The sequence below is a fragment of the Pomacea canaliculata genome, linkage group LG12, assembly GCF_003073045.1.
Source record: "Pomacea canaliculata isolate SZHN2017 linkage group LG12, ASM307304v1, whole genome shotgun sequence".
Classification (NCBI taxonomy): domain Eukaryota; kingdom Metazoa; phylum Mollusca; class Gastropoda; order Architaenioglossa; family Ampullariidae; genus Pomacea; species Pomacea canaliculata.
Window position 1 is genome coordinate 2,542,328 of NC_037601.1, and position 424,300 is coordinate 2,966,627.

A 424,300-nucleotide genomic window follows, 5' to 3' on the forward strand; every position below is an offset into this window, starting at 1 on the left:
AACCACCAAACTTATTTGCAATCCTCTCAATACTGAAACTGGTCATGGCCTGTACCACGTGACCTATATGTAGATGAATATGTCGATCACCATGCAGTCACAACCGTTACAGTTTGAAATGACTAATTAGTTCAGACTGGAAGACTGTGGACAGGTCTACAAATACCTATAATTATGTTCGAGCTAATTGGAGTTGGTGGGGTGGACAGTGGTTGGTGGGGTGAGAAAAAAAGGGAAAAATCTACGATTTTATCACAAGAATATATTCATTCAAAGAAAAAGATTGAAATCACGGAAGTGAATTGCGATCACTTCAGTAGAGTTAGTCGTCTGTCTGTCGGTAATGAAGTAAGGGAAAGTGGCTGCATTATTGTGAAGAAGATCCTCTATGTTTTCTTTTATACATTCTTCGTTAGGCTGGTAATTACAGTCTTGCAGTCTATATTTTTTTAGTTCTACCGAGACTTCAGTACGTTTGTCTTGTAGCAAACTTGACAATTTCTGTGTCAAGACAGAGGATGCACATACATATGGATAAAGCGATGACAGTTATGACTCATAATTATTGTGAAGATACTCACTCTTGCTCTCCTCTCACACACACACACAAACGAACACATATACGCACACAGCTAGATACAGTGGCGTAGGAACCAGGGGGGCAGCGGGGGCAGCCGCCCCCCCCCCAAGGAAAATACAGGGGGGGGCAGGAATATCCTTTTGCCCCCCCCAATATTTGAGACGTAATTCCTCACAAAGAGCAAAGAACTGAAGAAAGGTAGGGGAACGTAGAGAGGAGACGGTCATCACCGTCACAAAAGCGGGCCCTGAGGCAAGTGGAGGCTCTAACATCTCTGACGATCAGATCTGGGACAGTCCGTTATTGTTTGCCATGCTAATTGCAGGCTGTGTTGAAGCCTCAGCAAAGAAAGCAGCAGGACAGTACATCGGTACATCGAGTGTGGTCTCCCTCCCCCCTGCCCCATAATGCGAAGCCTTTTCTTTGGCGGTTTTCGTTTGACCAACATCAAACATCCCCCACCCACTCGCTGTCACCCTAAAATTATCTGCTATCGCTTACAACCGAAGGGGCCGCGCTGGCCATCGGGAACACAGAAAGCCAGTAACGAATTAGTTGCATACCAATACCCCAGTCTTGCCAATCAGACAGGAACCCTTACATTTTGTGAAAAGCTAGCGAAGCACGAGGACTTCCATCTTACTAGACACCAACGGTTTAGTACGAATTGACGGCTTTGACTTCACCTAAGTAAGGCAAAGACTCTGAGTCCCTATATTGGTAGTTTTCTTTAGAGACAGAGAGAGTGGTATTATTGCTATCTACGACTCAGGGGAAGTGCATAAGTAACATTTCTAAAAACTACACAAGGCAATCTTTTATCATCAACGACTGTGGCTGGTACTCAACATAAGTTTATCTGTGTTTATACTGTTTGGTTTGTATATATGTGTCCGTGTTTTGGTAGATGGCCATAGAACGTGTCGCATCGCTGGCTCAGCACCGTCCGGGTAGCGGAGCGAGGAAGGGGTGGCCCTGCGGCCATTCCCACCCTAGTTTCGTCCCCTGGCCACGGTGGTCTGGCCAGTTTATGGCCCTTAATTATAGGGTAGCCTTGCGTCCCTTCCTCTCTGGTCTCTTTGATTCTCTTTGGGTGGATGGGGCTATTTTCCCACGGTGTGCGGACACCAAGTTCAGGTATAGGGCTGTGCCTCTTTGTAACGTGGATTATCTCGCGGACGCTGGTCCCTGTGGGTAGGGAAAGGTTCTGGAGGTTTCTCGAAGCCTATAGAAACCTGCCACACAGGACTGGGAGGACGGCGGGGCGGAAGAGGAGTTTTTGCGGTGGTGAAGAGACCTGTGCCCGTCTCTGGGAGTAGTCGGGGGTTTGCCACGTGCTGTGTGTACTGTCGCTGGAACTGGCGTGGTGTCTAGAAGAGGGTTCCAGCAACCAGCGTATTTTCCCCGCGTTTGTTGTGAGATAGAACAAAGCATGTCACGAGCCGTTGGGTGAGTAGGCTTAATTAATCTTTACCTTTGTTTTTCCACGCAGTTTTTCTGCCTTAAAACGAACAAAAGCATACCTGAGAAGTTCCATGACACAAACGCGCTTGAATAACTGTCTCATTATGCATGTATTGAAAGAGAGGGTTGATCTGCTTAATCTGGACGAGATTGCAATGGAGTTCATTAATAGAAATCACCGAAGACGCAGTTTTTTTAGCACACCCCCCCCAACGCCGAACATCTTCCTACGCCACTGTAGTGTGTTTTCACGAGCAAACCGTCGATGTCGCAGTTGAAGATGTGAAATATTTTCACGGGTGAGTCCCGTGCTGTGTCCTGGTGACCGTTAGCACGGACACCTCGTGTCGCGTAGTCACTGGGTCAGTGAAAGTTATTCTCTCCCTTGTCTTGCTTGTGTCTTGCCGTCCACACAAAGTCCTCGACATTATGGGATAGCAATTGTCATGAACTGTGGAGGACCGGGCGATCTTGTCACTTATTTCTTGTTGGTGTTCTTTGTAGGGTACTGTTGTCCGTTTTCGATGTCCTCCATTGACTGGGCAGATAACTCTGACCACGCGTACAATGATGTCTGGAGGGGAGAGGATCGGGTAGGTTGTTGCCGTCTGTCACTCCGATCTTGTTCACTCCATTGAGTATGACGTGTGTGTTCCTGGCAGTTGGAGGGACCTAGGGGGACAGTAGCAGGGTGTTCGTGGTCCGTCGTGCACTAGTCATCTTCGTTAACAACAGCCTCGTTGTCGATGACGTCACCGGTTCTGGGGAGTGTGCGTGTCGGTTCAGCAAATTTGTTCATTGTTGTAAACGGCGAACTTGACTTCTTCACGAACTTTAGACACGTTAGTTGGTAACGGCTGTATAGCCTGGTGGCTACCAACGAGGTCTGAAGACTGAAAGGTGGTGTGTTCAAATCTGACAGTGACAAATCAAAAAAGTGAGTGAGTGCGTGAGTGAGTGCGAACGCCGTTCACTGTCAGCAGGGAGTTGGCCCCCCCAACGCCGAACATCTTCCTACGTCACTGAGATATACTCTCTCTCTCTCTCTCACATACACACAACACTGAGCCGATCTGCTTGTTTGTGTTTACATATATGTACACGGATAAAGACTCGTATTCAGATTATTTATGACCAGTCATGATCTCATCTGGCGACCTGCTCTGAGCGAGCGGTCTTATGTTCCAAGTGCTTTAAATAGAACAAAACGTTAACAACGTCGGGAATAACGAGCAGTCCGAAAATGACGGTAACCAAGGCGACGCCAAAGTAACCAATCGCCTTAGCCGATGCTCGCGAGTCCGGCGCACTGTGCAACTTCCGGCGAGTGGAGGACAGGTTGCTGGTCTCGATGGCGAGGTCGGCCAGACGGTCCATGTAATCGTCCTTCGATGCAGTGGCATTGTGCCGAGAGACTCGACAGTCGCAGGGACACATTCTGATCATCCGGGGAACTTTTATCAATGATGATTTGGTTGATGCTGCAGCAAATAGAGACAGACACATCGACACAAGTCTTCTCATCACTGGCAATAGGTCGTAATAAATGAATGACAAAAGTTAACAAATTATTCAGGATTTTTGAATTACATTACCAGACTATACATTTTTAATTAATCATTTATACTTAGGTAACGAGCGTATCTACGACAGATTTTTGTCATGTGATTAAATGGTACTCTACAGTTTAACTATAAATGTATACGATGATGTTCACATTTATGTGATTTAAATAAACAAAGAAATTAACAATTTTTATCCTTTCTTTACTATTGTATAAGGTTTAGCTTGGTTGTCTCTACATAAACTCTATTCTTACCTGTTGGCTTCAGGGGCGATGACGATGATGATTGTTTTCTAGAAGGGTGACTGATGACAACAGTTTCAGCCTCTCCTGTTTGTTTACTTCCCATTTCCGGAAGAGACGCAGACAGAGACTGCGCAAGACTCGTCACAGAGAGAAAGCTGTGTAAGGAGTGGTCCATGGCATCACTTCCAACTGTGTTTAATGGCGAGTCAAGGACCAGATTAGCAGCTCCAGCACTGTCCGATGCCAGTTGATCTTTACTTTGCAAGCTGGTTGTAGTAGTGTCTGGGTCAGATAGCACGATGGACCATTTGGTTGTCATGGAAGTTTGCAGGGGAAGGTGATCTCTTGTCAATACACCCGACGGCCCATCGTCAAGCCGGTCTGCAGGCTCAGCAGTCACGCCTGTCGCTGTGACTGACTCATACATACGGGTACCAGGAGTAGCTAAAGATATGGCTGCTGTTGATGTTGCTTCGTCCGACTGTAGACTGTTTTCCAGATGTTCAGACGGAATGGTCGTGGAAATTACTGGAAGTTGTTCCGAGTAAATGGATGCTGAAATAGCCAAACCAGAACAGAAAAGTTGACAGTTGCAGTACAACAGTTGCCCTCTTCTTTTCTCTCTTTCTCCCCAGTTCGCGAGCTCTCACTCACTCATTCACTCCCTTGTGCTTGTATGCAATCTTTCTTTTCATTCTTTCTTTCCATTACTCAGTCTCATCAATCAGCAAAAACACGTGCACACATACAAACACGAGCATTATAGGTTTCCGACACTAAAACACCTGAAGTGTTATGTCGGAAAAGAGAATGACTGTCTAATATAACCCACTAATATAAGTAACATCGCACCATTATTTCAGTTACATACTTGTGGTCATCTGGTCCCCATTATTTGTCATGGGATCACAATCTTCATTCAGCGAGGTGTCGCTAGCCACAATGCCTGTGTGGCTTTTGAACATTACTGAAACATTAAGGTCTTTCTTAAGCATCAGTCTATTAAAAGAACTTACGAAAACATGACATTGTCATGTAGCAACAGAATAACATAAATAGAGTTACCAGGTGCATATCGTTTGCTAATGACTTGGTAAAGGGCACTACAACAGGTTTTATTCTTATTCCTAGTACAAGACCCCATTTAATTTATTCCAATATCACTTTCCGTTCTCGAGATACGCGCTTACACAAACTATCTTGAGGTGAAAGTTCAGATTCCTGACGTCACGTTTGTCCATCAATAAGCTAAATAAACATATGATTCCAGTTTTTTCATTGACTTGAACCTTTACAACGAAAAGGTGTTCATGCAGAATCCGACTTTTCTGTTGCAGGGTGTCAGAGACCACAATTTTTCTGGATGCTTTGTTTTGTGAGGGCGGTGGCCATCTCCTCCCTCGCAGCCTTCCTTCTCCAACCACCTAAGGTACCCCTTACCAACAGCTGGTGCGATACGGTTTTTAACCGAAGCAGCTCCACTTTCGGATAGTTCTCTAACCACTAGACTCTTTGCTTACCCTGGTTAGGTGCTGAATTTTTGTTTACACCTCATCATAACAAGATTATTTTCATGTATGTGATAGGAGTTTTAAATGAAGTAAGTAGAGGATTTAATTTTAAGACAATTCTTATCCTTACATTATTGCTTAAAAATAAGCTTTAGTTATATTTTTGTGGTAGAATTTTTTATTTTGAAAATTAAAAAAATCTTAACGTGTGGTCTTTTGGGAACACACACAGAGAGAGAAGGAAAGATTGAGGAAGGAGTCAAAGACAGCCCAAAAGATTTTGACTGACAGCTAAAACAGTTTTTGACATAGACTGTGCTGGTTTTCAATGGTATCAAGCTGCAGGCAAAAGGGTCGTCGCCGTTGTACATCAGACAGAGACCAAGGTTGTTGAACTTGAAGCCCCAGCAGAGGTCGTGCTTGTCGCAGGTCGATTTGCACGAGTCGACCGTCGTAGTGCTGAGGTTGGTGGAGGAGCCATAACACTCTCCAGCACCGGTGACAAATGAACAGTCTCCTGGACAAAGAATAAGCAAAAGTAATAAAATATTTTGCGCTTCAGTCATTAAAAGAATTGCATCTGATTAGAACATTTAAGAACATGGCTACATAAAGGACAAAACAATAAATGATATTTGGCAGACAATATTAGGTGTGACCGCAAGGTTTTACAAAATATTTCGGTGCGATTTGAGTCTGCTAGTATTCTTGCACACACCCCTTAAAAAAAGGAAAATGGCATTATATTAAAAAAAATCTACAAGCAGCTCAAAGAAGAAAAACCGAAACATTTGTAAGGGTGATGTCAATTCTCGTCTTTGCTTGTTTGGATAGATGATGATGATTTCCTACCTGCTAAAACTTCACAAATGTAGTGATGTGGAGTGGCGCAGGACTCGCTTCCCCAGTAGTGGGAGCTGGAGGCAGCCATCGCCACGCAGTTCCCGAAGTCCACTGACATGTCCCATCTGCTGCCGTCCGCCCACACCAGGCAGCCATCTTGCACCACACCCACAGCTGTGTTTGTCACATTGTCACTGCAGGAGGTGGTGTTGTGCAGCCCAGCCATATTTTGTTTGATGTTGATCTGAAGCAGTGTTAAGAACAACAATGACTTACACCTTCAACAAATGGAATAATTCATCAAAGAGCGCTTCGTGCGGCACACCTCTTGTAGATGTGTCACCTGTGAGCATTGTCCTTGCTTCCATCAGAAGCAGTCAGCGATTAGTACAATAGCCCTGATACGATTTCGCCACCTAACAAATCCTCTCCCTTTTCCCCCACCTGGTAAACTTATTGTAAATTTTGACCAATCGTGTATCCTTGAAAAAATTATCAGACATTCGAAAAGTCTAGGTGGGATGATAGTCTAAACATCATTGAGTACTCACACACCCTATTTGTTTTTTCTTTTCTTAAATTACATATCTTGAAATAAAGAGGTTTGCAATAATCGTTTGAAAGTTTGCTGGATATCTCCAATAATATTTGTATTTAACGCTACTTCATCTCCTAAACTTAAGATAATCCTTGTTTTTTTTTAATCAGATCCTTTCTGAGCCTACAAAAACATGACCCATCAGCTCCACACATTTCTTTTCTGTTGAAAGAATAAAATTCTTGACCTGGAAGAAGAATGTCGGGAGTAAAGAAAGGTACTGACGTGTACTGGGACCATTTGGAAAGTTTCGTGGAAGCTCGTGACAGCATGGTGTTCATGGCATTGTCCACCCGGACAAGCTGGCCCCTAGAAGTCGACAGATACCCGCTGCCTCCTGCCATGTCCTGGTGTCTTTGAACACTGTCAGGTTTGACCACTGCCTTGCTGCAAGACACCGAAAATGATTTGGAGCTTGATATCTCTGCTAAAAACACAAAAGGCTGACTGTGAAGTTTAACCTGATTTATTTGCGAAGCCAGGGAAATGCACAAACATGACTTTCTGGTTCTGCTTATCTAAACAAAGGACATCATCCACAAAAAGATCTGTTGAGGACTGCTAGTCACCTCGTCATAGCTTTGTCTCACTCGTTTTTGTTGTTTTGTTTTTGTCATCGTCGTTGATAGTTCAGATTCCAGGTTGTTGTTTGTTGTTAGGTTTACTCACCGACCACAACAAACACCAAGACAGACTCCGCAAAAAGAATTCTCCAGCTTCCCATTATTCATAACACCGCATCCACTGTGTGATGATGCTCTGAACACCAGGGACTGGACTGCTCTACAGAACTGCCTCAAGACTATTTCCTCCAAAAAACCGCCAAAAAAAGTTCTAATAATTTGCGCTTTCATGTTTGTCCTCTGCCAGTTCAGCAGCATTTTTTTCTTTTAGGCTGCGTGATGCCAAGTCTCAGTCTCAGGATATGACCAGACGAGTAAACCCTCTGTTTGCTGAAAGCAGAGTAAACATAGATCGTTGATAATCGATTGTTGTAAAGGGCGATGCTCTTCAGCACTGGAATATCAAAACACGAGAAATAAATCCGCGGAGAAGAATTCAGGGGGATGGCTGGCATCAACGAACAATGTACTGTGATAAGAAAGCAAAATTGCCCCTAATGACCTTTGCATCTGAGTGTTTTCTACCAACATTAAATTAACTATTGTTGGGGTCTTTGATCTGTAGACAGGTAAACTAATCAAAAATAAGGTAATAACAGCAATGCTAGGTGCAGCAAGACTTACAGGAACTGAGAGAAGAACTCAGTTGTTACAGAGGGAAACTGTAAATGTCAGGTTCAGCAGGTTTAACAAATGTCTTCAAAGAAACCAAGATAACAAAGCAATCTAATCTGCAATACTACAACATAACAACTAGTTAAGAACATGAGCATATCTATAACTGTAGAGTACTTATAAAGTACTTATAAACTTGGACACATCATTGAAACCTTGTGTATACATGACCCTTTATCCTCCATCACCGCCTCTTGCAGAAAAATTCGAACGTGAATGACATTGCTTTCCATCAATATCAATATTTAATATCTTTCTGAATTTTCGTCGATGAGTGTTTGTTTGTGTGTGTGTGTGTTTGCGCGCGTGCGACTACAGGAAGATTCCAAAAGCCGGAAATAGCCCTCCGATCAGTTACCCCTACCCTTAGTCGTGACCCTACAAGTCTAATAAAAATTTATCATCGATTCTCCCAGTGCTTCCGCGGGTGGACGTGCCTGCCATAAAGGATCCCGCACAAGGGGCTGAACCACGTTAACAAGGGGAGATAATAGCTGTCGCCATTATGTTGCTGCATTGTGTTGTGTCAGGAGCTAGGCTTAGCTCCCCAGCATGCTAATCAGTGCCTCGGGAACATTTATAGAAGAAAGAGGCAGGCAGAGGGACAGATTAAAGGAAGAAAGCTGCAGGACAATCCAACAACAGGTCAAACAGAAGGGAGACAACATAGCCCAACAGTCGAGTAACTCTTTGCCTGCATGTCTCTTATTTTTTGTGAAAGTCGTTCATCTCTCTACGAAACACAATCAATCAATCAATCAGTCAGTCAGTCAGTAAATCAACCTATCAATGACCAATCAACAAACTAATTCACCAATCATTCATTTATTCATGTAATCGGTCGATCTCTCACTTGTTAGGAAGGAACACTCCTTTGCAAAAGCGAGAATCATTTCTTTTCGACCTCCCCACCATTTCCCCAGACACGTCTTCAGCCTCAGTTTTGTCGTCAACAAGGTTCGTAAACAAACAATGATCTTTGCACGTGCCTAATCAAGGCCAGAAGCCTGACTGGCACTCCATTATTGCCAGAGAAACCAGGCAGGCGGCCACAGAAACTTGTTTTGCTGCTTTCATTTTAGTACACAGGTCCTTAACTACACCACGTACTTGCAACAATGAAAAAAAATTAACACTTAACGTGGAGTGGATGGACTCGAACAACTCACGAACTCCCTGACAATGAAGTGTGAAGACAGCAGTGTATTGCCGGTCCTGTACCTTTGTTACAGCCTCACCTGAGTGCCAAACAATTTTCAAATATGTACAATTTCGATCACCTTTACAAAATACTGCCTCAGTTTTGAGCGAAAACCTCTTGATCCGTTGCGGGTACCAGAAATGCAGTTTTCAGATGGTATTTGGGGGAAAAAGTCAGGACTTCAAAAAAGCACTTTCCCAACAGTAAAATGTGTGACTGTGGGAGATAGAGGAACTTATTTTGCACTCTTTGGCCCAATGCAGAGACTGCCCGTTGTGCATCGCATCGACCAAGGACGTGTATAGTTAGTTCGTGCATCGATCGTTTGATTTTTTCTGTTCATTTTCTTCTTTCTTAAAAAAAAAAAATCCCTTGTTGTACGTGTTGTTGATCGTGGAATTCGTGCACGTGACGTTCTGTATATCTTGGGTCTGGAGGGATGGGTGTGTCGTAGAGTTGGTGCACGGAACGTTCTGTAAGCAAATTTTGGTTTACAAATTTTGTTTTTATTATTCACGTAGCGTCTTGACTAAGTAGCGATCTGGATTTTTTTTTTTATTAAGTTTTCTAAACACAATCCTTCTCGCCTACGGCCATACCACGTTGAGCACACCGGTTCTCGTCTGATCACCGAAGTTAAGCAACGTCGGGCCCGGTTAGTACTTGGATGGGTGACCGCCTGGGAACACCGGGTGCTGTAGGCACGCTCTTTACTTTTCTTTCTTTCATTTCACACTTTTCTGTATAGTGTCTTTAACTTTTACATCTTGTCCTCATCTTCATTTCCAGGCATTTTTTGAGTGATGTAGGCAACCGTTTTCTTGTTCTCTTTTCTTATCTTTAGTTTGAAAGGATTTTTTTTTTTTTTATTGGGGATGGGGGAGGGTTGTATCAATTATGGTTTTGTATTGAAATGATCATCATCCACTCTAGGGTTGGCAGACGAATGCATCCGTGGTGAGACTTGTTGATTTATTGGTAGTGCAAGTAGTAAGCGCGAACAGTCCAGTACGGGTACATGTAGTATCATGACGAAAGAATGATGAACAGGTCAGCTGGAGAGCACAGGCAGAGGCGTGCTTAGGACTGTGCAAAACTGTGCACCTGCACACGTCCGCCATATCCCAGGGGCCGCCAAGCCAATATATATTGAATATAAACAGAAAGAACAATAATGACAGCTGACGACAGTGTGCGTCTTGTTAATTAATTAATGCGCTGTGTTTACTTGCTAGAGTCAGACTAGTAAGCTATTGAATATTCTGCCGTAATGAGAATCTCACGGACCGCCACCTGTTTATATTGACATTGGCAGGTGAAGTAGAGCCGGGCACAGTAAATATGTCAACAACAACTACCTTAGAGGTACTTGACATTGACTTTTAGTTTGTACAGGGGATAGCGCGAACGCAGTCCCCCTTACGCATAAATTACGCACTCGAGTCACCCACATTTGGGGTGATCGCAGGGGTCAACCCGCCCGCAGTGCAATGGACAGGCCTCACCCTGGGTGGACCTCCTTGATGATCAAGGTGCCTCCCGTGCCAGGTAAGTATGATTGAAGCTGTCATGTTCACCTCCCCTCACAAACTATTTGTGGGCTATTCAGTGGTGCTCTGAATTGTTTTGTATTTATAGCCTTTTTTCATTCATTGCTGTTGGTTAATTAGTGTAATTTTCTTTATTTAAAACAATGTGATTTGTGAATGGTATCTGTTATTTTATTTGACATTTTTGATAAAAATGCATGGTTAAATTTCTCAAATTAAGGTAAAATGACAAAAGATTAGATAACTGGAAATCTTCGCGCCATTACCCTGTTATGGTTACCTCCCTTTTTTAGTGATCGGGTGGCGAGCTCGCGAGACGGAAAGAGCCCAGTGTGTAGCTCGCTCCCAGGCGCTGCTGCTCGGGACAAGCGAAAACGGAGAGGCAAATAGTTGCAATAAAACAAAGTAACACAAAATAATAAAATATTTAGTTAAAACAAAGAAGATTGATTTACAACTGAAGATAAAATAACCAAAGATAAAAAGGGTTGAAAAATTTTAGCCTTTACTGCAATGGTAACTGAAAAATAAATCTTTGAAATTAAAATCTTTTAAACTCGAAAGGGAACATGTAAATGCTAAAAAAAAAATACTGATCGGCTGTTTACTACACAAGTGTTACAAAATAAAAGTGGACGGGTGGGAGGGGGCAAGGGGGTTGTAAACTACCGTTACGACATCGACGTCACAGCATTGGACTCAAGTTGTTTTCCTTCTCGAAAGAGTTCGAAAACTTGTGTAGCACACCTAAGCTGATAATACTTAGTTGTCAGTCGTGTAACCTCCCAACAAAATTATCAGGTCAGCATTGTGGTGTTGAAGTTTATTGACTAAACAGTTTGTGATGAGGTTTGTGCTTGTGTTTTTTTTTTTTTTTTGGTTTTAGTCATAAACAAAAATGAAAGAGAGAGATTAAGCATCACTGTCGTATATGTCATGGGCCTCATGTCGGAGCTTTCTGCTAAAATTGTGTGTTCGTTCTGGACTTTGAATTACACTGTTTCTTAAGGTTTTTTATGTTGTTTTTTTATACTACCGATGTTCTTATGTACATAAGCATATTTACATGTGTGTAATATTTAGAAGTACAGTGGTACCTCGACATACGAGTTTAATTCGTTCCGTAACCTTGCTCGTATGTCAAATTGCTCGTATCTCAAAGCAATTTTCCCCATTGAAATTCATTGAAATGCCATTAATCCGTTCCAGCTCCCAAAACACCACCTCAGTTGTTTATGTTAAGTGTTTTTGAATAAGAAAAAGTGTATTTACAAGAAGAAACATTTATTTATGAATAATAAATACATATTCTATAAAAACATATTAAATTCTTCGTTTGTGGAAGTGTGTGGGATCTGCTTCAGCAAATCACCGTAAATCGCTCGTGCCTTCTCACACAGGATGCTTTGTGTTAAGGTTCCTCCTTGAAGCTGCTTCTCTGTCACCCACACAGTCAATAGTTTCTGCATCTTTTCATGGAGAGAAGTCCGGAGCTTAGAAATTATTGTAACGCCCTTAGCGATATACACTTTATCAACTCCTGTTTAAGCTCAGAACATATCATTGATGTGCTACACCCGTACATCCTCGCCAAGTCAATTACTCGCACACCTTGCTCATGTTTTTCTACGATTTCACGGTTTAATTCAATAGACATCATCTTCTTCTTCGGACCCATGGTTACAAAAATAAATGGGATAATGTTTTGTAAATGTACAAAAAGCAAAAAACGCGAACCCAACTTATCAAAAATGCTTCGAAAACGAGGGAAACAAGCACACAACACAGACTGAGGTCTAGTCTGAGGTGGGAGAAACTGTTAGACGCTGCACACGACCCCAACATCCGCCCCGCATGTTGGGGTCGTGTGCAGCGGTGTAGTGTGCGATTCCTCGTATCTCAAATCTTGCTCTTATCTCGAAGCAAAATATCGCTCGCTCGGCGGCTCGTATCTCAAAACACTCGTATGTCAGGGCACTCGTATGTCGATGTACCACTGTACATGTACTTTTTTTGTGTGTCTCTTTGAAAATGGGCAGGAAATAAGGAATAGGACAATATTTAAATTTTGATGAAGTGAGTATTCAGGTTTTACAATTCAGATTTCCCACTCCAAAGATTTCATCATGCACAGTTCTTTACATTGGTTTTTACGTCTGCGCATTATGTGAGATAAAATTGAAGCTAACAAAACCATTGCAACTTCAATCAAAACAATTCTGAGATATTTTTTAATATTCAATTTTATTTTAAGTAAGAAAAAATTAATAAATTGTCACGTTGGATTGTTTCAGGTTCTTACTGATATGACACCAAAGATGAGTAAGCTTAAACATTGTGTGCAGTTTACATCTAAAAGTACTTTAACAACTGACAAAGAACAATTGAGGGTAACCTTAGGAGAACAGGAAGCCTTTATAAAGAGTGAATTAAACTCTGTGGTTTATCCACAAGAAGACCTACCTGATGATGTGAAACTAAAGTACCTTTCTCAAGATGCTACTTGTTTGATTAAAACTAAGTTTATTCCTAGTCAACATCTCCATGACATAAAACCTGAGCATACTGCACACATTTGAAAGCCAGACTGGATTCAGGAAGGTGGTGTGAAACTGGAGTACCATTCTCAAGATGCTTCTTGTTTGATTAAAACTGAGGACACTCCTAGTCAACACCTGCATGACATAAAACCTGTGCATTCTGCACATATTTGGATGCCAGACTGGATTCACGAGAATGGTGTGAAACTAGAGCACCATTCTCAAGATGCTACTTGTTCTTATGAGCAACCTCCTTGTGAAGAATTCAATTATATAGAAACTGAGCATGCTGCACACAGTGAAGAGACACCTCACCAGTGCAGTGTGTGTAAAGTATCTTTCAAAAGATTACATCACCTAAAAGATCATATGCTGAACCACAGTGAAGTGAAACCTCATCAGTGCAGTGTATGTAAAGTATCTTTCAAAAGATCAGAGTACCTAAAACAGCATATGCTGGCCCACAGTGAAGAGACACCTCACCAGTGCAGTGTGTGTAAAGTATCTTTCAAAAGATTACATCACCAAAAAAGATCATATGCTGATCCACAGTGAACAGAAACCTTACCAGTGCAGTGTAAAGTATCTTTCAAAAGATCAGATTGCCTAAAACAGCATATGCTGACCCACAGTGAAGAGACACCTCACCAGTGTAGTGTGTGTAAAGTATCTTTCAAAAGATTGCATCACCTAAAAGATCATATGCTGAACCACAGTGAAGTGAAACCTCATCAGTGCAGTGTATGTAAAGTATCTTTCAAAAGATTATATCACCTAAAAGATCATATGCTGGCCCAGAGTGAAGAGACACCTCACCAGTGCAGTGTATGTAAAGTGTCTTTCAAAAGTTCAGATAACCTTAAAGTTCATATGCTGACTCACAGTGAAGTGAAACCTCACCAGTGTATGTAAAGGATCTTTCAAAATATCAGGTTACCTAATTACAATTACAATTCTTTATTTATGAGGGGTAAAATAAGCAACTGAGCGCTTTTTTCCATTTAGCCCTTGCCCTTTATAGGGAACGAAATTAACTAAATAAATGAATTAATTAAGCATTATAGGAAAAAATTGAATAAAGAAGGGTGGATATTTACAAGGTGATGGTTAAGAATACATATTTACAAGGTCACCTGGAGTTGAAGGAATCTCTAGAGGCCTCATCTTGTAAGTGTTTAAATAGATGGCGACGAAAGCAGTTCAGGGAGTGCAATTGCTTGAGATGGAGAGGGAGGCTGTTCCAAAGCACACTTCCCGAGAATTTCAGACTTGATTTGAAGAGGTCTAGTCTAGGAAAGGGGATATTCAGTTTTGGGAAGGTTCTAGAGTTATTGAAAGAAAGCACATGCTTACCCACAATGATGGGAAACCTCACTTGTGCAAATAAAGCATACCTAAAAGAGCACATTTGTGACTCACATTGATGTGAAACTTTACCAATACAGTCTGTGCAATAAATCATTTTCACCCTCATGTCATTTGAAAGAGCATATGCTGATCCACCATGTTAACTTTCGTAAGTCCAGACTGTGTTATAATACATTTACACCCTCAGAGTATTCAGAACCATAGTGATATGAAAACTTTCAAGTCACTTTTACATATACTGCACTCATTTAACATTGCTTTGGGTCAGGAAGTGATATTTTTAATTTCTTTAGTGCTTAAAAGGTATTTTACTTACTGGGGCATCATTTGTAAATAGGCAAATGATTATGTGCCAGTGACAGATCTCGACATTGAAGGGTGCTTTAATTACCAACTCATAAAAACATTGCAGTTTAATGTAAGAGTGTCTTTTGAAAATTATGCTGTTTGAAAGAACCCATGTAGACATTAGTGAAAATCTTGACACATGAAATGTGTATAGTATTTTACATTCTCCAAGCCCTTTTTAAAAAGCCTTGTGGTAATTCAAATGGCAAGAAACTTTACTAGAACAGTGTATGATAATGCCCTTTTTCATTGAATAATTAACATTATGTTTCCATTCTTTGTCAATGATAAATAGCATTTGACATTGAAGCAGCATTTGAGATTTAATTGAAAGTAATAAACATTATAAGAAATGGTAATTTCTCTACCAGGAGAAGAATTTGTATTATTGAAAGAACGCATTCAGACATTGGTGAGAAAGCTCGTGTGTGCAGTATGTAAAGCTGCCTTTATGATCCCAGCTCATTTAAAAAGGTACGTGATACTGTGAGCTGGGTTTGATTCTGTACACTGCGGGTGGCTGGCTGGCGTAGGCGTGGTCAGGACGGCTTGGGGCAGGAAGATCTACTCACTCGACGGGCTACGTGGTGCACCTCGGTCAGCTGCACGCAGCAGTGGTTACGGGGCAGGAGACCAGACGCGTGTGGGCGCTGCACTGCAGTGGGCGGGGGCATTGCCCGTAGGTCCGGGTATTACTTGCTAACTGTGATCAGTTCTGGACATTTCTGTTTCCTGGGTATTCTAAATTTCCCAACTGTTCTCTGATGTCGCGGTCAGGTGGAATGGCTGGGAGTGAGCGGCAGTTGGTCGACACTTCGGACAGGGAACAGGTGACGCCTTTTCCTCAGGTGGTTCAGGAGTCCTCCGTCGAGAGGTAACTTTACAGTCTCCCCAGCGCATATGACATCCAAAAACACCGCCTCAAAAATTAGTGTCTCGTTTGAGATCTTTGAGGACGTCCTTCATTTCCATGATTTCTTTCCTAAGGGAAGCAACCTCCTGCATAACACTCGTACAGCATGGGCACTTGTGGCTGCTCTCCCTTTGACCGTGAAGCTTCTGCTTGGGTCGCCATAGGATTTTCTTGCCCATGTTGGGTCAGACTGGCGGTGTTACGACCTCTTTCCCCGATAGTGTGTTCACGTGGCGCTATCTCCTCGAACTCTGATGCCTCTCTCTTGTTCTCGAGTTCCTCACATAATTCTGGAGCGATCATTCTGGCAAGATTTTTGTGATCGTGTTTGAATAGCGTTTCCACGAAAGTTTCGTACCATCTGCGTTCCTTACGAGAGATGTTGAGCAAAAATACGCGGATGGCACTTCGAGTGTCCCATCATTCAACAAACCGTGTATCTTCTCAATGCTGCCATCGGGAAGCAGGTTCAAGCAGTAGGGTAGTATACAGTCCAGTTTAAGCGTTTCTTCAATTCTACCGGCAAATAACTTGATGAGTTCCTTGCGAGCGTCATGCCATTTTGAGTCTGGCTTCTCTTGCAGCACAGTTTCAACCACAATGCTGTTGCCAATCTGGAAATGACAGGTGACAACGCAGTGAACAAGAAATTATCATTTCTGTCGATCTAATATTATATTAGTTATTGCTACAGTGTGTTCTCTGTCTAGCCAGGTAACCTTTTATTATTCCTTACTATTCTTTCCCAGCAATCAAAAAAAATTAATTCTTGGGGTCATTTCGGTATTAAAAAAAAAAAGTCGAAGAATTGGTTTCTACAGAAAAAGTACATAAATATTATTATACCCATAAGTCTGTGTCGACTTTGTTGTTTCTTGTAATACATCATTGCTAAATATCATTATTATGCTCAAAACATACCTCAACTACAAGTCATATTTCAAAAATAAGTTGTAATGGTCATTTACCCTTCTTAATCATGAAACTTGTGTTCTGCGTGGGTTTCATTGTTCAATCAAATACTGCTGTCATATCATCCCATGCTAACACTGTAAATATACCGATAATACTATAAATTTAATTGTATATATAGTTATAATTAACTTACACTGTGGAGGCCATCAAAGAAGGCGCGCCATTTTCCTGGCTCTTTACTCTTCTTTATGTACTCGATGAGTTTGTCGGTTGCATCTTTCAGTTGGTTGTGTCTCTCCAGTTCCTGAATTTCAATGACTTGTTTCGTGTCCAAAACCTTTTTTTTTTTTAAAAGAAAAAAGCAGACAAAAACATGCAGTTAATCTCTGGTGCAGAATTTTTTCTCAAACCAGTTGTGAAAGATGACGCCATGTTCTGTGTCATTAATTTTGTTGCTATTAGTGCTGATGGACATGGCGGTGGGAAGGAAAAAAACCGAACAAACACAAACCCCGTTGTGTTTTAATGTAACCAACACGTCAGTCTCTGATGGCTACTAGAGTGGCTAGTCGTACCAGAAACAACACAAAGATCGAATTTCCACACTGAAGTTTTTAATTCAGTTTTTGCTCAGCGGCTGGCCTAACTTCTCTCTCTCTCTCAGATTCACTAAAAGCTCCACACCACTGTCAGCCCTGCGATTTATTTTCCCTTACCGTCGAACATTCTAGACCTTCCCCGCAACAATGACATTCTACTTTGTCGCAACAAAGACATTCTACTTTGTACATTACTACAGTGTTGAACATTCTAGAATATAGATGCAAATCTACATCATCATCCACCCCGCAGCAGACATTCTACTCTGTACACTACTAGAGTGCTACATTAAAACGACCAAATGTTTGTAAGAAGCAGTGATCATTTAACAAAGTAATTCGTCGGCGCGTAACCTGACGACAATGTAAATCGACTTAATAAAATGATAGAGAAATATATAACCATAAATATAACTCTTTTTCGTGGAAATATTAAGCATTCGAATACAATTACAAGCAAACTACTTTACATCCATAATGTTGAGTGGAAATAACTCAGAATAATTAAATATTAGTCCAGCTTGCTATTCGAGTTTAATGCGCAGGAATTTACCTAGTGCTCTTAAAAAACGATTGCATCTGTAACCGAACCGAACGCAATGGTTACTCCAGCAATCCCAGTTTTGGTAACTGTAAAAAGCAAAACAAACACACACACACAGAATAAAAGCTAGCCGTTACCTGAATAACAGACTGGAGCGCGGATATGTCCACAGTATCCAGCAGAAAATCATGGAATACATCTGTAAAACAGCCATTAAATGATGGATGGTACTTATGATCAATAAAACACATCGGGAACACATCTAAATGGGTCCCTTGCTCTTATTTAACCAGAAAAATGAACAAAAGGCGCGATGAAGAGTAAATAAAATAAACTGGATTCGCTACGGCCATAAATCTGAAATCAGCATGTTTAACGAGCTAGTAGGGTGCACAGTCCGGTACACACTAATAATTAAGTAAAGCTTAATGCAAGATACTATTTACACAAATCTGAGTGAATACACCCCTTCCATTCTCGAAATACACGCCTCACTAGGCAGAGAAAGAAATCAACAACACAGACATTAGGGTTTAGTTCTTTTAGCCTTTTAAAGAGACGTTACCATCGGCAGAAACAACAATTTACTTAAAAGTATTAATAAAGATGTTGTGTATTTGTACACAAGATATCTTTACATTCTGAAGGCCTCAACTAAGAAACTACAAAAATAATGTCAGGACACATTTTACTTCATTTATTTCTTCTTTTCTTTTCTTTTCTTTTTCTTTTTTTTTTTTTAAGAAAACTTGACATAACATTTCTCACTCTTCGGATTTTTTTTTCTATGGAGTTTAATCCTTTAATGTCATTTTTCCTCATTTACTAACCACTCACGTGTAAACAACTATATGCTCAAGTTGATCCTTGTGCGCTTGTCCTAAAGTTTGCAGTCTATATTATGTTAGTGAATGAAGTGTAAATATTGATAATAGAATTGTAACTATATTATTATATACTGGGAAAAATAATTTATAATTACAATTACATGGGGCCCGGAGGTCGTCTGCCCCGGGGCCCCTTGGCTCTCGGCGACCCTTATACTTACCTACAAGATATTCTAGCTGCTGCTCCTGCGACACCTCAGAGGTGTTGTCAGCTCCTACAAGCATACAAACAATCGATCTAAATTGTTGTTATTTTCAAAATAGTAAGATCCAGAAATTGCCTAAAACATGTCTACAAAATAAATCATCGTATTTATGGGTTTTGATTGATTAAATTGAAATAAGCGTGAGAAAGAATGTGTCACGAAAATACTGCATAAAAGATAAAAACATAAAACAGGACATAGAAAAATAAAGAACGTGCTAAAGGAAATATCACGATTTTCGATCATGAATATTGATTTTTATTCTGATCACCTGATTTAGGTGAGTGATCGAGCGTGCGTGGGCATCAGCATGAGAGAGACTGATTGTCACTACAGCAGACTTCGGTATTTATGTCTCACTCACTCCCCCACTTCTCTCTCTATTATCTATGCATCTCGTATGTTGTCATTAACATATGGATAAACACTATAATAACAGCTTTCGTGACGTATATTAAGTGTGACTGCCAATCAAAATTGCCTTCGATTAAAAAATCCTACTTTACCAAAAGGTTGGACATCTGAGTATAGAAACTATTTATGTTGAGTGGTTGAAGTAATATCGCGATCTACTTTTCATTTTACAGAAATTGTTTTATTTTCTAAAGGCACCCACAGTTGGTGTCATTAGCAACGGCAAGTGTGACGTCACATCCTTACTCTGACCACGAACTAATAATAAAATATATGTCCGTGATCTGACTGAGTCTTGTGAAGAATGGTGCGGCTTGTGCTGTACTTACCAATATCTTGTGCTGGATGCATCACCGAATCGACGTTCTGCAGAGGCTGGGACATGGAGTTTGCAGCCACGCTAGCCCACGAAAGTGATCAGCTGGAGCACTTCACGCTGAGACTAGAGGGTATATATGTATATGGGTCAGCCGTAGTCACTGTACAGTTCTAAGATATTTGACTCGTTCGCTTTTCAACAGGAATAAATGATTAAAATGTGCAGAAATATTTCGCGCGCTTTGACACTGAAAGAACAAGAAAGTATCTCGGTCGTGTGGAGGCTAAAAGGAAACCGAAAGTACTTTCAGACTGGGAAATCCGAAATGTACACGATTGATTGGTGACGTGCATTTATTTGCAGGTCTTCTTAGGCCTGTTAAATTTAAATCATCTTTAATCTTTAATAAAATAGTTTTTTAACTGCAGCGACATGGATATGATGAACGCAAACAGAAAAATAAAGATGCAGGTGCAGGCGCGAAACAATAGTTGTCTCCCTTGTACAAGCAGGGGAAGGAACCGCTTTGTACACTCAAGTTGTTGATGACCTGGAGCACGGACTAGCATAGAAATCTGTGACCTGAAGCTTGCACGGATTTTCAGGTGATAACAGCATGATTATTTATAACTTATATTGACTCTGTTCAAATTTTGTCATAATTATTATTGGAAGTTTTATCCATGTAATACAGTTAGATGTTTCCAAAATGTCATCCGCTTTTATATGTAGAATATATACCATACTTTCGATTTCGATTTGCTTTCGAGGTAGCGAGTTATATATTTAAAAATAGTCACACTTAAACCAGTCCACAGTACGTTCTGATAAGGTGGTTTTCCTGTTCTGTTTTAGTTTCATTTTTAAAACGTTTATACACGTTTCTTTCATGAGATACTATCAGACAGCTGGCTATACATATACAAACACGACGCATTGGACTGATGCCATCATCTTTATTTTCTCAAGAGTCTTGACTTGCACTAATTTTTTTTGTCGTAGCCATGAGTGCAGACGGTAAAAAGGGCATGAGCTTAGAGGATCAACTTGAATATTTGTTCGGTAAGAAAATGATGTGCTTCTAGTATAAATATTATCAAACGTAAAGTGTATACTTTGCAAACATGACAATAAGTTTTAGATGCGCATTTTTTTCTATCTAGAATAGAAAATAAAAACATATTCCAGTCAGAGATTCACCCCTTTTTAATAAGTTGCTTGGCATTTACATATTTCAATCATAACAATAGTCTGAAACATGATATGTAAATGGTTTTTATTATAGTTAAGTTACAGTTAGTTTTCTTCAACCTACAAATTATTATAAAATACTTACTTCCCATGCCAAGTAAGTATTAATAGCCTAGACGGATATTTTATATCAGAGGCGACTTATGATAATTTAGCATAATATTCAGCGAAGATTTTGTTCTGCTTGACAGAGGTATTCCATGAATTTCTTCTGAGTGAGCTACGAGTGTCACATCTACTTTGTCTCTTGGGATCAAAGATTAAAGTACTGAAAAAAAGTTTTATGTTTTCATTTAAAATGGAATGAGCACATTAGAGTGCATGCTGTCTAAGTGAATGAAGCAAATTATGACATGTTCGTTTACTAAAATTTGCTTAAGTACCATTACAATTTTTTTGTTAGCTCAGTAGTTATTAACCTTACCAGTTTGTGTCATTAAATTGTCATCATTATCACCATCATTGCTTAGTAATGATTGTGGGTAATAAGGCATCAGTAATAACTTTTTGATATTTTTATTCTAATTTTCCTGGTTTTCTGCCATACCTGGACTTTCTGCCTTCTGTGCAAGAGTGGCCCACCAAAAGTGCTTGACCTTTCCATTTCTTTTACAATGTGGCAGAAAGTGAAAGAGTGTGCTCACAGAATTCATAAGCTGGAGGATGAGGGAAATCAGCAACAAGCCAGCAGACTCTTCTTAGATGCTGTAAAAGAATCTGATGAACCTGGAAAATATACAGCAGTCTTTGAAGCTTTCACCGAAGTGAGCCTGTTTGAACAGCTATGAAATGACTGCAAATGCTTTGTCATAAGTTCATACTTTTATGAAGGAATATATATCTTATACAATCCATCCAGAATATGTTAATTAGACACAAACAGACCGTAAAGTAGTAATATTTGTATTTCCTTTTTATGTCATGTTATACTTTCCTGGTTTCTTTCAAATGATTAAATTTATAAGTTACCATGAATCTATAATTTATTTATAATCCAGTAAACAGTGCTTAGAAACAGTCTGCTATGTTACTAATGCTTATACACATGCAAACACTCTTGTATTTCGGTTCCCTTTAAATCTGCTTACTAGTAATCAAAGAATATGGGCAAAAGATAGCACAATGGTTAAGCTCTTGTTACAAGTACATTAAGGATCAGGTGTCCTGGGTTCAGATTTTTTTCTCAGGCTTACTAAAATTAAATGTACATTTTTTTAACTATATATATATAATTGATTTTCACTAATCTTTCAGTTCATTTTTTATCTACACTGTTACAGGTGGGATCTGAACTTATAGTGAAGGCACTTAAAGGTGAAACTCCAAATGACACATGGCACACAGAGCGAAAGGCAATGATAGATATATTTAGCCAAAATATTGAAGACAAGCTGAAGCTTGATGTTATTCTACCACATCTCAAGGAACTTTTCTTTGAAGAGGACTATGAGGCTATTGATTCTCAACTAGCTGCTGGCAAGACACGCTGTGCCATTCGCCTTATGCTACTGTTCATGCATAGAAAAAAACAAGATTGGTATTTAGCATTTATGAATGCACTTTTGAAGAATGATCATGAGCTTTTGGTACAACACATCGATCCAGATTTTTATAAGAAGAAGGTTGATGAGGCAGGCGGAATTAAAAAATCCAACCAAGAAAAGCAGGTTGACGTACAAAGTGCACAGCAGCTAGGAAGGGCAGGACATGTGAAAACCTCAGATGGAGTCACCAAGATTGTGCTTAACAGGCCAAAGGCTCCATTACCAGTCATTCAATCAAAAAAAAGATCTTCACTTAAAGATCATCCTAGAGATAAGCAAGCAGAAGAAACATCCAGCTTAATAAATTTAATAAATTCAAAGCAGAAAGATTCAGCTGAAAAACTTGTATCAGGTCTTCCTCCTGGCCAGGCTGCTGAAAACTTGCCATCTCTGAGTACTGTTGATGAGAATTATCCAGAGGTACTGGCCGCCTCTAGACATTCCACAGAATCGACTTGTGATTGTAGATGTTGTGCCAGAACTTTTGCAGAAGTCCAGTACCTTAGATCACAAATTCAGTCTGTGAGTTCACAATTATCAGAAGTCCAGTCTCTAAGGTCTGATATTGCTGACATGAAAGACTTTCTCAGATTTATAATTGGCAACCAAAAGAAGTAAAATGTCTAGTGTCATCTTTGAAGACAGACAAAATATTTCTTCTTACAAAGGTCTTTGAGTGTGTGTTTTGCCAAATGAAAAATGTAAAAGTAGAATTTACACAGTAATGAAAACTTACTTGAAAATGATGTCTGTATTAATTTATGTATAGATAATAAACTGCAGACTATTTCCAGCAAGCTGCATTTTATAAACTGGTATTTCAGAGTGCCAACATTAAATTAGCATGAAGTGACTTGATGCTCTGATACTACCTACCACATTGCATAATGTTTAAATTAAATGGTTACCTGATGACAAAATTTAAAATGACTGGATAATTCTTTACAATACTTCTAAAATCTTAAGCAAGTAGCATGTTTGTCCATTGGATACCAGAAATGCTGACCCATACAACCCATTTGCTTTTTGGCTACAGTTATTTCTATTAAACTATTTTCATACAGTACTTGATCGAAGTTTTCTGTCTGCCATTTCCTATGCATAGTATGCACAGCTGTGCTGCATCCATGCCACCCAAGTTGCCAAAGAATTTTTTCTTGACAAATGCAGTTTCCACATCTGAGGTGCTGAAATGTATAAAAAAACGAAAGATCTTTGTTAAATCATATCCAACCAACTTAAAGTAAACTGAACCCAGCAAACAAAATACGATAAAAATGACACTTTGAAATATGGATTCTTTATGGAAAGGGTGAGCATGTCTGTGATACAAACCTGCAATCCACAACATTAATTCTTATTTGTGTGTAGAAAGAATCCTATACCATGATTTCATTACAGTCTGCTTATAGATATCATTAACACACATATGAAAGATCTTTTCTTTCACTGTGACTCTTGTCTCATCTTTGAGTCTGGGTACACAATTTCAAATTATTTGTTTAATCATTTTTTATGCAGAATCCTTATTCATGTGGTAGTGGTATTATTTATTAAAAATGTTTTAATAAATGCACCTGCTTTCTTATTGTATCAATAGAGGCTGTCTATCAGGAGGGAGATATGTGTGTGATTATGTGCTATATAAATCACGTTTATTTTTATGTTTGTGTGCTTATGTGTCTGCTTGTGTGCACTGTGCCAATGAGTTTAGGAACACAAATAATGGCCCAAAGAAATACCCTACCAAAGAAAGGAAACAGCAAACCTTGGTGCCTTATCAGTTACCTAAGCAAAGAGTCTCTGAAAGTAAATGAGAATTGCATCAGCATCACCTCTGAAAAACTGATAACAGTAAACAAATGGGTGGCTTCAGGCCAGGCAGTAGCACTGTTGAGATCTTAACTGTCGCATCCTGCTAGAGAAACATCTTCAGAAGGATGTCAATCACAACTTCATTGACTTTGAAAAGGTTTTGGACAGTGTCTGGCATGAAGGGCAATGGCATGTGATGCAAAGATTCAACATTGAAGGTCTCGTCCAGATCGTCAAAACTAAGGGTGCACACTATATCACCTTTCAGTTTGAAAAGGTGTGGCTTCATTTGTGCTACACTACAGTTGCAACATGATGAAGTAAAACTTCTATTTACAATATTCCATATTTAAACAGTTTTTAACTATTTGATACATGTTTGTGTGATATTTACTACTTATCAAATTTTTAATAACTGCACTTGTTATGCTTTGTATAGAAGTTTTATATCTTGCAGTCTTAGTTACAGGTTTTTGGAGCGAATGGGCACTCACAATACACAGTCAATTTTACTTTGGAGAAAAAGAAAATATCAGAGTACCCGGAGAAAAACTGACCGTTTTGTTTTCATTGCACTGCATAATCAGTGCTAAAATGTTCATAGCATGCATTATAGATATTTTATCCAGGCCATTTTGAAGCCTCTAGAGTTGCACATGGAATACTCTGACGGGTGTAAAATTTAGGCTGTCTTGGGATTTTTAGTCAAATATTAGAACTATACAGTATAAATCTTTTCGTAAAATGAACAAAAGTCAGGGACTACACTTATCACTTCCACAAGGGAAGCAATATTACTCACTCCTGTATTTTATGTTGCGTGTGTGGCCTCCCTTGCGCTCGGATTCCCTTCAGAGTGTCTTGAGGTTCCATTTTGCCTTTGGACTTAAATAGACGGGGTATGTCATGGACGGGATGTGACAAAAATAATATGGAGCCTCGAGAGAGTGAAAAGCAATAAATTAAAAAAAATAGTGCTTCTTAGGACGATTGAGTCACGCTCTCCGCTCCTCCCACTAGTAAATTCAGATTCTTGTTCATGAGCTGTAAAGATGAGTTCACTTACGCGAAACGGCAGCATTCTAATTACAGCCATACTGATGATACTGCCAAGAAGGTAGGTCAGCTCGGCCCATTTTGGACAGTTTGGACCTGACAGGTATTACTTTGTACTGAAGGGTCAAAGGTATGATGTGGAACCCCTTGGGAATATACTCTTTTTAAAATAATATTTTCACATGAACGTAAACCTCAAAGCAACCTGCATCAGATACAAGACCTACCCGTTTGTAGGTCTTGTGGTACCATACGAACCGGGTGCACTGTCAGATTTGCAGGTTTAAAGTTTTGCACCTAACCTATACAACAATTGAAAATTGTATTTACAACTATATTACATATTTGCAGAGGGATCAGGTGGTGTTTTGTTTATGTTCTTTTTCGGATGGGGAGATAATGGTGGCAGCTTAGCTAGTAAAGGATAAGTGGACTCTAGTTAGAGGTCTTCCCAAACATCCGGGTACCTGGTTGACCCTAACATGACAAAGGTAAGACAGGATCTCCGACAGATGACTCAACTCCAGTGAACGGATGTGTGCAGCGTACAGCGGCCACACTTATTAGTATGCCTCAATATTTGTAGTGGGTCACGACAGTTTCATGTCCGTCACGAAGATCCAAACTCCTTCAAGTCAAAGGTCGCAATGCCGTAAATTTTTCAGCACGTGGTGAACCGAGGGCGACAAAGACCGTCATATCACTAGCAACAGCACGTTGCCCTGCGGCTTGCAGCGAACAAATTCCTCTGAACCATTGATGTAAAACAGTGCTCAGGTACGATGACTGGCACAAAGGAAGATTGATTGCAAAAAAAATAAATGAATAAACTCGACGAATAATACCGGCATATTCATATGACGCCCCTTACATAAATATTTCAGTTAAAAAAAAATAAAATCGCAAAAATATGCATTGACAACCTACCTTTAACTTAAAGCTTCAGGCATTTAATTTCTTTTTCATTGGCGGGATGATTTGGCGTGTCACTTTACTTCGGGGCGCCACCAAAGCCACCTCATAAAAATGCTGTTGCCGCGGTGTAACGGACAAAAGGGTACATGCGCCGTTACCAGGTCCCTTGAGGTCAACGCCATCAGAATTTGGTGTCCCTTCAGTGTTTGTGCAGAGAAATGAAATTCTCCACATTCTTGTCGGTTGACGAATATAGGGGAAAGTACGGAAGTACGCAAAGAGGGGTGTGGAAGGGAACGAGGCAGGACATTAAATTGTCATGACCCAGCTGACCATTGTAAAGCAAACTTATAGGAAGTTATAGCTAAAGGTTTTTTCTTTTAAAATTCATTCTCTTTCCTGCTGTAGCTGATCATAATGGTGGCGCTTATCAGAAAGCAGAATTTCTTTTATGGGGAAATTGAACAGCACTATATATATCGTCGTAGCTCAACACCATTTTCAATCATCTTTAAGGTCTAGACGGGTGCAATTTTTTTCTGATGAGGGGATAAGGCTCAATATAAAATAGTGATAGTGGAAAATATAGCGAATCTTGCTCTGAGCTTTACCCAAATTTCAGAAAACGTGCATCCCACTACAACTTTAACATTGGTAATGTGAGGGTACTTATATCACCGTATTGTCTGATATTATTATCAACAATGTGGGTGTTCGTCATGTTATTTGTCATTCATATCTTGCTGATTGAAAGACCTACGATCGAAGAGCTTATAGATGGGACTTGTTTTTTTTTGTGTTTTTTTTTCTGGATGTTGACGATAATCCTGTTTGAATTTATTTACTCATTGTCACACTCATCACCAATGATGCACGGACGTGCTACAAAGCTTGTCGTTTCGACGCACCCATCCACCAAGGCTCGCATCCAACTAATGAAAGGAAGTGAAAAGGACAATAACAAATAAATATTTTAACTTTAGCTGTCACCGTTGGGGAAAATATTGTTGTAGTTGATGTTTGCAGCGTCGTCGGTTGCAAAAACAGGTAACAAAAAATGCTGAGACAAAACATGAGATCATGCAGTTGCACCGAGTGCCCCGCCATCACACTTTAAGTCAACCGTCAAAAGCCGTGCACGACAGCGACGCCTTACCACCACAGTGTCTTTCAAGCGAGGCCAAGCGTGCATGTCGTCTGAGAGAAAAGAAAAGTAACAAAAAAAAAAAAAAGCAAAACAAAAACAAACAGGGATAAATGTGCGCAATTGGCAGCCACATGAAAAATTACTTATTTTACGGCAGTAGCACATAAAGACATCGAGGAATAATAAGAGAGAGAGCGCGTGTGTGTCCAACAAAATGTTGAAAGAAGCTGAACACGAATATGACTTTTAAAATCCGATCGTCATTCTGCTTAAAGGTCTCTCCACAACCCTCGATAAAAATGGGGACTAACCTTTCTGTTGTGGATATCATACATGAATAGCGCCACAAAAGCAGCCACCTGTCTCATTGTTTATGTATGTATGCATTATGGATAGATAAATGTGTGCATGTTGTACGTACGTATGCATATCTGATTGGATAATGGGGTGGATAGGACAGGGTACACGCCTTAGAGATGGTTAATCATCTGATCGAAAGACCCACTGGGTCTCAAAGCAAGTCTGGACCTAATGATTTTATCGCAAGAATGTTTCCGGTATAAGCCTGCCATTAGATACAAATCCTTTTGATTGTATTCCTTGACTTTTGACAACTTAACATTGCTCTTTATCGTCTTAGAATTATTTAGATAGGAAATCTTTTTGATGCTGAATCTCTTTCTCTTCTAGTTCACTCGAAAATGCAAGCAAGCCAGCTGATGATGTGGTAGGGGCAGGGTACGTTTATAAACTGGTTTTCTCCTCCATCTTCTACCTTCTCTAAAATAGTACGGTTGTTTGTTTGTTTGTTTTTGGCTTTTTTTTTTCAGCTTCGTCGTGTGCTGCTTCCATGTGGATGCAACAAAGATCTGTACACATAAACTTTATTGGCTGACTCAGGCGTTCATGTAAGTTAAAGGACTAGAGGGATGCAATTTTTTTTCCTAACAATGGATAAAACTCAGTGCAACATACCAATGTCCCCAAATTGGGTAAAAACCCTCTGCCGTTCTCGAGATATATGGACCTACAAATATCACAATGCACAGAAAGAGGTAAAAAACAAACAAAACCGTGAAGTCACGTTGTCTCCAGCTCTCCACAAAGCAAAGGTGTACACTATCTTGATGTCTTGTGTTGTTGACATCTTTCTGTGCACGACAAGCATCTTGAGAGTGGACAAATTACGCATTCGCCCAGACTTGGGGAAATATCCACTCCTGTAGCGAACTTTGCTTAATCACTAGAAAAATGTGTGCACTCCAATAGTCTTTTCCGAATGAATTCTCGTAAATAAGATACACAATGGGAATGGAATATATAATGCAGATGACTTAATTTCATTTCGAAGAGGGAAATCAACGCATAATTAAATATAAAAGTAATCGAGAACACGCATACAGAGCGAGCGCTTATGAGGTCACGCATGCGCAGCTTGACACACTTTCTGGCTGCTCTCTCCATCATCCAGCAACATTTAACTGTAGCTGGCCCTCGGCACTCATAGCTTTCACTTTCGCGGTTTGATCATTTGCAGGTTTGCAATTAATAATTTAATGGGAATTGGAGGGGAGGGGGATATTTTGTAGCCTACTGTGGAAAACTGCAGGCGACAAATGAAAAAGACTAGAAAAAGAAAATAAATCTTTTTAAAAAAAATGTCTAGTATTCAATACATGCATAAAATATTGTTATTGCTTAATACAATAAATAAATACACACATTTCTTTAAGTTTCATAGAAAGTGTCAATTCTCTATAAAAAAAAAAAACAAACAAAACAAAAAACAAAACAAAAAAAAAAAAAACAACAAAAAAAAAAAAAAAAAACATTCACCAACAGAAACAACGAAAAAAAATCAAAACTTAGATGGGGTCGGACGAAACGCACGTGCTCTCTTAATTGTTGAGAGGGCAGTTTGATCGGCCCTCACCACTCGTTACACAATGTAAACTTCACTAATACAGTATAAACTTTTTTAAAAAAAAATCGCCCCCAGGGGTCGGCCCCACAGTTGAGAACGCTGCCGTGCTTCCCACTCGGCTCTTAAAGAGTGAGATTTGAGTTATCAGAGAAGGTAAGTATTTGAGTTGCGAGTTGCACGTGTGACATGCCGTGCCCTAGATCGTTGAACCATGTTCGTTAACCCTTCGATCGCAAACCTACGGAATATTTTACCTTTCGTGCACGTGCAATATACAAGTCTGTGTGTGAGTGTGCTGGCGAGCGGTCTTTCTTTCCATCACAAATAAAGAAGGCGAAGGTGAACGAGGGGCCTGTCAGTTACCTGCGGAATGCTGAGGAGGGCGTGGGGAGGTGGGGAGGTGGGGATGAATGGGTGCTTGAGGCTATACCTGTCTGGGAGACGAAGGTGACGGGCTTATCGCCTGGAGTGATTCACTTCCTCCCGGCACGTGAGGCCGCCGTTGGCGCCACATTCCGATGTATCAAACGCCGGACCCTCGCAGCCGCGTGGACACAGGTTCACCGTCACCACGTCACCAACACGTACCCTCCGGCAGATGGCGCGGCGAAACGTGTTAGCTCGAGCGTGGTGTGGGAAATGGATGTTTACAAATACGGGGGAAAACAACTTTTTTTTTTTTACATCGTTTAGACAAATGACACACAGCAATAATAACTGAACAAGAATTACATCATCTTATAGGGGTGAAGACCATAATGATATCAATGTCAGAAGTATTGAGCGATCGAATTTAACCTGATGTAGATTAGTGACTGCATCCTGCTGTTGTAGCTGTTACAAGCACCTGTCGCAGTGTTGACAATTACTGTGGTGTAGGTGTGCGTGTGGGTTGAATGTCCTGTATGGATATATGTATGTCTGCCCATTGTGTTGTGTGTGTATATATATACTCATATTATGTTTGTATATGTGCGCTGTATCAATTGTTCTCCTCGACACGATATTTGATTTAATCGTTTGTCTATTGCGCGTCCAGGAACTGTGTTTAACAGCACCCATTACAACCCACTGCCTAATTTAATACCCATGGTGCGCATGCCTGCTCAAGTGTATATCTGCAGTTTGGCGCTCATCCACTACGGCGAGCATCGCTAATGCACAGATAAAGTAAATAATGCTTGTAGAGGAAACCACGACCGACAGTCATCTTTCAAGTAAACAATTATAATGTTTCCCTAACATTCACATATCACGTACTGCGTGATCAATAACGACATGATGCTGTGGCGTAGTGACCGGGAAGGGGCAAGGGGGTCAGCCCCCCTTAGAAAAAATACTGAGGATGCAAGAAGGTCGATCGTTCATTGTCAGCCTGAAGTCCCCTCAACCCCCAAGCGGAGCATCTGCCTAAGCCACTGGGACGTACAACTACACGCTTAGTAAACAAATCGTCGAAGGTTGGGATTATACATTTTTAAAGTGCTGCGCAGAAACCATGATGGGAGAGGGGAGGGGAGGGGAGGAAATTAGGAAGTTGATCCTATGCAATTCCAATCAAGACAACACGTGCAGGAAATGAAGAACAAAAATTAATGCACTATCAGACAATTTGGTTTTATCTTGGTCTAATTCCGAGCATGCAAAATTTAGGAGAGTTTTCCTATCTCGTCCAATACGCCACTTCGACCCACACAGATCCTGTTCTTATTTTAGACTGTCCCCCAACCCACCCCACTTCGTTTTTGGCATCAGCCCATGCCGAGCGCAGGCCATTTTGCTCGAGCAGACGCCGAGTCTTTGGCTCGTCCGCGCATCTACAGTGTAGGAACTTCCGGCTTGTTACACGACGAAATCATGTCTCTAGGATAGGACTTAGTGAGCGATTATTTGGAATCTCTTTCTCTTCGTGTGTAAAACAATACTTCTGAAAATGATGTTCCAAAGATTCATGACGCTAGAGTGAACGTGTCTGTGCACTATTTTTCGATGCGCAGTGGACTGTATGAATGGCCAGACGCTTCGCTACGTGACTCATTTATCGCTGCGCGTTATCGCCATTGTAGTGTTGTTTTGTGACAGCGGAGTGTGCATGTGTGTGTATCCCGCACAGTAGTTCAAACTATCCAGTTCAAATTGACTCGTATGGCTGACCTTCTGCGCCATGGCAGCCTTCGGCGACGACCTGGAGTCAGATGTTAACCGTTTTCATGAAGATCTCAGTCTTTTTGAAGTGCCCTCTCCGCAGTCCTACTGGCGCGAGGTAACAGCAATGCGATCGGATACTTCTGCCAGCGATGACTTCCGACAAAAACAGAACGTTTACATGAGCAGCATGCAACAACAACGCAGCCAGGTGCAAACAGTGAGGTATTCGCCGAAAAACACTTACGCGGGCACAGTTCAGACGAGTGAACACCGGGCAGCTTTCTCGTCGTCTTCGTTGAGTGTGAGAGAAGCCAAGCCCCCCATCCCTTCGGGTTGGTCGGGGCTGGGTACCGGAGGAACTGTTGTGACCAACAATGCAACATCCTGGCAAGGTAAGGCTACTGGTGTTCCCCATCATCCCCATGTAATCAACCCTGGGGAGAGTCGTGGCGTTGTGATTCCAGGTTCGTTGTACCCGTCTCCCCGAACAGGGAGCATGGTGCAGTCACAGACAGTGCAGCAAAGTCATCAGCAAACGATCTATGCTAACTTGCCTAGCGCTGGTATGAACACAGGCTCCAGCTATTCTAGCCCTCGATCCAGCCTGGGCAGCGGCGGGGATTCAAAAAACTCTAGCCCCCGAACTAGCCTCACTAACCCCCTCCCCACCTCCCTATGACCAGAGGTTTGGGAGTCCACGCTCCAGTGTTGCCAGTCCGCGATCAAGCATAGTTTCTCTTGAGTCCAAACACTCCAGCCCACGTGCAAGTCTTACAGGCGTGCTGTTGGATAAATTTCCATCACCAAGAAGTAGCCTGGCTGGTGGTCCACAGGATCGGGTGGCTCTACAGCGGGCATTGGCTGGACTGGAGCAAGACTTATACTCAAATGTATCGAACATGCCGCCCTCTTTCACTTCTCTGGGTCCACGCAGTGTCCCTCTCCTAAGTGATAATCGTTTCAACGAACCAGCACCACCGCACATTTACACAGACCCACGGATGCGTACTTTACCACCACAACCGCCGGCCAGCATGCAGTCTGGTCACAGCAGTTCTAGCCCTACTCAAAATGGTGTGCACTCTTTTTCCAATTCCACGCCAGGAGGTTTAAGTAATGGGGAACCTTCTCCACCGGTTATTCCTGCAAGGGTTCCTTTACACCCAGTCAGTCAATCTGATGCAGAGAAAAAACTGGCAGCACTGACACAGCAACTGGAACGGGATATGAGGCTGGTCAGTCCTGGTCCTCATAAAGCATCCCCAGAGACTCCTCCAGAACCTCCACCTCCCTACCATGGACCCCATGAACTGGAGATGACATCATCACTTCAAAGCCAGCCAGTGCAAACAGGACCACCACTAACAAGGGCCCACACCCAGGGCAAGACCCCTGTCCGGCTCATTGCCCCTGTTCAGGGGGTACAAGTGCAGTCCACACCTTCCCAATCCAGCTCTGGGGGTAAAGGTTTGTCATGGCAGATAACACCACCCCGTGGGGTGGGACCATCTGAGGCAGAGAAGAAGTTGGCAGCATTGACCCAGCAACTAGAAGATGAACTGGATCAGGTTCCGCAAGGAGAATACTTTGGTAAGTTCCAGTCTAAACACAGCTTTTGTCGGTGTTCAGGAAAAGCATGTATACTCAAATATTTAGTTGAAAAACATTTGCAATATTACATTTTTGTAGTTGCCTCCTTTCAAACTTCAGACCCGTTTGACCAGTATATTATTTATCTTTTAAGGAAACAGTGTTGCAGTATACACAGTCATGCAGTATACTAGATTTTAATCTATCTTATGTGATTCACTAATGGTGTGCAAGATTATCGCTAATTGTTGGGGATGACAGCTAGATAAATCTCATTTGATGTGGGGCTTTGATGGTGTTTTTCAGTTTGTGTTGCTTCTGTGATTGAGGCACAATAGCATTTAGTGTACATTACATTGAGCCGTACAATGGAGGTTGGGGCTAAGATTGCAGAAATATGGACTGATGCTGATAGGGATGGGTGGGAAGGGTTAGGAGAAACTTTGCCCTTTGTGCATTTGACATCAGGAAGTAAAATTTAGTATGAGAAAAACAGGATGTTAATGAGTAATTATAATTTGCTTTTATACAAATTATTTTAGCACTTACTGTGGTCTTTGTGCATTTAATACCAGGAAGTAAATTTAGCGTGAGAAATACATGATGCCAGTGAGTAATCATAACTTGCTTTTGTACTAAATGTTCTATGTTTACAATACCCAGGTTTCGATGGGGTTGACATAGCTTAAATATTTAATATCATAAAATTGATAGCAGCTGAATTGCAGCTTTTAAGGTAATTGTAGAAATGAAACTTAATTTTTTTTTATTTGATATTTTTTACAGCCATTTTAGCCAGTTTAGTGCAAAGAGAAACAAATAAGTGTAGCTAGTTTTCACATAGTTTACAAATAATAATACTAAAAAGAATATAAATAAAGGATATGAATCTTTCTTATCATTCTTGAGCAAGTACATGAAAATACATAAAGATGTGTGCATGTACATCTGTGTGCATGCATGCACTCTTTGGCAGGAACTATAAACTGAGGATTTCAGTGAGCTGAGGAAGATGCTGGTTTTTTTTTTTTTAATTATGCACCTGGCTGTTCTAAAGCTTGGTATTCTGCCAAGGCAGAATACTCCAGTGCAGAGTGACAGACTGGGAAATATTTTAAAGATCAGTCTGACATGTTACAAGTCTGGTAAATGGTTTGGCGATTTCTTCTGACATTACCACTATCAATCAGGCTGTAACATGCATGCTGCAGTGCAGGAGGGTAGCTGCTTAACAGTTCCATCACTGTTCATTGACATTATGGGACACTGTTTCAAGAGTGAGAGATTACAAAAAGTGGCACTTCATTCTCAAGGTGCTTACAGACAAAGCTGTTCTGATGATGAGCTTGGGAGGTTTACACACACAGAAGTAGGTTAAATGATTAGGTTTAGCAACAAATTGGAATGATACTATCATACATATCAATTTAGCTGATGCTGAGGGGTACAAATTATCTTATAATTAGTAAAATTTCTGCCTTAGTTTTTTCTCCCCCTACTCACCTACCCACCCTGACCTGAGATCTGGGTTTCTGTGTACTATCCTTCCCATCCTATCATTCACTCCCATCCCTTCTACAACTTCTGCTGCACATCTACTGAGGTCAGAGGGCAGACTCCTTCTAAAGGGTAGGCTCAAGCCGATCCGTTGCTGCAAACCTAGGCGATTAGGGAGCTGTAGGGTACAGAGGTGAGCAGGGGGTAATTTGATTGTCTGACAGAGTGGGTCCAGCAAAATATGGTTTGCAGTTGGAGTCTTACATGCTGGCAAACGTAGCCTTACAGAAAATAAATTAAATTTAAAAATGAAAAGTTAAAGTTAAAATTTAACCAGAGAGCATGCTTTAGTGTTAAGTAAAAAACGCTGTTTAATGGAGAAGTTTTGAGAATGTAGAGCTTAATAAGGGTGACTTTCAAGCTGTTGGAATTTATATCATTTCAAAGAGTTTATGAGAAAGTAAGACTGATATCAGCAATACAGAAGTGTTTATTATGTTCAATCCCTGACATGATGAGTTAATTGAAGGAGTTTGTAAAAAGTTGTATTCTGAATGAATGAATAGCTCTGGTTACATGGGTTACACTTGGGGTGTGCTTTTCAACACTTAGAACTTTTGCTGTCACAAACAGCTTCATTTTCGAAGTGCATAGACTGGTACACTGTACAGTTACTGGCTCTGTGGTGGGGTTTATTTACACTTTTCCTTTCGTTGCATTCTGTGGCAGCAGAACAAGGCCTTTTAAAACAAAGAAAAACATTTCTATTGGAAGCAACAAATGGACTTAGTTTTGTAAGAATGTTTCTCCCAGTTGTATTTTTGTGTTGCAATGTTTTCATTAATGGGTCTCAGTGCATCAGAATTGGGTGTTTTTAATTCAAGCAGTGACAATGTTACACATTGAGTGACAAAGCATGAGAAATGCCAGTGTTGAAGTATTCTTGATGTAAGATACCATAATCCTTAGAAAGTTGACAGTCTTTTGTGAGACAGCTTGCTCTAGGCAGTAGTAAACATAAGCAGTCAGATGCCATAGTTTATACCTGTCTAGTTAGGGTGTGACAGTAGCCACAAAAGCTCAGTTGGGGCTATAAAATGTAACAGTGAGTCATTCAACCTCAAAAGGCCCCATGGGTGACTAATGACACAACAATCTTTGCTGATCAAACTTATCCACAGACTGTTCAGGAGGGTTTACTGCCAGTTCCTGCAGGCAAGTGGACAGGTGGAATGTTTTTTTTTTTTTTTTTTTTATATCTTAACATATCTTAATCTTTTTTTTTTTTTTTTTTTTTTTGATGATTTTATTTCATAATACTTAAATACACCAAACAGATACAAATAAATATACAATATTTAACATCGTAGAAAAAATACAACCACAAACGCACAAGGCACAGTCAAAAACAAGTCATACAACACAATATGCGCACACTTCCATGTCAACCCCATATGAATGTAAGTTAAGCACTTCTCTCAAGCCCTGAAGCAAAGCACGACAGTAACAAGAAATTACATCCAACAATCATGTGACCTAATACCTCCACACACACACATATTTAAAAACACTTTCCAGAAATGTGCAGTTTGTTCTAGCATAAATCAAAATTTGAATGACACACAGACTGCAAAACACTTTCCAGAAATGTGCAGTTTGTTCCAGCATAAATCAAAATTTGAATGACACAAAAACTGCAGCCATATTGTTCTCACAAAAACTTATTTCTCCCAAGCCCTAAGCGCATTTATACAAATGGCTGATAATGAAACAAGTATTTACATATTTTAACAGGGAAGCAAGACAGATAAAGAATGTGAAAAGAAAGACTAACTAGACTATTAAAGAAAGTGTGTGGAGACTGCCAAATGTTGGCAGTAAAGCACGAATTAAGACAATGGATAAAAAATTGCCCCAAAATGTAAATGAAAACAGATAAGGACACCTGAGGCTTAACACATTTAGCAGTTAACACATGGTTGATGACGTTGCCAATGGAAGTAACAGTAAGCAAGACTGTACATTTGTTCTACACCTTGAGGAAATAATAAACAAACAAAAAAAAAAAACAAAAAAAAAAAAAAAAAAAAAAAAAAAACACACACACAAAAAAAAACCACATAATGTACAAAACAAACGCAACAAAACATGGATTGTCACAAAAACACAAACACACAAAAAAAAAAAAAAAAAAAAAAAAAAAAAAAAGGGAGGAAGAGGAATGTGGAAAAGAACAGGATTCGTGGCTTTTCATTAGACCACAATGTAAATGCATTCTCACTTAAAAAAAAAAAAAAAAAAAAAAATACAAATAAAAAATACAGACAGAAACATTCAATGTGTGAAAAAGCTGCTCATATGGTATCCATTTTTGTGCAAAACATTCTGGCTTACTATTTATTGTGTAATAATATTTTTCTACATGATATCTTTTTTTTATTTCCAATACAAATGAGTTCACACTTAGATGAATATTTGAAACATTTGCGACCGGTAAATATAAAAACTTGCCATCAATAGAAATAAGGCTAAATAATCTTATCTGTCATAAGCTCATTTTGGACTCCAAATAGTATTAACTGTTTCTTTACTTCTATCTGCTCACAATGAGCACATTTTTCTTTTAACTTAGTAAAGAGATCATTTCAAAATTTTTAACAAATACAATCAAAAAACAAGTGTTTCTATAGATTCTTGACTGATTGCAGAAGGTGCAAAGATCTGAATCTCTAAGTTTTTTTATTTGATATAATAGTGGTGTTTGTAGCTAAAACACGATGCAAAATACGATATTGAAACACTGAAGTTTTGTATCCATTGTAACAATAAAAGGGTGAGCAAATATTGTCCCCACTGAAGGTCTGGAAAACTTTTTCCCATTTTCTAATGCATGTAGGAGGCGTCTGTGGACACAACAGTTTATTATATACTTTTGTGCCTTTTTTATGCTTGTTTATGGCTAACAGTGGTGCATAGCATGTAGTATTTCTATCTGATTTTTCCATAAGTGACCAATCTTTTCTTTTATATCTGACAATGGCCATGATTCTACTGTAATACTCGAGAAAGTTTATATTTTTGCCATGGTATTTGTTGGAATATTTCAAATTTCATAGGTATTCCATTATTATCAAGTAAATCCCAATTTTCATAATATTACAGTTTAACCATTTTTCTACTGTTTTTGTGTGATCATTTTGGACAGAAAGTTATTAAAAAGTAACGGTTCATGCAGAAATTCTGTAAGTGCAAGGGTAAATCTAATGCAAAAGTTCAGAAAAAATAGCGAATACATTTCCAAAACACATTTGTTTCAGCAATATTTTTCCAGAAAGTATCCTCCATACTGTTGAAATTTAAAATCTGTGGATGAATTGAATTCAAAAGGTACTTCCAGCTGCTTTGATGTACAAATCCTTCCTTATCATGTCAGCTTGAGTGCATTATGAAAGCATTGATATCCATTACCTTTAGTCCCCTTCTGAGTATTTCCTGATAACAGTGGTTTTTTTAATTTTGTGAATTTTCTTTTCTTTCAAATGAACTCAAAGGCTGACTGACTAATTTTCTTAAGAATATTCTTACCAGGACGGGAAGAGGTAATAAATAGATGAGTAAATAAAGACAGTATAAGGGATTTGAATACAGCGTTTCTCCCTATTGGTGTGAGATTCTCGCCTTCCATTCCATATAATCCTGTGCATTTTTTAGTAAAATTCTTTTGGTAGTTAATATTTATCACGCTTTCAGGTCTAGAGAGAAAGTAATATACCCAGGAACTGTAAATGTTTCGGGATTCCATTGAATTTTTATTGAGTCATATAGCGTGTCAAAGCAGCCTCGGACTAATACCCAATCAAATTGCAGCAGTTTATCAAAGTTAATATTGAGACTGAAAAGAGCAAACTTCTCCAATTCCAAACAGTTGCTTCAAAAGATTCTTTAGATCCATCAAGAAACAATACATGTCGTCAGCAAATTGTGACCTAGGAATGATTTGCTTCCCACAACTATACTTTAATATCAGCTTATTCTAAGTAGAATGGAGAGGAATTTCCGCACATATAAGGAAGATATATGGTGAAAGAGGATCGCCCTGTCTGCAACCTCGTTCTATATCGAAACGCGAGAGACACAGCCATTTACAATAAGGCAAGATCTGCATCTTTTATAAAAACATTTACCCACCGTAAAATCTGGTCCAAAATTAAACAGTCTAAGGCTTTCTGAATAAATGAGTGTGCAATGGATCGTCTAGCTTTTCTCAAGTCACTAGCAGTAGCAACCTGGCTTCCGCTGTAAACTGAGTATAGTATATATTCATATACTAGTCTAATATTGTCTGCAGTCGATCTTCCTTGCATAAAACTCTCTGATCCTCGTGAATAATAGATGGCATAACTCGCTTTATTCTCTGGGCATACAGCTGAGGCAATTTTATATGAACATTTAATAAAGGATTGGCGCCAATTTTTTTAACAGATGTTTGGGTTTGTCTCCTTTTGGTATTAGTGTTATAACCCCTGTCTCTGTGTTACAGATAAACTGCCATTTTGAACCCTCATTTAATGATCTTATTAGAAATATCTAAATCTTTCAAAAGAATTTGAAGAACTCTACTGGGAAACCATCATTTCCAGGGCTTTTATATTCTTCATTTCTCTAAGAGCTCTGCATGCTCTTTTTCTGTTATTAAACCTTCTAATTCATTCTTCATCTTCAGTTAGTATTGGGAAGTTATTTTCTCCAGACAGTTTGGCTTAAACTCATTAATTCAGACTCCTTACTTCTATACAATTCTCTATAATATGCTTCACATTTTCTGTAATCAGTTTTTGATCGCAAAGGATTTCCCATTTTCTTTCTCTATTGTCTTCATTAATTTACTTACAAAATGTTTTTCTCTAAATTACAAAAGTATTTAGAATTTTTTCTCCTTCGAAATCCTTGCTTTCGATCGTATCCTCAATCCTTCAACTCTATGTTCCTAATATCTGTAGTTCATTTTGCAGTGCTACAAGCTGTAATGTGGAGTCTTCAGTCATGTTTTCTTCTATGTTACTTATTTGTTGTTTTAGCTTCTCTCTTGTAATCTGTTCTTCTTTTTGGCAGATGCATAAGCTATACTGGCTCCCTAATCTGTAAAAGTAACATTTCAAAAAAAAGTTGATCACTTATTTGGAGGTGAAGATCAGAAGGAGATATGGAATCCAGTGATTCACGACAATATGGTAAAGCTGCATATTGTTCTCTAGTCTCGCTAATAACCTTCTTGGCTAATTGTATGTACTCCTCATCTTTAAGAAGGGATTTATTAACAGGTGGAATGTTATTTGCAATAAGCTGGATTTTTTTTTTTTTGGTGTGGTGGGGTTAGAAAAGAAATAGCAGGTACTTAAGAAGTGCATCAAAATATAGTTGTGAGCACATGGTCCTGCTATTATTTATAACTTAATTCTTTCCTATCAGTTCATTTTCATCATCATTTCTTACTAGAAGAATTGTGTTTCGATAACTTTCCAAAAATTACTAACCAAACTAGTTGTTTTGAAATGTAATTCAGATTCCTCCAGTGATAAGAACTGGATGTCATAAAATGCCAAAGAAAAGTTTTAATTAATTTAAGGGAAACTCATAGTGTTTGATAAAAGTAATGATAAATTAGTTTTTCGTTTACTTTGCTTTTCACTAGATGGTATGTCTGTTAAAATAAATGTAGCCTGATCTTAGTAGATAAAACAGAATTTATTTCTGAGCACATTAAATAAGGAAAGAAGTTAGCTATTTATATCACAGGTGAAGGGAGGATTACTGTTTGTAGAATGGTTGCTATTCTTTTCTCTTATAAACTGATCCTGTTGATCTGTGCTCTAGCCAAGGTCACTATCTCAGTACACCCTGTGCACAGTGCCAATAGAAGTGTGTTCTTTTCCTTTCTTGTTAGTACCTGGATAAAGTCTTCAAGTAACAACACTTCAGTACAAGTGTTGGATGGTGCTAAAGCGGTGGGTAATTCAATAGTGAAAGAATTGTATCATTCACTCATGTGTGCATGTGAAATTGGATAGCGGGTAATAAAAAAGTGGGTGGAAGTGGAAACTCTAAAGAAGTGAGAACCTTTTTGAACTTAAACAGGTGAAGTACATTGAATATAGAGGTTTTGGGAAATGTGTGATTTAATTTCTCTCTCTTGCTCTCACACACAAACACATATATAAAGAGAGATTGTTGATGTATCTGTGGAAGGGAATTTAGTTTTTGAAGAGAAGGCACCTGTAAGTCATCTAAATGCATGTTGCATACTTGTTTGAAGCTGTAGACATCTTTTGCACCAGCCAACCACAACATCAAAGATTACTTTGCTTGTACAGCAGCATGTATGCCTAGACTACAGGCCTGCCTGACTTCACTACACTGTAGGCTTCATCACAAGCTACATCACAGACAGCATTCAGACTCCTTTCACACACGGTTTGTTTGTAGAGCTTGGTTTGACATCTCACCAGTTGTCAGCTTGTGGAAACATGCATCACTAGATAATGACTGCAGGAGCAACTGTTCGGTTCGTTGCTTTTCAGGATGTAAAAATAGAGTGCATACTGGCTTTATTTTAACCTCAGTTTGCTAGACCAGGACATTTTAGAGAAAGGAATATTTTTAAGTTAATATATTAGTTTTTTTTTTTTCTTTCTGTTTCTCTTTCCCTGTCTTTTTTTATGGTATCTTATAGAGTCTAGTGGGACAAGAATTAGAAGTGTCACAAATGTCCATGGTTTAGTCTTCAACTCATGAGTGTCAGAACACTCATGTATCCAGTTGTGTGGAAGGAGTAAAAACCACTGCCAGTAGTCTTCCAAGACTGATTACTATTGCAGATATATCTTTATGAATATAGACAAAATAAGTCTCCATTGATGCATATTTTAAAGATAAAATGTGTTGTCATAATGACATATAAAGTGGATAGTTCTTTCATGTAAGTAGTAATGTGAAGTTGCAGTATTTTAAGGGTTAGCTTCATGATCAGTTCTTATCTATTTGCTGAATATCTTATGGTATGGTCAAGAAGCTTGCATTACTAAATATGGCAGACATGATTTACATTTACAGGAATAAATGAAAAAGAAATGAATGACCTCAGGCTGAAATAGGTTTAAACCTAAAATTTTTGCATCAAAATATGCCACTTCAAAAATGGCAGTGGCTACATACAGTTCAGTTAAACACCACAAGCATCTGATTCAGTGGATAGCCACAGCAAACAGGGGACGGTAGTGACAACCATGCATCGACACAGAGAATGCGGAACTTGATGGGGTATCGTCTTCCAGGTGTGCTTGAAAGGTTTCCACGAGTATGGTGCTGGTATTTCGATGGTATGTGACTGGTAATCGTAATGGATCTGGTTGTGCATGTCAGTGATGACCTCTTCGTGCATGTCACCATTGAACCATGGTCACGCCGGGCGCTAGAACAGAGTAAATGGGGGAGGGGAGCTGTCCTCCCATGAGCGATCGAAATGTCCCCCTCCTTCCGCCTTTATAACGAGGTTTGGGGGGAGGGGACATGTTTGGGGTTTCGGCATCCTGAGTCGATGGCAGGCAGTAGATGCAGGACAACGGGCTTCAATTGTTCGCCAAACTTTGCTCGGCTCGACGGAGGAAGGACGATAGTGGGAGGTGGAGGGTTTGGGTGCCTCGGGGTGGAGGGGTGCGACTGGCGGCTCCGCCTTGCGGCATTCTCTGCAAGCTGTCCACGGCAAGGAAGATAACCAGGTCAGCCGAGAGTGGTCCGCCCTTGTTGGCGCTTGCGGCATGGCCATCATCCAGGTGACTACCCAAGCTTGGGGTCGGTCCTTAGGTCGAGGAAATGAAGGGACGGGTCACGCACAAAGTCCCCCTAACCATTTGAACCTTTAGCCGAAACAGCTGCTAGGGGCCCGGTATTATTATCAGCGGTCTTTGAATAACGAGGGCTGCATTCCAGCGAGTGTCGCTACAGCAAGGGCGGAGGAGAGAAAGTTGGGGTAGGGTGGGGTTGTGTAGGAGAGGGGGAGAGAAATGTTGAGGAAGCGATCAAGGCATGAGAGGGGAGGGAAAGTGAACTGAGGGAAGGTGGTGGTCAGGAAGCGCAGGTATGAGACAACAGTGTGGCAGAAAATGTGAACAGATGTCACTCCCAGCCCAACAATTCCGCGTAACAACTCTGCGTGCCGCGCTGATAGTATAGGTGAGCTGGGCCTGCCGATGCCAAAGAAAAAAAAATTAGTAAAAACTGTGGAGGTTTGCATGCGTTGTTCGTTTCTGCTTATCTCTCACTAGACACAACTATTAGCGCTGGTGAAAGGCCTTGTTATTAACACCCTGTGTGCTTGTTTCAAAACAGAAGCGACCGTTGTGAAACGTCGCAGTAGCTCAGGCTCCTCCCCCCTTTGAGGGGTTAACCTGTTTAGTCTCCCCCATGTCAGGGTGCTACTGAATTAGGGAACCTATATCACGTACACGGAAATAAGATTAAATAACAATTAAATGATGTTAAGAAGAGATTTCGTAAGCTCCCAGTCTGAGATTGTTCAAGTTCGTGTTCATCTTGAAAGATCTCAGCCTTACACATAACTCAGTGAAGTTGCTATATATATATATTTACTTGTATTTGAAAGTGTCCGGTGAAGACCTTTAACACAAGATGTACTAATGCAGAATCTTGCACGATGTCAAGATTGTCGATAGAAACGCTGTTATTATTATTGCTGTCGATTATCTTGTTCTCATGGTGGCATTGTAACACTTTCTAGGGTTCTTGATCAAAAGACCTCGTTTGTCATCTGTCGCACCTGTGGTTGTTCATGGTAGCTCAGTGGAATCTGTGGCATGTTTGCATTATTGGTACTGCATTATTTTGGCCACCGGACCTCGGAGGGTCCGAGAAGGTGGGAGCGGCGTGTGATATACAAAAGAGGGGGGCGGGGGAGTCTTGTTTCTGACATCTGATTTACCCTTTGTTCGGTCGCATCATAATCAGGATTGTGCTGCTGAACATGTGACTTTGACAAATGTTTATGCCTCGACCATTAGGCGCCACTGTTCAGGCAGGTACGGAGAAATGTGACACTATAGCAGTGTGTCCTGTTAGGACACCCCCTTCAGGACAGTAAGAGGGTTGAGTGTAAAAAAAAAAAAAACAAACAAACCCAAACAAACAAAAAAAGATGAGGTCGAGGTATGTGCGTGAAAGCGTTAGCCTGACAGGAATGGTGGCACGACTGAAAACTAGGAGTGGGAGTAAAGGTTAAAGGGCAGTTGTTACTACAACCTGCAGGACGTGGGAATAAGAAAGGCAAGACACAAAGCAGGGATCCCCACCTTCATAATCAGAACGATCTGCGCTCGCTTCCCTGTTGGGTTTCTTTTATTCCCACCAGACTCCAGTCGGTCGAAGAAAAGCAGTTGCAGATTGCCGATGGCAGCAGAAAAAAAAGCAACACAAAACAAGAAGTGTGGTGTTGATCAATATCGATACACCCTGTATTCATGTACCTATATTGTAAACTCTGTGTACAAATATTAAGGGGGTCTTTTTCATGCTTTTGTGTAGTGGGTTTTTATTTTTATTAAATCAAGTTTTAAGTTGGAAAGCTGTCCACAGGAATTTACAGTGTAAATAGGAAGAGTGATAAAATGCTCCAAAAATTGCACAAAACCCCTCCCCACACCATTTTTTTTTTTTTTTTTTTTTTTGCAGTTCAGCTCACTCCATTAATTTTTTTAAGTTATAGATTATAAACTGATTCCACTAATTTAGTCAAGTAAATGGTTTGTAAAGTCATCCCTTAACCCTTTTCAGTCATTGCAGAGTTTTGTTTTCTCTGGGTTGGGCTTTTGTGAGAGCTGTGCCTATCTCGCTAATGACAACTCTGTTGTTTTTTGTTTACAGGCCAGTGCTACACTTGTGGAGAAAAAGTGACTGGGGCAAGTGAAGCATGCCAAGCCATGGGCAACCTGTACCATACCAGGTGTTTCACATGCTGCTCGTGTGGTAAGTTACCTTTCATGTATAGGTAAAACTCCTACATTGATGTGTAAAAGTCTTTCATGCACCGATGTAACCATTGTGAGCATTTCTGAAAAGATATTGCCTGACAGCATTGCAGGTAGATAACATCATCATGAGTTGTTAGCCACATTTTCATTCTTCTTGGCTCAATCTGTTAAGCCTTCTATACTAAGCTAAGCCACCATTGGCTGCTTACAAGCAGTATCCTTAAGATTTCATGCATGCCCAGAAAAACCAACATATAGCTTAATAAAATGTAAATCTTCACATTAAATTAAAAATTTAAATCTATACTGCCATTTTCAGATAAGTTTAGCCACAGAACTTTAAACTAGTTAAAACATTAAGTCATTAACTTTCAGTTAGGTCTTCTGACCACATGTGAATATTATTGCAAAATTAAACAGTCTAAACAAAAAAAAATCTGTTAGGTCACAATGAAAGTTCATATTTGATTTTCATGAAATTTTGTTAGCTTAATGTGAATGGATATTACATTTTGGCCAAGCTTCATTTTGAATTTAATGACAATCTGAGAAGGTGGTAGGTTAGTCAACATGCGTGTATCATATTTGTGCTTGTCCTTGACACAGTTTTTTGTGTTTGTGCCACAGCTTACATGTACTGTGTTTATGCTTGACACAGCATGCTTCCTTTCTTCTGTCAATGTGCCATTTTCATTAGTCTGTGGGTGCTGTCTTTATTGGTTGCCCCAGTAGTCTTGATAACCTTTAAATATTGTGTAATTGAAAAAAAACTTCCTTTCAATGTCAAGGCTTTGATTTTTTAAAATTTCCTTTAAAGAGAAATTTACACTAAAAAGAGTTACAGTAAAAGGCTTTGTAGATTTTGTGTCAACAGACAGATGCAATGTGAGAAAGGAGTGACTAGAAAAGATGGAGGGTAGATTAACTGCCAAATAAATTTGTAAGAAGTCAGATGCAAAGTGAGAAAGGAGTGCCTAGAACAAATGGAGGTAGATTAATGCCAAGTTTTACCCTACCATTCCTACCTAGTGATTTCAGAACTTTGCAGTACAGTTCCTGCTACATGATGCAACAAAATCTGTTTTAGTGAAAAACCTAGCATTTTGAAGAAAGCAAGTTGGTGTCTTCTGGTGGTTCTTGCCTTGAAAAAGTAGTATATGTAGTAGTGCTATGTTTTATTGTGGAATTTATATACCATTTACAGCACAAAGAAGTTAATACACACAAAGTGGTATAATAGCATGTGACAGTGATGTGTGAGGGTGTGATTGTGTGTGGCAGATGAACAATTGGCAAGTGTTCTGCATAGTATATATGTTTATTGAACTGATGGAGAAGCATTTGAGTGGAAATAACCCTTGTACCAGATTGTTTTGAAAAGGGCCTTATTGTACCAGATTGTTCCCAAAAGGGCCTGTGGAAAGGGTGCAAAGGTCAGATGGATCGGACATGCATAGAATTCCTGCCCTCTTGATGTACTTGACCAGAGAGTAGACAGTTACTTCCCCTACTTCCTGCCTGGGAGCTGACTAAGGCCCTAGAGAGTTTTAGCATTCCATGTCTTCCTTCCTAAGCTCATTGAAGCTCTGTGCAGGTGAAATTATACTGACGTCAATGGAAATGAATCACACTTTTTAAAAGTTTAATTGGTCGAGGGATCTGTTAAGTACAGAAATTTGAAAACAACTGAAGTACATGCAGTTTTCAGGTATCATCATCACTTCAAGACCAGTCAGTTGCACTTGCTTAACTGAGTCACACTAAATATTTCCCTTATTGCAGGAACATTACTGGCCACAAATTTTTTTTTCCAATATTAGCTTGTTATTTTGAACAAACCCTTCTGATGACACCCCCACCCCCAGATGTGATACCAGATGTGAACACATCCCAGCAAGTTGACATATAAACATATAACCGAGAAACAGTTAATGTTTTTATGACTTGTTGTAATGTTTACTGTGCATGTTTATAGAATGTGTGTGTGTACATGTGTAACAAGAAAAAATTGAGAATTTCTTTGCAAGATAGCTGTGGGCATACCTGCCTTAACATACAATAGAGGATATGCTACTAAAAAAAATAAAAATAAAACATGTCATAGCAAAATAAACGTGTTATTTGGGAAAATATTGCAGCAGCTGTTGACAGAAGATTATTTTTCTAGGAGTATATTTCTGTAAAACTACATTTGTCACCATTTGCAAGAATCAAACAAATCAGGTCCCTTGGCCATGCAGTGACTTGTTTGCCACACATATTCCCTAGCCAGTGTTGTGGAGTTTGATTACCTGTTCATTGTGGCCTGTGACCCAGCATTTAGAAGGCAGTGCAGGAAAATCCTCCGGCAAACAAAACTCTCCATATCACAGCATCTCCTGGAGGGCACAAAATGACTCACCTTGAGTTTATGTTATGAAACTCCTCAGGTTAATCAGTACCCAAACTGCACAGTAGCCCAGAAGGTTTCCCAGGCATACCGTGTTGTATCCCAACAATCCCTGTTGACACTTGTAGAGCCTCCGCCAGGATTTAAACTTACTACCCATTGTGCGATGGGGTAGAGATGTTATTTTAATAAGTGATTGCCTTCTGTGAATAGGTTGTGGGCGAGAGACAGGTGGTGCTGACAGTGGGAGGGACAAAAATGTTATCAGGGTGTCAATGGAGGCTTTGGTGTGAAGCACTCTTGAAAGGCTCAGTTGGCTGCGCCAGCCCAGTGTGAGGTAGTTCCGGCGAATGAAGCTGGCACTGGCAGAGAGAGAGAGCGAGAGAGCTCTTTACACGGAGAGTCAAAGATTTCGTTTCCGCGAGGTCAGAGGTCGAGGAGCTATGGCAGCAGGGGTACGGAAGCTGGGCTATGTGCCCGTTTCAAAAGCAAGAGATGTCATGCATAGCGTTGTCACCCTATAGATTTTTTAGCGGGGTGGGAGGGAATGTCTTTGGTCTCGGGAGATTTTGACACCACTGGTGACGAGTCAACCATAACAATTCTAAACACGGCTTTTAACTGTTACTGATGTCGCCCTCGTTAATCATCTTAAGATATCTATAGCATGGGAAAGGTTTTTTGTGGCGGGTGTGGTGGGGAGAGGAGGGAATAGTGTCCATGTATATATCGATACATGGCTCCAGCTCTTCATCTGAAACTCGGACAAAGCCAGTCATATCCGTGTATATTCTTGATGTCAATTTTTTTAAACCTCTGTGTATAGTAGTGTCTGTAGGGCTAAGCCGCACAAGGGCTACCAGCAGCATGAGCTGATCATTGTACCCTCCCTCCTGGTCTTAGGCAATGTTAGCGTTGAGCTAGAAGTTGGTTTCCCCCGATCCTTATCTTTCTCCCTCCCCATACACCCACCTCCTCCTTTACGCCGGAGTCAGACAGATGGGAAAACTGACTACCGACACGGATGTGGAGAAAGGTAGGGTGGTGGTGGAAGTGTTGCGCGAACTGTAGCATGGACCCTAACGCGGCGTGCATCAGGGACTGCTGTACTTAAAGGCCTACTGGAGTGCAAAATGGCTTGATGTGAAGCCTGGTGCAAGATAGTATTTCCGGAAATGGTCCCCTCCCCCACAACGTACACACATATACTGCCATCTGGGGTTGTAGCCCTACAGACCCATACACAGAAGTTTAAAAAAATTAAAAAATGATATCAAGAATATCCACGGATGTGATTGGTTTGTCCAAGCTTTAGATATAGAACAGGAACCATGTAGACATATTCATGGAGACTGGTGAGAAATCAAAACATTATTTTACCTTTTCCTGGTGATGTTTGAAGTCTTCACTTAGCTATTAGGAAATGTTACACCCTTCTAAACCTTTAACAAAGCTGGGACTGCCATTGGTCGTGGCATTATCGAAGTTGTGATATTTCATTTATCAATCTTTTATTTTAATCTCGTGGCAGTGAAAGTGCGAGACAGCTTCACGGAGAGATTTATGTTTGCATAAGACGGCTGTTTATGTTATAGTTTTGCACCTGTACAAAAGACAGCTGTTGTTTATAGTTTGCTCCTGTACAGAATGGCGTCACGAAGCACCTGGATGAATAATTACCGACCCGAGCTTTCTACTTGTACGAAGCTGGAATAGGAGGTGCTCCACCACCACCTATACATTAATTTCTCGCCAGCCGCCCACCTCTACTCGTACTTTGCAGCAGAACGGATTTCCCCAAAGTTATTCCTAGTTGTGGCTCAAGCACCAAATTTTTAAGAGGAAAAAACACAAAGAAATCTTGACCGAAGACGGTATTTGTTAACAGAGATTTCAAGATTTTCTCTCCATTTCATTATTCTTGCACACGAATCTATATTCTATCGTTTATGATAGTTGTCTATAGTTGAACTTTTTCAGTATATTAATTATGCTTGCTCCTTAATATGCCACTGATGGTGAAAGGATAAAATGAACATCGGTGAGTCAGTGCAGGTCGAGTGGTGGCTTCATAGTCCAGTGGTGGTTGGGTCTCTCACCTCACAATGTACAAAATATACTGGTGTCAGTATTTCGCATGTGCAGACTCCATGGAATAAATATTTATTTCAAAGCAGAGGCAAATAATCAGTAAAGAATTTGGAATTAAATTTTCAGTTACAAAGTGAAAACAGTACATTGACAAGGGGGATGGGCTGCTTTGAAGTGAAGCATTGAGAGTGCTGTCAAAAAAGTAGTAGTAGTAGTAAAGTCACAAACGTTTAGCCTAGACAGAACCTCCTGCAGAAAGATCAAAGTCGTGTAACAGGTCTGGTGATAGCTGTTCCCCCATTTTATCACCTTCCACATCACCAAAGTCAGTCAAGAGACGGAAACCGTGGGCACTCATTAGATCAGCCATAAATCTTTGTCCCAAGGGATCAAAGTCCGTCACGGTGAAGCAACCAGAAGGGGGAGGATGGGAGTGTGTGTGTGGAGGAGGGGGACAGACGGTGAAGCAGGGAGGGAGAGCTACATGGCAGCATGGTGTTAATGTACTGGCAAGGATTTCGCGGGTCAAAGCCTTGTGTGGCTGTTGGCGCGCGGGACTGCGGCGACGAACAAGGACCGTGGAGGGGTGGATGTCGGACCCTTTGTCCTGTTGAAGCCTCGACCCCGGTGCTCCTTTGTAACCCACAGCCCCTCCCAGAGACCTCCGCATTCCACGTCTTAGCCACGTTTTGTTGGGAGGCACAGCTCGCCCCCTTGTCACATTGACACGTTGACACCAGACATGCAGTAGCCCTTACAGCGCCCTTTGGGAGACTTGAGCCCGGCCGCTAATGAAGCTTTACCTTCCACCATCCTTCCCTCACAACCCTCCTCCCCGTCTCCCTTTGGAGGCCGTGGGTTTGGCGAGTCTAATCAGTCACGCGTTGAATTCTCGGCGTAATTAATGAAACTACCAAAAGTAAAGCGGAAAAGGGGCAGGGTAGGAGAGAGGGTGGGATGGTAAATATAGCGGACTATCAGCGATACCTGGAGCCAGAAAGTGGTCTAGTTTTTATCCCTTTCCACCACCACTGCTTTTTATATTGCTCAGTAATATTTGGCTGAGGTGTCCGTAGTGTAACCAAGGATGTGTAGAGAATATTTAGTTCATGGTGTGACCAACACTTGGTGACCATGAGAGCGGGACGCACATGGCGAAATAAATGTCCGGCAAATGCTTCTATTGACAGTCATGCATACATTTGATTACACAATAACACATGGTCAGTAAGTCCCCAAAGTCCTGATCTTCGAACAAGGCCTGCAGTAAATACTCTAGTAGTCCTCCAACCTAGGATCGATCCTGTGGGTGGGGAGCTGGTGGAGAAGAACCACTCTCCCCGTGTTCAGGACCGGTGCAGGTGGCAAGGACCCGCAGGTGCTTCGAAGTAATTGTCGTGGTTGACAGCCGACAGGCTTCACAAATGAGACAGGAGGCAGATTTAAAAAAAAAAAAAAGCTAAAATAATGCCATGAGAGAAGAATGGGGAAACAGAACGTAGCTTTACACGTAATTGCATAATTTACACATAAATAGGTGGATGTTTCAACTTAACATTCAGTAAAAGCCTCCCCATATTTTTGTGTTTTTCTTTGACAACACGACAGTCCAAAGTGGATGACATTATACTGAAATAAAGTTGACCAATATAAAACCAAACTGATGGAGTCAATCATATCCTTTCTTTTTCTTTCTTTCGTTCAGTCTTTGTAGTAACTCTTTATATACCTCTTGTTTCTTGCTGCTCTGAAGCAAAGAATGATAGAGTCAAGTTCTGGAAGAATTTTTCCAGGGTGCAAAATGTGCATATTCATGCTGTTTGTTAAAAATTATCATTTTTGCAATCGATTCTGTTGAATTAATCTAAATGTTATCCGTAAAAGTGGGGAATAAGAGGGGGAAAATGCAGTGCAGATATAGGTTAGGAAGTGACATTTCATGGGGAATGTCTACAAGGCATTTTAGTGCTCAACTGTGTGCTCAATGTGTTGTTCAGTCTTTAAAAAGCTTTTTAATGAAAATGTTTCAAGAGATGAAGGTCATAAATTAGCTAAACAGCAGCTTCAGAAGTAAATGAAATTGATGTCATGACATAAACAATTGCCACAGGGTTGATTGCTTCTTGAATTTCTTATATTTAGAAGAGCTCCACAACTGTAGCAGGTTAAAGAGTGTTTGTTTATTTGTGTTTCTTGTCTATTCACTGTTCTTTTGTAGCTGTGTTTATTTCCCTTCACATCCACCTTTGACAGGGATGTTAATGTTTGTTTAAAATTATCTTGTTTACAGTTTATCATTTGACGAATATTTGGTGAATAGTTCAGTTTATACTCAAAAAAGTAATTGGTCAAGGTACGAGGGGGAGGGGGATCATGTGCATTACATCAAATGTCAGTAAATAGAAGGCACAGCAGTGAGTAGTCCCTGATCTGGTGACCAGGGAAAAATGTCTATGATGTAAATATTCCGAGATAGTGCTTCTCAAACGAGTTATATTTATGCCCTTTTTTTGTGTTGTGTTGCAGGTCGGACCTTGCGGGGCAAGGCTTTTTACAATGTACATGGGAAAGTTTACTGCGAAGAAGATTACCTGGTAAGGCTTAGTACTGTATTGTTTGCATAGTTTGGATTACATTTGTGTAGTATATCTTACTTTTTAAAAATACCAGGACAACTCGGAGTGTAATACATAGCTTGAATAATTGAGGATTGTGTCAGTGTCAGTTCCACTTATTATAGGGGTTTGGGTGTCTGACCTACGCATCTCATGATCAGATTAATGCTCTTGACGATTTTCAAGATGGGAAAAGAGGGAACTTCGATGCAGAGGAAATGAGAAAAAAAGAGGAGGGGGATCCATCACCCTTGTCAAAGGGTAGTAGTGCAATTCTCTCCCCTTTGCTAGTTTCCCTCTGCTTTATACCTCACTGAAATGTTTGTTTTCTTCCATGGAAAGACCTAGACACATCCACAATCTAGGCAAATGATGTTGTAGTTCAAATAGTTCAAAATTACAAATGGAATCCTGGTAGTTATAGGGGCATACTGTACTATATGTGAAAAATAGAAAGTAATTTATCTTAAATGGGCAGGATTGACTTTCCAGTGGCAAAATGAGTTTGAAGTCAGGTAAACACTTTAAGGCAGCATTAGGAAAGGCATTCGGAATATGAGGTGTCAGTCAGAGGGACACCTTTATCTGACATGAAGTGTTAGGGGATCCTCTGGTGGCTTTGTTGAGAGATAAGTGTCAAGATGCTTTTAACCTTGATAGCAGAGTTGTTGAGATACAATGAAGGGGCTTAAAAATTTGACAGAAAATCTTTTCAGAATGCTGTTATTCCTTAAACTTGGTTTTCCTTCCAGTGTGTGAAGATCATGTTGTGAAAAGTAGTATGTGGCATCATATTGCAAAACATGTTGCATTTGGCTTACTGCTAATTTCAACACTTAGTTTTGCACCACCCTCCCCCCTCACAAAATGGTGTAAAATTTACTTTGCCAGTGTCATAAATAACCCAAAATGTATTATATGTAGTCTTCTCCGCTGTGATTATAGAAATGTTTTGCCATTGGCAGTAATGGCAGATAAATCTGGCTGTAAATGGCTGGTGCAAGTAAGAGTTATAATTCTAATCTTTGATTGCAAGAGATCACCTTGAAAGTTTTCAAGTTTGTCAGATTCGTAAATCTCTTTGCCATTTGTTATTTCTATTTCTATTCTTTGTTCTTAATCTTCTAAATTGAAGTTATAAGTTTAAAATAAAATCTGTAAAAATAAATATGCAACTTTGGGCAGCACATTGTTTAACCACAGCTGAGATGTAATTTTAACATATAACATCCTGTGTGAAATGCTAGTTCACAGGAGGCCAGCTCTCATTGACCAGCATGTCTTGATTGTTCATACAACCCAGAGCACCTAAGCACTTTGGCAGGAACATCTTAGACACCCACTAAGAATGGTTTCAAGAGTAGCATTTAGTTTCTTGCTCATTTGGTTAAGTAATGCCATGGCACAGGTGGCCACAATTCAAAGATGGTCTTTGTTTGAGTATTTTTTAATGCAGCAAGCAGTATCACAATCGTTTTGCATAATGGATGAATTGTTGCAAAGACATTGCTTGTCAGGTCTAGAGGAACAGATTAGACTAAAACAATATTGTTCATTATGATACCACACATCAGAGAATGCCTTCTGTTTGTAGAATAAATGTACATTGCTGCACACAAACTGATACCTACCAAAAATAAGGGGTATAATCTCATTGAAGTCTACACAGACATTCAAAAAAAAAAGGACTTGGCACAGAGACAGGCAAAGGATGGCAGAAGCCAAATAATTCTGGGAAACTCTCTTTTTCAAATTTTAATCTTTTTGGCTTTGTACTTCTTTACAGACAGGTTCTTGGAGAAATAATCTGCCATCAAGATGACAAACAACCATGGCACCATGGGAAACTAGGGGCTTAAGTTGTTGGGGGTGGGGTGGGGGCATAAGTAGAAGGATGAGATTTTAAACTCCAGTAAGTAGTGAATAAAAGATGAAGAAATGTCATTTGAATGAACTATTCAGAAAATTTTTCTTCTTTTGCAGTATTCTGGGTTCCAGCAGACAGCAGAAAAATGTGTCATGTGTGGGCATCTGATCATGGAAATGGTTAGTCTGCTTTTACTTTTTCGAAAGTGAGGAAGCCTGTTAAACTAGAGTTAACCGTGACTGCTTTCAGATTGATTTCTTTTATAGTTGTCAGGGGATTCAAGATAAAATCATTTTTGCAATGGCAGCAACAGCGATATCTTTGTCGCTGTCATAATAGCATTTTACAAACACCATTGTCATCAGCATCATCAGAGTATAACAATAATAGAATGTGCATCTACATGTGTTCACTTAAGGAAATGCACTCACATGTTACTGAAGTAAATGAAGATGTTTGGTGCGTAAAGCTGTGTGGATTAGTGTGCTCAAGAGAAAGAGGAAGGTGAGATTGGGAGAACATAGTGTTTGAAACTTGTTTCAGTAAATAGTTAATGTACTTCTCTTGGTACATTCAGCAATCAGTGGAAAATGTTTTAATTATTTCATGTTGACTTTGTTGTAAAGGATCCCACGTTTCAACCACATTGCTTTACCAGGTTTTTTGGGGGATCTTATTTCCAAATAAAACAGATTCTTCAGGCCATGGGCAAGTCTTACCACCCTGGCTGTTTTCGCTGCTGTATTTGCAATGAGTGTCTGGATGGAGTGCCATTTACGATTGATGTTGACAACAAAATCTACTGTGTTTCAGACTATCACAGGTTCGTGTCAAAATGATTCTTGGAGAGAAAGCCTAACACTTGAATAAAAAACTTCTAAAATAACAGTAATATTTCATATTTCTAGGAAAAATTTGATTAAAATCAGATTTTTTAAAAAGAAATTTATCTTCTTCTGTATTTACATTTGTGTTAGCTGAAAGGTATGGGATTTAATCAAAGGATGTCATAAACTCAAATTAAGGTTTTTGAAGGATGGGATAATATTTTCATTTGCTGAAAAAAAATTAAAGGTTCAAACAATAGTAGTGTTTTATCCATGTGTTTACTTAATTGTTATAATGGTAAATTTTCTTCTGGCAGGGTTTATGCACCTAAATGCGCAGCCTGTGGTCAAGCAATTACACCTGTTGATGTAAGTAAGACAGCATTATCACAGGTGTGAACTCATTAAACACTCTTTAAATAGAAACTAGAAAAGACAGTTTTAATATTCTTACAACACCTTTCGTAGCTCTGTGTCAAATAAATTGGGAAAGGAAATAGCAGCTCCATGAATAGATGCAGTCACATGTCACACTGCTTTCCTCACATCAAAGGAAGCAGCAAACAGTGCTAAAACTCCAAAACCCATAAGCCTAATCAGCCACACAAGTGAAATAATGCTAAAGCAATCTGAGGATTGCCTCAACACAACTGCCGAGGAGCTGTTAGCAGAACAGTTCAGCAAATCTTCAACGGTTGCATTCTGACAGAAAAGCATCCAGAACTCTAGCAGGATCTCAACTTCACTTTTATTGACTTTAAAAAGGCATTTGGCAGAGTCTGGTGCGAGAAGCCATGGCATGTGGTGCAAAAATTCAGCGTCAAAGAGAGACTCATTGAAATCATTGAAGCACCTGTACAAGAGGTCAGTGAGGACAGTTCTACTCAACAACCAACTTCTTTACGACAACAGTGAGCATTTGTCAACATCTTGGAAAACATCACATGATAAACTCTTCACAACCCCCACACTTTTGCATCTAACCAGGTCCCTCTGCTGACCAGTACAGGCAGGCCTGCTAATAGCTGGGACTAGTCAAGGATGATGACGTAGCTTACATTTGACTGAACAGTGGAAGATACAGTCTGCTTTAAATTTAAATTAGATAATGTAAATAAGCTGATCATACATATTTCATTAAAACTACTTATTAAATCAAGGGAAGGGATCTGTTACTTGTGTTTTGTGAAATTGCTGTTTACATTAAGTTGTGGACAGTCCTGAAAAGTAGTTCAGTTTGTTTCAGAATAAATTAGATTATTGTACTGAATACTTTTTTGAGGAAGTTTTTAATGAAATCAAACAGAAGACAGCAGATTGCTAAGGTATTAATAACTAGAACATCTAGGACTCAACAATTTAACGATGGATGGATTTTCAAGACATGGTCATTTGAATAGTCTCTCCTGCTCATCATCACTTTTCTTGAAATGTGAAGTCTTTTAATTGAATACAACGGCTTGCTGTGAGTGCCTGCATTTTGAGAAGTGCATGTTTATAGGAGACATTTTGTGCTCTTTGCAGGGTACAGAGGAGACTGTGCGAGTGGTTTCAATGGACAAAGACTATCATGTGGACTGTTACCATTGTGAGGTATGCATGTTCATAGAGATGGGCCATCTGATCTTGTCTGTCATGTTGTCATCTGGTCGTGTAATCGCAAGTCGGCTTCTAGCAGTAGATGAGTCCATATCATATAAGTACCTAAAACTGTGACAGTGCATGTTGGTGGTTCACTCACAAACCTTTCATTTAGTTCGTAGATTTGTTTTGGCATCATGCTTGTATCTTTGACAGGCCCCACAACTCACGGTCACCTCTCAAGTTTACAGCAAGAAGAAATCTGTGCCAGACACGATCGTTAGCTGGCTAGTTTTTTTTAAAATAGATTTAAGATACTTTGAAAAATTGGAACATCATTATTTCAAATATGGTAAGTTGGCAGATTATTTACCAGAAATATGGGTTAGATGAAAGGTTTGGAACAGAGGACAGGCCCTGTAAAAAGAGTCATTAGAACTAATACAAGACTATAAGAGATATTTTATCTCCAGCTTACATAGTATATGTAACAGCAATAAATTTCCCAAAACAGTTTGTTTAAAATTTATTATTTTAAAATTATATAAACAAAGCGTGTCTGGAGCAGCATGCGTTCAGTCAATGTCTTTCATGTTGTGGCCTTCATTCATTTGTCTGCATGCTTTACAGTGTGCTCAACTTTTGTCATGGCTTTAGTCACGTTATCGTTGCGACCATCCATCTTCCTCAGGCATAAATGGAAGTGTTTTGAAAAAAAACAGATGAATCGCTTTATACTTCCTTTCACCAGGTAGATTATATCAGGCATTTTGCAAGAGCAAAGGGAAATACAGTCAAGATAAAGGGAGGAGGGGAAGGTTCATATATTTTTTTTTTTTTTTTTTTTGTGGTGGAAAATTGAAGTGTTCAGCTTCTTTTCTTAAGGGAAGTATTGGAATATAATGTGCTCATACTTAGCATAGAAAGTGTTAATAATTATGTATGTACTTACTTTTTGATGTATTAATGTGTGCTTTTGTGGCTGTAATGTGTTAAACACAGTGTTTTGTTTTCATTGTGGCTCTACAGATCTTAGGAAAATGCTGAACGTAAGACCTCAGATGTTTGATTTGATTTGTACCCACCAGCCCTTGCGTTACAATAACTGATGCTATTGCATGTCATGCCTGCACCAGTAAAACAGTAGCAGATAGCAGACATTGCTTTGCTGCTGTAGTCCTGTTTTAAGTTCTGGTTTTAAAAGCATGGGTTATATTAACAATGTTTTAGGCACAGATGACTGTGTCCAGTCTTTTTAAGTTGCAGATGCAGCATTTTTGTTATTCATGAGCATTTATTCAAAAGACTTTTGGGCTTTATTTCTTTTTCTTTTTTTTTTATTTCCCTATAGCATCAGGAGGTGGTGTATCAGAAGCAGGTTTTTTGAAAGCTTGGTTTGCTTCAGTTCAGATGATGTGCTGCACGTTCTTTACAAAGCTGATCTGTTTTAGTTCCACATTAAGTTTACTCAGGCTGCCTTGGTTCCAAATTTTTTTCTGTTGACGCACTTGATTCTAGCAGTTCAACTTAGGTGTCAAAGCTTTTTTATTTGATTTGTGGATGGCGACATCATGATCCCACTGTCTCTAACCTGTTACTCAACTGCCTTCATCTCCCTGTCACCAAACCTCCCAATTATTTTCCAGTTTATCAAAGATTCCTTGTATTCTGGGACATGAAAGTTGCACTGACTTTTTGCATGAGATTCTGTTGTACTCCGTTATATTTATTTTTTATGGAAATAGTTGTAGGGCTTTAGGGGATTATTTTGATTTTTTTTTTTGTTTGGTTTATTTGTCCTTGAATTTTTTTCCCTTTAATTCTTATGTTAAAAGTGGAATTGTAGTGCTGAGGAAAGTAATAATTTTAAATATTTCTCAGTTGTTGCAATAATTGTAGTTTTTTTTTTAAATTAAAAATAGTTTTTAGTTAGTTGGTCTTAGGAAAACTATTTGGCAATGTTGCCACAAAGTTGTCAACATATGTTGCAGTTTTATAAAGTTTTGGAGCCACATTAGTTGGTGCTAGATACTTTTGTTGGTAGAAGGTGGGGCTGGTGAGACTAGCAAAACTTTTACTTCAGGCAAATTGATGGTCATGCGGGTTTCTGTTTATGATAGAAAGAAACACAGGCATAACTACAACAATCAAAAATGCAGTGTTTGGGGATGATTACTAAATCCCTGACTTTTTTCACTTAAAAAAAAAAAAAAAGAATTCTCGCACTGGATGCATTCACACAGTTTTGTCCTGCATGGAACTAATCATAGTAAAGTTATGAGTACAACCATATAGCTGTAGCAGCAAATACCTTACTGGTTGTTTAGGTACCAAGTTGTTTTTTGTTTTTTGTCGCCGTCTTACAATGTAAAATGTGAGATTGGTGCCTTCAGAAATATCTTTTATTTGATGAGACATTGACCATGGCACCTTTTTTTTTTTTTTTTTTTTTGCATCATTCAGTCTTTAGGTTTCTACTACGTGTCTTCTTTTTTATTTTAATTTTTTTAAGATTCTCTCACTTGGGGAAAAAAGTGCAATTCAGCCATATGGGTTGGTTTTAACTTCAGGATTTAAAGTGAAGAACTAAAGTAATCTGCACCATGTCTTGAAATGTTAATTATTACAGACAGAACTTATCCTGTTTTTTAAGGTTGATATTGCCTTTGATTCATTAACGTTCACAAGTAATACAAATTTAGGAAAATGTTGCTTATGAATGTGAACTTGACTGTTGTATTTTGATCAAGTTTGTTTTATTTCTTTTAGGACTGTGGCCTTCAGCTGACAGATGAACCTGACAAGCGTTGCTACCCTCTGGGTGAACGGCTTCTGTGCCACACTTGTCACATCAAGTGTTTATCATCTCAGTACCCTGACCAGACCTTCTTTGTCGACCCAACAACCCGTAACATTCAAAACACTGCCCGTGATCCCCGCCACAGTTTGTCCCTACCTGCAAGCTGCCCATCCTCTTACACGGCAGTGTCCATGCAGAACTTTGGAGCTCCTCCGCTGATGCTGTCGGGATCAGGTGCAGGTGCTGGTAGTGGCAGCAGCAGTGGCAGTACAGGTGGCGGAATGGGCTTCGGTCCTGGCTTCTACCCACATTCTGGCCTGCACTATGGGAATGGCACATCAGTGCTTCCCAATGGGGGCTCCCTGCCCCCTTCACCCCTCAGTCCACAGCATGTGTCATCAAGCAGAGACAACAGCTCCACCAGCAACTACCGCTCTGCCCCAATCCCACCCCAGCCGTCCACCCTCCCACCACCACGGCCTACAAGTGCCAAGCCTACCACCTACACCATCACAGACTTGTAACTTGGATTTTGACATTTTCAGCTGTTTGATGTCTGGTTGAAGAACACATTGAGCCATCTGTCTTCGTGTTAGTTTGTCTCATGCTGACTGACATTTAAACAAACAATGCAGACATCATTTGCTCACTTCACCTTCCTCATGGTATCCCAACATGCCCTAGTATTAGATAGATACTTATGACCATATTTATATGTCATTTTTGTAAATTGTTTTTCAGTTACATGATTTTCATCAGTGTCCAAGATCCAATTTAAAGACATCATATATCTGAGCCATTGATTATTTATCGAACAGTGAAAATCCCAGATAAGCAGTGGTGGTGGATTTCTGGACCAGAGAAATATTAACTGATCAAAATGACAAGATGACATGCTTAAGATGTTGCATAAAGTGTCTTATGCTCAAATGTGGCAGAAAAGAGAAGAGTTCATCAGGTCTAAGTATTCTTGTAGGTGTGTAAATATCTCCCTGTCACCAAACTGTTTCTCTAAAAAAAATGATGTGCTTTTTTCATGACAGCTGAAACATTTTTAAAATCTAAAATGTTTATTATGCAGCTTATCATTAAGTCTTAACCGTGTTGCAGAGATCATGTGAGTTTGGTCAACGGATTAATTTGAGCCGCCGAAAATATATGAACTAAATCTGAAGCTGTGGTGGTCATAAAGAAAGAAAAAACTTTCAAGAAAGGGGTCAAGAGATTCTAAACTTATTCAAAATCATTAATGTCTAACTCAAATCTAGTTTTGCTTTGATGGGTTATCTGTACCTACAAGGTTTGGGTTAAAAAAAAAAAAGAGATTGAGATCTATTATTTTTGTGATAGTTACTGCCAACACCATTGAGAAATTATTTAGTAACTTGTATAATGGGAGGTAATTTATCTTCCAGAGATATCAGCTTTGCATGACAATATGTAATACCCCTTTCTCTAGATGTGTGTGGTTAAAGACAGTTCTTTCTTCAGATTGCCACTTTCGTATTGAGTCTGTCTAACAAAAGCATTTTATAAACTCATTTCGAATAGCAGACTAATATAGAGCTTTCATTTACAGAGGACAGTTACACTTCTGAGTCAGTGGTTTTATGCTGGCCTGTAAGACATCTGGTTTTGAAAACAAAATGTGCCAGAAGAAAGAAAATAAGTTCTTTGTTCACCACAAACAAGTTGAGAATCTTAAAAATTGCAAAAATAACATAACAAGATACAAACGCAGTTGTTTTTTTTTTGGGGGGGTTAAAAGTAGGATTAAGCAGTTGTCTTTTTAATTCACAATAACTTATGTTTTCAGCATCATGAATTCAAGAGAAGGATTAGAGTATGAATTAAGTTGATCCAGATAAACTTGTCATTACTGTTTATATGCAAATATTGTCATTGAATAACACTCTAGTATTGTTATTGAGGTGTTGAAATGATGTTGGTCTGGCAAAAGAAAAGCAAAAGCAATTTTTAAAATTTGGTAAAGGGTTGATTGATTAGATAATTTTTTTCCTGGAATTGTTGAGATGACATTAGGAGTATAAAGAGATTAAGATTTTGGTTTGTCAGAGGGAGGAACCCTTCTCTAAGTAACCTTGCAGAAACACTAAGCTTATATATTTCTAAAGGTCTTTAACTGAACACTAGTAGATTTGTGATGTAATACATGCATTTCTTTGTTCAGTAGTGGAACATGAGTTTAATTGTGTAGTTTCTAGTAAGAAAATCATGGGAATACTTAATATTACCACTAAGAAAAGAAGTAGTTGCTGAATGCACCTTTGAGAGAGATACTAAAATTTTATTAAGTGTGAAAGGTTCCTTCCATCTCTTGTTGAGCTGGAGGTAGTCATTTTGAACAAGACTTAATAGCTAAAAAATTTGAAGTTACTGACATATTTAGCTGATCCTATGATTGGCTTGTTCATTGTCTTACCCTGTGATATAAATAGTACCACTTGATGAGCTCTAATGAAATGACATGAATTGGAAGCTTATGGCTTTGTCGTGAACTCTTTTTTTTCTACTTGTACATATCATTGTGTGTCACAGGTTGTGGTACTACATATGCATGAACGTTTCAGGAAAGAGTTGTTGCCAAAAGAAAAAAAATCATCTGCAGGTCATAACTCATGTATGTCATGTTTTCAAAGTTTCCAGACTTTGAAAGTTGGTGCATATTTGTCTTTCACTTTTTAAAATCACCTTATGTGTGTCATTGTGCTGTATAGCCAAATTATTTCTAAAATGAATCTCGAGAGAAGGCTGTATTTTTGTGCTTTTTTTTTTTCATTTTGTGGAATGTAGTGCATTTCCACATGGTATCTGCACTTAATATAGGAATGCAGCATTGTACCATGAAGGTGTCATTCAGCTGTTGTTGTGTGTGCATACAATGAGTCTTACCACAATGGTTGATGTCAAGTCTGGTTGCCTAGACTTAAGGACGAAAGAAGTTGCCATCTTTAACATGACATGTAAATGAGGCCATATTTATATTTCAATCACTTAACTGAATTGTGGTTAAAATTATTTATTTAAAAATTGGGTGTTGTTGGCTGTCATTTTCTATGAAAACAACATATTTTTCTAAATATCATTGTGTATGTATGCATCAATATCCTAAATCGAGAAAGATTTGAATTATATTCAGTCTCTAAGTGGTTAATGTGAAGAAGTTTGCTTCCATAAAGCAGACGGTCACATGGGTTTTGCCCAACCAGCTAAGCCTGCCACTGGTACAAGCTGTGTGAAAATACAACTTGTAAGTCATCATCCCATTTGACTAGTCCAGAACTATCAAAGAGGGATCCTGTCTGGACATCCCAACCCTGTTGTGCTAATTGAAGGGCTCACCATGATGGAGAGTTCTGTCAGCTTCTTTCTCTCCCTGTCTCCTCCTACATCTTCCCCTACCTCATCCAAGTGAATGTAAGTCAATGATCAAAGCAAGCTGAATTGGGGGACTCACTTGTTCAAGAAGAGAATTCTGTGCTAAAGCTAATAGCTTTTGATTTATTTGTGTATCTCTCTATCTTGCAGTTGGGTGAAGGAGAGAAAGGATGTGCTAGTCCTTAGTGTGGCTGTGAACAAGGAGAGCATGTTGATTGTTGCATGCACCGGCAGGCAATTGGTGAGGCACAAAACATCACCAGCAGGCATAGATGTTCAAGAGTTTTGCATTTATTTAAAAATAGATTGATTCCATTTGAAGTGCATTTTAAAAGATGCCATACCCACTTCAAGCTGTGTTTAAAATATAATTTTTCTCCTTGAAAAGATTAATACATTTGTGGTGTAAATCATTATAGCTTTGGATGACATCTGGGGGCTTTATAATTTAAAACCATATTGACTGCAGTATACATTTATCAGCAGATCTTGAAATAAGAAATGCACACAGGGGAATGGAGAAGAAAGAAAGCAAGCAAAAAGTCTAGTTTGAAAATAAGATTTTTTATGTAAAATGATTTTTCTTCTGAAAGTTATGAATTTGGAGTAGTATTAACAGCTACTGTGAAGTTAAAAGAAGTCTAAATGTTCACAACATTGATTTTGGCGCAAGAATTTGGATGGTTGTAGAGGGGGTCGTCTGAAATATTAAATGCTTAAACACATCAGGCAAGATCATCTGCTGAAGATGCATGGTCCTAACAATGTGATGTGACAACGGAGCCAAGTTTAAAGCAACCGAGTTATTTTTAATGTATATTGAAGCTGATGACTTCATTTTTACTTAATATTTTGAATACAGTTGATGGGCAACATTTTGTTTCATATTTCATGTACCTATGTACATAGCTTGGATTTTTTTTCCCTTGCTTTAATTTAAATAGTTGAGATGCTGCTGTAGATCTGTGGTCAAATAAAAAGTTTAGTTGATATTTTCTACAATCATTCCAGTAAATGAGCAGGTATTGTGTCATATGCAGTGATCGCCACCCACCTTAACAGGGTTTCCAACTCTTAAAAATCAGCTTCTTTACTTACAAAGAGTTTCAACACAAAATGCTGCATTTTCTTTGTATTCAGAATGAGTGCTTTGATGTGAAAGGGAAGGTTGGGAGTGAAATGCTTGAGAAAAAGTGTACAGGGTACCAAAAGGTGACTTTAGAGAAGTGTGTGTGTGTGAAGGCATGTTGGCATATTAGCAGAAGCAATATTTATCTATATTGAGCAGGGTAGACTGCAAATACTAATTGTTAATAATGTGACTTGTAAATTGAGTTGTAGCAATTCTTTTTTTCCATGTAAACAGAGTTCCACCTTCCTTTTAATGCAATTGTGCCTGTAAGTTATATTTTTAAGTCATAATTCTATAGATTTGTGTTCAGATTCCTTAAAAAGTTACAGAAAAGGGTGAGAATTGTATCTACAGCTTATATGGCTCTTTCCATTTCAGTATTGAAAATTGTGCTGATTGTACCAAATTCTTTTCAACAATTGTGAACAGTGTATAGATAGTACCTTGTACAAAGGAAGCAGCAGTGTACCAGTTGATGGAGAAGCTCCAACATAGATTTTAAGTAAAAGCTTTAGTTTTGCTGCTATTGCCATTTTACCATCTTTCCATTAGTATTTGTGATATGAAGTAAAACATTCAGAAAGGCACAAAGTTCTTGTTTTAGTGATTTTTAAAATTATTTAGCACAAGCATGTCTGTTGCAGGCATTGGAACTATTTTACTGTCTGCTTGCTTTTGATCCATATCTAGTCTTACCCCTTTTTTTTCTTCCATGTGACTGTCTCAAATTTTCTGGGTTTGTTTTGGTGTTCTGTATACACTTCCTAGCAACCACACCATGAAACTGTTTCTTTATAAAGTGTTGGTTCTTATGGTAATTTACATTTGTTGCAAGTTGTTTTTATTCTAATGGTCTTGCCATTTTCCATGGAAACCATGTTCTTGTTCAACCTTTTCTATTGTGAAAGTGTACCATAAAACTGGAGTTTTAAAAACACTGAGTACAGAAAAGTTGGCATAAAAATCTATGCTATTGATTCTATTTTCAAGTTATGTAGAACCTATGTGGCAAATTTGCCTAAGAAATTCAAGGTTAGATCATCAATGACATTATCTTAGAAAATATTTCTTTCATTCAAAAATGAAATTTAAAAAAGCAGATTTTTTTTAGTGAGAAGGAAAGTGTGGATTTAAAAAAAAAGAAGTGCCTGATTCTTTTTTAGTGTTGTTTATAAATGGGTCCACAAGGAAAAACATGCATACTCTAAACCGTGAATTGTTTTGAAGCATTCACCAATGGAATTCTTTTAGTACAAAATCAAAACTATTATTTCTAGGTCTTCCATTTTTCTCTACTTCTTCTACACAACCAGTTTCTTTTATGTTCGAGGCATAACTTTTTATTTGAAATCCATTTTTATATAATTGTTTTTCAGATGATAGCAAAAAAAAAAAAAAAAAAATTCTTGTTTTGCATCGCATCTGTTCATTCATTTTCCTTCAGCTTTTTCCCCCTAATGTAATAGGTCTCTAAAAATTGGGAGACTTTATGGTTGATTTAAGTCTTTTTGTGCATTTTTCCTGTCATTGGCACCACAAAATTAATGCACAAGTGAATGGTAGTGTAATACACAAGTATACTAAAGACTCATTTAGCAGAGAACAGGGCAGAGCATATGACACCAAGACTCTGTCCTTGTGTAAGTTGAGATGGAACACGACTACCTTTTCCTATAAAAATGGGCAAGCATAGTGGAAACTTCAATTTTGTTTATGAAGAAAAAAAATCAGCCTGTGAATTTGAGTGTTTTTAAGAGACTTGATCTGGACCCTTTGTGTGAAATGTTTATGCTGTTTTGCTTGCTAAATTTATTGTCCCTTGTATTTGCGCTACAGTAATGCCAAGCAACATTTTGACTTGTTGGCCACAGCGATTTAGTGTGTAATTTGACCGCTATTTGGACAGTGTGCAGTGACCAAAGGTTGCATGATGGCTGTTGTCACACACATTGCTCAATTTGTTAAGGAATGTCATGTTTTCACAAAAAAAAGTGATTTGTAAGCAATCCTTAAATGTCACGTGGTCTAGTTGTCACAAACAAGAAACATGTTGACAGCATAGGATGATGATTGCTGAGTGAACTGGGTTTATCTTTGGTATAAGGTAATGTCCTTTTTTATTCTTGCAATTCATAGTGACCAAGATTCTTAACTTTTCATGATTTGGAGGTATTTTTTAATAGAATCATATTAAATCAGGGCTTCTTTCGATGACATTTGTCATAATGCTGTTCAAGCATATATAATCATCTCAGGAGCTGTCTTCAGTAATAGCTTGACAGTTTGGAATCATAAAGTCGTGCTTGCCTTCATGGAGATTCCGTGCCAGTAAAAGCAAATAAAATAATAGGCATCAAACATTTAGCTCTGAGCACAGTTAGTACTTTTTTTTTTTAAAAGAGATTGAGGGATCCCTTCCATTTTACAGCAAATATGGGCCATTGTCGTGTCATTCATGATCATCCCTACAACCTGTCCCCTTTGGAGCCTATGGTTCCATTGCTAAAAAAGCTCCATTAGGTTTTACTCTGCCACAAATGAACATTTTTTATCTTTATTTAATTTTGTTTTCATCCATGGTAACATCTTTGCATCTGTTAAGTTTATCAGCATGAGTTCCAGTACACACTGGTGTGATGACAAGCCTTTCAAAATGCTGGTCTGGTTTTTTGTGACAGATGACAAGATTCTAAATAGACAACATATCTGTATGGCTTATTTTTGTAGATTCTGATTTTTTTTTTTTAAAGTGTCTTATAAGCCTGTGTGTATGGGAGTGCATGCAAATATGTGTGTTATTTATTTTTGTGCTTAGAGAAGCTACAAGGCCTAGCAATAACAGCTACATGCCTCAGTTCTGTTTCTGTATTGCATTAACATCAATTGTCTTCCACTTTATCATAGAAATTGTTGTGGTAGAAATTCCATAGAGGTCTATTTCAAAGTGTACAGTTATCATTGTCTTCTCTTTTTATGCTTGAACTGTGTTTTGGGCTGTAGTTTGTGGATGCCTTGGCATAAGACATTCAAAATGAATAATTTCAGTGGAATCCAAAAGTGAATTTCAACACTTTTGCTTGCTTTTAAAATAAAGAACCTAAATTAAATTGCTCATTTGTCAAACACCAATTTATTCTTGGTTCTTGCCAAAAGACTGTTGTCAGTATCTACCTGTGTCAGTATCTATGCACATAGAGTTTTGCTGGAAGGTGAGCACAATAAAAGTCATAGAAATTCTAGTTGCATTGCATATTTTCAAAACTCACACCGACTGCAGTCTTGAAGTACTTGAGAAGTTAGAATAGGCTTCTTTACATCATTTAATAAATAATGCATAGTTATCAGTGACAAATAAGAAATGACTAATGATGGCGCTGCATTCTGTTCACTTGTCCACATCTTCGAGCTTGATTTCATGTTTCCCAAGGGTCAGCCTTTAGCATAAAATGGGATGCTTTGTTGTTTAGTCTTTGCTACTCCTTGAGGAGCATAGGGCCAAAACATCATCTCACCAGCAGCCCTCCTCAGTTGGGCCTATCTGGCATCCTTTGCCTTGCTCTCTACTGTTCGTTAAAAAAAAAAAAATGGGAGGATTTCCATCTACCGTCTTGACCTTATCATGTCAATAAAGATGTTGAACAGGTCTCAGTGATCGGCACTGGATCGTTGCATGGCTGCAACAATGTGGCGCTGAGTGTCCCACCTGCAAACATGAAAGAGACGCAAGTATTTTTGTAAATGTTAAGAGAACTGATGGTAGGGAATGCACAAAGTAAATTTAAACACGAGACGAGATGACTTCATTATCCAGTATCACAAAAATTAAATACCACGCAAGTAGATACTCAACACTTGCTGCAGGCTGCAAATAAACACTTCATGAATTATTTCAGTATGTACTGACCACATTAAATAAAATAATCTACTGTGATACTATTTGAAGAAGTGTACATAATACACTAGGAAAAATTAAGGTTATCGGGTTGTTAAATCCTTTCCAAAAAGTGAGCTATTAAAATGTGGCGCTAATCCCTTGTATTTCATACATCATAATGTGTTTTGGAAAATACAATTGTGGGGTGAAATAGTGCAGACCCTTTAAGCATAAAGTTCTTTACATACAGCATTATATATATCTTTTGAGAAAAACTGCTTGCTCTTTTCAGAGAAGAAAATTCTGGAAAGTATGGTCAATTCATTTCACAACAATTTTTTTTTAAAGTTAAAATAAATTTCAACAACAGGATACCATATTCCCTAAAGCTTTTCACAGATGACATGAAATCATCTGTTTGTGTGTGTGTGTGTGAGAGAGTGCATATGTTTATATGAGCCATCTCAAGCATTCTTTTGAAAAATAATAAACTAAAAGTGTGCAGGAGGGAAGAGAATTGTGCATAAGTTTTCCCTACACCCTTCTCTCCAAAATAGCAGCTTTGGAGGCATTAAAATAGAAACTGATACATCAGACAACCCAGTCAAAAGCATGCTTGGTAAGTAAATGTACACAAAGAAGAATACTCCATGACCACATCACCTACCTGGCAACTGCAGAATGACATCAAGACATTAAAAACACAAAAAGACATGGCTGGTAAAGGCACACTGAGGAGCATTGACTTTGTTGTTAGGTACTGAGCTACAATTGAGGGGAAGGGAATACCCAGCACCATCACAGTAGAAGCTTTCTGCAAGACAGACCACCCACACATTAAACAAGCACTGCTCAGGCACACATTTTCTTCAAATTTTCAATGCACGCACCTAGGGCGGTGTTCCACTGGACCACTGGAGTTTAAAAAAAGAACAAAGAATTGTTAAAAAATCAACAAATCCCTAGGTTCTACAGTGGTATTCTTCCTTCCCCAAGCAATCGTCCAAAAAACTATTCATGAACAGATCAAAATGAGTAAGATACTTTATAAACATACATTAATAGCTTGTATGCATAAATTATAGTTTAAATCTGTCACAAATACTTATACAGTGCTAATACTAGCAGGAGCAACATCCATACATTACTTATGAACATTACCTATGGGCTTATAAAGTGTGAAATCTTTAGTTTTTGCACCATGCACTATAGTTTGGCCACCCAGTGTACATGGTTTTTCTGACTATGACTGAAGTGTAAAGAGTTCATAATGACTGATTTGCATATTCTCAGAAAAAGATTGTCCCCCATCCTCCTCTAATTATAATAATAAACATGATTTATACAGTGCATACTCTTAACTTGGAAAACTTGATTTCTCCATCACAGTCTGCTTATCACCTTTTTCACAGCACCAAAACTGCCCTTCTTAAGGTGACAACATTTTCTCTGCTCTGGATAGAGGTGACATTTTATTCCTCACCATGTTAGACCTGTCTGCTGCCTGATACTATAGATCACACTAGACTCAGGTATGGATTCTTTGATGGCTTCTCCCCTCTCTACTCAAATCTTGTCTGTCCATACCCCTGCTTGAAACCTTTGCCCCTTATCAGACTCCTACATTCTAACCATCCTTACCCCCAAAAAAAAACAATCACATACGGACAACGGACATTCTTCCTCTGTGCTGCTAAGCAGCAGTTCTCTCTGCCGTGTCACATTCACCAATTTGTAGGCTACATTCAAATGCTCTCTAAAAACATATCTGTTCACTAAGTACTCACCCTGAATCACCATCTTGAATTCTTTTGCAATGTTGTCTGTCATGTGAACTATTATGTAACTCCTCCATTCTCTACACTCTACAGTCTACAGTGTTTACAGTACCCACATACCTTCATACATTACCCATTGCATTACATTCTTCTCTTGTACTTCATTTGTATGTTATTCAGTGTCCCCATACATATCTCACCATCCATTGTCTGTTACCTGATGTTCATTTATCATTAGTGGTCAGTCCAGAGAATATGACCTATCGTGATGCTGTGCAATACAAGTACACATGCTATTATTAAGAATGAGACATGGACAACATATATGGATGGAAGGATAAACGACAGTACTCCACACCACAAAAAAATGTCACCATAATATCTTGAGATTGTTAAGAATTGTGAGCAGTTAATTGTATCTGTGGCTCAATCTGAACTTTTAATTAGACGCATATAAAGGATTAAAGAACTTCAAGCTTCTTAAACAACAGGTTCATATGAACTAAATATTTGTTTATGTATGATCATCCCATTTAAAACTTAAAAGAAAAAAAGCAAGCAAATACAAAACTTCCACAAAACAGAAAATGTTTGCAAGAGAAAATTTTAACTTTTCCTTGAAACATTACCATTTCATTGTTAGATAGCTGACATTAAGTTCAGAACAGAGGAGACCACAGAAACAGTGTCTACAATTAAATGTCTTCAAACTAAATGAAGTAATTCACACCTGCATAAAATACATCCTTCATCAGAGATAAATATATACTATAGCATTCAGGTTGGCAAAAACTACCAATGCATTAAAAATCACGCTTACCTGGAAGACATAGTTTTGTATGGCTGCTATAACTTTAAAGCCATCAATCAGTCAAGAAACAATTTAAAAGCAAATTATCAGATGATCAGTTCTTTCATATCAAATTTAAAAATGAACCAGGGGTGATAATGAGTGGTCAGTAAGACAGACCACAATGTAAATTCGCAAGCAAAAGAAAAGACCACTCACAAAGAAACAGTGCAAAAAAATTTAATCCACACCTGAAGTTAGATGTACACCAGGATTAACACAGACTTTGAGGACACAAAAATTCGCAATGTAGATTAGACACTTGATCCCATTCCACATGTGTTAAGTGATATTTTCTGGGTAAGTTTGGTTAAAAATGTTTAACAAAACTGTTGTATGTTCATATAATACATTAGGGTAAAATAAAGAGACATAAAGTACAGTCAGGTAAGTTCAGGTTCGAGTTACAGGCACCATGGGTAAGGCAGGGTCAACTGAGGTTATGTGAGGTCAACAAGAGGTAGTCAGCTTCCACTGATCAGATCACAAGGCGCAGGTGTTTAAGCCAGCATCTCCAAGCACAACACAAACACATAGCAAGTAACCTACTTTGACTTCTTGGGGTTGAGTTTCTTTATTTGTTTCACATTGAGAAGAAGGAATGCAGGCTCCGGCCGTCTGCCAAAGAATGGAGGATTTGTGACATCAGTGACTATCAGGACATATTCCCCTGCAATATGAAAGCAACAGATGTACAATAAGTTCATGGCAACAAACAATTAATGTTACAGTAAACCAGACAAAATATCAACAAAACCATCAGAAACTATTTATCAGGTACGCAGTTTTAAAATATTTCCAAACTCTGAAAAAGATTATTTTTCTTAAAATTAACAATTTCTTGAAATATTTTTCATTGATAGACAAAGAAAAAAAATTGCTCTGGTGTCCCCAGTGACAAAAATTACAACAAATTCCTGAATACCAGATGAAAAACAATCACATGCAAACTTCTCAAGAACCATATGCAACTATTGTGCTCAACATTACAGAAATCTGAATTGTTTTTCGGGTCTCAAAACATTAAAAAAAAAAAAAGCATCAATTAACAAACCATGAAAGCAGGCTGATAAGGAATGTGGGCAGAGTAATGGCATTGCGAAATAAAATGATAGCATTAAAAGAACACCCAAAAGTGCACATATCAAGAAACATGGAGGTAATAAGTAGAAGTCATTATACAAATTTGAAATCATATCATAAAATGCAAATAGTAAGAAGCAGTTATGTACACAAAGGTTAACACATACACATGCTTAACAACAGAATTAAAAAACACACCTTTAAACACCAACATTATCATTTCCCTTACACAAACACACAAATGCATGCAGAGTTCATTTAACTTATTTTTTCTCATTCACTGATCCTGAAACCTGTTTCATGAAGTCAGTCTAGCTGATATTACACACTAACATTAGTGACAATTAAAAGCCATATCTGAAGTATCTGATTTGTTTCTCTCTGTGACTTTTATTTCCAGAAACTGATGCAAAGCTTAGAACATATGCCATTAGAGAATACAGCAGAAACCAGGGTGAGTATAGTCCCACAGCAAAATCCAATTTAGGCTTCCTCTATTCAAATCTGCTACCTGTTCTTGCATAAATTTCGTCTGTTACATCTGCTTTGTCCTTATTATCGACCTTAGTCTGGTTCTGTTTTCGGTCAGCTTTTTTAATTGAAAAAAAAAAAAACAGCAAAAGGAAATAAATCAGTGTAAACATCAGCACACAAACTGAAAAAGAAGAATTAAACAGTCATAAAATTAAATATAAACAAATGCTCCTTAGCAGCTCAGCAAGAAAAGACATGATTATGTCCACCTACAATAGAATGGAATGTTAATTATGAAATATGACTGAGGAAAAAACAATTTTTAAACAGTAAATATCATATTTATAAATCAGAGGTATATCAAATTTACTGTATAAATATATCGGAATATGTGTGTAATAAATCTGGCAAAGGCAATTATATACACATTTTTTATTATCCTTTTTTTTTTATTGCCAGTAGAGCTGAATGTTTTCTCTCAGTACGTATTTCCTGTATTGTCCTACATCAGATCTCTTACACATGCTGATATTTAAAGAATTAGCGCTATTTTTCACACATACAGTACACACACTCCCTCTCTCCACCCCCCTCTCTCTTTGCTATGTATATATGCATGTACATATGCAAACACAAAAACATACAAGAAACTATTGAGAAAATAAGCTGTAAGTGCTAATTAAAACATGCCAGAGCTAGGAAATCGATCCACATCTGCAGCATGCCAAAATGAGTTAAAGATGAGCTTGATTGGCTAGTTATATATTTTTCTTAATTATTGGAGTAAAACTCACTGATTTTAAGATTAGATATCTTGTATATATTCACCTGCCACTCTCCTTTGATACCTTACCTTATGCTATTATTCCCATTGTACTTAATTACTTCGATTAGTTTATTCTGTCTGAAAGAATACATGACAAACTCTATATGTAATTTGATGATCTAGTAAATGCTAGGTACATAAATATTTATTAAACACTTAAGCTGTTTGAACTATCTGGTATATGTGGAATTTAAAAAAAATTAGATCATGCACAAATTAAAAACTTTGAAAACCGCTCCTTAAAGCTGCAAGAATGGAGTGTTTTAAATTAATAAAATTTTCTCTTTTTCATAGACAAATTTTTGTTTGCACACATCATACACCATTACAAATTTATTAGTAAGAAGCATGCATGTAAAAGAATCTTCATACAATGTGCACACACAATTAAAATGCATAAACAGTTAAAAAGTAAGTGGGAATGCTGCACCAGAATTACCCTCTGGGACAAATAAAGTCTTATCTTAACTTATGAATGTAAAGATTACTTATCATGTAACAATTTGTCAGAGAAACAGATTTTTATCTCTGTGCACCCTGCTGACTTCCTGACATGTAAAATGTATTTGCAAGGGATAAATTTTGTACAGAGACATAAATTTAAATGAGTGGAATTAAAGAGCTGCAAAATGATTCTATTTTATCATATCATGCAAATAATTTTCCACACAACAAGAAACCAAATCTTCACAAAAAAATTAAATCAAATGCAGATAAATGGCAAACCTGCATGGTCTTTGAAAAGGAAAAAGAGTCATGCAAAGATTATGTTAATGTCTCACAGAAGATCTCAATCGTCTGTTCCTCTATAATCTCAACTGCTGATTCCTCTATCTTTATTTTTCTCTCAGAAACTTCACACATATCTTTCTTCCTTTTATCAGATCGTGGGGAATTAGGACACATCTTCTTGTCTTTGACCTTGCCCTTGCTGACCCCTTCTTTCTCTGTTTTCGGTTTACTTATTTCAACTTCCTTTATCAATTCCTTGGATTCAACATTTTTTTCCACTCCATCATCTGCGTCTGTTTCACCTAAATGTAGCAGTTTTAAAATTATACATCATATGCTAACCATTTTATGGACACATACAATTAATAAGCTTTACTGAATTTAAAATGTGGCAATACTGATCTTCCTTAGTAAGCCCCCTGGGATTAATAGCCAAGAAAGAAATGAAATGAAAAAAAGGAATTAGATCAGTTCAGACTAATGATGGAACTGTTCTGGAATGCAAATATGACTAAGCGACTGAATCAAGAACTGAATGCAGTCTGGAATTGGAAGGTCAGGATGCTTGAGTGGAAGAGGGGAGTGCATGCAAATACCAAGGAAGGTGAAGCAAAGGAAGCAGATAACCAGTTTAATTCAGAGAGCGAGAAAGAGCTTACTGTACAGTTACACTCTTTGAAAATAGCGTCTACCCACTACTATTGTAGCTGTCAATAGCTATATAATATATAAGCTACAGTCTCAGTTGACCTGTTGAAAAACTGTTTACACATCACTAAAATATATTGATATTGTTACAGGTTATGTCATTATAACAGTTAAATTGATGAGCATAAATTAATCTTTGCAGTTTGAGAATGTGGGGACAAATGTAAAAACAGAAAAAAACTGGATATTGATGTTACAGACAAATATTATGATGCAAGGATGTGGGAAAAAAAATTAACTGTTATGTGCACAACCTGATCCCCAGTGGTTTAGCTAATTAAATAACAAGCAACACTACTCAGACTCATATTAATGTAAACATTTTACACATCACAGCAAAATGAAATATGCAGAGGAATGAATGTTGAAGACTTTCGTCAGATTTTAGCGGAACCATTAAAAAGGAAAAAAATGTGTTGGTAGTTGAGTGAAGGAAAGTAAGGTTACTTATTTTAACACATATTCCTCACCTTCAGCTGGTCAACAAATAACAGAAAACCATGCAAAGCAATAAAAAGAAAATAAGCAAGATAAAATGTTTGTGGCCTTGTACATCACTGCTCATTTTGCATGGAAGTTAATCAACGAAAATAAAACTAAGTTTTTCAAAAAAATAAGCATGCATGTATGTGTGTACTCACATTCTCCTCCAGTATAACCTTTTACAAAGCATGTTTTATATCTGAGATACAAAACACCAATTCAGGTGAAGAGATGGACAACAACTCTTCATTTATTGGCGTATGTGTTATGACACTAAAGTAAACCTTGAGGGAAAAACTTTTGTGCACTGTGGGTTATCTGTTGACCAAAAGATCTGTAACCTGCTGTTGTTACTTCTGTTTTTTCCCCCTTTTTTGTAACATCCTCTCTTAAAAGTAAAAAAAAAAACCCACTTTACCTTTTTATTACAAAAGGTATAAAAAGGTATAAAAACATGAAATGTATGAAATCATAAGAAACAGAAATAAGTTGCAACAACTATATGTCTACATTTAACTGATCAAAATCCGGAGTCGCAACCAGTCTACAATAATAAAATCTACTAAGCAGTTCGCTGCATTGTAAATTGTGCTTACTTGGTTTTTCTTTGAGAGACTTCTTGTTTTTCTTGCGCTCCTCCTCCATAGCTATGAATGGTCTGTACATGGGAGGAGGGGGTCCCAACCTCAAACTGGACCACTGGACCTCACCCTTTACTGTTCGCTGGGTAGCTACAGGAGGAGGCAGGGAATAAATCTCTGATTCTTTCACAATGCTAGATGAGTCTTGAGGTACTATGAGATAAAAAGAAATCAAACAAAATAACATTTAATAACATTTTACACAATTTTACAGAATTGAAGGAATTAAATTAAAGACCCACAAACTTCTGCAATGGTTCCCCTGCAGGGTTCTGAACTACAAGAAGAAAGCAAGTCAGCTCTTAATAAGCTTGTTTTAAAAACGAATAACCTCCCAAAGAAATCTGAAAACTGCGGCTAACAGATACAGAACCAGACTCGATCAGCTTAAATTCTTAATCAGGTGACCTTTTACATTTTTTCAGCCAGAATTAAGATAAAGATTAAAGACCATGCATATACTAATTCATAGAGGGCTGTAATTAAAGGAAATAATCATTCTGGCACAGATATGAAGCTGCTAAAAAAGGAGATAGCTATAGCTTAGCTTTAAAAAAAAAACTCAAACTGTGAATGAAGAATGACTTTTCAATTCTGTGAAGTAAAATAAAACTATGCTTGTGAGGCACTCAAAACATGTGCCTTTATTTGAAAAGTGCATCTGGTACAATAACTTTCAACAACAAATATAACCACCTATTCATTCATACATCTAAGCTCACAGACAGGTAAACAAGTTCTCAACCATCCCTACCAAACAAAACACACGTCCCTTATTTAAAACCATCATAATAATGTCATTATGAATAGTTATCAATTAGTAACAAATATTAAAAAGCAAATAACCTTCTGTATTTGGTTCCTGGCAAAAACAAGATTTGAACATGACTGAGGGGCAAGACTTTTGGCTTTAAACAATTCAGAATGAGAAGAGCCAGCTATGTTGTCCACTGATTCCATGCTTGGTTTATGCTCTGACCTCCTTTCTTTGTCAGGGTCGTCCATGTCTCCTTCATCTGCTTCTCCCTCTTTGTCATCTGAAATGGACATCTTAATCATTTGAAATGCACATCTTAACCACCTGAAATGCGCATATTAATCATCTGAAATGTGCATATTAATCATCTGAAATGCAAAGATTAATAATCTGAAATGCACACATTAATCTTCTGAAATGCACATATTAATCATCTGAAATGGACATCTTTCTCTTGTGAAACAAACACGTTTCTCATGTGGAAGCATGCATCTTTCCAATGTCTTGGCACATGCCTCTACAAACATTTTTCTCTCTTAAAATAGACATCTTTCTCACGTGAAACAGATACAACAGGTGCTTCTGGGTTTATATTTTCTGCAGGTGCAACACAAGGCATAATAAACTGTGCAAAACCACATCAAAGATGCTGTGATCATGCTCAATCATCCATTCATTTATCTTTTGAATGTACGTATCAATTGATGAATGGTTATGTTGTGCTGGTCACACATACTATAACACCAAGGAAAATGCATGTGTGTGTGTGTGTGCACTAGCATGTGTAGGGGTTGGGTTAGGAGTAATTATTATTCTCACATAAAGAATGAAATATGTAGGAAATCATTTCCTTACCACCATCCTCCTCTTTTGCTGCTTTGTCTCCCTTTCTTTCCTGTTGATCCTCAATGGGTTGGTCTGTCAAAGGGTAGGACACCACATCATAGCCACTGCATTTCAAACATATTCACAAAGGAAAACACACCAAGTTAGACAAGCTAGCATATACCTGTCATACTATATTCTTCTTGGACTGACTGAAATTTAGTTATCAGGCCAATAAACCCAACATTAATCATGACCCATTTTGTTGTCAAATAAATAAATAAACTATACAAGTCATTTTATCTCTCCCTTGTGCAATCAACTGATCTTGGGTAATGAAAACAAAACCTGTGTCATAAATTTTATGCTGACTTTATGAGTGAGTTCAAAGTATTTGAAAGTGTTGATTGGAACACAGTGATATTTTAGAACTGCTAATATTCTTTTCTACACTATCATAAAAGACTGGGCGAAAGATGCCTGTACTTACAAAGGCGTTGATATAGGATGCTCTTCAACATCTTCAATCATGTCAAACAACACAGCACCTTCTTTTGGAGGGTAATACTTGAAACCTGCCGATACCTGGATTTCTCTCCCTTCATCTGACATTTTGTTAAAGGAAGCACAATGAGGAAATATATTGAACTTATTGTCTAATGCTAATGCTAGGAGAGTTGTATAGCATGATGATCTCATAAAACAGTTCATGATGCTTGAGGTGAGTTGCTAATAAACACTGGTCTTTTAAAGAGTTTTGAGTTTTACGCTGTTTCTTGAAGCCATCAAAAGAGAGAGCCTGGGGAGGCATGGTGTGAGTGTCTCAAGGGCATGGACCAGTGTAGATGAAGGCATGCAGGGGATGTACATATAACCTATAGAATGTCTTCTTGTATATGTATAAATAAAATACAGAATGCCTTCATGTATACAGATAACACAGAATGACTTCCTCAGCCACAACAATGATTTGATTTATTTTTGTGACAAACTAATACAGCATAAATACAAATAAATAAAAAAAGCTACTCGATCTTGGCTATGCATCAAGTAACACCATAAAATACACCACACCATTTCCTCTGCCACCTTCAGATAAACCTAGACACAGACTTTTGGATGAAAATCTGAAAACAATATCAACAACTACCTGTAGCAGGGTGACCTATTCTACAAATTAATTTACTCTTGCAATATCAGTACAGACACATTATTTTATTAAAACAACCATCTTCCAATACACTGGTTCATCTTCACTATCTATCTATAGCATGCTGTCAGAAGCAGCCTTCCATATCCCCAGTACACCTTGGGTCTTGCATTGCCACTTCCACATCCACTGAACACCTTTAGCCTTCCACAGCCACTACATGCTTCTTTGCCTCAGTTTTCTTTTGTTCCAGTCCGCTGCTCCAGACGTGCATAACACCATGCCTCACATGCTCCAGCTTATGAACCACACGGACTCCATCTTATGAACCTCACTGACCCACTCCTAGCTGCTCTATGTCTGTACATGACTCCTCCACCATCACTCTTGTGGCATGTAAGATAACACTTTATTCCAGAGTGCAATAGGGGATGTCACCCCTATATCTTCTACACTTTGCTACTACACCAGCAGGGGATTGTGACCTGACACTGCCCTCTCTCTTTACACAGGGCATTAATGAAATGTCCCCAGCATATGAATAAAAAGCTGTGAGGCTGGGTGGGGGAAGGAGTTCAATTCAATTCAATTCAATTCAATTCAATTTAACTTTATTATCTCACTAGGAGAAATTAAAAGACGTGGTAAAACAACTGGCTGATAATAAAACTTATAATAAAAACTTAATAACAACTTAATTCCACTCAAACTATCATCTCACACAAACACCTACAGTCCATGTAAATACCCGACTAAATAAGAAACAACACTAAAACTATATTCCCAAACCACACACCCACACCCTCACACTCACAAATCCTTCCAACACTTATTCAGTAATACAACAGACTGGTGTATAAAACTATTCCGAGAACGGGCAGTGGAAGCTCTGGGTACAATAAAACGTCTCTTGGACGGAAGAAGGTTATAATATTGAGCTAAAACATGTGTTCTATCTTTCACTATCGCTCTCGCTTTCCGTACTACTCGCCTCGCATACAACTCACTCAGACACTCCTGCTTCTCCCCAATCACCTTCCCACTCACATGCACAACTCTATCTAACACATTCCTATTACTAGCTCTCAATCCTCCATACCAACATAAAATCCAAATGTCAACACAGACTCAAGAAAACATCTATAAAAAGCACTTAAAACCTTTTGTTGACATCCAGGAACGGAGTTTTTGTAAACAGTACAATCGAGATTGACATTTCTTATGAATAACCTCAGTATTGGTGGTAAAAGTGAGTTTGTCGTCAATCACAGTTCCTAGATATTTGTACTGATCAACACGTTCAACCTTGGCACATCAATATAGAGGTCAGGGATAACAGTGCTCTTGCGTCTGAAATCAATCACCAGCTCTTTTGTTTTCTTTACATTTAGATCAAGATAGTTTTCTTTGCACCAGTTATGAAATTTATCTACTGCATCAACATAGGCAGAGTGTGAGTTGGAGAGGTCTAGGAGAGCAGTATCATCAGAGTATTTAATCAAGAGAGATGAATCAGTGCCACGACAGTCATTGGTATAGAGGGTGAAGATTACAGGCGAGAGACATGTACCCTGAGGGCTCCCAACAGATGTATTTCTGGAAGAGGAGAGTGCATGCTGGAAACAGACTGTCTGGGAACGATTTACCAGAAAGTTAACAATCCATAGGATGAGTTTGGGGCTGACATCAAGTTTAAGAAGTTTCAGAGCTAACAGATGAGGCTGTATAGTATTAAATGCAGAAGAAAAATCAATAAAAAGAATGTGTACATAGGAGCCAGACCTGTCTAAGTGAGAGTATGCATTGTGCAGAAGAGTGAGTGTGGCATCGTCAGTGGATCTGTACTGTTTGTATGCAAATTGAAAGGGATCGAGGTGTTGTTGTGTCTGTGAGAGAAGTGTGCGAAGGATGATGCGTTCGAAGCATTTCATAACAATGGAAGTCAATGCCACGGGCCTGTAATCATTTAGTGCAATGGAGTTTGTGGAATCCCTAGCATCATTTTCCTCATCTGGCCCTTCTCCAAGCCCTATTGTGCTATTCACTGAAACTGAGGTTTGCTAGTGTTCTCCATCAAACACAAGTATTCTGCAAAGGATGGCAAGTTACATGTGATAAATTATATCAACTATATCAACTATACCAACCTTCAACAATGACATTGCCATCATCATCCTGGCACTGAACACGAATATTGAAGGTCTGGTCCTTCTCTATCATCAATGGTGATTCATCTGCTATCAGCACCAGTCTTGTTGCTAAGTGACTTGGAAAACCATAATGCCACTGTCCCATGTACGACATTCCAGATATATGCTGCATTCTCCCTTCTCCATGAAACTTGTCATCAGCAAACTGACCCTAGGGATTGAAACATGAAAGTTTGTATTAATGTTAATAAAAACACTCTTTAGATACCAGTAGAAACTCTTTTTCATAAAAAAATTTGATGAAGGTGCAGATCTTATAACCTATGGCTATATAGGGAATGTTAACTGCAAGCAGGATGGGGAAGGTGGAATTCATATTCTTCCTTCCACTACCTATTATTTACCATGAAAAACCATGACAAATCAAAAACTACTGCATGATAGCATAAAGGCAAGGAAAGCATTAATTGTGTTCACACTGGCTCAAGCAAAACTGCATGATGGCCTTTTGCTTCAGATTTAAGCAGTCATATTAAGTCCTGCTGTTCAAATGTTGTGGCTACCTTCTTTTCTTAATTTTCTTGATGATTTTCTGATACTGCTGAAATATGTTTTACACAATTTTGGAATCTAGTGAGAGAATTGTAAATATTTGCATTATGTGTAAGAACTGTGCTAAAATGTCATTTCTCCAACTATTGATAAGCATGCAAAGAAATAAGGAAATATTTTTTCCTTAGAATTTTTCTGCCACAACACAACAGACCACCATAAAGGATAAAGGCATCATCAAATAATACATGTCAGTTACAACAGAAAGACTACTAATGTTCCTGAGAAAAAGTGAGCAAGCCATTACTTACAACATAGAGAGTGCCATCATTACAGAGGAGCTCACCGTGTCCATGGCGCTTATCCCTTACCCAGTAACCTTGATACTGATCCCCATTGCTGCAAACAGAACAGGTAGCCTGTTGCAAAAGATTGCTACATTCTCTACTCTAGACTTGAAGATGGTATAACATATATTCTGAGGTGTCCTGTCAAAGTGGAAAAAGCCTCCATAGGGGCAAACAACTGTACACATGCATCCTGTTAAAGAACAGGATGACTAAAACCTTAAGAAAGTACTCTCGAGCTATGCAGAAAAAACCTACTTTAACATCTTATTTATTCATGACAATGTCATGCCTCAAATGCAAAATATAGGTAATCATGTTAGACATTTGTGCTACAGATGAAACCATCGATAAGAAACCACAATCACATACATTTTCATTTGTTTCACATGAAGATGGTATACAGATTACATCTACTAACATGTATGTTTACATTTAAAATTAGATAAATTGTTCTAAAATATAAACTATTAAGTTGTCCTTACAATCTGCTCATGTATACAGTGCATTAAAACTACAAGATGTTTCAGAGTTTTAAATGAAAAACTACACAGAAAGGCTACTACGGCTCTGCTCAAGCTAACTGCTATTACCACACCCATCAATAAACAAGAATGGTGTGAAATGTACACCTTTAAAATAAATTTATGAGATAAGGTGTAAACTTCAATCATGCTTTTGGTGAGGACTGTTTTTTTTAAAAGTTTTATTGTTATTTAGAGATGATGTAATTAAAAGAAATAAATTATTTCTGCAAAAGTCTAGCATCTATTAAATACATCGATGAACTGAATATTAGCAATTCTCAGAAAGTATCTTTCATCAACAGTTTGGCTTTTGAACAAATATAACAGTCAGATATTTCCTCTACTCTTTGACAGTCAGTGCTGTCATCTATAGGTCTTGGAGGATAAACATTTTGAGACATTTTAAAGATAGGATATTAATTTACCCTTCAGATATAGTGCTTAAACTGTCCATAGAAATCTTAAACTTCTATTTTTTTTAAACTGATGGAGAAAAAGACAGACAATTTCAGCACAGTATAGTCAGGCATGTACGGACAGACAACAATCAGACAATAGTACTGTACAAACAACAGTACAGAAAGGCAGGCACAGAGAGTCTGACAATTGGAATTTCCATCACTATTTTTAGTTTACCACTGATTTTTCCACTCTATTGAAAGCATCAATTCCAATATTTGTCACCGAAATGAATGATGATGATGACGATGATGAACGGGCAGCGCAATTTTTTGTTCATGCTAATTTAATGCAATGCCATCCTTTTAGTAGCAAGATTTGATTGGCTGTATATCAAATCCATGTATTAATTAAATATCATATATTAATAAATATATCACTTCTTGAAAATAAGCACAAGTAATTTTCACTCCACAAAAAAAAAAAAATCATAAGTATAATAGCTTGCATGCATGATTATTATTTCATTTAAATACAAGTAAATAATGAACGAAACAAGATAAAAATGATGTTTTCAGTAAAAGCATATTTGTGACAGGGAATAAAACATAATATATCTTTCTGTTTAAATAAAAGAATATTTTGCACATGCCTATGTGTATAAAGATGAGCACTTTTATGGGCAGAGAAAAGAAAAGGAAGCCAAAATCACTTTTGGAAATGGACTCAGCTGTTATTTTCATCAAAAGAAACCAGACAAAGTTAAAGCTGTGCATAAAGAACTTGCCAACATCTTCAGCTTGTAATAAACACCCAAGAACTGGTCAGAAACAAGAGTATTTTAGACACAGAAGAGTAAAACAAAACAAAAACCAAAAAAAAGCAAGAAAACAGTAAGGAAATGGAAGACAGGGATACAGAAGGCAGGAGCACATTCAACATTATTTATTTGCAGAGGCTCTTCTGCCAGTGAAAAGCCAAAGCAATATTCATGATGGACATGGCTCACAGTATTACAGATATAATTGCAGATGGTCAATTCAGCATGCAGAACAATATATGAGCTATCCTTCCATTTTTATACAGCTGTATATATGCATTTCAATCAAGTTTGAATTCTTTTATTTTCCCTTAAATGATGTTTGATTTACTTTCATATATTACAAAATGTACTGTACTTCTGGTCTAACATGTACTATGAAGCAGTGACCAAGGCTTCGATTTTCAAACATGCAACAGCCAAACACAATGAAAGTTATTAGACTACAACCTTTTAAAATATATAAAAGATGTTAGAAAATATCAAATATGCTGAGGGATAAACATATTGCAAAAAAAACCCAAAAACATATACTACTGCACAGCAAAGCTTATTTTTTATAAATATTAATGAAAGAATAAATAAATATACCTGAGAATGTGGATTCCTCTTGCAGCATGAAGAAAGTGTTGGAGATAAAAATAAAGTTCCAGTAACTGACATAAAAATCTAAATATCTTTTGTCTTTTATTATTTATGCGGATATCCTTTCCTTTGAATAGCCATTGTTTATCAGAATTTCAAACCACTTTTATCAGTAGGAACTGAAAATGGTGAAATGAAAAATGGTCTGTAAAATTCATAATGGTTAAAGAAATACACGTAGATAGTTTGGTTTTATAAGGGTTCAGCCAACCACAATGAACCATGTCAAAAACACAAAGGTGAACAGATATACAACCTGCGGTCAGACCTGTTTACCTTAGGATGACCAATCTGTAATACTTTTATAAAATTAGCCACAAATCAAACAAACAAGCGTAACATTTTGGCCTTAGCCTGTAATTCTGACAATTTCCCATGGCGATTACAGGAAACCTGTAAAGGTAAACAGGTCAGCCTATTGTGTACATGAAACAGATGATGAAAGGTATGTTTGTTGAAAGAGATAAATGGAATTTCCTGATGAGACATTTCTAAATTTGTTTTTTGTATAAAACATGTTACCAAGAAGACTTTATTATTTCTTAGGCGACATTTTAATACATGTTGGACAATGAAGATCATGGAATAAACCAAAAATGTATTAAAACGTATGTCCAGGATATTTTCTTTTTGAAAGGAGGTATGAGATGGTAAAAGATGATAAAAATCAAAGGAATTTGTAAATCACTTTTATTTGACTAGAATGGACCAGTGTCCAGAGTTACAACTTGCAGGCTGAAGATTTTGTCCAGAGGTAAGAATATATATAGGATTATGGATATAGTCAAAGAAAAGATTGTTTTATTGGTCCTGTCTGCTCCACTACATGTATACCTGCGTATATGTGTGTTCATAAGTGTCTGGTATACTTTTTGTAATTTCTTACTACATTGTAATTATTGTTACTGTTATCCAGATATATCCAGCTATTTTAAAAAGATAAGTTATATTTCTTCATGCCACTATAGGATATGTTAAAGTATGTTTTAAGTAAACACTTACTCATAGGTTTGTGATCCTTCTCCATTCCTCAGGTGATTTTGAAAATGTCCTTTGTAAACAGCTTTAGGAGAAGTTCGGAGTATTCCAAAACCTGAGTATGAACAGAAAATTTAAAAAAACCCACAGTCAACAAGGAAGAATTATTTATTATTTATTGTTGTCAAACTCATGGTGGTTCTGCCAATCTGGATAATATTGCAAGCATTGCATTCAAGTGTGACCAAATAAACTTGTGGTTCAGACACAGTATCATGGTAAGAAACATAGAGAAGTATTATAATAATGTCAGAACACACACACACAAACTCCCTTTAACTACCTGTGGCTTCTGGTTGTACATGTGATTTTAACTTTATTGTGTTGCATTATAAGAAATAAAGTTCAAAGAATGTAACCACAAACAAATTTTAATGAAGAATTTATTTCCATAGAATAGAAGATATTACTATTTTCAAAATAAATGAATAAATGTGAGTTCAGTGGTTGGTCAGCAGCAAACACTCAAAACCTGAGCATTTCAGTACCTCAATCAGCACTGTATTCAACCTCACCTTGCTTTTTATTCTTTTGCCACTGGCCTTCATAAATGGTATTATCACTGTAATGCATGATACCGTGACCATTAAGTTCACCATTGAGAAACTCTCCTGTGTATTTGCACTTGGAAGAAGCAAAGAACTTGAAGCCATGCCCACTGATTTCTCCATTCACAAACTGACCTTCATAGTAAGTGCCATCCTTCATTATAAGCTTACCATGACCTAAAAACATAAGAACATAAAAACAGCCTTTTCTTCACAAAAATGTTGCTGAAAGAATCTTAATGCACACTTTACATTTTATCTTTGTAAATGTCAATCACTACTTAACAATGCTCACTTCAGTAACAGCCTTATCCTTACCTCTCAAGCAAATATTTTTATTGCAACTAGGCTTCACATCTGTATTGAGAAAGATTTAAAATTGTAAAAATTAGAATAAAGGAAGGAATTATCTTTCACCTAAAGCCCATTAAGACAGGTCAGTATAATAAAATCTTGATGAAATTACATGTGAAACCTTGATGAAATTACATCTGAAATTTTACTACTCACCATGTTTCTTGCCCTTTTGCCATTCTCCCTCATATCTAAAGAACTGATTCTCATATACATATACTCCATATCCTGAAACAAAAATTGTGAAGATAGCTTCCAAACAAAATTATGAGATATATATATTTATATAAAGCAAAAATTTTAATAATATATTTAAACAATAAAACAGTTTATGCACTTCGTGAAAGATAACAAGATTAACAGCAGTTAACAGCAGCAACACATGATCAATGCAAATAGCATCATTCACATCATCAGCAGCAGTAGCAGTAGGCCTTACAACCTATTTAATGTTCCTTCTTAAAGTCATTTAATATAGTCTGTATGTGTCTGACTTACATTGTGCACTTGTAACATGCAGCATCGATCATGACCAAGACAGGTCTCACTCTCTGCATTGACCAGTAATGATAAAAGGAAGACAATGGAAGATATAAATTAGATATGAATAGGCACACTGAACAGCTATGATGTGCAGCCTTGACATCATATGGATACCTCAATAAGTCAATGAAGCTCTGCATCCAAATATATCTAAAAGTTATTATATGAGCTATGGAAGCTCATTTTACAATCTTGGTGCATTTGCCAAACTTTGGCAAATAGAAATATCATTCCATCAACACAACTTTTGTGAGAGCAACATGCTAACAGTCATTCTAAGCTAAGCTTGCTGGAGATACATGATTTCGGTCACTGCAGACTTGCCTGGACTCTGCACAAAGTTTGCTGTGATAGTTCAACATCAAAACTTTCTGAAGTAGCTGCAGGAACATAATCAGAGTTTTAAGTGCTGATGTGCAGATCTAAAATTTAAGTAATGGCAAAATGGTACAGATCTGACAGTAAATAAAATGGTCCAGGAAAAGATGAAAAGGGTGGTGCGATCAACTCAGCTTGTGGGAATGGGTATCTGAGGGTTGGGGAAGGTATATAAGGCAAGGGTATATAAGGTAAGGAGATGGGCATCACCCTCAAAAGGTGGCCTTTAAAAAAATTAAGTCTCTAATAACCTGATCAGTCTCTAACAACCTGACAAAGGTCATTGGAGGAACTTAACCTTTACATTCTGCTTATAATTTAGAACCACTTCTTTTTGCGCTTTCCACTAATATCTGTTAATTGCCTTTATAAAAATTGACTCCAGATCACACTGGCATCCAAATGAGGATGCGTTTGCTAAAGCCACAGCACTGGGAATTTTGCTTTGAACTTTAACACATGTGTCATAATAACTTTTCAGCTATGTTTGGAACCAGAACTTTTTTAATCGAAGATTTTAATCAGTGGACTCCGTGAAGACCTCATCGACTGTACTAGTGGCAATTCATGAACCATCGATCTTATATATATATATGAATGACTATACACTTAAGGAACATGCTTGCAGTGGCTCTTTGTTTTGAGACCACTCCACAATTTTTGTTATTATGTCTTTGTATGTTTTTTTGTGAGGTACTTTGAGGCTATCTTTGCTTGTGGGTAGAGCACTATATCGATTTCTATCAACTTTTTTTAATATTAATTTTGGCGTGCATTATATATGTCTGCATGTTAATTTATGCATGTACATTTGATGTCTGTCCTAAAAAGGTTAGCTCCTTCGCTTATATGTATGTCATGCGCTTTGAGACAAGCTGATGCTGGAGAAAGTTGCTCATTAGATGTATTTTATTATTAATAATTATTAAAGCTATTGTGCTAAACACACGTTTTTTTCACATCGTGAACTTGGCAAATCGTGCTCAAACGCGAATTAAGAGGTTTCCTGGAAACAGAATTGAAACTATGGTTGGAATTATTGATGAAACATATCTGGCTAAAACTTGAGATTAAAAACTTTCTTCACAAACCGTCACGCAAGAACATGCGTTTTTCTCCTACGTACGACTCCCGACGTTCTTCGTCTGTCGCCATATTGTTTTCTGTGACAACGGATTGAGTCTCGCGAGAATTTCGGTACGGAACGAGAACTGAGATTAATAGAAATGGCGTCTCTGGAAACTTCAGAACAGGAGAAGGGAATGAAAATATTTCTCGATGTGAGTTGGATTTTTTGCGTAAAGCATTTTCAATTTTTTAATTTCTTATAATTCCTGAGGTTAAAAATAACTATGATGATATATGATAACTATTGTTTTTTTATGTATTTCGCGCTAGTTGGTAAATTAGTATTTGTTTATTTTGTTTCTGCAAGAAAAGACACTAATGACAATGACAGTGACAATTCTTTATTTAGGAGAGGTAAAGTAAGCAAGAAAATGTATTTTTTTCCATTTAGCCCTCGTCCTTTACAGGGAAGAAAATTAACTATACGTAAATGAAGTAATTAAGAATTATAGAAAAAATAAACATAAAGGAAGGTGGATATGTACAAAAGTGATGGTTAGTGTGCGCTGCTCTGGTAATAGTTCAGAGTTATCCCTTAAGTTCCTTGTTATATTCATAAACTAGCTGAACAAAGTTTCTTTGGAAATATTTGGTACTTTGTACACATTAGACAGCATATAACATCAAGTTATGTTACATATAATTTAAGCTAATGCAGGATGATTAGCTTGCGGAATGTTATTTCATTCCCAAAGTAAGAGTGCAATAATATTTAACTTCTATCGTAAAATCTTTATGCCAGCATTAAATGCTCACAATTTTGAGCAAAATTGCTGTTTTGCCTGAAATGATAAATACCAATTGATTTTTTTTAAATGTTAAAATATTTTTATGTAATTATAAACTAAGGTTTGTGCATTTAATTTGTTTCAGTACAATACTTTGTCCTTATTATAACTTTTTCTGCATGATTGAAATAATTCATAAATTGGCATTGATGAGATAGACAGGTGGGATTATGTCTTATCTGTTTTCCTAAGCCTGCATATAATCATTAATAATTTCCTCAATCATTATTTATCATCATGCATGAGAGTCTTTATTGGCATTATTATTCATAAATTAAAAATTTAACACAATCGGTCTCTTTGAGTACATACAATTAACCAACCAGCCAGTGAATACATGTAGTTAATAATAATAAAATGGCGATATGTAAAGTACTGAAACATTTTTACATCAAAATTTATCAGAACATGCTTACGACAATATAAATCACATAGTCATATCAACAAGTAACATCAAATAACAATCAACAACTTTGATTACACCAATTGAATTAAGAAAAGGCTTTATTGTATAAATTGTTTAGTGAATTCTACTTGGAAAATGTGAAAGCGTGTTTCACTCTTTGCATAAACTGTTTTCTTTGTAGTCTTAATGATAATGACAGCCTTTTTTCACCATCAATATTGCTCTACAAAAGAACACACAGTTTTCCATTTTTCTGTTCTCTCATAGATGACTTATCACGGAAGCTGCATCAACTCAAGGGCAATGAACAAAATAAATGGCCCAGTAGGCAGTATTGTAGATGAGAGGTCAGAAAGTCATCTACACTTGTTAACTCACAGCAGTGAGGAGTTGGGAAGAATGTAGCACAGAAAAATGTCTGTACAACAGAAAGTGTGAAAAATGCAAGGAAGCAGAGTATCAGAGATTGGTAGTACTCAGTAGACACCACACACCATGAACATCCACAGGCACTGACAAGATGAAAATGGAGAGCAGTCCCCTATAAGCTGGTTAGGTGATCAAACTGAAAACAGATATTACTTCAGGCTGATATCTTTTACAATTACTAGTTTATATTTAAAATATTCAAAGTAAACATTTGACAGGTTTGTTTTCATTTTCAAATTACAGGTGTTCAGAAGAGCTGACAAAAATGGTATGTTCAACAGTTTTTTAAAAGTAATAAAAGCATTAGAGTACTTTACAGAACAGAAGTGTATGTTTGGATGGGTTGGGGAAAATATGTATAAATATTTTACTTTAAAAGAGGTTAAAATATAGGAGCTTTTCACATAATTATATTTAATGATATTGATAACTGAGTTTTGATGGATGTGGCTGGTAGCACAGTGTCTAAAATGCTTGTCACCGCAACAGCAAAAATCAGGTTTGTGGGTTTGTCTCAGAGATTTCTTATTAAAATTATCTGGCTAAATCATCACCATTGCAATTTTTGTTTATATGAATAAATACTATAAGTGTAATTTTATGTGGTGTGCAAATATGCATGGATTTTGTATGTTAATCATTAGTTCATACATTTGTTACTGGATTTGCAGATGATGGGTTTATCTCATGGGAAGAGTTCATTTCCTACTTTGCTGATGGTGTGGTAGGAAAAGAAGAATTGGAGTCTCTTTTCAATGAAATAGACACTCACAACACACAGTGAGTTTTAAAATCAGAACATGATCCCTTTTTGGATTGCTAGAAGTTGTTTGAAAACAACTTGTTTTTAAATTACCATGTGACTGAAATGTGTAAGAACTGTTGACATGTTGAACTGCAGCCAGACTGACAGAGACATCTGGCTGTTTTTATTCTTAAAACTTGATTTAAGTAGATTGAATTTTTTTTCTCCACCTAAAAGATTACAACTCTAGTCTGTCAATACAGATTATAAGCTCATCCTGTAAATGTTGATTTAACAACAGAAGCAGATTAGGAAACTGGTGCAAACAGAGTAGTACACTGGCTCATCTTTGAGTGTTATCTGCATCTCTTTCTGCATCTATCTTATAATCAAACCTAGGAATGTTTGTCTTCTCCACAGTCTAACAGTCTCATTTATAATAACAGTAATACTTATAGATTGATCAGTGCATTTTATCTTTGTCAGTTTAGCATGTTTATCATGGTGGTTTTGCCCAGTTCAAGTATCTCAATGTTTTACAAATGATGCCACTCAAGATACCTAGCTCAGTACCTTGCCTGTTTCTACACTTCCAGTAACATTGACACAGGAGAGCTGTGTGCCTACTTTTCACAACACCTTGGCGAGTTTAAAGAAGTTTTTGGCATGCTGGAAGATCTGAACAAAAGCATTACTGATGTTCTCTTTTCCATTTCAAAGGTTTGTTTTTGAGCATTCTTTGCCATACGCCATTGGTAAAACTATGAAGGATATCAGTTTGAGAATTAACAAAAAATCTGGGAGAGTATATGGGAGTTGGGGGATTTGTTGGGAGATGGGGAAAGATTTGGTATTGGTGAATCGCTTTCTTTGGCTTCATACTTTAAATGTCTACATTTGTGGATCAGAATGTAAGAGGTCTTGTAAAGTGTTGTGCATATTTGCTATGTCCACAAATAATCATATTAACAGGAGGGCTTACATTTTACAGATCATTTATTTTATCATAGATCACCAGTAAATACTCTTGTTTTTCTCAGGCTCATGATGCTGCTGATCACAGAAAAAAATTTGTGACAAGGTTTTTGCTGCAAGAAGTCATCAGTCAAATATCTGCTCTTCAGAGGCCTCTGGAAGCTGCTTCTGAGAGTGTGGATAATAAAGCTCGAGCAGAGATGGGGTATTCTTTCTCTGTTCTGATCATTATAAATAGAAAGGCTTGACTCCATATAGGAGTATCTTAATCTTTTGTGAACATAATGCATTTTCATTAATAGAAACAACAGTGAATAAAAGTATCTTTTGAATAAGTATGCTATCATTCATGTGTTTGCACATGTATGCATGCAGAATTTCGTGGAAATTATTGATTTCTGATTGACAGAAAAAGTTAACTGTATCCTCTCTGTATTGTGATTGAGGTGAAACACATTTAGCACATTTATTTTCCTCTGGCCTCACTGTTTTGAAATTTTCTGCCATTTTTTTTTTTTCAAACTGTTTCTATGTTCCAGGCTTTCAAGTCTGGCCTCAGAAATCACCTCTTTTAGAAATATTTTATAATTCAGCAGACACTTACTCTTCAGTTTCTCGTGTTCATCTTCATGTCTTCTATAGTGCCATTCATTTGTTGTTTCTTTGTTGTAAGTTAAGTGCTAGTTCTTTTGTAGTCTTTCATGCACAGCACATTGACCTCACCTCAACATAGGGAATTAGCTCTACAAATTCTACTAATTTTAGTATTATGAAACATTTCACAATATGTTGACAATGTATAGGAATGTTTTATGAGTTGCTTTGCCTTTTCATTTAAGAGAAGGTGTTGCACCTCTTAAGCCAGAAGATCTGTTGAAAAAAGGGGATGGACCTAGCGTAATTCCTGGTCGAGTTGTCCGCCGAGCAAAGCGACAAGTCAGCTCCCAGAGTGCGAGTTCAGATGGTATGTAATTTTATGTATGTATGTTGTAAGCACGTTGTGTATGTTGTATGTTATGAAAAAAAAAACAATACAAATTGCTGGAGCAGAAATGATAGAGATTTTATGCTGTCTGTGCTAGGCTAGAAAGTATATCTAAGCTGCCAAATGTAATATTTCAGTTGTTTATCAGCATAAAAAAAAAAATGAAATTTATCACCTTTATCAGGGAAGAAGAATTATTAGTGCACTGGGTTATAAAGCTTCACATTGACATCTGACAACAGCTTAGATATAATTCCATCGCACACAACACATTTCTTCACCCCAAGTGCTAGTGACATGCATATTGTTTGTCTGCTATACAGAGCTTGTCGAACAGTAGCTCAGAGGTATGAGATTAATGTTCACCTTGCTGTTGCGTATTATTGTGTGCTACTTGATTATCTGCTGATCCATGGTTTAAAGGTGTGGGATATATGTGCTAATGTTATTGTTTCTGTTACATCATGATTTTGTTCTTGGTCTCTATGTGAAACCTGCTGAGCAGTGCATCTTGAAAGAATGTTGGATATTTATATTTAAATAATTCTGGGTCCTGTCATGTGCATGTTATTTGCTTATAGTACAGATCTTGCAAAGCAGCGCATTTAAAAAAAAAGGGTGAAAAGGTCATGCTGAATGCTTGCTATTTAGTGCTTAAAGCTGTATGTGACTGTACACATTAATCCAAGATGTCAAATGGTTGTTTCTAGCTCTCTGTTTTGGATTGTACTTAATGAGGACAGGATTGCAGGAGAGAGATTTAGTGTGGCTTTTATAGCATGAATGTTATTTAAGCTGTACTTTTAAAAAATTAATCTCTGTGCAGTAGATCATGTGAAATTTTAAATCTCTTGCTTCATTTTCAGTCAGTGAACTGGTTGAGAAAGGTACATATGTTAATCATGCCTTTCTGTCATGCCATTGTCTGAGAAAAGTAATTTTCTTTTCAGTTTTTGGGTTATTAAGAAGCTTTGCATATTTTTCATCATTTTTGTTTTTGTCTGTTTTTGCTTGTTTTCTATTAAAATTTATTTTCTCATCTCTTCAAATTTGAACAACTATGTGATATGTATGATTAATACAATTATTTTAATTGTATTTATTTGTATACATAAAGTGCATAAGTGTACATGAATACATTATTTCTGTGTCACCTAGTTTTCTTGTGTGTTATACATGCCTTTTCTTATACAGTCTGCATAATTTGGTGAAAATATATCATATATTGTGGTCACTACAAAACAGATTCCCTTATACTATCCTATGAATGTTTTAATCTGTTTTTCTTTAATAAGTTGTATATAATATAAAAAAAATATGTATTTCTAAGACACACCATTATCATATAAATAGATAACAGCAAGTGAGAGTTATGAACAGGCATAAGAGCTCTGTTTGTGCTAAGCCAAGAGACAAGAACTAGTTGTTATAATGTGTCTGATCATGCCACACAAGTCTATTACTGATCTTTTGCTTAAGTTTTCTGCCTCATAGAAATATTGAGCTAGCAGTTGTCAGTAACATTTGTGTCTGACATAGGGAAAATTTATTTCTGCAGATTTTTAGGAATCTGTTCATGTTTACCTTGTACTGACCTGACCTGTCAGTCCACATCTTTAAAATCAGTTTTAGATGACTACTATTTCTAAGTGACTGTCTTCATTTGTTGAGCATTGTAAAACAGGAATTTTTTTAACAATATATATTATTGTGCCAATTGTTTTTCCTTTCTAAAACATCTTTGCCATGATTTAGACTGCAACATCAAAATTTCAATTGTGCAATAAGATTCACTAACAATCTTTAAAAACAGTTAAATGATTTTTCCCAATTTGGTTATGGATGGGCACGTTTTCCAAATCCCCTGAGTGTGTGTGTTTTCCACTTGTTTTCAACAGGTATAAGCCCTGCATTGAGTGCCCAGGTGGAAAGACTAGCCAGCCTCATTGAACATCTGGAAACAAAGGTGTGTTCATATACAAACACCACAAAGAGTCTGCACTGGTCACTGAGAAATTTATAGTTTAGCTAAAGTCCTTACATGATATCAGCGAAGATTAGACAATTCCATTTAAAACCAGCAACTACTAAAAGTTATTTATTATAACATTTGTAAAAATTCTTTCGTGTCTGCACAGATTAACTTTGATGGATTCAGAGATGAAGAAGTAATTCCAGGAGAGGATACAACGGTAAGCATATTTTATTAACCCACTTAAAAATTACTTTATGTTGACTAAGTAGCAGTGTTGTCTGTGTTTATTTCCATAACCTGCTGAGTAATGAATTGCCTATCTATTGCTAATGGTAACTTGACAAATACATGTTCAGTTCTTTCAGTTTTTCTGTTTAGCCTAAACTTCCTGAGCACAAATTGGCTATCACTATCAAGATCATTTTAAAAATATTGACATCTTTCGTGTAGATCATACTTCAGGTTTTGAACAAATGAACATCCATATTAAAGGTTTTTGAAACAAAGCTTCAGTAGGTTTTGTGATTCAGTATATTTTATAGATGAAAATTTTGAAGTTAGGGATAAAGAATTATGCAGGTGAACTGTTTTTCTAGTTTGTAATGTTAAGCAGAGAATGGTGTCATTAAAAAGGGTAATATTGATACTGTTTAACAGTTGCTGCTGGTACAGAGAGAGTTTGTTTCCAAGGAAAACAAAATAGAGGAATTCCGTGCACAGCTTCGCAGTTACGTAGATGTGACTCAAGGATTCAATGGTTGTTTAAAGTATGATGCAACTATTTAGATTTTAACTTGTACCTATCAGAAATTTTTAATTCTTTAGATCAATTTGCTATTTTCAAATCATTTAATTAAAGGAAAATTGTTTTGTACCTAACTCCTTGCAAATAATTGTTCGCCTCATCTAAATATTTTGTTAAGGGTTTAAGGTGTTTACTTTGTGCATGTGCAAGAGAGCGAGCGAATGTGTGACATGTTTGTGTGACAGGAGTGGCTTATGAGAGGTAGCTATTTCACTTTGTGAACATATACAAATGAATAAGAACACATAGACATTTCTGTTTGTTAACATCACATATTCTTTGTTATTTTGTTTTACAAATTTTCTTGTAGAACTTGATAAACCTGGATTTGGATGGAATACATCACTCAATAAGTATCCAGACGATGAACATGATGATTTTAAAAGAAGGATTATTAAATGACATTTAGTTTTGAAAACTGTGTCTTTTAGCACTTGTGATTATCAAGCCATTATGCCAACATAAGAAAGATAGGCAGATTTATTTTTCCTTCAGTTGCCTACAGAATTTTGCTTTGTTCATATAAAGATACTAATATACAGTTTCTTTTAGTATCAGTGTTCGAGACCTGAGAGCAACAAACACATTTTCTGTCTATGAGATCTGGTCCACTGAAGAACTATATATTCAGTGAGTTGGCAGCCTTCCCGTTTTTGTGGCTGGGGATGAGAATACATGAGAATAGGTGGTGCAATATCCACATTTCTTGACTTTTCTTTATAAACGTTTTCACAGTGGGAGCACTGTTGCTTAAAGTGAGCTTTCAATAAGCATGTGACTACATCAGCAAACATTTAAGACATTTTTTCATTGTGCACGTGTATATGTGTGTGTGAGAGCTAGAGAGGAGATAGCACACATTTCAGGCAATGGCTGCTGCATGTTCTTATTTATATTTGTTGTTTGAAAGGGAAGTTATCATTAACATGTTTAAGTCATGAACAGGAACCTGCTTGATTGACTGAATTTGCTGCATGTGTGACCTTGATGTTTTTGATGGAATTTTCATACAATCATGGAGAGAAAAAAAGACAATGGAAGCAATTATGTTTTTTGTTTTCAAGGAATTGTGACAGTGCAGCAACCAAGACACTGTATCAGACATCAGCTGAACTTCTGGAAAGGCCAGAAACAGTTCATTCCATGAAGATTCCAAGTGAGTAGATATTTGACAAAGTATTAAGAAGTACTTTATTATCTATGAGACATTTTTGGCCTTGATATCTTGTAAACTGATTTTTTTGAAGACATAGGATGATCATATTATGTGGCCCCAGAAAATTTCTTAATAGTAAGAGAAAGACTAGCAGTAAAGAAAAGGCAGAGAAAATTTAGTTTGAAAACTTGATTTGAGGTTACACTTGTTTTACAAATCTTAACAGCAACACTGTTGACAACAGAGCATAGAACCACAAAAGATGGATATTGCATAAAACCTCAACTGGACCAAGCCTCTTTATAAGAATATACCTGCATATTTATATACATTTACAGTGTACAGAGATTTGCAGTTTACAACAGGACCAAGCCTCTTTATAAGAACACACTTGTATACTCATATGCACTTACAGTGTACAAATATCTGCAGTTTTATGTTATCAAAAACGAATCAGATGTATTTCTGTACATTTTTTGTGTGATTTTCAGTTACTTGGTGGAGAGGACAGGCTTGAGGATTAGAGTCGACATGGCCTTCAGGAGATAACGGAAAGTTGTTAAAGAATTCACAAAAAAAGCTTTATAAGACCTTTAATGTACAGATGCTTTTACATTTGCATTTTGGAATATGTTTTATGCTTACTTGAATAGTAATCAATATGCATTACGATTTTTTGCTCGACAAAAAAATGGTTTTGTGGTAAATTTCTGAAACTTTTTGAACGATGGACAATACATTCTTGCACAAATTTCTGCAGAAAACAACAAACACTTTACTGCAAGAGTTTAAATATAAGGAGTACATCTTGGTTAAAAAAAAAAACAAACGTGTACATATACAACACTACAGGTATTACATTTTTAGCCTCAACTATTGACAAAAAAAATATCAAAATGGAATCGTAAATTTTTGAAGTCTTTTTGAAACTACTTCATTTCTGTTTTCATGCCCACATAAAAGCTGCATAATACTAATAAACGTGTACAGGATGAATTTAGACAATCTTCCAAAATTTTCAAACTAAAGACAAATTTTGTGTGATTATCATTGAGTTTTTTAAAATAAAACCTTTGAATTTGTCCTCCCACCAAAGATTATTAACTCTTAATGTTTTAACAGTTGCAATAGTCGCATGTGTGTTGCATGTGGTTGAGCATTTTAGTGGTGACTTATTTGTGATGATATTTCAGGACCACTCATTGTTTTGTGTCGCTTTTCATTGATGACATTTGAATTTAAGTCTTGTCTTGCTGGAAATATTGCACATACCTATAATTGTTACTGCTGTTTATATTGTTGCAGAAGTTATCATAATAGCTCAAACCTCTGTTGTCAGTTAGATCAACACTGAGTGTTGAAAAAATTTAAACATTAATTGGCCATCTGTACATATTTCCTTACCCTGTGTGGGAAAAAATATGAATATAGTTGTTATTTCATCAAAAGCAATTGCAGCAGACCCTCTCTTTGCTTTTGTATGTCATTTGGAGATCTCTGTCATGTGCTGCAAGATATATGCAAATAAATTTAGTTTGTGCTGAGGGTGGTCTGGTGAAGCAAAGGTTAGCACCTGTCACCAATACAGTGAGGGTTGGCTTTCGTAGGTTCAGATCTTCGTCATGAGTATGGTGTTTTTTTCTCTGTACGTGACATCTGCTTACAGGGCTGGCTGGATGGCATGCCTTAGTTGCTGGCTCTTCCTAAAATACCAATGATCCTCCCCCTCTTCCCTTTATTTCTTGCTGATTGCAAATTTGCACTATTAGTCTTATCACCCCTAGCTATAACCCCTAACCCGTGAACATTTGCTCCATATTGTCATGTTGATTTGCAGTTGTGTATAGCAGTAAGATTTTTTAAAGTTTAGTCCTTGTTGCTCCTCGAGGAGCATAGGGCCGCGTGTATCGCAGTGTACAGCTCTATTGATTGGTCTTGACCCTCATAGACTTTAGTGCTGTTTCAATGGTAATGAGAAACAGCATATATACATGATATGTGAATCATATGTCTTTTTGTTCAAAATTTGTTTGCGCTTTTAAGTCCATTCCATATCACAAACCCCCTTTCCCACTCCACCAGAAAAATATATTAAATATATAAAGAAGAACAGTCAGCTCTACTTGCCAGAAAGTCTGTAATCCATTTGATGAGAGAAGTAAAAGGGTTACTTTGCATTTTCTGTTATATTTTTCAATTTTGTTTCAAAATGACCAACTCATAATTGTCTTTATTCCAAAAAAAGAAAACGTTGTGTACATACTTTACGGTCTATTGTGAATTTTTTTTTTAAAGCCTTGATATTAAACTTCGATCCAGACTGTTTAAGTTTTCTGTCAGATTTTGCATTCTTGAATGTAGATTGTAATGCAGTTTTGAGCCATCATCATCGTCGTCATCATCATCGTCATCGTTATTATGATCATTGATTTAGTAAACCAAATAAATCACTGAATAATTACGAACAAATGAAAAATCTGATAAAGAGTATAGGGGCTTCAGTGTAATATTTAGGCTTCAGTGATTTCATCAGAAGCGATCTTGGTAGTCGACTTGTCCTAATAAATGAATATGTTCATCGAATTTGTTGACGGTAGTTCTTCCCCCCCGCCCCAAATCCCTACTGCCAAAAATCATCAGAAATAAGGTAAAGAACATCAGGATTTCATTATAGTTTGGCGCTCAAGTCGCCGTCAGCGTCCCATTCAGTCTTAGCTGCAACACACTTGGTCTCGGTAAGCAAATTCTCCTGTGAGTCGGACACCGCTGGCAGACTGCCAAGATGGCGGCTCGTTGGAGTGACGTAACTTGTTCTCGTAAACAATATTTGACGTCACACGTGTGTGTCTGACGTCAGTGCCTATACAGGTGTGGTGCAAGTGTCGGTGGGTTGGAGGAAGACCGATCATGTCGCTGCTAAATCAAATGCGACCTTCTATCTCGGAGAAACACACACGGAACGGGGGAGTTCGTAGTAATTACGACCCTCACTTTAACTTGTACAAGTGAGGCGATCAGTTTTAAGACAAAATCTGAATCTTGGAGGCGAAAATATATCGAACCTCACACATAAATTATAACTCGATGCGTACTTTCATGACTCGTTAGCCTGTTTTGATGTGAAATTTTACATATTTGTTTCCCCAACTGGCAGTGATTTCTCATGAGACAGATGTTTCTCTAGTTTTCTCCTCCAAATAATTTGTTGTAATTAAACTTTCATTCGTCTTTCATGCTTCTTTATGAAACTACTGTCAGGTCGGTTTAAAAAAAAAAAAAATAAAGGGTAATCTGTGACCCTGTATAGTTTTTTCACTATTCATTCAATGCTTCAGTATTCATGCTTCACCACAATCACGACCAGTTGCGCTGATATTCGATTAACTACTTAACTATGATAAGAGTTTTCAGACAAAGAGCTGGCACATGATGTGCTGCAGACAAAGAACAGGTCATTGAGTGTCGATTCTGTCACCAGGCATATTACAATCCCGGATGTGAGGACAGTAACAGCTCACAACCATCTACTTAGCGTGGATCGAGTGAAACTTCTTGGGAAAGAACCGAAAACTGAGATTTGTCTTTATCAGACACTGCATGGAAAGCTGGATAAGGATTTGATAAAGAAGTTCTCCGATAGCCTTTTCTGGAACTCTGCGTACAAATCAGAGTTCATCAACTTCTTGGGCTCGAACATAAGGGTATATTTGTTTCACTGTTGGTAAATATTGGTTTCACTGTGAATGAAAGCTGTTAAGTTTTAGTAACTGAGCGATCATCCAGAAATCCGTGGCATCATAATTATTGAGGATGGTGATATGATTACACGTACAATATAGAGAGAGAGAGGGAGCAGTACTGAATTTAACATTCGAGTTTCTCTCCTGTCATTAACAGTGATTCTTTGTTTTTTCCTTCAGCCATTTTGAGTAAATGCTGTTAACATATGTTTGTGAATATCCATTCACATGCGTAAATGTAGATGTCGATGCTGTTCCGCGTGCGGGGAAAATGCACTTTTGTTATAATTAGTATGAAAAATGTCGATGTTGTACCTCCCAGTGTGACAGTCGTACACACGAGCCGCACAGTGATATGTTCGCTGCTCTGGATAAAGCACCTCCTCCTGTAGACAGGGAGGCTCAAGAGTGGCAGCAGGTTCGAGCGACCTCTAATGGCCTTCTTCACGAAGACAAGGTCTGGGAGCCACGGAATCCCCGCCCTTGGTTCCAGACTGACCCCATCAGCCACGCACCTGGCAAAGGTTCGACTTATTTTATGATTTCCCTACTTGGCTGTTTGTGTTATATAGTTTTGTTTCTTCACTCTGCGTGTCCACCACCTTTGTTTTCAGATTCTGGTACTCTTTAACTTTGTTAAAACTTTCGATTTTTTGATGAATCTTGACCTGATAGGAACACACGCCAGGAAGGTTTCGGATTAGTAATTCTTCAAGCCAATGAATTGACCTGAATAATGTCAAAGTCATAATAATAATCAGGATACTTAGCACCATACCCAAGTTACATCCAAGCTCACCAAGCGGATAAAAGCATTATTTTTATTTGTCTGCCTTCCTTAATTGTTTCTCCCTATACTTGCAATTTCTGATGATCATCTCATATTATTATATTATTTTGGATCAAATGATTTAATGACTAACCAAGCACTGTAATTACTATTGAAAAAAATGAATACCTTAATGTCATATGCCCTATTGTATGGTGTCCTACTAAGCGGTTTTATTTTACTCTTTCTGGCACACTCTTCATACTGTAACTGTGATTAAAGAGTGAATGGATGAGGTAAAAGGCAACTGAAAAAGAATGACCAAATATTCTTTGTCATCAATTAAGGAAAGAGAAGAAGCTGCGGTCAGATGAGGAAGAGCGAATAGTGCAGAATAAAATCTGGGACCTTGTGAAGAGGAATGACCTTTATTATCAATAGTAAGCTGGAGTTTAAACTGTTTACAAATAAGTACATTAATTCACATGATAAAATGTCTAGAAATACTTTGTGGTATGCACCTCTGACTTTTAGCACATGCTGGAGAAGGCCAAGACCAGGAATTAAAAAAACATCATGGAACTTTTAGTAAAAGGCATAAACAAATAACAATGTTTAAAAAAGCAATATGTTCTGAAATCAGTGGACAATAGTTACAGCTGTCAGCTGTAGTAGCACAGCCACATTCATTTTCACAGTTCAGGTTTTATTACTAAGCCACCCAGGTTGTATTTTGACCGTACGTTTGAGTGAACTGTAAAGAGTTAATTTCCTCAAGTGAGCACTGACTTATTATCTGCCTTTGCCTTCACTCTGCTGGACCTGTCTGATACATTTCGATACTATCGACCACTCTCTGCTTCATAGACCCCACACCCTCTACGGAATTTCTGGACTCGCACTATCACAGGTCAGCTCCTTTCTCAGTGATATGACGCAGATGATATGGTCGACCTTTCGGTGATGGACAAACATCTCGCCCTGCTCCACCTTCCTGTGAGGTCCCTCGAGGCTCAGTACTGGGCCCAGTTCTGTTCTTTTAGTACACAAAGCCACTTTCATCTTGCATTCAGTCTCAACAGGTTTCCCATCAATCATATGATGACGACATGCAGCTGTACTGCTCCACTCCACCGGCTGTCTCACTCTACTACCACCATAGAAGTTATCATTAGCGACGTGAAGGAATTGATGATAACAAACTTAAATTCAACGATGATAAAATGGAAACCCGTTTATGCTCGAGAGAAGAAATCAGCCTTCACTCGTCTGTCAACCAACTCACATCAAGGTGGGCGAAATCAACATCACCCTTTGTGTCCTCCACCAGGAGTCAGGCGGGGGAGCGAGATAAAGGATTGGTGTTTTACGCCGAGCCAGCAACTACGTCTATATCACGACAAAGCCCCGTAAGCATGCCACATGCAGCGAAAGAACAGCGCGCCGAGACGAGAGTTGAACCCAGTACAACCAACTTTCACTGTATTGGTGACTGGCGATAATCGTTGCGCCCCTGGAAGCCTGGGATTGTCACTGCAGACATGACTCTTGATAAACAAGTTACAGCTCTCCCGTCATATTCTCTCTACTAACACGCTCGTCTGTGTGTTTGTTATTTCTCAGGTTGATTACTGCAACTCCTTGCTTGCAGGCTGCTCTTAATAACCTCCAGAACTCTGCTGTACATGGTTACAGCAAGGAAACGGGACCGTAGTGCCACCCCTCTCCTTCGTTTTCTGCATTGTCTACCCATCCGCTCTCGCATCTCCGCGCTGTTTTAATTTCTTTGCTGGACTCCTGTCCTATTTCTCTGAACTTTCTAGCCAGACAACTACGCTCTTCGTCTGACGACCTTCTAACTATTTCTGTCACCAAAACAAAATAGGGTCACTCAGACTTTTAGTTACTGTGCAGCAAAACAATGGAACTCTCTCCCTTTCCATATCTGTCACCGACCCGCAATTGAATCTTTTAAATGTGCACTGAAAACGCACATCATTTAAGCATTACTCCTAACAGCAGTCCACAAAATGCTAGTCCTTTTTCACAGCCTTTTCCGCTTGTTGCTGCTTCCCTACTCGTCTTCCTTTGCACAATCACGATACTCTGTTTTTTTACTTAGTTCCTCTTTGCATTTTCAGAATGTGTCCTTTATTCATCAGTACTGTTGTTTACCTTCCGTCGTCATGTTTGTTCTTCCGTCCCTCCTATGATCTCCATGTCTCGTTCTTATTCTTAAGCGCTACGAGCATAATCCTTACGAGTATGCGTATATTATTATTAAGCCAGGTTTACATATATGTTGCCTATGAGTTTATTCTTTGTGTTGCAGCCGCGAAGAAATACCAGGGTATACCGGCTTTAAAGTGGGAAGTGTGAATCCTAAAGACCCCCTTGGCAACCCACCTGGACACAATCCTCTACGCGATCAGAGTGTCATACATGCTGCCTACAGCCGTTACAACCCTCATTACTACCAGAAAAACACATATCATGTAGGTCATGTAAATCACTTTTGAACAAACAGTGAAACGGTTGCAAGCGCATTTGAATGAAACAATTTGTCGACTAAGGGTCATGTTTAACTCAACCATCAACTACTACTTTTCTTAAATAACACTTTTTAACTACAAAAGAACAAACATAAAAGTTAAATTGATTTAATAGTAACAAATTAACGAGAATCTAAATTTTTCTACTGAATGCAGCCTGAATTTTTCTAATTTGTAATCATATTGGAAAAAAGGTTCCTGAAGCAAAATTTTTGAAGTCATTTAGTCACAGAATGACAATCTACACTTGGATCATCCATTCCAACAGACTATGCAGGCAGTTCAGATCTCATATTGTGCTTGCATTTTGTCCTGATATAGCTTTAGTGGCTCGGCACTATTTCTCATCCAAAAGACTATGCACTTCAGTTGACATAAACCATATAGATATGACTTTTATCAAAGAAGAAACAGCAAAAAATGTGTAAAATATAATCCAAACTAATCATTTAGCATGAGGTACACCATCTTGAATGTGAGTAGACAGTCTTGCAGTATACCATCGGAAAGTGCTTGCTTTATAAAAATCATTGTATGAAAGGGAAGGGAAATAAATGTCGGTCTGCAAAACGGTTATTCTTATCAAAATTCAGTTTCTTCCCATAACCATGAAAAATTTTGTGTGGTATGAAACAAACCACATAGATTGAGTTCAATACACAAAGCTCATAGATGACAACCTGTGCCAGTAGAAAACCAGCATGAAGTGTCACAGGGGTGTACACAAAAACAAGCAAATTTCTTCCCCAGAGAATTGAAGATGATTGATGCAGTCTTATGAAATAGCTACAAAAAAGTGGAACCTGTTTGATTCCAGTGAGTGATTCATACATCTTTATTTTTAATTTACAAAGAAATAAATGAATCCTAGAAACTTTTTGATGCTCCACTAATCAGTAAAATGTACATTATTTAAATCATTTACACACATTAACCAAATAGCACACTGAAACTCACACAGCTTTTTAACAGAGTACATACTAGTTTAAAAAAAAAAATTAAGAAAACGGCCTTGTGAAAATGTTCAACACAGAAGAATCTTCAAATGGTAATGATCGTCACATAGTCTACATGTACACAGAAGACACTGGCATGATGTTAATCCTCCTCTGCTTCTAAGTTGATATTAGAACCAAATTTTGCATACAACTGAACTTTGAGATCTGACAGGGTCTTTTTGTGAGTCTCAAGTTGTGCCTCAATGGTGGCTATTTCAGCTTTCACAGTACTTTTGGAAGCCTCAATAAGTTGGCTGGCCTCCTCTGCACTAGTACTCACAAATAGCTCTCCAATCTGATATGTGGAAATGGTTAGGGAGCATATGCCTTATGGACAGGATATCAAAATGATGCAAATGCTAGTACAAGATATAATTAAGTAAAAACATTTTTTGAATTTAATGGGTTTTAATTTAATTAACAAGGATCATTTCACTGTAAAATGCTAATACTTCCCCACACTCTTCACCTTAAAATCATGAATAACAGAGCAAGATGTTGTATGTAAAGCTATCATGTTAACTAACAACTAAAAATCCTATGATAAACTCTGCATAACATTATCAATGATAGATGGTAGATGTAGAATATTTTAAGGATATGGCACCAGCTCATCTTCTAGCATCAGCAGTTCATCTGAGGCATCCTCTAAGTTCTCCAGCTGTTTCTGCAACAGTAAAAATAAATTTTAAAAATGTAATATTTACAAAATGAAAAAAAAAGATTTGGATAGTGCATTTCCTCACATGGAGACAAGCTCGATTCACTTCACCTTCATAACAGAACAGGGACAGTGTGAAAAAAGGGCTGTGTGATCTGGAGGTCACAATTGAGTATAAACAAGCAAAACATACATATACAAACATGGACTGTTTAAGCACACGAAGGAACATAGAAATAGGAGTGTGGGGGGAATAAGAGGATGGACGAGCTATAGTAGGTGTTTTTGAAAGTGATAAAAAATAAAAATCTAGATCAGAAGGCATGTACTGACTCAGGAGAAACAGAGCCAGGCCATTCCAAATACTGGGTCCGGAGAAGGAGAAAGAGCAATGGATGAACATCTCCAGTCTGATACATGGAATAGAAAATTTTGATGTAGAGCTGTGGACACCAATGGACTGGATGTGACCAGACAGGTAGGAGTGGAACTTAGGATGGTGCCACAGAGGCAAAGGTAGTATGAAACTGCTAGGTCCTATTTTTCTTGCACTACCAAATACAGTCAGACCTCGATAAGTCGACCTTCCCTATATCGAATTGTTAGTTCCTGGTCAAATACCTGCGTCTATTATGCCATTTTCCCTAACTAGAAAACTCCATAAGTAAATTTTTTTTCGGGTCCCTTTGAGTTCGACTTATCGAGGTCCGACTGTACTTCAAAAGTAAGGTGACCAGACGTTTCGGGGGCGAAAGCGGGACACGTGCCGATGATGGTATCGTCACCGCCAAAAAACGCCGAATCAGCGTACGGTATTCAGATTTTTAAAGACTACCGGGACATTTGATGGACTTGCGAGAAAGCCAGAAAGCGGGACATTGGGCGTCCCACCCGATGAGCAGGCGGGACACGAGGTCAAAAGCGGGACGTCTGGTCACCTTATTCAAAAGTGATTAAAAAAAAAAAAAAAAAGAAAATCAGGATTCATATCGGGCAGTTTATTCTGAGAACCTGAGTCTAGTTAGGTAAGCAGTTGGATCAAATGTTACAACTTTTGGGAGAATGTTTCTGGTATGATGCTTCTTCCACCTATGGATGTAAATAAAAGCTTCTTAAACAAATTTATTTTGTTCAAGCATGTTTGTACAGACAAATAAAAGGACCTTAAATTACAGTATTTTCAACTTTCAACAGGTCATTTTAAACCTTTTCATAAGGAATACCTTAAATTACAAAACTTAAACCTGTACATACATGGTATCATCAATATATAATTTTACCGTTTTCTGGAAATATGTTGGTGTACTTAAGAAAATCACCATTATTTTATTACTGCTATAATTAGTAGAACACTTGAAAACGCCATTATCATTTAATACCATCAGCGCTACTGGAAGCAACAATAAAAAAAAAACCCCATTGATTACAAGTCCCTGTGCTGCTGTTGATGCTTTCCTTAACGTGCAAGCGTTGAGATTAGTTGTATTATACTGGAACGTGGGGAGAATACCAAAAAAACGTACCTTTTTCTGAACGAGCTCTTCTTTCAAGTCTTGCATTTTAGCATTATGGCGGGCAAATTTATTTATTTTCTGTTGATCTTCCAGAGTAACCTGGGCATCACTGTCATTCTTAAAAGAAACATAAAGAAAAGACAACAAAACTTAATAAATTAAAAGAAAGGCGCATGAAATAAGTTCAAACAGTTACAGTGCGATCATCATTGATATCTCAGATAGTTCGTGCATAGTTCTGTCACAGAATAATGGAAATATAAAGACTGTTTAACAGATTACAAATGTCCTGACCTATAAGGAAACGACAGAAAGTAAAGGCAATAGGCAGACGTGCTACTAGCATTTCTAGTTTTTCCTCACACAAACCTCCTTCACAGTTCCAGCCATGTTGTTCACAGGGTAGAACCGCAACAACGACACAAGCAAAAAGTTTTAAACACTCCTATCAGAAAGAAGAGCATAAAAATATCTTTTTCTTTTGTTTTCATGTAGTCCTATAAAATCGTTTCCCGATTATTTACACTTATTTTGCTATTAAGTGCGAGTCTTCAATGTTGAAAGATGGCGCCATCCTTAAATCCCGTCTTGTTTGTAATGGCAGGTAAAAATAATTTTTTTTTTACCCACACCGTTTAGTAATATATGTAACATTTTGACTGGAAACGCTTATTTATGATGTTTTTTTGATCTTCCAGGTTTTGTAACATTTTGTACAGCGCATGTCGTGGAGTTGGATAGTAGGTAAGTCCTTCAGTTGCAGACGACAGTTGTAGTATGGAAACTGTCATGTTCTATCGATTTAGCTCCGGCAGCGAGAGCGAATGGCATTTTGACAACTCAGAAAACCACTTTATCTGCATTTCTGTTTCAGAATATGCATAGCTGAAGAGAAATTTATGTTATATGAAAATTAGATCATGCAAAGAACATGCACTACTCGATCGTGACCATTACCCACTGGCATACTGTAACGTTCACGATTAAGTGTTAATAGTTGTTATGACTACTGAAATCTGTGTTAAATTATTGAAGATCATATTTTTTATCGTTTAAGTTTTCTTTAATTTCTATATTTCATTCTGTACAAAACACATGAATATTTGTAAATACTTTAATGCAGCCTTAATACCACTACTACTTCCATATACACATGCACAAATACATACAAGCACATATATGGAGGAAAAAAAAAACCCGCAGAGAGTGCATGAGTTTTAATATAATTCATCATCACCTCATCTGAAAAGAGTTTTAAATGCTGTGGTTAATGTTTCAACATCACCAACAACTTAATTGATAAACTGTCCATTTTAAATATGTTTTAAATTGTCCTATTAGTTTGTCAAAGGTGAATAGTTCAGTGTATAAAATACACTAGTAATTTGACAATGTGAACATTTGAACTTTTTTTTCACTTAAAAAAATGATTTTCAGCTTTCTTGAAAAGAAAGGTGATGACATGTGGCTTGTAGAGGTAAGAAAAGCTATTTAGTAAACAGATTGCATTCATATAAGTGTGTGTGTGAAAATGATAGACGAGGTACGATAGCTGACAAGCTTTTATTATAAGGATTTTGTCCAGACACATCTTTCTGTTTAAAATGTTATGGAACATTAAGTGACTTAAACTTCATTTATAAGTGAAATAAATAAAATAAAACTTTTTAAGAATAGATGCAGAGTTGATAAATTTACATTGGATGAACCATTTTTATCAGTCATTTATTGAAAGTCTTTTACTTTTTCTTTTGTGTGTTGCTTTTGTATTTTGTTGGTCTACAATAGGAACAATTTGAAAACTGTTGTATATATTTCTTGTAAGGTAATTGGTGTGAAGCAGAGGGATTTGGCCTCTTTTTTATGATAAGAAAATTGTTAAAAAAGCTACCAGCATTTTGCTCATACCACAACATACAGTAACTGGAGAATCTGCTTTATTAAGTTCAGGCAAACATGCTATGCCTGTCTGCAGAAGTAATAGGCACTTTAGATCATTTGTGCCCTCTGCAGTTCAGCAGCTCATACCATAGATGAATTGTTAGTTATGTGAGTGCATGGATGTATGATGTTGACAGTTGTAGGTGTTTTATGAATGATTTTAGGTATAAGATTGCATGTTTTTATGTTTAGCTATGATGCACCACTTGCTTTCTCCTTACCTTGTAACTAGCAATTGCTCCTTTTTTCCTTTTTCTATTTGTCATAAATTAACATACCCCCAAAGTTATAATTGTCCATTGGATTAATCAAGTTGGTCATTTGTCATTTAGAGGTGTAAATATAATGATGTCAAAAACATTTGAACACTGCAACACTTCACATGAACATGGGCAGCCTATATATATACTGTACCTCAAAACTATGTTTCTTGTTCAGTTTTATGCACCATGGTGTGGCCACTGTAAGAAGCTTGAACCTGTATACCGGGAAGTAGCTCATGAACTGCGTAACTCTCCAGTTAAAGTGGGCAAAGTGGACTGTACACGCTTTACAGATCTTGCAGCCCACTTCAGCATCAGAGGTTTCCCAACAATCAAATTGTAAGTAGCATTTTCAGACAGGGAAAAAGAAAAGCACATATTTGCACTTGTATAAATGCATTCTGTAGTGTTTGCATTAGATTGTAAATGTTGTGAAAAAGTTATGCATTTTTTTGTAATATGGCATTTTATATCACTTTTTAATGTTGTTGAGATTTTAGTAGCAAGGACTGCTCCTCATGAACAAAATACATTCTCTTCACATGGATTTAGTAAGCTAGTTTGAAAAGTGGTGTCACTGAACATTTCATCAGTTACTTCACAGAAAGTGAAAAGTGAATAATTGTCAGAACTGACATGCCGTTTGATCAGAACAGCTGGCCTGAGATAGTTGCAAAAGCTAATGTCCCTAGCAGCACAAAATTCTGAAAACATATGGGCCTCATATACTTTATGTATGTCCATCACCAGGAGACCTGTTATTTTTTAATTTTGTGCTGCTGGAGGTATGAATGAAAAATAGATAGAATTCTGAGATACTCTTTTTACAGAAGGAAATATTTTTGTCCCTTAAAATTTTTATAGGCAAGATTTCAACTTATTGAAATGGCAGTGCAACATTGATTTATTTGAACGTTTTGCATGATGATCCTTGCTATAATCATTGCTAATCTGTAACAGATCTGCTAGTAGAAAGGTATATTCATTTAAAGTAAACCAAAAAAGTTGCCATCAAATAGGCATTGCTCCTCTCATATCTCTGATCTGACTTTTAAGTAATTGTTTGCCAAAACATGGGCTTCATTAACCCACTGTTAACCAGCAGTATATTCTTTTTAGTTCTCACTCTTATTGTTTTGCTTAATGATTTGTAAAATGTTACTGTTTGAATATACTTTATTTTCAGTGTGAAGGGAAATCAAGTATTTACACACAGGGGTGATCGTTCCAAAGAGGGTATTTTGGAGTTTGCAAGTCGAGCACAGGGGTAAAGAGCAAGAGCTAATAGCATTAATATTTTTTAGCCTAGTATTTTGTAGTCTTCTCCAACCCTTTTCATAATCCTTTTTTTCTTGGAAGCATAAATTTCACAACTTGATTAATTTTGATTGTTCATAGACATTCCATGGTTTATGAACAGATTATTAAAAGTTTATCATAGCCTGATGATTCTGGTCTTGGCAAATTTTAACATTTCAGTATTGGTTTTATACAATTGAATGAGCATTTTGTTTTTCGTTTACACATAGAACATTATCCTTGAATCATGAAAGGCTGTTAAAAGGACATAACTGAGGGTTGAACACCATATGATTTAGTTTAGCCCAGGAATGAATCTTGTCAGCTATGTGTGAATAAGGGGACTATGTGAAAAATACTCAAACATGTATCCATAACTTTAGCTGTTTCCTTCAGTTTTAGTTTTTCTATTTGTTCAGTTAATATCACTTTTTTATAGTGACATCTATTTATTTGCCTTATTAAGCTATTAAGTAGAGCTACTTATGTCCTAATTTTGGTTTTAATATAAAAATTTTGACACACACCTCCTCCCCCTTCCCAACCATGTCTGATTTTTGTGTATGTACATTTGTCCATTTACTTTGTATCCATCATTGTCTCGTTCTAAAATTTAAGTGTGGAGTGAAGATACTAAACATGAAGGGGCAATTAAAACATTTCTCACAATACTTTTGTTGCAGTCCAGCTGTTCGAAAACTTAGCAGTGTTGGCAAGTTGAATGAAGCTCGCAGTAAGCACAGTGATGAGGTATTTTTTCTTTATATTGGTGATGATGATGAACAAGATGATCTCTATGTAAGTATTTTTGCAGAAATGTTTGTATTTTATAAACAAATTAAGGCCTTCTTTCTTTATTCTATATTACTGAGCTTGTGATTCAACCAGTGCATGAAATGCAAACATTAAAAAATCCTGTAAAAAAGAACTAAAAGCAATAAGAGAACAAATTAGATGTAAAGCTGGAGTTCAGAAATCAACTGTTCCTGCCTCATGCCTTCCCGACAAGGCACTTTCTTTCTAATCTAGGAATTCAGACATCTCTAGTAGCAGGTTTCCATCTGTTCAGTATCCAAGTTCCAAATTTTTTTTTTCTGACCTGTAGTTTGCCACATATCATCATCCATCATCATTCATCCATTCATCATCCATCCATCATCAATAATCAAATTTGTAAGAAGCATTACCCCATGTAGATGCAAACTCAATGTGCTGAACATAAAGCACCACCAACATATCAACAGTCAGACTGTTTTCCCCAGCTTTAAACCCTGTGACTTAAATAGCAATGTGGCATATTTGCATATTTTTCTGGGTTTTTCAATGAGCTCCATGTTAAAGTGTTAACTTTTCACATTTTTAAATCAATTGTAACATTAGGATCAGTTGCTGAAGCACACACCCTCATCATGCCGAAAATAAGATGAAATGCCTACAATGCAGCTTTCAAGTTTTATATATCTGCGGCTTATAAACCAATGCAGCTTGTTTGTGAAAAATATAGAGATTTTACAAAAATTTAGTGGGTGCAGTTTATATACGGGTGTGCTCAATAGATTGAAATTTACAGTAGGTAGCACCATGACAAAAAGATGAAATGCATGGATAAAGAACTGAAGAGTGAGCAGTCCTATTGATTATGCAATATATTTCTTAATGAGATGGGTTTTGATGCTGGATTTGAAGACATTAAATGAAGACACAGTTTGAAAAAAAAGTGGCATAGAATTCCAAATAACAGAGCCCAAGAAAGACAAGGAGTGTCTGCTGAATCTCTGCCATGTGATGTGTGGCACTGAGAGGATGGCAGAACAATAGAACAGAGACAGCAACTCAAGAGGTTAGGCATTAGCTCAGACGGTTATACTGGGGCAAGGCTATGAAGACAAGTGTGGCAACCATGTCATTGGTGTCAGCTTGGAGTGGCAGCCAGTGAAGTTTTTGAAAGAGGAATGTAGCACAGTCTGCTTGTTGCCAATGGAAGAAAATACCTGGCATGATGTTGAGCCCTTTGAAGTTTGTCTAGTAGATAGGGAGATCAATGAATAGAGAGTTAAAACTAATCCAACTGAGACAGCACAAAAGCAGACATGAAGATATGTTTGGCTCCTTATAGTTTTTACAGTTTTTTTGATCGATGAAAAGTAGGTTAAAAATCTCAGGCTTACAGTCTTCTCACTCCTGGTGGCAAGTTGAACAAGCTCTATAAAGCTGGTGAGGCAATGAAATTTAGTGTGGTGGTAGAATCTATCTATCTATCTATCTATCTATCATACCCCGGGGTCCCACAGGGGAACACTCCCTGTAGAGTCAGAAATTTATCATTCTTTGTTGTGTAACAGTGTTGTATTCTTCTTTGTTGTGTAACAGGTTGCTATGTTTTACAACTCCGAAGCTGGATGCTTAGGACTTTTGAGTGATGTTGCTCTCATCATCATTTTTGTCAGTCACATGCTTCCCAACAATTTCTTTGTCATTTTTATGAATTGTCTTTGACATTTGTCATTGCATTTAGAAAGATCAGGGAAATCTGAGTCACAATATATCTTCTGGTTCAGACCTACTTGCTTCATTTGGGACTGCTGTTGTATCTTAAACTTTTAATTCTTCTTTCATTTGAGCAGCCTACATGAATTTATTGTATTGCCTACAAAGCACTTTTTTGGCTGTAGAAAGTAAAGTTGAAAAATTTCTATACGCTCATCTGTCATCTTATTTATAAATTTAGGGATAGAACAATTTGAAAATACTCAGGTAAAGCTATAAATGGAAAGAGTTAAGCTAGTTATGCTTCATCTGAAGGGAAGAATGCTGAAGGCAGAAGTAAGAAAACTGGATACGCTTTCAAAGATAATTTAGTAAAGCAAAATGTATCAAAGGAACAGCAAAGCATGCAAGATTGTTTCCTCCTCCCACACATATCCCAAACTTTATGACAAAATCCAACCAGAAAACTTGCTCAGAACTTTATAAAGCCTAAGTTACTGTGTAAAAGAGGTAGTGACAGATACAGTGTATGCCTCATTTTATTTGTCTGTTTATGCAGTAAGTTCTAGGAGAGGGCTGAATTTATCATGTAGTCCTTTCCTTGTCCTAGATACTGTTTGTTCACTTTTGTTTGTACGTTACTGTGAGTAAAGAGCTTAGGATGTGCTAGGCATAGGTCAGATTAGACAGGTTTTACAGAAAGGCTGAGATTTTTGTTGCTGTTTTTTTTAAAACTTGAATAAGCAACTTAGATGATTTCTTTCACAAATAACTTTATCGTAAGATTGTATGTATGTATAGTATATACCTTTAGGTATGTACAGATACGTTATTATTTATTTGCATATTGCATGTGTTAAAAACTTATGAATTGACAAAGACTGGAGAATCAGTTTATTTTCTTATTGTAAGAACTTGGTTAATAACAACTACAGGACTTGTTCTTGGATTTTTGTATAAGAACATAATAGTAATAATAATCTGAGAACTTTTATAGTGCTGTTTCTGCCAACCAAAGTCAGACTCACAGAACTTAATAAGCCTACTTACATTTTTACTTGCTTTAAAATGTTCTGTGCACTAACCCTCCCTTCCCAAAGAACACACATAAACGTCAGAGATATATGTCCAATTAAGGAAAGGAATAATAGTAGAGCCTTAAACAAGAAGCACTTGTAGTTGATGAAGGCTGCAGGATTTGTACAAGGAGGACCACTGACCAGACCTTTCTCATGCAAAAGTAACTTTTATGTTAATCATTTTTAAAACAAGTGCAGATGTTGCCCATGAGAGTTACTAAAAAATCTAATTATATAGTTATACAACATCAGATTTAATTAAAATATGTACGTCTATTATTTTTGTTTTGGTTTTTGTGCAGAAGAGACCTGTTTTGTACATGCTGCAGTAGTAAAAAGCAGGATCAATCATTCTTTAATTTGGCCAGGGGAACATTGATTATATTTTATGTATAAACTATAAATTAAGTCAAATTAAATCATTCTCTTTTGCTAACCTACACCCCATAGCTTGTGCCGATATTACATATTATGTGTATGACAGAGTAATATCTTAAAAAAAATTGGCAATACCTCATTCCTTTTGGATTTAAAAAATGAGCAATTTCAGGATGGATTAATGCAAGAATAGTTGATTTCTGCTTATTGCAAACTTTTCTTTTAAACTAAAATAGAGTAATTTCATGCATTTCATAATAGTATCTCAATATTGAGGTTCTGTCAATATAAAAGCTGTTTCATTTCAAAGTTATTTTCACTTGAGGCCTTTTAATGGCAAAATATTTTCTGTAGCCCACTTCAGTAGTTGTCACAAGTCTATATTTTCTAAATAATTCAAATTCATTGGCATATATTGGAGAGAACTATTTTTTCAACCTCACTGATTGTTCTTAAATGCGTACAATAGTTGTACTGCTCAGCAATGAGTTTTCATGATCATAGATATTGACTGGCACCATGAAATGTAAACCTCAGAGTGCTAAATAAGCATGGATGTTGTTTATAAACTTTAGGTTGCTTGGTTGAAATCTTAGACCCAGAAAGAAAAAAAACATCTGTTGAAATTTGGTGCACTTGCTAATTATTTGTTAGCTAAAGAATCTTTAAAGTTAATTTCTAGATCTATAAGGTTGATGAAACTTATGGTAAAAAACAGCTCTCTTCTTCTCTGCTTCACACATGCAAATGCATGTCTGCATGCTCATTCAAACACACACACAAACCAATCTTTCTCTGTACAATCTAAATCTTCTTACTTGAAGATTCTGATCATTTTTGTTTAATTGATTTTTTAATGGGACAAATGGCCTTCCAACACTGAATAATGTATTAAGCCCTCTTTCTCACACTCTCTCTTACACACACGTGCACAATATGATCATGATATACTGAAATGACAAATATAATGCTTGAGATAATTTAATAACTGATTTGCAAGTTACTTAAATGAGATTTTAAGCATGAAGTTAGTCAGGCTTACTATTTTATTAGTGCTTTAAGCATCTCGTATTTTTGAAAATCAGTCTTTTTCAGTCTAGAATGCCTTCATTGGGAAAGAGACATGGACTTCAAACTAGTCAATTTGTTTGGAGGAGTTTTATTTCTTAAAAATTCACCATTATTTATGCACCAGGCTTTGAGATTATATAACATTATTGATATTTTTTGCTCGTCACATTTTTAAGATTATCCATTGATTTACAGCAAAAATACCAAACTGTGGCAGACAAGATGATGGTGCAGGGATATTATTATGCTGGCAAAAAACACATCCTTGAGGTAAATGTAATAACAGTTCTTGTGGCAGAACATGCGCATCACAAAAAAGAAGCACCAGAGAGAGTTTGTAAAAGCTTTTATTTAGACATATTCAGTCATAAAAATCATTAAATCTCCTAATTTTTTTCATGATTTGTCTTCACCCCATGAGTATTTGGCTGCATATGGAATTGTTCAGTACAACATAAAGTAGATAATAATAATAAATGCAAAATTTGTAAAGCACATACTCCTAAGAAGTATGCTCTTAGCACTTGAGGTCAAGAATGACCCAAAGACATCATACTTGGAATTAGAAAATGAATAAAATCAAATAAGAAAACAAAGAGGAACCAAATAACAAGAACAAGAGCAAGAGATCTTAAGTGTAATAGTTTGAGTATTTGTAACACACTTTTATGTGTAATATTTAAGATTGTTTTTGTTAAATTTCATTACTTGTTTTTGTGTACTTCCATGAGAATTATTACATGTAAAGATGTAATATATTACATATATTTTTTTACTGCATTTGTTTCTAATAATCATGGTGATGCTTTATGCAGGATATAAGCACAAAGAATCATCCAACAGTGTTGGCTTTCAAAGACAGAATGCAGTATGAATTCTTGCGTATGTATCTGCAGCCTGTCAAAAGAAAAATTGAGAAGGGATAATGAAGATAAAAGAAAATGATATGCTAAGCTGTTTTAGATTACAAGTTTATCAGAATAAATAGAATGTAGTCTTAATATTGCAAAGATCGATGATTCTTATCAGTAATAAGCCTTTTATTTTTGGGGATAAAAGTAAAATAACATTTTAATGTTTAAAAATGTAAAAGAAGTATTAAATGTTTGTGAAATATCATTTATTTATCCTGTTTATGTATTCTTTATATTGATATCACAGCTGTATGCATCTTTTGTTTTTGTGGTGTCATTGAGAATTCTTTGTTTTAGCTCCTGAGGGTGTTGCCACAATGGAAGCATTAGAGCACTGGATCAACACTGAACGTTATCCAGCCTTTCCTCAAATATGGGGAGGTGCTATCAACCTACTGGCAGATACCAAGAAATATCTTGTCATCATTGTTGTGGACCCAGAAATCAAGGACAAGATGGATGGCAACAACAGGTCAGTGACATGTAGCTGGGCAAAATTTAGGTATTGGCTGAAATTCAGTCATATCCTAGTATACATTCTTCTGATGTTGGGCTTCAGAGATTGAGAAGTTTGGGAAAAGATTAAGAGAGAAAAGAAATTCTACTTCACACTGCACCAAGGTTATTTAGTGTGTAATCATGGACGTGTAATACAAGTTACTTTGTGTTGTCAGGCAGTGACCAATGGTCACGTGACCAATTAGTTAACTGCTGGTTCTAGTGTGCTATGAATAAGTTAAGAGCCAGAAACAAGTAATTTTTACAAAAAGAAATAAATCTTTACAAAAGTTTGGAGCCCAGATTATTTTTGGGTGAAATTTCAGAACCTTAGAGGAATTTGCGTTATTCGGTCAAAATCCTGCTTACCAGTGCATTTCCAGAAGCAGCTAATTACATATTTTTTCCTACCTTACAGCATTGCATGAAAAACAAGGGGTATAGAAAATCTTGAATATTTAGGGCACGAAAACATCCAAGAAATCACTCTTTTTTTTTTTTGCTTGTGAGGATGGATGGGTGGTGATGATGATGGGGAGTGGGGTTGGGGGCTCTTATTCCAGTCTCACCCCGATGGCGTGTTTTTCCATCAACTACCGGAGCTTTTGCGCCTTTGAGGTCAAGGTTTCACAGCTGGAACATTGTGTGCCGTTGTGTGCCATTGTGCTTGCTTGCCTGCGTGTGTTCATGTATGCTGTGTGAGGGTGCCAAATGTTTTGTTGGTGTCTTTTAAGCTAACTTTAAGAATAAAAAAATAGACTTCAAAGAAAAATGTGTTATATATGAATTTTCTATTTTGATGCTGGACTGTGTCAAGGAATGTATTCGCAGCACAAAGAGAGTGAAGGGTTCTCATGAAATCACAACAGCCTGTATTCACCAAGCGCGTCCTTGTCCTCGCGTAGGTGGCATGTCACTGTCTTGCACAAAGGGTTTGCGTACGGGGTGTGTCAGAAAGATGTTCTTCACGCTTTGTTTCAAGGTTAACCAGCAGGGCTTCTGCGGTACTTAGCGTCTCCTCACTGTTCAACGTTTTGCTCTGCTCGTTTTCCGAGACCTTCCCACCTTCATCATCTACCCACCCATGAGCCGCTTGACCTTAGCACCCCTTTGCACTGTTTGTCACGGCGTGACGACGTGTCATGACAGTGACACATGTTTGGAGCAGACGGAACATGTCACAGAATGTCACAACAGGGGGAATGGATGTACAAAAGAATGAATGACTTTAGAGGAGAATTCTAAATGTGGTTCTTCATCTCATCCGACTGTCACCTTGTCCTACCCAACACGTGGTGTTTTATCCGCCAGGGTCTATATCATTTTCCCGTAGTTAATATACTTTCTGGTGGTAGTTTAAGCTACAAAATATGCAAATGCACGTACTCATGTGCTGTACTTCACACACAGACATGCACACGCACGCACAGTGAGAGAATGAGGTCCTCGCATCCACTGTTATATATTTTTAGGTTAATTGTACTTTTCTGGCCTTAGAAATAACATCTCGATCCATAGAACAAACACAGTGGAAGCGTTTGAAAAAGTATTAAGTTAGACTAAATGCAATGATAGCCGGCTTTCTCACGCTCTCACTTATCACCACGAGGAGTATCGTAGTTATTTTCATGAGCGCTCGCAAGATTGATTCAAAGTATAAAATGGCTGACTAATATTAAGTTACTTCATGCTTTATGCAAATTTTGTCGCCAGCAGTCTGGCCATTTACTTTTTAAACAGGGTGGGATTGTGCACACTCTTTTTTTTTTTTTATATATAAAGCAGGACTGTGTAAACAGAAGGCTTATTGAATATTGGTGAATAAGAGGTTGTCGCGACAGATTTAAAAAAATATATCCGTCATAATCTCTTTTTTTTCTTTCTTGTGCTTACATTTCAGACAACCTCTAAAGTTTTGACGTCTCTGTTTGAGAGTCGCGTCTCCCCATCCCCTGCCTTCCCCCCCTCCAACACACACACAACTTTTAACCTGCTGATTCATCAAAATCCAGTAGGATGTATTTCTCATCCTGGGCATAATGTGTGCTGTTGGATGCTCTTTATAACACTATACACTTCGATAGAATTGACGAGTCGATTGTGAGATAGATAATAGATCGATTGCACTGATCATGTGTATGACAGGTTTATCGGGCCAGTCATTTGTGCAACAGCGAAATAGAACCTGTCATTTGTGTGACAGGTTGATTGTGTCTGTCGTTTGTGTCACGAATTGACTGTACTGGTCCGATGAGAGACAGGAAAGAGCGTGCAGTGGAAAAATGCTTGTGCAGACATGCAGACTGACCTGTTGCGCCATCTTGATTTCTTCAGACCTACTTTTCTTTGAAGGCACACATCATTATTATTGAAATTCGCCGGCTAAGGGGGGGGGGGGGGCTCGCGGACGTACCTTTATTCGTCTTTGGGGGAAGGGTAGGCGTCACTCATAAAAGGTTGAGAAACGCGAGTCGAAACAGTAAAGTTATTTAAATATTCACACACTTACTCTGTCAGCATACCTTTCACGCACGCGCGCGCACAAAAACAAACACAAGCACACACAACACACATGTAAACATACGTGCAGACAAGAATGTGCAATGCACACAAACAACATACACACAACGCATACGTAATGCAGACACTCAACCACGCACACATACAGCTGAAAACAAGTTTTCTTCAGACAGGTCAGTCTGTACTGGTAACTTTATTTACTTCTTCCCTGCTTTTTTTTTTCATTTAACGCAGAAAATGATGTCGAGTTTCGATGTTTGCATATTGAAAAACGAGCTAATAATAAACGCTGCTTTTTCCACGTTAATTACATAGTGCCAAGCAAAATACATCCTCAAAAAGAGAGCAAACTCTTAAAAGCTGAAATATCACAATTTTATATCGCAGAACTGATTGGTATCAAAGGTAGATTGATAAATTCCTTGTTTTGTCGGAAGATCACATGGCTTTACCTTGAGTGCTTGTCTCGAATATGTTGCAATGCCATGTGATTTTATCACATTCTGCTAAGACACACCGAATTTCACTACATCACGTTGTTTTACCTTTCTGTTGGTGACAGTGAAGAAGAAAGATGCAAAGCAACCTGACTAGTTCACAGTCGCCAGAGACTTTTAAGTTTCTGCAGTCGCTCACATCCTTCCTCCCCGCCCCGTTATTTCCTTGTGCCACCTTACAATTTTTCCAAGAAAAGCTTTAACGTTCACAAAAAAGTTGTAAAGTTCGATGGCGGTCTAAGTGTGCTAAGTGTTTTATAAACGTAAAAAGTTTCTTTCTATTTTCTTCTAAAAAAAAGTGTTGAAAGATACTTTTACACATATTTATACTCAGCGGGTTCGCAAGCGGTGTTTTTGTCCGGCCAGATGTCTATATGAAAATGCTTCTCGGGAAGTTCACACCTCTGACACTGAAATCAAAAGAGAAATCTTGGCCTTTCTAACAGTCTAAATCTGGTGGTAGTTTTGATGATTGCCTTGAGTTATTCTCACTCACATATCGCTAGCCTTGTGTGTCTCTCTTCGCTATTCCTTCTGTCTCGTCTCAGGACGTGGAGTAGCAGGGCAGCATAGTCTGGCGGCAGAAATGTTCAGCAACAACTGGATGCGAAGCACAAGACAAAGATACGAAAGCGTACGATCATCACTTTCAGTCACACATCTGGGGAGGTTGCAGTCTTGTACAAAACTGCGTACATGGTAGTGGCATGGAAATAACAGGCATTCAGTACATTCACTACTATTTCGCTATCGAAATTAAGTTAATAATACAGCTGGTTTTAGAGCCTAGTTAATGTCTTTCCCATTAGGCATATAAATGGAAGACAAGAAAATACGTATTTACAACGAAAAAGAAGGAATGCATTAAAAGCGTAGCATATTGTTATTGGCACGAGGAAGGACTAAAACTGAAGAGGGAACAGCAAAGGAGTTTGTACAGAAAGCACGCGTAGGTCACGTGATGAATACTTTTGAAAGGAATGACAATGAAGTTCTGAGGAGGATTTTGTGCAGGGATAGGTTAAGATGCGAAGTATATAGTAGATTTTCCGCAGAAAAATAATAAGATTATATTGAAAGCTTCATTTTAAACAAATGAGAATTTAAGTCCACGACAATCACAGTGACAGTTCTTTTGTTAAGCACATGTGTGAAGGATTGAGAGAAAGAAGTGCATGTATTTATGTCTAGCCTCGCCTTAGGAAATATATCATACAAGAATTTTTTTTTCTTTGGATGGGGGAAGGCAAGAAGGCAAAGCAGAATTTGTTGAAAACTGCTGAAAGATGGCCGCCATGGTGAAAATGTTGTCTTCGGAAAGATGCTGGGATTGATGTTTGTATTTTTGAAGTATTCGAGAGTCAAGACATTTTAACTCGGTTCTCGCAGTTTCCTTTTCCAGTCTGAATTCTAGGCCATTTTATCCTTTCTTTCTTTTTCTTCCCACCCCCACTCACCCCCTTTTTATTTTTTGTTTTTGGTAGCAGGTATTTCCGTTCACAGAGTCTTTCTGACGCCACGCCAGTACTCTCAGATTCTATTTTCCCTTTTTCCCTTCATGTTTTTCCTCTTGATTTTTATCAGTCTGGCTTTGTTTGTTTATGGGATTTTGCTTTTGCCACAAGGCAAATTTTTTTAAAAATAACGATAGAATGTAGGGGACTTTATTTAGCACCTCAAAGATATCCATTTACAAGAGAGAATGCAGAAAAAAATACCGGTCCGAAAGGGGAGAAAAGGGCAACAGTTTCCATTTTTAGGACAGTGTTATCTTAAAAAACAACAAAAAATGTGAGCACTGCTAAAATTGATAAGCTTTAAGGTGACTGTGTTGCGTACATGGAGTACATCAGGTTTGTATTTATTAGGATTACTAAAACTGAAGAAAAATAAACGCAAGGCCATTAGCGGCGTAAACATGGACCGACTCCATACCTCCACCACAACAGAACCGCTTGCTAGTCGCGGTACAACTTGCACAAGCAGCGGTTTTTAAAAAAAAAAAAAAACAAAAACAAAACAACAACAACAAAATGTCGACAGCTTGCGTCAAGATTTGCGTTTCTGCAGTCTCTTCAAAAAGCAGTTTGTCCTAAAGCTGTGAGTGCGCGGGTGTCTGGTGTCAGAGTGCATAGTATGTGAGAAGTTGCTGACTGCTCTACGACACTGGAGCTTGTCATGCGATACTCTCGCAGAGCAGAAGGCACACATGTCAATACCCGCCACTCACCTCACACAACATTCAGCAGTTGCATTTCCGGTGATGACGTTGAGACTACGGATAAGGGGCGGGAAAATAATGAGGGAGGGAGAGGAGAGAAAGAGGGCTGCAATATCCACCCTGAAAACACCACTTGTAATGTGGAAGTTACACTTTCTACTACATTTCTGAGAGTGGTATTACTGTATTGACCCTTAGAGGGTGGGAGAAAATGAAAGTTGTCTGAGAATCATCATTAAGCTTAATTGTTCATTTTTACCTCATATGTTGAAAAGCTATGTCACTTTTTCAGAAACAATTCTGAATAAAGTTTTAAATATTTTAACTATTTTTCTGAGGCTTATACATCGAGTTACTTGTTTTCATAACTCTTTGTCCTCTTTCGTCAGCCTTCTGTTAAGGTCCAAAAAAATATGAAAATAGGATTCTAATTTTGGAAATATTATCACAAACGCTAGAGAAGAAGTTAAACAAATTGCTGCACACCGCAATGATCCGATTGTGCAAAATGGCAGATTGCTGCCACAGGAGGGGATCTGTGTGTTTTGAGCCCCCAAAATGGATCGTGTGCAGACGCTGCCAACTTGAAAGTTCACGTCTTTGCTGGAGCTGGATCCTCTCCTCTGACTGCAACGCTGCACAATTTCTGCTGCTTGCAGCGTTTTTAGTCGATTTCAATAACCCATGCTTTTTCTGCTTGTGGATTGCAAAACAGTATTTTGTTTTTTAGCGTTGTTACTCTTTTTTCCCTATGTTTATGTACCTCGTCAAGGTAGTTAGTCGACATAACCTACCAAGGTGCATATCTTTCTTTTCCTTGCCTAGTGTTCTGCTTACTTTTATTCTGCTGGTGTCATTACTTTCTATTTTCCGAGTAAATTTTATTTTTAGTTCCACGTAGTTAAAAAAAACCCCAACCAATAAATAAACACATACATATAGAAAATAAAAATGATAGACGTTTTTGATTCAGCATCACGGATCTGTGTTGTTCTTATGGGATGTCAAGCTTATTATTTCATAACAACTGATAGAGAATCTTGTAATCCATTATTTTGTTGTGATAGGTCAGATGTTTAAACCCGAGATATTGAGCCCCTCTTTTACATCCATGCATGAGCAACGTGACAGTTGTTGCTCTGTTAGCAATAACTAGGGATGGACAGACCAATTCTAGTGGGGACAGTACAGCAAACATACCGAAAACAGCGAAAGTTTTAATTATCATTGAAAGTATAGCACCACTTGTTAGTAACTGAAGGTTCTGAACGGCTGATATTTCCTGCGTCCTTGATTGTCTATGGGTCACAAGACAATCAAAGCGAGGTTGGTCGTCACGGTTCATTACAGGAAAGTAATGAGAAAAGCAGGAAAACAGCCGATGCAGGAGCCACTGGTATTTCCTTTCGAACGGTATTTCCTTACTGCAAATACTCGCAGCTTGTGAAAACTGTCCTTTGATTGTCTCACTCTCTAGTGTCGCAGAGTTCACAGGTAGGTTGACACCACAGTAGACTGACAGTCACAGGTGAGACAGTGCGACACTGGAGAATCGAGCATCTTGGCATAGAGGTTGTGCGTCGGCGACTCACGTGTACAGGACGCACGCGCCGCTCAGTTGGCGGGACTGTCTCGCGTCTCCGACGGCCGCATCTTCATCTCCGTCCTCCGCAGCTGCTCCCGCTTCCAGTTGTTCCAGGCGATGCCCCGGAAGCTGACGTCGGAGCGGTTGTAGTATGGGCCGTTGAGGAGGGCGTACCAGCAGTTGTTGAACCACCAGCCGGCCTCCCACTCGGTGGCGCAGCTGGCGTCCCGTCGGCCGTCGTTGTCGCTGTCAGGGGTGGAGAACTGCATGCGGTTGTGCTGGTACAACGAGTCCTGCGCACTACCCGAGTAACCGTTGATCGTCAGCCGGTACTTGTCCCGCTCGCCCGCCACCTGGAACGTTGTGTACATGGCGTGCACGCGATTGCCCGTGAAATCCCATAGGTCCACACGCAGCTTGTAGTAGTCCTAGAAACCAGCAAAGTATCAGCTTTAAAATGTTCTGCCTTCATAACTTCTTAGCAGGGAAATTTACTATAAAACTGGAAGGGAGAGACATTATAGGCACTTTCAAGTGCTGATGATGTATAGGTCTCGTTTGTTTCCATTATTAAGCTCCTATTCCTTATTTCGGGTAAGTTTACTAATTTAGATGGCTAGACAGACATATTTCTGTTAGTTGTAGAAATCTATTCACACGCATAATCATATAATATGAAGTGTCATCGCGTGGTCTCAGAACTCTTCACGTAAAGGAAAATCTTTTAACTTTCACTTTCGTAGCTTGCAGCGCTAAAGTCGCATAGAACAAAATTTATTGTTAAATTGATTAGCTACTCTTAACTGCCACTCTTACATTATAACGTAGTTTCCGTCGTGTCTGTAATTACTTCTTTAAAAAATCCTCGATTTTGATGTTTTTGCCGGTTATAGTAAGAGAACGAGGTGCACGGGTTTTTCCATCTGTCTTCAGCAAATTTACAAAACAAGGATGTTATCCTCCTGGGAAAATGTTTCCCCGACCCTTTATCTGCTAAAAGTTTATGTTACTTCACCCAAGGACATTTATGTAACAGACTTTTTATTATTATCTATATGTCTGGGCACAGATAGCTGGTGCGTACTTCCAACGATCAAATCGACACTTAAAAGCTCTCACACACAAATTTAATGCGGTTTATTACGGCCTAAGCTCTTTTTATGGAAAAAATGTTTGATCTAGGGAGCAGCAGAAATTCCAACGCCATGGGAGCATTATAAATATTTCCGTGAATAAGGGAAGATAGGCATAGTAGTTGAAAAGCTTCATTTAACCCATATCGCGTTGGCTTTAAAACGAGAGATCTTTCCTCCTTACCGCCTGAGGTGCAATATGATACATATTCGCGTAGATATATGCTAAAATATGCAAAAATTATTTTCCTCCTTAAAGGCACAGCCTCACGTTTGCTTCATTTTTGTGTTATTTAATACTGCATAATAGCTTTTCTGAACATATTATGTGTGTCTAAACGGCTGAGATATTGGAGGATAGTTAAATATTTATCCAAGCGTGTGCAGACGTTCGGCTTTAATGGCCAACTCTCCTGTGACGTCCTTATAACGACGGCGAAACATCACACAAGTGAACACGGTATCATCTCTCGTTTAAAACATCGAGAAGTAAAAGATGTAACTTTCACACAGGATTTTAAATTATATATTTTAAAACTATTTTTATATATTTTAAGCACAAACATGTAAAGAAAAAACCTGTCCAAAAAGTCGTGGCTAAAGTACACAAACGCCTGTAAAAAGCAAAGTCGGTGCCCGAAGAATCCAGAGCACGAGGTCGTCACCTGGTTGGAAATGAGGAAGATGTTGTCGTTGCCCAGCCAGTGTTCGCCGGCCACGTTACCGAAGCCGTCGCGGTAGCCTTGCCAGTCGTGCTTGAAGCTGACGGAGCCGTCCTGCCTTCGCTGGAAGACTAGCCACCCTCCGGGTGGAGTGTCCATGTCACACCAGACGGGTATGGGACAAGCAGCCGTGCTGGGCTTGACATAATAAACACCGCTGAACTTGTGACCACCTTCAAACACTTCGGCACAGTCTGAAACATGTACAGAAGTGAAGCTGTTATTTGGGGGCTGTTATTTTCTTTTTTTTTTTTTGTCATTGGTTTAAAATTACACTTGTTTACTTTCAGAAACTTCCTAATTGCTTTTCCTTGTTTCGTATTGCTTGCACGACGACGTCAGCATGTTTTTGTCTTCTTTTGCGGTTGGTGTCGACATGGGCCAAGGTTCTTGGTGTTCTTATTCTTTCTTCACCAGAATTGTAAATAAACAAAATTCAAAACTATATTAATAAGAATACTTGCACAGCAGCAAATTTAACATCACATAACAAACTATGTATATACTGTTCTTAAGGGTAGATAGTTACCATGCTTATATTTAAAGCGATTTAGTGCTTTGTCTTTTGGACGCGTCGAGGTGGAAATAAATATGTCAGGAAATTCAGGAGCTGATCTCTCCATGGGGTGTCTTGTTATATATATGATCAGTTAAGTTGTGGAAAACGATTTGAACAATGAGATGAGTAATGAATTACAAACAGGGAAATTTACATTTTTTTCCACTGTAGTTTGTAAACTAATGTTTGAACACAGCGTTTCTAACTTGAAGCCGTGTGGAGTGCTGGAGTTAAGCGGTGACATATGTAAGTGCACATACACAGATCTTTGGCTGAAGTCAAAGCTGTAAGCTAAACATTTGCTTTTCTTTGAACTCTGCTTCCTCGTAAAACCGTCAGGAAGTACGCATTGGTGTGTGTGTGGAGTGGGTGGGTGCATGTTTGCTTGTTTATGTGTTTGTGCGCGGAGGTGTGTACTGAGCGAGAAAGCTGCTGACGTTTGTGGACTAATTACGCTAGAATAAATTTCTTATTACTCAAGCTTGGATGTGTTAAATTACTCTGGCTGAGGGAGCAAACGTTGCGTGCCCTTTGAGACAGGAAGTCGAGGATTATGTTGTTTGCTCTCAACTTCTGAAATGTAAAAGGGCAGACTGGTATTTTGTTTAACAAAAGTTTGTCGTGCGAAAATAACTATTTCTCGTGAAATCTAATTACCGAAGAGCTCTTTAATCCTTCTTTTTTCGGGTTTTCAACCGTCCAACATTCATTGTGGCATCGACATAAACTGCCCGTCCGCAGACGGGTGGGTAGGTAGATGTATTATGAGAAAATGTGAAGGTAGAATGTTTGTTCATGCTGATGGATACATGATACTAAGTAATCGTTTTTCCTAGTCTCTGATTCTCAGTGTTATTCCGCGCCCTTTATAACCGGGCAAAGCGCTGGAATGTCATCCTCTAAAGTCCTATTGTATTGGCATACATTATCAGACTAGTTTAAACAAACTTCAAATTTCATGAGTATTCGCAGCAGACCATTTTTTGTTTGTTTGTTTGTTTGTTTTTCACCTTCATACACAGTTTTGTCGATCCTCATCACATTTTTCTTCTTTTGTCTGGTTGAGAAGGGTGCTTAGCTCCATGCAACGCGGACGCAAAAACACATTCACACTGGTAAGCAAGAAAACTTGAGCACTCTTTTAATATCTATCTGAACTACTACAATAGTTAAGCTCGTCTCCTTTTGAGTGTATAGTATGTACTTGTACTCATTTTATTTTTTATCGCGGGTGTCTTAGTTCATGTTACCCTAAATTATCCATCTCTGCCCTGCCTCGTGAATGTAAAATTATGTGACTATCCATGTACCCCTGACCCTATTCTCCTGTTTCATTGTCCATTCATCGTTCTAGCCAGCCGTAGGGGTGGAGAGGGGGAGGCAGGATGACGAGGCACTGAACTGGCGACCGGCAGCGACGCAAGCCGCAGGTTATTGCCGGCCGAGGGATGTCGCAGCGCAGCTCGCACCTCGTAACTCGCAGTGCTATGCAAGACAGACCCTCCTCTCACCCTCCGCCTAGGTCGTTCGGGGAGGCTGGAACGACTTGCTGAGGTATTTGTGCAGGCTTGGGGCTGTAGGCTATTGTGTGCAACATGCACATGCCGGCGGCCGCGCCCTCAACAGCAGGCGGAAGTTATTGGCGGTATGCGTCTGGGTTATAAATACACGCGCCAGCACGTGCATGTCATCCAGTTAATCCTCTCGCAGAAAAAGGAAATTCGTCTCGGTGCTTGCGATGAGCTGTTTATTGTCCAAAGTCTTCGCGCGGGAGGTTTAAAGTGCAATAATGATTTTTCACTTTCAGCCTCTTTGCAATAACAATAACATTGACACGAGCAAGCTTTGGCAAGGCTTACAAACCTCGCGCGCGCGCACACACACATCAAGAACAGTTTTGTATACAGAACAGACTTGTCAACAGCTACCTTAGTACAATGGTATCATTCAATTTTTAGTCAGATATGAGGTGAGCGAATTTTTGACTGGCATCTGGGTCTCTCCCTTTGTAAAGACTATTCTTAACCGGACCAATGTGGGCGAATGCTTGACCAAGCTTAGCAGCTTTCAATGACGGCTATATAAAAGTTTGCCAAACTCGATCAAACAGAGTTAATTTTCTGTGTGGTTAAAAAGGGCCTTTATTGGTCAGTTAGTTCACGGACGTGTATGGGTGGATTGCTGTCTACTGCCGAGACCAACGATTAGCCTCTTGCGAAGTTCTCCGCTGTTAGTCTCGGCGAGCCTAAACAAAGAATGTGACTAAACCGGAAGCTTTGTCGTCTGATGCCTCGTTTTAGTAGTTAATCTGAAATGTGACTAAACCGGAAGTTTTGTCGTCTAATGCAGTTTTAGCAGTTAACTGGAAAAAATCGTCTGCCAGCAGTACAGTAATACAAGTTCGTGGTTTTTGTCAGAGAGGACGAAATAACCACACATCTTCTGGAAATCATTTTCATGTACTATTTCCGGTAGTTCCTGCTTGTCTGTTACCCCCACCCTCTTTGTTCTTTTGGTCGACACGTAGAACACAACTATAAAAAAAAACTGAATGAATAAATAAATCACACGACTAGTGTAGATATATTTGCTTATATTTCAGTGAATGTTAATATCAGTTTTGCTTTTGAAGTGAGTTTGGCAAACCGTTTGGCAGGTTAAGGGATATATATATATGTATTATATGGGGTGGAAGGTATATGGGAATGCATACGTTTCCTGTTCCTAACCGCTGTGTCAGACTTCCCGACTTCTTTGCTGTCGATCTGCTTCTTTTTTCTCTCTTCTCTATCTCTGTCCCCCTAAAGCACACGCGTGCTATTTGAAAGCGGTTGAAAAAAAATTCCCACATGTTAGAACGATATTTTTGTCTTACTTTCCCTCTAGAAACAAGACTGCCGAGGGATGTCAGAGACGAGTAAAGAAAAAGAAAAGTCGCGAAATGTAATTCCTACTCATGCACACATGCTGATGTCTGTCTGTCTTCTCAATGTCAGGCTGCCGGGCATCCATCCGAGAGAATCCCACACTCATTCAAAAGAGTGGAAATAAATCCTCGTTATCAGCAATACGCCTGTCTCCTGCCTGTTTTTTGTGTTTACAGAGAGGGCGTTATTCGACATCCATGCGTCTCCTTGCAGCAACAAGTTACGCTTGCGTTGATTGTTTGAACTGCTGTGCGTCAGGCTACGTCCTGTCCATGTTAAACCATTCTTTCCACTGCCGAATATACCTGTGCCGGCACGCGTGCGCGCGCGTGAATGTTAGAGAGAGTGAAGAGAGAAAATGTAAGTTTCCTGAAATACCAATAGATGAGAAAAACGTACGAACGTACATAATTCAAACTTGTTCTTCTTTGGAGCTAGGAATGCATTCCAAAGCAAAGCAAAATGCGGTGTACATATTTCTTCTAACACTCTGCTAGCAGCTGCCTCTTGTTCTCGGTACGTTGTAGGTTGGGAACACAAGGGAGTTGTATATACAAGTATCGCAAGAGGCAAAGAAATATAACTGTATGAGCAACCATCATCAGCCAGAGTCAGCGCGCACCATCTTTGCGCATCATTCTTCCTCTCGTGGTCCATTTCCTCTTTCATTGTGGGTAGTTATAATAGCTTATATTCCTACAAAACTGGGCAAAGAACGGGCTTGACGAGACGGAAAACTGTCTGTCAGAGGCTTAACAAAGGTCTCGGCAGACAGTCCAGAATATTCTCCCTCACAGCTTCAAGTGTTACCTTCAGTCCTGTCTGTCGTGTGGCCTACCTTTAGCCTTAGCTTTTCATTCCTTGCACTTTTCGTTACATCTTCTGGAAACAGAGAAGCTGTGCAAAAGGAATTGCTATTTCTTTTGCCAGGAAAGGTTAGAGAGGTCGTAGACTATAGGTTAGAGGATTCCTTGAACATGTGTTTCGAATGCTGCTTTGGTGTCAGGGACCCAGAGACATGGGAGACTGGGTTATTTAGGAGTGGAGAACAGCGTCTAGTAATTGAGTCGGATGCAGACAGACTGCGAAAAAAAAAGGTGGGGGATACATAATAAATGAAGTCGTTTATGTATCCATCGACAAAACATCTTATGCATGTCCACGTAAATAGGTACAGGCTTTTCTTCAGAAGATGAGATTGGGAAGTTTATAACCACAGAGGCATGCAGCTTAAAACGAGGACTTTGCTTCTGAAGTTCATTTCGCAATGATGTTGTCTGAAGCGATCATCACACAAAAACGGTGTGTTGCTTATCGTTGGATGTCAGCACAAATACTGCCAACAAGAAGACATTCTTTCGCCATTTCATCGGTTGATGCAAAGACGAACAGCAGAGGAAAGGAAAAAAAAAAAAGAAAAGACATAAAGTGGAGCATTTAAATTGTACAATTTAAATTGCCACACATTTGCAAGAACTTTATGCTGATTGTTTGTCCCACTGGAGGTTCACTTGAAAACTACACTTTCGATTTCTTTAAACTGAACAATAAAGTCTACAACAATTTTTCAGCGCATTTTAGCAACATTAGCTTCCAACAAGTGGTTGTTGGTTGTGCGCGTGTGTATGTGCGCGCGCGCGATGAAGAGAGAGACCACATGAGCGGTCGTGCGGTTCCACGTGACATGAACGCGACCGCTGCAAGGACAAGGATGTTTCCCAAAGACCTCATTAAGACATACAAGCTTCATGCCGCAGTTTTATTGGGTTACACGTGGCCTTTGCTTAAAGGCATTGCAGGTGTGCTCGTTTCTGTTGGCAGGATCGTCTCAGGCTAAAGTGACCTGGCGCTGGGAGAAAGGAATGAGGTTGGACAAGATGGGTGGATGGAGAGAGGAGAAAAACAGTGTTAAAGTCTCATTCAATTTTGTGTCCTGTAGCTGCTTCAGCTGCATTCCTCATAAAGCTTCATGCCAGTAAACAGTATGTGACGCACGCTAGACTCGACGATAAGATGCCGACAGAGGTAATGGTGAAGACAGGGCACATGATGTCTCAAGAAGGTTATCATGTTCACTGAAATACACCTTTCATAACGCGCTTCAGCAGGAAAGCCTGTATCTCAGAGAAATACTGTTATTGTGTTATATTAGTTCCTGTGCCAACAAGCACGATGTAGATTGGTTTGCTAATGCCAGTGACATAGACTTTGGCCATTAATACTGCCCACAATACAGATTTGTGCCCATGCTAATGCCAGTGATGTAGACTTGGGCCTAAACCGACGCCAGTGACGTAGAAAACTGCATTTTACTGCTGTGACGCCTCTGCTAACTGTCGTTAAGTCACGTGCATTTCGTGCAAGAACAGACAAGAAAGTTAAGAAAGCTGGCAGCAGGTCCCAACCCCCTCATAATAATAACTGATTTTTATTTTGTTTATTTACTAAATTCCCGTTAAAAAAGTAAAATGTTAAAATTATTAATAATTATACACTAGTTTCTGTCATTGTCTTTCCATGTTCGTGCGATAATTTCTTGAACACGTTTCGTATTTAAACCGGTCTGTATTAGCCAGGTTATCCTTGACTTTTCTGTCCATTTAAATCTTAACTCCGCTGACACTTGACGCGAAGACGCCTATTATCATAGAACATCCGACATCATGTTCTAACACCAGCCAGAAAGCTGTTATTTTTTACAAGTCGTGCTATTACAGAGATTAGAAACAGAAACACTCTAGTGCAGACCTGGGCAAAGGCCGGCCCGCGGGCCGGATCCGGCCCGCCTCCTGTCTCTGACCGGCCCGCCCGCTGGCCCGCCCTCCAGTATATATACTATATATACAGTATTGGGTAAAACTGAGTTAACTATATTAGTCCGGCCCTCTAAAACCATCCCAAATTCTCATGCGGCCCCTTGGGAAAATTAATTGCCCACCCCTGCTCTAGTGGGTTGTCCAACCTCACCTCCTGAAATGACCGGGGAAGGTGGGTTGACTTGCGTTTATCTTACTATCTTTTCTTTTTTTTCTGCTTTCTCTTTTTTTCCCTGCATAGCTCTACAAACAATAGTGTTTGGATAGGCTTGAAGGTTTCACATCAGGTCTAGTGTGCAAGATGTGGTAGGAAGGTGTTGGTGGCTGCGTGTCAGCTTTTAGTCTTCTAGTCTCTCTCCTATGCGCTCCCTAGTCGCCCGTTCTGTGCCGTCAGGTGTGGTGACTTACAGGTGTTTCAATCTTTTTTTTTTTTTTAAACATTTATTTTGTCTCACAAATACATGAAATAGAAAATACAGCATCTTGCAATATAATACAAGCATATACACATAAGGTAACAGTCATTCGTTCGTTCCAGAAATTGAAAAATTGCCTGCAGGCAGTCATTACACGTTACATATAGTGATGATGATTACGAGGATGATGATGAATGAATGATTGATTTACTGGCTGAAGGGCTAGCAAAACAAGTATTTAGATTATAATAAAAGCTTGGAGGACTCACAGTGCAGACTCAATCATGCTGTTGTGATTGCAAACTTTTTTTTAACAAAGAACCTCCATCTTCATTGGTTGCATACCACAGACTGCAAAACACTTTCCAGAAATGTGCAGTTTGTTCCAGCATAAATCAATCTTCATTCTTGCTTCTAGAGTCCTGTCTTTGAAGTTATTGCAGTCCATATGTAAGACTTAACGTCAAATGAAATAGCCATAGCAACTTTCATAAACAGGTTTTACGGGATGGGTCGTAAAATCCACATTCAAGAATTGTTTTCTTTGCCAAACACGACATGCAGCTGCCAAAAGCTGAAACTTATTTTTATTCAAATCGCATTGGATCCCGTACTTTGTTGAGCTTGTGTGAACTGAGTGCAGAAATTGACAGCAGCTGCATTGTACCCGAGGACATTAAGGTTTTTTTTTCTACGTGTCCCCGTCACCTTTACCTGTGTGTTACTTGTGAAAGGCGGTGTGGCGGTTGCTGGAGAGGGAGGGAAGCCATAAGAATACGTAGCCTGCTCAGCTGTTCACCCGAGTTGTTCTAGACACTATCTTTATCTACGTTTTATCTGGACAAACCTGTCCTCTGAATGGTTTGGAAACACGAAACGGCGAGGAATACTTGCTTTTTAGACTGGGCTACCGAGGTACGGCGTACATCATCTACAACCTTGTTTAATCGGCTTCTTGCGATAAATATCATGCCGGGAAGACGTGGCCCATCCACCCGACACATCACGTGACAGGAAACGCCAAAGGAAGGCGGAGGTGTGGGGCCAGGGAAAGTTGATACCTGACAAACATTTCCTTTGAGACATGATTCGTCGGAAATCAGTCCCTTCCCTACCCAGTGCAGGCATGCCTTCCAGGTGCAAGCACCGCGCATTCACTTGCTGTTTTCTTAGCAGAAATTCCCATGCGGGGCGGAATGTGTCAACAGAAGAATTCGTAGACATTCTAATACTTATTGTTCGCAATAGGAAGGCGAGTTAAACTTGTCGTCCTATCTCAAGGTTTTCACGGACTCCCTGCGATTTTTGGCGGCCAAAGGCGTAGTCTGCAGTTTGCGGCGGTTGCACCTTCTGTTTGAACTCGTATAGCATAGGTCAGAATTAATCAGACATGTCGGTATTATCACGTCGCCTGTTGGCTCCCATCAACGACTTCAAGTGGTGTTCAAAAGGCTTCTGGTCCAGTGGCTTGGGTTGTGCGTGGAAACGCGAAAGTTTGGAGCAAAGTTGGGGGACAGCGCGGGCTCATGGCTGCTACCTCAGTTCGCACTCTGGGTATTTGCCGTCAGATGAGCGACACGTGCCAAGCTACAGTCATCCATCTGCACAAAAATGGTTCCATTTGCCATCTGGTGCCGGAGTCTGTGTTTCCGTGTCCTGGGCACAGCGGTACTTTCGACCCTTGCTGTGCTACCTGTTGACGTGCAGCCAGTCACACTGGCCTTTTTACTGTTGCCATTGTAATCGTTAAAAACAAAGTAAAATAAAGATGACAATTCGCTAAAACTCCATCTTTGTCACATGTCTTCAAGATCTGTCTACATGTAGACAGTGAAATAGTGATGCTGTTTTCACCTGTCTACGCTCTGCGGTAGGCTGTGATTCAATGAAGAAATACGATAGATGTAGTCACATGGACACGTATGTTGGTCCCGATAACACCAATCTTACCGAGTGTACGACCACTGCTGCATGTCTCTCGCGCGTGTGCGTAAAGAGCTTCTGAAGGACTGATAATGCCATTAGCCTGAGCGGCGTATGCACTGACAGATGTAGTTTTTTTAAAGTGTCCTTCAAGACCCTAATCTGATCTGTATGATCTGCCCTCCGCCACATGTGTGCTGGCGTGAGAGATAGGGAGTGAGACGAGTTAAGATTTCATTCGGGTCATTTAATGAGTGCGCCACTCACCTCACACACCCATCCACTTGCTTTTTTTCAGTGCAAGGAAAGTCTTGAGGTTGGCAGCAATGCTTTTTTTTTTTTTTAAAGCGCGCGAAGCCTGAGATATAGAACACACATTTCCCGAAAAAGCGTGGGTTACAATCATAGGGAATCGAAATACAAGTGTTAGTCTGTGCTGCCCGTACACTAGGAAACCGCTGTCTGTGAATCATACAAATGATAAAATGACACAGTGTAGCACTCTGGTGACACCCTCTTGCCGACTGCGCTAAACAGAGTGTCGGCTGTGTCATGTCGATTTGAACGATCTGTCGGAAGGGTCATGTCGGAGCTGAACAAGACGATTGTCGGGGGTGTCATGTCGGGGCCAAAGGTGTCAGTGGGATAATGTCTGAGATCAGCAAGTGGAGATTGTCGGAAGTGTCGTGTCGGAATTAAAATAAGCTGGCAGTGTCGAAGGTGGCCCTCTGGTTGGCACGAGAGGGAGCACGCGGGAAAACAAACTGGGAATGCGTGGAAAACGACTTCTGTCTTAAGTGTGCAATGCCCGCGTGTAGGAAAACATCTGACTTGAAAAGCCGAGCGCACCTGTAGTTGTTGTCAGTGACGGCGGAACGGACTGCCCCGCACAGAGCGCCAATACCTGCTGTCACCAGTGACATTTGCAGCAACCTTTTCAAACGGCTTCCCCAACTGCCTGGCGTTTCGCTGATCATCCTACTATTTTGAAAATGTCTCTCCTGTTAGGATCCGTTTGCCTGGCATCTCTCTTTGCGTTCCAAAGTATATATAATATAAAGAGACAGAGTAAAAACTAAGCTATTTGTCTTGATCTTCCTGAGTTCTCTCTCACATGACAAGCACTGTTTTTCACTGTGTTTCGGTTATTTGAATTCTTCTGGGTAGAAGTCTAAAATTGTTTTAACTATAGATAAATTAAACGCATAGATTATGAGGCTATTCCCACTTTTTTCAACCCAAACTGATTTGCTTAGTACGTCAAGATTAAAGAATAATTGATGGCCGTTTGCTGTGGTAGACGAGGCCTCCGAGAGGAGTGAGTGGCAGCAGCCCTTCTGCGATACTTCACACAGAGAAGTCAACAACCTCACCAGTTGTCTTTCTCAAAAAACGAAGAAAAACTTTCTCTTATCAGATCCAAGGGACAGTTCATGTTCAAATTCCCTCTGACAATTACCCGTTATGACCAGATGCTGATCTTTTGCCAAAGAACAATTCACATTAATTTAGTCATTTAACAAGAGTTGGCGCCAAATCGGTTGCAAATGTATGTGTGAGAGCAAGAAAACCTGGTTCCAGCTCGAGCATGTAGGTGGGGGAATCACTTAGAGAAGCCGACTTTCAGAAGCGTAGCGACAAAGAGTGAAATGTTTGGTTTCAAAACAGACAAGTGGCAATGCCAGCGCCTCTTACGAAAAGTCAAAATACCGAGCTTTGAGAACGGCCAGAATAGATGGCATCAGGAAGACTCAAAGAAGTTTTGGCTAAACCCTCGCCATGCGCTGATATTTCAGCCTCTTCTGGCGATTTTTCTTTTTTTTTTTTTTTTATGTACAGCCGTTCACTAAGTAAACCGTGGCGCATTCACAGATTTTTTTCCAGCAAAGTTATTTCCCCTTTTATTTCTCCTACTCTCGTCCTCTTACATCAGCGATAGTCAGCACACGTGTTGGAGGAAGCCTTTGTCCCCCACTTTCCCTTTTCTTTTTAAGATTGGCCTTGACATTCAAACGTGACAAGAAACTGAAGATTTTTGTTCAGCTCTTCTGAATTCAGATGCTTCGCACCCTCACTGGTAACTTTGGCGACAGCCTTGAACTTCCGACCCTGCAGAAGAATGAATACGATTACGTAGAGAAGTTTACGTCCTTGGCTAACGGGCTTGTAGATGTCCTATCACGGAAATCCAAGATGTCATGAAGTGCGGGGACATATTACATGAGACTAGGCTGCGGTCATGGGAATCTATTCAGCTTTGCCAGACGTGGAACCTGACTTCCTGGTTATCATCAAACTAATAGGTAAAACAAAAAAGAAAATAAAAACCCAATGCGATGCTTACATTGCTTAGCTTAGTGTTGCACACAGACACACACACAGACACAGACACACAAACGCACTCGTGTACGCACAGTGTGATCAGACCCATACTCCGCCCTTCCCTCTCCTCCCACTCTGTCGACACTCTGTGCAGTCGTTCCTTGATCTTGCAACTGTCGGTTCAAGTACTGGGCGTGAAACTGCCGATATTTTATCACGGAAAAGCATTAGGCGTGTTAGATCTCGCTGGGCACGTGCACAGGTGTAATTTCTGTTCCAGCTGGATGCTCGCAGCTTCCGATAACGAGTAAGACAGAGAAATAGTACCGTAGCAACCACGTGAGGAAGGTGGAGAGAGAGCTTCTTCAAAGCTTCATTTTCGTGTGAAGAGGCTAGCTCACTTGATGACGTTTCTAAAAAGCACAGTATTCATACCACTACTACCCTCCTATAATTTGATGGGCACATTGGATTTGACCAACATGCTGCAGCTAGCTACTGACCGTGGCGCTGTTGATAGACATGGAGTTGACCACTGACCGTAGTGCTGTTGATAGACATGGAGTTGACCATTACGCTAACGCTAAACTATGACCGTGGCGCTGTTGACAGACATGGAGTTGACCATTATGCTAACGCTTAGCTCTGACCGTGGTGCTGTTATCATAGTGCAGAATCATTGTCTGTGATCCGTTTTAGGCTCTGGCAGAAGCTAACGCTCTCTGCACAGTCTCACTTTCGGCAGTAGTATCGGAGACGGTTGTGTGAATGACTATCAGCTTGTATTTTGCTTTTCTGTTAGCGTAGCTACACAGTCGATACTCGGTGATAGGCCCTGTGGCCTTGTGGTCCAGTGTTGTGTTCAATCTTAGGACGGAACCTTCACCTTCACCAAGCCCAAAAGACGAAACCCTCAATTTTTCTAAGATGTAAGTCAATGTTATTTGCTCATCGCACCCAGGTACGAGCGTCTGAGCCGATAGCTAATCGTTAGCAATCCAGGTGGCAGCTAGCAGCACTGCTGTGCACCTACACCTTGACCGTCTAATATATGGAGTGTGTTGGCGACACGCCTGGAGAACTTCTCACCATCATTTCCTACTGCGCTGTTTCAGAGCCTGGCTGCAGCATTCTGGCAGTTGTTAGCTGGTCATTTCAAAAGAGGGCGGAAGACAAATGAATGAATACTAATACAGCCCGAGCTATGTCTTGCGCCTATTTTGCGCACGTGGCCGAGGCCTGTCATAGGAGTGAGTCTGCAGAGCGAGTGTCTATGCGTCACGTGCTCCAGCCGTTGGGTTCGCATATTCAGGCATTCGCAGGACTCAATTAGATCACATTCTTCAGGTGTTACATCATTCTCATGTGCGCAGAATTAATTCTGGGGGTGAATTGGTCTGTCTTCGAGGATTGTTGCTCCAATGTCTTGGGTGTTCGCAATTATGGCGAATAAACCTTATGGGGCTTTGTTTACGGTACCTTGTTTGTGTGGTTGTCTTTTGTTTGTATGCGTAGCCGGGAATGTGTGTTTGTGTATGTTGTGTCTGTAAAATAGAAACGGAGCTGGGAGAGAGGGGAGGGGTATAATTAAATCCTTGTGTCAGCATGGCCTTGGGCCTTTCTAGAGGGATATGAAAACCTATGAAAACAAGGCTATCATGTTATGATGTAAAATTCCAAAACAAGTGCCAAATGCAATTTCAACAGTTTACGACTATCAGATAGCAGCAAATAGGAAGGTTGTTGGGGTGGTTGGGGAGGAGAGACTTTGGCGTGAAGGACACGGAACTCAGCTGCCATACAATTTCTTCCCCAGTTCCCACTCCGCCTCATCAAGCATAGACTTAATCAGTGTTTTAAATAATATCTTTCTCATACAAACAGGCTGAAAAGTCTTGGTGCTGCTCTTAAAAGAAAATTTCTTGACCTCAAAAATCAGTACGCACTTTCTGGGATGTTTCCTAAAACGCATGCGTATGTACCTCTACCGTCGTTTTTAAGAGAGTCGTCGTCGTCGTCGTCGTCGTCGTCATTATTATTGACAGGCACTAATTGACCACCAGCTAGGCGCAGCAGTTGACAAGCATCGCCACTTAGCCGTTCTTGAGTGGTAGCGAAGGTAACGACCAGTCCACTTCTTCACATTTGTCGACTGCATGGTTTCTCCTAGCGGATGCTGCATCTCTTCTCCGACATTCCCAGTTACGGCAACGTGCGAATGTGCGCATCGACTAGATACCAGTCCGGCATTGCTGAATAGGAGTCCTTTGCAGTCCTGCCTATTTCGCAGGTTCTAATTATTTTTATTAACTAAGATGTGGTTCTTGTGGGAAGTAACGACGAATGTCTACATTATATTACGAGGCAAGCGCAAACTCTCATTTTTGACAGGTCAGAGACAGTAATGCTAAGTTTATACATTTTAGGAGTCTACTGATAACAACGCCTAACAGATGGCATTACTCCTGGTAAGAATTGACAAATTTCTGAACTATAGAGCTACGTATAACAATCGCTTCTCTTGTTACAGTCCCGGGTTCGGTTATCTTTGCAGTTAACGTACCTGCATTCGACAGTAATGTACTGAAATCCTTGACGAGTGAGCTTGCTTTTATCTGTGATATATAGCCAGCTTTTGTTGTCATCAACCTCTGTTTTATCCTCTAGTGAAATCTTTCTTTCTGGACTTGTTTCATCCGTTGGTGTCAGGTTACTGGGCTCTCATGGCAACGAATTAAAGCAAGGATCCATTGGGAATGGACGTCCGATCATCGTAACTAATCTGCACCATGTGGAAAGCTACGAACAAGTGACTGTTTAATGAGCAAACAACTTGCTTGCAACACAAGGCTCATCTGTGAAGGGTGGCATTCTCCGCAAGGGCTTGCTGGTGTAAACAGGATAACAGATGAAAGCTGCTTGTCCTGGCCGTGAACTGCATGTGCAGCTGGCGCGAGGGTCGCACGCAAAATTCTTGAACACAAGAAGTTTGTTACAATGTGAATTTATTAATCCGCCGGGGCAGTTTTACAAACCTGCGGCAATCAGAGAGGGATTTGTGGGGAAAGAAGATGCAGCGACGAGGGATTAGAGGCAAGGTAAACAATACGATGGGAGAATTCATCTTTCATTGTCTGCCTCTGCACTTGCCCACTCCTCCCTCACACATACACTACCTTTTTGTTTTGGTACAGGCCGACCCAGACACATCACCGCGAGGGCTGGGTGGTTCCTGGAGTGCTTGAGTCATGACTAGGTACGTGTTGCTACATCGGCTTAATTCAAAACAGTCATTTCGATGTGAGTGCTATCTTTTGGCCTTGCAGATACCACAGACTTTCTGCCTCCTATCCTCCGGAGGAATTCCTGCAGCGTGTGTCCCCTCAACCTCCGCACCCCTACGACCTTCGCCCGACAAGGAAGCGGAACTTTTTTTTTTTACCTGGTCGCTGAAACTGCGAGCTCGGCAGTCTGAGTCGTTACCGCTTACCCCTCCTTCACTGACCTCCCCCCACCCCGCTAAAACCACCCGCCCCCTGCTGTCACAAGATTTACCAACTCGTTGCTGTAACCGTGGTGTGGATCATGTGACCACCTTGAGCTGCAGCAGTAGAGAGTAGGTGTGCTGCAGACTTGACAGTGGGTGGGATGGTAAGAGTTATTTCGACTGAACAGGAGGGGAGATAATGCGTGTGGCAGGATAGACACGTGTGGGGGTGAGGGTGGGCGACGAAAAAACAACCTTGAAAACTTTTTTTAAACGCTGGGCGGATTGTCTGTAATGGAAAGTAAATAGCGGGCAATAACGTGAGAAAATTCGCTGAAGTTTCGTCCCCTCGACTAAAGTTTGCATAAATGTGAAGCGGTGCTGGCCGCAACATTCTCCACATAGCAGCTAGCTCAACAAACATGTATCCTTTTTCTCTAAACAGTACTCGTCCGCCGTCACCTCGCCACCATTCTCGCCATCCTAAGGCGCCAGCTGTGTTGACGCAAGACAAGTGCGTGTACATCGGCTTAATACCCGGCCTTTTCCCTTTCATTATCTAAGTTGTATTTTGTCAGGTCCTTCGACATCGTGATTAGTGGATTAGTTAGGACCGCGAAGTGTCTTTATCGCAACCAAACTTTTAATTGGTCGTCTAATGCCTGTCACGTCCTTGTTTTGAGAGCAGGCTTGTTTCTTCTAGTTGCTGTACTTCTTTAAACAGTAAATTCAGTTTGTGAAGAGTTTGTTTATTTACCTATAAAGTCTTGGTAATGACGTGTTATTGAAGAGGTAATATACTTGAACTGGTTAAGTAAGCATAACGTTAATTTAACAAGAGCAAGTGGAGCGGAAAGGCGGCGAGAGACGGGTAGGGAGGGAACTTGCTGCGCTTAATCCGTTTTGAAAAGCTTGCAGGGGCTTGCTTAATTACACAGGCGTGTAATGGTGTTAACTCCGACAGCTTCATCTTTTAAGTGCTTCTCACCACCCCCATCACTCTCCTCCTTCCTTCTCTTCCATTTGTCGCCCCTTACTTTATCGCCATCTTCTGCCTTATCTCCTAAACCACACCCTCTGCTATCTGAGGTACGGATGCTACGCACCCATCCACCCACGCACATGCGAGACTGTGAATGGCGGTAGGATATACTGTCTCAGTTTGAGAAAACATTTTTACATCCAAACACCCCTCTGCCATTCATATCTAGGAATATTCAGCGCGCACGAGCGAGAAACGGCGCTAACCGCCTTTTCAAATTCCCAGACTCACATTATTATTACGATACAGTCTGGAATGTTAATGATGAAAATGTAAATTACTTTCTTTGAAAAATGTGAGTTCAGTGAAGCGGTGTTCGCGGCAAGTGACTTTTTCCACCTCAGCAGCACCGGAACTAATGATTTCTCTCCCCTGCGGGAAGATTGCATTCACTAGAAGCAGACATAAGAAAGCATTTGGCTTGGAAGGCGGGAGTGATCTAAGTATACTATATGAATAACTGCATAGAATCAAAGGCAGTCCGGTGATGCAACGGTTCAGTGCTTGCCACTGAAGGTCGGGTAGGAGGGCTCTCGTAGTCAGGGTCGGGTTTCCTAGATTGAGGTCTCTTCTCGGCACATTCTGTGTGAGCATGTGGCAGTTGTTTAGCGGCCGGCAAGTACTTTTAGCTGCTGGTTCGGGCGTAAAACCTCCATTTTCCCTTTGCCCGATCTTCACCAAATGGTTAGAATCAAGCTTGAATGTTACTTATTGAGCTGCCCTAGAACAAGTCTTCTTCCTGTTGAACAGTACTGCCACAGAAGACGTCAGTGCTCGTGCGATTGATATTTACCCGTTCGTGACGATCATGTTGGTTTTGTTTTAGTCTTTCGAAAGGATTTCATTTCAGCCGTTGTTTGGTGTCTGGCATCAATTGCTGACTGTAGATGTCTGTACCAGCAGTTGAACTGGAAGCAGATATAATGTAGACACTTTGTTCTTTATGGCCTACGGCGCCTGTCTAGTTTAGGGAAGAAACCCTTAGACTGCGCCTCTTTTTTTTTTATCTTTTTATTTGTTAGTTGACGGTTGCTTTCTTATGCTGATGTGCCTTGGGAAGAATGTCACGAGCGAACTTTTCAAAACAGTTCTAGAAAGTCCGGTCTGTCTGGAAATCGCCAACTCACCGTGTCAAAAATGTAGTCCAACCCTTTTTCAGTTGCCATCCTGTTGTCTTGGAACATGTTTGGGTAATTCAGGGGACTAGGGCTGCGTCAGTCTCGTGTTACTCAAGAACAGCTGAGAAGACTATGATGATCTAACATCCCATGCAGCACTGGACTGGACCGGTGCCAGAGTACAGATCAGCGCCTGAATTCCCTCGCATGCTTGCTCTGGACTTGAGTGGCACAGAGAGGCGTGCGTGCATGTTGTGGACGATGTGCAGGGTGACTGGGACGTGTACACTGACTCAGGCTTACGTGTAAAGGTGTGTTCACCTTGCTAACAGGCATTTCTAAACACTTCTAAGTACTTACAGCAAACGCTTATGTGAATAAAAGCATGCCATGTTGTAGAGATGTATTGATCTCGACTTTTGATAAAATTATTATACTCTTGTGAGGTATTTTGTTACATTGTGGTAATATTTTGTTTTACTTCAGTTCGTGTTTAGGCACCAAAGGTTTCTTGACAAATATATGTCGTCTGGTAAGACAATATTACGAAGGCTTATGACTAGCTCTTATCAAAGGCTGACTGTTGTCATTGGATATTCTGATGAGGAGAACATAGTTTTTTCAAAAGCGAAAATATCCAGGAAAATTTAATTACCCTCGACTTAAGTTTTGCTTCAGATCCCAACGTTTCTTTTACAGACAATATCATATGGAGGGGAGGGAATAGAGTTCATGAGCGAACATTTTACAGTTTTTATTGGCAGACTGCTTTCGTTTAGCCCTCCTCTTTATTGGTCGATGACTGTATTAACACTGTGTATGACTGAGAAAGGCGAGCAGGAAGACTAGGAGACAGCTTGCGGGTGTCTGCTGCTTCATCAAGCGGCGCTGATTCATTTCAGGTCTGTTGTGTCTACCCCTCTCGCTCTCGGAAACTCTCAGGCGATTAGATACTGTCCGAAATACCACACCTCAGCCGGGGAGGAATGCGACACTTAGCGGAAACAGTGGCTGACAGGTGTGCGGCGAACGTGTGGAGACGGTAGGCGCGGAATCGATACTGCCGCGCGACAAGTGGTGGCGCCACGGATGATGGATCGGGATGCCGCTGAGGCGCGAGGGTCCAACGTCTCTCTCTTGACGTCACGCTTACACGTGCCGATACTCTCGCACTTACCATTTCGGTTTCCAGCTTCACTGGCACCGCCTGCCGTGTATGGCATTCGCAACACGAAATTGTACTTTATACGTAGTTGGCTTGATCCTCTTAGCCGCTAATTCCTGTTGGACCCCATTTGTACGTGCAGTTAGCCCCTTGAGAGCCTCGCCCCCACCCCATCCCCTGTATATGCGCCTCGCAAAAAAAAAAAAAGGCTTGTGTAAACAGGCCGTGAGTATTTTTGTACTGCGGTCTAGCACGACTTCCTGCTTGCACATCAGAGCATCCTCACTGGCTGCTGGCTGCAAGATATTTATAGCTTCAAAAATCTGGCGTCTGAAGTCAAGTCCGCGACATTTTATTTCAATGAGCGTGTTATCGAACATACGGGCTGTTTGTCTCTTGTCTTTGTATTGAAGAAGTGCTAGAACGTGCACGAGTTTTGTGTGTTTGTGTTGGCAGTGGGAAGCAGGGCACCGCATCAGGATGTTTAAGGTTCCGCAAACTGATCCCTGACTCAGCACTTTTGTGATAACGCTTTTGCGATTTTTTTCAACTTAGCATTTTACATCCGGACACTTTCCTATCCCGTCTGACACTCCCTGTACCATTCTTTTCGTAGAATCATTTTACTAGAATTTCTTTTTTTTCCCTCCTGCCTAACGCTGGCAGGGAGGAGAGAAAGACACCGTCATTTCAGAACTGCTGACCCGGAGATAAGTGCTGCCTCAAACACATAATTCTCCTACCACCCAAATGTTAGTGGACTACTTTTTTTTCCTCAACGGTGTTAAAAGTTTGTTTTCGTGAAACAGCGAACTGCATATCGTGTTAAAAATAAAAGTCGAAGAAGTTATTCAAATGACTGAGTTGTAAAGATTCAAAGGCACCGGGGGCACTCGTTGAGTCTAATGGCATAGGGAGTGTCCATGTGGCGGGTGGGCGGAGGGTTAAAATAGAAAAATGCCTGAATGTTAAATGCTAATTTAATACCGTGTTTTGTTACTTTCAGTTTTGGAAAAGGTTGGAAGGAGTTTGGTGGGTTTTTTTAAGGTGGGTAGGGGTGGGAGGATGAGGAAGGAGAGCACATCGTACCTCCTCCAACTTCTTCGCACACATTCAACCCTTTTGCTACCCTGGCGGTTTGAATGGTAAGGGTCGCGTGTTTAGCACGGTCTGCATGCATGTTAACGGTGCAATTGGCTTTGTGTGCGACAAATGTCACAGGGTGAGTGAAATGTTTGTCACAGGAAAGAAGAAAATACTTCATCAAGTCAAACGTTCCTACATCTGTCATATTTAGTTGAATGGAGTTGTTCGTAAAAGGTGCTGGATGTAAAATTTTCTACAGCTATTACAATTTTTTCGTCCAAATAGTTGGATTCCTTAAATGTTTGCCTTCTAGCTGTACAGTTTTCTCTCAGTTGCTTATTTGTAACATGCATATACTGGAAATCGCTTGAGAAAGGATATTTTAATGTCAGAGTTTGTTCTCATTCTAGCAAGTTTAAAAATATTTAGTGAACAAGTGGAATTCTAATAATTCCTTTGTCGCACACACCTTTAAGCACGCGCGCGCCAGTCGCATAGAAAAAGTTGCATGCGTTCACGACTCACCTTTATAGGTTGTCGACTTGTTGGTGATGCCCGGGCACGAGCTGACCTTGGGCACGCTCTGCACCTGGAAGTTCTTGCTGGCGGTGGTGATGACGCCGTCGTGGGAGGAGGTGGGGGCGCGCGTCAGCACGTTGTTGACCTCCACGACGTCGAGCAGGATGTTGGAGACCTTCTTGCTCAGCGACTTGTTGATCTTGCGCTGCCGCTTCAGCTGCCGGTGCACAAACATCATGGAGCGGTAGACGGCCGTGAAGTTGGCGGCGTAGGTGGACAGCTGCTTCTCGGCGGCGGCCAGGGTGGACGCCTGACGGGCCAGCGTGGAGTTGAGCTCGTGGGTGCGCACCGTCTCCTCCGCAAGACGCTTGTCCAGCTCCCGCACGTGCATTGCGAGCACGTCCACGTTCCCGTTACCATTGGTGTTGACGTTGTCGTGCTTATCGTGCATGACGCGGCCGCCGGGTGGGTAGTCCATTTTGAACGGGTGCTGCGCGTAGCCTTGGTCGAAGGAGCTGTCTCTGGCCATGACATCAGGGTGCATGGCGGGACACTTGGAAGCGTCGAACTCGTTGACGACGAGCGTGTAGGAGCAGTGCGACGTCTTGACCTTGGCCTCGCTCAGGCCGCTGGCACGGCACAAGGACGTAGTGATCACGAACACCAACAGCCAGGTCAGGCACCTGGCCTGCCAGGCGGAGGCGTTGGTGGCCAGGGCTGCTGCTTCCTTCCCACTGCTTGCTTGCACTTCGTTGTCTCGTCTGCACTGGCCAGCAGTGCCCACACAACAGTTTGCTGTGTCCTTCGCGTGTGCTGTGGACCTGCATTGCCGACCATCGACTGGTGCTGCTACACCACTGCACCGGACAGAGCGGCTAGTGCCGTCTGTTGTCTTTGCTCTCGCACCTTTGTCGTGCCTGGCAGGTCCGCCTCGATCCCCCATAACTGTGGCCTCCCTGCGTGCGGCGGCGACAGGGACTGAAGGCGACGATGTTATCTCGGAGGTTTGGTTGTCTGGCACCGCCGGAGTAAGGGTCGCTGGGTGCAGCCCTGAGAGATGGTATGTCCGCTGACAGAGGGAATCCCACGTGTCCTGCCGCGAGGGAGGATATAGTCCGCTGCACATGCGACTGCGGCTTTGTGATCTGTCTAAGCGCCTTTCTGCGTGCTTGAAAACATTAAGAAAAGGTTTTTGAACAAGGCTCAAGCCCCGCCTACACATCTTTCAAAGTAGTTTTAATTCTTTTCACGTGCTTCTTTTGTTATCTGACTCCTCCCTTCTCTCCCTCCCGTTGCCGTCTGTGCTTTAAACTCTTCGTTTGTTTTCACCTCATCCCCACAGTGGTTGTGTGTGTGTACCAATGTAAAGACTTATTCCCTGATGTAATTTTAACATCGACAAATCGTTTTCTCACTATATCTCCCCCATTCGCGCGTGTGGTATGATTAGGTTTGTGGTTAGGTAAACATGTGCGTGTGTGTGTTTGTGACATGTATTTCTAATGGTTATCTATAAATGTTGTCACAACTAAATCTTTAAAATTGCACGGTACAGTTATACGTATATATTTGTTTTGTTTGCGAAAGCTTACAGGTAATTCGTTAACGATTTTCATCGAAACTGTTAGGCGTGTTGTTGAGAACAGCTGACTGCGCGCTTTCTTGCCATCAGAGAAAACAGCTGTCTTTGCTTGGACACAGTCAACATTAAACAAGGCCGGAGTTTGCCGAGAGATTTGCCCACACAGGCACTGCCCCCTTCCCCGCACTTCCCCCACGATAGGAGCCAACGAACTATGACCTACAACAGCTACTGTGGCCCGTTAAACAAAAGTATGTGTGAACGATGCACTTTTATGCCTTTTTTTTTTTTGTCGGCAGAGCGGGCACCCACGGGCTTGCCAATTAGCGTGGTGTTAAGTAGCTGTCAGGAGACCCACGTTCATTATGGCGGCTAGTCAAAGAATGTAGTGTTAAGTACCTGTCAAGAGACCCACACGACGTCGAAGGCCCAGCCATGTCGACGGTCGTTCCGCAGCAGACTCGGTCCTGTGGGCGCCGCACACCCAGTATTTATTGGCTGCAAACCATTGCCAAGGCCTCGGGTGGCCGTCGCTGCTGCCACACCCCCTTTTTCTGGCCACGTGGAGCCCGATGCCGGCGTGACGTGCAGATTACCAGCAACAACAGCAGCAGCAGCCGCCGACGCTGACTTGCCGGAGCTGCTGGATGATGCAAGTGCCGCCACGCGCCCCTTTCCTGGTCCGTGGGCGTGCGACTCCCTACTTTCCCCCTCCCTTCCTTTTTGCCGTGTGACGAGCTTTGCTACAGTTGACGCCGTCGCCTTTAGACGAGGCAACCGCTGCGCCTGGTCTGGCCTGTCCTGCCCCTCGATGACGCGTGTAACCTCCCATCCCTACTTCTACCCCTCCACACACACACACCTTGATTCGTGGAGTAACTCACCTTGCCCTTTCTACAGCACCACCACCACGACCACCTCTTTCTACCATCATCTCGTGTGCAGACGTTGTTATTGACACTGCTCGCAATGTCTCGGGTCACATTACTTACTCGCACTCGGGTTTTATGCTCCACATGCAGCCTCGTCTGCTCAGTCGTCTGAGCCGCATTTCAGCGACATAGCTGTGTCACTCGCGCTCCTCTAACCCTCCGACAGCGATAACCGCAAATCCGGGGCTTCAGTAGAAACTTCATTCATTCGACAGCTGTCTGCAAACCCGAATCTATCGAGTTTACGATTATGCCTTGGCAGTTATTTTGCAAGCTTTTACATTTTAGAGAAGTTCTTTCTCACCGACAGGCGAGTAGCTTTTATAGATCAAACGTTTACGATGCATAACAGTTAAAAAGAACTAATTGACATACTTTAGGAACCTAAATGTACGTCAGTGTCATTGTCCTCTACAGTTGCTCCTACATCTTATCGTCATTGTCGCTGTCATCTTTGTTGTCACGTGTAAGTCCATCATGCACACGGAGGATGGAGAAATTACTTTTTACCCGATAAACAGCTGTCAGTTTGTCAGTGCTGTAATAACCGTGCTATGGCTAAACTCCACCTCATTTCGTGATAAGTGTATCTCCGTGCAGTCCTGTCAGCTACATCAGCCATGTACTGTACACAGACAAGCGCTGTACCTTGCTACTCCCACACCCGCTACACGTCCGTCTGACAGTGCGTGCCAGGGTGTGTCCTCTCGCCCTACACCTTCCCAAGGAGCATGCGTCCATCCACCTCGCCTTGCTCTCACGCAGACAGACGGGTGCAGTCAAGAACTCTGGCGGAGATAAAGTCCTCTCTACACACCATGGACTTACCTCCAGCTCTGTCGGGATAATGTATGGAGTCGGAATGTTCACCTTTTCTTCCCTGTCAAACGGTGGACGAAGAGCCGACATACTATGGCCACTAGGTGCCAACTTGGCATGTGATCGGCACTTTGTCCTTCATCTTTCCTTCCCTAGCTCGTGAGTGGTTGTGTGTGAGTGTATGAGTGTGTGAATGTTCGCCTGCGAGCGTTTGTTTAGGGCGTGTGTATGTGTGTACGCGCGTCTCTAGGCAGTGAAAGAGTAAAACGTCATGATGGGAGTTTCTAGAGGTTACATATCTTAGCCTTTACACAGGCTCTACAAAACTGTTAAAATGGGATGATATAAAGTCAAATGAAGCAAAGTAGTTTTTTTCCACTACAGCCACTGTGGGGAACAAGTGTTGAACATTTTTTACAGGACAGTGCGAACATTCTGACGATATACATACTACATCATAGTCGTCGTCTAAATGCTGACTCCATTTCAAAAACAGAAACACAAATTGATTTGACAGCTTGTTTTGCATTATGAGCGGAGAGATGTAATTATATGTTGTGAGGCACTATCCAGAACTAACATAGGACATAGAGGGTTAGTGTCATTACGAGACACCAGTTCCCGAATTCTAAATGGAGCAAGCACCTTTCTTTAACGATCCTTCTGGCATGTCACCTGTGAGCATTGTCACCTGTGGTCTAAACCCAAACGTCGTGAAAGACAAATATGCTTTTTCGTTATCAAAGCCACAACTGATGGGAGAGACTGGTACTATATATATATTAGTAAAAACGTGTCGGTACAAATCCTAAATAATGTGCAGTGTACAATATAACATAGCTAAATTATTATGGGATGGTTGGTGGCGCTGTGGCTAAAATGCCAATCATCACGGTTGTCATGGGTTCATGACACACCACTCTCTGAATGTGACACCTGTTTACAAGGCTGACCATCGGTGGCTTTCTCCGGGTACTTTAGTCTCCTCCTCCCTGTGAGTGTGAGAGAGAGAGATAGACCGAGTAGTTATGATTTGAATGATGGCGAATGTATCTGTAAGACGTATTTGATGTCAACAATGCTCGTGCGACTTCGTGTAAGTGCCTGAAGCCCGTCTTTGTTGGTGGGACGGCGTTCTATAAATAAGTATTTTTTATTATTATTTCGAGTCGTGTAACAACGAGCGTTGTGTAGAGTGTGGAACACATGTCGTTACATAACTTCAAGTCAGCTGATGGGCGTGGTTCACACGGCGGCTGTGCCAGTCCAGACCTGTCGGCCGATGAAGACTTACACATTAAAGCTTGAAGAGACAGTAGCAATAGATCGTTGGTACATCGTTCTGGTCATGCTCCTATGTCGATGTCAGGGCCTTCTAGAAAACATACAAAGTATGACACAGACTGTCACCTGACGCTGGAAGCGCTAGATACGAGCTAGAAATGGGATGGGCAGATGCTGGCGATGTCTGTGATAGTCCTCCTGCCCTAATAGGTGGGACTTTCTTAAACGTCCACATGTGACTTACTGTCGAATGTTGGTGTGCTTGGCAAAGATTATACGAATATACTGAGGCGTACCTAGGTTCCTAAAAATTAATGGTTTGAGATGTTATAGAATCGAAAACACACACGCGCGCGCAGACAGAGTACTAACTCTCAAAGTGATGTTGGAAAAAAAAACCCAGCACAAACCTATTTCATGCCAGCAACTTATCGGGTGGACAAGAATGGTCATACAGAATATATTTATAAGGTACCTCCCCCCGACTGCTAACTTGCCATGTCAGCGTTGCACACATTTGGAGACTGGAACCTCTTGGAGGTGAACAGCAAGCCTAAACAAAGCACTCAGACCTTGGTGAAAGGTGCGCTGCGGTCTTCAATCTACGTGGCTATGTGGAAAATTCGGGAAAAGTGAAACGTTGGGCAGTGTCCAAGACTCTCAGCCAACCGCATGCACGCACGTGGGCTTTTCAAGGTCCACGGTGAACACCGCTAAAAAGCCCATCTTCCGCAGACCGACAGCCAGAGTTGTGACAGCTGCCACAACTTGCCGAGAGAATGAACAACAAAAGGAAATGGACAAAAACTCTCGCAAAACTGCACAGACGCGAGAAGGGTGGGACTGATTTAGCAGAAGGAATGAGAGAGAGAATTGAGGGGCTGGTGGTGGTTAAAAACTACGGTTGCCAGAGTAGGGACGGAAAATCGCACATCAGCTGAACAGATTATTTCTGAATGGTCGCCTTTTGACATGATCTTATTTTCTCAAGAGGTTATATGAAGAAGTAAACAAGAGGAGGCGAGATGACAGCTGCGCTCAGCTTCTCTGATATTTCGTGTGTTTATGTGTGCGGGATAACTCTGTATAGATACCGCCAGATGCATGTAGATCGCTGTAAATTGCCTTGATACATTAGGCCAGGGGTGGGGAGCCTTTTTTTTTTTTTTCAAGGGCCACTTTTTATATCTGTAACATCATTCGCGGGCCATACACAATTATCTACTGATATATTTGGTCAAGCTGTAGTTTCGTGACGGTGTTAACACTTACAACATGTCCACTCCCAGCGTGCCTGGCACTCGCGGTCCTCTGAGTCACCATAACCAGCATTTTTGTAATTGGGTGCGCGAAAAATTTGCTCTCCTTTTATGAAAAGTATAGCGAAGCAAATGTTTTAAGTCTGTAAAATGTGTTTATTATTAGAAAGTTCATACAGGAGGCATTGTAACAAAACCTTTGTTTTGCCTAATGCGCAATTTTCTGTTCGTGGCTGTGCAGTGAAAGTACATTACCAACAAATAATCCTGACTACTCAATACACACGTACCTCCTGCTGTTGGAGGAGTTCTTGGCATTTACAAAGTGTCTCCTCACATACTACACATACAGGCATCCATGCACATGTACAAATAAAATAATAAACCAAACGAGTTTTTACCAGCCAAAGCTTTTTCATTTTCTGATCCCTTGGAAATCCATGAAAGGATTATGTTGGACATTGGTAGAACTGTACACTGAGGTGCACAGCGATGTTGACGATCACTTTTTTATGTGGTAAGAACCGACATGTCTGAAAAACGGCTACACGTATCAACAGCCGACACCAACCGCAAGTGGTCTGCCATCGGCTTGGGGTGAATGTCATACATTCTCCAAAATCGTCTTACAGGCTGCGAGCAGCGGACGAGAGGCATACATGTATCCTGTCATGTACTTGTATGTGTCCCGTCTGTCCAGTCTTCATTTATTAGCCAGTCTTTGTAATACTTATACTTTTATGCAGTGCTAAGAGGGTTAATATAAATTTATGTTGCTATGAAAAAGCTACCCTTCGAGTCTTGCCTGCGATTGCCTTGTTCTTGTCGGATCAAATGATTTCGTGGGCCTTACGACCCAGGGGCGGGTGTTCCCTACCCCTGCACTAGGACATTGTCTTGTTAGATATATGTATTCCTTGCACTTTCGCCGCGCCTCTCCGATGATAGGAGGCGATGGTCTTTTCAGTTAAATGTTTCTCTTATTTGCCTCTTCTTTTCATTGTTTCCAGTCTCCCCTTCGCTTTCCTCTGTGTGCGTGTTCCGTGACAAGTAGCTCTTTTCAGTTGTTGTTCTGCCGATGGAGATTGGGTGCTAGCGGACGCTTGTGTTGCCAGACACGTTGGTGGCGTGTGGCAAGCCACCATACATACATCCCATGGTAAGCAGAAACCCTTTTCCCTAGCTTAGCCTCGTTTTCTCAACTAACAAGTGTGTGCCTCTCGCTAAAAGAGGCCTCCCCCACCAACCCCCCTTCCTAAACAAAGCAAGAAAGAGTTGCAGATGAGGAATTTTAATGAGAAAAATGTTGCATAAGGCAGACCTCGATTTTATAGTGTAGTTTAAAGAGGAGGTATAAGAACGGTAAAATGTACTGCCTTAACCCACCCAAAGAGCTATGGCATACTGTATTTTTATTAGTGGTAGCAATCGTGGCAAGCCATCCAAACTCAAGAAACAAGCCAAGTGCAAGCTGAATAACATCTTAAAATTGATAAAAACAAACAACCCCCCCCCCCCAAAAAAAAAATATCCTTAAGCTTTGCCATAAATGAATTAATAAGTGTGATGACATAGCATAACCATGTTATAAATTTAAAATATCTTTAAAACAAACTAAACCGTAGGAAATATGGGTTTCCTTCACTCATCCATAACCATAACTATAACCAAACATAATGTAATGTAAGGTAACAATAGTAAAACCCATAAAATATGCACAAAGTGTAAAGAGGGTAGCAAACTATACAAATACCAGGTTTAAAAAGACAAAAAAGTTAAAGGAAACTAAAACAAACTGAAGGTCCTTTAACAGTAGAAAGTAATAAAGCACACAAAACTACAAAGAGGTCTAGAACAGGGCAACCTAAGGGATCTGGAGACTGCCAGTGCAGTCCACCACCACTACGGACTTCGCAGGCAAGTAAGGGACAACAGCAGGAAACGAGTAAACGTAAACAGTAAACATCTACGGAGTAACGGTGCAGCGACCTCCTCCCACACACCCCTCTCCCTCTTCGCACCTCCCATCCTCCACTCCTCATATTCCCCCTCCTCCAGATCCGCATGACCCGACAGTGCGAAATCGTCTCCCAAAACCAACAGCAACAACGGTTGACTGTAACGGCTGTTTCAGTAATGTCAACAACACGTACAGTAACACTGCGTTACACCTACACACCTACAAGTACAGTGTTCACAGCAAACTTTGTTTGAAGCTTAGCAATCTGTAAATTTTTCAAAAAAAAAACAAAAAACAACAACTTTGCTCATAAGGCAATCTGTAAGAAGAGAAGTTGCGAACTGAAAACAAAATGATATTTTTACGTGTTTCATTGGTTTATTTATGTTTAAGAGATTGGATTAATGGGGTGTATCTCTGCTGAATGTGGAAGTTTGCAGTTACTTCAGCTGTTGGGGTGTTGTGCACGTTTGCGTGGCGTGGCAAGCGCAAGGCTTGTCTTTGTGCCCCTTTATTTGTGTGGTGGGAGGAGTAGTGGTAAAGGTAGTGAGAGGAATGCGGCTGTTGGGATGTTGTCGACGTTACATGATACTAATAACGGCTACATGCGTTTGCTGCGATGTCTGACAGCCAACATTTTGCACATTCTGCGGAAGAGAGTTGCCAGATTTGTTACGTAGAGCTTTTGTGCTTCTGACAATGGTTCCTGTTCCTCCTCTTCCTCCACCTCCACCTCCACCTCCACCTCCACCACCACCACCACCATCATGATGTTGTGTTCGCGCACGTGCATTGTTAACCATTGCGCGCTGCTACAGAAGCGTTTAACAAGAGTCGCACTCATGAGCCACTGATTAACATCTTTAAATGTGAGCAATCATTAACTTAAAGACTGACTATTTAGTCTATTCCGGGTACATCATTATGGACCTCAGCCAGTGGGAGAGTAGGATCATATGTTAGTTATCTGTGTGCAGACGTGGTCACAATTCTGATTTCTGTACATGGTCATGTTTGTAGGCGTGTGTGATTAATAGTATCTACCCAATCGTTAGATTCTGCTAGTTCATTAACTTATCATATTGACAAATGAATGAGTTGTTTTCGTGATTGTCCTTGAAATTGATTTCTTCTGCATGAAATCTGAACTAAAACGAGATAGCTGCTCTTTTTTTTCTAGAGGCAAGAGCGCCATGGTTCTTTCTTTTCCAAATAAATTCGTGCGAACTCATGACATCGTCGTGCAGCTCCGTGTTTCGTGCTTGAATCATCGCCATCATTATCGTCGTCATCGTCATCTGTTGGAGACCGGCTGGGCCTGGCAGTGGGAGGGCTACGTGGGACATGAAACGTTTCTTGATGCCAAGCTGAAGAGCATTCAGGGGCTTATTGTTGTGATGAAAGCTTGAGATAAGGCGGTCGGATATGCACCCCACCTTCTCTTGGGAGCATTCAGCTATAAATAGCCTGCTTTATTGTCTGGAAAGTCATTTAGAGAATTGACGATATCTTTGCGGTGTGCTTTCTCCTGGAAAACTTTATGCTAATCAGATAAAAGAAGAAAGCACGACCTGTTGCTTAGACAAACCGGCTGCATGCAAAGACACAGGAACTTTTTTTTTTTATTAAAGTGTTTCAGAAACAAAAGTTGCACCATTTTTGTAAGAGGTTATTATACGCACTAAAACAGCGCAAAGAAATGTATTTATTTATTTGACATAGATGATAAGGTGCTGCAGCTGGTATTTGTTGCTGTGTGTCATGTACCTGCATCCTCCGCACCCTAATCTATTGTGCAGGAATTTGCTGTAAAATTAAAATAATTCCAGACGCTTGTATTACCAGGTGCAATCTGTATTAATTTTGTAGGTGCCCTTGGTACAGCGAGCATTTCGTACGCTTAGAAATGCGAAAATGGCTTCAGAATAATCACATTCAATAATCTCAGTTTACACATCTGTCGTGGATACATCATCCATAAGCAGATTATGGTTCAAGAAATCAGGTTACCTGCGAGAAGGAGGGGAATGCAATGTTGTAACGGCAAGGTGCCGGTCACCAGGAACCCGCCATTTTTCTCGATACCTGCTTGACGCCTGGACTACTAGCTCGCCATCATATAGTTGTCACTGCTGACATTAAACACTAATTAATAATACTGGTCACTAGTGACACCTGTCCTCATAACACCAGCCAACGTGTGAGGATCAAAGGTGGTTGGTATCCTAGCAGCTTAATCACAAGCGACTTTCGGTATTGTTGCCACTGCACTAAATTCTGTGATCCTGTTCAGCTGTGTGTGCCTGGTCCCAGATAAAACCTAGAAAGTCAAGCGGAGAAAACAGTCACAGTTTATAACGTACTCTACTGTTTAAACAAAGCGAGTAACGGTTGGTGTGCGTTGGTCACTGGCTACACAAGTTTCTCTTTTTCTCCCCCGCCCCTCGTGTTGACTCGAAGCTAGAAGCAGTGGGCTGGTGTGCCGGAGCGATAATCAGAAATCCTGTTTTTGGCATTTGACTGTTGGTGTGAAGCAACTGACAGGCGATGACATAATGTAATCGACTCTTTCCTCCAGTTCGGAAGGGCGCCTCCAGATTCGACGATGTGACGAACGATGAGCTGCCAGGTTCAAAGAGCCTGGAAGGGCGAACTGGCAGCTCGCGGATTTCCTCAGCTACAGATGATCGTATCCTGTGATTGTATTATCTGATGCTTGTTCCGAGCCTTTATGCTTCTCTTTGCTAAAAGAAAAAAAAAAAAACTTTCTTACGAAAACGTGACCTTTGACCAGCCCATATCGCCTGAAGTAATGGATGATAATTGCGAGATTTACAGCTCCTCGGTTCCTCTGACGAATTTACTATATATATATCACTTCTATGGTGCCTGTGTGCATAAAGCGCTCCTTAGTCGTAGTCGCTGTTGTGTGCTTCTGAGAAAACGTGGGTAAAATGCGGAATGAAGGAAGTTTGTAGTCCTCGTGTATGCTGACGACTGGTGCCAAGCGACTTGTGACAGTTGTGTCTCACGTATTCTTCATATCGTTTACGTATATCATTATTCTCTTATATTTTCACCCAAGAGTTAGAGTTCCTTAAGATTCGGTGACGTCTGAAGTTGGACAACTGAACCATACAAACCGTTTTGAGTTGATTTTTGTCAAGCAGGTAATATTAAACCGATCGACACAATATTGTTTAAAGGGTTGGAGGAGGTAAGCAGACCTAGATATTGTACTTGGCAGGTAGACTTCAGTCAGCCATGCGTAGCCATGCGTACTCAGTCGAAGGGAGTAGTAAGATGAGAAATGAGACTTCACATTGTACTGTCGTCAGATATTGCCATGCATCGCGGCTAGACTAGTATGGTACACGTGGCAGATAGCATCGCACTCCGAGTCTCCTCCATTACAGTGGGGATCACAGTGCCTGGCTGTCACCTGATCGCCTTCTTGCCATCACAATCGGAAGTAATAGTGTTCTCGCCTAACTTTTTTGTTCTTATCTAAAGAGATGGCTTGCTTTGAAGATGTTCGCGTTTCTTTGTCTGATTGTCGTTTTATGCTCCCCTGACAGCGTGGAGGTTAGAATCTAAGGAGCGACCAAAGCTGATCTTATCCATCTTCACTTCCTTTCTTTTATTTTCTGTTCCCGCTGTTCTGTTCGTCTTTTATGTACTTGGTGCAGAAGAAGCCAGGGTGGATAGGTTGTTAAACGTGTGGGGTAAGGGTGGGGATTCTGTACGCTCTTGTGTCTAGACCTGGAGTCATATTCATGAAACAAGAGGGTGACTCCCCAGTCCGTAAAACTGCGCACCCCTTCGAGCTGTAACCAGTTCGTGTACATCTTTGCTTTGCCTTTGCCAGTTGATCATAATTATTTTTCCATTTCATATGCGATCGAACTATCAGTCTGTTGGTGAGATCGTTTAGTTCTTTGTTGTTGCCTGCTAACAGATCCATGTCGTCTGCAAAGCGTAGGTTGCAGATCGGCCTTCCACCAATTGAAATGGAAGCATGATGGTCGTGGAGGTTTTGAGCAATGATGTTCTCCAAGAAATTAAACAGCACCAGTAATAGGGTTCATCCTACACCTTTTATCTTCGGAGTGCTGCTGCTAAGTAAATTAGAAGCAGTTTCTAAATATAAAGAAGTGAACTGCGCTATCAAGAAAAGGATGAAGGCAGCTGGGAAGAACTGGATCGAGAGCCAGTTACTGGACATAAATGTGGAATGGAACGAGGTGACAGCAAAAAGGCCTACCAACCACTGAGGACCCTTACTTAAGATCAGCCGATAGACTGAATACTGCAAACCAAAGCCAACATAAAAACAATGAACCTACAGACCTACCAGTCCTACGGGAAATGGTCGAAAGAGCTGTACTCGGTATGAGGGGATGAAAGTCGCCAGGCGTTGATAATGTGAAAATTACAAAAGCCCTCAGCTGTGTTCTGTGCAAAAGAATGTGAGAAGGCAAAGAATGGACACAGTCACTATTCATATCTCTCCCCTAAAAGCAGTGCCAGGACTACAGAATCACAAGCTTGTCAGCCACCCAAGCAAATGTCACAGAATCACCGCTGAGGAACTGCTAGTAAAACACGGGGTGGGCTTCAGACCTCGTGAAAACATAGTTCTGAGCAGATCTTGAACTTTGCATTCTATCACTTCATCGACTTTTGGACAGAGTCTGGCACAAGGGGCTATGGCAGATGATGCTAACATTCAACATCAGAGAATGCCTCGTTTAAGTCGTTAAAGTCATGGAAGCGCTGTATATATATATGTAACAGCTCAACGAGTGTAGTACTGCTCAGTAACCAAACAGGAGCTTATTGTTGGACCACAAAAGGCGCACGTCAAGGATGATTCCTATCACCGGTGCTATTGTAAAAAACAGAGAGCGAGGAAGAAAACCTTGAAAAATTTCTTGACATTTCCGCAGCTTTGTGTAATTTGCGCTGTGCAGGCTGCGAGTACTGTCAGGAAAACAAAACAAACACTAGGACACCGAGAGCTCTGACTCTACAGTTTCTTGGCAAGTGTCCGACACGGCCCTCAAGCAGTTAAAAAAAAAATCTTATTACCCTGACTCTGGAGATGATGGAGGATGGGCAACAGATTTTTAGAGTCTGAAAAAAGCGTTGGGAAGCGTTGGGAAATTGTCAGATTTAAATTGCCGCTAAGCAAATTATTCAGTGCGTCAGGCACTAGATCACAAGATTTCATGTTTGTAGTTCTTCGCTGGTCTTCTTATGAGGTGTTTAAAGACCTACCCGATTGGTGACACACACCCCGCTCAAAAGACTCCTTTCATATCACTATAATTAGATATAGATAGATAGATATTAATATCTCTAACATGAAATCGCAAGGAGAAAGACGGATCTCGTGAAATCAAATAAAAACTCTCTCCTCACCTGCTCAAATCACCATTTGGCCCGGAAGCCGTGTGTGACGTCAGTACCGGTGGCATCATGGCTTGTCGTCCACCTTAGCTTGTGTTGCAAGTCTGTTTCCTTCGTTGTTGTTGTACGTTGACATGTTCTAGGTTGCGAGTGTCGTGCAGTTTCATAAAGAAAGTTTGGCATGTTTCCCACACTGTTTTCAAAGCTGTTTTTCTTGCGCTGTAGAAAACACCAGATTGACAAACACATTTGCGAATTTTTCCCCATCATATCTTATTAAATAATGATTTACGTATACATACTTTTTCCTATATAATTGCTTATGCTGCTTACATTCTTGTTCAATGTTGACTCTCTGTCTCTCTGCCTATATGTAGCGAGCCCACCAACGAGGTCGTCATTCCTTAGCTACAGTCGCCAAAGCACTCAGTGACCCAGCACCTTTTGGCGAAGACTAAGTAGGCAACTGTACGGAGAGTCAAATACACACAGACACACACACGTGATGAAGATTCATTTTCAAGGTTCTTGTGAATATTTGAAGATAAGCGATACTAGGTTTTGCAGTCACTAGTGTTCTAAGGAACAGCTTATGTTTAAGTGTCAGCTTCAAGAACAAGCTCCAGTAAGTTTTAGTACTCGGCAGCTCTCTGAGTAGCTCTTCTGCCACTAGATAAACAGATTTCTTTCCCAACTTACTACAAAGCTTGGCACATGACACTTTTTCCTTCAGTAGACAGACTTTATCAAAGGTATTCGTGCAATTTGCTGCGAGTAGACATAAACAGGAGGTGCGAAAGACTTACATTTAACCGTCATCTTCGTTAAAGTGTGTATGAACACAAACATATGCGCTCATTAAAATGGCTTTGATGTGGGCTCTTCATGTGTTGATGTCGTTCTAACTTTATAGGACAACCAAGACTGACAGTGCTCTCGCCTTGCCATGCTCTTCACCTAGCTGATGGTTAATATAACAGCCTGCACGCACACACACGCACTCACACACACTTTTTCTCACCTCTGCCAACGTGTAAACACACAGGCGAGCACTTTAACATCCACCATCTCCTCATATTATTCAGAAATTTAAGTTGCCTGAAGTGTGGGTCTGTTTGCCAACTCCCACACTGCTGTATAATGTCAAACATATTAAAGGGGGGGTGGGGGTGACTTCAGAGAAGCAGGCGAGGTTCAGAGAGAATCTAAAGGTGAGATATAAAACGTTATGATAACATTTTTTATCTTTACCCTCCATTTCCCTCAGGGAACGGAATGAATCACGGGTTTTGTAATGAAGATATTACAATGGTCAAAAGAGCTGGTTCGAGTAAAAATCAAAAGTGATGCTATGCGTTGTCAGCCCTGCGCCAAGACCATCTGCCGTCTGCCTTGTGGACACTTTTCCTGCATTCTGATGTTTGTAGGCGTGTATCTTGACAACGCACGGGGGTATGAACCCAGAGTTAAGGAAATCATATCTTGCACTGAGCTTTACTCATCATTAGAAACAGTTTCTGCACCCGCCAGCTCTTTTAGCGAGGCCCTTAAAATGACAAAAGAAGAAGTGGAAACTCTCCCCGCCTTTGCCCCACAGCTCAGGCGCAACTATACGGTAACCGTTTTTACGATGTCACCGTGACACGGATAGTCCACCGGATTGCACTTGATCAGCTGGAAAGATATCCGGTCAGTTGGTGTAGCGAAGTGAGTGAGAATCATGCAGCCACGATCAGGCTACTTCACTGGCGAGTACTCACTGTAGCTTGAGTCGTAGGAGGTCTGTGGTTGTGTGATAACTACATCGTTCAGTCAGGTGTCAAAGCGTGTGCATGCTTTTACTGCAGGGGTACTCCTAAGTAGATGTGCTGGCATGATTAGGGGGCTGCTGGCAGGGGGCTGTAGGGTGAGAAACGTGCTGTGCATGTACAATGTTTAGGCTGTACAACCATGAATCGCGGCACTCGTGGCTCTGAATTAACACCGATATGGAAAAGAATGATGACGCTGGAGATGACACGCTTTGGACAAAACGACTTGCTGAGAGTTTTGCGAGTTTTTATTTTCTCTTCAGTAGGAGACAGCTCTCCACCCCTTCAGCTTACGTCCCACCACCCACACACCCCATTCCCACCACCACCACGCACACCCGCACACAAACCGTGCAGACGACAGTCCACGTGTCGCACGCACCCCGAAGCAGCTGGACCACCCACTTCGCGGTGTCGCTTACCTGGCGGCTTGAATCAGCCCGAGCAGCCTCGTGAGGCCGAGCTGCGCCTAGGTGACCAGACAGGTGACGGAACGCATGAATGGGCCGAGTCGTGACGCCAGTGCACGCACACGCAGGTAGCCTTCGCACGTCACATGACAACCTCAACTTCCGGAGCATATGATGAGCTAGTCTGATGTAACCAGCAGGAAGTACGTGCACGCTGTCTTTACCCCCGCTTACCTTGCCTTACATTCAGAGGAAAAGCGAACATTCCTTTGGCAGTGGCATGCATTGCTGAACAGAGCAGTCTGTCTGTCAGCCTGTGGTCTGGTAACGAGGCCTGACAGCAAACCGACATCAAGAGTGACATGACAACATGACAAAGCACGGACTTGACAAGCGTTTATGTCTCACGGGTGTCGGTGTCTTTTCCATCATTAGTAGTTTCACCTGTGCAGCTGATACCCTAGAGATATATGTCTAATCCCAGAGATAGGCTGAGTAGTAAATTATACCTAGACCCTCTCCGCCTAGGACTTTTATTAACGGATTATCATCATTTAGGTGCACAGGCAGCACGAAGGTGCGCGATACTTTTAGACTGTCTGTTTCATTGCCCCCCCAACCTGTGCAGGTTGGCGGGTAGTCATGTTGACAAATGTGTGTGGTCCACGTGCATTGCGAATGACACAAGGGAGGACAGGTGTGCGTGGCGAGGTCGCCAAGCATATTATCACAGATGTTGACTGTCAGCATCTCCCAATCTCCTTTTCCCTTATCTGTCTCACGCCTTCAGGGCTCGCCTCCCTTTACCCCTTATCTCGCTCTGTCGTTCGCCGTCTTTTTTTATTCGTCTGCAATATATTTTAAGAAGGCAAATACTTGTACCTGATGATGTCGGCAACATGTGACTCTTGTACTCGCACGGAAACTGTTCAGTTGGAAGCGTCCTTGGGAAAGTCGGTCTTTTTTTTTTTAAGGAGGGGGGTGTGTGTGGGTGGGGTGGGGTGGGGGTTACGCCGATGCAGAAACTAAGGCTACATCACGGCAAAGTAGCCAGCTCTGCTGACAGATGCTACATGCAGAGAAAGAAGCCGGGAAGAAAGGCGAACCCAGGACAGCCAAACTTGACCGTTGGTGACAGGCGCTAACCGTTGCGCCACCGCACCGCCCAGGAGGGGAGGGGGACTGGATTCCGTTTTGTCTACATGTACAACTGCAATATGCTGGCTAGTCAAACATAATACAGCCGTGGGAATGTTGATGTACCCAGACGATGTTTCCCATCTTTCGGGACAGCGGTGAATAATGGCTTTGACTTCATTACATTGCTAGACTACTGCGCCATTGTACTGACATGTCCAATCGCTTGCAAGCATGCAAAGATCGCAACCGCCGTCGACTCGGAAACTCTCCATCATACTTTATTGTTGCCGGTTGGGAGGACACAGCGGAAAGTGGCGTGTCCCTCCCCGGCGCCCCACAGGAGTGAGCAATGTGGTCTGTCACAGCCGTCATGTTTATTGAGAAGGAAACACTGCTTCTTGTGCTTTTGCGCTATTTAAGCTCCGTAATTTTGTCATAAAGAGATGTTTTATGTCACCCTTCATTTCGTTTTCATAATAGTTAACACATGCTCGTCCTCGGTCCACTATTTTTTTCAAGTCATGAATTTATGTACAGCAAGGTGTAAGACGCCTTTCTCAAGTAGAGAACATTCACCTTCGACCCGTCTCGCATCACTGAAGTTGGGATACACGGGGTAGCCTAGCGCTGTTCAGCTGAGTTAGGTTCACAGTTTTTCCTCCCTCCTGAGAGTTCTGGGTGCATGTGCATCCCTTGGCCACAGTACTGAAATCTCACGATCTTCGCAAGTTTAGTTTTTTCTCCCCTGTCGTCATGTAGTTGCCACTGATCTTGTCTGTCTCCTTTTTCTCAATCATCGCTAGGTTTTAGCGTTACAAGTTACAAAGTTACAGGTTACAAAGGAACTTTTTTTGTAGGGAAGGGGTGGGTGTTGTACAGGTGATGGCTGGTGACAGGTGGGCAATGTCAAGGAAAACATTGTCTTGTCTGCCTCAGCTTTTTGAATAAAGATTTCAAGGTCCAAAGAGATTTTCTAACCCAGCGTTCCCAGCATTTCCTATCCGTGCGTAACGGAGCCTGGGGGAGAAAATGAGTTGCGGGAGGGACATTGGAGTTTTCTCTTCCATCTCCCTATTTTTTGTTTTAACTCGTCACCCTAGGGGGGCTAAAGCTGCAAAACGGGTGTTCCGACCGCTAAAAACAAGCGTATCCTTTTCACTAACAGCTTTCTAAAGACCCAAGTCAGCAGTTTTTTCCTAATGCAAAGTCCATGCTTCTTTTATGATCGCATTTCTGCTGTCGGTGGGTTTTCCCCCGGGTGTGCGCCGTCCTGATCCTGCAGCCTTGACATTTGCTTACTTAATTTTATAAATCTATCTTTTAAACAGTTGGTGGGTAACTGTCAGCGGGGTTAAAGAGGATTGTGGAGTTATTGTGTCAATGCATATTGACAGACAGGCGTCACGTTCTCGTTATTCGGCAACAGTCTTTACGTGGCTATGTCTTGAACAGCATACTCGGAGTGGGGGTTAGTCTGGTAGGACCTCCACCACTTCCTGGAGAGGACTTCAAGTTGTTCCGCTTAATAGTCCCCTGTTTCTCTCATTCTTTTCCCTTTTCCTCCGAACCCTTCCCCCGATTCCGCCCCCGCCGCTGTAAATACTTGGGGGTTTTTTTCTTACCATTGTTTCTTTCCCTGCATCCCAACGGAGAGATTCGGCCCAAAATAAATCGTGTTGTGCAGAACAAACAGATGGCTGAAACACAAATAAATCATTTTCCTTAGAAGCTCGTAAAATTTGCCTCTCCACCCTCAGGAGCCAGTTAGGGGCTGTTATAAAATGAAGAGGAAGCCGTCTGGCAGGCGGCCATAGACCACAGGGACCACCTTCTCCTTCCAGACACACCGAGGTCAGGAAGTCAACGTCCTGCATTGGTACCCGAAGTCTGGGGCTGTGGCCACAGGTCGGAGACAAAATAACCGCGGGGGCAGCTATGTACCTCCGCATCATGACTACAGCCCCAACCCCACCCCAAAGAAGACAGCCATTTTGGAAATATAGGGTAACAAGACGCGTGCCCACCTCCAGCGCCTTGCCCTGCCCTTTCTCCGCGGAGGTCTTGCAAATAGCGAACTAAAGGCCGTGAGAAACGACGTCACTAACTGCCTCCTAGGCAGCACTTGCCTCGCCCTCTGCCTTCATGATGAAGCTTGCTGACACTTCCGACAGTCTGGAATTTTACATCGCCGTTCCTCTCATTACAGTTGGTCTGAACGCTGAACACCATTATTGTCGCTAATATATCCGCATTATTCTAGGCTTTGCGCCGTGACTTGTGGCATCGAATTCTGATTCTTTGTTACACGTGACTGCACCAGTGGCACAGTCATCACAGAACGGGGTCGTGGGTTCACATCCTGTCTCCGCGCAGGCGCTTTCTGTGTATCTGCGTACATTTGTTGGGTTTTCAATTCAGTTCTTCGGCCTCCTTTCATGTCATCGTTCCTGTCCACTTTGATTTGTGCCTGCCTTCCTTTTTTCTTTCTTGATTGAAAAGCAGTTGCCACAAAGCGAGGCATTCTCAGATGCCGCTAGGGTTTCAAACAGCAACGCTAATCAGTTCCTCTGTTGTCTCTGCTCTCTCAGGTTTCCTGCGGAGTTTTCGGGGTGTGTCATGTGTAAAATAAGGGTTCCTAAGTGCAAAGTATCTGTATAAATAATTGAGTAATGAGAGATTAACATCGCTTTTCACTGTTGTTTTGAGTCTCCTCACTCCTTAATTTCGCAGCCATGAACCGCTTTAGTCTGGATGTTGGGGAGATGCTGGTGTTTGGAGACGTGTAGTTCACATGTGCAGAACAATGTCTGCTGAACGCACTCTGCTTCTGATGTTGTAACTGCACTTTCAAGACTTTTTTTTTTTTTTTTTTTTGGTGATGGTGGTGGGGGAGGGAGACACTCGTTTGAGAGGGCAAATATATTGTTCCTCATGATACAGACAGAAGAACGGGGTGGGTTGGAAGGTAGAAGAGAAAAGAATATTATAATTGCAAACGACAACAGTTGGTATAGTGTATGAAGTGGGAGTTGTGATAGCAGCTGTGGCCCAGAGGTTCGCATCCTTTATGTTTACTTCTGCAAATTCCCACTTTTTATAACTCCCACTTTATATCTTCGTCTTGCCGAGCTTAGATATCCATTAGCGTGGAGGACAGGTAGAACCTAGGCTCATCGTTGTCATTATCTTCGTCGACGTTACTATTATTGTTGTTGTTGCCCTGCACCGTGTGGTAAGAATGGCTTGGAAAAGGACCAGACATGTAAAACAACGAACATCGATATTCTGCTGTGGGAGACATTTCTGTAGCAGCCAAGCCGACATGGGGCTTCTGTAGCTCTGATAGTTAGTGTAGTGAACGATAGCAGGACAGAGCTTGTACCGCGCACCATCACAACCATAGCAGTGACATTCTGTGTTGACCAACGATAATAAAGAAAGTACAGAAAAACTCTGGCTACCAATAGCATGCTGCGACACAAAACATTCAGTCGCTGAGCCACAGGTTAAAGAGAAAGAGTACATAGGGTAATGAAAGTAAGACATTAATAAATACATTATCGTAACTAGTAAGATATTGTTATAGCTACATTTTGATAAAGCATAATGGTAAGAAAATGAGTGCAAATGATTAAGCATAATATTGTTAATTATAATGTTTTTAAACAGTTTGATAAGAATGGGTGCATACACGTATAACAGACAATGAGTATTATGTATTAATATTTATATCCACAGTCATCGCTTACTATTTTTGTACTCGTACCAATTTTAAAAGATTTTGCTGTTGTCATCTTTAAAAGAGCTTGGCTGTTGTTATTTGTATTTTGTTTTTGTTTTCTTTTTTAGCTGAGCGTACATATATTAGAAATCTTTTTGAGATGCATTTCATTAAAAAAAATTATGTGTGGCATTTGGCAAGCTTTGCTCATGTCTGGGTCTTTTGAGCGCGCGCGTGCCTGCATGTAAGAGAGAACTTTTTACATCGAGCCATCAGCTTTTAACGCATCACTTAATGCACCAGTTGTTTTTTTAAATGTAGCTGTGCCAAAAAGGTTAACGAGACCTTCATTTTTGTGTAGCGACCTAGATTGAAGGATATTCTCTTCCCATCTCTTGCTTTTTCTATCTCTCCTCCTTGCACCTCCTTTAATCTTTTTTTTTCTCTCTCTCCTCCTCTTTCTGAGTCGCCGTCTGTAGGTTGCAGTGCATCCGCGAGAAGCGAGGCATGCTGGGATGCACGTGAGTGAACGCTCGAACCGGTAATATAGAACAGATTTACTCAGGTGTGTGCGCGGGCACGCGCGTTAAGAAATATCTAGTTAGAATCTAGATCATCATCATCATCATCATCATCATCATCATCATCATCATCATCATCAAGAAACGCTTTTGAACATGTTACAGTCTTCGCCTCGAATTAGTTCAGAAACTTAGACATACGCTACATGTGTGTGGGTGTGTGTGAGAGAGAGAGAGATTTCAGCGATTCCACGCAGTTTGTCAAATTCTAACCAAAATTTGCATGAGTAGTATACAGGGTTTTCTTTTTAGTTTAATCTTTATGTTGCCCATTGTAAGACCTAACTTTCTGTTGAAGACTTAGACGACACTGACGTTGAAGTTTGTTTTTTTAACCTCACCTCTGTCATCAACGCGTGTCATTAGGAGCCTTGATACAGACTTTTTTTGTTGGGGGGGACGATGAAGAAGCGTCACAGCATGACGGTCAAGGGAGAGCGAGGTGTCAAACTGTACAGAGGTACAGAGGTCACCAACCGACAGTACGCGTCACAATGTCGCTACGTTGGTGCGACGGTAATCAAGAACTGAATCCAACAAGCTCGTATCAAATTATATGTTATAGAGCGAAGTGAACGATAAAATGGCAGCTGAAAGAGTTTGTGGTCAAAATCAACCCGGACAGCGCCGGTTACTCTTGTTAGTCATTTTTCAGCGAAACTAGTCAGTCCTTGCGTCTCACGCTGTATCAGCTTTTCTACGACGCCATGCAAAACAGACAGCTGCATTCCTGCAAGTTAGATATCTTTAAAATGAACTCCGAAGATTTAAACAAAATTTTTTCTAAAACCATATGGACTTCAAAACCCAAATTATCTGGATGTGCATATCCTTCATCTTGCGGTCTGCTCGTGTTTTGAGAAGGAGGGGAGGTAAGGAGCTGTATCTGTTTCACGTTGCCACAAAACAATGATGGAAGCGCGTAATACAAGTTCGTGGAAGGAAGGGAGGTATATGGTGGTGGCTGGGAATTGTTGTCCCGCTGCCAACGCTGTAGGTGGTATTTGCCCGTCGTTACCTAATGAGCCACACCAGTGTTTTCACAAAAACCGCAGAGTATAGTTATAAAAAGTTAACGTCACAGGTGGGCTTTAACAGTTTCAGTTTGTGTTAATAATTAAAGATCTGCAAACCAGTAAGTAGTGTTAAGTATCTGCCTCCATTTGTGGTGTCTATCTCTACATGAGCGGTCTGTAACATATATATATATGTAAAAACACATTGCTCGTGCCCTCAAATGCCTTTTTTTTTCCCTGTCCTGACTCAGGTTCTTCCTCAGTTCTTCCACTTAGTCCCTTCAGCTATTTTTTCCGCTTGTCGTATGCGAGGTTTCTCATGGTTAAATTTTTTTTAAAAGTCAGCGCAGTACAGGTCGATGCCAGGATGTCACTATTGACCGCAGCGACCATTTGTCATGAACAAAGGCCACTTTATGTCCTGTGTCAGGCAGTGAGTGCTGCACTGAGAGGTCCTCTTTTGGTCCCATTCATCATCTCGTTAAACTGTTTGTGACCGTAACAGCGCATTTTGTCCTGACTGCGGAGATGTGACTGGCCTTTACTAATGTGTTAAGAAATTGTAGTGTTTTAGTCAGCAGATATTATTTTTATTTTGACCGATTTTCATTGGCAGCATTATCACACGTAGTAATTCTGAAAAACAAGCAAATAAATCAGCAAAGTGGAATTAGTAATAATTTTGTAATATTTTCATTTGATGATGTTGTTCAAGCATTTCCATTACTTCTTTCTAACCTACTATCAAGACCAGATGGGAAGAGCCTTACCCTTTCGTTCACCTGACAGTCACTATTTATTACAGTTGTTTGGTGATACACAAATTGTGTCTTCTATAATTATAAACAACCAGAGTCTGTTAGTGTTGTAAACTGTTGTTCACTCCACAACTATCACCAGCAAGGGATTTTATTTCCCTGGGTTCACTTTGAAAGATGAACAGGCAAAGAATTGCCCTAGACATTACAGTTGTCAAGAGTGTAATGAAGACTTATACTCATTCTAACATATATGGACAGGGTTAACAATATCTGGCATTAGACACAAGAAAATGTTTTAATAAAATAAACAAAATGTTTATCTTTTGTCTTTATCATAACATCATTATTGAATTGAAATTTCACATTGGGCTGCTTTGGTAGGCAGGTTTGTTATGAACAGTTGAGATTGTTGATATCAATCATACACATCTGAGATTGTTGAACTAGATCATGCACTTTTGAGAACTTTGTTGACTGAAAGCTTGAATTTCATGAACCAAAAAAAAAACAAAATCAGGTTACTCTCTCATTCTTTGGGAATTAGCATCTGGTATTGAACTGAAAACATTCATTTAGGTGGTCTTTATGTTATCATATTATGTTAGTATTTTACAAGTTATTTCACAGATGTAGATTGTTCAGTGTGTACTCTGGCTTACAGTGACCTTATGTTATCATAATGTTTGCATTTTACAAGTTATTAAACAGATGTCGCAGGTTTCTCAGTTTGTGCTCTGGCTCATGGTGAGCTTTGTATTGCTAGATATGCTGGTGGTGGTGTTATCATTAGCAGTGACAGTACTTGTAGGTGTCATGCTGGTAAATGTTCAGGTGTCTGAGTAGTTACAGAACTGTATGATTGCATGACACTATTCAATATCTTTGTATTTGCAGGTTTAGTTCACTGCTTTTTTTTCTTCCCGCAGGTTAAAAAACATTGCAGAAGCAATAGCACTTGATCAGCGTGACAAATATCACAGGTATTTAAAACATTCTTTAAGCATAGATTTTAAAAATATTTGTATATTCCAACATTTGTCATTTGCAGTCTTGTTTCTTTAGATGTCAAAGGTTGACAGCCATTGTATAAGCCTGACTGAATGAAAATGATAAAGCATTCCTTTTTATGCATACAGAGTTAATATGGGAATAACTGTTGTCTTTATCTATATTTTATGAAGTATTTGTAGTTTGGACTGACATTCAAGAGGCATATTGTAATGAAAATACTGTAGAGTAATGACCATAGGTCTTTGCCCTCACCACAACACCTGTTTCTTGCAACATTTTTGCAGCGAGTTTCAGTTTTTATGGATGACCGATGTAGAAACAGTCAACACCATCACCATGTCATTTCTGACACCACCAGTTCTCCTGGTGCTAGAAGTCGACCCTCAGTACTATTACCTTCCAGACCTCCCTGCCTCCAACATCACCATCAACACTTTCATGCAGTTTTTAGATGGCATCCGCAATGGAACTGTTCAGGTAAAGCTTGAGCACTCTAAAGGCAGAACAGAGGTAAGGGAGTAAATACATGGCAAATGAACCATCTATGACACAGTATGTGAATTAAGGATATGAAGATATTCATTTTCTTGAAGCTCCAGCCAGTTTGATTATCTTTGCTATAAGTAATTATACATCCTTTGCATTAGGTAGTTACTTTCAAATAAGTTGGAAAAATTGTTTTAAATTAATACTCTGAAATTGTTTAACCTTTTCCATGATTTTTATGAAAAACTTCAGCAAGATAATGTGCTTGTTTCTTTTTTTTTTCTTTGACGCTACCAGATGGCATGACCATAGATTGTATACTACCATTGCTTAGCATATTGTCTCTTGTCATCTGGTAAGTCTTGAAGAAAAGGAATTTACAGTATTTTATTTTCCTTTAGGCTCATGGAGGCAATGGATTCTTCATGCGGGTCAAACGCTTGCTGTATGACATCATGACCACAATCATTGTAAGTCTACAAGTAATCTGCCCCTGAGTGCTGTTTTGACACTTTGTTCAAAGGAAGGGTTGAGTGGGTGCATGTGTACACCCTTGTTATTAGCAGAAAGGCATTTTTTCTAGAGGATTTATTTTGCATTATGACAATACTGGTGCCATCTTTATTGAAAAGACATGTGCCTATCAGTACTACCATAAAAGGCAGAATGTACTCATCAGTCCTACCATTAAAGACATAATGTGCTCATCAGTACTCCCATAAAATCAGTGATATCAGGAATATCAATAAACTGTCAGTAATCAGAGCATCAGGATGGTTGCTCAGGAAGTGCTTAACAGGTTTTTGCAGTCATTCTGTTCATAACCTATCTGCTGTGCCTTTGAACAGGTTGGCTTTAGTGTTTTTCACAATTACTTTGTGGAAGTAGCCATTATCATTATTATCACTTTTATGATAATGCTTGGCTTCTTATCTAAAGGTCATATGTGGTGAGTGAAACTTTGGTCTCGTTTGGTGATCAAAATTGGTCTGTTCATGACTACAGTTAATGTCAATTCTAGCCTTTTACAGAAAACTGCTTCCTGGTCAAAGGCTAAATGGCATATTAGTAGAGAGTACAAAAGGGTTAGGATAAAATAAGGGTGTACTTTTTGAAAGGCAGATGCCACTTCTATATTAAAAGTGTGGGATGGACTTTTCTTTTAAAGTATGATTCCCCTGAAACTGAAATCCACATAACACATTCTTGTATCAACCATATAAAGAGATTATGTTTGGCAAATGGCTAATGCATTTTATTATTTATGAACAAAATACAGATAGAAATGTAACAGTTTCTTAAAACTTTGTGAAAAGTTTTAACATCATAAAGCAGCGTCTTATTCTCTTACTGCCATTCCTTGATATGACCTGTTGAAACATAAAGTATTTTTATCCTCTAAATGAAACTGGGAAAACAACATTTAAATCTTGTTTTATTTTTTTATATTTCATGGATACACATTTATTTATTACATATACAACCACTCACACCTGTGTGTGTGTCACAGAGCATATGGCAAGCTTCACGGTGGCTGTTCTTGTTGGTCTTTGGTCTCCCCACTCTCATCATCAGCATCATCTGCTATAGCCTCTGCTGTATGGAACCACTGGATGATTCATATCTTGAAGACGAGGAGGATGAGCTACGACAGCTGCAGCAGGAATCAGCAGGAGATGCTAAAGCACCTGACTATGGTTAGCAAAGCTGTGATTCTGGATTATGTCCATGAATGAAACTTCTCATCTCTTTATATCACTCTATTAACTGGGTTTTTTTTTTTTATTTATTTCCTGCTGAAAAGAGGTGGTACTGAGTTTTACATTATTGTTGTCCATTGAGGAGGGAGGAAGGGGGAAAGAAACAAAAGGTTTCCATTAGCTTTGAGGCTAAGTATTGATAGTGTCCCTTTATATCTTTAATGTGGCACAAGAAGACAGTTTCTTATTTGCTCCAGTCTATTACCTAATGTAATTATTCTTTGCAGATGAAGAGCTAAAGAATGAACAGGATGGTCAGGAATTTAAAGAAGCTGTGGAAGATGAAGACATCGAATGTGCAGACATAAAAGGAGGAGAAGAAAAAAAGAATGACTGAAACAAATGATAACTCTGAGAAGACTAGTTTGGACAATGCTATAAATAGATTTATCTGTACCTCAGCATATAGTCTCCTAGATTTTCTCTTTTCACCTGTTCTCCTGTTTCAGTACTTATATCCTGTTTTTGTTTTAAAGACTGACAAAAAGAAAATGTAAAAAAAATTACATTACACTAGTTATAAAATTATTGACAGGTGAACTAATGATAGAATTCAGCCTGTAACATTTATTTATTAATCTGTTTTAATGTAAATACAAATACTTAATTGAAGTCTTACCTTTGTCTGAGAGACATTCTCATACTCACTTCATTTCTCTGTCAAACACCTACTAAACGGTGTTCTGTGGTCATTTGTTTCTTATAAAAAGACCACACTTGCTACCAGATTCTGCAGGTTAATCACTGCCACAAATACATAATCTATTTTCATCATTCTATATAGTGACCATTGACAAGCTGTTATTCTTCTTTTGTAATTTGTTGTGGAAACCAGAGATTAACAATCTGTTCACACTGTACATTTGATCTCATGAAGTATCCTCTTAATACGTTCAGTGATGCCTAATCTATATAATATATAAACAGTTCCTTCCCTTAAAAGCCAAAGAGAGCAAAATAATGATGCTACAAGAAACATGTGGACCACCTATCAACATTGTTAGTACTTTATTTTAATATTACATGCAGTTTCTTGCGGATGGTTCTGAGTGCCCTAACTTAAATAAGCTTTTATGGGGTGTCATTGAGTTTGTCATTTAATTTGTTGACACCTCCTACCTTTTAACTCACAAACTTGTTCACTTATAATCTTATACAATGATCTTGCTGTTGAGAAATGGACTTCTTTCTGCTTCATTGTGAGGATGGGGCCAGCATGGTTCAGCTTAGATCAAAATTTTTATTAATCTTCATGCTTACAGAAATTCTGCAAATGAGCATCAATGTTAAAAAGATTTTTGCTAACTTATTAGAACAATTTGAACTTGTCTGTCAGATGAGAGTTTGCTTGTTATTTGTGATGCTGCTTAGATTATTCTGATAGTTCTGTTTAAAACCTTCTGTTTATTCTTCCTTATCAAAAGCATAATGTCACAGGAATGTTTATTTACACAAAAGCATTGTACAGCTGCTTCAATCAAGTGCAGTGAAAATAGTAGCTGTACGATCCGTTATCTATACAATCTTCAGAAAGCCTTTATATGATGGATACCATCTGCATCTAAGCAGTAAACTTGAATGCATTTCATTCCATATTAAAATGGTTGGAATCAGCTCACAATGCTGTGTTTGTTTCATAATAAATTATGTGTGTGTTCACATTTGTTTCAAAATCTATTCTTGTGATATTACGTCACAAAAATTGTAACCCATTGTGACTGTGCACTACCTCTGACACTTCATGCCAAGGCAGTGTTAACCAAGTCATGTTGTAACTATATCCACAATTTGAATGTGTTATGTTGTATATTTAAAAGTGTTCCATTATTGTTTTAGCACACCAGTTTTAAACAAGTGTTACTGTGACTTGTGTACACTTGAAAGTGTATGAAATGCAATTAAAGAAGTTTAATAATGGTGGTAAATGTTGTTATACATACATTCATATCTTAGTCTGGTGTGCATTTTAAGGTTATAAATCTGTAATATCTTTTTTCCCTTCAGCAGCATAATTCTTCTAAAACTGGAGGATGCAAAAGCTGCCAGAGACACGAAACTGTGTGAATGGGACAGTGGTATGCCTCAAGCCATTAAAGCGTTCTCAGGGGTACTGTCTGACATGTGCTGTGTGGCTCGTGAGCTGTTTTTCTTGTTGTTTACCTGCATAAAGCTTTCTAAGGTTCAAGAAGTACACATAATTTTAATTTAAAGACTTTAGCTCAGTTTATACTCTTTCATTAGTATTCAGCCATGGTTTTTGTAGCATTTTCAGTAGATGATAATCTCTTGTGAATTGAAGATATCTTGAGACATTGTCATTTGTCTATGTTAAAGAGTTTACTAGATTATTTTTCCTCCAGCCTTTTCTTTACAAAGTGCAGATATTAGAGCTTTTAGACAGTATTTTTTCACCTTTCATTTAGAATTGACATCATTGTTCAGGATTGTTTTCAAAAACTAAAATGCCTGATACACAAAGAAAATATTATGTTCAAGTAATTTGCACATTATCATAGGTCAAAAGGCGTAAAAGTCTAAAGAGTGCAGAGGCTGAGTTTTTGTGGGAATCTGAACAGCTATCTACAAAGAAGCATGTTTTGAGTACAGTTTGTAGCATCTTAGGACATAAAACAATCATATGCTGCATTTTCAGTGTCTGCATATTTGTGTCTGTAAAACAGGATATGCGTTCATGTTGACAGTAGTGCAGCCACACAGTGGTCTGCTCCTTTGACTCCTGTGGATCACTCTGTTGCTAATGCTGTCATTAATAATCTTTGTGGTGTTTATTTGGACAGTCTGGTACTATGTTTATGCTGGCTGTTATTGTTGAGTGTGTCCTTGTGGAAATCTTAAGAGGGCAATGAATGGCTCCATTTCAGTGATTTTTCTGTCTCCTGTAAGGAGATGCCTTTTGTGATCATTTTGTACGATCTTTTATTTTTGAGTTGTTGTATGTGTGTCTGAGTATGAACAAGGTAAAACATTTGACATAATCTCTATTCAGTATAAAGGTCTCTCATTAATTTTGTCATTAACTGGACTATTAAAATTCGAAACAAATTGTGTTTTTAAAACCTGTCAGAAAATGTATGCAAACACTTATACATGCAGAACTTTTCATATACACACAAACACACACATACTTAAGCATATACACATATAAAGTAAAAAACATGAACAGCTATCAATCTCTGTTAACCTTCCTTCTGAAGTCTCTGTTGATGTGATTATGATTATCATGGATACACTGACTGGGTGATGCTTATGTCGAACTGGTGTACTTTGTGGCACTTGCTTTCCAAGAATTTCTTAGATATCTATATTTCATTTGTAATTCTAATGCTTTCTTACATAAGGTTAAGTCCAGCTGCCGTATTTCTGTGAACTAACATCATCTGAATCTCTGTTTTAGGAAAGTAACATACCAAATCTGTTAAGATGTATAGCCCTCATGCTTTTTTTTGTGAACTATAACACTTAAGACTTCCTTATATTACTGATTGATTGATGTACATTTGTTTCTTTTCTCAAAGTATTTTTGAACTAAAGGAAATTTTTTAATGAAGACAAAAGTAAAGTTCAATGAAAGTAGTTTTGTCGTAAGTGCAGCCAATTTTTGAGCAGCTGGATAGATTCTTCTAAAGGGACATGAGAAATGTCATATCAAGCAGTAATTCGCAGTGTGAGTGCATAATGTTTGACAAGTCTGCTGCTCACTAATTTAGGCTTGAGTGTAGTAATCTGATTGGAATTAAACTGTTGTACAGTACTTCACAAGCAATGTTAACAGTTCTTTCTTGCAATTCCAAAAAAATTGCATGTTAAATGTCTTGATTAAAATAGATCTTTGCATCAATAAAAACATAGCAGAATGAGAAAACTGGCAAACAACAAATTTTACCCTTAAAATATTTAAAGAGCTGCCAGGAAGTAACAATGATCAGGGACTTTGTTTAGGCTGACAGTTATCCCCTAAAATTTTCTTGATCATCTTAGTAACATTTTTGTGAATGTTCTGATGACAGGTGACTTACACGTGCCCAAAGGTTAAGGGCTTAAATGTAAAAAAAACTTAATGCAAGCCACATTTAAAAGAAAACAAATTATCAAGCGTTCCTATGGATCAAAATTCTATTTCTCATAGCAACTGCCAGATGTAATTTGAAACTATTTCAGTTTGTAAAAAATATTTTAAGATTCTCAGTGATTAAAGGTTACAAACCCCATAATTTGAAAATATTGTTCCTTAAGTGTTACCACTTAGACTTAAATGCATATGTAAGTTGTTGTTGCATGTGGTTGCATACTGTTCGTGTCTTATGGAAGATTTTCATGTGGGAAATAAAGTTTTTTGGCACTCAGCTGTAAAGGATTGTTGAGGTTTGATTGTATGTGGACATGTTTGCAACATAAACAAATGACCACTTCCACGTTTCCAGCATGTCACAGTGCACAGATTTCTAGCTTGTACATTATAGCTTATAATCTGTGTGGATCATTCCTCCATATTCTATCTTTTTTTGTGCAAAGAGTTTCTTGTTATCGTCATTCATACCAGCATGTAACATCTGAGGCCATGTAACCTACACAAAATGTCTGTGAGATAGCTGTGCATGAAATATACTAGAGCTTTCATCTTTCAATATGCTATGGTTAGTTTCCTTAACTAAGAATTGCTTGAATATATGCTCAACAACCAGAACACAAACACTAAGCAAGAAATTTAGCAAAATCAAATATAGTCTTGATTTTTTAATGTCCTGCTATGTCAGAAAAATAAATTACCAAAACAAGTTATGAAAAGTTTTACAACAAAATTTATGATTTAACTGAAAGCTAATAAGATTTCTAAAGCTTCAGGTGTGAAGAAAACAACTTGTATTTTTAAATACATGTACTAGAAATTGACAATGAAAATATTAACTGACTTAAACATGATCTACCACAAAAAATTATGATAATAAGTCATGCAATACAATGGAGCTTATTCAGAGTGAACATATATGTATGACGTATATATCACAGATATGCTTTTTCTTCTCATGGCTTAGAATTTTAAAAAATATTATGTTTTTAAAAATAGGAATGACGACTTAAAGGTGTTAAAACTGTTAAAGTTTGAAGAAGCAAACATTGTGCTTGAAAAGGAATGAAGAGTAAAACTTAAACACGCATCTGAGACATCTTGGTAAATTTTTTTATTTGTCATATCACAAAAAAATGAAATCATTTTGATATGGTATATTCTTGATACATCGACTAAAATTATTCCAAAGGAATTTCAAGAAACAAGGAGAATGTGCGCTGGTAACATGAACATTTTATAGCTAACACTCTAGTGCTTGTTGTCAGGAACAGACAACTGTAGACAGTAAACTCGACTCTAGGAGCATTTTAAAAAAAGTGTCTTTGTCTACCATGGTGAATGTTTATTTGATCAATTGCTCATGCCTGGAGAGGCAAAGGTACCCTACAAATCTTCAATCAAGCTCAACAAGGACATGAAAAGAATGACTAAGCGAAAACGACAAAGAAAACCTTTACAATAAGGTTTTAAAGGTTTTACTTTTAAATAAAAGTTAAATTTATAGGTGCTTGTAGTCATGGTTTCTAGAATGTAAGCAGACTGGTTGGTTTCCATACTACGACACGTTCTAAGTCACGACCTCAGCTAAAATAAAATTTATTAATATCTAGAATTTGATCAATGCATGCACAGGAAAAAACTGACCGAGGTTATTAACATCGGGGATGCTGCATCCTCGACCTGAGTTAGCTGTCAGACTGTCAGCCCGGGGCGACTAAGAAGCTAGGGACATGCCTCACTGTCGATGGTAAAAATGCAGCACCTTTCTTGGGCAATGCTGTTGTGGATCACCCGAAGCTGTGTGTAGCGCTCTGAAACAGGCATCAGGTAAATACACTGACCTCGTCTGAAGCTTTGATGACGTAAGCATTGTCCCATGCATGTCCACGTTTCAAGGCTTGCATATCGTACAGGACGAATATGATAAACATTTGCCTACATTCTATAAGAACAAGCGTATATCTTGTAATGAACTAAAGCTCCTGTCCCACCAATCGTACTCACCGTCGGACATGACCTCTTCCAGATGGCCGATGCTCCTAAAGAGATGAAGTGTCACGATGCTTTTCGGAGCGAAGTAATGGCGGCGAAGTGACTTACGGTCGTCCTTGTCTAAGGAGAAAGCGACGAAAGGTAAAGCCTTGTACTTGTGAATGAGGAGGCTCGAGAAAGGTTCCTTGAACTTGGTGATGTAGTCCCCAACGGTTGTACTTCCGTGAAGAAAGACCTCCGACAGTAAGAACGTCGCGTAATCTGTGAAAGTCAGGAATAATTTATAATTATATTTACTTCCTGTCTGTGTTCTGCTAGGAAACAAGGACGAGGACAGGATGGGACAACGCTGTGAACATAGGAAGTATGTGAAGTGTAATTGTCATGGCAGACAATGTGAAAGTCCAAAGTAAGTACGCGGTGCTGTACAGACACGCAAGTGGAGGTAATAAGGATGCACAATTCTCTCTCACCCCGATGCGAGGGAGAGGAAGTCCATTCATCTGTAGCCTTTAGCCACAGGAAAGGAAAAGGTCTGTATATAGCTCTGTGCCGTAAGTAAAGCTTGTAAAATAGTCTTGACAGAATAAAATATTTGTAAGGGATGCTCACTGTATACTTGGTTGGGGTCAGTCGTCAGCCCGAGAGCAAAGATCTCGGAATGGCCTTGCGGCGGGGGGAAGTCCGGCTGGCGGAAGCGCTGGTCACTGTGGAAGAAGACCTCCGCGTTTTTCAAACTGGGGAAGTGGAAGACGGCGCAGCCCTCGTCTGGACTTGGGGGATACCCGAAACTGTACACCTGTTAACATGTTGCGACACCCAGAGTTTAATGCATATTAAAGGTCGAGGTGATCGAGGTTCTACGACATCCGTAACGTGGACTACCTACAGACACAGTGACACTTGCCAGCCTGTGGGGTGGATACATCTGAGTGCAAGGCACCCATTCCCCACATCTACGTTAGTACCCACTTTTGTTCTCAAGATACACACCTACAAACATCAACATACAAAGAAAAAAGGTTAGCAACACCTATGTCAGGATTGTACGTGGTACCTGACGCTGTAAGGGTTGAACCAAGGAGACAGCTGGGACCCTATGTTGTTTAGTTGTCTCTATGTACGAACACATCGTCACAATCTTCACCTCTTTCTGTGATCGTTGAAGTCGTGTCTCTTGAGAAAAAGTGCGGGTATTCACCTAGACTTGGGGAATTGTATTCTTCGTTGAAATTCACTCAATCGTAAAAGAACGCTCCTGACTAGTCTTATCAGAAGGTCGTTTCGCGTCAATCAAAAGTCATGCACCGTCGAAAACACTTCAACAACCATATCACCAGCATGTCAAATGACAGAAGTTATGTGGCTTTCAATACCACACGTACATTCCAGTCAGTACATTTGCCCTGACAGCTGCCACAACAGTCGGGAGATGTCAGCAGCTAGGTCAACAGGTACAGCCATTCTTTGTCGGGGTCAAGGGTCACAATCTGTCAGAAGACCAGGTCACAGGCCTTTGGTTAAGGTCTCTGTTATTAGGGATGATCATGCTATGACATGTAGCAGGTAGCAATTAATCGTCAACTAGGATCATAATTTGTTAACTGACAGGATGATTGCACTTTGTCATCAGCTAGGGTCACACTTAGTAGGCAGGATGATAAAACTTGGTCAGAAGGTATGGTGATTGCACTTTGTCATCAGCTAGGGTCACACTTTGTCAGAAGGTAAAGTAACCGCATGTAAACTTCTATATAAGCTGTAAAGGGTCAAGCTTGCCTTTCTGGCGATTCCAGCGAAGCGGCCGCCCAGGTCAGAGGTCTTGGCTCGGATGCAGGCCTTGGCCACCCCGGTTACATTCTCACCTCGCGCCAGTGGGAAATCGCACGAACAGGAAGGCACCTCCCGCCTGCACGTGCAGCAAAACAATTGCATGTCAGTCGCTTTACTGGCTCCCAGCTGGTAGTTTGTAGGCAGAAGATAATGTAGAAGTAACAATATAAAACAGTAAGCACACGTCCACACCCATATTCACACGCGCGCGTGCACGCATGGATGTATCGATACACACGTACACACACACTTATAAAAGACACACACGCATGCACACACACAGTATGAACAATTCCCGGAATTCTCTTTTCATAGAGACCTGAGCAATGGGGAGGGATTGTGGCGGCAAGCAGTGATGATGAATGAACAGAAAAATTGGTGAGAGTTGAATCCGAATTACTGGGCTGTTCAGGGTGTGAGATGTACGTGTACCTTTACTTGTGGGAGAAGTCATACGACAACCATGCAAGTTGTCCCCACACTACTCCACGTGTTTGTTCTGTCGCTCGCTTTTCTTGGGGAAAAACGATGAAAGTGTTTAAAACTTCGCATAAGCACCCCTCCCCCTCTCAAGAGAGCAGACACGAAATAGGGAAAGAATAAAACGGTGTTTCTGACAAACCTTGGAAACCACTGGGTAGTGGAAAGTCTTCAAAGGTCTTCACTCTAACATGAATTTAGTATTAACAAAAGTCTGTATGAGAAAACGAAATGTTTGTGATGAGAAGGGGCAAACTGATAAAGAAGACATACAAGAATTTGTTTTCCATTAACTGGTCAACTTTTGGAAGAATGTGACTAAAACCTGTCTGAGAGTTTGCACCTGCATTGTGCGGAACTGTAAAGGACTGTGGAACACCTGTTTCAGCAGCAGTGACCTGTGACACGTACTCCAGTCTTCAGGTCTACCCGTGTATAACTTCTGTGTTGTAAATAGTGAAGTAGTCAACGACAGTGAAGTATATTCACGAGGTCAGGTCTAGGTCCACCTCCACCAGGTAAGCACCCTCAGGTAAGTTCAATGTTTTTACTGCCTCATTGTTGTGTGGTCTCCATGTCATCAAAGTAACGGGCTTGTGTTATCTGGGACTCAAATTCCCTTTGAGACATTCGGCTCTCATTATCAAGCGGTTTTCTCTAGTAGGCACTTAAGTTTCATCTAGTTTTCCTAGCAAACAACGAGAGATATTGCGCCCTGATATTAAGATTTGGAACAAAATAACCACAAGGAGCAAGAACTGGGAATTGAAAAGTTCTATAAATAGTTTTATTTGCGAAAACACACCCACGCAACCTCTCTCCACCCCGGCTCTCCCACAAATACCTTGCCTTTCAGTACCTTCTAGTTTGTACTTACTGGAAGTTTTATTTCACGTGACTTTGCACCTGATCGCTGGGGTGAGAGAGAATATTACATCCAATTTTATTTGCGAGCTCTGTGACTGACTAACACACGGTTGACAGAGGCAGGTGTGAACACGCACATGCGAGCGCGCGCCTCTTCACAGCTTGAGTTGTTTTCTGTGAGCTTCTGGCTCCGACATAAGTTTTATTCTAAAGTTTGATGAACGAGATAAAAATGATTGTACAGGCGCCACACCCCTACACACCGTGACCTGGCGCTTAACCTACAGTACATAGGATTTCAGAGAGAGCGAGGGGTAGAAAGTCATCCGTTCATAAACACCTGTGGGTACATTAAAATTGTGTGAGCAAAATATGTCCAGACCTGCATAACAACAACAACAACAGTGTGAAAATCAGTTTGAAGTCTCCGCATGCAAACCCAGCATGTTGTTATGATTTAAAATGTTTATTTATTTAGAATCATCCATTCTTCACTTGGTTCGTGCATTTTTCTCTAATGCATCGTTTCTGAATTTATTTTATCGCTATCTTGTGATGTGTAAGTCTCAAAAACATAACTTTCAAGTAGATTAATCTTCTGGAGGACGATAACAAAATAAATGTTCATGATGTGACCAGGTCCGGCACGTTTGCGTCAGTAGAGTCCGACAGGCCACAGGTCGGCTTGTAGAATAACTTATGTCTTCCTGTTCTTGCATGCGTCTGTAAGACAGGTAGTCAGCTTGCTTGTTTACAGCTGCAGCAAGAGCTGTTTACATAACATTTGACTTCCCAGTGCACGTGACGCCCGACGTGAGATTTATCTGACGTTCCTGACGGCAAGTATTTCCGGTATGTGTGACTATCTGATTGTGCGCTGAACCCGATCCCTCGCGTGCGTGCGTGTGTGTGTGTTCTGCGTGATGAGTAGGTGTAAGCTATACGAGAATTATTATTCTTCTCATTATGATGCAATGAGAGGTGAGGTAGTGAAAGAAATCTTCACAGTCAGAGGTTATCAACGAGTGACCCCGTGCTCCTCGTGTTGTGTAGACCGACAAGCTGGAGGCTGGCAATCCTATACAGTATACATGTTTGTACAAAACAGTCTAGCAGAGAAGGCAGGTGACACGTGTCAGCTGTAGGTATGTAAAGCAATGTCGGCTGTGGGCTGGTGGCAAAAGCTTGAAAAGCCTTAGCTTGCGAAATAAAAAAAAAAGTAAAAATTGCAAATTTTCAGGAAAAGCGATTAAGTGCAGAATCAGAAGTAGGAATTTCGTAAATGACTGCTGTACATGAACATAACATTTTAAGATATTTTAATTTTAGTCATGAAAAATACTGACTAGAAGTTGGGGGGAGGGAAGGGGAGGATGCTGTACTCGGGCCCGTGCTGTGAAGGGGACCGGCCTTCGTCAGTGGATTTGTTTTTTTTTCCTTCTTCTTTTTTATGTAGATCCTAGTGCAAATGCTCTAAAGTTTGCAATCTATATTTCATTATTGAAAGAAATGTAGATATTGACAATTGTAAGCATAATACGGAAAATAATTTACGATCACAATACAAGGGGCCGGAGAGGTCGTCTGTCCAGGGGCCCGTGGTGGCTCTCGGTGGCCCTGGCTGTACTGCATTGTGTAAATTATCTAGAAATGCAACGAGAAGATTCTTACACTCTTGCTGGAGTCGTATACCTACTGGCAATACCCCAGCGATGTATTTACTGGCTTTACTACAGTGTTATGTTTGATGGTGTAAACAACCTCTCTATTAACACTCCTCGAGTCCAAAATCGGATGGTAACCGTAGTAGGGAGGTTAACCACTTCTGAATGAATTCCACGAACCATGACTTCAAACACAAATAAATTCAAGTTCATTTATTTAAATGCTAAATTAATACTGTTAAAACCATTTAAATTTTTTTTATTGCTTTCACTTGATCCTGAGTGTTCTGCCATTGGTAGGCTCGACTGAAGGTTTATAGCAAAGCAACTCTCCAGTTGAGAGCAGTCAATCAGAGTGTATTCACGGGTAGACAAAGACGCTCTATTGAAATGCACGATTTATATTTCTAAACTGATTTCTGCCTAAAGCCGCAATAAAGCAAAAAAAAAAGTCGGTCACAATAATTTTATTTTTAAAGACACACGACTCAGGATTGTTAATGAAGCACAGTCGACTGATGTGCGCTGGTGAAGAGACTACAGGGAACGGTTGCCGGTCACTTCAATCCAAACCCGTATCGCCTGGACTACATCGACCCCCACCTGCATCGAATCGACCCTCGCCATGATCATACGTCCTACGTCATACAACGTCGTCTGAAACCCAACTGATAGAGTTCAGGCTACATGAATGCCCGATGAGTAACATCTGTTTCATATTAACCCAACATGTGCATAAATATTTAATGAGAATTTCCACATTAAAGTATAACCACGACAAAATATTCAAAAAATACAACGATTGAAAAGAAAATCACGTTATGTGCCATGGTGTGATCTGTTCTCTGAATGTGTATTGCCAAGCGACCATTTTTGTTGAGTAAGATGGTGGCTGACCTTGTTTGAACAACGCATAACTCTGTTGTAATATTTGACTTTAATATCTACTTCTGTCATCAGAAATTGCATGTCTTTGAGGCCTGGATCGATTCGACCCCAAAACAACAACAACAACAACAACAACAACAACAACAAAACAGCAACAAACAAAGATTCAACGGCCTTTCCATCTCCTCCATGTCGATCTGAAGCAGGTGACCCGAGTAGCGGGTGGCTTCAGCGCTTCTTCACGACAGTTCAGTGTTTAAATGCTGCTGGTAAAGTGGAAAGTACTGCACATGTCAAACTGTTTCAGTGACTTACCTGATGTGGTTCATCTCTGTCTAGCGCCTTTGCGTTGATCATCCGAGGGTCGAGGCCTGCATCTTGGCGCGGGCTGGGATACGCTGGCTGCCTGCTGTAGTCCAACCTGTGCCGCACATCGTTCTCGGACAACAGACAACCTCCTGTTCTTCTCTCGCGCAAAGTCTCGTACACATCTCTTCTAATTGTTTCCATATTATCGTCCATTCCTCGACCATACACCTCGTCCGTCCCTCTAATGGGAATCTCATCTTTGCCTCGCCTCGGGCTGTTGAGACCGTCAGGCCTTGGACTTTGGTTCTCGTTGACCCTGGGTGTGTCGAAACCCATCTGTCGTCTTTGGTTGTCGACTTTGTCTCGCTCCCACAGGGGCACCCGTCTGGGCGTCACCCCGTTCTCGTGGAAGGATGGCTGGTACGTCGTTCGACGAGGGGTCAGCCCCTCCGGCAGCTCATAGCCACCCTTCCCAGCATCCCTGTGCTCGGGCCTGGACCGTTCGTTGCTCCAGTTTTTGTTGTAGTTGTTGCCACCCGCGTATCGCCCGTAATTGTTATCATACTCATCCTCGTTCATGAGGATTCGATTTTCGTATGGCAGCATCCGTCGAGGGGAGTGGTGAACGGCGAGGTCCATCCGGTTTTTTTGTCACGGGTAGAATCGTAGTATCCGTTGTAATTATGATACCAGTCACCCGTCCCTTCTCGTTCCTCGGACAAGATACGGTAGTGCGAGCCATGAGCTGCCATTGGCTGCAGTTGTTTTGCCAGGCAACGACACGCTCTGTTGCCTTTTTTTTATTTCACTTTTTCACTTGGCTATATGATCCTGGCTTATCGAGCGGGTGGATTCCGGTGGCGGACTTCACATTTTGACTCGCGAGTGAAACTGGTTTTCCGGAACTGTTAAAAAGAAAACGGGGGGACACAGGGAGATAAGACTAGGGGAGGGGTAGGAGGTAGCAGAGAAGAAGGGTGGGGGTGTCAGTGACGAGGACCGTGTGCCCGGGTGCCTGACGACCCTGTAGAGCGCCTGGAGAGGTGGCGACTGGTGCTGCGCATGGCAAGGACAAAAAAGGTCAAAGGTCGTCCTCAAAGCACGTAGCACCGGAGCACGGAGCGTAAAAACACTCTCTGATTTCTTATTTTTAAAAAAAATTGTCACTGCAAATGAGACTTGCCACAAATACACTTTTTAACAAGCGCTCAACAGTTTTTCTGTGAACCTGGTATGGATTCTGCGAATGACGAATTAGAACACTTCCTCTGTGAAAAATGTCGCTGAAAAAGGTTGGATGTGTGGTGCCGGGAACTGAAGTGGATCTGTCCCATGTAGTAGTGTCGTATTCCAAATAGTCACCGTTACACCAGCAGCGCCGGATCTTCACCGTTGCACAGCAGACACATTCTAAACACTTTGCTCAGGTCCTAAGCGACGAGTCCAGAAAGCAGACGACATCGTGCCGTCCGGCATTAGGTTCCGAGAGCTGGTAATCCCTGAGGTGTCCCTGGGATCAAGCGGCCATTAGACGGCAAAACTGCAACCTTTACACTTATGACACCATCGATCTCTCTCAGCAGTCCCCGAGAAATGTTCCAGGAGGGCCTATTGACGGGTGGCACGAGGGCGTACCCAGCGACCTGACGGCAGCTCGCGCCTGCGCACTGACAGTGCTGTCATGGCGACTGACGACGCCACTTGACTGACGCTGGTCGCCGCGAGTGTCACTACGACTGTCGTCTGCTTACAAGCTCTCTTCTTCTCCTGTTCGTCCTTTGTAGGGGTGCGAGGCCTGAGTGACGAGTTTCTTTCAGGGCCGACATTGTATTCACGCATGCGTCAACATTTTGTTTGTTTGTTTTTGAGTCCCAGACTTTCCAGTGTCTTCAGTATTTAGTGTAGCGAGCTCCCAAATGCCTACATCACTTAGATGTTGATCAGAAGTTTAAAAAGTTAAAGAGAATGGAGGAGTGGACTTCTAATTCAAACTCAGCGGTTCAAAACTCCCTCTGTTACCTTTTTGTCTACCGTACCTCAGTGTGACATACACACACGTACACACAACACAATGCACACACGCGCATACACATACACACATACACACACGTAACACACACACACACACACATCATGCACACGCGTATGCACGTGATCTGTAGAACGCTTACAAAAGCACAAGATATACAAATATTTCATGTGTACACACACAGTAAGCAGGGGTGGGGAGAGTGGGACGGTGAGAAAGGATATGCACACACCCGTAAAGTCCCACCCGGTATATCATCAAAGGTTCACAGGCAAACAGGGAGGTGTGCACCTTGTGTTTTCCCCCCTCCCCCAACCACCCCTCCACCCCCACCGCTCCCATTTGTCTACAGTTAACACAGCCGCGCAGCAGGTTATGATAAGTTCTGTGTACGAAATACTGTCATGAAGGTGGCAGTTGGTGTCACGGGGAAATCAAATGGGAAATTAAATCATTCTGGAGTAGGGTACACATGAGAAATGTTTTGTTTTGTTTGTTGTTGCTTTCATTGTTTGGCTGATATGTCTGTTGCTAAGTGGTCCCTTTAAGTGGCAGTAGTTTTAAAATTCGTTATTAAAATTCAATTTTTTATACGATTTTGTCCAAGTAATTACGTTTATATGCGTGTTTGTCTGTCTGCATTTTCGTCAATCTGAGCAAATTTGTATTGCAGTGCAATAATTCCTCCCATGGCCGTTGGCTGATGTTCATTCTCTCACTCACTCATAATTCTCACATCATTCTCATGCTCAGTGGGTGAGCACTACTCAGTGCTTTTCTTCGACTCACAAGAGACTGGCGGAGTCAGTTTTATTTGTACTTTATGCTGACATCTGTGTAGTAGGCAGGACTGAGCGAAGGAAAGGAAAAACAAACGTTAATGGAAGAAGATAATCATGGAGTTTATCCTCTTTTTTTACTTTGAATATTAAATATTTTGCATTCGTGAAATTATTTTTGAATGTGCAGTTGGAGCTGTAAATAATTTGTCCAAAGTGTTAAGTTATTTTTAATAATACAAATGTAAAATTTTTCAACGCTGTTCTGAATGTAGGTGTCCATAGTGACAATATCACTTTTATTCATTGTCGCCTGAACACGAAAAAGCTGGCAAAGTCAGATGCGAACCACATCATGAATCGGTTCCTTAAACAAACTTGGTTTCACCAATTTCTGGAGAAAGGAGGTGCAATGTTCGGTAGATGTTGATGTAGAATAATGTTGGCTTTCTTTTGATAAGCTACCCGACAGTCGCAAGAATGTATAGCCTGGTTGTCTGTTCACATCATTAGCATCTACATCGTCAAGAACAGAACTATAGAACTATAAGTGGTTAAACGATAATAGTACATATTGTTGCAGTCGTCGTGTTGGCAACAACTTGCAGCTGAACTAATTTTATTTTAGTCGAAACCTACATGTACACGGTGAGTGAGAGGGGAACTGAAAACAGTTGATGTCACGTGCATCTTCTCGCTGACTCCAAACCTCGGCTGAAGCCAGTCTCAATCCAGAAAACATTCGACACAAGTTTACACGTAAACATGCATTATTTATAAAGCTGCTTTATCTCCTAATTCTGTTTTCAACACAACAAATCTCAGGTTAACCAGTAAGGTAAGGTCTAAGTCAGTTGTCCAATGGCAGCAGAGACTAAATATTTTCTCATTTGTTCTGTAAACACATAAAGGCTGATTCATATATATTTTATTTTCCAATGATTCTGTTTAAATAACAAATTAGTCTACTTGCGTATATATTACAAAAGGGTGTTTGTAAACTTGTAGTACAGCCAGGCTGGGATGTCGTCCACCTCAGCAAAGACAGGAAGTGACTACCGTGGCTACCATAGAGTTCAGCGATATAATAAAATGACATCAATTACAATAATACAAGAACATGTCCAGTGATGTATCTGTCGATAAATAACAACACCCTTCGACTTGTGAAGGTTCCTGAAATGTGTGGCTACTCCATCGGAGATCTGCTCACACATATAGTGGAGAACGAGTCCAATCCGGGTATCCAGTCAGTCGCTGACCTTTGCCCCTCAGGGGCAGGCCCGGGGGTCGATGGTGAAGACTGAGCACCGCTCATTGGCCATGGTGTGCTGGGTATCGCGTAGGTCGCTCCAACGAGCTGAAAACAAAATAATTCCAGTCTAGTGCCGAGGACAGAAACGAGAGCAGGCCACGAACACCATCTAATGCTGTGACAGGAGACATGAATGATGCGGAGACATCGACACACTTATATTGATACATATTGGTACAAATGTAATACCGCAATGAAAATAAAATTGTAATTATGGACCATGAAGTAAACATTTGAGGAGCCCTTTGATGTCCATAAAAGAAAATGTTTCAAAGCTCTCTCTCAGCTGTACGCGTGTGTGATTGCCTGTTGTTGTGTACAGGCCGATGTTTAGTTGTAGCCTCAACTACAGTCACAGACAGGTGCTTACGGTCTCGCATGACCTCGGCCAGGTGTGCCGGGTCCTTGAACAGGTGCACGGTGACGATGGTGTCGTAGGGCACGAAGTATCGCCGCAGGAACTCGGCGCCGACGGACTGAACGACGAAGGGCTGCGCGTCGTGCTCCAGCAGCAGCTGCGCAAAGCGACGGGCGAAGTGCTCCTTGTACGTCACGTAGTCCGTGCCACGTACCAGCTGCGCCTCCGATATCATGAAGGTGCTGTAGGCTAGGACACACACATACTGGTCTTACAGGCTTGGTGCCGAGTACAGAGTAAACACAGGTGGGCAACGCTAGGAGGGAGGACATGTACAGGTGTGGTAGACGGAAATAAGTTTAGAGAAAATGTAGGTATAGTACGCAAAATTGGTAGCAGTTTATTTACAGGTGTGGTAGACGGAAATAAGTTTAGAGAAAATGTAGGTATAGTACGCAAAATTAGTAGCAGTTTATTTACAGGTGTTGCGGACAGGCCAAGTGCAGAAAGGTGGATGGTGTAGGTTTTGTGAGCCGGCGACAGAGTTAGTATCCGAGTAAGTAGCGGTGTAGTCCAGGTCGTAATTATGATATTTAGCAGGTAAAACTTTTCCCCTGGCAAGCAAAAGGTAAGCGGTTGGTCTCTGTATGTGTAAAGAGGGTACACACCCCGCGGGTATCGGTTTGTTACTTTACCCCAGCCTCGTGGGTAAAGCAACATCTGCGATGTCTGAACATCTCACTGACTAGGGAGACAGGATACTTACCCGCTTTCTACATGTTGTCCTGGGACTTACTCTCGCTTTATAAATGCGACATCAGGAAAAAAAGTACAGGTATTGTAAACTTTGTCTACTCAAAACTTATAGTGTTGTAAACCACCACAAAACAGAAGAGTTTGACTGCAAAAAAAGAGAGATACTGCGAAGAGAAAAAAAAAAAACAACAAAAAACGAAAGAAACCCCACCATGTGAGACATGTTCGTTGTCAGTCTTGTCTTATTACAAGTAGCGGAAGTAAAATCAAGGTAGTCGTAGTAACAGTGGTATTTGTGATAATCGTAGTGTATTTAGCTATATTTACGTGTATTTACATGTATTTATTTCTCAGTTTCCGTACACACCCAGTTCGTTGGGCGGGGTGTAGAAGCGCACCACGGCCCAGGCCTCGCAGTGGCCGGCAGGGGCGGGGAAGTCCGGCTGCTTCATGCGGTTGTCGCTGACGAAGAAAGTTTTGGCATCCTGAATGTTCTCGAACCAGAAGACCACCACAGCCTCCTCCATCTGCGCAGTCGGTGACATATCCCAGATCTAGCGGGTCAAACGATATGCCATCTGCTCAGATACACTCTTCGTATCGCCACTAGGTGCATAGTACATCGATATAGAACATCTTACAAGCGATACATTGTAACGCGAGTTTGTCGGGTCCAAGTCTATCATTATTGGAGATTAGTGGTGCCTGTTGGTTTTTGTTTGTTTTATGTGGGAGGTTTGATTATTTTGTTAGAACATAAAACAGAGGGAAATATAAAGAAATAAACAGACAGAAAGTGAAGACAGCGGTGAAGAAATCATCAAGAAGCAACGATAAGAGCCTCGTTCAAAACCTTGCGCGCAATGCCAACGAAGCGACCTCGGATGTTGTGAATCGCTCGCCTCGCCAACACCACCGTCTGCGCCACGACTCCAACTGACGTTCCGTTGTCTGTGGGAAACCGCACGAACATGTAGACGCCGTCACCTCGGGGCTGAGAGTGGAAGTCATGTAGGTGATAGATAAATATCAAACGTATGCTTCGAGGTTTTAACAACCGAGAGAGAGAGAAAAAAAAAAACCTGAGAAAGTGAAATTTTCCGACTCAAGTGTAATCTGACCAAGTCTAGCAACTGTTTACATGACAGTCATATAAGAATTGGCCACATTCAGTAATATAAATCACATTAAGAAGGCCCTTCAGGTAAGACAAACACATTTTTGATAAGAGCAGTCAATTTAAGTGCTAGTGATGACGAAACAAACAAATACACAACAAAGCAACATCAAAAGTATAAGAGATTGACTTTCTTCAACTCTAAGACTGTTTGGTTCATCATACTTCTAGGTTGTGCAGCTGTGATGACCTTTGGCCGTGACCAAGATAGCCACGTGGCCAATCAAACTACTTTGTGAGCAGGATTTATGTAATGATGGGAGGAGGAAAAGAGTCTTACCTGCTGAAGCAATCGATTCTCCATGCTGGAGCTGTGAATAATAGATGCAAGTGAGAAAATATCTGAGCAGAGTTTTGTCTGCCGTCTCCTTCCACCTCATACCATTCTTTGTCTGTCGTTCTGTCTTTATTGTTCTTTCTTTCTGCGTGTTTGCTGTTCTGTCGTATACATTCTCTCTTTTTCTCGCTCACACACATATTATCGCACAAACAAAACACGCACGCGAAACCATAATGGCGATATAGGTCCAGGTTATACAAATGTCACGACCCTAGAGGTCTGTTACGGTCAGGAAGTGATCATAAAGTTTGTTTTTGTTTGTTTTTATTATCTTAGTGAGGATAAGTCTATTGTGCTTGTGACCATAAGTGGGTTTATGGTCTTCCAGCCAATACGCAAAGGATGATGGGATAAGCAAGTCTCGCATGCATTCATTATAAAAGGTGATTAGCGCCGACAGGAAAAGCTGTGAGTGAGTGAAAGCCACAAAGGTAAGAGGGAGGCATAAACTAAAGATGTCTCCACTTCTCTGCGGCTTTTACATGTCTGTTTGGACTATTGCCCACTCGGGTGGCAACAATCAACAAAAGATTGACTGGTGAACGAAAACAGCCAAAAAAGAGTAACCAACAGATGCTCTAATTGAAAACAAAAATCTATTTAGTATGAGAAAATTTCTGGTCAGTTTATTTCTGTTCGTCACCTTTTCGCTGCCACTAAACAGTGCAAAGTGAAGACTGTAGGGATAAAATAACAATCATCTCTGTAACGCAAGATTGTTTCTCCAGAAAAAAAACGCTCGTTGAAAGAATGTCGACAGGAGTGCAAACATTAAACCGTTATTAGCTTGGATGTCAGCCGTTCAAGATGATTCACGGGCTCGACCTTACATCAAGCGCAGATAAGAAACACTTCTCCTATTGATCGATCGATCGATTGATTGATTGATTGATTGATTAATCGATCGATCAATTGATTGATTGATTTGGTAACTCTGAGCAGCATAACCAGCAAAGTGTTGCAGTTGAATCTCTTGGTTGTTCAAGCCGAGTGTTCGCCATGTCACAATGGCTGACTCCTTGCAGTGGCTCTGATTGAGTTTCTTTTCGCAGTTGGAAACTTTTCTCGTTTGTGTGTGATGTCTACATGTCCGTGGATTTTCTAACACTGCATTCTTGCAATGGTGTCTAACCCATAACGACGAGAGTGGTCTTGGGTACAATGGGGTACACGTGAGTGGACTGTAGGAATGTTCCAGTACTTGACCCTCTCGTGGAGACAGGACTTGACGACTTGTAAACAGGAAAAGCACGCGAGCAAACGATCCAGAGTTGTAACCAAGCCTAGGAACATCTTAGTCTGCAACGGTTGTAATCATGCACACTCTGATCATTGCGGAGAAACAGACGACAGCGTCCACAGAGACGTGGACCTCGAGAACAACATCCGGGCTACGTTCTTGGACGTTATCATGGCGCAGATAACAATGTTTTGTGGCTGTGTCAGGGCGCTACCCACACTGAACACCGAGAGGTGAATTGAATGGCTACCCCCTCATTTATCATTTCCTAAGGGTGGCGGCCCGCAGTATCCCGGGTATTCGCGACCAACAGCAGCCATGTTAGCTGCACATGCAATCTTTGGATGCTGATGAGAGCTCGCGTCTCCTAGCAACAAAGGTGAAGAACTAAAGACATTCACAAGAAATGAGTGATGACGTCAACAAGTATCTATCAATGACTTGATTGGCTATTAATAGCAAGTAAGATGAATACCTTTATGATATTTTTCTCATTTCAAACTGTATAACCCTGACACACCGTAATCGGGAAAATGTCCGGGATAAAAAAAATGTATCAAGCCAAAAATAAGAATTAGGTTTTGTAGTCATCATAGTCTTCAGTTAACTTTTATCACGTGTCATCAATGCGCCTCAGTAATTTTGTGTTAAGTGAAAAAAGTCAGTTTCTCATTAATCTTTAATGTCTTGTTCCCTTGTTACCAATACAAACTTTAAAACTATATATCTCGCAGTGAGACGACTGTTATTTTTTAAGATACAGATGTGAACGTTGCTCTCAGTATCACACAAAAGCAACTTTCCACAGGTGTGAATCTTCCACAGTAAACTGTTAGAGCTGTGTGTCAAAGTATTTGAAAATCTGTTCACTATTACATAATGAGATAAAGCCAAAACTTGTCATATCTCGGATACTGCTTCCCCACCCCCACCTCTTCTCTACAACCCTTCCTTGTTCTTCTCTCTCTGTGAGACACACACAAACAAACACAAATGTAGACACACACCAGAAGGATAAAAAATATGTTTTCCTGGAATGTTCATTTCCTTGCTAAACACATAAATCTACCTAACCATACCACCAAAGAAGCTCAAAAGCATTGTTTAAAAGCTCACCTGTCTTCTCTCTCCCAGAGAAGAGACTGAAGTTAGCCGTCACAAACAATGGCCCTACAGCGCTCTACATGAATCACACATATGTGCTTTTGGCTGCAGAGAAATAAACGGGTGGCCGTGGGGACAGTCCCACCCGGGCCGTGCCAGAATAGGAAAGTCACGAAGGACAAATGCCCTGACAACACCTGAGTGGTATGAGACTTCGCTCGAAAAATAACTCCGGTGTAAGATTTATGTTTGAACCCGTCTGTATTTTGATAAGTATAATTCCGACAACACTATTAGTCGGTTTAGAGAGGAAAAAGAGACACATTAGGGAGGTGCATGTAAGCGGGTGCCCCTGTCTGAGGTATAGTATGTCTGAGGTATAGTATGTCGGAAACGGAGCCCAACCCTCGTCCTTTCTCGTCTCTTACCTCCTGGGGACATCAAATACTGATCTGCCGAGTCGACAGGAATTTTTCAGTCACAGGTCCAAGCAGGGTTCACACCGGCTTCAAACTAGAGCAGGGGTGGGCAATTAATTTTCCCAAGGGGCCGGATGAGAAACTGGAATGGTTCTAGAGGGCCGGATGAGAAACTGGGATGGTTCTAGAGGGCCGGACTAATATAGTTAACTCAGTTTTACCCAATACTGTATATATAGTGTATTTACTGGTGGGCGGCCAGCGGGCGGGCCGGTCAGAGACAGGAGGTGGGCCGGATCCTGCCCTCGGGCCGGCGTTTGCCCAGGTCTGAACTAGAGTGTATTGGCAAATATATTAGCAACGTTTGGGCAAATAAGTTTGATCTTAGCTCAGTATGTTGTCTCAAGTTCCTGAAGTCACCGAACTCAGTCGAAGCCCGAAGTCCCATCTGTGCCTTGTTTAATCGCACCTTTGTGATCGACAACTATTTAATGACAGCTTTCTTCACCTCACCGCGAGGGGAGAGGGGAGTGCAATGGTCCTGGCTGCCATTTCGAGGCTTACTCTTGTAAATAAAAACTCATGACCTGCCTGATAGTTGACTGTTCAACACATTTCTTCTGCGAGTTGTCATTTGAGTCGACATGTTATTCCGAACATTTGAGCTTGCTTTCTTCTACTACAACTAATTCTCTCACTGACTGAGCCTCTGGTGTTGGTGATCGGATATCCACACAACAATTTATCCTTTATTGTTATTATTAAATAATTATGCAAACTATTGTAGCTGACATATTTAGGGAAGAGAAAATTCCCTTTTTAAGGTCTTTCTTAACCATTTAAGTGGAAGAGACAAACCTACAAAGGGCCCCACAACTCCATTGCATTGGAAATGTATTATTGGCAAACAAGTCTGGACTTGGTTTCCTCATGATTGTCTCGTGATTTCTCCCTAAAAACCACTGATTGTCATACATATGATGTAGATGGTGAAATATTGGACAATGTTGGTCAAGAGAGTCCTTGAGCGAATGGGATTTCCTTACTTGTGTATCGTGTTTGTTTATTTTCCTGTTTCCTTCTTTGTATCCTCTCAGTTCAGACGACAGCGCTCTAACCATTCGGATATCCGTTTTCATGGTATTTAAGACGATTTATCTATTCCACGTGTCATCCACCAGGGTCCCTATTCGTGTAAGTCCTTGTCCCGGGTAAAACAAGTACGAGAGACTTGTCTGGGTAGTTATAAAGCTAGTCCGTTCTCCCCGGACGTTACTTTACCTCTACGACTGTTGTTCTAAATAGTGGCAAAGATGTGCCTGGGATAAAGTAACATAAAGTAATATTTATGGGTCTCGACAATCGGTCGTATCTACAGCAACAAGATGTTTGCTCACCTGACCACAGGTGTCAATTTACTCTCGTCAGATGAATACGACTGCTGATCAACTCTTCCGGCCGTGATTATCGAATAGACTTTATCTGACCTAATGTTGTAGTTATCGAAATGCTGTAGTTACTCTAAAGTATTGTTGTTATGATAATGTTATTGTGTGTTCAGTGCTAAGCCAACGAGTCCTTACAACAGGCCGCTGAATAAACAAATTTTGTGTTCAGATGTCTTCAGGCTGTCAACATGGATGTGGAGTTGCATTTCTTTTTAATTAAATTTGGGCGACTGGCACAGTGCTCTTGTCATGGGCTCAGATTTCTGCCTCTATAATGCGCATGCGTCATAGTTATGTGCTTAATACAGCAAATAAAATTTAAAAATTAAACGTTGAAAGAAAAACACGCACGGCGAACCAAAAGAGAAAGACAGAGCACACAGATCATAACTGTTTACGGACACAAGAGCAAACGGATGTCGGGTGTAAGGGGTGGGCACTCACGTCACTCTTCAGAGTACATACACGTTCAGTCAAAGCTATTTTCGCAGGTCGCCACGATCATACACCAGCAACCAACAACACCAGCTTGTTTGAATGTAAATTTATTTTGATCGCTACCCACGACGGCGGCAAGATGCCAAGAAACCGTCATGACGTCACATCAAGCTTGCCTATCAAGCGACTGGACCAACGGTCTTTCAGCCTTTCAAAAGGAAAAGGAGATAAGAGGCTTTCACTTCAAAGGGATTCTACTCGCAGCCAAAGCTGGCTGACCGCGTGGTGTTCAGCCTCTGCCAAAGCTCACAAAGACGCCCTGGACTAGCGGAGACTTTGGAAGCTTTTCGTCGATGAGTTGTGAGGTTTGCTCATCCACAATAACAACAACACCAGCCTTTGCAGATGTCACTGACCTCTGTTGATTCTAACCTTGTGGTTCCAGCAGCAATTAGTTTGGTTTAATTTTAATTTTCAGTTTATTAAAAGGCACTTTGTAGTCTAAAATATAATGACAACTTTGATGTGCGGCCTCACAAAGGCTTTTGTTTTGTTTTGTTTCAGAATATTTTAAGACATTCTTGAGAAAACGGGGCAGAAATGCCCGTGACAGTGTATGTATTTTTAAAGAAACGATCAAGAGACTAAATTGTTAAGTTCAGAAAGATAGATTTAAACATTACATGTCTAGGTTTAAGAAAAAAAGCATTCTAGCAGCTGAGAGATTACTTACTGCACAGGAAGACAAGTCATTTTCTAGAGAAATAAAATATCACAGACTTTTATGGCTATCGAGGCTTTGGGGAATGTGATGTGGCAAGCAAGCAAGTGGGAAAGGAAGGGAAAAAATAACATCCTAAAAGATCATAGTAAATATTAATAAGCATTGGAATATAACTACACGTAGAGTCGCAGTCTTGTTTACATTTATTCATATTTATGAACATATGATGGTATTGTGTGAGGTGTTTGATACGTTCTTTGATACATCCCAAAACGTGTGGTATGGGCACAGACAGCTGCTTGATTCATTGTAGCAGTTCATTGCAGTCCACGTGTCACTAAGTTAGTAGACCCATCATCATGTTGCTGTAGATGGTACGGACTCCAACCATAGAGGATATCGCTCCTACTACTCGCATGGCGAAGCAAGGGAGACAGCCTGTGACCCAGCCCCATGACACCCCATTAGTTCAGCTGCGTATGTGTGTATATAATGTTAGTAGGAGAGCACATATGATTCTAACGAGCTCAGGACAAGACAGCGATACAATATTGCTCAAAATTCTATATTGCACTACAGAATCTGACAGGGGTCATGACAGTCCCACGACTGAAAATACTGTAAAATATCTTCTGGTTACACAGACTAATCAGGTGATCAGACTAATCAGACTTTCTAGGTGAATAGGCTATCCCAAAAAAAACCTCTGTAAACATATCATAAGCTGCTATAGGCATGTGGAAACAAGTGTTGCTAAATGTTTTCTTTAGAAGGTAGAGGGGACGGAAGGGAGAGAATCACGTGACCTCAGCCGGTGATGTTGGGGTTGACTGTGAAGAGAAGGGAGAGTGTGTCGCACACCTCTGCTCGTCTCGCTCGCAGATGGCTGCCTTTGTCTGCAACAACAACAATACTTGTGTTCTCAAGCCTGTACTGAAAGTTTAGTCTTCACGCGAACCACCCGGAGATTTTCAACTTCGCCGGGAGTGTTATAGACCTCCGTCAGCTCTTTTACTGACATCTATTATAGATTGTATACACATTCACCATTGCTTGTACAGCTAAGATATTCGTCAGAAATTGTACAGAATGCGCCAGAGATATTCACTAGGCTTTACCCACACCCAACAAAAGTATCATGTTCATCGCAGATTTTACACACATGAGCAAAGTTGTCCTTTACAGAGATACAATCCTACGTACTTTGCGTTTACAAACAAATCCTTACAAATTCTCCAGTATCCAAAGCGCAGTGTATATTAAAAATTTATGAGAATAGAGATAACGAGTTTATCACTTCAATTCACTGGAGGCTGTGTGAGAGAGAGACACACATACGCACCACTGTGGTACACGTCATAGAAGGCTGATGGACTTTCAAAGAGGTGGACTGCGCAGTATGCGTGTGCACTGTAGGGGATCCAGGCATCCTTGAAACGCTTCATCTGATTCTGGGAGCCAGGATCTTGCACGAAGATCACGCCGTGGTTGACGCCCTTCGCGTCGTACAGGCTCGCAACCTTGTCGATGTACTCCTTCTGGAGAAAGGAGTTGCTCCGCACATTGTGCATCTCTTCCCAGTTAAAGGTCAGGTTGCCTGGTCAACAGGTGGAAAAACAGCAGGTGAACATTTCTGGCTAAACGTGATACACTCACATAACACAGGAAAAAACTGTCCTAAGTTGATTATCTTCTTAAGTCTGTTTATCGCGAACTTCTTCCCATCAGTCTTCATTCCTGTTATCAATAAGTGGATCGCTTGCAATGCTTATTAACATTCAGAGAGAATAAATTTGTTAACAAAACTTCATGAAACAAAAACTATAGTACTAGTGAAAACTGTTTTTAATCAACTAACATGAAGAAACTGTTAAAAACAGGCGTCGATAAGGATACAGTTAATGCCTGTCAGTGATGAGTGATGTACAATCTATAGAAGGGTTTCATACTACAAATTTATTCGTGTTAATACTAACTCACCACATATGATTAAAACAATGAATGTTTGCGCCTTATACTCAATAAGGTTTGATTCTAAGATCTGTGGACAGCAGCTTGATGGTAAATATCAAAGTTACATTAAACAGTTAAAGGGAAACAACTTCCTGAAAATTGGGACTGGATCGCTTAAAATGGCATTTGCTTCCCTTTGACTGTCGGTGGGATGCGGCGGTGACGGCAGTCCATTGCCAGACTGAACGGTCTCTCGTTTAACGAACACTTTCTGAGAAATGCGTCGTTAGGCGATAACTGGCTCTGAACGCGCTCAAAGCCATAAAAAAGGTGCTTGAACAGTGAAAATGACCGAGACATGAAACCAAACCAGCGATTTGTAGATGGTGCTGTGAGATGATGGCACACCTGAGGTGTCTGAGAGATAACAGCGGTGCTCACAGTGACTGATGTGCGGGTTGGAGTGAAGCAGGTGATTTGAAGTAAAGGCCAGCCTTACCTGGCAGAGTAAAGTAACGGAAAAAACAAAAGAAAGTGATTTGAGATGAGGGAGTCACCTTACCAAACTGTGATAAGTAGCGGCATGACGTGTAAATGATGCCATAAGATGATGACCCACTTTGCCTGGCTAAAGCAGGCAATGGAGGGACCTGCAGAAGAAGTGGATCGACGTGCATTGAGATGATGCTGCACCTTACCTGGCTGTGGCAAGTAGCGGAGAGGCATGCAGAAGAGCGCCACGCTGTCGGAGGGAGGGAGAAAATCATGTTGCTTGAGTTCAGGCTCACTGATGTACCAAAGAGTAGCTTGTTTCTCGCTGGGGAACATGAAGACAGCCAGACACCAGTCACGGCGATCGCCCCACTCCGAGTTAGGGAAAGATTCCAGCACCGCCACCTGCCGCAACAAACCGCAGCACCTTTTGGAAGTGATGTGCTTTTAGGTGAAGGGTGTGAGGTGAGATGAAGGGTGTGAGGGGAGGTGACATCTAAGTCGTGCGGTGAGCGATATGCAGAGATATCAAGGAAAGGTGCTGAGGTTCGTGAGAGGGCTGTTTGGTGAGTTTGGGATGCTCGTTATTTGCTGTGAGGTGGGTGGGCTCAACTGTAAGGTGAGTGGTGTCAAAATGAGGTGAGTAAGGATCGGCTGTGAGGCGTTGGACTTGTCTGTGAGGTGAGCGAGGGCTAGTCTCCAGTCCATAGACTGGGTGTAGGCATTGTGGGAAGATGTCGACCCTTTATCCCCTTCGTCTGCTTGATGGTGGCGATGTTTGGTTAGCAGAAAGGTAGGATATTAGGACGTGTCTTGATGTTGAAGTTGATGTTGGCATTGATGGAAGAGGAAGGGTGTTGGGCTGGGAGTTGATCTGATTATTTCAGACTCTCTGTTAAAAATACGTACAGGTAAAAAGAAAATAGCTCAGACATCCGTGTGAAGAGATCTGTATAAATGAGAGATGCTCAAGGAAGTGTGTGTGTGTGAATAGAGAGAGAAGCATGACGCATTGAAAAGGTACAAGTGATTCCCACATCGTCACATATCTCACTGATGATTCCCATACATTCACGTACCTCTCACTAGAATTTTCAAACATGTACGCACTGATGACCCCAGAAAGGCACTTTCCTGACTGGTGATTCCCACAAGAGGCACTTACCTCACTGGTGATTCCCACAGAGGCACTTACCTCACTGGTGATTCCCAGACACACGCCAGGCCCGTACTGCTTGATTCGGCCCTTCATGCGGATGAGGCAGTTGCGGATGCGGCGGTCCATCTCTGCCTTGTACCTCATCAGCACCTAGTACTTCCCCTCTTGCTGGCGGGTACTAACAGAAAGATAAGTTATATATATATATATACTCACAATGCACAATGTGTTTATACATTTATGTATACAATCTGTATATAATGACCTCGGCACTCCTCCATGTCAGCAGGTATTAGGACAAATCCATAATATGTGCAATATATAAAACCAAGAAGATTGACGGGCATACACAGTCTCTATCCTCACCCAGATGCTGGTTACTGTTAATCTAATAAAAATACCCTGGGGGACAAAATAACAAAACGTAATGTGTGTTAACTTTTTAAATTTCTGCAGCAACTAATCCAGACATTTAAGAAAATGCAATTGTTTGGGAAAGTTCTAAGCATATGTGATGGATATGTTTGTGTGAGCTGTCAATCTGGAAATAATAGTCATTATGACGGACGCACGCAGGCACGCAGGCACGCACGCAGGCAGGCATTTCTTTAATGTTAACCTCATTACCTCATAGAACTTTGTGTTCGACGGCACATTCGGGGAACTTTCTCCGTACCCACATATATTTTGTCTTGACCCTGGCATCTTCGTCCCAGCTCGAGCAGCACACAGAGCCTGTTGATAAGCACACGAACTCATTTGTCAGCGCCATCTTTTGTACAATCAAAGTCGAGTCTAGTCCTTGCATGCCCCTCTATCTCTTCTCCTTCCTCTAGCTTCTCCCAAGCAACCAAACTTTTCTCTCGCCCCTCTTTCACTCTCTCTTCCCCTCTATTCCTCCTCCCAAGTGTGTCTGTGCGTATTTATTCGTGCACGTACACAAGCTGGCCGAGCGTGCGTTTTATGAAAAGTGTGTGTGTGTGCATTTGAATAGGTGTTCCATGGGAGAAGAAACACTAGACCTCCTGTCCATACGATGCTGTAAGCTTGCTGTTAGTTTTGTTGATGTGTCTAAAACATATCGTGTGGTCATGTAACGTGCATCTTTTCCCTTACCGTTCAAATGTAGACACTGAGACGGAATAATACTTCTAATCCACCCCACTTTCGATTCTCGCAAATGTTTCGATCGTGTTCAGATTCCAGTACGGCATCTGTTACTAAAAGGTTTGTCTTTCTTTACGTCTCGTTCTCTGCACGACTTTCTTTCTTCTTCCTCTTCAGATGGTCTTTCATACAGCCGGCAATTTGTTTAATATCTATCGACATTACAAAGACACAATTTGCCCAGAGTGGGCGGCACAGAAAATGGCCATTCAGCCTCAGTTTGCCGGTGACACGGCTACAGAGGGTGGCTACCTCTGTGGTCTCATGTTCACCTAGCACGTTTACTGACCCTGTTACTCCCTCCTTATTGCTCTGGGCTTATTTTCATGAAGCATATTTATCCAGGTTTTATTCTACCCGAGCTGGATACATCCAATAACCGAAGATTGCCGATCACAACCCGTCTTCAAGGACCTGGGAAGTTCCCACTCAAATCGTGTAACAAATCGCGTCTCCTGATAATAAATATGGCGGAGATTGCGATATTTACCATGGATTCTGCTATCACGATATCTTACTTTCAGTTAACAGGAGTAAAATCACAGTTTTAAATGAAACCCGAGGCTGTATTTAACATATTTTGTTAATTTTGTCAAAAAAATCGCTTTATAATAAATAAAAAGCTTTTCGTGGAAAATGAATCTCGCTGTGGAATTGATCTTGATACTGCCTAACCGACAATTATTCCTACTGTCTAGTCGCAGTGTAATCGAATGCAGAATCAGCCACCTAGACTCTTTTGGATGCGATAACAAAGGATGCAAATCGTTGTGTACATGTTGACTGAATGCAATGTCTTTCTTACCTTCACGCAGTACTGTCAGTGATCACCGGCTCTCTCCGTAAATGTAATGTTCTAGAACATTCTACGTCTTTCTAGAGCATTCCGTGACGACAAGCAGTCTCGTTTAGTGTAATCGATGACGACAAATAATTCTGATGTCATAAAATAAAGTCTATCTCTCTATCAAATGACGTCAGCTCTCCTTCTCGCACAGTCACATGATTCAAAGATCAAGTTAACATGGTTGCTGTTAATTTTATTATTATCTCCTCGAGACAGTTAAATATAGACAACGCACATATCTATACAGACAATATCCTTCTGCGTCTCAAAATATTAATTATCTCCCATACAACATTTGTTATTCAGACTAAAAAAAATGCAAGCGTATTTATCTGCTTAAAAAATACTAATTTTTATTATGAAATATCTACACACAGCAGTTTGATACATTATACCAATTTTTAATTAGTCAAGTTACTTTTACGCAAGAGTTTATTATTCTGTTTCTATTTTATATTTCTTTTTCAGTTTGTTCATCTGTTCAAAACATGCACTAGCTGGAGAATTTGTTTTATTGAGTTGTGTTAGGTTATGTTGTGGTTGTATGCAGAAATAACACGGAGTTGAAATCTACTCAACCTTAGATAAACTGTTGGTTGCGTAAGGTGTACAATCTGTACACAATGACTTTGGTGCTCCTCCACGTCATCATGACAACAGCCAGTATATATTTTTTTTTTAAAAAGTTAGTTTGATTAGACGTCTACGTCGTTATGGTTTCAGTCCGTTTCAGTAGCCGTCAATGGTTATCATCTGAACGTAATGACAACGATACCCTTGCTATGTTTATTCAGTGGGTTTAAAAACAGTGTAGGACGCACGACTGGTCGCATAGCAACGAGACAACAGCAGCAACCTTTCCCCGACCTAGATAAGCCGAAGTAACATTGCGATAGAGAGGCTGATGTTTGTGCACGGTACACCTCTCCTGCGTTGCTAGGCACGCCGGCCTGTCAACACACTCGACAAGCTCCATCGACAACTCTGATAAACCGGTCAGCTGCAAGCCTTCTCTTAATTATCCAGAAACTATAGTCTACTTTGTCAACATTAGAGGACACTTAGGTTGAAGGGGAGCAAAGCATACTGTATCACTTACCTGTCACGCAAGAGTGAGCCAAAAGAACCTGTTCGGACGTGCTCTGTCGACTTCCACTGCTAGTCCGCGATTATTTTTTTTAACTTCTTTGAAACTGCCGAGCTGTGATGTGCTTCGCCACTCGGCCAAGCCAGGTAAACACTGCCGAAAGACTGAACAGCAATCGCCTAACGGGTGAAACTAAGTAAAGTAGAAACAAACCGTTTTAAAGAGGTTGGACACCACCAAGTCGCGAACGAAGTGTTGATGCGTCCTTAGATACTATGGGAGAGCCCTGACGTGCAAATGGCGTCCGTGTAGCCAAAAATAGAACAGGGTGGAGAGACACCTGGTGGGGGATTCTTTTATTACATGACTCGTCAGTACACGGGGAGTAACTCCCAGATGCTCCGATCTGCGCTGTGACAAGTAGCAGACGACAAATATGTGTGTAACTGAAATAATGTCGGACAACCAGTGCACGAACTAGCGCTGAATGGTCGATTGGCTACAAATCTTTGTCAATTTTTCTTCTTAAGTGCACAGCTTATTTAAAAATAATTCTTTCGGTCGGGTGGCTTCATTTCTGGTGGAAGGCGCGATCACAAAGCGAGACAACAGGGCCATCAACAGCCATCTTGGCAGCGGCTAGGTAAACCTGTATTGTGTCGCTGGGCGAGATAAGGAGTCAGCAGTGCATGATAAGAGGTTTTGTTCACTTTCATCGTACCCAGTAAGAGCATTCTTGAGCTGACTGTTTGCTCGAAGCTTCACTGACAGTTAACTATCTGACTACTTTACTTCATGCCTAAGTAACCTTTTGTTTTGGCCCGACTAGATGTAGAAGTAAACATTGAGTCATCGTGTTTTTCCACTGAGTGTTTTTCCATCAGATGCGAAAGTGATTGTATGAAAATGCTTTGTTTCTTACCTGAGCTTTTCTCAACGATTTTTAAGTCTCTAGTTCAAAGGAAGACTGCCAGATCGTTCACGTTAGGTACATCATATCCAAATTTGTTGACAAATCGATCTTAAAAGAATTGATCGGTTAGTTTTTGTCCTAACCTGCACTAATCTTGTAATTGCAGAATTAGCAACAATTAATAAACTAGACAGAGAGGCGCGTACACAATGTGCACACACACCACGTATACAAGCACACACGTACACACACACACGCACACACTTATACAGAGCAACGGTCTAGGACAGGAACGAATTGTATGCAACTTATGCGAACACAAAATACGAAATTTAATAAGTAAACTATAATTATTTTCATAAAGTACACATACAATCAATATATAGTAAATTTCCATGCAGAACTCAGACTGCTGCTGCGCTTGTAAACATACAAAAACTACACTAGCTTCTTTCTTAAAAGGAAATAAAAGCTTCTAATTGATGATCATCAAAGTAATTCCAGACCTACTAACATTGTAAAAAGGTGCACACTGACACGCGGATATCATCTTCGATGATATTCTCATTGAAAGATGACAGTGTAAGAGGATGAAACTGATCATAATATTAATTTAGTGTCATTATCATCAGACATCACGTGCGGCGCGAAAGCAGGTTTTCATCTTTTCATTCATCGCACCCACCCATCCTCTCTCTCTCTCTCCACATATTTTAAAAGATTATTAAATATAGATAATAAAAAGACTAATATCTAATACACTAATACACAACATAAAAAACAGTAATGTAACTGTACAAGTCTCCTTTTGTAGACAGTATGCATGTCTTTAAAGTGCGTGCGTACGTGAGCGAGTGGGTGAGAATTTGATGAGCAGGAGAAAAATAGAATGAAAAATGATACGAAGTAAAAGAGACAAACCCGAGTAATTGTAGGATACCAGAAAGGCATTAGCACTCATATAATAGGGTTTCTCAGGGGAACAAAGTTTTTAATATCTTTCTAATCCTAAGCCCATTGAGTAGGATGCTGGTGTGTAAACTCGCCCTTCCTCTTCTGATCCCCTCCTCCCATCTTCACGCGCTGACCTCTTGTAGAAGAAGAAGGAGGTGAAGGTAGCTCAGCGCTGATTTCAAGACCTTGTCGAAGTCTCCCCCAGCGGCCTGTCCTCAGGTGCGACACCGCCATGTTGGTAGTACACGCCGATGTTCTGCAGCATGCCGCTGACGTCACGCCACAGATTGGCTGCGTCCAGCAGCACGATCCCGATCTGCACAGCGAGCAGACGACAGCACAAGACCCGGATGTAAAACGCACAGATGGAATGATTATTATGATAATACGTTATAGTCTTACATCATAAACCTGAAAGTGGGACCCTCCATAGGTGGCATGGATCAACGATTTTAACATCTCACACCTAGATACACGAGACCTACATCATCAGAAAGAGTGTTCTCTGACAATTGTAAATCACTTTAAAATTTCAAAATTGGATGTTTTAAGTGTGTTTACAAAATTTTGTGAATGTGTAATTTTTGTATATTTAAAATCAATTTCAATTACGCACCAACTAAAGCGTTGAATTGAATAAAATAAAATTATCAACAGCATTCTCCTACAGAAAACGAACAAGATATTGCTTTTAATATACATGTATTTGCATTCACTGCAATAATTAACAAAGCAAAAGTTACAGAAATAGTGTCAGTATAAAATCGCAAACTTTGTTAATTCCTCAAAATATTTGCAATCCTTTAGTTGAAAGTATGACAGGGGCTAGGCACAATTCACAATTTAGCGGTGTGTACGAGCGGCATTAACCTCTCTCTCACAACAGACAGACACACACACACACTGACAAAACATGATGATGCATAGATTCCTTGTTGCTTGTAACAATATGACTCACCACTATGAGAGCAAAGATGATGCCTGCCGTAATTCCCATAGCAACGGCAGACGGTCTGTTGTCTGCTTTTGTGGCCTTGGAATGTGCAGCGGTCAGCGACTTTTTTATCATCGGCTCCTTGTCGTCCAAGATGCTGTTCACGTCCTCGGCTTGAGGTAACACGAGACATAGCGAGACTTCACCTTAGTACTTTGTTGATTGTAAGTGATATAAGTAAGATTTGTATTTACCAATAAGTCCATCTTATTTTCGAAATGAGGATTTTGCTACATTTGCGACACAGACATTATTCTGCATTATCTTCCAAATGCCAGTCTTAATAAACAGAAAACACTTTGCTAAGAGGAACCTTGAGGGGTTTGCTGTAATAGCAGGGAGTTGAGCTACGCCTTTCACATGCCGTGCCCTAGAAATAGTGAACCACTTAAAGTTCACAGTAAACTAAACATTCAGACTCTCACTCTTACCAATAATTTCTGAGTTTTGAATTATCGTAGAGACGCTAGCATTTTTAACTAACTGACGAAAGCAAATTAAGTTTACTCACTTCAAAATACTTATAAAATAACAAGTATAAGAATACCCAAGTAAGCTGGAAACAGTGTGAGAGCATTTCGAGCTTAACGAGAGGCACATTCTCTTTCGTAGACCAAAGCGATTGCAAAAATTTATTTTGAAAAGGTCTGAGCTACGGATATTTGAAGACAGTTGGCTTGGCCTGTGTTCAGAGGAACACAGACACTCAGTGGTCAAGTCATTCTGCCCAGAGATATCTGGTGCAGACATCAGCAAAAGTACCCGGCATCTGTTATAATAACGCGAGTACTCCGCCGGAAATTGCGAGGGACACAAACGAAATAGAGCCTGGGTGGGTCCGGACACTACATTTGTCACGTGGCCTTTGGTCACTGCCCACCAAAGTGACCAGGACAGTGCATAAAGTACCCCGGGTAGACTCTCGTGATGCCGATTCTGCAGGTCATCTTGAGAACATGTGTGCTTCCTGTCTGGAAGGAAAATAGTAGACAGTAAGGATAAGAATAATTTGATGGTAGAGGAGCAACAGTTTATAGAGGAACTGGGTCTGTACGAGTGTGTGTGTGTGTGTGTTTACCTTGGTTTTGAAACCTTAGCATTTCTTTAGTGAATATCTCAGATACAGTAGGTAGGTCTGAAAGTGTTATGATAAAGCTTCAGTAGGGTACAGATGTGCAAAAATATTGAAAATTATTGTTTTCTCTTAAGGAGAACATTGAACAAAACTAATGAATTTTAATTGTCCGTTACTAAAACAGACATACAAGTAGCTTGAGTCAAAATATATTCATAACTGTGGTAAAAAATTGTCCATACAAGTGTGAATTGTTCATTTGTTGTAATAAAAATTGTGAATCCTCTAACATCCTCAGATGAAGACCAAAAGAGCACTTGTCAGGGATTGTCACATTCAATGGACCGGCAACATTCTGAAAGATAGAAATAAAATACTGACCAGTTAAAGCAAAGCAATATCAGCAGGAAATAAAAAGGTTGAAAATTACTTACTCTTAGGAGAAGCTGACAGTCACCATGACTACTGCGTTGTGTTCTCTCTCTCTCACACACACATACGCACGCACGCACGCACGCACGAGCAAGTAAGCATACGTTTAGCCGATGGGTACCAAGCAAGGCAATGAAATTAACCAAACTGCAGAAGTCTTTGGAATGATAGGATTCCGAACATCTCCCAGATTGAACTCTTGGCGACAGGCCTTAGCACCGACATCAGCACACTGACGGCAAACACATTATTTCATTATTCTGAAGCTGACCATCAATAGTCTACACACAATGCTGCGGCAACTGCAGGGAGTCGCACGCTGACTGGAGAGACAGAAAATGAACATCACAGGCTTCTGTGGGGTCTTTGTAGCAACATTCTGTCTCTTCTGTACTACACTGGTAATGACTGGTGTCTGTGTCGTAAAGCAGCACGAGAAACCACCTGCCACACATAATTATTCTTCATAGACGTGATTATGTACTTTTAAAGGTAATTATTGCCAGGAAATCAACGGTTTTGAACCAAACGTTCTGGACTTTGGAACTTTGGTCAACATGCTGAAACCGGACTTGCTTGCCAGTCCATCGCCATGACATCTACCAATACAATGAACCATGGGGACACTTTATTGGTTGGACGCTTCGGCACTTTGCTCAGTTAAGAACGACCTTTGCTGTTGCACTTATTCAAAGGTTTATGCAACGTGTGTTGCGCAGTCAGTCCTCTACACTTTGTTGCTGCAGGTCCCCGTCTCCTGAAAATGTCTCTCAGACAATCGCTGGCTTGTGCAAACTTGACACAGCTTGACAGACATGTTTTGAACAAAAGAGCGAACATTGGCTAGCCAGTCAACGTCCACCCAGCTAGTAGCTGGCAGGTCAAAGTAAACTCCTGCCAGTGGAGGTTACTGTTGGCGATGGCATGGTCAATATGTTTGCACTGAAGGCTGTGTTTGTCATTTATGGTCTGTTTCTTCTTGCCATACTTTTATTTGCTCAGTCCCGCAGTCTTGTCTTGCGCCGCCAGGTCGTCGGCTGGTTGTTTTGGCAGAAAAGTGTTACCACCTAAAGGTGATTTCTTATTATCAGGGGAGAGGGAGGGAAAGATAACTGGAATACCAGAAGAAAACCCCCCGACGGCCTGCCATGGAAATAGGTATCACTAGTCTGGATGAATGAAGTTTTGCCAGCGGAGTGCAGTCCGGAAGAGGAGGGATGCGGGACATATTAGGGGATGTTCACAATTGCAAAACTAGTTTTGTGCATCGTTGTTCTCTGTAATACTCTCTGTACCCTGTCACAGAGGTCGTTCCCAGAAATCTAAAATCTCAGGTCAACGCTCTACAAAGCTGTATTCAGTTCAAGCAAATCCATGTAATGAACTATGACCATGGCTTTTTATGTCCATGACACTTTCTAAGTCCGGATTGATGTATAGGACTTCTGGTCACTACTTAGAAACCATTCCCTTCCATACTGTCTTCATCCAAACGTACACCCTACCCCCTGTACAGCCTACAGACTCTACAAGAAAACAATCGTCTCATGCTTGATGTAAGAAATCCGTTGAGAGCCCTACATCCGGGATGTGTTTGTGTGTAAAAGGCTTCATGGCACTCGCTCTCTACTGCAGCCAGACTTTCAAGTGCACACAGCTACTTGACAACTACTGACCACTTGTGGCAGTCAACCGTTGTCCACTTACCCACGGCAGAGCAGACATTGTTGTTTGTATTTACAATAAGGTTGTTATTCTCCAGTTGTCACATCCATGACCTCGGATAGTCCGTGTTTCTGCGTGTTGCCAGCAAACGGTTGCAGTTGTGGTGTTGCGAGTGCAGGCTGCCCTTGACATCATTCTGTACTCTTCCAATACACGGCAGTCAAGCTGTTATCTCCTTGTGATGTGATTTTCATGTTTAAATTTGCCAAACATAAGCACAAATTCGACAATGTGTTAGATGATATTGTGTCCGTTTGCCGATGTCCTAAAAAAAAAAAGAACCCTGCACATTTATTGCATGGGCTGTTTACGAATATTTTGTAAAAGATTTATTTATAAAATATGTTTTTTTGTAAAATTACATGTGTCGAATTTACACCTTTTATTACTTTTGTGCATGTTTCTCTTTTTCACAAGTCCCTCTTCTCGACCAATAAAGTAGTTAATTCGCCTTCGCAACTGAACGGTTAGTTGTTAGGATTGCAAATAAATGATCAATATCCGCTCAGACAAACATTTAACCAAATTAAATATAAAAGGATGAAAGATAACTGGCCGAATATTCTGCTACATTTCCCATTATGACCATGGCACTTTTTAAAAAAGTGCACTGCAATCTTGACCTAGCCTGTTACAAAAAAATGACCAAGCGATCATGAGGTTGAGCAAGACGAAAACAAACTTTGCTGTCAACAAATAAAAACAAAGAAAGCCTGCTAGGATCTTGCTAACGGATTTCTGCGAAATTCTGATAGCTGCTAGAAAACCACCCCCTTTCTTACTTCCCCCATTCTAACCTACCCCTACCCCCTGCACCGCCTACAAGTCTACAAAAATTCTTAGAAAGAAGTGTTATCGTGCTTGATGGAAGGATGGTGCAAGAGCCCTACATCCGGGATCTGTTTGTGTGTAAAAGGCATCATGGCTTCATGGCACTCGCTCTCTACTGCAGCCAGACTTACAAGTGCACACAGCTACTTGACAACTACTGACGACTTGTGACAGTCAACCGTTGTCCACTTACCCACGGCTGTTCGTTAGTTAACAGGGGGCTGAACATTTAATGATTCCGTATAATTGAGTGCAACACTGTTTCTTTAAATATGGGTGAACACCCGTCTTCTGTTCTACAAACATCATCATGCACAGAAGGAGATCAAAAAGAGACAAACAAACAAAATCAGTGTTTGAAATTTTGTTTACATTTATTCAATGTGGCACAAGAAAGCTCAACACCGTAGAGCAGAGGTAACATTTAGCAATCGCCAGAAGTTACCAGAAAATTCGGACAAACTTTGTATGTGACACCTTCTCGCAGGGGCTTTTAATAGGGTTCTTTTTGTCCCGAGGCACGAGTCACACATGTTTCCAAAATCAACAAACAAACAAAAATAATCCTCGAAAAATTTCGATCAAATTGATTCTAGGTACCGTAAGGAACTTAACAGCATAGAAAGGGGTAACAGTTGTTTATTCATTTTGCAATCACTATAAAGTACAAGAAAATGCTCAGTAACTGAGTTTTAAATAAAAAACGTTTCCTAGAAATCGTTTCTCACAGAAAACAATTTGACTCAGCTAACTGCACGTGCATGTTTCCTGTTTACGATATTCTCTGCCAGCAAAGTCTGATGTACTCATGCACTTACTATGACAGAGCAGACATTGTTGTTTGTATTTACAATAAGGTTGTTATTCTCCAGTTGTCACATCCATGACCTCGGATAGTCCGTGTTTCTGCGTGTTGCCAGCAAACGGTTGCAGTTGTGGTGTTACGGGTGCAGGCTGTCCTTGACATCATTCTGTACTCCAATACACAGCAGTCAAGCTTTTATCTCCTTGTGATGTGATTTTCATGTTTAAATTTGCCAAACATAAGCACAAATTTGACAATGTGTTAGATCAGTGATGCCCAACCTTTTTCGGCCTGCGGGCCATATCCATTTCGGACAGCCGTGTCGCGGGCCACTTCACCGCAAAAATACAAAAAAAAAAAGCAGATACCATTTTTTATTAGAAACAAGTTGTACTTACCATTAATTATGTAGTAATTAGTAGGATATTTGAAGTTGTTTACCCAAAACTAACTTCTGAATGTCCGGCTGCATCGTAGAGACACCAAGTCGGAGCACTGAATCGAAATGTTCGTCCATCGAAAAAAAGATTGAGAGACGTCCCTACGTGGGGATAAATACTTTTTCTTCCTTTTTTTTTTTCGTTTTTTAAGGTCTTCTTTTATTACTAACATGCCGATTTACTGCACTGTGGGCAGAAGTTTCGCGGGCCGGATATGGCCCGCGGGCCGTAGGTTGTGCATCCATGTGTTAGATGATATTGTGTCCGTTTGCCGATGTCCTAAAAAAAAAAAGAACCCTGCACATTTATTGCATGGGGTGTTTACGAATATTTTGTGAAAGATTTATTTACAAAATATGTTTTTTTTGTAAAATTACATGTAAATCGAATTTACACCTTTTATTACTTTTGTGCATGTTTCTCTTTTTCACAAGTCCCTCTTCTCGACCAATAAAGTAGTTAATTCGCCTTCGCAACTGAACGGTTAGTTGTTATGATTGCAAATAAATGATCAATATCCGCTCAGACAAACATTTAACCAAATTAAATATAAAAAGATGAAAGATAACTGGCCAAATATTCTGCTACATTTCCCATTATGACCATGGCACTTTTTTAAAAAGTGCACTGCAATCTTGACTTAGTCTGTTAAAAAATATGACTTAGCGATCACGAGGTTGAGCAAGACGAAAACAAACTTAACTGTAAAAAATAAATAAAAAAAGAAAGCCTGACAGGATCTTGCTAACGGATTTCTGCAAAATTCTGATTACTACTAGGAAACCTACCCCTTGCTTACATCCTCCATTCTAATGTACCCCCTTCCCCCTGAACCACTTACAAGCTCTGCAAAAATACATAGAAAGAAGTGGTATCGTGCTTCATGAAAGGATTGTGCAAGAGTCCTACATCCGGGATCTGTTTGTGTATAAAAGGCATCATGGCACTCGCTCTCTACTGCAGCCAGACTTACAAGTGCACACAGCTACTTGAACACTACAGACGACTAGTTGCAGCCAACCGTTGGTAAGGTTTGACACCCTCATCAGCAGCAAGACTACGTCTGCTATTGCCGTTCGTTGACGATGACGACACTGATGCCGCTTGTGTCTGTCACCGGCCTGCTGCTCCTCCTGCTGACCGCAGCTCCCACCTCCTGCAATAGGTTGACACCGGGCAGCCATCTTCCTCCCTTCTCTCGTGGCAACGTCAACGGTGAAGGAGCAAGTGCTCCTGGTGACGTCATCGACAACGTAGTCGATGTGAAGGCTGAAGGCTTCGTCGAGAAAGACACGAAAGCAGATGAACTCACAGAAAGCGCACTGAAAGACGATGTTTTACAGACCTTGGAGACGACAGGACTAAATGCAGGTAAAGTTTTCTTTTTTAATCAATTCTTTAACTAATGTATTCTTTACCCTGCTACCCAATGAAAGTAATGAAAGTTATTATCTATCATCTGTTGTTTTGTGTCCTTAACCAGGAATTCAAACTTAGAAGATGTTTGGCAGACTATTAAAATCAACCCGATAACAAATTATTTCCAAAGACTTGAATTTCTTCTCGAAGATCCGCTACGATAACAGTAAACTCAACCATCAACTCAACCTTAATTTTTTTAAATTCAAAACACTTTAAACTTTTTACTTTACTAACCGCGTTGGTAAAACTGTTTACCGTGTAGGCAAAAGGTCGTTACAATTAGCCAATGGGAGTTAAACCCATTTTGTGGTTCACGCACAAGGGAGAAAAATCTGTAGAAATCTTTCTCCTTTGAATATCTGTGACAGACTTTCTATTTTCTTTTTTTACTCTCACAGACGACCATGATGGCCTCCCACCGTTGCAAAGCGTTGAGCGAGACTCCAAAGTGACGTCACCGAGAGCCGCACGACTTCGCCGGAACGTAAGTCGACTTCGTCCTTTCCTCGCGACATTCACGTGGACTCACTTCACCAATGATGGCCTGATTGCTATACATCACTACTCCAAACGTGGAAACTACCAGACTGCCCGTCGCGACTACAGGTCCCTTTGTCCCTTTTGCTCTGGAAACATGGGATCGTTTGGACAATATCTTATTTCAGTCGAAGAAGATCCATTGGGTAATGGATTAATAGAAATCTACAATTCTGGAAACAACTATTGGAATTATTTCCATTATTATCCAAATTACTAAAACATGTGATTCAAGTTCTTCCTAGCTGTCCTTGCAACATAGCTAACAACCTAACATCTCAGATAATTAATGATACCGAGAACCTACTTTCAGGAGGTTTAAGGGTTCGGGGAACTGACATTGAGTTTACATATACATTAAAATCCTAAATGCGTTAGAAACTTATAAACAATTTGAATTTATGTTTTAAATAATCTCTGACTATGTATCGCTCAACTTATTTTTTCAAGAGATGCGTTTTCAAGTAAAGATAGTACTAGTAACAATATAAAGTCAGTTCTAATAAAGAATGAACAACAATGTTTAAAAGGCTTAGAGCAAGTTCATCTCTAGGTGCTCACAGTAAATGTTTGTCTTTGCTTACTATGGGAACTTACTTCCATAATAATGTATTTAATACGATCCATCAGCACAGCCATGAAATCCTACAGAAAATATCAAATTTCTTCCTTACTGTTAAATACAATCACCGTTAAACTACAGCTAGATCTTGACAGTATTACTTATATTGTTTGCTTATATGCATGTCAAAGTAATGCTTATTTGTAAAAACATATTTTTGTCTCCTTAAATGAAGAAGGATTCCTATTCCTTGTGTAAAACTGCAATTATAATACAATACAATACAATACAATGATAATGGAATGCTGGGTAGTCATGTATTTTTGTCTCATTTTTAATGCATTTGCATAGTCGCTTAATAGAGGGGAGTCCTGGAGGCACAGGGAGGACAGCTGACCGTTAGAAGTAGGAGACTGGTGGACAATAGTTTCCCAGTAACAGAGGCAGAAAGAAGCCTCCTACACCTCCACTGAATGCCTCGTGTGTCCAGTGCTGTAGTCAACGTGTGTGATACACTTGCAATGTTTGTAGTTTCTACTTTTGTTAAAATTGTGTGAAATCACTTTGGCTCATTTATTCTGGATGTCTTGCTTGAAGTCTGATGTCTTAAACTGTTATAGAAATTCAAAATACTTGTTTCATGCTTTTCTACCCACTACGGGCCTGACACCGGAAACAGACTCAGTCATGTGGACAGCCTCCAGGTACTCAGACGTGTACTCATATCAAACTGTACCAGCAACAGCAGTATTTTATGTTTTTAATAACATTTCTTAAATAAAAATTTCCTTTCATAACGCTTTTCTTTTGTTGTTACAGTATTTCTAAAAACTGTGTTTATTGTTTGTTTGATTGTAAGTGAAAGTCTGGGATGTGTGGTCTCTATGTTTGCGAGAAAAGTGCGATCCATGTTCCAGATGTTTACAGTCTCGGTCTACCTACACTGTCAACAAACAAAGTCCACAAATGTTTCACACATACGAAATCTGCAATTAAATTTATTTCTACATTCATTATTCTTTTCGCTGCTTAGTGTGTCTATCCATTTCCCAATGAACAAACTCTTTCACTGACCACAGATGCCTGTCATTTAACAATGGCCAAGACCCATGGTGGAAACAAGCCTCCGGTAACATTGCCCTGACATGTGATTAAAAGGGTTTACTCACACGGACGTGACTCTGGGAGAATAACAACATCATTGTAAATACAAACAACAATGTCTGTGCTGTCATAGTAACAGCACGTGACCAAGCGCCTGGTAGCATTTTCGTTTGAACACTTGGTTATTCAGAATTTTATGGTACCTACTGGTGATTGCTAAACGTCACTTCTTCTCTGTGCTGTTGGAATCTTTGTGGAAGTTTAAATCAATGTAAAGTTTAATAAACAAATTTGCTTGTTTATTTGTTTGTTTGTTTGTTTTTCTGTTTGTTGTGTTTGAAAATATTTGTGACTCGTGCATTGAAACAACCACACTTTCCATTTGCAGCAGACAGATGAATGATAAATCTTTAATGTAAGCATATATATTTATATATAGTAAGAATACGATGTAGATTTTATATGCATGTATCTAAGCACAGTAAAACAGTTATCTCTCAGTCCGCGTGTCTTTACACACGTAAACATCGTATCTCCAGTCTATAATTAACCGTGCATTGAGTTATCCGGAATCATCCACCTACCTAAACTCTCGGTATGGAGTTACCCAGCGAAGCAATGAGGAGGTGGACACAGATGAACCTCACAAAAGAAAGCTTGTTCTGTCATCAGTAGTTTCAATATTTTTGTTTACTCCACTTAGAAAATTCACGATAATCAAGGATGAGCACTACCGCTGTTTACACACTGCACTTGTATAACGGTTGGCTCAATAAAAACAACAAAAGCTTTTTTCAACACTCTTGTTAATGTAACAGATTCGGCGAACGAGAAGAGAAAGCCACGCGGTACGGTTCTCGACATCATCACCAAACATCAAGAGATCAACAAAACAAATGTCAGGAGAGAACACAGATACAAATTACATTGTGAAGACCTCAGCTCGTGGTAAAGCTATGACCCTGTGTTATTCATCTCGTGACCTTACAGATTTGTTCTTTTTCTGTTCTTGATGATGTTTGTAAAATTATATTTCGAGAACAGTCGACTGGTGTTGACCCCGATTAGAGGAAACAGTATCTTGCACTCAATTGTAAGCAATCATTGAAAGGAACTTTGCAACCGCTTATTCTTTAATGAGCAGCCGTGGGTATGTATGCTTCACTCAAATAGAGAGAAAAGTATTTATCTTGAATATTAAGTTCTGATGTCAGTGATCAGTCTAAAACTATGGTCTGTCGAGGTCAAAGTGCAGCAACCCACTCAGTAGTTCTTACGCAGGTTCCGGATGTCCTGTCCCGTGTCACCCCTAGGTCCTCGATTAAATTTGTTTATATCACCCCCACCATCTGGTTCTTCTTCGCCGAAAGGAACAACGGAAGGGGTTGAGGAAGTCATAAGTGTTTCGGCGACCACGTGAGGACCTCTGTGACGTCACGTCCGGCAGGGCCTGGAAGGCATCGAGCTCCCGTAGGGCAGACAAGTATGGTAGCACGATTAGGACCTTTGATTGGTACCGTGGCTGAAAAACAAGTAACGATGCACAGTACGATGACAAATACAACTTTGTTTCAGGCTAACCACTACTTACTTCTATAAGACAATAACCCTTGAATGAATACTCAATCAATCAATCAATTACTAAACTATTTATTTGCTTACTCCTGTTGGTGCCTAAGCCGGTACATAAGGATCCACTAGACACCTCCATTTTTGTCTATCAGCAGCAAGTTTATCCAAGTTGTTCTAGCATAGTTTATAGTCCTTCAATTCTCTCGCTACTGACCTTCACCATCTTTGTTTTCGCCGACCTCTTGCCGTCAGCTGTCCAATGAAGGTTTATTTTAGGTGGAGCCTATGGTTTCATTCTGCAGACATGCTCTAGCAATTCCCATCTTCCTGTTTAGATGGTGTTTATTTTTGTTTATTTGTGCAGCTGACTTTAGTCAGGATTTCTTCGTTAGTAAATATATTAGGCCAAAACATTTTGAACATTTTCGTCAAACATTTGGTTTAAAAGGTCTCTAGTTTGCAATTTTTGCTTTTATCTCCTTTCATAGAGCTAGACCGAAATCATGTGAAGATTTTAATTTTGTAGTCTTCCTTAGAATTTTGGACTTCCATATTTCTTTAAGCATGACAAAACTTAATTTAGTCTGATGAGTCTGTTCTTTGCACCTGTTTCTGTATCTGCATCTGTTGTTACTACACTGCCAATGTAGGTACTTACCTGGACTTTCTCTACTTCTTTGTTATCAATTGTGATGGGTTCTGTTGACTATACTTGATGTCCTATATCCTAAGTCCTATATTTGATGCATATTTCGTTAGATCGTTGATTTTTGCCTCCACGGCTTTGTGTAGCCTGCATAACATAACAGTATGATCAGCATCATTTAAGTCTTCCAGTACAGATGTAAGTATCAAACGGATTCCTCTTTTCTTGTCTTTTGTTGTTTGTTAATAAGCCAGTCCATGGCCAGTAGCTATAAAAATCGTAAGAGAATTCCTCAATGTTGTGATAGTGTTGAAGAAGTCTGTTAGCTTGCTGTTGCTACAAACTACCTGGCAGTGAAAGTCTGTATAATGCTTTTATTACTTTCACTAATTTCTGTGTGACGCACAATGATTCATAATGATTCAAACTGATTGCTGTCAAACGCTTTTTCAATGTCTGTAAACACGGCATAAAGAGTGCTGTTCTGTTCTGTGCTTTCTTCTATGATCTGTCTTAATGTGAAGATTTGATGATTGCTTGACCCTCCTTTTCTAAAACCTACTTATTTTTGCCTGATGATGTCATCAAGAACATTGGTGATTCTACTGAAGATTTTGCTTGTTTGCGATAACACAGTTATGCTTCGCTTAATGTTTCGGTCTCTTAAGTTGTCTTTCTTTGGGAGTTTAAAAAATATGCCTTTTACCATTCGTCGGGTGTTTCTTCAGTATTCTCTATTTTCTGGAAAATCTTGCACAGCAGCTTTGGTGTTTCTTCTGCTTCCAACCATCACATTTCCGAGCAAATCCCATCATGTCCTGGCGTTATGCCATTTTTTGGTGTTGGATCGCGTCCATTACTTCGGTCATGGTGGTGGGGCTCAGGTTTATTTGCAGGTCTTCTTTACATTCTGGGCTTGGTCGGTAGTGCAGATGCTCGAAGTGCTCCTTCCCTCGCTCCAATTTATTACTTTTCAAGTGATTATGTTCCCAGCCTGAGTTTTATAATGTTAGTCTTGACTATCACTTCTACTCCCTATCATCCTTTTTATGATGTTGTAAACAAGTTTATGTCTTGTCTTCTGGTAGCTTCTTCTGCTCTTAAAGTTAGGTTTTCTACAAACGTTCTGTTGTCTCTTCTAGTGCTCCTCTTACCTTCCTTGTCTTTCTGGTAATATTCTTTCACCAATTTCGTTTTTAGGCGTGGCGACTTTGTACCATCTGAAACATCTGGATCGACATAGTGACCTCAGATCTTAGACATCTTTCACTTACTACCAAACAAATCATAAAAATATACATGAAATTTTTAAGAATACTGCAACAACAAGAAAAGCTTTATAAAAGAATTTTTTATTCATAAAACTTTCTTTGAAAATGTAAATTACGACTGTTGCTGGTATAGTTTCAGTGTGAGTACAGGATTGAGTACCTGGAGGCTGTCCACTTGACCGAGTCTGTTCCGGGTGTGGTAAACCCAAAGCCGAAGGTAGGGATAGGAGGCGAATAGGGGCGACCTGTACAACACTTTCTCCAAAGCTTTAAGGGATTTGGTCAAACGTGTCTGGCACTAGGTTTTCTAGGCATACATGCACTGAACAAAGAGCTGGTCGCAGATGCTATTAAACCTGTATGACAGCAGTGGTGCTGCCTTCTGTCAGTCATGCGCATGGAAAGTCCACAACATCACAAGTATGAATAACATCCGCAACAGCAAATACGGATTTCTGAAAACTTCTGATCACTATTTGAACTCTTCACCCCCCCCCCTTACTTACTTTAACCCTACTCCAGGCTACAAGCTCTTCAAGAAAACAAAGACCTCAGTTTTGTCATGCTTCATAAAAGGATTGTGCAAGAGCCCTACATCCGGGATCTGTTTGTGTATAAAAGGCATCATGGCACTCGCTCTCTACTGCAGCCAGACTTAGCACACAGCTACTTGAACACTACTGACGACTTGTGGCAGTCAACCGTTGGTAAGGTTTGACACCCTCATCAGCAGCAAGACTACGTCTGCTATTGCCGCTCGTTGACGATGACGACACTGATGCCGCTTCTGTCTGTCACCGGCCTGGTGCTCCTCCTGCTGACCGCAGTTCCCACCTCCTGCAATGGGTTGACACCGGGCAGCCATCTTGCTCCCTTCTCTCTTGGCGACGTCAAAGATGAAGATACCAGCGCTCCTGGTGTCGTCATCGACAACTCAGTCGATGTGAAGGCTGAAGGTTTCGTCGAGAAAGACAAGATAGCAGATGAACTCACAGAAAGCGCACTGAAAGACGATGTTTTACAGACCTTGGAGACGACAGGACTAAATGCAGGTAAAGTTTTCTTTTTTAATCAATTCTTTAAGTGATGTATTCTTTACCCTGCTACCCAATGAAAGTAATGAAAGTTAGTATCTATCATCTGTTGTTTTGTGTCCTTAACCAGGAATTCAAACTTAGAAGATGTGTGGCAGACTATTAAAATCAACCCGATAACAAATTATTTCCAAAGACTTGAATTTCTTCTCGAAGATCCGCTACGATAACAGTAAACTCAACATCAACCCAACCTTAATTTTTTTTAATTCAAAACACTTTAAACTTTTTACTTTACTAACCGCGTTGGTAAAAATGTTTACCGTGATTTTACCGTTTAGGCAAAAGGTCGTTACAATAGAAGTTAAACATATTTGCTGGTTAACGCACAAGGGAGAAAAATCTATAGAAATCTTTCTCCTTTGAATATCTGTAGCAGACTTTCTATTTTCTTTTTTTACTCTCACAGACAGCCATGATGGCCTCCCACCGTTGCAAAGCGTTGAGCGAGGCTCCAAAGTGACGTCATCGAGAGCCGCACGACTTCGCCGGAACGTAAGTCGACTTCGTCCTTTCCTCGCGACATTCACGCGGACTCACATCACCAATAATGGCCTGTTTTCTACACAGCACTACTCCAAACGTGGAAACTACCAGACTGCCCTTCGCGACTACAGGTCCCTTTGTCCTTTTTGCTCTGGAAATATCGGATCGTTTGGACAATATCTTATTTCAGTCGAACCAGATATATTGGGTAATGGATTAATACAAATCTATCGTTCTGAAAACAACTATGTTGAGTCTTTCCATTATTATCCAAATTACTAAAGAATGTGATAGAGGCGAACGACAAAAAAAAAACTAAAGAATGTGATTCAAGTTATTCCTAGCTTTCCTTGCAACATAGCTAACAACCTAACATCTCAGATAATTAATGATACCGAGAACCTACTTTCAGGAGGTTTAAGGGTTCGGGGAACTGACCAAGTGTTTACATGTACACATTTCAATAATAAACGAGTTAGAAAATTAAAAACAATTTGAAATTATGTTTTAAATAATCTCTTACGATGTATCTTTCAGCGTGTTTTGGAAGATAAATGTTTTGCATTAAGGATAGTACTAGTCAGTTATAAAGAAAATGAACAACCATGTTTAAAAGGTTTAGAGTAAGTTCCTCTCTAGGTGCACACAGTAAATGTTTGTCTTTGATTGCTTACTGTGGTCAGTTACTTCCATAATCTTGATTCAACACAATCCATCAGCACAGCCATGAAATCCTACAGAAAATATCAAATTTCTTCCTTACTGTTAAATACAATCACCGTTAAACTACAGATAGGTCTTGACAGTATTACTAATAATACTGCTTATATGCATGTCAAAGTAATGTTTATTATAAAAACAGATTTTTGTCCCTTTAAATGAAGATGGATTCCTATTCCTTGATTAAAACTGCAATTATAATACAATACAATTATAATTGAATGCTGGGCAGTCATGTATTTTTGTCCATTTTTTAATGAATTTGCATAGTCGCTTAATAGAGGGGAGTCCTGGAGGCACAGGGAGGACAGCTTACCATTAGAAGTAGGAGGCTGGTGGACAATAGTTTCCCAGTAACAGGCAGAAAGAAGCCTCCTACACCTCCACTGAATGCCTCGTGTGTCCAGTGCTGTAGTCAACGTGTGTGATACACTTGCAATGTTTGTACTTTCTACTTTTGTTGAAATTGTGTGAAATCACTTTGGCTCATTTATTCTGGATGTCTTGCTTGAAGTCTGGAGTGTTTAAACTGTTATAGAAATTCAAAATACTTGTTTCATGCTTTTCTACCCACTACGGGCCTGACACCGGACACAGACTCGGTCATGTGGACAGCCTCCAGGTACTCAGACGTGTACTCATATCAAACTGTACAGCAACAGCAGTATTTTATGTTTTTAAAAACATTTCTTCAATAAAAAATTCCTTTCATAAAGCTTCACTTTTGTTGTTGCAGTATTTCAAAAAGTGTGTTTATTGTTTGTTTGGTGGTAAGTGAAAGTCTGGGATGTGTGGTCTCTATGTTTGAAAGAAAAGTGCGATCCAGATGTTCCAGATGTTTACAGTCTTGTTTACCTACACTGTCAACAAACAAAGTCCAGAAATGTTTCACACATACCAAATCTACAATTAAATTTATTTCTACATTCATTATTCTTTTCGCTGCTTAGTGTGTATATCCACTTCCCAACGAAGAAACCAAACCTTTACTCTTTCGCTGACTACAGAGGCCTGTCATTTAACAATGGCCAAGAGCCATGGTAGAAACAAGCCTCCAGTAAAATTGCCCTGAAATGTGATTCAAAGGGTCTACTCATACATTTCTATGGAGGAATTTTTATTATTCTTAAACTCACGTAAATTCAGAACTTCAAAAAGATCAATTTCAAGAGAAAAATATATATTTATATTACTGGGGGGTTCACTACGAGTTCAAGCAAACTTCACGGTCTTTCTTGGAAACTGAATGTAACGCTGTTGACAGAACCCTTCGTATGGATCCGGTTCAGTTTTCAAAAAATCTTAACCCACCAATTAATAAATAATTATGTGCGATCCGCCTTTAATTATAATTTGAAAAATATCTTTAAAGCTTTCAAACATTTGTTCATCTGGTTCAAAAACTTTTCTGCTTTCTTTCCATTCTTCCAGAAAGGTAATGGCACCGTCGCTCTATTTCTTTGTCCCATTGTTTCCGTTTGTCTATTTTCTATGTCCTTTCCTATGTCTGCCATCTTTACATTATTTAAATGTTAGGTATGTGCATCAGAAGGTCGACTTCAAACTCTGATAACGTGTCTGCATCAGTTCGGAACTATATATTATAATCTTATAATGACAGGTCACCTGTTGCTCTACCAAGAGTTGTGTTGGTAATAATCTTTCTATTCAATGAAAGTTCTGCCACTGCACCAAAGACTGTGAGTTGAGCTTCCATCAACCGTCACAACAGCTTTCATCTACTATTTAAAGTAGAACTTTAGTGACATATCGAAGATTCCATGCTGTGGAATCCATCTTTGTTGATGGCATTCACCTTCTGCTCAACACCGTCAGCCACACTAACCGGAAACGCGATGATCTCTTTGCTTTAAGATGAGCTTTCTTTATTATACTTTTTCTGGTTATTTTTTATATATATGAAACTTTTTGAGCCAGCATGTGATGACGAAGTACAGCGCTATATGAATTATTATTGTAATCAATCTTCTAATTATAATAATAATTAATATTATTAGATGTCAAGGACAGCGTGCGTATTGAATTTGAGAACAGCAGCCGTTTGTTAGCAAGACAGACAAACACGGATGTGACTCTGGGAGAATAACAACATCATTGTAAATACAAACAACAATGTCTGTGCTGTCACAGTAACAGCACGTGACCAAGCGCTGGGTAGCATTTTCGTTTTAAAACTTGGTTATTCAGAATTTTATGGTACCTTCTGGTGATTGCTAAATGTCAAATCTTCTCTGTGCTGTTGAGCAATTTTGCTTGTTTGCTTTGTTTGTTTGTTCGTTTGTTTGTTTGTTTGTTTGTTTGTTTGTTTGTTTTTCTGTTTGTTGCGTTTGAAAATATTTGTGACTCGTGCATTGGAACAAACACACTTTCCATTTGCAGCAGACAGATGAATGATAAGTCTTTAATGTAAGCATATATATTTATATATAGTAAGAATACGATGTAGATTTTATATGCATGTATATAAGCACAGTTATCTCTCAGTCCACGTGTCCTTACTCACGTAAACATCGTATCTCCAGTCTATAATTAACCGTGCATTCAGTTATCCAGAATCACCCACCCACCTAAAATCTCGTTATGGAGTTACCACAGGAAAGCAATGAGGAGGTGGATAGAGATGAACCTCACAAAAGAAAAGCTTGTTCTGTCATCAGTAATCTCAATATTTTTGTTTACTCCACTTACAAAATTCACGATAATAAAGGATGAGCATCTGGTAGCAATGTTCCGTCGTAAGCACACCGGTTGTTTACACACTGCACTCGTATAACGGGTGGCTCAAATAAAACAACAAAAGCTTTTTTCAACACTCTTGTTAATGTAACAGATTCGGCGAATGAGAAGAGAAAGCCACGCCGTACGGTTCCCGACATCATCACCAAACATCAAGAGATCAACAAAACAAATGTCAGGAGAGAACACAGATACAAATTACATTGTGAAGACCTCAGCTCGTGGTAAAGCTATGACCCTGTGTTATTCATCTCTTGACCTTACAGTTTTGTTGTCTTTCTGTGCATGATGATGTTTGTAAAATTATATTTCGAGAACAGACGACGGGTGTTGACCTCGATTAGAGGAAACAGTATCTTGCACTCAATTGCAAGCAATCATTAAAACGAACTTTGCAACCGCTTATTCCTTAGTGAACAGCCGTGGGTATGTATGCTTCATTCAAATGGAGAGAAAAGTATTTATCCTGAACATTAAGTTGATATCAGTGATCAGTCTAAAACTATGGTCTGTCGAGGTCAAAGTGCAGCATCCCACTCAGTAGTCATTACGCAGGTTCCGGATGTCCTGTCCCGTGTCACCCCTAGGTCCTCGATTAAATTAGTTTATATCACCCCCACCATCTGGTTCTTCTTCGCCGAAAGGAACAACGGAAGAGGTTGAGAAAGTCACAAGTGTTTCGGCGACCACGTGAGGACCTCTGTGACGTCACGTCCGGCAGCGCTGGAAGCCATCGAGCTCCCGTAGGGCAGACGAGTATGGTAGCACGATTAGAACCTTTGATTGGTACCGTGGCTGAAAAACAAGTAATGATGCACAGAACGATGACAAATGCAACTTTGTTTCAGGCTAACCACTACTTACTTCTATAAGACAATAACCCTTGAATGAATACTCAATCAATCAATCACTAAACTACTTATTTACTTACTCCTGTTCGTACCTAAGCCGGTACATAAGGATCCACTAGACACCTCCATTTTTGTCTATCAGCAGCAAGTTTAGCCAAGTTGTTCCAGGATAGTTTCTGGTCCTGTAGTTCTCTCGCTACTGACCTTCCCCATCTTTGTTTTCTCCGACCTCTTGCCGTCAGCTGTCGAATGAATGTATATTTTAGGTGGAGCCTCTGGTTTCATTCTACAGACATGCTCTAACAATTCCCATCTTCTTTTTTGGATTGTGTTCGCTATATTTGTGCAGCTGACTTTAGTCAGGATTTCTTCGTTAGTAATTATGCTAGACCAAAGGGACATTACTTGTGAAGATTCTTAATTTTGTAACATTCCATAGAGCTTTGGACTTCCATATTTCTTTAAGCATGACAAAACTTAATCTGCTTTGATGAGTCTGTTCTTCACATCCTTTTCTGTATCTCCTGTATCTGTATCTTCTGTAATAACTGTATCTTCTGTATCTTCTGTATCTGTTGTATTCTGTATCACTACACTGCCGATGTAGGTAATTTCTTGCACTTTCTCTACTTCTTTGTTATTGATTGTGATGGGTTCTGTTGACTATACTTGATGTCCTATATCCTAAGTCCTATATTTGATGCATATTTCGTTAGATTGTTAATTTTTACCTCCGCAGCTTTGTGTTGCCAGCTTAACATAACACTATTATCAGCATCATCTAAGTCTTCCAGTACAGATATAAGTGTCAAACGGATTCCTCTTTTCTTGTCTTTGTGTTGTTTGTTTAATAAGCCAGTCCATGGCTAGCAGCAATAAAAACAGAGAATTTCCATGTTGTGGTTATGTTGTAGTTGTCTGTTAGCTTGCTGTTGCTACAAACTACCTGGCAGTGAAAGTCTGTATAATGCTTTAATTACATTTACTAATTTCTGTGCTATTTCTTAGTGACGCACAATGATTCATAATGACTCACACTGATTGCTGTCAAATGCCTTTTCAATGTCTGTAAACACAGCATAAAGAGTGTTGTTCTGTTCTGTACTTTCTTCTATGATCTGTCTTAGTGTAAACATTTAATGAATGCGTGAACTTCCTTTACTGAAACCTGCTTATTTTTGCCTGATGATGGCATCCAGAACATTGGCGAGCCTCTTCAAAATGATTCTACTGAAGATTTTGCTTGTTTGCGATAACACAGTGATGCCTCTCCAGTTGTTTCAGTCGCTTAAGTTGCTTTTATTTGAGAGTTTAAAATCATGCATTTTACCATTCATCTGGTGTTTCTTCAGTATCCTGCTTTTTGTGTCATGGTCATAAAAAAGCAAACTAGCAGAATATTTGGCCAGTTGAAATATGCTTATCTTGGATTTTTCCATTCAATTTTAAATGTTTGTAAAAGCGGAGAAAAATTGTTTGTTGTAATTCCAACGACCTACGGTTCTGTTGGGAAGGCAGATTAACTGCCTTACTTGGGAGAAATACCGTCTTGTAAAATATCAAAACATACATAAATATAATAAAAGTGTAAAGTCAACTTAACTGTAATATTACAAAAATTATTCTCTTAATAAATATTTGACCAAAATATCAACATGGCTTTTAAATGCAAACCATTTTTTAGGACACCGGGAATAAACATCACTAAACGGACAAAAATTGTCTGCTTATGTTTGGCAAATTTGAAAATGACAGTCACATGAGAAGGAGAAAAAAACCTTCACTGCAAAGAAGAGGAAAAGAACAAAATGATGTCAAGGACAGCCTGCACCCGTTACTCTAGAAATGCAGCCGCTTGTCACGGATGTGATTCTGGGAGAACAACAACACCATTTTAAATAATACCAACAATTTCTGTATATGTGTAAGTGCTAAAGAACTTTTGGACTGTCATGTGCATGGAAAGTCCTCAACGTCACAAGTATGAACAACTTCCGCAACAGTAAATACGAATTTCTGCGAACTTCTCATCACTATTTGAACCCAGATAATTTTTTTGTTGTAATTCCAACTGTTCTGTTGCGAAGGCAAATTAACTGCCTTACAGGCGGAGAATAGCGCCTGGGAAAAATATCAAAACATACACAAATGTAATGAAAGTGTAAATTCAACTTAATTCAACTTAACTGTAATATTACAAAAATTATTCTCTAAATAAATATTCTACAAAAAAATCAACAGGCCTTTTAAATGCAAACTATTTTTTAGGACACCGGGCACCGAACTTCACTAAACGGACAAAAATTGTCTGCTTATGTTTGGCAAATTTGAAAATGACAGTCACATGACAAGGAGAAAAAAACCTTCACTGCAAAGAAGAGGAAAAGAACAAAATGATGTCAAGGACAGCCTGCCCCCGTTACTCTAGAAATGTAGCCGCTTATTAGTAATGGTCACAGATGTTATTCTGGAAGAACAACAACACCATTTTAAATACAACCAACAATTTCTGTGCATGTGTAAGTGCTGAAGAACTTTTGGACTGTCATGTGCATGGAAAGTCCTCAACGTCACCCCCACTTCCGTAGTTTACCCATCGCCTCGTCCCCCCTACTCCAGGCTACAAGCTCTACAAGAAAACAAAGACCTCAGTTATGTCATGCTTCATGTAAGGACTGAGCAAGAGTCCTACATCCGGGATCTGTTTGTGTATAAAAGGCATCATGGCACTCGCTCTCTACTGCAGCCAGACTTACAAGTGCACACAGCTACTTGACAAGTACTGACAACTTGTGGCAGTCAACCGTTGGTAAGGTCTGACACCCTCATCAGCAGCAAGACTACGTCTGCTATTGCCGCTCGTTGACGATGACGACACTGATGCCGCTTCTGTCTGTCACCGGCCTGGTGCTCCTCCTGCTGACCACAGCTCCCACCTCCTGCAACAGCTTGACACCGGGCAGCCATCTTCCTCCCTTCTCTCGTGGCGACGTCAAAGATGAAGATATGAGTGCTCCTGGTGTCGTCATCGACAACGTAGTCGATGTGAAGGCTGAAGATTTCGTCGAGAAAGACAAGAAAGCAGATGAACTCACAGAAAGCGCACTGAAAGACGATGTTTTACAGACCTTGGAGACGACAGGACTAAATGCAGGTAAAGTTTTCTTTTTTAATCAAATCTTTGAGCAATTTATTCTTTTTGTCCTGCTACCCAATGAAAGTAATGACCGTACTTAGTTATCAATCGTTGTATTGTGTCCTTAGCCAGGAATTCAATCTCACAAGGGTGTCTTGAAATACTGCTAATTTAGTTTCTTCTATTCAATCATTCCACAACAGCCTTTTTTAAACATGGTTTTCCAGTATTTCAAAACTTTATTTCGCTTTTGATTCCTCTTTTTCAAATAACATTTTAATCATAATTACTTGAATTTCTTCTCCAGGAACGATAGCAGTGTACCATCACAGCTTTTTTCAAATTCAAAACACTTTAAAACTTCTTACTTTAATAGTCAAACTGATAAAAATGTTCAACATCTAGGCGAAAGGTCATTACAGTCAGTCAACAGAATTTAAACCCATTTCTGGTTCACATACAAGTGGAGTAAGATCTGCTGAAATGTGCTAAAAATCAGATGATGCTCTGTATCTCACTTTTCAGTGCTTCTTTCTCCTCTGAATGTCTGTAGCAGACTGTCTTGTTTTTCTCTCCCAGACAACCATGATGGCCCCCCGCCGTTGCAAAGCGTTGAGCAAGGCACCAAGGTGACGTCATCAAGACTCAGACGAGCTCCCAAGAAGACAGGCAGACATCGCGCTTTCGACTGCTCCTTCGAGGATAGGTTCATCAGCCCCAAAGGCAAGACTCAATGCTCCAAGCGTGGAACCCTCATTGACGCCGAGCGTGACCTCCAAAAACTTCTTGCTGAAGGCCCTTCTGAATACAATTACACACTCACTACAACTAAAGCCGGGCTACCAGCAATAAAAGCGGTACACCTTGAAACAAACAAGGTGACAATGTACACGTATGCGAAGTAACCCTAAAGTATATGATTCAAGCTATTCTGACCTGTCCTTCCAACATAACTACCAACCTAACACATCAGGTAATTAGCGATGTGGAGGACCTTTCAGGAGATGAAGGGTTCAGGGAATTGATATATTCACGTGTTTCTTTTTGAAAGGAACAGTTGACATCAACATCATAAATGCGTTTGATATCAGGCACTCTAGTCCGGTCTGGCTCCATTGGTAACCGCCTGTAGCTTCTTCTTGCAATGTTTGTAGTTTCTACTTTTGTTAAAAATGTTTCAAATCACTTTCTTTATTGGCTGTCACATTCAAGTCTGATGTCTTTAACTGTCATAGAAATTGTAAATACTTGTTTAATGATGTTTACCACTACGGGCCTAACATACGGAGACAGACTTGGTCATATGGACAGCTTTCAGGTACGAAAACAGAAAACTATATTAGAAACAGTCGTAATCTCCATTCTAAAGAAAATTTTATAAATATAAAAGCCTTTCATAAAGCTTTTTGTCTTGTTAAAGTTTTCTGTGGTCTGTATGTTTGAGAACAAAATGCGATGAAGATGTGCGAGATGTTTATTATCTTGGTTTCCTCAAGCTGTCAACAATGTATGTAAATATCTCACACATGAGAGATCTACAGTGAAATTTGTGTTTACATGTATACTGTCCTTTCCTCTGCTTTCTATGTGTATCCATGTCACAGTGAACAAAACCAGACAAACACTCTTTCACTGACATGGAGGTCTGTCATTTCCCATTGTGACTTACAATGTCCACAAGCACTGATTCAACAAATCTGCGATGAAATTGCACCGACATGTGGTTCACATAATCAACAAATGCAATCGGTAGTAAATCACGCAAAACAACAATTTGTTTACCATTTATTAATAAACACTTTCAAGAGGGTCTGCCTGTTGTACAGAGTCTGAAGCACTCTGGGCTTACTAACATGAGGACAGGTAGAAACACCATGATATTAAATCAGTGTGAACATTTCAAAGAGCAATTTCGTTTCTTTTGTTTGTTTGTTTGATTTTTGTTTTTGTTTTTTTCTTCGTTTGTTTGTTTTCTCGTGTATCGGAACAAACAGTGCTTTCCCCATTTACAGAAGACAGATGAATGATGTCTTTAATGTACACAAAAGATATATAAGTATAGAGGGAGAGCAAGGGTGACACTATATATTTTTTATGTATGCGTCTAATCACAATAAAACCGGTATCCAGTCCATAAAGTGGAACTAAGTTTCTCCAGTCTATAATTAACAGTGCATTCGGTTATACGGAATTAAAAAAACTGTAGAACTACCCTAGGAAAGTTACGAAGAGGAGGTCAGAAATGGACCTCAGAGAAGAAAGCTTGTGAAGTCATCAGTATCACAACATTTTCGCTTGCTCCACTTAAAAATTCACAGGAAACAAGGCAAATTGGGCATGAGGTTAAATGCATTTTGTAAACAATGTTTCCACGACAATGTATTCTGTCCTAAGTACAGGCATTGTTTACACGCTGTGCTCGTATAACGAGTTGCTCAATCACAACTGAAAGATGACAAATCACTAATTTGGGACAAAGGTCACGTGCAAACATAACTCACCAAAATTGTTCATAGTATTAAACTAAATAAACATTTTGAGGTCTAATTTGTTCAGATAGAAAAAGTTGCTGACGGGACTTATAAATCTTGAAACTTATCCACTTCACAAGGATTTTTACGGATTTATATCTTTCCTTTCTCCTCCTATTCTTCAACTCTTTTGTCAGTATAACAGATTCGGTGAAGGAGAAATACATTTTTGTAAATAAATATTTCACAAAAATATTTGTAAACAGACCCTGTAGTAAATGCGGATTACAAGTGCCTTTTCAGGACACTGGACACCAGACATCAGAAAACGGACACAATGTCATGTAAGACAAAATGTCATCGAAGACATTGTATAATCTGTGCTTATGTTTTTATGATTTAAAAATGACAATCACATCACAAGGAGAAAAAAACCTTCACTGCAAAGAAGAGGAAAAAAGAACAAGATGATGTCAAGGACAGCCTGCACCCGTAACTCTAGAAATGCAGCCGCTTGTCACGGATGAGACTCTGGGAGAACAACAAGCCTATTTTAAATACAAACAACATTCTGTGCATGTGTAAGTGCTAAAGAACTTTTGGACTGTCATGTGCATGGAAAAGTCCTCAACGTCACAAGTATGAACAACGTCCGCAACAGTAAATACGAATTTCTGCGAACTTCTCTCATCACCCACCCCCACTTCCATAGCTTTACCCATCGCAAGGTCCCCCTACTCCTCCTACCCTCTACAAGAAACAAAGACCTCAGTTTTGTCGTGCTTCATGCAAGGACTGAGCAAGAGCCCTACATCCGGGATCTGTTTGTGTATAAAGGCATCATGGCACTCGTTCTCTACTGCAGCCAGACTTAGCACACAGCTACTTGACACACTGACGACTTGTGGCAGTCAACCGTTGGTAAGGTTGACACCTCATCAACAGCAAGACTACATCTGCTATTGCCGCTCGTTGACGATGACGACACTGATGCCGCTTGTGTCTGTCACTGGCCTGGTGCTCCTCCTGCTGACCACAGCTCCCGCCTCCTGCAATGGGTTGACACCGGGCAGCCATCTTGCTCCCTTCTCTCTTGGCGACGTCAAAGATGAAGATACCAGCGCTCCTGGTGTCGTCATCGACAACGCAGTCGATGTGAAGGCTGAAGGTTTCGTCGAGAAAGACAAGATAGCAGATGAACTCACAGAAAGTGCACTGAAAGACGATGTTTTACAGACCTTGGAGACGACAGGACTAAATGGAGGTAAAGTTTTCTTTTTTAATCAAATCTTTGAGCAATTTATTCTTTTTGTCCTGCTACCCAATGAAAGTAATGAACGTACTTAGTTATCAATCGTTGTATTGTGTCCTTAACCAGGAATTCAATCTCACAAGGGTGTCTTGAAATACTGTTAATTTAGTTTCTTCTATTCAATCATTCCACAACAGCCTTTTTTAAACATGGTTTTCCAGTATTTCAAAACTTTATTTCGCTTTGGATTTTTCTTTTTCAAATAACATTTTAATCATAATTACTTGAATTTCTTCTCCAGGAACGATAGCAGTGTACCATCACAGCTTTTTTCAAATTCAAAACACTTTAAAACTTCTTACTTTAATAGTCAAACTGATAAAAATGTTCAACATCCAGGCGAAAGGTCATTACAATCAGTCAACAGAATTTAAACCCATTTCTGGTTCACATACAAGTGGAGTAAAGACTGCTGAAATGTCTAAAATCAGATGATGCTCTGTATCTCACTTTTCAGTGCTTCTTCTTCTCCTCTGAATGTCCTGTAGCAGACTGGTCTTGTTTTTCTCTCCCAGACAAACCATGATGGCCCCGCCGTTGCAAAGCGTTGAGCAAGGCACCAAGGTGACGTCATCAAGACTCAGACGAGCTCCCAAGAAGACACCTGGCGCTTTCACCTGCACCTTCAAGGATAGGTTCATTAGCCCCAAAGGCAAGACTCGCTGCTCCAAGCGTGGAACCCTCACTGACGCCAAACGTGACCTACAAAACCTTCTTGCTGAAGGCCCTTCTGAATACAATTACACACTCACTACAACTAAAGCCGGGCTACCAGCAATAAAAGCGGTACACCTTGAAACAAACAAGGTGACAATGTACACGTATGCGAAGTAACCCTAAAGTATATGATTCAAGCTATTCTGACCTTTCCTTCCAACATAACTACCAACCTAACACATCAGGTAATTAGCGATGTGGAGGACCTTTCAGGAGATGAAGGGTTCAGGGAATTGATATCTTCACGTGTTTCTTTTTGAAAGGAACAGTTGACATCAACATCATAAATGCGTTTGATATCAGGCACTCTAGTCCGGTCTGGCTCCATTGGTAACCGCCTGTAGCTTCTTCTTGCAATGTTTGTAGTTTCTACTTTTGTTAAAAATGTTTCAAATCACTTTCTTTATTGGCTGTCACATTCAAGTCTGATGTCTTTAACTGTCATAGAAATTGTAAATACTTGTTTAATGATGTTTACCACTACGGGCCTAACATACGGAGACAGACTTGGTCATATGGACAGCTTTCAGGTACGAAAACAGAAAACTATATTAGAAACAGTCATAATCTCCATTCTAAAGAAAATTTTATAAATATAAAAGCCTTTCATAAAGCTTTTTGTCTTGTTAAAGTTTTCTGTGGTCTGTATGTTTGCGAACAAAATGCGATGAAGATGTGCGAGATGTTTATTATCTTGGTTTCCTCATGCTGTCAACAATGTATGTAAATATCTCACACATGAGAGATCTACAGTGAAATTTGTGTTTACATGTATACTGTCCTTTCCTCTGCTTTCTATGTGTATCCATGTCACAGTGAACAAAACCAGACAAACACTCTTTCACTGACATGGAGGTCTGTCATTTCCCATTGTGACTTACAATGTCACAAGCACTGATTCAACAAATCTGCGATGAAATTGCACCGACATGTGGTTCACATAATAACAAATGCAATCGTAGTAAATCACGCAAAACAACAATTTGTTTTACCATTTTATTAATAAACACTTTCAAGAGGGTCTGCCTGTTGTACAGAGTCTGAAGCACTCTGGGCTTACTAACATGAGGACAGGTAGAAACACCATGATATTAAATCAGTGTGAACATTTCAAAGAGCAATTTCGTTTTCTTCTTTGTTTGTTTGTTTGATTTTTGTTTTTGTTTTTTTTCTTCGTTTGTTTGTTTTCTCGTGTATCGGAACAAACAGTGCTTTCCCCATTTACAGAAGACAGACTGAATGATGTCTTAATGTACACAAAAGATATATAAGTATAGAGGGAGAGCAAGGGTGACACTATATATTTTTTATGTATGCGTCTAATTCACAATAAAACCGGTATCCAGTCCATAAAGTGGAACTAAGTTTCTCCATCTATAATTAAATGTGCATTCGCGTTATACGAATTAAAAAAACTGTAAGAACTACCCTAGGAAAGTTACGAAGAGGAGGTCAAAGAAATGGACCTCAGAGAAGAAAGCTTTGTGAAGTCATCAGTATCAACAACATTTTCGCTGCTCCACTTAAAAATTCACAGGAAACAAGGCAAATTGGGCATGAGGTTAAATGCATTTTGTAAACAATGTTTCCACGACAATGTATTCTGTCCTAAGTACAGGCATTGTTTACACGCTGTGCTCGTATAACGAGTTGCTCAATCACAACTGAAAGATGACAAATCACTAATTTGGGACAAAGGTCACGTGCAAACATAACTCACCAAAATTGTTCATAGTATTAAACTAAATAAACATTTTGAGGTCTAATTTGTTCAGATAGAAAAAGTTGCTGACGGGACTTATAAATCTTGAAACTTATCCACTTCACAAGGATTTTTACGGATTTATATCTTTCCTTTCTCCTCCTATTCTTCAACTCTTTTGTCAGTATAACAGATTCGGTGAAGGAGAAATACATTTTTGTAAATAAATATTTCACAAAATATTTCGTAACAGACCCTGTAGTAAATGCGGATTACAAGTGCCTTTTCAGGACACTGGACACCAGACATCAGAAAACGGACACAATGTCATGTAAGACAAAATGTCATCGAAGACATTGTATAATCTGTGCTTATGTTTTTATGATTTAAAAATGACAATCACATCACAAGGAGAAAAAAACCTTCACTGCAAAGAAGAGGAAAAAGAACAAGATGATGTCAAGGACAGCCTGCACCCGTAACTCTAGAAATGCAGCCGCTTGTCACGGATGAGACTCTGGGAGAACAACAAGCCTATTTTAAATACAAACAACAATTTCTGTGCATGTGTAAGTGCTAAAGAACTTTTGGACTGTCATGTGCATGGAAAGTCCTCAACGTCACAAGTATGAACAACGTCCGCAACAGTAAATACGAATTTCTGCGAACTTCTCATCACCCACCCCCACTTCCATAGCTTACCCATCGCAAGGTCCCCCTACTCCTACCCCTCTACAAGAAAACAAAGACCTCAGTTTTGTCGTGCTTCATGCAAGGACTGAGCAAGAGCCCTACATCCGGGATCTGTTTGTGTATAAAAGGCATCATGGCACTCGTTCTCTACTGCAGCCAGACTTAGCACACAGCTACTTGAACACTACTGACGACTTGTGGCAGTCAACCGTTGGTAAGGTTTGACACCCTCATCAACAGCAAGACTACATCTGCTATTGCCGCTCGTTGACGATGACGACACTGATGCCGCTTGTGTCTGTCACTGGCCTGGTGCTCCTCCTGCTGACCACAGCTCCCGCCTCCTGCAATGGGTTGACACCGGGCAGCCATCTTGCTCCCTTCTCTCGTGGCGAGGTCAAAGATGAAGATACGAGTGCTCCTGGTGTCGTCATCAACAACGTAGTCGATGTGAAGGCTGAAGACACGAAAGCAGATGAACTCACAGAAAGCGCACTGAAAGACGATGTTTTACAGACCTTGAAGACGACAGGACTAAATGCAGGTAAAGTTTTCTTTTTTAATCAAATCTTTGAGCAATTTATTCTTTTTGTCCTGCTACCCAATGAAAGTAATGAACGTACTTACAATGAATCGTGGTATTGTGTCCTTAACCAGGAATTCAATCTCACAAGGGTGTCTTGAAATACTGCTAATTTAGTTTCTTCTATTCAATCATTCCACAACAGCCTTTTTTAAACATGGTTTTCCAGTATTTGAAAACTTTATTTTACTTTATTTCAAATAACATATTAATCATAATTACTTGAATTTCTTTTCGAGGAACGATAACAGTTGACCATCACAACTTTTTCGATTTCAAAACACTTTAAAACTTCTTACTTTAATAATCAAACTGATAAAAATGTTCAACATATAGGCAAAAGGTCATTACAATCAGTCAACAGAATTTAAACCCATTTCTGGTTCACATACAAGTGGACTAAGATCTGCTGAAATGTGCTAAAACTCTGACGATGCTCTGTATCTCCCTTTTCAGTGCTTCTTTCTCCTCTGAATGTCTGTAGCAGACTGTCTTGTTTTTCTCTCCCAGACAACCATGATGGCCTCCCGCCGTTGCAAATCGTTGAGCGAGGCACCAAGGTGACGTCATCAAGACTCAGACGAGCTCCCAAGAAGACACCTGGCGCTTTCACCTGCACCTTCAAGGATAGGTTCATCAGCCCCAAAGGCAAGACTCGCTGCTCCAAGCGTGGAACCCTCACTGACGCCAAACGTGACCTCAAAAACCTTCTTGCTGAAGGCCCTTCTGAATACAATTACACACTCACTACAACTAAAGCCGGGCTACCAGCAATAAAAGCGGTACACCTTGAAACAAACAAGGTGACAATGTACACGTATGCGAAGTAACCCTAAAGTATATGATTCAAGCTATTCTGAACTGTCCTTCCAACATAACTACCAACCTAACACATCAGGTAATTAGCGATGTGGAGGACCTTTCAGGAGATGAAGGGTTCAGGGAATTGATATCTTCACGTGTTTCCTTCTGAAGGGAACAGTTGACATTAACATCATAAATGCGTTGCTGTCAGGCTCTCTAGTCCGGTCTGGCTCCATTGGTAACCGCCTGTAGCTTCTTCTTGCAATGTTTGTACTTTCTACTTTTGCTAAAAATGTGTGAAATCACTTTCTTTATTGGCTGCCCCATTCAAGTCTGATGTCTTTAACTGTCATAGAAATTGTAAATACTTGTTAAACGATGTTTACCACTACGGGCCTAACACACGGTCATATGGACAGCCTCCAGGTACGAAGACTTAAAACTATACTAACAACAGTCGTAATTTCCGTTCTAAAGAAAATTTTATAAATAAAAAAGCCTTTCATAAACTTTTTGTCTTGTTAAAGTTTTCTGTGGTCTGTATGTTTGTGAACAAAATCCGATGCAGATGTGCGAGATGTTTATTATCTTGGTTTCCTCATGCTGTCAACAATGTATGTAAATATTTCACACATGAGAGATCTACAGTGAAATTTGTGTTTACATGTATACTATCCTTTCCTCTGCTTTCTATGTGTATCCATGTCACAGTGAACAAAACCAGACAAACACTCTTTCACTGACATGGAGGTCTGTCATTTCCCATTGTGACTTACAATGTCCACAAGCACTGATTCAACAAATCTCCGAGGAAATTGCACCGACATGTGGTTCACATAATCAACAAATGCAATCGGTAGTAAATCACGCAAAACAACAATTTGTTTACCATTTATTAATAAACACTTTCAACAGCATCTGCCTGTTGTACAGAGTCTGAAGCACCCTGGGATGTCCCAACTTGAGGGCAGGTAGAAACACCATGATATTAAATCAGTGTGAACATTTCAAAGAGCAATTTCGTTTCTTTCTTTTGTTTGTTTGTTTGTTTGTTTGTTTGTTTGTTTGTTTGTTTGTTTGTTTGTTTGTTTGTTTGTTTTCTCGTGTATCGGAACAAACAGTGCTTTCCCCATTTACAGAAGACAGATGAATGATGTCTTTAATGTACACAAAAGATATATATATATAGAGGGAGAGCAAGGGTGACACTATATATTTTTTATGTATGCGTCTAAGCACAGTAAAACCGGTATCCAGTCCATAAAGTGGAATTAAGTTTCTCCAGTCTATAATTAACAGTGCATTCGGTTATACGGAATTAAAAAAAACTGTAGAACTACCCTAGGAAAGTTACGAAGAGGAGGTCAGAGATGAACCTCAGAGAAGAAAGCTTGTGAAGTCATCAGTATCACAACATTTTCGCTTGCTCCACTTAAAAATTCACAGGAAACAAGGTTGGGCATGAGGTTAAATGCATTTTGTAAACAATGTTTCCACGACAATGTATTCTGTCCTAAGTACAGGCATTGTTTACACGCTGTGCTCGTATAACGAGTTGCTCAATCACAACTGAAAGATGTCAAATCCTTAATTTGGGACAAAGGTCACGTGCAAACATAACTCACCAAAATTGTTCATAGTATCAAACTAAATAAAAAATTTTAGTTCTAATTTGTTCAGATAGAAAAAGTTGCTGACGGGACTTATAAATCTTGAAACTCATCCACTTCACAAGGATTTTTACGGATTTATATCTTTCTTTTCTCCTCCTATTTTTCAACTCTTTTTTCAGTATAACAGATTCGGTGAATGAAAAATACATTTTCGTAAATAAATATTTCACAAAAATATTTGCAAACAAGCCTTGTAGTAAATGCGGATTACAAGTGCCTTTTCAGGACACTGGACACCAGACATCAGAAAACGGACACAATGTCATGTAAGACAAAATGTCATCGAAGACATTGTATAATCTGTACTTATGTTTTAATGATTTAAAAATGACAATCACATCACAAGGAGATGAAACCTTGACTTCCACGAACGAGAAGAGAACAAAAAGATGTCAAGGACAGCCTGCACCCGTAACACCACTGCGGGTGGCAATACGCAGAAACACAGTTTGTATGGCCATGGATGTGATTCTGGGAGAATAACAACTCCACTTAGTTTTTACAATCGCCCTACCCCTCTAATCAAACCGGCAAGTTGTGCACTCGACACAACCCCACCCCACCCCACCCGTACAAACAAAATCCCAGGAAGGAGGCTAGCAAAGCAAGTCTGGGTGATGGCACTGACCTCTTTACACTGTGAGGTTTGCTCGGAGTCGAGCTGTTTTCTCTGAGAAAAGTTTTCTTTTGAAAACTAAGTAACTGAGAATTTTCTAGTTCTTTCTAACGATTTCTAAATGAATAAATACCTTTTACCTCTTCTCTATGCTCTTGAGGTTTCCTATAGAACCTTGAATCAATGGGATTAAAAATTTTCGAGGAGGAATTTTGTTTGTTTGTTTGTTTGTTTGTTTGTTTGTTTGTTTGTTTATTTTGAAAAAAAGTGATGTAATGTCCTGTCATGTCTGTATCACTGTTTGAACCTCTCTGGTCTGATGTAGATATAAGACTTCGTTGAAGAATGTGGTGATGAGGGACGAGGCCGCTTTAGATGGTTAAATGGTAAAATTGTTATTCGTAGTTTAGCTTCGTGTCAGTAGTGTTAATCCTCTAGCTAGCCACACAACTGTATTCTGTACTAAACCACTCAAGTTCGTTGTTGAAGAAACCATGGAATAAAGCACTCCCTGGGACAATTTTTATCGCCAGGGGTTCTCTTTTCACAAACACTGTTCATGGCAATTTCCTGGACTGGCGGCTTCTAACTAAACAAACACAACTGCTGTGTTGCCAGCAGAGTAGCTTTCTTACAGCACCTTAAATTAATGTTGGTAAACAAACCTTTATGAATGTTGATGTTTTTTGATTTTTTTAAAAATATTTGTGATTTGTACATCAGTACAAACAGCACATTCTCCCGATTGCAGTGGACAGATGAATAATGTCTTGAATGATATTTTTAACGGTACAGTATAAGGCTGTGAGGGCGGTGATAAGGCTGTGCTGTGTGACGTCAGCGAGGGACAGGAAGTGTCGGTCGTTGTTAGGATTTGAACTCAGGTGATCAGTGGTGTGTCGTTAGTTGGGTTTGTGATATATATTAGTGATAACAATCAAGATGGCTATGACCAATGTCCAGCCATATTATGTCATCAGCTGACACTGGCATCGAGTTGACATCATCGGACGACGAGAGAGATGAAAGAGTCCCGTGTAATTTCTCTTATTAAACACAACATCCTATAAAACATTCAACTTTTTCCACATGAACAGACACGAACATAGACGAGACTCAAATTGCTCATATTCTTTACAACATTCTAAGCAGTTTTATTTTGCCTTTACAATCCCTTTAACGGGTATCATTCAAGAACAATGGCAAAGTTTGTGGATGGCAGGTCAAGGTTCGCGTCCCTGTCTGTCCCGCTGACCTAGTTGCCCAGTTCAGCCACCAGGGGGGTCGGGCAGCAACCAGTCGTGGAGTAGTGTCGGGTCTGTGACCAATGGTTGTTTGGGGAAAGAAATCGAAGCAGAAGAACTATAATTTGGTTATTGTCATATTACACGTAGTCTAACGCATCTAGAATCGACTCTAAAGGTTCTGGAAATACGCAGAGCCGGCCGTGAGCGAGAATAACAACAATAACAACAAAAAATAAAAATAAGTGAGCGACGGCCTTCATGCACATCTGCAGCCGTCTCCTGATGTGTTGTTGTTGTTCCTGTTGTTGTTGGGCACGTGCTTCGCATTATCAGAAAATGGGTTCAAGGCATTGGCCTCGTTATTGTTGTTGTTGTTGTTGTTGATTTTTTAATTATCAGCTCGTGTTTCTAAGCAATCAGTTTACCCTTTTTAGCGGAGAGAAAATCAATTAGTTTTAAGCAAGCGCTTATGTACATAAACACACACATACACACACACTTCGTTATATGATATTGTCATTGTCACAAATGCAATTTAAATGAGTTTTCTACTCTTGCCATTGTGGCGGGATGTAGAGGAACAGCCGGTGGTAGACTAGAAGGTGGATGGACAAGACAGGTTGTCCTTCGTTAGTTGGTTGATTTATTTAGTAGGAAGGTGCTTCCACCTGTGGACAGGTGTCACATACATAGAGTCCCGAGACGAGATGTGAACCCTGAGCCGCTCACTGCAATGGTGGCAAGCGAGTGTTTTACCCGCTACACTACCGGGCGCCCCTAACGGTTGTCATCACACGAGGGTTCACGTCTAGAAGGGTGAGCGAGGCCAAGACCTCGGTGTTATTAAAATGTGGGAATGTGGGAAGGGGCTAATTTTATAGCACATTTAGTTGAGAGCGAATAAATAGGGTGAGTTTGAAATGGAAGGGGGTTGATGAAGGTACCCTAGCAGCATCGGAAACCATGGAGAGGGAGGAGAAGACTGTGTGGCTTATGTAACTCTTATGACAAGTAACCTGCTGTGTGTTATTGTAATCAATCTACTATACCTGGAGCATTTATGTGGCTATCCGCTAATTCTTACTTCTGTGTGGCTTTCATCTTTTATCAGCTACGGTGTAATTAAGCGACTGCCAAATAAGGCTCACTCCATGGTTTGCCCAAAAAAGACAAGCACACGCGAGTGAGACAGAAAGAACAAAAGAGCATCAGAAAAAATAATAAAAACTGAAAATGTGGTGTTTTTTGCTTATATTTGTGTTACAACTGCTGTCTCGTAGAAAAATGAAAAACACCACATTATAAATATAACCACGTGTTAATTCTGTCAAAATAATTCCAGGAAGCAATAAAAATTCTTTCCCCGCATAAGTGAATGTGGCAGTAATAATAAAAATGTGTCTTAGATGTCAGCTTAACCGGTTCTGTGATGTCACAAGACGCACAACACCTGTGGTGACCCACTTAGACACCTGACTCCACAGAGGGTAATTAGAGAAGGTGAGGCAGCGAGGGAGAGGAGAGAAAAGTGAGATCGCTAACCCCTCACCCACCCCACTGAAAAGGTAAGGAAGCGAGTATTTTACTTCAGTAGGATCCGGCATCCTTGTGCACTCAACCGTGCTCCCTATTGTTTTTACTGTCATCTGAAATGAGTAAAAGAGTCGTCTGTTTCTTCTTCTTCTTCTTCTTCGTCGTCGTTCACTCAAATGGACACGCCTGCCTCCTGCACAAATGATGCTGTGCGCCGCAGGTCCTCCAGGCTGCCGTGTAGCTTCCTCAATACTGGCGTCTCATCAGTCCAAATGCGGTGCCTGAGTTCTTCGTGCATGGGACATTCTTGCAGTAGATGTGCTGTTGTCTGACTGCCTGTCTGGCACGGGCACTGGTCTGTCTGGCCGATTCGGAGCTTGGTATATAGATGGTGATTGAGACGGTTGTGGCCTGTCCTCAGCCTGAAAATAATGACCTGCTCAGCCCTTGTAAGCAGGTAGTATGGGTCGTTTCGGTTGAAACGTGGGTGCTGCTGCAGCCACTTGTTGTGCTGTTTGGCCTTGATGATGGTTTTGACAGTCGTCTGTTTCATGCCTTGAGCTCTTTTACTCTTTCGCTTTTTCGCTATTTATTTATTCTAGAACAGCACCAAAAGATGAAATACATTTTTTGTTTACATTTTTAACATAATGGTCGTGGGTGTATATATAGGAAAAATAGTGGATTTGGATGTACGAATGTATTTGTGTATAAATGTATTTCTGTGTATATGCGGACTGATGGAATGATTATGATGATGATGATTCCACATACTAGTTGAAAAGCATGCCTGTGTGCTTGTGAACATCTGACACACGATCTCAGCAAACACTTTGAAGCAATATTTGTGACCAGAAGATGTAATTCAAAATTTATTTACAGTCGATACAAAATTAAAAAATAACAAACAAATGAAAATTTCACACTCAAGCACACGCACGCACTCGTTAGATATATTTCAGACCTAATTTTGGTTTTCAATTTACGAATAAATGCTCATTGTTTTACAAACAAATTTACTGATGACGATCGATCTGCGTGGAAGTTTTTAGATCCCACGCGGAATCCATAAACGGTCCAGAGTTCGCGTTCTGTCTGATTCTTACTTTGGATTTTCATACCGGAACTTGCGCACTAGGTCACCTCCGTGGCTGCGGATCTCCATGGTGGGGCTGCCTTGTTTGCTGTAGTCACGGATGGTGATCTGATGGTTGCCCATCGTGCCGGTCTGCCCGGTGAGACCAGGTCGGTCGATGGGTTTGACATTAGTCGGGCGCAGAGACTGGAAATCGCGCACTGCATCCTGGTAGGTGCCTGGCTTGGAGTAGTGCTGTGTAACGCGCGAGCCACTCTGGGTGGCGGGGTTTCGCGAGAAGGAGCGGAACAAGGCTCGACCTGCGGCGAAGATGGCTCGGCCTATCTGTCGGCGGCGTCTGATGGGTGTCGATGTCGTCTGCTTCCTACCTTGGACATCTCGCAGATACTTGAGACCGGCATGTTCGTCTAGAAACGAGAAAGACGGTTTGCTCAGACATTAACATAAGGGTTGATGTACTGAGCACAGAAATAGAGAGGAAAGACAAGAAAAAAAGGGAGTGGAAGAAAGGAGAATTAGCCGTAGTTCAGCAAGAGTTATTGCAGCATTGCATTTTGCTCTGTGTCCTTTATGAATATAGCTGACAATGAGCGTTTAAAAAGCGGATATCAAATAGTTCCTTACATTACCCCACCACGCCGGAAGAAGTGGGGATATAACTTCTACTTTATTTTTAAAATGGGATTTCATTTTGAAAAAAATGTTTAGAGAACAATTTCTTTTCTTCTGCCTCAAGATTCTCTTTATTGCTTTGTCCAGTGCCCTACATAGATCATGTTTGAGAAAATATATTAATGATATCCAATGAAGATTTTCCTGTGCATGGACAATAATTATTCAACAGACGTGTATACCAAACAGTTTAATTTGTTCTTCTGGATTAAAACAAGAACCATATGAGATGAACACTATTGTAATTGGCAAAAACAATTAAATTTCAAAGTAAAACCATTCACTAAATTGCACAGATGGTGTTTTGCTAGTAGATGACCGTATACACCGGAAATTATCAGCCGTTTTTTGGTTTTTCTCTTCGACGTTCAATTTGACGAAAGGTCCCTCAAAAATTAAATTAAACAGTAAAATAAATATATAATAAAAAAGAGACAAAAAGTCTAAGTGAACCTGGTTGTTAACTACCGTAAAATATTAACATCTATCAAGAGTCAAACCTCACAAAAGTTTTTTAAAAAAACAAGGATTAAAGTTGTACCTGCTTCTGCCCCAAACTTTGTGTCCTCCACGATCATCAGCGCCTGCAGATCATTGTCACTAAGGTCACTTGCGACTAATTCTTTGAATTCATCTGTCACCATTTGTTTTCTGACCATCGTAGACCTTCTGGTCCCCTACATCATTGACGACATCCCCAGGACCACCCGCGCCGTCACTTTTTACCTCGCGACGGACGAGCGATGCAAGATGGCTGTCCAACACTACGACTTTGCACGAGCTGGGAGCTGCAGTCAATGAGAGGAGGACCAGACCTGTGAGAGGCAGAAGCCACAGCAGTTTGGCCATGGTTAAGATCCAGGAGAGATGATGGAGCCCAGCGACTGATGATAGTTTCGAACCTCTCCGTTCGCCGTCCGCAGGGTTGGTAGCAGTTGACACCGAGACCTTCTTTTTTATACTTGCCCAGATCCGGATACGACATTCATCTAGGATGTGATTTTTATTTTCTTCCCCTCCCTGCATCCGGCTTCCTGATCGTCTGGTGGCATGTCGGAGTTGAACTTCAGGTCACCGAACGATACAGCACGTGACTACGCTCACCCCATCAGCTTTAAACTTCAGCAAACAGGAGGTTAGGCCCATGAATTGACAGCACAAAAACAATTGCCGACGAGGCTGTTCATTTAACCCCAGGCAGGCTTTGTTTCTAGAAAATGAGGTGACCGAGGCACTTTCTGGAAAACAGACGCTGAGTTTTTGAAAATTCTGCCCAACGTGAAAAAAGCGGTGTGTGCACAGAGGGGGAATGGAAAGTGAAAATCAGAGTTAAATCCCTGACTATAAGGCTACATTCACACGCTCTGGAAAACATATCAGTTGACAAAGTACTATCCCTGAAATACTATCCTTAACTCCCTTGCAATCTGTCTGTCATGCTAACCATCATGTAACGACTCCATCTTACACTGTTTATAGTGTCTACATCCCTTCATATCTTCATCCATTTCTTTACTTTCTACTCTTGTACCTCATCTTGATGTTGTTCAGTGTGTCTGTACATACCTCACTGTCCACTGGCTGTTATCTTGTACCTCATATCTTGGTATTCCTTGGCTGTCGTGTTAAACCGAGGTGTGAAGGTTGTTCAGGACAAAGTATAAATCCGTTCAGTTGTGCAGTCGTACTTTTTGTAACGGCCATGTCATCATACTGGTCATAATTTAGGATACAAAGTGCATGCTGCTAACGTCATAGAATAGCAGAAGAAAGGGGAATACGAATGGAGTTAAGATGGGGGCAGGGGTAACGAATGTTGGCGCGCAGTTGTTGTGACAGTAACAGTGGAAGGCTAAAAATGAGTTTCTCTTACTCTGTGACCTATGTTTATATGTCTGTACTTGCTGCACGGTGAGTGTGTGAGTGTGGGATTGTATATCTGCTTGTCATTATTCATTGTATCAGTATGTGCATGTTAGTTTGTGTGTCCGTGCATACTTGTGCATCTACTAAAGCGTACAACAATTAATACATTTTACAATGTTTAAAAGTAACATATGTGAATAGTTTCTTCGCTAAAACTCTGTGTGAAGAGCTATGAAACATCATTAGACTTGAAAAAAAGAAGAACGAAACTCGATTGCACAATAATTCAAGCGAGCATGGCTTCTTCTTGAAAATAAATGCTCATCTGTTTTCGAGTAGGTCAAAAAAACACAAACAGCAGTTGTGACATGTTCCGGATATGTTAGAAGAATGAAAGATGCGAAAACAGCACTCGGCTACAGGTCAGACTCAGTACAGTTCATATTATAACCATACGGATTCTTTCTTGAAGTTCCTCAACCTACACTTGTTAGTAATTTCTCCAACATTAATGGGTGTCAGTGCAAGACAACTGTTCGCGAAGACAATCATATGAAAGCTAGTTTTAATAACTGCAGTAATCCAACCCATGCACTTCTAACACCCACACAGTTTTAAATGAGTTAAATGAGATTAATGTGTTTACAAATGTGCCGGATGTTACTGATGTTTTGGATTGTGGATTTGCAGATTTTTTTCTAAAAAATGCGCATTTAGTTTTGAAAACAAATGATTGTAGCTATCTCAAGAGGGTAAAAAAAAACTCTCCTGTACGATGCTTCGTCACACGACACCGTTGATGGCTGTCGGTGGACATACTACAGGGTTTACCACGTGATCATACAGGTAAGCGGGAGAGTGGAAGGTGGGGTGCTGTTTTTTATCAACACTGTCATCAGCGAGTCTTGCATGAAGGCCGTTCTTCGTGCGCATGTGTGCATATAGTAAAGCGTACAAGCTTCAAGATGTCCAAAGTCCCATTGTATTGTCAAATGTATTAAAAAATGTATTATTGTCAAATGATTAAACAAATGCGTGTGTCATTGCTTATTTGTGCAAAATGTGGAGTATGTTAATATGTGCTCCAATTAGCTTAGACAAAAGCATCATTTAAATCATAAAACTAAGGTATAATATTACACTTGTTGTTTCGATCGTTAGCATGTCAGCGTGTCCATCAGAAGATCATCGGTCTTTTTAATTATATTTACAACTGCTTTTCTTCTCTTACAGAGTTTCTTTGTTGGATGAGGACAAGTCTGATATCCTCTTTTTTTGGCGATAAGGTCTCAAGAGTATTTAGCGGGCCCACACTCAAGTATGTTCACATCACAAATAAGGTGTTGCCGGAAAATATATGCTTCTTGATAGTAATCAATTATTAAAGATTAGAAATCCGTTTGATAAGCATTTAAATCAAAACAATACAAAAAGATGAAGGTAACAAGATTTTATATTTTTAATTTCTTTTTAATGTTAGCATCCGATATGAAAACCTTTAATCGTTGTTGATTTTCTGGTCTTATCTGAAGTACACCACTAGCTGCATGGTTTGCTTTCGATTAAAGAACAAACTGTCAACAAATACATATAGTCTAAATAATTTTGATAAGCACAATGACTCGTCTTTATAGCACAGTCCATTATTCATAGTTGATACATGTACTGAGTAATTGAGGATGCTTTTTCTTCTTCTTGTTCCTATTCGCCCCCAGTGGAGCATAGGCCGCAACCACACCCCGCCATCAGACCCGGTTAATCGAGGACGCTAAAATGCGCAAATTTTGGTAAAAAAGAGTGAGTAGAGGTCAACTCGTTTTTCCAAATTCATTTAGGTCTAATTTATTCACGAATTATTTGGAAGATATCGCTTTTTACACGCAATATTCGCGACATGATTACTACAATTAATGAGCGTTTCAAAGACACAAACGGTACGAAAGTACGGTGGCGGCAATTTTGAGAAAAGCGGGTTCAAAGATTAGCGTCAAAATGGCCGACCAGGTTTGTTTACTCCTAAATTTTTGCAGACAAATCTTTTGATTGGTTAATATTTAAATCGTTCTTCGAAGAAGTTGAGCATACAGACTCCGGGCTTTCTGGCAAGGTATAACACGATGAGGTTAACGTTATGACAGGGAAACAAATCGGTACGGATCGCAATAGGGTACCTCTATTAAAACGTATTTTAAGTCAATTTCTAACTTTTATTTTAACATAGCAGTGTAGTTTCCTGATAGTTTAATAACCAAGGAATCAATTTTTAAAGAAAATTCAAACTGCTCAAAATTGACCTCTCGGGGCCCCTAGCAGGTTAAGAAGCAGTTATAGTTAGCTGGACGAAATGAAATAGTGAATTTTGCTGAAGAATGTACAGAAGATTGTAACGTTCTCACAACAATTAGCGTCGCTAAATAAAACTGTGTAGTCACATACGAAACGGTCAACTTGATGATGCTAGTGTGGTTGACAATGACAATTCTTTAATTATTAACAAGATATACCGCTCTCACATTGCCATTTACTTGCTCAACTCTACTTGCCAGTGGTGTCATCCTAACCATGTATCGGTCAAGGAGAGAGTTTGTGTACCTGACGTTGAGCTGCTGTGTGTAGGCCTGCGGCCTTACTATCTGCCGCGTGAATACAGCCACGTGATTCTTTGTGTTGTTTCATCCATCCGGCGCCAAATCGAAAAGACGGCGTCGAAACTGTGGCCGGGTATATCCAGTCAGCAGTTAAAGTCGCCTGACGCGCTGTTTGATAACTGGATTCTTAACCATTTAATTTGAAGAAACCTTGCCTACTTTTTATCAGTATGTTGATTGTCCACTCGCATGGGTAAAATCTTAGACTTGTTTTAATTGTAATGCTAAAAGGCGTACTTTGTTATAGTCTGCCTCCTCTTGGTAAGTCCGACCATTGTCTGATACATTTGTTGCCGAAATACATCCGCTTGTCAAACGACAACCTCCTGCTGTAAAAATGTACAGTGCTGGACGCCTGAGGCGTGCGATGCACTTAGAGGTTGTATGAATGTACTGACTGGATGTGTTTGTTGACTCTTGTGGAACACTAGATGAGCTCTCTGTGACAGTGACTGATTATATAAATTTTTGTGTTGACACTGTCATTCCAGTCAAAGAGGTCACACAATATGCAGATAGTAAGCCATGGATTAATAAAAGGATCAGGGAACTGCTAGGGAGGAAAAGAGCTGCCTTTGCTAGGGGAGATAGAGATGAGTTAAGAGCTGTACAAAGAGACTTGAAACAGGCGATTAGGGAAGGAAAAGAACAGTATAGGCAGAGACTGGAGAAAAAATTGGTGGATAACAATACTAAGGAAGTGTGGCGGGGGATGCAGAAAATAGTTGGTTACTGTAAGAAGAACAAGTTGGATGCTTCTCCAGCTTTGGGTTGTGAGTTTGCTGATGAGCTGAACAAATATTATGCAAGGTTTGACATACATGATCTTGAGAATGAACAGGACACTATTTTATGTTCGGGAAACTTTTCTGATTCTGTTGATACTACACGGGAGCCTGTTACACTGGAAGTTGAGGATGTTTGTAGACAGCTGAAGAGGATCAATGTTAATAAGTCAGCAGGTCCTGATGGCATCAAGCCTAAGGTACTGTACATCTGTGCTGAGCAGCTGTGTAAGATTTTTCATACATTGTTTTGTAGGTCATTGTCTCTTGGCAAGATTCCGTCTGGTTGGAAGACATCATGTATTTTCCTGTACCTAAGAAAGCTCATGTTTCTTGCTTAAACGATTATAGACCTGTAGCTCTTACTCGCACATTATGAAAGTTTTTGAGGAGATTGGTGCTACCAGTACTTAAGACCCAAGTTGCTGCTTTTCAAGATCCCTTGCAGTTTGCATACAGAGACAAGGTTGGGGTAGATGATGCTTTATTGTACATGTTACACTCTGTGTACTCTCATCTGAGAAGAGCTCTGCTTGTGTACGAGTAATGTTTTTGATTTTTCTTCTGCATTCCAAACCATTCAGCACATCTCCTTGCTCAGAAACTGCATAGTATGTCGTTGCATCCATGCACAGTGAATTGGGTATTAGACTATTTATCGGATAGACCTCAGTATGTACGCTGGAATAGTACTTTTACATCTAGTATGATCAACACATTCACTGGCGCGCCTCAAGGCACTGTTTTATCCCCATTTTTGTTTACACTATATACTTCTGATTTTAAGATTAAAGAAGAGTTATGCCATCTTCAGAAATACTCAGATGATTCTGCTATCGTTGGATGTATATTTAATGACAATGAGAACTTGTACAGAAAGCACATAGATGAGTTTGTGACTTGGTGCGATTCTAACTTTCTTGTTTTGAACACCAGCAAGACCAAAGAAATGATGTTTGATTTTAGAAAGAAAAAAGGGATTGTCCATCCTGTTTATATCAAGGATGAAGCTATTGAGATGGTTATAGGGTATAAGTACTTGGGAGTATTGTTAGATAGTAAATTAACCTGGTCTAACCATGTGGATGCTGTTTTTAAAAAAACACAGACAAGATTGTTCTTTCTGCGCAAACTGAGATCTTTTCAGGTTTGCAACAAGATGCTGTATATGTTTTATCAGAGCATGGTGTGTAGTGTGTTAGAGTTTGCAGCGGTGTGCTGGGGAGGGAGTGCTTCTGCGGGACACTGGCAGGCTGGACAAGCTGATAAGGAAAGCGAGCTCTGTTGTAGGTCTGAGCCTGGAGCTATTTGAACCCCTTGTTGAGAGAAGGCTGGCCAGGAAGGTGAGAGTTATTTTGCTCGATCCAGATCACCCACTCCACGGCACACTGACTGAACTACACATGCAACGTAGTGGAAGGTTTTCTATGCCGAGGTGTAGAACAGAGCGATTTCGTCGTTCCTTCATTCCGGCTGCTGTCAGACTTTTTAACAACAGTACGACCTATCGGCTGGCTTCTGATTTTATGCTTTGAGAATGGTTCTGCAGGTTATATGACTGTAGTAGTAGTAGGGTTTTTTTTTTGTTTTTTGTTTTTTGTTTTTATATATGTGTGGGAATGAGTAAGTGTGTGGTAGTATGGGAATGGTGAAGTATGTGTATTATTTTATTATTTTAATTATATTATTTTATTATTTTATGCCCCTGTTGTGGACAAATTTTATTTCCGCTGAGGATTATAATAAACTTGTCTTGTCTTGTCTTGCCGTGATCTTCTACAAGTGACCTAAGGTTACCAACTGTAGTTGTGTGTGTGCGTGAGAGAGAGCAAGGAATTATTTCAACATGTATATTTATGTACATTGCTAGTACAGCATCTATCTAAAATTGCCCTTGTGGATAAATAAAGTTGGATTGGATTGGGAAGATGTAAAGCAAGACTTGGTTTCTTCCCCTCGTTTAGCCCTCGCCCTTTGAGGGAGGAAAAATAAGCTAAGTATTTAGCTGAGAACTAAAAGAATAAGTAGTAATAAACATAAGATATGATATCAAAAGAGAGTGGAAGGTGAATATGTACAAAAGTAGCAGTTAGAACCGATATTTACAAGGGTCCTGGATAGCATCTCTAATGTTGACTAACACTTTTACTACCAAAGCGAGGCAACTCGAGACAACAAGTACCGCATCATGCAATTCATTATATAAACATTGGCTATCAACAACCTTCCAAGTTTGTTTTTTTATTTTAGTCGTTGGTTTGGAGGTTTTTCCTTTGAATAATTTCGAAATAAATCCTCTCCCTTACAGTACAATGCCATGACTGAATGACTATTATCTGCGAGGCTGCTGTTACGAAAAGTGTTGTGTATGTCGTATGTCGGAGGGTAGTTCGCAGCAAGAGGAGTGTCCAAACATCCACTATCCTGACTTCTAGAAGTCTCTAGAACGTTTACGAATGGAGTAATTTGTATCGTTCATCAGTTGTGTTTCTTACAGTCGAGTCGAAGCCTTGATAAACGTACTGCAATATCCGTAGGCAGGAGCCAGACTGAGAAAGTCTAGTCATAAATTGTTTTTCCGAAGCTTGAAAAACAGTCTTCGCAAGGTAAATATTGGATCACTTTCACTACATTTATCATCGGGATAAGGATTCACGATTCATTCTGAAAATAAAATAGATTGGAGATGTATGTGATGCTAAGTAGGGTAAGAAGTAAAAATAGAGGGGTGCACGCGCGCGCACACACACACCGATAACAAACAGCTAGTATAATGCAGATCAGTGATACTCAAAATTATTGTTGCCATTTTTCATGACTTTTTATATCATATTTGATAACAGAGCTGCAGAAAGATACATTGATCATTTGTTGGTATTTGTGTACACTTGATTAGATCAGAAGGTGATGACAAATTATATTATTATATTATTATTATATTATTTAATATATATTGTATTTAGATAATGATCACTATCCTTACAATTTGGTTATTAAATCAGTAGCTTCTGTATAATTTGTCATATATCCTTAGTAAGGTTATAGGTAAAGCAGTATTCGATTTGTGTTTGGACTTCAGTATTTGGATTCAGATCAGATAGAAATAAAATACAAACTTTTATGCCTTGTACATTCTTTTTATTCTGTCAGTACTCTCAGGAATTCTTGCATAGCAATTTATGTGAAAAAACAAATGCTTAACTCAAGAGCACCTGTTGCTATAAACTCCTGAAAGTAATATGGAGACAAATAATGTCTGCTGTGTTGATTAGACAAGAAGCACATTATACAAGTAAGTTTAACTGATACAAAGAACTAAAACATCCTTGTTAATCAATTTATTATAGGCAATTCATTAAGGGTGCATAACCCTGTGCCCCACTCCACTCTGTTCAGTGAGGTGAGCTGAGCTTCACTTCCCTCTGTTGGGCGAGATTGTACCTTTGTTTAAGCACTATCTCTCTTCTCCGCTTCTTCTTTCAGCATGGCATCATGTGCCCTTGTACCAAAAATAAATGTTTAAAAAAATAGTTAATCAAATATGCTTTTATTTGTTTATAGATGAGTGTGGTGAAAGCAGGATATCTACAAAAGCACAGTAGTAAGTATTGTGATAATTTAGTATTCTGTTTAAAATGAACTGACTCTGTGTGTGTTTGTGTGTGTGCGTGTTTGTGTGTGTGTGTGTAAAAGTTAGTATTTTGAGATTGAATTCCAGAGCTAATAGGTGTTGTTTTTGGTTTTTGTTTTCAGAGAGCATATTGAGTGGAGGATGGAAAAGTGTATATGTAGTTCTGTATAGTGACTCTAACCTGACTGTCTTTAAGAAACAGGGAGACTCTTCACCAATGGGAACAATCAATCTCTTTGTAAGTTATCATTTGCATAGACAGAATTGGTATGTTATTTTTTTTCACAAATTTTATTTGATTAACTTACCCAAGTTGTGCTTCTTCAGCACAGGCCCTTCTCTCTTTAAGTTCATGAATTTTTATCAGTTTCAATAAAATTGTGGAAAAAATAACCATGTAAGGTACGGCTGTAGTTTTTGCTTTTATTCATAGATAAATATTAGTATAATTAAAATTTGCTTCAGTACTGTTTTTTTTCACAGTTATCCAGGAAGGGAAGTGATTGGGATCAAAAATAAAAAGGTCATTGCGAAAAAGGCTACCACACCAAACTGGGTGTGTCACCTCAAATCTTAACCAAATCAAGTTTATATGTCAAAAATACATGTGGGATGATCTAGAAATAGTCTAAACACACAGATTAGTGTTGCACATGCATGTTTAAGTACTTTTTGCACTAAGGATTGACATGAAACCTTTAATCTCTGATTTAACATTTTCTAAAGCAGTGACTAAGTCTAGAAAATTCTAAATTATTGCAGAAAACAACCCACAAATCAATGCCATAAAAGATAGCTACAGAAAAGCAATATTTGCAGTTTTATCTTTTATCTACCTATAAAAATGTACGAAAACAGTATTGAATACCCTTTGCAACTCTGCCTTATGCAGGGATCAGTGTTCACACATGCTTTCATAACAACAGTCTGTGAAGTGACTCCTTTGAGTTAACTGTTGTTACCCTTGTCTAATCTCCCTGTAAAAGTTATTATTTCATTGATTTATCTAGACAAACAACTTGTTATGGGAGAAAGGAATGAAAGACCTTTTTTTAATTTGAATGAATTTATTTATTTTATTCAGATTTTTCTTATTTTTTCCTTTTCTTTCTCTCTCTCTTTCTCAAGCAATTTTTTTATATATGCAGATACATAGGTATCAGGTTTTACAACTTTTTTGTTCCTTTTTGTTTAAGGAAGTGCGAAAGTGGTTTGCATATGGTCAATACACAGATGGCATGCCAGACCGACCACATCCACCACAAGGTGCCAGTGTCTCCCTCATGATTGGAATCCCACAGAAGCCATCCAAGAAGGCAAAGATTCACTGGTTTTTGTGCAATTCCGAGGCAGAACTGCAGTAAGTGAGCAGGGTTTTAGAAAGTCCCTCTGTCCATCAAAAGCATTCTTTTCATTAAAAAAAAATATTCAGAGGAAAGAAGATTTCTGTATGAGTCACCTTTCTTGTTACATGTTATTGTTGTATTAAGTCAGTATAAATGCTAATGACCATTTTAATTTCTACCTAGAGAAAGGTTTGTGATGTTCACAGTAGGGTTTTTTTTCATGTTGGTTTATGTGGGGTCACGCCTGTCTGCTTCAAAGCCGTTCCATATGTCATAAGGCATTGTCAGTTGTGTTTGTGTATGGGGTGTGCTTTGCATATGTGCACGTTTATGAGAGATAGGGAGGAAGAATGCAATGTGTGTGTTCATGCACATAGATGAGGGGCTAATACAATGTACTTTATTGCTTATCATTATAAAACTTGATAAACTTTAGTTCAATGTGTCACAGCATAAGAAAAGTTTGTTATAGTGTTTCTGTAAAAAGAATACTTTTCAATCTTGTGTACAAGCATAACAATGTTAAGATTTTGGCAATTGACATCTTCATTCTTACTGTTAACTGCAGTATAGAGTGGCTAAAGGTTGCATGACTACTATAGTCAAATGCAGGTTCCAGTGTGTTAATGCCTGAATGCTTATTCATTTCCAGAGTTTAGAAACTTTTTTTGGAGTAATAGATTAATAAATAAAATTAAGTAATAGATAAAATGTCATTTTATTTTTCAGTGAATGGATGGATGCCATTTGCAGAACAGTATGTTTTTTTAATTTAATCTCATACTCTGCTTAGCTTTAGAGAACTTCTGCATTTTAAATAAAGGATAAGGAAAGGGGAGAAGACATTATGAGCAAGTGGTAGTGTTTTTAATGTAATATGTCAATATATATTACTTACATATGTGTCAATATATATTATATTGCATTGGTAATGTGGACTGTATGACATTTAGATTATGGAGCTTTGATGGGGTTTTTTTTTAGTGTTTTCTCTCTCAATAATATATAAAGTAATTACCAACTGGTTGATAAAAGTGCTTGATGAAAGATTTTCTAGCCTACCTATAAAAGATGTTCATCAAAGTTCCTATTGTGGTGATTGACACACGCTTGAAATACCTTAATTGTTAGCTACTTTTACATAGCTCAGTTGATTACCTGTATCAGTGATCAAACTCTTGGTCATTATTTTTTTTTTAAATCTACTTTAAACCCACAGCTACCACCACCAACTTCTGAAAACCTACAACGTCATTCTTCCAGCCAGCCACAGCCTCAGCCACTATCACAGGCCCCTCCCCCATATCCTGGTGCTGCAGGACCAGGCCTAGGCTTTGAGAGTGTGATGGGTATGTTCTCTGGAATGCACTGGATGCTTTTAAAGAAGTTCCTATCCTGAAACAAGATTTATTTGAATGATTTCTTTGTTTTAGTGTATAAAAGAGAAAGTCTTGTACAGCAGGTCAAATGAATATTACATGGAGAGTCATTTCATTAACCAGAATAAACTACAGATAAGTGTGAACTGGTTTTCAATTTGTACAAATTAAGAGAAAAAAAATTAAATTGTCAGTTTAAATGATCAAAAGCTGAGTGAAGGATACACTGTTCTTGCTCACCTTCATAAGAGACACGAAGTAGTTCCTGACTTTTGGCAAACTCTAGTGTTTTACTTGGGCAAGTCCTTTTCCCAGGGCAAAATCAGTAAAAGCGTCTTTTTTCTTAGTTACAATACAAGGTCTAGACCTTGTGGACACTACTTCATGTTTCATTACCCCAGGGCATCTTTGGCACTGCTTGAAATATATGGCTTCTGGAGAAAACAATATCTGTAGGGTCTGGACACCACTAAGGAAATAAGACACTTTTTCTAAAGTTCTCTTGGTTTCCCAAGGACAACAGCTTACCATCTCTTCATAAGTACAGTCCCAGGAGGATAACGAGCATGTCCTTATAGGGGTTTTAAAGATATAAATTTCATCTTGTGTCTCCAGTACTCCATAATGTTCTTCAGAATGTGAAGTAGTTTGTTATTATTTGCTATATTATTTATTATTAACACATTATTTACATCTCCAATCTCTTAGTAGCTCAGCCGTCTCCATCATCTTTTTACGCAGGAAACACAGGCTATTCTCAGCAGCCTTATCCTCAACAGCCATATCAACAACCGTATCCTCAACAGCAGTATCCTCAGCAACAACCCTATCCTCAACAGCAGCCTTACCAACAAGCTTATCCTCAGCAGCAGCCTTACCCACAGGCTTATCCTCAGCAGGGTTACTATCAGGCTGCAGGCCCCCCACCCCCAGGTGCCTATCAGCAGCAACATTACTATCAACATCGTGAGCGCTTTTGTTCCTTGTTTCTAAGTGGGAGACATTTTCAAACTGCTGTGTCAGTCTGCTTGATTTTGATTTAGTGTTTTGCATTTATATGCATGATTTTTTTTTTTTTCACTTGCTTAAAAAAAAAAAAATCATTTGCAGACTTTCACTGACACACTCTATCATCTGTCTTTTTTCACGCAGGTGGCTATCAACAGCCATATGCAACTGGCTACCAGCAACAACCTGGTGTGGTCTATGTACAAGAGAAGCCAAAGAGCAAAGGGTTCCTGTCTTCTAATGCAGGAAAAGCTGCTGCAGGTACACATTGGCTGCTATCATTCATCTTGCTGATCTCTGAGCTGCACAATTACACATTAGCACCACAGCTCTCACTTTAGATTCTCCTCTTGTATCAATTATCCATTATTGTGTTTGTCTTGCTTTATATTTTTGAAATCTCTGTGAATTTTAATTTTATAATAGTTCTTGATTTTTAATCAACACTTTTGCTACATCTCTGTACAGTTTGTCTACACAACTTCTCAGCATTGTTAAATCCCCTTGCTACCCTTAAACTTCCTGCCTGTTTGGTTGACAGTTTGAGGAAACTTTACAATCTTTTCTGTGAATGCTGACACTTCATCAAGGTGATGGACTCAAATCCATCGCTACCATGCTGGTTGGCGTAAACAGCCCCTTTCAAAAATACCACCACCTGCTCTGCCGCTCGTCATTACTCTGCTGCATGTTCTGCTTCACTAAGTTCTGATACAGATTCTGCTTCTTCCAAAGCTTCGCTGTGTATTCTCAACTCTCTACTGGATCATTTTTTCCCCACACGCCATGTGAACACTCACTTCTGCAACATGTGTAGTACTTTCAACATTCACAGCCATTGTAAAGATTCTCTGACTCGGGATTAGCATCGGCGCGATCAAAGGGAACCAGTTAATGTCATCACCTGTGACACCCGCTGGAAACAGGACTGACCAAATCAACATGGTTGTATAAAGGAGGCTGCCTACTTCCCCCCGCATGACAGCTAAACACTCGCCTCCATGTTGGGCTTTTCAACGTCCAGTCTGTATCATCAGCACAACAGTCATTGACGTGTGTTGACATTGTAAAGTTTGTAACAGATCGCCATCTCAATATTTTCATCATCATTGCAAGGCAACGACAGCGTGTGTGTCGATCTCACTCCAGTAGGCTACTGTCTGAAATCATTCCCCGTCCTACACCAGGAGGCGGATTTGCTATTATCTACAAATGATCACTTGCCAAGTACCTGTCTTTTACTACTGCTTTATCGTTCCCACATACATCTTTTGAATGTTTACAGGTCTCTTTTTCGGCTCACTATTGTTCAGTGCACCTGTTCTGCATCTATAGACCCCCTCTGAGTGCCAAGAACAAACTCATGGCCTCTACCTTTTTCTCACACTTTGATCTTAGCCAAAAGGCCGAGAAGCGATGTCCATTTTGACAACAAGTCTCATCCATGGCACAGTAAAAATGTCAGAATTGTTGCACACTTTTTGTCTTGTATAGTCTGTTTTGCAGCCCACTCATAAAAAACATCACATCTGGGACTAGGTCATGCATCGACCTGATGACCAGTTAGTGATGTTTCTCAAGATTTCTTATCTGACCATTACTCCGTATTGATTGAACTTGATCTCAGATGCCCATCACTGGTACCAGTTTTTAGACTTACTCGTTATGCAGTGTTGATAGGTTCGCATTCAAAGCACTGCTGCAAATGGCTCTGCTCCAGCCACACTCTGCTGAGCAACTTGATTGTGCTGTGCGTTGAGTTGTTGATGACCCAATGTCTCGACATCTGATGTGCCAGTCCAAATGTGAACCTTGATATTCGCAGATTTGTGTTGAGCTCCATGACCTGAAATGTACTCGAGCTGAGCATGTTTGGTGGAAGACTGGACTTGCCATCCACAAAGAGACTTATAACGCTGCAAAGCAGAGTGTTGCAGAATGTATCAACAAGGCCGAGACATATCTTCAGGCTCATATTAATAACTGCACCTCCTCTAAGACACTTTTCGACATCTGCAATCAAATGACTGGAATTAGCAAGGCAGTGGCGCTTCTCACTGCCTATCCTGCTTCACAGCTGTCACAAGTGTTTTGTGACTATATTGCTAACACGATTTCAGACATTCGATCATCCTTGGACTCAATATCGGTGCCTGACAGCATCTCATGATATTCCTCTGGGATGCTCTCTGACCAAAGTCTCTGATGCCGATATAAAGGCAATTATTCTGGAAGCCAAGCCAACAACTTGCCAGTTAGACCCAATACCCACAAGCCTCCTTCTTGAGTGCTTAGATATTTTACTTCCTTACTTTTACTTACACATTGTAAATGTCATCTTGTTATCAGGTGTTTTCCCATCTTTCTTTAAAAGTGCCCTGGTGAAGCCACTTCTTAAGAAATCCACGCTTGACATTAGTGTGCTGAGCAATTATCACTCAGTTTTCAGCTTGTCTTTTCTCTCGAAGAGCTCATTCCCCATGCTCAGTCAGCAAATAGACCTTTTCACAGTACTGAAACTAAAGTGACCACTGATATGTTATCTGCCCTTGACTGTGGTGATGTTTCTGCCTTAACTCTGCTGGACCGGTCTGCTGCATTTGACACCATCGACCACTCTGGTCCTTCATAGACTACACACCCCACCCTCTACGGGATTTCAGGACGTGCACTAGCATGGTTCAACTCCTGTCTCACTGTAGGACACATACTGTATTAGTTGATGGTCAAACTTCTCGCTCTACTCCATTTTCTTGTAGCGTCCCTCAAGGCTCAGTACTCGGCCCAGTTCTGTTTGTTCTGTGTATGAAGCCACTTTCATCTTGCATCCAATCTCACAACGTTTCTTATCAATCATATGCTGATGATACGCAGCTGTACTGCTCCACTCCACCGGCTGAGTCTCACTCTGCTACCAGCACCATAGAAGTCTGTATTAATTAAGGAAGTCAAAGACTGGATGGTGTCAACCAAGCTTAAGCTCAATGATGATAAAACCTTTTATGTTCGAGAAGAAAAAATCCATCCTCACTTGTTTTTGTCCACCAAATCACATCAAGGTGGATGAAACCAGCATCACCTTTGTGTCCTTCGTCAGGAATCAAGGATTTATTGTCACTGCAGACATGACTCTTGCTAAACAAATTACAGCTGTCTGTCAGTCTGCCTATTATGAGTTTCGCAAGATCAGCGCCATCCGTCACATTCTGTCTATGCGCGCCACCAACATCTTGTCTGTGCATTTGTTTTATCCATACTTTATTACTGCAACTCCTTGCTTGCTGGCTGCCCTGAATACATTCTTTACAAACTGCAGAAAGTACAGAACTCTGCTGCATGTCTGGTGCTTAGAGCTCAGAAACGGGACCATGCCACCTCTCTCCTTCATTTTCTACACTGGCTTTCCATCCGTTCTAGCATCCAGTACAAACTGTCCGTGCTGTTTTTTAATTTCTTTGCTGACACCTGCCCTGATTATTTCTCTGAACTGCTTTTCCCTTAAATCCCAGCTAGACAACTTCGCTCTTCGTCTGATGATCGTCTTCTTACTCTTCCTGTCACCAAAAGCTACAACACATGGCCACAGGATTTTTAAGTTATTGTGCAGCCAAACAGTGGAACTCTCTTCCTTTCCATATCTGCCACATACCCACTATTGAATACTTCAAACATTCACTTAAAATGCACCTCTTCCGTAAACATTACTTTTTACCTTTCCCATAATGCTAGTCTTTTTTCACACCCTTCTTTTTGCAATATCATGTTACTCTCAGCTCTTGTTCTTGTTATTTGGTTCCTCTTTGTGTTTTCTGTGTTTGGTTTAATTCTTTGTTAGTAAAGTTGTTTATTCTTTTATAATTCATATGCTGTTTGTTTTCCTGTCCCTCATATGCTGTCCATGTTTTGTTCTTGTTATTAAGCACTAAAAGCATGCTCCTTAGGAGTGTCAGTATGAGCTCTACAAATTTTGCATTTCTTATAATTATTAGTATTATTATTGTTGCTATTGGGGCTGCTGATGATCATTTCCTTTTAAACCCTCTGGAATTTCATTTTTTTATTTGATTGCAAAACCTCAGTAATTTTCCAAGAAACTTGGCTTTAAAACAATTACAAGTTTGTGTCCCAGCCAGTTAACTTCAGGGCTGCTGACATTCAGTGCCCTGCGAAGCTTGCATGTTAGAATAACCCAAGTGTGTTTTTAAAATGGCAGGTTTGATTGGTGGTGCTGCTCTTGGCTATGGAATGTCGAGGATGATGGGAGGTGGACTCGGCATGATGGGATGGGGCATGCGAGGCAGCTGGAGCTCACTCAGCAGCTTTGGGAGTGTTGGCAGCTTTGGGAGTTTTGGGAGTTTTGATTGAATTGTCTGCATTTGCAGCTGTGATCTTGTTGGTTTTTGTCTTGTACTTACTTTACAGCAGTGTGTTGCTGTTCTTGTTCATTTGCACGCTCATCGCTGTTATTATTCATGCACAAGTGATATTTTGTTGTGAAAGTTCCAGTCTTCATCAGGTCTTCTGATGGCAAGCAAGGCAAGTAAAAAGAGCATTTACATGGAGTGATATTCATAAAATATTTATTGTTGCGTTTTATTTCTGAAAATGCTGCATTAGTTCATTATCTATTTTAGAATCCAGATTAGTTGTTAGTAACCTTTTAAACATTTTATTCATTTAAGTACAGGGTTGTCTTGACATAAAAGCACAGCTGAAACCCTTAATGCTCAGATTTGTTCATGACTCTGGTCATTTCACTTGCATCTGTGTTTAACAATTCATCCAGCCCTTTATAAAGACAAGAAATAAGGACATGCCTATTAAAAGGCAGTATTATCAAAACAACCTGTTCAGTGTGCATATTTAAGCATATATAAGAAAACAGATGCTGTGTCTTAGCATTCAGTGTGTTCACAGACTTGTGCACGCTTTATTTGAAACATCCTCTTTTTTTAATTTTAATATTTCCCATCCTTTTATTTCAGTTTAAATGATAATTATTAACTGTTAGCAGTGAAGAAAAAGGTTTCCAATTCCATATGAGTATTAACTACAGTGATACCTCGGTTCTCGAACGCCTTGACTTTCGACCAAATCGGTATTCAGGAAATTCGTGTCAATATTTGGAACGAACGTCCGAGATGAGCCGAGTTGAGCCGAATGGCGTTCATTTCAGACCAGCGCGCCTTGCTTGCGTCATCAGTGTGAGTGCAGAGAGAGACAGTCACGTTTTTTGGAGAGAGTCACGAAATGTGTGAAAATGGCAAAATCGCAAATTTTGTTGAACAACATCACCCTGATAAAGTGGTAGCAAATAGAGCAGTTAACATTTTTAATGACAATGTTATGTCCACGTTCCGCAAAATTTTGCAAAGGAAAAAAACAGCAAACAATTGACAAATAAGAAATCAGACAAGCAATTGCAGAGCAAGATTCTGATTCTCCTCAGCAAAAGATTCAGAGAACAGAAACACCCGAAGAGCAGTTACCCTCTGTTTTTATTGAACAGGACTCCCTTCAAAACAATAACCATCCCCCTTCCCTCCTCCCTCCACATTCATTCCTCCTGCCATAAAGTTTGTACAGGTACAGTAAATGAAACACAATTTATTGTACTGAGCAGTACATTTTATTTTTTTGTTTTTTTGTTTTGTTTTAATAAATACACTTTTATTCTTATTTCTTGTTGAGACTCATGTTTTTCTACATATTATATACAAATTAGGCCAGTAAATAGGCATTTTCTGGGGCTTGGAACGAATTAATCCAGTTTCCATTATTTCCTATGGGTTTCATTGCTTCGGTTCTCGAACAATTTGGTTCTCGACCGTCCTCCCGGAACGAATTATGTTCGAGAACCGAGGTATCACTGTATTTCAGTATATAATTTTTCCTTTTTACCTGAGTAAGATAAAGTTAAGCATCATGCAAACTGCAAGCATGGAAAAGGGTCTGGGTATATGTTGTGTTTGTCTTTTTTTTATCTGGTGAATACTCAAATCACTACTTTAAAGATCTGTGTGATGTTTTGAATATGGTGCTTTTTTTTTTAAATGAGTGAGTGAACAGGGATGCAAAGTATAGTGAAAATAAGATAGAGGTGTTGCGAATTCTGTTGTTGATTGGCAAACAGGACAATGGCATTGATGAGCCAGACTGAACGTTGTGTGCCTGCACGTATACAGGTACTTGCTTCCTTGTTGGCTAAAATTTTTTTATAGGGTTATATAAACACCAAAAATGTTTTAATGTGTGCAATTGCCACCCACTTATATAAGGTTTTTTCCAATTGGAAGGCATCTCATCAAGTGTTTACTGATGAACAGTCCAAACACCACTAAATATTTACTATTGTAGTTCATTTTATACTGCTTTAATAACAGTTTTCTGCTTTTATAAATATGTTGTGATGTTACAGCATTGCTTTCTTTCGCTGTAAAATATCTGAATTTGTGAGCAGATCTGTACATAATGTTTAATGCTGTTTAGTCATCATGTTTTTTGTCAGAAGGGTTGCTGTATTTTTATGTAACAATAATTTCATTTTTTAATGTGAAGTTGTTCTTGGAATATAGTGCCCTAGAGAAGAATAAAAATATTTGAAAAACTTGCAACAAATCACACCACCAACAAACTGTTTCTTACCAATGCCTTTTTACAGCCATTGTCTCACATTTACTTGTTGGAATGGAAGTTTAAGCTGCTTGTGTTTGCTGCATTGTATCGTATTGTTTTGGCTGCTGAGATTCTATGTCAGCACAGTGTCAGCATTTACATAACCTTGGACAAATGTTGGCATTTTCTCCTGTCAGTAGCTAAGGCTTTTTTTAAGGTAGCATGGCTGGTCATGTAAATAGGTGCCCCAAGCAAAGAAAATCTAGTGGCCGAGATATATTTTGAATGCACATTGAACAGTCATAAATAATGTGTAATGAATACAAGCCTCAGTCAAAACTATGCTTAATTTTGTCACATGATTGTCTTGTAAGCTCAGTTTAATTTTTTAAAATTTAATATTGGGGATGTCTCCAGATGGGGATGTCAAGAAGCTACTGGTGTGATGGAGACAGGAAGGTGAAGGCATTTGGTGTGTTGACACCACTGTAGGATCACAATGGTGATCGAGGTTGCTTACCATCTACCGACTTCTTCCCTAGCGTTTTTTGCCCTCTGCATTCCACTCAGAGGCCAGTGCTACATACTTTTCACATCTTGTTGAAGCCACTTATCCCAAATAGCACAGGTCTTGTCATCAGTGAATTTTGCCTATGAAACTTTGTTAATTTTTATTGCATGTGTCAGAGAAATGTTATGTGGGTAGGGGTTGGGGTTAGTTCTTTTTTGCTGTAACACAATGCAATCATGCATCGGACAGGAATAAAGTTTAACCTTATGAAGCAGTTAAAAATGTTTTTAACTTTAAATTATGTAAATGTGCAATTATGAGATTTATAAAATTTCTCACTTTATGCCTATGTGTGAAACAGGCTAAAGTTTATAATTAGCAGATTTATTTTTTTTTTGTTTTGGCATTGTTGTGGATTGTTAAATTTTTTTTTTTTTAAATATTGGCACATTTTCTTTTTATTTGATGAGACAGACAAGTTTTTCCCTAATAGTTTCTGCTCATCCTCAACAGATTTCTTGATGCATATTTGAGAGAGAAAAAAACATTAATAGTGCATATTCTTGTTCAACCTAAGGTTGCTACTTTCTGTGGTTGAATGGAGGTGGGGTTCATGGAAAGGGCAGTTATATTTTAAAAACAGAATCTCGTGTGTTGAAGTTTCCAGAATAGCTTTTTATTTGCACTTTAAAATGTCAGGCTTTGTATTTCTAGCATGCAAAAAAAAAAAAATTTCTCTCCCGTCAACAGTAAATTCAACATCTACAGCTTCAAAACTGTAATGATGGTTAAATTAGGCTTTAAAAGTTTTTAAAAAATTTTGAAAGTGATTATTTTAAATGATGTTCTCCACATTGTCGTTGTTATCTTGTGTGTTTCAACTAGCCATATTAGATACTGAATTCCAAGTTGTATTAAATGTAAAAGCTTCGGTAACTACAGCAGGCATCAATCAATATTGTACATGTGAGCTCTAGGTGAATCTAGCTAGTAATGTACCAGTAGAAAGTATATCTTCCAGCTTTATATCCCATGCAAGCATTTCGGTCAAGGACTTTCCACAGAAAAATAGGCCAGCCGTTTGAGGATTTTGTTTTTGACGTGACGAACACAAGTGTATTTCGACTTGTCTGATAACAATGCTCGATACACTTAAAAGCAAATTACCAGCTTGCAGGGTATGTCAAATTCAGTCAAGTAAATAATAAAAGAATAAGCGATTTTGTACTGGCTCATTTTATTTTCACTTCTGCATGAGAAATGGGGCACAATTCGATGGTGATCAAGAACACAGGTGTTTGGTGCTAGACAGAGTCTTCTAGCAACCCTGACAAACTGTGTATATTAATAGTTCAAACGAAACATTTTCAAAAATGTAAATGGCCTACCCCCAGAATGTACATCCAGCACCATGCAATGGTTATTAAAACCACATTCATTGCACATTCATGACACTTAAAAGATGCTGGACACTTGAATGTACTGGAAAAAAAGCAGAATGCATGAAAAGGATACCGCCTAGCTGGCAATTATACTTTACTCATGAACAAGTTGATCAACAAGCATTAATGGGACCTATTTATTTTTTCTCTCAAGGAGAATTAGAAATGCAAATTTCAAATCCTTTCCACACAAATTGCAACTTTCCTACTTATTACTTTTGTAATGTTAAAGCTGTGTACTGCTTTGACCAGTGACCTGAAAACCTTTCAATAGACACTAGGGAAGCCCTTGTAACAGGCTCAATCAGCCACATTAAGTGCTCCACAACCATCAGTGGTGTCAAGCAGTTTGGCAGTGAAGGGCCAAGTGTCACACACAGAAGGAAAGAGCAAAACAAGACGTCTAATGGAGAAGCTTGTTCACTTGGTGCAAGATAAGCTGGAGAGCAGGCTTCCAGACAGGTGCTCTGCCATCCTGTCCCACAGGTTTTTTTTTAAAGCCATTTTGCACTAGAAGGTAGCATGGTCAGAGCCTGTCATGAAGGTCAGTTTATCCAGTGAACCAGTACGGCTGGAAGGGAGCCAATCCACAGTAATTCACTAGATCCGTTATGATGAACGCTGGAAACTCTTCAGAGAAGTATACCAAATTTTTTAATTCAACCATTATTCTCAAAGCACATACCATGACATACCTTCTAATAAGCAGAATTATTCATGTCATAGGACAGCAATAGAAGAAAAAGTGGCATGAATGGAAAATACTGTAATTCATGTCAAGAATCAACCCCAGCTTTGAATCAAGTGGTTAGTGCAGTCTTTTAATCGGCCCAATTAAATTTCAGATCAAATGCAGCAGTCCCCCACCCCATCCTCTGTTGATGACATGGATAGCCAATCTACCATTGCACATACAGACATGCTATCTCATCTACATAAAGAAAGGAAAAAACCTATCAGTGACTGGAGAATAAAGAATCTTGAGAACCCAGACCCTCGTAAACTTTCAAATCAGAAACTAAAAGGTCGCCCACTATTTAATACATGAAGGCTTCTTCGTTTGTCGACTGATTAATAAATCTGCAAATCATTGGGAAAGTACTGTAGTTTGAAACTTGGATAACAGAATGACTGCTGTAACATTAAAATGCAAGATACTTAACATTTCTGAGGGCCTACTGATTCAGATGCAACTTGCAAAACTTTTTTTTTTTTTAACGTAAGCACTTAATGCAAGTGTAAATCAAAACTGAAAAAGATTTTCAAGTGCTTATGACTATTCAGTCTCACCAATATGAAGCATTCTGAATGTGTTCTGCATTGAAGCACAGTTGAATGCAATAAATAATCTTTCTTCAGTTTTACAGGCATGTGTCAACACCGATGCAGATCAACACACTCAGAAGAATACCACCACAGTATGCTCTACATGACAGTAAAAACACATCACTTTATAATATGCATAACAATGTGGACACCGACACTAAAGTTGCCTTTTCTGCTTACTGAATTGACTTTTTACATCTAACATAAAAGAGAATACAAGTACGTTGCACCAATATACGTACTCAACACTATTAACTCCTGACTAAGACGTCCCGAATGGCAAAAGGCAGAATAACTTTAACTTATAACTCGTGGTGGTTTGTCTACTTGTGTTACTTTAAAAAAATAAAAAAGATAATTGAACACTCATTTGGTCTAAGATGCATCAGCTTACTTTTAAGCTTCAAATTTTAATAAGAAAAATAAATATGTCCCTCTAGAGCATCTGTAGAACTTGCTTTAATGGTTAACGGGGAAAATTTTTTCTTTAACTTGGGTGATAATAGGTTAACTTGGTATCACTCTGAATGACTGTCATGCTTTCTTCTTTTTTTCTTTGGTAACACCTTATCATCAATATAACTCACTGTGACATTAAGAATCTGTGATAGCAACCTCATTTTTTTATGTTTGAAGGTTATCCTCAGTTGCACAAATGATAGCTGGCAACTCCACCATTTTAACTGCAGTGTTCAAAATGAGTTCAAGTGTGAAAATACATAATAATGATAATCAGACATTTAGTTGTGAACAGAATCAGACACAATGACAGGAACAACTGGCTCTTATTACATGAACATGAGAAACTGAACCCCCATCCCCACCCCAAAACACCCCACCTTTTATCCCCTATTGTGAAGAATAACCAAGAAACACCAATAATGGATAATTTATGACTGCAAAACACTTCAACAATATCAATGCATAAATACATTATGTATTGTTTACAAAATGTGTTGAAGACCAGACTGTACAAAACATTGGTTCATATATTTCATTAAGTTTAACTTAATTTTCAGTACCAAAACAAACAAAATAAAATTATGACGTATCCTTACACACTGAAGTCATGACTTTGCAAGCTCTGTTATATGTACATCACCAACATTATTAAACTCACACTGATGATGTCAAAGGGCATGCACAACAGCAGCTGCTGACAGAAGTAACTCAAACACTTCATTTCACACCCATCCATAACATCCTCTGACCTGTCACAAACTGCATCGCACACTTGAGCTATTTATTAGTTCTTCATACATTACCATGCAGCTAAAATTGAGAGGAATTTGCAAAAAGTGGTGAAGTCTTATTTCCACGTTAGCTCCTGAGCAAACATGGACTACTGATGAGAAATCTCTTCCTGAACACTAGCACCTACAGTAAGGTCTATGAAATGCAGGACTTTCTATGTAATTGCTGGAGCATTTTATCATGCAAGTTTCTGAATTTGCCACTAGTGTTTGAGACTGCATCAAAATCACCAATGTTACCAGCAATAAATGATTTCGATATGCTGATATTTAATCAAGTCTAAAAAAAGGGTGGACGGGACCATCTTTGATCGGCCAGAAAAGACACTTAAAACAAAAGTTTGAGCTGACTCTGCCAGAGCCCAAAAAGATGAAAATTTTCATGACCATAAATTTTACTTCTGATCTTTTACAATTTACAAATGGCTTTGGTTCTTTGATCACAGAGTCTCTGCACTTGACATGTTGGATGTCTATCAAATATAAGCCTCTTCAACATGCCTCACCAATGTAACTCATTACAATGAAAACTTTCTTGCTCAACCAGCAATGGTATCTTATTAAATCTTTTTTTTTTTTTTTGGGGGGGGGGGGATGGGGTAGAGAAGAATTCTAGGAAATATGATCTTGCAGGTGGTGATAATCCCCCTCTTCTGGAGACATGACTGGAAAGTTCATAGTCTTCGCCACAACCTTTATGGTCTTTAGCTATGATCTTCTCCAGCTTACTACTTTTATGTCATAAAAAGGAAATTTTAAAAATGCTCTTTTCGTCTCTGTCCTAGTATTGCACACACATGCACACATCATGATAACCATAATTATCATATTCAGTCCTAATTCTCTTCATGCAATTAATTCAACTTCCCCAAAGAATGAGAACTTTCTGAAAGTGTCCATACAGTTCCCCAGGGAAAATATTAATACAGCAAGAGCAAGTGAGAAATTACAGACAATGAAATGAAACAAAGGGCATGGAAACACCATGCAGGGCAGAATGTTCACAGGCATGAACCAAACATCAGTAAACTGTTAAGTGGAAGTCACTGGAACTAAGGTACCATCAAGTAACAGATTAATATTTCTATGACAGATTTAAGCTAAGGAAAAAATCTTTGTATGTTACACATATATAGCAAACAATATTTTATTTTACGAACATGCTTCCTATGTTGTATTTTTTTTTTTAGAGCATTTCAATTTCTTTTGTGGTAGGCTAGGATGTTTTTTGGCATATGGTTTATATCTGAGCATAAAAGTTATCACAAGATAGTAAACCCCACATTTTGAACAGATTTTAAAAGTTGACAAATAATACCACTATAATGACATAGTATTCTAAAGTGTACAAAATGAATGCCATTTGCATCCTAAAGTCTTTCAGCATCATACCCCAATGTGTGCCACAGATCAACAGCATGATGCCATGAACCTCATCAAGACAGGAAAATGAACAACACCTCAGATCAGTATTTTTAACTCTTGACTCTGACAATGCAGTTATAAAAAAAAATTTCTGGTAAGCAACAAAAAAGTCAGATGTAAACTGGAAACATATCGTACTTTTGCAGATAACAGCGAGGTGGAGATGAAAAGGGGGGCAGTGATGCAGACAGAAAAATCAGACTAATGGGTAAAGATGCTTGTGCTTTTAACATCTATAACAATCAGACTGACAGGCAGAAGGATGTTAATATTTTTAAAATCTATGACAATCAGACTGACAGGCAGAATGATGTTAATATTTAACATCCATGACAATCAGCAGATTAAGTTAATTTTGTGAACAGACCAAGAAGTGACACACACATACATAACAATGAATATTTACATGAATCCCCTCACTTACACACATATGCACGCATGTGAATACACAGAGAGCACTAACGCACTGATGCTTTTCTCAATTAAAGACAGGTATTTGGTTATGATCATTTGCATATTAAAAAAAAAAAAGCAGTCACTGGCTTGAAACATGGAAAATCGTGAACCAAATATTTCACATACAGTGGAAAAATTCACTAAGTTCACAAGCATTCACTATTATTTCTATTTCTCACTGATGCATATGTATCATATGAACAACCCTCGCTGAAGTACAACACCTAACACACTTGTTCTCCTTGTAGCCACAAGTTCATTCTAGTCAAGACTAATGTTAACAGCAGTCTTTTCATTCATTCACATGATTTTTGTACATTCCAAAGAATTTTTATTGGTAAAAAAATCATCTCATGGCAAGTGTGAAAATGATATATGCATGATTTGTAACATTTAAGCGTGACTGTGAAATGTTCTACAAACTGTTCCATCTTCAAGTTTCATGTTTATACGTGGCAATATTTGAAAAAAGGAGAACAGACAATAGCTTCCACAGATCAGAAGGATGAGGGACACAGCAACAATATAATGAGAGACTATATAAAGGACTTGACTGTATAAACAGCCTGTTTGCCAACCAACCACATTTTGTATTTTCACAAACATGATACAGAGACAGAATACCAAATCAAGTATGTTACAGTTGGAGATGACAGTAAATCCAGTTTAATATTTTATGGTGTGCATGTCTAAGAATTTATTTGTTAAAAAATTTAAGAAGTAGATAGGAACCTTACAAGCAGCATGTAGCATACTTACCTAAAAAGCATCAAGTGCAAATTTTTAAAACAAATGTGCACACATCCTACCTTCAACACCAGTCATGTGTAAATGAACTTACAAGCTTCAACCAAACTTAAACAGCATGCTTTTATTTTAAAGTATTTCCCTATTAAAATGGATTCATTTTCTCTATTTGTATTAGGTATTATCAGAAAACCAAGCTAAATGCTCTGTGACATGTGCTGGGTGATAACTCGTGTTATTAAGTACACATGGTTTCAAACTTACAGCCTTGTCTTTAACTTCCAACTTAGAATACTCCAGTGATGCCCCTTCTTCCACTCTATGCCATCTTACAAGTGCAGCCTTACACTCAATCTATTTCAGAACTACATCTCACAAGACAGGCAGTCATTAAACAAATTCTGAAGGCCGATACCTTCTTGCTTACAACCCAGAAAAGTGCAAATATCACAACAAATGGAGGGAAGAACAAAGAACAATTAACAAAATAAAAGGGGGGAGCCCAATCCCTCAAAGATAACAAACCAGCTCATTGCTGTGTGCTACCCCTAAAACTTTCATAAACAGAGACTGTTGCACCCTTTGAAAAGTACAATATTCCCAAGTGAGATATAGAACTAGAAATGTTGACTCGTTTGTACCATACACACTTTGCATGTTCCATGGATTTCAGTCCCATTCTTTGTGTCATGTCACATCTTGCAGATTTCGGTCCCTTTCACAAATTTAAATAATTTAATAACTACTTCCTTAAAAATGCAGCTCATTCTAGGTAACTATGTCTTTCAGAGATATCGCAAAATCTTAATTATTCCTGGAATACTGAAAATATGAGCAAGGACTCTTACAAGTGAAGCTGTATGCCATATGCCAAATGGCCTTCACAACCTAAGCTGCATAAACTAGTAGTTAAATATGCCACAGATAAGAAAGTGCTTTATGAGGTAGACTAAATAAACCAAAATATAATAAGTTAAAAATCCAACTATTATAATGAATGTGCATTTTACCAAAGATCATACACTTCAAACACAAAAAAACTTGCATTCTTCACACATCTTTCAGTCTCCAAGCATCCACATCATTTCATTATTTTCAAATAGCTTGAGCGCCTTCAACATAAGCCTGGCTCTTCTAACTAGTCTTTTTTTTTTTTACCATATTCCTTCCAATAAGTTAACTCTAAAGAAAAAGGAAAACAAAATACAAGAAGCACCAAAGTACAATGTATCAGAGTACATGCAACCAACAGTCATTTTTATTTTTGAAAGATTTTCTTCTTCTGATGGATTATTAACTTGGCTGAAACATGTACTTGTTACAAAGAAAAATCCCCTTGCAAGCATCCTGAAGTTCAAATTATACTAACACACACACACACTCAAGGACATGCAAGAATCTATGTGCATGCATTTACACACTCTTTCCTCATCCTCTCTCTTTAAAGCACTTATTAGAAGGCTTATGGTAAATGGCACATGAACACATATGCCCAAATATCTATGGGCATGCTCAAAACCCAAGGTCTAAAATAAAATTATAAAATGAAAATGTTTTAAGTGAGGAAACTTCTCACTTTAAGTTTCCTTCAGTGCAAACTCTTTGTTAACACAATTAGTAGTTCTTGACAAAACAGACAACACAACAGCATTAAATAAACAATTGTCAGTTTTAAACAAAAATGGTGTGTTGGACATAAAAATCCAGCCAGTCACGATAGATGTTTATAGTTCCAATGCAAATATAGGTAAATGAGTTTCAGATGATGCCCTGCCATACAGTTTCCCTATCGCCTGCAGTACATATATATTATGGGCTAAAGGCAAATCACTGTTGTAAAGGTCTGGTCTTGCCAACAATTTTGACGGTCAACAGAACTGCTGGCAAAAAAAACACCATCCAATGGCATTTGACCAAATAAGGCTTTTCCCTGTGTCCCCTGCTTAAAAAAGAAAGTAAAATATATATATATCTTTAATTCTTAAAAGACAGCTTCATTTTCCTGCTGCTCTCCCCACCCACGTACACCCCGTCAAAGACCACTTCTCTGCAGAGCACACCAGCACCCATCTGCAGCTTGGTGAATATCTGTATGGGCCACAAGAGGAAGCTCCAGCCTCACCAATCAACAAAGTGTGCTGGCCTAAAAAAAAAACACGCACGTAACGCCGCCAGGAAAAGCACATGCTCAGCTCTCCACAGATCAAAAACTACAAAAAGATGTAGGAAATGCCATCTTAAATCCTTCAAGAAGATGTATTTTTCCTTCTCCTATGCCTCAAGTATGACCAGCAAGTACAAATCACTGCACAGGGGCACAATCAGGAATGCAAACACATGGCACAGGGTTCAGTTGGTCCGTCCCCCAGGTATGGGGTTGATGTAGTACAAAACCGTATTAGGATCTGATTTCTCTTCACCCACCAACATAGAAACTGTCTTTTTCCAGTAGGAGAAACTGATTCGTGAGCTCTGAAAAAAAACAAACCAAAAGAAACCTTAAGTTCCGGTTTAAAATGACTTCTAGTTTGTTAGTAATCTACACAGCCACTATTGTGTGCCTGGTTTAACATGGGATATTTATTTAAGGATTATAATTCTGGTTTACTGGTGTCTTCACCTGCATTTTTCTTATTTTTGTGTGTGTGTGTGTAAGGGGTGGGGGAGGGCACAAGTTTGCATCTTTATAGATAGCCAGGTGCTTGGGAACAATCCTGTGCATGAATGTACCTTCTCCAGAGCACTGCAATCCTTGTCTTTGTGCAGATAGTGGTCTTGCCAGAACACCAACAAATCCCTGTAACAGAACATCAAACAATACTTGAAAAAAAAAAACCATTGTGTGGGCATATCAAACACTCAAAGTAACAACAACACTCAAATGTAATGCTTCAATAAATGATCACTGTTAATACAAACAGGAACTAGTATGTATGTATGCCACAAATACTGCAGGTTATGCATAAAACACAACATAATATGAATCTGGGCCTATTTTTATTCACCGATTTGGATACTTCTTTTTGTAGAATTAACAACAATAAAAATCAGCCAACTTTGTGAATTTGTAACTAACACCATAACACAGCTAGAAAAGGCAGCAGACAGATTACTGGAATGCAACATCATAGTAACACAAAATATTCTTAACTATGACCTTTAACAAAATAGTAGTAATAATAATCATCACATGACTCATTAATATGTCTCATGTCCATCAGTAATTTTAACAAGAAACCCATCAAAACTGCAATATATCAGTGACTATACTGTGTTAAAACAAATCTTTTCCAACAAATGTAACTCTCTGGCACTGCTGTGTTTGAGGCTGTGACCACTGACCTGAAGTTCTGAAGGATGGATCCTGCCCCAGTGACATCAGCCATGTTCTCTTTCTCATCACGAAGGGCCTGTAGGTAACGGGGAAGCTGGTTCTTTTTGTTAGCAAACATGAGGAAAACCAGCGTTGTGTTGAGACAGCTAACATTTTCCTGTGTACATCCAAAAAATGTCTTATTGGCTCAAAGTAGTGCAAGGCTGTGTGATGCAAAAAAAATCAGCATGAAGGTCGCAAGGAAATTAATCTTTTGTCATAATAATAAACACTACTGCTGAACTTTACAGCTCTTGTGCATCTTCATATTTCTTCTTGTTCTGTTGACAAAATCTTAAATTCCTTGCCCTTCCTACCTATCAAATGAGGTTTCGTCCAGATGTGTGATCATGTGTAAAGGTGCATAAAGATGGATATTTGTACATACGTGTGTACAGATATAATGACCATGTTCATATAAGTGTGCGTGTACACGAGTGGCTATCCTAAGGATGCACGTACAACCCCCATCCTGCACTGCCTGATGGGCCAAGCAAACACGAGCGGGACAGTTAAAGGTTGGCTATTATGTATGCAGAAGGCAAGGGAAAAGACAGCCTCGTGAGTCATTCAACCTACTACTCTCTACAAAAAAAAGAAATAAGTTAGCACACTTCCAGAGTGCTACAGTAAATTGTGTGACCTATGAGTAAACTATGTGACCTATGAGTAAATCGTGCATTTGGATTGTAGACAGAAAATGACTCAAACAGGGACCAAACAGAAAGAACCCTACTGGTGAAACAAGATCCAGCCCTATGCTTCACTGGGGCGTAAAGGAATAAGAACTGGTAGAACAACATAGTGAGCATCTGAAAATATTAGATTTAAAACATTGCTTGAATACACTGATCGCAATCCCTCTGAAAACAGAAAGACAATAAGAAATACACTTCTGACAGTCACAGACCCTACCCAAGAACCTGAAGCTAACAAAGACAAGTCCAAGCATATACCATGCAACCTGTAAATGATTGTGAGGACCCACCTGTGTGAGATTCTGGACACTGATGATAGTAATAAGCTTGTACAAGTAATCCAGCTGCCGGCTAAAATCACAGATGTAGGCCATCAGCTTACTTTCCTTCTTGTCCATCTCTGGAAAATATACATATATATTTGTAAACATACTCTTCTTGTCTTCACAGACTGGCTGCAAGCTTGCTTACTTTAAAGGGAAAGTGGTTTCTTGATATTGTACTGTGAGAAAACAGGGCAGCAAGTGATAAGGTATGTGGGAAGAGATCAGGTCTTCGATTTAAGTTAAGACAATGGACTCACTGTTAAAAATGTGTGCATAAAATATTAAGATATACTTCTTTCCGCATATGCATAAAATTTGTCACAGAGGCCTACTTTGACTTGAGATGGAAAGAGTTAAAGAATGTAGACGATAAGTGTGTGTATGTGAGAACAGGATCAGAAAGCGTTCACACTGTACCTGTGTCTTTCCCCTCTGACCGAAAATGCTCAAGAGAGAGGACAAGGCTGCGAATGAACATGTTGGAGTCTACCATGTTTCTGTTTACTGTTGTAACAAATTTTTCAAACTGCGAGAGAGAAACATTCCATTTATAAACATTTTTTTTTAAATGATCATTCATTTAAAGATATATAAATAATAAAATCTCTTATAATTTTTACGATCAAACAATAAAACAAAACAAAAAATGATGCCACCATATTAAAATAACATTTAAAACAAAGCTTATTTCTGCATGCACTATAATTCTCTCTTCGAAGTCTATGGAAATAAATAATCATCTCTTGTAAGTTTATGGCAAAAATTGAATAATTTATGTACCTATACAAATTACAGCCACTGATTGAGACAAGACAAGGATTAGAAATATAAAATATTTAAACATCAACTATGTTACTTGATTGTGTGACCCACCACGATGAAATGAGTCTTAACTCAAAAATTTGGGATTTTACAAATAGGATATTTTCTAAATGTACAGGTTTTGGCCTTTCTTTTAATATTAAACTTATTCCTCTAGTCCTATAACTGAATGAGTTATAAAGGTTAAAAGTGTTAAAGTACGATGCTGGCCATTTTGAGAAAAGTGGGCTCAAAGATTTTTTTAGCAATTCCACCAGGCTTTTCCTTATCAACAGGTACTTCTAATTGCTTACACTGTGCTAAATTTTGCATAATGATAAAATACAGCATGTTACATTATTTCAACTAACAAAAAGTACATAGAAATGAATATCTGCATGCTTTTAGTGCCTTTCCCTGTTAGTAAAATAAATGGAAATGGAAGAAAACTGTTGCTGCATTCAAATCAGCATGCACACTAGCAGACTACTAAAAAATTATCTACTAGTATGGCAAAAATGAGTAGAGAAATTTTACAAAAATGAAGAAAACTGTTTGCTTGAAATTCCAAAAGACTTAGGGAACTGGCAGGCCACACAAAAATTAAAATTTCTAGAAGCACAACTTTTATGCCAAGTGTTTGTTTATACACATGTACAGTTAATTCACTCAGCACGGAATAAACACTTTCCCCTTTATTCAATAAAAAACACAAAATGTTCCACTGGCTGATTCTCCCACTGGACAGTGTCAAGATAAACGACCAGATTTGCTTAATCAAAGACTTCTGAAGAACTCTTTTGATTCATTAATATTTGAATAAGCCTTTAAAGAGACTGAAAATACAGACTCCGGACTCAGGCAAGGTATAACACGATAAGGTTCTGACAAGGAAAAAAGTCCTAAAACAGTGTTTGAATTTCATCGAATGCCTCTGGAAATCAGGTTGGACTGCCATGGGGTACTTCGATTAAAATACAGACAATTTCTAACTTTTATTTTAACATAGCGGTGTATTTTCCTGTTAGTTTAATAACCAAGGAATCCATTTTTAAAGAAAAGTCAAAACTGCACAAAACTGACCCTTATCACCTTTCAGGGCCTCTCCTACAAAAGTGCTCTTGAGTTAAGACTCATTTCATCATGGTGGGTCACATAGTTATAATAATAATGTTATAAATATAATAATAATGGTGCAGGAATATCATGCAATTGGTGCAAAACTATGCTGTGTTGAAGCACAATACCTAAAGCCTACAACTATAATTTACTAAGCTGAAGAGTTTTTTAAAACTATTAAGTATTTTATTCAGCAAGAAGCTTTTTTTTATTTTGTTGTAAAGAATCTAATAGAGGATAAGAAATAGATTGGGGTTAAAAACATCTTCACTTTTTGTAGAGTTGATCCATGTTGAAACAGTTTACCAATTAGCCAATTTGCCAAGACAGTAAAGATTATTTTATAAACTCCTATAAAAACAGCAAACCTTCTACCTTAGACTGTGTAGTAAGAACAGAGTCAAATGTTTTGAATGCTTCCCAGTTGAACTTGATCAATTCACCAAGAAGATCAAAGCTGCTCTGCAAGATTTCCTTGTGCCGAATCTCATGTTCCACAATATTACTGGCCACATGCTGTAGATGAAGAGATACATATGTACACTTTTACCAATACCATGCATTGAAAGCAGTCTGTACAGGTGCATATGTACACTTAGACAACCATAGTTCTCCCATTTCTATGTACAAATGTCTGTGTCGTAGTACATATGCAGTTTGTTTCAGTTTGGGATGAGATGGAATGTTAAATGCATTTTATAAAACTGTCTTAAGTCTTGTTTTTTGAAAACTACCATAATTAAAAACCAAATTTTACTTGAAGGACTGTCTACACTCCTGCTACATTCTTCTTTTGCTAAATTATAGGTAAAAAGCATTGCAAAGACTCTATAATCGTTAAAGCAATCTTCCACCAAATCATAAAGCAGCACAACAGGGAAAAAAGGCAACAAACCTGCAGTAAACCCCGCCGCATAAGAAAAATTTGATCACAGTATGACGTGTCTCCTCGAAGATAGCTTTCCACAGCTCGAGCTAACCAGAACCTGTTAGTAATATGTACAAACGTATTAATTGCACACCATGAATGTATTTATCATTTTTGTCACTGTCAGAACCTGTTCAAACCATCTCTTCTTTTTAATTCACTTCATTCTTATCAACAATAAGAGATTTTTAAAAAATGCTTTAAGAGAACACTTATTTTAATGAAACTTTAAGCATGACTTATTTTGCAAAGGAATACTATGAGAAAACTGATTTAAAGTTTTCTCAGGTGCAATTATTTTTTAGACGTAGGATTATGGAGATTGTCTGCTGTTCTCCATTACTTAAGAATTGGTTATTAGTCTCATCAAAACATCTAATGATGTTAACTTTATAAATTCCCTCATACACTGTATGATAGCTTTTTTTTCCTTTAACTGACAAGACCAGGCTCCCTCTGGAACATGGTAACCGTCTCTGATGTAGCCATACTTCCTGCCCACCCATCCTACCTTGCTCACTCTAATCTCTCCTTGACAAGAGCGCATTTAAGAAAACAACTTCACCCACTTTTGGTCAGTCCCTAAACTTTAAAGAGTTTATAAATAACCCCAGCCTTAAGACATTTTCCTTCCTTTCTTCCTATAGCACCCCCCCCACCAGCCGCTTCATGGACAGTGATGTCACAATCGCAAGTACATGTGTTTCACCAACCTCCTGCCCCAAAACTTACAACTGATTGGTGGAGAACAGCTGATAGATTTTAAAGATTTATCATTCTGAATAGTCATTTTAATACCACTTTGAAGGTCAGCCATTACTTTTCAAGTTTCCCACTACATCTCCTAAACTTTCAACTCTTTAGCAAATTTGTACACAAATATGGCCAAAACCTTGAACAATCTTTTTTTCCTGCACACTGAATCTCTGTTTCCTTCCTTGCCATAAAGAGTACCTCTAAAACTTGTTTTTTCATTCTGCACCTTGCAGCCATGGAAAAATGCCATAAACTTTTTATTTGTGAGTCACAGCTGACTGAGGTAAGCTGACCTTAACAGCATCATCAATGTGCAAACATATTGCCATTTCCTTCATTTAGAACAAAAGTATGTTTTCACCTAAGCAAATTTCTATTTTGATGGTGAACAAAAAATAGCAAAATATTATTTTCAAAACTTTTCACATTTTTCCTGACCTGTGTGACTCTGGTACATAATGATTCATGCTTACCTAAAGGTGGAGGTTGTGGGCTCTTTTTTCATGACTTCAACAATTTTGGTCAGCAATCCTTTGCTGCCACGACACATTAGTTGCCTGAGAAGAAGAATGTGAATGTGTACCACTGTAGTCTCATTTTTAAACAAAATGACACATGCTTGCCACAAATTGACCACCCTTAACAAGAAACTTTGCATGATCAAAGTTGCTGATGAAGTTTTTAGAGACAGATGAAAATTCACTGCTAATGGTCTGTCATATGGTAACAATTAGCAGTGTGCCACCACACAGATTTAGTGATATTATGTCTTGCTCTTTATACCAATGTTGTGCTTTATATATATATAAACAGACCTAAAATTGAATTTAGTTGTGCTTACTAACATATACTACTAATGACAGGCCTCATTATTCTTTCTTTTTGTTCTGTCTTTTTCATCAAGTCAAATTCCTAGTGCAACGTCACTTGGCTAATAAACAAATTCTTATCTCAAAGTCTGAGAGTAAGTAGTATTTCCTAACAGGGAAGGTTGCTGTTCACAGCCCACCATGATCTTGATTTAAAAAAAAAAAAGCAGATATTTTCATCTGAAAACAAATATCACTGAAGATGCAATATCCTCTTACAGCAAAAAGAAAATGCATAACACCAAGCCAACTTACTTGTTGATGGTGTCTAGGTTTTTCAAAGCCAGGGTCCCAGCTTTGGCTGTAAATATTGGAAAAAAAAAATTATAAATACTCTGGCACCAAAAATGTTCTCTACACATTTCCTACAAAGAAAAGCTTATCAATCTAAAACAATCAGGATCAGAAGAAAGACTTCCATAATATCTGCTTTTATGCATATAACTCGTGCTTTTTCTGCCCAACACATGCACACAGGTAGATTATCAAGCAAGCAAAAGACTTACCATTTATGCGTTTGACTTCACTAAGTTCATTCTTTGATAACAAGAGGTGTTTGTAACTGCAAAAAGACGTTTTTAAAAACTTTAACGCTACTGTTGTGCCACTACCACTTGATACAAATAAGCATAAAGTGATTTTTTTGGAGGGGGTAGATAGACAAGTGAAAGACCAGAAAATGGTGATAAAATCATACAGAAAAAGGCAAGGGAAATAGTAAGTTGGGCTTAAATGATAAATACTGATATCCCATCATATGCAATCAAAATAGACTTGTTTGTATCATCACCTTCACAAGAAAACAAGTCAGGCACTGGCTTTATTTGCAAGCATGGATCTACAAATATTCTACTGCCAGTACAAATGGTCTCAACATGATTCCAGAACAGATTCATTTAGTTTTGCAACGGCATTCTTCCATTTTTCAAATATAATGATCGTTGACCTGAAAGTTTCTTCTACAATGACTGCCATATTGAAACATGCAGCAACCTAACAGCTACCCTGAAAATCTATGATACTGTTCATAATCTTGTCCTCTGCCACACATGTTCTCCAATTCCACTGACTTTTTCTCAATACACTCTGACACATTATGTTACACACACGAGTGCCAGGATGTCGTGGGGTGTAGGAAAACTTATAGTAAAAGGTGCACATACTCAGAGTGATCACAGAAGCTATGTACAAGGCGAAGAAACTGGATTTTAAGGGCGACCTCTGGGCTGCACTCACAGGCAGCATTGTGACCTCGCAGCCGGTGACGACTGTGGTGCCTCCCACTGTTGCAACATTTGTTATACAAATTACCTTTCATTTTCTGTAACTCTTCAAATGTAGTAAAGACTTAAGCAAATGGCAAAACTTAAAATTAGTCTTGTCAAAATTTTCTTATACTTCTCTTTCCTATTCAACTGGCAATTAAAAAGCAACAATAACAATAAGACAATTTAAAGTCAAGAAAAATGTTAATGTAGTTCTTCTACAGTGGGTGTCAGAAAAAAAAAAAAAAAAAAAAAATTCCAGGATATGGAATGGTAATGTTCTCAACATACAAGACTAAAGTTATTTACCAGAATCTGAGCCTTGAAAAATACTTGAAATAAATGGATGCATCAGAAGAAAAGTAACTACTTACACTTGGTACTTCCAGATGAACTGATCAAATAAATCACTAAGACCTGGAGCCAGCTTCAGATCAGCTAATTTTCTCTGAACCTGCCAAGAGTAATAAATACATATACCTTAGATCAGGCATGTCAAACTGAGGGTCCAATGGCCACATGAGTCACATTTAAACGGCAACAGCAACATATACATTGTCCAAAAATTACATGTCAAAATGAACATTTACCACTATTTTTAATGTTTTGTCCTGAGGCTTAACACCTCGTTTTAATGACATTTTTTTTTTCTGGCTGAAATGTCTGTGCAGTTCTGACTTTCATCAGAGATGAGAGGTCTTGATCAGTCAGTCTTGTTCTCTGAGAAGTGTTTGTTGATTTCATAAAGAAAATAACTGTTCACACATAGGTGCTGAACATTGCCATAATTCTTGTGGCAACCTTCCTGAAGTTTTTAAACTTTTCAGGAAGGTAAGAAAAAACCTGTATAACAGATTTTGCAAATTGCTACAGTGTCCTTTGTGCGGGCTAGGTAAGCTTGCAAAGGGCAACATGCAGCCCATGGATCGCATGTTTGACATGCCTGCCTTAGATAATTTTTATTATCACAATCAAGTAGATCATAAAACAATGCTAGATTTTGGACTTATTTTTCAATTACAACACTAAAAACAGAAAAAGAGAGAGAACCTTTTTTCTATGCTTTCCCAGCAGGAAGAGACCCAGCACATATACCACTTCAACCCTTTGCACCAGCTCCTCAGTGATTTTAAGACCCTGCTGAACCATCATGTGACCCCCTTCAGCTGAAGGCTCAGAGATTCCTGAACATTAGAAGGCAATGCAATCAACATTTTAAAACTTTTATACAATACTTAGTAGCTAACTGCTTTTATATAAATCTGACAACCTACTTTTCCCAAAAAAATTTCAACTGCAAGCACTGATCTTTCATATTTGTCTGAAAAAATGCAATAGTGTTACATCCTCCCAGCTATGTATTTCAATATCCCTGCAAGCTACAAATGCAGAGATAAGACTAAAATAAATCAGTTTTTAAAAAAAAACAAAACTACAGATTCTGCAAAAACATACCACCAGTAAAGTCCTCAAAGTCATCAGTCGTTTGCTGTTCAAAGACTTCTTCTGCCATCTGGTTTTCTATCCACTCCATCCAGCAGTCAAGTTCGCTGACCATGCCTCTATACCTTGGTGTATCTGATGCCCCATAACATTCAGTTCTTTCTTTTAAAAAATGCTTTCTACAGTTTCCCTTTACTGCTACAGGCCACAGAAGTAAACTAATGCGATATGTCTACAGAAGGAATTTGCACAATTTCATAATTTTATTAATATACTAAGGCAGGGATGCCCAACCTACGGCCCGCGGGCCATATCCGGCCCGCGACGCGATGTCATCCGGCCCGCAAAACTTCTGCCCACAGTGCAGGAAATCGGCATGTTAGTAATAAAAAAACCTAAAAAAATACGATAAAAGGGAAGAAGAAGTATTTATTCCTAACGTCGGGGCGTCTCTCAACCTTTTAATTTTTCGATGGACGAACATTTCGATTCAGTGCTCCGACTTGGTGTTTCTACGATGCAGCCAGACATTCAGAAGTTGGTTTCGGGAAAACAACTTCAAATATCCCACTATTTACCATATAATTAATGGTAAGTACAACTTGTTTCTAGTAAAAATGGTATCTGCTCTATTTTTTTTCTTTTTTGTATTTGTGCAGCATGTCGGAAATGTATATGGCCCGCAGGCCGAAAAAGGTTGGGCATCACTGCACTAAGGCATCTTAAAAACTAACTTTCATATAATCTAATCTCATTCTAACTCTTTTGTGCATACATGGACCATTGTTTCTGCCTATACAGTAGCTCTCTCATGTGTATATCCACAATGAGTTACTCTATTTTTTTTTTTTATGCAGATATGAAAGAGATGAAGTCCAAAACAAATAGTTACTAGAGCTGAATCATTTCCAAATATGGTTACATCCCTTAGACTACAAAGGAAGTGGATTTGACAAGAAGTATTTGAAACTTCCTATTGCAACCCTCCTTTCATTGCGAAAAAAGGCGAAGCACTCTACATCAAAGGAAGCTGATGCCTATATGACCATTTAATCTACTCCCTGCAGAGCAAGACTTTCAAAGGACAGTTCATGTTTCTCTTGTCTAAAAGACTTTCAAAATTACATTGAATGTATCTTCTTCCATTATGATTTACAAAAATGTGTACTTTCTGTATGGTTTGAGGTAGGAACAGTTGATTTCTGCTGACATCATTCATTTCTTAGTGTTTATTTTCCTTTCTTGTTAAGTTACTTTTTGACTTTTTAACATACAATATCTTTATGCATTCCAGAGTAACAACCTCTACCCCATCCTTGCACTGCGACTGAGTTAACAATCTATAGCTGTTATTGTCAATCTTCATGCTCTCTTAAAAACTATACTCTCTCTTCAAAGGGGAAAAATTTTAGAAATTGTATCAAATTACAAACAAGGAAAAATGAGTTTCTGGCCAACTGAATTGAAAGAAAGCTTACAATCTTTGTTGATGGCAATTTTGACAAGTCTAGGAAGCAGCTCTGGAATTCCCAGTAACAATTCTGAAACACAAGTACACCAGATGAACTTCTTACAAATATACTATTAACTGTCAATGACAGCAAGAACATGTTCACAATACTTAACAAATGATAGCAGGAACACCTTTACAGCCCTTAACAAATGATAGCAAGAATATGTCATAGCTTGAAGACTATATAAACAAGGGAGACCAGTGTATACGACACAACAAACATGACTTATCAAACTTACCTTGATTTATATCTCTTAAATTGACAAAGCCTTTACTTCTTTTTTGCTTATTCTGAGCATACACTGCAAACAGAAAAATATCTAAACATTAGAAGAGAGATACGTGTTAAAACACTACTTAGGATAAAGAGATATTAGCATTAACGTGAAAAGAGTATTTTTTATGATTTATCATCTCTTTAACTACTTAGTTTCAACAAATCCTTGCACTTGCAAAAGACAGAAACACCAAACATTCATTTACACTTGTTCAACACCAAGTATTGGTTTTTCTTACATGAAGATTTATTTTCATAGATGTCAAGGTCTGAGATGGCAACAGCCAAGATACGACAGAAGTTTGCCAGTTGTGTATCATCAAGACAATTTAACAATGTGCGCAAGTTATCTGAAATTTTAAAAAAAACAACCCACAGTTAATCACTGAGCAACCATCATGATTCAATGGGCCACCACAAATAGTATATTCCAGATGTTTCCATTAAAAACTAGCATTTCAATTAACTCTGTATGTCAGTTTTTCTTTAAAATTTTTTTAAAGTGATGGCTGGACATAAACAGCATGCAAATGCCCTTCTTCTGTCAATGTTGGAAAACTTAAACATGTCAAATAACTCAAACTTGGGGCAGGAAACCAGAGTGGCTTAGTTTCATCAAACATATATTTCTAACCACATTTACAAAGTAAAAGTAATTCTATACCCATCATTTTTCCATCAGCCACACACTACTCACTGATTCTATGAAGGTCAAGAACATCTTTGCGAGATTGCAGCATGTCCTCAATGAGCTGACAAGCATTGATAAAGGTCTTCTGGTGTGCCAGTAAGGAAAATACATAGTTAAGCACGTCATCACTTTCCAGGAGTTTGCTTGTCACTTGATCACCCACAGACTGCACAAATCAAAGTCATAATGGCAAATCTCTCTCAAAAACAGGCTAGAAATCTAATAGAAAAGTGCACTCAAATGTATGAAGGCAACAAATAAAGGAAACAAATAAAGGAGGTCAAAAAGGTTTAAACAAATTTTAGGAAGAGCACAAGACAGTGAAGATGATGTTGATGATGCAGTCTTGTATCACTGAGGTCATTATCGTGAAAATATCTGTTGCTTTATGGCTGATTTATCTTTGGGGGTGGGGGAGGTGGGGGAGGGGGTATGATATAAGATAAATCTTAAACGGTCAAAAAGACACATTTACTTTTCAGCAGGAGGGAAAGTGAAAAATATCATCATAAACAAAACAAAGCAAAAAATTTAAACTTAAAGCACAATACTCCTTGTACACATTTTTTCTGTACCAGCAATTAAATAATTTTATAAACATTAATGTAAATGCATTCTGACATTAATAGAATGTTTAACATGCATCAGATGCACAACTTACTGTTGTCGTCAACTTTGTCATTATCTCTAGCACAATGCTCTTTATCCTCAGCATGCGTTCCGACTCCCATATCACTGTATTGCCAAAAACAATTACTCTAATCAAACATCAGAGTATTTTCCCATGACTCTATAAACATTTTGAAAACTAAAAAATGCTTTTTTAAAAATCAAAGTGACTAACCAGTGCTTCACTGGCTATTATATAAAAAACAGTAGGTTTTAATGCACAACAAGCACTTAATTTATAGCATCACCACATTAAAATAAAAATGATAATTTATTTTTAAGTTCTAAGAAAATTGGAAAAATTTTAACATCTTATAGGACATATAGTCAAGGTAACAGCAGCTTACCTTTGTTGGCACGAGCTATGTGAGGTAAGATGGAGCCAAACATCAGCAAACGTAACAAGACCTAACAGAAAAAAAATGTAAAGACACTTTAACCAAGCTATTTCTTAAACAGTCCTCACAAAATGAAACACATATAACAAAGATAGTTTAAGAACAGAATGTAAAGTTTGTTAAAGATCAAAGTGTAATGTAAAACCAACACCACTCTTTTTTATTACTCTCATATTAAGACTCTGAGCCAGATATAATCATATATCATTTACCCTTCTTTTATCATTTTATAGCATTCACATTTCTAACGCAATGATTTGTGTTCTAAAATCCAACTGTCACATGTTATGGCCTAACAATAACAAGCTAAAATAATAATTCCCTCTCCAACCATAAGACCACCAATGTAACATTACCTCTACACCACCCAGCTCACAAAAAGCATGTGCAAACTGTTCTTGTTCTTCATCCTGGGGCCCCTCATCATGACTTCGTCGAGGTTCAAAATTCATAAGTTTCCCCAGTAACCTCTGGAAAGAAATTAAGCATATGCAAGTACGTTTTACAAAATTTGTTTTGGTACATGCATTTCTTAAAAATGAGTAGATGACAAAATATAATATAAGAAAGAACAAACATGATAAAACAAGCAAAACTCTAGAAAATGTCAAAAGAAAGCATTCTACTCATTTCACTTTTCCTCTTTCTGATCTCCCCCAGGCCCAATCCTATTCACACACACACTCTCTCTTGCGCGCACACACACACACACACAATGCATGTACACACTCCAAACCTCAATCTAAGTCAACTTTGCTAAACAGATTTGCATTAAAAACTTTTCAAGGGAATCATGGCTTTTTATGAAATATTTTATAAATAAGTTAAAAATATGTTAAAGCCAAATGCCTTCTATATAATCACTGCTTATTTGCATTTTTAACAGCTTAAATTTTACCTTAAGCACAGCAAGACATTGGTCATTGTCAAAACCAAGGCACACGCTGAAATCATCCAACTCTCTGATGATATCTGGAACATCGCGCTTTTTTGATACCATCTCTACCAAATGATCTGGGAGCTGTACACACAAGATATTAAAGTCAATCAAATAAATGATATGTAAAAATGATTTACCTGTAACAGGTATCAGGATATAAATCCAGGACTCCTCCAACATGCAAACAGATCACTGATTAATAAGAGATCTTAAAACTGTATTCTGAGCTGCTCGATAAAGTATTTTTATAACTTAAAAAACTTTATCTTATTTTCACGTTTATACGCATCTCAATTCATACCAATGCCCATAAAGTTCTTCCCCACTGAAACATTTCACACTTTTATTTTCGACACCACAGGCTGAAAGACAAAAGCAGCATTTCTAGTTTACTTCATGCTGAATTTTCTTGTCTAACTAAGCATTTAGGCATATCTAGCCTATTATTTTAATATACTACACTAGACCAATATCTCTATTATCTCTACTTCTTAAAACAAAAATGAAAAAAATTAAAGATTTTGAATTTAACATATTTGATGATGTTCCCAGAATCAAGGTATGTCTACAGAAACTTTTCATTACTTATTCTTCAAAATTATGTTGTACAAACGTTTAAAAATCATGCTACGGAAACGAGACTGTAGTTCTGTTGTCAATCGGGCCAGACGTTGCCACCAACTTCGTTAAGACGGCATGTAAACATCGTCATTACCCAGAAACGTTATAAAGGTTTTTCGATAAAACACATTACAACCTGTATCAGTAAACACGTGCCCTAAATTCAAAAAAGTATCTTATTATGAGAAAAAGTACCGCAATCCTTTACTTAATTTCAATCAAAACTATGATAGATGAATCTGCGCTTCTTCTGTTGTGCTGTGGGTCACGTCGTCATTGTTTACCTGTCAATTCGAACAGTCGGCTTGTCATCTCCTCACGACATCCAACAGACGACATACGCACTGTGACTAGGACAGACAAGAGGTTTGCTAAAGGAACTAAATTATTTTATTTCAGTCTATCAAAGACCCCACTTTTTGTATCTTTTCTGTTTTTATTACCAATAACCAAGACATTGACTTCGGTTTCCTTGGGTTTTGAGTAGGTCTAGAAGATACGTATACATACCTGGCTCAACCGTTTGAATCCGCCTCCATGGTATTGCCAATCTTCATGAGCGTGAAAAACAGACTTCCTTTTCACCCCTCTCTCAAAACGATGCCACAGCGACATTTCTATACATCTAAAAATGAGGAAATTTTGTCACTTCCCTATGCTGATTAAGGCGGTAATTTTTGCGCGCATGCGCATATTCGTCAAATATAAGCGAAGCTATACTTCTAGGAACTGTTCCATAACATCAAATGAAAAACTAATAACACAATAAAATTGGTGAATTTTATACTAGTGTCGTAAACGTAAATTTATTTTATTATTATACCAATGGTAACTATCGATTTTGGTAATCCTCCGCAGTTTCGGATGCTCACGTGACAGAAGTGAGCCTGAGTTGCCCTGGGAGAGGAGAAGCCGTACATGACACAGCTCGCTGTACCCGTAGGAGCAACTCTTGTTTTGTAGGTATATGTGTTATGCTGTGTTTTCAACTGGCCACAGAAGACATGCTCTCGTTTAAGATGCTAAACGCTCAACTTAATCTGGAAAGTTAGATCTACATTATACATCGACCATTTTTCTGTGAATTGTCTTGAAACATATGCAGTGACACAGTTAAGTCACAGTAAAGACCAATGCAGCATTTCTAGCTCTTTGGCTATAGCTTTTACGGGCATGCCCTTTGGATCTCAACAGGACCTTTGTAGATTATTGTCAAGTTTTGGCATTTGTGTTGTGTAATACTACATATGGTATGACAATGCAAAGTGCACCTTTTCTTCATCACTCGATGGTTTTGTTTGCTGTAACACTTTTATTCGTCCGTTAAACCATAATGTGCGCTTCAGGTGTTTTCTAAAGCATACTTGTAACATGACGGACAACGGCTTTGATGTCACACACACACAACTGGATATTGAAGGTTACAAGACTGAAACTTTGCATCTAAGTGTTGATGATAAGCTGTGCATAGAGAGACAGAGAAAACACAAAAGACTTAAACATCCAAGAGACAGATCACAGATATCTCGAGGGTGTGAACGGGTACAGTCAGCCCCTGCCACAAAATCATGTACTCCACATTTTCCACGAGAGCAAATTCAAACTCTTGTTCCTAAACTGGTGAATGACAGTGAGGAATGTGCCCTTTTGGATGCCATCTCTGTACAAAAAGTTATATATGATGACTGGAGTGAGGCTGTATCAGGATGGAATCCCACCACACCATATCCAAATTACATCACCCAAGGTTCTCATCGGCAGAAGTTGGGGTCGGGCATTAAGAAGAGCAAGAGACATGGTCGTACTGCTGTTCGCTATAGTGATACAGATTCACCTGGTTCATCTACTTATTCTTTCTGGAAAGAAATTGTTGAACCTGTGACATATCGCTACATTCCTGACAATGGTGTGTATCAGAGCACTAAGGTTTCCAAAGATGTTCAAGAATGGCTTGTGGAAAATAAAAGAACTTTAATTCGAAAAAAAGGCAAGTTGAATCCTGATGTGAAACAAGCACAAAGATCGCTGAAAAGAGATCTTGAGAATCATTTTAACAAGGACACAGTAGAAGAAAAACTTTCTCTTTTACACGAGTCTATATTAAACCCTTGTTCCTCTGGAGGTGCTAAAAACATTTCTCTTGCTTTCTCTGGAAATCATCCTGTGAAAGAGCAACAGACAGAAAATGGTCCTGGTGACTTGCTAGTAGATAATTTCAATTCTATACTCAAAGCTCTAGAAAAAGAACTCCAGAGAGAAACATCTCCCTTGCAAAGCAAAGAGAGAATAATGGGAAAAAATGTGCTCGGAGGAGCACAGACATTATGGACAGTAAACAAGAAGTCAAAAGAAGTTAAGGGACTTGACACATTAAAAACTACAACACATGTTTCATCACAACAGCATAACAATAACTTTGGGGATAGCCTTTTCACTGTCACGCCAATGTCCAAAGAGGAAATCTTGCTTGGACCTCTAGAAAAGTTAACGCCCAAGCAAAAGAAAATAAACAAAGCTCAGTCTTTGCAAAAGCTGTCATCTTCAGGAGTATCACTGTGCACTGAACCTAACATTGTGCTTGCATCAGACATTCAGTCTCACATGGTTCAACCTGTGCAAGTCCATTCGGCTGCTACAGATTCCTCCAGAACTCATCCCAGTGAGCATGCTGTTGCTTTGACAAACACTGACAGTGAAAAATGTCAAACTTTCCGTGCTTTGGAACAGACTCTTCCTTTCAGTACTGAACTTAATGACACAACAAAATCTTGTTTATCGCAGAAGGGGGCCACAAGCAGTCATCTGATGCAACGAGGAACCATGCGATGCAAAAGTAAGATATCAAATTTTCAGTTATCAATATCAGATGGTAATTTAGCAGGTGCTGTTGAAGTGTCTTCCAAACAACATATTGGCCAAGTGGAGCAACTACCAGAAATCTTGGGCAAGCGATTATCAGTGATTGCCTCAACAAACAGACTTCTGTGATTATTTGGTGCATAAGCAATTGAATCTTTGATGTTCATGAAAAGTCTGTTTTATACATTTGCATATGCTACAAAAATAATCATTACCTGAAGGTTTGCAGGTGATCCTTTCAATTCAGCTTTACTTCTAACTCCATTATATTCAGTTTCTCCTGGCTTTTTATGATTTCTAAAATGTATTCTTACATATGGCACCTAAACAGCTATAATTGTTTGCGTGAAGTAAATGTTTGAGGCTTAATGTCACTGCCAACAAACTCTATCATGATCAGTTTTATTGGGCTTTAAAAGGATTACAGGAATGCTTGGAATGCAAGCATATAAAATAAACTAGTTATAGAGTTGATTCACTGGTTAATAATTCATACTTTAAGACATACAAGGGCTTTTTCTCTATTTTTCATATCAGCATAGAAATAGCCTTGTTTAGATGCATAAATGCAACTCCTTGTTTTTATCTTCATCATTATGATCTTTTCTGTGATCTGAGAAATGAAAAATACAAAGTGTTGGAAAATCAAGCGGTTCTCAAACCACATGCAAGGCTACAATAAAGATTCAAAGTAATGCCTAACAGTAGTTTTGCTTGAAATGCAAGTGATAGTGCTTTTTTCCAGCCTTTTTGTTATTCCTGTGACTAAATTTAGTCTCACTAAAGACAGCATGAAGCGTGTATTTTCTAGGATGACAGTACATTGCTTGCTGAAAACACATTCAAGCCTCCATCAAATATTGATGTAAGAGATACATTTTGATGTTCATCAAAGGTGCAATGAGCTCACTGTTATAACGGGTTGTCAATCAACTCCATGATGACATGCAAGTAATCATGTATATGGATTCCAGCAATGTATACTATTATTGTTGTGCTGTTTTAATCAGTATTCATATTTCTGTATCAGATACATGTTCTCAAAAAAAATGTTTTGGTACTGAACATATTTAACAGATACAAAAATTTTATATACACTGATTTAGATGTACAGTTTAACGTACTGTAATTTTTGTTCAGATTTCACTTTGTACTGCCTGTATTCGGGAAAGAATATTCACAGCAAGCATGAAGATTTTTATCATTTAATTTTGGTCAAGTGGGTTTTTTTTAACGTTTTCAGATTTTGTCACTGTTGGTATCAACAAGCCCCTGTTGTGGACAGACATCAAGAACCCCTCTTGAAAATAATCTAGATGGACAGTAAGGAGTTTAAATGTTACTTCATCCTTGCATGCTTTATTTACAAAGAAGATTCATTGGGCCATGGAAGATTTTGTCCCAAAGTAAAGTCCAATAGTAAAGAAGCTATATGTATATATACCAGCATAGATCTATATGTATATATTTGATACTTTTTTCTTACCTATTTACAGCAACTTTTTTTTATTAATGCCATATGCCTTCAAATTCATACTTGAGCATGGACAAGCATTTTATCTGGATAGAATCACTGTCGAGGCAAGAGCAAATTTTATCCGACATCAGTGAATTTCAAGTCATAACCACTACAATTGCACATAAAACACAAAAAGCTCAAAGGTATAAGTCACCTTTAAATTTGTGCAGTCTATTTGTAATTTTCTAAAAGTAGAATGAATTATGGGGCTGAGTCTGCCATATTTTTATGCATGTAGTGTTTCGGCTGACTTTTCTGTGATGTAGGATATATATGTACAATACTGTAAATTTGTGCCTTTTCTCTGAACTCTGAATATTTTCTTTACAATACCTTTTATTTTATATGAGACATCACTGCATTTCAAACCCATCTTTTACTATTGTGCTCCACAAAGTAAACTGAGGCAATAAAGAGCGGCACATTTTACTACCCATTCAATTATTGTCACATACAGATTAGGCTCAAGTGATATTGGTATAATTCTACTGTTGAAAAACAGACTATTCTTGTCATAAAAATGCAATAAAAAGTTAATATTTTTAAGGGTTTATTCTGCCCAAATGATGTTTTTAAATAGGATTTTTTGCTGCTCATAGGTTCATAATTAAACAGCACAAGTTCTTTTTTAAATAAGTTATTGGCCATATTTATGAAAACTGCAATGAAACAGGGAAATGTGCTTTATAAAGTCTATTATTAGTTTGTGTGACATAATGAGTTAAATTAATATTTAAGATTAAATTAATGTAAGCAATACTAAAATGGTTATCAACTATTAAAAATATACTTTCTGTTAAGAAGAATGTTTTTATCTCAACTTTTGCCATTTGTCATTATCGCAAACACTAGATTAGACATTTTATATTAACTTAGAACTTATTCTATGGAGTGGCCATTTACACAAGCAGCTTACAAAGCCTATTACTATTAGACCAACAATAACCAAGACAACAAAGAACAAAACTTAAAAAAAAAAAGACTAGTCATCATCATGCGAGTTGACAGTTTAACAAATGGGCTTCCACTCATCTCTGGAAAATGACAAAAATATAATAAAAACTTGTTGGATCTATTGTTGTAAATATACATATACATAAATCAAATAAGTGCGTATGGGAGATTAGCTCTATATTTGTGTGTGTGTGTGAGAGAAAGAGCAAAACATGTGCAAGAATGCAGACTGATTTATGTATGTGACCTGTATTCAAATATAATTCGTTGTAATAACAAAATGCAATATAAGTATAGCAATAAACTTTTAAGTCAGACAGGAACTTTTTTCTCCAAGTACTCATTTCTTTGTAACAACTCTTGACCTTATTTAGCCAGAGGCTTTCATTCCAAGGGTATTTAACACAGCTTTTGTTTTCTTAACATATATTTAACCCCAATACTTGCTGTTTTTATATGTTGCAAGTGTATTTTTGGCTACAAATACAAGTATTTTTTTATAAATTTGTATATCATATACATTATATATATGAGACAAAAAGTATATCTATAATGTGACAGATATACACACACATGGTTTATTTCAGTTACTTCTGTGTGTACAAGTATATAATCAAGTATGTATACGTAGAGGTCCCTACACATTTAGATGATAAGCATTATTGTGGGAACAAAGAAGAAGCCATAAAGAAAATGCATGAAATATCTCAAACAAGCACCAGCTACTCAAATGACTTTGTCATTGATTTTCTTCACATTGCTGAATGGGATAATTTATTGTATAGAGTTTCTGTTTAGTCATTCAAGACTGAGTAACAGGCACTTGTCACTGTTTACAATAGCTAGGATGGATGGCTAATGCAATATTCTGGTGACTGGTTGAGGAATCAACAGTGGGTGTTTGTTGGATTTCCTTAAAGTAATCACAAGGTTGTAACAGACTGATTTTGTTTGAGCTTGTTGATTCTTCTGTTTTATGACTTACATCATTACTTTTCATATGATGTTGAGTGTTTGTGCATGCCTGCATATGTATACACATGTGCAAGTACCAGCAGAGGTACTGAAATAAAAAAATGAGCAACCATCAGAGTGACTTTTCTCAGGATAGATCACAATTATGCAAGATCATATAAGATAAGATGCATCCTGTTACCTTGTTTAGAACACACACACAAAATTATAATGATCAAAATAACACAGGTTTGTTTCAATGAGTTATTAATAGTTTTCAGGGTTATATCAGGAAAAGGACTGTCAGTACTAAACATCACGTTATTCAAAAAAAAAAAAAAAAAAATCTATTTAAAAATCAGATTCTGAACTGTACAAAAATCAAATACTTTTCAGACAAGCAATTAGACAAATTAGAACGACAAGTTTTCCATGAAATAAGTTATAATAATAAAAGCCATGTTGTCTTACATAAATTTTACTCAGTTGTACTTCTGTCTTTAGCTCTCTTGCTTGAATCTATCTCAGCAATAATAAAGTGATTTTTTGCAAGGGAGTGCACTTTAAACAAATGCCTTGGCATAGGCAGAGTTGCAAGTCCTGATTTACCCAGATTCTTTGTTCCTTCCAGTACTGACGGACCTTCAAACTTGACCCGACATCGAAACAGATCTTTACGGTCCTTAAGAGCAGGAGCAAAGGTTGTTCCTCGAAACCTTAGATTCAGCTATATTAAAAATAAACAAGTTAAACAATCATAAGCTTATTAGTGCAAACTCTGTATAAAAAAATTTGGAATCTAGTCATAATATAGAAAGTACCTGTCACAGATTTTTACTTCCTCTATAAAGTGTATACAAAATTTTGCTTTGATTTTTTTTTTTTTTTCGTAAAGATGCAATTTTTTTCAAATGTATTTTCTCTTGTTCCATAAAATTGCTTGATGTTTTTGTTTTTCATCAAGCAACGTGCTCATTTTTTACTATCTGCATATGCATATGTGGGAAATTGCATGCAAGCAGTCTGATGAGGTGGAACTTCTGCAAGAAGATAGTAAGTGGGGAGGAATTCACCTTATATTCTAGTTTTTCTAAAGTAGGTTGTGTAGAGATACCAAATGTACCATCCAGCTTTTCCTGTCGACGCTCCTTTTGTTCCTTATTCTCATCTGTCAGTCTTGACTCCCATACTATTTCTTCTGGGGCCGTTCCTACTCAAAAAGTTGCAAAAATGTAAATCAAAAATAACCCCCAAAAAAAAAATTTACAAAAATAAATAAATGTAAGAGTACAAGTATACAGTTTTATCTAAAGAACGATGCACGAATTACATTAAAACACAGCACAGCCAGCTCTCGACTTTCCTGTTTTTAAGAAAATAAAGCAATTTTTTTTTAGTACAGACACTTTAAGGTTTTCCTATTCTCAATTCAGACGGAGAACATCAACATCACAGAAGTGATGAAAGAGACATTCACAAATTCAACATCACAAAACTAAACATCCAAAATACCAAGCGAACATAAATTGAAAATAAAAACAAGCATAAACAAAATGTAGCTGGGAAAACATTTTTCAAATTTATTTTTATAATATTTAGCTAAACCCTTGTGTACACACTTAACATATGATTAATTTGTCAACAAAAGTCTAAGCAATACAGCGCAAGAACATATACTGTTGTATGCACAAAACCAACCTGTCTTTTTAAGTAGCCTACTTCTGACAAGGGGGTTCTCCTCTTCCATCAAGTCCCTGTATTTCTGAAAAGGACCCTGTTCACATAAGAAAAGAAAAATAAGTTTGATCACTGTTTCAGTAACAAGAATGATTTTATCTAGACCGATGAGCCTAACAATGACATAACCAATGAGCATTTAATTACCTCCAGTAATGATGCATTTACAAACATACTTCTTATCATTTTCAAGACATGACATTTGTAGTAGCTCCTTCGTACCAGTGGGTGGTGCCAACAGACGTCTGTATGATACAATGAGTGAAATGTAATATTCACATCGTGAATGAATACTGACACATGATAATTTAGAACAAAATGAATGCTTGTTTTATTTATTATCAACAACCTGGGCATTCTGCTGCAGAGCAAGATCTGCCAGTGATGGCAAGTGATGACCTGTAAGCTGCAATTCTTTGATCTCCTCTGCTTGAAATATCTCCAGTAGGACCTGTTGCACAAAATATGTGCACAAACATAAAAAGAGGTAAAATATATATGTACATAAACATATGTGACCATACATACCCATGCACACACACAAAATATCCTAAAAATAAAAAGGGATACAAATTAAAATATTTAATAACAATCCGCAAAGATTTTCTTAAGAACATCTGAATCAAAAATCAAGATTGTAAAACAAAATATGATTTGCATTATTATTCCTAAGTAAAAGTGTCTCCAGTGCAATTCCCAAAAATCATGCTAAGCTTTTTTCTAGGCTTTTGGCATATTTTTTGCATACACTCCAGCAAGCAGACAGGTTAGGATCCTTCTCTCACTGCTTTCGATTTGTAAGCATAAAGATGAACTAAAATATTATGATCAATTGCATCTAATCGAAAAAAAAGTATCCCACAGACTAAGATCATGAATTGTAAGAAACCAAGGATCCATGGCAACTAAATATGAATGCAGTCTGTAAAACCTTACATTTGCCATCAACTAGTAAGTCATTAAATGTACTAATCTGCATTAAAATGGCTGCAAATGCATGATTAAATGTCAACTTTTAGACAGCACAAAGGGCAAAGTCACATTACTCACTGAGTACAGAAGGTCCCGGATCTTTACTTTCATGCGACATGTGATAAGGATGGGTGTGTGGGGATAAGACAAAAAGTACACTGTATCAGTAGCACGGAAAGGGGCGTCATCTTTTATGTACAAACGCACCCAAGTTGCTCCGCCAAAACTCTTCACATTCAAGTGCTGCAAAATTTGTCAGGGCATTGGTTATGCACAAAATACAGTGCATGTAATGAAAAAGGAAAAAAAATGAGCCTAAATTTAGGCAAGACATTTTTTTTAAATAAAGACATCATTTATGTTTACGTTATACTATAGTAACAGACAAAAAGTGCCTTGACCACAGATAGCAAGGATTCTCACAGTCAAGTATCTGACTCTTATTAAGACTCATTTTATATACAGTGATATAAAGGTGGTTTGTTGTAAATAAAGATAAAAGTATTGCATATGGCACATGTTATAAAGGGGTGACTGGTTTGCCTTGACATAGCCTTCATCAGCATAATTTATCTACCCAACATAAATTTTAAAGTACTTGTGATTTTCAAAAGGAGCTATCACTGCAATTCTTCCCAATCAGTCCTAAAAACAAAACTTGACAGTTTATAGGTTAAAATGACATACTACTTCTCCATGGCATTCTGGTTCAAGAAGGCCCAGCAGTCGATCCTGAATCTCAAGAGGATCAAAATCCGTTTTAGGCTGACTCCCTACAGACATAAAGCAAAATGTTATATCTAACTTCCTCTTGTTCCTCCTCAACATCACATTGTTCTTTGTGTATTGCAGCATAACACTCTTATGCAAACATGTGCGCCTCCCATGTAATAGTTGAACTTATCTCAGTAAACCACAACACAACATGAAAACATGATAATAAAGAAGGAAGTAAATCAGAATGCATGTATTGCAATCAGAATAAAAGGCATATTGCAATAACTTATAAAAAGCAAACTATATTCATTAACAAAAGTTACAGTCAAGATTTCAAGTTTTAAAAGCATATTTAAACATCTCTATTGACTTTAAATAGTGTCTTTGAAAGAGAATTCCAGGTGCATTTTAAGTAAAAATCATCTGGTGGGGAGTAAAATGTTAGTAGGACTATAGGGTGTGAAAAACAAGAAGAGAAAAAAATAAGAAAGAAGTCCTAACAATTTTTACAACGCGAAAATAACAAAGCTACAGTTGAACTTCTATAAGTTGAAGCTTCAAGGGACTGATGGAGAAAAAAAAAATTCGAGGTATGGAAGGTTCAAGTTAAGGAAGTTTGGCGAAAAAAAGCATTTTTTTTTTTTTTGTTGTGGACTTATCTATAATTCTGCATGTGCATGTGAGCATTTGCTCACACATCATTGTTCCCAGCAAAAAAAGTCTATTATGGACGTCTAATAACAATTTCTCTTTATTTCTTTTAAAATAAACGAGTTGATGTCAGGCAAAGTAAAATGTTCATGGGTACATCTTAGCGCGACTCGATCAATTAATGAACGTCATTCAGCAAGGTTCTTCCTTCCTTCAGGGTTGGAAGGAGTACACGATTCTACCTTTTCCAACGTCTTTTCAAATGGTTTCAACATGCTAACCGGTTTAAAATTATTCAAGTTGTGGAAGATTTTGGCTAGGCCAATTCAAGCTACAGAAGTGGAATATGCATTGTTTAAATGGGAAACCAACCAACTGATGTTTAAAATTCAAGTTAGGAAGAATTTCTTCTTACAGAAGGTCAACACAGAAGTTCGACTGTATATTCTTTCATTTCATTTTTTTTCATATTTTAAGACATGATAAGAAGTTATTTATTACCTTTCAACTTCAAGACTGTCCATTTCAGTCCAAATGAATTCAGCTGAGTGCCTAAAATATAATAAAATCAAAAGACGGCTTTTCAAAACATAAAGCTGAACATAAAAACATAAAACATTATGTCATCTTCTGATTAATAATAATAATAGGATTTATATAGCGCATTTCTCATTGGGTTTTGGAAACTGAAATTTACAGGTTATGTTAATACTGCCTATATCTACTGATATCTGCAAAAAACACAAACCATTCAGGTTGGTCTTTAACAAGATGTAAAGGGCAGTGGGTAGTGATGCCATATGACAGAGAAGGGCACTACAATCAGGCAATCATGCAAACACACATACACTGTGAATGTTGCTAGGAACATGAAAAAACAGAGTGGAGAAAGTAACAGTCAAGGTAAACCAATTACACTAGGTGTTTCCAAATGAGATAGGTTTTAAGTTCAGTTTTGTTGTACACATAAACAGCAGAAATACATACTTTAAATAAACTTATATATGTGCATATATATGATAAACCAGTCTGATCCTACAGAGATTACTGAATCCTATCCATTGCATCTTTACATAATAGTTTACAACTCAAAACAAATATTTGTAACAATACTTACATAACAAATCCAGATCACCGACTTCTTCTCTAAGACCTTTTGCCTGCGGAATAAACCAACAATTATACAAAGTTTTTCACTTTCTTAATCTTTCCCATACTAAAATGGATATAATATATAGTTTTCATTCCCTACTGGCCCTCTCCAGTAGAATCGCGTCTTCAAGTTGGGTAAGCATTACTAAAATGTGTGCAGGCAAGGTATGATTGTGCTAATGATATTCTTAAAATCACATTTAATAATTGTAAATCAGGTGTTCAGACTATAACTTGTAAGCTAAATGTTTGTATTACTGTTTTAACCTGTTTACCTTACAAATGTCGCTGATTTGAGATGCAATAACTCTCTTCGAAGCACGGAAATTAATTTTCTTCATGTCACCGTCAGTAAGCCAACCCCATTTTTTCAGCAACGATTCTATATCTCGTGCTCTACATTTCGATACAACTCTCCGAATCACCGATTTTTCTAAATCCATTTCCTTTTTTCTCTAACAAATACCAGCACAACAAACTTGGCGCTTATCTGCATCGTGTATTCTACGTCACAGATTTGTGTTGTTCGGTAAGTACTTCCGCCTTCAAACGGAAGTGCTCGTCTGCAAGCTTTCTTCGCAAGGGACACACTTCGATTGGCGTTTTATTAGAAATAGGAATTTGTCTCTTTGGTATCATTATGAAGACCATGTGTGCTTAATAAGAAGTAAGCAAATAAATTTTTCTATGACCAGTATTTTCAATCTGGCTAAAAATTGTCTTTGTAAAGGTTGGAGATTTCCCATGTCTATAAAGCCATGCTGTTTAGATCAAGGTTACATTCAAGCATTTCACAATCACAGTACTTACTATTCTCATCTCATTAATCGAAAAAAGAGAGAAAGAGAGAGACGGAAGCAGGGATATTCCTGTGGCAACCTTACCAACACAAAGAGCAGGACTTAATAAGTATTTTTTTTTCTTTTCGTTCAGATGGAAAAGTATTTAAAAAAGCCATTGTTCCACTACTAAACCCAAAGGCCAATAGATCTTTTCACAAAGAGTCGCTGCAAACTGGAATTTGTTGCCTACTAACTTTAAATATGCACCAAATTTAACAGCTTCAAGAACTCAATATAGTCCAAAATTGTAGATTTATTTTACAGTTTTTACGAATAACTATATAGATTGTCATCTGTTGAAAACTCAAACCCAGATATTAATATTCACGTTATTTTTAAGAGGTACGTTGCCTGTGAAGCATAGGCAAATGATAGCCAGTCCCTCCTACTACCATATAGTTTGTCGCAGTGATTGAGCTCGTGTACTTCGTTTGAGAAAGAAAAAGCGCAGGGAAATTACATTTTTACACTTATGTGAATTTATATACTTGAATTAAGAGTACACATGTATATTCATATATTACCAACATCATTTAAAATATTTGACGTTTTTATAGCTCGAGAAAAAAAAAGAGAAGAGTTGGTCTTGAACACAAACACATGTAAAGATGCATCCAGATTTGTCACCACATCTTCACTCTCCAGAGTGCAATGAGCTGATTCAGGCTCTCCACAACTGCCACATTGAGGTGCTGTTATTTTGAATTACATATATACAGCATTTGCTTAAATACAGATCAATTATCTAATCTTTTTGAGATGTTTCTATGATCACCAACCCACTTTTTTAATTCATTTCGATCAGGATGTCAATATAAGAAATACATAGTTTGTTGATTAGGAATTCCTTCTGTTCAATTGTACTTGTTTTTGAATAGGGGTAACATTGAAAAGTTACAAACCTGAGAATAGAAGCTGATTTATTTGCTTGAATGACAGTACAGATGTGAAATTTTGTCTCTTTCAGAATCCATTTAAGAAATTTTGGGGTCACTGTAATGATATTGACAGGGCGATGACGAGGTGCTTAAAAAAAGAGGTAACTATCTCTAGTCTGGTAAAAAGAGTTATATGTCGCTTCTAACTTGGAGGTATCCAAATTTTTATAATGCTGCTTACTGTGACAGTTACTTGAAACAAAAGCCAGCTTCCTTCTTCGAGGAAGTAATCTAGTTCTAGAGTACATTGTTCACTTGTTCAGTTACTTAGTATTGCATCTGTTGTTATTTTATTTTTATTTTTTTGTACCAGAGAATGGAAAAGCAGAAAGCTAATGCCAGACGTGCTCAAATTATGAAACAAAAACTGCTGGATGGTCAGCGAGCTAACTTGCACAGTCCAGCCAATGACTGATTTCAGTGGTGTGTGCTGCATTGTACTATACAATGATTTTCACTATTATTTGAGGATGTGTACTTCTGAGCAACTGTTTTGTCTTAAATGCTACATTTTAATAAATGGATCATTTATGCATTAAAATGTTAATATGGACTCTTTTAACATCTGTCTTTCCATTGGATGATTGCTTTGAGAGTACAAGGTATTTGTTATAAGCATTTAATTTACGGAAGTATGTCATCAGCATATCAGAAAGAGAGATGCCATCTGAATAGGCATATCAAAAAGTCATTGACTGTTGGTATGAACCTCTCTGAGCAAGTAACACCCTACCACTAATGTCAGCCAGCTGTAGGACTAATGCTAATGCTGACCTCTTCTTTGAACCATGTATCAGATGAGAAATTTGGTAAAGGCTCTCCTCCAGCTCCATCATTTGGAATTCTCTATCCTTATATCTCATCATAACATGACTATATCTGATGCTTTCAAGTCTGTCCTTACTATCACAAGATATAAAAAAAAGACCCATTTCTTTTGGATATACCTTTCCTCATCCAACAAACTCTGCAGCTTGCACCTCAAGTCCATGCACTTCATGTTTACCACAGTGTTGTTCGTACACTGTCCTTTTTCTTCATCGTACTGTTAATAACTATTTAATTTTTTTTTTCTTTCTTTTTATTGCACATCGAGCTTGTTTCCACCTGGGGAAATGAGCTCTAAAAATTCAGTTAATGTTGTGTCATCATAAACTTCCTTTTCTATAAACTAGCCCCACTTGCATGCCCTTTAATATTCATTAATCACTTTCTCAAACCTACACATTTGTGATGAGATTAAAAGCAAAAAAATCTATATTATATAGTATATGCATGTTGATACACCTAAACACAAATGTACAAAACTCTAAATCTCCACAAAAGACTGTCCAATAGTATGTGTTCATTTATTTTATAAATTTAATACATCAATCAACATAGTTGATTGTCAATAGTTGTGATCATAGTCTATTGCCTAATCTGCCTTCTCATCTTTCTCTGCAGATTTATGATGCTCTCCATCGTTACTGTTTGTTCTGTGATTCCTCTATGTCTTTTGAGTTTGTCTTTTATAGTTGTTTTTAATTCTGTCTTCGTATTCTGTCCATGTCTTCTACTTGGCGTACTGCTTAGTAAGCATTATTATGCGCTATATAAATCACATTTTTATTATGTAATTTTATTCTTTAGTTTCAAGACATCACATTGCATATCTCATTTTCATTCTGTTCCATGTTTACATAGTCTGCTTATGGTTTTTCGCGGCCCGGTGGCATCACAGTTAGCGCCTGTCACCAATACAGTGAGGGTTGGCTGTCCTGGGTTCAGCTCTTGTCTCGGGCACACTGTTCTTTCTCTGCATGTGCATCTGTTTACAGGGCTGGCTGCATTGCCATGATATAGCCTTAGTTGCTAGCTCGGCATAAAACAACACTCCACCCCTCCCCCTGCTCCGCTTATTGTTTTGAAGCAGTGAAACCTAGCTTGTTTACAAGTATGTAAACTATCTCAAATTTTAGATATATTACCAGCTTTAATAATGCTGGCATCCAGTCTTATTCTGCCCATGCTGTAATTTTTTTTTTTAAACAATTTTTCTGAAATTTAAGTTCATCTTAGAGTCAGCATTAGCTCCATAACTATACAAATTATCTTAAAGTTTAGATGAATTTACGAGCTTCACAACTTCTGCATACACATCTTGCTTCATATTATGAAGACTATCCTGTTGAAAACCATTCTTCCCTATCCACCTCTCTAGGAACCTCAAACTTTCAGATTCAAGTAATGCAGCAGAAGTGCTTCTGTCTACCAACGCTGCTTCTACAGCTTCCTTAGCTGTATAGTTGTGGCCAAACACCAGTAACCGATGCTCTACGATTTTTGTGCTGATTTTAGCCCTGTGGATCAAGAATACCAACAAAATTATTAACAATGTTATTTGGAATTCACACATTATCATGAAGTCAAATGGAGCTTTGATATTTGTTGTAAGTAGTTTTAAATACAGGTTGCAAGTAATCAATAAAATTTTGATTTGAGCCCATTTCTCACCTAAGCAAAGCCAGAAAGAAAGCATTAAAGCGAAGACTGATGTGAACTTCATTCATGCAGAACCATCCTTTTTCTGAGTTCATCACTCTGAAGTCATGAGCAAGGGCAAGGAGTGCTCCACCAGCATATGCATGACCTTAGAACAGAATATGTGTACAGCCCTAAACCAAAGCATTGGATATGCATAGCTTGATATACAGTGTCATTTTTAGTAACTGTTCAATATGTCCTGATTTAGCTATGCAAAGTACACAAGCCTGTTTAAGCAATTATAAGGCTTTCCTTCTTGAGCACTCACAGCATAGAAGATGAGCCCAACATACTTCTTGTGGTGTAAAAATGGATGGCAGTACTGCTCATCACGGACTTAACCAAGTGACAGTATATATGAAAACAAATTTATTGACATTAAGTCTGCCTTAAAAACACAGAAAATCATGATGGTGTGTTGTATTTCGATACTCTTGATACACCACACACCATTAAGCACATTTCTGCAGATCTGTCTGCTGAGAAACTTCGAACCACAAATTTAATCTTGGAAATAATATATTTTGACAGCTCACCATTGATAGCAGCTATTGTAGGAATAGGAAAGGTCAACAGACGAGTAAGCAAACGGCTCAATGCAAGCGTGAAGTTGTCTCTTCCCTCTGCGTCTTGTTTGGAAAGCCAATCTAAGTCAAGGCCATTCGAGTAAAACTTGCCTTCACCTGTTGTCAGCAAACCTCGGCAGTCGGACTTTCTAAAAGCATACAAATATTTAAAAATGGTTTGTCTCTATAGCTCTCTCTCACACACACCCCCATACACGTACACTCAATCTCTCTGTCTCGCAGATATACGATATCTTATTATCACTTACTGTTCGATTTTGTCCAGACATTCATTAAAAACTTCGATGAATTCAATATTTATTCTGTTTTGGCCACGTTTCATTCGAAGAATGGCTATTCGATGCTCGGGAAAGTCAGGGACAAACCCTTCCCGTTCGCCATTGTCGAACAACTTTGAACTTTGAACTCGAACTGACATGAGTACCCTTCACGTTCACATGTACCGTGCACTATAGGTACGTTTTCATGTTGACCTCGTACACATGCATTGACTTCCAAACCCTCATTTAGCTATGGATGTTTGCTAATGCGTGGTCATGGATAGTATATGTCGAGCGAACAAGAGCACGCGATATTTCTAAGGAATTAGCTTATAAATATTAAACTATGAAACCCTTAATTAAAAGGGTTAAAAGCACGTATATACGTATATACGTTACGTAAATTACTGTTTGATTTCATACCATTTATATTGCACTTTATATATGTTTTTATGTACATTTTTGTAAGACAATACTTATATTTCTTTTATATCTTCTGTACTGCGCCGTGGCGTTTGCCTCTTGGTGTGAGTATATTTTGCTTTTATTAACCATCACAAATAATTAATGTATACGTACGTGTATATGTATGAAAGTGATTAATGAATGCGAAAGAACACACAAGCAAGACTGTTTCGTAGAAAAAGAAGTTTATAATTACCACAGTATTAATAACAATAGCAATTGAATTTGCAAAGCTCATTTCCCCAAATGGAAGCGATAAAGGTGATTGACAGGCGCACAAAATTCTGGGCTGACACGTACGCTATATATATATATGTATAAGTTCTACTATACCATCTACAATGCTTAAGCCATAGTGATGCAACAAAAACCATACATATAGAAGAAGCCCATGCATGTTAATCTGTTATCTTGTTTTGGTTTTGTATGTTTAACAACATATTGTAATATATGTGGCAGTCTGCTTGGAGTCATGCTAAAATATATGTAGCCAATATTTAATACCTTTTACAAATACAATTCCATGCAATGGGTATCTTGGTGTTTCTCCATAAACTATGGGATTAGGGGTTTGTTGTGGGACTCCCAGAAATCTTTTTAAAGCAAAAGTGTGCGGAACTGTTTCTATCGGTTTGAGAATGGCAACAACTCGATCCCCATAACTCTGCTGCATATCTATTTATACGTGCCATATATATATGTACTTGTTGATGCACCCAAAAACAAATGTACGAAACTCCATTATGTAAAAGTAAAAAAGTAGAAGAGTGTGTTCAATTACTATATGTATTTGTGTTTATTTTATAAATACAAACAAATACCCAACCAACATATAACCAAATAGTCTACAATTAAGTTATGTTAAAAGAACTTCATTAGTTTGAAGACATCACATTACATATCTCTATACACAGACATAGCTTTAATAATGTTGGCATCCAATCTTATTCTGCCCATGCTGTAATTTTTACAAAATTATTTTTCTGAAATTTCATTTCATCTCAGCATTAGCTCCATAAACTACTCAAATCATATTAAAGTTTAGATGCATTGACCAACTTCACAACGTCTGCATACACATCTTGCTTCATATTATGAAGACTATCCCGTTGAAAACCATTCTTTCCTATCCACCTCTCTAGGTACCTCAAACTTTCAGATTCAAGTAATGCAGCAGAGGTGGCTCTGTCTACTAATGCTGCTTCTACAGCTTCCTTAGCTGTATAGTTGTGGCCAAACACCAGTAACCGATGCTCTACGATTTTTGTGCTGATTTTAGCCCTGTGGATCAAGAATACCAACAAAATTATTCACAATGTTATTTGGAATTCACACATTATCATGAAATCACATGGAGCTTTGATATTTTTTATAAGTAGTTTTAAATACAGGTTGCAAGTAATCAATAAAATTTTGATTTGAGCCCATGCATTTCTCACCTAAGCAAAGCCAGAAAGAAAGTACTCAAACGAAGATTGATGTGAACTTCATTCATGCAGAACCATCCTTTTTCTGAGTTCATCACTCTGAAGTCATGAGCAAGGGCAAGGAGTGCTCCACCAGCATATGCATGACCTTAGAACAGATGTGCATAACCCTAAAATAAAGTATTGGATATGCATAGCTTGATATACAGTGTCATTTTTAGTAACTGTTCAATATGTCCTGATTTAGCTATGCAAAGTACACAAGCCTGTTTAAGCAATTATAAGGCTTTCCTTCTTGAGCACTCACAGCATAGAAGATGAGCCCAACATACTTCTTGTGGTGTAAAAATGGATGGCATCCGGCAGACCTTTTTTGCTAAAGTGATAATCTTAAATGTGGAAGGAATACATTTTTGGTGGTAAACTATAATACTGTGAGTAGTGGCGTCTGCGGGCGTGAGTGTGATTGGAATTTGTTTGGTAAATGGGATGCACAATCAAGTCAAATTTCTAGTGTAACATCACTTGGAAAATGAATTCTTCTTCTAAATGTTCATTACATCAGGTACTCCAGTACTTCTCATCAAGGACTTAGCCAAGAGACAGCATACAGTATATGAAAACAAGTTTATTGACATTAAGTCTTCCTTAAAAACACAAAGCAAAACAGTTGATGGAAAGACAATTCTGTACTGCTAGAGGTACTACAAAATCACTCACAGGAGTGTTTCTACAGTAAGATATGTCTGCAGTTGCACGTGAAAAACAGAAGACTGCCCTTCTAGAATTATCTCAAACTTACAGAGGTTTTCTGGTGTACCAAAAAAAAAAAAAATCTACAGGAAATGGCCCTGAGATGGTTCTTCATACATTTATCTGACACACACTTAATTATCACTTGAGATGTACCCCAGCTCAGAGGTAAGATTGAGTATGATGGTTTAATTATTCCTGGCAGCCCAGATGTTTATTTCCACTTACCCCTTACCTTTTATGTTCAGTCTATATTTTTCAGAATTTAAATATTATGAAAACACACAATTATGCTACTTATAAATCTGCAAGAATGTACTTAAAGTAAATTATGATGGTGTGTTGTATTTCCATACTCTTGATACACCGCACACCATGCATTATAAGTACATTCTTGCAAATCTGTCTCTGAGAAACTGAAGCACAAATTTAATCTTGGAAATAATATATTTTGACAGCTTACCATTGATAGCAGCTATTGTAGGAATAGGAAAGGTCAACAGACGAGTAAATAAACTGTTAAATGCAAGCTTGAAGTTGTTTCTTCCTTCTGTGTTTTGCTTGGAAAGCCAATCCAAGTCAAGGCCATTCGAGTAGAACTTGCCTTCACCTGTTGTCAACAAACCTCGGCAGTCAGACTTTCTAAAAACATACAAACATATATTTAAAAAAAAATGGGTTCTTTCTCTCTCTTTACACTCACATACACTCATTTAATCTCTCTCTCTCGTAGATATATATACACGATGTTAATATATCACTTACTGTTCAATTTTGTCCAGACATTCATTGAAAGCTTCAATGAATTCAATATTTATTCTGTTCTGGCCACGTTTCATTCGTAGAATGGCTATTCCAAGCTCGGAAAAAGTAAATGACAAACCCTTCACACTCGCCATTTGTCTGTGGGGCGATGTGACTGGAGGGATTAAATGACCGACTCCCTGCCTTGAACTCCAGCGGACACGAGTACCCTTCGCGTTCACATGTACCGTTCACTACAGGTGCAGCTATAGGTGTTGATGTTGATTTCGCATTCACTGCCACACGCGCATTTAGCTGAATGGATGATGTGTCACGAACAGCACGTGTAATGGTGTCGAGCGAACAAGAACATGCGACATTTTTTTCAAAGGAAAGCTTTCATAAAATATTAAACCGTATACTATTAGAACTATATATTCATCCTTTTTAATTGGTCTTCAAAGTGTTAAAAAGCAGCGAAGCCAATCACTCTCAGTGAAGACAAAACGCGCACACGAAGCGACAACACAAAACTAAAGTTTATTGGCGGTCGTATAGTGCGACTGCCAGCTCAAAAAAAAAATAAATAAATAAATAAACAAAATTTTAAAAAATATGGAAGAACGGAAAGAAAAAGAAAACAATAAAACTCCTTTCATACAGATGGCCAAACAAAACAAATAGTGGAGAGCCCCACCATAACACGCACGCACAAAACAAAACAAAACCAAATCAGACACACACCCACCAACACGGGTGGGCAATTAATTTTCCCAAGGGGCCGGATGAGAAACTGGGATGGTTCTAGAGGGCCGGACTAATATAGTTAACTCAGTTTTACCCAATACTGTATATATAGTATATTTACTGGTGGGCGGCCAGCGGGCGGGCCGGTCAGAGACAGGAGGCGGGCCGGATCCGGCCCGCGGGCCGGCGTTTGCCCAGGTCTGCACCAACATGTACACCCTCCCCTCCAGCTAATGGCGCTCGCGTGGTCCCACGCGGACCACAACTGTCACCACAGTTCAAAAGGTTATTCCCCCCTTCCAGGCCCCGTTCACAGCGACGGACCAATCACAGTGTCGCACCCTCTGCTATTGTCAGGAAGTGCGCCCGCGTGGTCAACGGCACTCCGTCCTCAGTTTGCTGACTGTTGATCCTTTGTGCGGACGTAACTTTTCACTCCGATTGATCGAGTGTGTGATTGAGTCTGCAGAAAGTGAGCAACACACTATTACCATGGATAACCAACAGCCAATCAAGGTCTGTGAAGAAGCCTTCCTCCGCTGTGCGCCGTGTGTAACGGGATGAAACTTCCCAGCAGGACTAATAAACGTCTCGGTATTGTCTGCGCATGCGCATGAAGCGAAACTTCACTTCGTTATCACTGCATAGCCATTTTTTTTCCTTTTCTTCGCCGAGTTAACAAGTAAAATAGTAAAAGTAAAAATGTTATAGTAAATCGGCGAAGAAAAGAAAAGAAAAAAATGGCAATGCTGCCTATGCAGTGATAACGAAGTGAAGTTTCGCTTCATGCGCATGCGCAGACTATACCGAGACGTTTAGTCCGGCTGGAAGTTTCATCCCGTTACACCGTGGACACCAGTTAGCTTCAGACTGCAACAAAACAGGATAATACGTAGGATAGACGTTTTATTAAAGCTATAAAGTGTTTGGAGGCTTTTGGTGTTCGCAGTGACATTGACTCTGTGTGCGCACATCTGAGAACTTTTAAAGATTCTGAAATGGCCAAGAGAGTGTTCTGTAATATTCCTGAACGGCCACAACGAGAGCCTTGCAGCTTACCTGCTGCTGTCGACCTTTCTCAGGCTTTCTGTTACCGTGGAGGCAAGAGACACCATGGCGTACCGAGCTAGATTGCTCTTTAAGGAGTTCCTGCGCGTCTTCCTTAGTCTCTGCCAGAACCTCATTGACGATAATCAGTCTCTTGAGCAGAGGCTGAAAGGCGCTTTCATTGATGTTTTCGAAGGACTAACAGATTCTAATTTCAGTATTGAGCCTCGCTGGAACAAAAAACCTATACGCAGGCAAAGCTCTACTTGTTATGCAATACATCTCGTCCATCGCTACCACATAGAATTTCCAGAGTATTACGAAACGATGATCAGATGATCTGGCCATCCTTGCTCCTAAAAGATGGGGAATGTACCAGCGAGGAAATAGGTATACAGGAGAGTACACAAATTGGTGTATACCTGAAACATTTAGCGGATTTGAATTGGACACCGAATCTGACACACCAAGGGACTGGGATGCCATGCAGAGAGAAAGGACAGCTTATGCTGAGAGGTCTACATTACTGTCTCCTGAAAAACGTACAAGAGTGGCGGGTTCGTCGAGTTCGGAGGAAGAAGGATCGTCCTTACCTAAGATGAGTCGCACAGAGCGCTCAAACTTGACATTGCGACAGTTTACACCACCTGACATTGTCGATGAAACTCCTTCCTACTCTTCAGTGACATCACCATTAGAGGAGGAAGAGTTTAATTATGAAGGACTTGACAGAGAAAGTAGCAATATCGAGGACGACGTGGTGACGAGAAATGCAGCAAACATGGACACGGCTAGAGCGCTGATCTTTATTCCTCAGCCTTCCACCTCTCGTGAAGAGGAGCAACCGTCGACTTCTAGACAAGCAGACGTCAGGGCCGTGGACACAAATGATATAACACTTTACTCTGGTTCTACTACAGAAGGCATCGGACAAGCATCTTTTGCTGTGGATACTGCTGGCGTTTCTTCTGGATCTTCTACAGGAGACATCAGACAAGCATCTTTTGCTGTGGATACTGCTGGCGTTTCTTCTGGTTCTCCTACAGGAGACATCAGACAAGCATCTTTTGCTGTGGATACTGCTGGCGTTTCTTCTGGTTCTCCTACAGGAGACATCAGACAAGCATCTTTTGCAGTGGATACTGCTGGCGTTTCTTCTGGTTCTTCTACAGGAGACATCAGACAAGCATCTTTTGCTGTGGATACTGCTGGCGTTTCTTCTGGTTCTTCTACAGGAGACATCAGACAAGCATCTTTTGCTGTGGATACTGCTGGCGTTTCTTCTGGTTCTTCTACAGGAGACATCAGACAAGCATCTTTTGCAGTGGATAATGCTGGCGTTTCTTCTGGTTCTTCTACAGGAGACATCAGACAAGCATCTTTTGCTGGATACTGCTGGCGTTTCTTCTGGTTCTCCTACAGGAGACATCGGACAAGCATTTTTTGTAATGGGTACTGTTGGCGTTTCTTCTAGTTCTCCTACAGGAGACATCGGACAAGCATTTTTTGTAATGGGTATTGTTGGACTATTGAACACAGTATCGCAGACGCCTTAAGTTTCCTGGTTTGTGGGTGCATGTCTTCAAGCACTGAATCGTCAGAAGTGTAAGAATATGCGAGGGAATTATGGCCTAACTAACGATTTCACAGAATGACAGTTTATATTGTTATCAAGTTTATAACCTTGACATCATCATATTTCCTAACTGTATGTTTCTAATTTACGGTGTGCTTGTCTCCATAGAGTGTTCGAACATTGTCAACTGTTTGTTCGCCTCTTGTCAGTTGAGAAAATGCCCAAAGTATCCGTGTATGTGTGTGTGTGTGTGTGTGCATGTGCGCTTGCGTGTATGTGTGTGTGTGTGCATACGCGCGCTTGTGTGTGTGTGTGTGGGGGGGAATAGGTGGTTCAAGCTATAGCGTGCACAGGACATAATTTAGAATATATGTATCTGTCGTTTAAGCCCAGTTTAACAGTTTGCTTGTGTGTCCCTTTAACCTACATTTTTTTTCTTTGTCTGAGTCTATTTAATTCTGTAAGTTCTGTCAAACTGATTACAATCAGAAGTGTTATGCACAGGTCAAGTTATGTAATCCACAAGTTACTTTAACATTTATCTCCAAGCAAACTATTTCCTTTAAGTAGATGCTAGAATGCTTATATTTACAATTTTTCTGCTTTAAATTGTCTTGGTACCTCTTCCTGCCAGGAATGACTTCTGTGGAGGGTGTAATGCCGAGTTATGTACAGGTCAAGTTATGTAATCCACAAGTTACTTTAACATTTATCTCCAAGCAAACTATTTCCTTTAAGTAGATGCTAGAATGCTTATATTTACAATTTTCTGCTTTAAATTGTCTTGGTACCTCTTCCTGCCAGGAATGACTTCTGTGGAGGGTGTAATGCCGAGTTATGTACAGGTCAAGTTATGTAATCCACAAGTTACTTTAACATTTATCTCCAAGCAAACTATTTCCTTTAAGTAGATGTTAGAATGCTTATATTTACAATTTTCTGCTTTAAATTGTCTTGGTACCTCTTCCTGCCATGAATAACTTCTGTGGAGGGTGTAATGGCGAGTTCTATGATGCTAGCGGTAATCGCATCTTGAACTGTCAATACTTGCTTTTCTTCTTGCGATGTAGTTCAGGTCTGTTAAGATGAAACCATTCATCCCTTGTAGAAAACCATGTCCTGAAAATGTAAGAAATTCATTTGTAAGGACGCAATAAAGTTCTAGGTACCACAATGAAATTAAAGCGTTTATTCTGTGGGTGGTTTGGACGGTGGCAGTGATGGTGTTTCAAGAATTGTTGTAAAGGGTGATGTAACTATTCTCTAAATTCTCTGCATACTGGATGTATTACATGCGTTTTTATTTATTTATTTTTTTATCAATCGGCACAGCCCCTCTGTAGACCCATCGCGATTGCAGGAAGGAAAGCTGCAGAGTTCTGTAAAATGACAGGTTGATAGAGATGCATCATCTCAATATTGTGGCACTGGTACAACAACACCAGCTCACCGGACTACAACAAGATGCGCATGCGCGCGGGTGTGTGTGTTGACTGCAGTGCCAGAGGTTGTCGCGTAACGCGATCGGGCGTTGTGGGACTCGCTCTCTCACAGACACACTCGCAATCACAGACAAACCTCCGCGCACCCGACGCGAGCATCGAAGCCAATCACTCCTCAGTGAAGACAAAACGCGCACACGAAGCGACAACACAAAACTAAAGTTTATTGGCGGTCGTATAGTGCGACCGCCAGCTCAAAAAAAAAAAAAAAAAAAATAAAATAAATACAATTTTTAACAATATGGAAGAACGGAAAGAAAAAGAAAACAAAACTCCTTTCAAACAGGTGGCCAAACAAAACAAATAGGGGAGAGCCCCACCATAACACGCACGCACAAAAGAACAAAAAAAAACCAAAAACAAACAAAACAAAAAAAAAACCACGTCAGACACACACCCACCAACATGTACACCCGCCCCTCCAGCTAATGGCGCTCGCGTGGTCCGACGCAGCCCACAACTGTCACCACAGTTCAAAAGGTTATTCCCCCCTTCCAGGCCACTGCCTGTGTCCCTCCCCCCGCCATCCCATGTTCTCATACTTAATCCCTGTACAAAAAAACTTTGTTGAAAAACATTGTTCTATTTGTGCATCCTTCTATCAAAGCTGTGTTCTCAAAAATGAAAAGACACTACTAACATACTAAATCTGAATGTTTTATATGATACTAATCATATTTTGCATAAATAGACAATGACCGAAAGTCAAATGTTGCATTTATTCAACAGTCAGTGCCATTATGTAAAATATTTAAGACGCAAGTATTATGAGGTTATTTATGTGTTCAAGCTGATTAATTAAAGCCAAAACAACATTTTTATTTTAACAGATTATGCTGAAGCATTTATAGCTCCTGATTTAATCTTCAATTAGGAGTTTGTTCATTTGGGACACATCTGACCTCACAATGGGAGTACATTGCATAGCCCAATGCTAATACCTGACGAAACGTGTGTATCGGACAGCGCATGCGCAGGAAATGGTAGCTACGCATGCGCAGAGCCCGCTTCAACGGGTCATATTGCTCGATTGCTACAGAGGTGAGTTTGACCATGGGATATTAGTTCGTGGTTTCACTCACTCGTACTCACGAATGAGACTTCGACCGGTATTTTTTTTTCTTAATTTATATTTACTAACCTATAATAAAAACAACTATCTGTGATGCTCCGATTTAAAGATAATTTAAAATACATTTACGTGGTGTAAGTTTTAACAAACAGACGTTTTGTTGTCTTGTAGTGAAGTCAACTGAAAGACTGTAATTGTAGAGGACGGAGAATTCACAAATCGAGATGCAGGTCAAAAGTTTGACAATCACAAAAAAATATTTATAAAATATATACACATACAAAACAGGCATATATTTTATTAGAATATACATTTGAATTTTAATATTACTTACTGATTTCTTCTCATTTTAGGTTGAAGAACGGAATCACTCTGAAGGTATGCTCATGCGTATAAACTATTACAATTACAATTCTTTATTTACGAGGGGTAAAATAAGCAACTGAGCGGTTTGTTGTTGGTTTTTTTATTTAGCCCTCGCCCTTTACAGGGAAGAAAATTAACTACATAAATGAATTAAGCATTATAGAAAAAAATTGTAGTAAACATAAAGAAGGGTGGATATTTACAAGGTGATGGTTGAGAATATATATTTACAAGGTCACCTGGAGTTGGGAGGAATCTCTAGAGGCCTCATCTATATGTCTTGAAAATGTTTAGATAGATGGCGTCGAAAGCAGTTCAGGGAGTGCAATTGCTTGAGATGGAGAGGGAGGTTGTTCCATAGCGCGCTTCCTGAGAATTTCAGACTTGATTCGAAGAGGTGGTAGCGGGCGTATGCTATCGATGCGCTTTTTAAAATTTTTTTTAGACCCAAATGAAATGAAGCACTCTTAAACAGATCACACCAGAAACTACACGGGAAGGAAGACCACGAAGAAAAAGCGAGGATCTAGAGGAGGGACCAGGAACAGAGTGCGGCGGAGAGGATGTCGTCTCCCGCTGCCGTTTATTACCTTAACCCAGTGGTTCTCAAAGTTTTTCGGACCGCGGACCACTTTACTTAAGTAAAAGCTATGGCGGACCACCAAGGCCTAAAAATCAGTCTGTACTATAAATTTCAAATTTAAATTGCCTCATTTGTTTCATTTTAATTCAAAACTAAATGTCCTTTTGTAAAAGTAATATAGTAATAAGTTGACATAAAACTACGTATACCTCGTTCTTTGTCATTAAAATGTTAATGCAAGGAATGCATCACTTTAAACATCACTTTTGCTGACATATGACGACTGTCAGCCACGGACCACCTGACATGCCCGCGGACCACACTTTGAGAACCACTGCCTTAACCAACGCCCGCTCCATTGATAACAAAATGACAAAACTCGCTACGCTGGTGAAATGCGACCGCGAATATCGCTGCAGCAGCCTAATTTGTGTTACAGAGACATGGCTTAGTAGCAACAAAACCTACGTCCACCTTTTCACTACGATTAGGCATGACAGGAATAACGAAAACACGGAAAAAATAAAGGCGGAGGGCTGTGCATATTCGTAAACAACTGGACTCTTTCCGATGTAATTTTTTACAATTTTGAAATGACTTTTTTCTTCATAGGAAAATTATGAGTCCCAGAAGAACTAAAAAAGCGGCTTCCCCTCAAAAAAGTGTACGTCCCTCGTTTCTGGTTTTATGTACAGCCTGACGGCTGTTTACTTTGCATGCTTGTGTTTACTTTGCATGTTTGCTCGCATTTAATGTTGCTTTTTTTTTTTTACTTCTTTGTGACAGTTGTATTATGTTGATCTTATGTTATACTCTGCATCTCCTCCATATAGCAGATAGCATTGAAACATTGTATAAACGTGTGAAAAAAGTTGACACTGTGAAGTTTTAGCAATTTTTGCAAAAAAATGTACATCAAACGTAAATTATGCCCATTACACTAAGGTTTACTTAAAACCTTCTTAAAATGAGTTTTAAAGTTTAATAATAGGTTTTTTTATCAATGTTTTACAAAGGTTTCAGCAAAAGCCTTTCATAATGTTTAATTTTAAACCATGCATACTCTCTGAAGTTCCACTTCAAACTTGGCAAGAATGACATACACAGATTTTCATTTTCTTTTCATTAAAACATATTTAATGTCATTGAGCATAAACCCAGGAAACATTTACATCATAATTAATTCTCACTACAACAAATGGTGACCATTTATGATAAAGATCAATCAATGATACTCAAATAAAGAGAAAAAAAGTATAGGAATTATTTAAACAGTGAAAAATCAAACTAAAGGAATTTTCTTAAATTAACAGACTTTTAAATATTTCAATTTCAAATGATTAAAGGAGAGGTGTGAGTTGTCCGTCCTATACTGTTACAGTCTTTCACTTGATTTTACTGACAACAAAACGTATATTTGTTAAAATGTATACACCACGTAAATCTATTTTAAATTATCTTTAAAACCGAGTATCACAGATAGTTGTTTTTATTGTAGGATATGAAATATAAATTTTTTAAAATACCGTTCGAAATTTCTCTGTTGTCATTGATGACATGTTGAGATTTACATCATCTGTCATATTTCCTTCAGAGATTATGACTGCATATATTTTTAAACACTACACTGTTATACTCAAGGAACTATGGTGAATACAGGATGGATAGTATGCAATTTTCTCAGTTGAGATATGATTGTATTGACTGCAGTTTGCTTCTCTGGCATGCAATGTTATGATGTTACATAATTTAATGTTATTTAAAAAAATCTATCATCCATAACATAAATTTTAAGAACATGTAACACAAATATACACCATAACTAGAAATTATTACACAATAAAAGTAGTACTATTTCAGCCATAGATAATCATTTAGCAATGAATTAAAGCAGGGATGCACAACCTACGGCCCGCGGGCCATATCCGGCCCGCGACGCGGTGCCATCCGGCCCGCGAAATTTCTGCCCACAGTGCAGGAAATCGGCATGTTAGTAATAAAAGACCTTAAAAAAACGGAAAAAAGGAAGAAGAAGTATTTAACCCCACGTAGGGGCGTTTCCCAATCTTTTTTTCGATGGACGAACATTTCGATTCAGTGCTCTGACTTGGTGTCTCTACGATGCAGCCGGACATTCAGAAGTTGGTTTCGGTAAAACAACTTCAAATATCCCACTAATTACTACATAATTAATGGTAAGTACAACTTGTTTCTAATAAAAAATGGTATCTGCTCTATTTTTTTTCCTTTTTGTATTTTTGCGGTGAAGTGGCCCGCGACACGGCTGTCCGAAATGGATATGGCCCGCGACACGGCTGTCCGAAATGGATATGGCCCGCAGGCCGAAAAAGGTTTGGCATCGCTGAATTAAAGCATAGCAGTATTTACATAATGGTAATGGTGTCATCTCACACACAAACACACACACACATATGTACTTACTGACATCTGCAGCCATGTGTGGTGCACGTCAACAGATCCTTCCTTTGTGAATTCGACGACGACAAAAAGTCCCGAGAGGCATGACACTTTTTCATGAGAAAATGAGAGAAAATAAATTATTTTGCAATAAACACGTCTCTGATACACCGTTTAAAAGAGCATTTTAAAGACATTTGCGTGGTGTTAATTTTAAGAATTATATATATGTTCGGGACGATTTCTTGTTGCAGAAACGTCAAAAAAACAAAAAGAGGGAACTTGCCGTCGCAGCCACGCCGTTAAGGCCTGCTTTGGGGCGGCCACCAAACACTATAAGAAAAAGCGAGCGGCTCGAGAATGCAGCACACCCTCGCCCTGGCCCATCTAACGAGAGCGGGCAAAGAATCACATTTACGCTACCGCCTTCTGTGCAAGAACAAATGGTCACTTGCGCCATTACCGAGGCTAGAGATTTCCGTGACGAAATCAAAATTAATTTGGAAATAAAAATCAAGCCCATCAACTGAACATTTCCTTTTGGACAAGTAACAACAATCGATCTTAGGGTCCAAATCATGCCCTCTGGCGATTGAAAAATTCATTTCTGTACTTGAAAATCACAAATTATTTCTTATATCACACAGTTTTTCTCATATTGTTCGACAAACAGTTTGCTATTAAAAAATATATGCATGCTTACCTGGGTTATGAGTTTACATCTTTTGCCTAATCTTCACACTCGCAGCATTTAACTCATTACTTGATTTCAAACTTACCAGAATAACAACAGATGAAAGAATTTTTGCTAATTTTGTGCTCAACATGTATGACTACACACACAAAATAATATTACTAGTGGCAATAGAGTGTAAACAATGGGCAGACAAAGAAGAGGAGGCAGACTAGTCAATGGAGTATAACAATAACTATATCCACAACTTTGTTGATTCGTGAAGGGGAAGAAACTTTCACTGTTTTCCAGCGCAGAGACTAAAAATTGGGTAATGATCTGTAGTTAGCCTGGTGACAGGGCTAGAGAGCGAAGGGCTATTAGACCATGAATGTGTAGAGGTGGACTGCTGTCTGTTTGCTGAGACCAACGCTTAGCCTCTTGCCTAGTTCTCCACTCATTGTTATTTGTGTTATTGCCATGACCGCACAAGAGAAGAGAGCCACACTCGAATTAGCTGCATGGCCAGTTGAACGCGATCTTGTCGCATCGTCTGGTCGATCCTTCGATGAAACACTGCCGATCTCTGAATGGAAAGATGCCATCAAACAAGTTATAACAGTGGCTATAACGATCGTATGTAAATACTGTACAGCTGTTTGTTATTTATTTCTTAAATTCAGATTACTGTTGGTATTTCTCTCTCGTCCGAAAAGCGCTGTATAGGTGGATGTCACATCTGGTGTATGTGCGGACATTCAATATTACGGATCGCAATTTAAACCATAAATTTCTTGCTGCTAGATGATTTCTTAACACGTTCTTTTTATAGAATATAAATAAACATTTATAATACAAGGCTGGGTGGTAAACACCGGTCATACAGAAGAAAACCACACAATATTTAAAACAGTGCAATGGCAATGGAGAATGATTTATTCTGTGATAATGATAAATGCAATGTTAGACAACTAAATCAGCTACTAATTACCATGTATTGATCAAACAAGGGATTGGAGTTTTACACCGAGCATGCAGCTAAAGCTATATAACAGCAAGGCAGCCAGCTATGTAAACATATGCCACATGCAGAGATTGAACAGTGTGCCTCAGACAAGAGCTGAAGCTAGGACAGCCAATCCTCCCTGTATTGGCGACAGGCGCTAACCATTGCACCGCCAAACTGCCTCATTTAGTCAACAAGTAAAAGATTCAGCAGAAATCATTGTCATCCCGTCTTGTGCAGGAAATATTAAGAACTTGGAAAAAAAACCAACTTCAAAGCATCAGACTTGGTATAGCTACTTTATTTATGAGTGACACAATCATGTTAAATAGAATCATGTTTGTAATGATAACACACTTTAAAAAACACTTATTTTAGGGTTAATTCTGGTCCCAACTGAACTAGTCTAGTTAGGCCAAAACTGGCTGATTTGTTTGGCTTTCCTCATACTCTCGAATGATGTCTTCTGCGTGGACATTGATTTTATGGTAATCAAGCTGCAACTTTTTAGCTGCAGATTGGAACTGGAGTGGAGGGCGAGCATTAGTAATGCCCATCAAACGCCTGAGAGCATCACTTGCTGCCATCTCTTCTGCTATTGTTGGCGTCTCCCCAAAAGCTGAAAAATACAGTATGTAGTACTTAATTAGAATAAAGCTGATAACAATTTCTAAAAGTAGATGACATAAGCCACAAAGTGAAATGAACCAAAACAGTTCTCCGACTCCATGGCATACCTAATTAGCACAATGCACAAATTTTGAAAGTTTTATTTTTCAAATGAGCTGTAAGTGTGTAAGATGTGCCCCTTGATGGCTGATGACTGGTGCAGACATCGGTAACGCCATGTTCAGTAGCACAACTAGTTAAGTGATTCTCCTTTTGAGTATGACTTAAAAGTTAAATACAAGACTTCAAAATGAACAAAAAAAAAAACCAAACAAACAAAACAACCTCTTCATGAATTCATGATAAGTAGACATGGCTTTTTTGAGTTGCGGCCCTATGATCCACTGGGGGCGATTATGAACAAGAAGACCTGGCTGTTAGAAATAAACAGCTCAAAGGTAAAACTTACACTGCCCAATAAGGTGACGGTCACTGTATATCCCAACATATGAAGCAGACATGACTGTACGTTTACCCGCCTGCCACAGCAATCTGCACATATTGTGTAAAAATAAAAAGGAAAACGATTACTGTGACAGAAAGGAAAAACGTCACTTGTCAAAACATAGGTACAACAAAGTACACATAATTTTAAGCATGTCAACAAATAAAGAATTCCTTAGTGATTAAAATACGGAGAAAAAAAAAAATGGAGGATTTAAAAAAATAACATAAACAGTATATTTATACACATAATCTTTACTTGTAATGTGGTCACCAAAAATACTCAAGAAATTTTCATAGCATAGTAAGACTGACCTAACTTCTGGCAGGCCTCGGCCCTGTGCATGAAGAGTAGCTGCAAGTAAGCCCATGGGGTCAGTAACCTTCCAGATTTCTGTCAAATCTTCTCCTATCAGCTGCGTTAGCACCAAATCGTGTACAAACGCTTCTGCTCTTGCTAAATCCTGGTGGCAGAAAAAATGTGCTTACCCACAAGGATTGAAAGAAAAGTAGGAATGAGTTCATCAGAAAATTTGAAAAAGCGTAACAAATTACTGCTATATACTGCCAAACTGCTGCAGAAGCTGCTGACACCATCATCAAAACCATTGCCATTGTTATAAAAAAAAAGAAGCACGCTCACATTGTATATTTTTATGCTTGAAACAGCAGAACCTATAAATTAATGTTCAAACTATTTTAACACTAGAAAAATTTAAGCAATAAAAATACAAAAAAAGTTAATACTCAGTTAACAAGTACTCTTCTCATTTAAATACAGCTTTCTCTAGTATGCAAAGAAGACAAGTAGATTAGGTGCTAGACTGTTTCATTTATCTTACCTGATCAGTTTCTAGTGCTCCAACAACAGCCAGAAATGTTTTACTGAGAGTAGACTCTTCAGGTGGGAAATCCTGAAAGTAACATCACATTGATGTAATTTCCATAAGTAGCTCTTGATTTTTCATAGTCTCTGTGACTTTTCGCTTATGAAAATCAGCCAGAGATTCTTTGAAAAATCAAAAAAATTGCTCCTAAGGTGGTAGAAAGAGGAAGGAAAAATAAGAAACTTTAATATTTTATTTTTGAATATAAAGAGATCTGGGAAATTAGCCTTTAAAGAACTAATTTGTGTAGACTATTTGTATATTTCACTTATTAATTAAAAAAATGCCACTTACTGCACACAATATTAAGTCTGAAATTCCAATGTGACTTGCAATATAGGCGAGCATTTTCTCTGACATCAGATAGGCATGAATTGACCTGACGTACAATACATGCAAGTGATAACAAATGAGTAATAACATGCAAGATAACACTAAAGATATGAAAGGAAACAAAAAAGGATGCACATAAAGACATATATATCATTTTCAAAAATATGCTTAGTGTGCTTATGTGTATATATAAAGTATATACAAAAATGAGATTATATAAGATTAAATAATATCAACCTTAGTGAAAAAGCATTTTGGCATTTGTAAAAAAAAAAAAAGAAAGTTTATGCTATAACTGTAACACAGTCTAACTTCTCATACATTTATAATTGCTGACAAGTAACCTACATAATGCCTTCTTCATACAAAGCAGGATAGATGTGCCTAAGGTAAGCCTTTAGGTATCTTGATGCTGTTGCTTCTCCTTCACAGAAAAAAAAAAGGCACAACTACAACATTTTTAAAAACATGGAATTTAACTGCATTTTAAAAATAAATTTATCTTTGATGCAGTTAAATTTCAGGTAAATGCTAAAGGGTAAATTAATCTGTACCTAAAAAAATCACAGTTTAATGAAAGTGAACGAAAAAAGCAAATAAAGTAAATAGAAGACAATTTTACAATAGTATAATCAAACTTTTTTGCACACAAGATGTTGAATAATCTAAGTAGACTTCATAAAGACAATTTTTACCTTCTTTACAAGTGATCGAACCTTATAATCAAATAAATCATAATTCTGAATGAGAGTTTACCTTTTTGTATAAGATCTGTGTTGTCTGTTAGACCCAGGGGTGCAGCATTAGTGTCTATTCCAACATCTGCTCTCCTTTTTTCTTCCTTTTCGATATAGGAACTGTGAAAGAATCAAATATTAGCACTTGCTAAATAAGCTTCCTGAGCTGAAGGATTCATATAGTAAGAAGATAAGCATTAAAATTTAACATATAATTCTTATAAGAAAAATGAACAAAGCAAAATGAAGTTAGTTTTCAAGTGATATATATGTGTGTTTTCAGATTTCTATTTAAGTATGCTCATGGTATTAAATGGACTATAAAAAAGTAAATATGTTAATTATTATTGTCTTTAAAGCGAACAGCTATTGTCATTATCACTCTCCTTGACTAAAACCTTTTTTTGCAAACATGCAAAACCTGTCTTACTGATGGGTAAAGGCTGTTCTTAATGTATTCGGAGAGAATTCTTCTCCAAGGCGTTTCCCAAAGGCGTATAACTCTGCATCATAGTTCCTGTCAAAAAGCAGCACATTGTAAAATCTGACTACATTCGGAAAATAGAAAGACACTGTAACAAAGGAAAATATAAACTAAAGCATAAAAGCATAAAAAATACAGAAAAACAAAATGCAGGCATACATAATATTTTATATTTGCTTCATCAAAGCTTTTATTGCATTTCACATCTAGTAACATTTATTCACTGGTATACAAAATATTTGATAAAACTTTTACATAAAATTTTTGTGTAATTTCTATCAGTGTGTTTGCTGATTTTTTAGCATTAAGAAAAAGTGAGAAGACAAGTAATGCCATCCAAGTCTTGTTTAAATTATGTAAATGTCACTATTTCACAGAAAATCAGTAACTTTTTCATATTTGTTTCAAAAACAAAACTAACTATAAACAGCAAAGATAGCAAAATAAAGCAAGTCTTTGCTAGTACATATTACTACTAGCTGCTAAAGAAAACTAAATCATGATTCTGAAGAATATTTTTAAGTCTTTGTTCCATTGATTTTGTAAGAAAGGCACACATGTATGAGATTACCAGTTTATCCACTCTGACCGGTGTCTAGGCTTTTCAGGTCCTACTTCTAATCTGCGTTTGTAAAGAGCAAGAAGATATTTTCGAAGATAGTTTTTCCTTCCTCTCCGACATTCTGCAGTGTAAAAAATTACATAACAGGAAATAATAAACAAATGACAGTAAACTCTATGCATTCTAGAAGATAACTGATAACAGATGAAGTTGCTCTTAAGTACAGATTTACATTTTACAGATGACTTTATACCCATTTGTTTTGTATGATTTTTTCTGAGATTTGAACCTCATACCTAAGACATTGACAATTCTTTATAGTATTATAGAAATGAACCTGCAACAAATTCTGGACTGCGTTGCTGAGGTCACAAGTTATCATGTCTTTCCTTTAAAGCTTTCCTATCCAAGATTCTGGAAATTGCATTCATATCTCTTACAGTAATTGGTTTACCCGGACTGTTACTTTTTCCACCTTCCCTCTGCATTCAGTCATATTCTTGGAAACATTCACGGTGCATCGGTACATGTATGTTTGTCTGACTGGGATGATCTTCTCTATATAGCATCATTATCTACTGCCCAATGTATCTTGTAAAACTCATTCAGATCTCCTCCGTATGGGGAAATGTGCTAAATAAATCACAGATATATAATAAATAATGCACAGAACCTCTCCAAAACTGAATACTGTATTCCCATTCCTAGACTAGACCTTTTTAAATAAAGTTTGAAATTGTTCAGGAAGCATGCTATGGAACAGCCTCCCTCTCCATCTTAAGCAATTGAACTTCCTGAACTGCTTTTGACGCCACCTATCTAAATACTTTCCAGACATTTAGATGAGGCCTCTAGAGATTCCTCCCAACTTGTAAATTTATACATATTTTTTTTCTTAACCATCACTTCAGTACATATCCACCTTCTTTTATGTTTACTACAAATTATTCTATAATTCTTAATTGCTTCATTCAAGTAGTTAATTTTCTTCCCTGTAAAGGGCGAGGGCTAAATGGAAACTCAGTACTTGAAAGCACATTAGTACTTAGTAAAATCCAAAATAAATAAAAAGCCAAATTGCTTAGTACATGTAGACGGGTAGTATATTGCAATTTATAACTGGTGATAAAAACCTTTATTTAATTATTTAAAAAAATTCTCCGTAAGTTCGTTAAACCAAAAGGTGAATCACGCACATACCTGTTACAACCGCAACAGATGGTCGAAGAAACTTCAAAAGATTAGAAGCTGGCGCACCAAAGGCACATCGAATCAAGGACGCAGCCATGTTAGTGACGAACGACTACTCTCAGTCAATGCTTGCGACAGTAGTCTCCCTTGGCCTGCTTGCTTTTCGTTTGCCAAAAAATGTTTATTTTGAAAGCGGATGATATTTTTCCTCGTTTAACTAATATTTAAGGAGATGGACCAGATCTTTGTTTTTCTTAGGAGACACACATCTCGTGTGCGAGCAACTGGAGCTACGGTGTATGCATAATAACATTTTCTGATGAGAGGAAGCTGGCACCCTTTGCCTGCAAAGTGGACGCCCTTTTTTTTGCAGTGTGCATAGACAAGATAAAGCGACAATACATAATGGCACCTAAGAACCCGCCACTTGTTACAGGTGTGTCACCAAAGGAAGGGCCACCTGGAACTCGTATTACTATCAGAGGTGAAAATTTGGGGTTGGATGCTCGCGATCTCGTTGGTACGTAAACATTATCATTTTGAGATGTATAACATTAAAAAACACGTACACCCTTTCCACGGAGGTATATCTTCTATATACGTCGATCCGCACCCTGTCTTTTATGGCTCACTCTCTCACTCATACACAGCCATTTATCCTTGTTTTTTATGCTTTGTTGGACATTAACATGTACTATAACCAATGATGGTTAGTTTTTTAGGCACGTAGAAATTAAAAAAAATAATCACAGTTGATACTTTTTTCAGGACTAAAGATATGTGGCATCGACTGTACTTTACTCGCTGAATGGAAGTCACCAAGTAAAATTGTTGCCCGAACAGGGGCAGGAAAGGGGAAAGGAGATATTATTGTTGTAACTAAATCTGGAGGCAAGGGCAGCTGTACTGTTGGTTTCCGTGGCTACTTTCTACAAATAGGTATGTTCTTTATTTTCCAGCACCATGGATTGTGGGAAGATGGTAGTGGAGTGCATATACACTTATGCATAATTTCTTGAATAAGAGAAAGGTCAAGTGAGCAGATTGATTGTTAGAGTGTGATGCTGTGGTGATCTCATTGCTGTTGCTTGTTAAAAAGCTCACATTAAAAATGTATTTTGTAGACTATTTGTAGACAATTATTAGTATTATAGGCAATATTTTGTTGTATATGGCATCTTAGGAATTGTTTGTAGACAACGCATAAAACTTACTATTTTAGGTCCATTGCAAGAATCAGCTGTGTGGATTGATGAATCACAGACTGTGAGAGCCAACCTAGACCATGGACGAACAGCCACTGCTGCTCCACTGAAAGAAGAGGAAGATCCTCTTGGAATTTCAGATGAGGGAGACAAGTCAGTTTTTCTGGATTATAAAAAGTCTCAAAAATTGTTGCAAGAAATATTCATTGTCTACTTGCAGTATCTTCTAAAATGTAACTTTAAGAGTAAGTTAAATAATATACCACTGCCAGTTGGTGCAACTTACTCTGTAGTGGTGTGGTGGCTTGTGCACCTTGTCAATCCACAGAGCTATGTCGGCAGAAGCCTTATTGTGCTCTTGGCAGGTCTAACCAAGCCGAACAGGTCTGGCCCTCCAGGTTGGGGGTTTTTCTTTGTGCTAACAGCCCACTCATGAAAAAGAAAAAAAACTGTTACTGAAACCGCAACAGTCTTGTTGCGGCCCTATGCTCCTCAAGAAGTAACAAGGACTAAACTAATGTAAGATTATAATCTATACAACATTCTCTTCTTTTTTTAAAAATGAAAATGGGTCAAGTCCTTTAAAGACTTACATAAAAAAAAGTGATCATGATGATTACTGTAAACCATTATTCTGTAAATACTGTAATTTAATTATAAATAGGTAAACACACACACCATAGGTAGTGGTAAGAACACGATTAGAAGAATGAGAGAACCTTTTATTTGTAAAAGTCTCCTTCCAAACATGTTTATATTAATCTTCAGGGTCAAAATGACAGAAGAAGAACTCCTTGAACTGTTTCCTGAAGGTGAGCACAGTGCAGTATAAAGCAAGGGGATATTTGAGTCAACAGCCTCCTCTGTATGTTGTCTAGATATGTTTTTATCTTTTTTGTGTGTGATGGCCTGCATGTACATTCACGACAAAGAATGGTACTTTATCCTAATCATTGTAAATAATACCTACTTGTTTTAAGAGAATGTGACAGGATTTTAGACCTGATACACTCTTGAAAGTTTAGATGCTGAATTTCACACTTAGATTGTCTTTTTTCAGCATCAGGAAACATGTCTCTAGAAAATTTTTCACCTGGCTGGTATCTGTTAGAAAACCATCAAAATGCAAGGTAATATTTTTTAAACTGAATTTTTAAATGTATATCATGTATTTTCTGTATTTTCTTATGTATGCTTTCTGTTGACACAAACCTTATGAAGTTTCCGCAGCCTTGATGCTAGTTCACTCGAAAGCTTTCCATTCTCACCTAGTATATGTGTACCTGACTTGTGAAGGAAGGGGAAAGTTGATCACCACCTGTCACATGTGTTAGGACAATGTACCACTAATTTTCAGTCTTTTCAATCATAAATTTATGTTTAAATCTCGCTTTCAGACACTCTTTGTTGTCAGAAGACAGAATTTAATCTCATCATAGCTACAAGAAAATATTCAACAATAATTTTTGTTAAGTAAATGGATTTATGGTCTTACAGTTTTGAGGATCTGAAAGCCGGCTTGACATATATGAAGAGGAAAGCTGCACAACGTTCTGAGGGTCCCATCACAGTTGTACGATCTAACCTCACAGCCATTTTGGATTGTCTTGATAGTCTCACTGGTAACAATTCTTTTTTAGAAAATTTGTTTAAACTCTAAACTTGTGTGGGTTAAGCCTTTTGCTTTGATAACTATGACAACTTATATATATATATGCACACACACATGCTTGCATGCACAAGCACATATACTCATATTTGTAAATCCTATGAGCTACTGTATTTGGGAGGTATGGGTGACAGAAGTAGTAACTATATTTTAAACATTCTTACACATACACACTCTTCACATCAAAGACAGATTGTAAGATCTTTGTCAACACCATGTCTCTTTGTTTGAACACATTTATCTTCAGAAGAATTACTTAAATCTGAAGGTAAGCAGAAAGAAAAATCAGCACAATAGCAATTAATTATTTGAAATAGTGAGTTACATCTAAACTGGTACATTTAGCTTGTTATTTTATTGTAATCCGTTGGATATTAATAAATGGCAGCATTCATACTGGTATAATATATATACATATGTATAATTTTTCATCACTGTTTATATGCATGCCTGTTTAAATATTGGCATGTTAGAAATTCAATGAAATGATCTTTTTGTTGCTGTCATGATGCCACTAAACACTTTTAAGTAATGATTTAATTTTTGCCTGTTACAGAAACGTACAAGAAGTTTGGTGCAGATGATATAAGAGTCAATTCTATGGATTCTTATGCAGTTTTGTTAATGCGTGAGTATTTAGAAAAAAAAAATGTCTTCTCACAAATGATTTGATAAATTTTGCTTCTTTTTTAAATACCAATGTAAGGAGAACTTTTTCGATATTATATCTTATTTCCCCTTACATGGTACTGCTTACATAAAACAGAAGAGAAAAATTAAAAGAAAACAGTGTCAAATGAATATGATGATATAATTTAAAATAATATTTTTGTTGATATCCTGCATGCATAAAAGATATGCTTGAAGAAAATATATAGCCAAGCCATTGATGTAATTGCAAATATAATCTATCAGAGGCCAAGTCCTGCGCAGATGGCCTCTTTCAGGAAGTTCTTGGGCGAAAGGACAAAGCCGACTCAACTCGTAATGCCTTGAATGTCCTGACAAAATTCCGTTTCCTCTTTCATCTGCCTCTGAACATGGAGAGAAATATCCAAAAGGTACTCATTAAATGTATTCTGATTACAGTGCAAATGCAGTTGTCCCAAAAGTTAATATTGAAGTTTAAAGTCTGTTAGATTTTTAAATTTCATTAATTAATCTTTCAAATATTTTTTATTGTGTTAGTAAAGTTTCAAATTACCCAAATTTTTAAACCCTGTGGATTAGTGGGCTTTTTTGTTATCTCAGCATTACATTATTCTTTATCTGTTTGGGCTAGGAACATATATGAAAAAAAGTTATTCACTACCATGTCATAGTAATCCCCCATTATTAGAATGAGTTTTTATGCAGTTATGATCTAATATTTTTTGTGGTTGCAGGGCGATTACAACATGGTTATTAATGACTTTGAAAAAGCAAAGTCTCTTTTTGTAGAAACAGATGTCAAAGTATTCAAAAAAGGTCAGTACTTTTTAAGTGGTGTGTATTTTTTTTAATGCTTCAAGCAAATGGGGGTTATTTTCTCATTTCAACTTTTCCAAACTCTTTACATATATGTATATCTTGCATCTGAACTTTAAAATGTTTACCATCTGTTTAAATATTAATGAAATTTATAAAGATATGGTAAGGCCCTGAATCATAACCAGATGATAACTGTTTTATAAACTGTATTTTATATTCTTGCATAGTTATTCTACCTGTAACTATTGTAGCTTGACTCTGACTTATGGAATGTATTTGTGCAAGTGATGATCTAATAGGATGTGATTTACAAGCAATGAAAACAGGTTAAAATGTTGTTTTGGTTCACAGTGTATAAAGAGGTAGAGCGTCGTATTAACAACTTTCGGGACATGCTGCACAAGCGCCTCTTGGATACAAACAACACACTTGATGAGCAGAAGAAACTCATTGGGTATGTAAAGACAGATAAGCTAGTACTTTTAGTAGAAAAGTAGATTAAAGTATGACTGATATAAAATGTTTGTATTTGTTTAAAAGTATTCTTTAAAGCTCTGAATCACAAGTCTCTTAAAGTGGACACCTCCCTTTTTGACAACTTTATCCTCCATTATTGCCACACTTTGCCATTTAAAAAAAAAGTAGCTAGACTGGGTTTCTTGCAAACAATCATAGGCACTGCTACACAGTTTCCATAACTTTGAAAGGTTGTATAAATAATTTGATTTTTATTGATTGATAAATCATATTCACTGAAGAGCGGAAGGTTTACAGGAAAAAAAAATCAAGCAGTTGAATTACTTTTTTTTTCTTCACTTGCGATTTTCAAGCAATCTATATATTTTATGAAATGTTGTACTGCTTGTTCAGACATTGGTTGACAATCTAGTACTGACATATGTACTGAGTGTCAGGTACAGCAGTCAAGTACGGTATGTGTACATACCATATGTATGTGTATATATATATGCACTGAGTGTCAAGCATCATAGTCAGGAGTGTTTGGTAATGTCTGCAGCTATCTGACCAGCCTGGAATGTCAGGGTGACCCAGCTTGGGAGTGCCTGGAAAGTCAGCAGAACCACATTATAGAACTTCTAGAAGACTGCAGAGACGATCATGTCGAAGCTGGTAGGTACTGCATGGCCTGAACACACTGTGTCTTTTCTCTCTCTCTTGTTTGCTCTTTCTCAAACCTACCTTTTTCTTAAGGATGTAGCGGATTTTGGCTAGTCAGCCACAATATCTTTTAAAACTAATGTAGGTATCAGTAAACTTATAAAGCCTGTCACAATTTAAAAATTTTTTTTAATAATAATACTTTTTTAAAAAGGGAAAAGCAGATAATTTATTGATGTCATCAGTAAGTGTAGAGGAACATTCCAAGACATGTATGTGTTGATCACCCAGTAGTTTGTACGTTTAGCTTGTTATTAAAGATATCAACTAACATAAGCTTTTGATCTCTGATTTAGTTGATACAAATGCATGTAAAATTGAATTATGTCCCCATATAAAAATCAGTTTTTATATTGTGCAGTGATAACTTATTTTTAACATTATTCCTAGACACATCAGCTAATATTGTTTCCTTATGCCTTTCTAGAGAAATCCGCCATACAGACTGATGCCATTAGTGCAAAAAATTCATCCCAGAGCAACACATTGAGGAGAAAGCCAGTCTCCACATCTCCTGGGCTTATCTTTTTATCCAGTGCTAGACCTGAATTTAATGCAAGTATGTCATTTGTGTATCATGCAAATAATTATGTAGAAAAACATTTGGTATAAAGTATATAATGAATCCTTGTAAGATGTGCTTTTAATCATTGTCATATCTTCATCACTGAGGGATTTAAAGTTATATGTTGTGATATTGGGGGTGGTAGCTATGTTGATAGCATTAATTATGCCAAAAAAGTGTCTTGATATGCATTGTCAGTGCACCTGTGCAGACAAAACTTTTTGCTCCAGGATACATATATCATACGGATTGTCACACCCACATTTCTTGCTGTTAAAGTTTCTAGTATGTGGCTTTTATTACCACGATTGCCCAAATAATTTTTAGGCAATATTTGTCCACTCACAGTGTGTCTTAAAAAAGTGCTAATTACCTTTTCAGTAGTACTAATTAATTGTTATTTATACATTTTCATAAGAGTGTTTCTTACATTTGTTCACTCTGAAGGTAACTGGCGTGACAGAACGCCACAGAAAGTAATGTTTGTGGAAGACCTTACAGACATAATGCTGGAGAACTTTCCTGATTTTTGGAAACTGGGTCAGGCCTATTTTTCAGGAGAATTTAACCGCACAAGGGAGGTAAGAAATGATATGTGGGTGGGTGGGTGCATAATAGCAGTGGGAACAGATAATGACTATTTCTCTTAATATAAACAGGACAATTTACCTCTACATGTCCATGAAAGGAAATATAGCATGCTAGAAGCATGTTCTAAGGTTTTAATGTTACTTTGTATAGTTTTGATAACTTGTATCAGGAATCTAACATTGAATTATGCATTTGACTTTCAGGTGTCTGAGAAGGGATTTAAATCTGACACCAGCAAACATGGAAAATTAAAGGTAAGATAAAGATGCATTTTTATTTTAAACATGAAGTGTATTTATCAACCTAAAGTTTTAGAAGTTCTGAAGAAGATAATTGAAAGCACATTAGTTGTGCAAACTAATCCAAACATCAATGTTGAAAATGCAGATCTACTTTTCAGATTGAAAGACACCCCCAAGCTCAAGAACTGAAGACCTTGAATTTCTTTCTGTTTCTAACAGCAAATGATTGCAGAGCTGGTTGGGTTGTTTGCAAACTTTGTGCGTGCAGCCTTCCTTCCAGAATCACTTGAAAACCTCCCTGACAGTGAACGGCTAAAGTTTGGTGTGTGGCCAGCGGCCAGCAAGTCAGTTGTGCAAGGAACCTGGCTTCCACACTGTGTACGAACCATTCGGTAAGTCAGCTGGCAATATTTGTACATCATATCTTTGTCAGTTTGTATATTTTGTTATGTGAGACTCAAACTAAGAGAATAAATGCAAAGATTAAAAATGTTAAAATGCATGATCTTTCTTCTGGTCAGAACTTAAGCAATGAGGTGGAATGTAAGCATGTGTCTATTTACCCCAACCCCCCAAATCAAAAAAAAAATCCCAAAAAAACTCAACTCACCTCATCATATGTAACTATGAAATGCTGAAGATATTTAAGACTGGCAAGATTATCTTCTTTTCAGATCATGCGTTTCAACACTAGCCAGCCTTGACCTTACTGCTGAGTCCTTGAACATTTTGCAAGACTTGGCTTTTGACCTTCGCACCAACTGCATGTTCACATTACTGAAACAAGCCATTGCAGGTACCAGCATTCTATATTTATTTATATGCTTAAATTGCACAGTTTTATTTGGAAAGGCATGAAACATGCCATATCTAGATGTTTACAATGCTTTTACAGTTTTATTTTGTGAAGACTTCAAAAATCATAAATTCTGTGTAAAAGTGGTTGCTGGTCGTGTTTGCATAGTCTGTAAAAAAGCAGAGTTCAAGTCTTATATGTGAATGTGAGCAAGCATTAGTAGAGGAGAAAGAGTGTGGGGCAAAGGGAGGGGGCCACATTAGTTTTGAAAAAACTTGACTCCAGTGATAGTACATACATGCAAATGTGTGTTTGTATGTATATACCACTTCTTTATTTTGAAAAGACAACTTTGAATTTTAAAAATGTAATTCTAGACATTGCATAAATTACTATTTACACAACTCACAAAAAAGCGACAAAAAAGTGTACATGGCATTTTTACAGATGTAAAGGGATTGTATAACAAGCAGACATGGTCAGTAGAGACAGATGATGAGTGTGGGGGAACAACACAGCTGGTGAGTGGCACTAGAATTTTATCAGAATAATCAGACAGTTTTTCATCTTATACTGTGCATATTTATCTTTGCTTTAAACAAATCAACCAAATCTGCTTTCATAATTTCAAAGGCCTACATATTATAAAATGCTTGCAGTATGTCATCTCACTTCCCTCAACCCCTCCCCCTAGAAAAAAACAAAAGGGAGTTTATTTCTGTAGACCCTGTTGTAGGTTTTTGAATATACATGTTGTGCTCATGACAGAGGGTGCTTGATGTCAGCCAGAAAATTGTTTTTTAATTGCAGCCAGCCTTGTTTGAAAATATTGTAAGTGAGACGGTGCAACATCTGCATGAAGTTGTTGTCCTCAATAAACCTGGCGAACCAGAGGTTTGTGTCAGAAAATGTTTGTTTTAATTTTTTGGGGGGTAGGGGGGCAGGCACTTCCCCTATATGTATGTGTGTGCAGTGTGTGTGTAAGAGAGAGAGAGTGTGTATTTGTCTTTTACATGATTTTGCATTTTCTGTTTAAGATCCTCATGGTCAAGACAAAGTATTTTACTTTCCCTAGACAGTATTGAATGGATTGAAAACTATGAGTGATCTTCAGACAGTATAGAAAAATTAATAGTATCAATTTATAGTTAATAGTATCAGTAGTCATTTATTACCTCTATGAAGCATGCTACAGCATCTTTTCTGTTTGAAAATGTCATATTTTTACATTAATTATGTAACTGTAAATACCTGTTCTACTAATGATGAAACATGGCTGCCAAATTATTCTCTGTTTCCAGATTTCAGCCAGCGCCCAATTCAGAAGGAGGCTACCTTGCTGTGCACCTCACTGTTACAGGCCTTTTCCTCTTGTCTGGAACAGCTTGCTTTCAGTCCTCCCTCAAGCAAGCATGCAGAAAGTAACAAGTGAGCAATGTCCCAACCTGAAGAATTCAAAATGGCTTTAGTGCAAACCTGGACCATCAAGGCTTGAACACCATTAATGCTTCAAGTATTGTTGTATATCCTCAAGCTTGAATTGGTCCTTTTATTCTAACAGAAAACAGTTTCTTACAAAATTTCAGCGTCCTTTGCCATCTTTCTTATGCTGACATATACTTACAAAATATTGCAGCAAATTGGCATAAATTGATTTGTTGAGGTCATTCTGGTCAAGGCATTTTTGGCCCAGAGAATAGGAAACTCTTTGGCCATCAAGTAATGATGGATACCTGATATACAGCAATGGCTAATATGCCTGTCACCACAACGTTGAGAATTTGGGTGTTGTGGGCTTGTACCCTGGTTCCAACATACCTTTTTCTGGATGTGACACCTGTTCACAGGCCTCACCATCCATGGATATCTTTGGGTCTGATTTTTTCTGTGTGTGTTTGAGTGTGTGGGTGGCTGCATGCCTGCTTGTTCATGAAAGTATATTTGGTGCCAACTATAACGCTGTGTCTGTGTGTACATATGTGCATTTGCATCGAGTCCAGCTAGTGCAAGGGAAAGATGCTACATAAGCACTTTATTATTATTATCATGATGATGTAAAGTAACAGTTTTATGGGGAGAACAGGGTGGGCCTTATCAACTGGCGCCACATGGGAAAGGTTGGGACTAGACCTTGGGAAAAGGAGGGGGGATGGCTCTGGAACATTCGATGGGGGAGGGGGGGTGGCAGAATAAGTAGTGGAGCTTTACAGTTGAGGGAGGCTTTTTGATTTTGGAAGTGAGAATGGAGAGACAGCAGGCCAGCCACCGAGTGCGGCAATTTCAATCTTTGTTGTGTTCTTGAATGACTAGCCTTCCCCTATGTAGCCATCAGGGACTGACGTGTTGGTTACATTTATAATATTGTAATGTACCTCTATATTCTGGTACCTCTAAATCTGGTGGTCTATAATTATTCAGTGGGTTGGTAAATTGTGTTATGTTTATTGCCTTTATCATTGGCAACTTTCCTGGATCATTTCCCTTGTTTTCATTTTCAGTGGCCATGCATCCAAGCAGATAGCTGAGCGTCAGATGGAAATGGAAGATGACGAGGATAATCTTCCCTCGCTAGTGAGCATCTTTCCCCATGTTACACAAAACACACAAAAACCTTTTCATTTCCTCTGTTGTTGCATCATTAATGCATTATCATGCATAGATGGAGGTAATACGATGTTGTCGTTCAAAGCCGTATATTTGACATCAGTATTTTGATTATCTGGACCCTGCTCTTTGACATACAGAATTAAATTTTTCTCTCTTTAACAGGACAAGCGCCTTATTATTATGCTCAGTGACTGCAACCATGCTCAAGAAGTGGTCATTCCCCGCATCATAGATAATCTCAACCGCCATGGTTATGTAGAGATGAATAAAGCTGCAAAGGTAACTGTTTTTCTTAATTTTATTTTTTACGAGGTAAGCTGGGCTTACACTTGTTACGTTACACAGCGTTTAGAAATTGTGAGATTAATTCCTTAACAGCTGTTAAGATTGGCACTTAGCACCAGAGTTAGCACTAGGAGGATTTGGGGCTTTAGGCAAATAGAATTGCAGGGCCTTTTGAAGCCAGCACAACATATGTGTTAGGGCAATAAAAAATTACAGACTGCCTCATCCTGACGGTGCACTTGTTAGCACAGGGCACCCATCATGTGTGGGCTATGGGCGGTTGCTGTTGCTCACACACCCCATAGCGAAAACTCTGCTTAACACACTGGACATGGACTGTTTACTGCATGATTATGACCACTATTGCAGAGACCAAAGTCTGCATGATAATTATAATTTATAGCTAGTGTGAGAAAATTTTGAGCTTGAAATGGCTCTGACAAAGTTGGCAACCATCTGAAGCAGAGAATTAAAACAAGCTTCATAAAGTATTTTAGAGACAGATTGGAGAATTTTGTAAATAAATTTAAAAGTATCTTAATACTTTTGTATATCACCCAATAATATAATGCATTAATATATTAAGAAACTTTAGCTTTCTTTTCCATGTAATATGGTAACAGGCTGCACAAAACACATATGCTGAACTGGATAAGAAACTCTTTGAAAGTTATGTGGAGCAAAAGTCAGATCCTATCATTGGTGCAATGGAACCCAGCATGTACAGGGGACGATTCAGCTGGAAAACTTGCCCTCCACCAACAGGTGCATATGTTTGTGTATGTTTCCATGTGTTAGGGTTTGGTGCTTATGTGTGAATAAAAATGTGTATTCCTGCATTCATGTACTTCATGGAAAATGGGGATGTTTATGGCTGGAGGTTAGGGTTGGAATTAGTGTTATTTGAAATGTTAAGGTTTGGTTTATTGTGAGAATTAAGGTTTCAAAAGTACCATGTGTTGGATCAGGGTTCACCAGTAACAAGCAGTGATATTTGCTAAATTTTGGTTTTTGGTTTTTTTCTTGACAAAAAAAGATTCTTTTTTTCTTTTTTGGTGGAATTTTGTTAGAATTGGGGATACACTTTAATTGGGGACTGTACCCAGGTGCTAGGCACATACAAAATGCCGATTTTCTAAAACGTTTCACTTTCGGAAACTGGGGACCTTTCCATGTTTGCATAGGTACTTCACAAGTGTGTTATTGGTTTTCAGGCAATACGTGTGTTACATATGTACAAAATGGATGTTGCAGGTGTTAGAAATTACTTGAAGGAGAACTTGATGAGCATGATTGAGGTTCATGCTGAGGTGGGTTAACAATTTCTAGATCCTTGTCCACCAAAAATGACTGAATATATTCTCATGCCTGTCAGCTTATCTTTTCAACATTTTTTTCTCTTGAGCTGTATATCAATTCCTACTTTGAATTTGTCATAAGTGTGAGTGGGCATAGACATAATGACCTTGTAAAAATCTAGTTTTCAGTTTGGTTGCTATAAGTTTGATTAGCTTAGATGCTACGCAAATCTTTCATCATTTTCAGACATTCTTCACACTCCAGATACCCTTTCTTGCCCTCTTTCTATTAATGTTATTTTTTTTTTTGGTACATGATTAGGCATTAAAATGTCCTGAATCCTCAAATTTGTTCTGTAGGTCTTCAGCATATCTCCGATGTTTGTGAGTCGAGTGATGAGCAAAGTAACGGAAGCTGTTGTGGAAGAGGTTACACGACTCATCCACTGTGTTGATAGCTTTGGAGCACATGGAGCTGTGCAGGTAAGGCAGGGGGTGTGATTCAGATGACAGTGATTATCTTTGACAGTATACGTTATTTTCTGCTCATGTCTGGGTGGGTTGGAGATGGTGGACGCAAAAAGTGTGCATGTTGAGCAAGGACATTTATTTAAAAAGCATTTCTCATCAACAGATAAATTCTGCTTCTTTATAGTCATTTTTAAAATCTTCAAGGTTAGTCATGTAAGTATGGTTCAACTTTGTCTCCAGGAAGTCTGATACTCCTAAAATTTTACATCATCTGGTAAAGCATCAAGAGTCTGCCAATGCCTTCATTGGCACATCTGCAATCTCTTGCACTATTCACAATAGTTAAGCATACACGCTTTTTCTAAAGTACTTCAGTGATGAAAAGTCTTTTTATAACTTTAATTTGTGACTTGCAGGCATGTCTTGATCTTCGAGCCTTGCAGGAGACAGTAGCTGTCTATGCATCAGCACGAACTGAGTAAGTGGAACACAGAAGAAACACTTATCAACAAGAGTGTTTTGTCTAGACCTAATGATTGCTCTAGAATCTAGATGCTCTCAGAGAATGCATGTTTTGCTGTATTTTAGTAACAATAGCTTTAATTTTTGTATTTTTTTTTTTTGCTTAATAAAACCCCTACTGAGTATTTTTGATATCAGTTAACAGCCATCTTATATTTTGTTTCCAGTTCCAGTTTCAAAGAAGCATTTCAGCGCATTCCTAGTCTGTCTAATGAAGGAAACCAGTAAGTACATAGATTATTCATCACTCTTAGTTTTGCACATCTGAGAGAATTTGTAGATCACTTAAGGATGGAACCGAAAAAGTACAGCATTGCAAATTGGATTGTTTTGTTATTTATAAAGTGTTTGATCCTGAGCCAACATAAGGTGAGACTTCAAGGCAAAATTGAACATCTGCTTGCATCCATGAATACGCACACACAGAGTGAGAAATCTAAGGTAAAGGTCAACTACCCACAATTTTTTTAAAAGACTTCTGTGGTGTACTTTTGATTGAGTTTTTAGCAGCTGGAGCATAATACCATTTTTATTTTGTCACTAGGTTGCTAGAAAATCTGCTGACAGAATTCAAGTCGGGTATGAAATTCCAGCTGATGTGTTTCCGTAACATTGGTGTGGACAACCGGACCAGCAAACGTGACCACTCATCATGCTAGACTTGTTGTCTGCCTGTCTTTGACATCAGAAAGAAGGGACAGCAATCTCAAAACCCTTCCTAAGAACATTCATTTGAAAAGTTAAAAATGTTATTTATCTTTAATTTCCGGAAGTATTTGACTCTTTATGAGTTGTATCAACATTCTCATGACATACCAAATGGGTCTTAAGTAAAATTGTTGGAACTATAACATTAGTGGAACAAGTCACTTAGATTATTCTAAACTGAATGAGTTGTATTGGCTTGATGGAGATAACGACAGATCTATTTCATAAATAAATTCTTTTAAAGGAATTCCTAAGAAAAAAACTTTAAAGTGCAATGCTGGATGCTAAAATTCACTGGACAAAGATCTTGGCATTATTAGCAAATACAAGATGTTGGACTAGTAGGATGCAATTTTTATTTTTCTAATGATCAGAAGTTCAGTGCAAGATTCTTTTTCTGTAGATGAATACCCCCCTTGGGTTGAGATACATGTCTACAAACATCACCATGCACAGGAAGAGGTCAAAATTGTGATATCACATTTGTATGCAGATGCTTAATTAATCAAACCTCAACTCTCTCACTGTTGGAGGCATGGCCAATGTAAATATAACCATGTACCATCTTAATGTTGACATCTTTCTGTGCATGTTTGGGTCTTGAAAACGAAAGGTTTATATACCTAGATTCAGGTATATACCATCCTCCTCTGAGTTTTACCTAATGATTAGATACATTTTCCACCTCACTAGTCCTTTGAAGGATTACAGGTCCTAGGCCATGAATACAAACTGGTGTAAAGTTTACCATAAGCTGAAAAATGGGGGCAAAAACCTTTACAAAGGTGCAGTATTTATAATTTTAAGCTTTTCTCATATAGAAATATTTAAAAATAATCCAAATTATTGACAGAACAAAAATAAAACCACTACTAAAATGCATTTTGTTTTGTTGTGAAATTTTTATTCTGGTGGAACATGGAGAAATTCTACATTATAAATATAGGGCAGACTTTCAAGATGATGCTGAATGTTCAACACCATCAATAAAGCTCACAGATTTGTGAGGCCAGTCCCACACTGCTTTGCACAGAAACCAAGCATTCACACATACTGTGCACATGACAAAAATTATTTGCACCTGCATTCAATGCATTCTTTAAAGAAATTTATTTACAGCAAGTGACCATCAACTATCCCAGCAAATGACAACAATGGTTGCACAAGCCATGAAGGAAGCCAGAGGACCATATCACCTGTGCAGCATAGTGACTGCACTGTATAAGCAGTTAAGAGGTTAACCCTGAAATAAGCTTTACCTGCAGCTGAAACCTGCTATGCAGGAAGGCAGAGAAACAAACCAAAGAAACGAAAGTAATATGAAATCACATCATTTGTTTCATCTAGACCTGTTTCACATTCAAGAACTGATCTCAGGTCATTGAATAATGTTATAAACCTGAACCCTTGTTTCACCTTAACATATTTAAAACACACTAAAATCCATCTTTCACTTGTCCATAAAAAAGCCTTTAAATTACTGCTAAAATTGAAATTTACTTTTGCTGAAATCCAAACTGTGTGCCTTCGACAAAATCTGTTCATGACTTAGACATAAGTTCTTTATATTTGATGAAGCGGATGAGGTTTGTTTTGGCTGCACTAACAGTCACAAAGTCCTCTCCCAAAGATCTCCTTTGACCCTGCAACTGAAATTGGAAAGAATAAATTTAATTCTAGGCCAATCATAACCTTTGTTCAACCCTTGAAATTAAAAGCAAAAGTTTTTTTTAATCAACATTATAGCTGTACCTTTATGGTTAGAAGCAAGCATTGTTTTGTCAGAAAGCAAATATTTGCTTCATGCATTTATTGCTATAAGCTCCTTATTCCAGCAATGATTTCAAAACTGCTGGAAAAACCAAGAAATTAGAAAACTCACCTTTGCCTTCAGCAGAGGCAAAATAGCTTGCAGTCTCTCAGTTAACCTGAGTTGCTGTGCAATGGGGTCTGTTGCATCATCAGCAAAAAGGTCAAAGAGAGAGTCTAGAGCTTCTGCTACAACGACGACATCAGCACTCTGCCCAGCCACACTCATCAGAAAGCCCCCAACTTCCTGCAGAAGTGACAACATTGATACTGTGATAAAATAAAACAGGCTCAGCTATATCAAATAAAAAAGACCTAAAATTTTTATCATAAAAGCCCAGTAAAAGCTGGTATCACTTTGTGTTAACACACTACATCAGTGTATACTTAACACTCACCTGCACCACAGTATGCTGAGGATCTATTTTCGCTAGCATTCCAGCAACAGTGGCCACTGTTCGAACAATGTGCACCTGTGTCCTACTGCTGGCTCCCTCTACCATCTTGACTAGAAAATGCAAATCTCCTGCAGTGATTGTAGAGAATTTAGGTGATCCTAACTGCCCTAACTTCTGGATCACAGCTCGCATGGCACTAGCCACTGCTTCAAGCAAATCAGGATCCTGCTGAGAAAGGGACTCGGTTCCCTCTGGTGCTTGGACATCTGTAACATAAGTTTAAGTGGTTTAACCTCTCACCAAGGATCACAAAAGATGTTTACTTTGCACACAGTGTTTAGGATCTACTAATAATTATTAAGACATAAAAACTGCCACAATGGAATAATTTAAATTCAATAAAAATCCAAGTATAATTTGTCACTTTTAAATTTTATGTCCTATTAGCCAGCTTTCTCACCTCTGTCAGCAGCGATCACTTGCTGTGCAAGGGCATCCCACAACCCATGCAGCACTTCCATGCCACCAAGAGCTTCGGTTGCCATGGAATCAACAAGGTTGTTTAGACAAAGCAATGCATGGATACGAAGCCGTATCAGTCTATACATTCAGGACAAAGAAAACAAAAAAATTTCCTTGAACAACGGAACAGAAATAAAACGTCTTACTCCAACACATTTCATCACAAAACCCACTTGAATAACTGTCTAAACAGTAAAGTCCAAGTATTGAAAGACACGTGTCTGCAGTACCCACCATTTATCTGTAAATGCTCCAAGTAACATAAGAAATCCATTGCATAACAAATGATATACAGCCCACCTTTTGAAAATCTGTCTTCCCCAGCTGAATGCTTTTAACTGGTGTAACAATTCATCTGGAAGAGGGCATGACAACTGCACCACCTGTGTAAAAATGTTAAAACTAAGCATCATAATCTAAGAACCAAATATGCTATAAAAATGTTATCAATCCATACAATGCCAGTCCACTTACTAACCCTTTCTCTCATCTTTCACTCTATCATTTCTGTTTGATACTCAATTCCTCTTAGTGACTTCTTTTTGTTCTTTTGAACTTGTCATCAGTTTGTCTCAAGTGCAGAAAGCATACTCTTTCAAGAGCATGATCACTCATTATATAAATCATGTGTTCATTATTATCAAACATGACAGTAAGTGACAAAACAGTAATACTGATCATTACAAGCATCAATAAAATTTTAGTGAACAATTGAAAAGGAAGAAAACTGCTATCATTTTATTTTGTCCCAGTTATCTGTGCACAGGACAACTATGTTCTCTATGAGTAATACTCCTGCAGCATGATACATTTAGGACTACAGCATAGTACCCATGATTGAGATCAAAGGCAAAGGTCCCACGTTGATCAATGAAGTTATAAGCTTAAGTGGCTCATTAGACCCGAGAAAGCCTCCAACCTGCTTCACAGCTGAGCACATATCTGTACCTACTTTTTAATTCAAGAAGTTTGTCCCCATGACGGTGTACAATATGTTGCCTAAAACTAAACCGTGCATCTGCATTTTTGAAAGCATACACTTACCTTTCCAATGATATTACTGCTGGCAAGTACAGCGTGAACTTCACTTGTAGTGCAGACTGGGGTCTGAAAATTAAATAAAATCTTGGCACTGACTTTTCCCTTATGAATCTTACTGAAGTTCACAAGATTGCAACTTTGATTTTTTATTTTAGTCATCATGTCACAATCTCATGGAAATGTTATCTCCAAAATTAAGACCATCATGTATTAAAAAATACACAGTAATTAATACATAAATATTAATTATATAATAATAAAGAAAAACCTCCGAAGACCATGGTGGGTAAAACTTTATAAAAATGCACATCACCAACAAATTAGCACACACAAACACCAGTCTGTGACACTCACTGAGCTACTGCCTGCAACATCTTCCATGTCAACATCATTGACCAACTCATCAGAGGATCTTGAATCACTACTGTCCATGTCCTCCCAGTCTTCATCTGCCAAAACAAAGCCAAGTGTTCAGAGCTCAGGCATACAAGGTGCCTGTAATCGCTGGTTTGATATCTGTATGATGCAAATTACTCCCCCAAGTTAATGAAGTTGTTGAATGGGTACCTGACCCTTAGAGTGATAAGGAAGGAACACACACACGCACAAAGAGTTAGCTCTTGAGACCAGGGTGTTTCTAACAGTTCTTGCTCTTCCCCTGAATAACTAAAGTTGTTATAGGACCCAATCAAGAACAGAACTTATGACTGTATGTATACACATCTAAACTTCACCTGCATTTTGTTGTCAGACTTTGCATGATACAAACAAAACACCACTTAATAAAGTACCTTTTACACTGACAAATAAATATGTTTCCAATGCAGCAAAGAAAACATATTTCTTATGAAAATCAAAATGTATCAGCACACAGATTTCCTAAATATTTCCTGACCTTGTAAACAGCACATGTTGGTTACCAAGACAAGACATAGCTTCTGGGCATCTATGGCATTACTGATTTCCATCTGATTCTTGCTCCACATTGTAGTCTACAAAACAATGAGCAGACATATGGGAATTATAGAGAATTAAGTCTTTCATTCTCATAAATTTACTTTGCAGTATACTTTTACAAAACTTCTGCCTTCAAAACTGAAATTTTAAAGTACACATGATCGAACTAAAATGTTTACCTAAGTCAAGACATTAGATTGTGCATACTGTTATTGTTCATCTTCATGGTGGTAAAACATCTTAAGTGCTCCCCTATATCTCAGATTCATGATCAGTCCCCACACACATGCACTCACAAACACTGCTCAGCATCAATTAGAACACACCACATAGAGAGAGAGGGAGAGAGAGAAACACTGCCTGATAAAAACAGCAATATTTTCACACGATTATCACCCACCTCTTCCACATTGTCTTTATGACCCTCACTTGTCTCAGGAATTTCATTCTATGACAAGAAAATGCAAAAGTGGAGGTCAAAATTGCAATTGTGAGAAGGAAAATTAAACCACACTCTCTCTCTCTCTCACACACACACTTTCTAACTCACTCACACCCACCTCTTGGGTCATTTTCAGTGTGGCACTGATTAGACTGGCCAAATCACTGTTCAGAATTTCTGCCATTGCTGTGACCATGGAAACTAGACCTGGTCCTGTCATAATGTCCTCCCCCATGACATTGGTCAATATACCTAGCAAGCAAAAGAAAAACAAATAACCAAACATTTAAAACATCACTGGGAAGGGATGCCCAGAACCGGATCCAATGGCATGATGGCCCTATGTTCCACTGGGGGCGTAAAGGAACATGAAGAAACATTTAAAGAAGACATCTTTGATTCGTGCATTTGGCAAGGGAAATTAATTTTTATCAACAAACATAAGACAAACACAAGAAATGGCTCTTTAAAAACAAGAAAACAGCTATACACAGAAGACAAAATCACCTGCATAAGAGGCATGAAAGCTACTGAAGATAGCCAGTTTAGCAGTACACCAATCACATAATATAAAACATTCTATGCTGGAGATAGACAAAAGGATAAAGGGCTTGTATGTGTACATGGATCTAAAAAAAAAATATCGGCAAAACGTACCAAGAATGGCAGCCTGAAAGAGCCTTGACAAGCTCGTGTCTTCTGTCCTTTGTGCCAAGGACTGCAAACTGGATAATATCTCATCTCTTCGACAAAAGGCAATGGATTCTTTGTTGTCATCAGTAATGCTGTACAAGCACTGAGCTATAGGTAGAAAGATCCGGCAAAAAATAACATTTAACAAAATTTATTGTGATTTAATCGAACACAGAAAAAAAAAAATGAAGGAGAAGTAGGGTGTAGGGATAAGGTTGGAGAGTGTGAGTGTGTATGCACAAGAGAGAAAAAAAGATTAAGACACGCATGCAGTTAACACCCTCAACAATTTTTTTTTAAAGGAAAGTATAAAACATACTGTTCATTATTATGCTCACTAATAATAAATAGAACAAATTTTCAGTTTATATACCACGTATTTTAAGTGTTTGAACAGAAAATTTCTTTCTTTCGTTTTAGGCAACTTTAGAGATAGCAGCAGATCACCAATGAATGTTATGCATTGAAACTGCACTTTTAGAAATATTTTGTTAAGACTCACCAACTGCAGTAGCTAATGAAAAGCCATAGACTGAGTGCTGCAGGCATGGCAACAGAACTGGCAGCAGCTGCTCTCTATTAAAGGCATGAACTGCAGTATCACTTGCTTCACTGAAACATATTCCACAGAGATCATGTTTGTCCCAATTTCCTAATCTTCCTTGGATTATTCTAGAAAATGTCAACAGAGAGAAACCTGTGTCAATAAATACAACACAATCTGAAGACTGTAAGTATTCATGAAAAGTAAGTAAGCATACATTCAGAAAAAAATCCATTAACTAATAAACAAAACTGAGTTCTCTTCACAAAACCACTGATATGTTCATACTAATGCAGGTCACAGAATAGCTAAAAAGAGTTTTGCAGTCACTTAGTGACCAACAGATGGACAGCTACTCTTAAAAACGCTGAGCTGATAATGCAGTAGCATTTCCTTTTTGCAATTATTTATTGTTTCACCTATTTAGCTGATTGTCATCAAATAAACCACAAAACAATAATGCATAATAAATGTGACTCCTAATGATGCTACTTATGTTTCTGACAAAAGCTACTATAACTTTATTGTCTAATATGAGAAAGTTATGAACATATTTTGTTGTTGCACATTTACAAGAGAAACAAGGAAAATGCATACTATTCCAAAAAAGATGTATTCATACACTGAATATATAATTTTTAACATTGAAACTTTTCGTCAAACATTCACTGTATAAACATTCTTTGATTATGTGGCATTTTAACACGCTTATATAATTACCATAGATTCCACAAGACATGGATAGCCTCAGTGAAGATACTTAATTTGGTGTCCATATGCTTGAGCTTGATGTTTTCTGGTTGCCATCCAGGCTCAAACTGAGGGGTTGGGGGGGGGGGAATTAAAATAAAATATTTGAAGATTTCACAATTATGTACATTTCTATTATTACTATGAACAATTCCAGGAAACTTCTAGATGGTAACATGCAAAATCAGATTGCCAAACAATTAAAAAGGGCTTTCATCTAAGGTAAAATCCTAAACGCTTTTTTTTTAAAAAAAAAAAGCTAATTTCTTCACTATATCCACGCTTTTTTCCATATTACATGACAAAAGACCAACTTTATTAATCTCCATATTATTAGTATACTAGGGAAAAATAGACATAGGTTATACTCCTCCCTAGTGTGCTGCCAATACCCTAATAGTAAAAAGATCTTTACAAACATCTTTTTCATCAGAAGAATTTTAAAACCTCATTTGTATGCCACAGGCATTTTCTGAAAGCACAGCAAACACATTATGGACATGACATAAAAATGAAAAAATAGTAAAACACACCTGTTTGAGGAGTGCAATTAATGGTGTTATTACATCTTTCATCACCATCTCCTGGCAAACTTCTTCACCTCCATCAACTGTCATGTTTCTGTAGTAGTAATAATAATAATAACAACTGAATATGTTAAGTGCATTTTCCTGTGGATAGGCCAGCTAAATGTGTTGTGCACTTAAGACCATAAACCAACAGTTAATCAAACAACAAAGTAACACAAGCATCAGCAACTAGATGACATCATGGTGAACATGAACAAAAAAAATGGAAGAAGCTGACAAATATAAATCAGATTATAATACCAATTTAAACAAGTAAAAAATCAGTTGTTTAAGTAATCATACTGAATAAAAGCTTTTAGAGATTTATAAATATTATTAATAATAATAAGTATATTAGATAATAGAAAGACTGCAGTTGAAAATTTTATGCAAAATTGTGCAAGATGAAGTAAATAACAAATAATGCCTTAGCAAAGCACATCCAGTATTTACAGATGTTGTTTAATCTAAGATCCATAAATATCAACTAAATGGTCTACCTGAGTGCACCAAGTGCCCTATGCTTAACACTTGGGGAAGGATCAAGAACAAGAGGTGCCAAGATTCGAACAACGTTGGCTTTCATTAAAATTGGGATGGCTCCAGGCTGGGCCACCAAGGCTGCTAGTGTTGCACATCCACATTCTCTTGTCTCTTCTTCTGGGCTTTGCAGCTGAGGGAAAAAAAACAAAAGCTGGTTATCTTACTGTAGCCAAAGAAAAAAGTTTTGTAATAATTTTTTTTCTGCTAGTGATAAAGAAATTTAACTATACTGATCACGTCACAAATATAAGTGTATTATTTCTAAGTTTAGTTTTAGAAATCTTAAATTTCAATTTGTTGAAGGATATAATAATCAAGACCAGGGTTTCCCATCACATAGAAACGTGTATAAAGCATGTATGACATTGTTTCATCACACAAAGCAGATCTGCCTGGGAAAGGGGGTGGTTGGGGGGGTTGAACGTGTAAATGATTTTGCATCAAAGACAGGGAAAAGAGCAGATGTCAAAAAACATTAAAGGGGTTGGTTATAGGGCTAATCAAGTGTCATTTGATAATAAACTGTAACATGAAATTTAATATTTCTCCATTCAACAAAAGATTTGACACCAACGATAAAAGTTATGATAATATTAACAAATGTTTATTGCTCAATACCTTTTAGCTAACACTGATCGACAAAGGCACTAACAGGAAAAGGAAGGGTTTTAAACAGTTTTAATTGGGGATTCGGAAACTAGCAATTTCAACTGAGGATCTGGAAATCCAATGGTAGTTTTACTGATGGTCTAAGCCCTCTTTAGTCTTTATGAGTGGTCCTTATGCAACCAGTGATGCACTTGACAGAATTCTCACCGAATTTCTTAATATACAATTTCAAAAAAGTTGGTCCAAGAGAACTCCTGTTTCTCGTGCCATAGAAACTAATGTGAGACGTGTCATATTTGGGTCGTTCTATTAACAAGTGTAGAGAAGTCAACAGTTAGTATCGGCCAACAGAGCTGGCTGACGTTGATTCTGCTATACTCTACATCTATTTCTTACTTCTTGTTGTTGTTCCTTATCAGCCCCAGTGGCGAATAGGGCCGTAGTCTATTTCCTTATCATAATGTTATTTTTCAAGCTGGTTTTTTTTTTTATGAAAGCTCATCTTAGGGTGAAAGCATGGCCATAGTTACCTGAGATAGGACATCGGCTACAAGTGCTGGTGATCTTGCATCTAAACACTCGGCTAAATTATCGTCTCTTATTTCAAGGAGTCCTGTAGGCTGGTTTTTTACAGCACGAAATCTTTTTTCCTTTTTCTTGCCCATCTCTTGTGATGCTTTTCACACCGATACCTAAAACACATGGCAGTGCGTGGTCGTCGCCATATTTGTATTGTAAATACGACATACACAAAGCTATGCTCAATTTGATTAAGTTTCGAAAATTCAAAGCGACTTTTATTGATTAAACTTAGCATATGTTTAAAAATAACGCAGTTAAACTGATTTAAACTTATTAATATTCAGAGAACTACAGTTTATTATTAATTTAATTATGGTCATTTAGTGACCAAAGGGACAAGTACTCTTGAGGTCGATCTTGAAATGCAGTAGCGTCCCTTTTGCAAACGTGACTGCGAATTAGTCTCGTTTTCTGTTATCGTCTACTTTTTCTTTCTCTCTTTTTTTCCCTTTTGTATTAGCACTAATATTACGAACGTGTATCACTCTACACTAATAATTCTTATTCAAATACATTAAATTAGAGTCTTGATATAATTTTTGGAGGTACATGACCGTAAGAAAACGCACAACTATAGTGATTCCTCTCATTGTTCGGTTTTCATGCATGCATATAAACGAGTACGGCTTGCCCGCGGATTTCTTTGGACTGCCAAAATGTGAAGTGCACTTGTTTTCATTTTTTTTTTATTCAGCATTTGATTCAAATTTAATTGATCAAGTACAAGCATTATAAATTGGCAGTCTGTAACATTCTAACACAAAGTACAAAGATAACAATTAAATATATATAACAAATACGGGTGTCGTGAACTCCGGGGAATGAGCGCGCGAAGGTGGTCAGAGGTTGCGATTCTCGCTGCCTCGGGCTGTTCACACTCTTGACACTTCTACCAACTCGCGCCGACATAAACGTGTACACGCACACTTACTCTAAATTGCTATAGTTACCCTTTGACTCAAGAGCCCCCAGCGTATCCCCAATAAACAACACAAGGCAATTTAGTGTATTTCAGAACGTTATTAATAATCAAGAGTATTTCCACAATTTACAAAATGATACAATTCAAAATATGGCCGTTATCTAGGGTGTCCCGTTATCATTTATTTCTAGCCTAGGTAACGTGAGCCACTAATTATAGTTTGGCTGATACACACAAGTACATGCACACGCCACTTATATCTCTTCACACAAGTCTCTATAGTCACGTGAGGGCCCTCTTGATCGACTTCCTAGAATCCGCTGATGTTCTCCGTCTTTCGAGTCGGCCTCCCTCCACAAGCGCAGAGATCCTGGCACCACCGCGTGCCTACCTGTACCTCTCATGTCCGGACTGCTGTCTCAAGCTTAACAGCGCCTAACAGGACCGACACTTATCTACCATCCTTGCCTCTACTGTTTGCGACCACACAGATACTGGAGATGAAGCGTCGTACACTCTGCGACAGAGCGGGTCCTCCACACCTCTGCTACCTAGCTACATCCAATCACTCCGTAGACATGATATATAGACAGGTGGTCACTTTGACTTATTCCAGCCCAAACTAGCCCCCCCCCACTCTTTACCCCCTCTCACTAATAACTACGCGCCATCCCGTTTGTCTTCCTATTCTTTGAACCGATCACTCACCACCTACCTATCCAGCGGAAGGCAATAGAAGGTACACTCGTCGCCCACCTATTATTTCAACCGATCACTCATCACCTACCTACCTTGGTAGGCTATCGCTCTCATACTATGGAAACTACTGGCTACTGCGCTATACCACTAACCCTTCATCAACCCCCTGACCCCGACCCTGGGCCGTGACCGTGTCCATCAACAAGGCGACCTGTGTCGTGAAGGGAACGGAACTGACACACCAACACCACAGCCATATTCTAGTTATCACATGACAACGGGTTACATATACACTGTATATATATGTCTAGTGCTGTAGTTATAGAGAGCATCGGGGGCAGCTGTCTTCAAAGGAAAGGCTGGTTTTAAAGTTTTATTGTGAGCTAATTCAAAAAGCTTCACTTTACACAAAAAATTCTGTCAGTGAACGACATTATCATGCAATAACATATATATATATATGTTAATCTCAGCTCTTGTTCTTGTTATTTGGTTCCTCCTTGTGTTTTCTGCATTTGATTTTATTCTTTTGAGACAGTCCCGCAAAAAAAACCCCAACTTTTTCCCCACCCCTAATATAAAACTATCCCTTTGCCCCGCATAAAAATCAAACACAAAACTTCATAACTGCGCCATGCGATTCCGTTCACACTCTTATAAGATGTATACCACACAGTGTTCTGGATTTTTCAATATTTGGAATAATGATTACTGCTACTGCAAGGATGCTGCGTTGATAATGATGAGGAACATTAACACGAAAAAGAAAAACAAAATGTACTAATTAATTGTTTAACATTTTATTAAAATTTGTAATGTAAAAAACACGAGAAGAAAGAATTAAAACCATTTTCAAAGTGCACACCTAAATAACTGTCGATATAACACAGCTCTTGCACTGGACGATAAACTTGTTGGCAACAAATAAGCCGATGGTACTCTGATCAGAACCTCAAAATGTCCCCCAAAACTGTCTGTGAGGGCGATCAGGTAAGGTTACCTAGCTGGGTTTGACAATTCTTGTCTGCCTACATAGCCTTTATGTCAGGGATCTTCTTTTCATCGTCTACATGGAGCAAATCATTACAAAAGCAAACCCCGACCCCGAGATACAATTTGCGGATAAGTGAAGACGGACAGAAGTTGTAGGAGCACGTGAACAGTCTAAACAGGGCGTGCGTGTCATAAGACAGAACAGACAAATGTTATAACAGTATAACACCAGGCACTTTGGACATCAGCATCAATAGCATGCCACTCAAACAATGGTTCTAGTATCCGGACAACATTATTACAGAGGAGGACACGAGAGAGAGAGAGAAATCAGAAGGCAGATACTGTCAGATACTACTCTGCTGCACTCAGACGCTTTACCATCCGGTGATGACTAAGGCACAACATAAACAATTCAACGCAGTATTTATACATCCTAAAATATCAGTGTCAGGCCGTGAAACTAAGGCCTAGGAAAAATAACAGTAGCAATAAGAAAAATATCAACATGAGAAATGATCGACCTCCCATCAGACCTGCAGCTAAAAAGACTCAAAACGAAACAATCCGAGCGATGGTGAGAGCCACATCTGACCACATCAGTTCATCATCACATCCAGCAGCAAGAATCAAAGAGCAACTTGACAGGTTGTCAGTCGACCTGAATGCTAGGTAGCTTAGTGGTTAACCACTCGCTTGCCACCTTTGCAGTGAGAGGTCTTTGGGTTCAGATCCCGTCTCGGGACACTCTGTATGTTGATACCTGTTCGCACGGCTGGGCGTCTGGTTTTTCCCCTCAGTTCAAAATCACCTCAAGGTGGAAGCACTTTCCTAATTAATCAACCAACCACCGAAGATAGTGTGGCGCCCGAGCAAGAAGATGATTTGCATGCGCTGAATCGAGGATGTTGCAGATATATCCTGAGCAGAATAGGTCCACAAACATGTACCACACACACACACACGATGGGGCACGTGCAAACACTTGTATACAGGCACTTCAGCATGGTTTGATCAAACTTTTACAAACATTTGTTACATCTAAAACAACTTGTTAACTGCACGCTTATGTGGTCAGGTTAGAAAGGTCAGTTTTTAGTTCATGTAACAAGAAGTATTACACCAGTCAACTGCTGCTTCTAGGAGAAGGATAGAAGGAATGGTATCCCTTGCATAAAGAAATTTAAAAGAAGATTGAAATCTTTCGAAACAAAGCTTGATGTTGATCAAGGTGTACAGGTGAAATAGGCCTCCATCATCAATACGAGAAGCTCACTGTAGTCTCTCATGTAAGGTCATCGGTTTCCAGACGGTTTTCTGGATTTCTTGGCGACACGCCTGAGGTATCGGGAAAGACAGCGGACAATGGTGATGATGTCCCCCGCCGAGAGGACGACGATGGTGCTGACGAGAAACACGACGCCAAAGGTGCCTGCAGTAATGGCGGACGGTCTGTCATCGCGGGCACATGTCTGGAACATGGAGGAAACACAGGATTTGTCTCTGTTAACCACTGCTTCAGGTAAGCTTAAGGCAATATTGCATGTTTGATGCCTCTCGAGATAGTCTTGTGTTATTGCAAAATGCGTTTCCTTGTCGCAAATGTAAGCAGATGCAGAACGAAAGAAGGAAGAAAAAACTAAAATAACGAAGGAAGGAGCACATTCTTAACATGTGTTTTAGTGCCAGCTATAAGAGCTGATTAATTATACTGATTAATTTTAAACACTGTATAGCCAAATAAGCGATTGCTCAAATATAGAGGGCGCTACGCAGATACCTTCTTTCTAACGGTTGCCGACAAGGTGCTTGTGTCAACCAGCAGGTCGTCCTTGAATTCCTGTGGGTGTCCAACAGGTTTGCTCTTGTTGTCACAGGTGCATTCGCAGACTGGATGGGATTCGGGTGCAGCTAGGCATGACAAGAATCATTCAAGCTTGTCAGTCATCTTGCCTACCAGCAAAACTCATCCACTATCTCAAGTCATAAAAGCCCTACTTTATATGGATGTTCTTTAAAAAAAAAAATGCAAAAATTGCAATTCCACATACACCTTTCCAGGTGTATGAGGAGTCTTGTTAGGTCCAGGTATCCAGTGTGAAATTTATCATTAAGCTTATGTTTACCTGCCGATGTGCTTAAGATGGACTACTGCCTCATCCAGCCTCAAAGAAAAAAAAGTATTTTTGGAGCTGAAAGAAAGAAACGAGAGGGTTGAACACACTTCTTTTATCTACTTATTTATAATTTTTATCTGTGTTCTGCACTCACAGCAGTTGAACCAAAAGTACATCCATCTTGTGCTGTTGTCCCCCACGAGGTCACACAAAACTCCAAGGGGTGAATGGTAACCTGAGCATGGCTTCGAGATCTGAAACGGTCCAGTTAAATAGTCGAAGCGATCGGGCGGATTCGGAAATGAATTCTGTGACCACTGAAAACACTCTCTGACTTTCTGTTTCCATGGTACAATGTATTCTGCAAGGCTGGCCTCCGTCACGACGGGACCTAGAAACACCATCTTTAGGTCACCCACCAAGGCTGCAACGACAGAAAATATGTTCGAACTGCAATTCAGAGCGACTGTCTATCCATAGAAATTTCTTTTTGTTTAAGGCAGTGGTTTTATTTCTCTCCGTTTCTGTGACTTATCTCCCACTTCTCCCCTAGCAGCATCGGAAACCATAAGCTCAAGGGGTCCACCAAGTTTGTCTTGATCCGACTGTGATACAGGGGGTCAATCTATCGCAATGATTGACTCGTCGGGCATGCCGCTACCAGCGCATGCGCACACAAGCCAAGCTCCACGCTCGCCGAGGCGAAACCAGAGTGCGGGAGATCATGCCCACATATAGGGTCGTGACCCCTAACAATGGCAATGACTCTTCGCCATGGCGTGCTACATACGACCACATGCGTGCAGGCAAAGCCGCCATTTTCAAATTTGTGAGTCTACACGTTTCCCAACAGAAAAGCTTCTCAAGCGGTCAATTTCTATACTGATACATGTGTTCGACGCTTCGATAACAGTACGTATAATTTTTATACTCTATATTAACATAGTTATTGAGATTTTAACTACAGAAATGTCCAAATTTAATGCAGAATATCATTCTAAGAAAAGAAAGATTAAGAGTACACATTAACGCAATAAATGCACAAGTTTTCCAGACAGAGGTAGAAATCGTGCTCAGCAGTTCTGAACGCTTGCATTTGATAATTCTTTAGCCGTTAGCAATGGAGAGAATTTGGAGCTGTCAGAATTTCCTCAAATTGCGATTACGAAAGTGGAACGTAACAGAGCTTCGACAGTTCCGTCTGTTTACTGGTACGATAGCGTTAAAATGCCAGGTTTCTTCGGGCAGTATAATATTTTTTTCTCTTATTTATTGTGGGTTTGTTTTTTTTTTTTTTGTCTTGCAAGTCCTGGGCTGTGTGTGAACTATGCTGATTATTAGGCTCATAACCTTTCGTGTTTATTTGTTCAAGAAGCAGTGTTTGTATGGTAAAGGATTTTTGGTGTAAAATGTACTTGCTTTGTCACATATTGCTGATAATGTTGACAGATTTGGTCCTTTGGACTCTTAACTCTGCCTCTCAATTTTATAACTTTTTAGGCTAGCTTAAACGACTTTTTCAAACACCAAACTTTCCACTGCAGCAGCTAATTAAGAATATTTGTCAAAGAGCAGCATAAGGATTGTGTTCCCAGTGGTGAACCAAAAAAAAAACTTATATAGATAGCCCATTGACAACTGATTGTGACTGGAAGTATCATTTCAGACAACTTTAATGGTCTTTTTCAACAACAAATCATAATAACTGCATAATGGTCAATAATTTATTTTACTGTTATTCTAGATAGCTGGCTGCTGGCATTTTAAGATGAAAGTGGTCACAGGGTGTGCAACTGCCCACCACAATCTATTGAACCAGATGCAAGCTTCATTAATTAGAGCTATAAAGCTGATTCCTCATGTCCTATGCTTCCAGTTCTCCTGCACAAGTCATTAAGTAAGTGCAATTTACTTTTGATTCATAATATTCATAATCCTTGTGCAGAAAGAAAATTTATGAAGCATGTGACCATTAATGACTTCTATGTTATTGTGTGCTGCAGATTTAAGGAAGGAGAAAAAGATAATACCTGAACTGTTTGAACACAGTCATTACACCACAGATAGTGTAGCTTTTGTTGTGATGCTGCACTATAAGAGTGTGTTATTATTATACTTTTGATCTTGATTTGTGAAATCTTATTTGCCTTCTATATTTATTTCCATGCAGGTAACTACCAAGAATCTAGCTGAATCTGCAAGGGACAAAAATGTCGGAGGTGGAGAGTGATGACAAAAATGCTCCCACTCAACCAAAAAGGATACGGATAACTCCGATTAGATTTCGGTCTGTTTTCATTTCCTCTGCTTAATTTTAGGGAATTTTTTTTGGTGGACATCATGTAGGGACACAAGGCTGTGTCCTCTTTCTGGTAAAATAGCATACAGTGATAAACAAGTTTTGTACAATAACAATAAAATGTTCTTAAAAAAAATTTTAACAACCTATCAGCAGCTGACAGTTTTAAATGTACTAAGCTGAAAAAAGTTTATGCAAATGTATTCATTTGACACAGGGATGCACAGCTAACAGCGAAGGAGAGAAGGATGCCGAGGAATCACTATATGCTGACCATTCAGTTATGCAGCAATGTCCACCACCATTGCCATACTCTTTGCCACTAGTGGTTGGCACCATCTCAAGGGTGTCCCCAAGTAGCAGCTTTCAAAAAAGGACTGTTTCACCTTTGCCTTCACACCCCCAGCGCCTTCCGATTCCATTGTCTGGTTTTCAGCCTGCCAGCATAAAGACCCATAACCCCTTGGAAGGTAATTTAAAGCCATTTTGTTTATAATCATTTTAGCTTTTTTTTCTTCTTACCCTTGGCCAAGAGTTATGAACAGTGCTTTTTATGAGTTAAACTGGAAGCGGAAAATCCCAGCCTTTTGCCATAGTGAAAAATTTGAAACAAATATGGATCACATATCAAATAGATATGACAAATGGTAAAGAGTAACCAAAATTAATGGTATTTTCCAGGCATTGTGAACTATAGCAAAGCTAGCAAAGATCAGTATTTTACATGTTTTCTGCTATTGTGTCTTAGGTTAGAACTAAACTAGAGAAAGTTGGGATGCAACAACTGTCTCTTCTGGAAGAGATGAAGAATGATACAAACAACCTTAAAAGGATGTTTACATGGATGGAGGAACAAGAACAGGAAAGGCAAATGACACGGGAAATCTGCCAGAGGGGTTCCAGTCTCCCTTAACAATCAGCAGAAGATGTAGAGAGTCTTGAGGGAGATATGAAGACAGACCCATAAAAAAGGACATGCTTGGTATGTGCTTTATTCTGATTTGTTAGTAGGAGGAGTCAAATCTTTTTATCTGATTCCCTTTAAAGGTTTCCATACCATACCATTCATTGTATAAAACTAATGACATGTTTGCAGTACTAAAAAGTAATAAAGGCATTGTTATGGTGGCATTGCTTAGAGCAGATAGTAAATTTTCTGTACCCACTTTTGCTTGGTTGTATGAAACTTCCTGAATTGTTGCTGTCTTTTTTTTTGGGGGGGGGTGTCTTTAAATACTAGTTGTCATAACAGGTATTATAATGTTGCCCACTGCAATTTTTTTTTAAATGATGTGTATTTATTTTTGTCTGTTTTCAGGAATGCCATTCGGTGATGCGTCGGGCTTCACATTAAAGCATGTAGTGAGGGGCATTCTATCTGTGCTATTTTCAACTGAGTTGGCCTGATCTTACAACTTCAATGGGACTCAAGAACTACCCCTTCATTTTACAAACAGTTCAGGGTAAGGATTTAAATATTTGACTCTGTGTGTGTGTGTGTGTATACGGTACATTAATACATGCCTGTCATAAAATAGGACTGTTTGGATTGTTTCTTTATCTTTTAGTTATGAACCTTAACCTTTGACTCTGCTAGGTGCAGACAAGAATTTTCATGAGTCATTAAAAAAAAACATGACAGGAAGATAAATCAGGCCTGGAGAACTGTCCCTACCTCATTTTATTGTGATTGAATTACATTGCCAAAATAAAATATGGACACATGTTTACGCAATTTCTAGTGACTGTAGTCCTTTAATCAGCTGGTTAATACTGTGTAGAAAGGAATTAAAATGACAGTTTATAGACATCTTTACAGTTCCCATGTATTGGGATTGTTTTTGAAATTAGAATTTCCAGAGTTTTTCTGCCTATAGAAATTCTAACTGAAATTCAAATGCAGTTCCACTTGTAGTTCCTTTCTGTTTATAACACTTTAAATTTTTATGCCACTTTACATATCAGTATAATTTGCTTGTACCTCTTTTTGTTTCACATTATATTCTGGATTTTAGGGTCAGTAACCTACAATTAAGTGATTACTTTTTTATGCAGACCTCATATTCTTATATTTGTTCTATTTTTAGATGCTGCAAGAAAAAGTTATCCTGAAGCTACGGATGCTGACTTGCATGCATCAACTTGGTTAGCTGGTGCTAAGGATCAAGAGAATGGCAGAAGGGAAAGGGCTGAGCACAGCCTATACGTCAGTTAATTGTTCTGGGGTGGAGGACAAGTAAAGCTGTGCAACTTTCTACCTACAGTTGTAAAATTCTTGTACATAAACCTGCATATACTAAATCTGGATTTATATAATTATATAAAACTGTGCTGTGATTATTATTTACTCTAACCCATTAATTTATCAATGAGGATATTTTCACCCGATCCAATAAGAGATGTGTTGTGGTAAATTCAGAATCATTTATATGTTTACAGTTCTTTTCTAATACCTTCTAAAATTCTTGAACATAATTGTGTTTCAAACATGTGTTTGATGGTTTCCTTTTCTTAGTGATAAAGGTGCAATTTAAAATTTTAATCTGTTTTAAAAGATTGTAGTTAATACCATAAGCTGCAATCCAACCTAGAACCTTTTATAGTTAATTTCATGACTTTGATTTATTTTTAGAAATGTCTATTAAAGCATCACTCTTTTTTGACAGCAATTCAGTTCATACTTATCATTTGATATATTGTCATAGATCTTTTGAACCTTTTCTTTGGGAAAATGTAATTAGTGTTAAGGAAACTGCAATTTAATTTTAATTGTTTTTGTCAATGGATACATGGTTTTGCATCGTTCTACAACTTATAATTAAATAACGAATGTTGCATTAATATATCAAGAGGAAACATCTTTTATGTATGCAAACAGACAATGCTTTAAAAAAATTTTATATATTTTTAAAATTATTTTTTTTTATCAGTTTGCTTTTTATCCTTATTTATGATAACATTTTTACCTTGATAAATGATAAATTGTTTATGTATACAAATGAGACAATGCTTTAAAAAAATTGTATATTTTTAACATTATTTTTTTATTAGTTTGCTTTTTATCCTTATTTGTGATAATATTTTTACCTTGATAAATGATAAATTGTTTACGTATACAAATGAGACAATGCTTTAAAAAAAATTTATATTAAAAAAAAATTTTTTAGTTTGCTTTTTATCCTTATTTTACCTCAATAAACGCCAATAAATGACAAATCATGTTTGTTTGTTTTTTTATAACATTTTGCACTTTTGTGCACTCTTTTGCTGCTTGTTATATATATATAATTATTGCAAATACACAAATTATTAATCCATTTGATATTGGTATTTTTTAGGAATTTTGGCATGTCTTGATTTAGAAATATGTAAATCAGGATATGCCGAAATCCCTAAAAATACCAATAATCTGAAGATATAAATAGTGGGATATATAAAAAAAAAAAGATGGGACGTACCCATGAGCCATCAGGGTTGACTAGCGGTCACAAGGGGGAGAGAAGCGTCCCACGCTTGTTTCACAGGTAAAACCGACATGACCCCGTTGTTACGGCCCGGTTTCACTTTCGCTATGGGTCGGACGCCATTTTGCCACATGGCCCCCGGATACCCAAGACATGCGTCCCACCTGTAGCCAATATTCCTTTGCTGCTGGGGTCATTACACGAGGACGCGAAACTGACGCAACACAAAACAATTAAATAAATATTCACAAAGAAGACACAGGCGTGTGTTAATTATTTGTAAGTAAACTCGATCTTCTCAGCCAACCAGCTTCACTAATTTTAGAGGAAGAGACTCTTTTATGTGAAGAGGTTTTTAAAATTTAGTTTCAGCTTGGGCTACGAACCGCCTCTCTTGTAACGATTGACCAAGTTTGTCAAAGTTGTTAGGTGATACTATTGACAACCACTCTCCTACACATCCAGTCACGTGCCCACACACACACCTAGCCTCGTTATCGTCAAGCAGACCGACTTACGGCAGGTGGGGATGTCGCAAAGCTCGGGCTGGCCGTTGTTGGTGTAGCACCAGGGAGCCGCCTGCGAGGCGATGGGGTTGCGGCATTTGGCGTAGCCAGGCTGTCTGTAGTAGTGGTGCCTCATGAACCTTTGCCTGGAGCTCTGGTCTGTCCACCGCAGCTGACTCACACAAGAGTTGCCCGTCTTGGTGAAGGCGATGTCACCAGTGTAGGTGGCGCCGTCCTCGCGGAGCCTGCAAATGTCGTCTGCGCAAAACAGAAAATAGTGTGGAGACTTTGAGTCACGTGCTGTGACTTGGCTTGGTATGGTCGTTGTCGACACATTTAAATTTAATCATACAAATAATCGCAATCATCATTAAGATAACAATTAATAATATATATATATATACAATGTTAATTTGTAATATCAGAACTTACACTCTATGTACAGAAAATTCCAATACCGATATCCGTAAACAATACAAGCTCATGTAAACTATTTTACTTTATAAAAATGACTCCCCACCACTCCCCCCCCCATTCTTGGTACAGATGTGCAACTGAGATTAACTGCACCATAATGATGGACCAATGTGCAACTGTCACCGAGGGTGACATAGGGCTAACAAAGGGTGGCTGAGCTTATACCTGCTGAATGATTAATTAATCAGGGTTCTGTTGTTAGACAGTGGAACAAGGAATGGGGGAAGATGATTTAAATTAACTGTCGCCGGCCAGCACTTTCACAGAGAGACACAGCGAGTGCAGAGACACCACGTGTGGAAGATGAATACCGCCATTTCCTAGAAAGGTGAAGTATTTGTATTTTTGTACATCTCGGGGTTTTTGTATGCTGAATTTTTTTGGGATTCTTTTAAATAGATATGTCTAAATAGTTTTGTTTTCGCTTATAACTGTTATAGGCGCAGGTTATTGGTATTCTGGAGTATATCTTGTGTTGTGAGGTCGCTATAGTCCCTAGAGACAATGACATATTGAACTGTGAGGTCGCTCGTCCCTAGAGCTTACCACAAGGTAGGAGGGGACAGTATTCCCACTCCACACTGGGATCCGTTGTGAAGCACCAGGGCTTCTCTCTGGACCTGTTGGGGTTGCGGCAGTTGTTGCCCACGCTGTCCAAGGAGATGTCTGGGAAATAACTGGGACTGGTGTAGTTGTGCTTTTCGGGTGACAACTCGTTCCACGCATGGCAACTTCGACCAGAAACAGTGATGTTCAGGTGTCCTTTGTAATCGTAGCCTTTGTCTGTCTGTAAGCATTCGACAGCTGGCAACAAACCCCAAATCGACATTATTGCATGATTGAATAGGAGTTATAATTTACCTGGTGTGCAGGTCTTTTGTCTCAAATGGTTTATGGGTGCACTAAGATTTATGGCTGTGAGAAATTATAATAAATTATTGATGGTCACAGCGATTTAGTAAGAGAGGTTTGAAACGTGTTTATTATGTGATTTGATAGTTCGATATCAGCTGGAATCAATGGAACAATGACAGAAGAGAAAAAATGTGAGTGAAGAGTATAAAATAATGTAAAAATTACTGAAGATAACACCACTGTAATCAAGTCTATTATCTGATCCATCAGTTGTGGCTAAGTTATGGCTAAAAACTACAATGGCATTAATGGAGGAAAGACAGCTGAACGAATAACTTTGTAATGCTTTGTTTTATAGATACAATAGCTTGTAGTGAGTGACAGACAGGAGAAACGATGAGAGACTAGGAACAAAGGGATTTTTTGTGCTACCAGAAACACTGTCACGACCGAAGACTTTGATGTTGCAGACTGTGAAGTTGCAGACTGTAATGTCGACACCATCGACCACTGCTCCAGGTGGGGAAAAACGAATTCGGACTTTGTCGCCGAACGGCCTCTGTGGGCAAGAGAAGTGGGCGGTTGGTCGAGGGTCGAGTACCTTTTTGCAGACCCACTCTCTGGAGAGACGAAGGACGTCCACATTTGTGGTTACATTAATGTTTGTCGCTGCAAAGGATCAGGTGAAGCAAGTGAATCCCAATAATACCTAACTTGCTTTATCTAGTTAGGTTACAGCCTTGATGACTCGAAATGTTTTATTTAACCGGGAACAATGATCACAAGTCTCGATGCTTTTTTTTTCTTTGTCAAATCCTGAAATGTTTTTTGAAAAATGTTTAAATCTCATTTTGAAGGACATTGTAATGCAGATACTGTGAAATTAAAGTGGATAAACAGTTCCGCTGTGATGCGTCCACAGATCGACTCACAGTTTGTCAAGGTGAAAACAACGGCAGCGACCTCCACCGACCGGTTGAGAAGCAGGGTCAGAGTGCACGTCGATGACATCAAATAACACCCATCACCTGTGCTTTGAATTCCTGCACTCCCACTGTCGTTTTGCTTGGCATCCTCTGCCAGGTTAGGCAGGTCTGGGGAAAATAAGAACGAGAAGAACTAGAGACATAACAGGTTTCGTTCCTATGTTGATTTCCGATTTATACTTTCTTTATCATACTTGTTCACTCATTTCTTTTTAAGTAAATGAAACACTTGAAATCATTCCTTTACTCGCTTCTTCATTTTATCCGACTGCTAGTCTGTCTGTCCAAAATCCTTTTTCTTCCTCCTCAGAGCTTTCTAGAACAGGATACACAATCTTTGTATCGCCTACCTGTGCACTGGGACAGGTCAGGCTCGGTCCACTGGCGATGTTCCAGACACGAGGAGACTAGTGGTCCTCCCATGTGATGCCAGTCGTCACGACAACGATATGTCACCTCAGTGTACCGTATCGAGTCTTCACTCCTGTTGACAGTCTCCAGTCCCCAGTACCCCAGGGGCCGGCCACACCCACCTACACAAGGCAAATGAAGTGCACCAAACTTTAATACTACTGTAAGTTCTTGAGAGATGTATTCTTTTCTAATAAATTGGTGCTCAGTGCAAGATAATATTTCCCCAAAGTCGGAATGAACACCCCATTATCTACTCTAGAAACACATGGCCATGTACAATCCTGCTGTGTTGTTAGCGTCCATCTGTGCATAAAGATCTTTGCAGGAAAGTAACGGGGTGGATTGGAGAAGAGATACCCAGGGTTTAGGAAATAGAATGATGAAAATAAAGTGGATTTTTCTAGAAGAAAAGTGGAGTATCATTGTTAGTGGAGAGGAAGAATACAGTTTAGAAAAGATATTGGCGATACGTCCACTTATCGTGTACCTGTGTTCTGTGTACCTATTACCCACCTGTGTAGTCCCGCCCGCAGACCTCCACATGCATCAGGTGTAAAGAAACGTTGGGCGGCAAGATGTCGACCTCGATCTCCAGCGCGTGGCCAAAGGAAGGTCGGTCGTTTGGTCTCTCACAGTTCACCTTCATCTCCGTGGAGTTGTAGGCATCTACAATGTAGTAGCGGGCAGCGCAGGTGTTACTTGTGGGAGCGCCTTTCTGGTTGATGTACGGAGTCCTCAAGTTGATGTTCACTGTCGGCAGACAACCCTATGAACGTTATGGATGAGAGTGATCTCTCCTTCTTTCTCTCTTTGTTGCACACAATATCTTATACGTGTGCACACATTTTATATATATATACACACACGATACATTGTGGATGGGAATGATCTCTCCTACTTTCTCTCTCTCTCTCTTTGTTTCACACTATATATATCTTATATGTGTACACACATTATATATAGATACGATATATTATGGATGAGAATGATCTCTCCTGCTTACACACAATCGCGCATATTTCGAAGTCTTCATTACTAGAAGATATTTTACCTTCTTTCTGCGAGCGCACATAGACACAAGTATGAACATGGAACATGATAGTATAAATTAACCTGTAACACAAAATGAAAAAAGCCACCTTAGCCACAGCATGAGTCACCAAGGAGGAGGCAGGAGGGATAGCTCCTGTGACCAGCACACACTATCACCAAGTCCACCACCACTTACCACAATCAGGCAGAGAACAGTTGTCTCGCCTGTCCGTTGGAGTCAGGCCCCAGGGTACGAGGTCACACCAGTTGCTGTCTCTCCGGCGAAGGTTGTCACAGAAGTTGGCGGCAGCCGTTAGGCCGTTGTCGACAGGAAAGTAGTTGGTGGTGTTGCTGCAGTTGTTGCACAGATCCCAGGCTTGGCATGGCTTCTTATAGGAGCTGTCAGAAATGTTTCTGGAGTTCTCCACCCCTGAACTCGTCAAGAGACAAGGGTAGGGAGTTTCTGCAAGAAAATCCCATCATCACCTTCTCGCCATACGAACTGTAAATACTGTATATAAATAAATGAACTTGCTGACTAGTGCTATTCCATGTGAACTGTTGAAATGATTTATTTTATCAGTATCAAGTCCTGGTCGCCATCCAATCATTGTAACCGAGATTGTTTGTGTTGTCGGTGGTCTCAGTGCGGTGTGACCAACGTGAAGTGAAGCATCTGGTGTAGGTCTGTGAACAGACTCGTGTTGTCAACTGCGGTATTGAGGTAGAGTTAAACAAAAAAGTTCTGGTAATGTCTCATCGAATTTAAACCGAGTGCAGGAACAGCTTCATTGTCAGTGATACAAACAAACAAACAAACAAACAAACAAACAAACAAACAAACAAACAAAATGTTGTGAGCCGCAATGCTCCATTATTATTATTATTATTATTATTATTATTATTATTATTAAAAAATACACAGAGCTGTAGACTACCTTGGGTGCTCAGTCTGAGTGTCAGGGTCACTCTCATAACCTCGACCCATGACCCGTCCGAGGAAAGGTTGACGAGCCACTTCATGTTATCGGTTAAGGTCACATAGGTGTCTAGCGAGGAGTCGATGGCGTTCTCAGGGTCGTTGTTGCTGTCTGAGGGTGGCAACAGTCGTGTGGTGTTGCTGACTGGGTAGGTTTTGTTAGCTGATGAGAACAGGAACAGAATGCACAATACTTAGAAAACATGGAATGTAACACAGTCTACGATGATGTTATTCATATTGTTATTCATAACATCGATGTTGATGATGACGATGACGACGACGACGATGATAATGATGATCCCCAAAATTATTCCAAGAAAAAAAAGGCTTTTCGCAGGGCTGGCCGTTAGGGGTTTCTTTGGGGATATCAGTTTCCTCTCCTACCTTCATCGTCTTTCTCCCGACATAGTACAAAATCCTCGTTAAGTGGAAGCACTAGATTGACAAATCAACCAACCGGCCAGCCAGCCATCCACTAAGCCAATGATCACGTCATCAAAAGTACAAATAAATTACAAAATTGCCCTGGTTTAAGCAAAGATTGGTTAGTTTCGCCTAGTCCGGATCAGTTTCCCCACGATCAAGACAAACTGCGCATGCTGCATGGAGATAGTATGGCGGCCAACTATTTCATGTCCTAGGACATGTCGTTGGGTCTGGTGTTGCTGGTGATGGTGATGAAGTTAATGATGTCGGTTTGTTAGTGTGAGATCAGCAGCATTCCACGACCTGTGTGACCCACTGTAAACACAACTCAGGCTACTTGAAGAAAGGCAAAGGAGTCAGGCTGCAGGTGTGAGAGGGTGTGGTGGGAGCCTGACAACCCGGGGGTAAAGCGTTTGTCACCAATACCTCAGTTTTAAACCCATGGGCTGGCTCCTGGAAAATGGAAGGAGTGGTTGTTTCCGGGCTACTCAATCTCGCTCATTATTTTTTATTGTGCATGTGTTTGACTGTGGGCAGCTTCTTGACATCTGGCAACCGTTTCTATGGGTGGTTTTCACGTGACGTCATCAGTTTTTGCGAGCTGCTTCAGCGGCCATTTTTCCTCCCCTCTTAAAGCAGTGGTTACTGAAGCTTGCTGGCAACTGATCGGTTATCATGGTCGTCTGCGGCATAAAAGGATGCGGAAACAAGCCCTGCAGTAAACGAAATGTTCCTCTAGATGTATCTTTTCATAAGATACCCAAAATTATTTTGACCAAGGCGACGAACAAGAAAACTTACAGAAGAACGACGTCGTCTGCTTTACCGAGAGGATATTACAACAGAAGAGAAGTGGAACAAAATACTTATCTGTTCGAAACACTTTGTTGGCGGTAAGAAACCAGACGATTCCAAATTGCTAAAGTATTTAACGTTGTTCTGCATGTTGTACACATTGTGATAAAATATTTTCTTCATTGTAGTAGTTGGTGACAGTTCACGTGATTTGAGTGAACATCAAAACAAGACTTGAATTATGCCATGACACGACTAATAAACTATAGCTATAGAGAGAGAGGATAAAAAATGTTATTTCTACTCCATTATTTTTCTTTTTAGACGTGTATTTGGTTTATTTTGTTTCAGTGCTGATTATTATTATTTTTTTGTAGTTAATATCACAAAGATGTAATTCATGGGTTGTTTTGTTCTTGTGTCTAGGAAAGCCAGCATATGTGAATTTCCGGAACAGCCCTTCCTGGCTTCCCACTCTACACTTGGGACATGAGCGATCAAGTACTGCTCAGAAGCTGAGACTTAAAAAAACAGGTATTTGAGCTTGTGTCTCGCAAAAGAAGTAATGCATCCGTCCCTACTCTACATACTGCAAGCAAGAAGCGAAAATCAATCAGCAGTGAGACAAGCCAGGAAGAAAAATTATGTGAAGTGATTTTGGTTGCTCAAGTGCTTGCGAAGAAAGTTTACATGGTGACATAGAAGATTCCTGTTCAAATGATAAGAACACTCAAACAGATTTTGGTTGCTCAAGTGCTTGCAAAAGAAAGTTTACATGGTGGCATAGAAGATTCATGTTCAAATGATCAGAACACTCAAACAGATTTGACTGGACTAAATATAGATGCTATCATGCAGGACTCTGAGACCAGACTTCTTGATTCAGTTAAAAACAGACAACATTGTTCTATTTATGAAAGACAGGTGTATGTGAAGATGAAGCTAAAGTTCCATTCTACACAGGACTTCCTTCATTGGCAGTAATGGACCTTATTTTCAGAACGGTAGAGCCATACATGTCTAATCAAACACAGTCACTGTCCAAAGAGCAAGAGTTTTTGCTGTGTTTAATTAAGATCAGACTGGACTACCAATTCCAGGATATAGGTATCAGCTGAAAGTATCCGTGTCAACTGTGCAAAGGAGTTTTCATAGAACTCTTGATGTACTTGTAGCACGGTTGTCTTTTTTGTTGCACTGGCCTTCAAGAGAAGCTCTGAAACTGTCTATGCCTATGTGCTTTAGAGAAAACTTTAAAGATAAAGTTGCTGTTATTGTTGACTGTTTTGAACTTGAAGCACAGAAACCATCGGGCCAAACCAATCAGATCCAAGTTTATTCCAACTATAAAAAATATCATTCTGCCAAATATCTGATTGGGATCACGCCACAAGGTTCAATCAGCTACATTTCAGATGCATTTGGTGGCAGGGCTTCAGACAAACACATCATTGAAAATACTTCTTTGTTGTCCAACTTGTTACCAGGAGATATAATTATGGCCGACAGAGGTTTCAACATTGAAGATGAAGTTCTTTTTTATCAAGCTAAATTAATAATTCCAGATTTTACCCATGGGAAAAAGCAACTTCACCCACTAACAAGTTGAAAATTCGAGAAAAATAGCCTCTGTACGAATTCATGTTGAGAGAGTTATAGGCTTTGTTCGCAGAAAGTTTGAATTTTGCAGTCTAAAGTGCCTATTGACCTGATGGCAACAAAGCCTGGTGATGATAATCCAGTCATAGACAAAATAGTTCGGCTTTGTTGCTGCATTGTAAATTTACATAAATCCATAGTGCCTATTGAGTAGCTATAGTGCCAATTTTTAGTTTGAAATCAGCATTTATTTTCAGAATGCATGCTTGCAATCTGTAATGTTTACATTACCAGAGAAGTTATTCTCAGATATAAAATGCACAATTACCTTACTGTACTTCGAGTTCTTTCGCACTTTATTTATAATAGCATGATGATATCCAACTGATCAGATAAGTACTTGGTAAGTTGATGTGAAACTGTGAACAATATAGAATTTGTTCTTTGCTGGAGATGTCATGCTTTGTATGATGTTGATCAAAATATTTGCTGTTGACAGAATATGTTAATATTTTTTGCTTATTAACAGGCTACTCAAACATGTATAATTGAATCAAATGTTATTGTCATTTGAATGCAAATGCCGTTTGCTTCCTCAGAAGCTAATTCAGAGCAATATTGATGCCAGAGCTTCTTTGTGGATTTTAGATTACCTAACCAATAGTTCTTAGTAATCCATATCAGTGATGTTATTTAGATTGGGATTTTGATATGTTCCTTCTTACCTGTAATGATTTTTTTATGTTATGTTCTGTCAGCAGACACAAAATTTTCTGAAAAGAATTAATAAATATGCATTTGAATGTGCAAAAGTTCTTGTTTGATGTTAAAGAAGAAAGAAAGAAAAGGTGTGACTGGAGAGGGAGAGATTGGGGTAGCAAGCAATGAGTGAGAGGAGGTGAAACTGGACATATTATTATGAAGGGGAGGAGGATTGTGTTTCTTATTGAAGGGAGAAGCCACTGCCGGGACAGTGTGTTTTAATAGGAGAAGAGAAAAGGATTCCGAGAGAGGTGGACGCTTGTTTAAGAGTAGAGAGCCATTTGCTAGACAGTGTGTCTCACTGTGTGTAAGAGATCGAGTACATTTTAGTTTGGAGTTGTGTTAGTCGAAGTGTGATTGCCAAGACAGTGAGTTTTAATAGTAGATTCCGTGGATTTTTGTGATTGTGCTAGAAGAGCCATTGCCAAGACAGTGTGCTTCATAATGTGTAGAAGATTCCGTGGATTTTTTGTGATTGTGTTAGAAGAACCATTGCCAAGACAGTGAGTTTGAATAGTAATAGATACAGGAAATTTTGTGTGATTGTGTAGAGGAGACATTGCCAAGACAGTGAGTTTTAATAGTGTGCAAGGAGTTCGGTGGACTTGGTAAATGTGTTTGACGAAAAGGAAGAGCCATTGTTATAGTGACTGGTGTTTTCATAGGGTTTTTTATTTATTTATTTTTTTTTTTATCAATAAACATAGGCAGACGCGTATAGGCAAAATCGTTTTGTTTATTTGAGTGAAAGAGCACGCAATTGTCCGACTCCGCTGGTGTGCTCGAGAGACGCTAGCGGTGTCGTGACACAAGCCGATACAGAGCCGCTGAAGAAACGCGAAGCGTTAGGGAAGGAAGATGGCGGACAGCGCCTCGTTGCTAACGTGTGTATCACGTGAGTGAAAACGACCCATTGACCGAGTCTAACATGTATTTACTCATGTTTCGCCTTGTTTGGCGAGCTCGCTCTTGCGAGGACACTAAATCCTTTATGACAAATCTGTCTTAGCCAACAAGCTCGGTGTGGACTGGTGTGACTGCAGAACGTCCACGAAAAACACTTCTTACCGCAACAATGGAGGGTGGACTGGCTCCACATGCCTAGCTCCTCGTTGCAGGTGATATTCGGGGTCTGAGTCTCTGTCTCGTAGTCAGCATTGCACTGATACGAGGCTGTGTCGAGGCTGTTGCTGGTGGTGTAATTTACCCTCGTCCCCGTTTCATCACGCGGACTTCCGCAATTAACTGCAAAACAAAGGCATGAAGGAGTCTTGGCCACACAGACCTCATCACTGTGTTGTCCATGACAACTGGGATGTACATGGAAGAAGGATTGAGTGCTGAGGTTCAAATTCATGCCGGCTGACTTCAAAGACAAATGAACTTTAACGAGAGATCGCAACCAGTTGTAATGGAGGGTTTTAACATCGTTAACCTGCGTCATGCACGGCTAACATCAATTATCAGGTAAAACAGGAAACACATTTCAATAACTGGCATTAGGGAGATCCTAGCATAGAAAATAAGCAATGCCAAAAAATTATAGTGGAAAAAAATACAAAAGCAAACAATAAGAACACTAAAAAAAGTATATTTACGCATGCACACAGGTGGATCCTCGTTGAACTTTCCAGTGGTGGAGTTCCAGGTTCTCACATAACTTCCGTTTCCTGGGAAATAGTTCTGTTCACTACTGACCAGTGTGTAGGTCTCTATACACGAATAAGTCATAGCCTCCGAGCTCTCATTCCACTTCCGGTATGAATTTCCTACAGGTGGAGGTTCTGGGTATGCCGTTGATTCCCTGGCTTTAAACATAGTCATGGTCAGTGTAAATACTTTTGGGTGAGAGGGAGGAGTGTTCTTTAGGGAGAGATGTAAACTGAGTCAAGATCCCACTGTGTCCTCCTCGGGATTGTTTCTAGTTTGGTTTACCTTTACTTCAGCGTTGGGACTGTAATAATTATAAAATAAAATAAATCGACGACAATGAGGATGATCGGAGCGACGACGACAATGATGAAGAGGACGATGAGGTTGAGAAGCATGGAAAAAAGACTTCCTTTCATCTTTAACACTGCCATCAACAACTACTACAAAAAAGGAATAAAAGCTGCAGTTCCCAAGAGATCAATTGCACATATTTTCTGCCCGTGTTCGGTCAAAGTAAAAAGAAAACCTCCATTACGCGGCCATTCACCAAATGACCGGCGCCCACCCGATCGCTAGGGGACTGGAGGAGGGAATGTGGGGAGGGGGAAGCTATCAACATTAAGCAGCAATTCATAACAATCTTGTTTGTCAGCATGTGGAAAGTCAGTGCGCAGGTTAATACAACATAAAAATTATTGCAGTTCTTTGATTTCGAAGAAATGATGAAGATTGCCCGGGTATTTACAGAGCGCACCTCCCTGTCAGTAGTTGTTTTTGTTGTTGTTGTGTCGTTAGGTTCCACCCGACATCAGCTTGCTGCCATCTATACTCTTAGTAAGTTTCAGGACATCATTTTTCCTGGGCTCAGTCACACATGTCCTGATTGTTACACTCACCTTCTCATTACTATAATCGACGGCAAAACTACGAGAAAAATCGAAGAGGGATGACTGGGGGAGGGGCGATGTAGAAGAGTTGGGGGTGCTATGGATGGGGTGGGTGGTTGGGTGGGTAAAGGGTTGAAATCTCGCCAATCGAAGGGAGGCAATTTCCTGCAATCGTGTACCTCTGATTGCAGGTGGAGGGGAGGGAAAACTTCAGCGGTAACGTACCTGGGGATCAAGTGGCAAATTATTGGCTTTAGCAGCAGTTAGATAATGCTGGCTGTTTGACGGTTGATGATCATAAACGAGACTTTTGGTCCTGGAGGCTTGTCTACGTACAGGGAACCTGATAAGGGAAACCGCACGAGGTGTACAATAGAAATCTAGAAAGTGTGTGTGTGTCCTGCGGGGGTGGGGGAGACAGAAGCTTCAACTTTGAACTCCACCGGTGCTGCATGTGGCAACGAATGTGAGTGTGAGTGCATGCGCGTGTAGGAGATAGAGGGGGAGAGGTCGGTGAGGTGGGTGGGTAAGAAGTTGTAAGTAAGGTGTAGTGTAAGCTTCTGAATGATTCTCAGCACCATACATTCAGGATTTTAATCCTTTGAGCATATGATACATGCCGGTCACTGAGCAAGGCTAGTGTTTCGGTGAACCTTCATGACCTTTTTAAATCTTCGCCAAACTTGGACAAACGTTCGTCTGTATTTGTCCGGTTAACGAGGCCTCTACCACTTCTCCATGTGTAGACAAAACCTGAGCCAAGTAGCAAAAAAAAAAAAAAAAAAACAAAAACAAAAAACCCAAAAAACAAAAAAACAAACAAAAACAACAACAACAAAAAAAAAAAAATAACAAACAAAAAAACACAAACAAAAAAACGCTCAAGTACTGATCATCTATCTAGGTTGCCTAGTGACAGGAAAAAAAAATCGGATTTTTGCTCCGTTACGATATAACTGACGAGCAGCAAGACTGATGTTGTCAGCAACATGTTATACTCCGATTCTGGTTGCTACAATGTTCAATGTACATGTATATTCTGTAAATTCCAGGGCCTGAAATACAACCTATTGTCTACTATTCGTTTCAAAGCTTCCACCAGTAGTTAGCAAGTTGTGCAAGAAATCGCTCCTTCTACGTTATATTATTCTAGTGCACATATACTCCACCTGATGAAAGAGTTCATGGCATTTAAAAAGCATCTACACATATGATACACACAGACATGCTTGCACATGTACCCATAAACTAATAAACCCAAACGAATTTTGACCAGGCAAACCTTTTTCATTTGCCTATCCTTCGAAAAATCCACAAAAGGATTATGTTGGACATTTGTAAACCTGATGCACTTGTGTGTCCTGTCTGCGGACGTTTCTTACTTGTCCTCCAAAATTTACACAATTATTATGGTTCATTTATATCAGTTTTTTGCCATGATAAAAGTTCGTAAATTTACTGAACACATGCCTTTCCTGCAGCTGCCTTGGCCGGACCGGAGAGTCCCTACCCCGATGAAACAGTATCCAGGGTTCTGAGCGATGTATCGGATTTCTTGAAAGATCATAATTTATTTTACTCCAGGAGCGAATAAATTATGTATAATCTTGAAGTATAAGCCATAAGTGTTTGAACTTGAAGATTGTGACAAGACAGACAAGTGGCAATGACATGTCACACCACAGGCGGTTTTGCGAGAAGATTTGAACAGGTGATGGAAATTTTATTTTGTATTTCTCCTCCTGCGTTTGAGTCATTAATAAGTGATATGAAAGGAGTATTTTGAGCTTGGTATGTGTAGCCACAGGGTCTTTGAAGAGTTCGTAACATACAATCTACAGGACCACGAATCTGTATCCATATAGACATCCGTGATAGGACTGAGGAGTTGGGGTTTTCTCAACCAATTTTAGTCCGATTTCTGATCAGCAATTTCTCTCTCTATATATTAGCTATAGTTACATATAAAATATTTATTAAAATATTTGTATATTTTAAAACTGAGTTTTTTTTGAAGTAAAATATTTGTTTCTTCTTCTGATATTTACATAGACACAAACAAAACTGCATACACATATACGCAGATTCACATACACATAAATATAGCCCTACACAGACGCACAGTCTCATCCTCCCACCGTATCATGACATAAAAATACTATTTAGGTTTTTCACTGTGTAATAAATGTGCTTCAATTGGCAAGAAATGTACTTCAATTAGCAATAAATGTACTTCAATACAGATGGATAGGCCTCTGCTTATTTGGGGAAGTTGCATTAAAACAGTTATAAAAAATAGGCAAATACCGGTACAATGTTTGGACATAAGTGTGTTCGCTAACAAATACAGCTTCACATCGGTTTGTGATGACACTGTCTCGAGGAAGAATATGATTCCAGGATAATTTTTTTCTCAAATGCCTCAGCATAAGAAGATTGCACAGAACCGGCTCCAGCATATATAACAAAGACCTTATATCTAATACATCGATGACAAGTAAACCAGCAAATAAACAAAAGATAATTTTGTTAAACGTCCCTAGCTTGCTATTTCTTTTTCCTCTTCTTTTTCCTCCCTTCACTCAATCACCAGCTCATTCACCCTTGAATAACGACCAACTGTTTAAGTATTCAAATCTGTGTTGTGAGGTGTGTAAGAAGAGGTGAACCAGAGTGTAAAGACTCACCACTAACACACAGAATGATGGAGACAACTGCCGTGAGGACTGGCCTCCATCCTGTCGTCGTCGTCGTCGTCATCTTGTGCAGGCGCTGCAGTCGAGGAGCTGCTGACTGTTGGCTGACTGCGGTCCGTCTGCTTGCTGCAAAGCTCTGCTGACTGCGGCGTGCTGCGCAGCACTTCTTGTAGCAATCTTCCTCTCCACACCTTTCTGAACAGCATCCAGCACATGGCAGCATAATGTCCAATACCAATAATAATAAATATAACAACAACAATAACAACCAGGATTCCCTGTCGCTGCCAAGGTTACATCCATTGTTTTAAGAACACGATGAATGAGAAGCAATTCCACTATGACTGAAACGACTCGAGAACACTCCATTATTATCTTTGACACTTTTACATTTGAAAGGCGATTTTTTTTTCAGTTGAGTGCATTCATTTTATTGAACAATACAAATGGTAGTATGATAACAACATTTGAACAGTAGAATAGCAATATTGTAGTTCTAATCACATCTGTCTGCGAACACATTGTCCCATAAGAATTAAAAGGATGGAAAGAATAAATGACCAAAAATATAAAATAAAATACACAAAGAAGACTTCGAAGCGCTACAGACAAGCAGTAATGCATTAAAAAAAACATTGCCTTCTGTCATTGTCAAATTTTCAGGATCCACTCTAAATTGTTGTTAGAAGGATGTCCTTTTCAAATTTCATTGCATGTATTCTCTTGTCTCATTCATTCTCCAAATAAACTCGTCTGCTTTGCACGTTGGCAGATTTTTTTTAAAATTCAAGATAAAAATGTACTTAATCTCGGTATGTTTTGACTGCTGAAAAAATTCTTTTGTAATGAACTTCTTTGTGCTCTGTAAATGTCTCGGGTTCGATACTTCATGAAAATGCCAATGACAAGGACAAGAAAAATTAAGGATAGTGTCGTAGCTTAGTAACAAGACTTGTGAATTTTATTCATGGCAGCATGGTCTTCTCATAAGTTCTTAACTTTATCATCAACTTTTGTTTAGACAATAACATTTACAGTGGATACAATTTCCCCAAACAGAATAAAGTTGCAGCGAAGGCCATCCGCGATTATAAACAATGTGTACCTTAATTTCAAGAGAAAAATATTTTATATTATAAGCTAATAAATACCAGATTTCTAGATTCATAGAACTCTTCTATGATAGGACCCCCAGTACTGTTCTTTACAATGTCACCATGGGAGGCTGGTTGAGAGCAATGTCTAGAGTCTCTAAGGTTGTAGACTATCCTCAATTTTGTTTAACATCTTCTCTGGAAAAAAAAAATGGCAGATGCACATAAGACACAGATAAATCACTGAAAGTGGATTTGCCGGTGGCATTAATGAGCAAAAAAAACAAGAGAATACGTACTGACCTTGTTGAGTGCCAAGACAAGTGATGGTGATGGTGATGATGATGGTGATAATGATGGTGATGGAGATGACTTTTTTGTTTCCGCGACTATTTTATCCATGTTTTATATATGTTTTATTTTTTACGATGTTAAAGCAAAGGCATTTTTTTATTCACCACTCTCTGTCGAGCCGATTTACCGCCATTCTGAAGTCTTGAAATCTTTCCAAAGTGTTCACGAAATGGACAAATATCAACCACTTCACACACACTCTCTCTCTCTCCATGATGCATATTGCGATTGTCAGCAGAAGGTGGGAGGAAGTGAAGTGATGTTTAAAGAATAGATTTTTGCTGTTGGCTTTAAACTTTGAACATTAAATATATCGCCTACAAACCACTTACCTTTTTCTCCTCTGGTCCGCTACAATTTCCTCGTCGATGAGCAGCAATGGGCTGCAGTCCTCAGTCGCAGCCTCGCGCCACCGATGCATCAGTGTGATTGAAGCTGGCTTCTGTTGTCAATAACTGTGACCGCAGGGCCCCGCTGTTTAGCCTGATGCAGACTTAGGGAGACAGGATATGAAACAACCCTTACCTGTAAAGTTACCTTCAGCTTGCACAAATTGCTGGAACAAAAGACCAGCAGGGAGGGTGTGGTGAAAAGGTGTGTTAACAAAACTGCAGTGGCGAGTCGGCTCCTGGACTACAGGTGGCCATTGTCCTTGGTCGTCTCTCGGTGTTTCGCTTGAACGAACTTAACTGATTTGAGATTTGAATGTAGCAATAGCGTCTTGCTGTCCTTCTTAGATTATTTTTCTTGCTGTTGTTAGTAGAAGTAGTAGTAACGCTATGGGCAACAAACTCGACCAAAATGACTCGACCATGCACAAGACCGACAAAAGACTCAATTACTCCTATGAGACGACGACTACCCATGAAGAATCTAAACTTTTCAACCACTCAAAGATGATCACTCATCAAGATATAATCAGGTTGTTTCATATCGATGACTGTTGTATATGAAGATGCGTTTCACGCTAGCTGCTGAGCTGAAGTAAATCTAAGACCTGCAAAATACGAAGCAATTATATGTACATACATGGAAGTTGCTAGAATGTTTTTTTCTTTTCTTTTTAACCAAATGTCCATTGGTTCGATTTTTGAAATCGCGTTGTCTCTAAGTTGTGGTCGAACCATCTCTTGGCAGTGGTCGAGTTGACACATGGTCGAATTATCTGGATCCAAGCTTTTATTATTTTATTCCACGTGTTAGCGCTTAGTGAGGCGGAGGACATAAAGCCACTACTCTTGGTTTGACAGGCATTCAGTCGTGGATCATGTAGTCGGCACGCTGTTCTTGGCAGACCTTGTCCGATGTGACACGCTCCATTTGCTGGACCACACTGAGGTTCTGAACTACTCCGCGAGACAGACCACGCTGAGGCGGATATGCTCGATTTAACAGGTCATCTCCAACTTCATTAGGAATGACATGAAAAAAATAGCTCATTTTTTATTTATTTTACTAAGACATTTGAAACCAAGGAAGAATGTCCCGGGAAACGGAACAATCAGTACCCGGCATGGCACGTACTCGTGCTTGCATATGTGAGTGCACACATACCTTCAAAAGAGTGTGTGTGTGATGATCTAGGTTGTGAAAACAATTAAATATCATTTTATGAACATCAAGACTCAGAAAAAACTGGAAAAATTGAACAAATTAGAATCCACCATTAGGCTTAAAAAGTTTCAGTTTATGAGCACACCCTCACACGCACACATTGCCTTATACAGAGATGTCGGAAGAATATATTGATTATATTGTACAAAAAAACCTTTCTGCTGAGATCTGAAATTTTACGAAATTAAAAAAAAAAAAAAAGCATTTAGCCTTTTGTAACAGGCCGAGCACAGTCATTAGGAACTGTTGGTCGTCATGGTTACAATTGACCAACTAACGATAAGGTTGGGTATAAGCTAGTTTCCTGATTAAGGTTTATTATCCCTTACCTGGAATAAATTTTGTTTATTTATTTCTTTTAAATAGACGGAAGATTTATTTATAAAAATTATTTAATATTAATCTTTTTAAGTTACCAAATGGATTTTCGGAATTTTGCACTTAAATCTCTCCAAGAACCAGAAAGTCGAGTCTCCTGGAAAAGGTAGTAGCCATGCTGGAATCTATTTTGGCACAACTTGAAGTTTGCATTCATTCAACCTTTACACCCTGACTTGTCGGCAAAGATAAGGCAGGTAATGTACAGGTCAGGAGAATACGACATCCTGGATTTAACATTCCAGGGGGACTCAGCATCATCATCGATCTTTCTCCCAACAGCAGCCACTTTGTTGTTCCTCCCCAAGTTATACATGGCACAGTTTCTTGTGAGCTCCTCCTCATCAATTTATATTTTCACGAAAATGTACCATCTTTCCCTGAACGGTCATCATGGATCATTTCAACTGTAGTTTGCTCTTCCCAGTTCAGTCGATTATTTCTAGTTGAACAACCACTTGTTCTCAGTGGCTGAGGAAGAATCTCTCATGAATTCCAAGCAAGTCAGCTTCACTCCATCATAATTTTTTTCACTTTTATGTTTTCTCTGTGTCGGTGATACAGACTGAACAAAAGAGAGGAGCCAGTCTGCTGAAAAACACATATAGACGATATCTACAGGCACTAGGGATGCCAGTCTGGTCTGTAACATTCCCAGATTGTACTTGCACTTATGCAACTGCTTTCCATCTGGAAAACTCAAATTTTGTAAATACAATATCTATACTTTTTCTGATGCACGTGAAAGCTTACTCATCCAGCCATATACAGATTACATACATCCAAATCTTTCGAACAGAATCTGACGAGGGAACGGTTCGTGGGTCTTCAGGTTGAATCCCATTTGGAGAGCAGGGAGCATGTAGGAGCTGTGAACCAGATGGACTGCTTGCTGACAAAGTACATTCATCTACGAGTGCGTGAGAAAATACCTACAACTCTTCCATTTCTGGACAACATGTCGATCAACATGCCTTCCCATGTTCTTTGCCTTCCCTGAAGAGCTCGTTCATCTTTTTAGCGGGTGGACGTTTACTTAACACACCCGCACGCCACTTCTGCTGCTCCTGGATGTGCATCCTATCCAATGTTGTAACCACGTTTAACGAGAACATTCTTTGTGCGATCTCACAGACCACAAAGATAAGGAATCGATTCACCTCACCCATTGAATCGTGTCGCAAAGGCGAGCTTTTGAGGCGGATTTACTTCTGATTTGCCTCCGGGACAGACGCGCGCGAGTCAAGAGTAGGACAAATAAACAAACACATGAATTCCTTTCCTGGCATGATCGACACCATGAGAATTGCCTTGGGAATAATCGTGCAACGAACGACCTGAGTCGGGGAGACGCGGTTGGTTCGTCTCTGGTTGCTCCGTGAAGATTAAGGTGAAAGTGTAGTCCAGAAAGTAGCGGCTTTGGGGTGCTGTGGTCGACTTCAAAGCTTTGACATACATGCGATTCACAATGCATTTTTGTTGAAAAACTTAGTTTTTATGTTAATTTTCTCACCTACCCTCACCAAGTTTACAATGACATTTTTTGGCCACGGGGTGTTCAATTAAAGAAAAAAAAAAGGTTAAAGTTATAGTAATGAAATTTTGTAGTCATACGCACACCTAAATAATCCATCTTTTGCATCGAATATCCATGGTATTGTCTCTGGGCGTATACGCTAGGTAGCCCTCATCTTCCTATCCTAAAACCTGATATATGGGGAAGAAAAAGACCAGTTGCTTGGAGAAGCGAGTCATTGGTTGTACATGTATTTGTCATTCCACATTATTTACAATTTTTAAGGCCAAAGCACACGGTCAGTTGCTCACAGAAAAGGAGGAACAGGGATAAATTACTTTTTAGAATGAAAGGGAGGTGACTGCAAAATGGGTTGGTGGAAGGAGATAAGAGAGTACAGAGAAGGGGGCTCTGAAGATGTTTGTCCTAGACAGGGCATGAGGAGTTTCCTTGGACAGAAAGAGCTATGAACAATATGAATAATGCATTTAAATGTTAATAAAGATTTTGAGTAGATATACTTATGCAAACTTAAAAAAAAAAAACAACAAAACTCAAAACCAGCATACATTTCATTATTTCAACAAATTTATTTTTCCAACACTTCATACTCTCATGTTTTATTCCAAACAACCACAGATCCAAATGTCCAAGAAACAAAGCAGTTTTTTTTGAAGATGCCAATCTGTTAAGTTCCAAACTTCTTTTGCCTTAGGGTGGGAGGAAGAGAGTCCTGAATGGCCATAGGAGTTCTCTCCACCACCACCAAACTGTTTGTGCTCAACAACTCCATATGGAGAATAAACTGTAACAAACAAGTGTGCAAAATCAATAGAAACTGTAGTAGGAATTTATTTTCAGCTGCATAAAAAACAGCTTTACAATTTCAGTTAAAGATCAGAGCGAATTCTAGACACCTCCTGCATGAGTCACATAATAACTCACTTTGAATTTGTCAAAAAAACAAACCCAAAAAGTTAAAGAGGGAAGAGTAGATAAAAAACTTTGTTGATTCTTTTAACACACATAAAAAAGAGAGGGAAAGAAAAGTGTACTCAACGCCAATAAAGTGACATGCTGTGAATCAAAACCAGCTTTGAAATAGAATCTGTTTTATGAATTTCTGATTAATGTTCATGAAATATTCTTAATGCTAATTAAAACAAGAAAAATTGTGTAAAAATCAGGTTAATCTCAATACCTTGTACTTGCTACAGGCAATGAGTGGTCTAGCCTCTTCTTGATCTCGTTTGTTTTGATTGAAGAGATGGTAGTTTTTCTCTGGCATTTTCTAGAGAATGACCAATCAAAATTTTAAGAATGTGCATTTGTCTGTAAAATAACATGTGCTACATTTTCTGTAAACATATGCTACCTACTACGCCAATAACAAAACAAAACAAAAAAGAAACTCATTACCTGGGAACGATCGATGACCAAAATATCATGTTCACTGTTCAGAATGAGGTGACTGGAGTCTCCTTCAGGACAAGCCACATAGCGTAGCGTTCCTCTCTGTTTAAGCCACTGAATAGGAAACTTTTGACTGTTGTCCCGGCTCCATGCAGTATATTCACGCTTTGAAATGTCAAACTCATATACCTGACAGACAAGAAGACACATAATAGAAAACAAGCGAACCTTACACATAATCATTTAAGTTTTGAATGCTCATGATGTTAGCATTATTTATCTGACTATTTTGAGAGAACAGAGTAATACAACAAAATCCTTCACCCAATTTACAAAGTAAAATTATTGGTGACCTTGTATTAAATCCTGAAATTAGAAGAAAAACTGCAATCTCTTTTTACACTGGTGTAAATAAAGGTCCATAAGCAAAATAGCTTAATCAAAATGGTGACATCATCACAAGGTTGGCTCCTTGTTACAAGATTAGAAACAGATAATTACTAAATTAGTGCCATATGTCATCATGATTTCCAACCCATTATCAACAAAACATTTAAAAAAGGCTTACTGAGTGGTCAGAGTATGCGACGAAAAGACTACAACTGCCTGCGCTGAAGCCGAGTGTTGTTGCTTGAATACGGATATTGGGCAATGCATAAATTACCTGAACAAACCCAACATTCAAAACAATCCTATACTATGTGGGTAATTTTTCATAGCAAATTAAAGATAAACTATCAAAAAAACATTGCAATCAGACAACATTATTATAAATTCAGCACTAAGAATAACCACGATTTAAGAAGGGTAATGGGAATCCTTAAATGATGGGTAACATCTCACAAAAAACAGCAAAGCAAGCAGTTTTCTAGTACTGACAGTTCCAATAAGGGCGCAGAAACCAATTATACAAAACTCGGCAACAACGTAGTTATAGTTACTAATAACAGTTTGATAAACTATCAGAAACAAGATCAAAGATCAAAAGGATTTGTGTAACAATAAAAATCATTATATTTCTTAGCATACTTGACCACTGTCGATATTATAGAGGTGCACATCACCCCCTGTGTTAGCAGTGGCAGCGTACTTGCTGTTATCACTAACTGCCAGCACTGTGAATGGATGTTTGCGCTCAGAGCCTAAAGACAGAAGACAGTACAGTCCAGGTATCACACTAACGGACTTATGCAACAGACTGGCTAATAAAGGAAAAATAAATGGTACTTCACAATGAGTATGCATTTTCAGAGCCAACCTGGAAACTAAAGCTTGACACACAATATACAAGTTGCATTTATGAAAAATATGGACCAAGTTGGTAAAATAAACGCATGTGCCACTAGCAAAAGTTTTGAAGTATGGAATCTTAATAGAACAATAGTAGCCATGTCACCACTGTTCACTAAATCTTTGAAGAATGATAGTCATCTTACAAGGCACTGCAGTATGAAGAAGCTCCACAGCACTTTCATGTATCTGCCAGACCTGCACAGATGCAGTACTGGTTGCTGCAATAATGTGTTTCTTATTAGGAGTGACTATGAGCCGGTGTGCCTGGGTGTTGGATTTTGATGTCACTGAAAGTCTGGAAACTTCCACTGATGGGGTGTGTGAAGATATCTCATTCTGAAAGAAAAAAAAAAAATATGAGGAAACCCTGCTCATTTTCTTTAGAGATAAGTCACAGGATGAAATGTCTATGTTGTTAAAACATTTCCTGATTCAACATCTTTTGTTTGTAGGAAATGCTGCTGATTCTATGTTTTGAATATTTCAGTATCCCTTAGAGCAGGGGTGGGCAATGAATTTTCCCAAGGGGCCGCATGAGAAAATTTTAAGGGTACACAGCTTATATTTCTGACTATATGTGTGTGAATATGCATATATGTTTTGAATATTTCAGTATCCCTTAGAGGGTGACAAATTAACAAAGAATCTTGAATCTTTACAATTGTGCAACACAATTTTGCAATTATGTTTTACTTTTTCAAAATAGAAAACAGTCCATCAAAAGTATTGATTATTTTTATTATTGCTGTATTATTGCAACAGTTCATACCAATGTAAGTTTGTGTACTCTGATTTTCTCTTGATCACTGAAGGCAATAATCGTCCCATCTGAGGAAACCGTACTACACACAATGACCTCCCCTTTTCTTGCAGACAACTCCAGAAGTTTAAGTGGCTTGGAGTGCAACTGAAGAATGTCACCATTTACATCTGAAACAGAGTTATGAAACATAATGGCACTTGGACTATGCCATGCTTGAACATGATGGTCCTCAAGCAATATTTCTAAGAGAATTATCTTTGGGTGCTTGACCACTTGCTTGGCACTTAATCAACATGTTAAAACCTGAATATGACGATGGGATTTCCATTGAACATTTTGGAAAAAAAAAAAATGTGCGCTTCAATTTCAATTAGTAAAGTGGGTCATGCACTGTTTAAGCAACAATCAAAACTCCTTACTCCAAAAAACATGCCCCGTCACCCTAAATTCAAAGTTCTATTACCAAGAATGTGCTTTATGCTGATGATTAGCATATTTGAGAGGTGTGCATCATGTCTGAGACATGCAGAGCAGATGCGTTGCCATACTTGTTTATTATTATAACAGTTACATCCCTTAAGATTAAGCCCGACTGACAAAAATGAGACATTATTGTATATGCCAATGGAGATGGTAACCATGACCTGTGTTATAACTCACAATAGCATTAAAATAAAACCTTACTTGACATGCTGTTGGTATGACCAAGGCGCCAAAGTTCCAGACAGGTTGGAAAGCGCAGCAACAACAACTTTGCTTTTTTTGCTACACTCACCATTGAATGCTGAAAACAAGCACATGACATGAGTATGATTTGTGATGGTGTGGTTTCTAATGGTGAACAATAATCCATATAATCATCTGAATTGGCAGTAAGCCCACATTCTTTAACTAAAGAAGATATATCTGTTCAAGGCAAAATAAAAATGTATCTCTGCTTTTCGTCAACTCATTACACACATTCAACATTTCGTTAAACTATGCCGACCTGCACAACACACCTCAAGCACAACCTAGTACTTCTAATACAGCTCGTGTCATTTGTCAAATTGCAAATGTGCACGTCATTGTAATAAATAAGACAACTAAATTAACTCAAGTTACATAATGATAACAACAGCATTATGAATACTACCAAGCCATACATTAAATCAATTGATTCTACATTATGCTGATGTGGAAAACAAACTCTTAAAAATATTGAAGTGCCTCAAAATATATAAATCTTTATTTAGACAGTAAAATATTGATCAGTAATAAATGAACAAAATGAAATGGTACCATTGGAATGGCTGGCAGCTTTAAGATCTTTCTGGCTTTCTTGCTAGCTGTCTCACAGCATATTAGAACTGTGTCTGCACCTAAAAACAGCCAGCCATATGTTACTTTAAAATCTTACTTTTTTTGCATGGTGGCAAGAACAGAGCTGGAAGAACACAGCAAAAGATTAAATAAACAAGCACTACTGCCTGGACATTCCTGGGACCACAAAGAAGTCATGACACAAGATGTTATCACCATGTTGTGTGCTATTGTGTCACATCGCCGCTTCATCTTTGTGTTTTGTTTCTTCATTGGACTGTGACTTGATCTTCCGGTGCAGTTCACTGAGCTTGTCTTTTTGACAGATAAGCACACCATACAAGTGCACTCTTATTACTGTAAAGAGCCTTGAGTTCTGCTGTTGCTTGAGAAAGGCTTTACATAAATGTGCTTATTAACATTATTAAGATGGAGGAAAGTGGATAGGGTTTTCTTTCTTCACATTTAAGGGTATAGGAAGAAAGTTTCATGTTTAAGTTTCTCCATTTTAACAAAACTAAACCCTTATGTAGTCTCTAATAATCCAGAAGGAAATATGAGAGATCAAAATAATAACATAATAATTACAAAGAAAATTTCTTTCTCTCACACAAGTTGCAAGAGAAACATTGAAAACCTACCTCCAGACACAATCTTATCCCCTGCAACAGCACACGCATGCACATCATGTGTGTGGTAAGAAAATACAGAACTTCGAACCCAGGATTGCAAGACATTGTGAGATTCTGGTTCTATGCGAGTAAACCTGACCACTGAAGGGTCCACTCCACTGCTGTATACGTTGGTCTCATCTTTCTGCTAAAAAACAAACCATCTCATTCATAACTCATAAATGCATGGGTCGATGTTGAATTTGTGATTTATAAAAATGTACAAATAACAATGAGCTTGGGGTACATGAAACTAAACTTGTTTCAGCTATTACAAAGGAAAACAAAAATGTAGTTTGGATCCCTAACTATGGTACATCAAAATCACTTACTTCATCCACGCATACTGTCAGAACATCTGCTTTGTGGCTTTGAATACTCTGAAACAGAAAATGGAAAGATTTAAAAACTTTTACATAATTCAGATAAAACAAATCTGAAACAATATAAATATACAGTGATCCCTCATTTATCACAGGAGATGCATTCCAGAACCACCCATGATAACTGAAAATCAGCGAAATAGAAACAGTATATTTATTTATGTATTTAAACACTATATTAAGGCTTTATAAACCCTCCCCCATACTTTTACGCTACATAAACCTTTCCCATTTCCTTAATAACCATTCCCACACTGTTGTTTACAACTGTGAGTAGGCGGGTAGTGTCTCAGGCAAGCAATGTTGGTTCTCGTTTCAGAGTAAATACATGCATTATTTACCATATTTCATATTAATTTTATTAATTATATTTCTTTATTGTTAGAATTAATATTAGTAATACATTTTATACACTTTGGGCTTTTTACATCTAAAAATTCATAATATATATATATTTTCCACAGATCGAATTTCGCAGAAAATCCATGAGGAATGATCCACGAATCATTTTTTCACATTTATTTCTTACAAAAACCCGCAAAAGGTCAAGCGCGAAGTAGGGAGGGATTACTGTATACTCTTAATTATAAAGACGTAAAGCAATGTTCGACATACCTTTATCATGGTACCGTTTTTCCATTCCAGAAGATAGTCTTTCCTGTGGAATCACCACTGATGATTGTAAGATCACTGTCAAAGTAAGATGCAAAAAGGTCTCTTTACAATTTCTTGGCTCTAATCATGATATTGAGCTATCTGCAAACTCCTACATGTAACAGACCTGTTGCGCACAACAATTATTTTGAGACGTTAAACACACTAACCCAATCACCCACATCAACAAAACTAAACACTGCACTGTCAGAAATAAAGAGAAATTAAGATAAAAAATGTAACATATTATCCAAATAAACACCTTGATGTAACTAGGTGCCAGTTATTGAAAACTCATCTCACAAATTTTCTTTGTACAGTTGCTGTTATAGTGTGGCATCCACTATTAAATCTTAATTAGTTCGCTTTCAATCTATCAGGCATTAGTCCACATATATATTTCTTGTTATGGCACAGCAGTATAGCCCAGGCACCTCACCATCAACATACTGCACCAACAGTCCTTGAACAAATACAATGCTAGACAGTAAAAGTTCTAGAAGGAAAAGTATAACACAGTGCTTAATAGCTACTCAAGATGGACCTCTAGTTTACTACCCCAGCAGCTTGGAAAGTGAAGTTCCTGGCTAGTTGAAAGGGTTAAAACTCCCTTTTGCCTGCACCTTCTTTGTCGGGCACTACCCAAGTCAATAATTTGGCAGATTGCCTGCTTTTCTTTGATGTCCTTTGCTGTTGCTGACAAACCATAAATCAGCATCCCTGTGTCCTATCCATGGGCTGATAGGGAAGGTGTCAACTAGCCCTTTCCTGGGACGGCAAAACCACTTTCACCATTATACTAACACCATTTACAGCAGAAGCAACTGAACCGATCCTGACAGTGACTGGTCAAGCATTAATTACTTCCATCATGTAGAATACTGTTATTGTACACTTTTGCATAAAAAAGTTTGAAATTGTAGCTATAATTTGTGACTTATGTGGCAATAGCCATGGTAAGATATAATTTTCAGATTCAAGACACACACCTTGTGAGTCCTAAACACCAGACCGTAGTCTCTTTACCACCATCTTGGCGCCCAAGTGTCAGTCGTTGTAAGGCACGACCTGAGTGGGAGCTCCAAATGCGAATGTTGTCTATTCCTCCAGTGACAACAATAGCCTCTGCTGCATGCCAGGCAATACACAGGATGCGACCTTTAGACAGAGTATCACCGAGTCGGAATTTTTAGTTAGGAAGGAAACAATTATCTATTAAATATGACAAGTTAACTTAGGCACAGCATTGTTTGTATGAGCTCATGCTGCGGTGTAATACACTGCAATGTTATCATGATGTGGATGAAGATGGTGCCAATAAGAATGATGATAATGGATTCATCCGTTTAAAACTGTCCACATAACAGAGAAGATCTTGCCAAAAGACAGGCTCACTTCTGGTTCAGCAAAGTGATGAAACATCTAACAAAACAATAAACTCTATTATTTTTAAAGTTCCCTTTTGCTGTTAAAACAATGGTACTGGTGTGTGCGTGAGAGGGGAACATGTTACAACTGTATCACAGACAGAGATGGATGACTTGTGAAGCAGTTTTGTCCCTGTGAACTCGGTTTCGTCTGTCAGATGGCAAATACCTGCTAAAGACTGTAGCTACTCTTGAAAGTTACAAAAGACTAAACTATTGATTCCCCCTTGTTTTAAAACGAAGAAAAGTTAAGGGTGAACACCAGTCAAATATTTCTATCATTAAGAAATGGAATAATTTGATAAGAACAAGATATTTCAGAAACATACCTTCCTGCTTCTCAAAAGTCTTTAAATATTGCAGTGAATTTTCTCCTGCATCAAAGAGTACTACACATCCATCTTCAGTCCCAGCCTGTAACCAAAAGTACACATATTGTTCACTTATCTTAGGTGTAACCAAAGTAATAATGACACTCACTCTCTTAGCTCTAAACATGCAGACCATGAAGTAAACATCTCTTATACAAAATAGTCTTTATCAGCCACTCATTATACTATACTGTGTGGAAAAGAACATTTACGCTTTACCACTAATCCTTACAAGACCTATACACCTTTGGAAGGACATTGACGGTAGACTCTGACTAATCTGAATGAGATGTCATTAAAGAGATAAAGAGTGTGTGTATGTGTGTGTAATATAATAAAATCATACGAATGCATTTTAAAGACTCACGGCCAGCTGATTTTCAGCTTCATTTTTGGTCAAGCACCATACAGACCCAGCACTAGAAAAAGCACTGCTCTGCAAAAAGAATTAAATGTCATCCAAAAACATCAAATGAGAATTTTACTCTTTTTTTATTAATATTATAAAATCTCAGATATAAATTTATAATTGTAAAAGAATATAAAACTAATAATGGATTAAAAACTTGATAAATTGTCTTGCCTTTGGCAGCAGAGATAAGAGGTCATATTCAACAACATTTCCCTCTAGACAAGCGCTGAAGAGTCTTGTTCCAAGCCACACAAGTCCTTCTATGGATCGCCCTTCAATACCTGGGATAACCTATTTGGACATCAGACCACATATTTCATAAAGCAGTGTATGAACAGCTCCTTCAATTTTCTTCTCCTTATCTATACCAAAATATATTTTATCATCTATATGATGAGCTACCATGAATATGTAGATGCAGGGCCACATAGGAAAGAAAATAATAAATTGAATGAAATATCTGGCTAGGTAAATAAACAAAATAATTCCAAAAGCCTTCCTTATGTGTCACTGCTTTAACTTTCTCATGCTTTTCATGTATGTGTTAGAGTGGTCTACATTTCACTAAGAAGAAACGTCATTCTTGGTTCTGGATAAAGGAATAGCTTACACTCCTGAGAAGAAGGAAAAAATATCCCTCCACTTTACAGTCAACTAGTTACTTAAAGTTTGTTCTAAAACAAATTCATTAATTCACTAAAGACCATTAATATATCATGATACTAGTTTTGCAACTAGGGTGATGCCTTGGGCTACATTCTTAATAAGAGGATCTGCAAAAATCCTTATTTTATTTTTTTAATATTAACAATCTAGGCTAAAAAAATCAAGACGGGAACAAAAAAAAACCCACAAGATATACTAAGATAAAATAACTCTTAATACCTTTTCCTGAAAAAAGTTATCTGCTGCACTCCAGATTTCAATGGAACCATCAATCCTGAAAGGTAGTTTTTTTGTCAGCAACTCACTAGTACTTGAAGAATACGTTATGACTTGACTTACATCAATATTTGCTCATTGGTATCTAAAATTCAGTAAACTATTATTATTATTACTACATTTTTAAGGAATTTATTTAAGATCACTGCATAAGCTGTCAAGCTGAAAAGTAAACAGTCTGTAAGGTCCAAATTACTACCAGAGAAACACATTCCTGACTTTTCCCAGGATAAACTTCATTTGCAGTCAGCATGGTTGGCCATGACCTCAGTGAAACAGGAAGTCTTTATGATTATTGTAGAATCTCAAAACCATTTTTGCCAATTTTACTGTTTTTGTTATGTATGTGACAAACAGTAGAATATAGTGGAAACAATATTTTCAGACTAAATGAAATTAAAAACACAATACAGATTTTTTTTCTTATTATTTACTGATGTAATCATCCTTCATTACCAGTCATTATCAACTGTCTGCACTCTGTAACCAAATGCAAATTTGTCAAATTTTTCATTCATTTTCATCTTTGCTAGCCATGCTCATTTTAATTTCTCTGGGCCCTATATGCATCTCACTGATGCATCTCGCTGATCTCACCTTTATAACAGCACACCTAAAAGCATTTCCTTCCAGCTTAGAAAACTTAAAAGTGTTTATACCCCTAGCCCCATCCTCTCTTTTTTCCCGTAACCTTAACGGATGGTGACAAATCACAATAGCAAGTTCTAGTTCTCCACCAACCTCCTACCCCATGACTGCTTCTTGGAGAACAGCTGACTGATGTTATCATTCTTGATGGTAGATTCAATGCTAGTTTGAAGAATATCAACCATTAGTTTTTAAGTCCTGCATTACCCATCTAAATGTGTGCTCTCTTAAATTTGCGCTCTTTGGAAAATTTTTTGCAGTAATCAAGCCAGTTCCTAAAATAATATCTCCTTTTTTATTTGTATGGAATAAGCTTTAACAGGCATAAGCTAAGCCGTCTGTACATACCATATGTCTGATCATGTGAACGTACAATTCTGTTATTGTAAGGTGGCCAGACGTTTCTGGGGCGAAAGCGGGACATGTGCCGATGATGGTGTCGTCACCGTCAAAGAACACCGAATCAGCATACTGTATTCCGATTTTTAAAGACAAGCGGGACATTTGATGGACTTGCCAGAAAGCGGGACATTGGGCGTCCCGCTCGATAAGCAGGCGGGACACGAGGGCAAAAGCGGGACGTCTGGTCACCTTAGTTATTGGCATTTTAAATTCTTACCGGGATGCTGCAACTCGCTGTGTTGACTTTTCATAGCAGATGCATGTGACTGCCTTTGGCTTGTACTCGAAGAAACGTACATGATGAACAGTGAATTCTCCCATCTTGTGTCTGATGTTATTTAGTTTAAAAGAATTATCTGTAAAAAGAAACAAGCAATGTATCATTATGTACAAGAGTATCAAAAGATATTCATTCAACATTCTTGGCTGTCATTCAAGATGTGTTAACTTAATTTCAAATACAGAGGTGGAAGTCAAGGTTTCCTTACTTAACATGACTATATCTCACTGAGTAAACAAGTTATTTTGGCTGATTCATAGCTTGAAAACTTGCGGAAAAGAATGTCATTCAAAAATGCTCGCATCTCAAATTTCCCTAATACACAATGGTAGTTAAGGGAAATCGGCGAAAATATGGGCTATGTTTAAGTCTCATTATTATTGCAAGTTTGTGGTCTCATGACTTCTCACTGAATACCGTCCTTAACGGTTCTCACTAAAGTAGAACAAATGAGGGAATGCTAGAGCAAACTTTATAACTATTTCACAAATATATGACGATTTATCCTTTTGGCATGCAAACTGGATTTATTTTTCGAAATAATAATGTTTTATAATCATATAATGTTTGTTGTGGATGTGGAAGTCGAAACATTTAGCACACGAAACTAAACAAACTATAAGCAAAATATATATTAATGATGGAAAACAACCAATAATGACCTTTGCTTGTGTGAAGATTTTCGTTTGTCTTTCGAAGAACGTTTCAAGGAAACTACTAGTACCAAAAGTAGATTCAGTACCTCATGTCTTTTCAGGAGGCTGCCATTTTGGAAAGACCGTGAAAAAAGTCATCCTCTATTTTCATTGGATAATATTCTTGAGTTCGCTGGAGTTGACCTCTAGTCACGTGGTGTGGTGCTCTCTCGCTCTCTCTGTGAGATGTGTGCAGAAAAGATGTTCGTTGCGGTTCTAAGGTGGGACAAACAAGGGGTTGAATTACTGCACGGATTGCTGGACATAAAAGAATTGAAATGTCTGAGTGATAACATTGAAAATTCAATGATGTATTCACAAAAATATACGTGGAGCCCTTTCCAACTATATTCAGCTAGACATTTATAACAATTCATTTACAAAAAAAGTATATAAATGTATCTAGATAGTCATGATGTATGATGTATTTTCCCATTCCTAGCATACATGATAATTTACAGTTATTAATACTTAATTTTAAGGATCATGACGATCATATCCAAATAAATTTTAGTTACTTAATGACGAGATTAAAATTTAATATTTACTTTTATTCATTATATTTTATCATGGACGTATTCTTTTTTTCTTTTTTAAAAAAATTCAAGCTGAAGATCGCAAGAGATTCGAGAATCAGAATCTATCTCTTCAAAAAAATTTTCAGCTACTTTAGCTTAAAAAAAAAAAAAAATACATGCAGTTACTTAATTCCCACAGACCGAGGAAGTGAATAGACGATCGAGGTTTTACCAATGGCGCCAAACCTGGAGGCGCACACATTCTAGGCCAGGGGTGGGCAATTAATTTTCCCAAGGGACCGCATGAGAAATTGGGATGATTTTAGGGGCCGGGCTAATATAGTTAACTCAGTTTTACCCAATACTGTATATATAGTATATATCCTGGCGGGCCGGTCAGAGACAGGCGGGCAGGCCTTTGCCCAGGTCTGTTCTAGGAGGTTCGAGACCCAAGTGACCAGCTATAGCTGTAGCGGAGCGGATAGTTTAGCTATAGCGGTTAGAACTTAGAGGGTCCGAAATTTTCCGGTTCGATACCCGTGAGATTCAGCATATACTTCCCCCAGTTGTAGAAGAGGATATCGACAAGAAGCTGTCCCTGAGATCAGCGACCCCATTAATTAAGCTACGTACGATGGGGCAAAGTTTGCCACAATACATATAATTATAGTAGTGCGGCCAACACAATTATCAGAAAGCTTCCGGTGCTCGATCTCATCAATTTACAAAATTTATTACTGTGACATGTGATGCACGCATTTGCTTTAGGAGCGTGTTGGACTAATTATGTGTGATGATAAAGGCAGATTATGCCGACCAAAACGAAAAGAAAAAATGAATTAAGTAAACTATTGGCGATAAATCCTACCTCCCTAGAGGTAGGAAAACTATTAAGGTAGGATGTTAATGTGTCGACAGTAGCCCGTAAGTTAATTATGTGGATACCTGTTTATAATCATAACTTTAAGTACAGCAGACGCAAACATTGGAGTTTGGCGGATGGGGGTAACCCCTGACGTTGCATCCGCTGCCATTTGGTTCATACTTGTTTTTATTACAACATATAGAATACGAATGTATTGTTCACGATGAAGGCAGCCCATGCGCTAATTGTTTGTTTTTCTCTGACCGTTCCGTTTTTTTCCTGCCGCGGAAAACGGATGCTGATGTCAAAATTCATCGTCAACGGGTCAGCAGCCGGTGTTCCAGTAACAGCAACTCGCGCGTGCGTCGCTAGGTGGCGCTGGCATGCAGATGCTAATTTTGGTTCAGTGGCAGACGATCACTCCAAGCTACGCAACGTGAACTGACAATTACCTTTATAGATTAAAAAATCAGACTAACACATCAACAAGGGCAATGTTGGAGGTAAGAGTATATCCTCTTATAAGAGTAGAGCACGCAGAAGTTTTATTTGTATGGTTTGACAGTTCTGTTTTTCGTTTAGATTTGTGCTGTTTTGGTCAGCGCCTCACTACGATGATCAGTACCACTATCAGTGGCAGAGGGCTCTACCACCGTCTAGCTGTAGCGGGGTTGTTTGCAATATCATGCTTACAGTTAGAAATTGAAATCATGCATTGTTGTAGAATATTTCAGAAAATTACTTCAAATATAGGAAATGTATAAAATGACTATGAAATATGGTTTGTTATTCTTACACAATATGACGTTGCGATCGACGGTCAGTAAGAAATATCGGCTGGCTCAAACAGAACCACTGATAAATATTCGAACACATCATTCCATAAATACGAAATATACTATATAGTATAGGAAGGGATATTTACTCAGAAAAGTAGTATACAGCATGACGTTGCTGACATGATATGGCTAGATTTATTGAATCAAGAAGCATAGAGTCTTTGATCATACAGGCAAACATAAAAATAAGTATCCGACTGTCACATACCTTCATTGGCCTGCTTTCTCACTAAGCAGTTTTCCTCACTTTGTGCCTGCATTGTATGTGAATGAGTGTTTGTGCGGTTGTGAGGGTGTGTGCTTTGTCAGTTTTGATGTAAGTGTTGCAGGTTTTTGTGTCATAGAAACAGCTTACAGTTTTATCCAAAGATGTGTAGTAGTATATTCAGATTGGTTCTTATAAGCACTCTCATCATTAAGTGTTTTCAAATCCAGAGTACAATAAGCAGGATCGGTATAAATTTACAGCGTTGTCAGGTTAGTTAATGTGCATTGCAATCCCAAATATTATTTTCTCTTTTAAAAATAAAATGTAAAAATAAAAAGTCCTGCAAGTTTGAAATAATATACCTAGAAATAATTGATCCAGTTTTGTTGTACCTGACTATTTTGAACACCTTTTGAATTTGACTGGCTTATTATCCATTTAATCTTGATATAAAATTAATTTCTTTGCAAAATATTTACCTTACAGTTTATTTTTCATGTACTCCATAAACATTTATTTACCATACACCAAGCAACACTTGAAGTGATACCATCTACTCTTGTCTGTGATTTTTAATTTTCTTAGATTTAAGTATAATATTACTTGAAAACAAATGCATTGCTCATGTGAAGTACAACCAATTTGGAATGCTTGCAAACTGAAATCAATTCACGAGTATGCATGAGAATGATGACCTTCTCAATTATAATGTATAAAAGAAGTCTTTTCAGATCTATAAAACATTGAAAAGGCAGAAAAACTCATCTAGATATCTAAATATCGTTTCACAAAGTTTATGCGCAAAATAGTTAAAAATTGGGTGGCCACTTCTTTAGACCTTATTCAGTTGAAGCCTTACATTCTTAAAGATTGCATAATTATTGCCATAGTATAGCTTTGGTTTTGAGAAATGCTGACACAGGCCAGATTATGCTTTATGTTAACAGCTGTCTTATATACTTGAGGTTGTCATATGTTTTATGGGCTTATGTACATGACTGCTGTTAATATCTTTCTCTGAGTCCCAGTCTGGAATTCTTTAAAGATGGACTTAGAACCTAGTGGTCTGTTGTATGCACATTATGAAAAAAATATTAAAAAACCTCATTATGTTCATAATTGAATTATAAACCACTTTTTATCCGAAACAATGATCTGTGCATTATTATGTTGTGGCTGTGTGTGCATTGTTACATAGTAAATTTGTCATTCCTGGAATGCAAATTAAGTTCATGGCTTATAACCCATAATATTATATATGCTGACTCTCAGGTTTTTTTTGAAACCACAAGACTGGGTTAGATGTTATGTTAGAATGACAAAAGTAGAACAAAAGTGTGGGTGTAAGGGTGTAAATGAGGCCTACTAAGAGTAAGAAATGTTTTATGTTGGAAAAAATCTGTCCCCATGCATATATTCAAAACATTTTTTTCCAGATAATCTGATTTTACTTTTTATTGATGTTATTTTAAGGGAAAAATTGCAAAATCGGTAAATATTTGTAGTATGCAGAGGTTAAGTTATTCTAGTTATGTTATGTGTTAAAGTAACTGTTCAGCTGTTATGGGTGTTGCTATAAATGTTAAATCTGTGGCTGAGCTTCACATTCTTACTAAAAGATGTTATTAAAAAACTGATGTTAGTGTTAAGGAAGAGCTGACACAAAGACTGTTCTGGAGTATGTTATTTCATGTTTTTAAACCTGCTGCTGTTTGTAACAAAACAAAAAAAAAAACCCAAAAAACAAACAAACAAACAAACAAACAAACAAAACAAAAACATTTGAATAGGTGCATCGATAGTCCGGCGGTGATTGGTTAGGGGAATGTAAGAGCAGAGCTGAGATGGGACGACAGACGTACTGGAGATTGGAGCAGCATTACTATTTAGAACCACCTCAAAGCTCTTATGAGCTGAAAACTAGATTGACGTGGGAAGGGGCGCAGCGCTGGCATTACTGGTCAAGCTGTGAAGAATAAAGGACGCGATACTTGTTGGCGCTATTCCTGGGTCTGATCGAGTGCATGAGAGGAAGTTTACCTTTCGCCACCATCACACCCCCTCCACTCGGTTACACTTTGTTCAAACTTAATAACAATAATGGGTATTTGTAATGTGCAGCGCCACGACCAAGATAGGTCGCACTCGCTGCGCAGACCAGGTAGAATGGGCTCACGCTGCAACATCTTTACATAGTCTTCAGTAATTACTGCAAAGTTGAAATATTTTAATTAGTGATTTGATTGCCTGCTCACATTTTCCCCTTTGTATCGTTCATTGTTCTTAAGGAGAGACGTCATCGATTAAACATATTTATCTTGAGTTTTATTAGACCTTAGGCGCTATTGATTGTTTTAGCTATTTGAAGAGGTACTGTTACAAAACTTCTTTGTGCAACGGAAGTTTTGAAACCATTGATCATGATGCGGTAGATAATATATAGCTAGTTTTCAAAGATCTCATCTATTTCTAAAAGTTACATATATATAGAGAGAGACATAAGGCATAGCTAATGGCACTACATGCATGACGTTTAGCACTTATAAAAATCTTTAACGTGACTTTGGGGTGGAGGAAGGAATCCACTACACTGTTTCTTTGACTTTACTCCGGCTGCTTTATAATGTAGTCACAGACATAGGAAACTGGCACATGTGCAAGACACTGAATAGGACGCCTACCGTTGCGTTTTTGTTTTGTTTTTTTAAGTTTTGCTCAACGTTATGGCTTTCGCTTGAGAAGAAAGAACACCAGACATTTGAGAGAAAGGGCAGAGGGAGTGGAAGATGTTCTCTCTACTCCGTTCTTTTGAGGAGATGATTAAGAAATCAGAACCTGTGCGCAGCCAAGGTGATGTACAATTCAAAGGTGATGTCGATCTTAGCTGTTAACGCTTGCGTCCGTGGTTCTGGGCGAACCGACAGACGGGGGTCGGCTACAAATAATTCAGTGTGCAACTGGTAATCGACTTCGGGTCTTGACAATAGCCCATTGCTTGCAGAGCCACGAAAGTTGATCACTTGTATATCTTATGAAGCGATCAGCTTAATTAGAGTTTTTTTAAAGAATGTTTTTTTTTTGACCGATTTTTTTTTTTTGCAAGTAAGGGTATGGGATCATTAGATTGTGAGCGCGAGATATGCAAGCTCTTGATATTGGGGAAGCGAATTGCCGAGTATTTAGAGTACTGCCGTCCGCAAGAAACGCGCCAGTTCGATACCCGTGTGGCTCAGCAAATTTACCCGAGGAATGGGTACATGACTCCATAGAGGGTCGGGTAAGGCAGTGAGGGAGAGGAGATGAACACACTCACATAAAGCTGACCCCGAGAAAAGTGAGGTCTCTAACACCTCACTCTCCAGTGACCTAAGAAAGGTTAGGGTACGAGCTTTACCTTTTTTAAAAAAAAAAAAAAAAATCTATCAATACAAGTCTCCTGATTTTTAAAGTAAAACATTTTATAAATAATAGAAAGCAATAAAATAATTTTAGAACCAATTGAATGTTCCATCCAATAATAATGAGATTAAAGTCTTGTAACCGAAAACGTAGCCAAACAACCTTAAGAAAGCCTCCAATTGTCATCTTCTCAGACGGACATACATGCTAATTCGTAATACATGATTTATACATTCCAAGAGTCGTGGCTCTCGCAGGAGTAATGGCTTACTGTTCTGAGTAATCGAAAGACGAAGTCGATTCTTGTACAAGCAGTAATGATTATGGCAACGTTCATCATAAATCATTTCCAGCCCTCATCCCCTACACACACACACGCTGAAGTCAGTATGTCGACGAGGGCCCACGTTTTTCACGATCTTATTTGCCACGAGCTACACTCAGCAACCTCTGTAAAAACGAGTAAGATGCTGTGTAGTTGCTCCTTTCGGCCTGTGATGCGCCAAGGCGACCAAGAATCGGACTGGAACTGGTACAGATATAGTGCACAGAGAGTGAGAAGTCATCGGTGATTACAACGATGGCCAGCAAACGCTAAGATTTGCTACTTCAGAGTTATTTTCATGTTAGGATAGGGATAGCTTATTTGCAAGCTGCTGCAAAGTTATGCTTGTATTAGAGAATTAGGACATGCAGTATGCTTTGTAAGCGCTAGAAGTACATGTATATGTTTTAATACGAGCAAAACTGAAGATTTAAGTCTCGGAGTTAATGAATCAAAAGGCTCTTCTTTCCGCGCGTCCGCGAGCGCTCGCGCGCGTGTATGTGTGATTGAGCGAGAGAGAGAGAGAAGCATGCAAACATGCTCAGGCTTTTCTGAAAGGAAAAAAATGTATGTTTCCTTTTCACCTTTGAGAGAAAAAAAGAGTTAAATCTTAGATGTGAAAAGTAGAAAGCAAACATCGGTGGGAGGAAACATATTTAAATAATTCTATGAAGAACACGTGATTATACTAAAATGCTATAAGCAAATGCTAAACAAATCAGAGCACCAGCCAGTCATTGACACATCTCATTTAGAGCGTGAATGACGAAGTCAAGAAACGGTCCCAGTGTTCTAATAATTACCCAAGAAGTCTGCCCTGGGACACACAAGTGGAAATTTCGGAGCGCATGAAATTGCTTTTAATGCTTAAGAGAAAACTATAATTAGGTATTGTGAAGGCCTTGTTGCATCGTGGTGGAATAAATACAGTTTGTGACTTGCAATCCAGACAGCTTTATTAGACTGGCGGCTCTGAAGTGCTGTTGGATGTTTGGAGCATGTCCGCTATTTTAAGAGATTCAGCCAATTTCATGGTGACCTTCAGGTCAGACGGTAAAGCTATTCCTGTCAGGTGTGTCGCAAGCTGGACCTACGGATCGATGGTTTTTTTTAAAGAAAGGCTGATTTTCTGCTTTACGCAACATTGGTGTCATCAGTATGGTTTACTTTAGATATAATGTTTCGGTGAAGTATTTCTTGTTTATTGTTGAATTTTATTTTGTTCTGTCTTGTAATAAGCATAAAAAGTCTTGACTGATTTGGTATTTCGAAAATTTGACCTGCAGACATTAAAAACAACAGCATTTGTTTTCGTGCTACAGTAACGTCACTAAAAGCACCAGCAGACTACTGTATCTCAATTTTATACATTATTTTTGAATGGAACTCAGTGGTTTTAGTGCTACAATTCAATGCATGCCTGTATCACTGGGTTATATGACATCTGCACGAGAGTACATCAGGACCGTTTCTTACGCTGCGTAAGAATGCTGTAAGTAATATTGGCCGTTGCTTTGATTTGGTTTGGCTTTTAATCGTTGCTTTTTACTTTTTTATTTATAATAATGTGTGTTTACCTATTTACTCATAATATAAGTTGAAGGTGACAGGAGGCAATGCCAATTTACGACGAGTTCAACTCGACATTATTTCAGGGTAGTGGAAGAAGAGAAACTTGTCGTAAGAACTTGGCAGATGTATTTGCCTTTGAAGTAAGGTACATGTTACTACTTAGAAAGACTTATGCAGCGTGTCCCCTCTCCCATTCCAAGTTTGGCTTCCGTTGGTTTAGGTCCACAGTAATTGTTCTAATGTTCTAAGAGTCCATCTGCGTAAGGTCGAAAGAACTCAACTGATGGGCGATTTGCTTGTAAGACAGTTTCGTTTTCGTGGATTTTCACCTGAGTTTCTTCTAATCTGTTTTTTTAAGACGCGACAGGCCCCATAGAAATACAGAAATACAGTGTAGGAATACATGCTGGAACTAATGCAGAGAAGCTGCAAATTCTAGGTTGTGAATATCGTTCAGCGTGTTCTTTTACTGCTTTGTTGGCTCGGTTTTTCACCCTTGGCCTTAACTACCCTTTCCTTTGTCGATTTTGATAGCAGATGTTAAATTTTATAGTGTTTGTATCACGGGTTTAACATGTTTATTTATTGATAATGTCAAGACCTTTTTCGTCACACCGAGATATAATGATAAAGGAAATGTGAGCAGCAGCACGACGCTTAACTCTGGACTGGTTGCATGATTCTTCGCGAAACATTTTGGAATATCTAAGCAGGCATGTCTTTTCTTTGCTTTTTCTCTGAGATCTGATACACAGTTATGGTTTCTTTATATCTAGAGTTCTAAATCAACCCCCCCCCCAAAAAAAAAGGAAAATAAATCCAAGTTATCGAGTTAATGAAGCATAATACTATTACTACTATTAGTAACAAAACGGTTATGCAGCACTTTTCCCCAATATGAGCAGGGGAAGAGCACACATCTTTTTAGGTTAGGCATCGAACGCGTGAACACGAGGCACACGAACACTCAAACAGCGAGACACTCATACACCGGAGTACCTGGGGAAAAACCCACCGATGATAAGCCTTGTAAGTAAAGAGAGATGCAAGCTAGCGAAAGGACACTGTACTACGAAAGACAATATACGATCACGAGAAGTGATTTTTAAGTCGTTAACTTCCCTCCCTATTGATGATTATTATATCACAAAAGGCTTTGTCCTCATTTCCACTACTGCTGTTGAATCGCCAGCTGTTAGCCTATCTGAAATGATGTCCTTGATATGCCTATCAGCAGACCTGAACAGAAAAACATGCTGCCAGTTAACTGCAGGTCTTTATTATGCCACTGTGACAGATGAATGATGACTCACGTTTACTCAGGGGTGACTGATATTCTATAACGGACAAGCTGTTATGTTGTAATTTTTAGCTTAGCACTTGTGGCGAAACAAATTAAAAATTAATCTCAGAATAAAGAGCAACCATAGCAACAGCATGCGTTAACAGGGTGGTTAGTGCAGTCTTATTTTCTCTGAAAAACCGACGAGGCTGATATATCTGGTTTAACCAGATATTTTTCTAGTAGATATTTTAACACTTTGTGTTCTTATAGTATACATGCTTACATATTGTGGAATATCACATCTAAAGTGTGATGAAACTGCTGAACATTTATTGTACTTCAGTCTTACGCTGAAAGCCTTGTGTGGTCATACGGTTTTTTTTTGTTTTTTGTTTTTTTTTTAGTGTTTGTACGAGCGTGTTTGAAAGATGCACGCAAAAGAAATGTGTATTTAGCGAGTAACTAAGCGTATGGCATTCTTGGTGTGCTACCAGGTGCACTTGAAATCTTAGGTAGCTTTCACCGCTTTTTTGTATAAATAATTACAGAAAATTACAAAACAAACACGTATTGAGAACGAAGAAGCGAAGGACACATATAGTCTATTGTACTTGTATGTAAAATATTATTTCCTATTAACTACAAGATTCACTCATTAGGGAACAAGGATTATATGGTCACAGCTAAGGAGGGGGAAATATTTGTGGGCCAATTTATATGTGTTGCAGTGTTTCTGTCCTTTAGATAAAATAACATCGGTACAAATAGTTTGATGATTGCTTCTTACAGTTTGAACTATTACAGAAGTATCATTCAGGAGGGAAGTATTTCGTGCAAACTTGTATTTCCTGGGCTTGAAACCAGTAGCAACGTAATTTTTAAAAAATACTCCAGGACAGGTCCAATGTGTTACTGCGGAGGAGCTTCTGTGACAACCGTAATCAAGACCGCGTACTTTTGCGTGTTCTCTTCTTAAAACACCTGTACATTGTTGGTGGTGGCAGGTCATCTGAAAGAAGCTAATGAAGATGTGCTGAGATTAAAGGCGCAGCCATGAACACTCGCAGGCATACAGACACTTGAGCGTGGCGGCAATGGGAAACAAAGAGAGAGAATACTGCAGTTGTCGTTAATCGGATACACTGCCATGTGCCATGGATCCATCGTCACGAACCCCATGCAAGAGTTGCGCCACAATTCACATGCGCTGTCAGGCGAGCAGTGTGTTCAGCGGCTCCAGCTCTAGTGATTTATCAGAACTCTTTCCCTAGCCAGATGATTTAGTTTCTCATTTGCGTAAAGCTTTTATACTTTTCGTAACCCTTTAAATTATTCGTAACACTGGTCCATCAGTTCACTGTTCACAACTTTCAATAATTCCGTTTTCATCTCATTGCCATGTATTCACTATCTTCTTATCATCTCATGAATTATGAGAATACATTGTCTTTTATTCACGTTTTCCATGTTAGAGAGTAAAAGTTGTTAATGTCATGTGCTTTGTCGGTTCTAGCGACGAAATTGAAAATTTGCAGTAGAGAAAAACACGGCTGGTTCGTTTTCTGGACATTGCGGACAGGGACTGTAGTGACATTAAGTTTCTCCTCGCTGTAGCCCGATAATGCCACATGTTCCCATCAAATGATAGGTAGTGAGAAGGTCGCAGTGCATAATCACTACCGATTTTTTTCCTTTTTATTATTGTTGTAGACGATCTGTTAAAACTGGAATAGAAGTCATGCCATTTGTAGTGGCTGATGTGGTGGTGACGATGACGAGGATTCCTTGATAGCTTAAAGCACATTGAATTATTTTTATTCTTAAACATATTTTGTCTTTGATCTGCAATTTACAATTTTCTTTTAGACTGTCACAACTGTAGATATTATGTGTTTTAAGAAGCACAAGAAGTTGTATACGAAGGCGACATCCATCTTCCCCCCGCCACCCCCCCCCCCCCCCCTGCACGAATAGGGTTCATCGTTTACCATGTTTAAAATTCAGTAGATAGCCGTGTAGATTTTTTGTGAGGCCACACCCAAAGTTTGTAAGAATTAATCATATGGACCGAGCTGGTGAAATGCCGCCGAGTCACAGAAGATAGTGAAATAACACTAAATATGTTTGCATGTCTGTGTTTTAGAGAGACGCAAAGTTGCAGACATTGTGACCATGTAGATGTCATTTTTACAACATTGACCAACCAAAACACACTGTATCGGTAACATTTAATACGGGGTAAATACGCTATATAAATCTTACATTATTATTAACAGCCCACTGATTTTTTTTCCAACAGGCGTTTTCGCTTGACGAGGCTGTGGAGGATGTGGATCCTGATCGTGTACTAGAGATGGTTTCATCGTGCAGCATTCATAGCCAGGAGCCGCCGCTCAGTCCAGAGCAGGTCAGTATCCTTCAGTTCGTTCTTTCGTTTATTTGATTCTATCCTCCGCCCACTTCTTCTGACCTTGCAAGTGTTAGTCATCACACACTCAAGTAAAAAAAACAAAAAACAAAAAAACAAAAGCAAAACAAAACAAAAAAACCAGGAATTGCAATAAAGTAATACAGTGTAATGAAAAAAGTGCGCACAGTGTGTACACTTCTTTCACGAACATAGCTACATTCCGTTCTAAACGTTCTAAAATGTGTTAATTCAATATTGAAATGTGCGTACATGTGTTTATTTACGGGTTTTATTAGAAGCTGGTATTATTCTTGAAATTAAAGGAGAACAGTTATGGATATCAAACGTTGTAGATGCTGTGAACTCCGTTACTGAGTGAAGATAAATTGTTCTTGTTCAGAGGAATGCAAAATCATTTATAATGTCTCATGAAAAAGTTATAGTGTGAAAGATTTGACAATTTGTTAAGAAAAGCAAGACAGAAACCATCATGGAATATAGCAAAGGCACAGTAAAACAACAATAGGAAACAAAATTCAAATCCACTCACAGTCACATTAACTTATTTTCAGGGAAATATTACCCCAGGAAATCAGTTTTTCACGGACAAGGGCGTGAAATTGCTTTTCTATACCTCTGTAGATGATAAAAAGGGTCTTATGCTCAGAATCGTGGGGAAAACTGAGTGCCTTTTGTTCTATATGCACTTTTAAAAATCTATGCAAATGCACGTGTGATGATGCGACAATGGCAGATCTCACAATCACATTAGCTTATTTATTATAATGGAAAATATCACCGCAGGAAATCAATTTTTCAAGATCAATGTCGTAACATTCTATTTCTATGCCTTTGTATATCTGAGCCTCTGGACAGATAAAAAGGGTCTTATGCTGAGACTCGTGAGGAAAGCTGACTGCATTTTGTTTTATATGGACTTTTAAAAATCTATAACAGCACAGATAGAGAACTAGAAGCAAATTATTCCTTTACTATTGCGTGTGCGGACGTTTTGCCGACGGACGTTTCTCCGCCGGACGTTTCGGAGCCGGACGTTTTGTCGACTGGACGTTTCGCCGCTGGACGTTTCGGAGTCGGACGTTTTGCCGACTGGCTTTTCGCCGCCGGACGTTTCGCCGCATTATGTCAGAGAAAGAGAGAGAGCTTACTTACTTCTCAAAGAATGAAAGTAACTACTAGATTACACAATAATTCTTTATTTCAAACAAATTTTACACACAGACTTCACAGACAGTTCACTTTGATTGTCACAGATTATGCGCAACAGCTTTGAGAAAAAACATTGATACAATGGCGAGAGAAATGTGTGAGCTAACGGTTCACATGAGGAGGGATAGTGAGAGAGAGTTCACTGATACATTGATACAATGGCGAGAGAAATGTGTGAGCTAAGGGGCGTCACACACTTGACTTCGGCTAAAGGTCCCCCCTGAAATGCCGAAATGAAGTGCCCCGCGCCGAAACGTCCGGCGGCGAAACGCCGGTCGGCAAAAGGTCCGACTCCGAAACGTCCAGCGGCGAAACGTCCAGTCGACAAAACGTCCGGCTCCGAAACGTCCGGCGGCGAAACGTCCGTCGGCGAAAAGTCCGTGTACCTACTATTGGCCTCTAAACTAGAACAGTTTACGAACTAGAACGAACTCGGGCCTTTGTGTGTGAGAGAGAGAGGGAAGAGAAAGAGAAGTTGAATCTGACTCATTATTAGACAGTTGATAGATTGATGCAACAGCAACAAGTTTATGTACCAGACAGTTATAATATAAAAGAAATAATGGCGTGTAACAGCTCGTGAAATGTAGAAAAAAATATATGTATCTAAAAATATAAATGGAAAAACAATAGGCCTGGTACGCTGTTTTGCATTTTTGAAAACGTATCATTTGGTCTTCACACAACCTATCAGTCAAGCCAGCAGATATAGAAGTCATGCTAATCAAGGGAAAACAAGTGAAATGCTTATATCGACCGGAAAAGCTATAGACCCAAAGCGACTCCTAACAAAGTGTGTAGAGAGCGGCAAGAACACTGCTTTGTAGAAGTCGGAGGACACATGTAACCTAAGTAGCAGAGGACATTTTCGTCGTAAAAATACAAAAATTTCCCCATCAAAGCTGCTGTTCATTAATTGAAAATTTTTGTTATAGATACCTAAATATATAGAATGCACGCTGTAAAAATTGTTGACAGGGTTTGACACCGTTCTCTCAGTGACAACAACCTCAAAACACGTTGGTTTTTCAAACACATTAACTGCAATGAAGGCACAAACGCATAGTGTCAGCAGTATTGTATAAACAGAACACACGATAGTGTGATTTCCATCATGTCGAGGAACCGGTGTAAAGTGATCTCACCACAAGAATGCACCAGCTGTTCATGCGTAGGGCGGCAGTAACATTGCACGTTGCCAGAAGTATTGTCATTGGTCGAGAACGCCTGGCACTTACAAAGTAAACGCTAAAGACTTTTTTTTTTTAGCCCAACCTGTGCTTGTTACCGTATGCTGGCATAAGGACAGGTGAAACCAACCTGTGATTCAGTGACCTTCTGTACATGATTCCATTCCAGACATTTTCTGTTTACACTCAGCTCTCTACAAGAGATAGAAATTGGAAGTTTGATGTTGTCTATCATGATTGTCTAGATTGTGAATATACTAACCAATTATTAAAATTTCAAAATATATAGTCATATCAAGTGCAGCAGACCCATCGTCTAGACACATTTTAACAATAAAATCTAATAAAGCATTTTGTTTAGGTTAATAAGGGTTTTATTTCATTCTAAAGATAGCATATACTGTATTGTTGGTATGTAGTAAGATAATTCATGAAGCTCGATAGTGGATGATACTGAACAGAAGAACAACTATTTTCACATTGCGATTGGTCTTGCGTCGGCATTTGTTCCGGCCAAGTGAATGAGTCAGCAAGCGTTTGCATGTGCCAACGAGACAAAATGTGCGGCCGTGCGTTGGCGCATGTTAGGAGGTTGATTCCTTTTTTTTTTGGTAACTATATCAGTTTTCCATCTAAACCCCATGTTGCAGATAAACCAACAGATAACATGTTTTCCGTTCGTTTCACTCGTGTGACACATTGGCCAGAAATCTGGCAAGCAGATATGCAGATGCTTTGTTTTGGAGATTAAGACACGAACCCTAACGTCAACATCAGTCTCGTGAAATGTTTACAGAACAAACATAACACGTTTGCTGAGTAAGTTGTGCATGTTTTATAGGATTCTGAATAAGATAAATAAGTTTCCCAAATGATGTCTTGGAAAATGTTATCTTATCCCCTTCTCCACATAGAATTTTGCTGTTGTTGTTGTTGTTATTGTTGTTGTTGTTGTTTTATTTGGTACGAAGTAAAAGTTAGACGTTGATAAAATGTAGATGATTTCTAGGATAAATCCGATAACATTCACAGACTGTGGAATCTAAGGTTTGGAAGCACTGTGGGCGATCGTTTTGGCAATTTTTACGAGCAGCATGGCTTTTTCCATCGAAAGCATCTCACATAACCCAGCGTGTTAATGGCGTTGCAATCGATAAATGACGAATATCCTTTACGGATAAGCAGCCAGTAAGAACAGAATAAAGGTAAGGAACTAGCATAATGCAGTCCATCTGAACCAGTTCTCGTCTACAGTGCACTTCGTTAGCTATTACGTTTTGGAGCGAAGGACGGAGAAGGGGAAATAATTTTTGTTCACACACTGATGTTGAAGAAAAAAATAATAAAGTTGCCGAAGAACCACTAGAAAAAAACATTTTTAAAAACCCGCTCGTGAGGCAGTACGGTGAGTGACTAGGAATGAAGAAAAGTATTTTTATAAGCCGTGCGACAAAGTGCAGCAGTCCTTATCCTCTCTTTGTAACATCTTCCGCTACTTTCTCTCTCTCTGAATGTCTGAATACACTTCTTTCTTAAGGGTTGGGTGGCACTGTTTCTTTACTCTTCTAACCGGAAATATAATTCTCGACTGTGTGCTGGTGGTCCGAAATTACAGATGAAGGCTTGATATAGTGTTGCTTAAATGGAGGAGGAGAGGGGATGCAGCGATATTTTTATATTATTTTAAATTTAAAATCTTCTAATGCCGAGTCTTGTAAATTCACGTGATTTGTATCTTGCAACGTTCTTTCTAAATTGGTCTTGTAAAGCTGTCTTCTGCAAGGACAACTAAATAATTCATTGTCATACATGGTTTTGCAAACACGAATGTTTTCAGAATGCTCACGAACAATTTTTATTTGCTGCTAGGTAGGAAGCCAAGAAACTGCACACAGAGACTTCAGGCTTCTTATTGGCAAGATTTGAAAAATGCGATAGAAAATGAATCCTTAATGCTGACATTAAAGCATGAATTGTTGCTGTAACTTGTATTTGTAAGTTCGAGTTATAGTTTATCAATAATTCGAAGCAAATTTGTCCCACGGTTTGCAGATGTTTCAAGTACAGTTTCAATAGGTTATCTCGTCACCGTGTTTCTCGTTAACTCCCATTCTTGCTATACATTTTCCCCAGTTATGGACCCTATGCCCACTTTTTGTCGCTATTCTCGCCTCTTGCATAACATCTGTTGGGCGGATGTCGGTGAGTAACAGGACTGTATTTCTCACCACTGCCATACTGTTTTAATACTTGCTGTAAAGGAACGCCCAGGTCTTGGGTAGAGTGGATTGTCTTACCTTGTCTGCCGAATCATTCATATCCACAGAACTTAGAAGTGTGGCCTGTCTGCGTCATAAACGATGATCATCTTTCTGTGTTTGTTTTACTTTGATTATCGCATTGCCCGAATTCCTGGAAAAGTCTGGCGGTTTCATTTCTTCTTAAGAGACACCGGTGTGCTTTACTAGTTCAGGGGCCGTATTCATGAAGTGAAGATAAGTCGTTATCCGGGGTAAAATGGGAAATAAAATGTCTTTCTCCGAAGTTACGAGGCTTTGTCCAGACCCTCATATATTGCTTTATGTTACTTTTCCCGATGGAGATCTTTGCCACTAATTTAAAGTTAAGACACCAAGGGTAAAGCAATCTCCGCGGAGTCTGAACGCCACTCTTTTCACTACGGAGACAAGACAAGACGGTGTCTGGCCATTTGATTTACCCTAGAACGACGACTTACTTTTGCTTCATGAATACGGCCCCAGGACTGATGTGGAGTTTCCCTGCTTTCTTCAGTGCTCGTGACACGCTAGCCACTCAGCACCAACTGCCTGGTTGCCTGATTGATCGGGTTTGATCTTGAGGACTTCGTATGAGTAGGTCGCTGGCTGCTTTTCAACGGACCAGACGGTGATATGGAAATGAAAACAGCCTCTTGTTGAGTTGGCCAGTGTGCGTAGTGGTGGCAACCTTTTCTGGGGCATTAATATTCTTCTCGTAACTTTCGAAGCAACTGAAAGCGTGACATGTTGTCTGTTGCATTAATGACATGGAGTGTCCAACAGTGAACGGTTCCAACAATCGATACTTACAAACATGCAGGATTTTTATCTACACTGAAATAACTCTCAAACTTCCTTGAACTTTTCGACCACATGAGCTAGCAGACCTTACTTTACAGACCCTCACTTTACGACTGGCCAAACTGCTGAGATGTTTTTCACATTCCGTTTTCACCAACGATCATACAAACCAGTTGGTTTTTATCCCTGTTTGATCAGCTTTTTTTTTTTCTCTTCATGTATTCGTGTATTCACGTGTGCCTGTTGGTTTTTACATGCGTATCCATCTTTGCGATGTAGTTTCGTGACCACGAAAATTAAGATGAACTACAATTATAATTGCAAACAAAACTATAAAAATGAGACATTCTTCCTTAAAAGTATCCTAATATTAAATTGTTTGAGTGTTAAAAAAAAAACCTAAGTCGTTATTCAGACAAAGGCATTGCAGGTCAGAAAAAGTTTCAAAATTTATGGAGATAAGACAAATGAAATGGCACCATAATTCTTCGTTATTTCCGCATTTCAACACACCATATAGTGACCCCTCAGGACTGATACACTTTCTTGAAGTATTTCTTTATGCTGATTTATTCTAGAATCGAAAGAAGGCAGAAAGCAAGAAAATGGAAGACTGTGTGATAGAACTGGGATACATACTTTCATCTCGCACCTGAAAGGATCTTGTTAAACCAATTTGACAAGCAGGTTACCAAGTACATGACAGATATTTTTGCAGGGTATATATGTAGATGTCGGATTCATATTTACAGAGAAAATATTGATTATCCATACTCACAATCCTCTAAGCAGCTTCCGCATTTGATTATTTTTTTACGAGCACGCGCAGCACAATCAGTTAGTGACGCCATCTCACAAGGAGAGTTCTGGGCTGGAATCAACGTCGAGAATGTGGTGTTGTATCAAACATAATCTACTCAAAGAATTTCTGGAGAAATGCACGACTTAAGATTTTGATTTGTGTGAAGGCGATGGAAGAAGGAAAATAATAAAAGACAATGGAAGGAATCGTAGAAGTATAAAGCAAAACGGATTTAAAAGATGTTACACCGAATGAAGTTTGGCCCCTGCTACTCGGCGATTGATCTGACTTGGAATGAATGAATCATCCGGAGACTAACAAGTAAATGTGCAAGCTTTTGAGTATTTTGCAACCTGTAAGATGGTAATATTTGTTGGAATGTAGTACGCTGTTCAGAAAACTTGATGCTTCAACCAATTACTTAAATAAAATGTTTGGCCGGAACCTGACGAGCAATTGTAGGAATCGCCGTGACCATGCCCACGTTCGGTCTATTGTGCCGACAGTTATTCATAGGTGGCAAGCAGATCGACCTAATCCCGAAAACCTACCGGACAGAAAGGAAGTAGGAACATCCGCGGAGAACCAACAGCAGCTTTTATCGTGCGAGGGTATCATGTGGGTGGCCGTTACAATATTGTATACGCAAGACAAAGAGGCACATCGTATGTTGTCTGAAGCCTGCCTCTCCTGCTGACAGATTATTTACTATGGCTTCACGGCTTCACATTGGAGATTCAGAGGTTAATCATTCTGTCAACCATCTTAGTCTGGTTTCGGTGACAGTGTTTTAAACTTGTGGTGTGGGGATGTGTGTGTGAGAGGCTGGTAGTACCGCATTATCAATAAACGGCCCGCGGGTTCCATTTCCATTGCAGCTTTGATTTGGTCAGCAAGCGCACCGAGTGCTGACAACCTGTCAGGCGAAGGGACAACAACTTTACAACGTTACTAGTATAAAAAAGAGTAAACACCTAGACTTAAAAGAGTTTCGTAGCCCGGGCAGTGTATTCACTGCTGCCTAGTATAGAGAATGAAGAGAAAGACGATCTCATCGAATAAAGGATAACAACCATAAACGCAAATTTACAGACATTGCTGCCTTTCGCCTTTAATGGATCTATATTTTATTTTAACCATTTGACAAAAATTTGCTGTTGAAGAAAATACAAGAAATAATTTTCAGAGATGATGTCTGTGTCATAGGTGAGTAAATCCGGCCACCATACATTATAATCTACAAGCCTGGTTTTGCTTGGGTTGCATTCTGCCGGTAAATCTTCGACTGTGATGCTATTGTCCATGTTTGATTTATCGTTTCATTTGAGTTAAACTTATTCATGCTCAACGTCAGTGTAACAAAATAGTGAATCACTTATACTCTTGATGTCCCTTCCCTAATCTGACAACTCATTTTCGGCTACGGATGCACCTTCTCCCTCCATCACTCCTTCCACGTCTCCCTCTCTCTGCCATCGGTACTGTCTCAAAGTACGATGTTTTTAGTCCACGTTTGTTCTGTAAGTCCCTCTATGTCGCAATACCGGTAACATCTTAGAACGGTAAAAATAAACATGCTATGGACAAACTTACACTTTCTTAACACAGCCCATGACCAATCCATTGTCGAAAGGAATATTTAAAAAATATTATACGATACATACTCAAAACATAAAATACTAGCATACTACTGAAGATGGACGTGAGTTGTGTTTTGTGCCAGCAACACTTTCTTTTTGGAAACTGAAGTTGATTCGATCTGAGCCTACAGTAACACGCAGTAATGATTAAGACAGCAAAAATGCGACCTTCATGGGGCCTTATGCCATTAAGTAAACATCACCCTGAGTTTAACTTCAGCTGTACGAACAACAGTCAACAGCTGGCTGCAGGCGAGCCTTTGTGCCCATAAAAACGAATCATAGGAAACTGTGCGAGTAAAAATGAAATTACACCTTGTGCGTGCTTGCCCATATCCTTATCACCTCAATTTCTCGCTAGCTCTTTCCTTTGGTGGACATGCCAGAAACAAATGAATACGAGCGCATGACACACATACAAAACTAGGTGCGCGCGCGCACACGTACACCTATATGGAGGTACGAGATAGCTAGGGAGCTACTTGAAGTTTTGTAACATACAGCCGACAACCAAAACTGGGAAGCCAGTTCTAGCACTTTCGTTGATGCAAACAGTCCCTCATTTTCGCTTGTTGCACGACTGAGTTTTGAGAATGCTGACAGGAATCCCTCTCCTGCTATGCTCTCCGATGCTCAATCGTATTTTAACTCTTTGATGCATATCCCGTGCCCACATGGTGCCCGCGCGTGTGTGCGTTGTATTCGCTCGTGCTCGCCTGGAGTAAATACAGAAAGTGTCAGATATGATGGGCCTGTGATACGTCACGGACTTCTACCGCCTGCAGTCTAGCTAAAGAGTGCGGAAGGTTAAATAAATTGTTTCCCTAGGGGAGGCGGTCCTGGCAGTACGCTGTCGTGCTGCGCAGGCTGTTTGCAGCTGTGGCAGACAATGGCGTAGTCGTTGTCGTCTGGCTGGCGTCGTCACGCTGACGTTGAACACGTGTCAGTGCTGCCATCGGGCAGTACTCAATTGACGTTAAATAGGTAAATGGTTGCCACTTCAAAGTTCACTCTTGTTCTTGATCCTCTATTCTAGGAAACATTGAAAATGGGTTTGCCGTTTTCTCGTATTTGCCTCATGAATCACCAGAAACATGCAGACTTTATCTTTTCGGGGATATATATCATAGATTGCTGGTGATTGACATAATGCAACCGGCATTAGTGACTGGGAAATGTTGATGTAACGCTTATTTTCAGCAGATGCAGGTACAATTCTCATGTATAGCACAGTACAGTGTAGTATAGTGGTAAAATATAGAGCGCTCACGAGCAAACAAAATCAGAGGGGGAAAAAAAAACACCCCCGGAATTGGTTTCTCGGAGTTGAATGACAATCATTTGCATATGTTGGGATTTCATTTAAAAGAGACCTGAATGTAACATTTTAAATCGCAGTTTTATTTATTACCGTCGGAAACCCAGTAGCTAAACTTAATGCGCTCTGATAGGCGCGCTGTTGGATTTTGACGCAACCTGCCATTCCTTTCTAGTTTGAGACAGGATGTATTTTTCATTCAGGTAATCTCACTGATGTTTGAACTATCTCACTAATGCAGTCTTCTGCTACTCCAGACTACAACATTGACTGACGGTAGAGCGATGAAATAGTAATGTCATGCTTCTCGGACGATTAAGTCGCCTATAGTGGATGCATGGCGTGAATCCGAAGCTGACATGTTTATATTAACTTCCGGTCTCTTGCCTGACGGTTTATTTCTAAAACGCAAGGACGACAACGCCCGTCTGAGAGTTTACCAGTTTGTATTGATTTTGTGAAGGAGATAAAGTTCTTTTAATTTTAATTCCAGAAATTTTAGTATGCTAAAACAATGTGTGATTGACAGGAACAGATTTTCTTCTATGACAGTACGACATCCTTCACAGCATATTAGTGGAATCAGCCATTCAGCTGTAAGAACAAAACCTGGAGGAGTGGAACCCAGCTGTCACGCTTAGGGCATGTAATACTTTAATTATAAATTATATATAATTATGACAGATTGCTCTGTTAAAATTATTGATAAATTAATTTAGGACTGGTGTAAAAATCCTATACAAGCGATCAAGTAGGCACCCAAGATCGTCGAGGAGTTTCTGGCGTGAAGTCTAACATTTTACCAGATAAATTCATGACCTCTAAATAAATCACTGGATCTTCCAGTGACGATGAAAGGTTCACGAGAATCCAGATTGGATCGAAGTGGTTAGTGATCTGTGTGATAGGAATGGGAAGAAGTTGGTCGGAAGTGCAATGTTCAGTAAGTGGTTCAGACGGTGGGCGTCAGTCAAAAAATGGGAGTGACGGCAATTCATAACAGTAAGTGCGGTAACAGTAACTTACATAACAGTAAGTGCGGCTCAATGCGAGCTGCTGGTAACCATTGAGAGAGCGCATTTTTCACATCAGCGTACCGCACAACACCAGAACATGTTTCGACAATGAATTTTGAGTTTTGCAATGTTATATTGGTGACTAGGTTTTAAGAAATCGATGATGGAATAAATGTGGCGGAGAACTGCAAACATCATTGCCTGCTGTGAAAGCAGAACACGGCGAAGAGCACAAAGGTGACATAGCTTTGACAATCAGAGTCCCCGCTCAACGCTCCTAATTTGTCTCTATTTGATTCAAGCGAAGTTTTGGGGAAATTTTGTAGAGGGTTAGTGAGGAGACCGTCAGTTGGCTACGAAATTAAGCACCATGAAACGGTCATCTGAAGAAGTGGCCTGCATTAATTTTTACATTATTCTAAGTTTGTCTTGTGACTTGTTTGTCACACGTACACACCCAGTCTAAACCACCAGTACCCTCACCAGCGATGGCATTAGTCGCTCACTTTTCCACTGGGATTTCCTGACTGCTATGTGCGAGGTGTGGCGGGTTGGTTTGTAGGAAAGTGCTTGCGCCTATATGAGATTGTGTACCTTTGAAAAAGGGGTTGTGAAGGGAGGAAAAAACTGGAGTAACCAGATACACTTACTAACGGCTAACCTTGTGAACAGCTGCCACAGCAAATCAAACAAAAAAAAAAAAGAACCAAAAAAAAAATGTGTCCAGAAACAAGATCTGTAGCTATAGGTGAGCAAACTGTCTAGAGTTAACAGTCCGTTTAATGTGTGGTTTCATAGGCAAACAGGAATTATTATGGATGATTTGATTATCCGCACATGATTGTAATAATTTCTCAGGATTGTGTATGTGTTTTGCAAAACACCACGTTTTTAATAAAATCGGCATTGTATGTAAAAGTGGTAATTATTAAGATAACACTTTATTTATTCCAGAGGGCCATTCGATGCAAATCAGAAAGAATACCGGCAAAAATTCCTTGTCACACATTATTAAAATTGCATATATATATATAAATGCATGCAGCATATGCGTGCGTGTGCCAGCGTCGCTACTGTGCGCGTGTGAGTGCTCGTGGCATTGAGTGATACGAGGATGAGTAGTCTTACGCTCCATTCGACGTGTCGTTAAAATGCTCGAGCTAGACTTGAAAGGGAGCCACGTTTCTCAGTGTTCTCCGGGCAAGCTTTCCTTGCTGCTGTCCTGCAGGGCTATTTGCACAGGAAATCTGATCAATATGGAGCTACCACAAACTGAGCGGTTAGAGGCTAAAACTGTTTTGTTTCGCCCACGCCTGTCAATGTTAAACGCATTTACGAAAGAAGCGAACACCTCGGATTGAATACGCAAGTCGACCTTGCAGTCACCTCTGATATCCATCTAGTGAAGAGCAGCCACGTCTGCAAATACCTGACATTCAGTGCACGGTGCTGCCTTGTGGTCATCATTATTAATCCGCCATTTGAAACGCAGCAGGGTTGCCGCTGCGACCCTTACGGGGATTGTTTTCTTGTGTTGCATACTCGGAGGGCTACATTCGGGACATGCAAGTCTTTTCCTCCTTCTTCTCATCATAACCAACCCTTCTGCGGCTGCTGACAAATCATATTCCACTGAATATTAAAAGTTGAAGAATATTAACTTTATCTAAAAAGCTTAGCTTTGAAACAGATACATAAAAGAATCATTAAATGTTCTCCCCTTGTTCGACGCATGTACGTGACTATTACATGTACATTTTTGCACTGTTTCTTGTACTATAAACACATATTATCTACACATAAACCACGTATTATTACCTAAGTTATTATCATATAACAATTTTTAACAATAAATATTTTTTACACGTATTATATAAGTAGTATTATGCCAGCAGTATTGAATTCATGGACAGGTGTAATTCAACTACACTCATTCTGGACGTGCGCTTTCTTTCAACAGCAAAAATAAACTCTTTTTTTTGTCTGTACAGCTAGTAATATGATCGTTTCCTGGACAAAGCCCTCATACTGTATTCAGCTCCCACCTAAATGTATTTGAAACATACACCTAACACAAAGCGTGGTGATTCCAATGAATTCAATAACACACATAGCAAGCAACTTTACGACATCTTTAGTTCACTCCCGTGATCTACGATAAGGCTATTTAGTCCCTAGCTTGAGCGTCCATCAATCGAACCTATGACAGTCGTTAGCATGCAGTCATGTGCAGCAATAGGTCAGAACTATGCCTAAACAGCCTTTGTGTCTAACTTACCACTATGTTAATTCTACTTATAGTAGGGTTTACAACTTGTACTCAAAGAAAATGAGAAGAAGAAAAAAAAAAATCCACTGACCAAGGCGGTAGCAGCTCATCCACTACATGATACTCTCAGGCAATGAAAAGGAGAAGTGGCTTAAACCTAGACAAAAGCATTGACTAGACAAAAAAAGCCAAATCAACGCATCTGATGCCTGGTGGACGCTGTTATAAAGTGTATTGAGGGACCAAGTGCGGGATTACTCGTCATATATCTTGTTTGCGTCCATCGTCTCAGACAAGTGAGACCTTGTTGACTGACCAGAGCAATTATTGCCGTTAAAACACGCAATGATTTTCGAAAATCAGTTCCTTCGTAAAACGTTTTCACCACTCTTACATTTTACAGTACTTTTAGAGTCACATGGTAGTGCTCACTGTTAACATGACGGCTGTTGCATCGAGCTGGCGCGCCTAAAACCCCGCCAGTCGATCATTATCACGAGCTGATAGCACGTCGTCCTATATGGTCCTCGACAGTCATTACCACAACTTGATAGCATATCGAGGCCGGGTGCGCATCATGTCACTATAGGCGCTGGCTGGATGCCTAATGCGGGGCAGTCAGCTAAACTGCTCATAAAATGCGAGCTTTAAGTTTTTAACTGCCTGACTGACATACGTTAGCCATCTAGCTAGCGCTTAGAAGGTGCTGTGCACCCGGTCCCGTGTGCCAATAGTGCTTTTTGACCAGTCGGCTTACCACCGGTCGAGCCTGTTCGATCTGCTTTAGCTTTGCGGACCGTCGTTTTTCACTTTGTGTTGACCAGCAATCGCTGCTAATTCTGTATTCATTATTGTTCAGTCTGCAAATCTTTCAAGCGGTGTTACTATGTCGGCAGACTTATTTTGAATTTTAATACTCTTCCAATATTCAGGAGAACGCTTTTAATTTTTTCCATCCTAATTAACTCCCAGGTAGAATTTTCCCCCTGCTTCTATCCCAGTTCTTTCTCTCACTATGTAATTAGGCTTTCTTGTGCTGATAATCAGATTTGACATTTTAGGAGTGTATTTTGTTAATTTTCAAGGTTCCAAGGTATATCCAATTTGTGGATTCATCTTCTGGTCTGTCAACTACAGTCTTCGCGGTTTATTATGTTTCAGAGATTATAGAGATGCTATCACCAGGCACCAACTCTTCTTGTGATGTCTAGCATCTGTTACTCGAATATTTCTCTTTATTACCAGTTCTTTTAGTGTATCACTGTATTTGCATCTGTGATTTGACAAATATTTCTGTTAACATTTTATATTATCTTCTTGTTCCCATCCCCCCATTCTTCCATTCTTCATGGTTATTGGAATGTAAGCATAATTGCAGTAAGCAGTTCGTGGTTTTGGGTATCAACAGGGCTGACGAGAAGGGGAGGGGATCTGCTGTACCCTGGCCTGCAGATTTGTTGGTGGTCCGGCCTTGTTCTGTGGAATTTTTTCCTTCTTCTTTTCCTTTTCTTTTAAGGAAAAGTTGACGGAACATTCCTCGCTCTGGTTTTTTTTTTTTTATGGAGCGGGGTACACCACGTCTGATACTTTAATGTAATTTTTCCTCATTTGCTAACCACTCACGTGTAAACAACTTGCACTTTTCCTAATGTTTGTAGTCTACATATTATGTTACTGAATAAAATGTTGATATTGACAATCGATTTGTAAGCATACTGTTATATCCTGGGAAAATAATTTACGATTACAATTACAAGGGGCTCGGAGAGATTGTCTATCCTGAGACCCGAGCTGGCTCTCGGCGACCCTGGGTATCAAGTGATAAAATTTTAGGCTGCAGTTTAAAAAAACACTATTTTCCCTATCTCCCTCTGTGTACAGCAGGTGGCAGCAGGTAGACGCATGTTAGCCATGTGAGTAGCCCTCAGTCATATGGTTTGGTCTCTAGTGTACCATCCCACTCCTGCATTTTTTTAATATATACAAGAAATATAAAGTATTGAAATTTCATTGACCATTTGACGGTGATCCAAACTACCATGATAATGTAGCTTTACTCCTAACTGTGTGTGTTAAATGTCTGTATGAGTATGTATGCCTGCCCTTGTGATCAAAAGAAAAATTTCTGTCCTGGGTCTCCTCGACAGACAATAAAGTCTGATTTGATTTGGCGTTGGTTCTAAGTTGATTCTGAAGAAGGAATCTTATCATTTGTGTCTTACCGCCCACCACCACTCCAACCTTCCCATTGTTCAGCCGATCCAAATTTCTCTTATCTCTTCTCTCACCTTTTGTCTGCACTCCTAACACACATCACCATGTATAAATCCATTTCCTGATTATGAACAGTGTGAAGACGGCATTAAATAAAAGCTACCTCATATAGATTTGGAAAATGCAAGAATTATAAAAGAAGTCACACCCTTTTGCAAACAAGTTTGACGAAAGTAATCAGACTGTAAGTAAGATGACAGTCTTCTATGTCTCAGTTCCTCCTTCAGCAGAGCTTGCCGTTTTGGTGTGGGCTTACTTTCGCCATATCTCGCCTGCCTGGCGGCTGACATTTCAGTGTCTGCCCCCTGTTGACCATGCACCCAGGATTCCAAAGGTCGGCTGCTATGATACCTGCGATAGGAGAGAACTTGTCTGGTCTAGAGCCTGCCCAGCCCTTTCTATGCGAAATAAATAATACAAAATAATAGTAATTCTGTTACCTTTCAATTGTTGTGGAGTAAATGATTGCACTTTTGCGGGGGTTTTCCTTTTTTTTGTGTGTGTGTGGACTGAGTGCTTCTTTCCACTGTCATGTTCTGTTTTTCCTTCCCAACTTGGATAGCCATTTTGACTGAGTCGTTTTGGGGAGATTACTCTGCACAGATATAAAATTGGCAGGTGTCCCCACTTCTGACGTTGTTTTAATCAGTAGCTTTTACTTACTTTTGAACTTTATGGAGATAGTACCTGTGCCATTTCTACATTTTTCTAAACCTTTCACAGCCAACTATACTTCACAGACTACCAGTTTACTAGCAAGGTTCATTAACTAGTGTCATCTCAGCTTATAATTGAAAAATAAATCAATTTGATGTTGTCAGAAAAGGGTTTCCTCACAAGTGAGATCATAATAATGAAGATAAAGAGTAATGATACTACCTTTTCAAGAGGTAGCCAAGCATGGTTGCATCCGTACCAATGTTATTTAGCCATTACTTGCAGTTCAAAATGGAATTTGATACACTTACAGCGGGAGACGTTTTTCAGTGAAGGCATCTGCAGTCTTCTTTGTGGTTATGCACAGTTTATTCATGCAAGTCATTTTGTCAGGTTACAACACACTGTGATGCACTGAAACTTAGTTGCATGTAGAAACTGGAGTGTTAATGATAATCTAACTGTAATGATAGTTAACAGAAAAGACATTTGAACAGCCATTGACTTTGCTTGTGTTTGATGTTAATCAGAATGTGATATCAGTGCATGTATTAGAATAAAAGGTTATGCATGAGTGCACATAAAAATTTGTTAGACAAATCTTTTTATTAAAGCCGAGAAGATTGAATGATGGGTTGGATTATTTCTAAGTAATGATGTAAGACATCCAAACAATCAAAGCCTGTCAGCAAAATGCCTTATAGCTAGCAATTATTTCTTTGTGTGTGTGTGTGTGCATGTATAGTCACATGGGCATGCGCATATTTTCTTTTGATAGCTAAAGTTTGAAACTTCATGTTGAGTAGGAGTGTGTGTGTGGGGGGAGAATTGGTGTTTTACATGGAGCCAGTAACTAAGGCTATATCGCAGCAAAGCAGCCAGCCTCATAAACAGATGCCTCAAGCAGAGAAAGAACAGTGTGGCTGAGAGGAGATCTGAACACAGTGCAGTCAACCCTCACTGTATCGGTGACAGGCGCTACCTGACCGGAGTAGGAATAGCACTGGATGATAATATATATACATCACAAGTTCCAGATTTGAGATGAGCATCGGCCACGAAACTCGCTTATATATATAATGTTTTCTTATCAGCAGTAAGGGTTAAGTTAGTCCAGTAAGCTGAATACTTATTTTTAATTATAATAATGTCTGCTTTTATCATGACTTTCAGCCATGAACAATATCATACAAGGTTAACTTTCATATTTTTCGATTCTTTGCTGCAGGTGTAGAGAAAAAAGATATATTATTCCATTCTTGTAATTAGAATAGTGTTCAGATCTCACAGGATATGATACGCACACACTTTATTTCTAATGTCTGTCATGAATATCTAGTCATGAATTTTGTAGGTGTAAATTGTCTATTGCATATTTTCTTGATTAAAACAACAAACCATCTTGGATAGACAGATTATACGACTTGATTTGACAAACAGTTTTGTGTTATTATTTGCTAATGAGGAAAAACACATATGCTGGGCTCCTTACGGATAGCTGGACCAAACCAGAACTAGCTTTTATGCCACTGTCCTTACTTGCAGATTGATACTTGAATTTTCCATGCATAAAATGATGAACCTTTGTAATTCTGTGGTTGAATCCCAGAATGAAGACTGAAGGTGTCAGTTATTTCCTCTGGCAGTGTTCCAAACCATCCATCTCCAGGTCATTGTAGCATGCAGGAAGAGGTCTAGAAGAATGCTTTTATTTTCTTTTGGATACTGGCTAATCATTCTTTTCAGCATGAAAGCACAGGATATGAGGATAAGAAAGCAATCTTTTCATGACAAGAAATGCAGCTCCAGTCAGTATTATAACCTTTCAGTCAACAAACTCCTTTTCCAATGAGATTTTGTTTTTCCTCTACCTACCATTTTTTTTTTTTTTTTTTTTTTTTTTTTTTTTTTGTAACATTAGTTTCCTAAATTTGCACAAAATGCTGCATCAGTGTTGCTTTTCTTTTTTATTTCTAGGTGCGCACAGTCTTTCATAAGGTAGTAGATGGGTTGCTGCGTAAACCGAAGGATGTTCAACGAGGTGCTCAGATGGTGTATCTCTTACGCAATATGGGTGCATATATCAATCAACAAGATCAGGTTTGTATCAGTTTGTTTTCTTTACTATAAGTATCTTTCCAAGTGGAATTTTATGCTTTTTTTGGCTCTGGGGTAGGAAATTAAGCTATGAAGGTGGTACTGTGAGATTTAACGCTGTAACCCATTGACATTTAAAGAATAAATACATGCTCTTTTACCATGCCACATTTTGCCATAAAGATAGACAGGGGCATATAGGTATCACAATTGCACCATTTCCATATAACCATAGATATTCATGTGTTCTTTCTCTATCTCTCTCTAATACTCACATACAAAAATAGGCAGGTATGTGTAGAGAAACAAAAGGTTTGGCAACCTTTGTGGCAACTCATTGAGTGGTCACAATTTCATGTAGCTTGTCATGAATTGTTGCCTACTGAAGTCAGCATCTTTGAAGTTTTTGTTTTGGTGGTTTATTTACAGGCAGGCTGCACACCTCTACTTCGTTATCTGCAGAGGAACATAGCACATCAAGATGTTGTGGAGGCATTTCTGCGCTGCAATGCGGATGTTTACATTACAGATAAGGCACGCAAGAATTGTCTGGCATGGGGAAGAATTCATGTCCCAAGCCAGCCTTTTTCTAACACTGATTTGGAAACAAAGTCCTTAAAGAAGCCATATTTTTCTTCTCTTTTACCTGTGTACACTGCTTATCTCAAGGATTATGGTTCAACTACACACAGAGACATGTCTGCACATGCACATCTACACCCACACAGTGAAATGATTTGTCTACCGCGGCCGGATCACCTTATATACCATGTATTCAGTATGGTAAAACTGAGTTAACTATTAGTCCGGTCTCTAGAACAGACCTGGGCAATGTCTCTGACTGGCCCGCCGCTTGCCCCGCCGACACTATATATACTATATACTATATATACTATATATACAATGTTAGGTAAAACTGAGTTAACTATATTAGTGAGGGGAAAAACATTTGTCTAAATAAAAAATCTTTCCATGATGATTTATGAACAGGATGGGGTGTACCCACTTGAAATAGTTACCAGTTCTCCTTCAGTATCACCAGCTGTACGAGATGTCTTCATGAAATATGTGGTAAGCACCCTTCTGGTAAATTATATTAATCATTAAACTTCCACTGTTCTTTATGTCAAATTACATAGATCATAGAGCACTTTCACAGTTCTTGGGTCAAATTATGTCGATCATAGAGCACTTCTGCAGTCCTTTCTTTCAGTAGATTTGCTATTTTTACTTTGGTATGTAAGGTCATTACCACTTTAACCATATATTTGTAAAAAAAACAATTGCTGTGCTATAACTAGCCTTTATACTGTGACTATCGGTAAAGCATATGACCTTTACATCCACATTATTTCACTTCATTGATCATTGTGTCATGAGGGGCGAAAGCTGTATTTAGTAATTAAATGAAGCCGTTATCTGATTTATGTGTCCTTATCTGTCTTTATAGCCAGGCATTTGGGAGGCTGTTGAAGGGGATGATGCCATGAACGTCAGGAAGCTGATCAATGAGTGGTGCCGAGTTGATGTCCAGAAGGTGATTTGCGTAAAGGAGTGATGTTTCACTGATGCATTGGTGGCACGTGCCACTTTCCTCTTGTAATGAACAGTCATCGATCCACTGATCATTTAGCACTCAGTCATACTAATGAGTGTTCTCTTTCTTCCTTCATCTCCTCTTCCAGACCTCCACTGCAAATGATTTGGAGTGTTCTTCTTTCATTCTTTGTCTGTATATTTTCTATGCTCAGATACATCATTTACTTAATGATTTATATATTTATTTGGCAGAATGGACAAACACTGCTACAGCTTGCTCTTGACACTGGCACAGAGAGTATTATCAGAGTTGTCAGTGGCATCCGACCATCCATGGTCAGTATTAAGATGGTCTATGAAAGACCCACATTCATAAATAGCAGAAGGAAAAATGCCACTTTGCTGCCTTATTTCTTTCTGCAAGTCTGTAAAATGATATGCATCAAATTTTAATGTCATTACAGATAATGAAATCTTTACATCTTTATATACAGATGAAACAGATATGCAATTATAGACATACCCATATATATGGATGCTAATAAGTTACATTAACCTGTCATTTTAGACCAGGCAACAAGGTTTAAATACCAATTAATAAAATTTCCTTCAAGTATTCATATTTACTACATGCATTTTGTGTACTTTACAGGAATTTGCGCATTGTGTGCTATCAGGAGATGTGGCAACTGCTAAGAAAATGCTTCGCCTTTCCCAAAAATTGAAGATAAATATTAACTTCAGAAACATGGTTTGTCATCACCTAATGAGTATTCTCTTTGTAGGTGCCACTGGCATTTAGAGTATCTGTTCTCTATTTTGAAAATTAAGTCTGTATCATGATTACACAGTTTAAACATTTAAATTCATGAAAAAAGAAATGTTAACACAAAAGTTGTGAATCAGAACTTAAGAACACTGTACCTGTTGGTATTAGTCACCATATGTTCTCTAAAATTTTTTCATTATAAAGCATTTTCTTGAAAAATCGTTTCAGTTTAAATGAATTTATTTGAAAATAGAATTGCCTCATATTCTTACATTCTTTTTTCACACATAATAAAACTATCAGTTTATTTCATTATTTACACAGGGAGACAGGGGGTCCACACCGCTGTATTATGCACTTCGCCAAGGCAATAGAGCAATGGTGGAGATGCTGCTTGAATTTGGTGCACGCATTGATATTACAATGAAAGGTGATGCAGAGGTGAGATTCTCTTTTAGACAATTTACTGGTCACAGATACCAGAGAAGTCTTGTGTTAGAATACAGTAAGTTGCTCAATTGTGCAGCTTCAAAATAAATTAAATGTCTTCATAAAGAAACAAGAAACAGTAGATCTGATCTTGATTTTAAGAAAAACAGAAAGGGATCTTTGAAAACATTTGAGAATACTTTGTGAAATCATTAGAGGTTGAATATTAGTCAAGAACATAAAAGTTTTTATTGCTGCAGTATGAAAGTTGTCTGTGAAAGACACATCTAACAAAAAAGGAAAGTTCAGATAAAAGATAATTGGTTGCTAAGAAGGTAGGGGATGGCAAGGATAACATGCAGCTTAATGATGCAGTCACTTCAGAAACAGCATGAGAAGCCATATGGAAGAAGAATAAAACACAATTTTGTTTCAGAGGGCAATTAGGAAGCAGCTTACATAGTTATAACTAATTGATATTTTGCTGTGCAAGTTCTATATTTACAAAACCTTCATATACTTATATCTGCTTCACTGATTATCGCCAATCACCTATACACTGACACTTTAGACCCACATACAGTCACTGTTATACACATGTCTTTCATTTAGAAGCCATGCTGCTGAAACAAAAGACAGCCTCCCTCTGTTAGTCTTGTGCGTAGGCCCATTTGTATCTGGGATGTGTGATTAATTTACTTGCTAACTGAAAAACAGTCATAAATGTTTCTTTATTTACCAGCATGGCTTAGTAGTCATTTGTTTAACGGTAGTCAATTTCTGTATAGACAGAAACAATGATTGAGCAATTCCATCCTATAAACCAGACAGGCAGGGGACATCCTTGTATTTGATTCTATGAGAAAATCTTAAACATAAGTACATTATGTTTAAAAATAAAGTAAATGAGAAGCTACTTGGATCTGTTAATGATATGCACACTGTTGTGAGAGTAAGTGCTTGTGTCAGAGATGACCTAAATCAGTGGTTTTCAAAGTATTTCGGACCGCGACCACTTTATTTAAGTAAAAAATATGGCGGACCACCAAGGCCTAAAAATCAGTCTGTACTATGAATTTCAAATTTAAATTGCCGCATTTGTTTCATTACAATTCAAAACTAAATGTCCTTCTGTGACAGTAGTCTAGTAATAAGTTGACATAAAACTACCTACCTCGTTATTTGTTATTAAAATGTTAATGCGAGGAATACATCACTTTAAACATCACTTTGCTGACATATGACAACTGTCAGCCGCGGACCACCTGACTTATGCCCATGGACCACTAGTGGTCCGCGGACCACACTTTGAGAACCACTGATCTAAATGGATGCTTTGAGAGTTCAAGTAGAGTGAAACGTGATGCAGAACTCTTTTGTTATTTATTAATAAATTGTGAAACCAGAAACTTGAATGCCATAATATCCAATTGTAATATCCAGATGAAATAAAGCTATTATATTTATGGTGCTATGGTGTAACTATTAAAGTTCATTGATTTGTGATACAGCCAAAAGTGAAATAACTGGATCTTTTGAATGTTTTGCTCATCTGTCTGATGAAGTGTGACATACCACTCTACATAGCAGCACTTCAGGCAAGGCCTCCTATTCCTGCTTCTCTGATAAAAACTATCACACCAAATGGTCCTGTGACAGTTGATTCTCTTTTCTACAAAGTAAGTCTTTGTATCATCTGCTCCCAAGTGCTCTGTGCGATTTTTTTAAAATGTGTGTTCCATGTTAAATTTTCTTATTTAAATGTTTTTCTTTGTCTATTTTTTAAATTGTTGCTGCAAAGTTAGCTGAATGCTGGAATGCATACCATATTCTATTTAAATGTTTCTTTATATAATTGTTTACATAATGTATTTAATTCCTTCTGTATTTTGTTGCTAACCCAATTTCTTCTTGTGCATAATGAGCATCTTCATGATAGAAACATGTACTTGACAAGCATTCATCACCACCCTTAATTCTGTTGCACTTAATGGACCTGCAGTGCCTCTTGGAGATGATACTAATAATGGGTACTTATAACTCACAGCATCACAACCAAGATAGATTGCAATCTCTGCACAGACCAGTTTTGATAAAGGAAAGTTAACAAACATTGGACGGGGTGGTACATATAGGTACAATGAACTACATAAAGATGAAGTTTAGTAGAACATAAAGCAATGGATCAAGGTATGAAGGGATGCAGGTAATGTTAAGAGCCCTTACATGATATCATATGGTTTAACATGACAGACAGAAGAAAGAGTTAAGAATAGTAGTTCAAGGATAATACTTAGTGAACAGATATGTTTTCAGAGAACATTTGAATGTAGTCTTGGAGTCTGAGTAGTGAATGTGATGTGGAAGAGAGCTCCACTGTTTAGCAGTGCAGAGGAAAGATGTCTGTTGTCCTTTAGCATTACTCCTAACAATACTCCACACAATGCTAGTCCTTTTTTAAACCCCCCCCCCCCTTTTCTGCTTATTGCTATAGCTCGGTTTTTTTTTTTTTGTGTGCAAAATCATGATACTCTCAGTCCTTATTACTTGGCTGCTCTTTACATTTTCTGTATTTTTATTTTATTCATTATCAGTATTGTTGTTTATCCATCTGTCATTTATATGCTGTTTGTTTTTCTGTCCCTCACATGTTGCCCATGTCTTGTTCTTGTTCTTAAGAGCCATGGGCATTCTTATGGGTGTGAGTATGTGCTATACAAATCTTGTGTTTATTATTATTGATTCCTCAACATAGTATCACGAACATGTATAGGTGGATTGCTGTCCATCTGCCAAGACCAACGCTTATATATAGCCTCTTAAATTGCGAGGTGATCCACTGTTAGTCTCGACGAGCCTAAACAAAGAATGTTAACTGGAAAAAATCGTCTGCCAGCAGTTCAGTACTACAAGATCATGATAGTATGACATGGTGTGCAATACCATTACATAAGTTCTGGTGACTGAAATTATAGATAATTATTAACTGGAGAATGCAGAAATCCATTAAATATGTTACAAAACTTCAGCTTATGAAGAAAGAGTACACATAAGAGGTTGATTTATTGATTGATTCTGTATTGCTACAAGAACTTAGCTCCAGCAAGGGTATGATCGAGCATCTGTCAAAGTCTATATAACTTCATAGAACTGCTATAAACATGAATAGGAAAGAGAGGTTGATTTATTATTCATTTGTATCTTAGCCCCCTTTAAAGTTGCGAGTAAGATAACAATAATTAACCCATTCTACATTCTACCCATTCTAGTATGACAAAGCACAAAGGCATGATCTTTAAATACATATAGCTCAAGTAATACAATAAAAGTCTTTCCATTTATGACACTACTCATTTTCTGGCCTTAAATGCATAATGAAGAAAGATACACAGTTTTCTGCATGTAACTTCCTTATTTGAAGACAAAAGTGATGAAAGTTGGAAAATATTTACAATCAATAAATTTCATTCTTATAGTCTACCTAGGAATGGCCAGACAAGCATGAAGTGGATTTCACCTTTCCTAGCATTTTCACATAATAAACAAATAGATTTTTCTTTGAGTGATTCCTGTATCTGTAGAAATGTGGTGCCAGACCAATAATGTGAAATAGAAATTTTGTCATCACAAATTTTGAATAAATGAGGCTAATTTGAAGTGTATAGGAATACAATGATAAGAGAGAATTTGTGCTAATAACACATCTCTTGGATCATTGCAGGGTCAAAATGTCCTATTTCACTGTGTGAACAATGACGTACACGAAACTGTGATAGACTACATTTTATTCAAGGGCTCAGCCTACCTTGTCACTCAGCGAGTTGAGGTAGGCTAACTTTTTTTTGTCTTTTTAATAAAGTCTACAACTTACATTGTAGAAGATCTTATCCTTGCTTGTAATGTAATGAAATGACAGAGGATTCATAAATATTATTATTAATTTCATGAGAAATATCTTTATGCAATAATTAAAAACAAATTAATCTAATAAATGTGTGCTTGAAACTTGAGACTTTTGGCTGAAATGGCTGAAATAATTGCTGAATTGACAAAGAAAGTCTTCTATCATTTAGATTTGGCCAGTGTTTCCTTGGTGTAACATCACTGCTGTTAACCCCCTATTGACATTTTTATTATTGCTGAACTCTTCTCAGTTGTATTTGATGTTTATTTAGTCTTCACTGTAGGATCATATTTTGTCACTTAGTCCTACTCACATATGTCACTCATGGCTTGTTCCCATGGCTTGTAGAATGTGTGCTCTTTCACAATATTCAAAATGAATGTAAAATGGTTGTCAGTTCTTAGCTAGCAGCAATATTTTAGAGATAAGTAATCTGTAGATTGTATTGCAGTCTGTGTTTAGTTGATACTGCCTATGGTTTTTTGTTTTATTTTTCTGGTTATGTACCCATTTGAGCAACCATAAATCATTTATAGGCATGAGCAAATTGGTCTGATCTTGCTTTTGTTCTCAGATGGACTTTTTCCTACTAGACATCGTGAATGATGCAGACTGCTTTGTGGTTGTTTAATCACTTGAAATAATTTTTTTGTGGCTTATTTTCATGCCATTTTTCATCAATCTGAGGAAAAGAGGGGGAAGTTGAAATCCAAACTAAGGACTTACTGCTTTCATTGCATTCATTATGCATTTTTATGGTTATGGAAGTCTGGCAGAGTTTGCACCCACACTTAAAGAAGCCCATGTTGGTGAGGAAGAAGACATGCAAGTGCCATGGAAAATGTGTGCTGTATGATGGAGTGCATGGCATTCTACAGTTTTACATCATTCTTTATCTATGACTAAAAATAGTTGATTTGCACTTTATATAGTTTCTACACTAGTAATGGCAAGACTGGCATCCTTTTATTTTTTAAATTGATAATCAGTCTAAGTGTATGAGAGATAAAGAGGAGCCTGGACTAAGGCTGGCGTATAGTTTAAAACAAAGAGAGAAGGAACCTTTTAGAAGTGACTGGATCAGAACTACTAGTGTGGTAAGGTAAATAAGATTTTGTTGGGTTTTTTTGGTCATGGTATGCAAATCCATTTTCATGGGAAACTGAGACAATGAAAAAATTACTATGGTTTTGCCATTTTGTTGCAGAACAATCTGTGTGCACGAGACTATGCAGAGCTTCATGACTGCAAGAAAGTAGTGCAGGCCATAGACTGTGTATGTTTGCTTAGTTGCTTTAACAAAAAGTAGTGCAGGCCATAGTTTGTGTATGTTTGCTTGGTCGCTTTAAAAAAACAAAAAGTTACTTCTCTTTCTGTTTCTGAAGGGAAGGGGTATACAACAGAAGAAACTATCTTCTGAGGAGTTGTTTTCACTCTAAGACAACACAAATTCAAATCAATCTTAAAAATAATTTCAGTTTTTGATATGTATTTTATCACTTGTGGTACATATATGTAAAGGTCATCCCATGACCTTTTTCAGGTTTTTAGGGAGTGAGGTGTTGGATACTTCACTTTTTAAAGAACTTATTAGGTGGTCACAAAAGTTACAGTTGTACACCCCAATTCATTAGAAAACTAGAAGACTACTTTTTTTGAAAATTTCTCATACGGCAGTCTAGGGTACAGCTATAAAACACTTCTTATAAAGATGATGAGGATCACACAATGTGGATTTATATCTTGTCTCCTGCATGTTATATTTCTGTCTTGATTTTTAAGAATTAATCTAGCTCAGTCATTTAATCAGAAAATACCAAAAAATACCAATGACCAACCAATCTTTTGAAATGTTTGCCCTGTTGATGTATGAAAATGTTTCAGGCGGTATTGAGGTGGATGTTTCAAGAGTTGGCATCAACAGAGAAATTCTTATCTTGCAGGGTTATGATCATATACCTACAGCAGTAAAGGTAAATTGATTTTCAAAATTCATGTTCTTTGATTTTGCTGATATGCACTGTAGAATACATATATCTTTTTGGAAAAGCAAGTAAAATATGCATCTTTATCCAAATTTAGATTTAACAGTATGACTGAAATTAAGCAGAATTGCCTTGTCTGTAAGAGACTTAATATCATGCTAAAATAAGGTAACTATGTCAGTAGTGATGTATACATACCACTAACTCCAAATTAAGCTTTGAAGTAAAGCATTATTGACATCTGTAAATTATGATGTTACTTGGCTGTTTCAAAGACATCAGATATGTTAAAATTCTCATTTGGTAATATTTTTCTCATATTTTAAAAGCTGACTGATTCTGTTTACCATCGAGTAAATTCTTATCGGCATTTTTGTAATTTTTTTCTCCAGTGTTTGAATGAAGATTCTGATGGAATAAATGATCCATTTTATAAATACCTCCCTTTGTATCAAGTAAGTATGAGATAAATAAGGAAAGATTAATAGTAGGACTGGTTAAAAATTTCTTCTTTCTATTAAAAAGTGATGATTAAAAAAAAACAGGATCAACTTTTAAAACAATAAACTCTTATCATGCAGCATGAAGAAGGAAATTGTTTTCTTTAAGTAAAATTATTTTTAGTAAGAAATGTATTCTAAATGTCTTTACCCTTTCAACTGTCAGAAGAACTCTATAATACTCTGTAACTTAATACATATTCCAGCTCACTCCTACATCAGTAGCTTCAAGTAAATTGTTGAGGTGTTTTTCAGGAAGATTGATAAAGGCAAAAGCTGTGTGTAAAGCATGCCCAGGTAAATGGTCCTGTGCTAGAAGTTCAGCTGAAAGTTGGGAAGGAGAGGGTGTGCTTGGTCTGAAATTATGTTGTATGCCATCTTTCTGACTGCCTGAAGGTACAAGTCAGAAAGTGGCAGCTGTAATGTACCAATAATTTTTTTTGCCTGGTAGATGATTCAGGCCAGCCTTGTTTTGGCACTTTCTGCAGAAGAGATGAGCTCCTTCTGCTGCTCACGTGATGTCTTTGGGTAAAAAAGGATCCTATAGGCGGTAGCTGACAATAGGGGGGGATCTGTGAAGGTCATCCTTCACCACCAGGTAAAGAGAGAGATTGGGCTGGAGGAAAATGGACCATCCAGCAGTGATGGAAGAGGATCAGGCAAATTCACACAGGTGCCATGTTCTTAGTTCCAGAAAGCAGTGCCAGACATTAGTGCCAGACATTCCAAAATGTGGCTTGAAGACATAGTTTTATTTCCCTGAGCCATTGTAAGTTGTCCAGCGCATCTTGAGCACCCCAGACCAAGCATTGAAGGTGAAGTGCCTGGCTTTTGTGAAAACAGCCTCATAAGGACAAAAGCTCCGGTGTGGAAGGACAATGTCATGTTTCAGGACAAAAGAGATGACAGAGTGAAGCATCTGGGAAAACTGCCGAACAAAAACCTGATGGTGTAAGCTTAGAAGGCCGCCTGTCTATGCCCCTTAGCCATGGCTACAGACAGCTGCTGAAAGGCTAATGCTACCTGTAACCTGGATGTCAAGCCAGCAGCCAAAAACAAAAGATAAGCAGCCATCCACCTGTAACCCGGTGTCCAGCCAGCAGGCCAAGAACATTAAAGTGTCATACTGGCCGATCAAGTTACAGAGTCAGAAAGTCAGAGTCAGAAAGAGTTCTGGCAGCATCCTTGGCTTCCATAATGACCATATTATGTTGGCAAATCCAGTAGAATGAAAGCACTTGGTATACATTTCTAACCAAAATAAAGTAGCAAACATATAGTCTTTCCAGTAAAAGATAAATGTCAAGATAAGGGTAACCCTTAAACAGAGTGGTTCACATGTGAAACTGGTTATTTAAAATAGTTCTGACTTTTCAGGAACAAATAATGCAGATACATGAAGCTGTTGAAAACTGTGATGTAGAGACACTACGGCAAATTTTATACTTCCGTCACAATGAGCCACATGGTCTCAATCCTTGTCTGGCTGACTGCAGAAAGTGTGTACGTAATGTTATCAAAGTTCAAGCTATAGTAAGATGAGTTACAGTTCTGATTGTTGAAATTTGTAAGAGCCTTTTGACTTCACGAGTTAAAATGTTCATACATTCCTCATGTGGCCTTTTGTTTTCATTTCTTGTGGACAATTTTTTGGTTTCTTTTTTTCAGTTATTCATATCATCGATTTTTGTTTCTCCCTAGTTATCTCCTTGTACAGATTTGGCTATACTACTTTAGAGCAGCATAATCATTAAAGGAAGTCCCTGCTTAGTCTTGTTGAAGCTTACAAAATTTCTTTCTTTAAAATCTTAAAGTGAATTTTTTCTGCTAAATTTATATGTGCACTATAATCCCACAAAAGTTTGTCCTGTTTGGATTTACTACTTATCAATACCAAACTGATAACTGATTCATTTGTCAACTTTCTTTTTAACCTTCTCATCTGATATTTTTTTATTATTCTTGATAACTTTCAGTTTTGTTTTTATTAACACATTTAACTGAAGGCAAGGTGCATTTTTTTTAAAGGGTGATGGACAACCTCTTCTTCACAAGGCAGTTTTAAGAGGGTCCTATGAAATGCTTCAGCTGCTAGCTGAAACACTAGTGTATCAACGCAAGCAGCGACTAGACTCAATACGTGATCAGGTACTTGTGCCTTTTTTTTTTTTAATGCAATAAACCTTAAACTTCTGAAAGTAAGTCATTTCTATAGCCTTACTACATTATACTTTCAGCATATCCATGCAAATATAAGATGTTTGTGAAATTATGGGAAGTGTACCTGATTTTGTAGTGCACTCTTTGGCAGCAGCCTAAAAGAAACTATAAATTATTGAGCTACTGGATTTTTTCATCAATCAATTTTTATAAAACTTTTTTCTATTTCCACAAGATTTCACCAAGATTCATAGGCTTTGTATGAGTTTCTTTTATTACATTGCAGTATTTCCGAACAGCTTTACACTATGCATATGGAC

The 424,300-nt window shown here is 38.9% G+C and overlaps 30 protein-coding genes, 4 long non-coding RNA genes and 2 other non-coding genes across 54 annotated transcripts; 16 read left to right on the forward strand and 20 right to left on the reverse strand.

Moving 5' to 3' along the window:
• Positions 1-3,184: 3,184 nt before the first annotated feature.
• LOC112577093 lies at positions 3,185-20,031 on the reverse strand. Of its 2 annotated transcripts, XM_025260038.1 has the most exons (8): positions 19,919-20,031; positions 19,131-19,184; positions 18,220-18,281; positions 6,218-6,452; positions 5,655-5,882; positions 4,726-4,821; positions 3,864-4,409; positions 3,185-3,525 (listed from the first exon to the last, which is right to left on the reverse strand). In XM_025260038.1, exons 1-8 carry the CDS (start codon positions 19,971-19,973, stop codon positions 3,191-3,193), a joined length of 1,611 nt encoding a protein of 536 aa, XP_025115823.1. In that variant the 5' UTR covers positions 19,974-20,031; the 3' UTR covers positions 3,185-3,190. The 2 variants fall into 2 exon arrangements, with proteins under 2 accessions (XP_025115823.1, XP_025115824.1); XM_025260039.1 differs by lacking the exons at positions 18,220-18,281; positions 19,131-19,184; positions 19,919-20,031 and adding exons at positions 7,032-7,193; positions 7,476-7,909.
• On the forward strand, positions 9,891-10,009 carry LOC112553507. Its single transcript, XR_003097063.1, has one exon. It is a non-coding gene; the product is annotated as a 5S ribosomal RNA (ribosomal RNA).
• On the reverse strand, positions 10,698-10,861 carry LOC112553508. The gene has a single exon (XR_003097064.1). It is a non-coding gene; the product is annotated as a U1 spliceosomal RNA (small nuclear RNA).
• On the reverse strand, positions 13,083-14,158 carry LOC112577096. Its single transcript, XR_003102002.1, has 2 exons — positions 14,086-14,158; positions 13,083-13,752 (listed from the first exon to the last, which is right to left on the reverse strand). It is a non-coding gene; the product is annotated as an uncharacterized LOC112577096 (long non-coding RNA).
• On the forward strand, positions 19,898-24,279 carry LOC112577094. Its single transcript, XM_025260041.1, has 6 exons — positions 19,898-20,038; positions 20,337-20,513; positions 20,911-20,970; positions 21,351-21,424; positions 21,783-21,923; positions 22,440-24,279. The coding sequence occupies exons 3-6, from the start codon at positions 20,913-20,915 to the stop codon at positions 23,319-23,321; spliced, it is 1,155 nt and encodes a 384-aa protein (XP_025115826.1). The 5' UTR covers positions 19,898-20,038; positions 20,337-20,513; positions 20,911-20,912; the 3' UTR covers positions 23,322-24,279.
• Positions 22,175-26,793, reverse strand: LOC112577095. Its single transcript, XR_003102001.1, has 2 exons — positions 26,502-26,793; positions 22,175-23,890 (listed from the first exon to the last, which is right to left on the reverse strand). It is a non-coding gene; the product is annotated as an uncharacterized LOC112577095 (long non-coding RNA).
• Positions 26,794-31,007: 4,214 nt separating this feature from the next.
• LOC112553373 (Wilms tumor protein 1-interacting protein homolog) lies at positions 31,008-66,643 on the forward strand. Its single transcript, XM_025220543.1, is given in 9 exon segments — positions 31,008-32,365; positions 32,367-33,298; positions 44,729-44,830; positions 51,842-51,909; positions 53,914-53,976; positions 54,490-54,620; positions 54,942-54,993; positions 56,149-56,217; positions 58,975-66,643. Coding segments are annotated over 9 exon segments (2,613 nt in total). The 5' UTR covers positions 31,008-31,724; the 3' UTR covers positions 59,530-66,643.
• On the reverse strand, positions 63,534-87,215 carry LOC112577310 (MORN repeat-containing protein 1-like). The gene is made up of 19 exons (XM_025260365.1): positions 87,110-87,215; positions 85,254-85,325; positions 84,711-84,920; positions 84,160-84,250; positions 83,104-83,121; positions 80,731-80,818; positions 79,865-80,078; positions 77,058-77,172; positions 76,598-76,692; positions 75,832-76,022; positions 75,232-75,262; positions 74,941-75,138; positions 74,503-74,520; positions 73,204-73,455; positions 72,116-72,120; positions 71,633-71,795; positions 70,588-70,708; positions 68,301-68,324; positions 63,534-67,239 (listed from the first exon to the last, which is right to left on the reverse strand). Exons 1-19 carry the CDS (start codon positions 87,171-87,173, stop codon positions 67,182-67,184), a joined length of 2,028 nt encoding a protein of 675 aa, XP_025116150.1. The 5' UTR covers positions 87,174-87,215; the 3' UTR covers positions 63,534-67,181.
• Positions 87,195-97,735, forward strand: LOC112553374 (N-terminal EF-hand calcium-binding protein 1-like). Of its 2 annotated transcripts, XM_025220544.1 has the most exons (13): positions 87,195-87,298; positions 89,013-89,037; positions 89,441-89,549; positions 90,111-90,234; positions 90,555-90,694; positions 91,329-91,453; positions 92,341-92,361; positions 93,373-93,440; positions 93,613-93,666; positions 94,107-94,216; positions 94,807-94,884; positions 95,319-95,410; positions 95,902-97,735. In XM_025220544.1, the coding sequence occupies exons 1-13, from the start codon at positions 87,245-87,247 to the stop codon at positions 95,925-95,927; spliced, it is 1,026 nt and encodes a 341-aa protein (XP_025076329.1). In that variant the 5' UTR covers positions 87,195-87,244; the 3' UTR covers positions 95,928-97,735. The 2 variants fall into 2 exon arrangements, with proteins under 2 accessions (XP_025076329.1, XP_025076331.1); XM_025220546.1 differs by lacking the exon at positions 92,341-92,361.
• Positions 97,736-98,259: 524 nt separating this feature from the next.
• LOC112576539 lies at positions 98,260-102,389 on the forward strand. Of its 2 annotated transcripts, XR_003101864.1 has the most exons (5): positions 98,260-98,415; positions 98,889-99,111; positions 99,473-99,674; positions 100,267-100,359; positions 102,252-102,389. XR_003101864.1 is itself a non-coding variant. In XM_025259076.1 (4 exons), exons 1-4 carry the CDS (start codon positions 98,318-98,320, stop codon positions 100,305-100,307), a joined length of 564 nt encoding a protein of 187 aa, XP_025114861.1. In that variant the 5' UTR covers positions 98,260-98,317; the 3' UTR covers positions 100,308-100,491. The 2 variants fall into 2 exon arrangements, 1 of the variants encoding a protein (XP_025114861.1); XM_025259076.1 differs by lacking the exon at positions 102,252-102,389 and having other exon boundaries at positions 100,267-100,491.
• LOC112576540 (prefoldin subunit 4-like) lies at positions 100,530-106,155 on the reverse strand. Its single transcript, XM_025259077.1, has 4 exons — positions 106,014-106,155; positions 105,654-105,761; positions 104,072-104,136; positions 100,530-103,771 (listed from the first exon to the last, which is right to left on the reverse strand). Exons 1-4 carry the CDS (start codon positions 106,032-106,034, stop codon positions 103,570-103,572), a joined length of 396 nt encoding a protein of 131 aa, XP_025114862.1. The 5' UTR covers positions 106,035-106,155; the 3' UTR covers positions 100,530-103,569.
• A 38-nt stretch (positions 106,156-106,193) lies between these two features.
• LOC112576537 (protein disulfide-isomerase TMX3-like) lies at positions 106,194-173,949 on the forward strand. The gene is made up of 14 exons (XM_025259075.1): positions 106,194-106,248; positions 106,343-106,388; positions 107,082-107,121; positions 108,024-108,187; positions 109,035-109,115; positions 109,831-109,945; positions 114,358-114,432; positions 114,978-115,044; positions 115,374-115,548; positions 167,247-167,300; positions 167,616-167,808; positions 168,219-168,287; positions 169,328-169,514; positions 169,805-173,949. The coding sequence occupies exons 1-14, from the start codon at positions 106,209-106,211 to the stop codon at positions 169,912-169,914; spliced, it is 1,416 nt and encodes a 471-aa protein (XP_025114860.1). The 5' UTR covers positions 106,194-106,208; the 3' UTR covers positions 169,915-173,949.
• Positions 118,269-146,025, reverse strand: LOC112576536 (fibrinogen C domain-containing protein 1-like). The gene is made up of 4 exons (XM_025259074.1): positions 145,614-146,025; positions 143,639-144,800; positions 124,196-124,446; positions 118,269-122,825 (listed from the first exon to the last, which is right to left on the reverse strand). Exons 2-4 carry the CDS (start codon positions 144,756-144,758, stop codon positions 122,427-122,429), a joined length of 1,770 nt encoding a protein of 589 aa, XP_025114859.1. The 5' UTR covers positions 144,759-144,800; positions 145,614-146,025; the 3' UTR covers positions 118,269-122,426.
• A 363-nt stretch (positions 173,950-174,312) lies between the features above and the next one.
• LOC112553237 lies at positions 174,313-183,370 on the reverse strand. The gene is made up of 5 exons (XM_025220327.1): positions 181,707-183,370; positions 177,439-177,568; positions 176,272-176,458; positions 175,672-175,920; positions 174,313-175,478 (listed from the first exon to the last, which is right to left on the reverse strand). The coding sequence occupies exons 1-5, from the start codon at positions 181,718-181,720 to the stop codon at positions 175,390-175,392; spliced, it is 669 nt and encodes a 222-aa protein (XP_025076112.1). The 5' UTR covers positions 181,721-183,370; the 3' UTR covers positions 174,313-175,389.
• A 2,049-nt stretch (positions 183,371-185,419) lies between these two features.
• LOC112553350 lies at positions 185,420-190,962 on the reverse strand. The gene is made up of 6 exons (XM_025220507.1): positions 190,811-190,962; positions 188,395-188,425; positions 187,791-187,931; positions 187,305-187,491; positions 186,194-186,430; positions 185,420-185,868 (listed from the first exon to the last, which is right to left on the reverse strand). Exons 2-6 carry the CDS (start codon positions 188,416-188,418, stop codon positions 185,780-185,782), a joined length of 678 nt encoding a protein of 225 aa, XP_025076292.1. The 5' UTR covers positions 188,419-188,425; positions 190,811-190,962; the 3' UTR covers positions 185,420-185,779.
• A 2,231-nt stretch (positions 190,963-193,193) lies between these two features.
• LOC112577429 lies at positions 193,194-200,833 on the reverse strand. Of its 4 annotated transcripts, none has more exons than XM_025260494.1 (7): positions 199,404-199,458; positions 198,548-198,750; positions 198,059-198,166; positions 197,468-197,609; positions 196,479-196,677; positions 195,170-195,424; positions 193,194-194,723 (listed from the first exon to the last, which is right to left on the reverse strand). In XM_025260494.1, exons 4-7 carry the CDS (start codon positions 197,573-197,575, stop codon positions 194,635-194,637), a joined length of 651 nt encoding a protein of 216 aa, XP_025116279.1. In that variant the 5' UTR covers positions 197,576-197,609; positions 198,059-198,166; positions 198,548-198,750; positions 199,404-199,458; the 3' UTR covers positions 193,194-194,634. The 4 variants fall into 4 exon arrangements, with proteins under 4 accessions (XP_025116279.1, XP_025116281.1, XP_025116280.1 ...); XM_025260496.1 differs by having other exon boundaries at positions 198,548-198,651; positions 199,404-199,437; XM_025260495.1 differs by lacking the exons at positions 198,548-198,750; positions 199,404-199,458 and adding an exon at positions 200,545-200,833.
• A 929-nt stretch (positions 200,834-201,762) lies between these two features.
• LOC112553363 lies at positions 201,763-206,237 on the reverse strand. 2 transcript variants are annotated; one of them, XR_003097035.1, is made up of 3 exons: positions 204,711-206,237; positions 203,358-204,364; positions 201,763-202,715 (listed from the first exon to the last, which is right to left on the reverse strand). It is a non-coding gene; the product is annotated as an uncharacterized LOC112553363 (long non-coding RNA). The 2 variants fall into 2 exon arrangements; XR_003097034.1 differs by having other exon boundaries at positions 203,358-203,506; positions 204,303-206,226.
• Positions 206,238-209,635: 3,398 nt separating this feature from the next.
• On the forward strand, positions 209,636-218,836 carry LOC112577344. Its single transcript, XM_025260398.1, has 3 exons — positions 209,636-210,072; positions 210,522-210,901; positions 217,736-218,836. The coding sequence occupies exons 1-2, from the start codon at positions 209,787-209,789 to the stop codon at positions 210,878-210,880; spliced, it is 645 nt and encodes a 214-aa protein (XP_025116183.1). The 5' UTR covers positions 209,636-209,786; the 3' UTR covers positions 210,881-210,901; positions 217,736-218,836.
• On the forward strand, positions 216,429-218,830 carry LOC112577343. The gene is made up of 2 exons (XM_025260397.1): positions 216,429-216,867; positions 217,319-218,830. The coding sequence occupies exons 1-2, from the start codon at positions 216,582-216,584 to the stop codon at positions 217,675-217,677; spliced, it is 645 nt and encodes a 214-aa protein (XP_025116182.1). The 5' UTR covers positions 216,429-216,581; the 3' UTR covers positions 217,678-218,830.
• A 5,612-nt stretch (positions 218,837-224,448) lies between the features above and the next one.
• On the forward strand, positions 224,449-233,653 carry LOC112577165. Of its 4 annotated transcripts, none has more exons than XM_025260158.1 (2): positions 224,449-224,877; positions 232,848-233,653. In XM_025260158.1, exons 1-2 carry the CDS (start codon positions 224,592-224,594, stop codon positions 233,165-233,167), a joined length of 606 nt encoding a protein of 201 aa, XP_025115943.1. In that variant the 5' UTR covers positions 224,449-224,591; the 3' UTR covers positions 233,168-233,653. The 4 variants fall into 4 exon arrangements, with proteins under 4 accessions (XP_025115943.1, XP_025115941.1, XP_025115942.1 ...); XM_025260156.1 differs by lacking the exon at positions 232,848-233,653 and adding an exon at positions 225,439-226,264 and having other exon boundaries at positions 224,451-224,877; XM_025260157.1 differs by lacking the exon at positions 224,449-224,877 and adding an exon at positions 228,270-228,594.
• Positions 233,654-239,067: 5,414 nt separating this feature from the next.
• LOC112553229 lies at positions 239,068-240,931 on the reverse strand. The gene is made up of 2 exons (XM_025220318.1): positions 240,520-240,931; positions 239,068-239,713 (listed from the first exon to the last, which is right to left on the reverse strand). The coding sequence occupies exons 1-2, from the start codon at positions 240,635-240,637 to the stop codon at positions 239,313-239,315; spliced, it is 519 nt and encodes a 172-aa protein (XP_025076103.1). The 5' UTR covers positions 240,638-240,931; the 3' UTR covers positions 239,068-239,312.
• Positions 240,932-247,607: 6,676 nt separating this feature from the next.
• Positions 247,608-257,692, forward strand: LOC112576512 (trithorax group protein osa-like). Of its 2 annotated transcripts, none has more exons than XM_025259014.1 (9): positions 247,608-247,883; positions 248,839-248,878; positions 249,031-249,146; positions 250,105-250,268; positions 250,984-251,011; positions 251,474-251,603; positions 252,375-252,566; positions 252,786-252,902; positions 256,855-257,692. In XM_025259014.1, the coding sequence occupies exons 2-9, from the start codon at positions 248,839-248,841 to the stop codon at positions 257,004-257,006; spliced, it is 939 nt and encodes a 312-aa protein (XP_025114799.1). In that variant the 5' UTR covers positions 247,608-247,883; the 3' UTR covers positions 257,007-257,692. The 2 variants fall into 2 exon arrangements, with proteins under 2 accessions (XP_025114799.1, XP_025114798.1); XM_025259013.1 differs by having other exon boundaries at positions 247,609-247,883; positions 252,375-252,599.
• Positions 257,693-260,638: 2,946 nt separating this feature from the next.
• Positions 260,639-283,790, reverse strand: LOC112576511 (short transient receptor potential channel 4-associated protein-like). The gene is made up of 23 exons (XM_025259012.1): positions 283,614-283,790; positions 282,441-282,563; positions 281,899-282,012; positions 281,492-281,552; positions 281,137-281,210; positions 280,482-280,641; positions 280,024-280,134; positions 279,747-279,809; positions 279,473-279,535; positions 278,007-278,129; positions 277,602-277,735; positions 276,926-277,005; positions 276,450-276,569; positions 275,793-275,848; positions 275,542-275,587; positions 274,891-274,974; positions 273,629-273,719; positions 273,109-273,249; positions 271,231-271,339; positions 270,778-270,887; positions 269,759-269,907; positions 269,147-269,213; positions 260,639-268,888 (listed from the first exon to the last, which is right to left on the reverse strand). The coding sequence occupies exons 1-23, from the start codon at positions 283,716-283,718 to the stop codon at positions 268,766-268,768; spliced, it is 2,307 nt and encodes a 768-aa protein (XP_025114797.1). The 5' UTR covers positions 283,719-283,790; the 3' UTR covers positions 260,639-268,765.
• A 193-nt stretch (positions 283,791-283,983) lies between these two features.
• On the forward strand, positions 283,984-289,505 carry LOC112576441. The gene is made up of 2 exons (XM_025258853.1): positions 283,984-285,936; positions 287,206-289,505. Exons 1-2 carry the CDS (start codon positions 284,475-284,477, stop codon positions 287,265-287,267), a joined length of 1,524 nt encoding a protein of 507 aa, XP_025114638.1. The 5' UTR covers positions 283,984-284,474; the 3' UTR covers positions 287,268-289,505.
• LOC112576442 (centromere protein N-like) lies at positions 288,019-295,140 on the reverse strand. The gene is made up of 9 exons (XM_025258854.1): positions 294,894-295,140; positions 294,584-294,626; positions 293,968-294,018; positions 292,786-292,871; positions 292,177-292,341; positions 291,476-291,577; positions 291,088-291,163; positions 290,463-290,599; positions 288,019-290,116 (listed from the first exon to the last, which is right to left on the reverse strand). The coding sequence occupies exons 1-9, from the start codon at positions 295,059-295,061 to the stop codon at positions 289,868-289,870; spliced, it is 1,077 nt and encodes a 358-aa protein (XP_025114639.1). The 5' UTR covers positions 295,062-295,140; the 3' UTR covers positions 288,019-289,867.
• A 6-nt stretch (positions 295,141-295,146) lies between these two features.
• Positions 295,147-296,960, forward strand: LOC112576445 (COX assembly mitochondrial protein 2 homolog). Of its 2 annotated transcripts, none has more exons than XM_025258857.1 (4): positions 295,147-295,285; positions 296,018-296,149; positions 296,428-296,499; positions 296,712-296,960. In XM_025258857.1, the coding sequence occupies exons 2-4, from the start codon at positions 296,069-296,071 to the stop codon at positions 296,811-296,813; spliced, it is 255 nt and encodes an 84-aa protein (XP_025114642.1). In that variant the 5' UTR covers positions 295,147-295,285; positions 296,018-296,068; the 3' UTR covers positions 296,814-296,960. The 2 variants fall into 2 exon arrangements, with proteins under 2 accessions (XP_025114642.1, XP_025114643.1); XM_025258858.1 differs by lacking the exon at positions 295,147-295,285 and adding an exon at positions 295,381-295,527.
• Positions 296,961-297,731: 771 nt separating this feature from the next.
• LOC112576443 (enoyl-CoA delta isomerase 2, peroxisomal-like) lies at positions 297,732-299,944 on the reverse strand. Its single transcript, XM_025258855.1, has 4 exons — positions 299,760-299,944; positions 299,461-299,639; positions 298,895-299,030; positions 297,732-298,740 (listed from the first exon to the last, which is right to left on the reverse strand). The coding sequence occupies exons 1-4, from the start codon at positions 299,927-299,929 to the stop codon at positions 298,494-298,496; spliced, it is 732 nt and encodes a 243-aa protein (XP_025114640.1). The 5' UTR covers positions 299,930-299,944; the 3' UTR covers positions 297,732-298,493.
• A 439-nt stretch (positions 299,945-300,383) lies between these two features.
• Positions 300,384-303,452, reverse strand: LOC112576444 (enoyl-CoA delta isomerase 2, peroxisomal-like). Its single transcript, XM_025258856.1, has 4 exons — positions 303,182-303,452; positions 302,880-303,058; positions 301,676-301,811; positions 300,384-301,517 (listed from the first exon to the last, which is right to left on the reverse strand). The coding sequence occupies exons 1-4, from the start codon at positions 303,313-303,315 to the stop codon at positions 301,271-301,273; spliced, it is 696 nt and encodes a 231-aa protein (XP_025114641.1). The 5' UTR covers positions 303,316-303,452; the 3' UTR covers positions 300,384-301,270.
• A 5,395-nt stretch (positions 303,453-308,847) lies between these two features.
• On the forward strand, positions 308,848-314,289 carry LOC112576448. Of its 3 annotated transcripts, none has more exons than XR_003101842.1 (4): positions 308,848-309,073; positions 309,458-309,482; positions 310,666-310,717; positions 312,726-314,289. XR_003101842.1 is itself a non-coding variant. In XM_025258863.1 (3 exons), the coding sequence occupies exons 1-3, from the start codon at positions 308,964-308,966 to the stop codon at positions 312,999-313,001; spliced, it is 411 nt and encodes a 136-aa protein (XP_025114648.1). In that variant the 5' UTR covers positions 308,849-308,963; the 3' UTR covers positions 313,002-314,289. The 3 variants fall into 3 exon arrangements, 1 of the variants encoding a protein (XP_025114648.1); XR_003101843.1 differs by lacking the exon at positions 308,848-309,073 and adding an exon at positions 309,078-309,141; XM_025258863.1 differs by lacking the exon at positions 310,666-310,717 and having other exon boundaries at positions 308,849-309,073.
• Positions 314,290-314,435: 146 nt separating this feature from the next.
• LOC112576447 (39S ribosomal protein L44, mitochondrial-like) lies at positions 314,436-319,595 on the reverse strand. The gene is made up of 10 exons (XM_025258862.1): positions 319,467-319,595; positions 318,276-318,387; positions 317,651-317,737; positions 317,240-317,340; positions 316,832-316,907; positions 316,445-316,529; positions 316,106-316,177; positions 315,579-315,727; positions 315,229-315,311; positions 314,436-314,769 (listed from the first exon to the last, which is right to left on the reverse strand). Exons 1-10 carry the CDS (start codon positions 319,552-319,554, stop codon positions 314,561-314,563), a joined length of 1,062 nt encoding a protein of 353 aa, XP_025114647.1. The 5' UTR covers positions 319,555-319,595; the 3' UTR covers positions 314,436-314,560.
• Positions 319,596-319,786: 191 nt separating this feature from the next.
• LOC112576450 (exocyst complex component 2-like) lies at positions 319,787-333,947 on the forward strand. The gene is made up of 27 exons (XM_025258864.1): positions 319,787-319,977; positions 320,226-320,396; positions 320,680-320,815; positions 321,431-321,474; positions 321,723-321,792; positions 322,160-322,284; positions 322,888-322,959; positions 323,247-323,392; positions 323,717-323,798; positions 324,153-324,255; positions 324,820-324,932; positions 325,408-325,539; positions 325,993-326,126; positions 326,340-326,390; positions 326,598-326,770; positions 327,053-327,174; positions 327,622-327,695; positions 327,985-328,072; positions 328,476-328,602; positions 329,673-329,745; positions 329,944-330,060; positions 330,690-330,831; positions 331,321-331,376; positions 331,725-331,847; positions 332,252-332,313; positions 332,525-332,581; positions 332,902-333,947. The coding sequence occupies exons 1-27, from the start codon at positions 319,863-319,865 to the stop codon at positions 333,014-333,016; spliced, it is 2,823 nt and encodes a 940-aa protein (XP_025114649.1). The 5' UTR covers positions 319,787-319,862; the 3' UTR covers positions 333,017-333,947.
• A 209-nt stretch (positions 333,948-334,156) lies between these two features.
• On the reverse strand, positions 334,157-342,693 carry LOC112576446 (HEAT repeat-containing protein 3-like). 2 transcript variants are annotated; one of them, XM_025258861.1, is made up of 17 exons: positions 342,473-342,693; positions 341,291-341,463; positions 340,755-340,842; positions 340,192-340,289; positions 339,430-339,539; positions 338,892-339,035; positions 338,353-338,486; positions 338,193-338,240; positions 337,731-337,827; positions 337,190-337,284; positions 336,839-336,901; positions 336,095-336,177; positions 335,733-335,872; positions 335,273-335,538; positions 334,948-335,121; positions 334,603-334,714; positions 334,157-334,561 (listed from the first exon to the last, which is right to left on the reverse strand). In XM_025258861.1, exons 1-16 carry the CDS (start codon positions 342,605-342,607, stop codon positions 334,607-334,609), a joined length of 1,956 nt encoding a protein of 651 aa, XP_025114646.1. In that variant the 5' UTR covers positions 342,608-342,693; the 3' UTR covers positions 334,157-334,561; positions 334,603-334,606. The 2 variants fall into 2 exon arrangements, with proteins under 2 accessions (XP_025114646.1, XP_025114644.1); XM_025258859.1 differs by having other exon boundaries at positions 334,157-334,714; positions 342,473-342,692.
• Positions 342,694-342,980: 287 nt separating this feature from the next.
• On the reverse strand, positions 342,981-369,102 carry LOC112553253. 3 transcript variants are annotated; one of them, XM_025220353.1, is made up of 15 exons: positions 368,869-369,102; positions 367,080-367,283; positions 363,451-363,660; positions 362,921-363,097; positions 358,227-358,430; positions 357,485-357,751; positions 356,770-357,006; positions 356,193-356,375; positions 355,789-355,950; positions 355,289-355,525; positions 354,548-354,805; positions 353,537-353,782; positions 347,410-347,679; positions 346,919-347,049; positions 342,983-346,610 (listed from the first exon to the last, which is right to left on the reverse strand). In XM_025220353.1, the coding sequence occupies exons 2-15, from the start codon at positions 367,150-367,152 to the stop codon at positions 346,434-346,436; spliced, it is 2,832 nt and encodes a 943-aa protein (XP_025076138.1). In that variant the 5' UTR covers positions 367,153-367,283; positions 368,869-369,102; the 3' UTR covers positions 342,983-346,433. The 3 variants fall into 3 exon arrangements, with proteins under 3 accessions (XP_025076139.1, XP_025076137.1, XP_025076138.1); XM_025220352.1 differs by lacking the exon at positions 368,869-369,102 and having other exon boundaries at positions 342,982-346,610; positions 367,080-367,433; XM_025220354.1 differs by lacking the exons at positions 347,410-347,679; positions 368,869-369,102 and having other exon boundaries at positions 342,981-346,610; positions 367,080-367,434.
• LOC112553254 lies at positions 353,699-355,910 on the forward strand. Its single transcript, XR_003096997.1, has 5 exons — positions 353,699-353,839; positions 354,204-354,329; positions 355,001-355,047; positions 355,327-355,539; positions 355,779-355,910. It is a non-coding gene; the product is annotated as an uncharacterized LOC112553254 (long non-coding RNA).
• A 3,508-nt stretch (positions 369,103-372,610) lies between the features above and the next one.
• On the reverse strand, positions 372,611-383,788 carry LOC112577311 (U3 small nucleolar RNA-associated protein 4 homolog). Its single transcript, XM_025260366.1, is given in 20 exon segments — positions 372,611-372,849; positions 373,246-373,335; positions 373,464-373,646; positions 374,026-374,121; positions 374,487-374,599; positions 374,894-375,086; positions 375,520-375,680; positions 376,198-376,297; positions 376,795-376,874; positions 377,457-377,634; positions 377,819-377,866; positions 378,485-378,501; positions 378,504-378,559; positions 379,513-379,681; positions 380,280-380,364; positions 380,689-380,757; positions 380,905-381,024; positions 381,619-381,673; positions 382,943-383,081; positions 383,668-383,788. Coding segments are annotated over 19 exon segments (2,034 nt in total). The 5' UTR covers positions 383,047-383,081; positions 383,668-383,788; the 3' UTR covers positions 372,611-372,732.
• Positions 383,789-385,442: 1,654 nt separating this feature from the next.
• On the forward strand, positions 385,443-423,276 carry LOC112576790 (tankyrase-2-like). Of its 2 annotated transcripts, XR_003101913.1 has the most exons (15): positions 385,443-385,586; positions 395,011-395,118; positions 412,575-412,697; positions 413,124-413,228; positions 413,685-413,765; positions 414,145-414,231; positions 414,486-414,569; positions 414,886-414,984; positions 415,327-415,443; positions 416,997-417,110; positions 419,153-419,257; positions 420,543-420,611; positions 421,220-421,308; positions 421,713-421,775; positions 423,198-423,276. XR_003101913.1 is itself a non-coding variant. In XM_025259509.1 (14 exons), the coding sequence occupies exons 1-13, from the start codon at positions 385,578-385,580 to the stop codon at positions 421,304-421,306; spliced, it is 1,188 nt and encodes a 395-aa protein (XP_025115294.1). In that variant the 5' UTR covers positions 385,443-385,577; the 3' UTR covers positions 421,307-421,308; positions 421,713-421,776. The 2 variants fall into 2 exon arrangements, 1 of the variants encoding a protein (XP_025115294.1); XM_025259509.1 differs by lacking the exon at positions 423,198-423,276 and having other exon boundaries at positions 421,713-421,776.
• The last annotated feature ends 1,024 nt before the right edge of the window (positions 423,277-424,300 follow it).

Bases quoted from the DNA above. Each gene is read 5' to 3' on its own strand.
- LOC112576790 (XM_025259509.1), top strand. The intron at 412,698-413,123 runs GTTTGTATCAGT...GTTTATTTACAG, and splicing joins ATATCAATCAACAAGATCAG to GCAGGCTGCACACCTCTACT. The intron at 414,232-414,485 runs GTGATTTGCGTA...TTTATTTGGCAG, and splicing joins GCCGAGTTGATGTCCAGAAG to AATGGACAAACACTGCTACA.
- LOC112576445 (XM_025258857.1), top strand. From the start codon at position 296,069: ATGCATCCAGATTTGTCACCACATCTTCACTCTCCAGAGTGCAATGAG. The intron at 296,150-296,427 runs GTGCTGTTATTT...TGTCTCTTTCAG, and splicing joins TCCACAACTGCCACATTGAG to AATCCATTTAAGAAATTTTG. The intron at 296,500-296,711 runs GTAACTATCTCT...TTTTTGTACCAG, and splicing joins CGAGGTGCTTAAAAAAAGAG to AGAATGGAAAAGCAGAAAGC.
- LOC112577343 (XM_025260397.1), top strand. From the start codon at position 216,582: ATGACGACACTGATGCCGCTTCTGTCTGTCACCGGCCTGGTGCTCCTC. The intron at 216,868-217,318 runs GTAAAGTTTTCT...TTACTCTCACAG, and splicing joins GACGACAGGACTAAATGCAG to ACAGCCATGATGGCCTCCCA.
- LOC112553229 (XM_025220318.1), bottom strand. From the start codon at position 240,637: ATGGTCAGAAAACAAATGGTGACAGATGAATTCAAAGAATTAGTCGCA. The intron at 239,714-240,519 runs GTACAACTTTAA...TCTCGTTTCTAG, and splicing joins AAAGTTTGGGGCAGAAGCAG to ACGAACATGCCGGTCTCAAG.
- LOC112576448 (XM_025258863.1), top strand. From the start codon at position 308,964: ATGCTAATACCTGACGAAACGTGTGTATCGGACAGCGCATGCGCAGGA. The intron at 309,074-309,457 runs GTGAGTTTGACC...TTCTCATTTTAG, and splicing joins ATTGCTCGATTGCTACAGAG to GTTGAAGAACGGAATCACTC. The intron at 309,483-312,725 runs GTATGCTCATGC...TTCTTGTTGCAG, and splicing joins AGAACGGAATCACTCTGAAG to AAACGTCAAAAAAACAAAAA.
- LOC112553253 (XM_025220352.1), bottom strand. From the start codon at position 367,311: ATGCTGCCATGTGCTGGATGCTGTTCAGAAAGGTGTGGAGAGGAAGAT. The intron at 358,431-362,920 runs GTAAGAAGTGTT...TGTTCTCATCAG, and splicing joins GTCCACCCTCCATTGTTGCG to CTAACAAAACCTACCCAGTC. The intron at 347,680-353,536 runs GTAAGTCGGTCT...CTGTCGTTGCAG, and splicing joins TTGCGACATCCCCACCTGCC to CCTTGGTGGGTGACCTAAAG.
- LOC112553374 (XM_025220544.1), top strand. From the start codon at position 87,245: ATGGCGTCTCTGGAAACTTCAGAACAGGAGAAGGGAATGAAAATATTT. The intron at 87,299-89,012 runs GTGAGTTGGATT...TTCAAATTACAG, and splicing joins GAATGAAAATATTTCTCGAT to GTGTTCAGAAGAGCTGACAA. The intron at 93,667-94,106 runs GTAAGCATATTT...ACTGTTTAACAG, and splicing joins TTCCAGGAGAGGATACAACG to TTGCTGCTGGTACAGAGAGA.
- LOC112577094 (XM_025260041.1), top strand. From the start codon at position 20,913: ATGAGTGCAGACGGTAAAAAGGGCATGAGCTTAGAGGATCAACTTGAA. The intron at 20,971-21,350 runs GTAAGAAAATGA...TCTGCTTGACAG, and splicing joins TCAACTTGAATATTTGTTCG to AGGTATTCCATGAATTTCTT. The intron at 21,924-22,439 runs GTGAGCCTGTTT...ACACTGTTACAG, and splicing joins TCTTTGAAGCTTTCACCGAA to GTGGGATCTGAACTTATAGT.
- LOC112576540 (XM_025259077.1), bottom strand. From the start codon at position 106,034: ATGGCTGGAACTGTGAAGGAG. The intron at 105,762-106,013 runs GTTTGTGTGAGG...GTTTCTTTTAAG, and splicing joins TGGCTGGAACTGTGAAGGAG to AATGACAGTGATGCCCAGGT. The intron at 103,772-104,071 runs ATATCCTTAAAA...AACCATTTCCAC, and splicing joins CTAGAAGATGAGCTGGTGCC to ATATCAGATTGGAGAGCTAT.
- LOC112577310 (XM_025260365.1), bottom strand. From the start codon at position 87,173: ATGGCGACAGACGAAGAACGTCGGGAGTCGTACGTAGGAGAAAAACGC. The intron at 77,173-79,864 runs GTTGGTATAGTT...ACAAAATGTCAG, and splicing joins TGGCAATGTCATTGTTGAAG to ATGAAGGGAGAGAAATCCAG. The intron at 76,023-76,597 runs GTAAGGAAATGA...TGTCCATTTCAG, and splicing joins AGCAAAAGAGGAGGATGGTG to ATGACAAAGAGGGAGAAGCA.
- LOC112577093 (XM_025260038.1), bottom strand. From the start codon at position 19,973: ATGTCCCAGCCTCTGCAGAACGTCGATTCGGTGATGCATCCAGCACAA. The intron at 6,453-18,219 runs GTAACGGCTAGC...ACACTGCTTCAG, and splicing joins CGCTCCAGTCTGTTATTCAG to ATCAACATCAAACAAAATAT. The intron at 4,822-5,654 runs GTCAGTCAAAAT...TTAATGTTTCAG, and splicing joins TGTCAAAAACTGTTTTAGCT to TAATGTTCAAAAGCCACACA.
- LOC112577165 (XM_025260156.1), top strand. From the start codon at position 224,592: ATGACGACACTGATGCCGCTTCTGTCTGTCACCGGCCTGGTGCTCCTC. The intron at 224,878-225,438 runs GTAAAGTTTTCT...TTTCTCTCCCAG, and splicing joins GACGACAGGACTAAATGCAG to ACAACCATGATGGCCCCCCG.
- LOC112576512 (XM_025259013.1), top strand. From the start codon at position 248,839: ATGAGTGTGGTGAAAGCAGGATATCTACAAAAGCACAGTA. The intron at 251,012-251,473 runs GTATGTTTTTTT...TTAAACCCACAG, and splicing joins TGGATGCCATTTGCAGAACA to CTACCACCACCAACTTCTGA. The intron at 252,903-256,854 runs GTACACATTGGC...TTAAAATGGCAG, and splicing joins TGCAGGAAAAGCTGCTGCAG to GTTTGATTGGTGGTGCTGCT.
- LOC112576444 (XM_025258856.1), bottom strand. From the start codon at position 303,315: ATGGCGAGTGTGAAGGGTTTGTCATTTACTTTTTCCGAGCTTGGAATA. The intron at 303,059-303,181 runs GTAAGTGATATA...GTATGTTTTTAG, and splicing joins TGTCTGGACAAAATTGAACA to AAAGTCTGACTGCCGAGGTT. The intron at 301,518-301,675 runs GTGAGAAATGCA...CTTGATCCACAG, and splicing joins TTCTTTCTGGCTTTGCTTAG to GGCTAAAATCAGCACAAAAA.
- LOC112553350 (XM_025220507.1), bottom strand. From the start codon at position 188,418: ATGGAGAATCGATTGCTTCAGCAG. The intron at 187,932-188,394 runs GTAAGACTCTTT...TTCCACTCTCAG, and splicing joins AGAATCGATTGCTTCAGCAG to CCCCGAGGTGACGGCGTCTA. The intron at 185,869-186,193 runs GTAAGCACCTGT...TTTTGTTTTCAG, and splicing joins GGCCGAGGTCATGCGAGACC to CTCGTTGGAGCGACCTACGC.
- LOC112553237 (XM_025220327.1), bottom strand. The intron at 175,921-176,271 runs GTGAGCATCCCT...TGACTTTCACAG, and splicing joins TGACCCCAACCAAGTATACA to ATTACGCGACGTTCTTACTG. The intron at 175,479-175,671 runs GTGAGTACGATT...TGCCTGTTTCAG, and splicing joins GGAAGAGGTCATGTCCGACG to AGCGCTACACACAGCTTCGG.
- LOC112576511 (XM_025259012.1), bottom strand. From the start codon at position 283,718: ATGTCGCTGTGGCATCGTTTTGAGAGAGGGGTGAAAAGGAAGTCTGTT. The intron at 275,588-275,792 runs GTAAGTCTTTTG...CAATATTTACAG, and splicing joins TGAAGTCAAACGCATAAATG to CCAAAGCTGGGACCCTGGCT. The intron at 270,888-271,230 runs GTACAGTGTGAA...TATATTTTCCAG, and splicing joins GTCAGAGGGGAAAGACACAG to AGATGGACAAGAAGGAAAGT.
- LOC112576450 (XM_025258864.1), top strand. From the start codon at position 319,863: ATGGCACCTAAGAACCCGCCACTTGTTACAGGTGTGTCACCAAAGGAA. The intron at 321,475-321,722 runs GTGAGCACAGTG...GTCTTTTTTCAG, and splicing joins CCTTGAACTGTTTCCTGAAG to CATCAGGAAACATGTCTCTA. The intron at 321,793-322,159 runs GTAATATTTTTT...ATGGTCTTACAG, and splicing joins GAAAACCATCAAAATGCAAG to TTTTGAGGATCTGAAAGCCG.
- LOC112576447 (XM_025258862.1), bottom strand. From the start codon at position 319,554: ATGGCTGCGTCCTTGATTCGATGTGCCTTTGGTGCGCCAGCTTCTAAT. The intron at 316,530-316,831 runs GTAGGTTACTTG...ATTGTACGTCAG, and splicing joins TTGTATGAAGAAGGCATTAT to GTCAATTCATGCCTATCTGA. The intron at 314,770-315,228 runs GTAAGTTTTACC...TGTATTTTTCAG, and splicing joins CCGTCACCTTATTGGGCAGT to CTTTTGGGGAGACGCCAACA.
- LOC112576537 (XM_025259075.1), top strand. From the start codon at position 106,209: ATGGCGCCATCCTTAAATCCCGTCTTGTTTGTAATGGCAG. The intron at 106,249-106,342 runs GTAAAAATAATT...TTGATCTTCCAG, and splicing joins CGTCTTGTTTGTAATGGCAG to GTTTTGTAACATTTTGTACA. The intron at 115,045-115,373 runs GTATGTATCTGC...TCTTTGTTTTAG, and splicing joins AATGCAGTATGAATTCTTGC to CTCCTGAGGGTGTTGCCACA.
- LOC112577429 (XM_025260495.1), bottom strand. From the start codon at position 197,575: ATGAGGTACAAGGCAGAGATGGACCGCCGCATCCGCAACTGCCTCATC. The intron at 195,425-196,478 runs GTAAGGTGCAGC...CCTGTTGACCAG, and splicing joins CCGCTACTTGCCACAGCCAG to GCAACCTGACCTTTAACTGG. The intron at 194,724-195,169 runs GTGCGTATGTGT...TTGTTGTTGCAG, and splicing joins CTATGACGTGTACCACAGTG to ACAAAGGCAGCCATCTGCGA.
- LOC112576442 (XM_025258854.1), bottom strand. From the start codon at position 295,061: ATGGATTTAGAAAAATCGGTGATTCGGAGAGTTGTATCGAAATGTAGA. The intron at 294,019-294,583 runs GTAAGTATTGTT...ATTATATTTTAG, and splicing joins CGGTGATCTGGATTTGTTAT to GCACTCAGCTGAATTCATTT. The intron at 290,117-290,462 runs GTGAATTCCTCC...TTTTTAATATAG, and splicing joins TAGAAAAACTAGAATATAAG to CTGAATCTAAGGTTTCGAGG.
- LOC112577344 (XM_025260398.1), top strand. From the start codon at position 209,787: ATGACGACACTGATGCCGCTTGTGTCTGTCACCGGCCTGCTGCTCCTC. The intron at 210,073-210,521 runs GTAAAGTTTTCT...TTACTCTCACAG, and splicing joins GACGACAGGACTAAATGCAG to ACGACCATGATGGCCTCCCA.
- LOC112576441 (XM_025258853.1), top strand. From the start codon at position 284,475: ATGACGGACAACGGCTTTGATGTCACACACACACAACTGGATATTGAA. The intron at 285,937-287,205 runs GTAAGATATCAA...TAACGTTTTCAG, and splicing joins AGGAACCATGCGATGCAAAA to ATTTTGTCACTGTTGGTATC.
- LOC112576443 (XM_025258855.1), bottom strand. From the start codon at position 299,929: ATGTCAGTTCGAGTTCAAAGTTCAAAGTTGTTCGACAATGGCGAACGG. The intron at 299,640-299,759 runs GTAAGTGATAAT...GTATGCTTTTAG, and splicing joins TGTCTGGACAAAATCGAACA to AAAGTCCGACTGCCGAGGTT. The intron at 299,031-299,460 runs GTGAGCTGTCAA...TTCTGTTCTAAG, and splicing joins TACAATAGCTGCTATCAATG to GTCATGCATATGCTGGTGGA.
- LOC112576536 (XM_025259074.1), bottom strand. From the start codon at position 144,758: ATGTGCAGCGGACTATATCCTCCCTCGCGGCAGGACACGTGGGATTCC. The intron at 124,447-143,638 runs GTGAGTCGTGAA...TACATGTTTCAG, and splicing joins CAAGTCGACAACCTATAAAG to ACTGTGCCGAAGTGTTTGAA. The intron at 122,826-124,195 runs GTGACGACCTCG...GCTGGTTTCTAG, and splicing joins TCTTCCTCATTTCCAACCAG to GACTACTACAAGCTGCGTGT.
- LOC112576446 (XM_025258861.1), bottom strand. From the start codon at position 342,607: ATGGGCAAGAAAAAGGAAAAAAGATTTCGTGCTGTAAAAAACCAGCCT. The intron at 340,290-340,754 runs GTGTGTTTTACT...CCAACCCCTCAG, and splicing joins TAATTGCACTCCTCAAACAG to TTTGAGCCTGGATGGCAACC. The intron at 338,487-338,891 runs GTACGTTTTGCC...TTTGCTTGCTAG, and splicing joins CTTTCAGGCTGCCATTCTTG to GTATATTGACCAATGTCATG.
- LOC112576539 (XM_025259076.1), top strand. From the start codon at position 98,318: ATGTCGCTGCTAAATCAAATGCGACCTTCTATCTCGGAGAAACACACA. The intron at 98,416-98,888 runs GTGAGGCGATCA...TTCTGTCACCAG, and splicing joins CCTCACTTTAACTTGTACAA to GCATATTACAATCCCGGATG. The intron at 99,675-100,266 runs GTTCGACTTATT...TCATCAATTAAG, and splicing joins CAGCCACGCACCTGGCAAAG to GAAAGAGAAGAAGCTGCGGT.